Genomic DNA, 429,039 nt, shown 5'->3' on the forward strand with positions numbered 1-429,039 from the left:
TCCTGGAAAGTTCTTTCTTGATCTTCTGGGAGAGCTTCTGAAATCAACTCAATCTTGTTTCTGAATTCAAAAGTTTGTGGACTCAACATAGCCATCTTCTGAGCATTAGGGAAGTCAGACTTAGAATGAGGCCCACACTGTAGATGGTAGAGCAGAGATAGGAAAACAGAGAGACAGGAAGAACCTCATTCTTGATGAAATTATTCAGTCTGTGGATGACCCAACCCTGAAGAGCAGCCTATCTAGTCTTTCTGCTGGACAAGCCAATACATTTCCTTATTGGTTTTGTTTGTTTTCTCTTTTTTATTTTTATTTTATTTTATTTTAATTTTTTTGAGACAGTCTCGCTCTGTCGCCCAGGCTGGAGTGCAGTGGCACGATCTCGGCTCACTGCAAGCTCTGCCTCCTGGGTTCACGCCATTCTCTTGCCTCAGCCTCCAAAGCAGCTGAGACTACAGGCGCCCGCCACCACGCCCGGCTAATTTTTTTGTATTTTTTAGTGGAGACAGGGTTTCACCATGTTAGCCAGGATGGTCTCGATCTCCTGACCTCATGATCCGCCCGCCTTGGCCTCCCAAAGTGCTGGGATTACAGGTGTGAGCCACCGCACCCTGTTTGTTTATTTTCTTGAGATGGAGTTTCACTCTTCTTGCCCAGGCTGGAGTGCAATGACGCGGTCTCCACTCACTGCAACCTCCGCCACCTGGGTTCAAGCCATTCTCCTGTCTCAGCCTCCCAAGTAGCTGGGATTACAGGTGCCCACCACCACGCCAGGCTAATTTTTTTTTTATTTTTAGTAGAGATGGGGTTTCCCCATGTTGGCCAGGCTGGTCTTGAACTCCTGACCTCAGGTGATCTGCCCACCTTGGCCTCCCAAAGTGCTGGGATTACAGATGTGACCCACCGTGCCCGGCCCATTCTTTATTGTTTAAGCTAGTTTGAGTTGGATTGTCTGGTACTTGCTTCTGAAAGCCTCCTAGATGATACACTATGACACAACCATATTAGGAATACAATGTAGGAGTTTTAAAAATAATATCAGTTTTTAAAATGAAGTAGAGTTCTATATACTGACAAAATTTTTAAAAAGCAGGCCAGGCATGGTGGCTCATGCCTGTAATCCCAGCACTTTGGGAGATTGGAGCAGGCAGATCACTTGAGGTCAGGGATTTGAGACCAGCCTGGCGAGCATAGTGAAAACCATATTTCTACTAAAAAAAAAAAAAAAAAAAAAAAAAAAGAATACAAAAATTAGCTGGGCATGGTGGCATGTGCCTGTAATCCCAGGAACTTGGGAGGCTGAGGTAGGAGAATAACTTGAACCTGGGAGGCAGAGGTTGCAGTGAGCTGAGTGGCTCACTGCACTCCAGCCTGGGGGATAGAGCAAGACTCCCTCTCAAAAAAAAAAAAAAAAAAAAAAAAGCAAAGGCTAGGTGCAGTGGCTCACACCAGTACGCCAGTAATCCTCAGTAATCCTAGGACTTTGAGAGGCTGAGGTGTGTGGATCGCTTGAGCCCAAGAGTTTGAGACCAGCCTGAACAACATAGGGAGACACTGTCTCTATAAAAACTAGAAAAAACTAGCTGGGTGTGGTGGCACGTGCCTGTAGTCCCAGCTGTTTTGGAAGCTGAGGAAGGAGGATCTCTGGAGTTCAGGAGGTCGAGGTTGCAGTAAGCTGTGATTACACCACTGCATTCCAGCCTGGATGACAAAGTGAGACCCTGTCTCAAAAAAAATAAAAATAAAAATAAAAATACTCCACCCCAACCCAGGGGCCATGGATGATGTACAGGCGACAGAGCTACACACTCCTTTCCTTTTGGAAGCAAGAAGAAAATACGTGAAAACGGAAATTAAAGATTCAAAATTAAAAAAAGAAAAAAAGAAAGGCCAGGCACAGTGGCTTATGTCTGTTATCCCAGCATTTTGGGAGGCTGAGATGGTGGGTGGATCACTTGGGGTCAGGAGTTTGAGACCAGCAACCAGCCTGGCCAACAAGGTGAAACCCTGTCTCTACCTAAAATACAAAAATTAGCCAGGCATGGTTACAGGAGCCCTGTAATCCCAGCTACTCAGAAGGCTGAGGCAGGAGAATTGCTTGAACCCAGGAGGTAGAGGTTGCAGTGAGCCAAGATTGTACCACTGCACTCCAGCCTGGGTGACAGAGCAAGACTCTGTCTCAAAAAAAAAAAAAAAAACAAAAAAACAAAAAAAAAAAAAAACAGAAAGAAAGCAAAGAAAAATTGTGTAATATTTGGTATATTAAAAAATTTAATGTAAATTATGAAGATAATAATAAAATCAGTCAATCCATCACTAAGCTTATGAACTAGAACATTACAGAAATCATACTGGCTACCCGTGTGTGCTTTTTCAGTCTCATTACATTTTCTCCCTCCAAGAGGGAAACACTATCTTAGATTTTGTTTTGTTTTGTTTTGTTTTGTTTTGTTTTGTTTTGTTTTTGAGACGGAGTCTGGCTCTCTTGCCCAAGTTGGAGTGCAGTGGCGCGATGTCGGCTCACTGCAACCTCCACCTCCTGGGTTCAAGCGATTCTCCTGCCTCAGCTTCTTGAGTAGCTGTGATTACAGGCGCCTGCCACCACGCCCAGCTATTTTTGTATTTTTAGTAGAGATGGGGTTTCACCATGTTAGTTAGGCTAGTTTCGAACTCCTGACCTCATGATCCACCTGCCTCGGCCTCCCAAAGTGCTGGGATTACAGGCATGAGCCACCGTGCCCAGACTATCTTGAATTTTCTATTAACTATTTCTTTGGTTTTTAAAAAATATATAGTCTTATCCCATGTATATGTTTTTCTACACAATAGATTATTACTTATGCCAAGTTTGGAGCTTTGTATTAATGGTGTTATATACAGATTTTTTTGCATTTCATTTCATGTCATGTCATGTCATGTCATTTCATTTCTTTTCATCTTGATGGAGTCTTGCCCTGTTGCCCAGGCTGGAGTGCAGGGGCGCGATCTCGGCTCACTGCAACCTCCACCTCTCAGGTTCAAGCGATTCTCCTGTCTCAGCCTCCCAAGCAGCTGGGATTACAGGCACATGCTACCATGCCCGGCTAATGTTTGTATTTTTTTTTTTTTTTTTGAGATGGAGTCTCGCTCTGTCGCCCAGGCTGGAGTGCAGTGGCGCAATCTCAGCTCACTGCAAGCTCCGCCTCCCGGGTTCACAGCATTCTCCTGCCTCAGCCTCCCGAGTAGCTGGGACTACAGGCGCCCGCCACCACGCCCGGCTAATTTTTTGTATTTTTTAGTAGAGACGGGGTTTTACCGTGTTAGCCAGGATGGTCTCGATCTCCTAACCTTGTGATCCGCCCGCCTCGGCCTCCCAAAGTGCTGGGATTACAGGCGTGAGCCACTGTGCCTGGTCTTTTTTGCCAATATTAAATACAGTTTTACTTAAGACATTGTATTTTCTACTTAAAGTGCAGTGCTTATAAGTGCAATGCTATTTCCTTCCCCTGTGCTCATGTTCCATATTCAAGATTTTTTTTTTTTTTTTTTTTTTTTGAGACAGAGTCTTGCTCTGTCACCCAGGCTAGAGTGCAGTGGCACGATCTCAGCTCACTGCCAGCTCCACCTCCCGGGTTCACGCCATTCTCCTGCCTCAGCCTCCCGAGTAGCTGGGACTACAGGCGCCCGCCACCACGTCTGGCTAATTTTTTTGTATTTTTAGTAGAGACAGGGTTTCACTGTGTTAGCCAGGATGGTCTTGATCTCCTGACCTCGTGATCCACCCGCCTTGGCCTCCCAAAGTGCTAGGATTACAGGCGTGACCCACCGCGCCCGGCCAACATTTTTTTTTGATGGTGACTTTCAATATATCAAAAGTTCTTAATATAGTTGGATTTGTCAATCTTTTCTGTTTAGGTTATGCTTATAGTATCTTCCTTAAGAAATCCTTCCTGTCGGGGCACAGTGGCTCATGGCTGTAATCCTAGCACTTTGAGAGGCCGAGGCGGGCAGATCACTTTTGAGGTCAGGAGTTCGAGACCAGCCTGGCCAACAAGGTGAAACCCCGTCTCTATTAAAAATACGAAAATTAGCTGGGCGTGGTTGTGGGCGCCTGTAATCCCAGCTACTCCGGAGGCTGAGGCAGGAGAATTCCTTGAACTTGGAAGGCGGAGGTTGCAGTGAGCCAAGATCACGCCACTGCACTCCGGCCTGGGTGACAAAGTAAAACTCTGTCTCAAAAAAAAGAAAAAAAAAAGAAAAAAGAAAAAAGAAATCTTTCCCTATCATGAATTCATAAGATGTTCTCAAAGTTTTAAGGTTTTATCATTGATAATTAATATGTTCATTTCAACAATTGCTAAAAAAGAATTCCATAAAATTCAACATCTATTGATGACTAATTTATTTATTTATTTACTTATTTCTTCTACAGAGTGGGACAGGGTCTCACTCTGTCACCCAGGGTGAAGTACAATGGTGTGATCATGGTTCATGCAGCCTTGACCTGTGCCCCACCATGCCTGGCTAATTACAAAAAAAATTTTTTTAGAAACAGAGTCTCCCTATGTTGCCCAGACTGGTCTCAAACTCCAAGACTCAAGTGATCCTCCTGTCTTGGCCTCGCAATGCACTGGGATTATAGGCGTTAGCCACTGTCCTCAGCCTAAGAAAAATCCCTTTAAAGATTTCCTATGTAGTCTTTTTATATTCCATATCTAATATTTCAATATCTGAATTGGGAATTTAAGTCTGTTGGTTTTGTGTGTGCACATGTGTGTATGTGTGTGTGATGCTGCATTTATGGTGGCTCATTCCTAATATTCTTGGCACTTTAATTTTTTTTTAGACAGTCTCACTCTGTTGCCCAGGCTGGAGTGCAGTGGAGCGATTTCAGCTCACTGCAACCTCCACCTCCCAAGTTCACCTGATTCTCCTGCCTCAGCCTCCTGAGTAGCTGGGACCACAGGCATGTGCCACCACGCACGGCTAATTTTTGTACTTTAGTGGAGATGGGGTTTCACCATGTGGGCCAGGCTGGTCTTGAACTCCTGAGCTCAAAGCAATCCACCTCCTCGGCCTCCCAAAGTGCTGGGATTAGAGGTGTGAGCCGCCATGCCTGGCCCTTGGCCTTTTTTTTTTTTTTTTTAAGACAGAGTTTCACTCTTGTTACCCAGGCTGGAGTGCAATGCTGTGATCTTGGCTCACCACACCCTCCACCTTCCAGGTTCAAGCGATTCTCCTGCCTCAACCTCCTGAGTAGCTGGGATTATAGGCATGCACCACCATGCTTGGCTAATTTTTTGTATTTTTAGTAGAGACGGGATTTCTCCATGTTGGTCAGGCTGGACTCAAACTCCTGACCTCTGGTGATCCGCTTGCCTCAGCCTCCCAAAGTGCTGGAATTACAGGTGTGAGCCACATTGCCCGGTCAATTTTTTTTTTTGACTAAGTCTCGCTGTGTCACCCAGGGTGGAGTGCAGTGGTGCCATCTTGGCTCACTGCAACCTCCGCCTCCTGGGTTCAGGCAATTCTCCTGCCTCAGCCTCCCAAATAGCTGGGACTACAGGTGAGTGCCACCACACCTGGCTAAGTTTTGTATTTTTAGTAGAGACAGGGTTTCTCCATGTTGGTCAGGCTGGTTTCAAACTCCTGATCTCAGGTGATCCACCCGCCTCAGCCTCCCAGAGCGCTGGGATTACAGGCGTGAGCCATCATGCCTGGCCTGCATTTTTAAATTTTAAGCTCACATTTGATATCAGAATCCTGAAGCCTAAATTAGGGATTCTTTTCTCCATGGGAACTATGTTTGCTTCTGTCAAGAGCCTAGGACTATTACTAACAAGGGAGCACTTTAACATCCTTTCAGAGTCCTGACTTAACTTGGTAAACTTCAGTTACTCCACCTTGCTGGGTAGTCCAGCCTTGATCTCTAGATTCTGTGTTAATGTGCTTCCTCTCTCTATCTTCTTCTCTCTATATACACATATATATTATATATATTCACATATATTATATATATAATGGCATTATATGTATTATATTTATATATTTTATGCCATTATATACTATATAATGGCATTGTATATATATATATATTTATGTATGTATATGTATTTATGTGTGTGTATATATATATATATATATATATATATATATATATAATGATGGCCATGCATACACACGCAAACACACACACACACACAAGCAATCCTCTCTCCTCATGATTGAGACTACAGGTGTGTGCTACTGTGCTGGGCTCCAGTTTCAATTTTTGAGAAGATCTGCTCAGTTCCAGCTAAACAACATTTTTCCTGGTATGCTGCTGTTTAGTTGGGTCAGATGTGGCCAATGAGAATAGGGTCCAGGCCAGGTGTGGTGGCTCATGCCTGTAATCCCAGCATTTTGGGAGGCTGTGGCAGGTGGATCACCTGAGGTCGGGAGTTGGAGACCGGCCTGGCTAACATGGAGAAACCCCACCTCTACTAAAAATACAAAATTAGCTCGGCATGGTGGCATGTGCCTGTAATCCCAGCTACTTGGGAAGCTATGCCAGGAGAATCGCTTGAACCTGGGAGGCGGAAGTTGCGGTGAGCCGAGATCATGCCATTGCATTCCAGCCTGGGCAATGAGAACAAAACTCCATCTCAAAAAAAAAAAAAAGAAAAAAAAAAGAATGGTGTCCAAATGCACACAGAATGTAATATCCAAATTAATTATCTACAGTTTCCTTAGCAAGGATTTGTAAGAAAAAAATAGAAGGAGGATAACTGGCATCGCAAATGAATGGCTTGGCTTGTTCTCTACAAGTGGTATATAAGTGTATCATTTAGAGTTCTTTCTGTGTAAGGAATAGAAAACTCAACTCAAACTGATTTCGGAAAAGTAATGTATTGGGTTACATACTGATAAGCCTAGAACAGCTGGCTTTAGGAGTAGCTGAGCCAGCCGGGCTCAGTGTAATCCTGGCTTTTGGGAGGCTGAGGTGGGAGAATCGCTGGAGCCTGGAAAGTTGAGGCTGCAGTGAGCCGTGATCATGCCACTGCACTCTAGCCGGGACAACAAAGGGAGACCCTATCTCAAATAACAACAGCAATAACAAACCAAAAAACAAACAAAATGAATGAATGAACCATTTTCTCAACTGATATTGTCAAAAATCTCTCACCCTGTCTTACTTCTGCTTTCTTCTGTGATTTCATTCTCATCCCCATCTATTCTAAGCTTAAATCCTCCTAAGCTTAAATTGAAAAAAAAAAATCAATTTAAATGAAAAATATAGAGACCCCTCCCCTTCTTTTTAGGATTATTCCTGAAAGGATGAAGCAGTATAATGTTCCAGAGCACGAACTCAGGAACCAGACTGGCTCACTTACTATTTTTGTAGCCTTTGATAGGTTAATTTTTGCAAGCCTTGGTTTCTTCATTTGTATCACAATAGTTCTTACTTCAGGGGGTTGTTATGAGGATTAAAGGAGTTGATATTTGCAAAATGCTTTAAACAGTGGCTAGTACCAAAAAAAAAAAAAAAAAAAAAAGGGAGGGGTGACTAAATCATCAGGTTTTGATTAGGTTGTAAGTTTACTCCTGTGTCCTAAGGGGGTCTGGTTAGAGTTGGGACTTCCTATCCAAAGTACATGGATCTGGAGTAGTGGAAGGATGGTTTCTTTTCTTTTTTTTTTTTTTAGACCGAGTTTTGCTCTTGTTGTCCAGGCTGGAGTGCAATGGCGCGATCTCGGCTCACTGCAACCTCTGCCTGCTGGGTTCAAGCGATTTTCCTGCCTCAGCCTCCTGAGCTGCTGGGATTACAGGTGCCTGCCACCACGCCCAGCTAATTTTTGTTATTTTTAGTAGAGACAGGGTTTCGCCATGTTGGCCAGGCTGGTCTCGAACTCCTGACCTCAGGTGATCCACCCGCCTCGGCCTCCTGAAGTGCTGGGATTACAGGTGTGAGCCACTGCACCTGGCTTTTTTTAGACAGAGTCTTGCTCTGTTGCCCAGGCTGGAGTGCAGTGGCGCAATCTCGCCTCACTGCAACCTCTGCCTCCCAGGTTCAAGCGATTCTCCTGCCTTGGCCTCCCAAGTAACTGGGACTACAGGCACACATCACCAAGCCCAGCTAATTTTTGTATTTTTAGTAGAGGCGGGGTTTCACCATGTTGGTCAGGCTGGTCTTGATCTCTTGACCTCGTGATCTGCCTGCCTCGGCCTCCCAAAGTGCTGGGATTACAGGCGTGAGCCACCGCACCCGGCCAAGATGGTTTCTTTTAAAAAATGTGGAGGGTTCATTACTAAAGGCAAGGGGAATGGATGCTGCATGAACATCAGCAACAAATTGTCTAAGGTAGGAAAGTTAGCAAATTGTTGCCTGAGGGCTCCCTTTATTACACAGTAAACACAAATTCATGTACAATGTTTCTAATAATAAAAAGGGACACAGATTAATCTGAGATTTCTGTTTATGCCTTTTGTTGTAAATAGGCACAAACTCTTGGGCGGCCATGGTGGCTCACAGCTTTGATCCCAGCACTTTGGGAGGTCCAGGTGGGCGGATTACCTGAGGTCAGGAGTTGGAGATCAACCTGGCCAACATGGTGAAACCCCATCTCTACTAAAAATACAAAAGTTAGCCAGGTATGGTGACCCACGCCTATAATCCCAGCTACTGGGGAGGCTGAGGCACAAGAATCGCTTGAACTGGGAGGCAGAGATTGCAGTGAGCCAAGATCACGTCACTGCACTCTAGCCTGGGAAACAGAGACACCTCCTCAAAAAACAAAAACAAAACAAAACAAAAAAAGAAACTCATTTTATTTACAAACAATAAATAGCATTATAGAGTAGCACTATAAAAACTATAAATTTGAATAGCACTTTACTGAACAAAGTACAAACATACATAAGTTAATTTCGTCTCCCAAGTAACTGGGACTACAAGCACTCGTCATCACGCACGGCCAAAGGTATTATTAACTTTAGTTAATGGTAAGGAAACCTAGCAAGCAGAAGTATAGAAGGATGTAAATTTTGCAGATGGTAGTAATTAGTGCTACTTTCTCATTTGTGCTCCCACTAAATTTTGTGTTCTATTGGTACTCATCATATGTTAATCATTTCTTTTCTTTTCTTTTCTTTTTTTTTGAGACAATGTCTCACTTTGTTGCCCAGGCTGGAGTGCAGTGGTGCCATCTCGGCTCACTGCAACCTCCGCCTCCAGGGTTCAAGCGATTCTCCTGCCTCAGCCTCCCGAGTAGCTGGGATTACAGGCGCCTGCCACCACGCCTAGTTTATTTTTGTATTTTCAGTAGAGACGGGGTTTTGCCATGTTGGCCAGGGTGGCCTCGAACTCCTAACCTCAGGTGATCCACCCGCCTCGGCCTCCCAAAGTGCTGGGGTTACAGGCGTGAGCCACCGCGCCCGGCCGGTAATCATTTCTGTCACTCAACAAATATTTATTGAGCGCTTGCTATGTACCAGGACCTGTTCTTGCACAAAACAGGCAATCCATGCATTGCTTACATTCACATTCTAGTGGGGGTAGTGACGGACCATAAAATCAGCAAGAAAAATGTATGTTATGATAGATGGTTATGAGTGCTTTAGAGTAAAATTAAGTAGGGGAGGCAGGCAGGAAGTGTGTAGTATGTTTCAATTTTATATTAGGCTGGTCATGGTTTGTCATCTATTTCACCTGGCTCACAGTTCTTGCAGGACAGGAACAAATCTCACTTCCATTTGCCTTCATACTTCCAGCACTTAACACAGCACCAGGAACTCAGGGAGGCAATAACTTTATACTGAATCCGTTTTATGCCTTCCTAGAGGCAAGCAGTTGAGAAAGGCGTGTAACTAGATATTGCCTATAAGGTCCACAATTGGAATAACGTAATCATTTATGATTAATTTTATTCATTTCCATTAACTTAAGCTAAGTTCTTTTAGCACGTTTAGATTACAGAACGAAAGCTGTGTTAACTAGTATTACAGGACTTTTCACGTTTTTCCAAACATCTTCTAGCCACCTCTTTGGCCCTACAACTACGCATAAGCTTTTGCTTTTCAAAAAACCTCCACAGCCTTTGCCAATTATTTGTTGATCTCGAGTAGTTGTTATAACAGCACTTGGGGTTTAACACTAAGGTTGCAGATCGCGCCCAGTTATCAGTTCCTCGAACCTCAAGGAATCACAAAGCAAGGTTCCACCCCCCGAAAAACTACGAAAAGTGAGAAAGCCTCTAACACTCCTCGCGCCGTGCCCAGCCGGAACCTTGACCTCAAGATGGCGTCCCGTAGTCGTAAGATTCAGTCGGCTCCAATCAAACATGGTGGGTCATAATTTACAGTTCGGGCCTTTCTAGTAACCGCTAGACGCTGCTTCTCTATGGTTATTCGTCTCGGCTTGGTGAGTCAGAGCCAACAGCGGAGACGATCTATATACGTTCTTCTCTATGGTTCCGCGCTCCCCGCCCCCGGCCGCAGTGCACGCCGGGCAAGAGGAAGACCTCCATCAGCTCGCCGCGCAGCGCGGCTGTATTTGCGGCCTGTGCGAGTAGGCGCTTGGGCACTCAGTCTCCCTGGCGAGCGACGGGCAGAAATCTCGAACCAGTGGAGCGCACTCGTAACCTGGATCCCAGAAGGTCGCGAAGGCAGTACCGTTTCCTCAGCGGCGGGTGAGTTTGTGTCTCTGAACGCGTGTGGAAACCGGGAGACCGGGTGCCTCAGCTGGTGGAGGAGGAAAAGCCGGGGTGGCTGCGAAAGCGCCAGGGTGGGGTAGAGGTAAGGGGGAGCGCGGAGGCGGGGGTGGGGGAGGGGTCGGCACGAGGCTTGGTTTCTTCTCTTCTCTAAGGCCTGGAAAAGCTGTGGGCCCAGCCGTAGCTGGTGGAGGCCAGACCTACGGCTTGAGCTTTCCGTCTTGCATTGTCGCCCACTTTCCCTTTCCCTTCCACGTTCCGCCGCGGAGTGAATCGTCTCTGCCCCCCCTGGGCTCCACGTTAGATACAAAACGATCGATCTGCCCCAGGGGAGCCCTTCCCTGAGCCCCCTTACTTACCGGAGCCCCACAGTAGGTTTTCGGGCCTGGGACACTCTCGCCCCAGCCGTTGCCTTGAAGTTAGCCTCTACCCACCCTTTTTAGCGAGGTGCTGGCCACCAACGGATATCTTTCCCTTCCTCTTTGGCCATCTAGAGCCCGCCACCAAGTGAACTGGGCCCCACCCCCTTGGAATTGAGCTAATACCTACCTTTTTAGCAGTCTCCTGGCTTGCTTAAGATAGTCATGAATTTTGCCATCCTGCCTCTTTTGCGCATTGGAGGGTGCAGTAAACTGTATATCGCCATTCATTCTAGGCGATTACTAAGCTCCACATTAAAATGTTACTTTCTCATTTTTCTTTGGTCGTCAATCCTGCTTTTAAATACGGTTTTCCGGAATAGACGTAGGACTATGAAGATTTTTCGGAGGTTATGTAATATGGATTTGTATTGCCATGGAAATGCCATTTTGATACTGGGCAGAGTGGAGCCAAGAGAAGGGAAGAGATTGGACCTCTGTTGCACCCTACTGCTGTATTAGTGTGAAGTACTCTGTGTATTAGGCCGTGGGCAGTAATGTATAAATAATTTTTGTATAGTCTTTGGAGCTTTTAATTTTTTTAAAGGCTATTTCCAAAAACATTCAGAGGACTTGAAAGGGATTAAGTTGGTCATAAGTTACTCATGATTCAAGTGAATCTTATAGTATTCTAATTCATTTAACTTAAAGCCTTGGTTTTTCTTTTTCTTTTTTCTTTTAAGCTTTGGTTTTTGTTCCTCTGTAAAATGAATTTATAGTAGTATCTATACGTTATTGGGGTTGGGGATTGAGAAAAACGTATGTAAAATCCTTCGTGCAGTATCCAGGTAACACACATAAGCATTTAAATCTATATTGACATAATTTGTTATTTAAGGATTTTCAATGAAATGTAAGAGTCCAACCCTGACTCTGTAATTTTTTTTTTTGTTTTGTGTTGTTGTTTTTTTTAAGACGGAGTCTTGCTGTGTTGCCCAGGCTGGAGTGCGGTGGCGCGATCTTGGCCACTGCAACCTCCGCCTCCCAGGTTCAAGCGATTCGCCTGCCTCAGCCTCCTGAGTAGCTGGGACTACAGGCGCGCGCCACCACGCCCGGCTAATTTTTGTAGTTTTAATAGAGGCGAGGTTTCACTATGTTGGCCAGAATGGTCTCGATTTCCTGACCTCGTGATCCGCCCGCCTAGGCCCCAAAGCGCTGGGATTACAGGCGTGAGCCACCGTGCCCGGCCTTCTGAATGTATTTTTAAAGTAAAACTAGTCCATGTTAACATTGGGTAACTACTTCAGACCTAACAGGAATTTGGAATTTTCAAGTTATGTTTTTGTCCACAGACAAATTAGCAGTTTACTTTTCTTATTTACACATGATTTAGTGAAAATTTACATTATTTTATAGCTTTGGAAGCAAAGGAATCATTTATCAATCTTAACATCTTGCTAAAACAGTCTGTATTTTAGAGATCTCTTGATTGACTTTTCAAACACTATCACTGCCATTCACAAAAGGGGATTTTTGATTCTTCTTAAATAGCTTTTCTACCTTTTTTTGAAAATTGAAAGTTGCTGAAACTAGAAGAACAAAATTCCACTACCCAGAATTATTGGTATTGGCTTTTAACTTTTTATTTAGACATAATTTCAGATTTACAAAAAAAGTTGCAAGAATAGTACAAAAGAAATCTCAGCTATCTTTCACCAGATTCCTCAAATGTTAACATTTTGCCAATTTGCTTTATCCTTCTCTTCATAGGTTTCTTCTGAAATGTTTTGCTAGTAAGTTGCAGATGTGATGCCCCTTAACCCATAAATACTTAAGTGTATTTTCTAAAAATTAGGACTAGTCTTACCTAACAACAGTACGACAATCAAAATCAGGAAACTAACACTGATAAAATACCTAATCTACAGTTCTTAAATAGATTTTGCCGATTTTTCTGAGTTGGTGTACTTTTTTTTTTTTTTCCTTTTTGGAGATGGAGTCTCGCTCTGTCACCCAGGCTGGAGTGTAGTGGCGCGATCTCACCTCACTGTAACCTCCGCCTCCCGGGTTCAAGCAATTCTCTTGCCTCATCCTCCATAGAAGCTGGAATTATAGGTGCCTGCCACCATGCCTGGCTAATTTTTGTATTTTTAGTAGAGACGGGGTTTGACCATGTTGTCCAGGCTGGTCTTGGAACTTCTGACCTCAGGTGATCCACCCGCCTTGGCCTCCCAAAGTGTTGGGATTGCGTGAGCCACCGCACTTGGCCAATATGCCTTTTTTAAAATGGCAGCTATATGAACTATATTGACATAGAAAATTCACCTGTAAGTGCACAATTCAATGATTTTTGGTAAATATACAAAGTTATGCATCCATTACCCCAAAAGGATTCCTTCTGTCTGTTTGCAAGTCACCCTGTTCCACCCCAGTTTCAGGCAAGCCCTCATTTTTCTGTATAGATAGTAGTAGATAGCGCTGCTTTTTTGTTTTATTTGGTTTTTGAGATGGGGTCTCTTTCACCCAGGTGGAGGGCAGTGCTGCGATCTTGGCTCACTGCAACTTCCGCATTTCAGGCTTAAGCAATCCTCCCACCCCAGCCTCCCAAGTAGCTGGGACCACAGGTGCACGCCACCATGCCTGGCTATTTTTTTGTATTTTTGGTAGAGATGGGGTTTCACCATGTTGCCCAGGCGGGTCTGGAACTCAGGCTCAAAGGATCCACCTGCCTCGTCCTCCCAAAGTGCTGGGATTACAGGTATGAGCCACTGTGCCCAGCCTTGTTTTTGTTTTTAAAAAGATGAATTCTTCCTGTGTTGCTCAGGCTGGAGTGCAGTGGCTATTCACAGGCGTAATCCCACTATTGATCAGTTTGGGAGTTTTGCCCTTCTCTGTTGGCAACCTGGTGGTTCTCTCTCATCCCAGGAGGTCACCATATTAATGCTGAATGGACTTAGCATGAACACCTGATCAGTAGCGTGCTGCAGCCCAGAACTCCAGGGCTCAAGTGATCCTCCTGCGTAGCTGTGACTATAGGCAGGCACAGGAGTGTTGCTCTTTAATCATTGAAAATGGTAAAACAACAAAAGTGGCAATGTCAGAAAAAGATCAACTCTTTTTTGGAGATTTCCAAACAATTGAGTATTTTCATACTTCTGAAAAGCTTTGCTGTAAAAGTAGTTTTTCTGTTAAGCATTTCCCATTCTTCTTTGGGCATAAAACACTTTTTTTTTTCTAGGAATAATTCCTGCAGACCTGACACATAATTGGAAGTAGATATTGAATGAATGAGTGAGTTGTATGTGAATATTTGCTCAGAGGAATCTCAGTTCATTATCATTTCAGAAATTTGGCACGTAGTGTACTGATGGAGCTAGTCTAAAATAATCTATCCTGGGAGAAATAATTTTGTTTCTATCTGGATAAGTCTACAATAGAGGAATGCTTATTAGCAGTGTTTTGCTGTATTTTGCATACTTGCAGTATTCTTAAGAGTGCAGAAAAAAATAGTTTGAAAGATTCAAAGAGAAAAAAGTGAAAAAAGAAAAGCTGAGTGCATGCATATGTTGAGTACTAGAGATATGTCTTCAGGGTTTCTTTTTGGACCAGATTTCTTGAGATAAAATTTGCATACAATAAAATGCATCTGTTTTAATTTCAATGAGTTTAGACAAATGCATATACTTGTGTGACCACCGCTACACTAGAGGTAGGGAACCCTTCTATCATAGGTTTCTGTTATTTTATTTAATTTTTGGGGGGCCTCACTCTGTCGCCCAGGCTTGAGTGCAGTGGTGTGAGCTCGGCTCATTGCAACCTCCACCTCCCGGGCTCAAGCGATTCTCCCATCTCAGCCTCCTGAGTATCTGGGACCACAGGTGCATGCTACCACACCTGGCTAATTTTTTGTATTTTTGGTAGAGATGGGGTTTCACCATGTCGCCCAGGCTGGTCTTGAACTCCTGAGCTCAAGTGATCTGCATGCCTTGGCCTCCCAAAACGCCGGGATTACAGGTATGAGCCACTGCACCTGGCCCAGGTTCCTGTTTTTATTATCGTGGGCTATAGAGTTTCTTTTTTTTGAGATGGAGTCTGGCTCTGTCGCCCAGGCTGGAGTGCAGTGGCACAATCTCTGCTCACTGCAAGCTCCGCCTCCCGGGTTCACGCCATTCTCCTGCCTCAGCCTCCCGAGTAGCTGGGACTACAGGCGCCTGCCACTATGCCCGGCTAAATTTTTGTATTTTTAGTAGAGACGAGATTTCACTGTGTTAGCCAGGATGGTCTCGATCTCCTGACTTCGTGATCCACCCACCTCGGCCTCCCAAAGTGCTGGGATTACAGGCTTGAGCCACCGCGCCCGGCCCGGAGTTTCATACTTAGCAGGAAAAGGTGCTTTGAACCTTCTAAAATGTGAGGTACTTTCAATATTTTAAAAAATGCTATGGAAATGATTTCAGTGCCATAAGATAACTCTGCATTTCTCTCTTTTAAATCCCACATATTATACAATCCCTCAGCAAATCCTATTGGCTGCCTTCAAAATATATCCAGGATCCAACAACTTGATAGCACTTTCACCACTACCACCTGTTCCAGGCCACCATCTCTCCAGGCTACCATCTCTTATATGGATTATTGTACCAGTCTCTTGCTTGTATCCTGTTCCCTTCCAGGCTTAACACAGTGGCCAGTGATACTGTTAAAATGTGACAAGTCAGAAACTCTTCAAATGATTTTCACCTCATTCAGAGTTAAAACTAAAATGTTTATTTACATTGTGTTACATAGCCCTACACTCTACTCATAATACTCAGTATTTATTTCTGATTTTCTTCATTTATTCTGCTCCAGTCATACTGTTGGCCTTGCTATTCCTCCCTCAAATACACCATTCCTGCTTCAGCCTCTTTGTATTTGTCTTTTCCTTTGCTTGGAAGTCTCTTTCCCCCAGATATGAATAGGGCTTCCTGCCTCTGCCTCTTTTAAATCTTTGTTCTAATCTTCACCTTCTTGGTGAGGCCTAATCGCTGTATTTAAAATAAACTACTCCATAGCTCTCTTCCCTAATTTATTTTTCTACAAAGTACATACCATCTTTCAATGTATTATAATTTATTTTGTTTATCATCTATAGGTAACAGATAAGCTTTGCTTATGATTATGAAAGTTAATTCTCAATCAGTTTCACATGGCAAAACACATAAACCTGTGTTGAAATAAGTAGTTGGTAATCTTTTAGGCTGCTTAAAGTGGACATTAGTATTTATCAAAGATGAGAAATGTTTTCTGATTTTCCATGAGAGACCAATCTTTTTTATTTTTGTTTTGAAATGGAGTCTCGCTCTGTCACCCAGGTTGGAGTGCAGTGGCGCGGTCCCAGCTCACTGCAACCTCTGCCTCCCAGGTTTAAGCAATTCTCCTGCCTCAGTCTCCCGAGTAGCTGGGACTACGGGCGCCTACCACCATTCCTGGCTAATTTTTGTATTTTTAATAGAGACGGGCTTTCACCATGTTGGCCAGTCTGGCCTCGAACTCCTGACCTTGTGATCCGCCCGCCTCAGCCTCCCAAAGTGCTGGGATTACAGATGTGAGCCACCGCGCCCAGGAGAGGCCAGTTATCTTAAAGGAATATCCATAAAAATTAGCTGTTAACTGGTATTTTTGCCTTCACCTTTGAAGTCCAGCCTATCAACAAGCAAGTTTTGGCAGCTCCAAATAAAGGGGAATATGTTATGGAAAAATTTGAAGTGAATGGAATGGGTATATTGGCATAAACGAAAATTAAATATATCTGGTTAACTCTGCAGAATGAATTACACATTTAAAAACCATAAAATATAACTTAAATACCAAGAATATAGAGTTTTACTTTTTTTTTTTTTTTAGACGGAGTCTTACTCTGTCGTTCAGGTTGGAGTGCAGTGGCGCGACCTCGGCTCACTGCAACATCTGCCTCCCAGGTTCAAGCAATTCTCCTGCCTCACCTTCCAGAGTAGCTGGGATTACAGGTGCGCACCACCACACCTGGCTAATTTTGTTTGTTTGTTTGTTTGTTTTCTTTTGAGACAGAGTCTCACTGTGTCACCCAGGCTAGAGTGCAGTGGCGCGATCTCGGCTCACTGCAACCTCGGCCTCCCGAGTTCAAGTGATCTCCTGCCTTTGCCTCTTGAGTAGCTGGGATTACAGGCACCCGCCACCACACCCAGCTAGTTTTTGTATTTTAGTAGAGACGGGGTTTCACCATGTTGGCCGGGCTGGTCTCCAACTCCTGACCTCAAGTGATCGGTCTGCCTCGGCCTCCCAAAGTGCTGGGATTACAGGGGTGAGCCACTGTGCCCAGCTAATTTTTTTTTTTTTTGAAACTGAGTCTTGCTCTGTCGCCAAGGTGGAGTGCAGTGGCGCAGTCTTGGCTCACTGCAACCCCTGCCACCCAGGTTCAAGCAATTCCCCTGCCTCAGCCTCCTGAGTAGCTGGGACTACAGGCGCACACTACCATGCCTGGATAACTTTTTGTATTAGATACGGGGTTTCGCCGTGTTGGCCAGGATGGTCTTGATCTCCTGACCTTGTGATCTGCCTGCCTTGGCCTCCCAAAGTGCTGGGATTACAGGCATGAGCCACCTCACCCAGCCCAGTGTTTATATTTTTAGTGGAGACAGGGGTTTCACCATTTTGGCCAGGCTGGTCTCGAACTCCTGACCTCCAGTGATCTGCCCGCCTTGGCCTCCCAAAGTGCTGGGATTACAGGTGTGAGCCACCGCCCCTGACCGAGAGTTTTAGTTTTTAAGCATTATTTATATCTAATATTATTGGGGGAAAAGTGGTTTTAAAAATGAGTTCATGGCCCAGTCTTGTAACCATTGTGAGGCTAGGCACTGGGCCATTGCTAGAATATAGTATGCGGCATGAGATAGCATAATAAATTTGTTTATTGAAGTCCTCAGAGTTTGTTTACTGATTTATTCATTAATCAGTTTATTCAACAGGTATGAAAACCAACTATCCTAAGAAAGCACTGAGATAGGCTATTATAATGATAATAGAAGAGCTTCTGTAAGTAGGACAGTAGCCCTTTCTGTTTTAAAAAGAGATACCACCCCCAGTTTTTGGTTTTGGTCAAAAAGTTTTACAGAAAGTTTATTTTAAAACTCAACACATTTACAGTCTTGCAATCTTGTGTTTTTCATTGTTAATATGTACTGATAACCTACCTACTGTTTAAAACATTTCTAATACCTCATTTGCCAAGTATATTAAATCCTCCTAAGGGCTGGGCGCAGTGGCTTATACCTGTAATCCCAGCACTTTGGGAGGCCGAGGCCGACGGATCACTTGAGGCCAGGAGTTTGAGACCAGCCTGGCCATACATGGTGAAACCCCGTCTCTACTAAAAATACAAAAATTAGCTGAGCTTGGTCGTGCGTGCCTTGTGGTGTGCACCTGTAATCCTAGCTACTTGGGAGGCTGAGGCAGGAGAATCGCTTGAACCCGACAGGCGGAGGTTTCAGTGAGCTGAGATGGTGCCTCTGCACTCCTGGGTGACAGAGCAAGACTCCATCTCAAAAAAAAAAAAAAAAAAATGCATCCTAGGGATTCCTTTACCTATAAAGTTTTCTAAATATTTTAAGTATACTGTGTTTTCTGAAATTGAAGTTTAGTTTTATTGAATATGGTATTATCCCAATTTAAGTCAAAGGAATTCTGAGGAAGTAGAGCTGTGAGCATGTAGGTCATGCTTTTCTGTTTTAAAGAAATGTCTAGTAAACAGGTAAACGCATACTCAACCTCATTAGTCATGAGGGAAATGTAAATTGAAATAAGAGTATATTTTACTTATGAAATTGTGAGAATTTTGACACTGATCTATTCTACCAATGATGAGGATATGAGGAAAGGGCATACCCATATTCTGGTGGTGGGAATATACATTTATATGCTAGTTTTCAGGGATGATTTTGGAGGTAAAGTTTGGATACATATAATTTTTTTTTTTTTTTTTTTTGATGTGGATTCTTGCTCTGTCGCCCAGGCTGACGTGCAATGGCACCGTCTCGGCTCACTGCAACCTCCGCCTCCCAGGTTCAAGCGATTCTCCTGCCTCAGCCTCCTGAGTAGCTGGGACTACAGGCACCTGCCATCACACCCAGCTAATCAGATACATATAGTTCTAACCTGTATTAGAGAATTACCTGTACAGATGCATACAGTTATATGTCTATTATCTCCAGGAATGTTCAACATTATTTGTGAGAGCTGAAAGTGGAGCCAACTGTTAATGTTGGTTAAATAAATATGTCCGTATTATAATAATTTACTGCATTATTATTATTTTATTATTTTTGAGGCAGTCTTGCTCTGTCACCAGGCTGGAGTGCAGTGGCTTGATCTCGGGTCACTGCAGCCTCCACCTCCCGGGTTCAAGCAATTCTCCTGCCTTAGCCTCCCAAGAGCTGGGACTACAGGCATGTGCCACCACGCCTGGATAATTTTTGTATTTTTTTCATGTTTTATTGCCTGTATTTTTTTTTTTTTTTTTGAAACAGAGTCTCGCTCTGTTGCCCAGGCTGGAGTGCAGTGGCGCGATCTTGGCTCACTGCAAGCTCCGCCTCCCAGGTTCACGCCATTCTCCTGCCTCAGCCTCCCTAGTAGCTGGGACTACAGGCGCCTGCCACCGCACCCAGCTAATTTTTTTTTTTTTTGTATTTTTAGTAGAGACGGGGTTTCACCGTGGTCTCGATGTCCTGACCTCGTGATCCACCCGCTTCGGCCTCCCAAAGTGCTGGGATTACAGGTGTGAGCCACCGCGCCCGGCCTGTATTTTGTTTTTATATGTATCATTAATTCTTAAAAATTAAGATTTTGAATCTCTTTGGATATTTATTAGGCTTCAAAGATCTTGATGGAGCAGTCTGAGTTGACTGCCAGTTTCTTAAGTTGGCGGTAAGGCTGGGGTGCAGCGCACACTGGTTTAGCGTGAGCAGTGATCACTAAGCACATGAGCTACGACCACCCCAACTTTACCTCGTTCACAGACAGAACTGGAAGGTTGGTCCTAGATGGCTGCTTGGTCCTGGATGCTTTAGTGGTCTCTTGATATGTGGAAAGCCTTGTTTTGGAACAAATGTTTCCATTGATACAGATGAGAAATGCCTCTTTAATATTTTTATAAACCATTTAGACCCCAATAGATTTGGTTTGTGGGTCACTCTCTTGTGAGTACCAAAGGATTTCATGGTTGGAAGGTGTGCCTTTTCGTCTTGGCAGTGAGCAGCATTTAATGGAGAGACAATGCTTGTATTTGATTTTTTTTTTTTTTTTTTGGTTCATTTACAGGATCTGAGACTTATTCAGACTACCAGCTGTATTATCAGGAAGGAACAAATCCAAGTTTTGACGTATTGTCAGTGTGCCGCATGTTGTATTTTCAAATTCCTTTAGTGGTTTTAACATTAGATGACCAATTCTTTGGCACTGATGTGCTTTTGCCAGTGTACGGTAGATCTGACCATGGCTCTGAGAAGTCTGGCTGGCATTACCACATCCCAAGCTCTCTGTCCAAAGAGAAGGAAGCGCCAGGGACGCACGCTTCCTTGGCTGGACTGCAGGAAAAGAGCTGCAGCACCAGCCTCTCATTACTGCAGCCACCCCCTCTCCTAATTTTTGTATTTTTAGTAGAGATGGGGTTTCACCATGCTGGCCAGGATGGTCTCAATCTCTTGACCTTGTGATCCACCCACCTCGGCCTCCCAAAGTGCTGGGATTATGAGCGTGAGCCACCACGCCCAGCCAATTTACTGCATTATAAAGGTGGAATAAGACTTTATTTTTATTTTTTATTTTTTTAGACAGACTCTGTCACCCAGGCTGGAGTGTAGTGGCACGATCTCAGCTCAGTGCAAACTCCGCACCCTGGGTTCAAGTGATTCTCTTGCCTCAGCCTCCCGAGTAGCTGGGATTACAGACATGTGCTACCACACTTGGCTGATTTATGTATTTTTAGTAGAGATGGGGTTTCACCATGTTGGCCAGGCTGGTCTAGAACTCTTGACCTCACGTGAGCCCCCTGCTTTGGCCTCCCAAAGTGTTGGGATTGCAGACGTGAGCCACCATCCCGGCTTGGAATAAAACTTTTGTGAACTGACATGAAGAGATGGCAATTATAACGAGGGAGAAATTCACATGATGTGATTGGTTGTAGAAAAATAAAAATTATTAGTTCATAGAATGATATTAAGAAGAGCACAGCAGTAGATACCAAACTGTTGGGATTGGGGGCAAGGAAGTGGAAGACTTAAACTTTTTATGTTTTCTCTTTTTATGTTTCTGTAAAACATGAAAGACAAAATAGTAGAGACAAATATTTTTGTTTGTTTTTTGAGATGGAATTTTGCTCTTGTTGTCCAGGCTGGAGTGCAATGGCACACTACAATCTCCACCTCCCTGGTTCAAGCGATTCTCCTGCCTAAGCCTCCCATGTAGCTGGGATTACAGGCATGCACCACCATGCCCAGCTAATTTTGTATTTTTAGTGGAGATGGGGTTTCTCCATGTTAGCTAGACTGGTCCTGAACTCCCAACCTCAGGTCATGTGTCCGCCTCGGCCTCCCAAAAGTGTTGGGATTACAGGCATGAGCCACCGTGCCTGGCCGACCCTGTTTCTTAAAAAAAAAAAAAAAAAAAAAAAAAAAAAAAAAGTGTGTTGCTGAAAATAAAGTTTGAGGTGAAAAAAAAATTTTTTTCTTTCTTTTTTTTTTTTTTTTGAGACAGGGTCTTTCTCTGTCTCTCAGCCTCAAGCCATCCTCCTGCATCAGCCTCCCAAGTAGTTGGGACCATAGGTATGCACTATCATGCTTGGCTAATTTGGAAATTGTTTTTAATACTAAAAATGCTAATGTTTAAATATTAACATTAAATGGCAATACTTAATAAAATGACAAAGTTTTCTTTAACATGACAAACTAAGTGAAACAGTTAAATGTGTTCTTTTTTTTCTTTTTCTTTTTCTTCCCACCCCGAGACAGAGTCTTCCCCTGTCACCCACGCTGGAGTGCAGTGGATTACAAGTGATTCTCCTGCCTCAGCCTCCCGAGTAGCTGGGATTACAGGCGCACACCACCATACCCTGCTAATTTTTTTTTGTTTGTTTGTTTTAGTGGGGACGGGGTTTCGCCATGTTGGTGAGGCTGGTCTCGAACTCCTGACCTCAGGTTTTCCACCCGCTTTGACCTCCCAAAGTGTTGGGATTACAGGCGTGAGCCACTGCAACCAACCTGTTCTTAAACTTTAAAAAATCAAATGCTAGCTTCTGATTCTTCAGTTTTGATTCAAGAATGGTTACAAAGTTTACTTTTAAGTTTAAAAAAAAAAACTATGACTTTTTTTTCTCTTGTCAAAAGTTGTATGTTCTCTTTATATTTGAATGGTTACTATCTGACTGGAAGTCAGGAGTTTATTTCCCCCTGCTGAGATGTATGGTTCATGAGCACATTTGTCTCTTAGGTAGTGGCCAGCATTGAAGCAACAAATACTGTGTAACTTGGTACCTTTAGTTTTTAGGATTCTGATAGATATAAGAAAAATGGGCCGGGCGCGGTGGCTCAGGCCTGTAATCCTAGCGCTTTGGGAAGCTGAGTCAGGCAGATCGTGAGATCAGGAGACCGAGACCATCTTGGCCAACATGGTGAAACCCCGTCTCTACTAAAAAGATAAAAATTAGCTGGGCGTGGTGGCGCGCACATGTAATCCCAGCTACTCAGGAAGCTGAGGCAGGAGAATTGCTTGAACCCAGGAGGTGGAGATTGCAGTAAGCCAAGATTGCACCACTGCACTCCAGCCTGGCGATAGAGCGAGACTCCATCTCAAAAAAAAAAAAAAGGCCAGGCATGGTGGCTCACGCCTGTAATCCCAGCACTTTGGGAGGCCGAGGAGGGTGGATCACTTGAGGTCAAGAGATGGAGACCATCCTGGCCAACATGGTGAAACCCCGTCTCTACTGAAAATACAAAAATTAGCTGGGCGTGGTGGTACGCTCCTGTAGTCCCAGCTACTTGGGAGGCTCAGGCAGGAGAATCGCTTGAACCCGGGAGGCGGAGGTTGCAATGAGCAGAGATTGCGCCACTGCACTCTAGCCTGTCCACAGAGTGAGACTCTGTCTCAAAAAAAAAAAAAAAAAAAAATCAGAACACTTAAAAACTATTAGATACCCATCTGAATTCTCAGTTTGGTCTAAAAAGATTCGTTTATGTGTGGTATTTAATTTTTGGATATTAACTGAACCTCAAAATTTTTTTCTTCCTTTATATGTATTCCTACATGATTGTAGGAGTCTGTCCTGAACTTCGATCATGTACATTTTGGAAACTTATTTTAGAAAAAATCTAAGTCGTAAGAATTCTCAATGAAAAGAGGGTCTTTGCCAATTTCTTTGGGTAAGAAAAGTTCAGAATTTTGCAGATACTCTAAAAATGAAAGTCAACAAAGAAGGCATATAAAATTGTGACGTTTTCAAATAAAATGATTTGTCATGTCCTTTTTTCTTTAGACTGCTGCAGTAAGAATGTCTTTTCCACCTCATTTGAATCGCCCTCCCATGGGAATCCCAGCACTCCCACCAGGGATCCCACCCCCGCAGTTTCCAGGATTTCCTCCACCTGTACCTCCAGGTAAGTTTGTTGATACTGTTTTTTGTCGTTAAACTTGTACTTTTGTCTTTGTGATACTAACTTCAGGAAAATGTTAGATATGTGACTGTGTTAGTGAAGATGCCTCTCAGCGTTGTTTGGGAAATGTGGATGTCTCTTTTTCCTATAGCAGTAGCTTTTATATCTGGCTGAGTATCAAACTCATCTGGAAATTTTTTTTTTTCTTCTCATCTGGAAAGTTTTTAAAAAATTCTTTTTTTTTTTGAGCTAGAGTCTTGCTCTGTCACACTGGCTGGAGTGCAGTGGCACGATCTCCGCTCACTGCAACCTCCACCTCCTAGGCTCAAGCAGTTCTCTGCCTCAGCCTCCTGAGTAGCTGGGATTGCACGCACCTGCCACCATGCCTGGCTAAGTTTTATATTTTTAGTAGAGACAGGGTTTTGCTATGTTGGCCAGGCTGGTCTCGAACTCTTGGCCTCAAATGATCTGCCGGCCTCCGGCTCCCAAAGTGCGGGATTACAGGTGTGAGCCACCATGCCCAGCCTAAAAATTCTATATTTAAAAAAAATGGGTAATACATACACATTGTTCAAAAACAAAAAAAAAATACAGAAAGTAATACAGTGAAAAATTTTCTTCATATACTCCCATAACTGCTATTGCTATCCCCTTACTAAAAAGGGAAGCAATAAGGTTATTAGTTTTTTCTTGATTTTTCCAGATACTTAAAAGTGTATATTATAAGTCAATATAAGTAAAGATTTATGGAGTTAAAAAAAATGTTCAGACCCTGCTCCATCCCCCTGAATCAGATCCTCAGAAATTGGGGCTCAGGATTCTTAATTTTTAACAAGTTCACAGGTAATTTTTGGCACTCATTTAAGCATGGAGAATCCACATTTGAGAACCATTATCCTGAAGTACATAGTGAACATTGCTTATGCTGGGTGTGGTGGTGCGTGTCTGTTGTCTTGGCTATTCAGGAGACTGAGGTGGGAGGATGGCCTGAGCCCAGGAGTTCAAGTCCAAAGAGTGAGACCTCATCTTTGAAAAAACAAAAATCTTTGCTTATAAGAAATTTTTCTTTTGACTTAAGAACATTGCAGTTGGCTGACTTATGATGGGTTGTTAATTCATAGCATGTATGTTACGGGGGTTGTATAAACAGCACATTTGTCTTTATTTTGTTTGTGTGTGCGTGTGTGTGTATGTGTGTTTTGGGCGAGGCCTCACTTTGTTGCCCAGACTGGAGTACAGTGGCACGATCATGGCTCACTGCAGCCTTGACCTCCTGGACTCCCATCTCAGCCCTCCTGAGGAGCTGGGACCACAGGCTTTTGCCACCATGTTCAGTTAATTAAAATTTTTTTAAAAAACATTTTATAAAGATGGGGGTCTCACCATCTTGTCCAGGCTGGTCTTGAACTTCTGGGGTCAAGGTATACTCCTGCCTCAGCCTTCCAAAGTTCTGGGATTACAGATGTGAGCCCCTGCACCTGACCTTGTCTTTATTTTGGATTCAACTACTCATTGTAAAATTTTTAATTTACTGCCACAGGCTCAGCTTTGGGAACCTTCTACCCTTGGGTCTGAAAAGCCCCAAGATAAATATGGGAATTTCTGTGGAATATTATTTAACACTTCAAGAATTTGGGGAAAATCATAATTTAAAAAAATCAGGCCGGGCACAGTGGCTCACGCCTGTAACCTCAGAACTTTGGGAGGCCAAGGTGAGTGGATCACCTGAGTTCAGGAGTTAGAGACCAGTCTGGCCAACGTGGCAAAATGCCATCTCTGCTAAAAATACAAAAAATTAGCTGGGCGTGGTGGCTCAGGCGTGAATCCCAGCTACTCAGGAGGCTGAGGCAGGAGAATCGCTTGAAACTGGGAAGCAGAGGTTGCAGTGAGCTGAGATCATGCCACTGCACTCCAGCCTGGGCAACAAGAATGCAACTTTGTCTCAAAAAGAAAAAAAAATCAGAACAACTGTTTATGCATGTATATTATGGAATAGAATGCAGTACTTTAATAAGCTATTTTAGACATTATGCTTGTAGTGGAGCTGCTTTACGCTGTGCTTCTAGATAATCATGGATGTATATTTGTTATCATCTGCTGCCAGAAGAGTAATGTAAAAGTTTACACTACTGCTTTATTATCCCATGTAACAATTACTGATTTTAAGTAGTAACTTAGTTGTTTTATAATGGACCATAAATAGACTAAATTCTACTGGAAGGCTCTAGCTGGCCCTTTGGACAAAGTTTTTTCTTAAAATGAATTTTGCTGAAAGGAAATTCTATTGAGAAAATTGAGAAAATGTTGCAGAAAACTGAATAAAGTTAGTTATCAGCCATCAAACAGATTAATAGTTATAGAAGGAAAGTGTTTTGAACAACTTTCATTTGGGCTTCAGTTTTCTCTTTGGTCCGTATATCCTGATTTTCTTCATATATTTATAGGCTCATAATGCAGTTCTGGGTTTTAATTTTTAATTTATTAATTTTTTTGAGACAGGATCTCTCTTTGTCTCCCAGGCTGGGGGTACAGTGGCATAACCATAACTTAATGTGGCCTCTATCTCCTGGACTCAACTGATCCTCCTGCCTCAGCCTACTGAGTAGCTGAGACTATAGATGTGTGCCACCATGACTGACTCAGATCCGTTTTTCGATGGGCCTTACCATAACCATGATGCAAAGCCCGAGTGTTCTAGAAGTTATAGGCTGGGCATGGTGGCTCATACCTGTAATCCCATCACTTTGGGAGGCTGAGGGCAGGAGGATTTCTTGAACCCAGGAGTTCAAGATCAGCCTGGACAACATAGGGAAGAAAGACCCTGTCTTGTGGGGAGGTGGGGGGTGGCAGTAAGCTTAATTGCTTGTTTAGAATCAGAAAAGATGGTTATGGAGAATCTGTGCTTTAATTTCCTTACCAGTAGATTGGGTTTATAGAAAAGATTTTAAATTTCTTTGATTTTTTTTTTTGTTTGTTTTGCTTTTTTTGAGAGAGTCTCACTCTGTCGCTGGAGTGCAGTGGTGCCATTACAGCTCACTGCAGTCTCTGCCTCCTGGGTTCAAGTGATTCTCCTGATTCAGTCTCCCTAATAACTGGGATTATGAGTGTGTGCCACCATGCTCGGCTAATTTTTGTATTTTCTGTAGAGATGGGGTTTTGCCGTGTTGGCTCAAGCGATGTGCCTGTCTTGGCCTCCCAAAGTGTTTGGATTATGGGTGTGAGCTACCGTGTCCCCTCACTCCCTGCCTTTTTTTTTTTTTTTAAATAAAGAAATGGAGTTTTGCTATGTTTCCTAGGCTAGAGTACAGTGGTTATACACAGGCACAATGCTAGCACACCGCAGCCTTGAACTCCTGGGCTCAGGGATCCTTGTGCCTCAGCTTCCAGAATAGCTGTAACTACAAGCATGATTTTATTTATTTATTTATTTTTTTGGTACAGAGTCTTGCACCTGTCCCCCAGGCTGGAGTGCAATGGTGTGATCTCGGCTCACTGCAACCTCTGCCTCCCGGGTTCAAGCAATTCTGCCTCAGCCTCCCGAGTAGCTGGGATTACAGGCACGCACCACTACGCCTGGCTAATTTTTGTATTTTTAGTAGAAACAGGGCTTCTCCATGTTGGTCAGGTTAGTCTCAAACTCCTGACCTCAGGTGATTTACCCATCTTTGCCTCCCAAAGTGCTGGCATTACAGGCGTGAGCCACTGCGCCCGGCCCATGATTTTTATTTTCTGCGAAAGAGCCAGGAATAACAAGATTCTTCTTAGATTTACACATAAATTTCTCATCTCATGCTTAAAATAACTGTCAAAAGATTTGTTTTTACTTTATTTGACAAAATTTTATATGTTTATCATGCACAACGTTTTGAAATAACATATGTTGTGGAATGACTAAATTGAGCTAATTAACACTTGGTGTATTACTTTACATACTTATTTTTTGTTGTTGTGAGAACACCCTAGATTTTAAGTGGAGATTTTCTCTTAGTTATTTTCAAGAATATAGTACACTTACTAACTGTATCACCATGTTGCACGACGTGTTTTACCTTTTTTTTGGTCTTTTTTTTTTTTCCTTTTTGTGGAGAACGGGGTCTCACTATTTTGCCCAGGCAGATCTCGATCTCCTGGGCTCAATCTGTCCTCCTGCCTGTGCCTCCCTAAGAGCTGGAATTACAGGCGTGAGCCACCGTGCCCAGCTGTTTTTACTTTTAAAGGATTCTTTAATAGCATTGTTCACCTATAAGTCAGTCTGTATTTGTGAAAGGCATTGGTTTTGAGGATCACCGAACCACATGAACCCGAATGGATAACTATCCAGGATTTTATGCTCTTTAAGTCAAAAGCATATTGAGGTGGCCATTTTGTTTTCAGGATAGTCTTTTTTGTAAGTTTATATGGACCAACCTGATACCACATTCCTTTTGAAAATAAGATAGTATTTATCAGTATTTCACTTTCATTTGTCTTATATTTCCACTTATGTTAATTATGAGTAAGGATACTTAATTGTGTGGCATGTTGTTGATAGAGAATGCAGTCATGTAAAATCAGTGTGGTTTTTCTTTTCTTAGGGACCCCAATGATTCCTGTACCAATGAGCATTATGGCTCCTGCTCCAACTGTAAGTATAACTTAAAGGAGGAATCATGAGTTATGGTAGTGCTAGTGCTTTTAAGCTGAACAGCATGATAAACTTAGATAAATTATGAGTATTTAAAAGAATAACAAGGACAGAATGACAGCACCCCTGTAGAGCATATCATTTATTTGAATAAGTATCATTTTCACTTAGGTGTGCATATATGCAGTTGCCCTTGCAATGTGCTCCCTAAGTAGATAATTCTATGATTTTCCTGTTACTATCTAGACTCTTCATATACTTGTTATTACAAATTTAGGACTTTGGCTCTTCATTGCCTTCTCATCTTGGTCCTGGGAGATGGGAGAAGGATGTGACATGTCTGATCTCTTAAAAGAACATAGGAATCCTTGTAAAAATTAAAATTTTGAAATGAAATTTGTGTGGACTACCTTTTACATGTTTCCTCCTACCTTCCTAAGGTATATGGCCTAAGGCATAAATTTTAAATGTTCAAGACATAGGCCAGGATCACCTGAGGCCAGGAGTTCAAGACTAGCCTGGCCAACATGGTGAAACCCTGTGTCTACTAAAAATACAAAAAATTATCTAGGCTTGGTGGTGCGCGCCTGTAATCTCAGCTACTCGGGAGGCCGAGGCAGGAGAGTCCCTTGAACCCAGGAGGCGGAGGTTGCAGTGAGCCGAGATTATGCCACTGCACTCCAGCCTGGGCGACAGAGCGAAATTCCGTTTCAGAAAATAAAAGTAAAAATTATGTCTTAAACATAACAAAGTTTTCTTGGTTATTTTTGTTTCTTTTTTAAGAAGAAAGGTAATCTAGTAGTAGAAGTTTACTTGTCACAAATAAGTTTGCATTAATGAAATGTGCTATGCACTTTAGGAGCTTTAGAAGTATACAAGCATGCAGAGCTTAAATAATGTGCTATATATATTTATTTAATCCTGATGTTTTTAGCCTAATGTTAATTGTGGTAGGAAATTTAATTGCTGGATCAATTTTTATTTTGTTTCTTCACCTTAGGTCTTAGTACCCACTGTGTCTATGGTTGGAAAGCATTTGGGCGCAAGAAAGGATCATCCAGGCTTAAAGGCTAAAGAAAATGATGAAAATTGTGGTCCTACTACCACTGTTTTTGTTGGCAACATTTCCGAGAAAGCTTCAGACATGCTTATAAGACAACTCTTAGCTGTAAGTTAAACTGTTTATTTTTCATTAAAAATTTTTTTATCATTCTACATTTCAAACTTAAGCAGAAAGAAGACTTTCAGTGATTGCTTTTTATTTTAAAAAATTTCAGTCCTGCAGCAAAGGTGAAAAAGTACAGTGAACACGTTTGTATTCTTTTCCTAGATTCACCAATGAACATGTTTAGATATTTTATGTACACATGTGTACCACACACACTTTTTTCTTGGATAATTTGAAAGTAAATTGTGGCATAACATTTCACCTGTGAATCCTTCATTTATCTCCTAAGAGCAAGGACATTCTGCGACATAATCACAATGCCACTATCACACATGAAATTTGGCCGGGTGCAGTGGCTTTTGCCTGTGGTTGTCATCCTAGTCCTTTGCAAGGCTGAGGCAGGAGGATCTCTTAAGCTAGGAGTTCGAGACCAGCCTGGGCAACATATCGAGACACATCTTTACAAAAAATTAAAAAATAATAGGGCCAGATGCAGTGGCTCATGCCTGTAATCCCAGCACTTCAGGAGGCCGAGGTGGGCAGATCATTTGTGGTCAGGAGTTCGAGACCAGCCTGACCAACATGGTGAGACCCTGTCTCTACAAAAAATACAAAAATTAGCCAGGCGTGGTGGCGTGTGCCTGTAATCTCAGCTACTCGGGTGGCTGAAGCAGGAGAATCCCTTGAACCCGTGAGATGGAGGCTGCAGTGAGCTGAGGTCGCGCTACTGCACTCCACCCTGGGCGACAGAGCGAGACTCCATCTCAAAAAAATAATGACAGGGATTAAAAAATAAAAATAAAAAAAAAGCCAGGTGTGGTGATGCACGCCTGTAGTCCTAGCTGTTCAGAATCCGAGGTGGGAGAATTGCTTGAGTCTAGGAGTTGAAGGCTGCAGTGAGCTATGATCTTGTAATTGCACTCCAGCCCGAGCAAGAGAGTCTCTAAAACAAAAAAATATATAAAATTGATATAATATTGTTAACTAATGCACATGTAGTTCATATTTAATTTTCCCAGTAATGGCCATAATATTAATAGTTGTTTTATTTTTCATCCATGATCCAATGAAAGATTTTTATTTACTTTTGAGACAGATTTGCTCTGTCACACAGGCTGAATGAAGTGGTGACATCTTGGCTCACTGCAAACTCTGCCTCCTGTATTTAAGTGATTCTCATGCCTCAGCCTCCCTAGTAGCTGGGATTACAGGCGCGTGCCATGACACCTGGCTCATTTTTGTGTTTTTTTAGAGACAAGGTTTCATCATGTTATCCAGACTTGTCTTGAACTCCTGGCCTCAAGCAAACCGCCTGCGTTGGCTTTCCAAAGTGTTGAGATTACACGCGTGGGCCACCACACCTGGCTAGGGTTAATATTTTGAGACTGTGAGTCCTTTTCCCCAATGATGTTAAACAATGATTTTAGCATCCAATGATGATTGACTGATTCCTTTTAAAGTTTTATTCTGAGCTTGAATAGTAATAAGTTGTTTAAATTTGGTAAGCTTGTTGATTCACTTTTTTTACCTTTTTAAGATTTTATCTTGATGATACATGTACATTGTTAAGTGAAATAATGCTGAATGATTGTATAATAAAATAAGGCCAGGTGCGGTGTCTCACACCTGTAATCCCGGCACTTTGCGGGGCCAAGGTGAGTGGATCACTTGAGGTCAGGAGTTTGAGACCAGCCTGATCAACATGGTGAAACCCCATCTCTACTAAAAATACAAAAATTAACCAGGCGTGGTTGTCGGTGCCTGCAATCCCAACTACGCGGGAGGCTGAGGCAGGAGAATCATTTGAACCTGGGAGGCGGAGGTTGCAGTGAGTTGAGATGGCGCCACTGCACTCCAGCCTGGGTGACAATGTTAGACTTTGTCTCACACACAAAAAAAGGAGTTTGGAAGAATGACTATATTCTGCACTGAGAGGATCTGCAAAGATGTCATTCTTCGTCTGTATCCCAGAATCTTGTGTAGGTTCTCTGTAAGGACAGGGCCAGGGTTATCTCAACCTGTGGTTCACCTCATGAGTAGTTCAGTATGAGTCCTGCAATCTTGCCATCCTCTGGAAATATTGTTGCCTGCTCTCCTTATGCCCCTCTGAGATGCTGGGCAATTACTTTACATCATTCATGATTCTTGTTCCTCAACTATTCATATTTAAGAAATTCCTGTTCTTTTAGAAGACTGGATCTCCTGGGCACTCTGTAAGTTTTAATTAACTGGTTTGAGGATGTTTTGGGTTTCTCAGTTTTGTTTTCTTCTATTACTTCCATGGGATTTTTGGTAATTTCAGTCTGAAGCCTGACTCCATTTTTATTCTTGAGTTTTCTCCTGGGCTTCTTTTCACTGTAGCCACAAGGCCTAATCTGAGGTCTGCAGAGAACTAGCACTTACTCTGCTCTAATGGAATTCAGGAAAGTCAGAAGGTACTGGAGTATAGAAATGTGTTTGCTCCTGTCTGCTTCTGGAAGTCTCTGTTTTGCTATGTTATTACTGCTAATGTTTTCTCCCTAGGTGTATGTGAAAAGATTCTCATCACAAATTCTCATAGAAGTGCCGTTTCTGAGTCTTAGGGCATGCTTATCTGCAGCTTTACAAGATAATTCCACACCAATTTATTTATATTTACTGCAGCAGTGTCATGTCCGAGTTTCTATTCTTACACATCTTTTTTTTTTTTTTTTTTTTTTTTTTTTGAGATGGAGTCTTGCTCTGTCGCCCAGGCTGTAGTGCAGTGGCACCATCTTGGCTCACTGCAAGCTCCGCCTCCTGGGTTCATGACATTCTCCTGCCTCAGCTTCCCAAGTAGCTGGGACTACAGGCGCCCGCCACCATGCCCGGCTAATTTTTTGTATTTTTAGTAGAGACAAGGTTTCACCATGTTAGCCAGGATGGTCTCGATCTCCTGACCTCGTGATCTGCCCGCTTTGGCCTCCCAAAGTGCTGGGATTACAGGCGTGAGCCACCGCGCCCGGCCCTCTTACACATCTTTTTTAACAATTGGTGTTTATTTAGAATTTTACATTGTGTTGTGAAATACCTTATTCCTATTTCAATATGCCTTTTTACTGTTCTTCATAATTTTGATATTATCTGTTGACATGTTATGGTAGCTTGAGGCCTAAACTGTTAAAGGCCTCAGTCTCCCTTCCCTACTTCCTTACAGGTGTTACAAGATGGCGAACTTGATAATAAGTATTATTATGTAAATAGTTTTAGCAGAACTAGGTTATGTGCTATGATTGTATTTTCTTTCTTTGGTTTGTTTTCTTTCTTTCTTTTTTTTTTTTTTTATTTGAGATGGAGTCTCACTCTGTTATCCAGGCTGGAGTGCAGTGGCGTGATCTCAGCTCACTGCAACCTCGCCATCCGGGGTTCAAGCAATTCTCCTGCCTTAGCCTCCCGAGTAGCTGGGATTATGGATGCCTGCTACCACACCTGGCTAATTTTTGTATTTTCAGTAGAGACGGGGTTTCACCAGGTTTGCCAGGCTGGTCTGGTACTCCTGACCTCCAGTGATCTCCCTGCCTCAGCCTCCCAAAGTGCTGGGATTACATGCGTGAGCCACTGCCTAGTCCATTTTCTTATTTTAATTTTTTATTTTTTATCTTTGAGACAGAGTCTCGCTCTGTTGCCCAGGCTGGAGTGCAGTGGCACGATCTCAGCTCACTGCAACCTCCGCCTCCCGGGTCAGTGATTCTTCTGCCTCAGCCTCCCAAGTAGCTGGGATTTCAGGCACCCGCCACCACGTCCGGCTAATTTTTGTATTTTTAGTAGAGATGGGGTTTTACCATGTTGGCCAGACTGGTCTCGAACTTTTGACCTCAAGTGATCCACCCACCTTGGCTTCCCAAAGTGTGGGGATTCTTTTCCCTTCTTTTCTAGAGCTCCTCCTGTCAGGTCCCTTTGTTCGTCTCATGTGTTCTGGTTCCTCTAAGTCTACTTTTATCCTTGGATTTTTTTCTGTCTTTTCTAGTATTCCCCTTATTGCTGTTCTGTGTTGGGTGGTTTGGATCCTATATCTTGCTTGTGCCGACACATAGTAGTTCCTGTTATATTGGGATGATACATCCTCTGTATATGATGTACATGGTATATATGGGTATGTGGTTGGTAACTTTTCTGAATCTAAATCTGAAGTGCTTTTTATTTCATGTGGTCAGTAGTTTACCGGGATATAGAATTCGGTGATGAAGCTTATCTTCCTCACATTGAAGGTGCTGCCTTATCGTGTTATAGCATCTAATGATGGTTTTCAGAAGTCCCGCATCATTCTGAATGCTCTTTGTGTGTGAACTGTTTTTCCCTGGAATGCCTCTCCTAGTGAGGATTTGACTGATTGGAGGTTTTAGTTCCTAATTATGTGAAATTCTTCGAATGTTTATTTGATTTTCTTATTTTTCTTATATCATTGTGTTGGTCACTTACTTGGTGGGCCATTTCGTTCTGGAGCCTTTTTTCAGGAGAAAATTTTGAGCTATTTGAGAATTCTTTTTACTTTCTTCAGGAACTCTGTTTGGATGTTGAGCTTCCAGGTTTGACCTATGTGTTTTTGATTTCCTATTTTCCATCTCTTACTATTTTGCACGGGTTCTTGGGATTTGTCCTTAACTTTACCTTCCAGACTTACATTGAAATATTTATTTTTAATGCCATGTTTCAAGTTTCCATTAGTTTTCTCTTGTTCTCTGAAGATTTCTCACCTACACCCTCCTCCTTCTGTCTTTTTTTTAACTGGATGGAACTTTATTTTATTTTTCTTTTTTGAGACAGTCTCATTCTGTTGCTCAGACTGGAGCATAGTGGCATGATTACAGCTCACTGCAGCCTCGATTTCCTGGGCTCTAGCCATCCATCCGTCTCATCCTCCTGAGTAGCTGGGACCACTGGTGTGTGCCACCACGCCCGCCTAATTTTTTTGTTTTTGTAGAGACAGTGTCTCCCTATGTTGCCCAGGCTGGTCTTGAACTCCTGGGCTCAAGCAATCCTTCCACATCAGCCTCCCAAAGTGTTGGGATTATAGACGTGAGCTACACCTCGCTGCTTTTATTTTTAAAGTATAATAGTGTCCTACCGTTCAGATAACCTGCCCTCCTTCACATTTTGGAATATTTCTCTTTATTTTTACAGAAAGCTGTTTTTGTTTATAGTTAGAGTCTTGCTGTGTATCTGCATTTTCTTTTCCCAAGTTATTTTTGCATACCGTATCAAGCGTTTTCCCATGTTAATGGGATGGCTGGGCGCAGTGGCTCGTGCCTGTAATCCCAGCACTTTGGGAGGCTGAGGCGGGCAGATCACGAGGTCAGGAGTTCAAGACCAGCCTGGCTAATATGGTGAAACCCCGTCTCTACTAAAAATAAATAAAAAAAAAAAAACAAAAAACAATTATCCAGGCGTGGTGGTGCCTGCATGTAGTCCCAGCTACTTAGGAGGCTGAGGCAGAAGAATCGCTTGAATCTGGGAGGCAGAGGTTGCAGTGACCCAAGATCACGCCACTGCACTCCAGCCTGGGTGACAGAGCGAGACTCCGTCTCAAAAGAAAAAAAAATCCTTTATAAATACATACATATTGTTTCAAAACATTTCTTTATAGATTCATAATATTTACTTAAATTTATTATAGTTTGTTTTAACCATTCTAATTTTAGGCATTTAGGTTTACGTGTTTATTTTGTTAGGATAAGTAGTGATGCGAAACTTTTAATAAAAGGTAAACAATGTTCTGCAAATGAAGAATCAGTAAGAATTTATATTTTTCTTTAAATGATTTGTTGTTCATTTCTTTCATGTGATAAGTTTGTGGGAATTGCAAAAATTTTCGCAAATGTAGTTGCTGGTTTTTTATTTTATGTTTTTTATCCCTAGTAGAAATATAATTTTGCTTTTAGTTACATTAAAAATTATTTTGTTAAATGGTAGCAATCTGTTTGTTTTGTTTTCTTTTTAAGAAATGTGGTTTGGTTTTGAGCTGGAAGAGAGTACAAGGTGCTTCCGGAAAGCTTCAAGGTATGTCATTTTTTTCCTTATTTGCTGAAATCACTTTAACTAACCTGTGTGCTTAAATCACTTTGCATGACTTAACTCTCATTGTCTTTATCAGTAAGACTTATTTTATTAGCACTCTTTGTCCTCTTTTTTATTGAAATAGGGTTAAAAGGCAGTTTGGGAAAATATTGGCTGAGAATTGAGATCAGAAGGAGGAAAAAGGTGTAAGAGGAAAGGAAAAAATTAAAATTGCTCAATTTAACTGGTTTCTTGTTCTTTCAAAAGTCTCTTTTGTCTCAAGAAATGACTGCATGATCAAAATGGAACAATTAGTAAGGGAGAAGAAGAGACAATCATGGCCTGTTAACTTTTTTTTTTTTTTTTTGAGACCTAGTCTCACTCTGTCACCCAGGCTGGAGTGCAGTGGCGTGATCTTGGCTCACTGCAACCTCTGCCTCCTGGGTTGGAGCAGTTCTCCTGCTTCAGCCTCCTGAGTAGCTGGGATTACAGGTGTGCGCCACCATGCCCGGCTAATTTTTGTATTTTTAGTAGAGACGGGGTTTCACCATGTTGGCCAGGCTGGTCTCAAACTCCTGACCTCAGATGATCCACCCGCCTTGACCTCCTAAAATGCTGGCATTACAGGCAGGAGCCACCACACCTGACCTCAAATGTTAATTTTTTAAATAGTTGATTTGATTCAGGATCTATATGAAGTCCACACATTGCAACTAGTTGGCAATTTGTTTTAAGTCTCCTAATTTTTTTTATTAGCACCATCCTCTAACCAACTGAGCTAACTGGCCAGACTCTTAATATTTTAAGTTATTCTATTTCTAATTTTCCTTGCAGTTTATTTGTTGAAGAAACTGGGTCATTTGTGCAATAGTATTTTTTAAGTTGAGTTTTGCTGAATGCAGCTCCAGTACTATAATTTGCCATTAATCTATCCTCTGTGTTTTCTGTAAAGTGGTCAGTAGTTGTACTTGATGTGTGCTGTGTGGTGGTTTGTTTTGTTTTGTTTGTGTTTTTTATTTTTTTGGAGGAGTTTCGCTCTTCTTGCCCAGGCTGGAGTGCAGTGGTGCGATCTTGGCTCACTGCAACTTCCACCTCCCAGGTTCAAGCAATTCTCCTGCCCCAGCCTCCCGAGAAGCTGGGATTACAGGCACGTGCCACCATGCCCGGCTAATTTTTTATTTTTAGTAGAGACGGGGTTTCTCCATGTTGGTCAGGCTGCTCCTGAGCTGCTAACCTTATGATCCGCCCACCTCAGCCTCCCAAAGTACTGAGATTATAGGCACGAGCCACTGCTCCTGGCCGCTATTTTTTTTTTTAATGTTTTTATTCTAGCACCTTATAGCAAGAATACTATAAAGGTAGTATTCTTCCATCAGGGAACACATGTGAGATTGTCTTTTTTGTATGTGTAATAGCATCAGTGTTGCCAGTGCCTAGATTGATTAATTCATTAGGAAGTAATTCATCAGTAGTCTTTTTTCTTTTTTTTGAGACAGAGTCTTGTTATGTTGCCAGGCTGGAGTGCAGTGGCATAATCTTGGCTCACTGCAATCTCCAACTCCCTGATTCAAACGATTCTCCAGCCTCAGCCTCCCGAGTAGCTAGGATTACAAGCATGTACCACCCCACCCAGCTAATTTTTGTACTTTTAGTAGAGACAGGGTTTCACCGTGTTGGCCAGGAGGGTCTCGATCTCCTGATCTCGTGATCTGCCCGCCTTGGCCTCCCAAAGTGCTGGGATTACAGACGTGAGCCACCGCGCCCGGCCTCATCAGTAGTCTGTTTTGAAGAATTCTGTCATTCTTTTATTGAGGAACAAATCTTTTTCATATATTAGTAGAATGCTTCTCTATGGAGAAAGTTGCCCCTGCATCTACTGTTTGGTAACTTAGAGGCATTTTTGTTGTTCTTGAGATGGAGTTTTTCGCTCTTGTTGCCCAGACTGGAGTGCGATGGCACCATCTCAGCTCGCTGCAACCTCCGCCTCCTGGGTTCAAGTGGTTCTCTTGCCTCAGCCTCCTGAGTAGCCAGGATTACAGGCGCCCACCACCATGCCTGGCTAATTTTTTGGTTTTTTTAATAGAGGCGGGATTTTGCCCTGGTTGCCAGGCAAGTCTTGAACACGTGACTTCAGGTGATCCGCCCACCTCAGTCTCCCAAAGTGCTGGGATTACAGGCTTGAGCCACCATGCCTGGCATAGAGGCATATTTAATACAGAATAGGCAGGATAGATGCACTGGCTTGCTTTCTTAAAACAATGAGTTGCTATCCTCAGCATTCTCTAGCAGTGACTGATTTTCTTTTTTCTTTTGAATTATTGTGAACTTAGGAATTGAAGCATATTTAGTGTTATTGTATTTAATATGGATTCATTGTAGTTATTATCACCATTAAAGCTTAACTTAAATTGTCTCTGCACTTTACATCTCCAGTGGTTTTGACATGACCCTGAACACCTTTGACAGCTGCTTTGTTATCTGGTATGACAATTTGTTCTAAGGTCATCTAGTATAATAGGTTTTCGGCCCCAGACTTAGAATCAGCCATTTCTCCAGGGGAAATTGTTTTGAAGATCACGATCTGGACACTAGGTGCACTCATATTAACAGTGGTTTGGGATGGGTGTGGTGGCTCGAGCTTGTAATCCCAGCACTTTGGGAGGCTGAGGCAGGCGGGTCAAGAGATCAAGACCATCCTGGCCAACATGGTGAAACCCTGTCTCTACTAAAAATACAGAAATTAGCTGAGTGTGGTGGTGCGCTCCTTTAGTCTGAGCTACTCAGGAGGCTGAGGCAGGAGAATCGCTTCAACCCGGGAGGCAGAGTTTGCAGTGAGCCGAGATTGCACCACTACACTCCAGCCTGGTGACAGCGCGAGACTCCGTCTAAAAAAAAAAAAAAACAAAACAGTGGTTTGGTGTTTGCTTTTAGGTTTTTCCAGTGTATACTAATTCAGATTCAGGACTAAAAGGTTTTTATTTAGCCTGTTTTGTCATATATTTGTATCTCCTTTTTCCCCACACTGAGGTCCCCGAGTTTCAAGGCCATTGGGGATGATAAACTATTAATTACTGAGTTGCTTTATCTTGCATTGCACATATAACAGTTTCACACTAACAACATTGACACTATCATCAGCAATATGATCATTTAAAATTACTTTTCTTTTTTTTTGAGACAGGGTCTCTGTCTGTTGCCCAGGCTGGAGTGCAGTGGGGCAATCTCAGCTTACTGCAACTTCTGCCTCCCGGGTTCAAGCAATTCTCCTTCCTTAGCCTCCCTAGTAGCTGGGACTACAGGCATGTGCCACCACACCCAGCTAGTTTTTGTATTTTTAGTAGAGAGAGGGTTTCACCATGTTGGCCAGGCTGGTCTGGAACTCCTGATCTCAGGTGATCTGCCCGCCTCTGCCTCCCAGAGTGCTGGGATTACAGGCATGAGCCACTGCGCCCGGCCTAAAGGTACTTTTTTGAGGGGCATATCTGTTTGTCTTTATGGTATATCACACTGAAATGTCAAATTTACTATTTTAATATCAGTAGTTTTTTTCTGTTTCCTGTCATTATATACATATTTAGATTTATTTGATTTTATTTTCAATTTGTTGGTTGCTCTTCTTAGATTTAATTTTGTTTTAATATTTCTGTTAAAGTCATCTTAATAGTGAGATTGACTAGTTATAAAAGGAAATAGATGTAAGTAAAATAGACTGGTAACTAGGATACAAATTCTGTAATTTAACATCTCAGAATTGAAAAGTGCATTGTTTGTGTTCCTGCAGTCTGTTCTTTCTTGTGGCTGTTTGGAAGTCTAGATAGGGTGAATTTATGAAATAATTGACTCCTTTCTTTTTTTTTTTTTTTTTGAGACGGAGTCTCGCTCTTTCGCCCAGGCCGGACTGCAGTGGCGCTATCTCGGCTCACTGCAACCTCCGCCTCCTGGGTTCACGCCATACTCCTGCCTCAGCCTCCCAAGTAGCTGGGACTACAGGCGCCCGCCACCGCGCCCGGCTAATTTTTTGTATTTTTAGTAGAGACGGGGTTTCACTGTGTTGGCCAGAATGGTCTCGATCTCCTGACCTCGTGATCCACCCGCCTCGGCCTCCCAAAGTGCTGGGATTACAGGCATGAGCCACCGCGCCCGGCCAATTGACTCCTTTTAATCATGAATTTCATTGACTCTGCTAAATATTTTATTAGAGCTTCTAATGAGTAGCAGTTTGTCTGATTTGAATTTTTCTTCCTCTCTGTTTTTCCCTTTTTTTCCCCTTTGGTTGTTTGAGGATACTAAAAGTGAAATGGTTATCAAAGGGAATTGGTGGACAGGGGTGGAATTATGAATTGAGTGGTCTTTGTATTAAAACATTTGGACTCTAGTGATTCTACTTTTCCATAATTTTTTTTCTTTTGTAAGTGAATTGGTATTTCACTAATTGTTTTCATCCATTGCTAGCCTTCGGATTCTGTGAGTACAAGGAGCCAGAATCTACCCTCCGTGCACTCAGATTATTACATGACCTGCAAATTGGAGAGAAAAAGCTACTCGTTAAAGTTGATGCAAAGACAAAGGCACAGCTGGATGAATGGAAAGCAAAGAAGAAAGCTTCTAATGGGGTATGTTTTCTGTCGTGTTATCTTTTCTAGGCCAGACTGTGCTATTTCAGTGTAGTGCTTCTCATTATAAATGAATCTAATATGGGGCTTCAAAAGATCATCATGTATGTGCTTGTGGCTTAATGTAGGAGGGTATTTTATAGTTTGTAGTTATTTTAAGTCTTATCTGCCCATAGTGGGTGGATGACTGTTGGTTTGCTTGTTCCAGGTTGGGATGAAAGTAGTAAGGGAGGCTGGACAAGGTTAACTTGCCAGAGAAAGCACTGGTACAGACTATTCCAAACAGAGCTAATTCATTAAGGCAGCTTTGTAAGTAAGTACAAAATATATTTCAACCTACACAATTTTTATTAGTTTCCCTCTCTTTTAGAAGTACACCGACTCTAAAATGAATGAAAGTCTGATTACTTGCCTTAGGTTGGGGGCTTTATCCAAGCTCTACTAAGTGAAGCTAAAATAAAGGACATTGTTGTATATTGTATTTTAATGTATACATTATTACCTCCTCAGCAAAGTGAAACATAGCTAAAACTTGAGTATATATTTCCTTCATTTCTCTTCTTAGTTCCTTTTTGGCATCTCATGCTGAACAAATCCAAAATAGATTTATTAATGCCTTCCCCCAACACAAACAAAACCAGAAGAGTCTTTCGCTGTCGTCAAATTTTTATTATCTTTCAAAATAGAAATCGCTTTTTGCTGGGCACGGTGGCTCACGCCTGTAATCCCAGAACTTTGGGAGGCAGAGGCGGGCAGATCACCTGAGGTCAGGAGTTCGAGACCAGCCTGGCCAACGTGGCGAAACCCTGTCTCTACTAAAAATACAAAAAATTAGCCTAGCGTTGTGGTGGGTGCCTGTAATCCCAGCAACTCAGAGGCTGAGGCAGGAGAATCGCTTGAACTGCAGAGGCGGAGGTTGCAGTGAGCTGGGATCTAGCCATTGTACTCCAGCCTGGGCAACTAGAGTGAAACTCTGTCTCCCTGCTGCCAAAAAAGAAAAAAGAAATACCTTTCATGTTCCCTCCAAGTTCTTTGTTAAAAAAAAATAAAAACCAAACCCAAAAAACTCACAAAATGAAGCAAAGTATAAATAATCAATTAAATACCACCTGTAATCCCATCATCATAAGCAACACTGTAGGCGGTTTGGATGTATGTTCTTCCAGACATTTTTCTGTGTATGAATGTGGTTCATTTGTTTTTTGTTTTTTTTGAGACAGAGTCTCTCTGTCGTTCAGGCTAGAGTGCAGTGGTGCGATCTTGGCTCACTGCAACCTCTGCCTCCCGTGTTCAGGTGATTCTCCTGCCTCAGCCTCCTGAGTAGCTGGGATTACAGGCATCCACCACCACGTTCAGCAAATTTTTGTATTTTTAGTAGAGATGGGGTTTCATCATGTTGGCCAGGCTGGTCTCGAACTCCTGACTTCAGGTAATCTGTTCTCCTTGGCCTCCCAAAGTGCTGGGATTACAGGTGTGAGCCACCACACCTGGCCAAATGTAGGGTTTTGTTTGTTTGTTTGTTTGAAATGGAGTTTCCCTCTCTTGCCCAGGCTGGAGTGCAGTGGTGCGACCTTAGCTCACTGCAACCTCCACCTCCCAGGTTCAAGTGATTCTCCCTCCTCAGCCTCCCAAGTAGCTGGGATTACAGGTGTCCGCCACCAGGCTCGGCTACTTTTTGTATTTTCACTATGTAAGTGAGGCTGGTCTTGAACTCCTCACCTTAGGTGATCTGTCTGCCTCAGCCTCCCAAAGTGCTGGGATTACGTGTGAGCCACTCCACCCGGTCAGCATTGCCTGTATTTCTAAAACATAAGTATAATTTTATGAAACTCTTGCTTATATTATGTGAGACCCATCCTTAATGGTTTTGGATTTCTTACAGAAAAAAGTACCCCCCCTCTTTTTTTTTGATGCAGTCTCGCTTTGTTGCCCAGACTGGAGTGCAGTGGCGAAATCTTGGCTCACTGCAACCTCCACCTCCCAGGTTCAAGCGATTCTCCTGCTTTGGCCTACCGAGTAGCTGAGATTTTAGGCACCCGCCACCACCCCCAGCTAATTTTTATGTTTTTAGTAGAGGTGGGATTTCTCCATGTCTTCCAGGCTGGTCTTGAGCTCCTGACCTCAGGTGATCCACCCACCTCGGCCTCTCAAAGTGCTGGGATTACAGGCGTGAGCCACCGTGCCCGGCCATAAAGTCCATATTTTTAGGATGACATTCAAGGCTCACTCCAGTCCACGTTTCTAGCTTCCGTCTTCCCTCCCCTGCACATACTACTGCATGTACCTCCACAGTCTTCCCTTTTGCTTTGCTGGCATCTCATGTCTTTGTTGCCTATCCAAGCTCCCTGTTGAAATTCTATCCATACTTATAATTAACATGTCCCTTGATTCATACAGACTTTATCAGCCTGCCCTTAGTTTCTGTCAGACAGAATTAAGTCCTCTGTTCCCATATAAAGCAGATCTTTATAGCTGTTTTAGTAGATATTGTTTATATATCTCTCTCTTTCACAGCCCCTTGTAACCCATCTCATTCCCATATTCTCTTTCAACCCCCATCTCTGATTACAGATAGAAAGGGTGATAAGTTTGTGGGCTGTGTCTCTTTAATCTTGTACCTCCACAGCATCTAGGACAGTGTCTTGCCTAAAGCAAGGATGGAATTAACATTTGTTAATAGACGCTTATCTGTCAGTCTTACTATCCTCACCCTGCTTCATAAGGAAATTATATTTTATTTATATTTTATTTCAAATCAGTAATACTGCCTGTCACATCACTAAAACCTCAAAAAACAGAAATGTTTGAAATAAGAATTTTCAGGTTTGCCTTGTGATAACTGTATACTAACTAGTTGAAAGTATGGATTCAGTATCTTCAAAGTGTTCTGATTTGCTAGGACTCACTGTTTTCTTGTGTTTAATCTTCAGTTTGTGAGGTCATTTAATTTGTAGCATTTGCAAATGTTATACTGAAAAACTCTGAGAATGAAATAAGTCACTATACTACGTATTTTTATAAATAAGGAAGTGCACAATTATGTGACTTCACATTTCTTGCTTGCTTGCTTTTTTTGGGGTGGGGACAGAGTGTTGCTCTGTCACCCAGGCTCGAGTGTGGGGTGGTGTGATCTCTGCTCACTGCAACCTCCTATTCCCAGGCTCCAGTGATCCTTCTGCCTCAGCTGGGACTACAGGTATGCACCACCATACTGGCTAAGTTTTATATTTTTTGTTGAGATGAAGTTTCACTGTGTTGTCCAGGCTGGTCTTGAACTCCTGGGCTTAAGTGATCCACCTACTTCAGCCTTCCAAAGTGCTGGGATTACAGGCAGGAGCCACTGTGTCCAGCTTACATTTTTTGTATAATCAACATTAGCCAGAGTAACCACACTTTAGATCTGTTGGTCTTCAGGAAAAGCAATATGTGTCTGGATGTGGTGGCTCACACCTGTAATCCCAACACTTTGGGAGGCCGAGGTCGGAGGATCACCTGAGGTCAGGAGTTTGAAACCAGCCTGGCCAACATGGTGGAACTCCATCTCTACTAAAAAAAAAATACAAAAATTAGCCGGATGTGGTGGTGCACACCTGTAATCCCAGCTACTTGGGAGGCTGAGACAGGAAAATCACTTAAAACCCAGGAGGCGGAGGTTACAGTTAGCTGAGATTGCGCCACTGCAGTCCAGCCTGGGTGACAGAGTGAGACTCTGTCTCAAAAAAAAAGCGAAGTTACATGCAATAAAATCACACAGAAAAATTATTTTTAATAAAAAATTAAAACAATTGACAGATATCAGTTATATGATTTATTGTTCCAACTGTTATATGTGTATTTCTGAGTGCCCTTTGGCTTCTTGCCCGGTGGTACTTGAAGTCATAGGATAAACATGGCATATTTTCCTTAAGTGTCAATATTACTCAACAAATATAGGTTAAAAAAGCATTCTATCTGATGTAAAAAAAAATTTTCAAATAACTTAAGCAAATATTACTATATAGTGGAGTAGATTAGAGATTTGCCATGATTTTTTTTTTAAGGGTGGTGGGGGGTGTAGGGAGAGATGAAAGTCGGAGAGTGAGAGATTGGAGGGAGGGAGCAGGGGGAGGGGAGAAGATGGTGGGGGTGAGATGGGTGGCTACTGCCGCCATGATTTTTCAGTATAAAAATATGACATGGTGATTGTTTTTTATTCTTGGTCGTTGATTAGTTGGAGAAATTTAGAAAGCTGTTAAGTAGAGGATAGGAGAATGAGACATTGAAAACCCTTTGTGTTGCTTTATTAGGCATTTTCCTCTGAGGCAGAAGAGAAAACAATTAGTTCCTTATTTCTCATTGACTAAAAAGGAAACATGAGTTTGTCTAGGGGAGCAACATATTTTTCATGATCCAGAATTTTTTTTTAAATTTTCTTGCCTTTTTTTTTTTTTAATTAAGTTTTAGGGTACATGTTCACCACGTGCAGGTTTGTTACGTATATATACATGTGCCATGTTGGTGTGCTGCACCCATTAACTCGTCATTTAACATTAGGTATATCTCCTAATCCTATCCCTCCCACCTGCCCCCCAAAATTTTCTTTTTTTTATGAGATGGGGTCTCGCGTTGTTGCCCAGGCTGGTGTCGAACTCCTGGGCTCAAGCAGTTCTCCTGCTTCGGCCTCCCAAAGTGCTGGGTTTACAGGCATGAGCCACTGTGCCCAGCCAGATTCAGAATTTTAAGAAGAATTTTGCGCATGTGTAAGGTGTCTTGTCAAACAACTTGACTGAACATTTTAATTTAGATTTTGCAGAATTTGCAGGTGTAACTTTTTTTCTTTCCATTTCTTATTGACCTCTAGTAGTAAAGTATTCCATGTGAGGTGGCCATGCTAATTTAGTTCATGTCCTATTGCTTTCTGGCTGTCCAGCAAAAATAGTATAGGAGACAATATATCTGCTTGTATGTCACAAGTCATAGTTATTAACCATATATTCAAGAATGAACACTGACAAGTGCTGGAAAAACAGTTATTCTCTGGAAAGAACCTATTTAATAGAGGACAGCTGCTTCAGGGGAACATCTTTGGAAATTAGCCTGGCTGAGTACATTTTCTCAAAAGAAAGAACTCTGCATTTCCTTAAATTTTTTAAAAGGTTCGTACTTTGGATTCTAGACCTCAGTGCCAAAGAATGAGCCCAGCAGAGCTGTTTAACTTCACAGCTACTAGCTTTACTATTGAAATTTTAATTTCTCTGAAAAGAACCAACTAGGTGGGCCATGTAAACATTACAGATAATCTGTCAGCTTCCTATATGGCTGAATCCTTCACCTTTTGTTTCCCAGTATTACTGATTATGCTTTCTGGTTTCTCCCTCTCTGCCCACCGAAGTCTCACTCTTGTCGCCCAGGCTGGAGTGCAATGGTGTAATCTCGGCTCACTGCAACCTCCGCCTCCTGGGTTCAAGCGATTCTCCTGCCTCAACCTCTTGAGTAGCTGGGAGTACAGGCACCCGCCACCACGCCTGGCTAATTTTTTGTATTTTTAGTAAAGATGGGTTTCGCCATGTTGGCTAGGCTGGTCTCAAACTCTGGACCTCAGGTGGTCCACCCGCCTCGGCCTCCCAAAGTGTTGGGGTTATAGGTGTGAGCCACCGCACCCGGCCATCTGGTTTCTGAAGTATAAGAAAAAAACAGGAAATCAGAAAATCGTGTATAGTTGATATTCCAGAGATAGAGCTTTAGATGAAACTTGCCAGTCTGTGGAGTGGTCTTTCTAACCTGATCATCTACCATGATCAGGTTTTGTTTTTTTTTTTTTTTTTTCTTGAGACAGAGTCTCACTCTGTCGCCCAGGCTGGAGTGCAGTGGCGCGATCTCAGCTCACTGCAAGCTCCGCCTCCCGGGTTCACGCCATTCTCCTGCCTCAGCCTCCCGAGTAGCTGGGACTACAGGTGCCCGCCACCACGCCTGGCTAATTTTTTTTGTATTTTTGGTAGAGACGGGGTTTCACTGTGTTAGCCAGGATGGTCTCGATCTCCTGACCTTGTGATCTGCCTGCCTCGGCCTCCCAAAGTGCTGGGATTATAGGTGTGAGCCACTGCATCCGGCCTAGGTTTTTTGTTGTTGTTGTTATTGTTTTTTTTTTAAATATTAGCAATCAGTTAAGATTTTTGGGTTAATAAACTTTTCTTCTAAAAATGTGAATTAGTTAATTCCAAATGCTTTATCTCTAATAGTAAAATAGCCATATTGATATTTAAATTTTGGTTTACAGTGGAAACAATAATCAATTTAGGGTCTATAAGGATTTTTTTTGTCTTTTGAGACGGAGTCTTGCTCTGTCGCCCAGGCTGGAGTGCAGTGGCGTGATATTGGCTCACTGCAATCTCTGCCTCCCGGGTTCAAGCCATTCTCCTGCCTCGGCCTCCCAAGTAGCTGGGACCATGCCCGGCTAATTTTTTGTGTTTTTAGTAGAGACGGGGTTTCACCATGTTAGCCAGGATGGTCTCCATCTCCTGACTTAGTGAGCCGCTGCACGCGGCTGGGGAATTTTTGTATTTTTTTAGTAGAGACGGGGTTTCACCATGTTGGTCAGGCTGGTCTCGAACTCCTGACCTTGTGATCCGCCCGCCTCAGCCTCCCAAAATGCTGGGATTACAGGAGCGAGGTGTGTGTGTGTGTGTGTGTGTGTGTGTGTGTCTGTGTGTGTGTGTGTGTTTTTGATGGGGGTGGAGACAGAGTCTCGCTCTGTCTCCCAGGCTGGAATGGAGCAGCATGATCTCTGCTCACTGCAGTCTCCACCTCCTGGGTTCAAGCAATTCTCTTGCCTCAGCCTCCTGAATAGCTGAGATTACAGGCACATGTCACCATGCCCAGCTAATTTTTTGTATTTTTGGTAGATGGGGTTTCACCATGCTGGCCAGGCAGGTCTCGAACTCCTGACCTCGTCATCTGCCCACCTTGGCCTCCCAAAGCGCTGGGTTGCAGGCGTGAGCCACCGAGCCCTGCCAAGTGGTTAGTTTTGTAATAACATGTAATGCCTTATATTTAAGTTATCTGTGTCATAACCCATCTGTTACTCTGTAGTGATACAGCTTGAGGAGAAGAGAGCGTTTTTCAATTTGGATTTTATTCCGTCTAAGTGCAGCATCTTTCTCACAGTATGCTCTTAAGAATTTGTTGATGGGTGTGGTCGTCACGCCTGTAATCCCAGCACTTTGGGAGGCTGAGGCGGGCGGATCATGAGGTCAGGAGATCGAGACCATCCTGGCTAACACGGTGAAACCCCCATCTCTACTAAAAATACAAAAAAATTAGTCGGGTGTGGTGGCGGGAGCCTGTGGTCCCAGCTACTCAGGAGGCTAAGGCAGGAGAATGGTGTGAAACTGGGAGGCCAGAGCTTGCAGTGAGCTGAGATCACGCCACTGCATTCCAGCCTGGGCAACAGAGCAAGACTCCGCCTCAAAAAAAAAAAAAGAATTTGTTGAGCAAATTAATTTAAGAAATAAAATGTTTGTTGAATACGTATCCATTGGAGACAGCTTTCAGAATGCTTGTGGTCAACTTATAAAGTTACTGCTAAGTTACATTGTTAAGGAGGCACAAGGCATGAAACTCACCTTGAATAGAGTTGCAGGAATTATGACCAAGAGCCAGGCATGTATGCACATGAGCATGGTTCTTGTATGTATCTGAAAATGTGCACGGTATATGTTTACCAAGTAAGTCGTTAAAAACTTTGGGGCATGCACAACTATTGTAGCACAACTATTGTAGCACATTAGAAGCCAACAATTTTCCCCACATAGAGGGAATAATCTAGACTTCTTAGAAAATAATAATTATTATTATTGAGATGGAGTTTCGCTCTTTTGCCCAGGCTGGAGTGCAGTGGCGTAATCTCTGCTCACTGCAACCACTGCCTTCCGGTTTTAAGCGATTCTCCTGCCTCAGCCTCCCGAGGAGCTGGAATTATAGGCATGCACCACCGCACTCGGCTAATTTTTGTATTTTTAGTAGAGTGGGGTTTCACCATGTTGGCCAGGCTGGTCTTGAACTCCTGACCTCATGATCCGCCCCCGCCTCGGCCTCCCATAGTGCTGGGATTACAGGAGTGAGCCACTGCGCCTGGCCAGAAAATTATTGATAAAGACCTACAAATACTTACTTTGATTCCTTGTTAGGGTTGTAAGTGTATGGTTTCTATAAGTGGTATGTATTCCTGCATTATAAGCACTCGTAGAAAGCAAATAGGAAATAAGCCATCATTACAGCCCCTAAACTCCCGATTCTTGCAGTTTGGTATATTTAGCAATCTGATGTTTTTGTTTGTTTGTTTAATCTACATACAATTTTGCTTTTTCTGAGTGGTAGCTATCACAATTAACTTAAAATTGTATTTTGCCTTTACTACGTAACTGAATTTTCAACTGTTTAAAAGAGTCGTTACTATTTGTGTACCTATTGAGCAAAACAGTCTGAAAACTTGTGAATGGTTTGCAGATGTGTCGTATAGTGTGCTAGTCCTGAAATTTAGGGACCAGAATTTTTTAGCTATTAAGAAAAAGAAAATGAAAATGAAGTAGTATCTCAGGAATAGTTAAATAAAAAAATGAAGCTTTTCTGATGTTAAGAACAAAACCAATTCTGTGTTTAATAGGACTACAGAGATGTTTTTGAGAAAACATGTATGTTTATTAACTCTTGTTGTAGAGTGATTTTGATTTTCTTGCTTGATTTTTCTTTCCCCTGAATTTGCTGTTTTGTTTAAGAATGCAAGGCCAGAAACTGTCACTAATGACGATGAAGAAGCCTTGGATGAAGAAACAAAGAGGAGAGATCAGATGATTAAAGGGGCTATTGAAGTTTTAATTCGTGAATACTCCAGTGAGCTAAATGCCCCCTCACAGGAATCTGATTCTCACCCCAGGAAGAAGAAGAAGGAAAAGAAGGAGGACGTATGTGTTCTGACAACAACATATCATTTCTACCGTTTGTTTTTTATGATATCACTCTTATACTTTGATTACATGTCAGTTTTCTTTTTTCTTTTCTTTTTTTTTTTTTTTTTTTTTTGAGATGGAGGCTCACTTTGTCTCCCAGGCTGGAATGCAGTGGTGCAATCTCAGTTCACTGTAACCTCCGCCTCCGGGGTTCGAGCGATTCTACTGCCTCAGCCTCCTGAGTAGCTGGGACTACAGGCATCCGCCACCATGCCCGGCTAATTTTTTGGTTTTTAGTAGAGACGGGGTTTCACCGTGTTAGCCAGGATGGTCTCAATCTCGTGACCTCGTGGTCGACCCGCCTCGGCCTCCCACAGTGCTGGGATTACAGGCGTGAGCCACCGTGCCCGGCCACATTTTAAACTTTTTTACAGAGACAAGGTCTCACTATGTTTTCTAGGCTGGTCTCCAACTCCTGGGTTCAGGTTATCCTCCTGCCTCCGCTTCCTAAAGTGCCAGGATTACAGTCATGAGCCACTGCGCCCGGCCCCTATTTTACTTTGTTTGCCTATGGTTGTTCTGTCTCTGTTCTAAGCAAGAAACCAGATCTGATTCACTGAAGATTTCCACCCACTCTTAATTTTTAGCTGCCTTTCCTTAAGAAACTATGTCACATTCCCCTCCCTGAACAATAATGGTATTGAATAATCAAACTGGAGGATTCTGAAAGAGCAGTACAACTTGAAACATTCCTCCTCAGTGAATTGATTGCTACCTCTTTGTGGCCCTAAGCTAATTGTCCAGGTTGAAAGAAAAGGTTTAGTTTTCTCATACTTATTTCCTTTGGATAAACTTAGATAAATTATAGGAAGTGTTCTTTTAAAAATACTGGAAGAAGCCAGAAGTGGTGGCTGACACATGTAGTCCCAGCAACTTGGGAGGCTGAGGGGAGAATTACTTGAGCCCATGAACTTGAGTCTAGCCTGGGCCACAGAGCGAGACCCTTCTATAAAGTAAGAAAAAAAATCCCACAAATATTGGAAGTGTTTTATTTATGTTTTTGAGACAGTATCTTGCTCTGTCACACAGACTGGAGGATGGTGGCGCAATTACGGCTCACTGCAGCCTTGAATACCCATCCTAAAGTGATCCTCATGTGTTAGCCTCCTGAGAAGCTGAGACTATAGGCATGTGCTACCATACCCAGCTAATTTTTGTATTTTTTGTAGAGACAGGGTTTCACCATGTTGCCCAAGCTGGTGTTGAACTCCTGAGCTCAAATGATCTGCCTGCCTCAGCCTTCCAAAGTGCTGGGACTACAAGTGTGAATCACTCATAGCTGGCTCAACGTGTTTTATATGCATGCATTATGTAATAAAAAAGTACTACGTGGTATATATATTATGATTAGTTATGAATGGATGGTTACATTTTATATTATTTTAAATTTCAGTGCCTTTTTAGGCCATATTCAGTTTTCTTTGTGGCCAGATACATACATTTTTATTATTTGGTATGTGTTTCCTCGTTTGGTCATAGAACTTTTCTTTTTTGTTCCCGCCCCTACCCCCACCCAAGACGGAGTCTCACTCACTTGCCCAGGCTGGAGTGCAGCAGCTGCGATCTCAGCTCACTGCAAGCTCTGCCTCCCGGGTTCAAGCGATTCTCCTGCCTCAGCCTCCTGAGTAGCTGGGACTACACGTGCCTGCTGCCACGCCCAGCTACTTTTTTGTATTTTTAATAGAGATGGGTTTCACTGTGTTAGCCAGGATGGTCTCGATCTGCTGACCTCGTGATCCGCGTGAGCCACCGTGCCCGACCCATAACTTTTCTAAGGAGGTGTATTCTGTTAGGAATGGTAATTGGTAGGGTCAGTAAGGTACAGGGTAATTGAGGCCTGTAGAATTCATTCTTCCTCTTTCTTCATTAGTGGGAAAGGAGAAAAATAACATATTTGTTTGATGTGGATTGGGAGGAGATAATAAATTCTTCCTCTGTGGCAGGAGTTATGGGTAAATATTGTTGGTATGATTAGAAAGCCCTGCTACTATGAGAGCACCTTCTATATTTCCATTTCTTGGGGGTGTTGGAGTATCCAGAGAGGAGGGTAGTGTGTGATCAGTTATTGTAAAAAGAGTGAAATCACTTCTATTCCCAAGTAATTTGAAATCAAGAAAGCATCACAGAAGTGTACTGTATTGTTCACGTCATAAATGTATAGGGCATTGCTTTGCAGATTAGTATGAGCTCTGTTTTTCTTTTTTAAAAAAGATTCTTGGTGGATTTTTTCACAGATTTTCCGCAGATTTCCAGTGGCCCCACTGATCCCTTATCCACTCATCACTAAGGTTAGTTTAAATTGTAGGCTTTGACAATACCTGTGTTTACTGCTGATTGTTGATTTGTCATTCTTGTCTATCTGATTTTTCACTATTTAACTTTAGATTGTTAGATTTGTTATTGTGGATATTCTGTTTACTTATTTACTCTTTGAGACCTATACAGAATATCTAACCTTTAACTGTTTATATTGAAGTAGGGTGTTCTTTATTCATTCCCTCCTGTGCCCGTTTTCTTTTAGGAGGATATAAATGCTATAGAAATGGAAGAAGACAAAAGAGACCTGATATCTCGAGAGATCAGCAAATTCAGAGACACACATAAGGTAGTATTCTTGTCTTTTCACTTGATACCAATCTAGACTTTTTACAGAATCCAAAGCAAAGAGACAAAAAAAATCAACCTTAAATTAGAATATAATTTTAAATGTTTTTTATAGGTTTAATTGATATTTAGATAGAAAAAAGAAACAGAAGACCAATACCATATTAAAGTGGTCCTTGACATGTTGTGCTTAGTTTTTTCAGTTACTGACTATTCTGCAGTCATCTCACTTTAATATGAATAGAAGCTAATTTTATTTTTAGATTTCAACATAAACATCAAGGTCAGACTTAAATTAGATTCAGGGGGCAGCAGGATAACATACACTGTAGTGTATTTCTGGGGGCAGTTATTTAACTTGATCTTAGGAATACCTTTTCTTTAGAGCTGAGATTAAAATTTACATTTTATATTTGTATAGATTTAAGTTGAGTGGGGGAGATTTTAAACAGTAGGTCAGTGGTTACCAGACTTACCAAATTTTAGATGCATGGAAGAACTGTAAATTCCCATAAAGCTAATCTATTCATTGACCCCCACCATTATGATAGAGATCATATGGTGACTAATGCAAGATGAAACTCTCAGCTTGGAAAGTAACAAGGAATAGGATGTAAGTATGAGCTTCTGTTTTTTATTATATTTATGGATGCCCCCTCAGAAAAATATGCAAAGGGGTAACTGGCTTGGAAATGGGTATTTATGCATAGTAAATCCCACTCACGAGTTTTGCCTATTTGAAGCTTCTCTCAATGACAGTGCATCTGTGAATGTTCGCTGGTGTTGAAAATGATGCTTTTGAACGGTGCAATGCAAACACTGCATGAAATGTATTTTGATGGTCGAGATAATAAGGTGTTGCTGGTTCTTACTGATAGACTGAGAGATCTTTAACTCAGTGAAATGTTAAATGTTCATTTTCTCTTTTATTCTTACTTTTTCCCATTGCTTTCAAAATCTGCAGTTCACAAATAATGCCAATGAATCAGTGCTGCTGAACACTTACTATCCAGATGCCCAGCCCTTGCTCACAAACACAATGCTTTTTCAAGAATTAAATGTGTCTAAGAGCACAAACATAATTCTCCCAAAATTAATTTTGAGAGTTGAAAAGGTGGTCTATGGGAAATCATTTTAGATGAATAATTTTGGTTAGGTATAATACTGAAATTCAGGACCGAGTAAGCTTAAAAATGGTATATGGTTGTGTGTGTGGTTTACCCCCTTTTTGTTTTTATTTATTTGTTAAACCCTGTCATGTTATTGGTAAATTATGAGGAAATCATGTTTTAAGAAAAATTCAAAAATATATTTGCTTTAAAGTTTGGGAATCTGTTAGGCATTTTACTGCCTTAGTATTATTTCACTGGAGGGAATGTTTTGAATTTTCAGAATGTCTTTTCAAAATAAAAAGAAATCAAAATGAAAAACCAAAACAGTTGTTTTTTATTGGGTGGTTTGGCTAAAAGGGTTGTTTGAAACTCCAGTAACAAAAAATGAGCTCAGTGAACCTTTGCATGTTTTGGTATGAGTTTATTAAATAACCACAGACTGTCAGGGTATCAGCGTGGCAGGGGGCGTCCATTTACAGCACGGATGAGTCTGAAGAGAGAATAAGGTAAGATTTATGATTTTTTAATCTGTCCTTTCCTCTTCATGACTTTCTTACATAATTTTAGACTCACCTCATTTCCCTTCTCCAGTCTTTCTTTAAAAATATACATGTATGTTTACATGTATACCTGTATTTGTATACATGTGTGTATATATATATATATATATATCTCATATATAAACTTCAGGAAACATTTAGTATGGACTAGATTCACTCACTTTTTCATTTACTTAGAACCAAACTTTTGAAATGAGTTCTGAAACAAATGGTTATTTATATAACTGAATATAAGGAGCACAGTGAAATAAGCAAGAATTAAAAATTGAGGAATTCTACAGGAAAAATTAGTATTGGAACAGCTAAAATATTCTGTAAGTATCTATTTCAGAAATAAACAAATTTCTTTATAAGTGTATGCCATTGAGGTAAGTTTTATATAGTCTAGCCTCATTTTACAATATAAATTTTTATATTCATTGGAACTGTTTCAGAAATGAGATTTTTCCCCCTTTAATAGCTGTTAGTTTCTGTCCTCTTTCTATCATATCTTATTTCATCCCTTTGTAATTTCAATGTATTCAGTTTTGACTTTGCCCGTATTCTACTTCGATATAGACTGGCACAGCAACTGAATATATTGCTCATACATTAGCTTTCCTTTCATAACCTGCTATAAGTTCTCTGATCCATGAGGAAGAGAAAAAGAGTATCTGACAGGTAAGATTGCTTTTTAAAGTTGTTTTAAATGCATTACATGACTGAGAAAAGAAAAATGCACATTTTATTGTTGCAGTTTAAAATTTCATTTTGGTGAAACTAAACGTGAAACAAAAGGGATAAATGTGTTTTGTTTTGTTTTGTTTTACCTGTTTGGGGTATTTTTTTCTGAGTTTGTGTAGAAACCGTGTGGTACACTGGTAATCTTGTCAGGGTACAAACTTGGTCTGACTTTGTTATTTGGTTTATTTGTGAACCATGTACTTGCTCTTCCTCCCAGAAACATAGCTTGTAGGCAAGGTTAATCCAGTGTTGGCGATCCATGTCCTAGCACAGCATCTGTAAGTTAATGCACAATCGTTCCTTCCAAGGATGGATTTATCATTGTAAATATATTTTCATTGTCTTACAGGCATAATGGGCATAAGTATGTTGCTTTTAAATATTTTAAATTAAACTATTACAGTTACATATATTTTGCTTGAAGTGAGTGATTTTCAAACTTTTTGTATTTGGTGGGCTGTCCATCTTGTAATGGTGGGAGTAAATGTTTCCATAGATGATAAGGCAGTTCTTGGCTGAATTCAGCTTGTGTTTCTTTTGGAGGGTGGGCAAATCAGAGGGCAGAGATTATTTAGTTGCATTATAGGTATTCTTCTATACCACTTGCCCTTTGAAACCCTCAACTTGAGGTAATGTGCAGTCTGGGGTTTTAATTAGTATTAATAATCTTGTGGATTTACAGAAATCTATAATGCACAGAGTTGAGTTTTAACCAATGATCGTATTCATAGAAAATATTTCGAACCACCACATTCTTCATGGTCATTTTAGTTAGTACATAGTCATTGAGTGGCCAGCCACACCTGACACAATCTCCCAGCATCCAAGATTGGAGATTCCTGGTCTGTGTAGAGTATATGGTTTTGCACGAAATCTTTCTAGTCTTGTGATTGCTTCAGTTTAATTTGTCACATAAAACCACAAGTATTTAATATTAATGTATCAGTGGTTTGGTGTTTTTGTTCCCAGTACTGGGCTTTGCGCCGGGAAAAATCTGAATACTGGAGCTACAGAGTTAACTCTAAAAGTGCTTTTATTGGTTTCTAGAAACTGGAAGAAGAGAAAGGCAAAAAGGAAAAAGAAAGACAGGAAATTGAGAAAGAACGGAGAGAAAGAGAGAGGGAGCGTGAAAGGGAACGAGAAAGGCGAGAACGGGAACGAGAAAGGGAAAGAGAACGTGAACGAGAAAAGGAGAAAGAACGGGAGCGGGAACGAGAACGGGATAGGGACCGTGACCGGACAAAAGAGAGAGACCGAGATCGGGATCGAGAGAGAGATCGTGACCGGGATAGAGAAAGGAGCTCAGATCGTAATAAGGATCGCAGTCGATCAAGGTAAGGCTTTACAGAAGTTACTGTTTCCTGATAGCTTTAAGAAAACTATCGGGTAGTCCTCCAGAGTACCATTTGCATTCATGGAATGAGAACTTTTGTGTGTGTGTGAGACATTCTCACTCTGTCACTCAGCCTGGACTGCAGTGGCTGAGCAATCTCCGCCTCCTGGGTTCAAGTGATTCTCATTCCTCAGCCTCCCAAGTAGCTGGGATTACAGGTTCATACCACCATGCCCAGCTAATTTTTTGTATTTTTGGTAGAGATGGGGTTTTGCCATGTTAATCAGCCTGGTTTTGAACTCCTGGCCTCAAGTGATCCGCCTGCCTCAGCCTCCCTAAGTGCTGGGATTATAAGCGTGAGTCACTGTGCCCAGCCTGAGAATTTTTTTAGAGACAACATGGTCTTTGTCTGTCTGTCTGTCTGTCTGTCTCTCTCTCTCTCTCTCTCTCTCTCTCTCTCTCTCTCTCTCTCACACACACACACACACACACACACACACACACACACACACACACACTCTCTCTCTCTCTCTCTCTCTCACTATGGGTAAAAGTAATAATTTTCAACTCTGGTTAATTTCTGTCTGAAGCCACTTTTTATAGAAACACAGTGGCCACTCAATGTTCTGGGCAGACATGACTCCCTGCTGTCTCCTTGGGTCCGTGGGCATTTTTAAAGTTGCTCTTTTTGTTGAAGTTCTGTATACTGAGACATCAGCTCTAGCACCACGTCTTTTTAGCCCCTAGCATTTTTATTTGTTTTTGTAGCCCACTGCACTGCCATAGCTTAATCTTTCTGTCTATAAATTTACTATCTACCTCTACCTCTGGCTCCTAGTAATTTTACTCTTTGGAAGGTTTTATTTTTTATTTAAAATTTTTTAATTATATTGATTTTTTTTTTTTTCTGAGACAAGTTTTTGCTCTGTTGCCCAAGTTGGAGTGCAGTGGTACAGTGTTGGCTCATTGCAACCTTTGCCTCCCAGGCTTAAGCAATTCTGCTTCAGCCTCCCGAGTAACTGGGACTACAGGCACACACCACTGTCCCGGACTAATTTTTGTATTTTTTTTGTAGAGTCTAGGTTTTGCTATGTTGCCCAGCTGGTCTCGAACTCCTGAGCTCAGGTAATCTGCCTGCCTCAGCCTCCCAAAGTGCTGGGATTACAGGCGTGAGCCACCATGCCCGGCCTTATATTGAATTATTTTGATGAGTCATCTCACTGTTGAATAATGAGGTATAGCAAACATGAACAAAGGAAGAGGAGAAAGCAGCAAGGAAGAGAGAAAAAGCTCCTTTTTCTTCAGGCTAGTTTAAAAATATACATTACTGTGTTGCAGTTTCTTACTTGATTATGGCTGGAGGGAGTTCCACTTTAGGTCATTTCACCTAGTTGCTAGAACTGGAAACCCAGAGCTCTCAACCTTCAGTAGGCATTAAAATTATTTCATTCTGTCCATTCCTGATACAGTCATTGAGAGGTTGGTATGTGTAAAATCCATCTCTTATATTTATGGCATAAGTGTATCCATAAAGAACATATTTCATATATACATATTAAATACACACACACACACACACACACACACAGAGTTATTTGATTAGATCCTTGGTATCATGCTGTATGTAATCTGCAGTTTGGTTTTATTACTTTTTTTTTTTTTTTTTTGGAGACGGGCTGGAGTGCAGTGATACAGTCATAGGTCACTGTAAGCTCCAAGTCCTGGGCTCATGGGATCTTCCCACATCAGCCTCTGGAGTAGGCAGGACTACAGGCACGTGCCACCATGCCTCCTGGCCTCAAGCAGGCCTCCTACCTCGGCTTCTTAAAATGTTGGGATTAGATTTTATCACTCTTAATTAAATATTTGAGAACTTTCAGTGCTGATACTTATAAAAGTTCTAACTTAATCCATGCAACATGTCAGAATTCTGTTTTCCACATGTGCCAGCACTTACTCCTTGATCTCTAGTAAGCTAAACTATCTCTTAACATATTCATTAGTCCTTCATATTTCTTTTGGGAATTAAGTTTTCCTTTTTTCTGTTTTACACCATCAGGGGATTGACTATTATTTCAGTATATGATGGGCATTAACTAACCATTCATTTTAATGATTTATAACTATTTTATATTCAGATTGTATTTGTTTTCTGACATACCAGTAAGCATTAGGTATTAGAATGCATTTTAGGATTTGGGACTGCAATTTATGTCTTTCTGATGAGTGTAGAGGAGGTTACATAGTTTTATGGAAATCAAGTGCTAGATTCTGGCCTGTGAGATTTTATATTATTTCATAATGTATGTTGTCCTCCTTTACTTTGGTCTTGAAAACAGAAAGTAGACTGACAGATTTGTAAAATATTTTGTTTACATTAGAGAAAAAAGCAGAGATCGTGAAAGGGAACGAGAGCGGGAAAGAGAGAGAGAGAGAGAACGAGAGCGAGAACGAGAACGGGAGCGAGAGAGAGAGCGAGAGAGGGAACGGGAGCGAGAAAGAGAAAAAGACAAAAAACGGGACCGAGAAGAAGATGAAGAAGATGCATACGAACGAAGAAAACTTGAAAGAAAACTCCGAGAGAAAGAAGCTGCTTATCAAGAGGTAAGTTGAGAAAATGCCTTTATTCTTAAATCTTGGTATCCCTTAATAGGTTAATCAATATTTATAGAATGCTATGTATAAATTTTTAAAGCTTTGAAAATTTAATTTTTTTAGCGCCTTAAGAATTGGGAAATCAGAGAACGAAAGAAAACCCGGGAATATGAGAAAGAAGCTGAAAGAGAAGAAGAAAGAAGAAGAGAAATGGTAAGATTCTAGGCTAAAATAAGTGATTTTTCAGGTAAAAAGTCAGATTGTATCTTTACTGCTAACTACAAGTAACTTAATAATTGAAATGCACAAGCTTCTCTATTCATGTATAATTTAATTTTTATGTATTTTGAGTAATTTTGAGCCAATTTAAGTACACCAAAATCTTTTTTCCTCTTCAAATTTTTGCTGCATCTAAAGTTATCTTTTTGTATACCATCAAAGTAAATTTGTCATATAGTAATATTTAAGTCAAGAATTTATTAACTTATTTTTAAGAATCTGCATATTTTTAAAATTGTTGAACTGTTGTTATTAGATATAATAGTTGCATTTGAAATTCCGTAAGTTAAGAGATTCATTTTATCTCATGGATTGTTTACTATTGGTTTAGAGTTGGGGGGCATTACCTTTAAATTGATTGATGAACATGATTTAAATTTCTGCGTTTCTTAAAAACTATTTCTTATAGTATCATCTACCTTAAAAATGGAATTAAAAACCATATACATATACACATATACATACATGTATACATATATATGTATATACTTTTTTTTTTTTTTTGTGGAGACGGAGTGTTGCTCTGCCACCCAGGCTGGGGTGTGATCTCGGCTCACTGCAACCTTCTCCTCCCAGGTTCAAGCGATAAGCGATTCTCCTGCCTCAGCCTCCCGAGTAGCTGGGATTACAGGCGTGTGCCACAACACCCAGCTAATATTTTGTATTTTTAGTAGAGACGGAGTTTCACCATGTTGGCCAGGATGGTCTCAAACTCCTGTCCTCAAATGATCTGCCTGCCTTGGCCTCCCAAAGTGCTGGGATTACAGGCGTGTGCCACCACGCCCAGCCATATTTTTTCGTTTAATAAGATAATCTCCAGTTTTGTTGGTGTGCTTAGGTATTGTATTTTGAAGATTATATTCAAAGAGCATATTTATTGTAGCGTAGCGTATATATATAGTTTGCATTTTACAGATGCGTCCTCATTCAGACTTTTCTTAGAGGTAAAAAATTTAAAATGTCTAATGTGACCTATACTTAATATATGGAGTATATGAAAACTAAAATTTAAGAGGACAAGAAAAATCTTTTTTTTAACCAAAGTATTATTATATTTATTATGGCATAGAGTGGTATTTTATACATATCTCATTTTACAGTAAAAACATTTTATGTACAACTGTAGAGAGATAGCTGCACAGATAGCTCCAACTTAAATTAGAAAATATTTTCTCTATAGAAAATAATAAAAACACCGTTTCCCAGGCTAGCCCAACAAGTTTATTTAAACCAAATAGCTGAATACATATACATTTATAAATATGGTTTGAATTCTGGGATCCAGGAGAAACTTTAGTTTCATTTATTGAAACGGCCATGTTTGTCTTAAAATTATGTGAAGAGAAATTCCTATAAGTCTCCCTCTTACTCTTGGTTTATGTCTGGGTCAGAAAAATCTGTTTACACAAAAAAGGGAAGAGTAATCTTTATTACTTGTATGTTAATTTTATACATTGTCCTTATTTCCTCAAAGGCCAAAGAAGCTAAACGACTAAAAGAATTCTTAGAAGACTATGATGATGATAGAGATGACCCCAAATATTACAGGTAAAGAAGGCTTGTTCTGTGGATTCATACTTGGTTTTTTATTAGCTGTGTTTTTCCATCTGCACAGTTGATAATGCATGTTCACTAAGTGGAATAAGAAAAACAAACTTTCACATTCTGAGTAATTATTAATTCTATAGCTAATACACTGTTTTCGTTGGGAGAAAAGAGCTATCAGAAAAGGATAAACATTTCTATGCATCTTTTGTGCAGTGGGGGAGCCCATGATAGTATTATATCAAACAATACTATTTTTTTCTTTGTGTGTTGTAAATAGGTCTGATTTTTAAAATTTTTTCTTGATTCTTTTAGAGACAGGGTCTTACCTCGGCTGGAATGCAGGGGCATGATCATAGTTCACTGTAACCTTGAACTCTTGGGCTCAAGCAGTCCTCCCTCTGCAGTCTCTTGAGTAGGTTGGACTATAGGTGTGGGCTACCACACCTGTGTGCTAGGTCCAATTTTTATAGCAAGTTACAACGAATCTCTGTAACTATCTGGGTTTTTCTAGAAATTTTGGTCTTCTAGCAATTTGACCTCCCGTCTCTCACCCCATCTCCAAATTGATACATTATTGTGAAGTAACAGTTGTGACAACTGCCTTCTCTCATTCTTTGTTCCCATGGCATTTTCAAACTACTCTCATTCTAGTATTTGTGACATTATGCCAAAATTGCTTGTTTTGTTCTTCCTTCCATCCAAACTGTAAGTTCCCTGGGGATGTAGACAGTGTCTTGATACTATTTTATCTCTAATTTGTCTGACATGATACAATCATAGTGAAGATATTTAATATAGTTAAATTTAATACAGTATAGCCAAAATAATTAAAACATTGGAATTAGTAGCTTAAATCTCAAGGGTGCCAGGGATTTGGCTTTGTAGAAAGTGCCATGAAATCAGTAAAATATTGAAGGCTAGAAGCATAAAGTGGCAATGTATAACGTCAACATTCTGAGAAGTAATGAACTGCTAGATAGGAGAGAACCTCTGCTTTCTGTTGATTCTACACTACTTTCTGAGATAATTTTTACAAGTGAATAAATTGAGGATACAGAACTCTCAGTGCTACTAATGCTACTTGATATATTTTTTTAGGTTGGTATCTAGGAAAACGAAAATTATTTGTTGGGTATTCCTTGTGAAATAGGCACAAAGTGTGAGCTCTCTTTCTGAAAGTGACTATTTTACTTGTTTAGACACTTATTAGAATGACTTTAAGAATGAAGGGAACATAGTGATAAATGACAAGATAATGCTTGTTATACATTTACATGTAGAGAGCACACTCTGGTGTGTTCCGTAGATACAGAACATTAAGACATTCTTTAACCTCTTAGCATGCAGGTTGTAATGTTGAAAAGAGGTGCTGTTGGAGATGTCATGTTTACTTCTCAATGATCGGAGTATTAAATGAAGCCTTTTATCATTCACTTTTACAGAGGAAGTGCTCTTCAGAAAAGGTTGCGTGATAGAGAAAAGGAAATGGAAGCAGATGAACGAGATAGGAAGAGAGAGAAGGAGGAGCTTGAGGAAATCAGGCAGCGCCTTCTGGCAGAAGGGCATCCAGATCCAGATGCAGAGCTCCAGAGGGTAAGATACTGTACCATCTGGTCGGGCGCGGTGGCTCACGCCTGTAATCCCAGCTCTTTGGGAGGCCGAGGCGGGCGGATCACGAGGTCGGGAGATCGAGATCATCCTGGCTAACACGGTGAAACCCCGTCTCTATTAAAAATACAAAAGATTAGCCGGGTGTAGTGGTGGGCGCCTGTAGTCCCAGCTACTCGGGAGGCCGAGGCAGGAGAATGGCGTGAACCCGGGAGGCGGAGCTTGCAGTGAGCCGAGATCGCGCCACTGCACTCCAGCCTGGGCGACAGAGCCCCTGACTCCTGGGTTCAAGCGATTCTCCTGCCTCAGGTACCCGAGTAGTAGTACGGATTACAGGTGTGTGCCACCTCGCCTGGCTAATTTTTGTATTTTTATTTTTATTTATTTATTTTTTTGAGATGGGGTCTCGCTGTGTCGCCCAGGCTGGAGTGCAGTGGTGTCATCTTGGCTCACTGCAGCCTCCACTTCCCAGGCTCCAGGGATTCTCGTGCCTCAGCCTCCTGAGTAGCTGGGGTTACAGGCACGTGCCACCACTCCTGACTAATTTTTGTATTTTTAGTGGCGACGGGGTTTTACCATGTTGGCCAGGCTAGTATTAAACTCCTGACCTCAAGTGATCCGCCCATCTTGGCATCCCAAAGTCCTGGGATTACAGGAGTGAACCACCGTGCCCGGCCTTTTTTTTTTTTCCCTGAGACAGAGTCTGGCTTTGTTGCCCAGGCTGGAGTGCAGTAGCGGAATCTCTGTTCACTGCACCCTCTGCCTCCTGGGCAAGTGGTCCTCAGGCCTCTACCTCGTGAGTATCTGGGACACTTACAGGCATGAGCAGAATGCCTGACTGAATACTTTATGCTTTTTTGTAGAGATGGGGTTTTCCTGTGTTACCCAGGATTGAGCCACTGCCCATGTCCTTTTTTTTTTCTTTTTCTTTTTCTTTTTTTTTGAGATGGAGTCTTGCTTTGTTGCCCAGGCTGTAGTGCGATTCTGCAAGGCTCACTGCAACCTCCACCTCCCAGGTTCAAGCGATTCTCCTGCCTCAGCCTCCTGAGTAGCTGGGATTACAGGCGTGCACCACCACACCTGGCTAATTTTTGTATTTTCAGTAAAGACAGCGTTTCACCATGTTGGCCAAGCTGGTCTCAAACTCCTGACCTCAGATGATCTGCCCACCGCGGCCTCCCAAAGTGCTGGGATTACAGGCATGAGCCACCATACCTGGCCTTTTCTCTTTTCATAAAGATATTTTACAAGAGGTAATGTAAAACAAAAATCAAGTTGAATGGTGTAGAGTTGTAGTTAATCAGATTATTGTTTGGGTTTTAGATGGAACAAGAGGCTGAGAGGCGCAGGCAGCCACAAATAAAGCAAGAGCCAGAATCAGAAGAGGAGGAAGAAGAAAAGCAAGAAAAAGAAGAAAAACGAGAAGAACCCATGGAAGAGGAAGAGGAGCCAGAGCAAAAGCCTTGTCTGAAACCTACTCTGAGGCCCATCAGCTCTGCTCCATCTGTTTCCTCTGCCAGTGGCAATGCAACACCTAACACTCCTGGGGATGAGTCTCCCTGTGGTATTATTATTCCTCATGAAAACTCACCAGATCAACAGCAACCTGAGGAGCATAGGCCAAAAATAGGACTAAGTCTTAAACTGGGTACGTTAGCATTTCCTTCCTTCTTTATTTTCTTCCCTTCACCCCTGCAAATACCTGTATTGTGCTTTAAAGAAAAAAATTTATATTTGTGCTTGGTTAGGTAGATAGAAGATTACTAAAAAATGCCTTTCTAGCTCACGATTGTTTTCATAGTTTTACTAGTGCTCCTATATCTGCAGCTGCCTCGAGTTCTGAGAAGAAGTGAAAAGTTTAATTTTCTAGCACTTGTGAGTAGTGAGTTATTTTTTACAGTTGGGATCTTTCTCTAAGATTTGTGGAAGTATATTTTGCATTGCTTTTGAGGGATGGTGGGTTATAAAATGAAACATTTGGAAATTAAGTCATCTTGCTAAGAGAGTGTTTTTACTGTAGGTGCTTCCAATAGTCCTGGTCAGCCTAATTCTGTGAAGAGAAAGAAACTACCTGTAGATAGTGTCTTTAACAAATTTGAGGATGAAGACAGTGATGACGTACCCCGAAAAAGGAAACTGGTTCCCTTGGATTATGGTGAAGATGATAAAAATGCAACCAAAGGCACTGTAAACACTGAAGAAAAGCGTAAACACATTAAGAGTCTCATTGAGAAAATCCCTACAGCCAAACCTGAGCTCTTCGCTTATCCCCTGGATTGGTCTATTGTGGATTCTGTGAGTAGGAAATTATATTTCATCATATTATTGGGAACAGTTGGAATATGCCATACAAATTCATTTGAAGAAAAAAAAACCTCATTTGATTCTATTAATGACAAATAAGTAGGGATGATCATCTTGACACCAACTCAATGCCATGGTCAAGAAATTAGTAATAATGGAAATTTTTTTTGTGCTACTTGAAGACTTACTAAAAGCAGATGATTGTATCTTGATACATATCTGTCTTAGTTCAACTTGTGAAATAACATTATATTTTAGTCTCAGGAAAAATCATGAAGCTTTAATAACTGTTATAGCAAGTTACAATTCTTTAATTCAGTAACCGTGGTTTGTTTTGCAGATACTGATGGAACGTCGAATTAGACCATGGATTAATAAGAAAATCATAGAATATATAGGTGAAGAAGAAGCTACATTAGTTGATTTTGTTTGTTCTAAGGTTAGTCTTCTATTCTCTTCCATGCCAGCATTTATTTTATATATTAAAATATTAGACACTTCTTAAAAGAGCAGAAATTTTACAGAGTCAAGTTCCATGATGGTTTAGGTTCAGTTAAGTGATTTATATCTGCTTTTTTAAAGTTATTTTTATTTTTGGTGTGTTTTTTTTTATTCACTGCAGTGGATGCAGATTTATGTCTGCTTTAATGAACCTTTCCATCCAACTTCAGACTCCTCACACCACATGTTTTTATTTCAGTGGTCGAGGAGGATGGAATTGCTGGTTACTGCCAATTGTGTGCTGTCTTTCTGCCCCTGAGAATGCTGTGCCATCTTCTTCTTGTCTTGGTTGGAATAATTATGTTGAGATTTTTTGGACGTAGCCAATATCTTTTCCCAACTCCTTTGTCAGTCACCCATCCTTTGGATAGGATCAAAATAGTTCCTTTCATATCGTAGTAACGATCAGTGTTTATTGACTGACAGGCTGTGTTCTCGGCAGGTATTGTGTTAGTTTTGTTTGTTTTGTTTTGTTTTGTTTTTTGTTTTTTGTTTTTGTTTTTTCTTTTGAGTCGGAGTTTTGCTTTGTCCTACAGGCTGGAGTGCAGTGGCGCAATCATGGCTCACTGCAGCTTTGAACGCCCAGCCTAGACTGATCTTCCTGCCTTAGTATCCTGAGAAGCCGGAACTATAGGCATATGCCACCACACCCTGCTAATTTTTTTTTTCTTTTTTTGTTTTAAATTATACTTTAAATTCTAGGATACATATGCATAACGTGCAGGTTTGTTACATAGGAGTACATGTGCCATGGTGGTTTGCTACACCCATCAACCTGTCATCTACATTAGGTATTTCTCCTAATGCTCTCCCTCCCCTAGCTCCCCACCCGCCGACAGGCCCAGCTGTGTGATGTTCCCCTCCCTGTGTCCATGTGTTCTCATTGTTCAGCTACCACTTATGAGTGAGAACATGTGGTGTTTGGTTTACACCAGGCTAATTTTTTGTATTTTTAGTGGAGATGGGGTTTCACCATGTTGGCCAGGCTGGTCTTGAACTCCTGACCTCAAGTGATCTGCCCAAGTTGGCCTCCCAAAGTGCGGGGATTACAAGGCGTGAGCCATCACACCAGCCGAAGATAAAGTTCTATAAAATGTTAACAAGACAGTGGCCCACGCCTTGTAATTCCCGCACTTTGGGAGGCCAATGGGGCAGAACACTTGTGGTCACGAGTTTGAGACCAGCCCGGCCAATATGGTAAAACCCCGCCTCTACTAAAAAGTCAAAAATTGGGTGCGCTGGGTGGCAGGCACCTGTAATCCCAGCTACTCGGGAGGCTGAGGCAGGAGAATCACTTGAACCCGGGAGGCGGAGGTTGAAGTGAGCTGTGATTGCGCCATTGCACTCCAAGCCTGTGTGACAAGAGTGAGACTCTGTCTCAAAATAAAAAAAAAGAAAAAAGAAAAACTTCTTTTAACCTAACACTTAGAATCTGTCTGTCATGAATGTTATACCCATTTTATACATGAAGAAATTGAAGTTTAAGGAGAGATTGTGTCTTGGCTATGTTTTATACTGAGTCTAGCCTCTGAAACCCATGCTCTTAACCACTAAGGTATATCTTCCCATTGTCTCCTGAAAACATAGTCTTAACTTTAATAAAACAGTTAACATAGTAGAAACACCATATTTCTATAAAGGTATAGCTATGGTATTTTTTTGCCAGTAGTGCTCTTTTGATATTATGAACAGTAAATTTACTCTGTCTTCTCTAACTTGTAATTATTGTGGCATTAAAACTTGTGTGAGATTTGACTTAAAATTAGACTACAGACCACTATGGAGATTAATATTCCAGGTTTTGGTGCCTCTTTCGTTGAAGAATGATATTCTGAAAATTAAAACATTTATAGAATGGTTCCTTAGCCGCAAGAAGTTCCTGTATGAATTTGAGGATTCATACCTTAAAATTTCTTGACTGTATTGTTAATTTTTTATTTATTTTTAATGTGACAATTATTTTTCTCTTTTAGGTTATGGCTCATAGTTCACCCCAGAGCATTTTAGATGATGTTGCCATGGTAAGTTAGAAATTCACTATTTTTATTTCTTTTAATTTAAAAAAAGTTTTTGGTTTTTTTTGTCTTAAAATATAGATGGGGTCTCACCACGTTGCCCAGGGTAGTCTTAAATTCCTAGGCTTAAGTGATCCTCCTGCCTCAGCCTCCCAAAGTGTTGAGATTACAGGCATCAGCCACCACACCTGGCCAGAAATGCACTATTATTAATATTTTAATTAACATCTATATAAACTCACTTTTGAATTTGATTCACTTCCTGCCTGTCTTTGTTCCAGAATCTTTTTTAGGCCTGAATTAAAACTTGAGTAATCCCAGTACTTGGGAGGCTGAGGCGGGTGGATCACAAGGTCAAGAGATCGAGACCATCCTGGCCAGCATGGTGAAACCCCGTCTCTATGAAAAATACAAAAATTAGCTGTGCGTGGTGGCGTGTGCCTATAGTCCCAGCTACTCGGGGAGTCTGAGGCAGGAGAATCACTTGAACCTGTGAGGTGGAGGTTGCAGTGAGCCGAGATCATGCCATTGCACTCCAGCCTGGTGACAGAGTGAGACCCCATCTCTAAATAAATAAATAAGGCTTCATTCTTTTCCACCAGTTCCATTCATGTTTTCCCTATGCCCAGCACAATGTGCTAGAAGCATAAAAGTAGAACAAATGACCTGTAGTAGCAGAGAGATAGGTATACAGGTACTGGAACCTTGATGTACTTGTTTGAATTAGATATGTAGAAAGGATAATGGAGGTAGAGGAGATAGAACATCTGATGGCATTGATAGCAGTTAGGTTAAGCATCACAAGGATTACTACAGGAACTGATACGTGTGTGTGTGTGTGTGTGTGTGTGTGTGTGTGTGTTTTAAGTCGGATACATGTGCAGGTTTGTTACATAGGTAAACTTGTGTCATGGGGGTTTGTTGAACAGATTATTTCATCACCCAGGTGTTAAGCCTAGTACTCATTAGTTATTTTTCCTGATCCTCTCCCTCCTCCCACCCTCTGCCCTACGATAGGCCCCATTGTGTGTTGTTCCCCTCTCTTCGTTCATGTTTTTTCATCATTTAGCTCCCGCTTATAAGTGAAAACATACTGTATTTGGTTTTCTGTTCCTGTGTTAGTTTGCTAAGGATAGTGGCCTCCAGCTCCATCCATGTCCCTGTAAAGGACACTATTTCGTTTTTTATGGCCACAAGATTGTACATATGTGCTGCTTTTTGGACAGGTATCCAAACACCTGTTGTATTGACAGTAAACATCAAATCCCCGTTGCATTTAATTTGGGATTACAGTCAGTGGTAGCATGTAGTTAACACTGTGATTTTGTGAGACAAGGAAAGGAGAAGAAAATTGATGGTAAAGGTTGAGCAAGAGATTGAACTATGATCTCCAAGTTAGGAAGAGAAGAAAATAGTATCTGAATAGAGCTGGTGGTTTGAATGAATTAAGGACTAGTGGTTCCAGTGAAGTTGTGGAAGGCGAATTGTAATAAAACAACTGAAAGGAGAGGTTATGGTCAGAGTGTAGAAAGTTCAAGTCTATATGTGATAGGTCAGCCCAGACGATGGCAAGGTGCATAGTATGACTATGGGAAATTCCTGGGTATTGGGAGTCAGATTGGAGAGAAATACTGGAAATAGTTGCCAGAGCACTCATTTAAGTGGGGGGAAAGACTAGATACTTGCCAGATAGCTGCTCTTACAGTGGATAAGGTGGTGAGAGCTCATGAACGTCCATGGAGTTGTTTTTTTTTTTACCAAGAAAGAAACAGTGAAGACCCACAAGTCATTCCTGTGGAGATTAAGACATTGAGAGTGAGAGACTGCCTGAGAAGTGCCGGGGCTCTAGGAGATAGAGGAGGGTTTCTGTTAAGAGGAAAAACCTAATTTAGTTGTTGATGTGTAGTATAAAATGGAATAGCGGTCCAAAGGGCAGAGCGGGAAGACAGCAATGGGAAGATGAGTAAGGAAGGAAAAATCATCAAGCATGATATGAAATGGTAGATGACTGGGAGTACTTGCACTTGGAACTGCCACCAGAGATGTCAGGGAGGGACATCGTGGGGTTTATAGTCAAAAAGAAGGATTGTGAGGTCTAGCTGCTTTGTGTCCAGGCATTTTATGGTGTCTAAAGCCAGATAACATTCCTTTTCTGCTGCCTAGCTAGCTTGATGCAGCTGTCATTTAGAACACCTGATAAAACATTTGTGAAAACTTCATTGCCTCAGAGGAAAGGAGAAATGTGAATAGATTTCAGTCCTTGGGGCTGAATTCTGAACTTTCCTGAAGCTTCCAGCCCCGTTTTTCTTGGAGTAGAGGGTGTCGTAGTTAGGCCTGAGTGAAGACATTTTTTAAATAAAACTGTGTTCTAGCGTTTGGCCTCAGCAGAGTTCCTATCATACATAGTAAAGATTTCATGTCAGTGTTAATTTTAGATTTTTTGATCTGTTGTAATATATTGATATTTGAAGTGTATTTAGACCACTGTTTATGATTTTGTGGCTCGTTGATTAGAATGAGAGGAAACCAGTTGAGCTAGTGTTGTCAAACAGCTCTGCTAAAAAGCTCATGGGGCCTTGTAAATATTTCTTGAATAAATGAGGAGACTGAATTTTTAGCCTGAGTACTGTTTCACTCTTAACAAAAGTCTGACTTCTTTATATTATACCTTTTTCATTTTATGTAAATTAAATGAAGTTTGGTTGCATTTTGTGCCTACATCTCTCTGAAGTGTGACTCAGATGTGAATTAGTGTTACAACAGAGTTCTTCAACTAAAGTCAAATCTGGCTCATAGAAATCTGATCAAAAGTTCTTTAATTAATTATTGCTATCATTGAGAAAGTGACAGAAATTTCTTTCTTTTAATTTCTTTCTTCTTTTCTTTTTTTTTTTTTTTTTTTTTTTTTTTTTTTTTTGAGACAGAGTCTTGCTCTGTTTCCCAGGCTATATGGAGTGACAGTGGCGCGATCTTGGCTCACTGTAACCTCCACTTCTTGGGTTCAAGCAATTCTCCTGCTTCAGCCTCCCAAGTAGTTGGGATTACAGGTGCCCACCCGCACGCCTGGCTAATTTTTGTATTTTTAGTATTGACGGGTTTCACCATGTTGGCCCGGCTGGTCTCAAACTCCTGACCTCAGGTGATCTGCCTACCTAGGCCTCCCAAAGTGCTGGGATTACAGGCGTGAGCCACTGTGCCCAGTCTCTTCCCAGGTATTTATTAAGCACTTGTTATATACCAGTCAGTTGTCAGAGCACTTAACTACATACCAACTCTTTTAATTCCCACTTAGTACCTACTGCTATGGTGTGTAGCTACATCGCCTCCACTTTAGAGGTGAGGGAACTGAGGCTCAGGTTAAGTAACCCAACCAAGGACCTATCGCTAGTAAGAGGCAGCAGTGCAATTTGAACCTATGTAGCCTGACTAGAGAATTTGAACCAATGTAGTCTGACTAGAGATTGAGTACTCTAAATTCCTACCCCAAACTTCCTCTATGAAGACCTGGCAACACTAGACCACATTTCTGGAGCACAGTCATAGCTGCCCCCTTCAGAAGGGAGCAGAGTAGGCCATTTCACCTCATAGCAGCCATAATGTAGAGGGGCAGATGTGTGTATGGGATGATGGCAGGAATAGTGATGGGGACACAAGGACCCTATAACTCATAAGTAGAGAGGAAGACAATTTCCTCATCCACCACTGGAAGAAGACTTGTTACTCAGTAGTCATGTGTGCCCCGTGATGATTGTATTTGCTTATTGTGTTTACTGTATTCTGGACACTGTACTAAATACTTATATTCTCATTTAATGTTCACTTTAGTGTCACATACACAATAAATGCTAGTTAAGATGGTACGGTTGGGCTGTGCACAGCAGCTCAAACCTGTAATCCCAGCACTTTGGAAGGCCAAGGTGCGCAGATTGCTTGAGCCCAGGAGTTTGAGACCAGCCTGGGCAACATAGTGAGACCCTGTCTCTACTAAAAAGCACAAAAATGTAGCCAGGAGTAGTGGTGCACACCTGTAGTCCTAGCTACTGGTGAGGCTGATGTGGGAGTATCACTTGAGCCTGGGAGGTCAAGGCTGTAGTGCACCATGATCATGCCACTGTACTCCAGGCTGGGTGACAAGAGAGATCCTGTCTCCAGAAAAAAAAAAAAAAAGTTTGTGAGGTTGTGTTTTTGGAGATAAATGAAATTCTGTATTGTTATTATGTAATTGTATATTATTTAGTTCTTCTTAAATTACTGTGTTCTTTATGAAAAGCGTATGGTTTCCTTGGGAAGTAGTTTTGTCAGACATGTATAATTGCAGTATCTGTAAAGGTAAAATAAAAGAATAAAAGGTGGATCACAAAAATATGGTACTCTTTGTGTTTAGTAAGCCATGGAATTTTGAATGATTTTTTTTTGTTGTCGTTGTTAATTTACATTTACTATTTATTTATTTATTTAGAGACGGAGTTTTGCTCTTGTTGACCAGGCTGGAGTGCAGTGGCATGATCTTGGCTCACTGCAACCTCCGCCTCCCAGGTTCAAGCGATTCTCCTACCTCAGCCTCCCGAGTAGCTGGGATTACAGGTGCCGGCCACCATGCCCAGCTAATTTTTGTATTTTTAGTAGAGATGGGGTTTCGTCATGTTGGCCAGGCTGGTCTTGAACTCTTGACCTCTGGTGATCCACCTGCCTCAGCCTCCCAAAGTGCTGGGATTATAGGTGTGAGCCACTGTGCCCGGTCCATTTACTATTTATTAATAATACATTTCTCACACTGGACAAATTTTCTTTAAGTCATTTTACTGAAAGCAAAACTACTTCCTAAGGAAAACAAATACGTATTATAAAGAACGTAGTAATTTAAGAAGAACTAAATATACAACTATGTAATAACAATACAGAATCTCATGTATCCCCTCAAAACAACCTTAAAACTTTTTTGTTTTTTTTGTTTTTCTTTTTTGAGATGGAGTCTTGCTCTGTTGCTCAGGCTGGAGTGCAGTGGCGCGATCTTGGCAAGCTCCGCCTCCTGGGTTCACGTCATTCTCCTGCCTCAGCCTCCCCAGCAGCTGGGAATACAGGCGCACGCTGCCATGCCCAGCTAGTTTTTTGTATTTTTAGTAGAGATGGGGTTTCACCATGTTAGTCAGGATGGTCTTGATCTCCTGACCTTGTGATCCGCTCGCTTCGGCCTCCCAAAATGCTGGGATTACAGGCGTGAGCCACCACACCCGGCCACTAAAACAACCTTAAAATCTTAACTAGCATTTAAGTAATAAGTGCTTATTGTCAGTGGATGAAAAACTTTTTTATACTGGCCACTGTTTTTGGCAGATGTTGATGATTGCTTCTCTTACATGTGTTGCTGTTTTGTTTCCTCTTTAGGTACTTGATGAAGAAGCAGAAGTTTTTATAGTCAAAATGTGGAGATTATTGATATATGAAACAGAAGCCAAGAAAATTGGTCTTGTGAAGTAAAACTTTTTATATTTAGAGTTCCATTTCAGATTTCTTCTTTGCCACCCTTTTAAGGACTTTGAATTTTTCTTTGTCTTTGAAGACATTGTGAGATCTGTAATTTTTTTTTTTTGTAGAAAATGTGAATTTTTTGGTCCTCTAATTTGTTGTTGCCCTGTGTACTCCCTTGGTTGTAAAGTCATCTGAATCCTTGGTTCTCTTTATACTCACCAGGTACAAATTACTGGTATGTTTTATAAGCCGCAGCTACTGTACACAGCCTATCTGATATAATCTTGTTCTGCTGATTTGTTTCTTGTAAATATTAAAACGACTCCCCAATTATTTTGCAGAATTGCACTTAATATTGAAATGTACTGTATAGGAACCAACATGAACAATTTTAATTGAAAACACCAGTCATAAACTATTACCACCCCCACTCTCTTTTGATCAGAAATGGCAAGCCCTTGTGAAGGCATGGAGTTTAAAATTGGAATGCAAAAATTAGCAGACAATCCATTCCTACTGTATTTCTGTATGAATGTGTTTGTGAATGTATGTGTAAAAGTCTTTCTTTTCCCTAATTTGCTTTGGTGGGGTCCTTAAAACATTTCCCAACTAAAGAATAGAATTGTAAAGGAAAAGTGGTACTGTTCCAACCTGAAATGTCTGTTATAATTAGGTTATTAGTTTCCCAGAGCATGGTGTTCTCGTGTCGTGAGCAATGTGGTTTGCTAACTGGATGGGGTTTTCTTATTAATAAGATGGCTGCTTCAGCTTCTCTTTTAAAGGAATGTGGATCATAGTGATTTTTCCTTTTAATTTTATTGCTCAGAAATGAGGCATATCCTAAAAATCCTGGAGAGCTGTATTTAATGCATTTTTGCACTAATTGGTCCTTAGTTTAATTCTATTGTATCTGTTTATTTAACAAAAAATTCATCATACCAAAAAGTGTAAGTGAAAACCCCCTTTAAAACAAAACAAAAAAATGAAATAAAATTAGGCAAATTGACAGACAGTGAGAGTTTTACAAACATGATAGGTATTCTGCTCGGCAATTTGTAAGTTTACATGTTATTTAAGGATAAAGGTAAATCATTCAAGGCAGTTACCAACCACTAACTATTTGTTTTCATTTTTGTCTTGTAGAAGGTTTATATCTTGTTTTACCTTGGCTCATTAGTGTTTAAAAATGTACTGATGATGTGCTTAGAGAAATTCCTGGGGCTTTCTTCGTTGTAGATCAGAATTTCACCAGGGAGTAAAATTACCTGAAAACGTAAGAAGTTTTAAACAGCTTTTCACACAAATTAGATGCAACTGTTCCCATGTCTGAGTACTTATTTAAAAGAAAGGTAAAGATTGGCCTGTTAGAAAAAGCATAATGTGAGCTTTGGATTACTGGATTTTTTTTTTTTTTAAACACACCTGGAGAGGACATTTGAAAACACTGTTCTTACCCTCGAACCCTGATGTGGTTCCATTATGTAAATATTTCAAATATTAAAAATGTATATATTTGATCCTGGGGACTCATATTCTTTCAGAATCATGTAAATAAATGGCATCATGTTGTAATTGTGTGGTGCATACTAGAAAAGTTAAAAATATGGGCTGAACTTTTTATGGACTTGATTTTTATGACTATTGGTATCTAAAGGTCAAGGAAGCCATTTACATTATTTTGGATGAATCTACTATACATCTATGGAAATGTCTCTTTTATTTTAAATTCTGGTTTCTCAACGGAAAATTTCAGAAAAGATGCCCCTTGCCATTTTCGTTAATTTTTCAGTCTTTTCTTAGACACACCCCCAGCCTAAGACCTTGTTCGAGGAGTTTATTGTGTCTGTCTTTTCTTAACATACTGCACTGTTCTTAAGCATCATATTGTGTTGTTTTTATTTAGCCACTATTAACATGAAGGTTTATTCAGGTAGATTTGATTTCCTTTGCTTCGTTTCTTCTCCTGCTCTGTCAACTGTACTTATCTTAAAGGGCCACTCTAAAAACAAGGGAGATGTCGTAATCTGAAACCTTTGGGGAGATGTACTCTGTACTGCATAACATCTCCAGTGAGGTTTGTGACAGGACCTCAACTAAATATATGAATTTGTGCAAGTTCATATATTAAAGTTTCTGCAGCAGAGTGAAAATTGTTACAGTAAATGTGGTAGAAACTGTTAATCGCTTAATGCCAGTTTAAATCATGTTTTGTAACCAAGCTTCAGTAAAAGGCTTTAGATTGTCAGAGTTGGTTGATTTTTAGAATTGTATATATAAAGAATTAGACATTAAACAGGCATATTCTAGTGTCTGAAAATACACATAAGAAATTTCTATTAAGTTGCTTGAACTTTGTGGGTTAATTTTACCATAATCTCATAAATTAATTTTAGTTTGAAAACCTTATACAGTATGAATTCATTTTGCCATTTCAAGTTGTTATATAAAGAGCATGAAAGTCTTTTTTTGTTGTTTTTTTGGGGTTTTTTTTTTTTTGAGAGGAAGTTGTGCTTTTGTCGCCCAGGATGGAGTGCAATGGCGCGAGCTCAGCTCACTTCAACTTCCGCCTCCCGGGTTCTGGAGATATTCTGCTTCAGTTTTCTGAGTAGCTGGGATTACAGGTGCCCACCACGACACCTGGCTAATTTTTTGTATTTTTAGTAGAGACAGGATTTCACCTTGTTGGCCAGGCTGGTCTCAAACTCCTGACCTCAGGTGATCCACCCGCCTCAGCCTCCCAAAGTGCTGGTATTACAGGCGTGAGCCACCTTGCCTGGCCAAAGCGTGAACATCTTAAGAACCAGTCTTGATCTGGCAAAAAAGTAGTAGAATACTACTTTTCTTTATTTGTCCCTAAAAATAAAGTATGTACATCTGTTCACAAGGAAGAAAGGTAAGTTTGAAGTTGTTTTTCTTAAACTTTAATGTGACCCCAAATCATCTGAGGAGTGCTTGTAGAAATAGAGACACTGAAGTAGCAGCGCTGGGGTGGCGCCGCAGGCTTTGCATTTCTGGACAGCTCCCAGCTAATGTCATTGCCAACTGATCCAAGACTACATTTTGATTAGCACTTTAAGGTGTCTATTCAGTATTATTTTATCCTAACAGACTACATAAATGCAGCTGAATTTTCCTTTAAGTAGATTTTAAAGAGAAAAACATTTTTTGAGGCAAATACACGTAACTCATGAACGTAATGTAATCTTGCAAAATTATGTCTGAGAAAGCCCTAATATTCTAGGCTTTTTTTCCATCCAGCCCTGAAAATTTTTTCTGTAGATAACTTTATGTTGTAACTTATTCTGAATCTTATTATGGCATTTCCCTGTAAACTATGTAAGTGTAAGCTAATGATTATTTTGTGAAGCGTGCTGTTTCAGGTATTAATCTGCCATGAATACTAGATATAGTAGAAAAACTGAGAAAACATTTAGCTTGAGAGCCAATTTGAACTAGACACTATCTTTTTTTCTCCTTTTTAATGGAATAAATTTAATGCAAATAAGTGTAAGCAGGTATACAATGTTTAGATGAGGCTTATTTTCCCAACTCTTTTTAACAGGTTTTATGATATCCCCAATTTATACCCAAAAGACTGCTGAGAGGTTTTATGTCAAATTGATTACAAACTTCTCTGGGTTGTATTTCAGTCTTCTGTTAAGTATGAAATTGAGAAATAGTTTTGCTCAACAAAAGATGATGAGGGATTGATTTGTGAATGTCACTGGAGATAAAAGGGTATGAGAAGGAATCCCAAGCAGGCAAAGAAACAGTCTAGCTGTCAAGAAGAAAACAGGGAGATACATACCAAACCCAGGAGCTACTAATATAACAATCATACTATAGAGCGAAGTGAACTTACACTTTTTGATAAACTGATAGATTTTTTGTAATGTGATTATGGTAAAATACTGAAATATTTATGTTAATTTATTTGCATTTGAATGCTTACATTTTTAATTGACAGAATCTTTGCATTTCATTACTTGAGTCATGAAGGCGAAATTAAAGAATGGCAGTCTAAAATACCCAGGTAAAGAAGATAATTTCTAGAAACAAAAATAAAAATTCTTTTCAAGCCATGTTGTTTGAATTAAATGACACTCCTGAGTCTGTCTACTTTTTTTTTTTTTTTTGAGACAGCATCTTGAACCCAGGAGGTGGAGGTTGCAGAGAGCCGAGATTGCGCCACTGCACTCCAGCGTGAGCAACAAGAGCAAAACTCCATCTCAAAAAAATACATGTATTTCTGTTAGCTGATCATCTAATGGTGGCAAAAAAAATTACACGAGTTCAGGAACATCATTAGACATAAATACAAAATACTATGTGAATTATCAAATGTGATAAGCTGAGAGGAAATGGGAAATAGGAAGATTCTCAGTAGAAGTAGTAATATGTGGAAGGGGCTTTAGAGGTCACCTAGTCTGTTTTGCCCATTGTAATTATGTCAGTAGTCCCTGCAGGTGGTTTATCTAGAGGAGTATATATGGGGTTCTAATTCATGGTCTAGCATTGCACTATTAAATAACCACTAATGACAAGTAGTTTTACATGCATTCACGTGAAATCTTTCTGTTTGTTTGTTTGAGATAGGGTCTGCCTCTGTCACCCACGCTGGAGTGCAGTGGCAAGATCTTGGCTCACTGCAACTTCTGCCTCCTGGGCTCAAGTGATCCTCCCACCTCAGCCTCCCAAGTACTTGGGACCACAGGTGCACACCAACACACCCAGCTAATTTTTGTAGAGGAAGGGTTTCACCATGTTTCCCTGGTGGGCTTTGAACACCTGAGCTCAAACGATGCCTTGACCTCTCAAAGTGCTGGGATTACAAGTGTCAGCCACTGCACCTGGCCGACATTTTTTATTTGTTTAGAGACAAGGATTCCCTGTAAAGCTGCAGGGGCACAATCGTGGCTCTCACTGCAGCCTCGAATTCCTGGGCTCAGTGATCCTCTTGTCCCAGCCACCTGAGTAGCTAGGACTACAGGTGCACCCCACCATGCCTCCTATTTTTTGTGTTTGTGTGGAGATGAAGTGTGTTGTCTAGGCTGGTCTCAAGTGATCCTTCAGCCTCAGCCTCCTAAACTGCTGAGATTACAGGCATAAGCTTTTTTGATAAAGGAAAAACTAGTGAGCATTTCACATTGTAGAATCCAAAAACATGAAAGTTAATCTTTTCCTGTCAATTTACAGTTTTGTAAATGTACCCAGGTGAAGAGACTGGTCTGTTACTGTAGATAGAAAAGTACCAAAACAAAGTTTTACTTTGTTCAGTATACTGTCGAGGCAACTTTCTAAATGAGAGGGTCCAGGTTCTTGGTTAAAGAAGGAACTTAGAATTAACAAAATAGTGACAAACATTTGCGGCAGCGCGCCTCAGGGCACCAGCTGCAGGGGTCTGCCCACAGACCCTGACCCTGCGACAGATGAATAAAGTACACTGACACACAGATAGTCTGTTTTGCCAGTCCAGCTGAGGGTGTCCCACTGCTTACAGACTCCCTGGAGAGTTCTGAAAACAGTTGCAACTAGGCCTCAGTCAGCTAGTGAGACTTGCATTTATTCAAAAAGATTAAGGATGGCTTGAGTCAACACCATTAGAGGGTAATTGATATTGTGGACTTCCCAAGTAAAAAGCACTTAACCCCCCGTGGTACATCCAAGATTAGTCTTAAGATCATATGACTAAACAAACTAGGTAAACTACTCTGCCTTCCTTTATTACTACTTTAATTTGTTTAAAAGTAAAGATCAGGTTGCCTTCAACCATATCTATCACCGAAGCTATGCAAACTTCTCGGCCTTCCAAGAATTGTATCTGTCTCTGTAACAATCTTTAATGTTTTTCCCACCAGCCTGATTGAATCCCAACACATATTCAGAACTTAAGGCTAGAACAAGATGAGGAAGATATGACAGCCCGTGATTTTAAGCAATCTAAGGAAACCCATGCTTGCAAAGAATTCAAATGACGTGAGAGCTACTAAGATAAAATGTGGCCATGCACCAAGCCTTGACGGCAATATTTAATCTCATAACAATTCTTCTTTCCTCCTATATAAGAAGCATGGCAGCGACACTGTGCATAAATTAAGGCAAACTGTTGTTATGTGAAAATGTTAATGAGGTAGATTCCTTTGGAATCATTAGTGTGAAGAGCTGGTTTTTGTTTTCCCATTGCCTAGGCCCTGACTTTAGTAGTGACTGATGCAGCTTTTCTAGTCTAACAACCCTCTCCCCCAAGTAATTCTTTGATGCCCTGCCCTTCAGCTTCATCTTTTACCACTTACTATTGGGTTTTGCCACCATTTATTTTATCATTCACTTATCTGTTCCTCTTCCTAAGTTACAAACGTTTCTGAAGCAAAAGAAAATGTATCACTGTAGAGAGTCTAGGACCTTTAGTGTTATTTGGTCGTTTACTTTTCATACACTGCAGCTTTTACTGTTTTGAACCTTCATTGCTATAGTAGGTATTGAAAAATACTGAACGACCAGAAGTGATTTGATTTCTCCCTTATCTGGTAAATAATTTTTTTTTTTTTTGAGATGGAGTTTTGCTCTTGTCGCCCAGGCTGGAGTGCAATGGTGTGATCTCAGCTCACTGCAAGCACCGCCTCCCGGGTTCAAGTGATTCTTCTGCCTCAGCCTCCCGAGTAGCTGTGATTACAGGTGCACGCCACCACACCCAGCTAATTTTTTTAAATTTTTTATTATATATATATATAGTTTTTTGAGACAGAGTCTCACTTTGTCACCAAGGCTGGAGTGCAGTGACGAGATCTCAGCTCACTGCAACCTCCGTTTCCTGGGTTCAAACGATTCTTCTTAGCCTCCCGAGTAGCTGGGATTACAGGTGCACACAACCACACCCAGCTAATTTTTTTATTTTTTATTTTATGTATGTATATATATATATTTTTTTTTTTTGAGACAGAGTCTTGCTCTGTCACCAAGGCTGGAGTGCAGTGACGAGATTTCAGCTCACTGTAACCTCCATTTCCTGGGTTCAAACGATTCTCCTGCTTCAGCCTCCTGAGTAGCTGGGATTACAGGCACACGCCAGCATGCCTGGCTAATTTGTGTATTTTTAGTAGAGGCAGGGTTTCACCATGTTAGTTAGGCTGGTCTCGAACTCCTGACTGTGATCTGCCCGCCTCAGCCTCCCAAAGTGCTGGGATTACAGGTGTGAGCCACCGCGTCCGGCCTAATTTTTGCATTATTAGTAGAAATGGGGTTTCACCATGTTGGCCAGGCAGGTCTCAAACTCCTGACCTCAGATGATCCACTCTCCTCGGCCTCCCAAAGTGCTGGGATTACAGGCGTGAGCCACCGCACCCGGCAAATAATCCTTTCTTTTCTTTTTTCTTTTTCTTTTTTTTAATTTAAAAAAACAATTATTAGGCACCTTCTCTTCAGTTTATGACAGAATACACCTTACCCCTGTTTTTGTAAGCAGACGTACTCTATGCATCCCAATCTAGAAGACCCTCTCCCCCATGGCACTGTTTTCTAACTACATTCTACAGTTTCTTGAATGTTGCTCAGGTATTTCCTTTATCTGCTTTCTCCCTCGGGTCTGGAACATGGAGGAACAACACAAAAAATTTATCTTAGATCCTATCTCCTTTCCATTATACTATCAAGATTACAGAAATAGTATTTTATATATGCCCTCCAAATTTCTTGAGTTTCACTCAACCTATTCCAGTTTGTACTTCACCATTCCTCTGATGGCTGGTGACAGCCTGTGTGAGAAACTGGGCATGTAAGAGGTATAAAAAGAAAATCTTGGGGACCCCAAATCACTAAGCTAAAGGGAAAAGTCTAGGTGGGAACTGCTTATGGCCAACCTGCCTCCCATTCTATTCAGAGTTACCCCGCTGCTCACTGACATGGATGCATATCTGATTGCCTCCCTTCAAAAGGCTAATCAGAAACTCAAAAGAATGCAACCTTCATCTCTCACCTATCTGTGACCTGGAAGCCCCCTCCCAGCTTGGAGTCTTTCTGCCTTTGCTTCAAGTTGTCCCACTTTTCCAGACTGAACCAATGTACTTCTTACATATGTTGATTGATGTCTCATGTCTCCCTAAAATGTATAAAACTAAGCTGTGCCCCGACCACCTTGGGCACATGTGAGGACTTCCTGAGGCTGTGTCATGGGCACATGTCCTCAACCTTGGCAAAATAAACTTTCTAAATTAACTGAGACCTGTCTAAAATTTTCAGGATTCACAGAGGCTATTCCTTAGTTTGTCTTTTAGCACCATGTACATTTCCTGTCTTCTTGGGACTCTTACTTGGTGTCTAGGATATCACTTTTTACTTGTTCCTGTAGTCTGTTTTTCCCAGTGTCTTGCTGGCTTTCCCCTGGGTGTTCATATTTATAAAAAGATGAAGGTAAACAGGGCAACATAGCAGGACCTTGTGTCTACAAAAAAAACAAAAACAAAAACAAAAAAAGCCGGGCAAGGTGGCATGTGCCTGTAGTCCTAGCTACTTGGAAGGCTGAGGCGGGAGGATCGCTGGAGGCAAGGAACTCAAAGCTGCTGCAGTGAGCTTTGATTGTACCACCACCCTCCAGACTGGGCAACAGAGTGAGATCTTGTCTCTAAAAAGAGTAACAAAAATTTTTTAAAAATGTAAGTTTCATGCACGTCCGTGTAAGGAGAGTCCACCAGCAGGCTTTTTGTGAGCAACAAGGCTGTTTATTTCACTTGGGTGCAAGTGGGCTGAGTCGGGAAAGAGTCAGCAAAGGGAGATAGGGGTGGGGCAGTTTTATAGGATTTGGGTAGGTAGTGGAAAATTATAGTTAAAGGGGATTGTTCTCTTGCAGGCAGGGGCAGGGGTCACAAGGTTCTTGGTGGGGAGCCCCAGAGACTTATCCAGGAGAAGGAATGTCACAAGGTAATGTCATCAGTGAAGGCAGGAACCTGCCATTTTTACTTCTTTTGTGGTTCTTCTGTTGCCTGAGGCCATCTGGATATATACATGCAGCCTTGGGCTCAGAGGCCTGACATTCCTGTCTTCTCATATTAATAAGAAAATCAAAACAAAATAGTGGTGAAGTGTTGGGGCGGCAAAAATTTTTGGGGATGGTATGGAGAGATAATGGGCGATGTTTCTCAGGGCTGCTTCGAGAGAGATTAGGGGTGGCATGGGAACCTAGAGTGGGAGAGATTAAACTGAAGGAAGATTTTGGGGTAAGGGGTGATATTGTGGGGTTGTTAGAAGGAGCATTTGTCATATAGAATGATTGGTGATGGCCTGGATGCGGTTTTGTATGAATTGAGAAACTAAACGGAAGACACAAGGTCCAAATAAGAGGAGAAAAAAGGTATTAAAGGAGTAAGAATTGAGAGGACCTAGGACATCCAGTTGGAGAATGTCCAAGCGGGTTCAGTGTAATTATTTGCTTGGTTGGCGAGTTTTTGGGCTCTATCCTTGAGTTTTTTTTATGTTGTCACATACCAGGCCAGATTGATTTAGGTAAAAACAACGTTCTTCATTTAGAAATATGCAGTCTTCCTTTTTCAGCAGTGAGTAAGTTGAGGCCTATTCCTGCCTTTTTATATTAATAATAAGAAAAACAAAACTAGTAGTGAAGTGTTCGTGTCATGAGGAGAACAGGAAGCTGTTTGGTCCCATTCGCAAATTGAATTTTGGGAGTAAGGAAAACTAGTGTGCATGTGCCTGTCCATTTAGCAGGTAAACACATGTAGGTAGAGGAGCCACAGAGCGATAAGAGACCTTGTGCAAGGCAAAACTGGAAATGCAAAGTGAAAAGATGAGAAAGAGTACTAAAAGTGGTGTCTTGTACCCAGACTCCTAGGGATCCAGCTACGGCGGCAGCTGTCAGAGGTTGTAATGGGGATTGATGGTGTAACTGCGTAGAGGGGGAGGTTCGATTTTCATGGTGTATGAGAAAGCACCGAGTGTCTATGAGCAACCTTTCACTGTTATTTATGGGGCTGGGCATAAGATGTGGTTCAGGACTTGTGTTGGGTGCTAAGTGAGAAGCTGGGTTGAAATCAGGCCCATGGGCAATAGTTACTGTTGGAGTTTCAATAAAGAGTGAATAGAGCTGGAGGAGTTGAGGGGCAGACAGTAAGTGTGAAAGGTGTGAGCAGGATATTAATGCTTGAAGGTTGTGAGAACTGTTGAGGGTAAGTGGAGCATAGCTTGTGCTTTTGAGGGCTTCCAGAGGTATTAAAGCGGCAGCTGCTGCCGCATGCAAACATGAGGGCACCCCAGAATTGTGAGGTCAAGTTGTTTGGACAAAAAAGGCTACAGGGCGCAGTCCTGGTTCTTGTGTAAGAATTCCGACCACACAGTTCAGTACTTCAGCTGTGTGTAATGAAAAGGGTTGGGATGAGTTAGGGAGAGCTAGTGTGGGGAGCAGCTTCTAGGGCTGTTTTTAAAGAATGGAAAGAGGAGTGGGGAAAGGATTTAGGATCTATGGGGTCAGCTAGGTTTCCTTTTGTGAGTTTATATAATGGTTTAGTCAGGATAGGAAAACCAGGTATCCAAAGGCGAAAGTATCTAACCATGCCTAGGAAGGAAAGGAGTTGTTGCTTTGTAGAAGGGATTGGGGTTAGGGAGATTAGCTGGACACGATTAGCAGGGAGAGCACGTGTGTTTTTATGAAGAATTAAGCCGAGATAGGTAATGGATGAAGAAGAAATTTGGGCTTTGGAGGGGGATACACGATATTCCTTTGAGAACAGATGTTGGAGGAGCAGGAGGATGTCCTGTTGGGAAGATTTGTAGGAGGGGCTCTAAAGTAGAAGGTCGTCAGAATATTGAATAAGGTGAGAAGCAGATGGACAGAAAGAAAGTAAATCATGAGAAAGGGCTTGACTGAAGTAATGGGGGCTGTCCTTGAAGCCTTGTGGCAGTGCAGCCCAGATAAGTTGCTGAGGCTAATGGGTGTCAGGGTCAGTCCAATTGAAAGCGAAGAGAGGCCGGGATGAAGGGTGCAAAGGAATAGTAAAGGAAGCATGTTTGAGATCCAGAACAGAATAATGGGTTGTGGAGGGAGGTATTGAGCATAGGAGAGTATATGGGCTTGGCACCATTGGGTGGATAGGCAAGACAATTTGGTTGATAAGGCGAAGATCTTGGAACAGCCTGTAAGACTTGTCTGGTTTTTGGACAGGTAGGATAGGAGAGTTGTAAGGAGAGTTTATAGACTTTAAGAGGCCATGTTGTAACAGGCAGGTGATAACAGGCTTTAACTTTTTTAAAGCCTGCTGTGGGATGGGATATTGGCGTTGAGCAGGGTAAGGGTGATTAGGTTTTAATGGGATGGAAAGGGGTGCATGATTGGTCACTGAGGAGGAAGCAGAGGTATCCCATACTTGTGGATTAAGGTAGGGAGACACAAGGGGAGGATGCGAAGGAGGCTTTGAACTGGGGAAAAGGGTGGCAATGAGGTGTGGCTGTAGCCCAGGAATAGTCAGGGAAGCAGATAATTTATTAAAATGTCTCAACCTAATAAGGGAGCTGGGCAGGTGGGGATAACTAAAAAGGAGTGCATAAAAGAATGTTGTCCAAGTTGGCACCAGAGTGGGGGAGTTTTAAGGGGTCTAGCAGCCTGGCTGTCAATACCCACAACAGTTATGGAGGCAAGGGAAACAGGCCCTTGAAAAAAAGGTAATGTGGAGTGGGTAGCCTCCGTATTGATGAAGAAGGGGATGGACTTACCCTCCACTGTAAGAGTTACCTAAAGCATCTGTGATGGTCCAGGAGGCTTCTGAGGCGATCGGGCAGCGTCAGTCTTCAGCCACTAAGCTGAGTGGGTCTGGGAAGGAGTCGGCCAAGGAACATTGGGTTTGAGCTCCAGGACCTTTAGGAGCAGTGGCGATGTGAGTCGGACAGTCTGACCTCCAGTGGGGGCCCGCACAGACAGGGCATGGCTTAGGAGGAATCTCGGGCTGTGGGCATTCCAAGGCCCAGTGGCCAGGCTTTTGGCATTTGAAGCAAGGTCCACGAGGAGGTTTTGAAGGAGCCCCTGGGAGCTGTGGCTTGGATGTTATGAAGTTTTTGTATGCTGGAGACGTGGTTGTGGGTTGTCTTACAGCAGAGGCAAGTAGCTGTAACTCAGAGATGCGTTGTCACTTGGCTGCCTCTTCTCTATTATTGTACACCTTGAAGGCGAGGTTAATTAAGTCCTGTTGTGAGGTTGAGGGCTGGAATCCAATTTTTTGGAGTTTTTTTTTTAATGTTGGGAGCAGATAAAATGCATATTGAGAATAAGATGGCCTTAGGGCTGGGCGCGGTGGCTTACACCTGTAATCCCAGCACTTTGGGAGGCCAAGGCGGGCAGATCACCTGAGGTCAGGAGTTCGAGACCAGCCTGACCAACATGGAGAAACCCCGTCTCTACTAAAAATACAAAACTAGCCTGGCGTGGTGGTGCATGGCTGTAACCCCAGCTTCTCGGGAGGCTGAGGCAGGAGAATCGCTTGAACCCGGGAGGCGGAGGTTGCAGTGAGCTGAGATCGGGCCATTGCACCCCAATCTGGGCAAAAAGAGTGAAACTCCATCTCAAAAAAAAAAAAAAAAAAAAAGAATAAGATGGCCTTCTGGCCCTTCTGGGTCTAGGGCAGTAAAGCATCTAAGAGTTGTTGCCAAATGGGCCATGAACTGGGCTGGGTTTTTATATTTGATGAAAAGGAGCCTAAGCACTAACTGATTTGGGAGAGGTCAGATAAAGAAAAAGGAGCATTAACCTTGACTGTGCCTTCAGCTCCAGCCACCTCTTTAGGAGGAAATTGTTGGGCAGGTGGGGGAGGGCTAGTCACGAAACAAAACTGTAAGCCAGACCAGGTATGAGGAGGGGAGGTGATAGAAGGATTATAGGGTGGGGGAGTGGAGGCCGAGGAAGAATTGGGACCTGGCTCGGCCTGGTGAGGAGCAGCCTGGGGAGAAGGGGAGAGGTCAGATGGGTCCGTAGAAAAGGAGGATTTAAAGGACTCAGAGCTTGGGGTGGAGACTGAAGGAACACACAGGAGAGAAAGAAGAAAGATTTGGAACGAGTTGCATTGGGAGCAGAGACTAGGGAGGGACCAATGTGTGAAAGAATGCCTGGATGTCAGGCACCTCAGACCATTTGCCCATTTTTCGACAAAAATTATCTAGATCTTGTAGGATGGAGAAATCAAAAGTGCCGTTTTCTGGCTATTTGGGACCATTGTCGAATTTGTACTGGGGCCAAGCAGGGTTGTAGAAGAAAATAAGGTGTTTTGGTCTTAGGTCAAGTGTAAGTTGAAGAGGTTTTAAGTTCTTGAGAACACAGGCTAAGGGAGAAAGGGGAATGGAGGGTGGAAGTTTGCCCATAGTGAAGGAGGCAAGCCCAGAGAAAAGAGAGGGTAGAGACTTGGAGTGGGTGGTGGTACTTGCCACCCAGGGGAGGAGGTACTTGCCACCAAGGGGAGGTGGTACTTGCCACCAAGGTGAAGGATCAAGGCAGGCATCCCCGTGGTGATCAGACACCTCTGAAATGTGAGTGAATAATCAAGCAGGCGTTCCTGCAGTGATTGGACACCAAGGGAAAACTGTCTTCCCGAGTCTGTGACCAATGCCAGAGTTTTGGGTGCACAGATAAAATGTGTCTCCTTTGTCTCTACTAGAGAGGAAAAAACTGGAATTGGAAGGACAGGGAGATTAAAGGGTAGTGAGAAGGCTGGAGAAGAGAGTGAAAAGGCCGCTTACCCAATTTTAAATTGGTGAGATGTTCCTTGGGCTGATTGATGGGAGGACGCGAGGTCATAGGTGGATCTCCTCATGCAGTGAGGGTGAGGACAGGGGACCAGTTTCCCGAAGGAGTCCTCCTGTCCTGGGTCTTCAGCACCAAATGACACACACGTCCGTGTGAAGAGAGTCCACCAACAGGCTTTGTGTGAGCAACAAGGCTGTTTATTTCACTTGGGTGCAAGTGGGTTGAGTCCGAAAAGAGAGTCAGCAAAGGGAAATGGGGGTGGGGCAGTTTTATAGGATTTGGGTAGGTAGTGGAAAATTACAGTTAAAGGGGGTTGTGCTCTTGTGGGCAGGGGCGGGGGTCACAAGGTGTTTGGTGGGGAGCTCCAGAGACATTATCCAGGAGAAGGAATGTCACAAGGTAATGTCATCAGTTAAGGCAGGAACTGGCCATTTTCACTTCTTTTGTGGTCCTTCAGTTGCCTCAGGCCATCCGGATGTATACGTGAAGGCTTGGGCTCAGAGGCCTAACAGTAGGACATAAAGAAAATGAGAAGAAAATTATCTGAAGGCTGGTTATTCAATGTTAGGGTTTGCTATTTTTTTAAAATCTTACTGCCTTTTTGTTGCAGGACTTTTTTTTTTTTTTGGGAAAAACAGAGTCTCACTGTGTCTCCCAGGCTGGAGTGCAGTGGTGCAAACTCGGCTCACTGCAAACTTTCCTTCTCAGATTCAAGCCTCAGCCACCTGAGTAGCTGAGATTACAGGCCCACACCACCATGCCGGGCTAATTTTTGTATTTTTAATAGAGACGGGGTTTCACCATGTTGTCCAGGCTGGTCTTGTACTCCCAACCTCAAGTGATCCTCCTGCCTTGGCCTCCCAAAGTGCTGGGATTACAGGCATGAGCCACCGTGACCAGGCGTTCATGAAAAATTTTCATGACATTCTGTGAGGTGGGTGGACCATAATTTATTGTACCACATTTATTTATTTATTTATTTATTTATTTATTTATTTATTTATTTATTTTTATTTTTTGAGACATAGTTTCGCTCTTGTTGCCCAGGCTGGAATGCAATGGCGCAATCTCGGTTCACTGCAACCTCTGCCTTCCAGGCTCAAGCAATTCTGCCTCAGCCTCCCAAGTAGCTGGGATTACAGGCATGCGCCACCACGCCTGGCTAACTTTTTTTGTATTTTTAGTAGAGACGGGGTTTCTCCATGTTGATCAGGCTGGTCTCGAACTCCTGACCTCAGATGAGCCGCCCACCTTGGCCTCCCAAAGTGCTGGAATTACAGGCGTGAGCCACCGCACCCTGCCTATTGTACCATATTTAGTTTCCCAATTTTTTGCTATATAATATTCCATGAATATCTTTGCCCAAAATTTTTGTAGATTGTTTCTAAGAATAGTTCATCAGCATTTTAAGACATCCTATTAATATTAGCGGACTGCAATCAGATTGAAGTAGTTCACAAATAGATGGGTTTTAGCCTGTATTTGTTCAATACTGAACTATTGTATGTATCAGGCACTGTTATGTATCAGGCACTGTTCTCAGCACTTGTAAAATGTATATGTGCTGCTGACAAGCATGAGCACTTGTAAATGAACAAACTAAAATCCCTACTCTTGTTAAAGTGGGGGAGGTGAAGAATTTTAAAAACATCTTTTTTCGTTCAACCTTCTCCCACAACTTATCTTTCATTCTGCTAATGGAAAATATTACTTTTGTTCTTAAATATGAAGCTTTTGTGTGTAAAAAGTATTAGAATCTCATGTTTTTGAACAAGGTTGGCAGTGGGTTGGGAGGAGGGATTGGAGATTGATGCGATAGGAATGTGAAGGGATAGCTTGGGGTGGATTTTATTTTTTAATTTTAATTTTTATTTTTTGAGATGGAGTCTTGCTCTGTCTCCCAGGCTGGAGTGCAGTGGTGTGATCTCAGCTCACGGGTTCAAGCGATTCTCCTGCTGCAGCCTCCCGAGTAGCTGGGATTACAGGAGCGCGCCACCACACCCGGCTAATTTTTTTGTATTTTTAGTAGAGACGGGGTTTCACCATGTTGGTTAGGCTGGTCTAGAACTCCCAACCTCATGATCCGCCTGCTTCGGCCTCCCAAAGTGCCGGAATTACAGGCGTGAGCGACTGCACCCGGCCGCTTGGGGGTGGATTTTTAAAGAAACTTTAGAAGAATGTAACTTGCCCAGATACCATGTACCGTTAATTTCATTTTCGGTTTTTTGAATACCCATGTTTGACATTTCTCCGTTCACCTTGATTAAATAAGGTAGTATTCATTTTTTAGTTTTAGCTTTTGGATATATGTGTAAGTGTGGTATGCTGTCTAATGAATTAGACATTGGTACTGTCTTTACCAAAACTGGACAAAGAGCAGGCAGATGCAAAAATCAAGTGACCCAGCAAACCAGACACATTTTCTGCTCTCAGCTAGCTTGCCACCTAGAAAGACTGGTTGTCAAAGTTGGAGTCCAAGAATCGCGGAGGATGTTTAAAATGCAGTTTCTCAGGTTCTCGCCACCCACCAGAAGTTTTGATTCATTGAGTGGTGGGAGAGGGCAGAGATATTTGCGATTTTAACAGCATTCTCTTGATTGTGATGCAGCTGGTTCGCAAATAGGTACCCTAAAGAAATGACAGGTGTTAAATTTAGGATGGCCATCGCTTGTATGCCGGGAGAAGCACACGCTGGGCCCAATTTATATAGGGGCTTTCGTCCTCAGCTCGAGCAGCCTCAGAACCCCGACAACCCACGCCAGCGCTCTGGGCGGATTCCGTCAGGTGGGGAAGGCCAGGTGGAGCTCTGGGTTCTCCCCGCAATCGTTTCTCCAGGCCGGAGGCCCCGCCCCCTTCCTCCTGGCTCCTCCCCTCCTCCGTGGGCCGGCCGCCAACGACGCCAGAGCCGGAAATGACGACAACGGTGAGGGTTCTCGGGCGGGGCCTGGGACAGGCAGCTCCGGGGTCCGCGGTTTCACATCGGAAACAAAACAGCGGCTGGTCTGGAAGGAACCTGAGCTACGAGCCGCGGCGGCAGCGGGGCGGCGGGGAAGCGTATGTGCGTGATGGGGAGTCCGGGCAAGCCAGGAAGGCACCGCGGACATGGGCGGCCGCGGGCAGGGCCCGGCCCTTTGTGGCCGCCCGGGCCGCGAAGCCGGTGTCCTAAAAGATGAGGGGCGGGGCGCGGCCGGTTGGGGCTGGGGAACCCCGTGTGGGAAACCAGGAGGGGCGGCCCGTTTCTCGGGCTTCGGGCGCGGCCGGGTGGAGAGAGATTCCGGGGAGCCTTGGTCCGGAAATGCTGTTTGCTCGAAGACGTCTCAGGGCGCAGGTGCCTTGGGCCGGGATTAGTAGCCGTCTGAACTGGAGTGGAGTAGGAGAAAGAGGAAGCGTCTTGGGCTGGGTCTGCTTGAGCAACTGGTGAAACTCCGCGCCTCACGCCCCGGGTGTGTCCTTGTCCAGGGGCGACGAGCATTCTGGGCGAAGTCCGCACGCCTCTTGTTCGAGGCGGAAGACGGGGTCTGATGCTTTCTCCTTGGTCGGGACTGTCTCGAGGCATGCATGTCCAGTGACTCTTGTGTTTGCTGCTGCTTCCCTCTCAGATTCTTCTCACCGTTGTGGTCAGCTCTGCTTTAGGCATATTAATCCATAGTGGAGGCTGGGATGGGTGAGAGAATTGAGGTGACTTTTCCATAATTCAGGTGAGATGTGATTAGAGTTCGATCTGCGGTGGTGGCAGAGGCTTACAAGAAACACTAACGGGACATGGGAACCAATTGAGGATCAGGGAATAAAGTGTGAAGTTGACTAGGAGGTTTTCAGTTTAGAACATGGCAGAGACATTCTCAGAAATAAGGAAGTTAGGAAGAAAGACCTGGTTTAGAGAGGAGGGCGAGGAAGTGGTTTGGAAGTGTCACTTTGGAAGTGCCAGCAGGTGAAAATGCCCTGTGAACAGGACTGGAGCTGAAAACAGGAATCAATTCCATAGATTTCCAGTTGATGTTGGAGCAGTGGAGAAGTCTAAGCTAAGGAAGGGGAAGAGGAGGCCAAGGCAAACACTTAGGAACACTTGCAACGAGGGGGTGGAAGAAGAGCAAGGAGCCAGCTGAGGAGAATGAGTGTGGTTGGAGAACCACCACAGCGCAGGGTCGCCAGAGCTGAGGAAGGGGAGGGAAGCTTCAGGAAGGAAAAGGTTGGCAGGGATTTTGAGTGTTAGGCCTGGTGTAGCAGAAGGAACAGAAGATTTAGAGCAGCGCTAGCCAATAGAAATAAAATGTGAGGCCCGGGGCGGTGGCTCACGCCTGTAATCCCAGCACTTTGGGAGGCCGCGGGGCGGATCCTTGAGCTGAGGAGTTCGAGACCAGACAACACGGCGAAACCCCGGCTCTACAAAAAATTAGCTGGGCGTGGGGGCGCGCGCCTGTAGTCCCAGCTGCTCCCAAGCGAGGCTGAGGCAGGAGAATCACTTGAACCCGGGAGAAGGAGGTTGCAGTAAGCCAAGATTATGCCACTGCACTGCAGCCTGGGCAAAAGAGTGAGACTGTCTCAAAAAAAAAAAAAACCTGTTTTGTTTTTCTTTTGGAGAAAAGGCATACAAATTTATTAGCATGCAGACTGGGAGAACCACAAGGTGATTATCCCTATTTTAAATTTTCTAATAAACATACTATTATTTATTTATTTATTTATTTATTTATTTATTTATTTATTTTTTGAGACGGAGTCTGGCTCTGTCGCCCAGGCTGGAGTGCAGTGGCGCGATCTCAGCTCACTGCAAGCTCCGCCTCCCGGGTTCACGCCATTCTCCTGCCTCATCCTCCCCAGCAGCTGGGACTACAGGCGTCCGCCACCACGCCCGGCTAATTTTTTTGTATTTTTAGTAGACACGGGGTTTCACCGTGTTAGCCAGTATGGTCTCGATCTCCTGACCTCGTGATCCGCCCGCCTCGGCCTCCCAGAGTGCTGCGATTACAGGCGTGAGCCACCCTGCCCGGCCGGCTATTTATTTTTTTAGAGATGGGAGCCTCACTATGTTGCCCAGGCTGGTCTTGAACTCCTGGAGTCAAGTGATCCTCCCGCCTTGGCCTCCCAGAGTGGTGGGATACAGGCACAAGCCACTGTGCCTAGCCATAAACACATTTTTAAAGGTAAAAAAAGGCCGAGCGCGGTGGCTCACCCCTGTAATCCCAGCACTTTGGGAGGCCGTGGCGGGCGGATCATGAGGTCAGGAGATCGAGACATCCTGGCTAACACGGTGAAACCCCATCTCTACTAAAAAATACAAAAAAAAAAAAATTAGCCGGGCGTGATGGCGGGCGCCTGTAGTCCCAGCTACTCGGGAGGCTGAGGCAGGAGAATGGCGTGAACCCGGGAGGCGGAGCTTGCAGTGAGCGGAGATCGCGCCACTGCACTCCAGCCTGGGCGACAGAGCCAGACTCTGTCAAGAAAAAAAGAAAAAAAATGTAAAAAGAGGCTGGGTGGCCGGGCGCAGCGGCTCACGCCTGTAAACCCAGCACTTTGGGAGGCCGAGGCGGGTGGATAACCAGATCAGGAGATGGAGACCATCCTGGCTCACGCGGTGAAACCCCGTCTCTACTAAAAGTACAAAAAATTAGCCAGACATGGTGCCAGGCACTTGTAGTCCCAGCTACTCGGGAGGCTGAGGCAGGACAATGGCGTGAACCCAGGAGGCGGAGCTTGCAGTGAGCCGAGATCGCGCCACTGCACTCCAGCCTGGGCAACAGAGTGAGACTTCGTTTTTTTTTTAAAAAAAGGCTGGGCACAGTGGCTCACACCTGTAATCTGCCAGCACTTTGGGAGGCCGAGGCAGGTAGATCACCTGAGGTCAGGAGTTCGAGACCAGCCTCGCCAAAATGGTGAGACCCTGTGTCTACTAAAAATACAAAAAATTAGCCGGGTGTGTTGGCGTGTACCTGTTATCCCAGCTACTCGGGAGGTGAGGCAGGAGAATCGCTTGAACCCAGAAGGTGGAGGTTGCAGTGAGCCGAGATCATGCCACTGCACTCCAGACTGGGCTACAGAGCGAGACTCCATAAGAAAAAAAGAAAAAAAAGGGGGGCAAAAAGAAACAGATGAAACCAATGTGAATAATTTATTTTAACACAATATACCTAACATATTTTTATTTCAATATCTAACCAGTATAAAAATTTACTTGTTTTGCCCTCTAGAGATAGTAAGCTCCTTAAGTAAACAGAAGTAATACCTGATTAATTAGAATTCCCAACCCTCATCAAGTGTGTGCTTATATAGAAGAAACCCAGTAAATGTTTGTTGATTGAAAGATATTAATACTCTTGCTTGGATGAGAGTGAGGAAAAAGGTATTAGTATTGGCTTTTCACAACGCCTTGTACGGTTTCTTGTTTAAGTTGATCAAAGCAAAAGAAAGACTGCAGGCAATGCTAAATATAACAAGTGATTTACAAATTAATTAGACGTAAATAATCATTTTTCATTAAAAATTAGTTGTATTCTGTCCATTTCCTCAGAATTTTAGACAATGATTTTGAATAATCATATCTCCCTTATAGAGTTATTGAAATTAAATAACTTATTGGGAAAGATTCTTTATAATTATACAAAGGTATATAGGACCATAGTCTCATATCCAGAGTTCTGAAATCCGAAAACTAAAAGGTTTTTCTTTTTTTGCTATTCTTTTTTTTTTTTTTTTTTTTTTTTTTGAGACAGAGTCTCCCTCTGTCGCCCAGGCTGGAGTGCAGTGGCACAATCTCAGCTCACTGCAACGTCCGCCTCCCAGGTTCAAGTGATTCTTCTGCCTCAGCCTCCCGAGTAGCTGGGACTACAGGCGTGTGCCACCACACTGGGCTAATTTTTGTATTTTTAGTAGAGGTGGGGTGTCACCATATTGGCCAGGCTGGTCTCGAACTCCTGACCTCGTGATCCACCCGCCTCAGCCTCCCAAAGTGCTGGGATTACAGGTGCGAGCCACTGCACCTGGCCAAGGTTTTTTATAACTAATTTAACAGCAAAATCTGGCCTAGTTATCGTCTTTATTTTCTTTTTTTAATGTGATTTAAAACTATTCATTTGTTTCACTATAGCTTAATAATTTGTTTGCTTTTCTGCTTCTAAGACCCTGTAGGGGCATTATATAACTTCTGGCATTTGCATAGTACCTTTACAAAATCCAAAAAAATCTGAATTCTAAACACATTTAGTCCTAAAAGTTACAGATAAGGGATTCTGGACTTGCGATTCTAAGTCTTTGTTCGTTTTTATTGCATTTTCTGAGCCAACATAACCATTATTTAAAAACAAGTTGCTATAGTAACTCTACATTACAGACCTCCCCCAAACTCAGCAGTTCAGAGCATGTATTCTCACTCAGGGCTCTGCTTCCTTGTAGGTAGATGTGTGGATCGGTGAGGGCAGTTCTTATTTGTATGCCTTATTCTGGGGCCCAGGCTGAAGGGGCAGTGGCTATCCATGATAAGCTTTTCTCAAGGCACCAGCAGAAGTACAAGAAGTCAAGGCCAACTGCATAAGCATAGTTCAAATGTCTGGTTATGCCACATCTGCTAAGATTGCATTGACCAAAGCAAGTCACATGATCATGCCCAAAGACTTAGGAGTGGGTAGTAGACTGCAACCACCATGCAGCCAAGCAAACTACAGAGCCAAGCCTATAACATCACTGGAGAGAGGTGTATTCCTCCCTTGGCCAGGCTGGGGGAGGGAGTGAATATTGGCTGAATAATAATCTAATCTACCACAGATGGTTAACAGAGGTGGAGTGGGATGGAAGGAGAAAAAAAAAAAATCACCAAATGGGATGTATCACTACCCTTGCTCTTTTTAGCGTCTGCTGCTTTCACAAAGCCTTTTATAGGGCTGGAGAAATGATTTGCTCCTAGTCTCTTAAAAACCAGAGGAGTCTTTTGAGGATGTATTCCTAAAGTTTTTAAATTAGTTTAAAAATTTTTTTTATTAATTTCAATTATAGGCTGAGCACAGTGGCTCACGCCTGTAATCCCAGCTAAGGTGGTGGATCACCTGAGGTCAGGAGTTCGAGACCAGCCTGGCCAACATGCTAAATGAAACCCCCATCTCTACTAAAAATACAAAAATTAGCTGGGCATGGTGGTGGGCGTCTGTAATCCTAGCTACTCAGGAGGCTGAGGCAGGAGAATTGCTTGAACCCAGGAGGTGGAAGTTGCAGTGAGCCATGATCGTGGCATTGCATTCCAGCCTGGGCGACAAGAGTGAAACTACATCTTGGCCGGGTGCCGTGGCTCACGCCTGTAATCCCAGCACTTTGGGAGGCAGAGGCTGGCAGATCACGAGGTCAGGAGATCGAGACCATCCTGGCTAACACAGTGAAACCCCGTCTCTACTAAAAATACAAAAAATTAGCCAGGCGTGGTGGCGGGCACCTGTAGTCCCAGCTACTTGGGAGGCTGAGGCAGGAGAATGGCCTGAACCTGGGAGGCGGAGCTTGCAGTGAGCTGAGATTGTGCCACTGCACTCCAGCCTGGGCGACAGAGGGAGACTCCGTCTCAAAAAAAAAAAAAAGAAAAGAAACTACATCTCAATAATAATAATAATTTCAATTATAGGTTGGAATTTAGAGTTCGGTTACATTTACTATTGGATGTGATCCTTTAAAAACTCAAGTAGAGGCTTTTCCAGCCCATTCATAACATTAGAAGTTGGGCCGCCTGTCCAGGGAGAAGCTTTCAAAGTAACACTGAGGCTGATTAAATACTTTTGTAAAATAAAGAATAAATCACAAGCTCATTGGCACTTGAAACTTAGCATTGCAGTGCAGATGCAGCAGAAAATACTTGTAGCAGTTTTCTCAGTGAAAGAGAAACTAGTCAAGTAGCTTAGAGACATTAAAACAAGCCACAAGCCCTTTGTGCTAGAGATCATGGTTAAAAGTCCCCTGAAGATGTTTTTCCACAGTAGAAATTTTGTTTATATTTATGTCTGAGAGTGAAAAAAGAAAATGGAATCAATAAGTAACCATGTTCTGCAGGAGTTTGAGGTTTTGTTGTTACATTGGGATGTAGTGAGAGAAGAAAACGTATTAATTCTTTTCTGTTGGTACTTTCTTGAATTACATTTTTAATAAACTTATTGTGAGATTCTGAACATTGCTCCTGTGATAATTTCTGAAGTGCTGATGAGTAGAAGGTTTTCTGGTTAGACTTCTGTTCAGCACATCTGAGCTTCGAGATTATTTGTAGTTCTCCTGGGGCTTTTAAAATCTCTTTGTATATAATAGATAAATGCTAGTTTCCCATCAGAGAAGGATTTCTTTTTCCTTTTGTCTGATTGAGCAAGTGTCTTGAGATTAAGAAAATGGATGTCAGTGAATTCAAGTGTTGTGCTCTGTCAGTTTGCAGCAGGTGACCAGAGAGCAAAAACACCAGAGTAGATTCTGTCCCTACTCCCACCTACTCCTCAATTCGGGTCCCATGAAAGATCCTCAGATCTGGGTAACTGTTGTTGTTTTTGTTGTTCACAGGGCTAAGAATGTTCATGGCTAAGAATGTTAAAAAGTCTCCTAGTGTCTTTTGCCACGCTGCCTGAACAGTGGGGTCATTGACCGCCATGCAATCCTCAATTGTTTTCAGCTGATACTGGACCGAAATCAAATCTAGCTTTGCCTGCCCCTTTCTTTGTACCAGTAGCGCTTGTTTGTTCACCAGGCCTGACTGAAGACCTAGCCCTGTTGCCTGCCTCTGCTTCCTACCGAGCCCCCTGTAAAGAGCAGCTCTCCCAGGGAGGCTCACCTTGTAGCATTGTGATCTTTGGAAGCATCAAGGGAGGCACAAGATTTCTCTGGGTGAACTGGAAAAGACTTGGGCTGGGCATCAGAAGACTTGGGTTCTGCAACTGGCATTGTTTACACTCTCTCTGTAACTCTGTGCAGGCAAAATCTTTCACCTTTTCTGAGTTTTTTTTTACATGTCAGTACAGATTCCTTTCCTCATGAGGTTTCTTTAAGACTCAAATGGAAGAATAGATGTGAAAAGAACTTTGAAGATAGTATTGGAAAATGCTAAAGTGACTGCTGTGTTATTGATGATTTTTATGGGATTTGTCTGAGAAAGCTCCAGTGTGACCAGTTTGTACCAGCTTGTATGGTTTCTTGTAATAACCGAACAGATCCTGTTAGCATAGGGTAAAAATGGAAACTACTTCTTTTAAAATGACCAGTGGCTGCAGTGGCTCAGGCCTGTAATCCTGGCTAGTTGGGAGACTGAAGTGGTAGGGTTGCTTGAGGCCAGGCAAGACCAGCCTGGGCGATACAGCAAGACCCTTTCTCTAAATAAAAAACTAGCCACCCATGTAGTCCCACCTGCTTGGGAGGCTGAGGTGGGAGGATCGACTGAGGCCAGGAGTTCAAGGCTGCAGTGAGCTATGATTGCCACTGTACTCCAGCCTGGGTGACAGAGTGAGACCTTGTCTCTTAAAAAAAAAAAAAAAAAAAAAAAAAAAGATTTGCATTATAGCTTATCTTTTTTTTTTTTTTTTTTTTTTTGAGATGGAGTCTCACTCTGTCACCCAGGCAGGAATGCAGTGGCGTAATCTCAGCTGACTGCAACCTCTGCCTCCTGGGTTCAAGCAATTGTCCTGCCTCAGCCTCCCGAGTAGCTGGGACTACAGGTGCACGTCACCATGCCTGGCTAATTTTTGTATTTTTTGGTAGAGATCGGGTTTCACCATGTTGGCCAGGCTGGTCTGGAACTCCTGACCTTGTGATCTGCCCACCTTGGCCTCCCAAAGTGCTGGGATTACAGGCGTGAGCCACTGCGCCCAGCCAGCTTATCCTTTTTTAAAAAAACATAAATACTAGGATATTGAGATTATTGAAAATGCTTTTGGTGCTTCAGTTTTGAATTTATACTTAGAGCAGTTTTTGAAGTTTAAGATCTCATTTACTTCTAAGTAATAGATTTACTAGTAATCAAAATCGCTTCAAAATACCGTAATCCTCATTGCTGTAAACTCCTACGGGGCAGGTTTGGAGTTTTATAAAGAGGCAATATAGTGTACTCTGTGAATTCCAACTCCTCACTTGCCAGATGTGACCTTAAGCAAGTGAACTTCTGTGTGCCACACTGTTTTCATCTGTAAAAGGATAAAGGGAATATCATAAATTAGTTTGTTAAGCCTTAGTTTAATAATGTCTCTAAGTTTTACATATAAGTAGACAGTGTCTTTCTTGTTTAGTGAATAATCATTCTTATTATTTAATAGTATCTCTACTAAATTTATTGTGTAAGATTATACTAATCTTGTTTAGTGCGTGGTAATCACTTCTGCTCATATTTAACCTATAAGCATAATATAGTTTATTTATATACCATTTATTTATTTTATTTTATTTTTTGAGATGCAGTCTTGCTCTGTCACCCAGGCTGCGGTGCAGTGGCGCAATCTTGCTTCACTGCAACCTCCACCTCCCAGGTTCAAGCGATTCTCCTGCCTCAGCCTCCTTAGTAGCTGGGATTACAGGCACGAGCTACCATGCCCAGCTAATTTTTGTATATTTAGTATGGACAGGGCTTCACCATGTTGGCCAGGCTGGTCTCGAACTCCTGGCCTCAAATGATCTGTGTGCCTCAGCCTCCCATAGTGCTGGGATTACAGGCATGAGCCACTGCGTCCGGCCTACTTACCTTTTATTTTTGCTTGCATTACCCTTTCTTTGCCTTGTTTCATTTGGCTAAGACTGTCTTGTTTACTTGCTTTGCTTCTGAGGGATTATATGAGAGTTCTATGGGTTTTTCCATAATGGAGTGTACTTTTATTATTTTATTATTTGTTTTTTTGAGACAGGGTCTCACTCTGTCACTCAGGCTGGAGTGTAGTGATGCAGTCACTGCTCACTGCAGCTTTGACTTTCTTGGCTCCAGTGATCCTTCCACCTCAGCCTCCTGAGTAGCTGGAACCACAGGCACCCACCACCCACACCCAGCCAATTTTTTTTGTATTTTTAGTAGAAACAGGGTTTCACCATGTTGGCCAGGCTAGTCACGAACTCCTGGCCTCAAGTAGTAACACCCATCTCAGCCTCCCACAGTGCTGGGATTACAGGCATGAGCCACCGAGCCCGGCCTCATGCAATTTATTGACTACTTCACTGAAAGTGAACTTGTATGGATACTCAAAAAGTACAGTTTGTATTGAATACATATTGTTTTTGCATCATACTAAAGCTGAACAGTTCTAAACTGAACTGTCATCAGGGACCGTCTGTATTGTGAAATCTTAATTTTGTCCATATTAAAAGACAGGAACAGGGCTGGTTCGTGGTGGCTCACACCTGTAATCCTAGCACTTTGGGAGGCTGAGGTGGGTGGATCACTTGTGGTCAGGAGTTTGAGACCAGCCTGGCCAACATGGTGAAACCCAGTCTCTACTAAAAATACAAAAATTAGCTGGACATGGTGGTGCACACCTGTAATCCCAGTTATTCGGGGGGCTGAGACACGAAAATTACTTAAACCCAGGAGTTAGAGGTTCCAGTGAGCGAGATCGTGCCACTACATTGCAGCCTGGGTGACAGAGCAAGACTGTGTCTCAAAATAAAGACAGGAACAAAGGTATCGATAACTCTTAAGTATAGGTTAAATTCCCACAAAAATCTAGTTTTAAAAAATCTTTTTTTTTTTTTTTTTTTTTAAAAACAGAGTCTCACTCTGTTGCCCAGGCTGAGTACAGTGACGAGATCTTGGCTCACTGCAGCCTCTAATTCCTGGACTCAAGCCATCCCCCCACCTCAGCCTCCTGAGCATTTGGGACTACAGATGCATCCCACCTGCACCCAGCTAATTATTTTTTTGTAGAGATAGTGTTTTCCTATGTTGCCCAGGCTGGAGACTGATCTGCAACTCCTGGCCTTAAGCTCTTTATTTTTTAAGCAAATTTGCACTGTTTTCAATTAATATGAATTTGCATTTCGCTGATCTCATGCTAGCTGACAATGGGCTGAAGGTGAGGGGAGGAGAAAGATGGACATGGTACATAAAAGCATGTATGATAAAGTGGAATGTCACCTTGGTTAAAAATGTGTAATGATTTGAATGATACAAATATAAGTAGTTAAGGGTTATTTTGAACTTGATACCTTTGCTGGAGGAAAAATTACTTTATGCATTTTTGATGAAAAATCATTAGAAGAAAAAAAATGGAATATTTAGAGGAAAGAGTATCCTGATGTTAAAAGTGAAAATGAAATAGGACATTGAGAAAATTTTTTTATGTAAATGTGTATATGGTAATGTATTAATTAGCGTTAGGTATGTACACGGATTTTTGCCTTCTATATTTCTGAAAACCTTCTGTGAAAAGGAAGAGTTGAAATCATAAAGAATTGGCTGATGGAAATTAAGGTAGACAGGCAAATGGGAATGTGGCCCCCCTAGGAGGGTGAACTCTGAGAGACACAGTCATCCCTGTAAATAAGGCTGCGCCAAGATCAAAGGAGAGGTCTGAGGCTGGGAGTCAGGAGTCAGCCATTCTTTTTTTTTTTTTTTTCTGCAACCTCCACCTCCTGGGTTCAAGCTTTTCTCCTGCCTCAGCCTCCTGAGTAGCTGGGATTACAGATGCGCGCCACCACACCCGGCTAATTTTTGTATTTTTAGTAGAGATGGGGTTTCGCCATGTTGGTCAGGCTGGTTTCGAACTCCTGACCTCGTGATCCGCCCGCCTTGGCCTCCCAAAGTGCTGGGATTACAGGCATGAGCCACCGCTCCTGGCTGAGTCTGCGATTTCTTGCCAGCTCTACCCAGTTGTGTCATCTTAAGCAAGTCACTGAACTTCTCTGGATTCCCTTCTCCTTTTGTAAAATAAGCATGTTATCTGTCCGTCCTGCCTTGGGCATTGTGATAAGGATAAGATGACATTATAGAATTTTGCAAAATTAAAAGCGCTAGACAAATGATTTTATGAAAATATAAAGATTAGGTTGAATTTGGTCAGCATAGAAAAAGGAATGTTGAGAACATTCCTTAAGATTACTCAGCTCCCTTTGCTGGAAATCAGAAGTCATTAAGTATCTTTGTGGTTGAAAATGTTTGGTGTCTCAGGCGGTTCTACTTATTGCTAAAGAGGTCTACCTTGAGCTTATAGTAAATTTGTCAGTTAGTTGAAAGTCGTGACAAATTAATACATTCCTGGTTTACAAATTGGTCTTATAAGTATTTGATTGGTTTAAATGAATTTACTAGGATTTAACTAACAATGGATGACCTGGTGAAATCCTATTTCAGACCTAATCTGGGAGCCTGCAAGTGACAACAGCCTTTGCGGTCCTTAGACAGCTTGGCCTGGAGGAGAACACATGAAAGAAAGGTTTGTTTCTGCTTAATGTAATCTATGAAAGTGTTTTTTATAACAGTATAATTGTAGTGCACAAAGTTCTGTTTTTCTTTCCCTTTTCAGAACCTCAAGAGGCTTTGTTTTCTGTGAAACAGTATTTCTATACAGTTGCTCCAATGACAGAGTTACCTGCACCGTTGTCCTACTTCCAGAATGCACAGATGTCTGAGGACAACCACCTGAGCAATACTGTACGTAGCCAGGTACAGTGTCAGTCTCTGAAACTGCCTTTGCCAGACTGGATTCACTTATCATCTCCCCTCACCTCTGAGAAATGCTGAGGGGGCTAGGCAGGCTTTCTCTACTTTACCACATTTATAATATATTTGGTGAACTTCAGCTGATTGCTGGAGGACACAGGGCTGTTTAACACATAGGTGTTGATACAGTTCCTACCTAATTCACATATCACCACCTCAGTTGAAGCCTTCTCCAGCTTCCCAAGGTGTGCAGCGCCTCATAGTTCATGTTGTTTATTATTTTACCTATCTTGCTCTTATTCTTCTACGGCTGAGTCCATTTTATTTACTGTATTCATTACCTAACAGTTCCTTTTAGTGCTCAGTAAATATTCATTATGATTGTACAATGCAAGGATAAGTGTAGAAGTTCTAAGGGTTCAAAGGAGGGATTCAGGAAAAGAACGTAATCTGTGCTGTCGGACAAAGAGATTCCTCACCAGCTACATACACAGACATGAAATTTGACTGCAACTCTACTAGCTAATCATCATAAAGTGAGAGCAGAGGCCAGGCACGGTGGCTCATGCCTGTAATCCCAGCACTTTGGGAGGCTGAGGCGGGCAGATCACCTGAGGTTAGGAGTTCAATACCAGCTTGGCCAACATGGAGAAACCCCATCTCTACTAACAATACAAAAATTAGCCGGGCTTGGTGGCAGGTGCCTGTAATCCCAGCTACTCAGGAGGCTGAGCCAGGAGAATCGCTGGAACCCAGGAGGTGGAGGTTACAGTGAGCTGACGTCGCGCCATTGCACTCCAGCCTGGGCGACGAGCGAAACTCCATCTCAAAAATAAATAAATAAACAATAAATAAATAGAGAAAAAGAAAGAAAAGAAAAGAGAGAGAGCATGGATGTCCTGTGAGACAGTTGGAGTATCTATAGGATTTTTAGAGGTGGACCCAGAATAGAGGAAAACACAAGGCCAACTATAAGCTATCCAGTTGCACTAGGTGTGGGGTCAGATTTTCCTCTGTTAGGACCAGAGAGCAGAGCTAGGAACAGTGGTGGAAGTTACCAGGCAATAAGGTCTGGATCAATAAAAAGAACTTTCTCATAGCCTGGCATGGTGGTGCATGCTTGTAGTCCCAGCTACTCAGGAACTCAGGAGGCTGAGGTACGAGGATTGCTTGTCTAAGAGTTTGAGTCCAGCATGGGCAACATAGAGAGGTTCTGTGTTTTTTTTTTTTTAATTTTCCCACAGTTATGGTACATCTGGGCTGCCTTGTAGGCTTGTGTGTACATTTCACTACAAACAGTCACAAAAGGCTGAAAGGCCACTCCAGCAAGATCTGTAGAGGATTAGTCCGTGAATTCCGCAGTTGAACTAGAGCACTGAATGGCGTGGAACTTCCTTTTACACTCTGAAGATTTAGGATTCTTCACTTTTCCCATCAGTAAAATTAGGTAATTTACTAGATAATTTGAAAATTCTTTCCCAGCTGGGAAGTTTTGATGTGCCCAGAAGCTAGGATGGGCAGTTGTCCAGGTTTGTTTAAAACTAGAGGTTCTAGAACACAGGACTTTCAGTTTTAAAATTGGGACAGTCCTGAGCAGTAGGATCAAGTCAGTTGTCTACCAGAGTATAATCAAATTGAAATAATTTTGGATCTGACTAACCAAGTCTTATTCAATTAGTTGACATTGTTGTTTAACTTCGAGTACTATTACAGTTCTATATTGTTATAGTTCAAATAGAAGATAACATCTAAAGCATTTCTCATTCCAAAGGTTAAATCTTGCCTTTAGCTTCATTTCTTCAACTCTAAGCAAATACTGTGACGAGCTGCTATAGCCTGGAAAATAGTTTTCCTTTTGTGGGCTGCTGTGCATAATCTCATTCATAGTAAAGGGATTTGAAGTTTGATGACAGAATAGTCAGAGAGCTGAAGTTGTGTTTGTTTTTTTAGCCCAAATATTTATTTCTCAAGTTTTTGTTGTGAAATGTTTCTAGCACATACAGAAAGTATGGCACATAATGTAATAGGCACCCATGTACCTATCACCCAGCTTTATTAAACCTTAACATCTTATTTGCTGTTTTTTTGATAAGCTTTTTTTGCTTCTATTGCTTATTGATCCTACACTAAATGAAATCCTAACTAAACAAAACAAGATTTTGCATTTAATTTGAAAAGAGACTAGTTATATGACAAAAAATTGCAGATAAAATTGAAGTGCTCCTCCCCCATTCTTTTTCCTCTTTTCTCAGGATAGTTACTGTCCTGAATTGGGTATTTACCATGTTTAATAAAATTGAGTATTAGGCTTACTATAATATTTATGTACATAAATCGTATCGCATTATGTAATACACTTGGCATGTTTTAAAACTTTAGGCTGGGTGTGGTGGCTCACGCCTGTAATCCCAGCAATTTGGGAGGCCGAGGCTGGTGGATCACAAGGTCAGGAGTTCAAGACCAGCCTGGCCAACATGGTGAAACCCTGTCTCTACTAAAAAAAAATGCAAAATTTAGCCAGGCGTGATGGCAGGCACCTGTAATCCCAGCTACTCCAGAAACTGAGGCAGAGAATTGCTTGAACTCTGGAGGTGGAGGTTGCAGTGAGCCAAGATTGCACCACTGCACTCCAGCTTGGGCAACAGAGTAAGACTCTGTCTCAAAAAAAAAAAAAAAAAAAAAAAAGCCAGGTGCGGTGGCTCACGCCTGTAATCCCAACACTTTGGGAGGCCGAGGAGGGCGGATCACGAGGTCAAGAGACAGACCATCCTGGTCAACATGGTGAAACCCCGTCTCTACTAAAAAAATACAAAAATTAGCTGGGCGTGGTGACACGCGCCTGTAGTCCCAGCTACTTGGGAGGCTGAGGCAGGAGAATGGCATGAACCTGGGAGGCGGAGCTTGCAGTGAGCCGAGATTGCACCACTGCACTCCAGCCTGGGCGACAGAGTGAGACTCCATCTAAAAAAAAAAACAAAAAAAAACTTTATGTGGTTTATGTCTGAAAGTTGAAGAGAATTTCCACATATATGTTAGTATATGTTGCAAAAGAGACATTCCTATGTAGAATTTTGGGCATTCATGTATATGTAGATGCATGTAGCTCTAGCATTTGTTTTCTCTTGTGAATATATAAAAATAATTCTGTTTACAAACATTTGGTAGGTTCCAGTTTTTCACAATAACTGACAGTGCTGCAGTGACATACTAATTCATTAGTCTGTGTGCACTTGTGTGAGTTTCTCAAAGATAGTTGCTGTGATTGGATATATGGATCTTAGAACTATTTTAGAGATTGCTAGGATTCTTCCAAAGTGTATATTGCAGGCCAGGCATGGTGGTTCACGGCTGTATTACATCTATCTCAGAAAAATAAGAGAAGAAAAGCATGGGTGATCTTGGTGATTTCCCCCTTTCATTTTCTAAATGTTCTATAATACAGTTATTTAATAATTTAAAAAGCTATTTTGAAAAAGTAATCTCACGCTGTCACCAAAGCTGGAGTGCAGTGGTGCAATCTAAACTCACTGCAACCTCGACCTCCTTGAGACCAGGGTGGTCTCAAGTGATCCTGCCACCTCAGCCTCCCAAGTAGCTGGGACCACAGGCTCATGCCACCACACCTGGCTAATTTCTTGTATTTTTGGCAGAAATGAGGTTTCACCGTGTTGCACAGTCTGGTCCTGAACTCCTGAGCTCAAGTGATCCACATGTCTTGGCCTCCCAAAGTGCTGGGATTACAGGTGTGAGCTACTGCGCCCAACCTAAAATATTTTATATATATATATATATTTTTTTTTTTTTTTTTTTTTTTTTTTTTTTTTTTGAGACGGAGTCTCGCTCTGTTGCCCAGGCTGGAGTGCAGTGGCACGATCTCGGCTCACTGCAAGTTCTGCATCCCGGGTTCACGCCATTCTCCTGCCTCAGCCTCCCAAGTAGCTGGGACTACAGGCGCCCGCCACCATGCCTGGCTAATTTTTTGTATTTTTCATAGAGGCGGGGTTTCACCGTGTTAGCCAGGATGGTCTCGGATCTCCTGACCTCGTGATTCGCCCGTCTCGGCCTCCCAAAGTTTTTTTATATTTTTTAATGTGAGGAAAGGTCACAAAAGAATAGTATGCTACCTGAGGAATATCTCTGGAAAGGGATCAAGCATTCGAGGTTTTCTGTGATGACTGACTAAAGTCATGGAGTTAGAACAGCTGATACAAAAGAAACCAAAAAAGGCCAGGCATGGTGGCTCACACATGTAATCCCAGCACTTTGGGAGGCCGAGGCAGGTGGTCAGGAGTTTGAGACCAGCCTGGCCAACATGGTGAAACCCCATTTCTACTAAGAAAAAAAAAAAAAAAAAGTCAATGGGTGTGGTGGCATGTACCTGTAGTCCCAGCTACTCAGGAGACTGAAGCACGAGAATTGCTTGAACCCAGGACTCAGAGGTTGCAGTGAGCTGAGATTGTGCCACTGCACCCCAGTGCAGTGTGACAGAGTGAGGCTGTCTCAAAAAAAGAAAAAAAAAACCCACAAAAGCTCGGTAGCATGAGATCTTTGAGAGCATTCTTATGTTCTTATTGGTAATTGGAGTTTATATTATGCCCTTGTCATCAATAATAGCTTCAGTTATGTTTCTTAGTCTCCATTTGAAAAAAGAAATATTCGCTGGGCATGGTGGCTCACGCCTGTAATCCCAGCACTTTGGGAGGCCAAGGTGGGTGGATTACTTGAGGCCAGGAGTTCCAGACCAGCCTGGCCATCACGGTGAAACCCTGTCTCTATTAAAAATACAAAAATTAGCCAGGTGTGGTGGTGCGCCCTTGTAATCCCAGCTACCTGGGAGGCTGAAGCAAGAGGATTGGTTTCAAGGTTCACCTGGGAGGTCAAAGCTGCATTCAGCCAAGATCACACCATTGTACTCCAGCCTAGGTGACAAAGTGATACCCTGTCTCAAATAAATACATAGACAAAAAGCAAACCTATGAGCTATTTAAAGGACCTTGAGGAGAAAAAAAATAAATGAAATGGGTGATCTAAATTTAAATAGAATCTGCAGCTCTGGTTAGCCTTTGACAGTGTTGTTGTATCATTATAGTTATGAATTTGTTTTCTCAGTTGTGTTAAAGTGGAGTAAGGCAAAAAAGAACTTGAAATCTCAACGACCTCCAGAGAAACATGCTAGCTTTTGCATGAGTAAAATCTCTTAGGCACAAATATTAATAATATGTTAAGAAACTTTAGGCTTAAGCCTAACATAACAGCCCCATAAGTGTTCAGTATTATCTCTAACCAGTTATGTCAACTGTTTGTGGAAATGACAGCCTTTCTTGGCATTAGAGGAATGGTTAAACCTCTGACTCCAGGGAATCACAAAGCTTGGTCAGATGCTGAATGGAATTATGTGTGTTGTTGGAAGCATGTTCCCTATGATTAATAAATGTTTTCAAGTTTTCCACTTAACTTGCCAGTTCTTTGGTTAAGCCACTCTTCTAGTCCTGTCCTACAGAGCAGGCTTAGAGCCCCACATTTGTCATTGTAGAAATTCAAACAATATCCATTAAGTCATTTTTTTTTTTTTTGCCCATTAAGTCTTAAAGGATTAATACATTTTCTTTCCTTTTTTTTTTTTTTTTGAAACGGAGCCTCCCTCTGTCGCCCAGGCTGGAGTTCAGTTGTGCGATCTCGGCTCACTGCAGCCTCTGCCTCCCAGGTTCAAGCGATTCTCCTGCCTTAGTCTCCCGAGTAGTTGGGATTAACAGGGTTGTGCCACCACACCTGGCTAATTTTAGTATTTTAGATAGAGATGGGGTTTCACCATGTTGGTCAGGCTGGTCTCGAACTCCTGACCTCAAGTGATCTGACCACCTAGGCCTCTCAAAGTGTTGGGATTACAGGCATGAACCACCGTGCCTGCCAATACATTTTCTTACAAATATTAATTATTGAAAAAATGTATTTTAAGTAAATATTCAGACTATAAATATATCAGCATAATTGAATACATTATAACCACGTAGGCATGTTAACTGCTTACATGCGTGCATGAAATATTAAGGGAAAAGGGCAGAATATAATATTTGTAAACACAACTATGTATACCTGTGTGTATATATTGAAAAACGTTAGCATTTGGGGTGTCGTAAAAATAAGTTTCTGTTTTCTTTATAAAATTACCTAAATTCATATTCAACTACACACAATTATAAACTTAATTGCAGAGCTAGGTGTGGTGGCTCATGTCTGTATTCCTAGTACTTTGGGAGGCTGAGGCAGGAGGATCCCTTGAGGCCAGGAGTTTGAGACTAGCTTGGGTAACATAGCACGATCTTGTCTCTACAAAAAAAAAAGTGAAAATTAGTGGGGTGTGGTAGTGTGCTTCTATGGTCCCAGCTACTTGGGAAGCTGAGGCAGGAGGATTGCTTGAGACTAGGAGGTCGAGGCTGCAGTGAGCTGTAATCATGCCACTGCACTTCAACCTGGGCAGCAAAGTGAGACCCTGCCTCAAAAAAAGAAAAAAATGTGTGGCAAAAACTGCCATGAACAAAGTCCAAAACAAACTAGGACAAAGGCTTGAAATATATGACAGATATATCCCAATATACATAGAATTCTTATGAAATTAAAAGGAACATGAACAACTTAACTCAGTAGCAAAGGTTACAAGCAATATTTATGGAGTAAGAAATAGAAATGGCAATAAATATATGAAAAGCCTAGTTGATCAGCCTTACTAATAGGGATAAAAATTAAAACTTCACTTCTTACCTATCAGTGAGTTAAAATTGATACACTGCTGCTGAGGTTGTAGGGAAATAGGCTTTCTTGTATGCTGTGTTCTTTGGAGTTAAGTTAGTATTTATTTGGAGGCAAGCTCTTAATTGAATCTACAGATACACATGCCTTTTGGAAATAATTTAGCAATTAAATCTAACCTAATCTGATCTCACCTAGCATTTCACTTCTGAAAGTTTATCCTATAAAAATATTACCATAGAAGTGCCAAGAATTTTTATTGAAGTTTTATTTATAACAGTGAGAATGTGGCAGTAATCTCAATCTTTATCATTAATTGCTTATGGTTTACCCAGTTAGTAGTGTAAAGGTACTAGTTAACAGTAGGGTCTCTTGACTAAACAGTTGGACTTTGAATCTCCATTCTAGAACTTCTTAGCATTATGATCTTTGGCAAATTAACTGGCCTCGCTAAACTTCAGTTTCTTTATCTGTTAAATGAAGTTTATAGCAATTAACTTAGAGTTTTATTTAAATTAAATGAGATAAACTGAATGATTAGTACACTACCTAGCACATACTTGTTCAATAAATATTAACATTTCTTATCAAAATTGCCATATTTAAGAATGAGGTATATTTATATGTCTAGCATAGAATCAAATATATATTATCATTATTATTTTTTTTTTGAGACAGGGTCTCCTTCTATCACCCAGGCTGGAGTATAGTGGTGTGATCATAGCTCAGTGCAGCCTGTAAGTCCTGGGCTCAAGTGATTCTCCCATCTCAGCCTTGTGAATAGCTGGGAGTACAGGTGTGTGCCACCATGCCTGGCTAATTTTTTTTGCTGTTAGTTTCACTTTTTTTGTAGAGCTGGGGTCTCGTTATGTTGCCCAGGCCGGTCTTGAACTCCTGGGCTCAAGCGATTCTCCCGTCTCGGCCTCCTGAAGCATACAGATTTTTTAGGGCAGTGAATCTATTCTGTATGATACTGTAATCATGGAAACCTGTCATTATCTGTTTATACAAACCCATAGACTGTATAACACCAAAAAGTGAACCCTAAGGTAAACTGTGGACTGTCAATGTAGGTTCATCTGTTGTAACGGTTTACCACAGTGGTGCAGGATGTTGATAGAGGCTGTTGGAGGGGTTATGTGGGAACTCTGTGTACTTTCTGCTCAGTTTTGCTGTGGATCTAAGTTTGCATTTAAAAATATTTTATGGCTTGGTGGCTCATACTTGTAATCCTAGCACTTTGGAAGGCTGAGGCGGGTGGATCACTTGAGTTCAGGAGTTTGAGACCAGCCTGGGCAACATGGTGAAACCCCATCTCTATGAAATAAAAAAAAAAGTAAATAATACTAATAGTAATTAACTGGGTGTGGTGGCATGTGCCTATAGTCCCAGGTACTTGGGAGGCTGAGGTCGGAGGATGACTTGAGCCTGTGAAGTGGAAGTTGCAGTGAGCAGTGATCATGCCACTGCACTCCAGCCTGGGCAACACAGCCAGACTCGGTCTCAAAAAATAATAATAATAAAATAAATAATATAAATAAAAATAATATTTTGAAAGAAAAGAGCTATCAAGCCACAAATGCAAAAGGCTTCAAGTTCCTATCTTTTAGAAATACATACTAAAATATTTATGAAGGAAATGATATATCTAAGATTTGCCTCAAAATAATACTGGAGTGGCAAAGTGAGCGGGGGAGTAGATGAAACAAGATTAGCATGAGTTCATAATTATTGAAGTTGAATAAATTGCACATGGGCTTCATTGTACATTTCTGACAGTATTTGTTTGAACTTTTTCCATAATAAAAAGTTTTGTTTGTTTTTTTTTTTGAGATGGAGTCTTGCTCTGTCACCCAGGCTGGAGTGCAGTGGCATGATCTCGGCTCACTGCAAGCTCCGCCTCCCAGGTTCACGCCATTCTCCTGCCTCAGCCTCCAGAGTAGCTGCGACTACAGGCGTCCGCCACCATGCCCAGCTAATTTTTTGTAATTTTAGTAGAGATGGGGTTTCACTGTGTTAGCCAGGATGATCTCGATCTCCTGACCTTGTGATCCGCCCGCCTGGGACTCCCAAAGTGCTGGGATTACAGGCATGAGCCACCACGCCTGGCCTTTTTTTTAAAATGGTCTTACAGGTAATACCATGCATGCTTAAGTCATCATTCTCATATTTAGCTACCAAGATTTTTCCTTTCGGAAATCCCTCAGTATTCTAGTACCACTTTCCTCTCATTTGACACTTTTCAAAGCACCTACACACTCCCTTGAGAAAGATACCTTTTTTTTTTTTTGCGAGGGAGTTTCACTCTTTTGTTGCCCAGGCTGGAGTGCAGTGGCATGATCTTGGCTCACTGCAACGTCTGCCTCCTGGGTTCAAGCGATTCTCCTGCCTCAGCCTCCTGAGTAGCTGGGATTACAGGCACGCACCACCACACCCAGCTAATTTTTTTGTATACTTTTTTTTTTTTAAGTACAGATGGGGTTTCACCGTGTTGGCCAGGCTGGGCTCAAACTTCTGACTTCAGATGATCCGCCTGCCTCGATCTCCCAAAGTGCTGGGATTACAGGCGTGAGTCACCACGCCCAGCCCAAGAAAGATACATTTTTAAAAACAGCTTTATTGTGGTATAATTGACGTAAAATGTACATACTTAAAGTATACAGTGTGATGTTTTGATATATATGTATACTCTTGAAACCACCACCACAGTTAAAATAATGAAAATGTCCATTACCTCCAGAAGTTTCTTCATGTTTTGTTGTAATCTCTCCTTCTCCTCCCTGATTCCTCCCCATCCCCAGGCAACCATGTTTTGTCACCGCGCGCAGCCATTTACTATTATGATACTATTTTATATAAATAGTATCATACAGGCCGGGCACGGTGGCTCATGCCTGTAATCCCAGCACTTTGGGAGGTCGAGGTGGGCGATGACTTGAGGCCACCTGGCCAACATGAAACCCCTTCTCTATTAAAAATGCAAAAATTAGCCAGGGGTGGTGGCGTGCACCTGTAATCTCAGCTCCTCAGGAGGCTGAGACATGAGGATTGCTTGAACCCAGGAGGCAGAGGTTGCAGTGAGCTGAGATTGTGCCACTGCACTCCAGCCTGGGCAACAGAGTGAGTCTCTGTCTAAAAAAAAAACAAAACATACAGACTCTTGTCTGGCTTCTTTCTTTCAGCATAATTATTTTGAAATTCGTCCATGTTATGTGGTTCCTTTTTATTGCTGAGTTGTATACCACAGTTTTTGATCTATTTACTTGTTGGTAGATATTTGGATTTTCAGTTCTGAAGCATTACAGATAGTGGCTGTTACGGATATTCATGTACAGATCTTTCTTTGTATGGGCATATGCTTTAATTTATCTTGGGCAAATACCTAGGAGTAGAATATGATCCAATATGGTAGGTGTATATTTAACTTTTTTTTCTATCTATCTATCTATCTATCTATCTATCTATCTATCTATCTATCTATCTATTTTTAAGACGGAGTTTTGCTCCATCTGGAGCAAAGGCTGGAGTGCAGTGGCATGATCTTGGCTCACTGCAACCTCTGCCTCCTGGGTTCAAGTGATTCTCCTGTCCCAGCCTCCCCAGTAGCTGGGATTACAGGCGCCTGCCACCACACCCAGCTAATTTTTGTATTTGTAGTAGAGGCTAGGTTTCTTCATGTTGGCCAGGCTGGTCTTGAACTACTGATCTCAAGTGATCTGCCTCGGCCCCCCAAAGTGTTGGGATTACAGGCGTGAGCCATCACACCTGGCCAGTTTTTATTTATATTTTTTATAGAAGATGGAGTCTTCCTATGTTTCACAGGCTGATCTTGAACTCCAGGCCTCAAGTGATCCTCCCGCCTTGGCTTCCCAAAGTGCTGGGATTATAGGCATGAGCCTCTATGCCCAGCCTTATATTTAACTTTTTAAGGTACTACCAAAGAACTTTCCAAACTGGTTGTATAATTTTACATTTCTACCAGCAGTATGAGTTCCAGTTCCTCCACATCCTGTCAGTACTTGATACTGTCAGTCTTTTAAATTTTTTAGCTCTTATAAAAAGGTATATAGTTACATCTCATTTTGGTTTTAATTTACATTTCTCTATTGAGTAATGATGTTGAGTTTCTTTTCATGTGCTTGTCATCCTGATATCTTTGGTGACTTGTCTGTTCAAATCTCTTGCCCATTTAAAAATTGCTTTCTTAATGGATTTTAAGAATTATTTACATAGTCTGGATACAAGTCCTCTGTAATATATATAATTTGCAAGTGTTTTCTCCCAGACTGTGGCTTTTCTTTTTATTAACAGTGCTTTTTGAAGGGCAGATTTTTTTTTTTTTTTTTAAAGAGACAGAGTCTTGCCCTGTCACCCAGGCTGGAGTATAGTGGTGTGATTATAGCTCACTGCAGCCTCAAACTCCTGAGCTCAAAGAATTCTTCTGCCTCATTCTTCCAAACAGCTAGGACTACAGATGTGTGCCACTGCACCCAGCTAATTCCGTTTGTATTTCATTGATTGTGTTTTTGGTGTCACATCTTAAGAAACTTTGGCCTACTTCAAGTTCTCAGGAGTTTTTTCCTGCATTTTCTTCTGGAAGCTTTATAGTTTCATGTTTTACATTAGGTCTGTGATCCTTTTGAAGTTGATTGTTATACGTGGTCCAAGGTATGGATCAAAGTTCATTTTTCTGCATATGGATATTCAATTGTTTCAGCACTGTTTTTTAAAAAAGACTATTTTCTCCACTGAAGTGCCTTTGTACCTTTGCAAAAATCAGTTGTCCATATATGTGTCAATCTGTTCCATCAGTCATGGGTCAAAGGCTGTTCTCATGGGGAGGCTTTTGAATTTGAAAAACTGAAACTCTATACTCATTGGACAACTTTATACCCATTGAACAACTCCCCATTTTCCATTTCTCTCAGCCCGTGGCAATATGCTTTCTGTTTCTATAACATGGACTACTTGAGTTTTTTTCTTTTTTTTGATGACAAGATCTCACTCCGTTGCCCAGGCTAGAGTGCAGTGGCATGATCTTGGCTCATGGCAGCCTTCACCTCCTGGGCTCAAGCTGTCTTCCCACCTCAGCCTCCTGAGTAACTGGAACTACAGGTGCACTCTATCATGCCTCGCTAATTTTTTAATTTTTTTGTAGAGACGAGTTCTCGCCATATTGGCCAGGCTGATCTCAAACTCCTGGGCTCAAGTAATCCTCCCACTTTGGCCTCCCAAAATACAGAGATTATGGGTGTGAGCCATCATGCCCAGCTGGCTAGATATTTCATGTAAGTGGAATCATACATTATTTCTCTTTTAGTGACTTGCTTATTTTGCTTAGCATAATGTCCTCAAGGTTCATCTATATTGTAGCATGTGACAAGATTTCCTTTTTAAGGGCTGAATAATATTCTGTGTTATGTATATACCACATATCTGTGAGTAGACATTTGGGTTACTTCCACTTCGTGGCTATACTGAATAATGCTATGGTGAAAGTGGCTATGCACATATCTGTTTGAGGTCTTGTTTGTAATTCAGTTCGTTTTTATATATACTCATTGGTATTTATATAAATGGGATTGCTGGGTCATATGGTAGTTTAATTTTTTGAGGAACCTCCATATTGTTTTCCATGGTGGCTGCACCATTTTACATTCCCACCAACAATGCATAGTGGTTCCAATTTCTTCACAACTTTACCACCGCTTGTTACTTTCTGTTTTTTGGTAGTGGCCATCCTAACGGGTGTAGTTTTTTTTTGCATTTTTCTAATGATTAGTGATGTTGAGCATCTTTTCTTTTTTCCCCCCATATTACACAGATGTAGAGCATCTTTTCATGTGCTTGTTGGCTATTTGTATATCTTCTTTGAAGAAATATCTGTTCAAGTCCTTTGCCCATCTAAAAAAATCTGATGATTTGTTTTTTTCCAATTGTTTAATTGTAGGACTTTTTTTTTTTTTTTTTTTTTTGAGATGGAGTCTCGCTCTGTCGCCCATCCTGGAATGCAGTGGCGCGATCTTGGCTCACTGCAAGCTCCACCTGCCGGGTTCATGCTATTGTAGGACTTTTTAATGTATTCTGGATATTAATCTCTTACCAGATATATGATTTGCTTTTTTTTTTTTTTTTTTTCGATACAAGGTTTTACTGTGTCACCCAGGCTGGAGTAAAGTAGTGATGTAATCTGGGCTCACTGCAACTTCCGCCTCCCAGGCTCAAGCAGTCCTTCCACCTCAGCCTCCTGAGTAGCTGGAACTATAGGCACTCGCCACCATACCCACCTAATTTTTGTATTTTTTGTAGAGACGGAGTTTCACCATGTTGCCCAGGCTGGCCTTGAACTCCCAGGCTCAAGCAATCCACCTGCCTTAGCCTCCCAAACTGCTGGGGTTGTAGATGTGAGCTACCACACCCAGCCTGATTTGCAGATATTTTCTCCAGTTCTGTAGGTTGCCTTTTCACTCTGATGACTGCTTCCTGTGGTGTGTAGAAATTTGGTGTAGGCCCATTTGTCTATTTTTGTTTTTGTTCTTTAATTTCTCTTAGCAATATTTTGTAAGTTTCATTGTACAGGATATTTGGGGATCTGTAAGACAACCCTCAGGTTCAGTAATTTGCTAGAAAGACTCAACTCAGAGAATGTTTTATACTCAAATTATAGTTTAGTACATTGAAATGATATGGATTAAATTTAGCAACAGAAAAAGACACATAGGGCAGGGTCCAGGAGACACCCCAGGCTCAAGCTGTCAATAGTCCTCTCCCAGTGGAGTTGTGCACACAGTGCTTAATTTTTCCAGCAACAGTGTATGACAACACACGTGGAATATTGGCAACCAGGGAAGCTGGCTGAGCCTTGGTGTCCGGGTCACACATGGCTGACCTCAGTTCTCTGGCCCCTTCAGAGGCCAAGCTGATACTGTGTGACACAAGGCCCTCACCGTAGATCACATTATTAGCGGAAACTTGTTGGCATGACCCAATGCCTCATGTAAACAGCGCAGTGGCTGTTTATAGGCCGGGCGCAGTGGCTCACGCCTGTAATCCCAGCACTTTGGGAGGCTGAGGCGGGCGGATCACCTGAGGTCAGGAGTTTGAGACCAGCCTGGCTAACATGGCGAAACCCCGTTTCCACTAAAAAAAAAAAAAAAAAAAAAAAATAGAAAAAGAAACCAAACCAGGTGTGGTGATAAGTGCCTGTAATCCCAGCTACTCGGGAGACTGAGGCAGGAGAATCACTCTAACCTGGGAGGCCAAGGTTGCAGTGAGCCAAGATTGCGCCACTGCACTCCAGCCTGGGCAACAGGAGCAAAACTCCATCTCAAAAAAAAAAAAAAGTTAAATAGAAAAAGGACATAAATGAAAAAGCACTCAACCATCCTGATAATAAGAGAAATAGATATTAAATTTATGCCAAGATTCCATATTTCTCCCATCAGATTGGTAAAAATCTAAGCACTTGCTAACATAAGGTGTTAGCAACAGTGTGGTAAAGTAGGCAATCTCTTGCATTGCTGATTCTCTAAATTGGTGCAATCCACAGGGAGGGCAATTTGGCATGCTCTCGTTCTCTCTCTCGCTCGCTCGCGCGCTCTCTCTCTCTCTCTCCATGAGAAGGAGAGAGAGAGAGAGAGAGAGCACGCGAACAAGCGATTGAGTGAGAGAGAGAGCACGTATCTGCAGTCTCAGCTGCTCAGGAGGCTGAGGTGGGAGGATTGCTTGAGCCTAGGAGGTCAACGCTGTGGTAAGCTGTTGACTATGCCACTGCACTGCAGCCTAGTGACAGAGAATCTGTCTCAAAGATAAGAAGAATGAGGATATTCTTTATGTACTGATGTGTAGAAAAATCTCTAAGATACATAGTTAAGTGGAGAAAACAAAATGCTGCATGGTGCATTTACTGTACTACCATTTGTGTGAAAAGGGGGAGTAAGAGTATGTGTTTGTATTTGCTTGCATATGTAGAAAGAAACTTTGAAAGGATTCACCAAATAACAGTAGTAAGCAGGGGGATTAGGAAACTAGGTATATATTAAGAGGGAGCTTTTGTACTCTATACCTTTTAATACTTTCTTTGAGACCATGTGAATGTTTTACCTATGTATTTATTTATTTTTAATTTTTGCTTTGCCTGCTTTTAAACAAATAAATTGTACTTTTTTTGAAGAGCTCTATTTTTATTTCCTTTCGATTATCATCTGTAGATTCTTATGTCACATTTTACTTTAACAGCACATTTAGACAGAATACAGTCTTTAAATGGAAGCCGACAATTGATTTCCCTGGAAAATTTTTGAAGTACAATAACATTTGATTGATTGAACTTTATTTAGTAAGAATTCTTAGCAAAATTCCCTCCCAGGCACACCTACATGGTGCTTCATTTTCAGTGAACTACAAATCTCTGAAACCCAAAACTGCAATCTAAAAGTACAAGATGGCTGGACTCGATGGCTCATGCCTGTAATCCCAGCACTTCGGGAGGCCAAGGCAGGAGGATTGCTTGAGCCCAGAAGTTCAAGACCAGCTTGGGCAACATGGTGAAACTTTGTCTCTACAAAAAATTAGCCGAGCTTCACAAACAATCTTACAGGAGTCATTCATTAATTAACTCAACAAATATTTATAGAGTACAGGAGACACTAGAGATCCAGCAAAGGTCAATAACATGTGCTGTCTTAGAGAAAACTTATATTCTAAGAATAGTCAAGTGACAAACAGGAGCTACATCAAATAATCACAAGTACACTTCAGAGAATTAAAACCAGATCAACGTAGAGAAAGGCTTCCTTACATTCGATAGTCAGGAAATTCTCTCTCTACCAGGAGGGAACTGAGTGACAAGGAACAGTCAGGTGGGAGAAGGGCATTCCAGATGAACCAGCCCTGAGCGGGGAACTAGAAGGCCAGTTTGAGAAAAGGAATGGAGAGAGGAGGAACAGTTTGTGGTCAGAGCAAGGACCAAACCATTTTAGACTTCATGAGCCTAAGAAGTTTTGATTTTGTTATGAGCATGACAAGAAGCCATTGTAATCGAGTTTTAAACAAAGGAATGACATGATCTCATTTTGTTTAAAAAAAAAAAATCATCCTGGCTGTAGTGTGGAGAATGGACTAGGGGAGCATAAAAGCAGAAAGACCAATTGGAAGCCTATTAACAGTAATCCAAATGATAGATAATAGTGGTTTGAACCACAAAGATTATGGACATAGAAAGAAGCAGATAGATCCAGGAGATGTTTTGGAGGTATTCTGGCAGAATTTGCTGGCTGACTAGACAGAGGTACTAAGGAAAAGAATCAAGAATAATTCCTAGATTCGGGACTTCCTAGAAACTGGGAGAATGGTGCTGCTGTTTATTGAGATAAATGGAGAAGACAGAGGAGAAGCTTAGAATAGAGTTCTAGGAGAGGTCAGAGATGGAGATCAACATTTGGGAGACAGAATTTTCTAATTCCATAGTGCCGACGATTTTCTATTGATAGACTAAAAATGTCTGGAATTTTATATGCAGTTTCATCTGGACAATACCCTAAGAGGAGATCAGTTATACCTTGGCACCTGCTAATAGCCATAGGAATATGTATATGTAGAATAAATGGTAAAACTACTGAATGCTTAATATGTGCCAGACACCGTGAGATACGTCTTTGAAGTACTATCCCAGTAGAATTTACAACAACCCTATCAGGAGATACTTTTTTTATCACCATTTTACAGATGAAGACACTGAAGTTCAAAGAGGTTAAATAACTCGCCCCAAATCACACTATATAGAAGAGAAATCTAAATCCTGGTAGTCTGACCCCAGAACTTGGGCTAATTACCACTATATAATACAGTGTCACTGGGGTAAACCCAAGATATGATAACATAAGTTAGAGACTTTTAAATTCCAAATTTCACACACTATGATTTCACCCATAAAATGTAGTGATTCAGCCATAGTCTTCTGATTAGTTGGAGTACCCTATGCAATACTTTAGGAACTTGCTTCTTTTATTTTCATATATATATATGTTCATTCATAAATTAAATCTGGACAGCCAGTGAATCTGCCATTTTTGTCTCTAACCAACACTTCTGTCACAAAATTGTACTTTTTTTTGTTTTTTTTTGAGACGGAGTCTCATTCTGTCACCCAGGTTGGAGTACAGTGGCACGATCTTGGCTCACTGCAACCTCTGCTTCCCGGGTTCAAACGATTCGCCTGCCTCAGCCTCCCAAGTAGCTGAGATTACAGGTGCCCGCCACCACACTGGCTAATTTTTGTATTTTTAATAGAGACAGGGTTTCACCATGTTGGCCAGGCTGGTCTTGAACTCCTGACCTCGGGTGATCCGCCCGCCTCAGCCTCCCAGAGTGCTGGGATTACAGGCATGAGCCACCACGCCCGGCCCAAACTGTGCTTTTTTTAAATAAAGAAATTAAAACAGTATTTTTTTCCTTAAAGATGGTGTCTCACTACATTCCCTGGCTCAAACGATTCTGGCTCAAACGAATTCCTAGGCTCAAACGATTCTCCTGCGTTAGCCTCCTGAGTACCTGGGACTATAGGTATGTGCCACTATTCCTGAAAACATAATCAGTTTTGAAGGTAGTGTCTGGGCTGGGCGCAGTGGCTCACGCCTTCAATCCCAGCACTTTGGGAGGCCGAGGTGGGCGGATCACCTGAGGTCAGGAGTTCGAGACCAGCCTGACCAACATGGATAAGACTCCATCTCTACTAAAAATACAAAAAATTAGCCAGGCATGGTGGCGCATGCCTGTAATCCCAGCTACTCAGGAGGCTGAGGCAGGAGAATTGCTTGAACCTAGGAAGCAGAGGCTGTGGTGAGCCGAGATCGCACCATTGCACTCCAGCCTGGGCAACAAGAGTGAAACTCCGTCTTAAAAAAAAAAAAAAAAAGGTAGTGTGTGGCCGGGCGCGGTGGCTCACGCCTGTAATCCCAGCATTTTGTGAGGCCAAGGTGGGCGGATCATGAGGTCAGGAGTTCGAGACCAGCCTGGCCAACATGGTGAAACCCTGTCTCTACTAAAAATACAAACATTAAGCCGGCGCAGTGGTGGATGCCGATAATCCCAGCTCCTCGGGAGGCTGACGCGGGAGAATTGCTTGAACCTGAGAGGCAGAGGTTGCAGTGAGCCAAGATTGTGCCACTACTAGGCGACAGAATGAGACTCTGTCTCCAAAATAATAATAATAATAATAATAAAATAAAAATAAAAGTAGTATCCAGCGTACTACAAAGAGGAAGAGTTTGTGAATGTGTATGTTACTGTTAAGTTAAACAGTGTTCTAGTATCCATCTCATTATCAGCCTTGGGCAGGGCAGGGTTGAGTTGGCTAATGTTCATTATAAACCAGATCATCCAGTTGGGGACTCTGAATGAGCATATGATTGCCCCTTTCATGCTAGACTTAGCTAATTAAACTGTTCATATGACCTAAAAGGATGGCTGTGGTGCCATAGAAAGAAAACAAGTTTTGAGGCAAGAGACTTTAGTTTGATTCCTACCTCTGCTGTTTTCTGGTTGTGAGATTTTTGGATCAGTTGCTTTTGTGTTCATTTACCAAAACTTCTCAAGACAAAAAGAATAAATGAGATAATGTGACAGTGCCTTGTAAATACCAAATACTATATAGAGATAGCTATTATTACTTGTATGTTTATTGTGAACATTAATCAGCCAATCAAGTTGTTCAGACTTGTACTGCTGAACATCAATTGCAGATATAACATTCTTGGCAGATGACTTAGTCACCTCCTTCTGTGGAAGAATAGAAGATAGACAGCTCCTTGCTGTCTATCACAGTATGTTCTGGTCCCGTTGGCCTCACCTTCCATATAATCATTTCCATTCTACTGGGCTTTAGCCACTCTGGTGACTTGAGTTCAGCAAAAATAATCTTTCTTGATGGGTGGTATATATATTTCTACCTTTTATGCTTTAGAATAGTTTCCTTTCCATTTCTCATAGGGTTTGGATCTTCATAACTGTTTGAAGAGAAATCCTGACCTCCAGACTGAAGGAAAGCACACCATGCCTTTATAACGCCAGCCTCGGTCTTTTTTTTGTTCCCCTCTGTCTTAGTTCCTTTTGTATTGCTATAACAGAATACCGCAGACTGGGTGATTTATTTATTTATTTATTTTGTTGTTGTCATTTGTTTTCTTCTTTTTTGTATCTTTTGAAATTCTTTTCATTGTTGTTGTTGTTTTGAGACTGGGTGATTTGTTTATTCAGCTCATGGTTCTTGAGGCTGGAAAGCCCAAGAGTATATGGTACCAGCAGCACCTGATTATGCCATGGTGGATAGACAGAACGGCAAGAGAGAGCTTGCTTTTGTAACAAAGTCACTCCCATGATAACTAACCTACTCCTGTGATAACGACATTGCAGGTTCAGTATCCCTGATTTGAAAGTCTGAAATTCAAAGTGCTCCCAAATCTGAAGCTTTCTGAGTATCAATGTGATGCTCAAAGGAAATGCTTATTGGAGTGTTTTAGATTTTGGATTTTTAGATTTGGTATGTTCAACCTGTAAGTATAATGGAAATATTCCAAAATGCAAAATCTGAAACACTTCTGGTCCCAAACATTTCAGATAAAGGATACTGAACCTTTAATCCATTCATGAAGGCAGAGTCCTCATGACCCAGTCACCTCCTAAAGGCCTCACCTCTTGATACTACCACAATGGCAACCAGGTTTCCAGTACATGAATTTTTAGGGGGATCATTCAAACTATAGCACCCTCCTTTATCCCTTACCCTATTCCATTAGTTTTAATCCCCACTTTGTCTCTTCCTCTAATCTTCAGTCTACACTGTGACATGATAGGTATGCTCAAGTCTCTAACAGCTCTAAAATAACGTTTTCTGTTTTTTTTTTTGTCTTCATTTCTGGTGGGGTTGGATAAGAAAAGTTTTTCAAGTTAAATCACTCTCTATTGCAAGCCTCTTCCACCTTTTTTTTTTTTTTTTTTGCTTCGAAGAATGATTGCCTTTACCTTCTCAGTTCTCAGTTATTTTCCAGCACATTATGATTTTATGACCTTGATACAGAAGGGCTGGGCTCCTGGCTAAATTCCACCCTTAAACCTGGAACTGCAACCCTAAGTGAAAACAGCTAACCCCATTTTTTTTCCCACCCAAATGTTGCCTCTTTGGCCTGCCATGCCCCTATCCTGTGCTCATAAAAATATTTCAGCTGGGCTGGGTGCGGTGGCTCACTCCTATAATCCCAGCACTTTGGGAGACCGAGGCAGGTGGATCACCTGGGGTCAGGAGTTCAAGACCAGCCTGGCCAACATGGCAAAACCGTATCTCTACTAAAAATACAAAAATTAGTTGGGCATGGTGGTGGGCACCATAATCCCAGCTACTTGGGAGGATGAGGCAGGAGAATTGCTTGAACCTGGGCGGCGGAGGTTACAGTGAGCCCAGATTGTGCCAGTGCACTCCAGCCTGGGCAACCGAGTGAGACTCTGTCTCAAAAAAAAAAAAACAAAAACAAAAAAGATTTCAGCAGCTGGGAGAACAATATAAGCAGCTGACGTCAGGGATATAAATGGCTGTGTGTTGGGAATACAAGCAGCTGATTGTCGGAAATACAAGCCACTGAGTGTTGGTGATACAAGTGGCTGAGCAGCGAGCAGAGAATCAGGTGAGCGTTGGAGACTATGGATGGGACGTGGCTAACTTCAGATGGTGCAGCTTTGGAGAATAGGCCCAGCCGGAGATGGCCTGGCTTCAGGGAAAGATCACCTTCTTCCCATACCATCCCTTTTTCAACTCCCCATTCTGCTGAGAACCACTTCCATCGTGCAATACAATCTTCTGCATATACTACCCTTCAATCTGTTCATGTGATCTGATTATTCCTGGACACTGGAAGAGAACCTGGGTGCCAAGAGGAGAGGGCAGGGGCTGCCACCCTGACCCTCCACTGAGCTGGCTGGCACCTGGCCATCCCCGAATGGCCGCGTTGAAGGAGCATTGATTGTAACACACTTGGATGCTGCTGCGGGGCCGCATAGAGCCTGCGCCTGCCAGAGAGGAGCAACTGGCTGGTTCCCGCATTCGTTTGCTCTGATTCCCACACTCACTCACTCGCTTGCACACTGCCTCTTGCAAGGGGTTTGAGTGTGTGGTGGCCGAGTAAACGAGCCACGCTCCGAGCCATGAGGGGGTCAAGGGAATTATCCAGTCTCATCTCAATCCGACTTCCCTCTTCACTGTTTTACTTTTGTAAAACCCTTGATGAACTTCCCATTGTCAATTCAGGGTCTTTTTAGCTCTCATCCTGCCAGACTGTTGATAACACCTCTGATTTGTGCTCCACTTTTGGCTTCTGTGTCATATTGATTCCTGAGTTTTCTTCCTTCTCCTCTATTCTCTTAATCTCGTTTTCTGGTTTTCTCCCATCACCTGCTGGTTAAGCTTAGGGGTTATTTACACTTCTCTCCTTGGTCATCTTTTTACTGTATTTTTCCCTCCACAGCTATTTCATCCATTTCTGAGGCCTGAGATTTCATCCATTTCTGAGGCTATAGAGACCAGTGACTTCCTCTGACTCTTCTGAGCTTGAAATTCCTATTGGTAACTGCCATTGGACTTAACTGCCTGGTTATATCTCTAACTAAAGTACTTCTCTCTTCCAGCCTGTTTATCTTATTGTGTTCCATTGTGTTCCTTATCTCTACCAATGCTAGTTCCTTATGCTAGAAATCTCATTCATTGCCACTCAATCAAGTTTGCTAAAAACGAAACATCTGATTGTGTCACTTATTCAACCTTACCAATTTTTTTTTTTTTTTGAGCCTTGCTTTGTCACCCATAGTGGCACGATCTCTGCTCACTGCAGCCTCCACCACCCAGGTTCAGGTGATTCTCCTGCCGTAGCCTCATGAGTAGCTGGGATTACAGGCATGTGCCACCATGCCCGACTAATTTTTATATTTTTAGTAGAGACGGGGTTTCACCATGTTGGCCAGGCTGGTCTCAAACTCCTGACCTCAAGTGATCTGCCCACCTTGGCCTCCCAAAGTGCTGGGATTTCAGGCGCCTGGCCTGTTACTTGATTATATGCTAAACAAGGGGTGGATTATTCATGAGTTTTCTGGGAAAGAGGTGGGCAATTCCCGGAACTGAGGATCCCTCCCCTTTTTAGACCATACAAGGTAACTTCCGGACGTTGCCATGGCATCTGTAAACTGTCATGGTGTTGGCGGGGAGTGTCTTTTAGCATGCTAATGTATTATAATTAGCGTATAGTGAGCAGTGAGGATAACCAGAGGTCACTCTCCTCACCATCTTGGTTTTGGTGGGTTTTGGCCAGCTTCTTTATTGCAACCAGTTTTATCAGCAAGATCTTTATGAGCTGTATCTTGTGCTGACTTCCTATCTCATCCCGTAACTAAGAGTACCTAACCTCCTGCAAATGCAGCCCAGTAGGTCTTGGCCTTATTTTACCCAGCCCCTATTCAAGATAGAGTTGCTCTGGTCCAAACGCCTCTGACACAAGGATTTTAAAGTCTTATTAATTAAGGTAAGATAGTTCCTTGCATATGTGGTCTGAAATCACAGAAAGCTGAATTTGAAAAAGGTGCTTGGAGCTGCAGCCAGTAAACAAGTTTTCATGCAGGTGTCAGTATTTAAGGTACATCTCAAAGGATAAGTACAATTGTGTATGTTGGGATGAACAGAGAGAATGGAGCAAGCCAAGACCCAGGTAAAAGAGAGGACCTGAATGCCTTCAGTGAACAATGATAGATAATCTAGACTTTTAAACTGCATACTTCCTGTACATTGTTTTTTCTTGCTTCAGGTTTTTAGAACTCATAGTGACGGGTCTGTTGTTAATCCCAGGTCTAACCGTTACCTTGATTCTGCTGAGAATCTGATTTACTGAAAATGTTTTTCTTGTGCTTATAGAATGACAATAGAGAACGGCAGGAGCACAACGACAGACGGAGCCTTGGCCACCCTGAGCCATTATCTAATGGACGACCCCAGGGTAACTCCCGGCAGGTGGTGGAGCAAGATGAGGAAGAAGATGAGGAGCTGACATTGAAATATGGCGCCAAGCATGTGATCATGCTCTTTGTCCCTGTGACTCTCTGCATGGTGGTGGTCGTGGCTACCATTAAGTCAGTCAGCTTTTATACCCGGAAGGATGGGCAGCTGTACGTATGAGTTTTGTTTTATTATTCTCAAAGCCAGTGTGGCTTTTCTTTACAGCATGTCATCATCACCTTGAAGGCCTCTGCATTGAAGGGGCATGACTTAGCTGGAGAGCCCATCCTCTGTGATGGTCAGGAGCAGTTGAGAGAGCGAGGGGTTATTACTTCATGTTTTAAGTGGAGAAAAGGAACACTGCAGAAGTATGTTTCCTGTATGGTATTACTGGATAGGGCTGAAGTTATGCTGAATTGAACACATAAATTCTTTTCCACCTCAGGGCCATTGGGCGCCCATTGCTCTTCTGCCTAGAATATTCTTTCCTTTTCTAACTTTGGTGGATTAAATTCCTGTCATCCCCCTCCTCTTGGTGTTATATATAAAGTTTTGGTGCCGCAAAAGAAGTAGCACTCGAATATAAAATTTTCCTTTTAATTCTCAGCAAGGCAAGTTACTTCTATATAGAAGGGTGCACCCTTACAGATGGAACAATGGCAAGCGCACATTTGGACAAGGGAGGGGAAAGGGTTCTTATCCCTGACACACGTGGTCCCTGCTGCTGTGTTCTTCCCCTACTGACTAGGGTTAGACTGCACAGGCTAAACTAATTCCAATTGGCTAATTTAAAGAGAATGATGGGGTGAGTGCTTTGGCAGGAGTCAGGGAAGAGCAGGTAGCAGGTAACTGGAATGAGGGTGGAGCAGGTAATGGAAAAACATTGCTTTACGAGGAAGTTAAGTTTAAAAGTAGAAGGCAAAGAATTGAACATACTGGCGTATTAATTCTTTGAAATTTAGAACTCACATCTAACATTGGCTTAAATGTTAAATCCTCAAAGATAACATTCCTGTTTCTCCTAACACGATTAAGTCCTTCTTGGTATCTTTTCTCATAGCAACTTGTCCTTTCTCACTTGTCACAATTTGCAAATATATATTTATTTACATTGTTTATTTAATGCCTAATTTCCTTCTTTATTGCAAGGCCTGTGAGGGTACTGAGTCTCCAGGGTGAGGTGTATAATAAATGGCCAAACGAATTGTTAATTGAAAGGATGAACAACTAATTCAAGCCAGCACTCTCTAGACTCCTGGGGGGCTATCATGTGGGTTCCCTGGTGCTGCTGATGTCAGCCCTTGGCCTCCAAGAAAAATGCTTGATTCAAATGTCATCTAGTTCCATCTCTACGACTCTCATGGGGTCCAAAGAAGAGTTTTAATTGAGTTTTAGAATTTGAAGTTGTGAAGTGTCTGAAAAACTACATGGTGTTCTGAAAGCCAAACTTTTAGCCTTTTGGGAGAGCATCTAAGACAGCAGGTGAAGGGCAGGGGTTAGAACTAGAGGGATTGAAGAATATTATCCATATAGGTTAGGGTTAGGTTTGGCAACGTATTATAGAACAAACATTGGCAAGCTACAGCCACAGGCCAGATCTGTCTGCTACCTTTCCACAAAGGTGTAATAACAAAGTTATTCACAAATTTGTGAATAAACTTTCATTGGAAAGTGACCACGCTCCTTGGTTTATACATTGTCTGTGGCTGCTTTCACACTACAGTAGCACAGTTGAGTGTTTGCACTGGAGACCATATGACCCATAGAGCTTAAAATATTCAGTCTGGCTTTTTACAGAGATGTTTCTGACTTTGTTAATAGAAAATCAAAACAACTGGTTTAAATAATGCACATACTTTCTCTCTCATAGAGTAGTGCAGAGGTAGGCAGTCCAGATTAGTACGGTGGCTTCACGTTCATCAAGGACTCAATCTCCTTCTTTCTTCTTTAGCTTCTAACCTCTAGCTTACTTCAGGGTCCAGGCTGGAGCCCTAGCCTTCATTCTGACAGTAGGAAGGAGTAGGGGAGAAAAGAACATAGGACATGTCAGCAGAATTCTCTCCTTAGAAGTTCCATACACAACACATCTCCCTAGAAGTCATTGCCCTTACTTGTTCTCATAGCCATCCTAAATATAAGGGAGTCAGAAGTAAAGTCTTTTTGGCTGGGAATATTGGCACCTGGAATAAAAATGTTTTTCTGTGAATGAGAAACAAGGGGAAGATGGATATGTGACATTATCTTAAGACAACTCCAGTTGCAATTACTCTGCAGATGAGAGGCACTAATTATAAGCCATATTACCTTTCTTCTGACAACCACTTGTCAGCCCACGTGGTTTCTGTGGCAGAATCTGGTTCTATAACAAGTTCCTAATAAGCTGTAGCCAAAAAAATTTGATGAGGTATTATAATTATTTCAATATAAAGCACCCACTAGATGGAGCCAGTGTCTGCTTCACATGTTAAGTCCTTCTTTCCATATGTTAGACATTTTCTTTGAAGCAATTTTAGAGTGTAGCTGTTTTTCTCAGGTTAAAAATTCTTAGCTAGATTGGTGAGTTGGGGAAAAGTGACTTATAAGATACGAATTGAATTAAGAAAAAGAAAATTCTGTGTTGGAGGTGGTAATGTGGTTGGTGATCTCCATTAACACTGACCTAGGGCTTTTGTGTTTGTTTTATTGTAGAATCTATACCCCATTCACAGAAGATACCGAGACTGTGGGCCAGAGAGCCCTGCACTCAATTCTGAATGCTGCCATCATGATCAGTGTCATTGTTGTCATGACTATCCTCCTGGTGGTTCTGTATAAATACAGGTGCTATAAGGTGAGCATGAGACACAGATCTTTGCTTTCCACCCTGTTCTTCTTATGGTTGGGTATTCTTGTCACAGTAACTTAACTGATCTAGGAAAGAAAAAATGTTTTGTCTTCTAGAGATAAGTTAATTTTTAGTTTTCTTCCTCCTCACTGTGGAACATTCAAAAAATACAAAAAGGAAGCCAGGTGCATGTGTAATGCCAGGCTCAGAGGCTGAGGCAGGAGGATCACTTGGGCCCAGGAGTTCACAAGCAGCTTGGGCAACGTAGCAAGACCCTGCCTCTATTAAAGAAAACAAAAAACAAATATTGGAAGTATTTTATATGCATGGAATCTATATGTCATGAAAAAATTAGTGTAAAATATATATATTATGATTAGTTATCAAGATTTAGTGATAATTTATGTTATTTTGGATTTCAATGCCTTTTTAGGCCATTGTCTCAAAAAATAAAAGCAGAAAACAAAAAAAGTTGTAACTGAAAAATAAACATTTCCATATAATAGCACAATCTAAGTGGGTTTTTGTTTGTTTGTTTGTTTGTTGAAGCAGGGCCTTGCCCTGTCACCCAGGCTGGAGTGAAGTGCAGTGGCACGATTTTGGCTCACTGCAGACTCAACCCACCAGTTTCAAGCGATTCTCCTGCCTCTGCCTCCCAAATAGCTGGGATTACAGGTGTGTGCCACCACACTCGGCTAATTTTTGTATTTTTAGTAGAGACAGGGTTTCACCATGTTGACCACACTGGTCTCGAACTCCTGGCCTCAAGTGATCTGCCCACCTTGGTCTCCCAAAGTGCTGGGATTACAGGCATGAGCCACTGCGCCCGGCCCTAAGTGGTTTTAATATTTTGATTGACAGTATACTGAAGAAATATACTCTAAGACCTTTATGAATCTCCTCATTCACAAATAACACTGTAGGATATAATGGTCCCTATAAAATACGGTATAACTAAAATCAGATTTTTATATTGGAGTACAGAACAATAAAGCCATCTTCAGATGCTGGTATTAAACTCACTGGTGACTGGTCACACCTTGCCTAAACTGGTAGCCACCATGCATCCTCTCACCATCTCCACTGTACTACTTCCTTCCTTGGGAAGTCGGGCGCTGGGAGGTTGTACAGGAAAGATACAGACCCACCCTTCTCAGCCTCTCCTCCCCTAGCTCGCTCTTTTGCCAAAGTGACCTACTGCTGAGTTTCAAAGTGACCTACTGCTGAGTTTCAGCCAACTAGCACGTTTCAGATTCATACCTTAGAAAAAATTACACATTATCACAAGTCATGCACCTTTTAAGGTCATTTTCAAATAATAGAAATTATAAGTGTTCGGCCAGGCATGGTGGCTCATGCCTGTAATCCCAGCACTTTGGGAGGCCAAGGCAGGAGGATTGCTTGAGGTCAGGAGTTTTTTTTGTTTTTTTGTTTTTTTCCCCGAGACGAAGTCTCGCTCTTGTCCCGCAGGCTGGAGTGTGACAGCGCGATCTTGGCTCACTGCAAGCTGTGCCTCCTGGGTTCAAGCGATTCTTCTGCCTCAGCCCCCCGAGTAGCTGGGATTACAGGCGCCTGCCACCACACCCGGCTAATTTTTGTATTTTTAGTAGAGACTGGGTTTTACCGTGTTGGCCAGGCTGGTCTAGAACTCCTGACCTCAGGTGATCCACCCACCTCGGCCTCGCAAGGGCTGGGATTACAGGCGTGAGCCACCATACCTGGCCGAGGTCAGGGGTTTGAGACCAGCCTGAGCAACATAGTAAGACCTATCTCTACCAAAAAAAAAAAAAATTAACTTTCCAAATGTAGGAGTCTACTCTGTTTCCTTCTAGTATTTATTTCTGTATACTTTTCTAACATGGTTAAAATGTGTAATCAATATGTGTCCTTTTACTTTGGTGTGAACATTTTTTCTATTATAAATTCTTAGAAAATATTTCTATGGCTATGAGATATTTGATTCAAGTGCCTTGTAATTTACTTCTCAAATGTCCCTGATGTTGGACATTTGTTTCTAGTGTTTCACTATTTTAAAAAACAGTAATATCTGTCTTTATGCTTAGAGCTTTTTCAGTTTTTCAAATTATTTCCTTAGGGTAAAATCCTAGAAGTAGAATTTTTGGGGCAAATTATCTACATATTTATAACTGTCTTGGTATTCAAAATCTCGTTTTCAAAAAGCTTATATCAATTTGTACTTAACACCAGTAGTGAATGAGAGTATCTGTCGTACCCCACCAGTGCTGAATTTCTTTTTTAAAACTGTGCTGGTTTTTATAGGTAAAGAAAATGTCTTAATTTGCATTTAGTTGGTTACTAGTAATATCACATACCTTTTCAATGCTTGTGAACTTTAAGCTTATACAGAGTTTAACCTTGCATGTTGAACATTTGAGTGAGTGGAAGTGTTAAGTGATGGCCATCTGTATAATCTATTAGTAATGTATGGAGACCATTAAAGATGACAGGTATGTGTGATGATGACAGGTTGTTACCAACACTCAGAAGGCCAAAAAGCAAGTGATATAAACCCATGCTGGGAAGCATTCACCTCCCCCACTTTAAAAATGCTAGTTTCTTAATTCCTTTTCTTTATCCCTTTTTTTGTCTGCACGTGTTTACTTGCCTTTAGTTTCCCTGCTTTAGTAGGCTGACCTTGTGACTTTTACCAGGATCCCATTATACTTTTGTTCTTCTGTTTATTTCTCAGATTTTATTGGAGGGTGGAATTCTACTTTTTCTTTCTTATAATCTAGAATTTACATTCAGATTTCCTGCCTTTCCCTTACAAAATACCTGTGTAGTTGGATAGGTGGAGCTCTGGACTCAGAGTTCTTTCTTCTAGTAATCTTAGGAAATTATTTAATTTTTCTGTGTTTTCATATTTTCACACATAAAAGAGAAAACACCATTTCTAAACTACCTCTTCTTTTCTCTGCTTTTAAGCATGTAAAGGTTTTCCCAATCTTGGGCAGTGACATGTACAGGACAGTATAGCTTTACATCTGCCTTGTTTTAATTAAACACTAGTTCTTTGAGGTAACCCCTACTATTATCCCAGTTTTATGGATGAGGCACTGAGGCAGGGGTCACACAGCTAGTGTGGGTCAGAACCTAATGGGTCAGAATGGACATTTGAGTCCAGAGTTTGGCCTGGATTGACACACATAGCTATTACGTAAGATTCCTCTCAAATTCAGTCCTCAGCTCCCTGAAGTGTGGGTTCTCTTTTCATGCCTCCATGGAAACTGCGTATCATGTGGTTACCAGTTTTTCCTTTGGTCGTATCTGCTGACCTTTTTGAACCTAATTTTTTCTGGACCTTATTGCCATTTGACTTATTTATTGCCTCCCACTTGACACTGATTCTGGCTTTTGCTTTTCTTCCTACTTTGGTCCTTTTTGCAGTTTTCTAAAGCTAACCAGCCATGACTCTCAGATGATGGACTTTTTCGTCTCTCCCATTACTTCTTGGGAAATTATATTTTAATCTCATGGTTTAAATTTTCATCCTTAAATATAACTTTTAATGTAGTATTTTTAGCCCAGAAGGGCCCATGGTTGGTTTGTTTTCTCCTTTGCATATCTCTTCTACTCAGATACCTGGTAGCATATAAATCAAATGAATTATCCTTCATACCATTTCATTATCATCAGTAGGACTGCTTTGCTGGGGTTTTTTTGTGTGTGTGTTTTTGTTTTTGTTTTTGTTTTTGTTTTGAGATAAAGTCTTGCTTTGTCACCTAGGCAAGAGTGCTAGGATTACAGGCGTGAGCCGCTATGCCAGGACAGCCGTTTTCTTCTAGTATTATTTGCCCTCTGTCTGAACATCTTCCTTTAGTAATGCTTTTAGAGCAAGGCAGCTGGCCTCAATTTGTTTTAATTTTTCTTCCCCTTAGGATGTTTTAATTTTACCTTTATTACTGAAGGATATTGTTACTGGGCAGAAAATTGTCTTGATATTCCCCTTTTCAGCATTTAAAAAATGCTCTTCTGCTTTCTTTCAGCCTCCATGGTTTCTCATAAAAATCAGTCATTCGAATCACTGTTCTTCTAAAAGTAATACATTGTTTTGTTCTGGTCACTTTCAAAATTTTCTTTTTCTTTTCAGCAGTTTAATTATGGGACTGTGTGAGGATTTCTTTGTTCATTCTGTTTGGAGTTCACTGAGCTTTTTGAATCTCTAGGTTTATGTCTTTTACCAAATTTGGAAAATTTTTCAACCATTATTTCTTCAAAATTTTTCTGTACCACATTCTTTACTCTTTTTTTTTTTGAAACAGAGTGGCGCACTGCAACCTCTGCCTTCCCGGTTCAAGTGATTCTCCTGCCTCAGCCTCCCAAAGTGCTGGGATTACGGGTGCCTGCCACCATGCCTGGCTGATTTTGTTAATTTTTAGTAGAGACGGGGTTTTACCACATTGACCAGGCTGGTCTTGAACTCCTGGCCTTAAGTATTCCGCCTGCCTGGGCCTCCCAAAGTGCTGGGTTACAGGTGTGAGCCACCACACCCGGCCCTTTTTTTTTTTTTTTTTTGAGACCGAGTCTCGCTTTGTCACCCAGGCTGGAGTGCAGTGATGTGATTTTGGCTCACTGCAGCCTCAGCCTCCCAAGTACCTGGGATTACAGAGATGTGCCACCATGCCCAGCTAATTTTTGTATTTTTATTAGAGATGGGGTTTCACCATGTTGGCCAGGCTGGTCTTAAACCCCTGGCCTCAAGTGATCCGTCTGCCTCAGCCTCCCAAAGTGCTGGGATTACAGACGTGAGCCACCATGCCTGGCTCTTTACCCTCTTCTGGGAGTGACAACACAAATAACTTTTTATTCCACAGGTTTCTGAGGCTCTGTTTATTTTCCAATTTTTTTCACTATTGTTCTGGTTAGATAATTTCTATTGATCTGTCTTCAAGTTTCCTGAAATTTGCATTTTGTTGGTAAACCTATTCAGTAAAATGTTTTTGGTTATTTTATTTTTAGTTCTAAAATTCCTATATAGCCCGTCTTTACATTTTTTTATTCTGAAACTTAAAACTTTCCTTTCATTTTAAGAGTGTTTGCCCTTACTTCTTGGAGCATTTTTATGCTCCAAGGATTTTGATATTTTTGTTTTATTGGCCAATTGATCTGATTGGGCTAGGTCCAGCCAGCCTTGTCAAAGCCTTTGCAGTGTTGCTCAGATCTGCCCCATGTATATGCCACCCAGTCACCAGTCTGGGACTGGTATAGTGGTGTTCTATTTGTAATTCGGTTGTCAGGGTCGGTGTGTACTGTTGAGGATCATATCCATACTCACTCACCTTGGGAATGGACCCACAAGTTTATAAACAGCTTTAAGAGATTGCTTTCATGAGTTTCTTTCTTTCTGTGATCTCCATGTGGTTTCTTGGGCTTCCCTTTTCCATTCCTGCAGCCAAAAGTGGACTTTATCTTCCTAAAGTCAGGGCCAAAATGTGGGAGGAGAGAGAGAAATAAAGCAAGGGCTATTTGCCCCACTCTCTCGGGACTGACATTCTTCCAGTCAGAGTAAGGATTCCCTCCCTCTGAATTTTAGGCTTCTGCCACCCACATTACCATCACCACAGGATTGTGTGAGGACTGGGCATACGAGAATGGAGAAAAGCGGAAAAGAATGCCGGGTGTGGTGGCTCACGCCTGTAATCCTAACACTTTGGGAGGCCAAGGCGGGCAGATTGCCTGAGCTCATGAGTTTATGACCAGCCTGGGCAACACAGTGAAAACCTGTCTCTACTAAAATACAAAAAATTAGCCAGGCATGGTGGTGGGCACCTGTAGTTCCAGTTACTCAGGAGGCTGAGGCAGGAGTATTGCTTGAACCCGGGAGGCAGAGGTTGCAGTGAGCCAAGATCGTGCCACTGCACTCCAGCCTGAGCTACAGTGCGAGACTCTGTCTCCAAAAAAAAGGAAGAAAAACTGGATTTTTACACTGTCTGGGTGTTAGGAGACCTCTTTCCTGATCCTCAAGCCAGAACTAGAGGTCTTCTGGAGCTCCCATTGTCTTGCTAATGCCCACTCATGTTGTAATGAGCACAGGTGGAGGAAAAAAAGTGGTCAGCTCACTGCTAGTACTTCTAATTCCCCAGCCCACCTACCTCTCATTACTTTTCATCTTTTGCAACCAGCTGCTGCCTGCTTTCTGCCCAGGTTTTGTAACTGTATTCAGTGGGATAGAGAGAGTGGAAGGTACTTACTCCATCTTATCTGGAACCTTTCTTAATATATTTTTTGTCGCATTTGTACATCTTTTATCCATCCTTCATTTTATTTTATTTTTTTTTTTGAGACGGAGTCTCAGTCTCTCGCCCAGGCTGGAGTGTAGTGGCATGATCTTGGCTCACTGCAACCTCCGCCTCCTGGGTTCAAGTGATTCTCCTGCCTCAGCCTCCCAAGTAGTTGGGATTACTGGGACACGCCACCATGCCTGGGTAATTTTTGCATTTTTAGTAGAGATGAGGGTTCCCCATGTTGCCCAGGCTGGTCTCGAACTTCTGACCTCAGGTGATCCACTGGTTTCGGCCTCCCAAAGTGCTGGGACTACAGGCCTGAGCCACCACGCCCAGCCTTATCCTTCATTTTAGACAGTTTAAGAGGTTTGTATTCAGCCAGATCTCCACATTTACTTGTTCATTTGTGTTGTGATGTTTTTTAATGTTCAAGTCTTAGCACACACAAACAATTATATAGAAACAAGTTGTTTACTTTGACACCCAGTATAACTAAAAGGATCTTTTGAGTCAGAGATTGAGTAACTTGCCAGAGCCTGTTTGGAAATAAACCCTGAGGATTTTTCATATCAGTGGTTGGTTATGCAATGTCTGTGGCAAGCCCTAGAAACTAAAAGACCAAACCTTAAAATGTTAAAAACAGGAAAGGCAGTTAATTATTATACATAATTTGTTATAAAAGGAACTATAACTTATTAAAGTCAGATGATTTCTGGCCTTGATAGTTTAGGGTTTAGAGAAGATACTGTTGTGTACTATAAAACAGCAGGGCTGTTTTCTTTCATACCCTTTAGCACAGGAAAGCTGAACTAGGGATTTTTGCAAGATGAGAAAGGCCTGTTGAAATGTGTGTGTATAACATAGTAATAAAAGAAATGCATATGAAAATAACAAATTAACATATTTGACATATTGACTTTGTCAAGATTAGTCTTTTTTGTCAAGTAACTAAGCCAGTGTGTATTAATTAAATCAGTAATTAGAAAAAGTTTGTACACTTTGATTTAGTAATTTTGCTTTTATGATATATTCTAAAGAAGGAATTAGAAATGCAGAAAAATATTTGTGAAGTAGGATGTTCATTTTAATGTAAATTAAAATTGGGGAAAGAAAGGGAAAACAATACAGATTCCATGCATAAGGCAAAGGTTCAATTGTGGGTTTATCCGTATGAGTAGACTATTATTTTGTCATTTAAAAATCATAGTTTCAGCTGGGCGTGGTGGCTCACGCATGTAATCCCAGCACTTTAGGAGGCTGAGGTGGGCGGATCACCTGAGGTCAGAAGATCGAGACCAGCCTGACCAACATGGAGAAATCCTGTCTCTACTAAAAATACAAAAAAATTAGCTGGGCGTGGTGGCGAGTGCCTGTAATCCCAGCTACTCAGGAGGCTGAGGCAGGAGAATCGCTTGAATCTGGGGAGTGGAGGTTGCGGTGAGATTGCGCCATTGCCCTCCAGCCTGGGCAACAAGAGCAAAACTCCATCTCAAAATCAATCAATCAATCAGTCAATCAATCATAGTTTCACGCCAGGTGCAGTGGCACGGACCTGTAGACCCAGTTACTTGGGACCCTGAGACGAGATGATTGCTTGAGCCCAGGTTTTCCAGTCTAGCCTGGGAAACATAGTGAGACCCCAGTCTCTTAAAAAAAAATCATATTTTCAAATAATATTTGGTGGCATGAGAATATGTTTGTAATAAAAGATTACATTTGTGAAAGCAGAATGTAAACAGTACACTAGTTGATTCTCACTGTTAAGGTCTTTACACACGCCTATACGTGCAGATAGAAAACATGTCTGAAAGGGAAACGGTTTTATTTTGTTTCGTATTTTTTTTTGAGACAATGTCTCACTTTGTCAGTCAGGCTGGAATGTAGTGGCACTGTCTCGGCTCACTGCACCCTATACCTCCTGGGTTCAAGCAATCCTCCCACCTCAACCTCCATGGTAGCTGGGACTACAGGCACCTGCCACCACGCCTAGCTAATGTTCGTATTTTTAGTAGAGACGGGGTTTTGGCATGTTGGTCAGGCTGGTCTTGAACTCCTGACCTCAGGCAATCCACCTGTCTCAGCCTCCCAAACTGCTGGGATAACAGGCGTGAGCCACTGTGCCTGGCCTGAAAGGGAAATGTTGGTATTAATTTTGGTTGTCACTGGCCTTTAGAATAGTTTTCTTCTTTTAGTGTTTCTGTGTTTCTTAAGTGTTACAAGCATATGTTACTTTTGATTCAGAAAAATGCTATTTTTAAAATAAGCAAGACTGGGCACGGTGACTCTCACCAGTATGGCTGAGACCAGAGGATCACTTGAAGCCAGGAGTTCAAAACCAGCTTGGGCAACAGAGTGAGACCCCCACCTCTACAAAAAGAAAAAAAAAAAATTAAAAAATTAGCCAGGCATGGTGGTGTACCCACGCCTATAGTCCTAGGTACTAGGGAGGCTGAGGTGGGAGTATGGCTTGAGCCCAGTGGTTCGAGATTGCAGTGAGCTACGATCATGCCACTGTACCCCAGCCTGGGCAACACAGTGAGGCCCTATCTCAAAAAATAATTAAAAAAAAAATATTTGGGGGCTCCTAGAAGGTACAGTTAAAAAAATTAAAATTAGGCCGGGCATGGTGGCTCACGCCTATAATCCCAGCACTGTGGGAGGCTAAGGAGGGTGGATCACTTGAGATCAGGAGTTCAAGACCAGCTTGGCCAACATGGTGAAACTTCATCTCTAATACAAAAATCACCTGGGCGTTGGTGGTGGGTGCCTGTAATCCCAGCTACTCGGGAGGCTAAGGCAGGAGAATTGCTTGAATCTGGGAGGTGGAGGTTGCAGTGAGCCAAGACCATGCTACTGCACTCCAGCCTGGGCGACAAAGTGAGGCTTCATCTCCCAAAAATAAATAAATAAAATTAAAAAAAGAAATAAATAAGAACATCTCCTTCTTCCTTTGCCAAAAAACCGAGGTGAAAAGCATCTCTCAAGAATGATGAGAATTTCAATTATTTAATATTTACTCTGGTCCTTAATTTAAAGCTTAATATGGAATCCCAGTGTACATCTCCCACTGGTATTGTTTGTCTTGGCCAAGACAGACAAGTTTTAAAGAGTGAGATAAAATTTAGGCTAAAGTTGAAGTATTTGGAGGGAAATGTACAGATGTTCTCAGCTTACCTTTTTTGTTTTTTTGAGATGGAGTCTCGCTCTGTTGCTCAGGCTGGAGTGCAATGGTGCGATCTCAGCTCTCCACAACCTCCGCCTCTCAGGTTGAAGTGATTCTCCTGCCTCAGCCTCCCAAATAGCTGGGACTGCAGGTGTGTGCCACTATGTCTGGCTAATTTTTGTATTTTTTTTTTTTAATTTATTTTTTATTGATAATTCTTGGGTGTTTCTCACAGAGGGGGATTTGGCAGGGTCATAGGACAATAGTGGAGGGAAGGTCAGTAGATAAACAAGTGAACAAAGGTCTCTGGTTTTCCTAGGCAGAGGACCCTGCGGCCTTCCGCAGTGTTTGTGTCCCTGGGTACTTGAGATTAGGGAGTGGTGATGACTCTTAACGAGCATGCTGCCTTCAAGCATCTGTTTAACAAAACACATCTTGCACCGCCCTTAATCCATTCAACCCTGAGTGGACACAGCACATGTTTCAGAGAGCACAGGGTTGGGGGTAAGGTCACAGATCAACAGGATCCCAAGGCAGAAGAAGTTTTCTTAGTACAGAACAAAATGAAAAGTCTCCCATGTCTACTTCTTTCTACACAGACACGGCAACCATCCGATTTCTCAATCTTTTCCCCACCTTTCCCGCCTTTCTATTCCACAAAGCCGCCATTGTCATCCTGGCCCGTTCTCAATGAGCTGTTGGGCACACCTCCCAGACGGGGTGGTGGCCGGGCAGAGGGGCTCCTCACTTCCCAGTAGGGGCGGCCGGGCAGAGGTGCCCCTCACCTCCCGGGCGGGGCGGCTGGCCGGGCGGGGGGCTGACCCCCCCACCTCCCTCCCGGACGGGGCGGCTGGCCGGGCAGAGGGGCTCCTCACTTCCCAGTAGGAGCGGCCGGGCAGAGGCGCCCCTCACCTCCCGGACGGGGCGGCTGGCCAGGCGGGGGGCTGATCCCCCCACCTCCCTCCCAGACGGGGCGGCTGGCCGGGCGGGGGGCTGACCCCCCCCCACCTCCCTCCCGGACAGGGCGGCTGGCCGGCCGGGGGGCTGACCCCCCCACCTCCCTCCCGGACGGGGCGGCTGGCCGGGCGGGGGGCTGACCCCCCCACCTCCCTCCCGGACGGGGCGGCTGGCCGGGCGGGGGGCTGACCCCCCCACCTCCCTCCCGGACGGGGCGGCTGGCCGGGCGGGGGGCTGACCCCCCCACCTCCCTCCCGGACGGGGCGGCTGGCCGGGCAGAGGCGCCCCTCACCTCCCGGACGGGGCGGCTGGCCGGGCGGGGGGCTGACCCCCCCACCTCCCTCTCCGACGGGGCGGCTGGCCTGGCAGAGGGGCTCCTCACTTCCCAGTAGGGGCGGCCGGGCAGAGGCGCCCCTCACCTCCCGGACGGGGCGGCTGGCCGGGCGGGGGGCTGACCCCCCCACCTCCCTCTCGGACAGGGCGGCTGGCCTGGCAGAGGGGCTCCTCACTTCCCAGTAGGGGCGGCCGGGCAGAGGCGCCCCTCACCTCCCGGACGGGGCGGCTGGCCGGGCGGGGGGCTGACCCCCCCACCTCCCTCCCGGACGGAGCGGCTGGCGGGGCGGGGGGCTGACCCCCCCACCTCCCTCCCGGATGGGGCGGCTGGCCTGGCGGGGGGCTGACCCCCCCCACCTCCCTCCCGGACGGGGTGGCTGCCGGGCGGAGACGCTCCTCACTTCCCAGACGGGGCGGCTGCCGGGCGGAGGGGCTCCTCACTTCCCAGACGGGGCGGCTGCCGGGCGGAGGGGCTCCTCACTTCTCAGACGGGGCGGCCGGGCAGAGATGCTCCTCACCTCCCAGACGGGGTCGCGGCCGGGCAGAGGTGCTCCTCACATCCCAGACGGGGCGGCGGGGCAGAGGCGCTCCCCACATCTCAGACGATGGGCGGCCGGGCAGAGACGCTCCTCACTTCCTAGATGTGATGGCAGCCGGGCAGAGGTGCTCCTCACTTCCTAGGTGGGATGGCGGCCGGGCGGAGACGCTCCTCACTTTCCAGACTGGGCAGCCAGGCAGAGGGGCTCCTCACATCCCAGATGATGGGCGGCCAGGCAGAGACGCTCCTCACTTCCCAGACGGGGTGGCGGCCGGGCAGAGGCTACAATCTCGGCACTTTGGGAGGCCAAGGCAGGCGGCTGGGAGGTGGAGGTTGTAGCGAGCCGAGATCACGCCACTGCACTCCAGCCTGGGCACCATTGAGCACTGAGTGAACGAGACTCCGTCTGCAATCCCGGCACCTCGGGAGGCCGAGGCTGGTGGATCACTTGCGGTTAGGGGCTGGAGACCGGCCTGGCCAACACAGCGAAACCCCGTCTCCACCAAAACCAGTCAGGCGTGGCGGCGTGAGTCTGCAATCGCAGGCACTCGGCAGGCTGAGTCAGGAGAATCAGGCAGGGAGGTTGCAGTGAGCCGAGATGGCAGCAGTACAGTCCAGCTTCGGCTCAGCATGAGAGGGAGACCGTGGAAAGAGAGGGAGAGGGAGACCGTGGGGAGAGAGAGGGAGAGGGAGAGGGAGAGCGCTTAAAACAATTTTTAAGATGTATTTCTTTTCTCATAGTTCCAGAGGCCAGAAGTCCCAAGTCAAGGGTTGGAAGCAATTTTTGTATTTTTAGTAGAGATGGGGTTCACCATATTGGCCAGGCTGGTCTTGAACTCCTGGCCTCATGATCCGCCTGCCGTGGCCTCCCAAAGTGCTGGGATTACAGGCATGAGTCACTGCGCCCGATCTCTCAGTTTACTTTGATATGTATTAATAATAACAAAGACTAATGGATGAGGAGCTAGACAGAAATTTTATAAACCAAGTACTGCAAAATATGAATGGTAGACTCTAGGTGATATATGGGTGTTCACTGTAAAATTAATTAAATTTTGCTGTGTGTTCGAACATTTTTGTAACAAAATGTTGGAAAATTTTTGTGGAAGAACACCAGAAACAACTTTGTTGTATCTGGATATAATTTAGAATATTCAAATGTTGGCTAGGTGCGGTGGCAACCTGTAATCCTAGCACTTTGGGAGGCCAAGGCAGGTGGATCACCTCAGGTCGGGAGTTCGAGACCAGCCTGACCAACATGGAGAAACTGTGTCTCTACTAAAAATACAGAATTAGCCAGGTGTGGTGGCACATGTCTGTAATCCCAGCTACTTGGGGGGCTGAGGCAGGAGAATTGCTTGAACCCTGGAGGCGGAGGTTGCGGTGAGCCGAGATTGCGCCATTGCACTCCATTCTGGGCAACAAGAGCGAAACTCCGTCTCAGAAAAAAAAAAAGAATATTCAAATGTCCAAGGAGTACCAATATCTAGGTAAAGCCATTCTGTTGGCCTTTGCCAAATTGTACTATTTTATAAAGTTGTTTTAAAGAGAGATGTGGGCCGGGCATAGTGGTGCACATCTGTAATCTCAGCACTTTGGGAGTCTGAGGCGGGCGGATCACTTGAGGTCAGGAATTTGAGACCAGCCTGGGCAACATGGCGAAACCCTGTCTCTACTAAAAATACAAAAATTAGCCTAGCGTGGTGGCGCGCACGCGTGGTTCCACCTACTCAGGAGGCTTAAGCACGAGAATTGCTTGAACCCAGGAGGCAGAGGTTGTGGTGAGCTGAGATCGTGCCACTGCACTCCAGTCTGGGCGACAAAGTGAGACCCTGTCTCAAAAAAGAAAAAAAAAATCTGTACTTTTTAAGGGTTGTGGGACCTGTTAATTATATTGAAATGCTTTCTTTTCTAGGTCATCCATGCCTGGCTTATTATATCATCTCTATTGTTGCTGTTCTTTTTTTCATTCATTTACTTGGGGTAAGTTGTGAAATTTTTGGTCTGTCTTTCAGAATTAACTACCTTTGTGCTGTGTAGCTATCATTTAAAGCCATGTACTTTGTTGATGAATTACTCTGAAGTTTTAATTGTTTCCACATATAGGTCATACTTGGTATATAAAAGACTAGTCAGTATTACTAATTGAGACATTCTTCTGTTGCTCCTTGCTTATAATAAGTAGAACTGAAAGAACTTAAGACTACAGTTAATTCTAAGCCTTTTTGAAGATTATATAGTCTTCTAGTAGAAGTCTGTGCATCAGAATGTTTTAAGAAAGGGTTTTAAGAATGTATAAAAACCAAAATAATTGATTTTCATACTTCTATATTGTTTTTTATCAGTGACTCTTTTTTCTTTCAAATGAAATCTTATATGAAATTTTCATATATAATATAGAAAAAAGTGGATCTAGTCTGTCAAAGAGAATAGTGAAGCTCAGAGATGTGCCAGCCTGGCCTTTTTCTCAGCTCAAGTGGCAGAATACAGTTTGTAAACAATTGCACTAGCTCTTAAATTCGAAGAGGCAGTCAAACTAATAAATAAATTGGAGAGTTATTTCTTTGGTAGAGGATTAAGGGAAATAACCACAGACAGAAGAAGCAAATATGAGAATCTATGTGAAATGGATGATATTCTAGAAAAAAAATTATCAAAACTGACCCCTAAAGAGAGAATATCTAAACAGAGTAAAGAAGAGGTACAGAAAGTTACTGAAGAAGTTTCCACCCCACCTGCACAAATAACAATAGTACCAGGCCCCAGTGGATTAATGGGGAAATTCTGTTAAACCTTTAAGGAATGGTAACTCTAATACTAAGTGTTCCGAACATATAAAAAGAAAAAAAGCTTCCAGATTAATTTTATGAAGCCAGCATAACATTAATAACTAAAGCCCTGCAAGTTATCAAGTAAAAGAAAACTATTGGTCGGTTATATTTATTGATTTCAAAAGCATAACAGAATATTAAGAGAATTCAGCAATAGATGAAAAGAATAATACTTTTTTTTTTTGAGTCTCACGCTGTTGCCCAGGCTGGAGTGCAGTGGCATGATCTCGGCTCACTGCAACCCCCACCTCCTGGATTCAAGCGATTCTCCTGCCTCAGCCCCCTGAGTAACCGGGACTACAGGTGCGCACCACCATGCCCAGCTAATTTTTGCATTTTTAGTAGAGACAGAGTTTCACCATGTTGGCCAGGATGGTCTCGATCTCCTGACCTCGTGATCCGCCCGCCTTGGCCTCCCAAAGTGCTGGAATTAACAGGCCTGAGCCACCGCACCCTGCCATAATAATACATTTGACCAAGTGGAGTTTGTTTGCAGAATCGTTCATTATAAGTTGCCATATTACTAGATCATCATCTCTGTATGTGCTAAAAGGCATTTGATAAGATTCCTGTTCTTGATCAGATTCCTTAATAAATAGACGGGGTCGGGTGTGGTGGCTCATGTTTATAATCTCAATACTCTGGGAGGCTAAGGTAGGAGGATAGCTTGAGGTTGAAAGTTGGATACCAACCTGCGCAACATAACAAGACTTTGCCTCTACAAAAAATAAATTAGCCAGTTGTGGTGTGTGCATGTAGTTCTAGCTGCATGGGAGACTAAGGCGGGAGGATGGCTTCAGCCCAGGAATTCAAGGCTGCAGTGAGCTATGATTGCACCACTGCACCCCAGGCTGGGTGACTCAGTCTCTAAAAATAAATAAATAACTAAATCTCTAACATTATAAAATGTATGCATCTCATTCTAAAGGCCAATGTCATCCTCATAGGGAAGCTAGAAGCTTGCCTATTAAGGTCAGGAATGAGATGGAGGTTTTCTTTTCTTTCTTTTGTTTGTTTGTTTTTTGTTTTGTTTTTTCTGAGATAGAGTCTCACTCTGTCATCCAGGCTGGAGTGCAATGGTGTGATCTCGGCTCACAGGAACTTCTGCCTCCTGGGTTCAAGCGATTCTCCTGCATCAAGGCCTCCCAAGTAGCTGGGATTACAGGCACCTGCCACTATGCCCGGCTAATTTTTGCATTTTTAGTAGAGCAGGGGTTTCACCATGTTGGCCAGGCTGTTCTCAAACTCTTGACCTCAGGTGATCCACCTGCCTCCGCCTCCCAAAATGCTGGGATTACAGGCGTGAGCCACTGTGCCTGGCTGAGATGAAGGTTTTCTTTATCACCAATTATCTAGCATTGCTCTGGAGGGACTAGCAAACACAATTAAACAGGAGAAAGAAATACGAACTATATAATTTGGAAAAGAAGGTTAAATTACCAATATTTGGAGATAAAATGATTGTTTACTTTGTTTTAGAACTAACTGAAAACCAATTCAAATTACTAAGTAAGTTTGGTAAGGCAATTAATTGATTACAAAATTAAACAAAAGTCCCCTGTCTGGGTGCCGTGGCTCATGCCTGTAATCCCAGCACTTTGGGAGGCCGAGGCGGGTGGTTCACCTGAGGTTAGGAGTTTGAGACCAGCCTGGCCAACGTGGTGAAAACCCACCTCTACTAAAAATACAAAAAATTAGCCGGGCGTGGTGGTGGGTGCCTGTAATTCCAGCTACTCTGGAGGCTGAGGCAGGAGAGTGGCGTGAACCTGGGAGATGGAGGTTGCTGTGAGCCGAGATCGCACCATTGCACTCCCACCTGGGCAACAAGAGTGAAACTCCATTTCAAAAAAATAAAGTGAAAACACAAATCAATAACCTTCACATAAACAACTAGTTAGAAAACATAATAAAAGGATAAGTCCCATTTATGATAGCAGCAAAAAAGATTAAATATCTACGAGTAAACAAGAATTGTGCAAGCCCTGGACACTGGTGAAGCAGAGATGCCAGCTGAGGTCCTGCCCCCAGCTCCCCTTAAGCTGAGCAGTGTGGAGAACATCTTGCACAGGCTGCTGACTGCCTTCCAAGAAGCCCTTGACCTTTACCATGTGTTGGTCTCCCTTGACCGGGTGGGCACTGAGCAGTAGCAGGTGTAGACTGAGCTGGCCTCTAACTTCCTTTGGATCCACAGCCAGTTGTAGGCCAACAACGGGGTGGAGGGGTCTGATGTGGCTCCAGGCCCTCTCCAGCTCAGGTTACCCCTCCTTATGTACATTGTACTCAGAGCTGCTAGTGCAGGCTGTGCAGAGGAAGGCAGGGGACACTGAGGTCCAGCAGTCCCTGCTCCTGCTTCTGAAGAAATAGATATTTTAAGTGAATAAACTGACAGCTTAGAGGGGTAAAAAAGATAATATGCAAGATCTATTGAGAATTTTAAGGCTGGGTGTGGTGGCTCACACTTGTAATCTCACCTATTTGGGAGGCCGAGGTGGGAGGATCCTTTGAGCCCAGGGGTTCTAGACCATCCTGGGCAACATGGTTGAAACTCCATCTCTACAAAAAATACAAAACTTAGCCAGGCGTGGTGGTGCATGCCTGTAGCCCCAGCTGCTTGGGAGGCTGAGTCAGGAGGATCACTTGAGCCAAGGACTTTGGGGCTGCAGTGAACTGTGGTTGTGCCCTCTATCCAGGGTGACAGTCAGACCTTGTCTCTATTTAAAAAAAAAAAAAAAAAAAATTAAAATATGCTATCATTTGTGTCAAGTAGAAAAGTATATATATGACATGTATAGACTTTCTGGAAGGATGTACATGAAATTAATAGTAGTGCTTTCCAATCAGGCACGGTGGCTCACACCTGTAATCTCAACATTTTTGGAGGTGGAGACAGGAGGACTGCTTGAGCCTAGGAGTTCATAGCCAGCCTGGGCAACATAGCAAGACCCCATCTCAAGAAAAAGTAGTGCTTTCCTCTAAAGAGGGGAACCATGGGGCACAGTGGGGAGAAAACCTACTTTTCACAGTATCTGTTGTGAATTTTATATCTTATTCATGTGTTACCTGGCCAAAGATTAATAAATAGATTGTTTTTGTTTTTGTTTTTTAGTTTGAGGATACTGGAAATGCTTAATATAAATATCTACATCGTCCAGAAATTTCAATGTTTACTCTATTTTGGAATTTCAAAGTGGGAGAGGAATCATCTTTTTGGATGGTACCTGAAACTGAAAGTTTATGCCTAAAGGCGTGCTTGCTTTCTCCTCAGTTACCTCAGGCATCTTCTACAGTTGCAATCTCTTTGTTGTTAGATGGTGGATTTTGCCTCCCCAGAATTAAAATAGCATTTTCTTCATTATAAAAATACTTAACATTCATTGTTTTTTTAAAAAAGACATTATATAAGATTATAAAGAAGAAAAATGACCAGATTCCCACCACCTAAAGATAAGTCCTGTCATCCTTTCAGGAATTAATATATCAATTTCTCATCTACTCTTCTCTCACACTACTTTGCATAAATGGGATCATAAATGGGATCCTATATTTTTTCAAGCAACAGTGTGTTATGCCTATACTCCATGTTTATATGTGTGTATTAAAAAATGTATTTGTATATATGTGTATGTATAAGTGTGTGTGTGTGTATGATGATTCTTCTCCCGCTTTGAAGGTGAAAGAAAGCACACCTTTATTTAAGCATAAACTTTGGGTTTCAGATACTGTCTGGAAAAATGATTTATCTCCCACTTTGAAATTCCAAAATACGTACATATATTTTTTTTTTCTTTTCTTTTTTAGTTTTAGGGTCTTGCTGTGTTGCCCAGGCTGGAGTGCAGTAGTGTGATCATAGCTCACACAGCCTCTAACTCCCAGGCTCAAGCTATCTTCCTGCCCCAGCCTCCTGAGTAGCTGGGACTGCAGGCATGTGCCATCAACTTTAGCTAATTTTAAAATTTTTTTGTAGTGATAGAGTCTCACTGTGTTGCCCAGGCTCGTCTGGAATTCCTGGCCTCAAGTGATCCTCTCACCTCAGCCTCCCAAATTGCTGGGATTAGAGTGTGAGCCACTGTGCCTAGCCTGCATATATCTATTTTTAATGACTGCTAAATCTCATTGTATGAAAATTTATGTCCTAGCTATAAAATTTGTTAGCACATGTTTAATTTTTTCTAATTTCAGATGTTTTAAACTAATATTTCCCAAAGTATAGTATGGCATTTTAGGTATGATATGATCTTTTTTCCTCTTCGTACTCATTTTTATAGTTATGGCCTGTGCAACTGGTTTCCCATTTATATGAATGATACAGAGCTTCCTATTAAGAAAAAGTTCAGCTTGGGAAAAAAAAAGTGAATTGTTCAACTTGAGGGAAAAAAGTGAATTAATTGGCCAGGCACCGTGGCTCATGCTTGTAATCCCAGCACTTTGGGAGGCTGAGACGGGTGGATTGCTTGAACCCAGGAGTTTTAGACCAACCTGGGCAACATGTTGAAACCCTATCTGTACAAAAAAAATTAGAAAAATTAGCTGGGCATAGTGGCACACACCTGTTGTCCCAGCTACTTAGGAGGCTGAGCTGGGAAGACCACCTGATCTCCGGAGGTAAAGACTGCAGTGAGCCGTGATTGCACCACTTTACTCCAGCCTGGGCAACAAAATGAGACCCTGGCTCAAAAACAAAAACAAAAACAAAAAAAGAGTAAATTAATTTAAAGGGAAGTATTAAATAAATAATAGCACAGTTGATATAGGTTATGGTAAAATTATAAAGGTGGGATATTAATATCTAATGTTTGGGAGCCATCACATTATTCTAAATAATGTTTTGGTGAAAATTATTGTACATCTTTTAAAATCTGTGTAATTTTTTTTCAGGGAAGTGTTTAAAACCTATAACGTTGCTGTGGACTACATTACTGTTGCACTCCTGATCTGGAATTTTGGTGTGGTGGGAATGATTTCCATTCACTGGAAAGGTCCACTTCGACTCCAGCAGGCATATCTCATTATGATTAGTGCCCTCATGGCCCTGGTGTTTATCAAGTACCTCCCTGAATGGACTGCGTGGCTCATCTTGGCTGTGATTTCAGTATATGGTAAAACCCAAGACTGATAATTTGTTTGTCACAGGAATGCCCCACTGGAGTGTTTTCTTTCCTCATCTCTTTATCTTGATTTAGAGAAAATGGTAACGTGTACATCCCATAACTCTTCAGTAAATCATTAATTAGCTATAGTAACTTTTTCATTTGAAGATTTCGGCTGGGCATGGTAGCTCATGCCTGTAATCTTAGCACTTTGGGAGGCTGAGGCGGGCAGATCACCTAAGCCCAGAGTTCAAGACCAGCCTGGGCAACATGGCAAAACCTCGTATCTACAGAAAATACAAAAATTAGCCGGGCATGGTGGTGCACACCTGTAGTTCCAGCTACTTAGGAGGCTGAGGTGGGAGGATCGATTGAGCCCAGGAGGTCAAGGCTGCAGTGAGCCATGATTGCATCACTGTATTCCAGCCTGGGTGATAGAACAAGACCTTGTCTCAAAAAAAATTTGGTTTTTCAAGCTTTTTGAGGTTTTGACAAGCTGGCCAATATGGTGAAACCCCGTCTCTACTAAAAATACAAAAATTAGCTGGGTGTGGTGGCGTACCCTTGTATTCCCAGCTACTTGAGAGGCTGAGGCAGGAGAATTATTTGAACCCAGGAAGTGAAGTGGAGGTTGCAGTGAGCCGAGATGGTGCCACTGCACTCTAGCCTGGGTGACAGAGCGAGACTCTGTCTCAAAAAAAAAAAAAAAGCAAAAAAAAAAAAGCACAAGCAGAGTGGTAGACACACAAAATGCTCAATTCATTTTTTAAACGATTTTTTTCCTTTATATCTTACTGCAGAAGCTTTTTTCTTTTTTTTGAGACAAAGTCTTGCTGTGTCACCCAGGCTGGGGTGCAGTGGCACAGTCATAGCTCACTGCAACCTTGAACTCCCTGGCTCATGCGATCCTCCCACTTCAGCCTCTCAAGTAGCTAGAACTACAGGTGTGCACCACCATGCCTGACTAACTTGTTTATTTTTTGTAGAGAGAACGTCTTGCTATATTGCCTAGGCTGGTCTTGAACTCTTGGGCTCAAGCAATCCTCCTACCTTGGCCTCTCAAGGTATTGGGATTATAGGTGTGAGCCACTGCATCTGGCCTCAATTCACTTTTAAAATCAAAATTAGGTTACCTACTTTTTATAAGGTAATGTATAGAATTATTCTTTTAAAAATAAAACCGATTTGGACAGTGTGAGATTCACATTCTGTAACCACCAGTGTGACATGGGTCCTGAACAGTTAGAACATACTCCAGCCATTAACCCAGGCAGCTTTCAGGTACGTACTCTGTGGCTGTTGCCTTGTATGAAAGCCAAAAAGAGATCCATTTTCAGAGATTAATATGTGACCCCTTCTATATTATAAGGCCATGGCCATACTCTTTTTTTTTTCTTTTTGTTTTTTTCTTCCAAAGACAGGATCTCTCTCTGTCATCCACGCTAGAGTACAGTGGCATGAACGTGGCTTACTGCAGCCTCAAACCCTTGTCCTGGGCTCAAACAATCCTCCCACCTCAGCCTTCAAAGTAGATAGAACTACAGGCATGCACTACCATGCCTAATTTTTTAAAAAAAAATTTTTTTTCAGAGATGAGATCTCACTGTGTTTCCCAGGCTTGTCCGGAACTCCTGGCCTCAAGCGATCCTCCCACCTTGGCCTGCCAAAGTGTTGGGATTACAGGCATGAGCCACCATGCCTGGCCATACACTTTTTTTTTTTTTTTTTTTCAAGACGGAGTCTGGCTCTGTCGCCCAGACTGGAGTGCAGTGGCGTGATCTTGGCTCACTGCAAGCTTCGCCTCCCAGGTTCATGCCGTTCTCCTGCCTCAGCCTCCCAAGTAGCTGGGACTACAGGCATCTGCCACCACGCCCGGCTATTTTTTTGTATTTGTAGTAGAGACGGGGTTTCACCATGTTAGCCAGGATGATCTCGATCTCCTGACCTCATGATTCACCTGCCTCGGCCTCCCAAAGTGTTGGGATTACAGGCATGAGCCACCGTGCCCGGCCTGGCCATACACTTTTGTCATTATTTACATACTTACTAAAATGTTTGGTGGCCTGTAATAGGAAACATCATCCTCATTTGATTGACGAAGAAGTCTGTGGAAATAGGATTGAACTGGTTCTGTTCTTGTATTTGAGTAATCAGTTGTGGAACTATAGAAGTCATATACTCTCTCTGACTTTCATAATTACCTTATGTTGTATAGTACTTGATGGTTTGCAAAGTAACCATCTATTCTTGCTTAGCTGTGAGTAAGAATGCCAGGTCTGGAGACAGAATGTCTGGGTTCAAATTCTACTCATCACTTTTTATTTTTATTTTTTTTGAGATAGAGTCTCGCTTTGTTGCCCAGGCTGGAGTGCAGTGGCGTGATCTCAGCTCACTACAACCTCTCCCTCCCGGGATCAAGCGATTCTCCTGCCTCAGCCTTCCGAGTAGCTGGGACTACAAGTGCGCACCACCACGCCCAGCTAATTTTTGTATTTTTAGTAGAGACGAGGTTTTGCCATGTTGGCCAGGCTGGTCTCAAACTCCTGACCTCAAGTGATCTGCCTGCCTCAGCCTCCCAGAGTGCTGGGATTACAGGCTTGAACCACTGCGCCCAGCCTACTCATCACTTACTAGCTATTTGACCACACAAGTTACTCAACTCCTATGTCAGTTATGAAGATTAAATTAAATGATCCATTTAATACAATAATACACTTAGAACAATGTCTATCAGTAAATTTTTTTCTGTTTTAAGAAACAGGATCTCACTCTGTCTCCCAGGCTGGAGTGAAGTGGCACGATTATAGCTCACTGTAGCTTCAAAAGCCTGGGCTCAAGCAGTCCTCCTGTCTCAGCCTCCCGAGTAGATAAGACTACAGGCACAGGTTGGTGTTGACCTCCTAGCTTCAAGCAGCCTCCCAAAGTGCTGAGATTACAGGTGTGAGCCACTATACCCAGCCCAGTGTTATATTTTTGTATAATCCTATGAAGTATCAAGGCAGTTATTATCCCTGTTTTACTGCTAAGAAACTTGAAGTTTACAGAGGTAAATTATTTGCCTAAGCCTAAACTCTGATCTCGAATCTGAATCCCAAGTCCAATATTCTTTTCACCGTATTACAATATTTTTACCATCAACCCTCCATTCTGTCTGCACATCATACAAATGAGTATCTCTACAGAGCTTTGAGTTGCTTTTAAACAAAAGAGATTTTTGTACCCAATGTTTAGAGTAGTGATTCTCGGCTCCATTTTTACAAGATTTCAAGATTTAATTTGTCAAAAAAGTTCTGAAATTTTCAAAGCAAAAGCAATTTTAATTTAATTGCTCTAAAAAATAAGCAGATTTATCATTTAGCAATTCTTTAAGGGAGAGTGTATCATAAAACTGAAATAGTACTGAATGTGGCAGAATCAAACAAGTTGAAAATCTCATCACTTCAGAGCAGGGCAGACTTCTCATTCAAACAAATTGAGGTAGAAGTGGTGAGAGTAGAGATTTCTTTGTGTATGTGTGTTTTATTACTGTACTATATTATATTATAGTTCTATATATACTATATTATATTGTACATATATATTATTATATGAAGAGACATGACCACTTTGAGGCATGAAATTTTTTTTTTTTTTTTTTTTTTTTTGAGGCACGGTCTTACTTTGTCACCTAGGCAGTGGCGCCATCTTGGCTCACTGCAGCCTCCACCTCCAGGGCTCAAGCAATCCTCCCACCTCAGCTTCCTGAGTAGCTGGGACTATAGGCACCTGCCACCATGAGCTGCTAATTTTTTGTATTTTTGGTAGAGACGGGGTTTTGCCATCTTGGCCAGGCTGGTCTCAAACTCCTGAGCACAAGTGATCTGCTGCCTCAGCCTCCCCAAAGTGCTGGAATTACAAGCATAAGCCACTGTGCCTGGCAAGACATGAAATTTTTAAATGTAAATGCATTTAAGTGACAATAATGTGAATACAAGTTATCAATTCTTCCTTTACAAGTTTAGCTATACCTGTTTTATATTTTTCAGTGTTTAAAATTATTTTTATATTTTTATATTCTGAATTTTCTTTCTTTCTTTCTTTTTTTTTTTTTTTTTTGAGACGGAGTCTCGCTGTATTGCCCAGGCTGGAGTGCAGTGGCGCAATCTCGGCGCACTGCAAGCTCCGCTTCCCGGGTTCACGCCGTTCTCCTGCCTCAGCCTCCCGAGTAGCTGGGACTACAGGCACGCGCCACCACACCCAGCTAATTTTTTGTATTTTTTAGTAGAGACAGGGTTTCACCGTGTTAGCCAGGATGGTCTTGATCTCCTGACCTTGTGATCCGCCCACCTCGGCCTCCCAAAGTGCTGGGATTGCAGGCGTGAGCCACTGCGCCCGGCCTATATGCTGAATTTTCATGACAGAGAATGAAAGAAAAAGTGCAGTTGATCGAAAGAAATGGTGGTATAAACAGGAATAACAGGCATGTTGTTTCCTCTCTGATTTATTATTTTTGTAAAATAAGCTACTTTTCAGCACCACATACATATGTTCTGAGACCTGAATATTTGTGACCAAAGAGTAAAGAAGTAATAAACTTTATCTCGCAAAGAGTTATTATTGTGTTTTATTTAAATTTACTGCCCTCTTACTTCAAGTACTTCTCAGTAGTACGTAATACTGCTTTTAAAAAGGAGAAGGGATGAATTTCTTCTACTCTGCTCTTCATATTTTGAAAAGTTCAGTCAAATCCCCTTTATTAAATTCATCTCAGAGTAATCTTTTTAATTTGTAGTTCATATCCGTGATTAGTTTAGAAGTGACTTCTCCCTGTTTCTGCTCACTGTAGGTTGACAACTGCTTAAAATAGTCTATCTCATCATTATCTCTGCAGCTTTCCTTTAAACTAGGAAGACTTGTTCCTATACCCCAGTAACGATACACTGTACACTAAGCAAATAGCAGTCAAACCCAAATGAAATTTTTACAGATGTTCTGTGTCATTTTATTTTGTTTATGTTGTCTCCCCCACCCCCACCAGTTCACCTGCCATTTATTTCATATTCATTCAACGTCTTTTTGTGTAAAAAGAGACAAAAAACATTAAACTTTTTTCCTTCGTTAATTCCTCCCTACCACCCATTTACAAGTTTAGCCCATACATTTTATTAGATGTCTTTTATGTTTTTCTTTTTCTAGATTTAGTGGCTGTTTTGTGTCCGAAAGGTCCACTTCGTATGCTGGTTGAAACAGCTCAGGAGAGAAATGAAACGCTTTTTCCAGCTCTCATTTACTCCTGTAAGTATTTGAGAAGGATATTGAATTAGTAATCAGTGTAGAATTTATCGGAACTGAAGCACATGTAACTATGGTCATTTTCATGGTACTTGTTCTCATCTTAAATGCACAGCATTCCTGGAACTCCTGCAGATCTCTTTGTTTCCTTGCAAGCAATTGTCTTCTACCTGATGTTGATTCAAGAGAGTTTTCAATATGAATAGAAAGAAAGAAAATGTTTAGATATTGGGGAACCAGCATTCCCATTTTAAAACCTGTTAGGAGTTGTTGATTAGGGCAAGCTCAAGGATTCCTTTGAGTGACTGGTTTAGATGTCTTTCTGCTATTCGGTGACCACTGGGGAACTGAGATTGTTGAGCAGAAGGGTAATGTGAGCAGAGCCGTGCCTTTGTAAGCTGGCAGCACTGTGTGAGATGAATTGGTGGGTTGGATACTGAGATCATGAGAGGCATACTAAGCATAATTAAGATGATATTGCCATGATCTAGGTGGAAAGTAATGGGGGTTTGAATTATGGTAGTGGCAGTAGCAATCAAGGGAAAGAGTTGATCAGAGGATTCAGAGGTAGAATCAATAGTTCTAGCAACTGAGGAGAGAAGTTGTAAGCTTGAAGGAAAGGTGATGAAGAAAAAATGCTTTCCTGTGTTTTCTTGTTGTTGTTGTTGAGATAGGGTCTCACTCCCATCCAGGATGGAGTACAGTAGTGTGATCATGGCTCACTGCAGCCTCGACCTCCCAGGCTCAGGTGATCCACCCACCTCAGCCTCCCGAGTAGCTGTGACTACAGGCACGCACTACCAGGCCTGGCTAATTTTTTTGTGTTGTGTGTAGAGACTGGGTTTTGCCATGTGCCCAGGCTGGTCTTGAACTCCTCGGCTTAAGCGATCCTCCTGCCTTGACTTCACAAAGTGCTTGAGTTACAGGTGTGAGCTACCACGCCTGGCCATGTTTTCTTGTGTGAAGGATCTGTTTAGTTTTATATCTTTCTGTGGCTCATATCTAATTTAGTTGACAGTACCTGTGGGTCACTAGGTAGACATTGCTAGCAGACGTTTAGAAATGAAATACTAGAGCTTGGGAAAAAGTTGATATTTGAGATAGAGACTTGAAGAACATTAGCAGAGAGTTGGTAGTTAAGGTCTGTGAGCTGGTGAGCAATTCAAATAAAAGCAGAAGAGAAGAGGAAGACAAGGGTCAAACTTTGTCAACTACTGTGTTTAGAGAATGAGACAAGAGAGGATACTACAGGAAGTAGAGGAAAATAGTGGAAAATTGGGCAAGCCAGTATTTTTCACTTAAGAATATCATTACTGTTTTTTGATGTCAGCACATGAAATGGCTGCATAGTGTTCTCTTACGTAGATATTCAGTGGTGGGTATCCTCATTGATAGACATTTAGATCATTTCCATTTATTTTCTATCACAGACAGCACTTACAGAGTGCATCCATGAACTTATGAATATTATTATAAAATGTATTCTTACAGTAGAATTGCTAAGTCAAAGGATGTATTTAAATTTTGATAGTTTGCCATATTGCCTCCTAAAAAAGCTGTGCCTGTTTACATTCCCTTCAGTAATATGAAAGTATCAATTTCCTTACCCCTTTGGTGTTTTGGTTTGTTTTGTTTTGGAGACTGAGTCTCGCTCTGTCATGCAGGCTGGAGTGCAGTGGTGCGATCTCGGCTCACTGCAACCTCCGCCTCCTGGGTTCAAGCAGTTCTCCTGCCTCAGCCTCCGGAGTGGCTGGGATTACAGGCGTGTGCCACCACACCCAGCTAATTTTTTGTATTTTTAGTGGAGACACGGTTTCACCATGTTGACCAGGCTGGTCTCGAACTCCTGACTTCAGGTGATCCGCCTGCCTAGGCCTCCCAAAATGCCAGGATTATAGCTGTGAGCCACCATGCCCGGCCACTGCTTTGTTAATGCTTGCCTGTGTCTGTGCATACATGCATGTGTGTGTGTCTGAGAGAGAAAGAGATCTAATAGGCAAAAAAATAACATCTTGTTTTATTTTTTATTGTTTGTCTAATGCTTTGGGTGATTATTTGAACTTTTTTTCATGTGTTTCTTAGTTACAGATCTGAATTTATTTTGTAACTGGCTTGGTATAATCTTTTTCATATTTGTGAAATTAATCTTTTTTGTGTGTGTGTGAGACAGTCTCTCTCTGTCACCCAAGCTGGAGTACAGTGGCGCAATCTCAACTCACTGCAACCTCCATCTCCCAGGTTCAAGCAATTCTCCTCTCTCAGCCTCCCAAGTAGCTGGAATTACAGGCGCATGCCACCACGCCTGGCTGATTTTTGTATTTTTAGTAGAGACGGGATTTCACCACGTTGGCCAGGCTGGTCTCAAGTGATCCAACTGCCTCAGACTCCCAAAGCATTAGTATTACAGGTGTGAGCCACTGCTCCCAGCCCTGTAAAATTAATCTTAATTATACAAGTAATTCATTATCCTTGAAAAAGGATAAACATTACAGATAAAAATAAATTTCACGGTAACTATCATCTCTAATCTTAATGCCTTATCAAGTACTTACCCCTGTTGTCAGTTTGTTGTATATCCTTGTAGATTTTTTTTGCCAATTTTTCTGTTGAGTTACTGGAAAAGCAGTTTCAAGAAGGAGAGAGGCTGGGCGTGGTGGCTAACACCTGTAATCCCAGCACTTTGGGAGGCCTAGGTGGGCGGATCACTTGAGGTCAGGAGTTTGAAACCAGCCTGGCCAACATGGTGAAACTCTGTCTTTACTAAAAATATAAAAATCAGCTGGGTGTGGTGGTGCACACTTGTAATCCCAGTTACTTGGGAGGCTGAGGTGGGAGGATCACTTGAACCCAGGAGGCGGAGGTTACAGTGAGCCATGATCGTGCCACTGCACTCCAGCCTGAGTGACAGCAAGGCTTCATCCCCACCCTCCCAAAAAAAGAGAATATCTTTTTGTTTGTTTGTTTGTTTGTTTGTTTGTTTGTGGCAGAGTCTTGCTGTGTCGCCCAGGCTGGAGTTCAGTGGGGCGATCTCGGCTCACTGCAAGCTCCGCCTCCTGGGTTCAGCCATTCTCCTGCCTCAGCCTCCCCAGCAGCTGGGACTACAGGCACACGCCGCCACGCCCGGCTAATTTTTGTATTTTTAGTAGCAACGGGGTTTCACCATGTTAGCCAGGATGGTCTCGATCTCCTGACCTTGTGATCCGCCCGCCTCGGCCTCCCAAAGTGCTGGGATTACAGGCGTGAGCCACCGCGCCTGGCCGAGAATATCATTTTTTATAAAGAAGTCAAAGGTAATGAGGACTAAGTAAAACCATACAGTATTTGCTGTCTAAGATGTCATTAGTGACATTGAAGAGAGCAGTTTCAGTAGAGTGATAGAACCAGAAGCAGTACTCCAAAGGGAAGGTGCGTATGTGTGCATGCATGTCTCTGTGTTTTGCCAGTGCTGGCAGTGGAAGTGATGGTGTAGGCAGAGAATGGGTGGTGAAGAAGGAGAGGTATAGTAAATGTCATGTACTACATCAAAGATTCCTGTCTCACAGGCAGAGCAGGTGGTGACCTGACAGGAGAACAGGTTTCAGGAAAGGTGTTTCAAGGAGAGGGAAGGTTCCATTTTATTTTATTTATTTATTTTTTTTGAAACAGAGTCTTGCTCTGTTGCTCGGGCTAGAGTGCAGTGGTGTGATCTTGGCTCACTGCAACCCCCGCCTCCCAAGTTCAAGCAATGGTCCTGTCTCAGCCTCCGGAGTAGCTGGGATTATAGGCACCCACCACCACATCCGGCTAATGTTTGTATTTTTAGTAGAGTTGGGGTTTCGCCACATTGGCCAGGCTGGCCTTGAACTCCCCACCTCAAGTGATCCACCTGCCTCGGCCTCCCAAAGTGCTGGGATTACAGACGTGAGCCACTGCACCCGACCTGTTTTATTTTATTTTTGAGGTAAGTCTTGCTCTGTTGCCCAGGCTGGAGTGCAGTGGCGCAATCTCAGCTCACTGCAACCTCCATCTCCTGGGTTCAGGCAATTCTCCTGCCTCAGCCTCCCGAGTAGTTGAGATTACAAGCATGCGCCACTATACCTGGCTAATTTTTTTTTTCCATATTTTTAGTTGAGCCACAGGTTGGGAGAAGGGAAAATACATTCTACTCAAAGTGAGTCCGTGGCAAAAGTGTGAGTACAGAGATGGGTGAGGAATTAGGACCAGACTTTCAGTCTGCAGCAACATTAAACATGTATGTTAATTTAATACTCAGAAAGAAGCATTTACTCTGTTTTAAAATATCTATCACATACTATATATATATATATATATATATATATATATATATATATATATATTTTTTTTTTTTTTTTTTTTTTTTTTTTTTGAGACAGTCTTGCTCTGTCACCCAGGCTGGAGTGCAGTAGCGTGATCTCGACTCACTGCAAGCTCCACCTCCCGGGTTCACGCCATTCTCCTGCCTCAGCCTCCCGAGTAGCTGGGACTCTAGGCGCCCGCCACCATGCCTGGCTAATTTTTTGTATTTTTAGTAGAGACGGGGTTTCACCGTGTTAGCCAGGATTGTCTCGATCTCTTGACCTCGTAATCTGCCCTCCTCGGCCTCCCAAAGTGCTGGGATTACAGGCGTGAGCCACCGTGCCCAGCCTATCATATATAATATTTTTAAAACTCAACGTCTGTGCTCGCTTTAGCAGCACATAATAGTAAAATTGGAATGATACAGATGATTTGCATGTATTTTTTTAAAAGTTCTCAAGTCTATTTAATAACCACAGAATATGAGACATTCTGAGATGTTTTAGAAACAGTTCAACATATGTGGGAAAATAGGAGTATAAACCCTTACCTCCTGTGTAGATCAGGTAGGTTCAAGATTGCATCTGTTCTTTTGTAATACTAAATGTCTGGTGAAGATTTGAGGATTTTATATAAATCATTGAGTTTGAGAGGTTTTTTTGTTTTTGTTTTTGAGATGGAGTTTCACTCTTGTTGCCCAGGCTGAAGTGCAATGGCACAATCTCGGCTCACTGCAACCTCCGCCTCCCAGGTTCAAGCGATTCTCCTGCCTCGGCCTCCTGAGTAGCTGGGATTACAGACGCCTGCCACCACGCCCAGCTAATTTTTTGTATTTTTGTATTTTTAGTAGAGAGAGGGTTTCACCATGTTGGCCAGGCTGGTCTCAAACTTGTGACCTCAGGTGATCTACCCGCCTCACCCTCCCAAAGTGCTGGGATTACAGGCATGAGCCACCGCACCTGGCCTTCGTTTTGTTTTTTCAACAGAATGTAAGAATTTTTTCTTACATTTTTCTTACATTTTTAACAGAATGTAAGAAAACCACAACGCAATGCCGATGAGTACTTTTTCCCTGAAGTGGATATAAGCATGAATATAAAAAGTTTTAAATCAGTCATCCTGGCTATTTGTTCTCTAAAAATCAATAAATAATTCTTTCATGCATTTTAATACTGTCTCCCAGTTAAGGGTATTCAGTTTGCAAAATGCTCTTACTGACAGGAAATGTATGAGCATTTTTGTTTTTTACTTCTGTCGTTTGACAGAAAAAATATACACCTACTCTTTGAGCTAATTTATTCTTACCTAGTGGTCATTAGTAGAAGTGGTTCACTCTGGGAGCTTAACTAGAAGGGAAACTAACAATTCCTTGAGGTAGATCATTTTATCTAAAGCTTTTTGATTTCATATCAGTTGGGGGCGGGTATATTATGTTAATTTTTAAATCTGCATATTTTCCAGCCAGGCATGACTATAATCCCAGGACTTTGGGAGGTAGAAGCAGGAGGATTGCTTGAGCCCAGGAATTCAAGACCACCCTAGACTACATTAAAAAACATATTTTTTTGTATTTATTTTTTATTTTATTTTTTTGAGACAGAGTTTCGCTCTCATTGCCCAGGCTGGAGTGCAATGGCACGATCTCGGCTCACCACAGCCTCCGCCTCCTGGATTCAAGCAATTCTCCTGCCTCAGCCTCCCGAGTCGCCGGGATTATAGACATGCACCACCACACCGGGCTAATTTTGTATTTTTAGTAGAGACAGGGTTTCTCCATGTTGGTCAGGCTGGTCTTGAACTCCTGACCTCAGGTGATCCACCCACCTCCGACTCCCAAAGTGCTGGGATTACAGGTGTGAGCCACCATGCCTGGCCTTTTTTTTTTTTTTTAATTTAAACGAAATCTGCTTATTTTCCTGTTGATGTAAGGTGTTTGTGTTAAGGTGAAATGAAAAGTGATTTTTAAAAAAATATTATTTTAGGACTATTTAACAAATATACTATTTATGATAATTAACATGGGGTTAGCAAACTACTGCTTGAAGCCAAATATGGCCCATGGCTTGTTTTTGTACAGCTTATAAGCTAAAAATGCTTTTTACATTTAAAAAAAAAAAAAAAGAACAAGGAAGAATATGTGACACACAAAACCTGAAATGTTTACTCCCTGGCCATTTACAGAAAAAGTTAGCTGGACATTGATTTTCATGTTACTATTAACTGCTAAAACAAAGGAGCTTGTAGCTATATTTTTTCATACTTGCATAAAGAAAGAAAACCTAATAAATCGCTGGTGGCTTCATTTCCAAAAGGCTATGGAAATCCATAAACAGGCTGGGTGCAGTGGCTCATGCCTGTAATCCTAGCACTTTGGGAGGCTGAGGCGGGAGGATTGCTTGAGCCCAGGAGTTTGAGTCTGGCCTGGGCAACGTAGTGAGACCCTGTTTTTAGAAAAAATGAAGATAAAAAACTAATCCATAAACCTCATACTTGGTGGTTGCCCTTCAGTTTTTCTTCTTTAGATCTGGATTTAGTTAAACAGTGTATTGCCTGCCTGGTTTCTGTTAACTTTTGATCATTTGGTTGGGTTATCCTATAATGAAACTTGGTTGACCTCAGAAATAACAAGGTGGTCGTTCAGCTTCTTTGATTGTGTGTTTCTTTCATAAGTTCTTCAAGAAGCCTGAGTATTAGAAACATGGATAAAATTATTGTGATAAAAAGCCAGAGAGACATAAATGTCAAGTATCTTGTTTAAAATTACTGTGACCAGGCCGGGCGTGGTGGCTCACGCCTGTAATCCCAGCACTTTGGGAGGCTGAGGCGGGCGGATCACGAGGTCAGGAGATCGAGACCATCCTGGCTAACACAGTGAAACCCCACCTCTACTAAAAAAAATACAAAAAATTAGCCAGGCATGGTGGCGGGCGCCTGTAGTCCCAGCTACTCGGGAGGCTGAGGCAGGAGAATGGCGTGAACCCAGGAGACGGAGCTTGCAGTGAGCCGAGATCATGCCACTGTACTCCAGCCTGGGTGACAGAGCAAGACTCTGTCTCAAAAAAAAAAAAAAAAAAAAAAATTACTGTGACCAGATTGGACTCAGCTTGCTGCTGGCATTTGGTTCCCACCATAACCTCATATGTCATGTGTTTGCTTATATGTACTTTTGTGTTATTGTTGGTGTATCTTCAGGATAAGTTCCAAAATGTAATATTGCTGGGTTAAAGGATTAATGCACATGTAGTTTTATTAGATGTTACCAAATTTCCCTCCAGTGGGGATTATACCATTTTTCATTCCTGCCTGAAATATATGAGAGAAGCACCATTTTAAAGTTTTCACAATGTCTCTGAACTAAAATGTGGTAGAGATGCACATGTGTATATCTAGATCTAGATTGATATATTGATATACATGTATTTTTGTAGAAGGGGCACAGAGGAGGCCTCTTGACTATCCCTATTATGTTTATTGCTTTTAACGTTTTTTCTCACGCCGGGTTTAAAACATGGTTTAGCATTATTGAACATTCTAAAAATGAGACATAATATGAAGGAAATTTACTCTGTGCATCTTTTGAATTATAATCACCATCTGAGGCTTTTGTGAGCTCCAGTTTGTCCTGGAATTTAGAACATTCAACTAGTCCAGCTATTGTTTCAGTGGAATCTTGCTGGCCTGAACAGTTTTCCTTCTGGTTCCTTTTCAGGGACTAAAAATGATGAAGAGTTTTGTGATAGCAGGTGCAGTTTGAGTACTACAGTAAACATTCAGTTTCAGAACTTCTTCTCTTACCTGCTAAAACCAAAGAGAACCTTTTTTTTATTTTTACTTCTGATTGTTGAACAGTCTTAAGGCAGCATTAGGAAGACTGGCGATTTGTGTGGAGAAATGATGGCTTGTTGTTGTCTATGCATACTTTGTGTGTCCAGTGCTTACCTGGAATTTTGTCTTTCCCAACAGCAACAATGGTGTGGTTGGTGAATATGGCAGAAGGAGACCCGGAAGCTCAAAGGAGAGTATCCAAAAATTCCAAGTATAATGCAGAAAGTAGGTAACTTTTATTAGATAATATCTTGATTTTTCAGGGTCACTGTTATAAGCTAACAGTATAGCAATGTTTTTATCGTCTTTCTTTGGTCATAGACTCCTTTGAGAATCTCTTGAGAACTATGATAATGCCCAGTAAATACACAGATAAGTATTTAAGGAGTTCAGATACTCAAAACCCAACAATACAGTCAAAGCATCCTAGGTTAAGACACCTCCCATTAAATACAGAATACCAGCATGGAAAGGTTCAGGCTGAGGTTATGATTTTGTTTTTGTTTTTTGTTTGTTTTTTATAAGTCATGATTTTAAAAAGAAAAAATAAACTCTCTCCAAACATGTAAAAGTAAGAATCTCCTAAAAGAAACAAAAAAGAAACAGACAATAAAGGAAAAATAAGTAAACAAAAAAAGCAAAATATAAACAACATAAAAATGAGAACCTCTTGTCTAACATGGCCAGAATAACTGAAATATGATTTGAGATGTGCTGATGTGTATACTGAGAAGATCAAATATTCTAGGTGGATATGACTTTTTAGAAGAGGATAAGAATGACTTAGGATGAGCTGGGTGCAGTGATGTGTGCCTGTAGTCCCAGCTACATGGCCAAGGCAAGAGGATCACTTGAGCTAAGGAGTTCCGGATTACCCTGGGCAACTTATACCTTACCTCAAAAATAATAATAATAATGAATAATAATAATGACTTAGGATAAGAGAGTGAAAGGCCCTCTAAGGATACTACAGAACATATTAAGGAGAACACAAGTTAGAAGTTGTTATTAGATGGAGTTGAGGGGGAGCTTTCATTCAGTTTTCTGGAATGGAGGCTACCTTCCCACACACACTAAAAAAAAAAAGAAAGGGTTGAGGAATAACAGCACAATATAAATAGTCTAAAAAAAGGGCTAACTTTTATGAGGAATCTGAAAAACAACAGGCACAGTAAATATTGGTGAGGAAAAAAAGGCCTTAATTGAGTTGCTGTTTGTCAGGAAAGGGAGAGTTTATGTTTTATAAAGCCAGGAAATCTACAGAGTTAGCATTTAGGCAACTGCAAGGAAGATACTTTCAACCAGGAATTCCTATTTGGAACTCAGAGATGTGAGTCTTTATTATACAGTAAGCAAGGCAGCAGAACAAGGTCATGTTAGACTCTCACGGGATCCTTAGGGTGTGACTTTGCTAGCCAGAAACCTCTGTGGCTGGTGGCACCTTTTCCTGAGATTTGCTCAGGCCCACTGGGCTCATTCCACCTACTCAGCCTAGCTGGCTATGCTTGGCTTTCTCTACCAGCTGGACCCCATGCCTGCCAAAGGCAAGCCAGGCATGGAGCAGCGAGGAGTGCATGAGCAAGTGAGTGCAGGGTCCAGCCACTGCACACAGCCAGGCATGCTGGCTGCAGCAGGGCAGGCAGCCTCAGGTACTAGCTCCCTGCTGCAGCTAGACCAGGCATTACCTAAGCAGCTTTGACTACAGGCCACTACCACTAGTAAACCTGATAGAAAAGTAAGAAATATACTGGAAAGAATTGCCACAAGCCTGGCTCTTGTGTTAACCTTGTGTTAACCTGGGGAACACAGGGGCACCCAGAAGCTTGGAGATGCCAGGAACTGCAGAACCCCAAAGAGGGGGGTCATAGCCCTGGCTTAGGGAACTCCTGAGTCTGGACTCCCCGAAGGGCCACATCTCTTCACTCCTCTCTTCTCTCCTTCTCGCCACCTGCAACGTGGCAAGTGGGGGGCACGTTTCAGCCCTGTTTGTCTTACGGTTCTTTCAATCCTGCCATTCAATGGGTCCCAAGTTCTTGTCCTGCATCCAGGAAGAATGAAGTACGTGGACAGCTGGAGGGAGAGCAAGATGAAAAGGTGCTTTATTGAGCAACAGTACAGCTCTCAGGAGACCCTATCTGCAGGCAGGTCGTCCCATTGTCTCTGCAGCTCTCAGTGGAGAGGAGACCTGGAGTGGGTAGCTCCTGTCTGCAGGCAGGTCATCCTGATGTCTGTAATCCTCAGTGGAGAGGAGACCCGGAATGGGTATCTCCTATCCACAAGCAGGTCATCCCATCATCTCTGCAGCCCTCAGTGGAGAGGAGACCCGGAGTGGGTAGCTTCTTTCTGCAGGCAGGTTGTCCCTTCATCTGCCCAAGTCTGACTGAGTCTGGGGTTTTTATGGGCTTCAGAGGGGAGGAAGTACATGCTGATGGGTCCATGGGTGGCCATGAGCAGGCCCAGAAAATGCACCATAAGTTCTCACTGTGGTCTGTGGAACTGGGAGCTTGGCCTCCAGGCTTCAGGCTTTCCCTGACTTGAGGTGGTGCTTCACCAGGGAACTTCCCCTTTCCGCCTAGGAGCCTGTCTGCCTCCTGCTGCCATCAACCTGCTGTCTATAGCTCCCATGGCACCCAGGCTGTTCATGCCAAAGGGTGCCTGCAGGCCCACGGTAAGCTGCCTTCAGCCCCTCCTCAGTCTCCCTCCCATGCTTGTCAGCACCCAAAGTCCAGAGGGGGCCAAGGTGGCAGGGGGCTGGCATGTCAGTGCTGCCCCAAGCGCCCGCACACCCGGCCAGGTCATGACAGCACCCAGCCTCAGCCACAACTTTGCTCTGAAATCGGAGCCTGCAGACGCAAGGGGCTTCCTGGACCCCTGAGAGCACAGGGATGCCCAGGTCTACAGCCACAGCTGGGAAGCTGCAGCTGTGGGAGTGCGGGACTTCTGCCCCACCAACTCAGAAGGGGGCAGGACTCCCGCCTGTTCCTGGCTCCTGCCAGCTCACAGAGCATGCTGCCCCAGCTGCACCTCCCCTGCTGCAGCTGCCATCTTTGCAGCAGCCACTCCAGATGGGCCGCTGCTGCCATCAAGACCACTAGTAAACCTGATAGAAAAGTAAGAAATATACTGGAAAGAATTGCCACAAGCCTGGCTCTTGTGTTAACCTGTGTTAAGCTAAAGAAAATCAAATGATTGTCTGTGAGCATGTAGGTATATATGTATGTGAGTGAGTGATACAACAGAATTTCATTCATTTTACAGATGTTGACTGAGCACCTGACTATGTGCTAGGCCCTGGGGATATAGCACTGAACAAGATTTCCCCTGCCCTTGTGGAGCTTATAGTCTATTTGGAGAGATAGATGGTCAACAAATTATTACATAAATAATTCATACAGTTGTGATAGGTACTACAAAGAAGACGTATAAGTTGCTATGAAAGTTTATAATAGGGGAATTTTACGTATCCTGGAAAGTCAAGGGGTGCTTCCCTGAGGAAGTGGTAATAGGGGACGGCCCGCTGAAGGATGGAGGAAGAGCTTTCCAAGAGAGGGACAACATGAGCAAGGGCTTTGAAATGAGAAGGCTGGATGAACTGCAGGCTTCCTCAGTGAGAATGCTGCTGGTATTTTGGGGGGCACAGTTCTTTGTGGGACTTTCCCTCATATTGCAAGATATTTAACATCCCTGGCCCCTCACCCACTAAATGCCAATAATGGCTTTAAGGCTTTGCAATAATCAAAAACTCCTCCATCCTAGTTATTTCCAAACACTCCCCGGAAGGGAGGTGCTATCCCTAGTTGAAAAATCACTGTGTTAACGGAACTAGAAGTTACATTGGAACAAAAGGGCATAGGGCTCCAAGAGGGATATCTGTGTAAGGAAAAAACAAACAAAAGAACTGAGAGATTACCTGATGTGGTTGAGCTCTGTCAGAGCATTTCAGGATAAATTAGTCATAGATAATAATATAAAATTCATCAGTGGAAAAAAATGAGGCAGTTTTCCAAAGAAAACAAAAACTTGCTCAAAAAAGCAAATGTAATTATAGTATATTCTGGCTATAGCAAAGTAGTTTAGTTGTGAATATTATTTGCATAGTGAGAATATAAAGCTGAATTTAATATAAGGTTATGGCACTGGGAAGACAGGAAGAGTTACATTTGCGTGCACTAAAGGATGAGACCTAATGCTTTATCTTCTCTATAGGAGGTGAATAAGTACCTCAAATTAAAACATCAAGTTATGGCACAATGAGCATGCTACTTATAATTAATTATGGAGGTAAATACCAAAAGGGATGGCTAAAAGAGTTTAAGGTAGGAATGAGTATCAGAAGTGAGGAGGGAGGGGGTAGAAAAGGGACTGCTGTTTTCATTTATAAATCTTATTCTTATATTATTTCATAAACTCCAAACCAGAGAAGATTCAGGTTTTTGGAGATCTGGATAATAAAAAGAATACAAAACTATCAATACAAAATTGTGAGGGCTCTCCCAGAGGAAGCCATGCAAGGAAGGGCCCTGAAGCTTACAAGCTTTACTTATTCATGGCAAATCTACTTCTGCTCTGAACATGTATTACTTTTATAAAAAATGAAGGAAGAATAAAAGTACTTTGAACTTCACTTATATATTTTAATTATTTTTAATGTATGGAAGTTTTTTAAGACTATCATGCTCACCATTTTCAATGAGATTGATAGTCATTATAATGAAATGACTGGCCCATAAAGACATTCACTCCCCGCTCCTTTCCCAATCCACCCTCCAGAATGAAGCCACTTTTATAATTTTGTCACCAAATCCAGGGATGAGTGCCAACAGTTAGGAAGCTTTCAGTTGCAAAAGATAAAAAGCCCAACTCAGTTGCCTTAAACAAAGAAGAAATTTATTCTTTCACGTGACAGGAAGGCCTGAGGTGTAGGCATTTGAAATTTGTAGGGTTGGTTAATTTGGTGGCTCAGGGATGTTTTCAAGTAGCCCAACTTCCTACTCTACCATCACTAGTTTATAGGCTTGGTCTTCAGCCCACTGCTCTTCGTGGTCATGACAGCTGTAGTTCTAGGCATCATGTCTAGATAAGGCAACATTCAGGGGTAGAAGGGGACTGTTTATTTTTTCCTTTAGTCTCTCTTAAAGAGTGAGAAAAATTTTCCCAGGAATCCCGGTGGACTTTGCTTCACCACTCATAGGTTCATACCAAGTTACAACCCCACAACCTTAGAGCTTTTGTTAGGAAGAGGCTTGGTGGGATTACCGTGCTTGGCTTGGCTTGGTCAGGATTCACCACCAGAGTCATGTGGGAGGGGGTGGGAACCCAAACAATTCAGGATTCTGCCCTCAGGAAATAAAGGAGAAAATAGCTGTTGGATAAACTACCAGCAGGCACTGCTACAGCCCATGCTTTGTGGTTTAAGGGCCAGCTAGTTACAATGACAGCTAGTTACTGTTTCCATGTAATTTTCTTAAAGGTATTAAATTTTTCTAAATATTAGAGCTGTAACTTCCACTTTCTCTTGAAGGCACAGAAAGGGAGTCACAAGACACTGTTGCAGAGAATGATGATGGCGGGTTCAGTGAGGAATGGGAAGCCCAGAGGGACAGTCATCTAGGGCCTCATCGCTCTACACCTGAGTCACGAGCTGCTGTCCAGGAACTTTCCAGCAGTATCCTCGCTGGTGAAGACCCAGAGGAAAGTATGTGCATTTCTCTATGTTGCAAAGTCATGGATTCCTTTAGGTAGCTACATTATCAACCTTTTTGAGAATAAAATGAATTGAGAGTGTTACAGTCTAATTCTATATCACATGTAACTTTTATTTGGATATATCAGTAATAGTGCTTTTTTTTTTTTTTTTTTTTTTTTTTTTTTTTTTTTTTTTTGAGACAGAGTCTCGCTCTGTCGCCAGGTTGGAGTGCAATGGTGCGATCTTGGCTCACTGCAAGCTCCACCTCCCGGGTTCAAGTGATTCTCCTGCCTCAGCCTCCCAAGTAGCTGGGACTACAGGCGTGCGCCACCACGCCTGGATAATTTTTGTATTTTTAGTAGAGATGGGGTTTCACCATCTTGGGCAGGCTGGTCTTGAACTCCTGACATCATGATCTGCCTGCCTTAGCCTCCCAAAGTGCTGGGATTACAGGCGTGAGCCACTGTACCTGGCCTCCCTTCAGACTTTTTAAGTTGGCATTTTACAGCCTGACCTTTTGGCATTTATTTTATAAAGTAAAAGATTTGTTTTTTTAATTGTTCCAGTAAGCCTTCATGGCCGTAATACATTTGTCTACAAAAATTTTATTAATATGTCTCACTCTGCTGTAGAGAGATCTGTGGATTTGCATGATACAACCTTGTACATTATTATTCCTTTTGTTGACAAGTGCTATATTTTATTTTAAAGAAAATCAAAGGGATTTAGGATATTGGCAGAAATGCAAGTATTTCTTCAGTGTCTAAGATGTGTTGCCACTTGATGGATTTAAGTTAACACTTAGGGCTTCTTAGGAACATTATCAGCCACTAAAGCCCTTTGGTTAGGGCTCAGTCATCTCTTCAGTTAGTCTTAGAGATGTGGTTCATTGAATAAGACTTTAGCATATTTTCCAACCAAGTTATTTTTGGTTGTCTTGTTTTTGCAAGAGTGAAACTTGATTAAAACATTACAACAAGAATATTAAGTAGTTTTAAGGAAACAAACACCTAGGTTCCTTAGCATCTTTAATCATTAGTCACTAATTATTATGACCTTGACATATCCATCAGTTTGAGGAGAACACTTTTTACACCTTGTCCTCAGTTTTTTAACTGAGTCAGAACTTTCACTGGGCATGTTCATGACTTTACTGCTTGGCTGAGTTTTCCAGATATCAAAGCCCAGCTGCAGCCTGTGACTTTCACACTCCTGGAAAAGTAGACGTATCTGCCTGCTCTTACAGCAGGCTTTAGCTTGCCTTTGCTGGGACTTTGTTCTGCCCTCAGTTACCACAGTAATTAGGTTGCCTCTTCTACTTTCCTCTTTTCTCACAGGCACCAGGAGCCAGAGGAAATAACATAATAGTTGTTGACCAGAGCAGCAGCATAATTCTTTCATGACTGCCTTTTCTAATTTGACGATTCCCTCTCCTGAGAGGGCTCTTTGTGTCCTCCTCCTCTTCGTCTCCAACTTTTAAAAAAAAAAAAGTGAAACTATCAAGTATTGCTCCTGCTAACTTCAGATCAGTATTTTCTTTCTCTGAAGCCAATGCAAAGTAATAACGGACGTGCTTCATCATCTTAGCATTCAGCACACGTGTCACCATCTCTGATGGTGTGAGCATGTTAAACCAGACTTGTGGGTACTTACCAAAAGGTTCAGTTGACACTATAGGTCAGTTGCTAAAAGGCACAAATGTCTTCTAAAGCAATCTGTTAAAAGTCAACATTTAACATTTAATTAGAAAACTGATCAAAGGATCTGAATGTTTAGTTCTCCCAAGAAAATGTAAAAATGATCTGTAAACACATAAAAAGATACTCAGCATCATTAGCCATCAAGGAAATGCAAATCAAAACCACTTCATACTCACTAGATTGGCTATAATAAAAAAGATAGACAATAACAGGTGTTGGTGAGGATGCGAAGAAACTGGAATCCTCATACACTGCTGGTGGGAATGTAAAATAGTATAGTGATTTTGGAAAACAGTTCGGTAGTTCTTTGAAAGATTAAATATGACCCGGTAATTCTACTCCTAGGTATATACTCAAGAGAATTTTAAAACATATGTCAACACAAAGACACATATACAATGGTCATAGTAATATTGTTCATAACAGGTAAAAACAGAAACAACCCACATGTCTATTAACTGATAAGTGGATAATAAATGTGGTATATTCATACAATGGAATATTACTTGGTTATAAAAAGAAACAATCTATCATTAGTACACTTAGGATGAGCTTGTTACTGGCATGTTGGCTGTGGGAAGTATATCTTGAAATTCACTAAAAGACCAACTATTGCTGGGCGCAGTGGCTCAAGCACCTGTAATCCCAGCACTTTGGAAGGCCAAGGCAGGCGGACCACCTGAGATCAGGAGTTCGAGACCAGCCCAACCAACATGGAGAAACCCCACCTCTACTAAAAATACAAAATTAGCCCATTGTGGTGGCACATGCCTGTAGTCCCAGCTACTCAGGAGGCTGAGGCAGGAGAATCACTTGAACCTGGGAGGTGGAGGTTGCAGTGAGCTGAGATCATACCATTGCACTCCAGCCTGGGCAACAAGAGCGAAACTCCATCTCAAAAAAAAAAAAAAAAAGACCAACTACCTTCACAATAAATAAAAATGTCTTACATTTCTAATTAAAATTTTTGTTCAGTTTTATTATTCAGCTTTAAAAAGGAAGGGAATTCTGACATGTTACAACATGAATAAATCTTGAGTACTTTGTGCTAAGTGAAATAAGCTAGTTACAAAAAGAAAAATACTGTATGATTCCACTTACATCAGAGTAGTCAGAAAGTAGACTGGTGGTTGCCAGGGGTTAAGGGGAGGGGAAATGAAGGGTCGTTTAATGGGTGTAGAGTTTCAGTTTTACAAGATGAAAAGAGTTCTGTGGATGGACGATGGTAATGGTAGCACAATGATACGATTATACCTAGTGTCTTTGAACGGTGAACTTAAAAAGGGTTAAGATGTTAAACTTGATGGGTATCTTACCACAGTTAAATTTTTATTATTTTTTTATTTTTTGAGACAATTTCGCTCGTTGCCTAGGGTGGAGTGCAGTGCTGGGATCTCAGCTCACTGCAACTCTGCCTCCCAGGTTCAAGCGATACTCCTGCCTCAGCCTCCCGAGTAGCTGGGACTACAGGCACACATCACCATACCCGGCTAATTTTTATATTTTTAGTAGAGACAAGGTTTCACCATGTTGGCCAGGCTGGTCTTGAACTCCTGACCTCAAGTGATCTGCCCACCTCAGCCTCCCAGAGTGCTGGGATTACAGGTGTGAGCCACTGTGCCCGGCCAAAAAAATTTTTTTTAAATACCGTTAAGAAGTGGAAAATAAGGCCAGGTGTGGTGGCTCACACCTGTAATCCCAGCACTTTGGGAGACCAAGGTTGGTGGATCACCTGAGGTTTGGAGTTTGAGACCAGCCTGGCCAACATGGTAAAACCTCATATCTACTAAAAATACAAAATTAGCCGGGCGTGGTGGCGCATGTCTGTAATCCCAGCTATTCGAGAGGCTGCGGCAGGATAATTGCTTGAAATCGGGAGGTGGAGGTTTCAGTGAGCCGAGATCACTTAAAAAAAAAAAGGAAAATAAGCTACCAGCTGAGAGAAAATATATGCAAATCATATTGAAGTCCTGTTAAAGGACTTGTATTTAGGATATATAAAGGATGCTTACAACTTAATACGAAGACGATAGCCCAAATTTAAGATAGGGAAATGCTTTGACTAGACATTCTACCAAAAGAGATATATAATGGCTAAAAAGCACATGAAAAGATGCTCAACATCATTAATCAGAGTGGCTAGAATGAAAAAGGCTAACAATACCAAGAGCTGGTGAGGATGTGAAAAAACTGGAACTCTCAATTGTTGCTGGTGGAAATTCAGACTGGTACAGCCAGTGTGGAATGTGATTTGGCAGTTTATTAAAAAGCTAAAAACCTAAACTTACATAGCCCAGCAATTGCACCCCCAGGAGTCTACCCAATGGAAATGAAAACAGTCCGTCCCCACAGAGACATGGACATAAATGTTCATAGCAGCATTATTCAGAATAGCCCCAAATTGAAAACAATCCAGATGTCCATCAACTGGTAAATGGATAAGCAAACCATATAATGGAAAACCATTCAGCTTCCAATAACTTCCAAGAAACTGTAGACACATGCAGTATCATGGTTAAACCTCAAAAACATTATATTAAGTAAAATAGGCGAGGCATGTATTGTATGAGTCATATGAAATGTCTAGAAAAGGCAAATTTATTGAGATAGAAAGCAGATCACTGGTTGCTTAAGGCCTAGGGTAGGAGTGGGGATTAACTGTAAACGGGTACAAGGTACCTGACTGGGGCAATGGACATGTGGATTGTGATGATAGTTAAATTGTACAGCTCTCTCTATATATAGTTGTACAGCTCTATTAATTTTCCACAATCATTGAATCATGTCTTCCAGTTTTATGAGGTAAATCATAGTCCAATGAAGCTTTTTTAAAAATAAGATGATAGGCCATGTGTGGTGGCTCACGTCTGTAATCCCAGCACTTTGGGAGGCCAAGGTGGGTGGATCATGAGGTCAGGAGTTCGAGACCAGCCTGACCAACATGGTGAAACCCTGTCTCCATCAAAAATAAAAAAATTAGCCAGGCATGGTGGCATGCGCCTGTAATCCCACCTACTCAGGAGGCTGAGACAGGAAAGTCGCTTGAACCTGGGCGGCAGAGTCTGCAGTGAGCCGAGATCATGCTGCTGTACTCCAGCCTGGGCCACAGAGCAAAACTCCATCTCAAAAAAAAAAAAAATATTAATTAATATGATAAAATGATGCCTATCTCAGAATTCTTGTAAGGATTTCTTAGTACAAGTGCTGGGTATAAACTATATATTCAATAGATGACGATTATTACTTATTATTGTTATTGATAAATAACAGCAGCATCTACAGTTAAGACTCCAGAGTCAGTCACATAGAATCTGGAACTCCTATTGTAGAAAACCAAAAAAGAAAGAAAACACAGCTGAAGCCTAATTTTGTATATCATTTACTGACTTCTCTCATTCATTGTGGGGTTGAGTAGGGCAGTGATATTTTTGAATTGTGAAATCATAGCAAAGAGTGACCAACTTTTTAATATTTGTAACCTTTCCTTTTTAGGGGGAGTAAAACTTGGATTGGGAGATTTCATTTTCTACAGTGTTCTGGTTGGTAAAGCCTCAGCAACAGCCAGTGGAGACTGGAACACAACCATAGCCTGTTTCGTAGCCATATTAATTGTAAGTATACACTAATAAGAATGTGTCAGAGCTCTTAATGTCAAAACTTTGATTACACAGTCCCTTTAAGGCAGTTCTGTTTTAACCCCAGGTGGGTTAAATATTCCAGCTATCTGAGGAGCTTTTTGATAATTGGACCTCACCTTAGTAGTTCTCTACCCTGGCCACACATTAGAATCACTTGGGAGCTTTTAAAACTGTAAGCTCTGCCCTGAGATATTCTTACTCAATTTAATTGTGTAGTTTTTAAAATTCCCCAGGAAATTCTGGTATTTCTGTTTAGGAACCGCTGCCTCAAGCCTAGCAGCACAGATATGTAGGAAATTAGCTCTGTAAGGTTGGTCTTACAGGGATAAACAGATCCTTCCTTAGTCCCTGGACTTAATCACTGAGAGTTTGGTGGTGGTTTTGCATTTAATGACACAACCTGTAGCATGCAGTGTTACTTAAGACAGCAAGCATCTAGTGAGAGGAGCTGGTGCCATGCATGACCCCACATAGATCTTGCTGATAGTGCTACAGCATGAACCCTGAAGCTTTCAAAACTATGATTTTTTTTTTTTTTTTTTTTGAGACGGAGTCTCTGTCACCCAGGCTGGAGTGGTGCAATCTCGGCTCATTGCAACCTCTGCCTCCCAGATTTAAGTGATTCTCTGCCTCAGCCTCCCGAGTAGCTGGGATTACAGGTGCCTGCCACCACGCCCGGCTAATTTTTGTATTTTTAGTAGAAACAGGGTTTCACCATGTTGGCCAGGCTCCTCTTGAACTCCTGACCTCAAGTGATGTGCCTGCCTCGGCCTCCCAAAGTGCTGGGATTACAGGCGTGAGCCACCGCACCTGGCTTTTTTTTTTTTTTTTTTTTTTGGAGACAGAGTCTTGCTCTGTCGCCCAAACTAGAGTGCAGTGACATTAGCTCACTGCAACTTCTGCCTCCTAGGTTCAAGCGATCCTCCTGTCTCAGCCTCCCAAGTAGCTGGAATTACATGTGTGCACCACCATGCCTGGCTAATTTTTGTATTTTTAGTGGAGATGAGGTTTTGCCACATTGCCCAGGCTGGTCTCAAACTTCTGACCTCAACTGATCTGCCTGCCTCAGCCGCATAAAGTGCTGGGATTACAGGCATGAGCCACTGTGCCCAACCTGAAAACTATGATTTAAGTAAACAACCCATAAAATATTTCTTGCTATTTTTACTAAAGATGTGTTATCTTGGCCGGGTGAAGACTTTCTAGTGTTTCCGTAACTAGGGTAAAAAATGAACTCTATTATATGGCTTGTACATGTGTTTACAAGAAAGCAGTGTACTCCTCATAAATAAACTTTTAGTTTATTTTATTTTTTAAACACTGCAGCCTCATCATGCTTCACGGAGGAGCCTGTGCGGGAAGAATGCTCCCACACAGCATAAAGAATGCTCCCGCACAGCATAGAGAATGCCCCCGCACAGCATAGAGAAGCCCCCGCACAGCATAGAGAATGCCCCCGCACAGCATAGAGAAGCCCCCGCACAGCATAGAGAATGCTCTTCACCTCTGGGTTTTTAACCAGCCAAACTAAAATCACAGAGGCCAACACATCATTTAAGATAGAAATTTCTGTATCTTTTAATTTTTTTCAAAGTAGTTTTACTTATTTTCAGATTCTATTTCTTTACTAGAATTAAGGGATAAAATAACAATGTGTGCATAATGAACCCTATGAAACAAACAAAAGCTAGGTTTTTTTCATAGCTCTTCTTCCAGATTGAATGAACGTCTGTTCTAAAATTTAACCCCAAAAGGAAAATATTCAGTTAACTATGTTAAAAACCAAGACTTGTGATTGAGTTTTGCCTGAAAATGCTTTCATAATTATGTGTGAATGTGTGTCTTTCCCATCTTCTCCACAGGGTTTGTGCCTTACATTATTACTCCTTGCCATTTTCAAGAAAGCATTGCCAGCTCTTCCAATCTCCATCACCTTTGGGCTTGTTTTCTACTTTGCCACAGATTATCTTGTACAGCCTTTTATGGACCAATTAGCATTCCATCAATTTTATATCTAGCATATTTGCGGTTAGAATCCCATGGATGTTTCTTCTTTGACTATAACAAAATCTGGGGAGGACAAAGGTGATTTTCCTGTGTCCACATCTAACAAAGTCAAGATTCCCGGCTGGACTTTTGCAGCTTCCTTCCAAGTCTTCCTGACCACCTTGCACTATTGGACTTTGGAAGGAGGTGCCTATAGAAAACGATTTTGAACATACTTCATCGCAGTGGACTGTGTCCCTCGGTGCAGAAACTACCAGATTTGAGGGACGAGGTCAAGGAGATATGATAGGCCCGGAAGTTGCTGTGCCCCATCAGCAGCTTGACGCGTGGTCACAGGACGATTTCACTGACACTGCGAACTCTCAGGACTACCGTTACCAAGAGGTTAGGTGAAGTGGTTTAAACCAAACGGAACTCTTCATCTTAAACTACACGTTGAAAATCAACCCAATAATTCTGTATTAACTGAATTCTGAACTTTTCAGGAGGTACTGTGAGGAAGAGCAGGCACCAGCAGCAGAATGGGGAATGGAGAGGTGGGCAGGGGTTCCAGCTTCCCTTTGATTTTTTGCTGCAGACTCATCCTTTTTAAATGAGACTTGTTTTCCCCTCTCTTTGAGTCAAGTCAAATATGTAGATTGCCTTTGGCAATTCTTCTTCTCAAGCACTGACACTCATTACCGTCTGTGATTGCCATTTCTTCCCAAGGCCAGTCTGAACCTGAGGTTGCTTTATCCTAAAAGTTTTAACCTCAGGTTCCAAATTCAGTAAATTTTGGAAACAGTACAGCTATTTCTCATCAATTCTCTATCATGTTGAAGTCAAATTTGGATTTTCCACCAAATTCTGAATTTGTAGACATACTTGTACGCTCACTTGCCCCAGATGCCTCCTCTGTCCTCATTCTTCTCTCCCACACAAGCAGTCTTTTTCTACAGCCAGTAAGGCAGCTCTGTCGTGGTAGCAGATGGTCCCATTATTCTAGGGTCTTACTCTTTGTATGATGAAAAGAATGTGTTATGAATCGGTGCTGTCAGCCCTGCTGTCAGACCTTCTTCCACAGCAAATGAGATGTATGCCCAAAGACGGTAGAATTAAAGAAGAGTAAAATGGCTGTTGAAGCACTTTCTGTCCTGGTATTTTGTTTTTGCTTTTGCCACACAGTAGCTCAGAATTTGAACAAATAGCCAAAAGCTGGTGGTTGATGAATTATGAACTAGTTGTATCAACACAAAGCAAGAGTTGGGGAAAGCCATATTTAACTTGGTGAGCTGTGGGAGAACCTGGTGGCAGAAGGAGAACCAACTGCCAAGGGGAAAGAGAAGGGGCCTCCAGCAGCGAAGGGGATACAGTGAGCTAATGATGTCAAGGAGGAGTTTCAGGTTATTCTCGTCAGCTCCACAAATGGGTGCTTTGTGGTCTCTGCCCGCGTTACCTTTCCTCTCAATGTACCTTTGTGTGAACTGGGCAGTGGAGGTGCCTGCTGCAGTTACCATGGAGTTCAGGCTCTGGGCAGCTCAGTCAGGCAAAACACACAAACAGCCATCAGCCTGTGTGGGCTCAGGGCACCTCTGGACAAAGGCTTGTGGGGCATAACCTTCTTTACCACAGAGAGCCCTTAGCTATGCTGATCAGACCGTAAGCGTTTATGAGAAACTTAGTTTCCTCCTGTGGCTGAGGAGGGGCCAGCTTTTTCTTCTTTTGCCTGCTGTTTTCTCTCCCAATCTATGATATGATATGACCTGGTTTGGGGCTGTCTTTGGTGTTTAGAATATTTGTTTTCTGTCCCAGGATATTTCTTATAAGAACCTAACTTCAAGAGTAGTGTGCGAGTACTGATCTGAATTTAAATTAAAATTGGCTTATATTAGGCAGTCACAGACAGGAAAAATAAGAGCTATGCAAAGAAAGGGGGATTTAAAGTAGTAGGTTCTATCATCTCAATTCATTTTTTTCCATGAAATCCCTTCTTCCAAGATTCATTCCCTCTCTCAGACATGTGCTAGCATGGGTATTATCATTGAGAAAGCACAGCTACAGCAAAGCCACCTGAATAGCAATTTGTGATTGGAAGCATTCTTGAGGGATCCCTAATCTAGAGTAATTTATTTGTGTAAGGATCCCAAATGTGTTGCACCTTTCATGATACATTTCTTCTCTGAAGAGGGTACGTGGGGTGTGTGTATTTAAATCCATCCTATGTATTACTGATTGTCCTGTGTAGAAAGATGGCAATTATTCTGTCTCTTTCTCCAAGTTTGAGCCACATCTCAGCCACATTGTTAGACAGTGTACAGAGAACCTATCTTTCCTTTTTTTTTTTTTAAAGGACAGGATTTTGCTGTGTTGCCCAGGCTAGACTTGAACTCCTGGGCTCAAGTAATCCACCTCAGCCTGAGTAGCTGAGACTACAGCCCATCTTATTTCTTTAAATCATTCATCTCAGGCAGAGAACTTTTCCCTCAAACATTCTTTTTAGAATTAGTTCAGTCATTCCTAAAACATCCAAATGCTAGTCTTCCACCATGAAAAATAGATTGTCACTGGAAAGAACAGTAGCAATTTCCATAAGGATGTGCCTTCACTCACACGGGACAGGCGGTGGTTATAGAGTCGGGCAAAACCAGCAGTAGAGTATGACCAGCCAAGCCAATCTGCTTAATAAAAAGATGGAAGACAGTAAGGAAGGAAAGTAGCCACTAAGAGTCTGAGTCTGACTGGGCTACAGAATAAAGGGTATTTATGGACAGAATGTCATTACATGCCTATGGGAATACCAATCATATTTGGAAGATTTGCAGATTTTTTTTCAGAGAGGAAAGACTCACCTTCCTGTTTTTGGTTCTCAGTAGGTTCGTGTGTGTTCCTAGAATCACAGCTCTGACTCCAAATGACTCAATTTCTCAATTAGAAAAAGTAGAAGCTTTCTAAGCAACTTGGAAGAAAACAGTCATAAGTAAGCAATTTGTTGATTTTACTACAGAAGCAACAACTGAAGAGGCAGTGTTTTTACTTTCAGACTCCGGGATTCCCATTCTGTAGTCTCTCTGCTTTTAAAAACCCTCCTTTTGCAATAGATGCCCAAACAGATGATGTTTATTACTTGTTATTTACGTGGCCTCAGACAGTGTATGTATTCTCGATATAACTTGTAGAGTGTGAAATATAAGTTTAACTACCAAATAAGGTCTCCCAGGGTTAGATGACTGCGGGAAGCCTTTGATCCCAACCCCCAAGGCTTTGTATATTTGATCATTTGTGATCTAACCCTGGAAGAAAAAGAGCTCAGAAACCACTATGAAAAAATTTGTTCAGTGTTTTCTGTGTTCCCGTAGGTTCTGGAGTCTGAGGATGCAAAGATGAATAAGATAAATTCTCAGAATGTAGTTATAATCTCTTGTTTTCTGGTATATGCCATCTTTCTTTAACTTCTCTAAAATATTGGGTATTTGTCAAATAACCACTTTTAACAGTTACCATTACTGAGGGCTTATACATTGGTGTTATAAAAGTGACTTGATTCAGAAATCAATCCATTCAGTAAAGTACTCCTTCTCTAAATTTGCTGTTATGTCTATAAGGAACAGTTTGACCTGCCCTTCTCCTCACCTCCTCACCTGCCTTCCAACATTGAATTTGGAAGGAGACGTGAAAATTGGACATTTGGTTTTGCCCTTGGGCTGGAAACTATCATATAATCATAAGTTTGAGCCTAGAAGTGATCCTTGTGATCTTCTCACCTCTTTAAATTCCCACAACACAAGAGATTAAAAACAGAGGTTTCAGCTCTTCATAGTGCGTTGTGAAATGGCTGGCCAGAGTGTACCAACAAAGCTGTCATCGGGCTCACAGCTCAGAGACATCTGCATGTGATCATCTGCATAGTCCTCTCCTCTAACGGGAAACACCTCAGATTTGCATATAAAAAAGCACCCTGGTGCTGAAATGAACCCCTTTCTTGAACATCAAAGCTGTCTCCCACAGCCTTGGGCAGCAGGGTGCCTCTTAGTGGATGTGCTGGGTCCACCCTGAGCCCTGACATGTGGTGGCAGCATTGCCAGTTGGTCTGTGTGTCTGTGTAGCAGGGACGATTTCCCAGAAAGCAATTTTCCTTTTGAAATACGTAATTGTTGAGACTAGGCAGTTTCAAAGTCAGCTGCATATAGTAGCAAGTACAGGACTGTCTTGTTTTTGGTGTCCTTGGAGGTGCTGGGGTGAGGGTTTCAGTGGGATCATTTACTCTCACATGTTGTCTGCCTTCTGCTTCTGTGGACACTGCTTTGTACTTAATTCAGACAGACTGTGAATACACCTTTTTTATAAATACCTTTCAAATTCTTGGTAAGATATAATTTTGATAGCTGATTGCAGATTTTCTGTATTTGTCAGATTAATAAAGACTGCATGAATCCAGCTGTGCTAGTGTTTTTTACATGAAAGTATCATAATGTATAACTGTAACTCACAGAACTGTCTAGCACTTATCAAGAAACAGTTTAGAATACAAAAATTAGCCAGGCGTGGTGGTGGGCGCCTGTAGTCCCAGCTACTCGGAAGGCTGAGGCATGAGAATCGCTTGAACCCAGGAGGCAGAGGTTGCAGTGAGCCGAGATCTCACCACTGCACTCCAGCCTGGGCGACAGAGCAAGACTCTGTCTCAAAAAAAAAAAAGTTTAGAAACAAATGCATTGTTTCTATTCTTAACTCATAAGAAAGTGGTATGGATTATAGCACACCACAGCTCTGAAGAGTGTAATATTAAATCTGTTTATAAAAGCCCCAAAGCAGCTATCCTTAATACATCCTGAAAGATATTTTTTCTAATAACTTTCACATTAATGTAAATATGTCAGAAGAAACTGTAAACTTATAAGACGTATGTTGTACAGTGCAGATATGTGCTGGAGGATTTTTTTTAAAGAAATTAGGTCACACTAATGGGAAAAGGCAACATTACTTTTATTGACCTGGTAGAGCATAGAATGTCCTCTCACTCCATTCCCCAAACTTGATAAAACGTTTTGTTTCTAAACAGTAAATAACATACAATCTGGAAATGATTGATCAGAAATACATTTATGGCAGAAAAACCACAGTTGGCCATGGTCTTCAGAAGGGGGCAGATAAGACATTGATGTGTTCCCGGCTACATCTGCTAAGGGCATCAGGAAGCAGGGAGTGTTTATTCCCTCCTTTGAGAATTGGAGGCATCATTTGTTTTCATGGCTCTTTTAGGCAGTGTCTGTGGAGTCTCCTACAGAGGCATCAGGACTTGGGAGAGGTTTCTGATTTTTAGGGGTCCTGACAATGGTGTTCTTGTTTTTTTTTTTTGAGACGGAGTCTCGCTCTGTTGCCCAGGCTGGAGTGCAGTGGCGCGATCTCAGCTCACTGCAAGCTCCGCCTCCTGGGTTCATGCCATTCTCCTGCCTCAGCCTCCTGAGTAGCTGGGACTACAGGCGCCCGCCACGCCCGGCTAATTTTTTTGTATTTTTAGTAGAGGCAGGGTTTCACCGTGTTAACCAGGATGGGACAATGGTGATCTTGATGAGAATGAGGACGGACTTTGAGCAGGGTTGAGAAGCAAGGGTAGTGAGGCTGGGTTTCCTGTGTCTCTAGGTAAGTCCCGTAGCTTTCCGTCAGCCCATGCCACACCTTCTTCCTGGGGACCCTTCTGTGTGCGGTGTGGAGAGTAGCTTAGGATCTGGTCAAAAGTGAAATGACAGCATACTTGAGTACGAGTGCAATGTTGACTTGTCAGTTGAATGAGAAAGAGTAAAGGAGAGATCCACAAAAGCAGGGGTTTAAAATCAGAAATTTCTCAGAAAGAAGGTTTGTTGTTGTTTTGGAGACAAGGTCTGGCTCTGTTGCCCAGGCTGGAGTGTAGTAGCGCGATCATGGCTCACTGCGTTGTTGAACTCCTGGGTTCAAAGGATCCACCTCAGCCTCCTGAGTAGCTGGAACTACAGGTGTACACCACCATGCCTGGCTAGTTATTTTTTATTTCGTGTAGAGACTGGGTCTTGCTTTGTTCTCCAGGCTGGTCTTGAACTCCTGGGCTCAAGTGATCCTCTCAGCTCAGCCTCCTGAAGTGCTGAGATTATAGGAGTGAGCCACTGCACCTAGCCAGAAATAAAGTTTTGAACTCAGTTTGGAAAGGGGGAAAAAGCCTGAATTGGCCAAGAAGGCAAAGGACATATACTGTACTAAAAATCAGGAAGACGGAAGTACCTGGGAGACACCTATGGATAATTGGTTTTTGAATAAAGGTGATGATTTATTCAGAGGAAAATCCAATTAGCTAACCAAATCTGTTTTCATATTTACTTAGAATATATCTCCTTCATCACATGACTTGTAGTGACCTAGAGGATGATGACCTAATCTACCACAGGGGTCTTTCAACATGTGGAGTGTCCCATGCTTGGAGAAGGTTGATGTGCTTGCATGGACTGTCCTGTGCCTGGTATGCCACGCCCTTCAAAGGGAGAGACGGGAAAAGCCTCGGGAACCAAATTTGTTCAAGTCCTAATTGTTGGCAGAAAGGGAGACATGCTCTTGCTGCCTCTGTTTCTTCTACTTTTTTTTTTTTTTTTTTTTTTTTGAGATGAAGTCTTTCTCTGTCGCCCAGGCTGGAGTGCTGCAATCTCGGCTCACTGTAGCCTCTGCCTCCCGGGTTCCAGCGATTCTCCTGCCTCAGCCCTCTGGGTAGCTGGGAGTACAGGCACATGCCAACACGCCCTGCTAATTTTTTTTTTTTTTTCATATTTTTAGTAGAGATGGGATTTCACCATGCTGGCCAGACTCGTCTCGAACTCCTGACCTCAGGTGATCCGCCCGCCTCGGCCTCCCAAAGTGCTGGGATTACAGGCATGAGCCACCGTGCCTGGCCTGCTTTTTTTTTTTTTTTTAAATTGCATAGGATTTGATATAGACTATACATAACCCAAGGTCAATTTCTCGTGCATAAGAGGAAAGGATTTTCTTACCCTTATGGAGTAAACCTATAGCATACCTCAAGGTGGACCTGTCGGTGAAAGTCTGATTGTGATTTGTTTTCTCGGTCGTAGACTAAACTCAAGGATAGAGTACACATATGATGTAAAGGGGAAGCAAGACTGGAGCTAAACATGATACTACATTTAAATACCTGAATTTAAGAGAGTGCTTTCAGGGCTAGTGCATCTCCATGCAGGGGTGGAGACATAGTGTTCTTCCAAATGCTCGATGAGAAACCGAAGAGAGAAATTTGGAACTTTGTCTGGCATTCAGGTTTTTAAAAATGTCCTATGACTTGTAATAACTGGTTTTTCTGTTTACTAATCAGATTTACCCACATATATCATAAAATAGTATTAAACTTATTTAGTGAGATAACTGAGTTTTAACTTATGTGGGCTAGATGTATGATTTATAAATTTATAATTTATAGTTTATAAATTTATACATGAATGTATGAGTTCTTCAGATTTTCTGAAATGTCGAAAATGGCTTCCATGCCTCCTCCTCCCTCAGGGGACATCTGCTCGGGAGGCCTTGTTTTGGTGTCTCCTAGCCGAGCTTTCCTTTCCCCCTTGCTCCCAGTTCAGGGATCTTCTCTATAATCACCCAGCTCCAAGGTCATCTAGTTTAAAATGTCACCAGGCTTGAGGACTGGAACATCCCAGCAGAAGGGGAAGGGCTTTTTATCTTGGGGAACCTGCACAGGCCCAAGCACAGTCTGAGGACACGGTGAGGGTGTTGGAGGCCATGCTCGGTTGCAAGGGTGTCTGCCTTCACTTTGGTTTATTTCATATCTGCCCCCTAGGCCAGGGCTGGGAGAGCTGAGCCAGTGCTTCACAGTTTGTTTGTTTGTTTGTTTATTTTTATTTTTATGTGTTTTTTTTGAGATGGAGTCTCGCTCTGTCGTCCAGGCTGGAGTGCAGTGGCGCAAACTCGGCTCACTGCAACCTCTGCCTCCTGGGCTCAAGTGATTCTCCTGCCTCAGCTCCTGAGTAGCTGAGATTACAGGCGCCCGCCACCACACCCAGCTAATTTTTGTAGTAGAGACGAGGTTTCGCCATGTTGGCCAGGCTGGTCTCAAACTCCTGACCTCAGGTGATCTGCTCGCCTTGGCTTCCGAAAGTGCTGGGATTACAGGCGTGAGCCACCGTGCCCAGCCAGTGTTTCACGTTTTGTAAATGTGCCTTCTCTGGCTCTCAGGTTACTTCTGTGGGCATCCAGAAATTAATTTCAGGATATTTTAGGCCCTTTGGCCTCTGTCAGACCTGAAAGTGAAGCCAGCCTGCCTGGGTTAATGTGCTGTTGACGGCACAGGCTGTTTGCACTGGCGATGTAGGGTGCTGCCCACTGAGCCAGGGTGCCCCATGTGTCAGATGGGCCCATGGCGATGGAGCCAGTGCAGCCCACTTGAGGGAGGAGACAGGGACCGGCTCCTCTGCCTGTCCACACACATGGCAGGTCATCTTTGAGGACTCTGTTTTCTCAATTGTCAAGGACCAGAATTCCCTCTTTCCCCTCTTGCACTATGGATAAAGGCATAGACATGTTATAAGTGATTATGCAGCTTTTGTCATTAAAGATATGTAATAACACGGTTCGCCAAGGTGCTCCAAGCATTTGGTAATTATTGCATGAATTGATTTTTGTTTTTAAATCAAAACATACTTTGGTAAACATTCCTGTGAAGGGAGGCCCATTCCAAGTCTCAGAGTTGGAGTGCCACCAAGACCCCGCCTGGAGCCCCGCTGCTCTGCCAGTCAACTGATGGGCTCCTTTACCCTCTCTCTTCCTGGCAGTGCTCCATAGCGGTGGGAAAGAGGGTGAGGCCTTGCCACTCCGCGGAGGGCCCCCTGGCCCACCCCAATGCTGAAGACAAATCTGACCCCATCTTCCCACTGGGAACTTGGCCAACCCAGATGTTCCCGCAGCCCCTCCCTCCGCTCCTCGCTCCCTGGATGGGGCCCACCTCCAGCGCATTTTTCTCACTCCAAGCTCCTTCCTTGCCAGATGGCTCTGCTGGAGGATTCTGCCCCGGGCTGGGAGGGGCTGGGGACCTGATTCTCTCATTTCCCTGTGGTTTGGCGAGTCTTCCCTCGCCCCTGTCGTTTTCAGAGCGAGCCCCGCCCTTGTCTGCAGACTCTGGCTGCCTGGACAGGCAAAGGGAAATGGATGGGTCACCCTGATGCCTCCGAGCCCGGTGACAGGAGCTAAGGATGGCAAATACAGACCGAGGGGCCACCTTGCCACTGCCTGACCCTCCAGGGAGCTTGGGCGCCGTCCCATTTCTTAAACTCCTGGCAGTTGCCCAATAAATGGTGAGTCAGTGAAGGACTGTAGGGGTGGCTGCGGGGTCTGCGGGAGGGGATTTCCATGCAGAATGATGTCAATAGGTCATGTGCATGGGAATTGTTGTGAGTAAGAACAAACATTAACCAGCTTTTGCCCCTGTTTACAAGGCTGTGCTGGAGAGTGTGGAGCCGAAGTCAACCAGCCTTATCCCTTCAGGAGACCTGAATTTATAAATGGTGGTCAGGATGAATACAAACAGGATTCCTCCCCCAGTTCACGTTTGTGACATCTGGAGAGATGTATGGGTTTGTCCTGGGTCATTGTCACCACATTGGATGCAGGGGGAATAAAGGATAGGGCGGTTGTTAATACATACCCCACATTTAACCAAGAAAAGCCACAGAGGAAGGTACTGCTTCATAAAACCAATGTCCCTTGAGCATGTCCCTTAATATGCCACAGACACTATGCCAAGCCCATCACAGGCATTGTCTCCTGTCCTCACCCCACCCTATGGGTAGGGCCTGTTAGCCCCATTTTACAGAGGAGGAGGAGCGCTCCCAGAGTCACTGCCCGCAGGTAAGTGGGAGAGGCTGTGCCTCCAGCACTGTCAAGGACGGGGGCACTGGACCCCATTTCTGATGAACCGAATCTTCGTCTGAGTGGGCCTTGGTAGCGCAGTCTCACAACCTTTCTCAACTTTCTCACTAAAGCTGCTCAAGCAACAGAGGACAGAGACACTGAGGGATGTGGACACAGTCCAAGGTGGCAGCCTTAGGTGGAGAGTTCTCTGGAGTTTTACCAAAACCAAAAGTTTTATTTCATAATATATGCTTTTTGTTGTCTTACTGGGTAAAATACAACATAAAATATACCATCCTAACCATTTTTGAGTGTGCATTTGGTGACATTAAGTTCCTTCACAGTGATGTGTAGCTATCACACGCCCATCTCCAGAGCTCCTTCCTCACCACAAAACAGCTCCCCGCCCCAGCCTCCAGCACCCCCATTCCAGCTCTGTCTCTGTGAATTTGACTACTCCAGGAACCTCACAAGGAGTGGAACGACCCACTATTCATTCTTCTGTGACTGGCTTATTTCACTTAGCGTGAAGTCCTTGAGGTTCATGCATGTTGTTGTAGACGTGTTTTAATGTTAAAAAAAAAAAAAAAACGGCTGGGCATGGTGGCTCACGCCTGTAATCCCAGCACTTTGGGAGGCCAAGGCGGGCAGATCACCTGAGGTCAGGAGTTCAAGACCAGCCTGGCCAACATGGCGAAACCCCATATCTACTAAAAGTACAAAAATTAGCTGGGCATGGTGGCAGGCACCTGTAATCCCAGCTACTCAGGAGGCTGAGGCAGGAGAATTGCTTGAACCCGGGAGGCGGAGGTTGCAGTGAGCCGAGATCGTGCCACCGCACTCCAGCCTGGGTGACAAGAGTGAGACTCCATCTCAAAAAAAAAAAAAAAAAACCATCACCAAAAATATATGACACCACCATACACACTCCTAAAGTTGATGTTCCCAGAAGCTGTGCCTTATTTATTCAGTCTTCCTGTGATGCTAAGGTCACAAGCTCTGGTGCGAGAGACACTGACCAGCCAGGCCTCAGCTCCCAACTCTGGCCGAGCAGGACAGCCCGTCACAGTCTGCCTTTCAGTGCCAATGCTGCCTGGAGGCCTGCGCTGGAGGCCCCAGTCGACACGGGTGTGTGCCACTCCCCTTCAGAGAGGATGCCACCTCCAGCTTTCTGCTGCCTCACTTTGTTCTCAGAGTTTGGGGTGGTGGATTCCTGGGAATTTTCAATTTTAGTATTTATTTTTTATTTACATCAATCTATTGTCTTTTAAAAATGAGAAAACTGCCATGCAGGAAGGTTGGCTTGCCTGAGATATTACAGCCAGGAGTGGTAGACCCAAGACTGCCCAGGCTTTGTGCCTCCCTACTTCCTGCCCCCAAGCTTGGACCACATTCATGGCACCACCAGGAGGTGATTCCAGTAGGCCACCCCGCCCACCACATCACACAAATGCTGCTCATCTGAATCCCATCTGCTCTGCGTTATATTGCGTTTAATGGGCAAAATTTACAAAGCTCTGAAAACTGAAAGGTTTCTTATCAATGTGTCCGTAATACCTGACTGAACTTTATGCCCTTTAGGAGGACATTTGTGTGTTTTGCCGCAGAGCTATGAGTGTGTATGTGCGGCGGTTTTGCTCGTTGATTTGTTTTGATTAAAAAGGGCTTCTGGCCGGGCGCGGTGGCTCACGCCTGTAATCCCAGCACTTTGGGAGGCTAAGGCAGGCGGATCACAAGATCAGGAGATCGAGACCATCCTGGCTAACATGGTGAAATCCCGTCTCTACTAGAAATACAAAATAATTAGCCAGGCGTGGTGGCATGCGCCTGCAGTCCCAGCTACTCGGGAGGCTGAGGCAGGAGAATCGCTTGAACCCAGGAGGTGGAGCTTGCAGTGAGCCGAGATCGCACCATTGCACTCCAGACTGGGCAACAGAGCAAAACTCCGTCTCAAAAAAATAAACATAAAAAGAGGGCTTCTGGCCAGGCACGGTGGCTCATGCCTATAATCCCAGCACTTTGGGAGGCCAAGGTGGGCAGATCACCTGAGGTCAGGAGTTGGAGACCAATCTGGCCAACATGGTGAAACCCCATCTCTACTAAAAATACAAAAATTAGCTGAGTGTGGTGGTGTGTGCTTGTAATCCCAGCTACTGGGGAGGCTGAGGCAAGAGAATCGCTTGAACCTAGGACGCGGAGGTTGCAGTGAGCCGAGATGGTGAAAAGAGGGCTTCCAGCCTGCTGGGAGTATTATATAATATGCAGTTTAGTCACTTCTAAAGCCTGGAAAATTCTCAATTCTGAAACACGTTTGGCCTCAAGAGTTTCTGATAAGGGATTGGGACCTAGATATATAGAATTAACAGTGATATGAAAGCTGTAAAAATAAAGAGCTTAGACCCCGTTTTGTGTCTGTACATCTTTCCGTGGCATTATACTATAAAGTAGGGGTCCAGGATAACAGGTCCCCACAGAAATGAGAGCTAGAGAAGCACTGCAGCAAAAAAAAAGAAAAGAAAAGAAAAGAAAAATTATTTCCTCTCCCTTCAGCTTCGGGGAAGTCTTGTTTTAGGATTGCGAGGCACTGGCCCACTGACTTCTGGGTTGTGTTTCCAGGTCTTTGGCCCGAGACACAGGCTGTCTCTCAATGTCTGGGCTGAGAACCATTCAGGTACAGAGGCTGAAGCCACAGGGTAGATGAGAAGTGTCCCAGGAGCATGGTGGAGGGTGAGACCAAGACAAAAGGATCTAAACAGCCTTGACTGCTGGCCTCTGGGGCTACCAATCCAGGGCCCCTGTCCGTGACAGCCCCCCAGGGACAGCACCAGGGACCTCAGAGCCTGGCTCACTGGATTCATCACAAGAGAACAGGGACTTGCTGCCTTCTGCAACCATCCGAGGGGCCACCAGGCGGCCACAGGACACCAGGCTTGCCTGGGAGTCTGGGGTGCCCACCTGGAGCTTCAAGGCCCAGAGACATGCTCCGGGCCTGTGCTCTTGAGCTGGTTCCACACCTTACACCGACCTTTGTGGGGTCTGGGCCAGGAGCTGCTCTCCCCTTTGGGAAGTGAGGGTGGGTTCCTCACAGCAGCTCCCTTAATGTCTCAACCAGCTTCTCCAAAGGAGGCCGTGGTTGGGGTCGCTGTGGTAGGAGTTTGTGTTCCCCTGTGGGCAGAGGGGATGAGATCTCTGCCGGCTGGAGCTGCTGGCTGGGAGCTAGTCAGAAACAGCATTGGAAAGCCCCTTCCTTTCCCACTGTCTCTGCTCTCCTTCCCCAGGCATTGTCCTGCCTCCACACAGCCTCTCCCGCATCCCGGTGCCCTTTCCGGGATCCGAGTCAGCGTGGGCCTGGTGTCACTGAGGGGACATCCCAGGAATTCCTGTTCTTTCCCTCTGGATGGCCTTCTTGTCTGCAGGAAGGGTGGGAGGAGCTATTATATATTTCTGTCTCAGCTTTAAGGGTAAAACTCCCCTCCAAAGGCCAGGTGGCTTATCTCCTGACAGCCACTTGTCAGACACACTGAGCCCTGAATTCCCACTCCAGTGGTCTGGCATGGTGCTTCAAAGAGCTGACTTGGATATGGCAACGCAATGGGGGAAGGAAGGTTGAGGTGGCGTCTGGAAGCACAGCACGGAGTGGAGTTTTGACCCTCGCCTTCCCGCCGTTCCCAGCGTTTGAATGACTGTATTAAGGGAAATGAATATATGTATTGGGGGGTGGGGAGACGTTAGAGAAATAAATGCAGCAGCCTCTGATGTGGAGTATCTTTTTTCCTTTTGGATTCCTAGTGGGCTGTGGCATCGGTTCTATGACTTTTATCGTAAAAATGTTTGAATACTCTGATTGTAAAACTCAGCTTAGTCTAAACTGACACACACAGCACTAGAATGCAAGTCCCCACTAGAGTGTAAACTCCCCGAGCAGACCTAGTGAGCTGGAGCCCACGCCTGGGAGAGCTGACTGCATCTCTTCCCAACTCCACGTCTGGTGACGTCACCTTGGTAGCTTGAAAACAGCCATGGTGGGAGCATCTACACCAAACGCCATGGGAAAGAATCCACCTGCACAGCAGTGCTGCCTCCTGCAGCAAGCTGAAGCTTAAACAGTTATCACCACTGGGCCGGTCTCTCCCAGCTTCTAGCGCAGCGTAGGCACTCAGATATTTGGATGAACAACCTCCAAATGAAGGAAGAGGGAAGCAGCATCCTCTAAATTCAGTTCAATGGGAGTTCAACAAATACCCTGTCCTGGTGGACATGTGTTTTCTGGGGCAGCTGCCATCTGAACTTCCACCTGGGGACCCTGCCAATTCTTGTTTCTCAGGTCCTGGCCATCAGGGTACAGGCATGTTCCTGTGGGGAGTGAGTCTACAAGGACGCTTCAGGGTTTTTCTAGGCATGTGTCAGCATTGCCTAAAATTGGTGGTGACACGAGTTCAGCGTCCAGCGGAAGAGCAGCATAGATCCTAACTGGAACTGCTCCTGGACTACAACTAGGACATTGTCGGGGGTCCAGCCCAAGCATGTGCCTGATTTTCAGCCCTCCTGTCAATCTGCGATCTCCCATTGCCTCTCTTCTAAGCAACTCTCCTGTTTAAGCTGACTCAGTCCTTTTCTGTGATGTGCAACCAAGAACCGCAAGGGTTGGTTCAGGCCCTCTGAGAGCAGAGGCTGAGACGGGACTAGATGTGCGAGAGATCTACAGGGGAGCGCCTGTGAAGATGAATTGCGGGGAGGAGGAGGTGCAGGGGGAGTCTTCAGAACCTGGTGTGGGGCTGAGTGCAGCCACTGGAAGCTGGTCACCAGTTACACTTCTCAAAGCCCCTCTCTTGAGGCAAACCTTCAGGGCCACCATGAACCTCTGGTCCAGGGTATAACATGAAAATGGATCTCTGCCCTTGCAATGTTCACAATTATGAGAGAGAAAGAGAAACAACTACATCACTGCAGTAGTTTGAAAGTGCTAGGGCAAAGCCCGGCACCGATGGGAGTGCAGAGCCAGATGTACAGGAAGGCTTCCTGGAGGAGGTGAATCCTGGGAGCCCCGAGGCTCTTGGCATTTTGCCCTCTCTCTTCTCTCCAGCCTTCCATCCCAACCCAACCACACAAAGAGATCTGGCCACTTCTTTCTTAGCCTCATCCTTAGATCTGCAATCTGTGGAGATATGAAAATGTAGAGAATTGAGGATACACATGGCGGGAGCACAGGACAGAAATTTAACAAAAATTTTTTTAGAGACAGGGTCTTGCTCTGCTGCCCGGGCTGGAGTGCAGTGGTGCAATCATAGCTCGCTGCAGCCTCGACATCCCAGGCTCAATTGATCCTCCTGCCTCAGCCTTCCAAGTAGCTTGGCCAGTGGTACCCGACCTTTTTGGCACCAGGGACCAGTTTTATGGAAGAGAATTTTTTCAGGTCTGGGAGCGGGGTGGGATGGTTTCGGGAAGAAACTGTTCCAGTCTAAAGCCTGATCCTGTTCAGATCATCAGGCATCAGAGTCTCCTAAGGAATGCACACCCTAGGTCCCTTGCATGAGTAGTTCACAACAGGGTTCATGCTCCCGTGGGAATCTAATGCTGCCACTGACCTGACAGGTGGCGGGGCTCAGGCAGTAATGCTTGCTCACCTCCTGCTGTGTGCCCGTTCCTAACAGGCCATGGACAGGTACCGGTCCGTGGCCTGGGGATTGAGGACCCCTATCTTGGACTGCAGGCAACTGCCACCATACCTGGCTAATTAAAAAAAAAATTGTAGAGATGGAGGGTCTCACTGTGTTGCCCTGGCTAGTTTTGAACTCCTAGACTTAAGCAATCCTCCCTCCTCAGCCTCTCAAAGTATTGGGACTCCAGGCATGAGCCACTGCGCCCAGATCAGAACTAACTTTTATTCTGCATCTAGTAGGAATTTTATGGAAACCAGTTACTTCCCTACTCTACCACCTGCTGTATGAGTCTCAAGTGAGCAAGTTGTGGCTTAAGGAGGTGACCCGACCTGCCCAAGTACACACACAGTGAGAAGCAGAGCAGCCTTCCAGTCCAGGTCTGCCTCCGCCCCAGGCTACCCCAAACCCCCAATGCGAGGGCGTCTCAGGTGCAGACACTGAGTGGCATAGAGCCAGCACAGAGGGGACTTGACAATAGGAAGGAAGGTCTTACACTTTTTCCTGGAATCTTCTTTCTAAACCACCCTATTTTAATGCATCAGTTCTGTTCACATCTCTGTGAGGTAAGCAGAGGAGAAATGAGGCTTAAAGAGAATATTCCTGCCCAAGCCAGTAATTGCTAGGGCCTGGCTGGTGGGTCTAAGACAGTCCCTTACCACTGAGTGTGGGTTCTGCCTCCCAACCTCAGAGTCCTCTTTGCAGCTGGCGTGAGGCATAAGAAATCACAGCCCTGGGTGTCTGAGAAGAAAGGATCATAGGAAAAGCAGGGACACAGCAGGAAAGTGAGCTCCTTGGGCCTCAGCTTCCCCCACCCTGCAGCGGGAGAAGCATTTTCCTCCCACTTAACAGAGGACCTTTGACCAAGCTCAGAAAAGTCCCAGCTGGTGGGGGCAGGGAGTGGGGCTTGTTGAATGGAAGAAGCGCTTTTCCTCTTTAGAGAGGCTGCATGATTCCACTCCCCTTTCTCTGCCAAGCTTTATCTTTGCTTAAGAATTCACACAACTCCCCAGGGGCCCCGCTACAGCTGCTGCTCCTCCTGTCTTCATTGATAGGTAAGAAATGCACCTGATTTAAACTGATTTAAACTGGCCATGTTCTAATAAGCATTTTGTCCAAACAGGCAGCTGCTGGAGCCAGGGGGCTGAAGTGGGGCTGAGCTTCCCGCTGGTGACTTCTCTTTGCCCAAATGAGGCCAAGGGAGAAGTGGCAGGGCCAGCAAGGGGCTAAAGGCAGAACAGCGTGGGGGAAGGGGACCAGCCTTTGCCACCACCCCACCCCCAACCTCTCCCCAACTTCTTCCCCCCAACCTCCCTCGTGTCCAGGACCAGTTTCTAAAGATGAGTGAATTCCAGTTTCAAAAAAAGAATGGTAGGCAAAGAGTGTCTTGGTTGTGAAAAAGGACAACCAGGAAAACAAATGAAGTTGATCACATGCGTTGAGCCCCTGCCTTGATGCTAATTAGTGCCCTGGCACAGGTGGTGGGGCTGCATTGCAGGCCCTGCCCCCCGGGACTCACAGCTGAGCAAATCACAGCAACAGGGACAGAAACCGAGGGAGCAGGACATGCACCCCATCGGCCTGGGGTGGTGTGGAGACGGCTTCAAAAGCAGGTGACATGCTGGGCACGGTGGCACTTTGGCAGGCCACGGTGGGAAGATTGCTTGAGCTCAGGAGTTCGAGACCAGGTTGGGCGAGACCTTGTTTCTATTTAAAAAAAGAAGAAGAAGGCTGGGCGCAGTGGCTCACGTCTGTAATCCCAGCACTTTGGGAGTCCGAGGTGGGTGGATCACCTGAAGTCAGGAGTTGGAGACCAGTCTGGCCAACAAGGTGAAAACCTGTCTCTACTAAAAATACAAAAATTAGCCAGGCATCATACAGACGCCTGTAATCCCAGCTACTAGGGAGGCTGAGGCTGGAGAATCGCTTGAACCCAGGAGGCGGAGGTTGCAGTGAGCCAAGATCTAGCCATTGCTCTCTACCCTGGGCAACAAGAGTGAAACTCCGTCTAAAAAAAAAAAAAAGAAAAGGAGGGAGGAAAGTAGAAAGAAAGAAAAGAAAGAGGAAGAAAGGGAGGGAGGAAAGTAGAAAGAAAGAAAAGAGGAAGGGAGGGAGGGAAAGAAAGAAGAAAGTGAGGGAGGAAAGTAGAAAGAAAGAAAAGAGGAAGGGAGGGAGGGAAAGAAAGAAGAAAGGAAGGAAAGTGACATTTGACCAAGGTTTTGAGGGCTGACTACGGGTTTGAGAGGTAGAGGGGATTGGGAGAGCGCATTCTGAGTGAGAAAACGTGCTGGGAGATGGGTAACAGCAGCGTGTGCGGAGAAACTCAGTTGCGGCTGAAGAATAGGATCCAGGGGTGGAGAAGGTGGTGGCTGGACACAGGTGTGTTGTGTGTAGGATAGGCATGAAGAGGAGCGGATAGGGCAAAGCTAGAAGGCTTGGGCAAGGGGAAATGGGATTGGAGAGGTGACTGGCGCTGACCCAAGAGAGGACAGACGGGGTGACCAGAGTGGAGGATGAGCCAAGCCTTGGCACAGACCCAAGCGGGTGGAGGCCCCGGGCAACACCGGTCACCACGAGGGCCTCTACGAAGGGCTCTGTCCTCCCACGGGGATTGGAGGTGGGTAAGTGAGACAGGGCGGGGTGGAGGGTGAGGCCAGGCAGCGGCGGAGAGAGAAAGTCCCACCCCTGCGGGCGTTCCTTGCGGCCCGGCCGACCTCGCGGGCTTGGGCCTGGGCGGGCACCGACGGAGCGGCCCTGGCTGCAGCCTCCCGGCGCCAGCGAAGACAGGTAGGGAGGCGGAGGGACTGGAAGCCCCCGGGCGCCCAGCGGCGGGGACCCCGCACCCCGGGGCTTCTGCAGGAATTTGCTCGCCTGGCTCACGGCGACGGGGGTGTCGGAGAAAGTGGGGGCCGCAGAGAAGACCCCGCCCCGGCTCGCTCTCCGGAGGTGGGCGCAGGGTCATCGCTCGGCACCGCGCGCCCCCCGGCCTGGAGGAAAGGAAATGCAGAGAGCCGGGGAGCTGGTGCGGGACGGCCCCGGCGCGCACCCTCCGCCCGCTCGGACCTTCCCTTCAGGCGAATGCCGCTCCCGGCGCGTGGTACAAGCGAGGCCCTGGAGACCGTGCGCCCCTCCCGGGAGGTGCCACTGGGCCGCGGGCCTGGAGCGTCCGGGAGCCCCAGCGGCTGCCGGCACCTGCGCGGCCACCCCGGGCCTCCCGTGGGAACCGCGCCTCTCCGCCTCGGGGGTGCGCGGCGCGTTCCTGGGGTGGGGACGCGGGGTGCCTGGTCAGGGCTGGACCGATGCAGAGGGGGGCCGTGGGCGGGGGCCACGGGGACGGGCGTCTGCGGACTGCGGCGGTCCCGGAGTCGGCTGGGGACCCTGTAGGGGGAGGCTTGGTCGGCGGCCACCCGCCTTCCCGCCCTCTGGCGCCTAGGGTCGCCGCCTTCGGCCCTAGCTCAAGGCAGACGCGTTCCCCGGGAACAACACGTTGAGGGCGCCCACCCTGCGTGCCCGGGGCCACCCGGTCCCTGCCCTCGGGCGGCAGGAGAGGTCGAGCTTCCACGGCCCTCGGAGTAGCCCCGTGACCAGACCCGGACTGGCCTTGGAGTTGAAGGGGTTGTTTGCCACCAAATGAACCGAAAAAACTGAACTTTTCAGACTTCGGAATGGCAGATATGGGCTTGGAGTTCAGTGAAATTGCAGCGGAGGCGGTGGTGTTCTGAGTAATTACAAGTAAAATTCTTCTTTCACCCGTCTTTTCCTCAGCCTCGCCCGCCCTAGCAGGCCTAGCCTGGCCCTAGCAGGGGGCTCCTGCTCTGGGAGCTGCCCCCAGCAGAGCAGAGGCAGGGCTCTGGCAGCAACCCCCTTCCCTCACCCTCCAACCCCAGGAATCTCGAACTTGACCACGAAAATAATGACTCAATGACTCACTGTGCCAAATTAACGAGTGTGTACATTGTTCAGTATGCCAGGTTACATTTCTGCTGAGCTTGGCTTCTGTATGCTGTCTTTTATCCTTGTAAGCAGAAGTCATTTTATATCTTTAAAAAATTAGAACATTGGTAGAATTACAGATTTTAAAGTTCAAACCTGCACGCTAGTACTTGTTTAATGTTTTGTACTGAAGGGCGCACATTGTTTATGTCATTCTGCGATACAGCGACATGTATGTACACATACACACTGCACAGCGTGTATACCGACTGGACACCTGCACCAAATAGTACACACCAGACTGCACATGGACCCGCCCCGCACACTGCACATGCACTTTGCATGCATGCACACATCAAACCACAGACACTCCACACACACTGCACTGCACACTGCCCTGAGCACACTACACTGTACTGCACACTGCACTGCACTTTCAGGGCTCACACGCTGCACCACGCACACTGCACGGCGCACACTGCACTGCATACACACGTTGGTTATGGAGGCTGCTTATGGAGCTTCCCTGTGCAGAGAAATGCTGGCTTGGGTTTTAAATGGGCTACAATTAACACTTTTAGAGCATTTGGGTTTTCAAAGTGTCTTCAGAGACTTGATTTTTTTAAAGCCTATATTAGGAGTTTTTAAACATCTGATGTAATAGCTTTTTTAAAAGGAATCTTGCTGAATTAAAAGTGAGTCTAATTACTCGGATTCTGAACTTGTTTTTCAACCACATAGAAGTATTTTTAATTGCTCTCTCTTTTTTTCCCCTCTGGAACTCTGAAACAAGTTGTTCTTGAACTTCTGCCAGTTGCGGATGGGCCATTCCTTTCTTGCTCACATGTTGAGCCGCCCGGCGGGGCGCCCTCACGCTGTGTTCTCTGCGGTGCACCGAGGCGCACCCGGCTGTCCTGTTGCGGGTCTCCTGGTCACCTGTGGGCCATAGGGAGAGACGCGCCCACACACTCTCGCCCGCGCCCAGGACAGCTGCGGGAGCCCCGGGCCGCTCTAACCCAATGCGTCTCCCGCAGGCTGAGATGCGGCTGCTCCTGCTCGTGCCGCTGCTGCTGGCTCCAGCGCCCGGGTCCTCGGTGAGTGCGGTCCTGCCCCGGCCCCCGGAGGAACCTGCAGGGGAGTCGGGGGCGGGGACGCGCGGGCCCGCAGGCAACGTCCCCAGGAAAGGGGCGATGTCAGGGAAGCTGGGCTGGGAGGAGGCGAGCCCGCACCGCTGAGCTCCCTCAGAAAGGGCTGGGCCCTTGAAGCCAGCTGGCCAGGGTTCCCAGAACTGCCCGCCCGGCTGCAGGGCGCAGTGTGTAGGAATGGCACCTTCCCAGGGCTTCCCTCCTTCAGAAGGTGGTGGGAGCACTCCATGAAGTCCCCGCCAATCCTGGCGGGTGCAGCCAAGGTGCAGGGCTGGGTGGTCCATCCCACCAGACACCTGTCTTCTGCCTGGAGCCAAACACGGCTTCCCTAAGCTGGGGTGTTTTGGCCTAGAGGTTTGGGGTGCCAGTCGTTTCCATTCCCCTTGGGGTAGCACCTAGGGCAGGGCTGTCCTATGGAACCTTCTGAGATGGCAGAAATGTCCTGTTTCTCTGCTATCCAATAGGTAGCCCCTAGGTCCATTGAGCACTTGAAATGTGGGTGAGGTGAGTTTTAATTTTACTTGACTTTAATTAATTTAAATTTATTTTTAAAATTTTTAAGTATTTATTTATTTTTGAGACAGAGTCTCACTCTGTCACCCAGGCCGGAGTGTACTGGCATGATTTCGGCTCACTGTAACCTCCACCTCCTGGGTTCAAGTGATTCTTCTGCCTCAGCCTCCCAGGTAGCTGGGACTCCAGGTGTGTGCCACCACGCCTGGCCATAATTAATTTAAACAGCCGCATGCGGCTAGTGGCTACTGTATTGGACTGCGAATTAAGACAGTGGACCCAGGAAGCTGGCTGGTGGTCAGAGCTGCTGTTTCATTAACAGGGGCCCAAAGGCCAGGGCTCTCTGGAGAAGGTCCCTGGGTCTTGAGGATGTACAAGGAATCTTCTAGACCACAGGCCCCACCTTTGGGGAGGAGGGGGTCTGCAGAGCTGGGTGTTGCCCTGGCTCAGTGCCTGGCAGAATAGAAGCCACAGAGGCAGCTGGGCCCTGTCCTGCCCCAGGAGAAATCTCCCAGGGTGACCCACAGCCCTGCCCACCCCTCTGTGAGGCAGGCAGGAAGTGAAAGAGGAAGGATCCCTGCGAAAGGACCCAAACTGTTTTCTGCCATGGGGAGGTCGGGGGGGGGATGCCACGTCTGGCATCTGTGGGCGGAGGCTGAGCAGGACTCCTCTGCAGGGGTGTGTGGGGCAGGCAGGATGGATGGCAGTGGGCACTTCTCCCACTAGAAGTGGATCCCATAGATGACACTTCAAGAGCCCTGTGAACCCAACATGGGCCACAGCTGGAGCGGTGGGTGGGCTAGAGGCAGCCTTTTTCATGTCCTCTCGACCACCTGCCAGCTACCCACGGTCCCCTCTGCCACCCCATGAATCTTGCTTCCTAAATGCCACTCTCAGGTCCTTCACCACGTGCTGGTGGCCCAGCTGCATGAAGGCCAAAGCCCAGGTGGAGGGGGCACGAGGACAGCGTCCAGGCCCCAGGATTAAATCCCAGAGCCACCTGGACAGCTGCATGATCCTAGGCAAATAAGCCTTAGACTGCTCTAATTTGGGAGTAATAATGCCCACCCCAGAGGTTGTCATGCAGATGAAACAAATCAAGGTTTCCAAAGCGCCCTTGGTTCTCTTAAACCTTTTCTCCCTTAAGGCCACGCTGAGTAGCCTCATCCGGCTGCCACCTCCTCCCAGTGAGTCTCAGATGGGGCTGGGCGCAGCCTGGGCTGAGAATTCTTCTCTCCCTGCCCTCTGTGAGTCTGCAGGGGGTGTGGCCCCGCTCACAGCTCCACTGCCTCCCTCTGTTGCTGGGGCAGGAACCACCCAGTCCGAGCACCTTCTCTGGATCACTTATGCTGTCAGCGGTCAGTCTGAACAGAATGAGTAAATGAATAAAGGTGGCGGCCTGCGTGTTCCTGGGCCTCAGCCTCTGCTCCCGTCTGCACACGGGTGTGCATGTGTTCTGTCTCTCTCTTACACACGTGCACATTGGGCAGTTGATTCCCCTGGAAACAGTGCAGCAGGAAAGGGGACCCCTGAGTGGCTCCAGGTGGGAGTTGAAGGAGGCATGGGTGGGGCGCCTAGCGCAGCATGAGACAGGTGAGGGCAGGCCCCAGGTGAGGCTGGCTGTATCAGCTCATTCCGGCTTCACGCCATGTCGGGCAGTTCACGGTTTGGGTAATTACAGAGCAAGAGTGTGCTCATGCTGCCTGTGGCTGAAGGTGCTTTCCTTCCTTGGAGAGACAGTGTGGAGTGTGTGGACAGAGCACGGCTCTAGGATGGGACGGACTAGGGCTCCTGGCTAGTGGACACCTGCCTTACAGGTGCTGGGCACAGGAGGCAAGAGGGCATTCTGGAAACAGCATGTCCCTTAGGGGGCCCTTGTTCAGGCCAGTCCTGCCCCTGCCTTATCCTGATGGCCAGGCTGTGGCTCCATGGCAGGGGTACCCCTTGGCCACACACCAGTACACCCAGCCCAGCTCCAGGGAAGGGTGGATTTTGCTGGCTGCTGTGCCAAGGAGCCAAGACAGACATCCAAACAGGCCTTAGTCAGAGGGTAATTGACAACCAGGCCCAACCCAGCAGCTAAGAAAGCAGCCACCCCTGAAGACCTCTCCTGAATACTTAAAATGTGGGATGAGGCTGTGTGTGGGGGGGGCGGGTGCCAGAATCCCAGCTGGGGCTGCAGGCTGTCTCTGGAAAGTCACCCTTCACGCTCAACACTCAGTGTCTTCCTTGTGAAATAGAAACTTGATCCAAGTAAATTTCAGTTTAACTTTCATTCAGAGAAAACTTTGATATTTTGGCTCAGTGGTTTCGAAAGCTTAGAGATTTTTGTCCAAGTTAGACTTGAAGGAGTAGATATTTTACAAAGTGAAAGCTAAGACCTCTCATCTGGCAAGCCCTTCCTTCTTGGTTGTGTGTGGTTCGGCAGGCTTAGCGTGGTTTGTGCGTGGTTTGTTCTGCTTCAGTGTTCTGGGTTTTGTTATAAGACAAGGATAACTAGATGTTTGGCACCAGGGATGTTAGAGATGAGTAAACGTCCTTCCTCACCTGAGATTCAGCGAAGCTGCTCAGGGGTCACCATGAAAGCAAGAGCCTGCTTTTCTTTTCTTTTTTTGAGATGGAGTCTCACTCTGTCGCCCAGGCTGGAGTGCAGTGATGCAATCTCGGCTCACTGCAACCTCCACCTCCCGGGTTCAAGCAATTCTCCTGCCTCAGCCTCCCGACTAGCTGGGATTACGGGCACCCGCCGCCACGCCTGGCTAATTTTTTGTAGTTTTAGTAGAGACGGGGTTTCGCCATGTTGGGTAGGCTGGTCTCGAACTCCTGACCTCAGGTGATCTGCCTGCCTTGGCCTCTCAAAGTGCTGGGATTACAGGCATGAGCCACCGTGCCCGGCTGCTTTTCTGTGTGACCATTGAGCTCTTTCTCTGAAAAGTGGGAATGGTATTTTTCCTTGAGTCTTAAGTGGTGATACCCTAAAAGAAAGTCCCCTTCCAGCAAATGTTTGCATGTACACCATATGCCTCCTGGGAAAATTGTGAAGTTACATCTAATCCCTGTCCAACCCTGTAGGGAATCATCTAGTGTCTCATTTGATTCCCCCAGGTGGGTGGGGGCACAGCCTCGGCAGGGGAGCAGAGGACTGCAGTGAGGCTGGCCGGCTACTGTGCCCACTTCTTCCCCTGTGGTTTCCTCTCTCTGCCTCACTTTTCTTATTCATGCAATGGGGTCTGTCGGGTTGTTGTGAGGATGAAATGAGATAATGTGTGTGTGGCATGTGGATTCCTGATGCCAGCTGCAAGGGGTCCAATCTTTCTGGTGGGAAAGTGTACCTGCTAGGATTATAATCCTGTGTAGAGTCCCAAATAACAGTTCTTCAATAAGACAGACATGATTCCTCTCTCATATAAACACCCAGGGGTCAGAAGTCTGGGGCTATTCTGTTGCACAAAATCCTCCAGGCTCTAGAGTCCCTCTATCTTTGCTTCACTGTTTGAAGCCTCTATTTCCAAGTTACCTCACAGTCTAAAAGGCTGCTCCAACTCCAGCCATCACATCTGCTTCCCAGACAGCCTGAAAGAGTACAGGAGGAAGGAGAAAAGGACAAAGGCTCACGCAGGCTCTCTCTTGAGGAGATTATTTGCGGCAGCTGCCCAACACTTGTATTTACATCTCACTGATGAGAACTAAGTGATGTAGCCACAGTTAGCTGCAGGCAGTCCAGGAAATGTATTTTTTTTTTAAATTTTGGGCAGCCAGGTACCCAGCTGAGTCAAGTTTTCAAGCATTCTCTCACAATGGGAGAAGGAGGGGATGAATATTGGGGTACTCCTGGGAGTCTCGGCCAGATTAGCAGGATCCCCCCACGTTGCTTCCCTTTATTTTCTTTTAGGCCCCCCTCCCCTACATCACGGTTAACCTACAAATGCCTGGACCCTCAAACTGCCCCTGGCTGTAGGGTCCCTCCCCTCCAGTGGCCCCTGAAACTCCAAACTCTTCCCAGCTGCTCCTGCTCCCGCCCTCCAGGCCTGGCTCTCAGCTCCTTATGAGGAAAGCAGGCTAATTCTGAAAAGGAATATGTTTTGGGGTGCCCGGCAGTGTTGCTGAGTCCTAAAGGTGGGCCCTGGAAGGGAGAATCCCAGACTCCTTGATGGGTAGGGGAGGGTTTTAGGCAGAGCATCTTTGGAGGGGCCTCTGGGCTCAGGCTGTGAGTGGGCAATGCTGATGCATGGTCCTGTCTTCTGCAGGCTCCCAAGGTGAGGCGGCAGAGTGACACCTGGGGACCCTGGAGCCAGTGGAGCCCCTGCAGCCGGACCTGTGGAGGGGGTGTCAGCTTCCGGGAGCGCCCCTGCTACTCCCAGAGGTAGGAGAGATGAAAATGGGCCAGCTTGTTAAAGCAGGAGCAGGGGATGCTGCCTTCTGGGTGGTGGGCTAGGTGGTCGTGGCCTAGGCTAGCACTGGCCACATCAGCAGAACCCACCAAGGAGCAGATTCATTCTGGAAGCAGCATCAGTTCAGCGCAGGAAATCAAACCATTTCCCAGGGCCTTCCACTCTGAGCTGGAGCACGCGTGCTGCCTGTTGCCCCTGGTCTCCAGCTCCTGATGCTGCACCGGCCTGCAGTATGGCAGGTGCAGTCAATTTTGCTGGAACTGGTAAATAATCTTCAACCGGCAGTTCCCAATTCCTGTGGTTTCTTTACCGAGTACAGATGTTCCCCACTTCAAGCGATTTATTAAATGCTTGCTGTGTGTGCTGCACTCCGGCAGGGTCAGTGGAGAAGGTGGGGCACAGAAGGAGTAGTGAGGTGCCTCTGTCCCGGTTTGTATAGGGGTTGTTCCTGAGAACCCTATGTGAGGAGGAATGAGAGACCAGGAATGATCCTAAGAGCCTTATACTGATGTCCTGCTTAGATCGCAGGATGGCTGTGCCAAGCGGGTGGGTATTATATCTCATGCACCTCGGGTCTTCTCTGGGAATCTGCCTAAGATGCAGTGGAGTGGTCCCGCCTTAAATCCAAACTATAGGGTGGGTAGGGCTCTGAGTCCCGCTTCTCTGGAGTACCAACATGGGTCGCTCACTCCCACCTGGGGGATTTACGGGGTGGGGTCGGGGGACACCCTCTCACCTTGCTGCTCCCACTGGAGAGTCCCGCAGAAGTTGGGGCCTGCAGAGAGCCCCAGAACGGGGGCAGGGACGTTGGGTCTCGGTCAGGTCTTCCCGGTGCTCTGGTCCCGCAGGAGAGATGGAGGCTCCAGCTGCGTGGGCCCCGCCCGGAGCCACCGCTCTTGTCGCACGGAGGTAAAGCTCACGGGGCGCGGGCGAAGGCACCAGCTTCCCCAGCCCCTCCTGGCCGATTTCCCCATTGGGATGCCCGCTCCTGGCCGCGGGCTGCTGGGTTGGCCCAGCCTGGGGTCCTCCCGCCAATCCACAGCAGGGCTGCGTGGGGGCCCCTTCCTCACCCTGCTCCCGGGGACTGGCCTTGCCCTCCACAGCCTAGAGCACCATGGAGGGGCACGCACAGGAGTTCGGGGGTCCGGGGGGCGGACTCCACCTCCGGCGGCTCCGATGGGGCAGGCAAGGGAGACTCCTGGGCTCCCTGGGCTCGGGCGGGGCGGGAGGTGGGCGGACCTCGGACTCCGCCCTCCTGGATCCCGACTTCCCCTCCGCCCCGCAGAGCTGCCCCGACGGCGCCCGGGACTTCCGGGCCGAGCAGTGCGCGGAGTTCGACGGAGCGGAGTTCCAGGGGCGGCGGTATCGGTGGCTGCCCTACTACAGCGGTGAGCGCGGCCGGGACTCGCTCTCTCGGGGCCTCTTGTATACCTACGTTGATGCCACAGTTCCTATTGCCGTATTATAGAGGCGTTGTCATATATATATATATTAGAGACAGTCTCACTGTGTTGCCCAGGCTGGTCTTGAACTCCTGGGCTCAAGGGATCCGCCGGCAGCGACCTCCCAGAGTGCTGGGATTGCAGGCGTGAGCCACTGTACCCGACCAATTTTTTTTTTTTTTTTTTTTTTTTTTTTTGGGTGGGCGCGGGGGCTCGCAATGTACAGGAAATCTTGTAGACCACAGGACCCACCTTTGGGGAGGAGAGGGTCTGCAGAGGTCCCTCGAGAGAGAGCAAGAGGTCTCTCTTTTTCTTTATCTTTTTTTCTTTTCTTTCTCTCTCGTTCTCTCTCGCTTGCTCTTTTTTCTCTCTTCCTTTCCTTTCCTTTTTTTCTTTTCCTTTTTCTTTCTTTCTTTTTTTTTTTTTTTTGAGACAGGATCTTGCCCAGGCTTGAGTGCAGCAGTGTCATGTCAGCTGGGCAGCATGTACCTCCCAAGCTCAATCAATCCTTCCACCTCAGCCTCCCAAATAATTTTTAAAGTAAATATGGAATGCTTCATGAATTTGCATGCCATACCAGCTAAGGGGGCAGGGGCTGTGCTAATCTCTGTATCGTTCCAATTTTAGTATATGTGCTGCCAGAGCCAGCATTTGTCAAATACCCCATCGATCAACCCATAATGAATCAATCACCAGTACCCCTGCTCCCCCCAGCACATGCCCGTGGCAACACCATGGCAGCCATTTTGAGGTCTTTCCATCCTTTCTCCCCTTATGTATGTATATTTTCAAACGAAGCTATGGTGTGTCTATACCATTTTGAGCCCTGTTTTTGCTCAGTCTGCTATGGGAAGCGTTCCTCCCGTCGCACAGAGACGGAGATGGGGAACCCCGGGAGCGGTAGCAATGGTGCCCCACGGTCATCCTGCAGGAGGGGCTGGAAGGGGCTTGGTACACCAAGACTTCATTTATCAAGGATCTGGGGGCCAGAGGAGATGGTCTGTGCACCTCTGAGGAGGGTATAAGTCATTAATTTTTAGAGAAATACAGTTCAGGGAAAAAACACCCAGGTAAGCACCAACATGTATGTCATTAAGCATTTTAGATGAATCAGAAGATTCCTCAAGACAAGTCTTCTGAGTGTTCGTTTTCCCTGCTTGCGGCAAATGACCTCTGGAGACCCTGTGGCACTCTAGATTCCAGATCAAGGAGCACTTATATTCTCTCTGTGTGTGTGTGGTGGGGATCGTGGCTGTGGGCATGGCCCAGTGGGAGTCTCATATCCTGTGTATGTGTGTGTGTGTGTTGTGGGGATCGTGGCTGTGGGCATGGCGCAGTGGGAGTCTCATGTCCTCTGTGCGTGTGTGTGTGTGTTGTGCCGATCGTGGCAGTGGGTGTGGCCCAGTGGGAGTCTCTTATCCTGTGTGTGTGTGCGTGTGTGTGTGTGTGTGTTGTGGGGATCGTGGCTGTGGGCATGGCCCAGTGGGAGTCTCATGTCCTCTGTGCGTGTGTGTGTGTGTTGTGCCGATAGTGGCAGTGGGCGTGGCCCAGTGGGAGTCTCTTATCCCGTGTGTGTGTGTGTGTGTGTGTGTGTGTGTGTGTGTGTGTGTGGTGGCGATCGTGGCTGTGGGCGTGGCCCAGTGGGAGTCTCATATCCTCCGTGTGTGTGTGTGTGTGTGTGTGTGTGTGTGTGTGTGTGTGTGTGTTGTGGGGACCGTGGCTGTGGGCATGGCCCACTGGGAGTCTCATATCCTCTGTGTGTGTGTGTGTGTGTGTGTGTGTGTGTGTGTGTGTGTGTGTTGGGATTGTGGCTGTGGGTGTGGCCCAGTGGGAGTCTCATATCCTCTGTGTGTGTGTGTGTGTGTGTGTGTGTGTGTGCGCGTGTGTGTGTTGTGGGGATCGTGGCTGTGGGCATGGCCCAGTGGGAGTCTCATATCCTCTGTGTGTGTGTGTGTGTGTCTGTGTGTGTTGTGGGGATTGTGGCTGTGGGCATGGCCCAGTGGGAGTCTCATATCCTCTATGTGTGTGTGTGTGTGTGTGTGTGTTGTGGGGATTGTGGCTGTGGGCGTGACCCAGTGGGACTCTAGCTTTCAGAATTCCCCCTGGATCCTGAAGTGGACACATGTCAAAAATAATTTGATTATAGTCACATGATAGAAAAATTGGAACACAGGGGAAAGTCTAAAAAGAGAGTAGAGGGATACCTTCCATGGTATGGAGATGATTATAATCCTGTTTGTACTTTTGGGTTGTTTTAAAATGTGTATATATTTAGATAAATATAAAAATTAAGGTAGGGTACAGTGGCTCATGCCCGTAATCCCAGCACTTTGGGAGGCTGAGGCAGGAGGATCACTTGAGTCCAGGAATTTGAGACAAGCCTGGGCAATGTGTGAAACCCCATCTCTACCAAAAATACGAAGATTAGCCAGGCATACAAAGATTAGCTAGGCATGGTTGCACACCCATGTAGTCCCAGCTATTCGAGAAGCTGAGGTGGGAGGATCACTTGAGCCCAGGAAGTTGAGGCTGCAGTGAGTCAAGATCACACCACTGCACTCCAGCCCGGACGACAGAGTGAGATCTTGTCTCCAAAAGAAGAAAAAAAAATTAAAACCAGGCCAGGTACAGTGGCTCCTGCTTGTAATCCTGGTGCTTTGGAAGGCTGAGGCAGGAGGATCATTTGAGCCCAGGAGTTTGAAACCAGCCTGGGTATCGTAGTGAGACCCTGTCTCTACAAAAAATAAAAAAATTAGCTGGGTATGATGGCATGTGCCTATAGTCCCAACTATTCGAGAGACTGAGGCTGGAGGACCACTTGAGTCTCGGAGGTAGAGGCTGCTGTGAGCTTTGATCGTGCCTCTGCATTCCAGCCTGGGAGACAGAGTGAGATCCCATCTGAAAAACATTAAAACCAGAAAAAAGTTATCCTCATCCTGCCCCTTTCACAAGATCACTGTTAGCATTTCATTTTAGCCCCTTTCACATTATTCTCTCCATATATGCTTACATATTTGTAATTATTGCATAGTAATCACCATTTTGCATTCTGTGTTTTAAGCATCTTCCCACACCATATAGTCTTCACAATCATCATTTGTAACTGCATAGTCAGCATGTGTAATATTCCATTGATAATTTATTTAAAGAGTAGCCTGTTATGGCCATGCACAGTGGTTTACACCTGTAATCCCAGCACTTTGGGAGGCTGAGGCAGGTGGATCACCTGAGGTCAGGAGTTCGAGACCAGCCTGCCCAACATGGTGAAACCCCATCTCTACTAAAAGTACAAAACTTAGCCGGGTGTGGTGGCGCGTGCCTGTAGTCCCGGCTACTAGGGGGGCTGAGGCAGGAGAATTGCTTAAACTAGGGAGGCGGAGGTTGCAGTGAGTCGAGATCGTGCCACTGCACTCCAGCCTGGGCAACAAGAGCGAGACTCCACCTCAAAAAAAAAAAAAAAAAAAAAGTAGCCTGTTGTAACCACCTCAGCTGTGGTAAATAATGCTGAGGTAGACTTCTTTAAGTGTTTCACTTTTTCCTGATTCTGGGATTTTTCTTCGACTTGATCCTTAGAGGTGCAACAGATTCATGGAGACGGTCCCTTCTCCTGGGGATGGGGCGGGGATCTGTGCTCTGCGGGGCCTGCTGCAGGGCTTTCTGACCCATGCTTTCCTGTTGCTAGGGTAAGCCTTGGGTCTTGGGGAGGGGCATCATCAACCTCAGGATCTCAGTCTTGCCTTCCTGCCCACCCCAGCCCCAAACAAGTGTGAACTGAACTGCATTCCCAAGGGGGAGAACTTCTACTACAAGCACAGGGAGGCTGTGGTTGATGGGACGCCCTGCGAGCCTGGCAAGAGGGATGTCTGTGTGGATGGCAGCTGCCGGGTGAGTGGTGCCCCAGCCCCTCCCTGCCTCCGGGCTGCCTGGGGGCTCAGTGCGGGTGTTTCCCTGTCCATCACCCATAGGCCCAGGTAGCTGCCATGAGCTTGGTGTCTTCTCAAGTTACCAGGACACCAAGCCCAGCTCCTAGGGTACCTTGCAGGCATCACAGATGCCCTATGGCCCCTCACCTTCATCCTTGGAGAACGCTAGCCCTACAATAAGAGAAACCCTCTGGGTGGCAGAAATCCGGCTAAAACCGACTTCAGAAAAACAAACAGCAGGGACAGCCGCAGGCGCATGAATGAGGTGCCACTCGGCTTTCCTCTCCTTGGGTCCAGCATCAGGATCTGGCCCATTCTTCCCAGGAGGTGTGGAGGTGGCCGCCAGCTGCTCCGACCTTCTGCTCCCTAGAAAGGGAATTCCCAGGGAAAGGGGGCCTCATTCCCAGGAGTTCTAGCCACCGGGGGTTGTCTCTGATTCGTCTTGGTTTGGGACTTACCCTGAACCACTCCAACCTCCCCAAACCCACATTTGGGGAGCTCCGTTCAAACTCTGCGGGAGAGAGGTGGCCCCTCAAGGAAAACAGGGCATTATTACCAGAAGGGGAGATGGGAGCTGAGCAGACAGAGAAGTGGATTGTCAGCCACAGGCCAGTCCCCTGGCTGGTGGCTGAATCACTCCCGACCACCCTATCCTGCCTGGGCTGCGTGGGTGCTGGGGTTAGGATGCGACGGGGCCCAAGGCCTGATGTGGCCATGATGCCGTCTCCCCTGCCTCCCGCATCTCTGCCCACAGGTTGTCGGCTGTGATCACGAGCTGGACTCGTCCAAGCAGGAGGACAAGTGTCTGCGGTGTGGGGGTGACGGCACGACCTGCTACCCCGTCGCAGGCACCTTTGACGCTAATGACCTCAGCCGAGGTGGGGGTGGTTCCGACAAGGGGCAGTTGCCTGCCCCCTTCCTTGCCTGTCCCTTCCTTGCCTGTCCCTGCTCTGGCCTAGACTCCAGGCCAAGTGGCCCTCATGGCACTGGAAGGCTCTGATCATATCAGGTCACATCTGAAAGGCCCCCTGTGGCCTTTGGTTAGGACTCGTGCCCGCTCGTGCAGTCCCATCTCCTGCTGCCACCGCCTGGATGCCCTCCCCATCCCTTCCCACTCCCAGTGTGCTCCGGGTGCCCTGAGCCTTCCCGCCACCCTGGCTTTTGTACTGCGGCCTCTTCTGCCAGGGTTGCCTTTCCCAGCAGCTCGGCCCTGTCTGGCTCTTGTGTACCCTCCCTGCCCCCATTCTGTGCTGTGTGGCACTTGGAGTCCTGTTTGAGTGGTGCCGGGAGAGGGATAGCCCAGCACACCCAGCACCTGCGTCTCTGCCCCCAGGCTACAACCAGATCCTCATAGTTCCCATGGGTGCCACCAGCATCCTCATCGACGAGGCTGCTGCCAGCAGGAACTTCCTGGGTGAGAGCCTAGGGTTAGGTCCTAGGCAGGTCTGGGGCTGCAGGGGGAGGTGCGGCACTGCTCCCTCTGGCTGACTGAGGCGGTCTCCTCTGCGCAGCTGTGAAGAATGTTCGTGGGGAATACTACCTCAATGGGCACTGGACCATCGAGGCGGCCCGGGCCCTGCCAGCAGCCAGCACCATCCTGCATTACGAGCGGGGTGCTGAGGGGGACCTGGCCCCTGAGCGACTCCATGCCCGGGGCCCCACCTCGGAGCCCCTGGTCATCGAGGTAAATGGGGGTGTGGGGAGAGAGGGCGAGTGGGCAGCTCGTGGTCCCCAAGAGGCTGCCAAGCTCTGTACATGGGGGGTTGAGTGGCTCTGGGCTTGAGGCTGGCAGGGGGCTGTGAGGCTGCGGAGGGTGTGGGAGTGCTCCCCAGCAGCAGACCCCAACAAGGACTCTCCCGTGACAGCTCATCAGCCAGGAGCCCAACCCCGGTGTGCACTATGAGTACCACCTGCCCCTGCGCCGCCCCAGCCCCGGCTTCAGCTGGAGCCACGGCTCATGGAGTGACTGCAGCGCGGAGTGTGGCGGAGGTGCGGGCGTGGATGGCCCAGGGGAGGGCATGGGCCCTGTGTGCTGGATCCCACGGCCACAGGTGGGCAAGTCACAGCCCTCTCCTCAAGGCAGTCCCTCCTGGGGAGATGGACAAGTAGGCGAGAAATCTCTGTGTTATGGGGGTCGCTTTGAGGAAAACCCAGGGATCTGGGGGACTCCATGAAGGACCCCAGCCTAAGCGAATAGAACCAGAGGGGGCTTCCCAGAGTCAGCGGCATCTCATAGGAGACAGACTCCCTCAGGACCGGAGCTGGGCCTGGGGTCAGTGATCAGGTGCCAGAGTAGGGCTCTCTCACAGCAAAAACCCTCAGAGCCTCAGTTTCCTCATCTGCCAATTGGAGATGTGGTGGCACCTGCCTCGGGGGGGTCATCTAAGACTGAATGGGGATGACCTGTGGGGTGAGTGCAGGATGGCGCCTGGCCCAGGGAACGCGCTTGGTGAATGTTGACTGGCGTCTGCCCGCCATGGCTGGGCCTCTGCGCAGGTCACCAGTCCCGCCTGGTGTTCTGCACCATCGACCATGAGGCCTACCCCGACCACATGTGCCAGCGCCAGCCACGGCCAGCTGACCGGCGTTCCTGCAATCTTCACCCTTGCCCGGAGACCAAGCGGTGAGACCTTGCCAGCCCCTCTACCCATGATGAGGCCCAAGAACTTGGGTGGGAAGGGAACAAGGCCTCCAAGCTGCTTTAGGTGTAGAACAAAGAGGTGGGGGTCCAGGGCCCCCCACGCTGTGGCTGGGGTGTGGGAGAGGTGGCAGCTCTTCCTGGGGGAGGCAGAGAATAGGCCTGAGCCCGGGGCTGGTCTCTCTGCTCTCCTGTGACCACGAAGTACTCAGAACACCTAGGCTTGGTGGCAGGAGGGTTGGAGAAGGTTCCAGAGGTCCCTGTCTGTCTGAGCCAGCAGAGGGTTTGGCTTGGCAGATGCCAAGGGGTGGGCCAGGGGTCAGGCCAAAGGGCCTGTTGGCATCGGCCATGGCTTTGTTCGTGCACAAAGGACCTCTTACCTGCACCGGCCTGGAGCGTGGCGCCTTGCTGGGGCCCAGCGAGTGTGTGGGAACAGGTAACCTGCAGGTCACAGGCTCCCCGCAGGGCTGGTGCCACCCTGTCACCGCTTGGCCTTGGTGGCAGCGGGCCTCCTGGGATGGTGGCGGACTTGGCTTTGCATGGGGCCACAGGGCTGCTCTTTCCTCTGGGTCCTTGCACCCGGGGCCTGGCAGAGCCGCTCCACGCATGGGTGAGCACAGCCTCTCCAGGAGCTGCCCCTTGACTAAGGTCAGACCGAGAGGAATGGAGTCTGACTGGGAGACAGGGACCTGGTGGGAAGGAGAAAGGGGGATAGGGTTGAGGACAGGAAAGCCAAGGGGGAGGCGCAGGGCCCCGAGTTGTGGGGAGCGCTCAGAGAGCCAGGCCCGGTGGTGGGGATGCTAAGGAGCGCCTGGGTCGTAGCCTTTGTTCAGGCTGGAGGCTCAGAGGATGGGCTGGGGTGGGGGTCCTCAGGCCACCTGTGTGAGTGAGGGCAGAAACCCTCAGGGCTGGGTTTCTGCCCATGCTCCTGGGCCAGCCTTACCTGATTCCCCCTCCTGCCAGCTGGAAGGCAGGGCCATGGGCACCCTGCTCAGCCTCCTGTGGAGGAGGCTCCCAGTCCCGCTCCGTGTACTGCATCTCGTCTGACGGGGCCGGCATCCAGGAGGCCGTGGAGGAGGCTGAGTGTGCCGGGCTGCCTGGGAAGCCCCCTGCCATTCAGGCCTGTAACCTGCAGCGCTGTGCAGCCTGGAGCCCGGAGCCCTGGGGAGAGGTCAGGCCCCTGGCCCGCATGGGGCTGGTGCTGGACCTGGGTAGCAGCAGGGAAGGGCTGGGGTCTTGTTCTCTGCTGTGGAAACCGAGGTCCTGGGAGGTAAAATAACCGGTCAGGTCATCTTGGAAGCTGTGGCCAAGGCTGGGACCAGAAGCAAGTGTCTGGATGAGTGGTCCAGGGCTCTTCCTTTTTCTCCAGGATCCCAGGGCAGGGCAGGAAAGGCCTGGGCAGGAAGAAGCTGGTGTGTTGTTTGGGGGCAAGGGAGGAGCTGGAAGTGTCTAGGCTGCCAGTCATTGCTTCTAGCACCTACGTATATTCAAGTTGCAAATGGATGGAAAATACAAATGGGTGACAACCTCAGTCTGTTGTCAGTAGCCATGGTTCAGGCTGTGTGACCTCAGGGGAGTGAGTCAGCCTCTCTGGGCCTGGGAAGGACATGGGCAGTTGGGTGCTATCTGCCTCCACACCAGGCTGGTGGGCCGCTAGCTGTCCGAACTGGCGTGGCTCCTGGGGGCAAGGCCGAGCTTCTGCTGACAGCCTTGTCCTTGCAGTGTTCTGTCAGTTGTGGCGTTGGCGTCCGGAAGCGGAGCGTTACTTGCCGGGGTGAAAGGGGTTCTTTGCTCCATACCGCAGCGTGCTCCTTGGAAGACCGGCCACCTCTGACTGAGCCCTGTGTGCATGAGGACTGCCCCCTCCTCAGTGACCAGGCCTGGCATGTTGGCACCTGGGGTCTAGTGAGTGCTCTCCACCCCCACACCTGCTGCCTGACCCTGGTCTCTGGCAGGTGGCTGCACCCGAGCGCCGTCCTTGGACCTGACACGCGCCACTGGGCACCTTCCCCTGCCTCTCTCCATGTGGGTCCCCGCCCCCAGCCTCGCCCTCAGCATCTCTCTCTCTCCCACTCGTGGGCCTCAGTGCTCCAAGAGCTGCAGCTCGGGCACTCGGAGGCGACAGGTCATCTGTGCCATTGGGCCGCCCAGCCACTGCGGGAGCCTGCAGCACTCCAAGCCTGTGGATGTGGAGCCTTGTAACACGCAGCCCTGTCATCTCCCCCAGGGTAAGGACAGGAGGGCAGGGAGGAGTCCGGCCTCTGACCTCTCTCCCACTCGCTACAAACCCAGCAAGCATGTCCTGCCTCGGGGCCTCTGCCTGCACTGTGTCATCCCTCTGGACCCCACTTCTCCCATGTCTCCCCCCGCTGAACCCTTTGCCATCTCTAAGGCCCACCTGGTGTGCAGCCCACCAGGCAGCCCTGCTTTCCTCCACTCAGCGGTAGCATGCCCCTGCCCCTCTGGCCCCCATAGCATGCTGTCATTTCTGTGGGACCCTTAGATTCATTTCCTTGTGCTGCTGTGGTTGTATACGGCTTGTCAGACCTACCCACTATAAGCTTCTTGAGGACTGGGTCCCCAACTTCCATATTCCTCTTTATACCCCCATAGAACTTACCTGACACAGTTAGGTACTCAGTGAATGTCTGTTGAATGACTGAGTGACTGACTGTGTGCTGAGGGAAGGAGGCAGTCCAGGAAGGAGTGTCTCCACATGCCACTTCTGCCTCTGTCTTCTTCCCTTCATCCCCATCCCACTGTGAAAGGAGCCTCACAAGCATGAGGGCCTGCTGGAGAAAGGGCACTGAGGCCAGTGTTTGCGTGGTGTGAGGATGCCACATTGAGGAAGGGTGTGGGTTGTGGTGAGCTGGGGATGGGGGTGGGTGGGTAGCCTCCCAATACTGCAGGGAGGCATGTTTGGCCTTGACTCACTCGTGATGGGGACTCTATGAGCTGTAGGGACCTTGAGATGAAGGAAGGCAGAATTTCTATGAGACATGTGACAGGTGTGGCTAAGAACCAGTGGCCTCAGAGTCAACAGCAGGCTTGGGTTCCGATCCACTCCGTTGCTGACCAGTTGTGTGGCCTTGGGCAAGTGCCCCACCTCTCTGATTCTCAGTTTGCCCATCTGCACAGTGGGGTTAAAAAGAGCGACTTTCCAGACCGTGGTGGTCATGCAGCACAACGCCTGACCGCATGGGGTGCTTGCTAGCTAAGCAGAGGGTGGAAGGGGTGGTGGTGAGGCCTTGTGGGGGAGCTCGGCCATCCGGAGGGCCCCTGGTGCCTCAGCTGGGGCCTGGTCCTTGGGGCTCACCAGCAGGAGAGCCTTGGACTCCCAGGGGTCCAGCTCTCCATGGAGCCAGTCTGTTCCCCAGGGCCTTGTTGGCTTCTAAAAGAGGTGATCTTAAGCCTGTCCCAGGGACTAGCAGGACCCATATAGAAAGGAAGAAAAAGGGCCAGGTGAGGATTAATCCCAGTCTGTAATCCCAGCACTTTGGGAGGCTGAGGTGGGAGGACCACTTGAAACCAGGAGTTCGAGACCCGCCTGGCCAACATTGTGAAATCCCGTCTCTACTAAAAATACAAAAAATTAGCTGGGCGTTGTGGCAGGTGCCTGTAATCCCAGTTACTTGGGAGGCTGAGGCAGGAGAATTGCTTGAACCTGGCAGGCCGAGGTTGCAGTGAGCCGAGATCACGCCATTGAACTCCAACCTGAGCAACAAGAGTGAGACTCTGTCTCAAAAAAAAAAAAAAAAAAAGAAATAGATTTTACCACATATCTGTTGGAGTCTTCCAACCCCAAATTATTGTTTTAAATATCCCTGGGGGCTGGATGCAACTGCTCATGCCTGTAATCCCAGCACTTTGGGAGGCAGATCACTTGAGCTCAGGAGTTCAGGACCAACATGGCAAAACCCCTTCTCTACTAAAAATACAAATATTAGCTGGGTGCAGTGGCCTGTGCCTGTAATCCCAGCTACTCAGGAGGCTGAGACAGGAGAATCACTTGAACCTGGGAGGTGGAGGTTGCAGTGAGCTGAGATCGCAACCCTGTAACTCCAGCCTGGGTGACAGAGCAAGATTCTATCTCAAAAATAAAAAGATTAAAAAAAAAAATAATAAAATAAGTAAATATTTCTAGGGATTGGCAAGATGTAGTCCATGTGGGAATGGAATATTAATTTACTTTATTATTATTTTGAGACAGGGTCTCTGTTGCCCAGGCTGCAGTGCAATGGTACAATTATAGATCACTGCAGCCTCCACGTTCTGGGCTCAAGGGCTCCTCCCACATCAGCCTCCTGTGTAGCTGAGATCACAGGTGCAGGCCACCATGCCCAGCTAATTTTTTGATTTTTTGTTGAGATGGGCTCTTGTTATGTTGTCCAGGCCGGTCTTCATCTCCTGGGCTCAGGCAATCCTCTCACCTTAGCCTCTCAAAGTGCTGGGATTACAGGTGTGAGCCACTGTGCCTGGCCCACTTATTTTATTCTTTATAACTTTCTTCCATTATATAGTAATATGCTTATTTTGGAAAATTTGAAGCACGCAAATAGAAGGGAAGGGCACCCTGCCTCCCAAGCACTCAGAGCAACTTTCACTATGGGCATTATTTCAGGGGGGGTCCTACAGGTTTTCTCTTATGTAGCATTAAAAAAAAATTCTTATTGTCCTAATTTTATCTACTTATCCATTTGCATTTTCCAACAATATTTTGTGACGAAAAATCTTTTTGAAAATTTTAGGGATGTTGTTTAAATAATTCCATATACCCTAAAAACCACCCATTCTAATGGCACAATGATTTTTTGTAAATTTACAAGTTGAACAATATGATAGAAACTTTAAACATGCCAAAAAGTTGAAAGAAATGCATAGTGAGCAGCCATGTACACACTATCTCAATCCCACAACTAGTATTTGGCTATATTTGTGTTTTCATTATCTAGTCTCTTTCTTCTTTTTTTTTTTTTTTTTTTTTTTTTTTTGAGACCTAGTCTCGCTCTGTCGCCCAGTTTGGAGTGCAGTGGCGCGATCTCGGCTCACTGCAACCTCTGCCTCCCAGGTTCAAGCGATTCTCCTGCCTTAGCGTCCTGAGTAGCTGGGATTACAGGTGTGTGCTACTGCGCCCAGCTAATTTTTGTATTTTCAGTAGAGATGGGGTTTCACCATGTTGGCCAGGCTGGTCTCGAAACTCCTGACCTCAAGTGATCCTCCTGCCTCGGCCTCCCAAAGTGCTGGGATTGCGGGCGGGAGCCCGTGCTTCGCTCATTATCTAGTGTCTTTCTATCCCTTTGTCTATTCATCCAATTTTTTTAAATATGGAATTTTTTTATGGAGGTGAAATTTACATTCAGTTAACCCTTTTAAAGTGTACAGGTTGGTGGTATTTAGCGCATTATTTCAATCTCTTTGATTATAGACATCCTAGTGGGTGGGAAGCAGGACCTCATTGTGGTTTTGATTTGCATTTCCCTGATGACTAATGATGTTGAGTATCTTTTTACGTGTTTGTTGGCCATTTGCATATCATCTTTGGAGAAATGCGTAAGTTCTTTACCCACTTTTTAATTGGATTGTTTGCCTTTCATCAGTCCAATTTTTTAAAAAAGTATGTTCTGTTTTTTGTTTTATGTGGCTGGGATCATAACACGTGCACATTTTATAGCTGGTACTTTTTGCTGAACATGTAAGATTAGCATTTTTCATGCTAGGTGCAGTGGCTCACACCCATAATCCCAGCATTTTGGGAGGCTGAGTCAGGAGGATCACTTGAGCCCAGGAGTTTGAGACAAGCCTGGGCAATATAGAAAGACCCTATCTCTAAAAAAAAAAAAAAAAAAAAGTAGTCCCAGCTACTCAGGGGGCTGAAGTGGGAGGATCACTTGAACCCAGGAGGTTGAGGCTTTAGTGAGCCATGATCACCCTACTGCATCTCAGCCTGGGCGACAGAGACCCTGTCTCAAAAAAGATGAGCATTTTCTGTGTGACTGGAGACTTTTGAAGAGTGGCTGGGCATTTTTTGAAATCCTGGGTCATGCTCCTTTTCCCTTGGGCTGTCTCGGGTTCCCAGGCCCTGCCTGGGCAGTGGGGTAGAAGCCAGTGCTGGGCAGGGCTGGCCACAGCTCAGGTCCATCCTCTCTTCCTCCCTCTCCGTCCCACATGGACCTCCCGGCTCCCTGCAGAGGTCCCCAGCATGCAGGATGTGCACACCCCTGCCAGCAACCCCTGGATGCCGTTGGGCCCTCAGGAGTCCCCTGCCTCAGGTGAGAGCCTGGTCCCGTCCCCCACTCAGAGCCCTGTAGTTTTTGTGTCTGAGTGGATGGTACATGGGGGTGTGGGGGTCACAGTTGGGTGCAGCCATGGTGGAAGGGAGAATGGTCCAGGGGACGGAGGAAGGTGGGTCCAACGTGGACAGGGGTGGAGGGGAGGAGCCAGGTGGACGCACTGTGTGTCTTTTGCTTCTTCTTTCTAGACTCCAGAGGCCAGTGGTGGGCAGCCCAGGAACACCCCTCAGCCAGGGGTGACCACAGGGGAGAACGAGGTGACCCCAGGGGCGACCAAGGCACCCACCTGTCAGCCCTGGGCCCCGCTCCCTCTCTGCAGCAGCCCCCATACCAGCAACCCCTGCGGTCGGGCTCAGGGCCCCACGACTGCAGACACAGTCCTCACGGGTGCTGCCCCGATGGCCACACGGCATCTCTCGGGCCTCAGTGGCAAGGCTGCCCTGGGGCCCCCTGTCAGCAGAGCAGGTGGGTGCTGGAGACAGGTCTTCCTCCTCCCCCGTCAAAGAGGGAAGGTGGGACCCCGTGGGTGGGCCAACATCTCTGATCAGAAGAGGGCTGGGGTGGGTGTGCAGAGCTCAGGAATAGGATGCCCAAGCTTTCCTCCCTGGGCTGCCCTGAGCATGAGATCTTGGGGACTTGGCTTCCTGTGGCTGAGTTTCTTGATGTGCCAAGTGGGGACACAAACCCCCACCTTACTGCAGAGTGTCAGCGTGTGGAAACACAGCCTGAGACTCCGAGAAGGCTCTGGGTGCGATTCTAGCTCTCAGATCTAACCAGGCTCAGGGAACTCACGGTAAAGGCTAGACGAGGGCCAACCAACTCCTCACAATCTTCCTAACAGCCCCGGCCACTCCCGCCTTATGGAATGGGTCCGAGTCATCCCACTCCTGCCAGGTGCCCTCCCTCTGCCCCTCCTCCTTCTATGGCCTGCCCTGAACGCATCCCCAGTGTGCTGTCTCAGAGACCAGGTGCTTCTGGGCCCAGACTTTGTGGCCAGTAGCCTGGGGGCAGTTCCCAGCTCAGACACTCACCGGCTATGTGCTGGGTGACTTGGGCCACGTGACTTAACCTCTCTGATTTTGGGTTCCTCTTCTGAGAAATGGGAATGATGACAATCGTGATGGGGTTCCTGTGAGGGTGAAGTGCATCACAGCATGCCTGGCACAGAGAGGGCGCCGGGCACCCTCCCTCCTTTCACCTTGCCTCGTGGCACCTGGTGGGTGGGTGTGGAGTAAATGGTGGGTTCCTTTGAACCCCCTCTTCTGCCCTGTCTCCCATCTGCTGCTGTTTTGTAACCCCCGCTGTGAACTGACATTTGGTCAGGCTCAGATGAACATCCCCCTTCTTTGTTTTGTGGGCTGTGCAACTGAGGCTCTGCCAGTTATGAGGGGTACAGCCACCATTTATTGTGTTACGGCTGCCCTCCCTGGTAGCTGCTAAGAGTCGGTGGATTTAGGCAGAGATTGCGGCACACAAAATGGCCTGCCCTGCACACGGGGACACGTCCTCTCCCCCCCAGGTCCCCACCCTGTCAGCCCCCACCATGGGGAGCCTCAGAGCCTGGGTCCTGGGATGCAGGGAGCGTGGGGGCAGGCTGGGCAGTGAGGGGCTGTGTGATGTCTGCCTAGGTACGGGTGCTGCCCTGACAGGGTATCTGTCGCTGAGGGGCCCCATCACGCTGGCTGCACAAAGTCGTATGGTGGTGACAGCACCGGGGGCATGCCCAGGTCAAGGGCAGTGGCTTCTACAGTAAGTGTCTGGCCTGGGGGAGGGGAGCAGGGGGCCAGCCCGTGAGCCTGCTCAGTGTCACTGTGACCCAGGATCTTTGCCGCTTTGGCCTCGGAGAAAGGAGGTCCCTGCAAATCTGCTGGCCTGGGTCATCCTCTGGAGGGCACCGGGCTTCAAAGATGGGCCTGGGGTGGATCAGGGGTTTCATCCAACATTCTCCTGGCCTCTGGTCTCCCCTGGGCTGGGGTTCTGGCCCCTCCTTCCTGCCATCCTCCCCGTGGCAGCCCAGAGTCCCCAACAATGGCCAGATCCACTGCCCACTTCCCAATCATGGGTTTCCTCCCCAGGTCCACAACACCCACCAGCCCCAGGCCCAGCAGAATGAGCCCAGTGAGTGCCGGGGCTCCCAGTTTGGCTGTTGCTATGACAACGTGGCCACTGCAGCCGGTCCTCTTGGGGAAGGCTGTGTGGGCCAGCCCAGCCATGGTGAGTGGACACCCCCTCTCCTCCTTCTCGATGGGTAGACTCTGCTCCCACCATGCCTCCAGCCCCCACCCAGGACCAAAGACCTTCCTACCAGCTCAGTTATTCATTCATTCCTACCACAAATGTTGATTGCCTGCTAGGTGCCAGGCCAGAGAGCAGTGCCAGAGTGTTCTCGCATCCAGCAGTTTGAACCTGTGGCCTTCTGGCTGCTTCTGGGAACTGGGGAGGGTGGGAGGTGGGGATCCCAAGGGCCTGGGAGGCAGTCTCGTGCTTGGGAGTCAGCCCCTTCTGAGGCAGAGCCAGTGCAGGGCAGTTAGTGCCGGGATGGGCAGGGGTGCCCTGACCCTGCCTGGAATGTGGGTGGAGTAGCAGGAGCTGAGTGCTGGAGGGAGGGTAGGGGTCAGGGAGGTCTTTGAGGTTGCAGCCCTGGATGAATGAGTAGAGCTGCTGGGAACCATCACGAGGACCTCAAAAGCCGGGCTAGGGCTGTGGTCAGGGCTCGCAGGAGGCACCCATGGTCATGTCTAAATGTGGAGAGATGGGTCAGGCCATGCTGGCGAGGGCTGCTGGAATGGCAGGCTGGGTGCTGGAGGTGGGCTCAGTGGCCAGTCAGTGCAGCATCCTGGGGACAAGGGCATGCCCTTGCTGGGCATCTTCACACGCCCTGGGTGGCTCAGGTCTGTGTCCCTATCACAAGCTAAGCAGGCAGGGTCACCCTCTGGGCTCACTTTGCATGTGACTTCAGGTGGTCTGGTGGCAGGGAAGGCCAAAGGTCCAAGGGAGCCGGCCCAGGGAGCCCTGGCCCTGACCTCCCAGAGGCTCTAGCTCTGTGGGTGAAGGCTGCTGTGGCACCAGCCGGGGGCAGGTCTGCACAGTGGACAGACTCTGGTGGAAGCATCCTGGATCCCAGGGCCAGGTCAGGCCCCCAGACAGGGGTGTAGACATGCTTTATAAGTGGGGAAGGGCCTGCTTCCTGAGTCGGAGGCTGAGAGGATGGAGGGTGCAGCTTTAGTACTGGGCACCTCAGTGACTTATATCACACCCATGCCCTGCAGCCTACCCCGTGCGGTGCCTGCTGCCCAGTGCCCATGGCTCTTGCGCAGACTGGGCTGCCCGCTGGTACTTCGTTGCCTCTGTGGGCCAATGTAACCGCTTCTGGTATGGCGGCTGCCATGGCAATGCCAATAACTTTGCCTCGGAGCAAGAGTGCATGAGCAGCTGCCAGGGATCTCTCCATGGGCCCCGTCGTCCCCAGCCTGGGGCTTCTGGAAGGAGCACCCACACGGATGGTGGCGGCAGCAGTCCTGCAGGCGAGCAGGAACCCAGCCAGCACAGGACAGGGGCCGCGGTGCAGAGAAAGCCCTGGCCTTCTGGTGGTCTCTGGCGGCAAGACCAACAGCCTGGGCCAGGGGAGGCCCCCCACACCCAGGCCTTTGGAGAATGGCCATGGGGGCAGGAGCTTGGGTCCAGGGCCCCTGGACTGGGTGGAGATGCCGGATCACCAGCGCCACCCTTCCACAGCTCCTCCTACAGGTGAGGCCCACCTTCCCCAGGTGAGGGGGTTAGGACGCCCAGACAAGGAGCATGCCAGTTGGAGCTAAACCCCTGAAGTCAGCCGGCCCTCCCTCCCCATCCCTAACTTCTGTTTCTCCCGAGAGCCCTGCCTGGTGGGCCTTGTTGCCATCATTCTACAGATGGAGAAGCTGGGGCTTCAGAGACTTGAGGCTACTCTGATGTCTAATAGACATCTGTGCAGATGGTGGCTCCGGGGTTCTCCATCAGATCTCGCCAGTATACCCCGGGGCCTGTCTGGCTGGAAAAGTTTATTGGCTTCGTGACCTTTGGCAAGTCACCCAACTTCTCCAAGCCTCAGTTTCTTGACCTGTAAAATGGTGGCATTACCTTCTGCCCTGTATACCTCACAGGTGTGGGTTCTGGTCAAGATGACTCCTGGGACTGGATCATATTAATGAAGGATTTGGGAAGGTTAAAAACAAAATTAAAAGCGTTGTGTTCCACATGGGTCGAGCGTGTAGTTTAGCCCCCACATGAACCTGGTGTGTGCCGTCCCTCCCGACCTCTCCCCACCCCTTGGGCTTTGCACCTACCTTGTTGCTGCTACAAGAACAGGTTGAGGCAGTGATGCTTGGGGGAGCCGGGGGCAGGTTGGGGAGGGTAGATTCCTGAATCCATGGGCTTCTGGGGCTCTGCCTCCCATAGGGACCCTCTAGCCCCAAAAGTGCCTGTGACAGGATGGGCCCCAAGCTGTCTGTCATGGAACACACTGCTTAGGGTGGTTCTGGTCCTGGCGCTCATGCCAGTCAGCAGATCTCACTTCCCACCTCTCCAGGATTAGCTTGGCAGGTGTGGAGCCCTCGTTGGTGCAGGCAGCCCTGGGGCAGTTGGTGCGGCTCTCCTGCTCAGACGACACTGCCCCGGAATCCCAGGCTGCCTGGCAGAAAGATGGCCAGCCCATCTCCTCTGACAGGTGGGTGAGAGTCCCCCCACCTCCTCTGACAGGTGTGACAGCCCCCCTACCTTCCCTGACAGGTGTGTGTGACAGCTCCCCCACCTCCTCTGATAGGTGTGACAGACCCCCTCCTCCTTTGACAGGTGTGTGTGACAGCCCCCCTACCCCCTCTGACAGGTGTGTGTGACGGCCCCCCGACCTCCTCTGACAGGTGTGTGTGACAGCCCCCCGACCTCCTCTGACAGGTTCACGTGACAGCTCCCTCCACCTCCGCTGACAGGTGTGTGTGACAGCCTCCCCTGAAGCATATTCCCCCAGCCTCACTTGGGGTGGGAGGGTGCTCTGTAGACTCTGGTCCCCTCTGGCACGAGCACCGAGGCGGAGGGAAGACTCACTGTTGCCCTTGGGAGCCCAGAGCTCATGTCCTCCCACACCACCCCACTCAGGCACAGGCTGCAGTTCGACGGATCCCTGATCATCCACCCCCTGCAGGCAGAGGACGCGGGCACCTACAGCTGTGGCAGCACCCGGCCAGGCCGCGACTCCCAGAAGATCCAACTTCGCATCATAGGTCTCTGTCCCCACCCCATCCACCAGTGCGTTCTCAGGGGCCCGAGTGGGAAGGCCAGGATGGGGAGCCTGACCGAGGGCTGCCTCACGCTAGAGGGGCCCAGGGTGTCTCTCTGAGTCAATTCCTCCTGCTGGCAGGGACCACCCTGTGGCCCTCATTTCTCCGTAAGTCCCTGCTGGTCTCATGGCCCGCCCTTCCTTCCACTCCCTTTTCCTCACAGCTCACACCTTGTTTCTCCTGGCCTCATGACAGGGGGTGACATGGCCGTGCTGTCTGAGGCTGAGCTGAGCCGCTTCCCTCAGCCCAGGGACCCAGCTCAGGACTTTGGCCAAGCGGGGGCTGCTGGGCCCCTGGGGGCCATCCCCTCTTCACACCCACAGCCTGCAAACAGGTAAGAACTCAGCAATGCCATCTTGCCCTCCCCCACGCCAGGGCCAGGGCCGGGGGTCTCAGTGGATAAGGAGGGGAACGTCTGCTGTGACCAGGCCTTGCCAGCCCCTGCTCAGGGCTCTGGGAGGCCAGGCCTAGAAAAACAGGGCTCCCAGAGCTGGGCCTCTTGAGGAAGAAGCTTCTGGGAACGGTGCAGTTCTACAGGCTCAGGACTCAGGAACTGAGGAAGGGAAGGGCACACACAGCTAGAGGGCCTGAGCCGGCTTCTTTGAGGAGCGTCTTGAGCTGGCCTTGAGGAATGGTTCAGTTTACAGAGGGGGTGTGGAGGACCGGAGGGGGTGCCCAACTCAAAGACCTAGTGGCAAATGTGCAGGGTGGGGGGTGACAGATGGGGATCCTGGCTGGTGGGTGTGTCTGGCCAGCTGTGGTGGAGGGGCAGGGAGTGGTAGTGGCGGGGAGGCAGCTTTAGACTTCACCCCAGGTAGTTATTGACCATTTCCTAACCAGAACAAGGCAGGGGATTTTAGGAAGCTGAATCTGGCTGGAGAGGGAGAAGGGGCCACCAGGCTTGTGCAGAGGTGCCCATGGGAGTAGGCGGGGGCAACGGCAAGGGCCCCTCATGCTGTGGGCTGCTTGTTTGGCAGGCTGCGTTTGGACCAGAACCAGCCCCGGGTGGTGGATGCCAGTCCAGGCCAGCGGATCCGGATGACCTGCCGTGCCGAAGGCTTCCCGCCCCCAGCCATCGAGTGGCAGAGAGATGGGCAGCCTGTCTCTTCTCCCAGGTTTATTTGACTCCTCTCCCCTTCCTCCTATTCTGCCTCCAGCCCCACCTTATCCTATGGAGGCCACCGGGGAAGGGAGCTGCTAGCGCATGGTCATGGCCAGTCCTGAGCCGGACTCCAGGGCCTCTTGAGAGATGGAGCAGCTGGGCAAAGGGCTCCTTGGGTTGGCTAACATTTGAGTCTCTGGGCCTTTCCAGAATGTGGTTAGTGGACAGAAATAAGAGGCCAGCTAACAGAGGTGATGACGGAAGAAGAAAATGGAGTCAGAACACATTCCCAGCTATAACCATAATGGCTACCCTTTACTGAGCAGGCACTGAGTATGAGGCTTGTGCTCTATCACGTGACCTGCAAAAAAGCCATATTGAGCAGGTGCTGTTTTCCCCCCATTTTACACACAGAAGCTTAACATCACACAGCTTATAAGCAGCAGAACCAGTATTTGAGCCCATTAAATGAGTATAGCAAAAACTAGAAACCCAAACCGAAATTTTGTATCAGAAAACTTGAAATGGTTTATACAGTTAAGCTTAAAAGCCAGACATTTTCGGCCAGTCGCAGTGGCTCACGCCTGTAATCCCAGCACTATAGGAGGCCGAGACGGGGGTGGATCACGAGGTCAGGAGTTCAAGACCAGCCTGTCCAAGATGCTGAAACCCCATCTCTACTAAAAATACAAAAATAGCCAGGCGTGGTGGCACATGCCTGTAATCCCAGCTACTCGGGAGGCTGAGGGAGAATTGCTTGAACCTGGGTGGCAGAGGTTGCAGTGAGCTGAGATCGCACCACCGAAAGCGCCAGCAGCTGCAGGTGTAAAGTCTGAGGCCAAATGGTCCTTCTGTCAGACCCCACCAAACACTAGGGGATGCTTAGCCTCTCACCAGGGACCTAGAAGACCTTGTGTTCCCTCCCTGACCCCATGCTCGAGGGACGGAGCTGGAGGAGAGGGGAGGCTCCTTGGGCTGGAGCCAACTGGCTGTACTTGGTCCCCAGACACCAGCTGCAGCCTGATGGCTCCCTGGTCATTAGCCGAGTGGCTGTAGAAGATGGCGGCTTCTACACCTGTGTCGCTTTCAATGGGCAGGACCGAGACCAGCGATGGGTCCAGCTCAGAGTTCTGGGTAAAGTGGCAGTCCTGAGTGGCCTTTGAGGTCAGGTGGCATGGGTAGGGCAGGATCTTCATAGTGGCTGACAATGACTTGTCCTTGTGCCCAGGGGAGCTGACAATCTCAGGACTGCCCCCTACTGTGACAGTGCCAGAGGGTGATACGGCCAGGCTATTGTGTGTGGTAGCAGGAGAAAGTGTGAACATCAGGTGGTCCAGGTAAAGGCTCTATTCCAAGTTGTCCCTGTCCCCAGACCTTCACAACCTCAGGTGTGGGTGTCCACCTTTCTGCCAGGGATGTCACTGTCACCACTGCTTCCATTCCGGCTTCCAGGCCTGGTGCCAGGGGAGAGGGCTGCAGCACCCTCATCCCTACAGAGCAAAGCTCTGTAGGGCCACTGGCTCTCTGCTGGTTGGGCTACACTAAGGTTTCCTAACCTCAGCACTGCTGACAGTTTGGAGCTGGTAAGTTTTGGTTGCTGAGGGCTGTCCTGTGCTTTGCAGGATGTTTAGCAGCATCCAGGGCATCTACCCACTAGATGCCAGGGGCACCCTCCCCAAAGTCATGACAATAAAGAATGGCTCCAGACCCACTGCCAAATGTCCCCTGGTGGCAAAATCTCTCCTGGAGCTGTGAACCACTGGACTACACTCAGCTTTGGGGACTTTGGTGGTCTTTTACCCTAGATCAATTGGTTTTATATTTGTCCATTCATTTAGCAGCCATTTTTTGCCTCCTCCTTCCCTGTAATGTGTCAGGACTAGGCTAGGTTCTGGGGATCCTGGGGTCACCTGAGCCCCCAGAGTACTCCCGGGCAGATGGCCCAGTGTCCCAGGAGCTCCAGATGTGTTTTGTTGCAACTGCTGTCTGTGCACAGAGGAGTGTCAAGGAAGAGGGCCAGGAAATGACTTTGGCTGCACCTTAATAGCTAAGGATGGCAAAGGATGTTCTTGGTAGAGGAAGCAGCAAGTGCCAAAGGTGGGCATTTGAGAAAGGACACCAGGATAGGAACCGGCCTGTGCACTGGCTGGGAGAGGTGACGCGATTGCGGAGGGCATCTGTGTCTTGTGTGGCCTTGAGCCCAGGGAAGGCGGTGGGAGCCGCTAGAGGTGTCCCCACTGGTGTGCTCAGTCCAGCCATCCCCTGATCAGCCTGTCAGGCCTGCTTCTCCATGTTGGCCTCTCCTGGATCTTTCCAGCAGCAAACATGCATAGAACTCCCCTCTTCACAACCACCTTCCATTGAGCCTCTATGTCCCTGCAGACCCTATGCTGACATAGTGTCCCCTTTACAGCTGTCCATGTTGGTTGCCTCTGCCTGTTCATCTCCCTACTCACTTCTCAGGGCCTGCAGTGGGGCCGCATGTCAGCCCCTGTTCCAGGACACTGTCCTGGCCAAGGTCACTGCCTCTCTCCCTAACTCCACTGGACACCTTGCAGTCTTTACGTGACCTGTAGTGTCGTTCTGCTTGCCGTATGCTCCTTCTTGAAATTCTCCCTTCCCTCTGCTCCAGGAACTACTGTCTTCTGCTGTGCCTCAGGGCCTGTCCTTGGTTTCTCCCCGTGTGACTTGGACCACCTCATAGACATGCACTTCGCTGCGTCAGTGCGATGCTGACACACTATCTGGGTCTGGACTCTTGAGCTCCAGACTTCAAATCTGAGGCCTCCTGCTATCTCACAGGCACCCCAAATTTGAAATAGCAGAAAACAACCTCGCCATTCACCCCAGCCTTGGATCTCCCAAGGTTGGAGGGGCACCATCATCACCCAGTAACCCAACCTAGAAACCTTGGTCATTCTTGATTTCTCCCTGTCCTCCACCTGTTTGCTCTCAAGGGGTGGGAACGGTTGGCTCTGGAATGGCCTTTGATTACCTCTTCCCTCTGTCTCCCAGACCTCCAGAGGCCCTTGATGGCTCTCCCAGTGTCCTCTCTCCTCCAGGAACGGGCTACCTGTGCAGGCTGATGGCCACCGTGTCCACCAGTCCCCAGATGGCACGCTGCTCATTTACAACTTGCGGGCCAGGGATGAGGGCTCCTACACGTGCAGTGCCTACCAGGGGAGCCAGGCAGTCAGCCGCAGCACCGAGGTGAAGGTGGTCTCACCAGGTAGGAAAGGTCTATATCCGGGGATGGGAAGGACATTCCCCAGTAGATTTACTGGTTCTCAAGGGCTGGCTCTGCAGTCTGAGGGACTCTGGTTTGAATCCTGGCTCACCCTGCCAGTTGCTGGTAGTGTGACTTGGGGCAAGGGGCTTACCTTCCTGAGCCTCATTTTCCTCCCGTCTACAGTGGGGCTGCTCCACCACCTGAGAGGGCTGTAGTGGAGATGAAGGAAATGATGCTCTGCTGGGCCCCTGGAGATAGCTTAATAGACATTAATGCATGCAGGACATTCAGACTCACCGATTTTGAGACATATGACTGACTGGAATTTCATTATAAAACTTAAAACTTAAGGCAGACCACTAAAATCTGTCCACTCTAATCCACTCTAAACCACTAAAATCTGGCCACTTTATGGCCGTTTGACCATATAACCCAGAAAGGAAAGGGCAGGGATTATCATCACCATTTTACAAATGAGACAGGTATGCAGAGAGCGTAAGTGGTGTTTCCACCGGTCACACCGCAAATGTGGCCTACCTGGGACTAGAGCCCATGTCTTTTGACTCCCCATGTTTTTTTTTTTTTACCCCCACGAAATTACTATACTTGTACCTAAGTGGAATCTTACTTGCATCATTTGATATTTGATATTGTAGCCTTACCTCCTCTAGCTACTACTCTATCATACTTCAACAAATCCAAATTGCCTGTAAGATGCATTATTTTTGTACCAAGAAAAAAATGCTGCCAGTGAAACGACACAATTCTGATACCATCAATTAGGATGCAAACCAACTTGAGAGATGTGAAAATAAGTGCATATCAGAACTGATGAAACAGATTGTGGTTCAGAGTTCACACTTACAAGAGATATGTTCAAATAAGCAGGAGGGAAAGGGGGACAGGGCTTTGCTCGTCCCCCAGCCTGTGCTTCCTTGTGTCCTTGGTTCTTGTTCACGGAGGGACTGAAGACAGAGTGGTACCTCGGGCCAAGCTGCCAATTCTCACAGGCCTGATACAGACCTTGGGGGAGTATGCCAGGCTCGGAGGTGCCAGGGCCCTTCCTGCCTGGTCTTCTGGGCATTCCTGACAATCAGGGCTGCAGCGCCATGCCAGGAGCACGGTTACACTCAGAGGGGCAGGCCTGGCTGCTTCCTGGCTGCCAGGCTGAGGGTGGAGACTGGCCAGTACTAGAAGTTGAAGGTCTGGCTGAAATGTTGCTTTGTGAGTGGGACTGACTTGTCGGCTTCCTGTCTATGATCTCTTTAGAGATCGCCTCCCCAGGGCCCAGCTCAGTGCTTGGCATCACTAGGTGCTCATGTTGTGGCTGGAAATGTTGTCCAGCGGCTTTTTTCTCACCTGTTGCTCGGCGAGCGGGAGGGAGGGTTACAGGGTTCCTTCCTGCCGCTTCGCCAGCCCGCCGCCTTGACCTCTGTCCGGGGCCTCGCTCGGCCCACCGTCTCGCTCCGCCCACTTGGCCGGGCAGGCTGCGCTCCGCTGACCCGGATCCCGCACTCGTGGCGGCCCCGCGCTCAGCGCACGGCACAGGCGGCTTCCGCACTGGGTGCTAACGTATAGACAAGGGGAACATGGTGGCGCCCGAAAACTCGGAGATGCCAGCAACCGCGGAGCCCCAAGGGGGTGTTACAGGGACAAATGTTCCCGCCGCTCGCAGCTCGGTGAACGGGAGCGTTAAAACTCGTTCTTCCCTCCATTCCCTCCTGCTCACCCAGCTACAAAAGCCGCGACACTCAGATACATGGTGACTAAGTGCCTGCCTGCACAATGATGGAGTTACATTGGCGAAAGCACCACACTCCAGGGACTACTTTTCACCTGTATCATGTCCAGAAAATTGACCTTGTCTACATAATAACCAAATCAAGGCTGTGTGACAAAGCAAAATGCAGATTCACAGTGAGAGAACTGTCAAGAGGACCTAGACATTATGTTTGCGATTAGCTCCAGATGGGATTACATGGAAAACCAAACTACAATGAGAAACTTGCCTGATACCTGGTCACCACGCTGAAATGGCCTGAGATGTGTGTCCCAGATGGGACAGACATGGCCTCAGTCTGGCCACTCTCCTCCGGTCCTCTGCTGGCTGCTCTCACCTGTTCATTTTTTGTTGGGTCATACGGTGTGCGGCTGCCTGACCCTGCCCTACTCATGGTTGGGTGGCACATTGAATTTCAGTGTTAGCACCAGGGTAGGAGGCCTTGGGGTGGTCAGGCTGAGGTAAAAGGGACATAGCTCTACTGGGAGGACTTCTCAACATCGCTGTGAAGTAGGTTGCTGTTGCTGTTATTAGTCCCATTTCACAGATGAAGAAATGTGCATAAAGGGCTTAAGCAACTTGCCCAGAGTTACCCAGCTGGCAAGTGGCAGAGCCCGGATTGAGCCCGGGCAGTATGGGTCCAGAGCTGGTGTGCTTAATCACTATGCTGAGTTCCCACTATGATGGGTCTTGGGCTGTACCAGCTCAGAGTTGATACCAAAGTTACAGATTTTTAGAAACAATATGCATTAATGGCTTTGTTATCTATATAAATTTAGGTAGGTAATAGTCTGGTTATACCAATATACCAAACGTTTGTAAGGTTGTTCGCTGCTAGGTACAGTCTTTTAGTGGTATTTTGTGAGTAAACAAGGGGAGAGAGAAAGATAAGCTTTCTCTGGCTGCTTGAGGTCTGACTTCAGGGAAGGTACCACTCTGGTCTAAGTCAGCTGAGTTTTAAGAACCCCTTCCAGAAGAGAGATGAAGCAGTAGAATGAAATTTTTTTTTTTTTTTTAAGACAGAATCTTGCTCTGTCACCCAGGCTGGAGTGCAGTGGTGTGGTCTCAGCTCACTGTAACCTCTGCCTCCTGGGTTCAAGCGATTCTTCTGCCTCAGCTTCCCGAGTAGCTGGGACTACAGGGGCACGCCACCATGCCTGGCTAATTTTTGCATTTTTAGTAGAGATGGGGTTTCACCATATTGGCCAGGCTGGTCTCAAACTCCTGACCTCGTGATCCGCCCGCCTTGGCCTCCCAAAGTGCTGGGATTACAGGCATGAGCCACCACACCCAGCTGAATGAAACTTAATAGGGAGTTATGAGATACAGACGTTCCTAGTAAATTCAGAGGGAGAGAAAACAAGGGCTTTGCTTTGTTCTCAGTGTAGTTAGTATTAGAGCCACCGTTAACAGGACTGTTTTCCTATTACCTTGTCTAATATGCATTGCTTCCTCTGGGGAAAGTGAAAAACTGGAAGGATGAGGACCCAGGTGACTAAGATAAGCTGGTGATATTGAAGGGACAAAACTTTGATGGTTGGAGGAACCCAGCAGAGAAAGGGAAAAGATAAGAGCTCTTGCTAACTCAAAATTTTACTTGGGGCTGATCCTACCTGCTCTCCCAATCCAGAGGCAAGAACAGTTGTCATTTAGTAATTCAGGTCTCAAACATAAGGAGTTAACTTCAAGAGATGTTTAATTATCCAGTCAATAAATATTTGGGAGTCTAGGAAGAGCTATTCAGTGGGCTGAGGCCACAAATAATAATGGGAGGACCACTGCATGTTGAAGTGAGGCCAAGAAACAGGTAGAAATCATCATCCCTCATAGAGTTTGTACGTATGGTTAAAAGGTTACAGGGTAAGTGCACTTCGTTTTCAATCTGGCAGTTATAATGCTGTGTTCCTTTGAAGGAAATGAAATGGCAGGTGAGAATTTTCAGCATACACAGAGCTTCCTCACCACCTTCTCTCTCCCCTGTCGTTCTGCAGCACCCACCGCCCAGCCCAGGGACCCTGGCAGGGACTGCGTCGACCAGCCAGAGCTGGCCAACTGTGATTTGATCCTGCAGGCCCAGCTTTGTGGCAATGAGTATTACTCCAGCTTCTGCTGTGCCAGCTGTTCACGTTTCCAGCCTCACGCTCAGCCCATCTGGCAGTAGGGATGAAGGCTAGTTCCAGCCCCAGTCCAAAATAGTTCATAGGGCTAGGGAGAAAGGAAGATGGACTCTTGGCTTCCTCTCTCTGGCTGGCAAAGGGAGTTATCTTCTGGAATACATTAGCTCTTTCAAAAACCCACCCAGTGTTTAGCCTCAACGGCAGCCAGTTACCAGCTTCTCTCTGTAGCCTTCAGCAGTGTTTGCATCTCTGACATAACCACAGGCTGCTGTTTTCAAGAAGAGCAATCTGTTTGGATAAGAAAAACCTTTACTTTACAGCTTCCCTTTATAATTTGTTACACAGGAATAGTTAAATGCATTTGTTTGTTTGTTTTTTGAGACAGAGTTTCACTCTTGTTGCCCAGGCTGGAGGGCAATGGCGCGATCTCAGCTCACTGCAACCTCCGTCTCCTGGGTTCTTGATTCTCCTGTGTCAGCCTTCTGAGTAGCTAGGATTACAGATGCCTATCACCATGCCTGGGTAATTTTTGTATTTTTAGTTGAGATGGGGTTTCACCATGTTGGCCAGGCTGGTCTCGAACTTCTGACCTCAGATGATCTGCCCGCCTCAGCCTCCCAAAGTGCTGGGATTACAGGCATGAGCCACCACGCCCAGCCATCAATGCATTTTTTTTATTTTTTTTTTGAGACAGAGTTTCGCACTTCTTGCCCAGGCTGGAGTACAATGGTGCGATCTTGGCTCACTGCAACCTCCACCTCCTGGGTTCAAGCGCTTCTCCAGCCTCAGCCTCCTGAGTAGCTGGGATTACAGGTATGTGCCACCATGCCTGGCTAATTTTGTATTTTTAGTAGAGACGGGGTTTCTCCATGTTGGTCAGACTGGTCTTGAACTCCCGACCTCAGGTAATCCGCCCGCCTCGGCCTCCCAAAATGCTGGGATTAGAGGTGTGAGCCACTGTGCCCAGCCCATCAATGTGTTTTAAAGCTAGCTGTCAGGGTTCCACTTAATTTAAAGCTGGGCAGGGAGATGTGTAATGATTTCAAAGTTAACACCTGTTTGTTTTCTAAAGGGCATGCCAAGTCCTGCTGTATCAGGGAAGTATTCTGTGCTAAAATCAGCGATGGTTCATTGCTCTAGTCTCTCTCACCCTTCTAGGCAGTGCATCAGTCAGCTCTAAATCTGGTGCAGAGGGTTAACAGCATAACCCTTGTTGGCAAAATGGAATAGATGTTAAGACCTCAAATAGGGATTTGGGATGAAACAGCTGCAGTTAGCACTGTTATCTGAGCATGAAAGAACTGGAAACGCTCCTTACGTCGAGATGTTGGACCTTGAAGCCCTCCTGAGGCCAACATGCAAATCTGGCTGTGACGGTTCATCTGACACCTGTGTAAAGCTGACCAGCCTGCTCTGTACAGTGACAATGAGGAGCCCCTCTCTTCCTTAAGTAGGAATCTGTGAAGCAAAATGTTTGCTGCCAAAGACAAATCAGACTGTCAGTCATTAAAAACAGCATTAGCAGGATGAGGATAGCAATGGGGAAGGGTTGTGGGCAATGCAGTAACAGGGAAATGGCTTCAGAAATGGTTTGAGTTGGAAGACAACATTCTTCATCTCTCAGGACTTCTAATTCCTTGATGCTAAAAGAAGAGGCATGGATTCTATGAGCTTCCAAGTCCCTTTCCACTTTAACCTTCTACAAATCTTTCAGAGGACTGCCTAGTAGCAAAGGTTATTCCTGGACACAGGAAAGACGGGCATTACAGGGACCAAAGCTCTGAAAGGTGACTTTTATTACCAACACACTGGCTGGAAAAGGGACAAACCACATCACGGGTGAGTGATACTTCTCAGTCTTCTCTACTCATTCAACAAAGGAAATGTGGGCTGGGGCAGAGGTCTTTTTTCATTTAATACTGGAAAAATATTGAAGAGCATCCATGTTCACTTATGGCTGGTTTTGCTATAGAAATTGGAAAATAAAGGCCACTTTTTTGAAATCCCCAGTTTAATTAAACCAGATTTTGGCCTATTGGTATAAACACATCAGAAGGTAAGTTTGAGGTTAGCTAGCAGCTAACTAGTTCTAATAGAACCAGTCACAGAATAGTGGGCTAAGATTAGAGGTAAAACTCATTCTAGGCCAGTGGTTCTCAACTTTACCATATTGCGAGCTTAAAAAAAAAAAACACAACCTGGGGGGTCCCCCTGCCCCACTAAAATTTTGATTTAATTGGTCTGGAATATAGGCCAGGCGTTAGGATTTTAAAAAGATATCCTCAGGTGATTCTATTGCATAGCCCAGGTTGAGAAGCACTGCCCCACCCCGCTGAGATTCTGCATTTCTAACCAGCTCCTAGGTGAAGTCCATGCTGCTGTTACAGACCACACTTTGAGCAGCAAGAATCTGACTTTAGAGATACACTCAGGATTAAAGTATGAATGAAAATATGAATCTTAAGGGTATTTTTCTAGTCACTAAACTAGGGATTTACAGCAGCAGTAGAATGGAGAGTAAGACCAAAAGAACGAAAAATAAATTCATTTACTAATAAAGGAAAGGGGAAAGAACAGCCCTTCATGGGCAAAAGCTTCTACCATGAACATTTATTTTTGTTAAAGCAGATTATAAATTTTCATCAGTACAAATATATATAACTTACATTTGATTGTAAGGCCAACGTTCAAAAGTAAAAATGAGATGAGCTCTCTTATTGTTATCCGAGGTCAAGAGGCTGCAACTGTCAAGGGGATGTTCTCACCAAAAGGGGGTTTGGGGGAAGAGGACACACACAAAGCTAATAAAACCAGAATCCCCATCCCCACAAAACTCATGGGAACAAAATTTAAAGGATAAAACAAAACCCACCAAGACCCATATTACAAACCAATATGGTAACCTGTGTTCCCTTCTATGGTATGATTATGTCATGTTACCTTAGTGTTAAAGGATTAACATAAGGAAACTGCAGCAATATATAAAAGATATATTCTCTATAGAGCATATTTCGATTGATTCCATTAAAATAATGACATTAGAATTCCATCATAGGTTTAAAACCAGGACAATACTGCTTTTCCTTTATTTAAAAAAAACTACAACCTAGTGACTGTATTGGTCATAAGCATGATTGTTGTTGCAATGTGCTACTTACAATGAATGACTGACAGAAAACAAGCTAGGGATCCTGTCTGCAGCTTCCAGCCTTTCCTCTTTTTATTTCAGTAGGCATCAATGATAAATCAATCTTATGTACAATTTCTTACAACTAGCCCCTTTACCTTTGGCAAGATTACTTACAACTCATACAACTTCTTAATATCTGAGAACTATTTAAAATATTCTAAATGCATAAAAATAAAGATTTTGGCTTTTGATATATATAATATTTATTCTGTTACTCAAAATGGAAGCTCAACTTCTCCCCCAAAATATAGCTCTGCTGGGCAGTTGCTGATATGCCCTCCTGGGAATTCTGGCAGCATAGCGTGCCTCTCTGTTCCCCAGCCTGAGCACAAACCACTCTTCTTGATCTCTAATACAGGCCACTACTGACAGGAGGCAGGTGAATGGCCTGAAAAACAAAGGGAGATTGCTTTGCTTCCTGTTGTGTTTTACATTTCAGTAAATGTGCTTGGAATATAGATTCTTGTTCAGATACTTTGCCTCTCTGTTGCCAGAGATTTGTAAGGGGGTAAGGGAAGAGGGAGTACAGAAAGCAACATTTCCTTGACTTCTTTAGCCTAATTGCAAGGCAGCTTTTCTCTAGGAATGCTTTTTCCCATGTCTTTCAAAATCACCCCTCACAGTACTCTGGGCCTGGACTTGTTCCTTGGGACCTTTGGGATTAGTGAAAAGAGTACTAATCAGGAGACAAAGTCTGTTTTGCTCCTTTGACCGCTACCCCCTGCTCCCTGTCTGGTATGGACAAGATACATAGCCATAATGATTGCTTAAAGTTCAATTTCAAACGTCTTCTGTAAGTCACTGGAGAAAGGGTTGGTAGGGGAGGGATTAGTACGCTGCTTGGACTTATTTTCTAATGCAGCCCACTGGGCTTCAAAAGGATCCACTGGGCAGGTGCCTGTAGGAACCTCTGTATGCCTGTCTGCTGAGGCCAACCTGCCATCATCTACACCATTGAAAGCTGCAGAACCGTTGAGGTGCTGAGCAGGAGGCTTAAAGAAGGGACTGGTGGTAGCACTGCTTGCCTCGTAGTGAGGGAATGTCTGCTGCCTGACCAGGCTGGGTGACTGATGGGGATGGGCAGCCTGAGGGTGGCCTGCAGTGCCAAATACGTTGGCCACCATCTGGGAGGGAGTGATGCCCACCACAGGCACATTAGGGGCTGGATAGGGCATTCCATTGGCCACAGGATAGGACTGGGCAGGGACAAAGGCTGGTTGCAGGGCTGGGACCACACCCACTGGCACAGGCTGAGAGGTGAGGAATGCATTCCCTTGGAAAGGTGATGCTGGCTGGGAGATGGCAGTGGGTGGAGGAGGCTGGAGAACTGGCTGCAGAGGAGCAGCTGAGGCCTGGGGCTGCTGAGCCCGGACGCTCTTAGACACCTCTTCTAACCATCGGTCGGCCTCAGAGGGAGTACGTCTATGACCGGCCTGGAAGAGACCTGGAGAGGCAGCACCAGAAGATTGACCCCACTCGGTCCCTGGAACCAACAAGATGAGAGACAAAAGAATCAGTTAGGGGCATCTTTCCTCACCTTATAATCTTGGTTATTTGAATGATCCTAACATGTACAACATGTCCCCCCCTAATGGGACATTTTGTGGTTTTGATAGGTAGGAGTAAAGTCTCTATTACCAACTGGGATTTTGTGGTAGGATGAAGAAAACTTGTCAAGACCATGCTGCTGTGTCAGCCACACTGAAGCACTGTCTAGATATGGCTCAAATGCATTAAACCACGGCAGCTGACTGATGTCAGAAACCCCTCGCTGTTGCTATGGCTCATCCACAATACAGAAACTAGCTGGTTGTGGTAGCTCACACCTGTAATCCCAGCTACTTGTGAGGCTGAGGCAGGAGGACTACTTGAGCCCAAGAGCTGGAGGCTGCAGTGAGCTATGACTGTGCCACTGCACTCTGGCCTGGGCAACACAGTGAGAATTCTGTCTTAAAAAAAAAAAAAGGCCACGTGCAGTGGCTTATGCCTGTAATCCCAGCACTTTGGGAGGCCGAGGTGGGCAGATCACCTGAGGTCAAGAGATCGAGACTATCCTGGCCAACATGGTGAAACCCCGTCTCTACTAAAAATACAAAAATTAGCTGGGCGTGGTGGTATGCATCTGTAGTCCCAGCTACTCGGGAGGCTGAGGCAAGAGAGTTGCTTGAACCTGAGAGGCAGAGGGTGCAGTGAACCAAGATACTCCAGCCTAGTGACACAGCGAGACTCCGTCTCAAAAAAAAAAAAAAAAAAAAAAACACCTAGCTTGCACATCCTCTAAAGGGCCCAAGGCAATTCATCTTCTGCTCTAACAGAGCAAAAAGAAAATAACCAGTGACCTGGCCATATCTTGCTGGCCTCTGCCTGGCTTCCAGAAATATGTTGTCTTTTTGGTGAACTGCCTTTATTACTATGTTAAAACCTTTTGAGGCCGGGTGTGGTGGCTCACACCTGTAATCCCGGCACTTTTGGAGGCCAAGGCGGGTGGATCACGAGGTCAGGAGTTCGAAAACAGCCTGGCCAACATGGTGACACCCCATTTCTACTAAAAATACAAAAATTGGTTGGGCATGGTGGCATGCACCTGTAGTCCCAGCTACTCGGGAGGCTGAGGCAGGAGAGTTGCTTGAACCTGAGAGATGGAGGTTGCAGTGAGCCAAGATCATGCCACTGCATTCCAGCCTGGGTGACAGAACAATACTCCACCTCCAAAAAAAAAAAACTTTTTGGTTTTATAATTAATAGATGTTTTTTATACAAAACTAGAAAGTACAAAAAAGCAAAAATGAAGTGCTTTTTCTAGCACTTTTTGTAGGCCTCCTATTGTAGGAGCAGGGCCCCCTCTTTCTACAGGAATGTCTGCACATCACCAAATCCGGTGATGGATTCTCTGAGGTGGGGCCCTGGAATCTTTTTTTTTTTTTTTTTTTTTTTTGAGACAGAGTATTGCTCTGTTGCCCAGGCTGGAGTGCAGTGGCGCAATCTTGGCTCACGGCAAACTCTGTCTCCCAGGTTCAAGCGATTCTCCTGCCTCGGCCTCCTGAGTAGCTGGGACTATATGCGCATGCCACCGCGCCTGGCTAATTTTTGTATTTTTAGTAGAGATGGTTTCACCATGTTGGCCAGGATGGTCTCCATCTCCTGACCTCGTGATCCACCCACCTCAGCCTCCCAAAGTGCTGGGATTACAGGCATGTGCCAACACACCCAGCCGGAATCTGTATTTTATAAAAGCTCTATGGGTGGGGCTCTGTTCCACAGTCCTGTTCCACAGTCCTAATGACTATCAGTCTGATCTCTTTTGTTCTCCTTCACCATCCTTTCTTATGTAAGCAACTTATTTCTAGGAGGGAACATAGTTTTCCTGAAAGGATTCCTCCCTAGTTCCCACTCAGCTAACTGGCTGAGTTTTAGAACCAGGGTCACTTATCTGATCCCAGAATCCTCAACACCATCTGTGGCCACCTTACCCGAACATGTGGCTGCAATTTCCTTGTTAGCAGCATCAGGGGCATGGGCCCAAGGGTTGGTTTCACGCACAGGCATTGCTACGGGTGCTAGAGCAGTATGGGCTGGCTTAGCAAGCACATGGAAGGCTGAGTCAGTGCCATTAGCTACAACGGGAGCAGACAACATCAATGGAGTTAATTCATGCAGGGTGTACAAGTGACCCCTTGGAGCTGTGTCAGTCAGGTGAATGTACAATACTGGTGGAATGGATAAGAGAGAAGAGTTGATGTTTGGGAAAACCATGATATCTTGCATTGGATGTACATACCATTAGGCAAAGAAGCAATCAGAGATTGTAATTTTTAAATGGTTGTATAGATAAAGTCAAATAACTGTTCTAGGAAAATATGTGCATGGGGAGTGGGGAAATGAAACCTACGAAAACAATTTCAAATTAAGGTGAACAGAGCTGCTGCGTCTTAGGAGCAGCAAAAAATATCTAACTATTCTAGATATAGCTTAGCCTTCGGCATAATGAAGTAGGTATAGCATTTCCCTCTTCTTCACTTTTCCAAAAGGTCAGATTATGTTAACAATAATACTGGTTAAAAATAGGCCAGGTGTGGTGGCTCACGCCTGTAATCCCAGCACTTTGGGAGGCCGAGGTGGGTGGATCACCTGAGGTCAGGAGTTCGAGACCAGCCTGGCCAACGTGGCGAAACCCCGTCTCTACTAAAAATACAAAAATTAGCTGGGTGTGGCAGTGTGCACTTGTAAACCTAGCTACTAGGGAGGCTGAGGCAGGAGAATCACTTGAACCCGGGAGGCGGAGGTTGCAATGAGCCTAGATCACACCACTGCACTCCAGCCTGGGCAACAGAGTAAGACTCCATCTCAAACAAAAAAAAATTACTCTTTGTTTCCTCCTCAAAAGTTAAAATGTATATATGATTCGTTATTATGTGCTAGTCATTAAGCTAATATTTTACATGCATCATTTCATTTAATTATCTCAAAAACCCTACGAGTCTGGTATTATCCCCCTATTACAGATGAGAAATCGAAGTTGGTATGTTTTCATTTGCTTGATAGATTTCTAATTTGCTACACAATTAATTTCAACTTTTTTTGAAGGTTTTTTTTTTTTAACTCTCCTGGTAACTCACAGAACATTTTTTAACAAAGATTTTTTTCCCCCTCTATGATGTTTACAATATCACAACATACCTACTATTCTTTCCTCATCTCCCCTTGTTAAAATCTGCTAACCCTTGTTCCTTTTACTCCAGATACCTATATTAGTTTCTTCTCCTTAGCCCAGCTCTCAATAACATTCAGTTTGGTGTAGACAAGCACCCTCCCCTGACCTACAATATAATTATATCCTTTTTAGGACTGGACAGCCATGCCTATGGTGTTGGTACTATTTTTTTTTTTTTTTTTTTTTTTTGAGATGGGGTCTCGCTCTTGTCACCCAGGCTGGAGTGCAATGGTGTGATCTCGGCTCACTGCAACCTCCGGCTCCCAGGTTCAAGCAATTCTCCTGCCTCAGCCTCCCGAGTAGCTGAGATTATAGGTGCCTGCCACCATGCCCGGCTAACTTTTGTATTTTTAGTAGAGACGAGGTTTCACCATGTTGGCTAGGCTGGTCTCGAACTCCTGACCTCTGGTGATCCGCCTGCCTCAGCCTCCCTGTTGGGATTACAGATGTGAGCCACCGCACCCAGCCGGTGTTGGTACTGTTTACCTAGAGTTTGTCTAAAAGACTGCCTTTGCTTTTTTGGTGGCAAAAAAATTTTTTTTTTCACCTAGAAACTGGGAGCCCTCTAAAGGCAGGGAAAGGAAACTGAAATATTCAATTTTGCACACTTAGTGCCTTGTAGGCTGGCAGAATCAGCAGAATGTAACGGGTACTATATTCAGGAGGACCTGAGTTTAAATCCTGTCTGTAAGATTTGGGCAATTTACTTATCCTCTCTGAGCCTCTTTTTTTTTTTTCATCTGTAACACCTACCTCACAGGCTTGTTGTGGGGATTAAATGAAATAATGCATGAATACCTACCACAATGTGGCAAGCAATGTGTAAGTGCTCAATAAATGGTGCCTATTATTACCGGTATTATAAATGTTTGTTAGATGACATGAAAAGTCATTTGGTACACATGACTATGAAGGTTTATTAAAAAGAAAAAGAAAAAGACCCTTGGAGAAAAAGTGTGTAGTTCTTCCAGTAGAAGCAGGGCACTATCTCTGGAGTAAAACTTCCGCTGAGCTCTCTTTCAAAAGAAATGGAGAAACAGCAATTATAGCAGCTCAAATTCTACAAGTCTGTAACTTAAGTTACATAAATTCTTTGCTGACCTCTGAGTCAATATCCACTATTTAGTCAGTATCTCTGAAAACAACTTTTAACTCTTCAATGCCACAAAGGCAAATTTTAAGACACTTGTTATAGAAGATGAACTAAAGAGCTCAAAGGAGTGCCTTTTTCTTTATTAGCCTCTTTGACAGGGCAGAGACTAGGTGAGTCCAGGGCTTCTCAACATTGGCACCACTGACATTTTGGGCTGGATAATCCTTTGTTGTGGGTGCTGTCGTCTACACTGAAGGATGTTTAGTGGCATTCTTGGCATCTAACCACAAGCCAGTAACACCCCCAACCCCCAACTTGTAAAGCCCCAAAATGTCTCCAGACAGTGAAAGACAAACTTTGCCCCAGTTGAGAACCACTACACTAAAGAAAGCATAACCTTTGAACCAATTCTGATGACTACTGCTTTTGGGAAACTGGATGGGTATGCTGATCCTTAACAGTCAAGTGGGAAATAAGGCAGTAGGTTGGGACTACAGAAATTCCTTATAGAATGGGGTGAAAGATGGGCACATGCAGAATGACAAACACAGACATCTTAGAAAACAGGAAGGGCACAAAGACATCGTCGAATGGAGAAATCAATGAATCTAAGACATCAAATAGAGAAATTAATGGGTCTGACCAGGCCTTGGGAAGCTCAGGATGCCAACTTACAGTTAGTGAGCAGTGTACTAAAAGTACTGGTTGTAAAGAGAACAGCTGAGCAGGTCAGAGGGCACCAACCTTGGAAGGTAGGAGATTGTGGTGCCACCACTGTCACTGGTTTGGTCATCGGAGCAGATGAGAAGGGGTCCTCAGGTGTGCTGAAGGCATTGGTGATCTGTGAGCACAGGGAGCTGATGCTCTCTGCCTCCCCTTCTACTTCTGGCACTGCAAGGCAAACAGAAAATGGCTCCAGACAGAAAAATGGAATAATCCTGAAATTTGACAGTATGATGCAAGCTGGCACTTTATACTGTATCTCCTGCTTATGTAAGAAAAGGCTCAATTAACTGTATGGCAGGGCTACAAAACCAGTTTCAAAAAATTTACTGGCCACAATTTCATTGGCTTTTCAGATGGGAAAGTATAAAATGTCAACAATTAATGTACTAAGGCACATCTTCCTCCCTTACAAATCCCCAAATTTCTTCATTTCTTCTTCTTATAACACTGTTGAGGATCTGTCCTTTTTGTGCCAAGATGTTCAGCTAGCCAGATCTTTGTAGAAGACATTTGCAACCTGTATGCCTTCCAACGTGTTCTCAAGACTGTGATCTGAATTAGGTTCTGGAGCCTTTAGTAATTCTGTCAGGAAAATGGGTTCAAGTCTGGGCACTAGTGGATGCTTAGTGCTTTTCTCTGTAACAAACTATGACAATGTCATCAATCTCATTTTTCTCCAAAGTCTCCAGTACTAAGCATATGATCTATGATAACATGAAAAAGTGAGCAGAGGTGTAGGACGCTAGGGCCTTTATTCTTAATACTGACTCTAGGATACTTCTGTATCACTGAGGAAGCTAATTATGTGTGCTAAAGCTCTGTTTGCTCATCTGTAAAGAGAATAATAGTTTTTATTCCCTGTCTGCCCTAGAAGGAGACTGAACTGAAATGAGGTACCTCAGCTGAGAACTGAAAAGACCCTCCGTAATCATCTAGTCCAACTATTCTTTAGGCCTAGTTTCATCTGTCAGATGAACTTAACTCTCTGTACTTTTATACCATCAGTAGGAATGGCCTATTGAGACAGTTTCCTCATATTTTGTTATAGCAATGGCTTGACATGTCTCAGAGGGAAGTAAAATAGAGCCCAACAAAAGCACTGACCAGATCTAATACTTTAGCTACAGATTTTATGACGAGGATAGACCTATAGAGGCTGGCATAGCTGTACAGAGGCCACACAAAGGCCTGTGAGACGGTTCTGAAAGGTAATGAATACTTGTGAACAAGTCCACTGTCTGTGATGAACAACAGATCTTAGATGTACACGAAAGACCTGTCTAGAGTTTCCTCCTTATGGAGCCAACCAGCCAGAAGGACAATGAGCACATATCCATTTCTTCTGCTGGTAATGCTATGTGTTTCTAAGGCCTCTTTAATTAATTCCCTGCTGGGTCCCAATGGCAGAATAAGAATAGAAACTTGAGACCCTTGATGTTTGGGAGCAGGTTGGCTGAAAGGCAGTGAATGCACTTACATCAGGACAAACCACAAATCTTATGGCTTAGGCTAGAAATTCCACAATGGCTCTGCTGCCTGTTTGTTGAAGAGAAATTATGGATTCACATCCCCCTCCACGGACCTTAGTTTTCCCACTATGGGAAATGACAAAAGATACAACTATCAACGAACCTCAGGGAAAGAGGAATGCCTAGTTTAATGGGATTAGTGTCTTCATGGGAAGTGATGAGAATGCTTCAGTGCTCGAGTACCCAGTGAGTCAGGTAGATGCTACATTACCTGCATTTTTAATGGGGAAATCAGTCTTCCTCTGCATAGTGGAAGGCAACTCATTGATGCGTAGGGATAGTTGGCGTTTAAAGGGTGACATCTTCTGGCTAAGAGCAGGAAAACCTCGGAAAGAGCCTTGGCGAGCAAGCTGTTCAATTGGAGCATGCCGGCGTGGGATGGCATGAGGATTGTTCATCTCCAGAGAGGTCGTGGCATCAGAAGTAGGAGAGGTGGGAGAGGATGGGGATGGGGCAGTGTTGCCAGGGGCAACTGATGAACCAACGACTATCTTATCTGTTTCAGCTCAAGAAAATAAAGAGAATGAAGACCTTAGCAATGTCTTCAAATAATTTGCGTTTAGAGAGCTGACAAATTCGAAAGCCCTCTAGGTCCTTTTACCCATTTCCTTCCCAGTGTCTCTTAAAACATAAGTTAGAAGCAGGGTTCGGATCCATTTTTCAGACAGATAAAAGGCTTAGTAATGTACTATATGTCACAAAGCATATCTACTAAGACAGAAATGTTAGATCTTTTATTCTCATTCAGTGATTTATAAATTAAGACTGTGAAAAAGATCTTAAAAACTCAGTTCCTATGAATTCCTAATATGTAGTCTTTTAAAGAATGATTCATGATTTTCAATGCTTGTGTGTTAGGGGAGGAGAACTTTGGGAACTGTAGCATTAGAAAGGTCTAAATAAGCATAAGCTTAACCATATATCTTTGATTAGGTGTCAAAGAATGTCATATATAACAGTCTTTATTTATTTATTTATTTATTTATTTATTGTTTGAGATGCAGTTTTGCTCTTTTTGTCCAGGCTGGAGTGCAATGGCACCATCTTGGCTCACTGCAACCTCCACCTCCCAGGTTCAAGTGATTCTCCTGCCTCAGACTCCCAAGTAGCTGGGATTACAGGTGCACACCACCACGCCCAACTCATTTGGTATTTTTAATACACACGAGGTTTTACCATTGTTGGCCAGGCTGGTCATGAACTCCTGACCTCAGGTGATCCACCTGCCTCCGCCTCTCAAGGTGCTGGGATTACAGGTATGAGCCACCACGCCCGACCTAAAGCAGTCTTTAAATCATGCATTTGTGGTTCATTTGAATAAAAGCATGCAGTAGTAAAATTTTGAACTGGATTAAATTTGAGTAAATGTAAGACTGTGGGTACCAGTTGAGTCCCATTCTGATTGTGACAAATCTCAACCACCAACTCTCACAATCCTTTGTAGATCTTGGGACTCAATCTCTTTGCAGTTGTTGTGCATAACAATGAATATTATTTGGTGGTATTAAAGAACATGCTTAATTAGTGAATAGTCTGAAGACCACTAAAGCATATTAGATAACAGTAATACAGGTTAAATTTTCTAGTACAGATAGCATGATTTTTCCCCCCTTTGGCTTCCTGGTGCAAATATTTACAAGAAATGAAAAAAAATCACTATCAATAATTTCATTTCAAATAAAAATATGTATGCTTTTTTTTTGGAGGGGGCTTAAGAATTAGAGCTGTTTGGGTCAGTATTAGTCAATGATGCTAACCAAAAGGGCTGGTTTAAGGTCAGGTGCGGTGGCTCACACCTGTAATCCCAGCACTTTGGGAGGCCAAGGCAGGCAGATCACCTGAGGTCAGGAGTTCAAGACCAGCCTGGCCAACATGGCGAAAGTCCATCTCTACTAAAAATACAAACATTAGCTGGGTGTGGTTGCATTCACCTGTAATCCCAGCTACTCAGGAGGCTGAGGCAGGAGAATCGCTTGAGCCCAGGAGGTGAAGGCGGCAGTCAGCGGAGACTGCGCCACTACATTCCAGCCTGGGCAACAGAACTACACTCTGTCTCAAAAAAAAAAAAAACACCGAAATCAAACCAAAACAACAACAACAAAAATGACTAGTTTAGAACTAAAAGGTTATAGTAAAAAAAATTATCATATATATATATTTGTTTGTTTTTAAGAGACAGGGTTTTGCTGTTACCCAGGCTGGAGGAGTGCAGTGGTATGATCACAGCTCACTGTAACCTTGTACTCCTGGGCTCCAGCAATCCTCTGGTCTCAGCCTCCCAAGCAGCTAGGATTACGGATGTGCACCACCAAATATGGCAATTTTTTTTTTTTTTTTTTTTTTTTTTTTTTTTTAAGGGATAGAGTCTATGTTGCACAGTCTGGTCACAAACTCCTGGCCTCAAGTGATGTTTCCTCCTCAGCCTCCTAAAGTATTGAGATTACAGCTGTAAGCCACTATACCTGGCCTCAAAATTATATTAATGTCTATTAGTTAACTTGAATTGTTTGTGCTTGTCTTGTTGGTTTTAACCCTACTTATATACAAGAATTCAAAAGTATTTTCAAGCCCTATCATTTAGTTGTAAAATATACCCAACTCACATTTATAGACTGCCAACTAACTTGAATGTTTGTACAGGCATTTCTGCTGTGATGCCATGTGTACCTAAATAAAACTCACACTCTATAAAATCACACACTAAATTAAATTAACAGGGCTATAGAAAAAAAGAGTTATAGGCTTACCTCTCAAAATCTATAGACTTTTGTGACTAGAAAGCACTAAAAAACAGCAATAATATCATATAAACAGTATTACTGTTAAATCTCTCTGCTAGCATCATAGTCCGTGGATGCTTTGCAGCCTTAAGCCCTGGGACCTCTGCTGCTTCCTTTAAGATGCAGGTACTTGATTCATTTGCTTCTCAAAGAGATCAGATACATCAGAATTAAAAAGGTATTTCAGGATGGGAGGAAGGGGGTAAGAGATGTCTCTGCAGCTTCTTCAACTGCACTCTGATTCCTCAGATAGCTTACTATAATGGAGTAAATATTTTTGAAGCCATTAAACTAGCCACTCTAAAGGAAGCGGTTTTTAAGATTTTCAACTTTGTTATAAGGTTTTATATTGCTAAGGGTTCTCTTTGATTATGAGAAAATTTACCCCTGGTAGCTTCAAAATAATACCTTGTTGGGAAAAACTGCATTCCATAAATACACACTGTAGAACAGATTGTACCTTTCTTGGCATCTTGCATTTGTTTCATGATCTCCTCTCTTTCTGCTTGTTCAGTGGCTGTTGTGACACGGAATGATCCTTCTCTTGTAAAAGTGGTCCGACTAGCATCAAAAGTAGCAGTCACTCCACATTCCTTCTCCCGCTTCTGCTTGCGCTCTAAACAGGCTGCAAAAGCACAGCCTACTGCATGGCTCAACCTTTCACCCTGTAAGAGCAGATTTTAAAAGCTTTTCAGAATTACACTACTAACAATTACATACAAATAAGTCTTTTGTTTTGTTTTGTTTTTGAGACAGAGTCTTACTGTTACCCAGGCTGGAGTGCAGTGGCGCAGTCTCTGCTCACTGCAACCTCTGCCTCCGGGCTCAAATACTTCTCGTGCCTCAGCCTCCTGAGTAGCTGGGACTACAATCACGCACCACCACACCTGGCTAATTTTTGTATTTTTAGTAGAGATGGGGTTTTGCTATGTTGGGCAGGCTGGTCTCCAACTCCTGGCCTCAAGTGGTCTACCCAATTCAGCCTCCCAAAGTGCTGGGATTACAGGCATGAGCCACCACACTCGGCCCAAATGTCTGTTTTTATGAAAGCAAGATGTTGCAAATTCCAGCTTAAAATTGTTTTAATAGATTAGTATGCCATATTAATTTAAATGAATAAATTTTCTAAGGTAGTGCTTATGATGGTTCAATTCACTGTTACAAGCCTTGGGGTAAAGTGATAACCAGCAACCTGTGCTTTTGTAAGCAGCCATGGAGAACTCTTTATCACTTAGGCTCTGTCATGTCAGCCCTGGCCAACAGCTTAGAAGACTCTATGCAAGGTTTCAAGCCTTGACATGCAAGCTTCTAGTTGCCCTTTGGGGAAGCAGTGGGAATATTTACCAGCCACTTCTAAGAAACTACTGGAAAGGCAAGGCAAATTTCAGGAGCTTAATGCACTGTTAATATGTCTAGGAAAAAAAGGTGCAAACTTAAAACTTCTGATAAACAAATATAATTCCAGTGATTAAAAAGGAATGAGGCTGGGCATGGTGGCTCACATCTGTAATCCCAGCACTTTGGGAGGCTGAGATGGGCAAATTGCTTGAGCCCAGGAGTTTGAGACCAGCCTGGATAACACAGTGAGACTCTGTCTCTACCAAAATAATAAAAAAAATTAGGCCAGGTGCGATGGCTCACACCTGTAATCCCAGCACTTTGGGAGGCTGAGATGGGTGGATCATGAGGTCAGGAGCTCGAGACCAGCCTGCCCAACGTGGCGAAACCCCGTCTCTACTAAAAATACAAAAATTAGCCGGATGTGGTGGCGGGTGCCTGTAATCCCAGCTACTTGAGAGGCTGAGACAGGAGAATTGCTTGAAGTCGGGAAGTAGAGGTTGCTGTGAGCTGAGATGGCGCCATTGCACTCCAGCCTGGGCAACAAGAGCAAAACTCCGTCTCAAAAAATAAATAAAAATCAAAATAAAGGCCGGGCACAGTGGCTCATGCCTATAATCCCAGCACTTTGGGAGGCTGAGGTGGGCGGATCACCTGAGGTCAGGAGTTCAAGACCAGCCTGACCAACATGGAGAAACCCTGTCTCTACTAAAAATACAAAATTAGCCAGGCATGATGGCGCATGCCTGTAATCCCAGCTACTCGGGAGGCTGAGGCAGGAGAATCACTTGAACCCAGGAGGTGGAGGTTGCAGTAAGCCACGATCGTGCCATTGCACTCCAGCCTGGGCAACAAGAGCAAAACTCCGTCTCAAAAAAAATAATAATTAAAAAAAAAGAAAAAGAAAAAATTAGTCGAGTGTGGTGGTGGTGTGTGTCTGTGGTCCTACTTGGGAGGTGGGAGGATCACTTAAGCCTACAGTAAGCTCTAATTGTGCCACTGCACTCCAGCCTGGGTGACATAATGAGACCCTGTCTCAAAAAACAAACAAACAAACAAAACTAACAATGAGACAAAAGCTTTGCTGTCTCCCCTTTCTGAATCCCCCCTCTAAGCAACCCTCCTCATTTATGGCCCTCCGTGCTTTTAGGTTTTCCCCCATACCCTTCCTATCTTCCTCTAGCTCTAATTCCCAACTCTACCTCCCAACCAAACACAGGCAAAAGTGAAAGCATGTTTTCATCCACACTGTCTACTTATAAAAGAATTAAGCAGATAAAACTGGTTTGTGTATGGGAGGAGTGGAGGACGTATATAAACAAAACACTGCTTTATATAGATACACTGGATTACCCAGAGTCAATTTAATAAATTCAATGGATGATTTTTAGCAGGGTTATCTGTATTTTAGACCATTTTGCTAATTGTGGAATAAAAAAGCTAGAGATGGTACAATAATTGTTGGCATCATTCACAGTGAGAAGAGATATTTGGGAACAGGAAGTCTTTTGTGGTGTTCTCAAAATCACATCACGTAGGCAGCTGCTCCTACACACGGCTCTGAACAAGTCGTCTCACTGGATTTTGCATGACAGTATTAGTTATCATAAGGACAGGTAAGGTTTAAAATGCTTTATGTCCCTAAGATTTTACTACCTTTGACTACTTTTTAAAAATTTTTAAACTTTTTAAAAAAACTTTTGACTACTTATTTAAAGACTGATAGAATTACTCTATGAATCCACATGAGTTTCCATCTAACTTCCCAGTAGGATGACATTAGGCCAGATGTTAAAGCATGAAACAGGAGTACTGAAAGATTCTTAGAATGTGTTTGCATTTGAACGCAGGTCTATTATAAGGACAGAGCTACAGGTCAAGGAAGCTTGCTTATTCTTTCTCCTAGGCCTAGGGCAGAAGTTGTTGAAGAGTGACCTCATCCCCAACCAACAGCATCATCTGGGAACATTTAAGTGCAAATTCTTAAGTACCAACCCCAAACTCACTGAATGAAAAACGCTGGAGATGGGGCCCAGCAATCTATGTTTTAAAACAAGTCCTCCAGGTGATTTTGATACAGTAGAACTATTGGCCTAGGAGATTCAAACAGGCTGCCGGGCCACTATTTGACAACAAAATGGTTTTTAAGTTATTATCTGGAAACTCTTGAACTCCAGATTTTTAAAGTGTAGTGATAGCAAAATATACCCAGTTTGTGGTTTACTTAGGGTCTGAGAAACAGAAGACAAAAGCACAGTTTTGTTACTTCAACTCATTTCAAAGCACCTGTGTCAAACCAATGAAGGACAGCTTACACAATATTCGCTAAAATTTTTGGAGTAATGTGGCCCAGAACCTATGCTAAGTGTGCTTATAATCTTTATCCAATTTAGTATTCACAACCACTTTCTCCATTTATAGAAGTGTATACCAAGACAGAGAATGTTAAGTAACTTGCCCCAAATCCCACAGCTAGTAAGAACCAGAATCAGAACTGAAACCCATATCTGACTCAGAGCCTGAGCTCTTAGCATTTGTTTACACCAATGTCTCAAAGATCTTTAAACAATTTTGGTCAATTTTTAGACCATGGCCACTACTTATCTTCCAGATTAAACGTTGGCAAGAGCTTTACTGACCTGTAACCTTCACGAATGGCTATACTGCCTATTCTGTCTCGACACTTGCTGTACATACAGTTTGAGTATCTCTTTTCTGAAATGCTTGGGACCAGAAGTGTTTCTGATTTTAGATTTTTTTCAGATTTTGGAATATTTGCATTATACTTAACAAGCTGACATCCCAAATCCGAAAAGCCAAAATCCAAAATGCTCCAATGAGTATTTCTGTTGAGTGTCATGTCGGTGCTCAAAAAGTTTAGAATTTTGGAGCATTTCAGATTTTCGGATTTGAAATGCTCAACTTATAGTAAAATCATTGTCATTTAAAAGAGACTTGTCTTTCATGTTAAAATGCTGGGTAATTTACATAAAGAATGAAATTATTCTCTATTTTAAAACAAAACTTCTATCATGCAACAATTTCTAGCGTTGTTCATTCTACCGTAACTTAGTATTTCTGTTTAGTTTTTGTTTTTTGTTTTTTTTTTTTGAGATGGAGTCTTGCTTTGTCACCTAGGCTGCAGTGCAGTGGTGCAATCTTGACTCACTGCAACCTCTGCCTCCTGGGTTCAAGCGATTCTCGTGCCTCAGCCTCCTGAATAACTGGGATTACAAGCACCCGCCACCACAGCCGGCTAATTTTTGTATTTTTAGTAGAGACAGGGTTTCATCATGTTGGCCAGGCTGGTCTCCAACTCCTGACCTCAAGTGATCTGCCCACCTCAACCTCCCAAAGTGCTAGGATTACAGGCGTGAGCCACCGTGCCTGGCCTATTTTTGTTTTATTTTTGAGACGGAGTCTTACTGTCGTCCAGGCTGGAGTGCAGTGGTGCAATCTTGGCTCACTGCAACCTCTGCCTCCGAGTTCAAGCGATTCTCCTGAGTCAGTCTCCCAAGTAGCTGGGATCACAGGCATGCGCCACCACACCTGGCTAACTTTTGCATTTTTAGTAGAGACAGGGTTTCACCATGTTGGCCAGACTGGTCTTGAACTCTTGACCTCAGGTGATCTGCCTACCTCGGCCTCCCAAAGTGCTGGGATTACAGGTGTGAGCCACCATGCCCGGCCAGTATTTCTTTTTTCTTTTTTTTTTGGCCAGAGTCTTGCTCTGTCACCCAGGATGGAGTCAGTGGCACAAATCTCAGCTCACTGCAACCTCTACCTCCTGGGTTCAAGCGATTCTTCTGCCTCAGCCTCCCGAGTAGCTGGGACTACAGGCATGCACCACCACGCCCAGCTAATTTTTTTGTATTTTTAGTAGAGACGGGGTTTCACCATATTGGCCAGGCTGGTCTTGAACTCCTGACCTCGTGATCCGCCTGCCTCGGCCTCCTAAAGTGCTGGGATTACAGGTGTGAACCACCGTGCCTGGCCGGTATTTCTGTTTTTATAATAGTTGAAAGTATACTCCAACTCAGTTTTGTTTTTTTGTTTTGTTCTGTTTTTGGAGACAAGGTCTCACTCTGTCACCCAGGCTGGAGTGTAATGGCACGATGACTCACTGTAGCCTCCAACACCTACGCTCAAGTGTTCTGCTCGCCTCAGCCTCCCAAGGCATGTAGAATGTAGCTAGGACTACATGCATGTGCCACCATGCCTGGCTAATTTTTTCTTTAACTTTGTAAAGATGAGGTCTTGCCATGTAACCCAGGTTAGTTTCCAACTTGTGGTCTCAAGTGATCTTCCTGCCCTGGCCAAAGTGCTGGGATTATAGGGGTGAGCCATCAGGCCCAGCCAACTTCTTTCATTTGTAGTAGTCTCTATGCAAATACATTTTTAATACCATACTCATATATGTTAGCCAACAAATACATTTAAGAACCCTGAAAATACTTCCAATAATTAAAAGTTTCAAATAAAGTTTAGCAACCACTATCACCAGACCATTTTTACCTTCCTTTAATGATCTTTGGTTTCAGCCAATCATTTTGTTCAGTGAGTTGCAACTCCTGGGGTTACATCAAGAGTGTGAACTATTTGAATAAAAGGAGCTGAAAGTAGGCTAGTTTAGGCACTTCCAAGTACTTGTTAAAAATGTAGTAGAAACCGCTTGGCTGAGCAAACCCAGAAAGAGCCCAGCTAACTGAGAATACTCATCATGAAATACATATTTGCTGGACTCACTGTGTCCTTGACAGCCATGAAGCAGTGACAGATCCAGCGACGAGTGGTGCCATCACGGCATATGTAAGAAAAGGCTCTATCAAAGTTCCTGTCTGGGGCACAGAAAGAAACTTTCTCTATCGTCTGGTCAACTATGAGGTCCTAGAAAATACGACACACAAAGAAAGAGAAGACTTATGAGGTTATCTGAGCTTCTCAGAACACAGGATGTTCATTTCATGATGCACAATCCATACATCTGATACAACTAGGCTATGGAATACCTAGATCTGTGTCCAGCAGTTTAAATACTGAGAATTGGACTCAGCAGACATCCCAAGAGGCACTTTGCCCAGATACCTCTCTCAACTACATGTTCTAAAGCATATGCTTGTTGATTCTAGTTTTACATCTCTTTCATGGTAGATTCCACATTCAACAATATATGTAAATCAGTATCTTTAATCCTTTGGATAAAAAAAAAATCCTTTGGGTTTATTCCCAAATATAAGCAAATACATATAATAGTCATGTTTATGCTAACTTCGTTACACAATGAACACTACACACACATACACACAGTTCTGCACCTTGCTTTTTTACATTATATATACCCGATCCAGTGAAGTTACTTCAGATACTGTATTTTTCAGGTGTGGAATTTCCACTCGTTTCTTTTTCTTTTTTTTTTTTTTTTTTTGGACAGTCTCACTCTGTCACCCAGGCTGGAGTGCAGTGGCGCGATCTTGGCTCACTGCAACCTCTGCCTCCCGGGTTCAAGCAATTCTCCTGCCTCAGCCTCCCAAGCAGCTGGGACTACAGGCGTGTGCCACCACGCCCGGCTAATTTTTTTGTATTTTTAGTAGAGACAGGTTTCACTGTGTTAGCCAGGACGGTCTCAATCTCCTGACCTCATGATCCACCTGCCTTGGCCTCCCAAAGTGCTGGGATTACAGGCACGAGCCACCGTGCCCAGCCATTTGTTTCTTTTTCATAGTTTCTATTCTCTGCCAAGATTTCTATCTCTTCATTCAACATGAACATATTTCCTTTCTGTCACTGAGTATAGTTATAATGCCTTCTATACACTGTTTTCATTTCTGTTAAGGTAGCAGTCTACTTCAGTGTACCATTTTCTGTACTAGTTGTGGTGATGCTATAAACACAAAACAATACAATGACTCAAATACAAGAGACATTTATTTCTTGGTCAAATAGTGAAGGCGGGCATTTAAAATCTGTCTGCTAATTCCAACATCTGAGTCATCTTGAAGTTAGGTCTTTATTGATTGTTATTTTGATGAGAATAAGTCAGACTTGTCTGTTTTGTTGTATGCTGAGTAACTGCATTGTAGTCATTGTGAATGTTGTATGTGGAAAGAATGGATTCCGTTACATTCCTTGGAAGTGTCATATTTTTGGTTTTATCAGGTAGCTAATTTGATTATACTCAAATGGAAAACTCTTATCTTTTGAACAGCACCTCAGACATCAGGGCGTTTTTGTTCTTTTTTTGAGACTGTCTTGCTCCGTCATCCAGGCTGGAGTGCAGTGGCGCAATCACTGCTCACTGTAACCTCAACTCCAGGGCTCAAGCATCCTCCCGCCTCAGCCTCCCGAGGAGCTAGGACTACAGGTGCATGTCACCATACGTAGGTAATCAAATATCAGTTTTTATATCCTTAGTTGGGCTATTTGGAGTCTGCCTTGAATCTACATGGCTAAAAGGGTCAGAGATTTGGGCAGAATTTATGAACAGAATTTGGGACTACTCCTTTTTGGCTTACTCATTTCCAGGATTCTCTTTTTACTTTCTTTTTTTGAGATAGTCTTGCTCTGTCGCCCAGGCTGCTGGAGTGCAATGATGCAATCTCAGCTTACTGCAACCTCTGCCTCCTAGGTTCAAGTGACTCTCATGCCTCAGCCTCCCAAGTAGCTGGAACCATAGGCACGCACCACCATGCCCAGCGAATTTTTTGTATTTTTAGGAGAGACAGGGTTTCAGCATGTTGGCCAGGATGGTCTCAAACTACTGGACTCAAGTGATCCACCCGCCTTGGCCTCCCAAAGTGCTGGGATTACAGGTGTGAGCCACCACGCCCAGCCTCTCTTTTTACCTTCTAGTGGCTACTGTTGCCTCAAATTCTGTCTTCTGCACTTTGGGACGCCGAGGTGGAAGGACTGCTTGAGCCCAGGGGTTCGAAACCAGCTTGGGCAACATAGTGAGAACCCATCTCTAAAAAAAAAAAAAAAAAAAAAATTATCTCAGCCTAGGAGGCTGAGGCTGCAGTGAACTATGTCTGTGCCACTGTACTCCAGCCTGGGTGACAGTATAAGGCACTGTCTCAAAAAAAAAAAAAAAAAAAAAAAGGTAGGAACACTATCAGAATCAAGATAGACATGAGTTGAGAGGTGGGATAGCAAGGCAATCTGACAGAGCTTCTTGCTCAAAGGTTAAGGGCTTCAGATTTCAGCTTCTGTTTCATAAAAATTTGTGCAGATCATGGCATGGTGTTATCACCAATACTGATCCCAACATGGTATTAGTTCCCGCTTATAGTGAAATACAAGGTGGGAAGATGGTCCCAATGGTGACAAGCCACCAATGACTACTAATTACTACTATTCAGTGTGGAAAAAACTAAACTAATGAATGCCAGTGGTGTAAGTAGCCACAAGGGGGCAATATCACTTTCCAACTATTGTATAAAACAATTAAATACATAGCTTTCAAGTATAACAAATTTCATCCAAACACTAATGAAAACTACACAAGTTCCAAAAAATAATTAAAATGATCACTGTTTCCAACAGTAATGTACTAAAAGTGAAGACTATTGCTTCTCTTGAACTTAAAAAAAAGTATGCAATGTAATAAGGTCAAATAACTAAAATGCAGCTATATTAAACCACTTGAAATTTACCAGGCAAGTTGCCTATCAAAACTGCTTTTTACCTGCCAGACTTTCTCCCCTTTCAGTGGCATTTGAATTTTTTTTTTTTAATTATCTTCTTGTTAAATTTCTTCCTGACTTTAGGTATTCTAGGAAATTTTAATTAACAATTAAATGTACTTATATAACACCCTATGCTTTCTAGGGGTAGAGCTGTGTGTCTATTCTTATTTAGGCATTTAGGATCACTGTCTCTCAAATGCAAAATGGTACCTATGATTTGAGATATTATTTGGATTCTAAGTAAATGTTAACCAAAGAGCCATTCACTAGTCCTTAAGATGTCACTTAAATTGAGTTTTGAGTCAAAAGCCAGGTTAATTAGTTCAAATATCATTTTCTTAAAATAGTGTTTTCTTCAGAGCAAGAAGAAATTTCAGATGTGGAGTCCATCTTTTTTTAATTTTAAAACATGGTAAAAGGATAGTCTATCATCTATTGTATCAAATTTGTGAGAGTGGAAACTTATTAAAAAATATATAAGAACAAAAATAGGCCACGAGCGGTGGCTCATGCCTGTAATCCCAGCACTTTGGGAGGCCAAGGCGGGTGGATCACTTGAGGTCGGAAGTTCAAGACCAGCCTGACCAACATGGTGAAACCTCATCTGTACCAAAAATACAAAAATTAGCGGGGCATGGTGGTCTGTGTTTGTAATCAGCTACTTGGGAGGTTAAGGCAGGAGAATCGTTTGAACCCAGGAGGTGGAGGTTGCAGTGAGCTGGGATCGTGCCACTGCACTCCAGCCTGGGCAACAAGAGTGAAACTCCATCTCAAAAAAAAAAAAAAAAGAACTCAGATCTTAACACTAAATGCTAATGCTTAGTACCTTAGACATGCTATGTCATGTAGAACAATATGTTGAGAGAATACTATTTCTCATAAAGTAAATGAGTAACTAAAGTGGTTTCCTGAACGTTAAATAGTCTCTCAGGAGATTGTACTTTGGACTAAGTGGAAGGATAAAGCTTCAACAATATAATACCCTTCAACAGCTTAAGGGTATTATATTTGATCATTAGAGATTTTAAAAAACATATGAGCAGTCCCATTTAAGCTTATAAGAATCTTACCTTAGGCCAGGCGTGGTGGCTCACTCCTGTAATCCCAGCACTTTAGGAGGCTGCCGGTGGATCACCTGAGGTCAGGAGTTCGAGATCAGCCTGGCCAACATGGTGAAACCCCGTATCTACTAATAATACAAAAATTAGCCAGGCGAGGCCGGGCGCAGTGGCTCACACCTGTAATCCCAGCACTTTGGGAGGCCGAGGTGGGCGGATCACCTGAGGTCAGGAGTTCGAGACCAGCCTGACCAACATGGAGAAACCCCATTTCTACTAAAAATACAAAATTAGCTGGGCATGGTGGCACATGCCTGTAATCCCAGCTACTAGGGAGGCTGAGGCAGGAGAATCGCTTGAACCTGGGAGGTGGAGGTTGCGGTGGGCCGAGATCGTGCCATTGCACTCCAGCCTGGGTGACAAGAGTGAAACTCCATCTCCAAAAAAAATAAAATAAATCAAAATAAAAATAAAGAATCTTACCTTAGTTTTTTCATCCACAACTCTGAGTCCATCTGCTGAGACCCACAGAACTGCTTTAACTGCTTTCTTTCCAGTCTTTTAAGAGAAACCAAAAAGGGGAGGGGGAGATACACATATATAATATTAAAAAAATGTCATCTTCCACAGAAAACACTGACTCTGCCTTCCAAAAGTCACAAGTACAGATGGAGTCCAAGTTCAGGAGTGGTGCCCAAACCCAGATACTCAAACCAAACTGCAGAAACATTCAGGAAAAAACAAGCCAAAGCCATTATTTTAGAAACACAACGCAAAACAATAAGATAAAATTAAGTAAAAGGGAAGTAACAGATGGAATAAAAACCAAGATATCACATTCCATAAAGGGCAAAGAATTCATAACTAGATTCTTCACCCATTTAAAAAAATCAACCAAGAAAACCAGAGTCAGATAATTATTAAATACATAAGGAGTTACACCACAAGTAGCGTCCACAAGTGTATTTAGAGCAGGAAGTAACATGTCTAAATTGAGATGTTGACCATTCTACTATCCTATGACCCCCAGTATGTTATAGCAGGACCCTTGGTCACCTAAAATTTTCACGTTAAAAACACAGTAAGTCTTCATTATTCTATTAACAGTCTTTAAAAAGCCATTATTTGTTCTCTCAGAGTTAACACAGACATTTTTCCTAATAATTTTTTTTTTTTCTTGAGACAGAGTCTCACTCTGTCGCCCAGGCTGGAGAGCAGTGATGCGATATTGGCTCACTGCAACCTCCCCATCCCGGGTTTAAGTGATTCTCCTGCCTCAGCCTCCCGACTAGCTGGGATTACAGGCACCTGCCACCATGCCCGGCTAATTTTTGTATTTCTAGTAGAGACGGAGTTTCACCATGTTGGCCAGGCTGGTCTGGAACTCCTGACCTCAAGTGATCCGCCTGCCTCAGCCTCCCAAAGTGCTGGGATTACAGGTGTGAGCCACTGTGCCCAGCCTCTAATAATTTTAGAGACGAGGTCTCACTGTGTTGCCCAGGCTGGAGTGCAGTGGCTATTCACAGGTATGATCATAAAGCATTACAGCCTTGAACTCCTGGGCTCAAGTGATCCCCTTGTCCCAGCCCCACGTGTAGCCAGGACTACAAGTGTGCACCACTGTACCCAGCCTTGGCTTGGTTTTTAATTTGACATTAAATTCATGGAGACATTTTGGGGACACAGGAAGATTTAAAAACTACTGAAAAAATAATTTTCTTTTTATTGGCTCAGAAAATACTTTTTGGCACATGAGAATCACATGAGAACAAGCTGATGCATAATTCCTCCTGTGATGGAATGTAATAGTAATTTAACAGTGTCCTTTCTTTTTAACTGCCTCAAGGATACAGCAAAATAAAACAAAAGCAATATGAAGGCTGAGAATAGGTATCAGATTATCATAAAAAGTATAGATCAAAAGGAATCTGGTGCTAAGGTTGGCGCAGCAGCCTCTAGAAGCGACAAGGGAGACTTTTAGAACTACCATTCTCCTCTATAAGTGATCCAAGCCCAGGAAAACTTGATATGAGGACATGGCCTTACTGAAATAACCTGTGATCCACTCGGCCTCATCATCTCCACCACCACCATAAATTTGATGAGTGCCTATAATATGCCAGCCAGTGGAAATACCTGGAAGGTTACTGAAAGGCAACAATCAGACAAAAAATAAAGAATACCGTAGGTAAATGCTACAGTAGAGCTGAGAACAAGGTACAATGATGTCAGAAAAAAGGTATAATCAAATCTCTTTGTGGAATTGGGGAAGGTTATACAAAGGAGAAGACTGAACTGGGTGCTGGAATAATTTTTCTTGATGCTTAGGTAGGGGTAGGGAGACAGGGAAGTAACAGAGGTACTGGACATGCCAGGCAGAAGAAACAGCAGTACAGGACATGGAAGCAAACAACATGGCAAGTCTGGGGCTCTATAAATATTTCAGTATGGCTTGGTAAGTAGACTTGGCAATGGGAAAGGCGTAATGGGAGATAGAGTAGGAAAGGCCTAATCACAGAAGGCCTTCTATTCCTGATAAGGACTTTGATCTTGATTCTATGGGCAAATTAGAAGCTACTCTGTAAATATTATTACAATGAATTGAATTTAGGTTAAGGAGATTAGCCTTGGTAGTATGGGTATGCTTCATCCAATCAGTTGAAGGCCTCAAGAGCAAAAACTGAGGTTTCCTGGAGAAGAAACCCTGCCTGAGTTTCCAGCCCGTTGGCCTGCTTTACAGGTATCAGACTTGCCAGCCTGCCAGCCCCTACAATCACGAGTGAATTCTTAAAATAGATAATATGTATATATATGTCATATATGTATCATATATGTCATATATATGACATGACATATGTCATGTCATATATATGATATGACATATATATGTCATATAATATGACATATCTCCTAGCGGTTCTGTTTCTTTGGAGGATCGTGATACAGAAGTAGAAGTTAGACTAGAATGGGTCGAGAAGTAAATGAAAGGCAAGAAGAGTCTACAAGTATTAAATACTTTTTTTTACAAAGCTTTTCTATAAAAAGGAGAGCTGCAGGGCAATAAGACACAGGCAGAGCATCAAGGGAAGTCTGTAAGAATTGTGATAAACTAGCATGTTATACTTGAAATAGAATGGGCTTTGGATTAAGACAAATATGAGACTGAATTCAGCGCTACTATTCATAAGCTAAGAAAGTTATGTAGCCCACTGAGCTTCCATCTCTTCATCCGTAAAATATTTGTAGTTTGTTAAAAGGATTAGATATTATATACAGTACCTGGAATTTAAATAGGGTAACAATTAGTAGCCATTATCATCATTATATTATTAATAAACTTTTAAAAACCTCTCCCAATAGTAAAGCAGAATTCTTAAAAGAGTGATATACATTTTCAACAATGACATCCTCTTCACGTGCTGAATGGGAAAAGCCAGTGGAACAATGGAAACGGAAGGCCCAAGAAAAAGAGAAGAGTAATTTAGAGAACAAAGTCCAACAAAATGCAGGGTGAGATGGGGCTAGAATACAAGTTTTAGACAGGAGGAGAGATGTCCATTCCTATGAAATGGAGGGATAAAGTGAGGCCGAGTAGAGATGAAGACAGATTTGTAAAGGAGGGAGTAGCAAGTGGAGGAAATTCACTCTGGAGAACCATAAATTCATCTGTGAATTTATGGTTTTAATTTACCTGCTTTACTTTGCTGGGGAGAGGAAAGACGACAGGCAGAGTAAAATATTAAAGATTTAGAACAGTAGTATGGAGGCAGTCTAGTACGGTGACTAGGAACCAAGCTGTTGTTTGGATTTGAATTCTGGTTCTGCAAGTTACTCCTAGTATGATCAAAGGCAGGTTAATTTAACTTCTCTATGCTTCACTTTCTACATCTGTATAATGATGTTAATAATCTCATATACCTCATAGGGTTACTGTGAAGATTAAACGAATTAATGTATACGAAAGGTTTAGAACAAGGACGGTCATATAATTTACTCTACAAACTGGGAACCCTTTGAAAATGAAAGAGATGACTCGTCATTTACATTAGGTATATCTCCTAATGCTATTCCTCCCCCCTCCCCTCACCCCACAACAGGCCTCGGTGTGTGATGTCCCCCTACCTGTGTCCAAGTGTTCTCATTGTTCTAGAACTTAAAGTACAATAAAAAAAAGGAGAGATGACTATTAAAACTGATAAATGGGTGTTATAATAGGGCTGTTCCAGGCAAATTGGTAGAAGAGTCATTCACCAGCAACAGTAACTGCTCATATTTAACCAACCCTCATGTAACATTTAGTATTTTGCTGGAAGGTAAGCTCCATGAGGGCAAGGTTTCTTCCATCTATCATTCACTGCTGTATCCCTGGAACTTGAACAACATCTGGAACAGAGTAGCAGTTCAAGAAATATTTGTTGAAAGAAAAAATACGCTAAATATCTGTTGTAGGAAACAGGAGACAGCTGACCAGTGATATACAACATTGCCAAATGGCACTGACAATCCTAAGATATTTAAATTTGCAGTTTAATCAATCTGCTCATTGTATAATTGTAGCCTGCAGTGTTCAGTATCTGAGGCAACAGATAGGACTACTTCAAGGTTGGAAGACTGAAGAAGGGAAAAATAAAAGGTCAGTTTAGAATGGGACTGTTCTCCAGTTAGTCTCCTTACAATATTCAGGGAAATGTAACATTTTCTTGGCCCAATTATATGCTTGTTTGTTTGGAGACAGGGTCTTGCCTTGTTGCCCAGGCTGCCATACAAGTGGCACAGGACAGCTCACTGCAGCCTTGAACTCCTGGGCTCCAGTAATTCTCCCACTTCAGCCTCCCCAGTAGCTGGGACTACAGGCGTGCACTACCATACCCAGCTAATTTTTAAACAATTTTTTGTAGAGACAGGGTCTTGCCCTGCTGCCTAGGCTGGAGCACAGTGACATAATCATAATTCACTGCAGCCTTGAACTCCTAGGCTCAAGCGATCCTCCTGCTTTGGCTTCCCAAAGTGCTGGGATTACAGGTGTAAATCACCACACACATCCCAATTATATGGTTATAAAAACATGTGTGGCCGGGTGTGGTGGCTCATGTCTGTAATCCCAATACTTTGGGAGGCCAAGGCAGGTGGATCGCTTGAGGCCAGGAGTTCGAAACCAGCCTGGCCAACATGCTGAAACCCCATATCTACTAAAAAATACAAAAAATTAGCCAGGTGTGGGGGCACGTGCCTGTAATTCCAGCTACTCAGGAGGCTGAGGCAGGAGAATTGCTTGAACCTGGGAGGCAGAGGTTGCAGTGAGCTGAGATCACGCCACTGCACTCCTGCCTGGGTGACACAGCGAGACTCCATCTCAAAAATAAAAAAAAATAAAAAAAATTGTGCTTTTTGAGATAGGCCTTAATAATTTTATAGTATTGTACTAATGTATCAGTAAGGAATCATATTTGTCATATTTCATGGCCTCTGATCTCTCTGAAGAGGGGAAGAAAACAGATAATACGAATTCTTGTATTTGTTCATACTTCTGGGTGTGGGTTCTTGTACATCATTATAGTTTGCCACATTATAGTTATTTAAGTCAGGTACTGAAATATTAATGATTAGAGATGCCTATAGCTGAAATTAAGCCCAGCCTTCCTCTCACAAATTCTATAGTTGCAATACTTCCACATTTCTTTTTTTTTTTTTTTTTTTTGAGACGAGTCTTACTCTGTCGCCCAGGCTGGAGTGCAGTGGAGCAATTTAGTCTCACTGCAACCTCTGTCTCCTGGGCTCAAGTGATTCTCATGCCTCAGCTTCCCGAGTAGCTGGGATTATGGGTGCATGGCCCCACACCCAGCTAATTTTTTTGTATTTTTTTTGGTAGAGATGAGGTTTCGCCATGTTGGCCAGGCTGGTCTCGAACTCCTGACCTCAGGTGATCCGCCCACTTTAGCCTCTCAAAGTGCTGGGATTACAGGCATGAGCCACTGCGCCTGGCCAATACTTCCATATTATTTGTAAACTTGAGTCTTTCATTCTGACCATATAAACTAAGATTTCTGAGCACTTTTAAGAAAAGAAGATAAACATGGCTGAGAGAAGACTGTCTGCCCTAAAACTGTCTACTTGAAACCAGTACCCTAGGCCATCAGGCCGCAGTTAACTAATCAAAGGACTGAAAAAAAACTACATTAAATATCAAATGTAGAATTTACATACAGGCCGGGCACAGTGGCTCAAGCCTATAATCCCAGCACTTTGGGAGGAAGCCGAGGAGGGTGGATCACCTGACGTCAGGAGTTCGAGACCAACCTCACGAACATGGCGAAACCCCATCTCTACTAAAAATATAAAAATTAGCCGGGTGTGGTAGCAGGTGCCTGTAATCCCAGCTACTTGGGAGGGTGAGACAGGAGACTCCCTTGAACCCGGGAGGTGGAGGTTGCAGTGAGCTGAGATCGCACCATTGCACTCCAGCCTGGGCAACAGAGTGAGACTCCATCTCAAAAAAGAAAGAAACAAAGAAAAAAAAGAATTTACATACATCTTAGTGGCACAAACACCTCTTTAAAAAGACAACATGCTGGCCAGGCATGGTGGCTCATGCCTGTAATCCCAGCACTTTGGGAGGCCAGGGCCAGTGGATCACCTGAGGTCAGGAGTTTGAGACCATCCTGGCCAACATGGTGAAACCCCGTCTCTACTAAAAACACAAAAATCAGCCGGGCGTGGTGACATGCGCCTGTAGTCCCAGCTGCTCTGGAGGCTGTGGCAGGAGAATTGCTTGGACCCAGGAGGCAGAGGTTGCAGTGAGCCAAGCAAGATCACACTACTGCACTCCAGTCTGGGTGACAGAGCGAGACTCCATCTCAAAAACAAAACAAAACAAAACAAAAAAAAAACATGCTTCAGGAACTAATAAAAATGTGGAAGTGGCAACACAGATGTTCAGACATTCAGAATTATTTTATCATCGCTGCTCTAACACTTTCTACTTTAATAATAATTTCAGTTATAGGTAGAATTCACACTGACAAATGTATCATGAAAAAGTTTCACAATAAAGACAAAAATCCTTTTTTTTTCAAAGAAAACCGATCTAACATGGACAGAACTTTAGTAACTTGGAATTTAAATTGGTGAAATCTGAGCAGAAGGATCAAGCTAACCAAAAGTGAAAAATGAAAGTATAACTTTCTCAAGTAATTACTCTACACTATAAATATCCAGCTTAGTATTTTAAAATTATTATCTTCCTTAAAACCTTTTATTATGGGTAGATATAAACCAATATAGCAACTAAGCAGGTTCTGACACTGAAGAAAATAGCAACATACAGTGGATCTATTACAAATTACTAAATCAGGAAACTTGTACCAGAAGAGAAATGCACAGGTAATCTTAACACGAAAAAAATTGGTGAAGGAACATAAAATGGAAAATGGCACAGAAATAGTAACAAGCTCAGCACACTGTAAGATGACTTTCTCCTAAATATAAAAGCTACGTACAGTAAAAGGCAACTGAAATAACCAATTGCTATCTACCTATCTCCAGGCTTTGTTTCTTTAAGTAGAAACCACTGTTTCTTTCTTTCTTTCTTTCTTTTTTCATTAGAGACAGGGTCTTATTCTGACACCCAGGCTGGAGCACAGTGGTGTGATCACAGCTCACTGCAGCCTCAAACTCCTGGGCTCAAGTCATCTACCCACCTCAGCCTCCTGAGTAGCTGGGAGACCACAAGTAAGTACCACCACACCTGGCTACTTTTTTATTTTTATAGAGATGGTCTTGCTATGTTGCCCAGGCTGGTCTCAAGTTCTGGCTTCAAGTGATCCTCCCACCTCAGCCTCCCAAAGTATTAGGATTACAGATGTGAGCCACTATGCCCAGCTGAAACCACTTTTTAAAAATAAATTGAAAAAGGATGAAAATGACAAGTTGGTGATATACATGGTAGGTGGAAAGATTCTTACACTGCTCTTTTATTTCATCAGTATAATTAATGTTATCCTTAGGAGAAATGAGTTGGAGTTGGAGGAATGAGTTTTGTTTTGTTTTTTTTGAGGCAGAGTCTTGCTCTGTCGCCCATGCTTGGAGTGCGGTGGTGCGATCTCGGCTCATTGCAACCTCCACCTCCTGCGTTCAAGCGATTCTCCTGCCTCAGCCTCTCAAATGGCTGGGATTACAGGTGCCTGCCACCACGCCCAGCTATGGCTAATTTTTGTATTTTTAATAGAGAAGGGGTTTCACCATGTTGGCCAGGCTGGTCTTGAACTGCTGACCTCAGGTGATCCGCCCACCTCAGCCTCCCAAAATGCTGGGATTACAGGTGTGAGCTACCGCGCCTGGCCGAAATGAGTTTTTAAATTGTTGAAATTAGGGATTAGCAACCGTTTTTTGTGAAGGACCAGACAACAAAATATTTTAGGCTTTTCAGGACATATGATCTCTATTGCAACTACTCAACTCTATCATTGCACAAAAGCAGCCATAACAATATGTACACAAATGGGCATGACTGTGTTCCAATAACATGTTATTTACAAAAACAAATACAGTAGTGGGCCATAGTTTGCGACATCTGATACAATCACAATCTCTATAATTAATTGAATCTTCTTGGAAAGATAATTCATTATACTGAAATATTAGACCTGTTGGAACTGTGTCCCCGAATTCATTTTCTTTTTTTTTTCTGACAAATGTATTTATATCCTACCTATTTTAAGGTGCCATCCAACTCTAAAATTCTATGATCCCCAAGATCACCAGTGAGATAAGAGCATGCCATTAATTAACAAAAATAAAAATGACATTTGGAGGCAAGACAGCTCTGCGGGCATACGCTAGGTAAGAGCAAAAGGGTTAAGCAGATGTTCTAATGTAAGCTGAAGTGAAGAAATGCTATAAAGACACATGGAAACATCATTTTGCATAGCTTTGAAATATTAAGAAGCAACAGCAGCAAACAGACCAATTAGGGCAGAGCAAGTCACTCTCAGAACAACAGTGATTTGCAATTCTACTGTGCAAAGTTCCTTCAGCTACAAACCAAAGAGGTCTTCAAAGGTTCCCAATGTGTAAAGAATCACTGGTCAGTCTTTCCGTCACATCTACACAGAGGCAGGCATTACAGAGTAATGGTGATATATAAACCAGGGAACCATGATACAGTGTGCCTTGTAATAAACAAACGAGACTTTTTTCAGAGGAAACCCAGCTTCATTGCTTTTTAAATCAGAAAAGAAAAGCCTTGAAGTCTATAATTTAATATTTGAATTTCTGAACAGAATGGTGTAATCAATAAATTTTGTCTTATAATTCCAAAATCCAGTGAATATACCCCAAAGAACAAAGCAGTGAAAGGACAGAAACACAACTTTCTTCAGGATTTGAGATTGTACTGTGCTCAGGAAGAGTACAATAACTTTTAGTCTCAGACACTAAGGTTCATTATTCCTGTACTTTCTTAAATGAGAGGGGCACTTAAAGGCTTTTAGGAAAACACAAGGATGGAGCATGTCATGAACTACACAGTAAAGGAGAGATTTTGGGGAGGCAATTTAGCTCTTCTAGTTTGCCAAATCACTTCAATTGGGGGAGGGGAGACCTAGGGATTATTCCAATATTAAGTTCATATTTCAAAGGTATATAGTAGCTGAAATGAAAATTCTAGAGGCATCTCAAATTCAACCTGTCCAAAACCAAATTTATCCCTTCTCACAATGAGTGATTCCACCAACCCCTTGGTCATCCATGAACGAAATCTGGGTCTCATCTTCTGTTTCCTTCTCAACACCCCTAGGTTGAATGAATGAATGAATGAATGAGTGTGGAACATGTTTTCTCTCATCCCAATGTCCCTGATAGTGCTGTTCCTTCTGTCTGAAATCTCTTTCTCTTCTAAGTTAGTTTAACTGGAATTCATAGTTTTTAGGCTCAGCCCTAGGTGTCATCTCCTCCTAGAAGCCTTCATTACAACCTTTCACATTCACTCTTCCTTTTTGCTCCTGGAGCACCTGTTACTGTCACACAATTTGGTAACCATGTCTTTACCTATCTGATTCCTCCCACAACAGGGTGAACTTGAGCAGTACATTTCTCATTCATTCCTTTACGCATTAATTCAAATATTTTGGAGCAGCTACTATGGACCACAAATTATTCTAGGTACTGAAGATTCAGCAGTAAACAAAACAGGTGGAGATCACTGTCCTCACAGAGCTTACATTTCAGTGAGGAAGAGATAAGCAAGTAAAATGTATGGTATGACACACAGTGATAAACCCTATCAGATAAAAATAAAGCTAGGGGTCAGGCGTGGTGGCTCACCCCTATAATCCCAGCACTTTGGGAGGCCAAGGCGGGTGGATCACGAGGTCAGGTGATTGAGACCACCCTGGCTAACACAGTGAAACCCTGTCTCTACTGAAAATACAAAAAATTAGCTGGGTGTGGTGGCGGGCACCTGTAGTCCCAGCTACTCGGGAGGCTGAGGCCAGAGAATGGCATGAACCCGGGAGGCGGAGCTTGCAGTGAGCCGAGATTGCGCCACTGCACTCCAGCCTGGGCAACAGAGTGAGACTCTGTCTTTAAAAAAAAAAAAAAAAATAGCTAGGAATTGGGAGTGTGTGTGTGTCTGGGGGAGAGTGGTGTTTGGATTTTTTAAGAAGTTGTCAGTAAATGCCTGAGAATGGGGCTTTTGAGTGAAGGGAAAGAGATGAGGAAGTGAGCCACACATATATCTGGATGATGTGCGTTCCAGACTAGAGGTTACAGCAAGTACAAAGGCCCTGAGGTGAAAGCGTGCCTGGTTTGTTTAAGGAATACTGAGGAGGCTAGTGTGGCTGGAACAGAGGGAGCAAGAGGAAGGCTAGGAGGAGATAAAAGAGGAAAAAGAGGGGATTCATATGCAATGGCCTACAAGGCCTAAAAGACTGGCTTTTACTCTGAGTAGGTCAGGAAGCTACTGGAGGACATGGGACAGTGAAGCAACATAATCGGGCCTCTGTCTTTTTTTTTTTTTTTTTTTTTTGAGACGGAGTCTTGCTCTGTTGCCCAGGCTGGAGCACAGTGGCACGATCTTGGCTCACTGCAAGCTCCGCCTCCCGGGTTCACGCCATTCTCCTGCCTCAGCCTCCCGAGTAGCTGGGACTATAGGCGCCCGCCACCACGCCCGGCTAATTTTTTTGCATTTTTAGTAGAGACGGGGTTTCACCGTGTTAGCCAGGATAGTCTCCATCTCCTGACCTCGTGATCCGCCCGCCTCGTCCTCCCAACGTGCTGGGATTACAGGCGTGAGCCACCGCGCCCGGCCGGGCCTCTGTCTTAAAAAGATCACTCGGGTTGATCTCTCAAGAGGGGATGGCAGGAGGACAATAATGAAAGCAGGGGTAGTAGGATGCTAGTAGGATGCTACTGCAATGGTTCAGATAAGAGGAGATGCTGGCTTGGACCAGGGTAGGAGTGGTGGAGATAGTGAGAATTGATTAGGTTCTTGAAGGCTGAAGCAGACAGGAACTGTTGATGGAGTGGATGTAGGGTATAAGAAAAAGAGAAGTCAAGGTCAAATCCAGGGTTTGGCTAGAGCATAGGGACAGAGATGCTGTATATTGAGACTGGGAAAGACTAGGAGAGAAAGATCCTTCTCTCCTTGGGGGAATTTGATTTGTGACATATTAAAGTGTGAGGTGACTAGCAGATATCGAAGAGAAAAAGTTTAATAATGATGATATTGACACCTATCTACCAAAACAGGCCATTTGGTGCTCTTCACTCATATTTATTCATCTAATCTTCACAACAATCACATGAAGTAGGCATTAATCGCAAAGCTAGTAAATGCAAGTAATCTGGCCCCAAAGGCTGGGACCTTGATTCCTATGCTATATTGCTTGTAAGACGGAAATACCATTATGGAGTTCAGGGGAGATGTATGGAGATATAAATTTCAAAACCATCAGCATATATTACATAAATGATATTTAAAGCCATCACACTGTGGATGAGATCATTAACAGGTGTAGGCTGAGAAGAGTCCACAGACGAAGGGGAGAACTGGGAAAGTATGATCCCTGAACTCCAAATGAATAGTGTTTCAAAGGGGAGTGAGAGATGGGCTATGTGAATTGCTGCTGATAGTCTGAGTAAGGCGATAGGACTACTGGAATAGTAATACAAAAGAAGATAAGGGCAGCCGTGGTGGGGTGGCAGAGGTAAAAGTTGTGGAGATGATTAAATGGGTTCAACAGAAGAAGGAACTGAGGGTACCAAGAAGAAACCTTTTTTTAAAAAGAAGATGGTATATTTTTATGCTAATGGATGATCCACTAGAGAAAGAAAACTGATTATAGAGGGGAGAGGGGGTAGCATTGCCAGAATAAGTAAGAGTTGGAATAAGAAGAATCTGGTGGAGGAGTTGGCCTCTGTGAGGAACACAGATAGTTCATCCCTTGAATGGGAGGGAAACAATATATGAGCACAGATGCACTTTTAAAGAATAGGATCCAATACCCAAAAGAATATAAATCATTCTACTATAAAGACACTTGCACATGTATGTTTACTGCAGCACTATTCACAATAGCAAAGACTTGGAACCAACCCAAATGCCCATCAATGACAGACTGGATAAAGAAAATGTGGCACATATACAGTATGGAATACTATGCAGCCGTAAAAAAGAATGAGTTCATGTCCTTTGTAGGGACATGGATGAAGCTGGAAACCATCATTCTCAGCAAACTAACACAGGAACAGAAAACCAAATACCACCTGTTCTCACTCATAATTGGGAGTTGAACAATGAGAACACATGGACACAGGGAGGGGAACACCACACACTGGGGCCTGTCAGAGAGTTGGGGGCAAGGGGACAAATACCTAACACATGCGGGGTTTAAAACCTAGATGACAGGTTGATGGGTGCAGCAAACCACCATGGCACATGTATAACTATGTAACAAACCTGCATGTTCTGCACATATATCCCAGAACTTAAGGTATAATAATAATAATAATAATAATAATAATAATAATAATAAAAATAGGATCCAGAATGAAGATAAGCACTAAGTACAAGTTGTCATAGAGGAGAAAATTTAGGAAATATAAAATAGAATGTAGATTTGAATATACTAATTCAAGAGTGGAGTCATAAATGCCATGAAATCCTTTACTCTCAGGAATTAGGTTAAAACAACATAACAACATATTACTTTTCAACCATGCATTCTCTAAAACTTAACCATTTCTAATGGTGCCATTTAGCAATTGTAAAAACATAAAAACTTGAAAAACTATATTTGGCAGTATATTAACAGGATCTGTTAGAACAGATATTATAATATTTTTGGTGATTTTTATACAGTCAGAAGTGGTTGCTACAAAGAAAAATAAATCAAAGTGACATAACCCAGAGAGGAGTTCACAAACTCAAATGCCTACAAGAATTAAAGGCACATAACAAATGAGTGAAGCAGGGACAACAGGGAGTTGCAGGGATTGTGGCGAATAGGCAAAGGGCATAGCTGCTACTCAGGTCAGGAAACTGTTGCCACACAGAAAGCATATTGTTTTGCCAGGTCTGCTAATTCTTAAGATAAATGTCCTACTGAAAAGTAGGATATTTATTGAAAGTTCTCAATGTTTAAAATATTTGCAACTAATTCAAATTTATAAACTGTGTGCAGGCCATACAATCCATGTTTGTGGAAGTATTCAGGCCATTGGGCTGTCTAGCGTCCTCTGCATTAGACACTTCTCCATTCATTATAATTAAGGCATACCCGAGGAAAGCAGAGGAATGCTTTTTGAATGACAGAACATCAACATGGGGTAGATGAAAGAACTTTGCACTAAGTTTCAGAAAACCTTGCTTTCAGTGTAGGCACTGCCATTTAGTATTAGCTGGGTGAACTCTCTGAGCTTCTGTTTATTCATTTGTAAAATGCAGTTTCATGAACTACCCTGTCCAATTCACTGAACTGTTATGAATGGCAAATTAGAAAGTAGGTCAAAGCACATAATAAACTATAAAGCTCTATATAAATACAAGTAAATGGCTTTAAAAAGAGATCTAATAGGGTGGCCTAAGAATATTTCCTGTCTCTATGTTGAGTCAGTTTCTTCATAAAATGGGAATACAGATTACTTAGTTCATAGGGTTCCTCAAATACATTAAAATTATAAAAACATTTTTTCAAATGTTAAGTGCCATGTAATTATTTGGTAATAAAGTATTTGCCTAGTATAGCCAACTATGAATGAAGCTGCATGTAATAATCCCTAAAAAGCTGAGTGCATTATTGGCTTTCCTAAGGCAATGAGCTATTTATTTATTTATTTATTTATTTTTGACATAGTCTCACTCTGTCACCCAGGCTGAAGTGCAGTGTCATGATCTGGGCTCACTGCAACCTCTGCCTACCCCCGGTGTTCAAGCGATTCTCTTGCCTCAGCCTCCTGAGTAGCTGGGATTACAGGCGCCTGCCATCACGCCTGGCTAATTTTTGTATTTTTAGTAGAGACGGGGTTTCACCATCCTGGCCAGACTCGTCTTGAACTCCTGACCTCGTGATCCACCTGCCTCAGCCTCCCAAAGTGCTGGGATTACAGGCATGAGCCACCGTGCCCGGCCACGGCAATGAGCAATTTAATTAGTTTGGAAAAAGTTATTTCAGGTCTTCGTTTTTTTGCCCCTCTTTTACAATGTTTGTAAGCTTACAATGGATTACAGGCCTGTAACAGACCCAGGTTTATCTGTTCCCTACTGCTAAAGTTTCTGGAGACACTGCTCCTGTCAGCTGGTGATGCAACAATAGGGAAGTGATGGTGGTCAGGTCCAAGAGGCAACTTCCGGAAAAGAAGGTTTTCCTGGCTATGAGTCATAAATTCAGAATCGGGGCAAACAATTCTTCTATCTACTTACTTTCACGTAAAAGTGTTTAATAAAAACACTTCTTGATTACTGTTGTTCTATTTATCCTGGATCATCAAATCATACATGATTCAAAGAATAACAAAGTATCAAAATTTATGAGGAACTGTACTGGATAAAAACTCCGTAACATATACTGTTCTGTAAGATGCTTCATTTTGAGGTTTCATCAAACCACAATTGACCTAGCAAACTCAATAAATCAAGTCTCTCTCACCAGTCTATTTCTCGTAGATTAGGGTGGAGATGAATTAAGTGATGGCAACTTGAAAGATTCAAAAGATTCCAAATTAAAGAAAAAATTATCATTTAAAAGCACATTCTGGGTAAGATCATGGGTAATACTTGCCCCTCTCTGTTTTCCAAACTCTTTAAATGACTCACTGTAAAAAATTATATATTAGTATAAAATCACCATGACATAAAAAAAAATTTTCCCCAATAACATAAGAAAAGAATTCTGGGTGCTGTGGCTCATGCCTGTAATCCCAGCACCTTGGGAGGCCAAGGCAGGCTGATCACTTGAGGTCAGGAATTCGAGACCAGCCTGGCCAACATGGTGAAACCCTGTCTCTACTAAAAATACAAAAATTATCCGGGTATGGTGGCAAACGCCTGTGGTCCCAGCTACTTGGGAGGCTGAAGCAAAAAATCACCTGAACCCAGAAAGCAGAGGTTGCAGTGACCGAGACTGCACCAGCCTGGGTGATGAAGGGGGACTCTGTCTCAACAACAACAACAACAAAAAGTAGGCATACAACACATAAGCCATCGAGCACGCTGGGCACAGTTGCTCATGCTTGTAATCCCAGCACTTTGGCAGGGTGAGGTGGGCAGATCACTTGACCTCAGGTGTTTGAGACCAGCCTGGGCAACATGGTGAAACCCTGTCTCTACAAAAAACACAAAAATTAGCTGAGTGTGGTGGCACATGCCAATAGTCCCAGCTACTCGAGAGGCTGTGTTGGGAGGATCCCCTGAGCCTGGGAGTTTGAGGCTGCAGTGAGCCATCATTGTGCCACTGCACTCCAGCTTGGGTGACAGAGTGAGACCCTGTCTCAAAAAAAAAAAAAAAAAAGCCATCTAGCAGAATGCCACTTCATCCCTAGAAGACCCACTTCCTGGCCCCTCAACTGCTTCTGATATTTCTTTTTACGTTAAAAAAAAATACAGTGTAAGTTATCTTTTAATCAAAACACAGCCTCAGAGGGGAAGACAAAGCCTGTCATTGTTTGTTGTTGCTGTTGTTAAACAGCTGACATATGTATTCTGGTGATGCTACGGTGCTGCTCAGTTACTCTGAACATATTATTTTTTCACTCTACTAGTGGTATGTCTTTTTTTTTTTTTTGAGACAGAGTCTTGCTCTATAGTCCAGGCTGGAGTGCAGTGGTGTGATCTAGGCTCACTGCAACCTCCACCTCCCGGGTTCAAGCAATTCTCCTGCCTCAGCCTCCTGAGTAGCTGGGACTACAGGTGTGTGCCACCATGCCCAGCTAATTTTTTTTGTATTTTCAGTAGAGAAGGGATTTCACCCTGTTGGTCAGGCTGGTCTTGAACTCCTGACCTCAAGCAATCCACCCGCCCTTGGCCTCCCAAAGTGCTGGCTGGAGCCACCGCGCCCAGCCATTATGTCTTTTTTTTTTTGAAAGCGAAATACTTATGTGTGAATAAATGTAAGAAAATGATTGCTTATCAGTAGCATATAAATTCAAAGTAGGGAATGATGGTAATGTCAAACAACCACAGACTCCACATGGGTGGCTGAGATAGTGATACTTTTGCTTTCTGATGGTTCAATGTACATGAACTTTGTTTCATGCACAAAATTATTTAATTATACAATAATTATAAAATTATATAAAATTATTACTAAAATTATTTAAAGTATTGTATAAAATTATCTTCAGGCTATATGTATAAGGCATATATAAAACACAAATAACTTCTGCATTTAGGCTTGGGTCTTATCCCCAAAATATCTCATTATATATATGCAAATATTCCAAAATCTGAAAAAAAAAAAAAAAAATCCAAAATCCATAACCCTTCAGGTCCTAAACATTTCAAATAAGGGATGCTCAACATGCAGTAGGACTTAAATATTTCCAAATAAATAAAATGTTAGTTTGAACCACTAAAAAAGATGATTTTTTTTTTCTTTTTTTTTTTGAGATGGAATCTCTCTCTGTCACCGAGGCTGGAGTGCAATGGCATTATCTTGGCTCATTGCAACCTCTGCCTCCCAGGTTCAAGCAATTCTCCTGCCTCAGCCTCCTGAGTAGTAGCTGGGATTACAGGCACATGCCGAGGCGGGCAGATCACCTGAGGTCAGGAGTTCAAGACCAGCCTGGCCAACCAACATGGTGAAACCCCGTCTCTACTAAAAAAGACGATTATTTAAAGCTTTAACTAATAAAAAGTAATTGATTAGAAATAAAATCTAAAGTTAAATTACTACTCTATAAAAAAGAAAGTAAAAGTGAGTTTCTAAGAAGCTCTTTACTTACTAGCACCTTTTGAGATAAAATCTTCACTTATAAATAATATGAAAATAAAGTGATTATACAGCACAATGATTAAGAGTGTGGGCTCTGAAGTCAGATTATTTGGGTTCAAATCCCATTTTTTACCACTTATTATAAATATCTGTGAATTCAGTCAGGTCATTTAACCTCTGCAAACCTCTGTTTTCTCACTGTAAAACTGGAGAATTATTATTTTTGGGTTAAGGATTAAGTGAGATGATTCATAATTCTCTTTCTTATACCATACAAATTCATCATGTAGCAAAAAAAAATGCAGTGAAAAAGCTACCCAACACAGTGTGATCCAGCTCAGCTACAGTGTAGGTGCATCATGGCCCCATTATACGTAGCAATAAATACTGTGACCTCAGGATTGATTTTGAGGGAAGAGCTTTGTTCCTTAACCCACTCCAGGCTCCTGAGTAGCGTGCACCACCACATCCAGCTAAAATATATACTTTTACAATTGTCTTTCTAAAAACCAAATCAATATTTGCTATAACCTGACCTTCATCTTATCTATGACGCCTTATCTTATATAGCTTATCGTATATAGCCTTATCTGCTGCTTGAAGTAGACTTATTAAAACTAGTCACTTGAACAATAGTTAAAATTGTATGATAATTGTGGCGATGTGTAATTGCTTTCGGAAACTCTGTTTAGGAAAAAACAAATACACCACAAAAAGTTTCCTAAAGTGTCCTTAACAATTATCAATTTCCTTAACAAATATAATCCCTACTTATAATGCTGTGCTACACAGGAAATAATAAGATTCTTTCTAGATATGTATCCCATATTCTAAGGACCTATTAATCTGACTCAGACCCAAAATGTCTATTAAAAAATGTATTGTGACATGTGTGGGTAAATTATTTGACTTTTTATTTCAGATTGAGAGGAGTAACTGAATTAAATCATTAGATCAAAATACTTCAAATTTGTTTACACTAGTATTAAGGTGACAAGTTAGAACAAGAAAATGCAAAAATGAGTTCCATTTAAACATTTAATTGAGAAGGAAATGTAAATTATTTGTTCTTTAAAACAAAGTTCCAAAATGACAAAACCATGCAGTAGAAAAAAAATTGTAGGATTTTGTTAATCACATAAATTTTTAGTAATTTATACTGTTATCTAATGACAGTATTTTTCTCTCATACTGTCTCAGTCTGAATTAGTTTTAGCACTTACTCAAAACTAAACAAGGATAAACTTGGACACAAAATATATTTAGAAATATATTTACTGATATGTGTACAGCCACCCCATATATTCTTAAATTTAGGGAGATCTGAACACTGAATAATCATTATTTGAAAAGCATCTACATAAACAACATTCCACATATGACAGATATTTGGTAGGCTAATAATTAAGATACTTTTTCTTAGATTAGCAATGCAGGTTAAAAATCATAGCAGGATCCCTAAAGGTAAGTTTATCCATTTTCACTTACTATCCTGAAATTTAATTTAGATTGGAAAAAAAATTGCACTGAATGTAAACTTTGGGGTATATTTATTTTTTACTCAAATATTTCTTCCTATTTCCCTGTGAATATTGGGCATTATGTAAAATCCACTTGTTACAAATATTGCTAATATTTTAATATAAACAGGGTTTACAAGATCAAATGATATTTATTTTAATACCTACTATTGAGGAGATAATCCTCTTTTAACCTACTTGATTCATTTATTGGAATTTCTTTATTTTTTTGAGACAGAGTCTCACTCTGTCACCCAGGCTGGAGTGCAGTGGCGTGATCTCGGCTCACTGCAACCTCCACCTCTTGGGTTCAATCGATTCTCCTGCCTCAGCCTCCCGAGTAGCTGGGATTACAGGTGCACATCACCTGTATTGTATTTTTGGTAGAGACAGGGTTTTACCATGTTGGCCAGGCTGGTCTCGAACTCCTCAGGTGATCCACCAGCCTTGGCCTCCCAAAGTGCTGGGATTACAGACATGAGCCACCGTGTCCAGCCTATTTATTGGAATTTCTTAGAATCATCAGATTTAGTATCAGTAGACCCACTGATAATATCACGGATAGTAACTTCCTAATTCATTAATTTCCATATACAATCAAACCAATTCCTGCATTATAAAGAAACCAAAGCTGTACTAGTTTTAAAAAATATGTCAGTGCTACACTAGGGGTGTAACTCCTTATAAAGCAAGCATGAATGTGGCATCAAACTTACTTTTCCAAAGAAGCCTTTGAAGAACTTCCTTTCCTGGAGGAACAGGGGGACAAGTCGAGTGCTATTATTGTATGGCCTAAATGTCCCAGAGTTTCACACCAATAAGCACATACAGAAATTGGGGAAAGGAAAAAGTGGGAGAAGGGGTGGGAGTGAGTTTCAAAGAGTTATCCACACCAGGAGTGACAGGGAAAAAGGAAGGGTGCATGAAAATGCAGGGAAACACACTGTATAGCCTAAGAATCCATAGAAAGAGTAAGAAGAAATCAGAACCTGTATCCATGCAGAGCAACCAGTTAGTTTAGTAATCGCTATTTACATTTAAAACAGAGATCTTCCAAATTTGGCAGCAGAGAAAACAATAGGGCATACTGGTTTGGTGAGATTTGCATTTTAAATTTTATAATAGTGAATAGAAAATAGAAGACTGGTTCCATATACATTTTTTAAGTTTAAAATTGGCGGTCAACTATGTGAAAGTCACCAATTTTAAAAAAGTCCACATTCAAATGACCACATAATCACATTAAAAATGTAATACGTAAAATTAAATGAGTATGCATCAAAGGTCCTTGTCATACTTTTTTCTTAGTGAGTTCAAGATGTCACTTAGAAACTCCATACCACTTAAGGGGAGCTTGACCATTGGCTTTCCATTTACTTACATTAGTATCAATCTATATGTACAGGTGTGCTGATCAATTTCACAACACACATAAGGAAATAACATGTATGTTTTATTCCAGACACAGAATAAATTATCTATTAAGGTTACAAGGCTAATGTTTATACAAGAGCTGAGAAAACAAGTATCCTAAGAACCAAATGATGTCTGTGGGCCACAACTGAAATTTAAGAAACAGGGTTTTGTTTTCTTTATAAAAGCTATTGCTTATTATTATTTGGTTTTTGTTTGTTTGTTTGTTTGTTGAGTCAGAGTCTCACTCTGTCACTCAGGATGGAGTGCAGTGGCACGATCTCAGGTCACTGCAACCTCTGCCTCCTGGGTTCAAGCAATGCTCATGCCTCGGCCTCCCGAGTAGCTAGGACTACAGGTGTGCGCCACCACATCCAGCTAATTTTTGTATTTTTAGTAGAGACAGGGTTTCACCGTGTTGGCCAGGCTGGTCTCGAACTCCTGACCTCAAGTGATCCACCTGCCTAAGCCTCCTAAAGTGCTGGAATTACAGACATGGGCCACTGCGCCCAACCTAAAAGCTGTTATTTTAAAATAAAGAAACTTGCATTGACATTTATAAGGAAACAATTCTGAAACTATCTGGATAACAGAGGCATAACTATCTATGCTATCAGCACCAATTTTTAAGCACCATTTATGAAAACTGGCCACCAATTAAAATCTGTAGAATTTACACAAATTAGATGGGTTTGAACTCACACAAGCTAGATTTAACTTTACATTTCCTAGCTGTGGTTGAAATATACTTTAAGCCTTTACTTTTTATAATCATAGGTTTTTAATGTTGGATAAATGTCTAGGAAAAGATAATTGCATTGAAATCTGACTCTTTTACACAATTCATAAACTATTCAGTGCTCTCCAACACTGGAAAGTTTGTTTTCCCCTCTAAGCTTTGAAAATCACAAACAGCAAAAAATATTTCCACAAAACATTTTGAACTGCAACTGGAAAAATAATAAAGTAATTGGGTAGTTATCACAGTAAGACTAGATTATTTCTGCTGCCAAGTTTGGTGACCCTAGTTTTGTTAGACTATGAATAACCATAAGCTTTCAAGGATGCGGCCAAAGTTAAGATATTCACCATTCTTGAGGGATGGGAAGGTGAAGGAAGGAGATTGTTAATATTTAATTTAGCTCCTAGAAAAGCTACTGTTAAACATTGAGCTTTCCCTCTTTTTATAAAATACCCAAGATGTTAATGAAAAAAGTTGGCATGCAAAATGCATAAAAAGACAGTTATTAAAGAATAATAATGTTCTTTTAAAAACATTTGTTATGATTCTTTTACCTGCTAAAACAAGAACATATATTAAAACAAATATATCAAATAGTGAATAAAAAACCAACATATTAGAAACTGGTAGTATAATGAAACTAGTCTAAAACTAAGACAGAGGGAGAGACATTTAAGAAACAATGGGAAGAAATGACCTTAAACGAAGGGCATCTTGGACTAGAGTTAAGCAAGATAACCAAAGGCCTTATACACTTTTTTATGGAATTGGCTGATATATGACAATATTCCTCACCCTGTAGCTGATATGCCATAAAGGCAGTAACAATGGGCAATAGTGATTTCTGTCATTTATCCTATAGAAGCTAAGTCCCAAAGTAGCTAATCAGTGAGGTTATATGACAAAGTAAATGAGTTGAAAATAGCTGTCAATAACTTTATGCCCAGAAAGTTAAAAAATTAACATATTTATGCTCTGAGGAGCATATTTTTAAAACACTATCTTGTTTAGTTATAATATTTTTTTCATTTGAGCATATCAAGTATGCAGATGACTTCCAATTGAAGTTAATGTAATTCTAAATTGTAAGAGAGTATTTTGGTGAAAAACACTTGCAAATTATCTCTTTCCTCAATTGTTCACAAATTTAAAAAGCGCTAGAAGGCTGGGCGCAGTGGCTCATGCCTGTAATCCCAGCACTTTGGGAGGCCCAGGCTGGTGGATCACCTAAGGTCAGGAGTTGGAGATCAGCCTGGCCAACATGGTGAAACCCCGTCTCATACAATTAGCTGAGTGTGGTGGTGGGCGCCTGTAATCCCAGCTACTCTGGAGGCTGAGGCAGGAGAATCGCGTGAACCCGGGAGGCGGAGGTTGCAGCGACCCAAGATCGTGCCACTGCACTCCAGCCTGGGTGACAGAGCGAAACTCCACTCCAAAAAAAATGAATAAATAAAAAGCACCAGAAATATTACATTTTTAGTTCAAAGATTATTCACTAGATGTGTTGGTGGTACAGTGATGAGCATAGCTGCCTTCCAAAGATCATTCACATGGTAGGTTTAAAATGCTTGTTTTGTTACTTAACTGGTACATCTGAGCTATTCTTTAAAATTTTAAACTCTGGCATTCAAACTAATTTCAAAGATATCCTATTTCTTCTTTAATCCTCTGCAGGCTTATGCATCCTTATATTTGCTCCCACTTATTTGAAACTCTAAAAGGAAGCTTTATAATCTATAAAAAAAACAAACAAAAAGTCTCCAGAAACATAGCATTTGGCACAATATAAGTATCTGGCAAAGTAGGTTGTAGATCCCCAGTGGATGATTTTTAGATGAATGTTTGCTCAGAGAAATCAAAAGGCAACGAGAAATTTCTGCATAGTAAAAATATGAAAAGAAGACAAAAATCAGGAATACATGTGGCACACTATGATATGAGAAGAACAGTATCCTAAAGACTTCCGATTTTCTGCAAGATTCTCAGTATAGCTCTAGAAAGAGTATTTAAAAGAAAGGGGAGGCCAGGTGCAGCAGCTCATGCCTGTAATCCCAGCACTTTGGGAGACTGAGGTGGGTGGATCACGAGGTCATGAATTCAAGACCACCCTGGCCAACACGGTGAAACTCTGTCTCTACTAAAAATACAAAAAAACTAGCCAGGTGTGGTGGCGGGCACCTGTAATCCCAGCTACTCGGGAGGCTGAGGCAGGAGAATTGCTTGAACCTGGGAGGCAGAGGTTGCAGTGAGCCAAGATCACACCACTGCACTCCAACCTGGGTGACAGAGCAAGACTCCGACTCGGCGGGGGGGCAAAAAAAGAATGGGGATGTTTCACTGAGCATAAGAAACAGGAAATTTACTCCAGTGACCCAAAACTTCAATTTCATGTTTTAATAATACATGCCAGTGCAAAACTACATATAACATTTGCTCCAAATCTAGTTTTTGTCTGAAAAATTTTAAATAACTTCTTGATAAGAAGTCTAGAAATGGTCAATTTCCCCTCAAAGTTTAAAAGTTTAAGTATGTTTAGAAAACAATCACCAACATATCTAAAACTTTCTTTTTTATTATTTATTTTTATAGAGACAGGGTCTCACTATGTTACCCAGGCTGGTCTTGAACTCCTGGCTTTAAGCAATCCTCCCATCTCAGACTTCTAAGTAGCTGAGATTATAGGCGCAAGCTACTGTGTTCGGCTTAAAACTTTCTTTTAGTCATTAAAAACCACAGGAAAATAAAGATCTTTAGAAATAAACAAAACAGTTTTGGTAAACTTAAAACATTAGACATAATATTTGATTATGGTTATTGTAAGACTCAATTTGACCACATATTGTAGATCAGATTGTATTCTGTATATTCATTCTAGAAGTATTTTTTGAGTTACTACTATGTGCCAGCCACTGTTCCATGCATAGGTATAATTTTTAAAATGGCTATTTAGTTCCTAATTCTGATGAATATAAAAACATTAAATTTTATTATCTAAATAGTCCTATGCCTCAAGCAATCACGCCTATTATCTTCTTGGTTTAAAAAAAAAAAAGGTAAAATAAAACAAAAAAATCTACTGAAACATTAGTTTTAAAACTAGATAGTTAAATAGTGGCTATCTCTGGGGTTGTAGGAAATTTCATTTTATTTGTGTACTTTTTTGGTTCATTTGTATTTTATACAATAAACATATTGCTTATATAATAACGAGATATTTCTAATTAAAAGTATTTCAAAAAAAAACAAAGCTAGACAGGTAAGAGGATTAACTGCTCATTAAACAACAAAATACCGTTTCTCAATATGTTCTGGGCAAACTTAAACCACCTCTAGCTTTTCCTTACTTACAGAGTGCACATGAAGTCATACTCTGAATCAAAAGACTTTCTAAAGGCTCATTCCACAGTGGCCATTTCACCATAAGTTGTGTAAATTATAAGATTTTAATAATTATTTATAGTTTGTTTCAGGGCTATCTAGTCTGTTCACTGTTTTCAGTCATTAGTATAAAATATTATTTAATGGGCAAATAACTGCATTACTTTAAAAAAATGTTCTTAGCTAAAATCATCTTGTTTGTGTATTTATTTAGTTGAGACAAGGGCTCGCTGTGTTGCCCAGGTTGGTCTCAAACTCCTAGACTCAAGCAATCCTCCTACCTCAGCCTCCCGAGTAACTGATATTTTGTTTATTATTATTCTAGATAAACCCGGAATTATTTTGTTAAAGAAAATTAAATTTTTACTTCTCTTTTAAATTTGGTTTTGACAAAATGGAAAATTAAATTATCTGAGACTATGTTCAACTGGGGAATATATTTAGGTTGGCATGGAAGGTCTACAAACTATAATTTCATGTACCATAACACAAGGTCCCCTTAACGTAATGACAGATTGGGAGAGCACAGATAAGACTAGCAAAGGCTTGAATCATTTAAGAATTTTAATGATCAAAATCTGAGATAAAGAGTATGTATAGGTATCTATGTATGTATATATGTGTAGGTATGTCTGTATCTTTTTTTAAAATTTTTTAGTTCTTTGTATATTATAGCCAATTACTTTTCTCTTTTCCCTTCTATGACAGATTCAGGTATTTATCCCAAAATTAAATCTACCTCTCTGACTTGGTTGCTTTTTCTCTAAATTTTATATATTTTATATTCAGGAATTATAGATAAGAAGTAATATAGACTATGCCGAGAAGCACAAAAGTTCTGATTACTAAGCAAATTGAGGGAAAAAAGCACACATTAGTAGTCAAACTTGTGGCAGCCCACCATACCAGCAAACCCAAAGCAACATGTATTTAATGCTGTTGGGACCAGAGCATGCAGAAGTAATGCTTAAAGCTTTCACAGCAAAGTGGGGAAAGGCCACATATTAGAGAGAAGGAGGGTTGTGAAAAGGGCTATCAGATCTATGGAACATTCCTCAAACCTATGGAAAATCTGAAATTAACACTTTGAATCTTTATGAATTCCGAACTCGTTCTTTCCTTTCACTGAATACACAGGCATGTGCCTGGGATGTGTTCTATCGCATAACAGGCAGAGGAAACGTTATCCTGGGAAAGGGCTCTCTACTTCAAGTGTGCTAAAGTTTATGTAAAAGGCAGTAGAAATAGACTGTTTATGTTAGAGGTGTATAGAGAAGAAAATTGGGGAGTAGGAGTCAAGGTAATAGTAAGAAGTCTCCAAAAAGGAAACCTCACCAGGCATCAACACAGACCTCTATCCTCTAGTTTTCCCCAGGAAGCTATTTTTTACAGTATATTTAAAACCCCTAATTTATAGCCCAGTTATCACAGTTAGGGTAAGATGTTAACTGTAACAGTTTAATCCTAGTCTTAGAATACTATTCTTCTATCAGATTTCACAACATTTGTTTCATATGGGTTATAAATCAAAAGTACCTTTAGGATAATATCTGGCCTAAATTTAAACGGCTCATCTAATAATTTATACCTCTGGATGGGCAACATGAGATGCTTTTAAATTTTTTAATTATTATTTTATTATTTAAGAAAAAATTTTTGAAATTAATAGAGACAGGGTCTTGAAATGTTGCCCAGGCTGGTCTCAAACTCCTGGCCTCATGTAATCCTCCTGCCTCAGCCTCCCAAAGTGCTAGGATTACAGGAGTGAGCCACCGCGCTTGGCTGAGATGCTCCTTATTAGCAAGCCCACATCTTTTTAACAGAAACACAGTTTTTACTGGGTCACTAAAATGTACTGAGCAAAATCTTTTAAGAAAATATTGATAGCATATAGATCAACACTGGCAACCATCAAATACATACAGCTTTCAATCTTTTTACAGCATCTTCACAGATGTGCATTCCTCTTGATTCATCAACTTCTACATGGCCAAGGTACTGTAGAAAGAAGGAAAAGTTAGGGCTATTGCTATGTTTACCAAGTAGCTACTATACAGTAAGCATTAGGTGAAAATTGAATACAGGTTGAACATTCCAAATCTGAAAAAATTTGAAATCTGAAACACTTCTGGGTGTCAAGCATGTTGGATAAGAGACACACAACCTGTATTGAAATTCCTACACTCAAGAAATACACAGCCAGTGAAAAAGAGTTCAGATAATGTAACTTTACATATTCTCAGTGTCCTCATAGGAATAAGATTTAGAATAATTATTTCAAAAAGGTGTTACAGGTGAGTAAGTGAAGAAGTACACAGTAGGCACTAAACATTACCTGAATCTACTGGATCTGAAGCATAATAGCCTGCGCTAGACACAGTTACTATGTCTCTACACATAAAAGTAATCCTAAGACAAAGTATATATACATATCTTTTAAAAAGCACAAACAAAAATGACAGTTTTTCAAAGACTGAAGAAATCACACATTCCTTTTATGGGGAGCATATAAGAGCATGGCAGATCACCAAAACAAATTTTATGAAGGTATTACATCTGAGCTTGAAAAGATACATAAAATTTGAAGAGGCAAAAATTGAAAGGTTGAAAGACTATTTCAGGCTGAGAGAAATACATAAAGTTATAGGTGTGGAATAGGATAACTATGTATCAGTGCTGGGACTCAGAACACGTTACCCCAAAGTATGGTGCTGAATGCTTTGAACTAAAAAAGAACCAAGGTCTGACCTTCTCTTGACCTCCTGACTCTAACTCCTCCTTCTCCCCTGAAGAGCAGGAGGGGCTTTCTCTGAAGCTCTCTTATCTGCCCAAAGATAGATCCTTCAAAAAGGAGCTCAATTGTTATTTATGCCCTCCCTGGGAATCTTATCAACTGGGGTAGATTAACTGTATCACAGAAGAAGAGACTAACGGTCAACACCCCAGACTCTGTCACAGGCTATCACCTATTCTTCTGAGGGCTGCTCCAGACAACTTGTATTATAGGAGAGACTTTTTATCTGCATAACAAGGCAAGCTTTGCTCACCGTGCATTTCCTCCCCTCATAGTCCCATAGGTTGTCACCACCTCCCCTCAAGTCCCTATTCCTTTCTGTAGCTCAGGATGCCATAAAAATGTCAATCATCTGGCCTTCAAGTTTGATATTTTGTGAGACTCTTATGTACAAACACATAATAAATTTTGCCTTTTTTTTTCCCTGCTAATCTATCTACTGTCAGTTTATCTCACATACTCAAATACTGAATGTTCAAAGGGTAGAGGGAAAGTTCTCTTCTCCCCAGCATCAACAAATAGTCTTGTTTGGCTTGAATATGAAATACATGCACCTGGGGAATTGAGGTGCTAAAATGGCACTTAACCCTAGAGACAATGGAGAACTAACAAAGTTTTTTTTTTTTTCAAGGTAGTAATATGATTCAAGGTCTGGTTGCAGGTAATACGGAGTAGACACACTACACCCTGTCCTTCCCACTGACTGAAACCTTAAAACCTGAACAGAATTCACAGAATAGGTACTTAAGCTTTCTGAAAAGTAAACAGAAGATGAATCAGAGTAGAATACCAGAATTCAAAGTACTATGGAAATGGCAAGGAATTTACCTCCCCTTTCTCTCTTTGGTACCTCCAGACTGAGAAAATAACTTTCATCTGAGGAATGCAAGTCCTTTTAATTATCAGGCCAATAGAGACATTAAGATGAGACTGCAATCACGCTCTACTACCCACTTTGACCCATGTATCCCTCTCCTGAAAATGCTTGCTACTGCCACAAGTAGCTAGAAATAAACCTAATAATGTCACACCAGACACTATAACCCACACCCTACCTATTGCTTAACAATGTATAGCCAATCACTAGTCAATGTTATTTCTGTAAACCAATGAGAATTCCTGACACACAACTTTTTATCAGCCCACTCCCTGTCCCCTTCTTTTGCTTTTAAAACTCCACTTGCTTGCTGGGTATGGTGGCTCAAGCCTGTAATCCCAGCACTTTGGGAAGCCAAGGTAAGAAGATCATCTGAGGCCTGGAGTTCAAGACCAGCCTGGACAACATAGTGAGACCCTGTCTCTACAAAAATAAAAAAATTAGCACACACCTGTAGTACTAACTATTCAGGAGGCTGAGGCAGAAGGATTGCTTAAGCCCAGGAGTCCAAGGCCGCAGTGAGCTATGATCACACCACAGCACACCAGCCTGGGTGATAGAGAGAGACCCTGTCTCTAAAAACCAAAATGAAATGAAGAAAACTTTTTAAAATAAAAAACAAAAATCCACCTGTAACTGCTAACTGAAGTATACATCCAGGGCAACTTCAATCTATGCTTCTGGGTTGCAATACTCAACCTTGGCCCAAATAAACCTTCTACTTACATTAATTTTGCCTCAGCTTCTTCCTTTTAGGTTGACAAGCCTGAACTTCTAGCCAGAAATCCAAAAGCGAGTGCTGTGATACAGAAAGATGTCTGGGAAAATCTCTCTAGCTCTGGTTTGAGGACCAGGAAATGGAACTCCTAAAGCTCAGAGAGAGTACAGGAGTCCCCCTCTCTTTTATTGGTTCTCTTACATCTCAGCCACCAGGAAATCCTGTGATGGTGTGATAGCAGCAGAGGTAGCAACAAAAGAAACCCCTGCAAGAGCCACACCTCTAAGGCAGGGGGAACTGCCTCTCTGTTTGGTAGAATGGTGATTCCAGGAAGATGGGGCCAATCCCCCTTTTGCTTTTTTCCTTTCTCTCTGATCTCCTGCCATTTGATCCTAGATACAAGTGAAATTGTGGGACTTCATGGTAGTGCAGGCCAACCAGAGCCCTAGGTTTCTGGCTAGAGGTCAAGAAAGGGGAGCTCCAGGGAACCAGAAAGTACCAAAGAAGGCACAGGAAGGGAGGAGCTTGAGAAAGACCATGAATTTGTTTGTGAATTCCTAGGCTCACCCTGCAGCTGCACAGGTAAGAATCTGATTCTAATTAGCATACTCAGGACTTTGACAGCTGAACTAATATACAGACCACCTCCTGGTTCCCAAACTGACCCCTAGGTGACATACACACAGAATAGATCAGAATAGCACCGCAGATCAGAATAGCATTGCAGAGGCTTTGAAAACTAAACTGATGGCCGGTCGCGGTGGGTCACGCCTGTAATCCCAGCACTTTGGGAGGCCGAGGTGGGTGGATCACTTGAGGTCAGGAGTTTGAGACCAGCTTGGCCAACATGGCGAAACCCCGTCTCTACTAAAAATACAAAAATTAGCCAGGCATGGTGGCAGGCGCCTGTAATTCCAGCTCCTCGGGAGGCTGAGGCAGGAGAATTGCTTGAACCTGGCAGGCAGAGATTGCAGTAAGCCGAGATCACCCCATTGTACTCCAGCTTGGGCAACAAGAGAGAAACTTTGTCTCAAAAAAAAGAAAAAAAAAAGAAAAAGAAAACTGAACTGATATTGGAACCACATCCCACAGAAAGTGAGTAAGAACTTGTAGCCTGAGACCTAACTGGACTGACTGGCATAGGAAATGTTCATTAAAAAGGAATTAACATTTACTGATTACCTACTGTGTGCCAGAAACTGTGCTGGATGCTTTATATATTTTGTCTAACCTAATAACTACTCAGAAAGGTATGTTTGATCACTTGATTTTAAAACTGAGGAAAGGAAATGAGGTTCAGGAGTGCTGAAAAACTTTCCCAAAGTCATACACACAGCTAGTCAGGGAAGAATATGGTTTACATTCATGACTTCAAAGTCCAAAGTTCTCACACTTGACTTTACCACAATTCAAGAAAACTTTTCCTGATTTTTCATTCCTATTATAAGGAAATTTAAAAAAAAAACAGGTTCTTTCCACATTTTTTCCTACAATTTTTAAAAATAAGAGTCCTTTCCCTGGCAAATTCTTCCTCTGGCAGGGCTGAAACTGTCAATTACAAGTGAGCCTCTCTGAAGACTCAGTGAAAACATCTAAAATAAGTTCATCATTATTCATACTTTCTCATTTCCTCTCAAGTTACAGAATTTCCACTTGGAAGAGAATTATTATTATTTTTTTGAGACACAGCCTCACTCTGTCGCCAGACTGGAGTACAGTGGTGCAATCTCAGCTCACTGCAATCTCTGCCTCCCGGGTTCAAGCGATTCTCCTGCCTCAGCCTCCTGAGTAGCTGGGACTACAGGCGTGTGCCACCACACCCAGCTAATTTTTGTATTTTTAGTAGAGATGGGATTTCACCATACTGGCCAGGCTGGTCTCGATCTCTTGACCTCGTGATCTGCCTGCCTCGGCCTCCCAAAGTGCTGGGATTACAGGTGTGAGCCACTGCACCTGGACTTGAGAATTATTAATATGAGGCGGACTAGGAGGCTTAATGACATTTTGGAATATGGTGCTGTAAAAGTACATCATTATTGAGCAAAACTAAAAAAATAGTTAAAAATCTAGTATCTGCAATTTCTGAGTAAGACTGGTTCTTAGAGATGACTCTAGCTCATATACATGGTCCTGTAGGACATAGATTTACTCATTTTTAAAAAACATACAGTAAAATTCACTCTTTTTGGTTTAGAGGTCTATGAGATTTGACAAATGTATACAGCTGTGTAACTACCACCACAATCAAGTCTGATCACTCTCAAAAATTCCCTCATGATGCCCATTTGTAATCAACTCCTCCGCCTGCCCTCCCCCACCACACCCAGTCCCCAGCCTCTGCAACTACTGATCTGTTTTCTATTCCTATAATTTTGCCTTTTAAAGAATTATCATATTGGCTGGGCGTGGTGGCTCACGCCTGTAATCCCAGCACTTTGGGAGGTGGAGGCAAGTGGATCACTTGAGGTCAGGAGTTTGAGACCAGCCTGGCCAATATGGTGAAACCCCATCTCTACTAAAAATACAAAAAGTGGCTGGGTGTGGTGGCAGGCTCCTGTAGTCCCAGCTACTCAGGAGGCTGAGGCACGAGAATTGCCTGAACCCAAGAGGCAGAGGTTGCGGTGAGCCAAGGTGGCATCAGTGCACTCCAGCCTGGGAGACAGAGCAAGACTCCATCTCAAAAAAAAAAAAAAGTCATATAAATGGAATCATACAGTATGTTCTCTTTTACCACAGAGTAGTATTTCATCATATGCATATATCACTATGTTTATCCAATCACCAGTTGAAGTATATCTTGGTTATTTCCGGTTTTGGTGATAATAAATAAAGCCATACTATTCCTTTATAGGTTTTCATATAAGAAATTTGGTCATATGGTAATTGAATGTCTGACTTTATAAGATACTCTTTCCCAAAATGTCATCACAATTTTACCTTCCCACCTGCAATGTATGAGTTCCAGTTGCTCAGCAATTGGTATCGTCTCTTTTTTAAGCCATTCTAATAGGTACATAGTGGTATCTCTTGCCATTTTAATTTGCATAATATCCCTAATGACTGATAGTTCTTGGCATCTACTTATCCACATCTTTTTTTTCTTTTTATTTGTATCCACATCTTATTTGATGAAGTATCTGTTTAAATTTGTCTATTCTTAAAAAATTATGTTTCTTTCCTGTTGGGTTTAGAGAGTTAATAATACACTCTGGGTTCAAGCCTTTTGTAGACATGTTTTGCAAATGTTTTTTCCTAGTCTCTGCCTTTACTTTTCATTCATTTTTGTTCTGAGACGGAGTCTCGTTCTGTCGCCCAGGCTGGGGTGTGCAATGGCGTGATCTCAGCTCACTACAACCTCCGCCTCCCAGGTTCAAGCAATTCTTCTGCCTCATCCTCCTGAGTAGCTGGGATTACAGGCATGTGCCACCACACCCGGCTAATTTTGTATTTTTAATAGAGATGGGGTTTCTCCATGTTGGTCAGGCTGATCTGGAACTCCCGACCTCAGGTGATCCACCCGCCTCGGCCTCCCAAAGTGCTGGGATTACAGGCATGAGCCCCATGTCTGGCCAATTTTTCATTCTCTTAACAGTGTCTTTAGCAAAGCAGAAGTTTTCATCTCGATGAGGTTAATTTTTTTTAATATACTGTTTTTGGTATTATAGCTAAGCAATCTTTGCCTAGCTCAAGTTCTCAGAGGTTTTTTGATTTAGATTGTAAGTGCCACAATGGTAGGAAACTTGTACGTGTTGTATTCATTCAGGTATGGTAACCACTAGTGTGTGTCATATATAGTAGTGCTAAATACATATTTATTGCATGAATGAATTCATCTGAAATTTCAGCTTGAGCTTCTCCCTTCTCAGTCCTCTTCTCTCTCTCTTTTTCTCTCTCACAGCTGGGACACCCATCTTCTCTTGCCCTTAAACATTAATTTGCAGTTGGTTGACTCTATGGATGCGGAGGGCTGAGTGTATACGCAAAGTGTTTAGTATGTACCTAACAGTAAACACTCAGTATATTTTAGACTTTGAGCAAAAGTAGGATTTTAGGAGTTTCTGACTACTCTCTTTGAACTTCCCATAGCTTTCACCCTTAATACACAAATTAAACACTGATCCTTATTCCTCTCTTGAACTCCAGTACCAAGTTTTGACTCTCAGCTCACTGCACTTGTTACTTGACCTTGGGAAGGATACTTATCTTGTGACTCAGTAGTGTTGTTTCAAGAATTAAAAAGAGTTTATATATTTGAAGCACCCAGCGCAGTGTCTGGTAATCAGTAAGTGCTCAATAAAATTTTAACTGTTATCTGATTTCTTTGGTGGCCTTCAGAGCTTAGCTTGTTGAAAACTGCACCTCCTGTACCTCTGATGTTTGTATTTACCTGCTTATTTCTTTTACTAATACCTCAGGTCTCAACAGCAGGGGCAAACACTTCAAAGTATTTTCTTTTCTTTTGAGACAGGATCTTGCTTTGTCACCCAGGCTGGAGTGCAGTGGTCCAAACATAGTTAACTGCAGCCTTAGGCTCAAGCAATCCTCCCACCTCAGCCCCCAAAGAGCTGGGACTACAGGCACACACCACAACACCCAGTTAATTTTTGTATTTTTTTTGTAGAGATGGGGTTTTGCTGTGTTGCCCGGGCTGGTCTCAAACTCCTGAGCTCAAGCATTCTGCCTGCCTTGGCCTCCCAAAGTGCTGAGATTACAGGCTTCAGCCACCATGCCTGGCCTTAAAGTATTTTCCAGTTCTTCCTCTTCACTTGACTTTCAATCAGTTCCATATATATATTTTTTTCATAGTCACATTTCCCTGATCAGAAATTTTGTTGCTCTCAATTATTTGCCAATTAAGTAGAAGCAAAAAATGGTTAGGGATCAAATCCTTGATTTGCAGCTTTCTGGCTTCATGGTCTTGGGCAAATTACACGACTTGTCTGTGTATTACTTGTCTGTGTCTCAATTTCCTCATCTTCTAAAATGAGAATACAGCAGTAACCACTGGCAGTTTGAGGATTAAATGACTTAATACCTACAAAGTACTTAGAACCATGCCCCACACATAGCAAATACTATATATGTCTTCGCTTTTTAAGTACAGATTTAGTATAGTATCCCACGTGTTCAGTCTTGTCTACTGTTAGGGTTTTCCAGAGAGACAGAACCAATAGGATGGATGGATGGATGGTCAGATGGATAGATGAATGAATGAATATTTACTACAGGAATTGGCCATGCAATTATGGAGGATAAGAAGTCCTATGACAGGCTGTCTGCAAGCTGGAAACCCAGGGATACCAATAGTGTGGTTCAGTTCAAGTCCAAAAGCCTTAGAACCAAGGAAGCTGACAATACAACTCTCGGAGGCTGAAGGCCTGAGAACCTGGGGGTGCTGCTGGTACAAGTCCCAGAGTCCAAAGGCTGGAGAGCCTGAAGTCCTAATGATTTTCCACGCATATATTTCATAGTCTCTTCTATGGTCTATTATCTCAAGGTCTTAAAGTGCTAATTCTCTTGTTGTCTCTTATTGTATAATCCTTTATTATATCTGCTAATCATTCCTACATAAGATTTATAACATTTAAAAAGTTATAAGGTCATCTTTACTGATGCTAAACTTTTTGGGAGGAATTTCATGCATTCTGGATTATGAAATTTGCTTCTAGACTGGGTGCCATGGCTCAGGCCTGTAGTCCCAGCACTCTGGGAGGCCGAGGTGGGAGGATCACGATGTCAGGAGATCAAGACCATCCTGGCTAACACGGTGAAACCCCATCTCTCCTAAAAATACAAAAAATTAGCCGGGCGTGGTGGTGGTGGGCACCTGTAGTCCCAGCTACTCGGGAGGCTGAGGCAGGAGAATGGCATGAACCAGGGAGGCGGAGCTTGCAGTGAGCTGAGATCGTGCCACTGCACTCCAGCCTGGGCAACAGAGCAAGACTCCGTCTCAAAAAAAAAAATTTTTTTTCTTCTAAAAGATACCTGATATGGTTTAGCTCTGTGTTCCCACCCAAATCTCACCTTGAATTGCAATAATCCCCATGCATCAAGGGCACGACAAGGTGGAAGTAATTGGATCATGGGGGCTGTTTCCCTCATGCTGTTCTTGGGATAATCAGCTAGTCTCATGAGATCTTATGGTTTTATAAGCGTCTAGCATTTCCCTTGCTGGCTCTCATTCTCTCTCCTGCCACCTTGTGAAGAGGTGCCTTCTGCCACGATTGCAAGTTTCCTGAGGCCTCCCCAGCCATGAGGAACTCTGAGTCAATTAAACCTCTTTTCTTTATAAATTACCCAGTCTTGGGTATTTCTTCATAGCAGCATGAGAACAAACTAATACAGTACCCCAGCCGTATTACTATCCTAAGACCTATTTTACATTAATATGGGGATTCTTATACCATGCAGGGTTATGACTTATGAAGTCCAAACCTAGGATTTCAATTTTTTCTAGGAGGCTCCTTTTTTTCCATTTGAGTCCAGGCAAGCTTCTCTTTCTGCTTTTTCTTCTAGTTCTCTATTTCATGGATTGTAAAGCCCACAGGAGGTTCCAGTTCTATGCTGGGTTCTCAGTTCTAATTATCTGCTTTGTGTAAGTCCAGTGCCTTCAAAATGGATGGTGACACCAAAGACTTTAGCTAATAAATTCTTTTTTCTTTTTTTTTTCTTTTTTTTGAGACAGTCTCACTCTGTTGCCCTGGCTGGAGTTCAGTGGCATGATCTCAGCTCACTGCAACCTCCACCTCCTGAGTTCAAGCAATTCCTGTGCCTCAGCCTCCCGAGAAGCTGGGATTACAGGCGTACGCCACCACACCCAGCTAATTTTTGTATTTTTAGTAGAGATAGAGTTTCACCATGTTGGCCAGGCTGGTCTCGAACTCCTGACCTCAGATGATCAGATGATCCATCCACCTGGGTCTCCCAAAGTGCTGGGATTACAGGGTGAGCCACCACGCCCAGCCTCATAAATTCTTTCTCTCCTAGGCTGCTCCATCAGCTGTCATCATTCCTGCCTTGCTTTCAATTCCCTTTTAATTTCTATTAACAGGAGAGATGTGTCTTCACTGAAAACTCAGCTATCCAGAGAAAAATATTGTTTATTTGTTTAAAAATGTATTCAACCCCCCGATTCTAAAATAAAACAACATTAAGCAGTTGTCTCCACTGCCCCTCCCCACAGCCCCCGGCAACTACCAATCTGCATTCTGTCTTTATGGATTTACCTATCCTGGATATTTCACATACAGGGAAGCATACAATATATGGCCTTTCATGTCTGGCTTATTTTACCTAGCATACTGTTTTCCAGGTTCATCCACACCATAGCATACATGTATTTCAATGCTTTTCATACCTGAGTGACATTCCATTGTATGTATGTACCACAATTTTGTTTATTCATACTACCATCAATGGACATTTGGACTGTGGTGAATAGTAGTGCTATAAACATGTATTTTTCTTGAAGTACCTGTTTTCAATTCTTTGGGGGTATATAACTAGCAGTGAATTGCTGGGTCATATGGTAATTCTATACTTAGCTTTTTGAAGTACCACCAATCTGCTTTTCACAGAAGCTGAACCACTTTACATTCCCACCAGCAATGTATGAGAGCTCCAATTTCTCTACATCCTTGCCAACACTTGTTGTTTTCTGTTTTGTTTCAAATTATAGCCAACCAAGCGAGTGTGAAGTGGTATCTTTGTGGCTTTGATTTGCATTTCGCTGATAATGATGTTGAGTATCCTTTCAAGTGTTTGTTGGCTAGCTGTATATCTTCTTTAGGTAAATTTCTTTTTTTTTATTTTTTAAATTTGAGACAAGGTCTCACTTTGTTGCCCAGGCTGATCTCGAACTCCTGGGCTCAAGCGATCCTGCTGACTCAGCCTCCAAAAGTGCTGGGATTACAGGCATGAGCCACTGTGCCTGGCCTTCTTTGGAGAAATTTCTATTCAAGTCCTTTGCCCATTTAAAAATTAGGTTGTATTTTTTGTTGAGATATAAAGGTTCTTTATATATTCTGGACACTAGATCCTTATCAGACATATAATTTCCAAACATTTTCTCCCATTCTATAGCTTCTTTTCACTTTCTTGATAATATTCTTTGATGCACAGTAGTTCCTAATTTTGATGAAATCCAATGTATCTATTTTTTCTTTTGTTGCTCATGCTTTTAATGTCTTATTTAAGAATCCACTGCCAGATCCAAAGTTGTTAAGACTAGCCTATGCTTCCTTTGAAGAATTGTATGGTTTTAGATTGTTGATCCTTTTTTTTTTTTGAGATGGAGTCTTGCTCTGTTGCCCAGGCTGGAGTGCAGTGGCGCGATCTCAGCTCACTGCAACCTCCACCTCCCGGGATCAGGCAATTCTCCTGCCTCAGCCTCCCAAGTAGCTGGGACCACAGGCATCTGCCACCATACCAGGCTAATTTTTGGGGGTTTTTTGTGTGTGTGTGTTTTTTTTTCGAGATGGAGTTTCGTTCTTGTTTCCCAGGCTGGAGTATAATGGCACAATCTCGGCTCACTGCAACCTCCACCTCCCAGGTTCAGGCGATTCTCCTGCCTCAGCCTCCCAAAGTGCTAGGATTACAGGTGTGAGCCACCGCTTTAGTATTTACTTTTAGATCCCATTTGTTGCTATTTTTGTGCCTATTTGTTCTTTTCTTTTACCCAGACTGCTCATCTGCGATACTTTTTCATGTATATTCATCAGCAGAACTGCTCTATTGTTTTCTTTTTTTGCACTATCTTTATTAAGTTGTTGTAGCAGGATTTTGTTAATGCTATAAAAGTATCTGAAAACTGTCCATTATTTTCCTATATACTCTGGTATAGTTAAATAGCACAGGAATTACTCTTTGAGTGTTTGACAGAACTGACCTATGAAACCATCTATATTAGTTCCTTTTAGATAAAGAGACAGTTTTTGGTTTTGTTTTTAACAGCTCTATTTTTTTAAGGTTTGGGGCCTATTCGACTTTTCTTTTCCTGCCTTAGTTAACTAGTAATGTATAGTTTCCTAGAATATTTACAGCTAATCTAAAATTTTAAATGTATTAGCATAGGCTGGGTGCGGTGGCTCACAACTGTAATCCCAGCACTTTGGGAGGCCAAGGTGGATCACCTGAAGTCAGGAGTTCGAGACCAACCTGGCCAACATGGTGAAAAACTCCGTCTCTACTAAAAACACAAAAAAATTAGCCAGGAGTGGTGGTGGGCGCCTGTAATCTCAGCTACTCGGGAAGCTAAGGCAGGAGAATAGCTTGAACCTGGGAGGCGGAGGTTGCAGTAAGCTGAAATTGCGCCACTGCACTCCAGCCTGGGCGACAAGAGCAAAACTCTGTCTCAAAAAAAAAAAAAAAAAGGTATTAGCATATACTCCAAGTATTCACATATCTTAATTTCTTTGGGTTCTGTGGTTGGGTCTCCCCACTTTCTTATCTGTAGTATTATATACCTGTGCTTTCTTTCATTTTCCATATTAAGGCTCATTTCTACTACTACCTTCAACTCAATCCCTCAATGTTTTCATTTTATATTAATAATAAAATGAGAAAGTAGAGCTTTATGATCTCTGAGTTACCTGTAGGATCTGAGGAATGGATACAGGTTTCAAAGTATTTCCAATGGGCATCATTCTATCACTTAGCTTAATCAGTTCAATTGGTCACATATAGCTATTTATGCCAGCCAAAAAGACAAAAAAAAAAAAAAAAAAAAAGGAAGACTTGGTAGAAGGGAACAAAATTATTTCATTTATGAACTATTATAGAAACGTGGAAATAGAAATAAGCTTTGTGTCTTATTAGACTATGAGAAAAACATGCCCACTGAAATAAACATTATTAAAGAGATCCCTTTTCTTCTCTGAGACACTATCTCGCTGAAGAATTGCAGCTGATTTATGCTTAATGGCTAAAATATTTGACACTGGGACTTCTTTTGTTTGTATGCCTTTTCCAAACTCCTTCTGAGTAAGAAACTTTTATTCACAAAAATGTACTTTAGAAAAACTAGTATGTGGAATTTCATTCTTAGATGAATTAAGTCATTTTTCCCTTTCTTGAAAAAATTATTTAAAAAATAGATTCCCTCCCCCTGCTTTCGTGATTTATCCATCACAAGAAATGCAGACCTCTGATGTGAGAGACTCTATAGTCAGCAGTTCCCAACATTAACAAAAGTGACATAATATTCATCAAGTTATAAGGAGCTTTACAGCATCTTAACACATACATACATAGCCTATGCTATATAGCAAACATAGTATGCAGATGCGCACAATACAGTAGCAAAACTTGTTTTGAGTCTTTAACCAAAGAGGAATAGTTAAATTAAAATGGGCTATTCTTTAACTATAAATTTGGACTACAATTCCATCTGAATAGACTGTATGACCTAAGCAGATGTGTTTAATCATGTAAGTTTAGAACTGAAAAAAATGTGAGATCCCAAAACTTTACTTTTCAAACGTGACATAAGGTGTCCAAAAAGTGAGTTATACAAGGTCATATAACTTAGTAAATTAACAGAGCCAGGAACAGAACTCTGCTCTTTTGATTTCTAGATCTATCTTCTTTCAACTACCTCATACAACCTCTCTGTTAAAGCTTACCTGCAACTCTCCTATTTAAGTCATGGTTTACAGTTTACTGTTATTACATATATTAACTTATCATTATTCTTCTTTAAAACAAAGAGAAGATGACAGAATTGGAGTACAGTTATTTTGCAACCCTTAATGAATAAACCCAGGCAAAGATCATGAAAGAACTACTGCTATTTTCATCACGAGAGAATGATAATCAGCTATTGCGTGCCTTCTGGGGAATTAAATATAACCAAGCCTCTAAAACTAACTACCCATTCAAAAGAAGTAAAGAAAACAAAGGAACATGTTAAACAAAATGAGTTTTGGGCATTCTCATCTTGCTAAGCAGAGAAGGATTAGATTTCAGGACCTACCAGAGGAATGGGCTACACTGAACACCCCAGGCTTTCATCTGGAACAACTGGAAAAGTATGGCCTAGGAATGGAAGTAAATCAGAGGAAGACAGAGCCTTGCCAAAACTATAATCCAGCCTCAATTCTGTTAATACAAAATTTCACAAGGGCATTATTACAAGAAAGGAAACTTTACAGGCCAATCTGTCTCAAAAACAGATGTGAAGTTTCTGAACAAAATATTAGCAAACAGAATCCCTTAATATACTCAATAAATTCAGCTTGATCATGATGAGTACTAAGCTGAGTTTATTTCAGGAATGTAAAGTTGGTTGACTATTCAAAAAATCTAATCAGTGGAATAAACCAATTAACAATTAAGATAAAAATCATAATCATCTCGGCTAGGCATGGTGGCATGCGCCTGTAATCCCAGCTCTTTGAGAGGCTGAGGCAGGCAGATCACATGAGGCCAGGAGTTCAAGACCAGCCTGGCCAACATGGTGAAACCCTATCTCTACAAAATATACCAAAATTAGCCGGGCGTGGTGGTGCCTGCCTGTCTCAAAAAAAGCAAGACTCTGTCTTTAAAAAAAAAAAATCATAATCATCTCAATAAGTACACGAAAACTTTTGCTAAAGTTCAGTTTTCATTCATAGTTTTAAAAATATATCTTAATTGCCCAGGCATGGTGCCTCACACCTGTAATCCCAGCACTTTGGGAGGTCAAGGTGGGCAGATCACTTGAGGCCAGGAGTTTGAGACTAACAAGGCAAAACCCAATCTCTACTAAAAATACAAAATTAGCTGGGAGTGGTGGTGCATGCCTGTAATCCCAGCTACTCGGGAAGGCTGAGGCATGAGAATTGCTTGAACCTGGGAGATGGAGGTTGCAGTAAGCCAAGATAGTGCCACTGCACTCTAGCCTGGGTGACAGAGCACAACTCTTGTCTCAAAAAAATGTATCTATATCTACATCTTAACTAAGAATAGAGGGGAACTTGCTTAATTTGAGAAACTGTGATAAGACTGAAAATGAGGCAAGAATACTTGCTATCACCAATTCTACCCAGTGCTGTACCACAAGCTCTGCCCAGTGCAATGAGGCAAGAAAAAGAAATTATAAAAATTCAAATGGAAGATATACAACTGTAATATTCATAGACTATATTATTGTGTTAGTAGAGAAAACAAAGAAGATTCAAATAAAATACTATAATAACTGCATTTAGTAAGGTTGCTAGATCTAATTTCAATATACAAAGTGGTTAATATTTTTATAACAGCAATAAGCAGAAAATTATATTTAAAAATTTACCATTTACAACAGCATCAAAACTGAATGCTTGATTTCATCCCCCATTCACAAATCTACTCTTCTATCAACAGTCTTCCCCAAATTAATATATGGGAACTCCACCCTTCCAATTGCTCAAATCAAAAACATTGGTACAGTTCAGGTGCAGTGGCTCACACCTGTAATCCCAGCACTTTGGGAAGCTGAGGTGGGAGAATTGCTTGAGGCCAGGAGTTTGAGACCAGCTTGGACAACATAGTGAGACCCCCCCACCCCCAACCTCTACAGAAAAATTAAAAATCAGCCAGGCATCTGTATGTAGTCCCAACTAGTCAGGAGGCTGAGGCAAGAAGATCACTTGAGCTCAGGACTTTGAGGCAGCAATGAGCTATGAATGTGCCATTGCACTCCAGCCTGGGTGACAGAGGAAGATCCTGTCTCTTAAAAAACAAGCAAAGAAAAAAAAAAAGTTAACTTATCGTTCTCTTGTGACACTTTACAAATCTATCAATAAATGATATCAGCTCTACCTACAAAATATATCCAGAATCTGACCCTGTCTTACCACTTCCTCTGCCATCTCCCTAACATAAGTCACATCATCTTTCATCTGGATTTTTGTAAAAGCCTCTTAAATTATCTCTTTGTTATCACCCTTGCTCATCTATAGCTGATTCTCAGCACAGGAGCCAGAATGATCCTTTTAACATATAAGTTGTATAATCCCACTCCTCTGTTTAAAACTCTCCAATAGCTTCCTAATTATTTCCTTTTATTCATTATGAATAAGAGCCAAAATCCTTACAATGGTCTTTATAAGGCCCTACACCAGTAGTTTGTCAATGGGGAGTGTTTAGAAAATGTATGCGGGCATTTTTGGTAACAATGACTGGGAAAATTATTCCTGGGTAGCAGATGAGGGCCCATGGATGACAGCTATCTGGCTTCCTGTTTGACATCTGAATGTCCTACTGGACTTTCACTTAGAAACTTACTCATAATTATTTTAGATTAGATGTAACTCCACTTTACATATAAACACACAGTATTTTTTGCACAAATTGCTGTGTCAATCAAAGGAAGGTTGTACTTTGATAAGAATTTTATCAGGAGTTGTTTACCACTTCAGAAAATAACATCACCATTTACAATCCACTGTGGTATATGAGTTACCAACACATCATTTCTGTCTACATTTGCAGGTATCTTACCCACTGCAATTCTCTGTAAAAGTGTACTACTTTAGGTCTTCTAGTATTGTTAGGGCCATTTACGTACTGGATATAATTTCATCTAAAATTTGTTATTTCTTCTTTATATACTTAATTATGTAAGCATAGGTAGGTTATACTATGTATGCATTTCATTTCAGATAGTATAAGGAATACTGTAGCATGTTTGTAGTGAAAATGTAGGTGATAGGGCTGACAGTATTGAAAAGTACTAAACCAATGGTCTGGTATCCTGTTACTTATCTAATCTCATCTCATCTCTGCCTGTACCTTTTGCTCTAAACACACTGGCCTCCTTGCTGTGCTTCCAATATACCAGGCACTCTCCTGCCCCAGAGCCTTTGTACTTGCCATTCCTTCTGCTTACAACCTACTTCCCTCAGGCAACCTGAAATGCTTGCTTTCTCACTTTCTTTGTGTATTTGCTCAAAAGTTACTTTTTCAGTGAGGGATTTCCTAACCATCCCATTTTTTGTTTTTGTTTTTTGGTTTTAAATAGACATGGGGTTTTGCTATGCTGCCCAAGCTGGTCTCAAACTCCTGGGTTCAAGTGATCCTCCTACCTCAGCCTCCCAAAGTGTTGGGATTACAAGCGTGAGCCACTGTGCCCAGCCATTAACCATTCTATTTTAAATTGTAACCCCTGCCACACACACTCCCTTCATACTTAACCCTCACCCACAACCCCTATCGTTTTTTGTTTGTTTGTTTTTTAGAACTGGCAAAGGCTATTTATTCAGAGCTTGCTAGCAATGAGGTTAGTTTGGTAGAAACTGGAGGGCAGGCAGAAGAGTGGAAAACCTTCACAGGGCAGGCTCCAGGAATGTCTAGATGGAGGCTGCTGGCCTGGGGAAGTTGGTGACAGACACTCAAGGCAGAGCATCCTATGTGACTAGCGGGGGATGGAAGTGGTGGGGGGGACACACTTGGCTTTCTCTGGTTGGTCCAGAGTTGGAAGCAGGCACAGAGATTAGGGAAGCTAGCAGTTACTGATTAGGCTCTGGCCATTTGAGGCCAAATGTTATAGAAGTGATTGTTTAGCCATCTGACTACACACTTGGCCTCTCACTGGCAGGATGCTGGGCCCTGGCTGCCAGTTTCTGCAGTTCCTTGCTGCCTCCTATGTGTAAACGAGCTTTCCAACCTTGAGAATAGTAGATTACGAAGACAGAGACTTACTTTGGATGGCCAACAGTAGCCCAGTGACCTCATGTCCCATGGGCCTCAGCTTCCCCACCTGACAAACGAGCAGTGGGGACATCCACTGATGCCCAAAAACCAACCCCACCCCAGGCAAACTGCGCCATCTGGCCCAGTGGCTGTTTACCTCAGGCTTTCCCCTCCCCCAGTGTGCCTGTCTCACATGCCTTGTCTCACAACCCTAATTCCCTTTGAACATACCAGATACTTTACATATTTACTTATTCATAGTCTAATACCCACTAGGATGTAAGCGTAGTGCAAGGATTTTGTCTGTTCTCTGCTTTGTTGTTTGCTGTATTTGCAGTACTTAGAACATTGCCTGGTACACAGCAGACTCCATAAATATCTGCTAAATACATCAATGAATTATCGGTCTCATAGAGAAGAAAATGTAGCACATTACTTAGCTCTATACTAAACAATATTAAAAGTCATAATAATGAAAACTTTTACAATAAACTCAAGACACAGAATAGGAGATTTAATTAATGGCTATAGGACAGAATGCAAATGACTGATATGGTTTGGCTCTGTGTCCCCACTGAAATCTCATCTTGAATTGTAATCGCCATGTGTCACGGGAGGAACCTGATGGGAGGTGACTGGATTATGGGGGCAGTTTCCCCCATGCTGTTCTCGTGATAGTGAGTCTCATGAGAGCTGATGGTTTTAAAAGTGGCAGTCTTTTTCCTGTGCTCACACTGAGCTGCTCTCTCCTGATGCCATGTGAAGATGGTCCTTGCTTTCCCTTTGCCTTCCATCATGATTATAAGTTTCCTGAGGCCTCCCCAGCCATGTGGAACTGTGAGTCAATTAAACCTCTTTCCTTTATAAATTACCCATCTTAGGTATTTCTTTATAGCAGTGTAAGAATGGACTAATACACTGACCTACATAATGTTACAAATAAAAGGAAAACAGCAGATATAAGTTTGAAGGTAAGAGAGTAAGGCGTTTTAGTATTTTTATTTTACGTGGTGGGGAATCAAGATATACTACCTAAAGTTAACGGAACAATAAATTTATGAATATAGGATACCAACAGTAGAACTAAAAATAATAATTTAATTCCAAAAATCTAGGTGGAAAAGGGTCAAAGGTAGAAGGATGTGTGGGTTAAGTCATCCTTTCTTTTTAGAGAACAGTAGAAAAATGGGTAAATTAAGAGTAGTCAGTAAAACTGTATTATTTTTTAAAAATTAAAACATTACCAATGGTAAAAGCACAAACAAAAATGGTTAAAAGTGTCACTATAGAATGGAAATGGGGTAGGAAAAGTGTTGATTGATTGATTGATGAGGTCTGCTATGTTGCCGAGGCTAAGTACAGTACAGGTAGGATCACAGACCCCTATAGCCTCGAACTTCTGGCATCAAACAATCCTTTTGCCTCAGCCTCCAGAGTACCTGGGATTACAGGTTACCATGCCTGTTGTTTTGTTACCACAAACTTGTATTACTTTGATTAAAAAATATTTTAAAGTTTAAACTATATTCAACATTGTTTAATAAACAATTTTTAAACTGTCATGAGTGATAGTTTTATATTATAAAACTACAATATAGTACTTAGGGAGAGAACCCTCTAGAGCTAAAGCTACTAGAGTTCAAATCCTACCTTCAAATAATCAGATATTCCAACTATTCCCTTACAACATCATGTAACAGAAATCTTACTGCATACTAGGCCACAAAGAAAATAAGTCCTTAAGAGTTACTAAACGAAGTTGAACTTCTCTCAAATACCTCATTGCTCTGATGCAAAGACATTTCTTTAAATTTAAAAAAAAAATTTGTTTTAGAGAGACAAGGTCTCACTATATTGCAGGCTGGTCTCAAACCCCTGGGCCCAAGTGATCCTCCCGCCTCGGCCTCCCATAGTGCTGGGATTACAGGCGTAAGCCACTGTCCCTGGCCCCATTTCTTTAAATTTGTATTGTTTCAGGTAGAAGAGCAAATTATGATGTTTGCCAGCATGCCAGCAAATTTAGCTATGAAGACGATGTATCTGCTCAACCAACTGTAACCTTACTTGATTTATTTCATTGGTACTACACATGGCTGACATTAAGTTTGGATCACTACTTGTCACACAGAGTTATCTTCCAAAAAGTTACACTGTGAGGCAGCTTTGAAATGAAACATTATTGTAGGTGCAGAAGATTGTCACACAGGCAATAAAATTATAAGCACTGGAAAATGTCCTATCTGGGATAAACAACAGAATTTTTAATACTAGAACAGGTTGGTGTGGTCAATGCCTATCAGTCAGGTACCAAACATCTATCAAAAGCTTCAGGCCAACATTCAAGAGAAGATATTTAATTTCTAGTATTAAAAATTCAATGAAGGAAAAAACATGCAGATAAAACCTTCAGTATTCAGTTGGCATCTAACCAATAACAGCAGCAGCAGCAGCAACTAACGTTTATTGTGCACTCATCACGTACCAGGCAGTGCTGTGTTTTTAATGTACTGTATTTACTCATTCAACTCTCAGAACACTTGCACACAGCTAATAAGAGCAAAGCCCAAATTCAAACTCAAGTTGTATAGCTTAAAAGTGTATGCTTTGTTTGCTTTGAGACAGGTTCTTACTCTCTCACCCAGTCAGGAGTGCAGTGATGCGATCATGGCTTACTGCGGCCTCTACCTCCTTACCTCAGCCTCCTGAGTAGCTGAGACCACAGTCACATGCCACCATGTCTGGCTAATTTTTTCTGTTTTTTTTTTTGTAAAGATGGAGTCTCCCTATGTTGCGGAGGCTTCAAACTCCTGGGCTCAAGTGTTCCTCCTGCCTTGGCCTCCCAAAGTGCTGGGATTACAAGTGTGAGCCTCTGTGCCTGACCACAAAAGTATATGCTTTTAAAGTGTTCCAGATACCAGTCTAGGATTTTATTACAGAGCCACTGAAGAACATGAGGTAGGTAAGTGACAAGACCATATCTGCAATTAGGAAGATCACTACTACAACACTGAGATAACAGTTTGGAGGAGAGACAGATTGGAAGCAAGAGTAGTAGAGTTCTTGTAATGGTCTAAGGGGGAAAAAAAGATAAGGACCTGATTAAAGTAGTGGCAGTAGGAAAATGAACAAGAGGACAAAAAGGATAGATATTTAAGAAGAATAAATATGATATAGTAACTACGGTTGACATTGTTAGTTGCCTACATGACAGGCATTCTTTCAACCAGCTTCCCCGCTGGAAGAACCTACCTCCCTTGATGGTACAGGCTGAAAATACAAAGTAATCGCTTCCTTAGCTTTCCTCACAACTATGGCTTGGGCATTTTATTCTAATCCTAGTCAGTGGGAATTAGTGGGAAGTCTCTGTGTGTATGTATGTAACGGGCTGCCTTATCCTAATACAAAAAACATTTGCTTCTTTATTCTGTCATTTGATACTAATGAGTGAAGGTACATACTCTTTAATTGGGTTGCTGGTTCCTGTTTGTTAATATTTTATCAAGAGCTTTGTGTTGATATCAAAAAGGAGATAGTCTCCTTTTTGGATGCTATCAAGTTTTGAAATACTATGTATGTAAAAAGAATTTATAGGCTTATAAAAGAAACTTATAAAGCTTTAGGAAACAGATAAAGCATCAATTTTGTCTTTGTAGTAAAGCTTTAATAGTATTCGTGTGAAATGATCTGGGCCTGGTGCCTATGTTAGGGGTTGGGGGTTGCCTAAGTTGGGGATAGAAGATAAGGTACCTCTTTAATATCTTATGGTATTTCTTCTACATGAATTGTTCTATCTATATTTTCAATTTGTTTTAGAATCAGTTTTTGTCATTTATATAACCTAAGAGTATTACCAACTTTATCTATGTTTTCAAGTTTATTTGTATAATAAAAATTTAAATTTTCAGTCTGTGATTATTTTCCCACTTTATTTTTTATTTTGTGCATCTTTGCTTTTATCTTGATAAATTATATTCAGCTACTTCTAATTTGGCATAATACTTTGCACCAAAATCTTCTGAAATCACAGGTTATTACATTTTACATGGTAGGTCAGCCACTGGATCAGAACTTGCCTCTGAGAAATACTGAAATAATAAGAGCTCTACTTTCTGTGCTATGGCTACATGGCTACACACAAAATAAGAAATGCTTGTTATTAAAATACTAAAAATACTATCTGTTCTAATTTCTAGCACAATGGCAGTCCTTATCTCAGAAAGGTGTGGTCTCCAAAACCATTTGGCAAATCACTTAATAGAGCAAAATGTTGGTTTAAGCGGTAAACACATGCATTTCTAGCATCCATATGCTCAATTCTCCATCTGGTCTATCCTATTTATACATGTTGGCACAATTCCTAGTAACAACTGAGTAAGTGCTTTATATCCCTAAACCAAAGGGATAGGAAAGCCCTTCCATCTTATTTAACAGTGAGTTAAAATAATGAGACCAAATAACATAAGTATGAATCCTACATTCAGCCCCTTAATCTCTATCTCTCCAAATCTGAAGAATGACCTCCAGAATTTACCCAATAGAAGATCCACTTCAGCATGCCATATGTTCTACATAATCTGGTAAGATTTTAATTACAAGTTAAATGATTAGCTAGGATTCTACCAATTTATTAACAATCAAAAATAATACCAGCATTAAAAAATATGTTAGTAGACAATTACAGGTAGATTCTTAGTATATTACTTTAATTGATGAAGCATACTGTTTAAATCCAGCAATCCCATTACTGGGTATATACCCGAGGGAATACAAATTGTTCTACCAAAAATACACATGCACTTTTATGTTCATCACAGCACTATTCACAATAGCAAAGATACGGAATCAACGTAGATGCCCATCAGTGGTGGACTGGAAAAAGAAAATGTGGTATGTATATACCATGGAAAACAATAAAGTCATTAAAAAACCTGAAATTATGTCTTTTGCAGCAACATGGATGCAGCTGGAAGTCATTATCCTAGCGAATTAACACAGGAACAGAAAACCAAATATCTCATGTTCTCACTTATAAGTGGAAGCTAAACAGTGAATACACATGGATACAAAGATGGGGAACAACAGACTCCGGAGCCTACTTGAGGTGGGAGGGTGATGGTCGAAAAACTACCTATCAGGTACCATGCTCACTACCTGGGTGATCAAAGCATTTGGACACCAAACCCCAGTGACATGCAATTTACCCATGTAACAAACCTGCACATGTACTCCTGACTCTAAAATAAAAGATTTAAAAAAATCAATAGTTCTCGAAATTTTTGGTCTCAGGACTTAATTACATTGAGGATCCCAAGGAGTTTTTTGTTTATGTCAGTTATAGCTACTAATAATTGCTGTAGTAGAAATTAAAAATAAGAACATTTGGCCGGGCACAGTGGCTCAAGCCTGTAATCCCAGCACTTTGGGAGGCCGAGGGTGGATCATCTGAGGTCAGGAGTTCGAGACCAGCCTGGCCAACATGGTAAAACCCCAGCTCTACTAAAAATACAAAAATTAGCCGGGCGTGGTGGCAGGCACCTGTAATCCCAGCTACTCAGGAGGCTGAGGCAGGACAATCACTTGAACCCAGCAGGCAGAGGTTGCATTGAGCCGAGATCGCACCAGTGTACTCCGCCCTGGGGGACAAGAACGAGACTTCATCTCAAAAAAAAACCAAAAAAACAAAAAAATTTAAAGATATTTAATTCATTTTAAAATAATTAACTCCATTGTGTGGTAACTTGAATAGCATATTTCTAATGAAAAATAACTATATTTTCCAAAACAAAGAAATTTAGTGAGAAGAGTGGCATGTTGTGATTTAATACTCGGCTTAGAACTCTTGAAAAAGTTCTGGGATCTCACTTTGAGAAGCACTAGATTAAGTTTCCTATGGGTAATATTTCATTTGTTACATTAAAATCCCTTCTCCATTAAAAAAATTATCTCTGTAGGCTGGGTGCGGTGGCTCATGCCTGTAACCCAAGAACTTTGGGAGGCCGAGGTGAGCGGATCACCTGAGGTCGGGAGTTCGAGACCAGCTTGACCAACATGGAGAAACCCCCGTCTCTACTAAAAATACAAAATTAGCTGGGTGTGGTGACACATGTCTGTAATCCCAACTACTCGGGAGGCTGAGGCAGGAGAATTGCTTGAACCCAGGAAGCAGAGGCTGCGGTGAACCGAGACTGCACTATTGCACTCCAGCCTGGGCAACAAGAGTGAAACTCTGTCTCAAAAAAAAAAAAAAAAATTTATCTCTGTTATACCAGCAGATAGAATTGCAAGACGAGCTCTGAAACCTACTTTAATTAATCATTACTGTTACCAATTATATAGATACTAATATATTTAAATATACACAGTGAAGATGAAACCAGCCGCAGTTGCACTTTATTATGGCTAGTAATGGCTCATGTTTCTATAAGCTTCTCTCTCCTATTCTCTAGCTATTTCATTGTCCTCAAAATCCAGTTCCTCAACTTCTCTATATCTGTCTTCACTTCCTATTTCCTTGAGAAAATAAGTCTTCAGAATAAAATTCCATCAATCTCAAGCCACTAATACCACAAACTGAGGTGAATTTCCAGCCTATTTTCCACCTTTGCTCCTGTTAAAATAGAAGCAGCATTCTTCCTTCATTTTAAAACTAATCCGTTCTCTACATGCTTCTTTGTAAAAAGCATTTAATTATGCTCAAGTAGTTCCCATCTTAATAACAAAACACAAAAGGAAATCACAGGTGATTTATTAACTTTGTTTTTTATTTTTTAGAGACAGGGTCTTGCTTTGCCATCAAGGCTGGGGTGCAGTGGCGTGATCACTGCAGCCTCTACCTTCCAGGCTCAAGTGATCCTCCCACTTCAGCCTCCCAAGTAGCTGAGACTTATTCACTTTAAATGAGTACACTTCATGGTATGTAAATTGTCTCTAATAAATCTGGTTTTAACCCCCCACCCCACACTCACATGTTCCTTAACCTCACACTATCTTTGCTACTACTCTGCTTTTTGAAGATAAACTTTTATTCAAAAAATTTTAACAGCTTTACTGAAATATATTTATATAAGAAACTGTACATATTTAAACTCTACAGTTTGCTGAGTTTTTCAAATATGTATATACCTGAGAAACCATCACCACAATCAACAACAAACACAGCCACCACCACCAAAGTTTCCTTATGCCCCATGTAATTCTTCCCTTCCACCACTCCCCCATCCTTATACAACATTTTCAGACAAGCTTGAATTAGATTTGTTGTCTCCTTCCTTATTTTGCATCCATTCACTCCTCAATCTGGATTCTATACTCAGGATTGCACTGCAAGTGCTGTCATTATCATCAAAGTCACCAAGACTTTCAAGTTTTTAATCTAATGAGGTTTCATTTCTCACTTGATCTCTTTACAACATTTGACCACTTTCTCCTATGTTGAAACTTTGGTTTCTAAGACCATACTCTCCAGGTTTCCCTTCGATCTCTTTGGCAATTCACTCTCACTCTCCTTTGAACAAGCCTATTTCACTGCCTGTCCCCTCTATGTTGGTATTCTTCAAAGGTTTGTTCTAGGCCATCTTCTCTCTTTCCCTAGGCAATCTCACCCACCCACAACTTTAATTTATGTACGGTCAGTCCGCATCATTCAAGGATTTGGCATCTGTAAATTTACCTACTCACTAAAATACATTTGTAACCCCCATATCAAAACTCATGGTGTTTTCTTGGTCAGTGAGGATCTGCATGTGCATGTCCCATAGCAACTTCAAAAGGAACTCATTTTCTCTACTCCCAAATTTGTTATTCCTTAGTGAGTGCCCCCAACACCCTACCAGTTGCCACCATGGAAAACCTTGTATTCCAAGCTCACTGGTCTCTAAGGCAAGGCAGAATGAGGCATCTTTTGCCCTGCTATATCTGACTGAGGAAATGCATCTACCTCGAGAATATGGAAAATACATTCCAAATTCTGATTCTCCTATTGTACTCTGGGAGTCAGTTGTATATAAGTGTATGAGTTGGGGAGGGAAGGAGTGACACAACATAGCAGAGACACTGAATGTCCTACAGAAAGGATTTCAAAAAGCCATTTGGAAAGGACAAAACAAAACGCACTCTAAATAAGCTGCCCTCCCTGCACAGTCTCTAAAGCAGAGGTCCCCAACACCAGGGGCCATAGCCCAATACTGGTCGGTGGCCTTTTAGGAAATGGGCCACACAGCAGGAGGTGAGCGGAGGGCGAGCAAGCATTACTGCCTGAGCTCCACCTCCTATCTCATCAGTGGCAGTGTTAGATTCTCATAGGAGCGCGAACTCTATTGTGAACTACCCACGTGAGGGATTTAGGTTGTGCGCTCCTTATGAGAATCTAAGGCCTGAAGTGGAACAGTTTCCTCTCAAAACCACCTGCCCCAGCCCCCTAACCCCAGGCCATGAAAAAATTATCTTCCACGAAACCAGTCTCTGGTGCCAAAAAGGCTGGGGACCACTGCTCTAAAGCATATCCCATCTAGCTGATTTTATGACAAGTGAGAATTACACTGAAAGATATCAAAACTTATTCATCTCACACAACATACTTAAAAGCTATAGATTTCACAGCTGATTAGAAGAAGTGCTTCAATTAACTTTACTTCAATTATTTCAACACTGTATACAAACCTCTCAGAATCTGTGAATGAAGTGTTAAAAAAATTATAAATAGGATATATGCTCACAAGAAATGTCACTAGTTCCAAAGGACACAGACTAAAAAGTAAAATATCTTCAATCCTCCATATTCATTCTGCAGTTATTTGTGTCTTAATATTTCTTAAACACAATAATCATATATATTTTTCTTTTAACTGAACAAAATCATACTATATACATAGTTCTGCAGCTTGCCCTTATCACTTAATAATAAATACACTGGAACCAGGCACTCTGGCTCATGCCTGTAATCTCAGCACTTTGGGAGGCCAAGATGGGCAGATCACCTGAGGTCAGGCTGAGGTCAGGAGTTCAAGGCCAGGCTGGCCAACATGGAGAAACACCAACTCTACTAAAAATACAAAAATTAGGCCGGGCACAGTGGCTCATACCTGTAATCCTAGCACTTTGGGAGGCCAAGGTGGGCGGATCATCTGAGGTCAGGAGTTCATGACCAGCCTGGCCAACATGGTGAAACCCCATCTCTACTAAAAATACAAAACTAGCTGGGCATAGTGGCAGGCGCCTGTAATCCCAGCTACTTAGGAGAATCTCTTGAACCTGGGACGCAGAGGCTGCAGTGAGCCGAGATCGTGCCATTGCACTCCATCCTGGGCAACAAGAGTGAAACTCCATCTCAAGAAAAAAAAAAAAAAAAGGGTGGCCAGGCGCGGTGGCTCACACCTGTAATCCCAGCACTTTGGGAGGCCGAGACGGGTGGATCACGAGGCCAGGAGATCAAGACCATCCTGGCTAACACGGTGAAACCCCGTCTCTACTATAAATACAAAAAATTAGCCAGGCGTGGTGGCAGGTGCCTGTAGTCCCAGCTACTTGGGAGGCTGAGGCAGGAGAATCGCGTGAACCCGGGAGGCAGAGCTTGCAGTGAGCCAAGATCGCGCCACTGCACTCCAGCCTGGGGGACAGAGCAAGACTCCGTCTCAAGAAAAAAAACAAAAAACAAAAAAAACTAGCTGGGCATGGTGGCAGGTGCCTGTAATCCCAGCTACTTGAGAGGTTGAGGCACAAGAATCACTTGAACCCAGAAGCAGTGAGGCGTGGTTGCACCACTGCACTCCAGCCTGGGCGAGAGTGAGGCTCTGTCTCACATACATACATACATATATACATACATACATACATACACACACACACACACACACACACACACACTGAAGTCAGTGTTTCCTATGTCAATGATCATCATCTCTGCTCAGGGCAATATGAAACTAGGTGTCTTTTTTTTTTTTTTTTTTGAGATGGAGTCTCGGTCTATCACCCAGGCTGGGGTGCAGTGGCGTGATCTCAGCTCACTGCAACCTCTGCCTCCCGGGTTCAAGCAATTCTCCTGCCTCAGCCTCCCGAGTAGCTGGGGTTACAGGCATGTACACCATGCCTGGCTAGTTTTTGTATTTTTATTAGAGATGGGGTTTCACCATGTTGCCCAGGCTGGTCTCGAACTCCTTACCTCAAATGATCCACCTGCCTCAGCCTCCCAAAGTGCTGGGATTACAGGCATGAGCCACTGTGCCCAGCCTGTGTCATTTTTAATACTACTCTTTTTCATTCCTTAGATTCAGTTCATCTCCAATTTCTATTACCTTTACCTACTTTTTTTTCTTTTTTTTTTGAGACAGGGTCTCGCTCTGTTCCCTAGGCTGGAGTGCAGTGGTGCAATCATGGCTCACTGGGCTCAAGTGACCTTCCCACCTCAGCCTCCTGTGTAGCTCAGATGACAGGTGTGTACTACCACATCTAGCTTTTTTTTTTTTTTGTAGAGATGGGGTCTCACCATGTTGCCCAGGCTGGTCTCGAACTCTTGGGCTCAAGTAACCCTCCCACCTTGGCCTCCCAAAGTGTTGAGATTACAGGTGTGAGCCACCATGCACAGCCTAACTTTACCTCTTAATTATCGATCAATTTATTTCATTTCTCTTCATCTTCACAGTCACCACCCTAGTCTAACCTACCATTATCTATCCTTTGAATTACTGTGATAATATTTTGCTAGGCTCCTTGTATCTAGCATGGGCTACTTCCAAACTACACTGCAGCCAAAGTCATTTTTTCAAAGTGCTTTTCTGGGTTGGAGTTGGCTGAGGATTGAAAAATTACCAGTTGAATACAATGTCCACTATTTGGGTGACAGGTACACTAAAAGCCCAGACTTCACCACTATGTGATACATGCGTGTAAGGAATCTGCACTTATACCTCCTAAATCTATAAATACATACATTTTTAAAATAAATAAGATGGCCGGGCACGGTGGCTCATGCCTGCAATCCCAGGACTTTGGGAGACTGAGGCGGGCGGATCACAAGGTCAAGAGATCGAGACAATCCTGGCCAACATGGTGAAACCCTGTCTCTACTAAAAATACAAAAATTAGCTGGGCATGGGGGCACGTGCCTATAGTCCTAGCTACTCGGGAGGCTAAGGCAGGAGCATCATTTGAACCCTAGAGGCGGAGGTTGCAGTGAGCGGGGGTTGCAGTGAGCTGAGATCGCGCCACTGCACTCCAGCCTGGCAACAGAGCAAGACTCTGTCTCATAAATAAATAAATTAATTAATTAAATTAAATAAGTAAGATACTTAACACAAAAAATGCTTTTCTAATACCACATTCTTGCTTAAAAAAAACTATTTACAGAGTTTGGGAAGATGAAAAAGTTCTGGAGATGACTGGTGGTGATAACTGCACACCAATATGAGTATACTTAATACCGTTGAACTGTACACTTAAAAATGCTTACAAGGGGCCAGGCGCGGTGGCTCACGCCTGTAATCCCAGCACTTTGGGAGGCTGAGATGGGTGGATCACGAGGTCAGGAGATCGAGACCATCCTGGCTAACATGGTGAAACCCCGTCTCTACTAAAAATACAAAAAATTAGCCAGGTGTGGTGGCAGGCGCCTGTAGACCCAGCTACTCGGGAGGCTGAGGCAGGAGAATGGCTTGAACCTGGGAGGTGGAGCTTGCAGTGAGCCGAGATGGCGCCACTGCACTCCAGCCTGGGTGACAGAGCAAGACTCTGTCTCAAAAAATAAAATAAAATAAAAATAAAATAAAATAAAATAAAATGCTTAATAGGATTAATTTTATGTTATATGTACTCTACCTTAATAAATAATGAAAAGAACACACGATTTAATGGCTTCCCACGTACAAAATCCTTAGTATGGATACAAAGCCCTGCCCTGCTTTCCTACAGGGTCATCTCAAACAACTTTCTGCATTACAGTTTTCCTTTACCATTCTTTCCTCTTGTCACCCAGTGCCTACATATACATGCTTTCCATAATTTTCTAATGCTCTATTCACCTTTTCATGTAATTCATTCCCACTCAATCTTCAAATATCAGGTCAAGCTTTACTTTCGCAGAGAAGCCTTACTCTGATCCTATAGTCTAGGATCAAGTTTTTTTCTTACATGTTCTTACAGAACCAGATTTCTTTTCTTAAAAGTATTTACCTTGGGTTGTAATAATATATATATACACACACACACACACACACACACATACACACACACACACACACATATATATATATATATATATATATATATATATATATATATATATATATATATGTTTTTTTTTTTTTTTTTTTTTTGAGACAGAGTCTCTCTCTGTCGCCCAGGCTGGAGTGCAGTGGCACAATCTCGGCTCACTTCAAGCTTCGCCTCCCTGGTTCACGCGATTCTCCTGCCTCAGCCTCCCGAGTAGCTGGGATTACAGGCGCCCGCCACCACGTCCAGCTAATTTTTTTTTTTTTTGTATTTTTAGTAGAGACGGGGTTTCACCGTGTTAGCCAGGATGGTCTCAATCTCCTGACCTCGTGATCTGCCCGCCCTGGCCTCCCAAAGTGCTGGGATTACAGGCATGAGCCACCGTGCCTGCCCTGTAATAGTATATTGTTAATGCAAATATCTAACTAAAGTCTGTTTCCCTCACAAGAAGACTGTAAAATCCACAAGAACAGAAACTATGTCTTTTTTGCTTACCACCTAGCATATACCTGGCATATGACAGATGTTCAAAAAATATTTATTAAATACATAATACAGATCTACCTTACTTTAAAAAAATAAACTGCAAAGAATTCAACTTAATGGATGCCACAGTTTTTCTTGTTTTTTTTTTTTTTTTTTTTTTTTTTTTTGAGACAGAGTCTCACTCTTGTTGCCCGGGCTGGAGTGCAATGGTGTGATCTGGGCTCACTGCCACCTCCACCTCCCAGGTTCAAGCAATTCTCCTGCCTTAGCTTCCTGAGTAGCTGGGATTACAGGCAAGCACTACCATGCCCAGCTAATTTTTTTGTGTTTTTAGTAAAGAAGGGATTTCTCCATGTTGGTCAGGGTGGTCTTGAACTCCCGACCTCAGGTGATCCGCCCGCCTCGGCATCCCAAAGTGCTGGGATTACAGGTGTCAGCCACTGTGCCTGGCCTGTCACAGTTTCTTTAACCAATTCCAGAATGATGGGAATTTAAGTTGTTTCCAAATTTTTGATATTACAAATCTTAGGATGACCACTTATGCCAATATTATCTATAAACGTACTTAAATGCAATTCTTAAATGTAAAATTGCTGGTCAAATGAAAAGTGCATTTAAAATCTTAATACAGGCCAGGCATGGTGGCTCAGGCCTGTAATCCCAGCTACTCGGGAGGCTGAGGCAGGAGAATCGTTTGAACACAGGAGGCGGAGGTTGCAGTGAGCCGAGATCTCGTCACTCCAGCCTTTGCAACAGAGCGAGACTCCATCTCAAAATAAAAAAATAAATAAATGAATAAAATCTTAATAGATATTTCCAAACTGCCTCCCTAAGAGGTTGTAATTTATACTCCAAGCAACCAATGTGCCTCCTTCTACATACGTAATACTCAACTTATATAGCCAAAGTAAGCCAACTGTATGGTGGGGGAGATAACAGAAAAAAAAAGTGTTCATTTTTATGTAAGAGAAGTAGGATTTTTCTCATGATTTAATGTCATATTAAACATTTAAAATTAAAATATTATTTCTACAAAGTTTCAGCAAATGAGTTAAGTAAACAAAGCTAAGTGATTAGGAAAACTCCTAGTTATTAAAAGACTGTGGAAAAATTAGTGTATTTAAAAAGCCATGTATTTCTCTAACCTGTATATTTAAGAATCACTTTTCCTGTCATATGGAAGATTTTTTTTTTCCCTTCAGAAGCTTTAGCCCATATTTCAATCAGTGGTACTGAGGCAGTAAAAAGGAGGAAGAAAATCATAAGAATATTTACACTTATAAGAATACATAGGCCGAGTGTGGTGGATCATGTCTGTAACCCCAGCACTTTGGGAAGCTGAAGCAGGCAGATCACTTGAGGTCAGGAGTTCAAGACCAGCCTGGTCAATGTGGTGAAACCCTGTCTCTACTAAAAATACAAAAAAATTAGCTGGGCGTGGTGGTGCATGCCTGTAGTCCCAGATACTTGGGAGGCTGAGACAGGAGAATCGCTTGAACCTAGGAGACGGAGGTTGCAGTGAGCCGAGATGGTGCCACTGCACTCCAGCCTGGGCGACACAGCAAGACTCCATCTCAAAAAAAAAAAAAAAAAAGAATATATAGGAAATAGGCTGGGTGCAGTGGCTCAGGCCTGTAATCCCAGCACTTTGGGGGCTGAGGCGGGAGGATCGCCTGAAGTCAGGAGTTCAAGGCCAGCCTGGCCAACATGGTGAAAAACCCCATCTCTACTAAAAATACAAAAATTAGCCGGGCATGGTGGGGCACGCCTGTAGTCCCTGCTACTCAGGAGGCACAGGCAAGAGAATCGCTTGAACCCAGGAGGTGGAGATTGCAGTGAGTTGAGATCATGCCACTGCACTCCAGCCTGTGCTATGGAGACAGACTGTGCCTCAAAAAAAAAAAGGAATATATAGTAAATAGTAAATAGAGAAAAAAATTAACATTTTATATCAAACTACAATTTTTCCTTTAAGATATTAACATTTGGTATTTGGTCTAGTTCTATTTTTTTGCCCCCACATTTAATACATCTCACACTGTGATTACATAATATATTGCTTCTTTTTACTAAATAGTAAATAACATACATATTTCTTTCATTTCACTAAAATATGACCTGTCTCAGGCAATACAAAGAAAAGCACCTGTACATCACTGCCTTCTCAGGATCTTCACTATGTTCTTAACCTCTGTGAGTTTCCACTTTCTGATCTTACAAATGAAGGCATTAGTTTAAATGACCTCTGTACCATTAAGGAAAACTCCCTTTGATTTAACTCTTCTCATTTAAGGATTTCTAAAATAAACAAGACTTGTATTTAAGAGAGCTGACTTCCACTCCCTCAGCTTCACCAGTTAGTAAGCATATTCCACTGAAAATTTGAGTCCTGATAATTTAGGGTCTTTAGGTATTTCAGGATTAGTATTCTTATCAGAATATTTGTACTGACTCCACATTATATAGAGAAATTCATATTTAAATATAAAAAGAAAACTCCCTAATTAAAATCTATCTGTTTTCTTTCTCATTATTTTCCTTTCTTTCTCTTTTAATTCTATCATTGAAGCAGAATGTGAAGGGATTTGTTTTTTGGAAGACTCTCTTAATTGTCCTTATTAATGAGATTTCACATACACTAGATTGTCAGTTCTTTTCCACATACAGACTTATAGAAACATCAGCTCTTACCTTAACCGGGAAGCTACATTTTCCGGTGCGAACGCCTTCTTCATCTGTCTGCCACTGATGTGGACGACTGGCCTCTGGAACATAAACATCCTTCTTTCTCCTAAAACTTTGCCGTAATTTGTTCATTTTAATTTTTACAGCCTGAAGACAGAGGAAAAAAAATATTTAAAAGAAATATTACCTTCTTACATATTTAAACTTTGGATTACCATACTAACCAAAAATCTGATGTCCAAAATTAAAGGTTTTGGGTTTTATTTAAGCAATATATAATTATCATGTAAGCACAGTGTAAAGGGAAAATGAATAGAACATTTCCTCTTAGAGTAACACTAAGTTCAAACAAACAAATCATTTTACTTTTTGAAAAGACAACTACAATACTAGTCCTTGTAAGAACAATAACTTCTAGTAGGATTTAAAGACATATTATCCTAAGAAATTTCAAGAACTTTAGTTATAACAAAGCAATGAGAAATTCTGCCTACCCATCTACCTCTCAAATTCATTCCAACCCCTGAAAATGGAAATTTGTACATGTAGACCAAATTATAGACTGCTAACAGTTTCTAAAAACTTTTATAGTTATTAAGAAAAAAATCATTCTGAAACACTAAAATTTAGGAATCTTTTTGGCTCATTATTAGAAAACACTAAGCAAAGCAGGGATTACAATCATGTTCTTATAAAAGATGTCATGAAGAATAAAATAAAGTTTTCTTTAAACACACTTAAAGCCAGGTGCAATGGCTCATGCCTGTAATCCCAACACTTTGGGAGGCTGAGATGGGCAGATCACTTGAGGTCAGGAGCTGAAGACCAGCCTGGCCAACATGGCAAAACCCCGCCTCTACTAAAACTACAAAAATTAGCCAGGTGTGGTGGTGCACACCTGTAATCCCAGCTACTCAGGAGGCTGAGGCAGAAGAATCACTTGAACTCAAGAGGTGGAGGTTGCAGTGAGCCAAGATCACACAGCCTGGGCGACAGAGTGAGACTGTGTCTCAAAAATAAGTAAATAAATAAGCACACTTAAAGAAAAAAAATGTGCTACTAGGACTAAATCTAGAGAAAAAACATTTTTTTTCAGACAGTCTCACTCTGTCACTAAGGCTGGAGTGTAGTGGCGTGATCACAGCTCATTGCAACCTTTATCTCCCTGGCTCAAGCAATCCTCCCATCTCAGTCTCCCAAGTAGCTGGGACTACAGAGACATGTGCCACCACACCTGGCTTTTTTCTTTTTTCTTTTAAGTAGAGACAAGGTCTCACTATGTTGATCAGGCTGGTCTGAAACTCCTGAGTGAAAGCAATCCTCCCGCCTTGGCCTCTCTAAGTGCTGGAATTACAGGCGTGAGCCACCATACCTGGCCAGAAGAATTTCTTGCAAGCAGTATGACATCAGAATGCCTTTCCATATCGATAATCATTATAGTAACATAAAAAAAATGACAAAGGTACAAGTTTCATTATCAACTCTGTAACTAAAAAGTGTTGGCCGGGTGTGGCGGCTCACCCCTGTAATCCCAGCACTTTGGGAGGCCGAGGCAGGTGGATCACTTGAGGTCAGGAGTTGGAGACCAGCCTGGCTAACATAGCGAAACCCCGTCTCTACTAAAAATACAAAAATTAGCCAGGCATGGTGGCATGCACCTGTGATCCCAGCTACTCGGGAGGCTGAGGCAGGAGAATCACTTGAACCTGGGGGGCAGAGGCTGCAGTGAGCCAAGATCGCGCCACTTCACTCCAGCCTAGGCAAAAGAGAGAAACTCTGTCAAAAAAAAAAAAAGAAAGAAAGAAAGAAAGGAAATACTGTTATATTCTTTTATATCACATTTTAAAAACATACATGGGCTGGGCACAGTGGCTCACGTGTGTAATCCCAGCACTTTCGGAGGCCGAGGCAGGTGAATCACGAGGTCAGGAATTTGAATTTGAGACCAGCCTGGCCAACATGGTAAAACCCCGTCTCTACAAAAAATACAAAAATTAGTTGGGCGTGGTGGCACGCACCTGTAATCCCAGCTACTCAGGAGGCTGAGGCAGAAGAATCGCTTGAACCCGGGAGGCGGAGGTTGCAGTAAGCCGAGATTGTGCCACTGCACTCCAGCCTGGGCAACAGAGCGAGACTGTCTCAAAAAGAAATTAAGTAAATAAATAAAGGAACATAAAAAACAAAAACAGACACAAATACAAGTATAAGAAAATGAAAAACCTATATCCTTACTCAAGTTGGCATGCTCCAAATTATCCTGAGGCCCCCCCCAAAAAAAAAAAAACCCACCAAAAAAAACAAACTAAAAAAACCCTGTTATGATTCCTTTCTTCTTCATTTCTTCGTCTTAGCAAAGACAACTACTCACCTACCTACTCGGCCAAGCCAGACACCTGAAAATCATCCCTGCACTCAGCCTTTCTCTGGCCTGATTTTACCCGGACTGATTTTACCTCCTTAGTAGCTCTTGAATTCATCCCTCTCCCCAACTATTCCAGTCCTACTATCCTGAGACATTTTTCTTTAAATTATTGCTTTAAACAATTTAGAGACATATTGGGATGGAGCTCCATAGAGGCAAAGAGACCAAAATACTCAAGTATAAGTGATACTCAAGTATTTTAGTCTCTTTACCTTTAACAGAGCTCCATCCCAATATGTTCTAAAACACAAATCTGACCATGTATCCACTCTGTTGAAAACCCTTCAATTGCTTCACACCACCTTCAAGACAAAGTTCAAATGCATGGTAAACACAGTCCTTCTTCCTCTGGCTTCTCTCACCAGTCCCCATTCACATGCTAACCTCCAGCTACCCTAAACTACTTACAGTTCTCCAAACAAAGCATGCCCTCTTTCAGAGCCTCTGTATATGTTCCTCCCTCTGCCTAGAAAGAAATATCGTTACCTGTGCATGTCTGGTTAAAGTCTACTCATCTTTAAAGAGTCAGCTCAGGAGTTAACCTCTTCAGGAAAGCTAGACTTTTTTTTTTTTTTTTTTTTTTTGACAAGCCCCTACCTGGCTTGGTTAGGTCCTTCCACTTCATATAATTCGGATTAATACCTTCTTCTTACTTCTATTATTGTATGCATCAACCTTATAGTAATTTCCTATTTCCTTAATGGTTGACTGTATCTTATTTGTTTAAATATACCCTTGCATCATAACACACTGCCTGTCATATATAGCATACTATAAATTTGAAGAATTGAAAGATAAAACAGACGCCCACCACAGTAGAGGCTATGTCACTAGGTAGGAAAAGTCTCAACATACAAGACCAAAGAACCATCGATGCTGGAAGAGACTGACAGTGTAATAGTCCAACCTCCCACTGACAAAGGAACCACTGACAACTTCCATTAAAAGAGGACATCCAACCTCTGTCTAAATAGATCTAGTACAAGTTTATTTGCTCTTTGGGCAGCTATTTATTGTTGTACCATTCTGTTGCCCAGTAAGAGAAAAGACTGAAAGTGTCAGCCAGTTTAGGGTCTAAGTATCTTGTCACTTTCTTTTTTAAAAAATGAATTTGGAAAAACGAAAACACATAATTATGATATCTTGCTTACTATTTCTTAATGAATAATTATCACTAGCCTGTAATTCTACCTACTCAGGAAGCTGAGGCACGAGAATCACTTGAACCCAGGAGGCAGAGGCTGCAGTGAGCTGAGATTGTGCCACTGCACTCCAGCCTGGGCAGCAGAGAATCTGCCTCAAAACAGTAATAATAATAACAATAAAGCATGTTAAGACTTTAGAGATAAAAATACATATAGCCATCACCCCAAACTCCACAATACACATATATACAGACTGACTTCATTAGAATAGTATTACTTTAAGAATTAAACCTTTATTTATAAAACAAAATAATTTTGCTTTGATATAGCAAGGATTGATTTAGCAAGGAACATCTTGATGAAAAAGGGCAGAATTGCTGAGGATGCTAGCCTACTTTTTACACTAGCTTTCCTCCTGCATCTGTCAAGTGTGGGATGAGAAAAAGGTGTTGGAATCTGGAGAGAGAGATTAGAATAAAAATATATTTGATTCCAAGAATGGGGAGGTGGTGGAGGCAATGGGGTAGGAGAGAGAAAAAATGCCACTGAAAAAATTACAGAAATAAGAAATAAGCTGTTAAAAACAGCTCTGCTTCCCTTTACTGACAAATAACTTGGCAAAATATTTACACATTATCTCTTCAATTCTTTAGTCCTCTCTTGTCTTGCTCCTCTCTTTTTCCCTCACCCCCGACTCTCCCCTTATCCAAGCCATCAACAAAAGACTTCTAAAATATATCTCAAAACTATCCACTGCACTTAATCTCCACCACCCATAGTCCAAGATAACTTTGCCTCTTACCTGGACTAGCATAAGCCACTAGTATTTATTTCTATGTCCTCTGTTGTCCCTCTCTCATCAACTATGTACAGATTAGCCACCGTAATCTTTAAAAATGTAAAATGGATCATGGCATTGCTTAATAGTTCCATGGCTTTCCAATGTATCTTCAAATAAAATCCAAACTCTCACTATTCAGTGAGTCAGTATGGCATAATAATTCACACTGCTCAAGAAGTGGTGCTTACAATAGTATCAGAACATCACAAATACACAGTACATGTTAGCATATAAAGGTATGGCCCCGGCTGGGCACGGTGGCTCATGCCTGTAATCCCAACAATTTGGGAGGCCGAGGCAGGTGGATCACCTGGGGTCAGGAGTTCGAGACCTGCCTGGCCAACAGGGTGAAACCCTGTCTCTACTAAAAATACAAAAAAATTAGCGAAGTGTGGTGGCGGGCACCTTGTAGCCCAGCTACTCGGGAGGCTGAGGCAGGAGTATCACTTGAACCCGGGAGGCAGAGGTTGTAGTGAGCTGAGATCACACCATTGCACTCCATCCTGGGTGACAAAGTGAGACTCCATCTCAAAACAAAACAAAAAAGGTATGGCCCCTGCATGTCTCTCTTGCCTTGAGGTGGCATTTTTCCCAACTAACTCTTTATGATCCTTTCAGTTAACTGCAAGCTCATTCTCACTCTAGGCCTGTTGTTTCCTTCTCTCTGAAATACTCTTCTCCCAGACCCTTCAACAGTACATTGGTCTCCCACTCATTCTTCACTCTCAACCTAAAAGTTGACGTCTTTTTCTACTTTCTAAATACCATCCTCTATAATTCTTTATTATACTACTCTTTTCATTTCCTTCACAATTTATTTTATTTTATTTTATTTGGAGACAGGGTCTATCTTATCTTTTATCTTATTTTATTTTATTTGGAGACAGGGTATCACTCTGTCACCCAGGCTGGAGTGCAGCAGCATAATCTCACTCACTGCAGCCTCAACCTCCCGGGCTCAAGCGATCCTCGCATCTCAGCCTCCCGAGTAGCTGGAACTATAGGTGCATGTCACCACACCCAGCTAATTGTTGTGTTTTTTTGTAGAGATGGGGTTTTGCCATGTTACCGAGGCTGGTTTTGAACTCCTGAGCTCAAGCGACATGCCTGCCTCAGCTTCCAAAAGTGCTGGGATTATAGGTGTGAACCACTGCACATGGCCTATAGTTTCTAATTACTTTGTTTCATTGCTTCAGCTCTTCCTTGATCATCAGATGCTTCAGCATCCATTCAATAAGTTATCTAACTTGCTAAAGGTAGAAAGCATTGGCTTCTGTCCTTTCTATCCAAAATAATCTTAACTAATGTAAATGTTAAGTATTCTCCTCCTTTGACCAAGAAGCTAATTGTTCACTAATATAAATATGTCAAAGCCTGTGCTATGATTATACATAGATTCTTCCTTTGATTTTTTTGATGTTTCAGAATTTCTTTTTTTTTTTAACTTTTATTTTCAGTTTGGGGGTACATGTGAAGGTTACATAGGTAAACACGTGTCATGGGGGTTTGTTGCACATATTATTTCAACACCCAGGTATTAAGCCCAGTACCCAGTAGTTATCTTTTCTGCTCCTCTCCCTCCTCCCACCCTCCCCACTCAAGTAGACCCCTGTGTCTGTTGTTTCCTTGTGTTCATAAGTTCTTATCATTTAGCTCCCATCAATTGTTAATTAAATAATATTCTGTATCCAACAAAGTATTGTGCTAGGTACTAGAAGAGCCAGGATGGAAATTTTTTTATTTTAAAATAACTTTATCAAGACCTCAAGGTCTTGAATGATATAAGAACACAATGAAAGAGACAGAAAAGGGGCATTTCAAACAGGGAATGAGGTAGGATGAAAAGTCATGCTATGTATGTAAATATATGTATTTCCTCAAAACGAATATACTACTGATGATAAGATGTACCACTATTTTATGTTCCACTGAAAAAGAAAAAATGGAGGCCAGGTGCGCTGGCTCACACCTGTAATCCCCACACTTTGGGAAGCCGAGGTGGGTGGATTGCTTGAGCCCATGAATTCGAGACCAGCCTGGACAACATGGCAAAATCCCATCTTTACAAAAAATACAAAAACTAGCCAGGCATGGTGCTGTGTGCCTGTGGTCCCAGCTACTTGGGGGGCTGGGGTGGGAGGGTCACTTTAGCCAAGGAGGAAGAGGCTACAGTGAGCCATTATCTTACCACTGCACTCCAGCCTAGGTGACAGAGTGATACCTTGTCTCAAAAAAAAAATGCTACCAAAATTGTTTAAGAATTGTTCATTTACTGTGAAATATCACAATAGTAAGATGTATCCCAATGGGAGACGATTCCCAGTTCCAGAGATGTTAAAGTGTGAGAGAAAGAGGGAAAAGAGGAGGAAAAGGGGGAGGAGGAGAAACAGAAGGTGAAAGAAAAAGAAAATTATCATCTAATTTTGTTCCTTTGAGATAGCATCTCACTCTTGTCACCCAGGCTGGAGTACAGTGGTGTGATCATGGCTCACTTCAGTTGTGACCTCCCAGACTAGGTGATCCTCCCACTTCAGCCTCCCAAGTAGCTAGGACTACAGGTGCGCACCACCATGCCCAGCTATTTTTTGTAGAGACGGGGTTTTGCCACACGTTACCCAAGCTGGTTTTGAACTCCTTGGGTCAAGTGACCCACATGCCTCGGCCTCCCAAAGTGCTGGGATTACAGGTGTGAGCTACTGCACCTGGCCTATCACTCTATTATAAATAGAAAATCAGCCTTCCAAGAACCTCAGCAAGTCTCAATGACATAGCATATTGGTTACTCATTAAAACTTGTTATCAAAAAGTGGAGAAAAGGCCACTGGAAAGAGTGATCATGGGCTGGGTGCAGTGGCTCATGCCTGTAATCCCAGTACTTTGGGAGGCTGAGGCAGGAGGATCGTTTGAGTCTAGGAGTTCAATACCAGCCTGGGCAACATAGTGAGACCCTGTCTCTATTAAAAAAAGAAAAATTTAAAATAAATAAAGCCGGGTGCAGTGGCTCATGCCTGTAATCCCAACACTTTGGGAGGCTGAGGCCGGTGGATCACCTGAGGTCAGAAGTTTGAGACCAGCCTGGCCTACATGGCAAAATCCCATCTCTATGAAAAATACAAAAAATTAGTCAGGCACATTGGTATGTGCCTGTAGTCCCAGCTACTCAGGAGACCGATACAGGAGAATCACTTGAGCCTGGGAGGTGGAGGTTGCAGTGAGCCAGATCATACCACTGCACTCCAGCCTGGACAACAGAGACCTTGTCTCAAAAAGAAAAAGAAGAAAAAAAAAAGCTCAGACAAAATGGTTCAATTCCTACAAAAAGACACTCTCTAAAAACTGACCTAACTAGAAACACAATCCTAAATGAAACCATTTAGAATACTGCATACCTGCCCGGCAAAATATTAAACCCATCACCCCGAAAAATACCATGCCCAGACAGTTGAACAGAAGTTCAACAAAACTTTCTTAAAAAGATCATTCTAGTCTTAAATAAATCTTTTCAGGGGGAAAAAAATAGTTTCTAACTCATTATTTGAGGCTGGCATAACCTGGATACCAAAACCAACTAAGGACAAGAAATTAAAATTATGGGCCAATTTCACCTGTGAATGAACATAGATGCAAAAATCGTTAACAGTCCAGGTGCAGTGGCTCATGCTTGTAATCCCAACACTTTGGGAGGCTGAGGTGGAAGGACTGCTTAAGCCCAGGAGTTCAAGTCCAGTTTGGGCAACATAGCAAGACCTCATCTCTACTAAAAATTTTAAAAGTAGACAGCCATGATGGTGCACCCCTGTAGTACCAGCTACTCAGAAGGCTGACGTGCGATGAAAACTTGAGCCCAGGAGTTCGAGGTTACAGTGAGCTAAGATCATACCATTGCACCGGACTGGGTGACAGAACAAGATCCCATCTCTTAAAAACAAAACAAATTAATAAACTAAATCCAACTGTATATTTTTTTCTAAAAAGTCCATCATGACAGAGTTGGATTTCAGCAATTCAACATTATAAATGTCATTCACCACATTAACAGAATAAAGGAGGAAAACTATGTGATCATCTTGTAAATGCAGAAAACATGTTTGATAAAATTCAATACTCGTTCTTCACACAAAAAATATCTTGGCCTACTAGGAAGAGAAATGCTTTTAACCTAGAAAAAGTTTCTATCAAAAATATATAGCAGGCCAGGCATGGTGGCTCAAGCCTGTGCCACCGTGCTGAGGTGGGCGGATAACTTGAGGCGGATAACCTGAGGTCAGGAGTTCGAGACCAGCCTGGCCAACATGGTGAAACCCCATCTCTACTAAAAGTACAAAAATTAGCCAGGCATGGTGATGCCCGCTTATAGTCCCAGCTACTCAGGAGGTTGAGGTGGGAAGATCACTTGAACCTGGGAAGCTGAGGTTGCAGTGGGCTGAGATTGCACCACTGCACTCCAGCCTGGGTGACAGAGCAAGACCCTGTCTCAAATAAATAAAAATTTTAAAAAAATAATAAAAATAAATACACATACATATATATATAGCAAACCTTAGTCATAATAGTGAAACAAAATAAGTACTTCCTTTAAAAAATTAAGTGCAACATAAGAATGCGCACTATTTTTTTTTAGACAGGGTCTTGCTCTGTTGTCCAGGCTACAGTGCAGTGGCACGATCATGACTCACTGCAGTCTCAACCTCCTGGGCTTAAAGCAATCCTTCCACTTCAGCCTCCTGAATAGCTGGGACTACAGGTATGTTGTACCTCCACACCTGCCTAGTTTTTATTTATTTATTTATTTTAGAGATGGGGTCTTGCTATGTTGCCCAGGCTGATCTCAAACTCCTGGGCTCAAGCAAAGGAATGCCTACTATTAACACTTGCACTGAATACTGTACTGAAAGTCCTAAATAACATAGTTAAGGCAAGAGAAAGAAATAAAGCATGGGAAAGAAACAAAACAGAAGATGCAAAGAAAACAAAGAGGAAAAATACACCATTCACAATAGTAACAAGAAATAAGGTCTCTTCTTTTTTCTTTAAGACAATCTCGCTGTGTCACCCAGGCTGGAGTGCAGTGGCGTGATCTCGGTTCACTGCAACCTCCACCTCCCAGGTTCAAGCAATTCTCGTGCCTCAGCCTGCTAAGTAGCTGGGATTACAGGCGTGTGCCACTATACACAGCTAATTTTTGTATTTTTTAGTAGAGATGGGGCTTCACCATGTTGGCTAGGCTGGTCTTGAACTCCTGGCCTCAAGTGATCTGCCCATCTCAGCCTCCCAAAGTGCTAAGATTACAGGCGTGAGCCATCATGCCTGGCCATCTTATTTTTCTTTATGGAAAAAAGAGAAAGCGAATTTACTGAAAAATATTTTAAATATCTAAATAACCAAAAAGATATTCTACGATCAAGGACAGTAAGTCTCAATACCATAAAAGAAGGAAATAAATTAAATGTATGTGTAGAATAAAAGCTATAGGCTGGGCATGGTAGTAATACCAGCACTTTGGGAGGCTGAGGTGGAAGGACTGCTCGAGCCTAAGAGTTTCAGACCAGCCTGGGCAACATAGCAAGACTCTGTCTCCATAAGAAAAAAATTAAAAATTAAAAAAATAAAGCTACAGAGCTCTGGGGTTCATACAAGGCAGGTCCCATTCTTTAAATAGCTTTTGAATTTTTGTATAATTTTGCTCAAATTATCTCCCATTCATGGATATTTATGCAACAGATATAAACTTACTATTAGTAAATAATCATAGATACCTTACTTTAATGAAATTGTAGTAATAGTTAATCAGCACTTTAGGATTCTGACAGCTACAATAAACAAGTATGAGAAAAGAATACATGATCAGTTCATGGCTGAGTTCTAGTTGAATGTGCTGTGGTCCCACTGGTTCAAAGGTCATTCAGTGTGCACATTCACCATAGTGAAAGTTCTAATAAGCACTCCTGCAAGTGATAAAACGCTGCCAACATTTTATGTAATACATGAGGTTTTGGTTCTTGGTAATTTTCTGTCAAGGCTGCCAAAACACCATCTCCTTAAAAGCTACCTGAAAATATGGACATTTATTCTAAATACAAATTGCATTCTGAAGGGGAAGGCAGACAAAACACATTCATAATGCAATGACCATGTTAGGCTCAATGGGTACTTCTAGTGGTCCTATGTATGGCCCTTATATATGTAAGGCTCTTGTACATGTGAGATCTACAAGCAGTTGCCCAATTTGCTTTACAATAGACCTGAATTTGAAAGAATGAATGATATTCTTTAGATCTAACTTATTCAAGTTTAATTTTGGTTTATGTAAGTTTTGTCATACCCTACATTGCTGCCTAAACGTTGCTTTATCCATATTTCCTAATACAGAATTAGATATTATGATAATTTTCTTTACTGGTTGCTAGGAGATGATAATACTAATCACTGCCATTCACTGAATGCTTACTGTGTGCCAGGCATTGTTGTAAATGCTTTGTATGTATTAAATCATTCAATCTTTACAATAACCCTGTCAGGTGGATAATATTACCATCACAATTTTACAGATAGGAAAACTGATGTATGGAAAAGTTAAGTAACTTTCCCAATGTCACACAACAAGTAAATGAAGAGGCTAAAGGATTCATACCCAAGTAGTCTGTCTCCAGAGACTAGACCCTTAAATACCATTTATACTGCTTTTCACAATATTGAAAAGATATGTGAAATTATTATAAAGGACAAAAACACTCAGCATTAAAAATATTATCAGTAATTGTTAAACAACAGTTAAGCAATATTAATACTAACACAACTTATCACAGGTTGATACTTCACAGCTATTTCAGATTCATGGTTATGATTAAGAGTTTTGAAGTTGGACAGACCTGGCTCTGAATCTTGGCTGTGCCCTTTACAAGTTGTGTGATTTTGGACAAGTTTCGTAACTTCACCAAGCCTCAGTTTCCTCATCTGTAAAATGAGAATAATAAACATCTCACAAAATTGTTGTAACATAATTATTGCTGCATTGCGCTGAAATAGTAACTCCAAACAAAACACACACAAAATAAAGAGGTCCCAATTTTCCCCATAAAACAAGACTTTATTATAATGATATACTGAAGATGATCACTCCAAGTTACTCCAGTAACTGTAAGATCCACACACTAATGTAGAACCACAATTTTCTCTAATACGTGACAAATAATTCCCCTATATAAAACTCAAATATCTACAGGTAAATTATTCAATCTTTGAAATAAAATACTATATATATATATATATACACACACACACACACACACACACACATATATACATATATATATATATATATAGAGAGAGAGAGAGAGAGAGAGAGAGACAAATAGGATATTGTTATTTATTGAGAGCAACTCCCACAAATCCCATTCTACACATATCCCTAGTAAGACCAGTAATTAGCATTCAAGGGGCCCAAAACAGGAAGAGCTGTGTCAAGAAGGATCAATTTGGGCCATGCCTGTAATCCCAGCACTTCGGGAGGCCTCGGCAGGACAATCACTTGAGCCCAGGGGTTCAAGACCAAGCTGAGCAACATAGGGAAACCTCGCCTCTACAAAAAACTTTAAAAATTAGCCAGGTATGGTGACATGCACCTGTGGTCCCAACTACTCCGGAGGCTGAGACAGAAGGATAGGTTGAGCCTGGGAGGTCAAGGCTGCAGCGAGCTGTGATCACGCCACTGCACTCCAGCCTGGACAACAGAGTGAGACCCTGTTTCAAAAAAAAAAAAAAAAAAGATGGATTCGTGTGGTACTGATAGGAAGGAATATTTACGAGAAATAAACAGAAAGAGACAGACATATTGTCAAAGCTGTAGGGAAAATGAACCCCAGAGATCACTGGAATATAAGGGAAACTTCTTCAAAACACTCTAGAGAATCTCCATGTTTAATCCCACAGTCCTATATTTATTTCCATTTTCACAAGAACTTAAACAAAAAATTCCATTTATTTTCTTGTAGCAAACAGTAGTTTCTGCAAAGTGTTTAAAAAAAAAAAAAAGTTGGCTTGGAATTTGTTTTGCATATTTATTTCTGTCCCCAAAGAAAATATGTGGCTGGCAAGAGGGTAAATATTGTAGAATGACAGTTACAGAACTGGGATTTGGCTTTCAAAAACGGAAAGTGGTCACAGAGTATCTATTCAGCTATATATTAAATATTTGATGTACAAAGAAAATTACACAAGCAAAATTAAACTATGAAATGGTATTCAAGGTTAGAAACACAGCAATTCGGGCCGGGCACAGTGGCTCACGCCTGTTAATCCCAGCACTTTGGGAGGCCGAGGCAAGTGGATCGCCTGAGGTCAGGAGTTTTGAGACCAGCCTGGCCAACACAGCGAAACCTTGTCTCTACTAAAAATACAAAAAATTAGCCAGGCATGGTGACAGGTGACTGTAATCAATCCCAGCTACTCGGGAGGCTGAGGCAGGAGAATCACTTGAACCTGGGAGGCGGAGGTTACAGTGAGCCGAGATCGCGCCATTGCACTCCAGCCTGGGCAACAAGAGCAAGACTCCGTCTCCAAAAAAAAACAAAAAAAAAATTGAAAAGAAACACAGCAATTGGGATAAACTATTGATAGAGAACCTACTGTGTGTAATATAGTCACAATACTCAGTATTAAGAGGAGTACAGAAAATTACTGACATAATCTCTAAGCTCTAGGTTCTCATAATCAAGAAAAGGAATATTAAAAGCCTGTATGACAAAATACAGCAAATGGTTTAAGAGAGGCACAAATTGCAACATTTCTTAAGAGGGGGATGAGATCACTGACTTGAGAGAAGAAACAAGAAAAGACTTCATGGAAACTGCAGCATTTGAAAAGTGGAATTCCAACAACTCTAACTTCTGAATATAAAAACAACTTAAACTAAAAAGTTTTCCTTCTGTTAGTATGGAGGTATATATTGCCTCTCAGATGTCACTAAAATGGAAGGTGGCTAATAAAAATGTACTAAATAAACCTAATAGAACATTTTCTTTTTTTTTTTTTTTGAGACGGTGTCTCACACTGTCGCCCAGGCTGGAGTGCAATGGCACGATCTCAGCTCACTGCAACCTTTGCCTCCTGGGTTCAAGTGATTCTCCTGCCTCGGCCTCCTGAGTAGCTGGGATTACAGGTGCTCGCCACCACACCCAGCTAATTTTTTGTATTTTTAGTAGAGACAGGGTTTCACCATGTTGGCCAGGCTGGTCTCGAACTCCTGACCTCGTGATCCACCTGCCTCAGCCTCCCAAAGTGTTGGGATTACAGGCGTGAGCCACCGCGCCTGGCCCTAGAACATTTTCAAAAAGAAATTTGACAATAATAGCCATATCTTCAATTGCCATTTACCTTCAAACACTGTACTTAGAATTTTTCACTAAGAAATTTGGCAAATTAAAAAAGACTTAAAATAAGACTATTCACTCATTCACTCATTAATACTTCATAAAGTGAAAAAGTATAACTGGACACAAAAATTAACTCTAAGAATTAAGGCAGTAAGACACAAAGGGATGTGAAATGAGTTACATACAGCTGACTAACAAAAGGAAGCCTAATTTTTTGTCCACATCTCTTCCCACCTCCAAAAGAGGAACTTAACAAATGCATTTTATGAGAAACACACTTAAAAGTGTCCTTAGTAACAGATTTACATATGATACAAAAATCCTTTTAAAAATAGTTTATTAAGGTATGACATATGTAGAAAGAAGCATACAAAGTGTAGAGCTCAATTACTTTTCACAAAGAAACACATATAATTAGAATCCAGATCAAAAACAGAACATTAGTAGCATCCTAGAAGCTCCTCTATGTTCCTGCTTCCAGTCACTTCCTGTTCCCCTACCAAAGATACCACTATCTTAATTAACTTCTAATATCATGATGTGTTTTGCTTATATTGAATTTTATTAAAAAGAATCATACAATATTATCCTTTTGTTGTTTGGTTTCTTTCACTCAATATTGTCTATGAAATTCATCCATACTCTTGTGCTTGCAGTTTGCTATGATTTGAATGTTTGTCTCTTCCAAAAACTCATGTTGAAATCTAATTGTTATTGTAATGGTAGTGGGGGGGGTGGGACCATTAAGAGATAATTAGACCATGAGGGCTCTGCCCACATGAGTAGGATTAATGGATTAACACCAATATAAAAGGGTACAACTGTCTAGAACAAAGGCCATCTAATTTTTACAAAGTGCCCCTTCCTAAGAAAACTTACTAAATAAGAAATGTTTAGGAAATCTTTGAACTACCTATTTTAAAAATATTTAAAGCAAATAAATATAGAACATGAGGTGCTTGAGGTTACTATGCAATGACAGAACAACAAACAAAAAAGTCAGTTTCTTCTCGCCAGGCGTGGTGGCTCACGCTTGTAATCCCAGCACTTTGGGAGGCCGAGGTGGGTGGAGCACCTAAGGTCGGGAGTTCGAGACCAGCCTGACCAACATGGAGAAACCCCGTCTCTACTAAAAATACAAAAATTAGCCGGGCGTGATGGCACATGCCTGTAATCCCAGCTACTCAGGAGGCTGAGGCAGGAGAATTGCTTGAACCCAGGAGGCGGAGGTTGCGATGAGCCGAGATTGTGCCACTGCACTCCGGCCTGGGTAACAAGAGTGAAACTCCGCCTCAAAAAGAAAAAAAAAAAAAATCAGGTTCTTCTCTGTATGCCAACAATTTGAAATTTTTCTGCATGATCAGCATTTCCTTTGCTACTTTACTTTCTTTAAATAATTTTTTGTCATTTCTGTGAATTCTATAAATGAAGTCAAATTGGATTACAACTAAGATACATGAAAAAATGTTAGGTAAATTTTTAACTTTATATAATTTCAAATTTAAAGAAAATTTGCAAAGATCATCAATTATTTACATTTCATCTGATTTGCTTTATCATTCTCTTTCTCGTTCATTTTTTCTTGAGATGGGGTCTCACTATGTTGCCCAGGCTGATCTTGAACTCCTGGACTCCCATTCTCGGCCTCCCAAAGTGCTGGGATTACAGGCGTGAGCCCGCATCAGGTCCATCTCATACATTTTTTTCTGAACCATATGAGAGTAAGCTGCAAACACACTATATACCATTTTAGTCCTAAATATTTTTGTATGTTCTCCTAGGAACAAGAATATTTGCTTAGATAACCATAATATAGCTAAGCAAATCAGTACCAATGTTAAATTTACTATATAACAGCCGGGCTCAGTGGCTCACGCCTGTAATCTCAGCACTTTGGGAGACCCGAGGTGGGTGGATCACAAGGTCAGGAGATCGAGATCATCCTGGCCAACATGGTGAAACCCCTTCTCTACTAAAATACAAAAAATTAGCCAGGCGTGGTGGTGCATGCCTGCAATCCCAGCTACTCAGGAGGCTGAGGCAGAGGAATCACTTAAACCCGGGAGGTGGAGCTTGCAGTGAGCCGAGATTGCGCCACTGCACTCCAGCCTGGAGAAAGAGCAAGACTCCATCTCAAAAAAAAAAAACTTACTATATGTCTACAGTCCATATTGAAATATGTTCTTAGTTATGTGTGTTAATTGTTACAGGGTGTTATGACTTGAATAGGTCCCCCCCAAAATTCAAGTGTTACCAATGTTACAGTATTAAGAGGTGGAGCACTTAAGGAGTGATTAGGCCAGGAGGGCTACTCCCTCCTGAATGGGATTAAGGCTTCGTGCAGCTTCAGCTAGCTTGCTTTTCCACTTTTTGGCCATGTGAAGACACTGTGTTCCTCTTCTCCGGAACAGACAACTGGACCTGCCAGTACCTTGATCTTGGACTTTCCAGCCACCAGAACTGTGAGAAAATAAAATTCTGGTTTTTATAAATTACCCAGTCTCAGGTATTCTGTTACAGCAGCACAAATGGGTTAAGAAAGAGGAGAAGTGACCAGGCTCAGTGGCTCACGTCTGTAATCCCAGGACTTTGGAAGGCAGGCGTGGGAGGATCACTTGAGGTCAGGAGCTGAAGACCAGCCTGGCCAACATGGTAAAAACCATGTTTCCACTAAAAATACAAAATTTAGCCAGGCATGGTGGCAGGAGCCTGTAATCTCAACTACTTGGGAAGCTGAGGCAGGAGAATCACTTGAACTTGGGAGGTGGAGGGTGCAGTGACCCAAGATCATGCCACTGCACTCCAGCCTGGGTGACAGAGCAATACTCCATCTCAAAAAAAAAGAGGTGAAGTAATTGCTTCTAGGTCCTCTTAGCAAACAAAGTTGGAATATATATATATTTCTTTTATATATATATATATATATATATATATATATAACCTTTTATATATATATATATAACCTTTTATATATATATATATAAATGTGTATGTCAGTGTATACGCATACACACATATATGTGCCTATATATGTATATCTATATGAAAATATACATATATGTGTATTTATATTTATACAGATATTTAATATTTAAATATAGATTAATATTATTGCATAGATATGAATAGATATTAAAAACCACAACTTCCAATTCAAATCCAACATCACAGGGTTTATTTCAGCCTTTTCTCTTTTCCATATATAAAACTCCTTTCTCCAACAATGAAAAAACTTGACTCCCATTATCCTCAATACACTTACTCATTTGTTCAGTCCTAGAACTGACAAAAAACAGTTTCAAAATTGCTAATTCATACCACTACAAAAGAAAAGCCTAGAAACTAGGATTCACTATTGTTCATATTTCAATATTCATTTCATTATATTCATTGTATTATATATCTTCAATATGTTATATTCATTTCATTATATTTCATTATTCATCACTGTTTATATATTCATTACTGTTTATATTTCTGTTCACCTTGAGTTTAAGAGTATACCATTTCACTTATCTTTAAGTGGAGGTGAAATACAGTTAGGTTCATCTGATTCTGTTTATACTTTTAGGGTTTTATCCCTATCCTTATTGATTTTTTGTTTTTCATAAAACATTAGCATGACATTCTCAACTGATGTCATAAAAATTGTAACCAGGATTCTCTCTCTCACTGACGTTGGAATAGAGCTTTACAATTTAGGAAGTATATTTCCCATAAAAAATGAACCTTTCCATAGCCACTGCAAGCATCTACCAACACCCCACCCAGGCCCAGCTGTTTCCTAGGAATCACTGTCTTTGGGTAATACAGAAAGAAGGGATAAAATGAAATGGGTGAACCCTATTTCAGCAACCTCATAGATCATTACTTGTAAGGTAGCTTCAAACTGTGCTCCCTGTAGTGATGCCACAAGGTGCAAGGGCAGGACCCAGTAGGTAGAATTATAAGTCCCTGCCCTGTCTTCAGTTAAAGCTGCTATGCTTTTACTAGTATAATATATTGGGCTTTAGCCTCAGATTTTGTTCATTCAACTCACAAATATTTATTGAGTGTCTATGCTTGCCAGGCACTGTTCTTGGTGCTTAGGATACTTCAGTGAACAAATCCATCATGGGACTTACATTCTAGTTGTGTGGGAGACAAACAATAAACATAAGTAAATTATATAGCTAGTTATAAAACCTTAAAGCTGTAGAAAAATTTTGAACAAGGTAAAGGAGTTTAGAAATAGGGTCAGGAAGAAGAAACATAATTTGCAGTATCAGAATGTTTGAGTTAGGCCTCACTGAGAAAGGAAAGCTTCCTTTTTTTTTTTTTTTTTTTTAAAGACAGGGTCTTACTCTGTCACCTAGGATGCAGTGCAGGATCACAGCTCACTGTAACCTCGAACTCCTTGGGCTCAACAGATCTTCCCACCTCAGCCTCCCAAGTAGCTAGAACTACAGATGCACACCACCATGCTTAGCTAATTTTTTTTCTTTTTTGAAATGGAATTTTGCTCTTGTTGTCCAGGCTGGAGTGCAACAGTGTGATCTCGGCTCACTTCAACTTCCACCTCCCGGGTTCAAGCGATTCTCCAGCCTCAGCTTCCCTAGTAGCTGGGATTACAGGCATGCACCACCACGCCAGGCTAATTTTTGTATTTTTAGTAGATACGGGGTTTCACCATTGTTGGTCAGGCTGGTCTCGAACCCCTGACCTTAGGTGATCCGCCCACCTTGGCCTCCCAAAGTGCTGGGATTATAGGCGTGAGCCACCACGCCCAGCCGCTCAGCTAATTTTTTTTTAAAAATGTTCGTAGAGAATTTTCTCTCTACAATGTTGTCCAGGTTGGTCTCAAACTCCTGGCCTCATGCAGTCCTCCCACCTTGGCCTTTTTAAAGCACTGGGATTACAGGTGTGAGCTACTGCGCCTGGCCAAAAGCTTCCTTTTGTATATTTTATTAGGCTTGAAAGTCACTGGCAAAGAAGAATTAGCTGCCCAATTTTCCAGCTGGTGCCAACCCTGTGTCTACAGGTCCAAGGATAGCCCACAGGAAAGAAAGACATAAAATATTTTCCTTCCTTCTTTCAGAGAACCTTGTGCCAAAATCTGGGAATGGTGGTTCTTTCTCTGTCCAGATCCTTCTATTTCATAAGTAATTGAATATTTCTCCTAGATTCTGGCAAAGGGTTTTCCACCCATCTCAATTTCAGAAATATTAAATGTTTATTTTCCTTCTAATTATTATAGTGGGAGATTGGCATAGGCAACATCAGAACTGCTAACCAAATACTTTTTTAGGAAACTTTTTTTTAGCCCTTTAAGTTACATTAACTTTTTTTTTTTTTTTTTTTTTGAGACAGAGTCTCTCTCTTGTCGCCCAGGCTGGAGTCCAACATGATCTCAGCTCACTGCAACCTCCACCTTCTGGATTCAAGCGATTCTCCTGCCTCAGCCTCCTGAATAGCTGGGATTACAGGCGCCCACCACCATGCCCAGCTAATTTTTGCATTTTTAGTAGCGATGATGTTTCACCATGTTGGCCAGGCTGGTCTCGAACTCCTGACCTCAGCTGATCTGCCCGCTTCGGACACCCAAAGTGCGTGAGCCACTGCGCCTGGCCTAGAAACCTTGTTCTTCTAACCTTTAAGTTATTTGCTAAGGTGTTGCCTCTGGCTTCAAGAGATTATAAATGACTTGTCAGCCTGGCCTATATTAACTTTTATCCTATTCAAGTCACACTATCATTTCCTTGACTTTACAATCAACAAAAGACTAAGATATCTAGTCTTTCTTAGTTGTCCTAAATCATATCAGTCAAGTCCTAAAAAATTGAGTTTGTTTGCACCCAAGTACAGAATTTTATAATAATCACAGATAACATTTCATCGTCCCTTACTATGTGCCAGCTATTAAGAGACTTATGTTTATTACTTCTTTTATATTTTACAACAATCCCCATTTTATGGATGAAGAAACTGAGACATAAAGAGATTAAGTAACTTGTTCAAGGTAACATAGCCTCTAAGTAGCAGAGCTGGAATCAAAATCCCAGGTAATGTGTGTCATTAACTATGCATATTAAACTGATTCTCAAAAAATCTTTATATAATGCATATTAAATTCCATATTGCTATGCCAAATCCAGCCTGTAGAAAAAAAATGAGACTTCAATTCTATCATACAACATATATGCCATTTTTCAAAGTTTTAACTGAGTATTTGATCAGCATGCCATGAAGGGATGCAACCAAGCTATTAATAAAAAATGTGACCAGAAATATTAGCAAATTGAAAACAGAACATATAAAAAGAATTATACACCATGACCAAGTCCAGTTTATCTCAGGTATGCAAGGCTGGTTTCACATGTGGAAGTCAATTAATATAATCCATCATATTAACAGGCTAAAAAACAAAAATCACATGATCATCTCCATAAATGCAGAAAAAGCATTTAACAAAATCCAGCATCCATTCATGATAAAAATTTTATACAAACTAGGAACACAAAGATTCTTCCTCAACAAGACAAAGCATGTCCATTTTTAAAACCCTACAGCTACATCACACTTAATGGTGAGAAACTAGAAGCCTTCCCATTAAGATCAAGAACAAGAAAAGGATGTCTCCTCCCATCATTCCTTTTCAACGTCATACTGGAAGTCCTAATGCAATATGACAAAAAAAGGAAATAAAACTTAGACTGGAAAGTTAGAAAGAAAACTGTTTTTGTTCACAAATGACAAGACTTCCCATGTAGAAAACCTGAAAGAATCAATGAAAAAACTTCCAGAATTAATAAGCAATTATAGCAAGGTTACAGGACACAAGGTTAATATATAAAAGTCAATCACTTTCCTATATACCAGTAATAAACAATCTGAATTTGAAATTAAAACATAATACCATTTTCATTAGCACCCTCCAAAAATGACTTAAGTATAAGTCTAATCAAATATTTTCAAAATCTACACAAGAAAAATGAAAAAACTGATTAAAGAAATCTAAATAAATGGAGAGACATTCCATGTTCATGAATAGGCAGACTCAATACTGTCAAAATGTCAGGTCTTCCCAACTTGGTCAAAATCCCGACAAGTTATTTTGTGGATACTGACAAACTCATTCTAAAGTTTATATGGAAAAAAAAAAAACAAGTAAAAATAAAAATAAACTTTATAAAGAGAAGCAAAAGACCCAGAATAGCCAACTCAATATGCTACTCAATTTCAAAACTGACTTACTATAAAGCCACAGTAATCAAGACAGTATGGTATTTCAAAAATACAGACAAATAGATCAATGGAACTCAGAAACAGACCCACATAAACACAGTCAACTGGAGCTGAGTATGGTGAGTGTGCCTGGCATGCCAGATACTCAGGAGACTGAAGTGGGAAGACTGCTTGAGTCCAGGAGTTTGAGATTACAGTGTGCTATAACTGTGCCTGTGAATCCACAGCACTCCAGCCTAGACAACATGGTGAGACTCCCATCTCTATAAATAAAAATATTTATTTAGTTAGTTATTGTCAACTGATCTTTGACAAAAGAGCAAAGCCAACACAATGGTGAAAAGACAGTCTTTTTCAACAAATGGTGCTGTAGTAACTGGACACCCAAATGAAAAAGAAAAAAGAAAAGGTAAGAAAAAGAACTTAGATATAGACCTTAACATCCTTCACTAAAATTAACTCAAAATGGATCACAGACCTAAATGTAAAATGTAAAACTATAAAGCTCCTGGAAGATAACATAGGATAACATCTAGATGACTTTGGGTAAGGCAATGACTTTTAAAATATACACCAAAGGCACAACCCATTAAAGAAATAATTAATAAGCTGGACTTCATTAAAATTTAAAATTTCTTCTCTACTAAAGACACAGTCAAGAGAATGAGAAGACAGGCAACAGACTGGGAGAAAGTATTTGCAGAAAACATGTCTGATAAAGGACTATTATCCAGGCTGGGTATAGTGGGTCATGCCTGTAATCCAGCACTTTCGGAGGCCAAGGGGGGCAGGCAGATCACTTGAGGTCCAGAGTTCGAGACCAGCCTGGCCAACATGATGAAACCCATCTCTACTAAAAATACAAAAATTAGCTGGGCTTGGTAGTACATGCTTGTAATCCCAACTACTTGGGAGGCTGAGGCAGAAGAATCACTTGAACCCTGGAGGTGGAGGTTGCAGTGAGCCGAGATCATGCCATTACACTCCAGCCTGGGTGACAGAGACTCCGTCTCAAACAAACAAACAAACAACAACAACAACAAACTATTATCCAAAATATAGGGCCGGGCATGGTGGCTCACGCCTGTAATCCCAGCACTTTGGGAGGCCAAGGCGGGCAGATCACCTGAGGTCAGGAGTTCGAGACCAGCCTAGCCCACATGGCGAAACCCTGTCTCTACCAAAAATACAAAAATTAGCCAGGTGTGTTGGCGGGTACCTGTAATCCCAGCTACTTGGGAAGCTGTGGCAGGAGATTTGCTTGAACTCAGGAGGTGGAGGCTACAGTGAGCTGAGATTGCGCCACTGCCACCAGCCTGGAGATAGATATATATACACACACATGCATACATATAGATATATATATACACATACACACACACACACACACACACACATACACACACACACACACATACCAAAAAACTTAAAACTTAACAGTAAGAAAACTAACAACCTGATTTAAAAATCGGCAAAGACTTGAACATATTTCACTAAAGAAGAAATACAGATGGTAAATAAGCATATGAAAAGAAATTATCATATGTCATGAGGGAACTGCAAATTAAAACAACCAGATACCATTACACACCCACTAGAATGGTCAAAATCCAAAACACTGACCACACCAAATTCTGAGAAGCAGTTCCAGCAACAGGAATCCCTCATTCATTGTTGATGGGAATGCAAAATGGCACAGCCACTTTAGAAAAGTTTGGCAGTTGCTTACAAAACTGCACATACTCTTCACATACAATCCAGCAATTACATTACTTGGTATTTATCCAAATGAGTGGAAAACTTATGTCCACACAAAAGCCTGCACACAGTTGTTCACAACAGCTTTATTCATAATTGCCAAAACTTAGAAGCAACCAAGATGTCCTTCAGCAGGTGAATAGATAAACAAACTGTGGTACATTCAAAAAGTGGAATATTATTCAGTGCTAAAAAACAAATAAGACTTCAAGCTATGAAAAGACATGGAGGAACCTTAAATGCATATTACTAAGTGAAAAAAGCCAATCTGAAAAGGCTACATACTGTATGACCCCAACTACATGACATTTTGGAAAATGTCACACTATGGAGACAGTAAAAGGACCTGTAACTGCCAGGGGTAAGGGGTCTGGGAAAGATAAACAGGCAGAGCACAGATTTTTAGGGCAGTGAAATTATTCTGTACTATACTATAATGGCAGACCATGTCATTACATATTTGTCCAAATCCAGGGAATGTACACTACCAAGAGTTATCCCTAAAGTAAACTATGGACTTTGGGTAATAAAGATGTGTGCTGGAAGTTGATAGTGGGGAGGTTGTGCCTATATTGGGGCAGAAGAAATATGGGAACTCTCTGTACTTTCTGCTCAATTTTGCTGTGAACCTAAAACTCCTCTTAAAAATAAAGTCTATTTTCTTAAAAATTGCCACCAGATTCAAAGAGGCGGCTAAAAAGACCTCTCCATGATCAAGGAGCAATGGAACCATATACATTTGCCCTTTATATATGGCATTTTACCCAATTAACTCAACTACCTGAACTATCAAGCAACTCACATTTCTAAATCTTATCAAAAATCATTTCTCAAAAAACTAGTACTTCCTCCTCCTTCATCAGGGGAAAGCACGTAAGTGTTGCTTTTTAATTTAATTTAAAAATGATTTTTAATGAACTTTGTAAAAAAAATTATTACTTGAACCAGAAAACATGTTCATTCATTCAACAAATTATGTATTGACAACTAATTACAAGATAAGTATTCTTCTATAGAGATATAGCAGAGAATGAAACAAACCCTCTACCCTCACGGTAGTTGCACTTTATTTGGAGAGACTGTCAAAATAATGAAGAAACAAATACATAATATGTTGAGACATATAAAGAAAAATCAAGTAGGATTGGAGAAAAGAAAGTGTTGGGATTGGGGAACAGGGTAGAAAGGAGGCGGCTCTTCTAAATAAATAGTTAAGAGACGGCTTCATTTGTTAGGTTATATTTGAGCAAACAGATCTAAAGGCAGTTGAGTAGTAAGAGGGCAAGCCCAAGTACATAGGTGGAAGAGAGCACTCCAGGTGGAAGGAACAAGTGTACAGGTCCTGAGGCAAGTGTACAAGTCCTTTAGATGGAAGTTGCAGTGTTAGAGGAATAACAAGGAGATGATGTGGGTACAATATACTAAGTGAAGGGAGGCGAGGAAATGAGGTTGGAAAGAAAGCCGAATGTTTCAGAAAGTTTCAGAGGCCATTCCAAGTACTTGGGCTTCTGTTCCTAATAAGGTAAAAGCTACTAAAGGGTTCTGAGAGTAGGAATAACGAGATTTATGTTTTTTAAGAATCACCTTGGTTATTGTATTATAAATAGATCATAAAACAGGGAACCAGTTAGAAAACTATTAAATTAATCCAGATGAGAGGTGACAATAGCTTGGACCAGAGTGACAACAGTAGAGGTATGTCAGGGAGATGGTCCACTTCCTGTTTGCGCCCCCAGCTCCAGGAGAAACCGCATCTGAAGCCTAGCTGCAACAGAAATTGCCAAATGAGTAGGTTTACAATAATCCACAGTCATTTTCCAAGACCTCTGCACATGGTAGGATTCTGGACGTTATCTTATGGGTAGAACTAACAGGATTTTGTTAATGAATTGGAAATACAGAGTGAGAGTGAAAGATGACTCTAAGATTGCTGACCTGAGCAATCGGAAGAATGGAGTTGCCATTTATTGTGAGATGCAGCAGACAGAAGGAGGAGCAGGTTGAAGGGAACAAATCAAAAGTTTGTTAGCCTGATAAAATGTAAAGGTTTATGACTGAGATAGTTACATGTCACACTAAATTTTTTTAATGACAAGCTAGTTCCTACTCTAGCACACATGTCACTTTCATCATTAAATAGTCTTAACCCCCAACTCTGAATGTAGTAACTCTTCCCTCTGAATCACCAATTTTTTTCATTTCTTATACTATTTGTTATATTGTAACTATTGGTGTATGCCATGATCCCATAGATCTTAGGTACCCTGAAAGTAGAATTTGTGTTTTATAGTTGTATGATAATACTAATAAGCACCACCACTGATTGGGCACATTCATCAATTAGTTTTTTTTTTTTTTTTTTGAGACAGAGTCTTGTTCTGTCACCCAGGCTGGAGTGCTGTGGCACGATCTCCGCTCACTGCAACCACCACCTCCCAGGTTCAAGCAATTCTCCTGCTTCAACCTCCCAAGTAGCTGGGATTACAGGTGCGTGCTACCACACCCAGCTAATTTTTGTATTTAGTAGAGACGTGGTTTCACCATGTTGACCAGGCTGGTCTCAAACTCCTAACCTCAAGTGATCTGCCCACCTCAGCCTCCCAAAGTGCTGGGATTACAGGCATGAGCCACTGCACCCGACCTCAATTAGTTCTTTTAATTCTTCTATTATCACTTTTATTGTTAGTATTTAACCAGCAAGAAAATTCAGGTTCAGAGATATTAAATAACTGCTCCAAAGAAACACAGTTAATAAGACAACTAATACTTAAACTCAGGTTTGTCTAAATCTAAAGGCAGCATTCCACATTGTCTTTAATCAACCTCGGTACCTAATTTAGAACCTTGTCTATGAAAGGTACCTAATATATTTCTATACAATAAATAACTAGATAAATCTCTCTGTCTTGGGACAGAAAACACTGAAGAGAAGGTATATTAGAGTCAGACCAATGATCAGAACAGAATTGGAAGAAAAAGAAAAAAAAAAGGTAAGAAAATCCTTAATATGGCTTATAAAGCTTGAAACGATTTAGCCCTTGCCCATCAGACCAAGCTTCTTTGATGCTTTAAACCTGCCATGCTTCTTTTCCCTTCAAGGTCTCTAAGCCATACATAGTTCTAACAACCCATTATTTTTCCCTAAGTTAATTCTACTCATCCTCAGAGCTCTGCTCAAATATTACTTCCTCAAAGTAGCTGTCCTTGACCATCCCCCACTCTAACTAAGCCAGCTACCACTATAAGAAGTTCATAACACTCTGTACATCTCCTTATCACAATTTTAAATAAAGGCACCTTTCCTCCCTACAAGAATATAAGCTGCATGAAGGCAGAATCCTCATATGTTTGCCTTACTGCAGTGATTAAAATATGCTTAAAATTGTTTAATACTGTTTTATTATAAATTAATATTGTTTAAAAATGAATAAATAGTAATAAATAATTATAAGTAATTAATAAAAACAAATAAATAATGCAAGTAAGAGAAGACAGGCCAAAATACCAGAGAAAAATAAAATGCAGAGTTAAGCTTGACATTCTCCACTGCTTTGTTTCTGCTGGGGCAACCAGCTTCAAACCAGAGCTTTTGGAAACCTCACAGCGACAGAAATTACAGTTCACAGCTACCAAGACAGGCAGATTTGTGGCGCTAAAATCCCAGAAAAAAAGCAATCACAGAAAAGACAGCCTGGACATGCTATATTGCTTTTGCCCTTGGGGTATTTACTGAATCCCAACATGCGGAGGCAAAGTGCCTTTTTAAAATTATTATTATTTTTTGAGATGGAGTTTTGCTCTTGTTGCCCAGGCTGGAGTGCAATGGCACGATCTTGGCTCACTGCAACCTCCGCCTCCTGGGTTCGAGTGATTCTCCTGCCTCAGCCTCCTGAGCAGCTGGGATTACAGGCGCATGCCATCATGCCTGGCTAATTTTTGTATTTTTAGTAGAGACAGGGTTTTACCATGTTGGCCAGGCTGGTCTTGAACTCCTGACCTCAGGTGATCCACCTGCCTCAGCCTCCCAAAGTGCCACTGCGCCCAGCCAAAGTGCCTATTTTTATAGCAAAAAAAAAAAAAAGTAAGCAGAACTTTAGGTAGTCTCACAGAAAAATTAAGAGTCCAGGGCCTGACAAGAAGGAGAGGCCCTGACACATACCCTAGGTACCTCTGGTACCTCTGAAATACAATACTCTTGAAGTGGAAACTAGATTTAAACCAGCCCTTGAGAACCATAAAACAAAGCCTCAGATCATCTCAAGTCCATATTACAACAATGTCATCTACTCCTACTTTTAACTACCATCAGAGAGGAGAAAAACAAATCCTCTCTACAGAACAGTATCATCATAAAGAGCCTCTATTATTTCCCATATATGATGTTTGACATTCATTTTTAAAATGACCAGGAATGCTAGGAGACAGAACCAAATGACTGAAAATCAAGAGAAAAAAAGAAGACAATAGGAAAAGATCAAATAGGAGCTGGGCACAGTGGCTCATGCCTGTAATCCCAGCACTTTGGGAGGCTGAGGTGGGCAGATCACTTGAGGGCAGGAGTTTGAGACCAACCTGGCCAATATGGCAAAACCCTGTCTCTACCAAAAATACAAAAATCAGCTAGGCGTGGTGGCACACATATGTAATCCCAGCTACTTGGGAGGCTGAGGCACAAGAATTACTTGAACCCATGAGGCAGAGGTTGCAGTGAGCTGAGATTGTGCCACTGCACTCCAGCCTCAGTGACAGATCAAAACTCTGTCTTCAAAAAATAAAAAAAGAGAAAGATCAAATGGGGATCCAGGGATCCAGACATTGTTAATTACCACACACAGACTTTAAATAATTGTGATTAATATGTTCAGGAAAATAGAGGACAAGATGAGAATTTCACCAGAGAACTGGAATCTATGAAAACAAAAAAAAAGTTAAATTGAAAATCGAGAACTAAAAAATACATAATATAAAACTAACAATATAGCAGATGCTTTTAATAGCAGACTGAACATTAACTGAACTAGAAAAAAGGTCAACAGAAAATATCTAGATGGAGCACAAAGAAAAAGATAGAAAATACAGAAAAGAGCATGAGAGACATGTGAGATGCAGAGAAAGATCTAACATACAGTTATCTAGAATCCCAGAGGGAACTGAAAGAATGAGACAGAAGCAATATCAGAAGAGATATTCCAAACCTGACAAAAGACATCAAGCTACAGATCCTAGAGGATCTCCGGACCTGAAACATCTTAAATGATGAAAATCATAAAAAGCATGAAAGAAAACCACGTAAGCATCTTACTGAAAACTGCTAAAAACCGAAGACATTGCTTCTCTAATAAAAACAATGGGGGGCTGGGCACGGTGGCTCACATCTGTAATACCAGCACTTTGGGAGGCTGAGGTGGGCAGATCACCTGAGGTCAGGAGTTCGAGACCAGCCTGGCCAACATGGTAAAACCCTGTCTCTACAAAAAATACAAAAATTAGCCAGGCATGGTGGGACGCGCCTATAGTCCCAGCTACTGGGAGGGGCTGAGGCAGAGGAACCGCTTGAACTCAGGAGGCAGAGGTTGCAGTGAGCCAAGATCATGCCACTGCACTCCAGCCTGGGCGACAGAGTGAGACTCTGTCTCAAAAAAATAAATAAATAAAATAGAAACAATGAAGTCAGAAGGCAATAAAATGATATATTTAAAATGCTGAAAGAAAAGAACTGCCAACCTGGAATTCTATGCCCAATAAAACTATCCTTTTAAAATTAAGACAAAATTTCTTTTTTTTTTTTTGAGACGGAGTCTTCCTCCACACCATTCTCCTGCCTCAGCCTCCTGAGTAGCTGGGACTATAGGGGCCCACCACCATGCCCAGCTAATTTTTTATATTTTTTAGTAGAGACGGGGTTTCACTGTGTTAGCCAGGATGGTCTCGATCTCCTGACCTCATGATCCACCCGCCTCGGCCTCCCAAAAGGTTGGGATTACAGGCTTGAGCCACCTCACCTGGCTTAAGACAAAATTTCTAAAAATGCTTTCAGACAAAAATAGAACACTCATTACCAATAGACTTACACTTAAAAGAAAAGTGCAGTCTATGAAGAAAGAAAATAATCCCAGATGGAAGCACAGTAACACAGGAAAGAATCAACAATACATACAAGAAAGAAGAAATACATGCATAAAATTAAAAAACTATAATTTTTTTTGAGACAGGGTCTGGCTCTCTCGCCTACGCTGGAGTGCCATAGGGTGATCTTGGCTAACTGCAACCTCTGCCTCCGAGGCTCAAACCATCCTCCCACCTCAGCCTTCCAAGTAGCTGAGATTATAGGCACGTGCCACCACGCCTGGCTTTTTTGTTTGTTTGTTTGTTTGTTTGTTAGAGATGAGGTCTTGCCATGTTGCCTAGGCTGGTCTTGAACTCTGGAGCTCAAGTGATCCTCCTGCCTCGGCCTCCCAAAATGCTGAGATTACAGGTGTGAGCCACCATGCCCAGCCAAATAACTGTAATTTTTTTTTTTTTTTTTTTTTGAGACGGAGTTTCGCTCTTGCTGCCCAGGCTGGAGTGCAATGGCACAATTTCGGCTCACTGTAACCTCTGCCTCCCAGGTTCAAGCGATTCTCCTGCCTTAGCCTCCTGAGTAGCTGGGATTACAGGCATGAGCCACCATGCCTGGCCCAGAACTTTCTGAAACGAAAATGTTCAATATTTATGCTATCCAATATGGTAGCCATTAACCAGCGAGCACTTGAAATGTGGCTAGTTTGAGGAACTGAAGTTTTATTTTATTTTATTTTTTTAGAGACAGGGTCTCACTTGGTCGCCCAAGCTGGAAGTGGTATGATCATAGCTCACTGCAGCCTTGACCTCCTGGTCTCAAGTCATCCTCCTCTAGTAGCTGGAGCTATAGGTGCATACCAGTTAATTCTTTTTTTTTTTTTTTTTTTGGTAGAGACAGAGTCTCGCTTTGTTGCCCAAGCTGATCTCAAACTCCTGGGCTCAAGTGATCCTCCTGCCTCCCAAAGTCCTAGAATTATAGGTGTGAGCCACTGAGCCTGGCCTAGAGATTTAATTTTAATTAATTTAAATCAAAATAGCTACATATGGCTAGTGGCCTTTTTTTTTTTTTTTTTTTTTTTGAGATTGGGTCTTGCTCTGTAGCCCAGGCTGGAGTGCAGTGGCATGATCTCAGCTCACGGTAACCTCCGCCTCCCAGGTTCAAGCGATTCTTGTACCTCAGTCACCCGAGTAGCTGGGATTACAGGCATGTGCCACCACACCCGGCTAATTTTTGTATTTTTAGTAGAGACTGGGTTTCGTCATGTTGGCCAGGCTGGTATCCAACTCCTGGCCTCAAGTGATCCACCAGCCTCGGCCTCCCAAAGTGCTAGGATTACAGGCATGAGCCATCGTGCCTGCCCACTAGTGGCTTCTGTAATGAAAGGCACAGCTCTAAAACTTGGATGGTAGTAATGATCGGAGTAATTGAAAAATTCGTTGCAATGGAGAAAATGAGTTTGATAGTTAAGGCCCACAGTTACTTACTTCAAATAAGTACTTTTATTTCAATATCTATAGATTCTGAAGTATTGTACACTGATAAAATGCTGTCTGACAACCTTAACTAGCGGGCTTTTCTAGAATATTACCATGAAAGTCCTAGGAACCTCCTATTTTTTTTTAATAGTTCAAAGTGATTTAAGAAGAACTGTTATTAACCAGGATCAGGGGTGCAAGCCTCTGGTCTCAGCTATTGTTGAGGCAGGAGGATCACTTGAGGCCAGGAGTTTGAGACTACAGCATGCTATGATGGCATCTGTGAACAGCCACTGCACTCCAGCCTGGGCAACATAGTGAGATGCCATCTCAAAAAACAAAGAACTTCTGTATTTCAAAAACCTTCAAATTGCAACAGATATATAGCTTTTAATTGAATAGATTGCAGGTAATTAAATATTTACTTTTTACTTACTCCCTCGCAGCACTTCAATATCCTTTCTTATCCTTTTCTCTACCACTACCCACCCATACACCACCAGAGAAAGAAGTTGATCCAACGCTGCTACAATTCCAGATTTTTTTTTAACTTGTCAGCATTAAGTAGGTCAGTTTTCTGCTCTAGTGGGTGTTTTGGCAATAGGTTCTCTTATTGGAATACAGTGACTACTCTGCCTGGTAAGCACATACCACAAAGAAAAAAGGCTTTGAATAACTCTCCCTTAGGCTCCTGATTGCAAGAAGAAAATCCCTTAGCCTTAACTACCAGGAAATTCTGACAGAAAAACAAAACGCTATAGAAATAAAGAAAATTCCCATTCAACATTTGTTCTATATAGTGAAGTCTAAAGATCTTAAAAACCCTCGGTATCCAGCAACCCATAAGGATTTTGCTGAGAATTTGATGTATTGTTTTCAGCCCAATTCTAATCACTGAGATTGTAAGAAGGCAAAGGAAAAATAATACAAGACAATCTATCAGGTGTCTTATTTTTTTTTTTTTTTTTTTTTTTTTTTTTTTGAGACGGAGTCTCGCTCTGTCGCCCAGGCTGGAGTGCAGTGGCGGGATCTCGGCTCACTGCAAGCTCCGCCTCCCGGGTTCACGCCATTCTCCTGCCTCAGCCTCCCAAGTAGCTGGGACTACAGGCGCCCGCCACTACGCCCGGCTAATTTTTTTTGTATTTTTAGTAGAGACGGGGTTTCACCGTTTTAGCCGGGATGGTCTCGATCTCCTGACCTCGTGATCCGCCCGCCTCGGCCTCCCAAAGTGCTGGGATTACAGGCGTGAGCCACCGCGCCCGGCCTATCAGGTGTCTTATTAAGTGACATGGTTTGGCTGTGTCCTTACCCTGATCCCCTCTTGAATTGTAGTTCCCATAATCCCCATGTGTCATGCGAAGGAATCATGGGGCGGTTACCCCCATGCTGCTGTTCTCATGATAGCAAGTGATATGTTTATACACGACGGTTTAATTCTTTACACAATCCTGTGAAATAGGTCATGGTATCGTATCTCCTTTAGGGGTAGAGAAAAGGATAAGAAAGGATATTGAAGTGCTACAAGGGAGTCCTTTTGTAAAAAACCTCACAAAATCTGATGGTTTTATAAGAGGCTTTTCCCCTTTTGCTTGGCACTTCTCCTTCCTGCTACCATATGAAGGACGTGTTTGCTTTCCCTTCTGGCACAACTGTAAGTTTCCTGAGGCCTCCCCAGCCATGCTAAACTGTGAGTCAATTAAAGAGACCTCCGGTGACTGAGGTACAAGAATCGCTTGAACCTGGGAGGCGGAGGTTGCAGTGAGCTGAGATCATGCTACTGCACTCCAGCCTGGGCTACAGAGCAATACCCAATCTCAAAAAAAAAAAAACAAAAACAAACAAACAAAAAAAAAACCAAAAAGGCCACTAGTCATATGTAGCTATTTTGATTTAAATTAATTAAAATGGAATAACATTAAATCTCTAGGTCAGGCTCAGTGGCTCACACCTATAATTCTAGGACTTTGGGAGGCAGGAGGATCATTTGAGCCCAGGAGTTTGAGATCAGCCTGGGCAACAAAGCAAGACTCTGTCTCTACCAAAAAAAAAAAAAAAAAAAAAATTAGCTGGTATGCACCTATAGCTCCAGCTACTAGAGGAGGATGACTTGAGACCAGGAGGTCAAGGCTGCAGTGAGCTATGATCATACCACTTCCAGCTTGGGCGACCAAGTGAGACCCTGTCTCTAAAAAAATAAAATAAAATAAAACTTCAGTTCCTCAAACTAGCCACATTTCAAGTGCTCGCTGGTTAATGGCTACCATATTGGATAGCATAAATATTGAACATTTTCGTTTCAGAAAGTTCTGGGCCAGGCATGAGCTCTTTCCACTACAAATTACCCAGTCTCGGGTATGTCTTTATTAGCAGTGTGAGAATGGACTAATACATTAAGAATTCTAATAGAAGAAACCTTATCACTAAAACTAAAATTCTGGAAAACCTTTCCTTGTAAGATATAACTTCCTTGTGGGGAAATATTTTTTAATTTAAAAAAGTCAAATAAATTTAAACTTTTAATGATTGTATTATAGCAGAAAGTAAATCTGGTGTTTATCAGAATAAGTTATTTATATAGAATAAAGTTGGTATCTTTTTTTTTCAGCTAGGCTTATGGCTGATCTAATTTAAAAATCAACGTTGTTTCTTTATTGTGGATCTGATAACTCAGTTTTACACTTTTAATCATTTGTAAATCAAATATTAAGGAAGAAACTTGACAGGTGTATATTTAACCAGCCACCTTCAAACTATAAAACCTTGAGGCTGAGTGCGGTAGCTCACGCCTGTAATCCCAGCACTTTGAGAGGCTGAGGCGGGCGGATCACTTGAGGTCAGGAGTTGGCAACCAGCCTGGCCAAAATATAGTGAAAGCCCGTCTCTAATAAAAAATACAATGGGCCGGGCGCAGTGGCTCACGCCTGTAATCCCAGCACTTTAGGAGGCCGAGGTGGGCGGATCACGAGGTCAGGAGATCAAGACCATCCTAGCTGACACAGTGAAACCCCGTCTCTACCAAACAAAATACAAAAATTAGCAGGGCGTGGTGGCGGGCGCCTGCAGTCCCAGCTACCAGAGAGGCTGCGGCAGAAGAATGGCGTGAGCCCGGGAGGCGGAGCTTGCAGTGAGCCAAGATGGCGCCACTGCACTCCAGCCTAGGCGACAGAGCAAGACTCTGCCTTAAAAAAAAAAAAAAAAAAAAAAATTAGCTGGATGTGGTGGTGCGCACCTGTACTCCCAGCTACTTGAGAAGCTGAGGCAAGAGAATCGTTTGAACCCGGGAGTCTGAGGTTGCAGTGAGCCAAGATTGCGCCACTGAACTCCAGCCTGGGTTACAGAGCGAGACTCCATCTCTCAAAAAAAAAAAAAAAAAAAAACAAAAACAAAAACACTGGTCTCTGTTTTATACATATCTTCTCTTTATTTATTTTTTTGAGACGGAGTCCTGCTCTGTCACCCAGGTTGGAGTGCAGTGGCACCACTGCAATCTTTGTCTCCCAGGTTCAAGCGATTCTCCTGCCTCAGCCTCCTGAGTAGCTGGGACTACAGGTGCGTGCCACCACACCCGGCTAATTTTTTGTGTTTTTAGTAGAGACAGGGTTTCACTGTGTTAGCCAGGATGATCTTGATCTCCTGACCTTGTGATCTGCCCGCCTCGGCCTCCCAAAGCACTGGGATTACAGGCATGAACCTCCAAAGTGCTGGGATTATAGGTGTGAACCACCGTGCCCGGCCCATCTCTTCATTTTATAAGGAGGGCAAAAGTTTAAAGTTAATACTATTCTCATGTTCAAAGATAAGGAAGTTCACACATGAAGAAAATGACTTTGAAATTATATAATTCAATAGTCACTGTTTAAAATGGGATAATAATGTATACCTCCTGATTTCCACTTGCATTCATTCCTCTTCAATGTACTACCTTAAATGATACTATCAGAAACACACAGGTTATGTGCACCACCTTATCCTATAGGTTTATATACCAAAAGACCACCAAAAGTTTAATCTACATTTTATATACTTATTACAAAAATGAAATATACCAAAAAACATTATAACATAACCCATGTTAGGAAAACATGTAAAGAACATTTTTAAAAAATAAAGGAAAATGACAGATGAGAAAAGAAAAAATATAAATCCATAATAGAAATATTTGATCCAACATTCTATTTCTAGGGGCTATACTAAGGGCATAATATAAGTACACAAAGGTAAATGTAAAAGAATGTTCATTGTAATACCATTTGTGATAGTAAAAATTATAAGCTTAATTATCAAAAAATGGGAACAAGTTGAATAGATTATGGTATATCTAAACCACGGCATACAATGTGACTTTTAAAATTATTAAGTGCTAAGAGGAGCCCCTCCTCCAAGAACATATTAGCATATTGGAATAGAGGGCAAATGTAGTTTGAAAAAACATTCCAAAGTTATCATTGGTTTGATTTGCTTTTAGAAACAGTAATTAATTTATTTTGAAATTTTATTAAACATTAAAGTGAGATTTTTGTATTTATCAAAGGAATTTTTCATGTTATCTGTTCAAACATCAAAGATCCAATCTTTCTTTGAAGCCTTCCCCAATCCTCCAAAGCAAAGTCAGATGTTCCCCCCACTGTTTCCCAAATCACTCTTGAGATACCTTTGTTATAGAAATCATTACCCTACTGTCTTATTTATAAGACTGATTTCCTTGAGGACAAAAACAAAGTCTTTTTTTTTTTTTTTTTTTTTTTTTTTTTTTGAGACAGTCTTGCTCTGTCGCCCAGGCTGGAGTGCAGTGGCGTGATCTCAGCTCACTTCAACCTCCACCTCCCAGGTTCAAGCAATTCTCCTGCCTCTGTATCCTGAGTAGCTGGGATTACAGACACATGCCACCACGCCCGGCTAATTTTGAATTTTTAGTAGAGACGGGGTTTCACCATGTTAGTCAAGCTGGTCTTGAACTCCTGACCTCAGGTGATCCGCCCACCTTGGCCTCCCAAAGTGCTGGGATTACAGGCATGAGCCACCACACCTGGCTGGTCTTAAGTATTTTTATACTCTTGATACTTACAACAGGTTTTGAAACACTATAGGCCCTCAATATAAGACTTGTTGAATATATTCAACCTCTATTTTTGAAAATAGAGGTTGAATATATATTCAAACTCTTTTTCTGCTATATTAGATACTCTACCTTGGCCAACTTTTTAAACCTTTCTCAGCCTTGGTTTTCTTTTCAGCAACAATGGGGATACAACACTATGACCTATTTCATAGGACTGTATAAGGAATTAAACCATCGTGCATAAACATATTTGGTCTCACTGGTGTATAAATGGCAATGAAAAAATCCTTTTCAGTGGATTTTTTTTCTTTTTTTTTTTTTGGATGACTGCATCTCCTTAGAACTGAAATGACTGAAATTATACAGATAATAATCTTGCAAAAATTTAAATTTTAAAAAATCATTTCTATCACATGGGACACAAATATCTAAAAGAAAAAAGAAAAAGAAAAAATCATTTTCAGTTGCATCTGTCAGGGGTTTATTATTTAATTAAATAATTATTTTTATTATTGATTGTCAATAATAAAATCACTAATTACTCTAACAATGATTCATTCTCCTATTTCAGACAGCTGTGAGCATCCATGATAAAGGTCAGTGGTTCTCAAGCTTTAGCATACATAAAAATCACTTAGATGGCTTAATGTACAGATTGCTGGGCCTCACCCCTAAGGTTTCTAACACAGTAGGTCTGGGATGAGGCCCCAGCATTTGCATTACTAACAAGCCCCTAGATGGTGCACATTTGAGAACTATTTATATAGGTAATTCAGCAATCAAGTGATACCAACAGGTAGAGGTGGGAGGAGTTGTAGTTTTCTGGCAATCTCATTAAATGTCCTAAGAGATGAAAAGACTACTATTGTCCACAGAATTGGGTTCTACTCAAATACTTTATTATAAAATAATCCTGGAAGACTGTTGTACATCTGTTTACCAATTCTACTGGGGAACTTCCTACCCATTTTGTGTATATACGGAAGAGGAGTAAGTGCAGGGAACATTAACTAAATCACCCAAGCCAGTCCAAAATCTTCCCCAGGGTTTTTTGTTTTGCTTTGTTTTGTTTTTTACATGATGGGGAAATATTACCTTGATTCCTGTAGGATTGCAACTATACAACCAATGTGAACTGGAGGTGCTTGCAACCATCTTCCCTTGATTACCTGAAGAAAGCTCATCTCAGGAGAAGTAAGGCCAAGAGGCAAAGGAAAACAGAGCTGAGAAATACAGGATCAAAGTAAAAGCCCCTGAAGGTCATTCTTGCCCCTAAATCTGTGCTATATCAGGTTTGATTGGATTAATTAATTACTTGAGCCAATAACTCTTTTTCCCCCTTAAAATGGGTTTCTGTCCCCTGCAATTATGAGTCCTAACTAAAACTGTGAATGAGTGAAAAAGTTGAATGCAAAGGCTCTAATAACACCTAGCTCTCCATGATAACATTTGAAAGAGAAATAGATTTTCAGATGAGAAGACATTTTGGCTGGTAGCCTGCAATCTGAAAGAGGCTACCACACTTGGAACTGTGACTGAAACTGTTTCACAAGCTTACAAGTAAGCTTCAATCAATACCTCAGGAAATTAGACAGTTGTGCCTTAGTCGATATCTAACCTGATTAAACTTTATTGGCTGTAGTTTATAGTCAACACAGATCTCTAAGTCTAGCCACACAGTGTCATATATTTATTTGGCCTATAATAACAATAATTAAATGTTGCAATTTACTCTTCCATTCACTGATTCTCTATTATATTAAGACACCATGATAACATCTAGCAGGTAGCAGTTCAAAAGAAAGAAAACCAGATTTAGGAACCATCTACACTGAGATGACAACCAAAGCTAGGAAAACTGAGTAAGTCTACCAAGGGTAAGAGGATCCTTAACCTGGTCCACACATGAGATTGGGGGATTTTTTTCTGGGCGGGGGGAGTTCTATGAAGTCCCAAAGTTGTAGGCAAAATTTAATAGACATGTGCGTTTTTCTGGGAGGAGGGGTCACTGCTTACGTCAGATTCTGCAAGAAGGATAAGAACCCAAAAAGGTTAACAGTGGTGAGGGGAGGAAATTATCAAGAGGGAACTGTGAAGAACACTTACTCATATTAAAAGAAGTTGAGAAGTTGAAAGGAATCTATAAATTACTAAGTGTCTATGTGAACAGTGCTGTGCACATTATATATCACATTGCATTTAATCCTGATAATAATCTGAGATGGTTTTCAGCAGCCCAATTTTACAGGTAAGAAAACTAAAGCACAGAGAAATTAAGTGGCTTGACTAAGGCTAGACAGCTATCCAGTCTACCACACTGTAGTGGAAGGTAAGATGAGTTATAAAATAAGGGGGCTATCATTCCAATTGCAATATTCACCATTTCTTTCAGAGCAGTAACTCTGACAACTAATTGTTAGGTCAAGAACATAAACTTTGGAGATAGCAATAAGAACAAAATCATGGAATGCTTAATTAAATCACATGATTTCTAAGGCTGTATAAATCTGGAAGATTGGCAATTTGACAGACTCTAATGCCATCATAAAATCAACAGTTTGTTTACAAAGCACTCATTCTAGCAAAAAGTCACTGAAGGCTGGAAGGCTGGAATAAGAGCCAGTTTTAATGTTTGCAGTTGCTCTTTAGTAACAATGCATCATCAAAAAACACTAGGTGTCAATAACCCAGTGCCAATGAAATATGGCAAACCTGCCTAAATTATTATTCTTTTCACCAATACTTGTGAATTCTGGCTCCTAATCTAATAAAAGTCTTTAAAATAAAGCACTTTCATTTTATTGTCTCTCTGAGCCAAGAAGAGTCACAAGTTTTTGCTGGGATCTTTTCCCCTCTTCTAATAGCTTTGCACCATTAGTAGCAACTTTCATAGCAAGTGGGTCTTAATATTAATACTTTTTTTGCATAATCTTAACTGTTTAAATTTAATTTTAAAATTAATTTTTTGTTAAGGTATAGTTGACAAATAAAAATTATTATTCTTTTTTGAGACGGAGTTTCACTCTTGTGCCCAGGCTGGAGTGCAATTGCGCGATCTTGGCTCACTGCAGCCTCTGCCTCCCGGGTTCAAGCGATTCTCCTGCCTTAGCCTCCCAAGTAGCTGGGATTATGGGCATGCCCCTTTAATTTTCTATTTTTAGTAGAGACAGAGTTTCACCATGTTGGCCAGGCTGGTCTCGAACTCGTGACCTCAGGTGATCAACCCACCTCGTGCTGGGATTACAGGCGTGAGCCACTGCATCCCGGGAGACAAATAAAAATTATGTATTTATGATATACAACGTGATGTTTTGATGTATGTATACATTGTGAAATGGTTAAATTGAGCTAATTAACATATCCATCACCTCACATACTTATTTTGGTTTTGTGAGAACATTTAAGATTTATTGTCTTTGCAGTTTTCTTTAAAAAAAAAAAAAAAAAAGAGAGAGAGATTGTCTCACTCTGTTGCCCAGGCTGAAGTGCAGTGGTGTGACAAAGCTCACCACAGCTTTGAATTCCTGGGCCCCAGTGATCCTCTGGCCTATGCCTCCTGAGTAGGTGGAACTACAGGCACAAGTCACCACACTCTGCTCTCCTTTTCAAGTATATAATACATTATTATTAACTACAGTCACCATTGTTGTACAAGGGATCTCCAGAACTTATTCATCCTAACCGAAACTTTGTACCCTTTGACCTGTTCCCTCTCTTCCTCCCTAGATCCTGGCAACCATCATTCTACCAGACTGTTTCTGAATTTGACTTTTCAAGACTCCACTTATAAGTGAAATCATGAAGTATTTGTCTGTCTTTTCTTTTTTTTTGCTTATGCATTTCTTCATTTGAAACAAAAAATAACATTTCACATTCTTTTATTCTTTCATGTTTATATTCAGAATAAAAGTCAATATTAGCACCCGGCAATCTTTGTTTTTTAATAAAGCCACATTGTCTTTCTGTGCCTACCTTATTTCAGTTTGCATAATGTCCTCCAGGTTCATCCACAATGTTGCAAATGAAAGGATCTCCTTTAAGGTTGAATAGTATTCGTGTGTTTGTGTGTGTGTGTGTGTGTGTGTGTGTGTGTGTGTGTGTGTGTGTGTGTGTGTGTTACATGTGGCTGTATCTCTAGCCTGGGAAACAGAGCTAATACAATAATAAATACAGGGATTAAAAAGGGATTAGAATAGGTATTCATAAGTATAGCTACACATGATGTATACACACACACACACATACACACACACTCTCTACATTTCTTTATCCATTCATCTGTTGATGGACACTTAGGTTGATTCCTATCTTGGCTATTGTGAATAAATGCTGCAATGAATCCTAATACATTTTAAAGGGGTGGTGGGCTGGGCGTGGTGGCTCATGCCTATAATCCCAACACTTTGGGAGGCAGAGGTAGGTAGACTGGTTGAGCCCAGGAGTTTGAGACCAGCCTGGGCAACATGGCAAAACCCCATCTCTACAAAAGATACAAAAATTAGCCTGGCAGTGGTGTGTCCCTATAGTCCTAGCTACTTGGGAGGCTGAGGTGGGAGGACTGCTTGAGCCCGGGAGGTCAAGGCTGCAGTGAGCCGTGATCATACCACTGCACTCCAGCCTGGGTGGCAGAGCGAGACTCTGTCTGTAAAATAATAAAATATTAAAATTTAAATTAAATTTAAAAGGGGTTATTCCAGAATGATGTTAATGTGCCAGAGATGAGGAATGAAACATAGGTTAATCATTCACATAGGGATTAAAAGTAGGTATTCATATGTATAGCTACACGTGACATTAGGTGTTCTACAGGCAATGCATAGTTTTTCCTGTGTCTCAACTGTCCTCTTTGAAAAAATGGAAATAACCTTAAAATACATTATTGTTGAAGACAATGAAGGTGAATTGAGTTCTAGAATGGCTAGATGGATACAGACACAGCTGAAAGAGAAATAAAATCCTTAACATAGCTGTTTCTTCTATATATGGAAAATAAGTCTAAATTGGAGTTGATATCAACTTCAGGTAGAAATGAAAACTAACATAGTCTTTTTTATTTTTATTTTTTTTATTTTTTAGAGACAGGCACATGCCATACACCAGCTAATTTTTTATTTTTATTTCTTGTAGAGATAGGGACTTATTCTGTCACCTGGCTGGGGTGCAGTGGCACGACCATAGCTCACTGTAACCTCAAACTCCTGGGCTCAAGTGATCCTCCTGCCTCAGTCTCCCAAAGTGCTGAGATTACAGGCATGAGCTACCATACCTAGCCAGCCTGCCCCTCTATCCATCCATCTACCCATCTATCCATCTATCTAATCTATCTATTTACTTTAATTATTAGGGGTGTGTGTGTGTGTGTGTGTGTGTGTGTGTGTGTGTGTGTTTAAGCAACAAGGTCTTGCTCTGTGGCCCGAGCTGGAGTACAGTGGCACAATCATAACTCACTGGAACCTCATACTCCTGGGCTCAAGGGATCTTCCCACCTCAGCCTCCAGAGCAGCTGGGACTACAGGCCCATACCACAAGGCCTGGCTAGTTTTTTTGTGTATTTTTTTTGTTGTTTTTTTGTTTTGGAGAAACGAGGCCTTGCTATGTTACCTGGGCTGGTCTCAAACTCCTGAGCTCAACTGATACTCCTGTCTTAGCCTCTCAAAGTGCTGGGATTACAGGTGTGAGCCACCAGCCTTTTTAGAATACAGTTTTGCAATATGCAACTAAAGACCTTAAAATGAACATATATTGAGGAATATTTCACACAGAATCATCAGACCAATCAGATAATTTACGGTATATCTATACCAGTGGTTCTCAAAATTTAGCATGTATCAGAATCACCTAAAGTGTTTGTAAAACCATAGATAGCAGCTGGCGCAGTGGCTCATGCCTGTAATCCCAGCATTTTGGGAGGCTGAGTTGGGCAGATCACTTGAAGTCAGGAGTTTGAGACCAGTCTGGCCAACACGGTGAAACCCTGTCTCTACTAAAAATACAAAAAATTAGCCAGGCATGGTGGCGCACACCTGTAATTCCAGCTGCTCAGGAGGCTAAGACAGGAGAAACACTTGAACCCGGGAGGCAGAGGTTGCAGTGAGCTGAAATCGCACCACTGCACTCCAGCCTGGGCAACAGAGTGAGTGATATGCCGTCTCAAAAAAACAAAACAAAACAAAACAAAATAACCACAGATTCCTGGGCCCCCAAACCAGGTTTCCGATTCAGTAGGTCTGGGTGGAGGCCAAGAATATGCACTTCTAACAAATTCCCAAGTAATGCTGGTATCTCTGGTCCAAGGACCATGCTGAGAATCATTGATCTAAAAAATGGACTTCTATGAAACCATTAAAAATGAAGATCTATATTCATTGATATGATATATATGCATGCAGTGGTGTACTGATAAGCCAGCCTGGGGAGGAATTCAGCGGGGAGAAAGAAGCCCTGCTTTGTAGCATTTGCCAAATTCACTGATGTAGCTGATCCCACCATTGCTAATATCAAGCTACCAACAATTTGGGCTTGCATAACTTCTTAATTATTGGCTCTGGTGAGATAGTGCTAGCTGGTCCAAGCACACTAACTAGAAAAATATCTAACAAGATATAAGGCAAAATGGTAATTAAGCAGTTATCTTTGGGTAAAAGAATTTTAGGGATTTTCTTAATGTCTTCCTGTATTTTCTTAATTGTTTTATGAGCATTCTCACTTTTATAATAAAAATCTATTAACAATTAAAAATGAAGTTATTTGCATCGGCTATATCTTTCTGGTCATTAAATATTCACACACATACATTCATTCATATATGTGTCTATAAAGGTTTGGATTAAGAGTTCTGTATAGTTGGAAGTTTTGCACCCCCTCTAAAGAAGACATTGATATTTAAACATTAAGAACAAGTCTACTACTGCACTCTCCTTCTGTGTTAACCTGGCCTTGATGAAGTGGAAAAAGAAAGAATGGTAAAGGCCCAGCTGAGAAGTCTTTGAACTCTAGCCCTGGAGCATCAAGGGCTAGAAGTGTCTGTTTACAAAACGAAGCATTAACAGCTGCCCTAGAATCCAAGCGGAAAATAGCCTAAGACAGCCTGCAATGCATGTGCTATAAAACCCAGTTTCACAAAAAGAGCAGGAATATAATCCCACTAGCTTTGCCACATAAAAATGTAGGTCTGATTAACAGTTCACCAAATTGTTAACGGAAAAAAATCAAAAATAGCTTAAATATCCCACAATAGAAGATTAAATAATTTAAAGCTATAAAATGGAATATGCACCTATTAAATGGTGATATTTTAAAATTTCTAACAACATGGGGAAATGGTCATAAATTATTGTGAAAGGAAAAAATGTAAGAAAACTGTGTATATAATCCCATTAATAAACTACATATTTGTATATGAGAGAGAGACACACACAGAGAGAGAGAGAGAGAGAGAGAGTGTGTGTGTGTGTGTGTGTGTGTGTGTGTGTGTGTGTTTAAAGACCAGAAAAATATAGCCAAGGTTAATAGCAATTATCTCTGGATTAGGGTATTATAGATGATCTTTTTATATTTGCCCATTTGTATTTTCAAAAATATCTACAGCAAATATATATTATTTGGGTATTTTTTTTTTTTAGTCACCAAGCAGGGGAAACCCAAATTGTAACAAGTAAATGAAAAGATGCCCAACCTCACAATCAATCACAGAAATAGAAATTAAAACAATATACTTCTTTATTCCCATCAGATTGACAAGGCTAAACAGATGGATAAGACCAAATATTGGTGAATATTTAAGGAAATGGGAATTCTAATTTACTACTGGTGGGAGCATAAACTGGGTAGCCATTCTAAAAAACAACTTGGCAATATTTAGTGAAATTAAGTATGTGTACGGGCCACAAGTCAGCAATTCCTTTTCTCGGTATATACTAGAGTAACCTTTGCACATATCAATAGGATATATGCATAAGGATGTACACAGCAGCACTATTTGTTTTAGTTTTCAACACACCTAGGTATCAATTATTAGAGAAACATACAAGTAAAATGTGGAAATACATATACAATGGAACATTATACAACAGTCAGTTGTTGTAAACTAGATTTACAAATACAGTATGCGCTTCCATAATTCCTTTTTTTGATCAAAAAAGAATAAATAGATTCACAGCATAATACCATTATACGGATTAAAAACACATACACACAAAACAATATGAAAATATTTCAAAAATAAGCACTTACTTACATTAAGCATATTAAATAGTTGGCCCTCCACATCCATGGGTTCAACCAGCTATGGACTGAAAATATGCCAGAGCCGGGCACAGCGGCTCACGCCTATAATCCTGGCACTTCGGGAGGCTGAGGCGGGCAGATCACCTGAGGTCCGGAGTTAGAAACCAGCCTGACGAAAATGGAGAAACCCTGTCTCTACTAAAAATACAAAATTAGCCGGGTGTGGTGGCGCATGCCTATAATCTCTGCTACTTGGAAGGCTGAGGCAGGAGAATTGCTTGAACCCAGGACACAGAGGCTGCAGTGAGCCGAGATTGTGCCATTGCACTCCAGCCTGGGCGACAAGAGAGAAACTATGTCTCAAAAAAGAAAAAAAAATATGCCAGAGAAAAAAAGGCTTAGCCATATGCAGTGGCTGACATCTGTAATTCCAACAACTCCAGAGGCTAAACTAGGAGGACTGCTTGAGGCCAGGAGTTTGAGCTTACAGTGAACAATGACTACACCACTGCACTCCAGCATGGGCAACACAGCAAGAGCCTGTCTCTAAAAAATAAACAGGCCAGGCATGGTGGCTCACACCTGTAATCCCAACACTTTGGGAGGCCAAGGCCAGTGGATCACTTGAGGTCAGGAGTTCAAGACCAGCCTAGCCAACATGGAGAAACCCCATCTCTACAAAAATAAAAAAATTAGCTGGATGTCGTGGCATCTGTAATCCCAGCTACTCGGGAGGCTGAGGCAGGAGAATCGTTTGAACGCAGGAGATGGAGGTTGCAGTGAGCTGAGATCGTGCCACTGCACTCCAGCCTGGGCGATGGAGTGAGACTCTGTCTCAAAAACAAAAACAAAAAAAAACAAAAAAGTAAAAATATATAAATGAATAAGCAAGCAAGTGAGCTAGCAAGTCATGAAGAGCAGACATGAAAGAACTTTAAATGCACACTACTAAGTGAAAGAAGCCAATCTGAAAAGGCTACATATACCATATGATTCCAACTATATGACATTCTGGAAAAGGCACAACTATGGAGACAGGAAAAGGATCAGTGGTTACCAAAGGTTAGGTGAGAGGAAGGGATGGACAGCCAGAGCACAGAGAATCTTTGGGGTAGTAAACCTATTTTGCATGATACTACAGTGGTGGATGCATGTCATTACATTTGCCAAAATCCTTGAAAGTACAACACCAAGAATAAACTCTAATGTAACCTAAGGACTTAGGGTGAAAATAATGTGTCAATGTGGGTTTATCGATTATAACAAATTATGAAACATATAATTGGTCTTCTTGCCCTTTCCTGACATATACCTCATAAAACCATTGGCACCTCTGGAGTGATGAGTATCTTTTACATGCTAATGAGATGACAGTGGCTGGACATCTCTAGATAGCTTCAAGGATAAGGGCTGGTCACCTGAAAGACCAAGGCATGATAAGAGGGTTGCCCCCAACCTCCAGAGAGGGAAGAGGAGCTGAAGGGTAAGCTGATTACAAATGGCCAATGACTTAATCAATCATGCCTATGTAATGAGGCTTCCATAAAAACCCGAAAGGACAGGGTTTGGAGAGCTTCCGGATAGATGAACACTTGGAGGTTCCAGGAGGGTGGCACACCTGAAGAAGGCATGGCATGCCCCTTTCCACATACCTTGCCCTATGCATCTCTTCCATCTGTCTCCTTTGTAATACCCTTTATGATAACCCAATAAATGTAAATGAAGTGTTTCCCTGAGTTCTGTGAGCCACTCTAGCAAATTAATTGAACCAAAAGAGGGAGCTGTGGTAACCCCAATTTATGGCTAATCAGCCAGAAGCACAGGACACAACGTGGGGCTTGCAATTTAAGTAGGGGATTGAGCCCTCAACCTGTGGGATCTGATTCTATCTCCAAGTAAATAATGTCAGAATTGAGTTAAAATGTAGGATACCCAGCTGGTGTCTGCCAAAGAATTGACTGGGTTGCTGGTAGATAGAAATCCCCACGCATTTTGGTGACCAGAGGTGCTGTGTTATACTGAGTTTGTATTGGTTTGATTTTTCTTATATCTCCTGTGTACTATTCTGGTAAGGAATGTTGACAGTAAGAAAGGCTGTGGGTTTGTGGGGGCAACAGGTATATGGAAACTCTCTGTATTTTTTTTGCTCAATTTTGCTATAAACCTGAAACTGTTCTAAAAAAATTAAGTCTTCCAAAACTAACAAAAAAAAAAACAGGGGATGGTACTCATGAACCAATAATGACTAACTGGCTATAAACAAACAAAACAAAGAAGTACAGATCTGGAAGGTTCATGTCAAAGGCACCAGAGCACATCCATGTGTACAACGGAAACCACTAACAAAATATGTAAGACTAAATTTTTTTTTTTTTTTTTTTTTTTTGAGACGGAGTCTCGCTCTGTCGCCCAGGCTGGAGTGCAGTGGCATGACCTTGGCTCACTGCAAGCTCCACCTCCCAGGTTCAAGTCATTCTCCTGCCTCAGCCTCCCAGGCAGCTGGGACCACAGGTGCCTGCCACCACGCCCAGCTAATTTTCTGTATTTTTAGTAGAGATGGGGTTTCACTGTGCTAGCCAGGATGGTCTCGATCTCCTGACCTTGTGATCCGCCCACCTCGGCCTCCCAGAGTGCTGGGATTACAGGCGTGAGCCACCACATCCGGCCTAAATTTGTTTTTGAGACAGGGTCTCTGTCACCCAGGCTGGAGAGCAGTGGGGTACAATCAGAGCTCACTGCAGCCTCAAACTGCTGGGCTCAAGCAATCTTCCTGCCTCAGCCTTCGTGAGTAGCTAGGACCACGTGCACGCACCACCATGTCCAGCTAATTTTTTAGAATTATTTGTAATGACAAGGTCTCACTATGTTTGCCCAGGCTGCAATCAAACTCCTGAGCTCAAGTGATTCCTCTGCCTCAGCCTCCCAAAGTGCTAGGATTACAGGAGTGAGCCACTGCACCTGGCTAAAAACTTTTTATCATGGTGGGAAAAGACCTCATAATTCAAATCCAGTTTCTGCAGCTATTTTTCTTCAACAGATGGAGAAAAATACTACTAATCAACAGTATCTCCTTGATCACAAATACATTTCTAGAGTAAATTAAATGACTGATTCCCTATCTGTTATATGGATCCTAAAACATAAAAATAATAACTAAAAATAGCAGGAGCAGATGCCTTTTACTGAGAGCCCATAAAGTATTGCACTGTAGATATATCTAATCTAACAATCCTCAGAGATTACACACTATATTACTATCTCAGAGAGATTAATTGATTTGCCTAAGAACACACAACTATGTAGTGTAACTAGGAATCAAATATAATCTTCTACTATAAAGTCTGTGCTCTCTCACTCTACCCCAATGTCCACATACCAAACAATTATAATAATAATATCTTCCATTGTAGCACCTCCAATGTATTAGGCACTGTATTAGGTACTTTACATAAATTATCTCCTTCACACTTCACGACTGCCTTGAAAGTCAGATATTATTAATTCCATTTTACAGATGAGGAAACAGAAGCTTATAAACTCAGTAACTTGCCCAAGGTCTCAAGATTCAAGCCAAGTTTCACTTTGCGTTATCAAAAGCTCACTTTCACAACTAAATTTAAAATTATCTTTACTATTTTTAGTCCTTTGGTTCTCCACACTACCCAGTTAAATGTGTATTATGTAATAATAAAGCACCTATGTGCTGAACATCACATTGAAGTCAAACAAACACAATTTTGATATAAAATAAATGTAATCATATAACTGTGACAGATGTTAACTGGTTACTCAAAAGGCCATTCCCAAATCCCTACTCCCTCCTTGCCTCTCATTACAGAGGCCAAAAGACGAAAACAGCTGGAGGTGACCATATGACCCAATTTTGGCCCTTGGAACATCAGAAGTGACTTGCTGGAATCACTAATAAGAAAGCTTTTCCTTGGCATAGTCTTTTTCCTTCTTCCTTGAATGTAGGTGGAAGGCTGGACCTGCAGTAGCCATCTTAAGACCATGAAAGGCCAAGCAAATCACAAATTCATAGGCCCCAACAATGTTGAACCATTAAAGCAACATGAGCAGCTGCCAACTTCAGATTTATGTAAGCTTTATAGTCAGGTTTTCAACTGCTTACAGCCTGATTCACCCATTATATATCACCATATCAGAAACTCCACCACAATTTTAACTGTAAGTAACTTCCTGGCTAATAATTAAAAACAAAGTCACATACTAGTCCTAAATTAGTCTGACAAAATTACAATCTCCTGATGAGGACTATTCTGAGTATTTGCTCAGGAAGCTGTGAGAAGCCTGAGCTGAGGAAAGAATGAGAGACAAGAATACAGAATCGGGGAGCTCCCTGGGCTCTGAATTGCACACATGGTAAGAGCCCAGACTCTCAAGATAATTACCAGAAGTATGTCATCAGAAGGGACACATCCTTGAACAATAATATAAGCCTTCAAGAGATTGGCGGGGCATGGTGGCTCACGCCTGTAATCCCAGCACTTTGGGAAGCCGAGGCAGGCAAATCACTTGAGGCCAGGAGTTTGAGACCAACCTGGCCAACATGGCAAAACCCTGTCTCTATTAAAAATACAAAAAAAAAGAGGCCAGGCATGGTGGCTCATGCCTGTAATTCCAGGACTTTGGGAGGCCGAGGCGGGCGGATCATGAGGTCAGGAGTTTGAAATCAGCCTGGCCAATATGCTGAAACCCCGTCTCTACTAAAAATACAAAAATTAGCCAGGCATGGTGGCGCGGCCCTGTAGTCCCAGCTACTCAGGAGACTGAGGCAGAAGAATCACTTGAACCCCAGAGGCGGAGGTTGCAGTGAGCCGAAATCACCTGAGCGACAGAGCAAGACTCCGTCTGAAAAAAAAAAAAAAGATTAGCGAGGCATGGTGGCGCATGTCTGTCATCCCAGCTACTTGGCAAGCTGAGACACAAGAATCGCTTGAGCCTGGGAGGCAGAGGTTGCAATGAGCTGAGATTGTGCCACTGAACTCCAGTCTTGGTGACAAAGCAAGGCTATGTCTCAAAAAACAAAAAAAGGTAAAATAATAATAATAATAATAATAATAATAACATGCTTCAAAACAAAAGCCCTGGAACGTCAAGACTCTTGTTGAAAAAAATTCATAGTTAAGGTATGATCAGGGTCTTGGGGTTACAGGAAAAAATAGTTTGCATTCAATAATAAATGTTTATAAAGTATAATATCCTTTTTCTTAGAAGATGCATGCTCAAGTATTTAGAGGTAAATTATGTTGTCTACAACTTACTTTCAAGTGGTTTATATAAAAGAGGATACATACATATTAGAATACACATATAAAGCATGGGAAAATGTGAAAAAATATTGAAATATCAGTGGGGGATATACAGATGTTCAACATATGTCTTACAACATTCTTGTACATTTGAAATATTTCATAATAAAAAGTTGGTGTTAATGTTAATTTCCTGGTTTTGGTATTGTACTACAGCTATGTAACTTGGTAAAGGGCATATAGGACTTCATTTTCATATTTTTATACCTTTCTGTGAATCTAAAATGATTTTCTTTTTTTTTTTTGGAGACGGAGTCTTGCTGTCACCCAGGCTGGAGTGCAATGGTGTGATCTTAGCTCACTGCAACCTCCGCCTCCCGGGTTCAAGCAATTCTTATGCCTCAGCCTCCAGAGTAGCTGGGATTACAGGCACGCACCACTGAGCCCGGCTAATTTTTATATTTTCAGTAGAGACAGGGTTTCACCATGTTGGCCAGGCTGGTCTCGAACTCCTGACCTTGTGACCTGCCCGCCTCTGCCTCCCAAAGTGCTGGGATTACAGGCGTGAGAAAATTATTTCAAAACAAAAAGTTAAAAATGTTGGGAAGATTTCTCGCTTGGTAAGATGAAGTAAATATATCTCCCTTTATCTTCCAGTTAACTATAACACTGGGATGGAATGCATGAACAGCTATTTGAAGATGCTGTAAAGTAAATATCACAGGTGGATCCAGGGAAATCAACAGAATTCCAACTATCCCCAAACTAGCTGTGAGTTTATCATTTTTTTCCTCTAGTATCCTCCAGCCTGAACTCAACACAACCTAAAACCCAGAAGTGAGCACAATGGTGCAGGCAGAGAGAGAAACAGAACCCTCTAGCTCTGGCTCAAGGCCCGTAAAGGGAACTCCTACAGCTCAGAGAAGATGAGGGAAATCCTTTAGGTATTTTTTTCTTTCTCTTTTTTTTTTTTTTTTTTTTTTGACAGGATCTCACTCTGTTGCCCAGGCTAGAATGCAGTGGCACAATCACAGCTCGCCACAACCTCAAACTCCTGGGCTCAAGTTATCCTCCCGCCTCATCCCCACAAAGTGCTAGGATTACAGGTGTGAGCCACTGTGCTCAGCAGCTTGGGAAAACTCCATACTCTCATGTGTCAGTCCCCAGGTCATCCATGGTGGGGGCAGCAGCAACAACAGAAGAATCTGGGAATGGAAAGCCTCCAGGAACAAAACTTTTGAAGGAAGGGAACCTTTCTCTCCATCCTGTGGAGCCGTGCCTCCAAGTGGGCAGGACAAACTCTGTTGTTTTGGGTTTTTTTTCTTCTCTCTCTGTCCATAGGAAAGTGACCCCATAATGTTGTTTATGAACTGCTGGGCTCATCCTCAACCTGTGTAGGTATGCATCTGATACCAATTGGCATAATAAAAACTCTGATAACTGAGATAATGAGTAGACCTACACCCAGATCCCAGACTGACCAATGGGTGGAACACTTGTGGGACAGATCTGAATAACACTGCCAAAGCTCAGAAAACTGAATTTATATGGAACCACAACCCACAGAAGATTAAAACAAAAATACCAATATTCTCCACAGAATATTAACATATTTTTGTTTTTTTTTTTTTTTATTATACTTTAAGTTCTAGGGTACATGTGCACAACGTGCAGGTTTGTTACATATGTATACATGTGCCACGTTGGTGTGCTGCACCTATTAACTCATCATTTACATTAGGTAAATCTCCTAATGCTATCCCTCCCCCCTCCCCCCACCCCATGACAGGCCCCGGTGTGTGATGTTCCCCTTCCTGTGTCCAAGTGTTCTCATTGTTCAATTCCCACCTATGAGTGAGAACATGCGGTGTTTGGTTTTCTGTCCTTGTGATAGTTTGCTGAGAATGATGGTTTCCAGCTTCATCCATGTCCCTACAAAGGACATGAACTCATCCTTTTTTATGGCTGCATAGTATTCCATGGTGTCTATGTGCCACATTTTCTTAATCCAGTCTATCATTGATGGACATTTGGGTTGGTTCCAAGTCTTTGCTATTGTGAATAGTGCCGCAATAAACATACATGTACATGTGTCTTTATAGTAGCATGATTTATGATCTTTTGGGTATATACCCAGTAATGCAATGGCTGGGTCAAATGGTATTTCTAGTTCTAGATCCTTGAGGAATTGCCACACTGTCTTCCACGATGGTTGACTAGTTTACACTCCCACCAACAGTGTAAAAGTGTTCCTATTTCTCCACATCCTCTCCAGCACCTGTTGTTTCCTGACTTTTTAATGATCACCATTCTAACTGGTGTGAGATGGTATCTCACTGTGGTTTTGATTTGCATTTCTCTGATGGCCAGTGATGATGAGCATTTTTTCATGTGTCTGTTGGCTGCATTAATGTCTTCTTTTGAGAAGTGTCTGTTCATATCCTTCGCCCACTTTTTGATGGGGTTGTTTGATTCTCCCACTTTAGCCTCCAGAGTAGCTGGGGTTACAGGCGTGCACCACCACGTCCAGCTAATTTTTTGTATTTTTAGTAGAGACGGGGTTTCACTATTTTGGCCAGGCTGGCCTCCAACTCCCGGCCTCAAGTAATCCACCCACCTGGGCCTCCCAAGGTGCTGGGATGACAGGAGTGAGCCACCATGCCAGGCCTCATCTTGTTTTTAAATGCAAAAAAAAAACAAAAAAAACAAACTCACTCCTGTCATCCCAGCCCTTTGGGAGGCCGAGATGAGCAGATGGCTTGAGTTCATGAGTTTGAGACAAGCCTGGGCAATACAGCAAAACCCCATTTCTACAAAAAATACAAAAATTAGCCAGGCATGGTAGCATGCTCCTGTAGTCCCAGTTACTCTGGAGGCAGAGATGAGAGGAGCACTTGAGCCCAGGAGGTGGAGGTTGTAGTGCTAACTGCACTCCTCCCTGGGCAACAGAGCAAGACCCTGTCTCAAAACAAAACAAAAACAAAAACAGCTTTCTCAATTACTGTAACTTCTGAACTAAAATATATTGTTTCACAAAAATCAGTCAATTCTGATCATTCGCAGTTGAGAATTAACAAACTTCTGATATTGCCTCTATTGACACACTAGGTGGTTCAGTTATTTTCCATTATAGAATTTTACCTGCAAGTACTAGGGAAATAGTGCTGAACCGACTCTGTTAAATTAAACTCATTATGATGTAAATCACTTTGGAATGAGAAAGTATCTAGATAGCAAGAAAATCTTCTGGGTCTTCTGCTTCCTAAAGCCTATTGTCCATTCCTATAGTGCACAGACCACAATCACATGTGATGTTTACAGAATTCTCTAAAAATATTTTCCATCACATCCAGAATTTGAGAATTACCTATATTCAAACCTGCCACAGGCAGTTTATATAACTGGTAGCAGTCAATAAGGCAACAAAATACTCTGTAACTTTGCAGTTTTCTCATCCCACTGAAAAAACTTGGCCGGGCGTGGTGGCTCATGCCTGTAATCCCAGCATTTTGGGAGGCCGAGGCGGGCAGATCACAAGGTCAGGAGATTGAGACCATCCTGACCAACATGGTGAAACCCCGTCTCTACTAAAAATACAAAAAATTAGCTGGGCATAGTGGCACATGCCTGTAGTCCCAGCTACTCGGGAGGCTGAGGCAGGAGAATGGCATGAACCTGGGAGGCAGAACTTGCAGTGAGCTGAGATTGCGCCACTGCACTCCAGCCTGGGCGACAGAGCAAGACTCCGTCTCAAAAAAAAAAAAGGAAAGAAAAAACGTTAAGATATTTACCAGAAATTTAGCAGGTAAGACTGTACAATCCTGAAAAAGACTTCCTTTAAAGAAACAGAGACAGACAAAACAAATTTGGAGGTATATAATGATAATATTGGCACTCAGTCCTCAAATTTATATTGGAAATCAATTTCCCAAATAATTATCAAATTATTCAAACAAACAAGAAAAAAAAAGACCCAAGTAGGCTTTGAACTAACGTGTTCTTAAAAACAACAACAACAAAACTCCAAACTACAAATCTTATTTTTCATCTTGTTTATAAACTTTTGTCTCTACTTTTGATTGTAGCAGTATACTGTTTTGTTGACACAAAAGAAAATTCCAGGCTGGACGCGGTGGCTCACACCTGTAATCACAGCACTTTGGGAAGCCAAGGAGGGTGGATCACCTGAGGTCAGGAGTTCAAGACCAGCCTGACCAACATGGTGAAACCCCGTCTCTACTAAAAATACAAAATTAGCCGGGTGTGGTGGCACAAGCCTGGAATCCCAGCTACTCGGGAGGCTGAAGCTGGAGAATCACTTCAACCCAGGAGGCAGAGGTTGCAGTGAGCCAAGATCGTGCCATTGCATTCCAGCCTGGGCAACAAGAGCAAAACTCCTTCTCAAAAAAAAAAAAAAAGAAAGAAAGAAAGAAAGAAAATTCCAAATCTATTTCACTTTATTTCTGTTTAGACATCTTATTTTCAATATCATCCTCTACTACACAAGAACACATCAAATTCTTATTGAACTCATACACCATAATATCCTGTAAATATTCCTCTTTTTCATATATTACATGTTATTTATATTCTTTATCTCAAAAGTAATACAAATTGTGGCAGATATTATCCAAAGATGCCTACAACGTTAGATTCCATCCCATATGCTCTTCTTACAATATGATGTTGATCCTTTCAAGTGGTGGGGTCTATGTCCACAGCTTCCTTGAAACTTGGGAGAACCTTTACAACTACATCAACCAGTAGGACAGAGCAAAGTAACACTATGTGACTTCCAAAACCAAGTCAAATATGCCATGCACCTTTGCCTTCCTCTCTTGGGATGCTCTCTCTCTCGGAACCCAGGCACCATGCTGTGAAGAAGCCAAGCAGCCACAAGGAGAAGTCACATGAAGGTGTTCTTGCCAACAGCCCAGGCTGAGGTCCTAGCCAACAGCCAGCTTTAACCACCAGATATGTGAGTGAGCAAGCCTACCTTCAAAGGATCCCAGTTCCCAGCCACTGAGCCACTCCAACCCTTCCAGCCACCCCACCTCATGCTGTATGTTAACAGAGACAAGCATCCCTACCAATCAAGCCTTGCTCAAACTGCAAATATATGAACAAAATAAATGACTGTTGTTTTAAGCCACTAAGTTTGAGGTACTTTGTTACACAGCAATAGATAACTGCAACACAAGCTCATAAATACAATCTGGAAAACAGACAAAAAGAAAAACAATTTTAATTATTCTAAGTTTTACCATTATAAAACATTTTGACACACATTTTACAATTAAGGAAATGTTTCACCCTACCCACCTAAGATTCCAAGTGATTTTACCAGGACAAAGGGTTATATTTGTAAAGGCAATAAAATGTTTGCATCTAACTACAAACTGGAAGAAAGACTGTTAGCTTTCAATCCACTTTGCTTATCCTTAAGTATCTCTTTCACTTACTTGTCCTAAGTGAGGCGTCTGAGGATTGCTGGCCCACCAATATTCCAATCTATGGATATAGATCAAGATCTTGAATTGTAACAGTGGCTGCACTGGCACTCTTCCCCGGAAGAAGTTGCTTAAGCCTCAAATCTGAAATTTTCAAGGAAAGAAAATCTTAAATATACATATCTCCTTTCAATCACTTAAAATTTCACATCTATAGTTGAGTAAGGACTGATGGAGTTGGTTACGATATATGGAAATGAATGCACAGGTTTCACTAAAAATAGAGTTGGCCTGTGCAATTCTTGAAACAGGGCAAAAATAATAACAATTTTAAAAACTGAGGTGGATAATATGGGTTCAAGTTCCAGCCTTACATTCTTAAGAGCTATACGATCTCAGTTAAGTCACAAATTCTCCGTGCATAAGTCTGATACTGTGATGAAGACTGAGGGAACCAGATCAAAATTTTGGGCTAGGAGTCAGAAGACCTGGGTTCCAAACTCAGTGATCATTCTCCCTTGCTGTAAGAACTTTGATACGTCTCTATGGGATTGATTTTATCATCTCTAAAAGGGGAAGGTTGAATTAAATAGTGGTTGTTCAAATCTAATTCTTGAACAGATGCGAGCCATGACTAAAAACTATGTATAAAGTTACCAATTATGCTTACTATGAAACTGTCCTTCCTACATTTTTGGTGTTAAAATGGCTTCTTTTATGAGATTATGTGAAAGTAACAGTAGATGGTAGCAGTTGTTGTTTAAGTTCTCCATAGCCAAAATAAAGAGCTGTAATTCTATGTAAGCAATCTATAAATTCTTTTTAGAAATTCTAGTGTCTGTATGATTTACATGAACTCTAAAATTCCTTATACTTCTAACAGCCTACATACTCACTATTCAACTAATATTTATTAGGTAACCAATATGTAAAGGTAGTCTACTTGTTGCTGGGCTACCCAAAACGTAAGATTAGTCCCTCCTCTGAAAAGCTCCCAATTTTAATAGGGAAATAGACACATATATCTCAAATACAACATAAATGGGTTAAGTCTTCTAATACAGGTTATGAATCTTATAATATATGGGAGGAAGAATGATAGGATGGATTTTGTTTTGTATTTTGGAGACTGGGTCTCGCTCTGCCTGCCAGCCTGGAGTGCAGTGGCGTGATCTCGGCTCACTGCAGCCTCAATCTGCCAGGCTCAAGCGATCCTCTCACCTCCACCTCCTGAGTAGCTGGGACTACAGGCATGTGCCATCATGACCGGCTAATTTTTGGGGGAAAGTAGAGGGTGGGGGTGGGGGTGGGTACAGATGAGGTCTCACTATGTTGCGCAGGCTGAATGAATGAGTTTTACAACTTAGTAAACTTTTAAAGTGAGTTTTGTAGTCGTAGGATGAGTTAATTATAACCTCTTTAAACCTCAAGTTTATTTGCAAAATAATAATGATTGCAGATACCACAGAATTGTGGTAAACAGATAAGATGCTATAAGAGGCCAATCCAAAAGGTGAAAATGTTCAGCTCACACACCTTCCAGGAGACAAAAAAAGAAAAAATCATTTTAATAACGACATGGTACAAGTTATTTACAAAACTGTAAATATGTGTTTGTTTAAAACACTATAAAACTCAGTAGTGCTTTTCTTCACTAGCTTCTAAGCAGCTGAAGGTCATAACTAAGTTTGCTCCACTTTATATTCCTAGCATCTAGTACAATGCCTAATAAATAGCAGGTATCAATAAAGTTTATTAGAAAAAATAACGGAATAAATTGGTAAACGGCTAATCTATTTTTACAGAAATTAAAGTTATAGTAGCTAAAAGTAAAAATTCTTAGAACTTTTATCCAAAACTAATTTTAAATGTGTATTTTGTGCCCACATCTGTCATATTGCTATCTGAATATACATGCATGTTTTAGAAGCAAAATAAATTCACCAGACAATGCAATAGTGCTGTTCCTGAATAAGAAGACAAGCAGCAATTAACTTTTTTTTTTTTTTTTTTTTTTTGAGACAGGGTCTTGATTTATTACCCAGGCTAGAGTGCAGTGGTACAATCATGCCTCACTGCAGTCTCAAACTCCTGGGCTCAAGTGATCCTCCCACCTCAGCCTCCCAAGTAGCTAGGACTACAGATGCATGCCACCATGCCCACCTAATTTTTAAAAAATTTTTTTATAAAGACAATCTCACACAGGCTGGTCTCAAACTCCTGGGCTTAAGTAATCCTCCCACCTTGGCCTCTCAAACTGCTGTTTACAGGCATACACCACCACGCCCAGCTGGGCAGCTAACATTTAATGGGGACTGATTATTTGCCAAAAGCTCTTCTAAGCACCTCCTATGGATTATCCCATTTAATCCTCAATAACTCTCATGAAATTGACTATTTTTTAAAGAGATGAGGGGTCTTGGCTGGGCACGGTGGCTCACGCTTGTAATCCCAGCACTTTGGGAGGCTGAGGCAGGCAGATCACCTAAGGTCGGGAGTTTGAAACCAGCCTGACCAACATAGAGAAACCCTATCTCTATTAAAAATACAAAATTAACTGGGCATGGTGGCACATGCCTGTAATCCCAGCTACTCGGGAGGCTGAGGCAGGAGAATGGCTTGAACCCAGGAGGTGGAGGTTGCAGTAAGCCGAGATTGCACCATTGCACTCCAGCCTGGGCAACAAGAGCGAAACTCCGTCTCAAAAGAAAAAAAAAAAAAAAAAAGAGATGGGGTGTCTTGCTCTGTTGCCTGGAGAGCCGTGATGATCATAGCTCACTGTAGCCTGAACCTCCCAAGCTCAAGTGATCCTTCTGCCTCTCAGCCTTTCAAGTAGCTGGGACTACAGACATGTGCCACCATGTCTGGCCAATTCTTCTTATTTTTTTATAAGCAGGGTCTTGTCATGTTGCCCACACTGGCTTCAAACTCCAGGCCTCAAGTGTCTTCCCACCTTGGCATTACAGTCATGAGCCACTGTGCCCTGCCAAAAGCAACTATTAAATATTCTCATAACTAGGAAAACTGAGGCACAAATAACTTCCAAGATCACAAAAATACGAAGTAGTGGGTATGGGGTTTTTAAAAGAGTAGTAAAATAAAACAGGCTGTCTGACTCCAGAGCCTATTTTTTATTTTTTATTATTTTTATTTTTATTATTTATTATTATTATTTTTTGAGACAGAGTCTTGCTCTGTCACCCAGGCTGGAGTGCAGTGGCGTGATCTCGGCTCACTGCAACCTCTGCCTCCCCTGGGTTAAAGCAATTCTCCTGCCTCAGCCTCCCAAGTAGCTGGGACTACAGGCACACACCACCACGCCCAGCTAATTTTTGTATTTTTAGTAGAGACAGGGTTTCACCATGTTGGCCAGGCTGGTCTTTAACTTCTGACCTCGTGATCCACCCGCCTCGGCCTTCCAAAGTGCTGGGATTACAGGCGTGAGCCACTGTGCCTATTTTTTAATTAAATAATTTTGTATTTAAAAATCAGATTTTACCAGAACTGGGAACATTTGCTTCTAATGATTTGATTCTTTTTCTAAAAAATAAGGCGGGGCATGGTGGCTCACGCTTGTAATCTCAGCACTTTGGGAGGTCGAGACGGGTGGATCACCTGAGGTCAGGAGTTCGAGACCAGCCTGGCCAACATGGTAAGACCTCGTCTCTACCAAAAATACAAAAATTAGCTAGGCCTAGTGGTGCGCATCTGTAGTCCCAGCTACTCAGGAGGCTGTGGCATAAGAATCGCTTGAACCCAGGAGGTGGAGGTTGCAGTGAGCAGAGATTGCGCCACTGCCCAGACCGTGCCACTGCACTCTACACTCTAGCCCGAGTGACAGAGCAAGACTCCAAGTCAAAACAAACAAAATAAAAACAAACAAACAAAACAAAGAGTTCTTTTATTATGTATGCTAAACACAGTGATACAGTTCCTGCCTTTAAAAGCCCACAAACCAATGCAGTATTATAATATTAAGCAGTCACACCTGAATTTTACTGTTTTAAATTTAATTATCTCAAATGTTTTTTCTTTTTTTTTTTTTTTTGATACAGAGTCTCACTCTGTCACCCAGGCTGGAGTGCAGTGGCACGATCTCAGCTCACTACAACCTCCACCTCTCGGGTTCAAGGGATTCTCATGCCTCAGCCTCCTGAGTAGCTGAGACTACAGGCACATGCCACCACACTCGGCTAATATTTTTGTATTTTTAGTAGAGACGGGGTTTCACCATGTTGGCCAGGCTGGTCTCAAACTCCTGACCTCAAGTGATTACCCACCTCAGCCTCCCGAAGTGCTGGGATTACAGGCGTAAGCCACCACACCCAGCCTTCATTTACTCTTAATTCCAAGTATTACAGCCTTAAGTTTTCAGAGACTATAGGAAAGGCTTATATGGTCTTAAAGGAAAAACTAGTTAAAAAGCAAGAGAAACTCATTTTGCATGGCCATCTACTTTCAGATAATGTTGCAGGGGTGTTTGTTTTGAGACAGGGTCTCACTCTGTCGCTCTGGCTGGAATGCAGTGGTGTGATCATGGCTCACTGCAACCTCCGCTTCCTGGCTCAAGCAATTCTCTAGCCTCGGCCACCTGAGTAGCTGGGACTACAGGTGCAAGCCAGCAACACCCAGCTAATTTTTCATAGAGATGGGGTTTCACCATGATGCCCAGGCTAGTCTTGAACTCCTGAGCTCAAAGCGATCTGCCCTTCTCAGCCTCCCAATTTGCTGGGATTATAGGCATGAACCATCGTGCCTGGCCCCCAGATAATGACCGGTTTTTCTGGGGGCGGGTGCGGGGGGGGCGGGTTTTGAGACTGAGTCTCGCTCTGTTGCCCAGGCTGGAGTGCAGTAGCGTGATCTCAGCTCACTGCAAGCTCCGCCTCCCGGGTTCACGCTATTCTCCTGCCTCAGCCTCCCGAGTAGCTGGGACTACAGGCGCCCACCACCACGCCCAGCTAATTTTTTTGTATTTTTAGTAGAGACAGGGTTTCACCGTGTTAGACAGGATGGTCTCGATCTGCTGACCTTGTGATCTGCCTGCCTCGGCCTCCCAAAGTGCTGGGATACAGGTGCGCTACCACGCCCAGCTGATAATGATGTTTTAAAAATACACACAAAACACAGAATAAGAACAGCTGAATTTCATTACCAATAGATGCTCTAACAAACCAACTTCAAATGTAATTTGCAAAATGCTATTTTTAGCCAACAATGTGTTTCACTTCATTTCGTCATTGGTCTGATTCTTTAACAGACTGTAGTGCTTGCTTCTCATGTTCTGCTTTCAGTTTTAACAACTGTGTTAAAAGGAGAGCTAAATACCAACAAAACACAGAGGAATAACAATAGGTCTTGTAAAGGCTTTTCAGATATGCAAGAAACAACATTGTTACTAGTGAAAACACCTTACATGTTATTTGACCAAAATGAACAATGATATAACCAAAATGAACAATGACATAGCCAAAATAACTAAAGTAACACTTCACATTTTTCTATGATTACACTCCACATCTTTCTGCCTCCATACCAGCACGATAAACTATTTCTCCTTACTGTCTTGCAACTATTTTTTCTTTTCTTTTTTTTTTTTTTTTGAGATGGCCTTGGCTTACTGCAACCTCCGCCTCCCAGCTTCCAGCAATTCTCCTGCCTCAGCCTCCCAAGCAGCTGGGATTACAGGCATGAGCCACCACGCTCAGCTAATTTTTGTATTTTTAGTAGAGATGAGGTTTCACTATGTTGGCCAGGCTGGTCTCGAACTCCCTGCCTCAAGTGATCTGCCCTCCTCAGCCTCCCAAAGTGCTGGGATTACAGGTGTGAGCCACCACGTCCGGCCTCTTGTAACTATTTTCAAGAAAACCAATATTCCAACGATGCTAGTCAAGAAGCCATGATAAATGGATGTTAGTAGTAATTATGCAATACTTTAGAATTAGAGCAGGCTATGTTTTATAATAAAGAGGAAATATGAAAACAGATTATTTCTAAAACAGTACTACAAAAGAAAGAAAAAAAATCTAGATTTCTATAAACAATTGGAAATGCTGGCACTTCACAGTGAATTCACAGAACTCAACTAAAGGCTGTTGGTTCAAAGATTTGGCTTGCCAAATTTTCCCCTATAGATAAACATTTAATATCCACTGTGACATTTTATGCCACTTCCTAGATTAAAAGTCTTTTGTAAATTCCATGAAGATAAATGAACACCCAGATTGTTTACATCCAGGTATCTGCCACTAGAGGAACAGATCAGAGAAGAGCAACTTAAGCACAACATACAAGCTTTATTGAGACCTGCAAAACAACGAAATTTGACACATTCTCCATACAAAATATGCTTAAGGGAAAAAATTATGTTAGTTGGAAAAACCACAGTAAATACTCTTACTTTTTCTTTTCTTTTTTTTTTTTTTTACTAGAATCACTATGCCAGTTAGAATAAGTTTAAAGGTTGTGGGGGCGCACTCCTATTCACTACTAGCAGGGCTTTATCCAACAATGGCATATCAGTATAAAAGCTCTTTAGAAAATAATCACATTTCAAAATTATGCCCATCCTTTGACCCAATAGTTACACTTCTAGAAAATGTATCCAAAATAAATAAGTGTGCAAATATGTATGTATAGGCTGAGGGCAGTGACTCAGACTGTAATCCCATCACTTTGGGAGGCCAAGGAGGGAGGATCACATGAGGCCAGGAGTACTAGACCAGCTTGGCCAATGTGGCAAAAGCCCTTATCTACTAAAAATACAAAAATTAGCCAGGTGTGGTGGCACATGCCTGTAAATCCCAGCTACTTGGGGGGCTGAGGCATGAGAATCACTTGAACCTGGGAGGCAGAGGTTGCAGTTAATACAGACAGCAGGCAGGGAAATACAGGGTAGAAGAGGGCAGTTCTCCAGCAAAGGCCGGCCCTAAATGGGAACAAGCATTCCTGTTTTTGTGCCTAAATGTTGCCTTTGGGCCCACCACGCCCCCTTATCCTGTACCCATTGAAACCCCAACCCCCAGGCTCCACAAGCAGAAGAGCAGAACAGAAGAGCAGCAGAATGGCATGGCAGAGGAGAAGAGAAGGAGCATCTGAACATTGAGAGGAGTTTGGCTGGGGATGGCTGGAGAGGAGATCGGTCACAGGATGGCCGAATTCCAGGCGACGATCATCTTCCCACTCCATCCCCTTTCCAGCTTCCCCATCATCCTGCTGAGAGCCACTTCCATCACTCAATAAAACCTCTGCATTCACCACCCTCAAGTCCATGTGTGACCTTATCCTTCCTGGATGCCAGACAAGGACTCAGGTAACAAGAGGGCAGAGTGTAAAAGGCTTCACTCTGACTTACACACTTAGCCATCTGTAGATGGCAACTGCTAAAAGAGCATTAATTGTAACACACTCCTAGACGCTACCATGGGGCTGGAGCCCAAAAGCACTCTCCCTGGCTCCTGCACCTGCCTGTCTGCATGTTCCCCCTCCTGTAAGGGGTTTGAGTGAGGGGCAACTGAGCCATACCGCTATCACAAGTCCCAGAAGGGGGTCAGGAAACTCTCCTGTTTCACTGTGAGCCAAGGTCGAGCCACTGCACTCCAGCCTGGGTGACAAAGTGAGACCCTCTCTCAAAAAAAAAAAAAGGTATGTATTGATTAAAAATACATCTATAATGTAAAAAAACAAAATCAGTAAAGCATATGGTGGTTACTCAAATTAAACATAGAATCACTATATATTCTAGCAATTCCATTTCTAGGTATATACCCAAAATAACTGAAAGTAGAGACTCAAACAGATATTTGTACACCAATATTCAAGGCAACATCATTCACAGTAGCCAAAAGATGAAAACAACCTAAGTGTCCACCGATGGATGAATGGCTAAACAAAATGTAGTCTAGGCCGGGAGCCATGGCTCATGCCTGTAATCCCAGAACTTTGGGAGGATGAGGTAGGTAGATCACAAGGTCAGGAGTTCGAGACCAGCCTGACCAACATGGTGAAACCCCATCTCTACTAAAAGTACAAAAATTAGCCGGGCATGGTGGCATGCGCCTGTAATCCCAGCTACTCAGGAGGCTGAGGCAGGAGAATCACTTGAACCCAGGAGGCGGAGGTCACAGTGAGCTGAGATCATGCCACTGTACTCCAGCCTGGGTGACAGGGCAAGACTCTGTCTCAAAAAAAAAAAATGTAGTCTATACATAAAATGGAATATTCAGCCTTTAAAAATAATGAAATTCTGACACTTGCTGCCACAAAGATGAACCTTGAAAATTGTGCTAAGTGAAATAAGCCAGACACAAAAAATAAACAAATATTGTATGATTCCATGTATATAAGATAACCAGAATAGTCAAAATCATAGAGACAAAAAGGAGAATGGTGGTTTTGTGGACTGGAGAGGAGTGGGGTATAGGAAATTGTTGTTTAATGGGCCCGTGCCCATTTCAGTTTGTAAAATAGAAAAGTTCTGGGATGTACAGTGGTGATGGTTGCACAATAATGTCAACATACTGAATGCCACTGAACTGTACATTTAGAAACAGTTAAAACAGTAAATTTGGCCAGGCATGGTGGCTCACACCTGTAATCCCAGCGCTTTGGGAGGCACAGGCAGGTAGATCATCTGAGGTCAGGAGTTCAAGACCAGCCTGACCAACATGGAGAAACCCCGTCTCTACTAAAAACACAAAATTAGCCAGGCATGGTGGCACATGCCTGTAATCCCAGCTACTCAGGAGGCTGAGACAAGAGAATCGCTTGAACCCGGGAGGCGGAGGTTGCAGTGAGCCGAAACTGCGCCACTGCACTCCAGCCTGGACAACAAGAGCAAAACTCTGTCTCGAAAAAAAAAAAGTAACTTTTATGTATATTTTACCACATAAGGAAAAAAAAAGCAAAGCAAACCATATCACAACTTCTAGACTGGAATGAACACTGTGTTTATTATTTTTGAGTCCTATGGTGACTCTTCTTCCTTTGCTTTCTCATTATTCAGCACCCCTATACAAGTCATCAAGAATAGGACCAAAGAGTCACCCTTATAGTTCAAAGCATAATTACAGAAGTTATAATTTGTATCCACATTCTAATAATTAAACCCTGAATCAAAGTTAAAACTTGGAGCTTCTTTGCATAAATTTTTGATGACATAAGATTAAAGTTAAGTATGTTCATAATGTCAGGTTTATAAAAAAAAGAAAAACAAATAAAAAATAAATTCCTACGTAAATTATCTTCTCTTTGGCAAAAATTTCAAACTATCTAGTAGAAGGAGGAAAAGGAATGAAAATCTCAAGAGGGCTGGGCGCGGTGGCTCACGCCTGTAATCCCAGCACTTTGGGAGGCCGAGGCGGGCGGATCACAAGATCAGGAGATTGAGACAATCCTGGCTAACACGGTGAAACCCGGTCTCTACTAAAAATACAAAAAACTAGCTGGGTGTGGTGGCGGGCGCCTGTAGTCCCAGCTACTAGGAGGCTGAGGCAGGAGAATGGCATGAACCCGGGAGGCGGAGCTTGCAGTGAGCTGAGATTGCGCCACTGCACTCCAGCCTGGGCGACAGAGCGAGACTCCATCACAAAATAAATAAATAAATAAATGAATAAATAAGGAAAACCTCAAGAGATATAACTGAATACTCATATTAGAAAGTCCCCAGAAAACTGAAGAATAAACTATTGAAATTTGAGCCTTAATGAATATGCAGTTTATGGTCAAAATAAGTAAAACGGGGAGCTAAGTCTGACATCAAAGTAAACAGAAAGTCCCACCCAAGAACAGAAAGTCCCACCCAATCCCATCCTGCCCCTTAACATCCTCAGACAATGGTGGGAAACTCTGGCATAACCCAAAATATGTAGTTAGGGCACACGTACAGAATTCACTCCATCAAGGAATGGGAGTACTTAAGGGATGAATCCAAACTTAGTCCAAGCTGAAACTTAATTTTTTTTGAGAAAGAGTCTTGCCCTGTCGCCCAGAATGGAGTGCAGTAGTGCCATCTTGGCTCATTGCAACCTCTGCCTCCCAGGTTCAAATGATTCTCCTGCCCCAGCCTACCAAGTAGCTGGGACTACAGGCACATGCCACCATGCCCAGCTAACTTTTGTACCTTTAGTAGAGATGGGGTTTCGCCATGTTGGCCAAGCTGGTCTTCCTGACCTCAGGTGATCCACCCGCCTTGGCCTCCCAAAGTGCTGGGATTACAGGTGTGAGCCACGGCACCCAGCCCTAGCTGAAACCTTATTGCACTCAAGACCCAGATGTTTCCAGGTATGAGAGCAGTGTTCCTGCTTAGCCAGGCACTCACTGCAAGACACGTTGTCGTCTGACACAATCTATAAGCAAAGGAAAGCCAGGTCAACAGACTCACACTCCAAAGGAAACCAAGACAGCTGTCTTCAACTGTGAAAATGAACTGGGAAATCATTTATATGGTCACAATCAGCACTTAGAGAAAAACACACTGGAAAAGATAAGTGTATCACATGTATAAGGGTGACTATTGATTCACATTTTTTTTTCAACTGTCTGTGTGTGCATGTGTGTGTATAGGTGTGTGTAGGTGGGGAAATTACCACCAAAAATGTTTTAAAAATTCATTGTTAGGCCAGGCACAGTGGCTCACACCTGTAATCCCAGCACTTTGGGATGCCAACGCACGCGGATTGCTTGAGTCCAGAAGTTTGAGACTAGCTTGCTTGACGTGGCAAAACCTTGTCTCTACGAAATATACAAAAATCAGCCAGGTGTCATGGCACACGTCTGTAATCCTGGCTACTTGGGAGGCTGAGACATGAGAATTGCTTGAATCTGGGAGGTAGAGGTTGCAGTGAGCTGAGATCGCACCATATTATTATGGAAATAGACACTTGCACCTATACACAGAATCACCATGAATATGGCTGCACTCCAGCCCGAGCAACAGAGCCAGACCCTGTCTCAAGAAAAAACACAATAAAATAAAATTCATTATTGTAGAGAAATTTTGTATTAACATGTGTACCTGAAGACATAAGCAAGAATATTTTTGTAAGAGCAACAAAATGCGGAAAAAAAATCTATCTTTAGAAAAAAGACAAATTGTGGCATAGTCATAAAATTAATACAAGTATCTGAGAAATGCACAACAGTGCACAAACCTGAAATAAATTGCAAATAGGTAACCTATCTGTTCTCAGTTTCTGAAAATTAATATGCTGCCTAAAGTAATACAAGAGAAAGAAAAGGAAAGTTTTTTTTTGGTGTTTTTGTTTGTTTGTTTGTTTGTTTTGAGACAGAGCCTTGCTCTGTCACCCAGGCTGGAGTGCAGTGGTGCAATCTCGGCCCACTGCAACCTCCACCTCCCGGACTCAAGCGATTCTCCTGCCTCAGCCTCCCGAGTATCTGGGATTACAGGCATGCACCACTGCGCCCAGCTAATTTTTGTATTTTTAGTAGAGACGGGGTTTCACCATGTTGCCCAGGCTGGTCTTGAAGCCTCAGGTGGTCCACCTGCCTCAGCCTCCCAAAGTGCTGAAATTACAAGCAAGAGCCACTGTGCCTCACCAGAAAAGTAATTTTTAATAAAATATTTTAATATGCAAATGCTCAGGTATAATCATCCTAAAATTCATATTATTACGGAAATAGACACTTGCACCTATACACAGAATCACCATGAATATGACAGCTACAAATGTAGATTGAGACAAATAAGCTGAATAGGAAAATCAAATACCATAAGGGGCAATGCCATTAGTAATAGGATTTTCTAAAACAGTGAACAACTCTTGGTAAAGTTCTGAACAAAACAAAGTACAATTTGCCCCAGGTTAATACTCAGTAGTTACATTCCTGGAAAATTCGGTGTCTATTAAAACTATGTTTAAAAAAAACAAACACTTTGTGTCTAAATGTAAAACAGAATTAGAATAACCTAAGTATAGGCCGGGTACCGTGGCTCACACCTGTAATCCCAGCACTTTGGGAGGCCGAGGTGGGTGGATCATTTCAGGTCAGGAGTTTGAGCCCAGCCTGGCCAACATCGTGAAACCCCGTCTCTACTAAAAATACAAAAAATTAGCCCGGTGTAGTGATGGGTGACCGTAGTCAATCCCAGCTACTCAGGAGGCTGAGGCAAGAGAATCGCTTGAATCTGGGAGGTGGAGGTTGCAGTGAGCCAAGATTGCACCACTACACCCCAGCCTGGACGACAGAGCGAGACTTCGTCAAAAAAAAAAAAAGATAAGCATAAACAGGTTTTTCACCTACAATGTCTGGGGAAATAAAGTTATGCGGAACTGTCTCATACCTTGTGGGATGTCAGGCACTCCTGGCTCCTGTTCATTGAATGTCAAAACTGGACTCATCCTCCTCTAATCATTGTGGCAACCAAAAGTGCATCCTCAAAGATCCAAACACGTCATAGTAGCAGTACTATCCTTGTGGAGAACCAGAGCCTTTAAGCAATGATAGAGCTCAATATGGCCTCCAAATTGCCCTTGTTTTCATGACACCATGAGTTGAATAGGATAAAAAGCCTAACCAATTTCTAACTCTGGTAAAGAAGGTCTATTTGTTTGTGTTACTATAAAGGAAACTGAAACTAGGAAATTTATAAAGAAAAGAGGTTTAACTGGCTCATGGTTCTGCAGGATATACAAGCATGGCACCAACATTTGCTTGGCTTCTAGTGAGGGCCTCGGGAAGCTTACAATCATAGTGGAAGGCCAAGTGGGAGGAGGCAGATCACATGGTGAGATCAGGGGAAAGGGGGTGGGGACGTGCCACACTCTTCCAAACAACCACATCTCACGTAAACTCACTGAGCAAGACTCATTTATCACCAAGGAGATAATGGTAAATCATTCATGAGGGATCTGCTCCCAGGATTCAATCACCCCCCTGGCCCCACCTCCAACCTGGGAATCACATTTCAACGTCAGATGTGGAAGGGACAAACAACCAAACCATATCAGGAGGAAGAGATCCTGTCTCAAAAAAAAAAAAAAAAACTGTTATATTCCCAGATGTTATAGTTTACACAAAGTGTTTTTGTTTAAATTTAATCCTTATAACTGACAGATATCATAAGACAGATGTCATTATTCTTTTCATATTACTTATAAGGTGAACAATCTCAAAAAGGTCAGTCACAAAGCTGGTGACAGAGACAAGATTTCAAGCCCTCTGATTTCAAATCCTGTGTTCCTTCCACCAAACTAAACTGCTTTACAAATATCCAGTATGGCAATACAGATAAAAAGGAGTATTTATGGCACAAGATCAATATAAAGACTCTTGATTGGCCGGGTGCGGTGGCTCACTACTGTAATCCCAGCACTTTGGGAGGTCAAGGTGGGTGGATCACCTGAGATCAGGAGTTCACGACCAGCCTGGCCAACATGATGAAACCCTGTCTCTACTGAAAAAAAAAAAAAAAACAAGCTGGGCACAGTGGCTCACGCCTGTAATTCCAGCACTTTGGGAGACCGAGGCAGGCGGATCACCTGAGGTCAGGAGTTGTAGACCAGCCTGGCACCAACATGGCAAAAGCCCATCTCTACTAAAAAATACAAAAATCAGCTGGGCGTGGTGGCTGGTGCCTGTAATCCCAGCTCTTGGGAGGCTGAGGCAGGAGAACGGCTTGAACCCAGGAGGTGGAGGTTGCAGTGAGCCAAAATCACGCCACTGCACTCCAGCCTGAGCATCAGAGCAAGATTCTGTCTCAAAAAAGAAAAAAAAAAAAATTAGCCAGGCATGGTGGCACACGCCTGTAATCCAAGCTACTTGGGAGGCTAAGGCAGGAGAATGGCTTGAATCCAGGAGGCAGAGGTTGTAGTGAGCAGAGATTGTGCCACTGCACTCCAGCCTGGGCGTCAGAGCAAGATTCTGTCTCAAAAAAATTAGCCAGGCATGGTGGTGCATGCCTGTAATTCCAGCTACTTGGGAGGGTGAGGCAGGAGAATCGCTTGAACCCGGGAGGCGGAGGTTGCAGTGAGCTGAGATTGCGCCATTGGACTCCAGCATGGGTGACAGAGTGAGACCCTGTCTCCAAAAAAAAAAAAAAAAAAAAAAGACTCTTGATCTATTTTGATACATGACAGAATGACAGACGGTTGTATTAATACTTGTACTGTTTGTACTGTAGGCTGGTACAAAAGTAATCATGGTTTTTGCCATTAAAAGTAATTGCAAAAACCACAATTACTCTCTCTCTATATATAGAATCTCACTCATTTCTGAATATGAGAAATTTTTAAATATTGGCAGTCTTGTCCTAGATTGAAAAATAAAAAAGAAGAAACATTTAAAAAGAAAGACATAAAATTTTAGGAGCAACTATGACAAGCAGTGTTTAATTTCTTCCTAATACCTGAAAGGTTCTGGGTCAGAATCCTAATATGTCTTCTACTTAATCAAAGATTTCCAAATCCCATCATTGATTCTGACAACGAATTAACATAATTTTTTTAAAAACCTTTGCATTTGGGGACAAATGTATAACCATTAAGAACTTTATAAAATCTTGCCGTAACTAAAGTGCTTCTAATGAAGTCACTATCAATCCTCTCAGTGCCATGATTCTTTCTTGATAAAACACTCTCATGGTTCCAAACACCTATATGCACACAGTAGTTTATAACATAAGACAAAAATAAAAACAAAGGCATACTCAGGGCTTGATGTAAGAGGAAAAAAGGAAGTGGCATGTCGTATTATTTCAGCTGAAGAAACAAGGAAGTAGGATCATTTACCAACAAGCATAATCTTCATGAGCACGTCTCTAAAGGGCAGAATGATATACTCAGGTTTTCCTAAAAAAGAATAGCAGACAATGGTCTACAACACTCATCTCTCCACTAATTCAAACCCCAAATCCAAGAAGAAAAACTAATTTAACTGACCGTTCTGATTTATAAAGAAAAAATAATAATGCATGCTTCTGGATTCATGGTTCAAGTTTACATGACTAGAATGACGGCTTTAGGAGTTGCAATATGCAAACATATAAGTCATAACCTAAACACAGAGGCTGGAAGTTTGTCCTATAATATTTTATCCCTCCTTTTTGTTCTTCTTTCTCCTAAAAGATCTTTACCTCAGTCAGAACTATGGTTGTCTAAGCCAACATCTCTACCCCAAGCACCACTTTATTTTCTCCCTCATACACATTGTTACACCCCTTTTTCCTGACTTAAAATTCACTCCTTGCCAACTTCTATGGTGTCTCTATGACATCTACACAGGTTAAACTGACTTCTTTGATTCACAGCTAATAGAAAGTACATGCAATAGAGCTTAAAGGAGTATCAATTACATGAATATTTCTGGAAAGCAACTGTAAATACAAAGAATAAAGCACTCTGTTACATTGAAAAAAATTGCAGTTCATCATGAAAAACCTTCAGTTCAAGGTACCTAGGATATAGATTAAGATTAAATTTAATATAATTTTTAAACTTTGTTTAACAAATAGAAATAGGGGTCTCGCTATGTTGCCCAGGCTGGTTTTGAACTCCTGGCCTCAAGCAATCCTCCTGCCTCAGCCTCCCAAAGTGTTGAGATTACAAATGTGAGCCACTGCACCTGGCCTAAAATTAAATTTAAATGTCTCACCCAAGTGCCTCAAAACGTGCCGTAATTCCCAAACAGATTTACAGATATTCTGAATATTGACTGACAAGTATTTAGGGGTTACTATATAACTGTCTAAATACCAACAAGGAATTATAGGACTCACTTGAAAATATAATAACTACTATATATAGAGCACCTACTATATTCAAGGCACTGTTCTAAGAATTTACATATAAATGTGTATAAGTGTGTATAATCTCATTTCATCAGCACAAAGAAACACTAAGAGATAGGGGCTATAATTCTAATTTTATTTAATTTTTTTTTTTTTTTTTGAGACAGAGTCTCACTCTGTCACCCAGGCTGGAGTGCAGTGGTGCAATCTTGGCTCACTGCAACCTCCGCCTCCCAGGTTCAAGCAATTCTCCTGCCTCAGTCTCCGGAATAGGTGGGACTACAGGTACGTGCCACCAAGCCCAGCTAATTTTTTGTATTTTTAGTAGATACAATGTTTCAACATGTTCTCCAGTCTAGTCTCAAACTCTTGATCTCAGGTGATCCACCCACCTTGGCCTCCAAAAGTGCTGGGATTACAGACATGAGCCACCGTGCCCAGCCTCTAATTTTAAAGATGAGAAAATGTGGCTTTGAAAGAAGGCAAGATTTGAAATCTTGGCTTCAGGCCAAGATGGTACAGTAAATTCACCCAAATAACTATATATAAGTGTATCAAATATATAAATAAATAATGCATAGCTGGCTCAAAAAATAATGTAAATACCTTCCAGGCATTGATAAGTAATACAAATGCAAAGTGGTAAGGCCTCTGAAGCCAGAGGCCTACTGGGCTCCTGGTTCAGAAGCAGGCAGTGGCTGGGAGTCTGGCTTCCTTGGGGAACAGGCAAGAAAAATGTTCCATGTAAGACAGAACCTGGCCTGGCACAGGGGCTCACACTTGTAATCTCAGCAATTTGGGAGGCCAAGGCAGGAGGATCACTTGAGCCCAGGAGTTTGAGACCAGCTTGGGCAACACATAGAGGATCCATCTCTACAAAAAATTTAAAAATTAGCCAGGGCCGGGCGCGGTGGCTCAGACTGTAAACCCAGCACTTTGGGAGGCTGAGGCGGGCAGATAACCTGAGGTCAGAAGTTCGAGAACTGCCTGACTAATATGGTGAAACCCTGTCTCCACTAAAAATACAAAAACTAGCCAGGCGTGGTGGCGGGCACCTGTAGTCCCAGCTACTCAGGAGGCTGAGACAGGAGAATTGCTTGAACCTGGGAGGCGGAGGTTGCAGTGAGCCAAGATGGTGCCACTGCACTCCAGCCTGGGGGACAGAGCGAGACTCCATCTCAAAACAACAACAAAAAAATTAGCCAGGCATGGTGGCACATGCCTATAAGTCCCAGCTACTTAGGAGGCTGAGATGGAGGATCACTTGAGTCTGGGAGGTCCGGGCTGCAGTGAGTCATGACTGTACCACTGTACCGCAGTCCAGTCTGGGCAACAGAATGAGACTCTTACATTTAAAAAAATAAAAAATAAAAAAGACAAGACAGAGTCTGCCAGAGCTAGGGTGGGGGTAGAGTTCCCTTATTTATAAAGAAGGCTGAAAGCAACTGGCCAACTCTGCCTGGAGCTATTGCTTACAGGAAATAACTCTTAAGTTGCATGACCCAGACACAGCTTCAAAAACAAGAAAGAGGCCTGGTGCGGTGGCTCACGCCTGTAATCTCAGCACTTTGGGAGGCAGAGGCAGACGGATCACCTGAGGTCAGAGACCAGCCTGGCCAACATGGTGAAATTTTGTAAAAATACAAAAATTAGCCGGGCATGGTCGCACACGCCTGTAATCCCTGCTACTCAGGAGGCTGAGGCAGAAGAATCGCTTGAACCTCGGAGGCAGAGGTTGCAGTGAGCCAAGATCGCGTCACCGTACTCCAGCTTGGGCAACAGAGTGAGACTCTGTCTAGAAAAAAACAAAACAAAACAAGAAAGAGACCAAGCCACCTGCTAGTTCTGTGACTGGATCTGCAATATCCACAATATCAACAGTATCTCTAAGGAGCAGGAACTCTAAACTTTGTTCTAGAATTGGGGTCTAGAGGCAATCAAAACTACTGTACAAGAAAGAGAAAACACAAGACGGACAGTGAAAGCCAGTTCTCAAGTATAGAAGACAACTAAAGCTGCTGTTATGTCTTGAATAACATTCCAATCTCCATTTCCTGAATATGTATCTATTAAGACTGCTTCTGGTGCTCTCTCACATCCCTCGGTATTTATAAGATAAACTCTTAAGCAGTTAAGGTAACCAGAAAGAACCTAACACGCTTAAACCTTTTCTACTTTCCCAACAAACCAACAATCATGATCATCTGAAAATATTATTTTTTAATGCGATAAAGTTACAAAAACCTATTCCTAACTGACAGCCCTTGAAAAGTACAAAAATAAGCAACTAGATTTACCAGTTAAAGAAAAGTGTCTTTATAACTAACTTTGTTGAGTGGGCCTAAGCAAACTTTAAGTGTTATGGAATCTCTCATATTTAGCCTTCCTATTATCAACCAGACACAGGACTTTCCTACCACTAGGAAGGGAGTGGTTTCCAGTTTTAAGATGATACAATTGAAAAGTTTTGAAAAGGAATTAAAAATAGTCTCAAGAGAATAACTTGAAATAAAAACTGTGTTTTAATAAAATATGAGTCAAATTAGTAATCCATCACTTAAATCCTAGATCTGTGTCTGCTACTACCTAGCTGTGGGACTTTAGCTAACCTACCTACCTAGGCTTTGGGTCCTTTATCTGTTTAAAAAAAGAACACTTTATGAGGTCTCTTGGGCTCTTCTAATTCTGACATCATAAAATTCTATTAAATGTATGACAGGAATGTTTGCTAAGTGTAAACATATTCAGCATTTACACAGTGTTTTCAACACCTTCAAAACTCTACCAGTGAGGTCCACCACCTTCTCTCCTCCCAAAGTCACATAAGCAGAATCTAAAAAAACATGGCTAGGCACAGCGCCTCGTGTCTGTAATCCCAGCGCTTTAGAAGGCAGACGTCAGGGGATCTCTTGAAGCCAGGAGTTCAACCAGCCTGGGCAACATACCAAGACTTTGCCTCTAAAAAAAATTAAAAATTAGCCAGGTATGGTGGTGCATGCCTGAGTCCCAGCTACTCAGGAGCCTGCGGCAGGAGTTCAAGCTCAGGAGTTCAAGGCTTGAGCTTGAGCTCAGGAGTTCAAGGCTGCAGTGAGCTATGATCACACCACTGCACTCCAGCCTGGGAGACAAAGTGAGACCCTGTCTCTACAACATGAAAATAAAAACAAAATAAAACATTTTCTGAGATATTTCCAAAATAATTTTTAATATGGTAATATATGCTAGAACTTTAATTGGAGAGGTGTAATTTATATATACTCTCCTGAGTTTGAAAAAACACATAACTATGTAACCACCACCACAATCAAGATATAGAACAGATATAAAAGATACACAGAACACCCAAAAAAATTCCCTCATGCCCTCAGTAGTCAAACTCTCTTCCAATCCCTCGCAACCACTGGTCAATTTTCTTTCCCTAGGGGCCGGGCACAGTGGCTCACGCCTGTAATCCCAGCACTTTGGGAGGCCGAGGCGGGCGGATCGCGAGGTCAGGAGATCGAGACCATCCTGGCTAACATGGTGAAACCCCATCTCTACTCAAAATACAAAAAAATTAGCCGGGCGTGGTGGCGAGCACCTGAAGTCCCAGCTACTCGGGAGGCTGAGGCAGGAGAATGCCGTGAACCCAGGAGGCGGAGTCTGCAGTGAGCAGAGATCACGCCACTGCACTCCAGCCTGGGTGACAGAGCGAGACTCCATCTCAAAATAAATAAATAAATTTTCTTTCCCTATAGTTTTGCCTGTTCCAAAATACCACAAAAATGAAATCACACAGTATGTGGCCTTTTAAGTCTGACTTCCTTCATTTAGCATAATGCATTTGATATTGTACAATGTTAGTGAATGCACTGCCAAATCATATGCCATTGTATAGATGTGCCATCCTTTATCAATTTACCAGTTGAAGTGCATGTGCATTATTCCCAGTTTTTGGCAATTACGAGTTTGGTGCAAAAGTAGTTGTGTTTTTTGCCATTAAAATGGCATTAAAGCTGTGTGGCTGTAGCTCACACCTGTAATCCCAGCACTTTGGGAGGCTGAGGCAGGCAGATCACTTGAGGCCAGGAGTTTCAGACCAGCCTGGCCAACATGGTGAAACCCCGTCTCTACTAAAAATACAAAAATTAGCTGGATGTGGTGGCACATGCCTGTAATCCCAGCTATTCAAGAGGCTGAGGCAAGAGAATTGCTTGAAAACCTGGGAGGCAGAGGTTGTAATGAGCCGAGATCGCACCACTGCACTCCAGCCTGGGCCATAAAGTGAGACTCTGTCTCAAAAAAAAAAAAAGGCATTAAAATGGCAAAAACCGCAATTACTTTTGCATCAACCTATACTGCATTTACATACAGGTTTTTGTGTGACTGTGTTTTCATTTTACTTGAATAAATACCCAGGAGTGAAACTGTGGACCATTCTGGTAAATGTACATTTAATTATATATTTTATATGTTTTAAATTTACATTAATAAATATTTTATATATTTTAAATATATATTTTGCATCAACCTATACTGCATTTGCATATAGGTTTTTGTGTGACTGTGTTTTCATTTTACTTGAATAAATACCCGGGAGTGAAACAGTGGACCATTCTGGTAAGTGTACATTTAATTATATATGACAACCTGCCAAATTGTTTTCCAAAGAGGCTATACCAACAATGAATAAGGGTTTTGGGGCCAGGGGCAGTAGCTCACACCTGTAATCCCAGCACTTTGGGAGGCCGAGGCAGGAAGATGGCTTGAGCCCAGGAGTTCCGAGACCAGCCTGGGTAACACAGTGAGATGCCATTTCTATAAAAAAGGTTTTTTTAATTAGCCGGGTGTGGTGGTACATGCCTGCAGTCCCAGCCACACAGGAGGCTGAGGTGGAAGGATCACTTGAGCCTAGGGGGTCGAGGCTGCAGTGAGCCATGATTATGCCACTGCACTCTAGTCTGGGTGACAAGGTAAGAGACTCCGTCTCAAAACAAACAAAAAAAAGTTTTTGGGCCAGGCGTGGTGGCTCAAGCCTGTAATGCCAGCACTTTGGGAGTCCGAGGCGGGCAGATCACGAGGTCAGGAGATCGAGACCATTCTGGCTAACACGGTGAAACCCCGTCTCTACTAGAAAAAAATACAAAAAATTAGCTGGGTGTGGTGGCGGGCGCCTGTAGTCCCAGCTACTGGGAAGGCTGAGGCAGGAGAATGGTGTGAACCAGGGAGGCGGAGCTTGCAGTGAGCCGAGATTGCGCCACTGCACTCCAGCCTGGGTGACGGAGCCAGACTCCATCTCAAAAAAAAAAAAGTTTTTGAATTTTGTTCTTTGAGACAGAATCTCAGTCTGTCACCTAAGCTGGAGTACAGTAGCGCAATCTTGGCTCACTGCAACCTCTGCCTCCAGGCTCAAGCAACCCTCCCACATCAGCCTCCAAATCACTGGGATTATAGGAGTGCACCACCACATCCAGCTAATTTTTGTATTTTTAGTAGAGATGGGGTTTCACCATGTTGGTCAGGCTGGTCTCGAGCTCCTGACCTCGTGATCCACCCGCCTTGGCCTTCCAAAGTGATGGGATTACAGGCATGAGCCACCGCACTTGGCTTTTCTTTTTTTTTTTTTTTGAGACAGAGTCTCACTCTGTCACACAGGTTGGAGGGCACTGGCGCGATCTCGGCTCACTGCAACCTCTGCCTCCCGCATTCAAGCAACTCTCGTGCTTTGGCCTCCCTAGTAGCTGGGATTACAGGCATGTGCCACCATACCTGACTAATTTTTGTATTTTTAGTAGAGACAGGGTTTTGCCACATTGGCCATGTTGGCATGGTGGCTCATGCCTGTAATCCCAGCACTTTGGGAGGCCGAGGAAGGTGGATCACTTGAGGTCAGGAGTTCGAGATCAGCCTGGCCAACATGGTGAAACCCTGTCTCTACTAAAAAAATACAAAAATTAGGCGGGCATGGTGGCATGTGCATGTAATCCCAGCTACTCGGGAGGCTGAGGCAGGAGAATTACTTGAACCCAGGAGGCAGAGGTTGCAGTGAGCTGAGATCACGCCACTGCACTCCAGCCTGAGCAACAGAGCAAGACTCCGTCTCAAAAAAAGAAAAGAAAGAAAATTTCATCAATTTCATGTGGAATTTATCATGACTTTTAAGGCAGTTTTAAACTACCTGTCTAAACAAAAATATTAAATATACTTACTCTTTCTAAAATCTTTACCCAAAGGGAGTAAGAAATAAGGGGAAGGGGCAGAGAGTGGTAGACTCCAAAATATTCAGTACTACACCCTGCCCAAATTCCAAAGTAATTTAATTAAACACTTTCCAAAAAAAAAATTCAGGTATTTTAGCAGCACTCTCAAAAGTCCAGGCATAATTTTACTAATAATTAACTTGTAACACTTTGTTATTCATAAGCCCTTATAGAGTATAACTTTTAATTCTATTCATTCAATAAGAATGTACTGATTACCAATCAAATCTCCAAAGAGTATAAGCAGTACGATAGTACTATATACAAAAATCACAGAATTTTAAAGGTTAGGAGAGATTTGAAAGAATAATCAAGATAATTTTACAGAGTAACAAAGTTTGGGGAGGATGAGGCTTCACCACACTAGATATCCACACTTATTATAAAGCTACGGTAAATAAGACAGTGTAATATTGACATAGGGATAGGCAAATAACACAAGAACAGGCTCACATGTATATAGAGATAAGATACATGACTTAAGATCCTCATTGAAATGAGAGGAATGAATGCTACTCAATAAATAGTGTTGGTCCTATTTATTTTGTATATTTAAAAAATAACGTACTCATTATTCACTATAATTTTTAGAATATTTCAGCATTAAAAAAACTTTAAAGATCATCCAGTCAAACACTATCACTTTATAAAAAGAGAAACAAAGACCCAGAGAAGACATTTAGCCAAATCATACGGGCAGGATAAGAATTAAACTCACATATCATGTTTATTAACATTCAATACATATATAAAGAGCTTCTCATTCACTCCTTAAGTCAGCCATGACAGGAATAATGACACCAAATCAGAAGTGGAGGAGACACAAAAGGTATGGTGAAGGACATGGCCAATCAGTACTATCATTTCCTGTGATGCCTAGACCCTCTTTCAAGGAAATTGGCCAAAAACTCTAGCCCTCTCCTGGAAGATTAATCTTATCTAAACCCAAACTAATGATGAAGAATAATTCTGTGGTCTCAGTATGCAGGGAACTCAGAAAGAAAGAAGAGAATTTTTGACCAGACATGGTGGTTCACGCCTGTAATCCCAGCACTTTGGGAGGCTGAGGCAGGAGGATCACCTGAGGTCAGGAGTTCAAGACCAGCCCGGCCAACATGGCGAAACCCCATCTCTACTAAAAATACAAAAAAATTAGCAGGGCATGATGGCACACGCCTGTAGTCCCAGCTACTCGGGAGGCTGAGACAGGAGAATTGCTTGAACCTGGGAGGCAGAGGTTGCAGTGAGCCAAGATTGCAGCAAGCCAGCACTTTGGGAGGCCAAGGCAGGCAGATCACTTGAGGTCAGGAGTTCAAGACCAGTCTGGCCAACATGGCAAAACCCCGTCTCTACTGAAAATACAAAAATTAGCTGGGCATGGTGGTGCATGCCTGTAGTCCCAGCTACTTGGGAGGCTGAAGCAGGAGAATCGCTTGAACCCGGGAGACGGAGGTTGCAGTGAGCCAAGATCACGCCACTGAACTCTGGCCTGGGTGACAGAGCCAGACTCCATCTCAAAAAAAAATTTTTTTAAAGTAGTAGTGCTATAGTAGGCCCAATTATTAGGTCCAACAATTTTCATCAACTTCCTTTTTCACTCAGTTTGTTTCCAGGGAATGTTAATTTTAAACGTTACATTTTCAGAGTCTCACAAAGACCAGTTAAACAGTGCTGAAAACTGTCAGAAAGTAGTTGCTCGTATTCTAAGACTCAATTAAAGTACAGAGAGAAGTGACTTATCTTCTCTAGAAAAGCAATTTAAGGTTACTAAGTTTGTCCACGGTCTGTTAATTCAGATAAAAATCTCCTTTGATAAATCACCCCTGAAATATATGACAGGAGTATAGGTAGTAAAGAGAAAGAAACTGATAGCCTATTTGCAAACTTAGAAATCCCGATTTAGGCCAGGCGCGGTGGCCCATGCCTGCAATCCCAGCACTTTGGGAGGCCGAGGCCGATGGATCACCTGAGGTCAGAAGTTTGAGACCATCCTAGCCAATCAACATGGTGAAACCCCGTCTCTACTAAAAATACAAAATTAGCCAGGTGTGGTGGTGCACGCCTGTAATCCTAGCTACTCCAGAGGCTGAGGCAGGAGAATCGCTTAGAACCTGGGAGGCGGAGGTCACAGTGAGCCAAGATCGTGCCACTGCACTCCAGCCTGGGTGACATAGGGAGACTCTGTCTCAAAAAAAAAGAAATCCCAATTTAAACTTGGGCCACTACTACTGCACAATGATATGCTCAACAACAAAGTAAAACTGACTACATTTAATTTAATCCATTTAGCACTGAAAGTTAAGAGTATGAGCTCTGGAGCCAAACTATCTAGGTTTGAATCCCAGTTCTACCACTTACTCTATGATATTGGGCAAATCACTTACCTTCTCTATCTCAGATTCCCTACCAGTAACATAAAGATTATAATAGTAGCTGCCCTCACAGGAGTTATCATGAGGATTAAATTAGTTAGTGCATGTAAAGCACTTAGAACGCTTCTTGGAATGTAGCATTGGCTGCTGCTAGTACTAATATTATCATTATTATCCGATACTTTACTAGGCTATCAGTTCTCACAAGTGGCCCAAATATAGAATAGTTTCCTAACCAGATCACACTATTTTAACATTCTTGAATCAGTGATTCAATCAGTGAATCAAATTCAGAAAGTACCTCTAGGCTGGGTGCAGTGGCTCACACCTGTAATCCCAGCACTCTGGGAGGATGAGGTGGGAGAACTGCTTGAGGTGAGGAGTTCGAGACCAGCCTAGACAACATAGCGAGACTTCATCTTTATTTTTAAATTTTGTAATAGAAAAAAAAAATGAAAAAACCATAGCTCTCTACAAAACACAGCCTGAAGTCTTTCTTTTGAATCATTCAACTTATCAAAGTTCCCACCAATATTAACCAATAGCAAATATTTACTCCAAAAAATCAACATGAATTATCACTATATGAAAGTTCTGAGAAATCTTCTATTTGGAATAATTATTTCATTTTATTTTTAATTATAAATCCATCTCCCATCTCTGCTCTTACAAATGAGAATAAATCTGGATCCATAAGTAGTAATAAAACACACAATCTTTTACTAAGATATTTACTATCAATCTGCAAATTTGCCTTTGTCAAAGATATTCACCAAAAAAAAGTAAGTGTGCAATATATTTAATCATCTGGAAAACACAAGTTACAACTACTCTAAAATGCCACTTTATACTCACTAGAATGACTAAAATCAAAGGGACTAACAACTCAGGTAGTGGCAAGGATGTGGAGCAACTGAACTTATAAACTGCTGATGAAGTATTAAAACGGTATAACCATTCCATGGTTCTCTTTGGAGAACCATTTGGCAATTACTTTTTTTTTTTTTTTTTTTTGAGACAGAGTCTCACTCTGTCACCCAGGCTGGAGTGCAGTGGCGCGATCTCGACTCACTACAAGCTCCACCTCCCAGGTTCACGCCATTCTCCTGCCTCAGCCTCCTGAGTAGCTGGGACTACAGGCGCCCGCCACCACGCCCAGCTAATTTTTTTGTATTTTGAGTACAGACGGGGTTTAACCGTGTTCGCCAGGATGGTCTCGATCTCCTGACCTCGTGATCTGCCCGCCTCAGCCTCCCAATGTGCTGGGATTACAGGCATGAGCCACTGCACCCAGCCGGCAATTTCTTATAAAGTTAAACACACATGTGCCCTGTGACACAACAATTCTGCTAGGCATTCACCCAAGAGAAATGAAATGTTCACAACAATACTTGCAAAGCAGTGTTTATAGCAGCCTTCTCATTATAATAACCAAAAACTAAAAATGATCTGGGCTCAGTGGCTCACGCCTGTAATCCCAGCACTTTGGGAGGCTGAGGTGGGCAGATCACTTGAGGTCAGGAGTTCGAGACTAGCCTGACCAACATGGTGAAACCCCATCTCTACTAAAAACACAAAAATTAGCAGGGCATGGTAGTGCACGCCTATAATCCAACTACTTGGGAGGCTGATGTGAGAGAATTGCTTGAATTGAAAAGGTGGAGGTTGCAGTGAGCCAAGATCGCACCACTGCACTCTAGCCTGAGCAATAGAGCAAGACTCTGTTTCAAAAAAAAAAAAAAGAAAATGACACAAATATCAATAGAAGAATGGAAAAACAAAGTGTAGTATATTCATAAAATGACATATTGTGTCACTTAGAAATTATCTGTTGTCTACAATAATGATGTAGAATTTACTATACAATGAGGATGCCTATTTTTAGCCTTATTTTTAGTTTCTTCAAATTCTGTCTCATTTTAAAGTACATTTTAAACAGTCTCTAGTTGAAGATCATTTTGATTCTGAAAATAACCTTACTTTTTGTTTAGTAACTCACTTGGGTTTTCTTATCACAATAGAAACTTTTGAAGGATTTTTGTTTTGTTTTGTTTTTGTTGACGGAGTCCCACTCTGTCGCCCAGGATGGACCACAGTAGCGTGATCTCGGCTCACTGCAACCTCTGCCCCCTGGGTTCAAGGGATTCTCCTGCCTCAGCCTCCTGAGTTTTAGCTGGGATTACAGGTGCATGCCACCATGTCTGGCTAATTTTTGTATTTTTAGTAAAGACACGGTTTCACCATGTTGGCCAGGCTCGTCTTGAACTCCTAATCTCATGATCCGCCCACCTTGGGCTCCCAAAGTGTTGAGATTACAAGCGTGAGCCACCGTGCCCAGCTTTGAAGGATTTTTAAATTGGTACCTTTCAGAAGCAAATAAGTCACAGGGTTTTATTAAATGACACTCTTATAGAAACTCTTGGCCGGGCGCGGTGGCTCACACCTGTAATCCCAGCACTTTCGGAGGCTGAGGCGGGCGGATCACGAGGTCAAGAGATCAAGACCATCCTGGCTAACATGGTGAAACCCTGTCTCTACTAAAAATACAAAAATTAGCTGGGCGTGGTGGTGCCTGCCTGTAATCCCAGCTACTCGGGAGGCTGAGGCAGGAGAATCGCTTGAACCCAGGAGGCGGAGGTTGCAGTAAACTGAGATCGTATCACTGCACTCCAGCCTGGTGACAGAGCAAGACTCCATCTCAAAAAAATAAAGAAAAAAAAAGAAACTCTTAAATATATTTGTACCTATATATTTTTTCTCTCTCTTTTTTTTTTTTTTTTTTTTTGTTGAGACAGGGTCTTGCTGTTGCCCAGGCTGGAGTGCAGTGGCACGATCACAACTCACAGCAGCCTCAACCTCCTGGGCTCAAGTGATCCTCCCACCTCAGCCTCCCGAGTAGCTGGGCCTACAGGCACACACCACCATGCCTGGCTAATTTTTGTATATTTTATAGAGATGAGGTTTTGCCATGTTGCCCAGGCTGGCCTGGAACTGCTGAGCTCAGGCAATCCAGCCTCCCAAAGTGCTGGGATTACAGGCATAAGCCATCACGCCTGGCCTATTTTTCTCTTAATCGTGCTCAGTCCATATTCATCTAACTGAAGTGTTCTCTCCAGAAATTACTCATGTAAGAAGAGACTGGCTTAAAATGACTACTGTGATGGAAACAATGCCATAGGGAGATACAACCTGGATCTGAGGTAAACTGAATACTGTAATCAACAAACTGGCTTACAGCTTGCAATTTTCTATTGATTATGGTTTCCTCAGTAAAACAACAGATGTAAGAAACAAAAAAGGACTACTACTCAGCAATAAAAAAGAATGTATTACTGATTAACACAATAACATGGATGAATCTCAAAAGTATTAAGCAAAAGTAGTGATGTTCATTTTAAAAATGCATATGGAATGATTCCATTTACATGAAATCCAAGAACACATTTAAAAGCAGAAAGTAGCTAGGGAGAGGGAGGGCAAAAGAACTTGGCGGGGACATGAAACAACAACTTTCTACAGATCATTTGTACAGATTAAGTCACAGTTCTGAATATTATTCATCCCTAGATTCCACATAAGGATCAGGGATCACCCAAAAGAAAAATGGACCAAGAACAGGAATAAGCAACTTCACTTAAAGGAAATGTTAATGATCATATTTTAAATGTCCCACTAGTGACCAAATAAATACAAATTTCAGAAACCAGTTACTATTTCCTATCAAATTTGCAAATATTTTAAAATAATAACATGCTGGCAAAGCTGTATATCTCAATCTCATACACTGTTAATGGAAATGTAAACTTGTACAGCCATTCTAGAAAGCAACTGTGCAATGTTTTGCTCTCCTGAGAGCTCTAGAAATGTTAATACACTTTGACTTGATAATTCCACTTACAATAATCTATTTTGAGAATACAGAAATACTGAAAGTCATATTTAGCAATATTCATTGTGTTTTATAATAATCAGAAATTAATAAACGCTCTAAGTGTGAACACAATATAAATTGGTTCTATAAATAATATATCCATTAGTGGAATATTCTTCAGCTGTTTTAAAATGTTTTCTGGCTGGAAGCAATGGCTCATACCTTTAATCCCAGCACTTTGGGAGGCCGAGGCAGGTGGATCACTTGGGGTTAGGAGTTCAAGACCAGCCTGGCTAAAATGGCGAAACCCCGTCTCTACTAAAAATACAAAAATTAGCCAGGTGTGCTGACGCACATCTGTAATCCCAGCTACATGGGAGGCCAAGGCACGGGAATCGCTTGACCCCGGGAGGCAGAGATTACAGTGAGCCGAGATTGCGACACTGCACTCCAGCCTGGGCAAGACAGCAAGACTCTGCCTCAAAAAAAAAAAAAAAAAAAAAGTTTTCAAATAATTGTAATAAAAATAATAAACACATATTATATGATGTTGTTTAAAAAGCAGCCTCCAAAATTATCTATATAGTAAAATATGCACGAAGAAAAAACAGAAACAGACAATAAATGTTAATGTAATTTTTTAAAATGAATTAGGGGCCAACATCATAGAAACTATGATTATATTTCACAAGTGTCTGGGTTTCATTATAAGAACACAAGTGATATCCCTCACTAAGTAGGTCTAGTGGAGGGGAGAACAAAAAGACTAAAAGAATAAGAACATTCATTAAAGGAAAAAACCATTAGCATTATTTCAGATATGAATACGCAACTTATCAAATGAAGTCAAAGTCCTTCACGGTATCTTAACAAATCTATAATCAAGAAAAAGTTACAGAACTCAGTTCAATGCAAATATATACCAACCATGTTTAATCCAAACTGGGGAAAATAATTAGATGATTTAGTGATTTTCCACAGAACTGAGCTCAGCTCTTTTACAAAGCAACAAAAGAAGGGAAAGAGACTGCCAGAAGTCAAGCCAGCAACCTGATTTCCTAGGAAATTAGTTTTTACTTGGCAAAGTACCAGCCTCTAAAGAAGCACAACTCTACAAATAGAGATGAGACACATAAAACTCGAACACTCTGTAAAAAAATGTATGCTTTTCCCTTTGCTCTTAAGATCTCTAAAAGTGAATAATTAATGACTATTAAAAACAGGGGGAAAAAGACCCAATTTAGAGTTAAACATTCTAAAAACAGTAAGTTTCTTTCAAAATGCTAAGCAAACCTTACAAATTGTAAAATAATTATATTTTTGTTATTTTGAAAATTAAAAGGAAAATATGCCATTTCTAACCTTCAGTTAGGATTACATGGGAGACTTTAATATTAACTATATTAATTATGGATTTAAATTTATCAAGGTTAATACAATCTTTACAACACTTCTATGTTTTTAATCATCACTACAGAACATTTCCTTGAATTTTCAATTTAAAAAATAAAACCTTTACATGTGATCTTCCTTCAGAAAAAGGCTATGTGTAATAATACAAAAGAAGAGTCTTCTTAAGATAAAAAGGGTGCTAGGATAGGTGAATTAAAGAGGAGAAAGGAGAGAGAAAGAGAAAGGAACAGGTATGAATCTTTTCTTCCTTTAAGTCACATGTTTAAGGACCTGACCCTGATTTCTATTTAATGGCTTAGCACTGGAAGCTTCCAAATAACTAATGACACAAGGATGCCCAGTAGGCAGAGAAATAGCAGCTGAACTTCATTTACCGTTCAAGTATAAGGTTAACATAAGGATGAAATTATATACAACCTGTATATTTAAATCAGTGGATTCATTTATAACCTATTCTTGCAACTCTAAACTGCTTCCCTCATACAATGACCCCAACTGCCACTCTAGACCAAAAGGCCAACAAATTGCTATTGGAAAAATTAGTGATAAAGCAGAAAATTTTATTAAACTTTGTAACAAACCAATAAACAAAAAGTAATGGTCTCAACTAATGCTGCTGGGACAACTAGATATCCATATATATATATGGATATCCATATATATATATGGATATCCATATATATATACATCCATATATCTATAGATATCCATATATATATACACATCCATATATCTATAGATATCCATATATCTCAACAGAAGAATTGTTGAGCCCCTTCCCCCACACTGTACACAAAAATTACTGCAAAATGGATCACAGACTTAAATGTAAGAGCCAACTCTATAAAACTCTTAGAAGACACTGACATGGAGTGAACAAAATTAAGAAAAAATAAACTAAAACTCTTACAAGAAAACATAGGTATAAATATTCACAACCTTGGATTGGGCAATAGTTCTTAGATATTGTATCAAAAGCACAAGCAACAAAAAAAACAAATCGGCCAGGGGAGGTGACTCACACCTGTAATCCCAGCACTTTGGGAGGCTGAGGCGGGCGGATCACGAGGTCAGGAGATCGAGACCATCGAAACCCCATCTCTACTAAAAATACAAAAAATTAGCCGGGTGTGGTGGCAGGTGCCTATAATCCCAGCTACTCGAGAGGCTGAGGCAGAATAGTATGAAACCGGGAGGTGGAGGTTGCAGTGAGCTGAGATCGCGCCACTGCACTCCAGCCTGGGTGACAGAGCGAGACTCCGTCTCAAAAAAAAAAAAAAAAAAAAAAAGGACTTGAGCCAGCGTGGTGGCTCCTGGGTCATGGGCCAGGAGTTTGAGGCCAGGCTGGACAACACAGGGAGATCCCTGTGTCTAAAAAAGAAAAAAAAAAAAAGCTGGACTTTATTAAAATGAAAAAACTTTTGTGCTTCAAAGAACATCAAGAAAGTGAAAAGACAGCTCACAAAATGGGAGAAAATACTTGTAAATCATTATGTCTGACAAGGAACTTATATCCAGAATATATAAAGAAAACATATATTACAACTCAATAATAAAAAGACAAACCAGCTTTTAAAAAATCGGCAAGCATATAAAAAGACACTTCTTCCAAGAAGATAGACAAATGGCCAATAAGCATATGAGAAGATTCTCAACATCACTAGCCATCAGGGAAATGCAAATCAAAACCACAATTAATTTCTACTTTAGGCCAGGCACAGTGGCTCACTGTAATCCCAGTACTTTGGGAGGCCAAGGCAGGCAGATCATGAGATCAGGAATTCGAGTCCAACCTGGCCAACACAGTGAAACCCCGTCTCTACTAAAGATACGAAAATTAGCCTGGCATGGTAGTGCACGCCTCAGCTGAGAGGCTGAGGCAGGAGAATAGCTTGAACCCAGGAGGGAGAGGTTGTGGTGAGCCAAGATCACGCCACACACTCCAGCCTGGGCAACAGAGCAAGACTCCATCTCAAAGAAAAAAAAATTCTACTTTATACTCACTAGAATAGCTCTACTCAAAAAGCAGAGATCAGCCTGAGCTGTGACTCACACCTGTAATCCCAACACTTTGGGAGGCGAGGAGAAAGAAACGCTTGAGGCCAGGAGTTCCAGACCATCCTGGGCAACATAGCAAGACCCCATCTCTACCAAAAAATTTAAAAAATAAAAATTAGCTGGGCATGGTGGTGCAGTCCTAGCTACTAGGGAGGCTGAGGTGGAAGGATAGTTTGAGCCAGGAGTTTGAGGCTGCAGTGAGCTATCATGCCCACTACACTCCAGCTTGGGTGACAGACCAAAATTCTGTCTCAAAACAACAATAAAAAAAATAAAATAAAAGAGGTAATAACAATTGTTGGCGACAATGCAGAAAAACTGGAATTCTCATTCTCACTGCTGGTGAGAATGTAAAATGGTGTAGCTGCTTTAGAAAACCTCAAAAGAGTTACCATATAACCTAGCAATTCCACTACTTATGGGCATATACACAAAAACAATGAAAAGAGACCCGGCACAGTAGCTCACACTTGTAGTCCCAGCACTTTGGGAGGCCGAGGCAGGAGAATAGCTTGAGCCCAGGGGTTCAAGACCAGCCTGGGAAACATAGTGAGAGACCCTGTCTCTGTAAGAAAAAAAAAAGAAAAAAGAAAGAAAAAAAAAAAACGGGCAGGAGTGGTGGTGCATGCCTATGGTCCTAGCTACTCAGAGGCTGAGGTGGGACCATCTCTTGATCCTGGGAGGTTAAAACTGCAGTAAGCAATGATTGCACCACTGCACTCTGGACTGGGCTACAGAGCAAGATCCCATCTCAAAAATAATAATAATAATAAATTGTTTAAATTGTTTTAAAAGGAAAAAAGAAATGAAAACACATGTCCACACAAAAACTTTTATGTGAATGTTCATATTGGCTCTATTTGAATAGCCAAAAACTAGAAATAATCCAATGTCTATCAGCAGAAGAAATTTTTTAAATTGCAATATATCCATATTATGGAATACTACTCAACAATAAAAGGTAATGAAATATTGATACACAAATAACATGGAAAATCTCAAATTAATTAGGCAGAATGAAAGAAGTCAGACAAAAAAATATATGTATATACTACATGATGCTATTTATATAAAATTCTAGAAATTGCAAACTAATCCATAATGACAGACAGCAGATTAGGAGTTGCCTGCGGGAATAGAAAGGGAGAGATGTATTACAAAAGGTAGAAAACTTTTGGAGTGATCAGTATGTTCCTTACCTTAGCTGTAGTGTATACATATGTAAAAACTCATTACACCATTTACTTTTTTTTCTTTTTTTGAGACAGGGTCTGGCTCTGTCGTCCCATCTGGAGTGTAGTGGTGCAATCTCAGCTCACTGCAACCTCTACCTCCTCGGCTCAAGTGATCCTCCTGCCTCAGCCTCCTGAGTAGCTGGGACTACAAGCACATGCCTCCATGACTGGCTAATTTTTGCATTTTTGTAGAGATGGAGTTTCACCATGATGACCAGACTGATATCAAACTCCCAAGCTCAAGCAATCTGCCTTCCTTGGCCTCCCAAAGCACTGTGCTGGGAATACTGGTTTGAGCCACTGCACCCAGCCCTGTTTACCTTAAATACGTGCAGTTTCACCGTACATCAATTGTACCTGAATAAAGCTATTTTTAAAATGCACATGCCATGGTGGGGGAAGAGAACTATACTAGCCTTTCTGAAAATGGTATGTTTGGGTAAGAAAAAAGTAGAAAAAGGATGGGTACAGTGGCTCACGCCTGTAATCCCAGCACTTTGGGAGGCTGAGGCGGGTGGATCACTTGAGGTCAGGAGTTCCAGACCAGCCTGGCCAACATGGTGAAACCCCATCTCTACTAAAATTACAAAATTAGCCAGGCGTGGTGGCGCACGCCTGTAATCCCAGCTAATCAGGAGGCTGAGGCAGGAAAATTGCTTGAACCTGGGAGGCAGAGGTTGCAGTGAGCCGAGACCATGCCATTGCACGCCAGCCTAGGCAACAAGAGCAAAACTCCATCTCAAAAAAAAAAAAAAAAAGTAGAAAAAACAGGCTGAGAGGATTGATCGATTGATGATTGATTCATTCATTCATTGAGCTGGAGTCTTGCTCTGTCTCCCAGGCTGGAGTGCAGTAGCGTGATCTCAGCTCACTGCAACCACTACCTACCGGGTTCAAGCAATTCTCCAGCCACAGCCTCCCGAGTGGCTGGGATTACAGACGCCCACCACCAAGCCCAGCTAATTTCTTTTGTATTTTAGTAGAGACAGGGTTTCACTGTGTTGCCCTCTCGAACTCCTGAGCTCAAGCAATCTGCCCTCCTCCACCTCCCAAAGTATTTATTTATTTTTGAGACAAAGTCTCACTCTGTCCCCCCACGCAGGAGTGCAGTGGCGCAATCTCGGCTCACTGCAACCACCACTTCCCGGGTTCAAGTGATTCTCCTGCCTCAGCCTCCTGAGTGGCTGGGATTACAGGCACGCACCACCTTGCCCGGGCCGAGAGCTTTTAAATATGACAAACCTTTTTAAAGGTCAAAATATTGGCTGGGCACAGTGGCGGATGCCTGTAAACCCAACACTTTGGGAGGCCAAGGCTGGTGGATCACGACATCAGGAGATCGAGACCACCCTGGCTAACACGGTGAAACCTGGTCTCTACTAAAAATACAAAAAATTAGCCAGGTGTGGTGGCATGCACCTGTGGTCCCAGCTACTCGGGAGGCTGAGGCAGGAGAATTGCTTGAACCCGGGAGGCGGAAGTTGCAGTGAGCCCAGATCGTGCCACTGCACTCCAGCCTAGGTAACAGAGCAAGACTCCATCTCAAAAAAAAAAAAAAAAAGTCAAAATATTTAACTGATCCTCACATGGTAATAGCTGAATTTTCAGCATCCATTGATGGAGAAAATAATCAAAACACAACCAAAGCTACCCTGAATTGAGGCAAGCCTTTAAAATAAAGATGTTTAAAACTCATCTCAATATTTATTTGAAGAATGAAACTATATATACATACATACATATGTTTAGAACATATTGCTTTAGTCTACAATTTTTCTCTAGATCACAAGGTCAAGAGATCGAGACTTTCCTGGCCAACATGGTGAAACCCATCTCTACTGAAAATACAAAAATTAGCCAGGCGTGGTGGCGTGCGCCTGTAGTCCCAGGTACTCAGGAGGTTGAGGCAGGAGAATTGCTTGAACCCAGGAGGCGGAGGTTGCAGTGAGCCGAGATCACGCCACTGCACTCCAGCCTGGCAACAGAGTGACACTCCGTCTCAAAAAAAAAAAAAAAAGAAAGTAGGCAATATTTGATGAATATATGGATTTAAGAACTCTAGATACCTGCAGAAAACATCCTCCCCAAACGAGAGACTTGCAGGGAACAAATTGAGAACCACTGATAAAGATACCCAATGCCAAGGAGATTCAATACAGTACTTAAATATTATCTTAAATAAAAGAGGTCAAGCCTAATGAAAATTTATCTAATAGGTTCCCTAGCTATATTTCATAATTCAAAAGAATTTAGAGATTAGCTGTAACACTACTAACGTGGGTGCAGATATTTAAGAATTTACTAGCCTAGGCAACACAGGAGATCCCAACACTACAAAAAAAGTTAAAAATTAGGTGGACATGATGGCATGTACCTGTAATCCCAACTACCCAGGAGGCTGAGGCAAGAGGACTGCCTGAGTCCCAGGAGTTTAAGGCTGCAGTTAGCTATGATGGTGCCACTGTACTGCAGCCTGAGTGACAAAGTGAGACCCTGTCTCAAAAAAAAAAAAAAAAAAAAAAAAAAAAAAAAAAAAAAAAAACTTACAGCTGATTTATAGCTGGATAAAATAAAGATTCACGTTTTTCCAGAGATGGACTAGACTGAAAATGTGACAAAGTCAAAAAGAATTCAAGATTCCTTTTCATGTCTAAATGAAGTTTAAATTTCATAGTACAATTTAATATACAAGACTCTTTTCCAGTCCACACAAATAACACAGAGAAAGTTTTTTACCTCCCACCTGCTTCGGTAAAAATGCTGGGTCCTTGCAACAGTAAATGTAGCTAACATTTACTGGGCATTTACTATGAACTAAACAGTATGTTAAATTGTTTAACTTTACATGGATTATCTCATATAACCTTCAAAGCCATTTATTTTGAAGATAAGAAAACCAGCAAAAAGAGTTAACTTGCCTAAGAAAGCAGAGCTGAAGGTGAATTCAGGCAATTGGAGTTCATTTTACCATACCACCTCCTATTAGTTCACGTCATAAACTCAGCCCCCAATGTGGGGGAGGGGTTCCATCATTCATCAGTACATTTATGTAAATCAGAGAATAACAAAAAAGATAAAAGTCCTGACTGCAAAAAATTAACAACTTATGAAGAAATGAAATTTAATATTGCAAAATAACTTTTTCTTTTTTTTTTTTTTTGAGATGGAGTCCTGCTCTGTCGCCCAGGCTCGAGTCCAGTGGCACGATCTCAGCCTACTGCAACCTCCACCTCCCAGGTTCAAGTGATTCTCCTACCTCAGCCTCCCGAGTAGCTGGGACTATAAGCACTCCCCACCACACCCGGCTAATTTTTGTATTTTTAGTAGAGATGAAGTTTCACTGTGTTGGCCAGGCTGGTCTCAAACTTCTGACCTCAAGTGATCCTTCTGCCTCAGCCTTCCAGAATGCTGGGATTACAGGCATTAGCCACCATCACCAGACTTGCAAAATAACTTTAAAAAAAAATCCTAAACTGGGCGCGGTGGCTCACGCCTGTAATCCCAGCACTTTGGGAGGCCAAGGCGGGTAGATCACAAGGTCAGGAGTTCGAGACCAGCCTGGCCAATATGGTGAAACCCCGTCTCTACTAAAAAATACAAAAATTAGCCAGGCGTGGTGGCACACCCTGTAATCCCAGCTACTCAGGAGGCTGAGGAGGAGAATCACTTGAACTCGGGAGGCAGAGGTTGCAGTGAGCCAAGATAGTGCCACTGCACTCCAGCCTGGGCGACAGAGTGCGACTTTGTCTCAAAAAAAAAAAAAAAAATCCTTAACATGACAAAATGCCAAACTGTATGGTTTCTAAAACTAGTCTAGAGCATTTTGGGAGGCCAAAGCAGGAGAATCACTTGAGGCTAGCAGCTCAAGACTAGCCTCGGCAGCATAACAAGACCTCATATCTTAAAAAAAAAAAATTAATAAATAAACATAAAATTAACTTTGGGAGGCTGAGGCAGAAGGATCACTTGAGCCCAGGAGTTGGAGAACAGCCTGGGCAACATAGTGAGACCCCAGTTCTATTTTTAAATAACTTTTTTAAAAATAAAAATAAGGCCGGGCGCAGTGGCTCACGCCTGTAATCCCAGCACTTTGGGAGGCCGAGATGGGCAGATCATGAGGTCAGAAGATTGAGACTAACCTGGCCAACATAGTGAAACCCAGTCTCTACTAAAATACAAAAAATTAGCTGGGCGTGGTGGCGCACCCTGTAGTCCCAGCTACTCGGGGAGGCCGAGGCAAGGGAATCGCTTGAACCCGGGAGGCGGAGGTTGCAGTGAGCCGAGATTGTGCCACCGCACTCCAGCCTGGCAACAGAGCGAGACTCCATCTCAAAAAAAAAAAAACCAGCATAGGCCGGGTGCAGTGGCTCACGCCTGTAATCTCAGCACTTTGGGAGGCTAAGGTGGGCAGATCACGAGGTCAGGAGTTCGAGACCAGACTGGCCAACATAGTGAAACCCCGTCTCTACTAAAAATACAAAAAATTAGCTGGGCGTGGTGGCAGGTGCCTGTAATCCCAGCTACTCAGGCGGCTGAGGCAGAAGAGTCACTTGAACCCAAGAGGTGGAGGTTGCCATGAGCCGAGATCACGCCATTGCGCTCCAGCCCAGGCGACAGTGCAAGACTCCATCTCAAAAAATAAATAAATATATATAAAATTAGTCTAGAGTATTACAGAAAGATACTAAGAAATGAACAATAGGCTGAGCACAGTGTCTGACACTTATAATCCCAGCACTTTGGGAGACTGAGGCAGGAGGATCACTAAAAAGGAAAAAAAAACAAACAAACCTGCGCAACATAGAATGACCTCATCTCTACAAAAAAAAAAAGAAAAGAAAAAATAAAGAACAACATTTGATGTAACATGTTAACATTTTTATAAATGACCAGTCATGTAAATGGACATTTGCAGTTCATTTTCTTGCCGATTTTTTTTTTTTTTTGAGATGGAGGCTGACTCTGTCACCCAGGCTGGAGTGCAGTGGCACAATCATGGCTCACTACAATGCCCCCTACCCTACCCCCAACCCTCGGGTTCAAGCGATTCTCCCACCTCAGCCTCCCTAGTAGCTGGGACAACAGGCATGCACCACCACACCCAGCTACTTTTTTGTATTTTTAGTAAAGACTGGGTTTTACCACGTTGGCCAGGCTGGTCTCGAACTCTGAGCTCAAGTGATTCGCCTGCCTCGGCCTCCCAAACTGCTGGGATTACAGGCATGAGCCACCGCATCTGGCCTCTAATATTTTCAATATAGTATTTGGGACTGCTTTCCTTGCAAGAGTTAAGGAAGACTTACTTGGCTACTACAGGAAATATCTTTCCTTCATACCACCAATGCTAGATAATTTTCAAAAACAAGAATGAATCAACTCTTTAAAATAATAATTCAAAATTATGTTCACTGATGAGATTTGAAGTCTATTACATCATGAATGTGATGGAAATTGTACACCTTTCATCAGAGACAATAAATAATATAGCTTTTAACAGCTTTATTTTTTTTAATTTATAATAGAGATAGGGTCTTGCTACGTTGCCCAGGCTTTTATCAAAACCCTAGGCTCCAGCAATTCTCCCTCCTTGGCTCCCAAAGTGCTGGGATTAAAGGCATGAGCCACCACACCAGGCCAGATTTTAACAGCTTTCTACAAATACAGATTTTTCTTTCATTTGACCAAATCCTTATCTAAGGAAGATACAGGGCTTAAATTCTGAAATAAAAACTATTTCTACTTGAATTGCGAAGATAAATATATTAACTCCAGGGAAAAATAAGCTGGTTCTAACTGGCATTTAGAACTAATTTAAAATCATTAACAATATCAGTAAATAAAATAATTCAATAAAAGCAATGATTTTAATAACAAAATCAGTAAATAATATAATGCTCAATTGTTTTTTTCTAGTAGTAGGATTAATGGTTTCCACTGTTGTCAAAAACTCACATGTATTTGGAAGAGGACCAGGTACAGTCACATCTTGGTATCTGAGGGGGACTCGATCCAGGACCCCATGGATACCAAAATCTGCAGATATCCCAGTTCCTTATGTATAATGGCATAGTACAGTCGGTCCTCTGTATCCATGGGTCCCACACAGGAGGATTCAACCAATCTTGCATCAAATATATTCGGAAAAAAAAATGGATGGTTGTAATGAACATGTACCTACTTTTCTTTCTTGTCATTATACCCTAAACAATACAGTATAACTATGTACATAACATTTATATCATATTAGGTTGGTGTAAAAGTAATTGTGTTTTTGCTATTACTTTTAATGGCAAAAGCTGTAATTACTTTTGCACCAACCTAATATTAAGTATTATAATTAATCTAGAGAAATAATTCAAAGTATACGGGAGAATGTGTGCAGGTTATATGTAAATACTACACCATCTTATATAAGTGACCTGTGCATCTATGGATTTTGGTATATTGGGGTCCTGGAATCAATCCCCCACTGATACCTGTATTTGCATATAACCTGCACACATTCTCCCATATATGTTATATAATCTCTAGATTACTTATTAATATAATACCTAATACAATGTAAAAGCTATGTAAATACTTATACTGTATTTATTCGTATTATTTGTATTGTTTTATTTTTTATTGGGTTTTCTTTCCAAATATTTTCTATCAACTGCTGGTTGAATCCAAGGATGCAGAATACACAGATAAGGGCTGACTATAATATGATAGATAAACAGCCTGTGACCACACAACAAAATATTAGCTTCATTTACCCCATGTTTCAGTCTAATACACCAAAATAAACCAACCACAAAAACAAACTGAAGTAGTAAATGTTTAAAATATATGTAATGTTTTGGTGTTTGTTTTTTGATACAGAGTCACACTCTGTCGCCCAGGCTGGAGTGCAGTGGCTCGGCTCACTGCAACCTCTGCCTCCCAAGTTCAAGCAATTCTCCTGCCTCAGCCTCCTGAGTAGCTGGGATTACAGGCATGCACCACTACTCCCAGCTAATTTTTGTATTTTTAGTAGACACGGGCTTTCGCCATGTTGGCCAGGCTGGTCTCGAACTCCTGACCTCAGGTGATCCGCCCACTTTGGCCTCCCAAAGTGCTGGGATTACAGATGTGAGCCACCGCGCCCAGCCTTAAAATACCTGTAATGTTTTAAAGTCGACTCTGGTTTTCCTAGCTGCCACAATGCTTACAATAACAGTATCTGGAATATTAGCCCATCCTAAAAGAGAAGTCTATAATAGATCTAATGTGATAATTATTAATAATTAACAATTACAATTTGTTAAGTGCCCACTATGGGCAAAATGCTATACACTACACAAAATGCTTTTCATTTAATTCTCACCATCACCCTGATGTGGAGGATAGCATAAGCTCCATTTTATGGATGACGAAACTGAATCTAAAAGAAGTTTAATAAACTGCTCAATTAGTAAATTAACGATAAAGTCAAGATTCAAAATCATGGTCACACAATTATAATGAATTTTGTCCATTCTGTCATGCTGCCTCTGGACATAAATGATGCTCTTTCAATTTCATAACATGGCAGTCACAAATATATTTCTGTCATCAGCAGGCTATTCTATGGTTCTGTGAGATACTAGTTTGGAGGAAAAAAAAGTTTTATCTTGATTAAAGAATACTGGGAGCTAGGCTGGGCGCAGTGGCTCACGCCTGTAATCCCAACACTTTGGGAGGCCAAGGCAGGTGGATTACTTGAGGTCAGGAGTTTGAGATCAGCCTGGCCAATATGGCGGAACCCTGTTTCTACTAAAAATACAAAAATTAGCCGGGCGTGGTGGCACACGCCTGTAATCCCAGCTACTCGGAAGGCAGGATAATCGCTTGAACCTGATAGGCGGAGGTTGCAGTGAGCCGAGATCGTGCCACAGCACTCCAGCCTGGAAGACAGAGCGAGACCCCATCTTAAAAAAAAAAACAAAACAGAATACTGGGAGTTAAAACTTCTTATAACAAAGTCGCTTATATTAAAAGAAATTAAGTAAATAAACCAAACGCAGTGACTCACGCCTGTAATCCCAGCACTTTGGGAGGCCGAGGCAGGAGGATCACTTGAGGCCAGGAGTTCAAGACTAGCCTGAGCAACACGGTGAAATCCCGTCTCTACTAAAAATACAAAAAAGTTAGCTGGGCATGCTAGTTGGCACCTGTAATCCCAGCTACTTGAGAGGCTGAGGCAGGAGAATTGCTTGAACCCAGGAGGCGGAGGTTGCAGTAAGCCAAGATTGCACCATTGCACTCTATCCTGGGCGACAGAGCAGGACTCTGTCTCAAAAAAAAAAAAAAAAAAAAACAAAAAACAAATCTACACTTCGGGAGGCTGAGGCAGGCAGATCACGAGGTCAGGAGTTCAATACCAGCCTGGCCAATATGGTGAAACCCCATCTCTACTAAAAATACAAAAAACTAGCCAGGTGTGGTGGCGTGTGCCTGTAGTCCCAGCTATTCGGGAGGCTAAAGCAGGAGAATTACTTGAACCCACAAGGCGGAGGTTGCAGTGAGCCAAGATTGAGCCACTGCACTCCAGCCTGGGCAACAGAGGAGACACCGTCTAAAAAAAAAAAAAAAAAACCTACAACAAAAATTAGCCAGGCATAGTGGCATGCCCCTGTAGTCCCAGCTACTCGGTAGCCTGACGCAGGACAATTGCTTGAACCTGGGAGGTGGAGATTTCAGTGAGCCGAGATTGTGCCACTGCACTCCAGCCTGGGCATCTTTAAATAAAATAAATTAAGTAAATAAACCTTCACAAATTATCTACATGATAAAATCAAAATGTACCTGAGATGTACATATGCACAAGTGACTAGACGAAAGTATCACTATTACTTTTCCAAAGTCAAAGGTAACCAAGGCCAATCTTAAATAAAGTTACAAATTTAGCTGATTTCTGTGTCCCTGGTTGCCCCAGCTTTGCCTTTATTCAGAGCTAAGCAGTATTCTACAGTTTTTCCCTCTTCTTCCCTAATTAAACTAGAAATGTTCCAAATTAACTATAATTCACCTTAATATAATCAAGTTACCATAATTAAGATTTTGCTGTCCTACTCAGGTAATTGAAGACTTTGATCTTGGTTAAAAGAACGTAAGATAGCCTGAGCACGGTAGCTCATGCCTGTAATCCCAACACTTTGGGAGGACTGCCTGAGTTTAGGAGTTTAACAAGACCCTGTCTCTACCCCCCAAAAAAAAAACTGGCCAGGCGTGGTGGCTCACGCCTGGAATCCCAGAACTTTGGGAGGCCAGGGTGGATGGATCACCTGAGACCAGGAGTTCAAGACCAGCCTGACCAAAATGGTGAAACCTCATCTCTACTAAAAATGCAAAAATTAGCGGGGTGTGGTAGTGCACACCTGTAATCCCAGCTACTAGGGAGGATGAGGCAGGAGAATCACCTGAACCCAGGAAGTGGAGGTTGCGGTGAGCTAAAATTGTGCCATTGTACTCCAGCCTGGGCAACGAGAACGAAACTCTGTCTCAAAAACAAAACAAAACAAAACAAAACTGGGCAGCCTGTAGTCCCAGCAACTGGAGAGGCTGAGGCAGAAGGATCACCTGAGCCCAGAATGTTGAGGCTGCAGTGAGCCGAGATCATGCCACTGCATACTCCCTCCACGTCAAAAGAGCAAGACACCGTCTCAAAAAAAAGGAACGTAACTTATCAGCAAACAAGTGGGGAGAAACAGGGTTTTCGTGGGTAGAGAGGGGGAAGTCACTGAACGTTAATTACTAATATAGCAACTCCTTGGTTAATGCATTTAAGATGACTGGGGGTCTCTTCCTAATCCCATACTCCACTGGAGAGGACAAGTGGGAAAGGTTGGTCTAGTTAAGGTTGCTGGGGACCTCCCAAGAGCTGCAGAAGCAGAGATAAGAAGAGCCTTCTTCTAAATCCACATGGTCCTTCCAAGGCTCTCATCCTCTAGGACTACCACTTCTCAGTCTACTTACTTGTCTTCTGACATGCTTTCTTGAGGGGAAGAAAACAAAGGAAGAGTAATAACAAGCAGCAGAAACTGCAGAGAATGAAAAATAAGTCCATAGGAGAATGTTGCAAATAGAATCATCCTCCTTTACATATGTCACTCCAGGAAAACTGCCAAGAACCACTCATTCCTCTAGATACACTTCCTGTAGATCCTCCAGACTCCTCCCTTAAGCACGTCAGTATTCTCCTTATTCTCCCTTCATTTCAATCCTCCTTTTGCCTCAAGATTTCGAAGTGCACTTTTTTTTATGGTTTCTTTTTGTTTTGTTTTGTTTTGTTTGAGACGGAGTTTCTCTCTTGTTGCCCAGGCTGGAGTACAATGGCGTGCTATTGGCTCACTGTAACCTCCGCCTCCTGGGTTCAAGTGATTCTCCTGCCTCAGCCTCCTGAGTAGCTGGGATTACAGGTATGTGCCACCACGCCCGGCTAATTTTGTATTTTTAGTAGAGACGGGATTTCTCCATGTTGGTCAGGCTGGTCTCAAACTCCTGACCTCAGGTGATCCACCCGCCTCAGCCTCCCAAAGTGCTGGGATTACAGGCATGAGCCACCACGCCTAGCCTCAAAGTGCACGTTTAATAATCTCCAAAATATATGGCAATATTGTACCTAGTATTTAATGATATCTTATTTATCACTACCTGTGTGTTGCAGCTGAACATACATCCTAAAGCCCTGTATTGTATTTCTACCTCTTATAATAAAATTTATAATATGTTACATTACTAAAACAAATTTTCCTTTTTTTTTTTTTTCAAAACAAAGTCTCGCTTTGTCGCCCAGGATGGAGTGCAGTGGCGCGATCTCAGCTCACTGCAACCTCCGCCTCCTAGGTTCAAGCCATTCTCCTGCCTCAGCCTCCCGAGTAGCTGGGACTACAGTCGCGTGCCACCATGCCCAGCTAATTTTTTGTGTTTTTAGTAGAGATGGGGTTTCACTGTGTTAGCCAGGATGGTCTCGATCTCCTGACCTCGTGATCCGTCTGCCTCGGCCTCCCAAAGTGCTGGGATTAAAGGCATGAGCCGCCGCACCCGGCCCCTTAAACAAATTTTCTTTGCCACTAAAGGATGCACTATAATGTCAAGATTAAAAAAATAAGATAGCAAAAAAATTTTTTTTTAATTTAAGGAGTATATTGTTTTATTTCTCCCCAGCCCTATCAGGAAAACATAAAATGAGGGAGGGAAAAAGTTGGGCGGGGGGGGAACGGTTGAAGAACTATTGGGTACTATGCTCACTACCTGGGTGACAGGACCAATCATACCTCAAACCTCAGCATCACACAATATACCCATATAACCAACCTGCATATGTACTCTCAGAATCTAAACTAAAAGTTGAATTTTTTTTTAAAAAAAAAGGAAAAAAATCAGAGTTCAGAAATCTGCAGAATTCAAGATCTATTCTCTAGAAATCAAAACCTGTTACACACAACAGATGTGTTTTGGCAAGTCCAAAGTAAAATGTAGCTTTTCAAGTACTCTATTATATAAAATACTTTTTTAAAGGTAATTAGTTTAGGAAGTTTCGAAGCAAACTAAAAAACTAGATATAGGGGTTTTATACTTTTAGAGAACTAGATTTTCAGTTACCCACATTTCTATTAGAATTTATTGTACAGCGAGTTGGAGAGCAGGAAGCAGAAAAGTAGATCAGAGACTTATAAAACAAGACAAGGCTTCTCTGAAATAGAAAATAAACCTAATTAACTAGTGTTAATTGAACTTCTACTTTTTAAAATCACTTACCTAAATAAAACTTCAGTATGTGAAACTGAGTCTCACTAAATAGCACAGTTAGGATTTTGGGATTTAAAAACCACCATTTATTCAACTACAGACAACCAAATCCCACTGTAAAATTATTTGGGCAATCAAAGCTATTCCTAGATAAGTATAATCAGATGAATAATAAGTCCACTTATTAAAACCAGGTAATCAAACTGCTCAATGTTCTCAATTATGAAGAATGAACTTTTCTATTTGTCATATAGGATTTCTCATTCTTCCATCATTTGGTGTAGAACTGAATGATCTATATAAATGTACCATGACTTCAACAACAACTCTAGTGCTAAGAATAATCCACTGAACTCAATGCAAGAAATCAAAAGCTTTCCTTCTCGAAACTTATGTCACAGAAAAAAAGCAGTAAATTTATTTTGTGAAAAGTCTGCATCTGCTTTAGAACTCAGATATGCAATGGTTATATGCCTTGCAGTCTTCCAAATGAAAATAAAAATTTTAAGGAAATATAATCTGAAATAAAACTAAAAATTATTTTTGAGAGAGAAAAAAATAAACCAAAAATCCTGATGCAAAGCTATACCAACAGTTTCTTCACAATTTCATAAAACATTAATGAAGAGGTTACATAATCCCCTGGATTAAAGATTTTAAAGAAAGCTGCAAGGATCTCTTTCAGTTTTCAATACTGCTTCCTGTTCTTAACAGCCATAAAAACAGATCTAAATCAACTCCTAAATATAAACCATCTAGCTTTCAATGGAAGAAAAATCAAACCACGTACAGATAAAACATACATATTCTTTTTAAAAACACGCTGTAAATTACATTTAGGTTCCTCAAACAAGTTAAGTTTACAACATGTACCACATCCAGTTTATTCTCAAGGGAGAAAACCATTAAACAAAAGCTCCCTCTTAATAAATGATTTACTTTGTAGTTAAGCCTCTATCCCAGGTGCATTTTGCTGTCACATATTACCACTATTTCTTTTCTCTACAAAGACCTAGAAACTGTATATCTAGTTCCTTTAAAAATATCTGTATATGTTTTATATTAGTGTAAGGATAAGAAATACTTAATATTTTTACTCTCTAAAAAGGAAATATCTTTTCATTTTTCTCTTTTGCAGTGTTTCTTACTTTGTTTTTGCTTATTTTCTATACATGAAATTTTCTCAAGTCAGTCCATTTCAGTGTTGTTTACTGTCAATATGTCTGTGTATACTCAGGCTTTTACAAACAATGCTTTACGGTACAGTGATAAAAAAGAAAGGGTGAACAAGAGGGCACAAGTGAAACAAAAGCGGACAACATCTGAGAAACACCATTCAATTTCTCTGCCTCAGATTCCCTTAAGTTCTCATGCCAAAGATTCTCAATATCCAAAAAAGTTCCAGAGTCAGAGGCATAACACAATATGTGACAAGACAAACACAGGAGGAACCAAATCAGAAACTGAAGAAATTTAATGGAATATAATACTCCCAAAAAAACCTTTTTTTTTTTTTTTAAGATGGAGTTTCACTCTTGTTGCCCAGACTGGAATGCAATGGCATGATCTCGGCTCACTGCAACCTCCACCTCCGGGGTTCAAGCAATTCTCCAGCCTCAGCCTTCCAAGTAGCTGGGATTACAGGCACGCGCCACCACGCCCAGCTAATTTTGTATTTTTTTTAAAGATGGGGGTCTCACCATGTTGGTCAGGCTGATCTTGAACTCCTGACCTCAAGTGATCCGCCCGCCTTGGCCTCCCAAAGTGCTGGGATTATAGGCGTGAGCCACCGCACCCAGCTTTCAGACTTTTTTAACTGTAAGAAATATATTTTATCCTTTGGCCAGGAACTCAAAAAAAGAAATACACTTTACATTGTGACCTAGTACATACATGTAGGAGAAAAGTTTCCCAAAACAATACTTTTCCTTACCAAATGCAATGTCAGTTTATTCTGTTCTACATTTTATTTTCAATGCAGGTAAAAACTCACAACATTGATTTTATAAATTACTAATAAATCACAATCCACAGTTTGAAAAACACAGGCTAAAAATGAGTATCCTTTATAATAGGATCTTTTAGGCAATTTGCCTCTACCTGTCTCTTTAGCAGGTATTTTAAAGTTGCTACCATTATTACCGGTTTCATTAAAGTAAGTGGTTCTTAAAGTGTGGTCCTCTGACCAACGTGATCATCATTTGAGATAAATATAAATTATTGGGCCCCACCCCAGACCTACTGAAACCCCCAGGTGGGGCCAAGCAATCTACATTTTACCAAGCCCTCCAGGTGATTTTGATGCAAGCTAACATCTGCGAGCCAGGTCTTTACCTTCTATTTAAGAAGTCAGGTCTTTATCGTCTATTGAACAATCCAGTACACACGACTATGTGCCAGTCACTATCCTAAAAGCTCTACAAATACCAACTCACATGAAAAAAAAAACACCACCACCACCTTATAAAGTAGGAACTATTACTATTAGTATTCTGATGAGGAAACTGCACAGAAACTTAGCTAAGTGGTGGAACTAGAACTCAAAACTTCTTTTCACTTTAGCCGAGTATGCCTACCCTCTTTCTGATAAGTATTTACTTCTACTCCTTTAGTTCAGCTACTCCTCCCCTTTTCCCTCCCAAATTCCCCACCCTGTCAATGAACCTATTTCCTAATATTACTGCCATCATCCTAAAACAAATTTCTTTTCTAAAACAAGTCACTTAACCTTGCTTTTAGGAGCTTTGCTTTGGTCCTAGATGTCATCTTGATATTAATTACGAAACTGAAGTTTCTTCTATTTGTGAAGACCTGTGAACCTACATGGCTCCACTGTTAATTTCTCATATATCTACTGTCCTAGCCAGTTCCACGAAACCATTACTCTCTCCTCGGGCAACTTTCTTTCTCTACCTTATCCCCTCCTATAGGGATTCTCTCCCACCTCCGCCCATCTCCGTCCCATTTTGCATGACTCCTCTCCGACCGAGGGAACTTCCACTCCCCTGCTGGCTCCTCACCCCGGTCTCAAACGCGAGCCACTCCTCGAGGACTTCTTTCCTGGTCCCTTAGGGATCCTCAGAGCCGGAGCGGCCAGGCCAGTTGGGTCTCCCATCCCAGCTCAGCTATGGGGGCGCAGGGAGCTCCGGTTCTTCCCCCAGGCGGTGCAAGATCTCTACTCGTCCGACCCTCCGAAGACCTGCTGCTCCTCATCTCTCCAGGAGCCCCCTCCCTTGGACAGCCGCTTTTCTCAGGAGGGTCCCCAACCCCCTCCGAGCGTTTCCTCAGACGCCCCTACTTGGAGCAAGTCTGCTCCCTGTCACCCGGGACCCTGGCCACCCTCGGCCTTCCTACCTCCCTCGGACCGGGGCCACTCCCAGTTCCCCTGCCCCCCACCCCGCTCTCTCCTCACCGGCCGCTGCCGGGCTTCCCGGATTCCTTTTCTCCCTGGCACCCAAGCCGTCCTGGGTATTCCCAAGACACCCCGCCCTTGAAGCAGGTCGTTACAGGTCACCCCCTCTCTGGGACCCTGGCCGCTTCCGTTTCCTCAGATACCTACTCCTCACACAGTGGCCGCCGGTCAGCGCGCTAGACCGGAGCAGCTGGACGTCCCAAGGGACCTCCTGGCCTGACCCGCGCGGGTCCGGCCGTAGCCTACCTTCCTCGGGAGAACTCCGCAGCCAGAAGCCCAGCCCCTCTCCCCCTAGCCCAGTCAGCGCGAACTCGCCGCCGCCCCCGCCGCCTCCGCCCTGGCCCCGGCCCCGGCCCGGGCCCCGACCCGAAGTCCAGGCCCCCTTCCTCCGGCCTCCGCCTCCGGAGTGCTGAGCTGGAGATTCCGCCCCGCGACGGCCCCCAGATCTCTGACCCGCGTTACCGGCACTCACCTGCCGCTGCCCCCGACCAACTCAAGCGCCACTGCCTCTACCTCGGCCGCCAGTGGCCACCAAGCGCCACCACCTCCCCCATGACAACAGGCCCACCCTCTTTCATACTTCTAACCTATCCATTGGATAGTGGGGCGGCAGCTCTCCTCTCTGATTGGTTTAGTATACCCGCCCGTCATCGCTCTTTACCGCCCCTTTTCCTAAACCCGGTATTCGCCCCCGCCCGGACCTGGAGCGTCCTAGCCCAAGCTTTAGTTGTAATTGGTTGAGGGTTGGGCAATTCGAAGTTATGATAGGCTGCTAAAAGTGTCTGTTAAGCTAACTGGCAAGAGACGTGACGGTTAAGGTTGATTCACGCTTGTGCACAGTTTGGTTGCGCAGTAGAAAGCAAAGGAGGGGCAGACGCTCACATTCGTGGTTACCCGGGAAGGGTTAAGTCTTTGTTGTAGAGTTTTCTCTGTAAACTTTTCCACTTCTCCAGCTCACTTCCTGCAAGGAGAAGCTTATCTCTGCTAGCTTTATTCATAGGGGTAGTACTTACAAAACACCAACATTAGAGGTTGTGTTTAAGAAGTGTTTCCAAGCCCTGGGGAGAAAGGTATCAGAGAGATAAAAATGTCCCCTTCTTTTCTTTGGTCTCAATGCATCCAATTTCATTGAAGTTCTTTCCAGGAGCCTCAATGCTAAAGGGCAAAGCGCAAACTTTCATTTAGCAGAAATCAGTCAACTTCGGTTGCAATTATAAATGTCGTCAATAAACTGAAGTGGCGTATTGAGAGTTCTCCAGCTTCCAGATCCACTCCTGGCTGACCCCTGCCAATTGACCAGACAGCCATTAGCAACTTTTTTTTTTTTTTTTTTTTTCTGTGAGACGGAGTTTCTCTCTTGTTGCCCAGGCTGGAGTGCAATGGTGCTATCTCGGCTCATCGCAACCTACGCCTCCCAGGTTCAAGCGATTCTTCTGCCTTAGCCTCCCGAGTAGCTGGGATTATAGGCATGAGACGGGGTTTCTCCATGTTGGTCAGGCTAGTCTCGAACTCCCAACCTCAGGTGATCCGCCCGCCTCGGCCTCCCAAAGTGCTGGTATTACAGGCGTAAGCCACCGCGCCCGGCCAGCAACTTTCTAATAAGCGGGCCACATTATACCCTTTATGATGCTCTGGAAATGAGAATTCTGCTTTCCCCCACCTCTCACTGCCACTTTGTTTTTCTGTTCAGCAGTTCTTAAATAGCCCTACTAGCTGTGTGTCAGATACTTTAAAAGCTTCTCTCTCTCTCTCTCTTTTTTTTTTCTAAACCTCTTCCTAGCAGTCTAAATTAGGGCCATTGAATGAATTGCCGGGTTGTGTGTGTGTGTGTTTTTTTTTTTTCCTCACTTGGCACAATGCACAAGAATAAATGATTGCATTTTTTATTCACTTGGGTACAAATCACAGTAGGCATTTTTGAGAAATCTAATGTTGCTATAAAAACTCTTGTGCTCCTAGAAATATATTCATCATTAGCTTTTTGTTTTTCCTTTTTTTTCACCCACTTTTCCTGCTCCTAAATAACAAAATGCTGGTCTGATTACTCTTTCAGTTTCTAAATCAGATTTAAATGTACTTTCTCACAACCCCACCTATGATACATATACCCATGGGCCATGAAACAACACCCAGGGATAGTTTAAGACACTGTCAGGCCGTGCGGTGGCTCATGCCTGTTATCCCAGCACTCTGGGAGGCCGAGCCGGGCAGATCACCTGAGGTCAGGAGTTTGAGACCAGCCTGACTAACATGGTGAAACCCCTGTCTCTGCAGATGGTGCCACTGCACTCCAGCCTGGGCAACAGAGTGAGACTCTGTCTTAAAAAAAAAAAAAAAAAAAGACACTGTCAAGGAGGCATTCACCTCAAGGATGTGGACTTTGGAAATGTGCTTTGTCTCTTTCTTCTTTCTGCTAACCCTTTGTCTCATATTTCTTCTATTTACTAACCTCCTTGTTCTTTGCAGAGCAAGCTACAAAGAGTCTAAAACTGTATGGTTTATTATTCAGAAAAATATTGTCTTTTTTCTAGCCTATATTTTTAGTCAAGTTTAAATAAAGTACATACTTCTATCACCAGACTAAGCAGAAATTATTCCTCCAGTAACTATACATAACAATAAAGTGCCTTTTCCTAGTTATTTTCCGGAACTTTCCTCCCCCTCCTCTCTTCCTCACCTTCCAATTTAGAAATAACCTCCCATTCAATTCAATGACTCACAAAAAGCCTGTGAAAGGAAAGTGGAAAAGCCAAAATAACTTAGAGATGTCTGAATCATTCAGCTGAAGGAAAGATCAGACATTGACCATGATAAGATAGACGCCAAGACATAAGGCAAGCCTGAGCTAACATCCCATAACATGTGAAGTAATGCAAATGTGAAGATGCCCCAAGAAAAAGCAAATACCAATATGTCCTTTTACACAGCCTTTTAATATATCACCAGCAGCTTGCTTCTCTCTAGTCTTGGCAGTGTGCCATGCTACCAATTTTAGAGCAAGTTAGAAGACAATTAATGTCCTGACAGATAGGAAACAATAACGTCATAGGAGGACATGACCATTATTATGGTACTTTGGGTAATAATGGCTCTTGCACAGCCATAGTGACTAGGTGCCATAGAAAACATAGAATTAGGCCAGCCTTGCTAAGAGGACTTGCCATCTAAGTTGAAGAATGCAGCGAAATTACTATCACAAAACTGGGTGGAAAATTGTCACAAAAGTCAGCCGCTATTTCATACACTAAAAAAAAAAAAAAAAAGAAAGCATGTATAAATGCTTTTGCTCATATACACACATCTATCATTCCTATTCTTTGTGAATATCAGTTAAGAAAGGACATATAAAATAAATATGTTACAACCCAGTAAGTAGTGGGAAAACCTTAAGGAAGGTTTCAAGGAACATGCCTTGAAATAACAGAAGGCTATTGTGTTATCAAAGACTGTGCAGTACCGGAGGGGTTATTGCTTGTATCCCTACATTTTGCTTTCACGTGCACAAGGTAACCCTATCATGTAATTACTCCATCCAGCTTTTTTCTTTTCTTTCCTGTGTTTTTTGCTTCTCTACCATTCTCAGGGCTCCCTCTCAGAAAACAAGAACACTGGAGTCTGGGAGTCTGCAGCTTCCTGTTGCATGGCTGGCTGTGGAGGTCCTGCAGATGGTATCTGTTCAGAGCCACTTGGGCACGACCAAGATGGCAGGTACATTCGGGGCAAAAATAGCATTTATAATCCCAATTAAGCAGAAAATAGAGGACTCAGAGTGATGTCCAATATCTGAGGAGTGATATAGTGTGCCTTGGGCTTTCCTGTACACTAATGCTGTTTCTCCTGCTCTTTCATAATGTCACTTTTCAAGGGAAAAGAATCCAAGTCTCTTTCCATTTCTATTTTAGCCCACAGGGGCAATCTCACTAGGGAAAGGATCCATTTTTTGCTTTTGGATTTTCTTCCTCTGGATTCTACACACGATTCCAATTCCAACTAGATTAGAGAAATAAACAACCGGTGGAGAAGAAAATCGCTCAGATAGCAGACAAGGGCCAGAACTGCCTGCCACTAGCAGTTGGAGGCAAGCCAAAATATTTGATAAGAGGTAGCTTCCTGAGTTAGGGATCCCTGAGGGTGGAGGCTGACAAAGATGAAGGGATTAGAGAGAAGGGGAGGGAAAAGGAGGGAAGAGGAGGAGATGAGGGGGCAGGAGAGAAAAGGGTAAGAAAAGCTAGAAAAACAGTCAAAAAACCCAATCAGAGTGCTGAGCCAGCTTACAGTCCTGCCTTGCCTACCCCCTATCCCCACCCATGTGGACTTTACACTAGGTTGCATAATTACACCAGCAAAGTGCAGCCTCTGCCACTGGTTAAAAGGGAAAGCGTGCCAGGCTCCAGCCTATGGGACCGTTGTTCTGCTGCCACCTGGAAATCCTCCCAGAGCTCAAAGCCTGCTGCTCTGGGCAAAGCTGACAAGGAAGGACAGATTCAGCAGCCAACCAAGGAGCATACCTTCATTTGATTTCCTTAAGGCAAAAGCACTGGCTAAACAAAGGGAGACTATCTGGGAGAAGGTGTTTTCACCCTTTCAAGCTGGGGTGCTTTCACCACCGGGAAGTGCCACGCTGCTTTCCACGCTGGAACAAGGTACTGTGGTTTCAAAGTTCAAGGCTCTGTTTCAGGGATGGGAAGGAAAAAAAAATCAGTGAAAGAAGGTGTTCTGGTCTCTCAGGCAGAACCATTTGTTATTTGATTCCAGAGCTCATGTAATTTTTAAATACCACACTATGCATTTTCATTACTAAATGCATTCATTTTCATCCTCAAGAAAAGTGTATGCCCCCTTCCGCCTGCTTTACATAATATGGCTTGAGCGCTTGTAAAAATGGATGGGCTGTAGCTCTGAGTTCTGCCATTGTGCTATTGACTGGAGCTCCTGGTTACTATCACCAGATCTATGGGTGGATCAGCCATTCTTCTGCAGCAGGGAGTGGACCGACTCAAAGCACTTAGCACCATTTAAACTTTTGTCCATCTCTGTTTTTATGCACACAAAGAGTTTCCTGGAAACATGGCTATCCTCCAAGGATTTCAGAGAGTAGAATTCTTCCAGAACTGCAGTGTCCCAATCACTTGGAACCTCATGAGAAAGCAGACTTAAACTCAGACCCTAGAACCTCGAACTTAGTATGTTCCAAAAGCTTTGGCTCTGCCATTTACCAACTGTGTAATTTGGGGAACATTGATTCATCACCCTAAAGCTTCATTTTCTTCATCTATAAAATGAGATACATATTAGCTATCTTGTCTTGCATAACAAATTACCCCAAAACTCAGTAGCTTAAAAGAACGTTTATCGTCTCAGTTTCTGTGGGTCAACTCTCTGGCATTGGGTCTCTTATAAGACCACAGTCATCTCAAGCTCAGTTGGGACAGATCTGCTTCCTGCCTCACTCACCTCGTTATTGTTGGCAGGACTCACTTCCTAAGGCCTTGGTTCCCCAGGAGCTGTTGGCCAGAAGCCTCCCTCGGTGCCCTGCCTCATGGGCCTCTTCGTTGAGCATCTCACAACGTGGCAGCTTACTTCATCAGTGCAAGCAAGCAAGAGCAAGAGAGAGGACTCACCAGAGACAGTAATAGCAAAACAGAAGGCACAGTCTTTCGTAATCCAATCACAGATGTGACATCCCATCACTGTTGCCACATCCTGTGAGTTAGAAGTAAGTCATTAGGTCCAGCCCACACTCAAGGAGATTACACAAGGATGTAAAGACCAGCAAGAGGATCATTGGGAGCTATTTTAGAAGCAGCCTACTCTAAGATAATAATAACATCTAGGGTTTGTTTAAAATTTAAATTAGAGACTGCATGGTGGCAGCTACTTGGGAGGCTGAGGTGGGAGGCTCACTTGAGGCCAGGGGTTTGAGGCCAGCTTGGGCAACATGGTGAGACTCCTCCATCTCTTAAAAAAAAAAAACAAATATATGTGTATATTTTTAAATATTCAAAAATCAAATTAGAGAATATGTTCAATTCGGGCCAGCATATGTTATGTAATATATAACTGTTATATATAATAACTATTATTACCATTAATATTATTATTGACTATATAATGGCTGGTTTTCTCCCCTAGCTCCTAGAAGGAACCCTTTTATGAGGAGTAAATGAAATAATATACATAATTCAGGACCTGACATGTAGTAAATGCTCAATAATCATTAGTTATTGTTAACATTATTAATAGCCGGGCACGGTAGCTCACGCCTGTAATCCCAGCACTTTGGGAGGCCAAGGCGGGCGGATCACAAGGTCAGGAGATCGAGACCATCCTAGCTAACACGGTGAAACCCCATCTCTACAAATACAAAAAAATTAATTGGGCATGGTGGCGGACACCTGTTGTCCCAGCTACTCAGAAGGCTGAAGCAGGAGAATGGCATGAACTCAGGAGGCGGAGCTTGCAGTGAGCAGAGATCACGCCACTGCACTCCAGTCTGGGCAACAGAGCGAGACTCCATCTCAAAAAAAAAACCAACATTATTAATAAACATGTGATATTTGATATTCTCTCCAAGCTACTGGAAGGAAATACTATGAACTCTCATTACTTTTCCAGGGTGGCCTTATTTCCATATGTTTTGTTCAGTTTTTCCATTAGCACCCTATACTCACCAGAGCACAATTCTAGATTTGGGGTTCATAAAATATGACCACCAAATCCATAACACAGTCTAATTTCCTGCCTGCCCTATACCAAGAAGGGTATGCACAAAACCAGCAAAATGGGCTAATTATGGCAGCACCTCCTATATGCACAAAAGTCTGAGCCTGGCCCCAACCAGAATCCAGACAGAAGGGATTGTGCCTGGGAGAATGAACAGAGACTTCGCTATGTGACCTTTGTCCCTTTTAAAATATGGTCATCATTGTGCAGTCTACTCAGTCAATCCTCAACTAAGAATGAGAGAAAGAGGGACCTACACAGGCCCTACAGATGGGATAAGGGTGTCCAAGAAGACATTTTCACACCTGGGTTGGAAGTAATAAGAACCCATAAAAATAAAGAGCAATTTTGCAATTAGAAAGTTGGAAGAAGAGAGTCCAGTTTGCAACATGAAAGAAAGATCATAAGAGGCTGGAGTCACCCTTTAGGGCTGGGTTGAAGCTGTCTTCCTTATAAAGGTGGAGGATATTGAGGGTTGGCCTGTGGCCAGGAAAAATGAGGAACTATAATCAAGAAAACCCCATTATTTTTGCTTTGAGTCATTTCTCAGGGCTCACCCATAATTATTACATAAGAAAGACAGAAAAAACAAAAACCTCCTAAAGTGTAAATGATCCTTAAACTAAAAACACCGTAGAAATACAAAGATCCAGGCCGGGTGCGGTGGCTCATGCCTGTAATCCCAGCTACTTGGGAGGCTGAGGCAGGAGAATCACTTAAACCCGAGAGGCGGAGGTTGCGGTGAGCCGAGATAGCACCATTGCACTCCAGCCTGGGCAACAAGAAAGAAGAAACTCTGTCTCAAAAAAAAAAAAAAAAAAGAAAAAAGAAAAGAAAAGAAAAGAAAAAGAAAAGAAAGAAATACAAAGATCCAAGTTTTTGCAACTTATCTGTCTCTCTCTCTCTCTGTCTCTGTTTCTTCTTCTCCCACCCATATTTGCACATGTTCTTTCATTTCTTTTCCGCACAGAAGAAAACTACCCTTACAAGGAAATGCCTTAGGATCCTCCAGGCTGGAATTGTTTTCAGATCAGGAATCATCTTCTCTAGCAGTCTCCACTGCAGCTCTACAGGATTAGAGCTCAGTATTCACAGATAATGACAGTTTACACCTCTCCCTCTAAATCAAGTCACCTGTGCAGCTGTGATTTAAAGAGTTCGGATGATTTTCTGAGCTGCACTAGCCCTGGCCCTTTCCTCTCCCGAAATGTTCCCAAACATTACCAGATTTGTACACAGAAAGGCTCAAAGCAGAAGTTGCTGGGAAAGTTCTGTAAACATGAAGGGGAGATGTACACCAATATCAAGTTCCTCTTCCTGTGGCTCTGGTTTTCTCTCCTTCCTATTCTCTATTCTGTGTTTCCTCTGTGTCTGGGACAGAGGAGACTTGTATGTTTCCATACCTGTTAATAGCCAGAGAAAACTTTGTTCGGTCCCTTGGCAGGTTAGCGGATTTTAGAAGGGAAAGACAGGGTAAAGAGATGAGGACTCGCCCCCAGGAAGTCTGACTATACAATAGGAATGGTGTATTTATTTATTCAGCCCTTTCCTACACTGCAGTCATTTCATTTCACCCTCAGGATGTGTATTTAGTGGTAAGCTTTCTTTCTTTTCCTGTTAGTTTCCTGCAAAAGGACATCAGTGTCTTCCTCATTGGAGCAGCTGATAAGAAGGATGTTGTTGCTCAAATAGAGACAGAAAAACATATTTCCTATCACAGACCCAGGCCATCCCAAGGGCATGGAGAATTAGACCAGGTTGTGGAAATAATAGAAGAACCTGATTTTCATGCCTATTTCCCTGGTGCCATCTTCCTCCCTGAAATACTCTGCAATAATTACACCTTCCACTTAAGTAGGATTTCACACTTTTCCAAAGTAGCATCACGTTGTACGGAAGTAGAGTTGGCTGCACTGTAGCTGGCATAGCCTATTAGTTACTTTGGAGGGTTTATATGAAGAGGCAACTTTGGGTTTAACTTTAAGTTTTGGGGAACTCATACAAATAGCATAGGTTTACCCTAAGTTGGATTCCATTTGCTAGCTCCTGCCTCTCCTACAGATCTCATCTTCAAAGTTACTATTATAGGGGAGGCTTCCTGTTATCCCTCTCCCAGCCACATTGAGTTGGGTGCCCCTCTTATACACACTGCATTTCCACTTTGGATACACATATCCCGTGGGTAAACTTGCTCAGTGCCTAGCCATCCAGCAACATGTCGGCACTGTAATACCAGGGACAACAACCTTCCTGCTCATGGCTGCCTAGCATAGGGCCTGGCCCACAGTAGTTCACTAAATATTTAGTGAATGAATGAGTGAGTCAGGAATTGTCTCTAGGAGTAGCCTTGCCACCTGACACAATCACTTATTTTGGGGTAGTGCTCTGGGAGTTATAAAAAAGGCCTGTGCTAATTATCACATAATGATCACCGGTGGTTATAGTATTTAGTAGGCAAAAGCACAGTGGTGGAGTATGACTAAATAAAGGTCTCCTCCAGGTGGGGGGCTATCCCCGCACTCTGAATTTGGAACCCCACTGCCCATCTCTCTTGGACTCCTGTGGACAGGGTCATTCCTTTGGGAAATTCTTTTCGGAGTTGCCAACACTGGGGAACAGGGAGAATTAAGCTCCATTTCCCCAAACTCAATGAAGTCTTTCTGATATGAAAATTAAATTAAAGAACAAGGCCAGTGGTGGCCCTCTGTTGCTTTCCTTTCAGCCTCTGAGACAGATTTCCCCATCAAGGGTCTGCGCTGAGTCATCCCGCCTCCAGCGGAAACAAGTCAGCAGCACCCTGAGGATGGGTGATGGAGGTAAAGACTCATCCTGCTAATCTCCTCCTCCCGCGGAGGCCAAGGTTCATGGTCTTGGCCCCCTCCCTGGGAACAAAAAGGCAACCCAAGAGAAAAGACTCTTCCTTCCCACTCCTCTCTCTCTTACAAGCTCATGGTCTGTGGCTCCTCTTTCTTCTGCCAATGGAAGTTGAGGATAGAGAGAGAGGAGGAGGAAGAAGAAACCAAAGGGCACAGGACTGTACTTTGCTGGCTGGGGGGAGGTGGGACACATGGGTGGGGGGTATGAATTGGGATGAAGGATGACAAGACATGAAGAATCCTTGGAGGTTCTCCAACAGTTCTCACATACAGAACAGCTAAGGCACAGCCCAGTTGCGGAGACACCAGGGAACCCAGAAATGTAAATAGTAGGAGGTGATGACAGCAAAGAAGCAGGCAGATCTGATACACAGGCCCCTACACAGAGCTACGCCCTGTGGGAGAACCACAAACTGCCTAAGACTGGGTAGCAAAGAGAGAGAGAGTGGGCGTTCAGTGTGAGACCTTGAATCAGAGGCCCACACTCTATATCTAGCTCAGTCTCCAATTTGTGGGGAGGACCGGGGTGAAAGATGAATGTCAGAGATGTGGCTTCATCAGCTGCCTATGGGATGGGCACATGTTTAGGAGATACTTTGAAATCTCTAGATGAAAGGAAATGCCAGAAAAAGCTATCATTACTTTGAGGGCTGATCATAGAGCAGCCGGAGCATCTTTGAGCTCCTATATTGGAATCAGAGTCTACAGTATTTTCATCTTGGGCGGACCAATTCCTGAAGACCAGTTTTTTAATAGCATCAATTGAGAACAGGGTCAATTGTGAGGTCCCTTAGGAATACAACCAGAAATCTCATCACTGGAGTATAGAAATTTCCAACCAGGCTCCAGCCAGTTATCTATGCAGACTGATTCTAGCCAGGCCTAACTTGCCTAGGGTGATGATCTACAGGCTATGACCTGATGACACTTCTCCCTTTCTCTCCTCTCTTTCTCTCTTTCACGTGTGCATAAGGCAACTTAGAAACATTAATTCACCAAAGAATACTTGGAGATTCCCAAATGATCACCCCAATTGTGGCTCTTCATCTCCAAACACTTAGCCTTTTTTTTTTTTTTTAAAGGAATGTGATGTGCTTAAACCAGATCTTTTTTCTTTCTATTTGGCAGGTACATAGGCACATGACCCTAGTATTTTCCTTCTCTATTTATTCCCTTCTATACTTTACCACAAATACTTCCACTTGACTCCCTCTTCTGGTCTCTGTTCTATGAACCATCTAGATTATCATTCCAAATGAATACATTTGTGTTTGAGCCCTTAAATGCAAGAATATTTCCCTTCCTGGTCTCTCCAAAGCTAACAGGCTAACTAGACTCAGAACAGGACTTTAATCTAAGCTGGCAATAAGTGCTTACCTGTCCTGAATGACCTAAGCTGCAATCATCCTGGGTCACAATCATCAGAGGAACAGATATTATTTTTCTCCTATTGCACGAAGTGGACAAAGGTTGTCTAGATGGTGCAGAATGGATCTCGATAAAGCCAGAGCTCCTTGTGAAATAAGAAAAATCTCAAGAATGGGCATGTGACTGCTAAGCAAGCTCTGTGGGAGAGCTCAACCTATAATATTACAAGTGGCATGCGTAAGATCAACATGAACTCATCTCTCAAATCCCCAAATCTTAGGTTTCAATGTCTCTTACAAAGTTCCAGGAGAGTTAAGCTTAGGACCAATATAAAGGAAGACTACTCCAAACTGTAGGTAGTAAATGCATGGCACTCATTACCCAGGGAGGGAATACAATCAGAATACAGAAAAAAAATCAGGGCAACATTTATGAATTGCAGAGCCATATATGAGTAAAACTGGATGGATCTTGAACTACTCATTTTCAACCCTAGTCCTATGTGAAAGTCTCATGTCTCTCTCCTAGGTCCTAGTATTCCAACTCAGTAGGTTGGAGTGGGGTCTGTATATAGTTGCAAAGCTCCCCCAGGTGATTCTGATTTATAACCAGGTTTGAGGACCACTACTTGAATAACTTGAATAACCTTTAACCTGCTGGATAGGTCTGACCCAGCCTGGTCATCCTTACGGTCCTAATTGTCAAACTGCTTGGTTGATGAATGACAACTCAAACAGATACAGCTGTATACCTGCAACATAAGAACAAACTCCAGAGCAGTCATTAGACCCTGAATCTACAGATCAAATCAAGCAGTATAATAATGCTCTGGTCCCTGGCTCATTTAGAGTCTTCTCCAAGATCTCTAAGTCTTTCCCACCTTAGGGATGAATCAGCGGAGGCACTTAAAACAAGGTACTACTTTTGGAAGGAAATATTCAGATTTGCTTATAAGAATAAGATGCAGACTTCTTTTTTCTTTTCTTCTCTTTTTTTTTTTTTTTTGAGATGGAATCTCTCTTTGTTCCCCAGGCTGGAGTGCAATGGCATGATCTCGGCTCACTGCAGTCTCCACCTCCTGGGTTCAAGCGATTTTCCTGCCTCAGCCTCCTGAGTAGCTGAGATTACAGGCAGGCACCACCACGCCCAGCTAATTTTTGTACTTTTAGCAGAAATGGGGTTTCCCCATATTGACCAGGCTGGTCTCGAACTCCTGACCTCAAGTGATCCACCCACCTCAGGCTCCCATATTGCTGGGATTATAGGCATGAGCCGCCGCGCCTAGGCAGATGCAGGCTTCTTTACATATTTCTGTCACGGCTCTTTTTGCACAATGTTTAACACAGTACTAGGAATTCGTTTATTCAGTAAACATTTATTGATTAAAAATTAGTTACATACCCAATGCCAATAGTTTGTTGCTGAGGATATAAATAATTAAATAAGGCAGTGATAAAACAGACCAGATGTGATCTCTAGCTTCTTAGTTACCTAATAAGCTCTCAAAAATATTCTTTTATCATAGTGGCTGGATACAGTGTAAAACTCTACCTAAGGGTCATCCTACCCTCTTAGGAACACAACATTTAAGTTCTTTCGAAGACCGAGCTACCCTGGGGCCAAGAACAACTATAAAAAAAGTGCCTACCTTTTCTTCTCAAATGTACCTACAAGTGAAGGTTAAAAATGAACTTCTGGCTGGGCACGTTGGCTCACGCCAGTAATCCCAGCACTTTGGGAGGCCAAGGCAGGCAGATCCTGAGGTCAGGAGTTCAAGACCGGCCTGAGCAACATGGAGGAAACCCCCGTCTCTACTAAAAATACAAAATTAGCCGGGCGTGCTGGTGCATGCCTGTAATCCTAGCTACTCAGGAGGCTGAGGCAGGAGAATCGCTTGAACCCAGGAGGCAGAGGTTGCAGTGAGCCAAGATTGCGCCATTGCACTCCAGCCTGGGCAACAAGATCGAAACTCTGTCTCAAGAAAAAAAAAAAAAGAACATCTGGAGAATGAGAACTATGCTATATTCATCTTTGAATTTCCAGTACCAGGTACAGTACCTTGCACATAGTAAGTGTTCAGTGTTTTAAATTTTTTTTTTTTTTTTTTGGAGACAGAGTCCCACTCTGTCACAGGCTGGAGTGCAGTGGCGCGATCTCAGCTCACTGCAACTTCTGCCTCCCAGGTTCAAGCAATTCTCTTGCCTCAGCCTCCCGAGTAGCTGGGGCTACAGGCATCTGCCACCACACCCGGCTAATTTTTTGTATTTTAGTAGAGATGGGGTTTCACCATGTTGCCCAGGCTGGTCTCAAACTTCTGATCTCAGGCAATCCACCTGCCTCGGCCTCCCAAAGTGCTAGGATTACAGGCGTGAGCCACCGCGCCTGGCCCAGTGTTTTTAAATTTTAATTAATTAATTAATTTTGAGACAGGGTCTGGCTCTGTCACCCACGCTGGAGTGCAGTGGCCCCATCTCGGCTCACTGTAACCTCTGCCTCCTGAGCTCAAGTGATCCTCCCACCTCAGCCTCTGAGTAGCTGGGACTGCAGGCATGTGCCATCATGCCTGGCTAATTTTTGTATTTTTTTTTTTTTTTGGTAGAGATGGAGTCTCACTATGTTGCCTAGGCTGGTCTTGATCCTCCCACCTCGGCCTCCCAAAGTGAAGTAATTGCAGGCATGAGCCACCGCACCCAGCCTGTTCAGTGTTTTTGAATGAGTGAATGAATGAATGAAGCTGGAATCCCAGTTCTGCCACTAACTGTGTATCTTTGTACAAGTCACAGATTATTTGTAACCCTTTTTTCATGACTGGGATAACAACTACCTTGCTTATTTGTTGTTATGTGACTGGAGGTCATGTGTTCTAAGAATCACTGGCAGCTGGGCATGGTGGCCTGTAATCCCAACATTTTGGGAGGCTGAGATGGGAGGATCACTTGAGCCCACAAGTTTGAGACCAGCCTGGGAAACAGAGGGAGACCTCATCTCCACAAAAAAATTAAAAACTAGCTGGGTGCGGTGAGCGCGTGCCTATAGTCCCAGCTACTGGGAAGGCTGAGGAAAGAGGATCATTTTTGAGCCCAGGAAGTCAAGCCTACAGTGAGCCATGATTGCACCACTGCACTCCAACCTGGGCGACAGAGTGAGACCCTGTCTCAAAAAAAAAAGAAAGAAAATTGGCACTCTGCCTGGCATTCAGCAGGTGCTCAACAAATGGTTGTGGTGATGCTGTATGGTTGTTACTCTGAGAACGGAGAAGCAGAAGCTTCCAAGAACCAACTTGTATGGTCAAAGTGACATCTAGTGGTAAAATTTTAGAACACACACCAAAAGCACAGTCAATTGCTGGTTTGAAATTTAAATTGAGGAATGACTAGGAACTAACAGGGCACCTGATTTACATAAGTACAGTAACATTATTTAATTCTCACCAGTGATTTTTTTTTTTTTTTGAAACGGAGTCTCACTCTATCGTCCAGGCTGGAGTACAGTGGCGCGATCTTGGCTCACTGCAACCTCCGCCTCCCAGGTTCAAGCAATTCTCCTGCCTCAGCCTCCCATGTAGCTGGGACTACAGATGCTGGCCACCACGCACGGCTAATTTTTGTATTTTTAGTAGAGATGGGGGTTTCACCATGTTGATCAGGCTGGTCTCGAACTCCCGACCTTAGGTGATCCTCCTGCCTCAGCCTCCCAAAGTTCTAGGATTACAGGCGTGAGCGACCGCACCTGGCTTCACGAGTGATTTTCAATCCTGGATGCAGATTAGAATGACGTGTGAAGCTTTAAAAATCTACTGGTGTCTGGATCTCACCCTTGGAGACACCAATTTAACTTGCAGGAGGTGTGACTCAGGCTGTCACATTTTTAAACTGCGATTTTAACATGCAGCCTGGTTGGGAACCACATGCAAGAGACCCATGAGATAGTCTTCTTCTCGTTTTACAAATGATGAAAGTAAAAGTCAGAAGGATAAAGTAATTTTCACAAAGTCACACATTTATTATTAGCAGTAGGTTATTTGAACTTGCATCTACCATTTTCCCACAATACCACGTTGCTTTGCAGAGGCTTTTGGAAGTCTGATGTGCTCCACTTAGCTTCTGTCTAGGGGAGTCTCAAACTCAGAAGCGTTAGGAAATTGCATGGTGCTGTGAGCTGAAGCCCTCCAAACAACAGTTTGGTGTTGATGGGATAGTGTGGTCTAATGAAGGCACTAACTGCCTGATCCTCTCTCTGGATTCTTTTTTTTTAAGACAAGGTCTTGCTTTGTTGCCTAGGCTGGAATGCCGTGGCATGATCACAGCTCACTACAGCCTTGAACTCCTGGGCTCAGCTGGGACCAGAGGTGCATGCCACCATGCCCAGCTATCTTTGTATTTTTTGTAGAGATGGGGTTTTGCCATGTTGCTCAGGCTGGTATTTTTATGTTTTGTAGAGACGGGGGTCTCCCTATGTTGCTATGAACATTCATGTCAATTTCAATTTTTTAAAAATTATTTCAAAAGAAACTCATTGTAATTGTTTGTGTTAAAAAATGATAACTTGCCCAGGTGCAGTGGCTCATGCCTGTAATCTCAGCACTTTGGGAGGCCAAGGCGAGTGGATCACTTGAGGTCAGGAGTTTGAGACCAGCCTGACCAACATGGCAAAACCCCGTCTACACTAAAAATACAAAAATTAGCTGGGCATGGTGGTGGGTACCTGTAATCCCAGCTACTCAGGAGGCTAAGGCAGGAGAATGGCTTGAACCTGGGAGGTGGAGGTTGCAGTGAGCCAAGACTGTGCCACTGTACTCCAGCCTGGGCGACACAAGACTCTGTCTCAAAAACAAACAAACAAAAACCTTAAGCATACACATTAAAAATCTACCAAAACTTTTTAAAATTGAGTTTTGGCACTTCATTTTTAAAAATATAACTGGGGTCTCAAAAAGGAGTAACGAGGCCGGGCGCGATGGCTCACGCCTATAATCCCAGCACCATGGGAGGCCGAGGCCGGCAGATCATGAGGTCAGGAGATTGACACCATCCTGGCTAACACGTTGAAACCCCGTCTCTACTACAAAAATACAAAAAATTAGCCGAGCTTGGTGGCGGGCCCCTGTAGTCCCAGCTACTCGGGAGGCTGAGGCAGGAGAATGGCGTGAACCCGGGAGGCGGAGTTTGCAGTGAGCCGAGATCGTGCCACTGCACTCCAGCCTGGGCAACAAAGACTCCGTCTCAAAAAAAAAAAAAAAAAAAAAAAAGAGTAACCAGCTTGCTCTTGACCTCTGAAAGGCTCTGTTGCTGCCTCCAACAAGAAAAGCCCATTTTATCCAATTAGACAACAAATCCCCAAAGTCAGAAAAACCACGTGATATTTGCTGGCATATCCATGATGACTACTAATTATGTATTTGGTAAATGTTTGCTGACAATATAGCCCATCAAGAAATGATGGGAGGCCGGGCGAGGTGGCTCACGCCTGTAATCCCAGCACTTTGGGAGGCCGAGGCGGGCGGATCACGAGGTCAGGAGATCGAGACCATCCTGGCTAACACAGTGAAACCCCGTCTCTGCTAAAAACACAAAAAAATTAGCTGAGCGCGGTGGCAGGCGCCTGTAGTCCCAGCTATTCGGGAGGCTCAGGCAGGAGAATGGCGTGAACCCGGGAGGCGGAGCTTGCAGTGAGCCGACATCGCGCCACTGCACTCCAGCCTGGGCGACAGAGCCAGACTCCGGCTCAAAAAAAAAAAAAAAAAAAAAAGATGGGAAGGCTGGGTGCGGGTGGCTCATGCCTGTAATCCCAGCACTTTGGGAGGCTGAGGCAGGTGGATCACTTGAGGCCAGGAGTTTGAGACCAGCTTGGCTAACATGGTGAAACCCTGTCTTTACTAAAAAAATATTAATATTAGCCGGGTGTGGTGGCTCACACAGGTAATCCCAGCTACTCAGGAGGCTGAGGCGCGAGAATCACTTGAAAACCAGAGGTGGAGGTTGTAGTGAGCCAAGGTCATAACACTGCACTCCAGTCTGGATGAAAGAGCGAGAAACTCTGTCCCTTAAAAAAAAAGAAAACAAAGAAATGATGGGACAGGGTGAGGGTAGGGGAGAGGAAATTCTAACACAGGTGATTTCCTTCTGACCCACAACCCCCACTTTGCTGTTGGTCTGGCTGACGTGGTTCACAAGGGGGATGGTAACTTAGATGGAACGTGTAAACCAATGGAAACATGAACCTTGATTGAAAAATGAAAAATTTCTCTAGATCCTGACTAAGGCAAGGTCAGCATGTTTCTCCCACATGCTGGTCCAAACAGAAGCTTTCTTTTACGGCAGGATAGGGATCAGTCCCTTGTCTAATCAACCAGTGGAGTTAATGAGTATGGCAGAAGGAAGGGAGAGGAAAGATGACAAAAGGAGCAATGAAAAGGAAACACCTGACACATTTATCTTTGTGAGAAGTGAGAATCACCTGTAAATGCCTCAGCCAGGAAGGACAGGTAGGGCCCTTTATAAAAGGATTTGTGGAACTTCTGGAGTATTTTGTCATTATAACATTTTGTTAATAGATTAACAAGGCTGGGCGCAGTAGCTCACACCTATAATCCTAGCACTTTGGGAGGCCAAGGCAGGCGGATTCACTTGAGGTCAGGAGTTCGAAACCAGCTTGGCCATCATGGTGAAACCCCGTCTCTACTAAAATTACAAAAAATTAGCTGGGCATGTGGTATGCGCCTGTAATCCCAGCTACTCAGGAGGCTGGGGCGGAGAATCTCTTGAACCTGAGAGGCGGAGGTTGCAGTGAGCCGAGATCATGCCACCCCGACTCCAGCCTGGACAACAGAGCGAGACTCCATCTCAAAAAAAAAAAAAAAAAAAAGATTAACAAAAACATGGCTGGGCACAGTGGCTCAAGCCTGTAATCCCAGCACTTTAGGAGGGCAGATCATTTGAGCCCAGGAGTTTGGGACTGGCCTAGGCAGCATAGCGAGACCCCATCTCTACAAAAAATATAAAAATTAGCCAGGCGTTGTGGTGCATGCCTGTGGTCCCAGCTACTGAGGAGGCTGAGGTGGGAGAGTCACTTGAGCCCAGAAGGTTGAGGTTGCAGTGAGCCAAGATCTTACCACCACACTTCAGCATGGGCAACAGAGTGAGACCCCGTCTCAAAAACAACAACAACAACAACAACAAACACAAAACACAAAGAAACAAAACCGTGATAGTAAGGAGAGCAGATGCCTGCTTTTCTGTTGTGAAGAAACTTGGGAACCACTGTGGAAACAGGAGAGGGGAAAGGAGCTGTCATGGACCCTTGCTGAGCTCCTTCCTTCCCCCAGCCTTTTCTCCCATCCCTCCCCTTACCTGGAAGGTCCTCTCTCCTCCTCTCTGCCTAAATCTTGTGCCATCTCAGATCCAACACAAATTCCCATGTCTCCATGACGACTCCTGCCCCCCTTCCCTGAACTCCTACAGCACATCTGCTGTATACCACACAATTCTCACTAAATTAAGCATATTGTCTTTGAAAGGTTCTTGTGTGTCTGTCTTCTAAAACCCCTTGTAAACTCCTCGAGGACAAGGGCCATTTCTTCTGCTGCTGCTCCGTCTCCCACAGTGCTGATGGCCTAATAGACCCTCTGTATGGTCTTGCTGGCTGACTGACTGAAGGGTTCAGTTAGGCTCTCTTGCTCCTGCCAGCAAAGCAAAGAGTGCACAATAAAGTCCTTTCACTATGAAATGACAAATTCAAAGATAGAGGGGCTGAGAAAGTGCTCATACAGAATTATTCATTGTCTTGAATGTCTCATAGTAGCCAGATCCCAGAATCCTCAGGTTAGATGCGGAAGTAACTTTGATCCATGTGATAGTGCTTTTTAGATTAGTATTTCACTTAAAGGGAAAGTGTAAAGTAATACACATTCCATGGGTTACATGAGTCAAGGAAAGGGAAGAGTTTCTGTTACGAAGTTAGCTCATATCCCCAAAGACCCCCCCACCACCGTGTTTCATAGCAGTCAGGAATTTATAGAAGAAAATATTGCGTGCGCTCTCTCACTCTCTCTCTCTCTCTCTCCATATATATATATATATATATATATATATATATATATATATATATATTTT

General features: G+C 43.0%; 4 protein-coding genes, 3 long non-coding RNA genes and 2 pseudogenes across 41 annotated transcripts, besides 39 other annotated features; 3 read left to right on the forward strand and 6 right to left on the reverse strand.

Annotated features, from left to right (window-relative positions):
* Positions 1-8,770: 8,770 nt before the first annotated feature.
* RBM25-AS1 (RBM25 antisense RNA 1) lies at positions 8,771-11,394 on the reverse strand. Of its 4 annotated transcripts, none has more exons than NR_184256.1 (2): positions 11,217-11,394; positions 8,771-10,698 (listed from the first exon to the last, which is right to left on the reverse strand). It is a non-coding gene; the product is annotated as an RBM25 antisense RNA 1 (long non-coding RNA). The 4 variants fall into 4 exon arrangements; NR_184255.1 differs by having other exon boundaries at positions 8,771-10,725; NR_184257.1 differs by lacking the exon at positions 11,217-11,394 and adding an exon at positions 11,027-11,176.
* Positions 9,752-10,716: an enhancer, noted in NCBI's record as "NANOG-H3K27ac-H3K4me1 hESC enhancer chr14:73524519-73525483 (GRCh37/hg19 assembly coordinates)". NCBI's record gives its function as "activates a minimal SCP1, AML or CMV promoter by ChIP-STARR-seq in naive H9 embryonic stem cells {active_cell/tissue: H9 hESC(naive)}" and the evidence as "EXISTENCE:reporter gene assay evidence [ECO:0000049][PMID:30033119]".
* Positions 9,752-10,987: a biological region, named in NCBI's record as "MED14-independent group 3 enhancer GRCh37_chr14:73524555-73525754".
* Positions 9,788-10,987: an enhancer, noted in NCBI's record as "MED14-independent group 3 enhancer chr14:73524555-73525754 (GRCh37/hg19 assembly coordinates)". NCBI's record gives its function as "activates an origin of replication core promoter dependent on BRD2, BRD4, P300/CBP and CDK7 cofactors, and independent of MED14, by STARR-seq in HCT116 cells {active_cell/tissue: HCT116}" and the evidence as "EXISTENCE:reporter gene assay evidence [ECO:0000049][PMID:35650434]".
* Positions 10,040-10,579: an enhancer, noted in NCBI's record as "active region_8693". NCBI's record gives its function as "activates an Ori minimal core promoter by ATAC-STARR-seq in GM12878 lymphoblastoid cells {active_cell/tissue: GM12878}" and the evidence as "EXISTENCE:reporter gene assay evidence [ECO:0000049][PMID:35858748]".
* RBM25 (RNA binding motif protein 25) lies at positions 10,475-75,840 on the forward strand. Of its 3 annotated transcripts, XM_011537044.4 has the most exons (20): positions 10,475-10,646; positions 16,913-17,034; positions 23,568-23,688; positions 28,260-28,309; positions 29,310-29,477; positions 35,435-35,492; positions 39,942-40,102; positions 48,856-49,041; positions 51,321-51,374; positions 51,608-51,691; positions 55,133-55,419; positions 57,800-58,022; positions 58,137-58,226; positions 59,767-59,840; positions 61,283-61,433; positions 62,772-63,096; positions 63,469-63,743; positions 64,093-64,191; positions 66,227-66,274; positions 71,654-75,840. In XM_011537044.4, the coding sequence occupies exons 3-20, from the start codon at positions 23,583-23,585 to the stop codon at positions 71,744-71,746; spliced, it is 2,532 nt and encodes an 843-aa protein (XP_011535346.1). In that variant the 5' UTR covers positions 10,475-10,646; positions 16,913-17,034; positions 23,568-23,582; the 3' UTR covers positions 71,747-75,840. The 3 variants fall into 3 exon arrangements, with proteins under 3 accessions (XP_011535346.1, NP_067062.1, XP_047287597.1); NM_021239.3 differs by lacking the exon at positions 16,913-17,034; XM_047431641.1 differs by lacking the exons at positions 16,913-17,034; positions 64,093-64,191; positions 66,227-66,274; positions 71,654-75,840 and having other exon boundaries at positions 63,250-63,740.
* Positions 16,889-17,389: an enhancer, noted in NCBI's record as "H3K4me1 hESC enhancer chr14:73531656-73532156 (GRCh37/hg19 assembly coordinates)". NCBI's record gives its function as "activates a minimal SCP1, AML or CMV promoter by ChIP-STARR-seq in naive H9 embryonic stem cells {active_cell/tissue: H9 hESC(naive)}" and the evidence as "EXISTENCE:reporter gene assay evidence [ECO:0000049][PMID:30033119]".
* Positions 17,390-17,890: an enhancer, noted in NCBI's record as "H3K4me1 hESC enhancer chr14:73532157-73532657 (GRCh37/hg19 assembly coordinates)". NCBI's record gives its function as "activates a minimal SCP1, AML or CMV promoter by ChIP-STARR-seq in primed H9 embryonic stem cells {active_cell/tissue: H9 hESC(primed)}" and the evidence as "EXISTENCE:reporter gene assay evidence [ECO:0000049][PMID:30033119]".
* LOC100422493 (required for meiotic nuclear division 1 homolog (S. cerevisiae) pseudogene) lies at positions 20,044-20,681 on the reverse strand (annotated as a pseudogene).
* Positions 77,094-77,633: an enhancer, noted in NCBI's record as "OCT4-NANOG-H3K27ac hESC enhancer chr14:73591861-73592400 (GRCh37/hg19 assembly coordinates)". NCBI's record gives its function as "activates a minimal SCP1, AML or CMV promoter by ChIP-STARR-seq in primed H9 embryonic stem cells {active_cell/tissue: H9 hESC(primed)}" and the evidence as "EXISTENCE:reporter gene assay evidence [ECO:0000049][PMID:30033119]".
* Positions 88,228-88,307: a silencer, noted in NCBI's record as "silent region_5904". NCBI's record gives its function as "represses an Ori minimal core promoter by ATAC-STARR-seq in GM12878 lymphoblastoid cells {active_cell/tissue: GM12878}" and the evidence as "EXISTENCE:reporter gene assay evidence [ECO:0000049][PMID:35858748]".
* PSEN1 (presenilin 1) lies at positions 88,358-175,632 on the forward strand. 10 transcript variants are annotated; one of them, XM_047431602.1, is made up of 12 exons: positions 88,358-88,389; positions 99,736-99,817; positions 99,908-100,035; positions 122,738-122,988; positions 125,507-125,648; positions 138,794-138,861; positions 144,585-144,805; positions 149,972-150,070; positions 158,327-158,413; positions 163,710-163,883; positions 169,067-169,185; positions 171,075-175,632. In XM_047431602.1, the coding sequence occupies exons 3-12, from the start codon at positions 99,961-99,963 to the stop codon at positions 171,228-171,230; spliced, it is 1,392 nt and encodes a 463-aa protein (XP_047287558.1). In that variant the 5' UTR covers positions 88,358-88,389; positions 99,736-99,817; positions 99,908-99,960; the 3' UTR covers positions 171,231-175,632. The 10 variants fall into 10 exon arrangements, with proteins under 10 accessions (XP_047287558.1, XP_047287557.1, XP_047287556.1 ...); XM_047431601.1 differs by having other exon boundaries at positions 88,361-88,389; positions 99,908-100,047; XM_047431600.1 differs by lacking the exon at positions 88,358-88,389 and adding an exon at positions 88,448-90,093 and having other exon boundaries at positions 99,908-100,047.
* Positions 88,568-88,627: a silencer, noted in NCBI's record as "silent region_5905". NCBI's record gives its function as "represses an Ori minimal core promoter by ATAC-STARR-seq in GM12878 lymphoblastoid cells {active_cell/tissue: GM12878}" and the evidence as "EXISTENCE:reporter gene assay evidence [ECO:0000049][PMID:35858748]".
* Positions 88,798-88,907: an enhancer, noted in NCBI's record as "active region_8694". NCBI's record gives its function as "activates an Ori minimal core promoter by ATAC-STARR-seq in GM12878 lymphoblastoid cells {active_cell/tissue: GM12878}" and the evidence as "EXISTENCE:reporter gene assay evidence [ECO:0000049][PMID:35858748]".
* Positions 120,321-121,257: an enhancer, noted in NCBI's record as "H3K4me1 hESC enhancer chr14:73635088-73636024 (GRCh37/hg19 assembly coordinates)". NCBI's record gives its function as "activates a minimal SCP1, AML or CMV promoter by ChIP-STARR-seq in naive H9 embryonic stem cells {active_cell/tissue: H9 hESC(naive)}" and the evidence as "EXISTENCE:reporter gene assay evidence [ECO:0000049][PMID:30033119]".
* Positions 121,258-122,194: an enhancer, noted in NCBI's record as "H3K4me1 hESC enhancer chr14:73636025-73636961 (GRCh37/hg19 assembly coordinates)". NCBI's record gives its function as "activates a minimal SCP1, AML or CMV promoter by ChIP-STARR-seq in primed H9 embryonic stem cells {active_cell/tissue: H9 hESC(primed)}" and the evidence as "EXISTENCE:reporter gene assay evidence [ECO:0000049][PMID:30033119]".
* Positions 122,467-123,045: an enhancer, noted in NCBI's record as "NANOG hESC enhancer chr14:73637234-73637812 (GRCh37/hg19 assembly coordinates)". NCBI's record gives its function as "activates a minimal SCP1, AML or CMV promoter by ChIP-STARR-seq in naive H9 embryonic stem cells {active_cell/tissue: H9 hESC(naive)}" and the evidence as "EXISTENCE:reporter gene assay evidence [ECO:0000049][PMID:30033119]".
* Positions 137,083-137,701: an enhancer, noted in NCBI's record as "H3K27ac-H3K4me1 hESC enhancer chr14:73651850-73652468 (GRCh37/hg19 assembly coordinates)". NCBI's record gives its function as "activates a minimal SCP1, AML or CMV promoter by ChIP-STARR-seq in primed H9 embryonic stem cells {active_cell/tissue: H9 hESC(primed)}" and the evidence as "EXISTENCE:reporter gene assay evidence [ECO:0000049][PMID:30033119]".
* Positions 174,876-175,388: an enhancer, noted in NCBI's record as "NANOG hESC enhancer chr14:73689643-73690155 (GRCh37/hg19 assembly coordinates)". NCBI's record gives its function as "activates a minimal SCP1, AML or CMV promoter by ChIP-STARR-seq in primed H9 embryonic stem cells {active_cell/tissue: H9 hESC(primed)}" and the evidence as "EXISTENCE:reporter gene assay evidence [ECO:0000049][PMID:30033119]".
* Positions 179,002-179,897: an enhancer, noted in NCBI's record as "H3K27ac-H3K4me1 hESC enhancer chr14:73693769-73694664 (GRCh37/hg19 assembly coordinates)". NCBI's record gives its function as "activates a minimal SCP1, AML or CMV promoter by ChIP-STARR-seq in naive and primed H9 embryonic stem cells {active_cell/tissue: H9 hESC(naive and primed)}" and the evidence as "EXISTENCE:reporter gene assay evidence [ECO:0000049][PMID:30033119]".
* Positions 183,850-183,919: an enhancer, noted in NCBI's record as "active region_8695". NCBI's record gives its function as "activates an Ori minimal core promoter by ATAC-STARR-seq in GM12878 lymphoblastoid cells {active_cell/tissue: GM12878}" and the evidence as "EXISTENCE:reporter gene assay evidence [ECO:0000049][PMID:35858748]".
* Positions 187,720-188,292: an enhancer, noted in NCBI's record as "H3K4me1 hESC enhancer chr14:73702487-73703059 (GRCh37/hg19 assembly coordinates)". NCBI's record gives its function as "activates a minimal SCP1, AML or CMV promoter by ChIP-STARR-seq in primed H9 embryonic stem cells {active_cell/tissue: H9 hESC(primed)}" and the evidence as "EXISTENCE:reporter gene assay evidence [ECO:0000049][PMID:30033119]".
* Positions 187,720-188,864: a biological region, named in NCBI's record as "H3K4me1 hESC enhancers GRCh37_chr14:73702487-73703059 and GRCh37_chr14:73703060-73703631".
* On the forward strand, positions 187,746-226,564 carry PAPLN (papilin, proteoglycan like sulfated glycoprotein). Of its 17 annotated transcripts, XM_011537291.4 has the most exons (28): positions 189,447-189,533; positions 190,404-190,468; positions 191,714-191,773; positions 196,585-196,700; positions 197,577-197,637; positions 198,014-198,116; positions 201,925-202,055; positions 202,848-202,971; positions 203,427-203,507; positions 203,605-203,777; positions 203,959-204,082; positions 204,590-204,716; positions 205,695-205,902; positions 206,454-206,636; positions 206,818-206,959; positions 210,920-211,000; positions 211,210-211,486; positions 212,650-212,770; positions 213,097-213,235; positions 214,291-214,768; positions 215,586-215,723; positions 216,152-216,276; positions 216,529-216,667; positions 217,311-217,448; positions 218,442-218,569; positions 218,664-218,772; positions 220,498-220,664; positions 224,436-226,564. In XM_011537291.4, exons 3-28 carry the CDS (start codon positions 191,720-191,722, stop codon positions 224,603-224,605), a joined length of 3,837 nt encoding a protein of 1,278 aa, XP_011535593.1. In that variant the 5' UTR covers positions 189,447-189,533; positions 190,404-190,468; positions 191,714-191,719; the 3' UTR covers positions 224,606-226,564. The 17 variants fall into 17 exon arrangements, 15 of the variants coding, with proteins under 15 accessions (XP_011535594.1, XP_011535593.1, NP_001352835.1 ...); XM_011537292.4 differs by lacking the exons at positions 189,447-189,533; positions 190,404-190,468 and adding an exon at positions 187,746-187,801; NR_158678.2 differs by lacking the exons at positions 190,404-190,468; positions 214,291-214,768 and adding an exon at positions 215,883-215,985.
* Positions 188,082-188,376: a silencer, noted in NCBI's record as "tiled region #813; K562 Repressive non-DNase unmatched - State 21:Repr". NCBI's record gives its function as "represses a minimal TATA promoter and a strong SV40 promoter by Sharpr-MPRA in K562 cells {active_cell/tissue: K562}" and the evidence as "EXISTENCE:reporter gene assay evidence [ECO:0000049][PMID:27701403]".
* Positions 188,293-188,864: an enhancer, noted in NCBI's record as "H3K4me1 hESC enhancer chr14:73703060-73703631 (GRCh37/hg19 assembly coordinates)". NCBI's record gives its function as "activates a minimal SCP1, AML or CMV promoter by ChIP-STARR-seq in primed H9 embryonic stem cells {active_cell/tissue: H9 hESC(primed)}" and the evidence as "EXISTENCE:reporter gene assay evidence [ECO:0000049][PMID:30033119]".
* Positions 189,438-190,008: an enhancer, noted in NCBI's record as "H3K27ac-H3K4me1 hESC enhancer chr14:73704205-73704775 (GRCh37/hg19 assembly coordinates)". NCBI's record gives its function as "activates a minimal SCP1, AML or CMV promoter by ChIP-STARR-seq in primed H9 embryonic stem cells {active_cell/tissue: H9 hESC(primed)}" and the evidence as "EXISTENCE:reporter gene assay evidence [ECO:0000049][PMID:30033119]".
* PAPLN-AS1 (PAPLN antisense RNA 1) lies at positions 195,959-197,942 on the reverse strand. The gene is made up of 2 exons (NR_135248.1): positions 197,465-197,942; positions 195,959-197,185 (listed from the first exon to the last, which is right to left on the reverse strand). It is a non-coding gene; the product is annotated as a PAPLN antisense RNA 1 (long non-coding RNA).
* Positions 197,777-198,046: a silencer, noted in NCBI's record as "silent region_5906". NCBI's record gives its function as "represses an Ori minimal core promoter by ATAC-STARR-seq in GM12878 lymphoblastoid cells {active_cell/tissue: GM12878}" and the evidence as "EXISTENCE:reporter gene assay evidence [ECO:0000049][PMID:35858748]".
* Positions 198,713-198,820, reverse strand: RNU6-419P (RNA, U6 small nuclear 419, pseudogene; annotated as a pseudogene).
* Positions 198,994-199,063: an enhancer, noted in NCBI's record as "active region_8696". NCBI's record gives its function as "activates an Ori minimal core promoter by ATAC-STARR-seq in GM12878 lymphoblastoid cells {active_cell/tissue: GM12878}" and the evidence as "EXISTENCE:reporter gene assay evidence [ECO:0000049][PMID:35858748]".
* Positions 199,202-199,703: an enhancer, noted in NCBI's record as "H3K4me1 hESC enhancer chr14:73713969-73714470 (GRCh37/hg19 assembly coordinates)". NCBI's record gives its function as "activates a minimal SCP1, AML or CMV promoter by ChIP-STARR-seq in naive H9 embryonic stem cells {active_cell/tissue: H9 hESC(naive)}" and the evidence as "EXISTENCE:reporter gene assay evidence [ECO:0000049][PMID:30033119]".
* Positions 200,515-200,594: a silencer, noted in NCBI's record as "silent region_5907". NCBI's record gives its function as "represses an Ori minimal core promoter by ATAC-STARR-seq in GM12878 lymphoblastoid cells {active_cell/tissue: GM12878}" and the evidence as "EXISTENCE:reporter gene assay evidence [ECO:0000049][PMID:35858748]".
* Positions 206,768-207,268: an enhancer, noted in NCBI's record as "H3K4me1 hESC enhancer chr14:73721535-73722035 (GRCh37/hg19 assembly coordinates)". NCBI's record gives its function as "activates a minimal SCP1, AML or CMV promoter by ChIP-STARR-seq in naive H9 embryonic stem cells {active_cell/tissue: H9 hESC(naive)}" and the evidence as "EXISTENCE:reporter gene assay evidence [ECO:0000049][PMID:30033119]".
* Positions 210,842-211,529: an enhancer, noted in NCBI's record as "H3K4me1 hESC enhancer chr14:73725609-73726296 (GRCh37/hg19 assembly coordinates)". NCBI's record gives its function as "activates a minimal SCP1, AML or CMV promoter by ChIP-STARR-seq in naive H9 embryonic stem cells {active_cell/tissue: H9 hESC(naive)}" and the evidence as "EXISTENCE:reporter gene assay evidence [ECO:0000049][PMID:30033119]".
* Positions 211,530-212,215: an enhancer, noted in NCBI's record as "H3K4me1 hESC enhancer chr14:73726297-73726982 (GRCh37/hg19 assembly coordinates)". NCBI's record gives its function as "activates a minimal SCP1, AML or CMV promoter by ChIP-STARR-seq in naive H9 embryonic stem cells {active_cell/tissue: H9 hESC(naive)}" and the evidence as "EXISTENCE:reporter gene assay evidence [ECO:0000049][PMID:30033119]".
* NUMB (NUMB endocytic adaptor protein) lies at positions 227,157-410,487 on the reverse strand. Of its 5 annotated transcripts, NM_001005743.2 has the most exons (13): positions 410,434-410,487; positions 361,878-362,009; positions 318,838-318,922; positions 307,567-307,707; positions 275,071-275,145; positions 268,331-268,363; positions 249,152-249,226; positions 244,675-244,815; positions 239,051-239,255; positions 236,022-236,315; positions 234,300-234,446; positions 231,222-231,365; positions 227,157-229,234 (listed from the first exon to the last, which is right to left on the reverse strand). In NM_001005743.2, exons 4-13 carry the CDS (start codon positions 307,690-307,692, stop codon positions 228,519-228,521), a joined length of 1,956 nt encoding a protein of 651 aa, NP_001005743.1. In that variant the 5' UTR covers positions 307,693-307,707; positions 318,838-318,922; positions 361,878-362,009; positions 410,434-410,487; the 3' UTR covers positions 227,157-228,518. The 5 variants fall into 5 exon arrangements, with proteins under 5 accessions (NP_001005743.1, NP_003735.3, NP_001005744.1 ...); NM_003744.6 differs by lacking the exon at positions 268,331-268,363; NM_001005744.2 differs by lacking the exon at positions 231,222-231,365.
* Positions 228,469-228,969: an enhancer, noted in NCBI's record as "H3K4me1 hESC enhancer chr14:73743236-73743736 (GRCh37/hg19 assembly coordinates)". NCBI's record gives its function as "activates a minimal SCP1, AML or CMV promoter by ChIP-STARR-seq in naive H9 embryonic stem cells {active_cell/tissue: H9 hESC(naive)}" and the evidence as "EXISTENCE:reporter gene assay evidence [ECO:0000049][PMID:30033119]".
* Positions 349,634-350,137: an enhancer, noted in NCBI's record as "NANOG hESC enhancer chr14:73864401-73864904 (GRCh37/hg19 assembly coordinates)". NCBI's record gives its function as "activates a minimal SCP1, AML or CMV promoter by ChIP-STARR-seq in naive H9 embryonic stem cells {active_cell/tissue: H9 hESC(naive)}" and the evidence as "EXISTENCE:reporter gene assay evidence [ECO:0000049][PMID:30033119]".
* Positions 404,143-404,202: an enhancer, noted in NCBI's record as "active region_8697". NCBI's record gives its function as "activates an Ori minimal core promoter by ATAC-STARR-seq in GM12878 lymphoblastoid cells {active_cell/tissue: GM12878}" and the evidence as "EXISTENCE:reporter gene assay evidence [ECO:0000049][PMID:35858748]".
* Positions 410,211-410,340: a silencer, noted in NCBI's record as "silent region_5908". NCBI's record gives its function as "represses an Ori minimal core promoter by ATAC-STARR-seq in GM12878 lymphoblastoid cells {active_cell/tissue: GM12878}" and the evidence as "EXISTENCE:reporter gene assay evidence [ECO:0000049][PMID:35858748]".
* Positions 410,351-410,440: a silencer, noted in NCBI's record as "silent region_5909". NCBI's record gives its function as "represses an Ori minimal core promoter by ATAC-STARR-seq in GM12878 lymphoblastoid cells {active_cell/tissue: GM12878}" and the evidence as "EXISTENCE:reporter gene assay evidence [ECO:0000049][PMID:35858748]".
* Positions 410,631-410,830: a silencer, noted in NCBI's record as "silent region_5910". NCBI's record gives its function as "represses an Ori minimal core promoter by ATAC-STARR-seq in GM12878 lymphoblastoid cells {active_cell/tissue: GM12878}" and the evidence as "EXISTENCE:reporter gene assay evidence [ECO:0000049][PMID:35858748]".
* Positions 410,816-411,349: an enhancer, noted in NCBI's record as "H3K27ac hESC enhancer chr14:73925581-73926114 (GRCh37/hg19 assembly coordinates)". NCBI's record gives its function as "activates a minimal SCP1, AML or CMV promoter by ChIP-STARR-seq in naive H9 embryonic stem cells {active_cell/tissue: H9 hESC(naive)}" and the evidence as "EXISTENCE:reporter gene assay evidence [ECO:0000049][PMID:30033119]".
* Positions 411,350-411,883: an enhancer, noted in NCBI's record as "H3K27ac hESC enhancer chr14:73926115-73926648 (GRCh37/hg19 assembly coordinates)". NCBI's record gives its function as "activates a minimal SCP1, AML or CMV promoter by ChIP-STARR-seq in naive H9 embryonic stem cells {active_cell/tissue: H9 hESC(naive)}" and the evidence as "EXISTENCE:reporter gene assay evidence [ECO:0000049][PMID:30033119]".
* On the reverse strand, positions 412,876-415,583 carry LOC101928143 (uncharacterized). Its single transcript, NR_135251.1, has 3 exons — positions 415,416-415,583; positions 414,470-414,630; positions 412,876-413,205 (listed from the first exon to the last, which is right to left on the reverse strand). It is a non-coding gene; the product is annotated as an uncharacterized LOC101928143 (long non-coding RNA).
* Positions 415,532-415,621: an enhancer, noted in NCBI's record as "active region_8698". NCBI's record gives its function as "activates an Ori minimal core promoter by ATAC-STARR-seq in GM12878 lymphoblastoid cells {active_cell/tissue: GM12878}" and the evidence as "EXISTENCE:reporter gene assay evidence [ECO:0000049][PMID:35858748]".
* Positions 416,882-417,111: an enhancer, noted in NCBI's record as "active region_8699". NCBI's record gives its function as "activates an Ori minimal core promoter by ATAC-STARR-seq in GM12878 lymphoblastoid cells {active_cell/tissue: GM12878}" and the evidence as "EXISTENCE:reporter gene assay evidence [ECO:0000049][PMID:35858748]".

The sequence above is a fragment of the Homo sapiens genome, chromosome 14 (genome assembly GCF_000001405.40).
Source record: "Homo sapiens chromosome 14, GRCh38.p14 Primary Assembly".
NCBI classification, from domain to species: Eukaryota; Metazoa; Chordata; class Mammalia; order Primates; family Hominidae; genus Homo; species Homo sapiens.

Excerpts from the sequence above, each read along its gene's own strand:
- PSEN1 (XM_047431601.1), top strand. The coding sequence starts at position 99,961 with ATGACAGAGTTACCTGCACCGTTGTCCTACTTCCAGAATGCACAGATG. Across the intron at positions 100,048-122,737 it reads GCAATACTGTACGTAGCCAG|AATGACAATAGAGAACGGCA; the intron begins GTACAGTGTCAG and ends TTGTGCTTATAG. Across the intron at positions 150,071-158,326 it reads TCCAGCTCTCATTTACTCCT|CAACAATGGTGTGGTTGGTG; the intron begins GTAAGTATTTGA and ends CTTTCCCAACAG.
- RBM25 (XM_011537044.4), top strand. The coding sequence starts at position 23,583 with ATGTCTTTTCCACCTCATTTGAATCGCCCTCCCATGGGAATCCCAGCA. Across the intron at positions 51,692-55,132 it reads AATTCAGAGACACACATAAG|AAACTGGAAGAAGAGAAAGG; the intron begins GTAGTATTCTTG and ends ATTGGTTTCTAG. Across the intron at positions 64,192-66,226 it reads TTGATTTTGTTTGTTCTAAG|GTTATGGCTCATAGTTCACC; the intron begins GTTAGTCTTCTA and ends TTTCTCTTTTAG.
- PAPLN (XM_047431872.1), top strand. The coding sequence starts at position 197,326 with ATGCAGTGGAGTGGTCCCGCCTTAAATCCAAACTATAGGGTGGGTAGG. Across the intron at positions 203,508-203,604 it reads TGCCAGCAGGAACTTCCTGG|CTGTGAAGAATGTTCGTGGG; the intron begins GTGAGAGCCTAG and ends TCCTCTGCGCAG. Across the intron at positions 215,724-216,151 it reads CAGCCCATCTCCTCTGACAG|GCACAGGCTGCAGTTCGACG; the intron begins GTGGGTGAGAGT and ends CACCCCACTCAG.
- NUMB (NM_001005743.2), bottom strand. The coding sequence starts at position 307,692 with ATGAACAAATTACGGCAAAGTTTTAGGAGAAAGAAGGATGTTTATGTT. Across the intron at positions 244,816-249,151 it reads TTGTGGATGAAAAAACTAAG|GACCTCATAGTTGACCAGAC; the intron begins GTAAGATTCTTT and ends CGTATTTTCTAG. Across the intron at positions 239,256-244,674 it reads TCATGGCTGTCAAGGACACA|GGTGAAAGGTTGAGCCATGC; the intron begins GTGAGTCCAGCA and ends CTGCTCTTACAG.